At 43.4% G+C, this 561547-nt stretch overlaps 7 protein-coding genes and 3 long non-coding RNA genes across 26 annotated transcripts; 2 read left to right on the top strand and 8 right to left on the bottom strand.

Moving 5' to 3' along the window:
- Positions 1-22060: 22060 nt before the first annotated feature.
- EDEM1 (ER degradation enhancing alpha-mannosidase like protein 1) lies at positions 22061-36977 on the bottom strand. The gene is made up of 12 exons (XM_052776800.1): positions 36543-36977; positions 36390-36462; positions 33343-33446; positions 32393-32564; positions 31018-31201; positions 30334-30508; positions 29646-29766; positions 29008-29178; positions 28325-28398; positions 27208-27304; positions 26237-26422; positions 22061-25352 (listed from the first exon to the last, which is right to left on the bottom strand). The coding sequence occupies exons 1-12, from the start codon at positions 36911-36913 to the stop codon at positions 25263-25265; spliced, it is 1818 nt and encodes a 605-aa protein (XP_052632760.1). The 5' UTR covers positions 36914-36977; the 3' UTR covers positions 22061-25262.
- Positions 36978-39259: 2282 nt separating this feature from the next.
- Positions 39260-57733, bottom strand: ARL8B (ADP ribosylation factor like GTPase 8B). The gene is made up of 7 exons (XM_052776859.1): positions 57512-57733; positions 48033-48113; positions 47322-47395; positions 46803-46896; positions 46047-46114; positions 45738-45808; positions 39260-44290 (listed from the first exon to the last, which is right to left on the bottom strand). The coding sequence occupies exons 1-7, from the start codon at positions 57632-57634 to the stop codon at positions 44241-44243; spliced, it is 561 nt and encodes a 186-aa protein (XP_052632819.1). The 5' UTR covers positions 57635-57733; the 3' UTR covers positions 39260-44240.
- Positions 57734-65282: 7549 nt separating this feature from the next.
- On the bottom strand, positions 65283-68890 carry LOC128137250 (uncharacterized). The gene is made up of 4 exons (XR_008233639.1): positions 68715-68890; positions 68520-68635; positions 67750-67786; positions 65283-67140 (listed from the first exon to the last, which is right to left on the bottom strand). It is a non-coding gene; the product is annotated as an uncharacterized LOC128137250 (long non-coding RNA).
- A 7612-nt stretch (positions 68891-76502) lies between these two features.
- LOC128137589 (uncharacterized) lies at positions 76503-77298 on the bottom strand. The gene is made up of 2 exons (XR_008233747.1): positions 77090-77298; positions 76503-76824 (listed from the first exon to the last, which is right to left on the bottom strand). It is a non-coding gene; the product is annotated as an uncharacterized LOC128137589 (long non-coding RNA).
- A 2259-nt stretch (positions 77299-79557) lies between these two features.
- BHLHE40 (basic helix-loop-helix family member e40) lies at positions 79558-84660 on the bottom strand. Its single transcript, XM_052778280.1, has 5 exons — positions 84540-84660; positions 84349-84418; positions 84021-84128; positions 83197-83320; positions 79558-82160 (listed from the first exon to the last, which is right to left on the bottom strand). Exons 1-5 carry the CDS (start codon positions 84617-84619, stop codon positions 81301-81303), a joined length of 1242 nt encoding a protein of 413 aa, XP_052634240.1. The 5' UTR covers positions 84620-84660; the 3' UTR covers positions 79558-81300.
- Positions 84661-135617: 50957 nt separating this feature from the next.
- On the bottom strand, positions 135618-321416 carry ITPR1 (inositol 1,4,5-trisphosphate receptor type 1). Of its 13 annotated transcripts, XM_052778069.1 has the most exons (63): positions 321135-321416; positions 320273-320372; positions 300812-300919; positions 296953-297023; positions 264468-264583; positions 260886-260972; positions 259119-259277; positions 257766-257864; positions 257210-257293; positions 256980-257126; positions 255539-255634; positions 254073-254117; positions 250892-251046; positions 249511-249610; positions 248882-249042; positions 247949-248090; positions 247415-247573; positions 246646-246818; positions 246267-246386; positions 244758-244952; positions 242777-243028; positions 241230-241371; positions 240066-240219; positions 239541-239728; positions 237902-238040; positions 236332-236390; positions 235007-235168; positions 234738-234908; positions 233724-233789; positions 232754-232891; positions 231060-231185; positions 230483-230683; positions 228717-228968; positions 228044-228169; positions 227188-227316; positions 224251-224277; positions 223216-223336; positions 222389-222573; positions 220885-221033; positions 219771-219882; positions 216243-216269; positions 205967-206002; positions 204240-204290; positions 200574-200706; positions 198953-199143; positions 183678-183858; positions 182800-183053; positions 177107-177307; positions 174891-175001; positions 173493-173588; positions 172600-172722; positions 171590-171694; positions 170544-170736; positions 166629-166751; positions 162738-162913; positions 161273-161437; positions 159405-159600; positions 157916-158017; positions 156096-156235; positions 154593-154758; positions 153649-153809; positions 141423-141584; positions 135618-136365 (listed from the first exon to the last, which is right to left on the bottom strand). In XM_052778069.1, the coding sequence occupies exons 3-63, from the start codon at positions 300901-300903 to the stop codon at positions 136279-136281; spliced, it is 8280 nt and encodes a 2759-aa protein (XP_052634029.1). In that variant the 5' UTR covers positions 300904-300919; positions 320273-320372; positions 321135-321416; the 3' UTR covers positions 135618-136278. The 13 variants fall into 13 exon arrangements, with proteins under 13 accessions (XP_052634029.1, XP_052634028.1, XP_052634031.1 ...); XM_052778068.1 differs by lacking the exons at positions 320273-320372; positions 321135-321416 and adding an exon at positions 315198-315331; XM_052778071.1 differs by lacking the exons at positions 320273-320372; positions 321135-321416 and adding an exon at positions 315198-315331 and having other exon boundaries at positions 204240-204287.
- Positions 321417-321456: 40 nt separating this feature from the next.
- Positions 321457-360554, top strand: SUMF1 (sulfatase modifying factor 1). Of its 3 annotated transcripts, none has more exons than XM_052778083.1 (9): positions 321457-321630; positions 326333-326506; positions 328840-328914; positions 341827-341909; positions 344139-344261; positions 344974-345088; positions 346044-346157; positions 356575-356634; positions 359612-360554. In XM_052778083.1, the coding sequence occupies exons 1-9, from the start codon at positions 321469-321471 to the stop codon at positions 359720-359722; spliced, it is 1017 nt and encodes a 338-aa protein (XP_052634043.1). In that variant the 5' UTR covers positions 321457-321468; the 3' UTR covers positions 359723-360554. The 3 variants fall into 3 exon arrangements, with proteins under 3 accessions (XP_052634043.1, XP_052634042.1, XP_052634044.1); XM_052778082.1 differs by having other exon boundaries at positions 321457-321690; XM_052778084.1 differs by lacking the exon at positions 359612-360554 and adding an exon at positions 356719-358045 and having other exon boundaries at positions 321457-321690.
- Positions 360555-363526: 2972 nt separating this feature from the next.
- LOC128137284 (histone-lysine N-methyltransferase SETMAR) lies at positions 363527-367450 on the bottom strand. Of its 2 annotated transcripts, none has more exons than XM_052778085.1 (2): positions 367356-367450; positions 363527-365344 (listed from the first exon to the last, which is right to left on the bottom strand). In XM_052778085.1, exons 1-2 carry the CDS (start codon positions 367431-367433, stop codon positions 364547-364549), a joined length of 876 nt encoding a protein of 291 aa, XP_052634045.1. In that variant the 5' UTR covers positions 367434-367450; the 3' UTR covers positions 363527-364546. The 2 variants fall into 2 exon arrangements, with proteins under 2 accessions (XP_052634045.1, XP_052634046.1); XM_052778086.1 differs by having other exon boundaries at positions 363527-365339; positions 367356-367449.
- A 117-nt stretch (positions 367451-367567) lies between these two features.
- LOC128137763 (uncharacterized) lies at positions 367568-462095 on the top strand. Its single transcript, XR_008233827.1, has 4 exons — positions 367568-367797; positions 428974-429197; positions 441249-441463; positions 462033-462095. It is a non-coding gene; the product is annotated as an uncharacterized LOC128137763 (long non-coding RNA).
- A 43716-nt stretch (positions 462096-505811) lies between these two features.
- On the bottom strand, positions 505812-531738 carry LRRN1 (leucine rich repeat neuronal 1). 2 transcript variants are annotated; one of them, XM_052777981.1, is made up of 2 exons: positions 531506-531738; positions 505812-514447 (listed from the first exon to the last, which is right to left on the bottom strand). In XM_052777981.1, the coding sequence occupies exon 2, from the start codon at positions 514214-514216 to the stop codon at positions 512066-512068; it is 2151 nt and encodes a 716-aa protein (XP_052633941.1). In that variant the 5' UTR covers positions 514217-514447; positions 531506-531738; the 3' UTR covers positions 505812-512065. The 2 variants fall into 2 exon arrangements, with proteins under 2 accessions (XP_052633941.1, XP_052633942.1); XM_052777982.1 differs by having other exon boundaries at positions 531513-531738.
- Between the last annotated feature and the right edge of the window lie 29809 nt (positions 531739-561547).

Genomic DNA, 561547 nt, shown 5'->3' with positions numbered 1-561547 from the left:
ACAAATGTTTCCCTTGTCCTTGAGATCTTTCCATTAAATACACCCCTGTCTCTTGTAGAAAGCAAGCTTGACCTTTTCTATAGAATTAAGAGCCAATTTATTGCATATTTTAAATTCATAATGAGATCAAAAGGGATAATGCTAAGATGACCTGGAGATCAGCCCAAGACATGAGAGATAATTGTTTCCTTAATTGCGATGCCTGAATTAAATTACTTTTGCACTCTGTGTACTCAGATGATATGGAAAATGGAGGTCTCAGCAGCCCGTGGTCATTAATACTCCACTGGCAGCTCTTGCAGGAGTAAGGGAGTTAACCTCTGGGCTGCAGTTCAGGAGATTACATCCTTGCCTGTCTACGCTCCTCAACAGCTTGCAGACACATACCGTAGTCTTCACTTTCTGCTCCCAACAGCCGCTCACTGGTGCAATCACTTGTGCCAGAGCCACCAAATCCCAGCCAGGGACAGCTGCACTTCATACTCCATTCCTAGTAATAACATTTAACCCAGACTTCGCTCAGGTGGGAAAAAACCCCCATGCATACAGTGAGAGGTGTTTAGAGAAGGACCAGAGGCTGCACCCATCACCCATCTTTGCTTATGAAAGAAAATTTTTAATCCAATTTGAGAGTGACATCTGAAGTCATCCGTTTTTGCTTAGAAAACAAACAGTTTTCTTAAAAACAGCCAACTGTTCTGTATCAGGAAAAATAAGCCACATTGCTTGTAGGGAAAGTTTTGTTCAACGATACAGATAGCTTCCAGAGAAATCTATGAATTAGGGCTTATCTAGCACCCACAGGCACAGGGACAGGTGCTTACTTGATGTAAAACCAAAGACATCAGGCTTTACAGAAAAGGTTTGCTTTACAGAAAAGGTTTACTTTACAAAGCCTTGATAAATTATTGTCTAAGGTTTTAATGAGTGGAAAATCAATAGTTACAGGCTGGCTTGGTGCTTATAAATGATGCTAATAGGTGAGCAGGCATCCTGCTGGTGGCCTCACGTCCCTCTGTAGCACATAGCGCACTTGGTAATGTATTTATAACACCTATGGACTGTTTATTAAGCACTGGCACTTATGTTTTGCAACTCTACTGTTTGCCCAGTGAATGTTTAATATACAAATAAGGAGTTATTTACTAATAGAGCATAGACAGGTCATGCTGGCTGAAACAACCTTTCCTGCAATGCGGGGCTCCAGCGATCACAGTCACTAATCATCACTCCATCATTCGAAAGCTGCATCTTGATCTTTTGCAGATATCCTCTTTCCAAACTATAGTGAAAAACTAGAATTATTACACAGAATTGCAAATATAACCTCCCAGCTAACCACAATCATTTGTTTTGGAAATACAGATTAAAATTTCAAAGCATACCAGGAGATTTTGACTTGAGACCCCTGAGGTGTCCCTGATTGCCAGGAGCAGACAAAAACCCAAGATGTTCCTATTCATTAGACATGTTTGGAAAATACTGAACGGTGTTAATAGCACACAAGGACAGACAGATCTCACCACACCGCTCCAAAACTACAGCGAGTTGGAGTCACAGGCATTTTATGGTATTGTCACAGAGTCCTCTGGTTTCCTTTCCAACACTGAGAGCGAGCACTGGAAGCATCACAATGCTCCTGAAAGCATCGCTGGGTCCATCCCACCATCCCAACAGCACCAAGCGATGCTTGAAGACGCCGGCACCAGCGACAGCCTCAGTGATGGAGAGAGGCTTGTCGCAGGAGAAAAGTCAGATATCACTCAGATCTGATCTAGTAGTTAGTTTATTGCGTTCTAATCAGTAAATTCAGGTATCTAAAATATTTAATAAGTACAGATGGACTGGCAGTCAATACTCTACTATTTACTACACTTAAAATTAGTATGGGATACAAAGATTGTCATGTAAGCTTACTATACGTATCTTAAATGTTACACACAGGCAAAAAATATCACTTACCAAGCCATCGATGTCTGGTGTCAGGTAAGGGATCTCTGAGCCTCAAGGGGTAACCCTGAGACCTGTCCCTACACAAGGGCAGATCAGCACCGCACAGCCAGCTCCTATGGAGGGAGAGCTTGACGGGCCCTGATGGCTGCAGGTTTTTATAGCACAAAGTGGTTGATTTATAGTCAGATATTCTGCTGTCTTCATGCAGTTTCAGCTGCTTACCAGCCCAGTCTCCAGTCGAACTGGTTTTTCGGTTTTGGTGCTGAGTTCTCACTGATGGCCTCACACAATAGGATCAACTTTGGTTAGGTCTACTTGCTGAGCATCTGCCTGGACCAAAGTTCAGTTAGTTCAAATGGGACGAGTGCATCTGTCACAGGGCTCCAGCTCCCGCCTTGCAGGGAAGAAAAAACAAATCAGAAATACGACCAAGCAAATAGACACAGCTGCATGAGGTTGTGTGTACCACAAAGCTTTCCATACTCAGTCCTGATTCATAACGGTGTAGTGCTTCTGAGTTGCTTCGCTTGAAGGAAAAACTTCTGTTTTCCCAAAATGCACATTTTCAAAGACAACGCTATATAATTTGTCTTGTTTCTTCCATAATATTGGTATACTTGAAATAAAAAAATAATCCATTAACCAGCAAATTCCTACCAAAACTCCACCAGGTTCAAATCCACATGAAATGGCTTCAGTGAGCAGGTTGACTACCCTGCTACTTCTGCAGCAACAGGCAGAGTCCCACCACGAACCCGGCAGCGTAACTCTGCCCCAGCCTCAGCTAAGAAATTTGATTTCCCACTGTCATTACCCCAGACATCTCTGGGCATGCTAATTTAGACATATAAGATCTACTGTACCTCCAGAACAGCAAGTCATTATTTACAGGGGAAAATTTAATTTAGATTGACACTCCCCCAAAAAACAGATTTTATCACTACAACCATTTTTTATAAGAAACGCAAGCATCTCACCAAAAGCTGTTTGCATTTGCGTGTCATTATCTGAGTACAGGCTCTAAAATAGAAATACATCCCACAGGTGACACCAAATTCTCTGCCTCTTGCCCTTTCCTTGGTTAATCAGTCTGCTCCTTCATCTGTCCTTCTGCACATCCCCAGTCATTTGCAGGACAGGCATCTCATGCACTTGTACAGCACGGTGAGGTCCCAATCCCGCTTGGGACTGTAAGTGCCACTGTGGTGTAAGCGATAGCCTGGTGGTTTTTCCACCCATAAATAATCTATCAATGGCCATTTGCCAGCTGACGGTGGCAAAGTGGTGTTTTGAAACCATTCATACTAGATGATTAGCTAAGAGTTGTTGAGCCAGCAGTGTAAAAATTAGATGATTCAGCTTCATATGGAAGTCAACCCTCTAATCAATGTGCTTTAGTTCATGCAATTCATATTGAGTTCCTAAATACAACAATAACCGGTGAAGATTATGGTTCTGTACCTGACAGCTCGCAGCAGCTTTACAGTAATAGAGCTGAGTTTTGAATAATCTTTTAAAAATAGCCCACTGCTATCCTCCTTAAAGAGTGAAGTAGCTGTAAGAGTGTCATTATTTTTAATCTGTTATTCCTATTGATCATTTGCACAAGAGCAGGTATGTAACAAGGAACCATTTGTCCTGGAAGAAATATCCTCTCCCCGTCAGGGGGAACAGGATCGCAGCCACCCCGGCAGCACTTCCTTCACACCATGCGTTCTCCAGAGACTTGTCATAAATCGCTGGAGAGATTAATTACTTGGCTTCTTCCAAAAACTTGGTTTTCATTGACCAAATGTCCCAAGAGTTAAACACCCACCCCAGAGACTTATGGTTTCTGCTTTGGCTGCAGAGAGCCGCAGCTGGACCGACCCAAGAGTTACTGCAGAGCTTTGAATGACATGAAAACCTTGCAGACCTTGTCCCACTTGAGTCCATTAAGAGTTTCCTTCAGTTGGAGAGTAGAAAACAGCATCCTTACAAGATACCTGGTGGTGACTTCTCTGAAACCCAAAGGGGACGTCAGTCCTGAGGCAATTTCTTTGCAGAGGGTGTAGAAGCACCCTTTTTTCTTCTAGGACAGAAACACTTATTTCCTTAACCCACCCCCAATTTCCCAGTACGGCGAGAAAGCAACACACCAGCTGGTTTTAATGTTCATTTTGACAAGAGGCTGCTTCTGCTCAGAATTTCTTTCAATGGGGGTTGGGGGTTCATTCAGCACAAGACTCCTTTAAGAGTCCCAACTGCAGGGAAACACTCAGCATTGCTGCCAAGTCCTACCTTGCCTTTGGCATTAAAGCAAAGACAAGAGCTGTGTGTCGTGCCGATCCTGAGGCTGCTAAGGAGTGTCTGCAGCCACTGCGCCGTTCCACGTCAGTGACGGGGACAACAGCCACCGCCGGCACTGGCAGCAAGGGGCAGGAGAGCATTTCTCACAGTCAGCTTCACCTTTGTCCACAGCCCACAGCAAGGTTGCCTTGAAAGGTGGGTGAAGACACTGATGTACTTATTGCACCGCTTTTTATACATTATTTATAAGTGGCTAAGAATTTAGAACGTTATAAACATCAGCAAATATGAATAGCAGTAATTTTAAATAGTTTGTAATAGCTATCAGGTGGTTGTGGATTTTATTATAAATAGCTTACAGATTTGCTGAGTTCTCTAGCCTGCAAAAACAATTGATCATTTCATAAAAACATTAATGGGAAGTGCAACTGCAAGTTATTAACCTGAATATGAAAACATATTTAAACCTTATAAGAAGGCCCAATTAAAGATAGAGAAGACATAACAGCATGTCGCTGTATCTTCAGTATAGGCGATTCAAAGAATAAAGAATTAAAAGATAACATTAAAATGAATTATATATTAGCAACATCTTGCATATGCCAGATTCCAAGCTCACACTGGTAGGCAGCCAAATTAAATCTACTGAATTGCATCAATTTGCACCTTTGCAAGGGGTTTGGCCCCAGACAGATGCAAATAACTTCACACGCCTGGTCTCATGGCAATAGGAGTGCTGGGGTAGATGAATGAGCTGTGTGGGAAGTTATAAGGTCAGGCAGAGCCTCAGGTGGGAGCTGAAATGAATCTTCCAGGTGGGAAGAGCTGCGGGGGGGTGACAGCTGGGGTGGGGGGAACTGATTGTGTGTGTGGCTACGGACAAGAATACAAGTACAATAATGACTATGGACAAGAATACAACTACAATAATGAAGTAAAAGGACTGATTCATCTTTCCTTATACAACAGCACCTAGGTAGGGAAAGAAATACTTTTTTTTACTGAAAATATAGCCATAAAGGCTTCAAGTAAGGTAGCGCAGCGTCCCACAGCCCCGCTGGCAGAGCACAGGGCAGCGTGCTGCTGCGGGTGATGCAGCTGCGGCACCCAGGGATGCACGGACACGCCGGCTCGGGCAACGTGGGAGACAAACTCGTTCCCTCTACTCCCTGCAGCTGGGCTCATCCAGCACAACGCTTCTTTGGGAGGCAGCTACAGCCTCGCATCATCTTTCTTTCCACAGCATTGTCACCCCACAGACCGGGGGACGGGGTGAATCCAGTAACACAGGAGCAACCGGCTGGGAGCACGGGTTTATCAGGAGAAGCAAGACCCGAGGCTGGCATCGATCAGCACCGCTTTGTGGAAGCCAACGGAACTAATTCCTGTCACCTGCTGAATATTCAGCCCCCTAAACGTGCCCGTGTGACTGCTCCATCTGCACCGTGCACATTCGCGGCTGCCAGTCACGCCTTACACTTTACAAATGCATTGAATACATATGCAGACTGCAAGCAAAAATTACATAAGCTGTTCTTTTTCTAGTCAGAATTGCATTTTTGTTCATTTTCTCTAGCCAGAAGATAGATTTTTATACACAAATGGTGGGAGCACACACAGACCTGCGTGTTACACATTCCCACCCACATGAACTAATGAGAAACCATTCAGATGGAAATGACGAGATTGTGTCTTACAGCTAACTGGGTGAGTGGCATGGTGTGCTGAAACCTGGAATAATAAACCTGGAAGCAAGGTACAAAGAAGGATGAATATCATGTAAATTGAAGGGTTTGTGGGAAGCTGATTGGAAAAAAAGCTCAGACAACTACCATCAAAAAATCCCCAAAGCCTCTAGCTAGAAGTCCAGCTTCAGTAGATGAAGATGAAATCAAAGTGGAAAACAAGATTGGTGGTTGTAGAGAGTGGAGAAATCTGTTATAAATCAGATAAAGATGCTGAGGTCCCCACGAGGATGCTCTCCGGTAGTGTTCACCTACCGCAAGGAGGAAATAATTGCTTTGGAGAAGGTCAGTGCAGCGCACTCAAAAGCCCACTAAACAATATAAACCCCATTAAAACGTGAAGCGCCGTCAGCCCAGGTGAGTCCGGGTTTCATCTGCACACCCAGGCTGTAGAAGAAGGAAGACACAGGTTGTTGCAGGAGAGGAAACACAAGGTCGCCGGAGCGAGCGGCGCCCATCCCGGTGCTCCCCCCAGCCCCCGCCTGCCAAGGGGAGCAAGGGGAAACACGGCGATCACTGCACCCCTGCAAACATCCGCCCCGGCAGGGAGTTTTACGGCCGGCCGTCTTATGTCAGTGCTGGAGAACTGCAGTCGGGACCTGGGTCTGCCCGGTGGAGCCCCACGGTCCTCCCGCGGCACCATTTCTTATCAGCTGCATGCAAACCCCCCGAAAAGTCTATTTTCCTTAAGCCGCGTTTAAGGACCCTGCGACAACAAGCAGTGGACCCACTGAGCAGTTCACCACACCATAACCTCCAGTTCTGGTCAACAAAATGCAGTTTTGGTCTTTAGCCCTCTCTCCTACAATAGCATGTGTAAAAGATACATAAAAATTAAATTAATCCCTAAATTTGAAAGCAGATGTACAACTTCAAGTTCATTCAGGGAGCAGAGTTAGGCGCACACATCTGTGGTAATATCATCTAATTTTGGTCCACCTGCATTTGCGATGTGAAGAGAAAAATTATCTTTTTCAGCAGATTTGAGTACTTTTTTCCCAGCATGTTACCTTGACCGCAAGCTCCTGTCCCCATGCATTCACTTTAAACAAGTTTTTTTACTTCAACGAGAAGCAACTCCAGCCAAGTCTTCTAAGACATGAGCTTCTTCATTGATCTCACTGCATTATAAATAATTTCCATAGAAACTGGAAATATTCCCTAAACCAACAGAGGCTTCCTTATTTCCAGCAATTATCTTAAGGTCTGATTTACATTTTAAATGTCACCTGTATAAATTAAAACTGTTTACTGCTAACACTGTCATCATTCTGAGTCATCTGGCAATAGCCAGCTACAGACTCCTTTTGTTTCCTCCAGAAAGCTCTACAACAACTACATCCCCCGAAACGCTCGCTGGGGCTGTCTCTTCCAGACACCAGTGCCTGGTCCCTTCTGCAAGCGGTTAAGCTATAAAACACACCATTTTTCCCTGGTCCCTCGCTAATTCGGGCAATACAGCTATTTCAGAATATCACCTGGGATACATTTTTAAGCGGTTGCTGCAGATTACACAGCCGATCTTCACTACTGAAAGGACGTACATGTAATGACAGTCTCAGGTATTGTCAGGCACTGGTTTGGATTCTCCAACAGTCATTTTTTAGGTTATAAATACTTTTTTTTCTGATACAAAACTTTCATGACAAACAGAAGGTCCTCTCCCCTTTTGAAAAGCACTTAACTACAATAAGTCAGGTAATCAACTGGCTGTGCCCTTAACAGACAACTGTCAAACTGGTTGGCTCCCAGTTCAAACTGGAAGTCCTCTACCAATCCACAGTGCACACAGGTTAGGTAAATCCTGAATTACGCTCCGTTTCCTTGCCAGCGAAGCTCCGTACCCTGCTTCACAGCCACCAGATTTGGCTCATGGACAATACTGCTTCGAATTCCAAACACTAAAGCCAGCAAAAGGCAAATCGTTCACTGAAATCCCACTGCGCTCAGACCAATATTCTGTAAACTTTAGGTGGGGGAAAAACAGAGCCCAACCACATTGACCGATATCACACAGGTAAGAAGAAGCAGCAGCGATGATTTGCAGTTATACAACATCTTTTCATCCTCTGACCTGGCAAGGGTTTATAAAAATGAGAATGCATTTGGTCCAATCCAGCCCGATGGCAGAGGTGGGGTCAAGACCTTTCATTTAAACTTGTGCAATACCCTCACACCCCTGAGCGTAAATCAGAGCTGAGGAACATCTCTCCAGCATTTTACTAACAGCAAAGTCCCCTGAAAACGAGAGAAGCTAGAAGTGTAGGTCCTGCCCACCTGCAAAGACCCTCTGGTGACTGGTTGGTAATCACATTCCCCTGTTTTTTAAGATATCATTTTAACAACTTGCAACATTTTTCTTCCATTATTATTCTGGGCTTTTTCCACCCTTCACACAAATTCTGACAGTTTTACCTGTCTGCACCCAGGACTGAAAACTGAAGAGGACTTGCTAAAATCACAGTGCCTTCCTGGAAATTAAAAACTGGGAGGAGAAAGACACTTTCCTTAAATATTCACAAACCAAACCTTTCCATTATAAAAAAAAAAAAAAAAGCAGAAACATTTAAGATCTTGGAGAGTTTCCCATGAGGTCTGAGACCCACCTCAGCATCCACAGGTGCGCACATGTGCATTGGAGACAAGATATTCCCCCACTTGTTTCTAAAAAACAGCAGCAACGCTTTTTCATCTCTCTTCTCAGATGCAGCATAAGCAGATAGCAGAGCCCCAGAAGGTTACTAGCTGATGTCCTTCAGCATAATTGTTCAGAAAAATTATTATTCTAAGGAAGTTTATGAAATGATTATTTTGTCTAACTTTCCAGTTCAGCTTAGAGATCAATCTAGGTGAACTAATTTCATCTCCCTAATGATTAAATGCTTCATATTAATATAACCCTGAGAAGGCAAGTTCAAGAAGCCTGCTTTTTCATTCCCTGGAATAATTAGATCTTGAGACTAATTTTGTACCTCCTTGGCTTTCTCCAAATTTGTTATTTCTTAAAAAACCTTTCCTTCACCTTCCATTGCCATCTGTCCTAATAGGCAAAACAGTATTCTAACTCTGGGCTTACAGAGTAAATAAACTAGAAAAGCAATGAAGAGCACCAACGTCAGGGAGATGGCCTCGTGGACCCAGCACCTACGAAACACACAGGGACTGCTTTTGTCGGTATCAGAGGACTTTGTGCAAAGCCCTAGCTTAAAAACAGATCCTGTCTCAGGCTTTTATTCCCCTTTTCCTAAAGCTTATGCTGTAATTTTGCGCCACAAAGTCTCTGAATATTCTTTCCTGGAGAACGTTTTTAACTGGTGGTGACAGGGCACTCTGCTGGGGCTGGAGGACAGCATTTAGGGTCTGATTGGACTCAATTCTTCAGTATTTGTAATATGAAAACATCACTTAAAGAGGAATACTCCACTTGTCACTAAGGAGTCCCTACAGACGGACCAACAACCTGCCAACACCCCGCCAACACCCCTTGCAAATATTGCTCTGGGGCTTGGACCTCCAGCACTGCCCAGCCTGCAGTGCCCTCTACAAGCCTGGTACCTGAAGCACGACCTTCACATTAAATACAGCCCAAAGGGGGGCTGGAAAAAAAAAAAAGTGCTTTCCTTTTAACCCTGCAGTAACCTGCCAGCTCCGAGCCCTGACTATGCCCGGTAAGGCAGACAGCAAAGGAAGGGCAAGGACAGCAAGGAAACTTTGCAGAGCAATGCTGCCCGTCTCTGCTATGCCTAAAAAGCATCCCACTTTAGCTTTCTTTTTAAGCTATTAAAACTGATACAGAGGATGTTAATTATGTCTTTGTTTCCTTTGAGGGCTTTCAGCTCAATTAATTTGTATAAAGCACCGAGGTTCCAGTTCAATCTTAATGACAAGGTCTCCCTTCACATACCACCGATTCCAGCCAGCACTTAATTTTAATGATAGTTAAATGAGGAAATGACAGTTATATACTGCACACGCTCTGCTTAGGAAGCACAGTGTGAAATTTCCACTGTGATTTACAGCGCTGTAGATCTTATCTTTCAGACGTGAAGCTATGGCGGTGTATAAGTTAATTGCACTGATTTCTATGAGGAAATATTGCCGAGGCCCTGGTGGGAGCCACTTTGTTTCACTGCCGTTCACATGGAGACACCCCATATCGCAAGTCCAGCTTTGCGCTGAGCTGTAATCCCAGGATTTCATAATACCTTCACTTGCAGGAAACACGACTGACAGTTCAGGAGTTTTTCTTTCAGTAGTCTGGGATTAAATCCGTGCATCAAGATAGGGGAATAGCAGGGCAGAAATCCCATCTTTCATGTGAATCACCACGTTTCTTCATGGTCTTCAACGGAAGAGAACATTAGGGTATATTGGTCATTATAGTCTCAACCCTGTTTTGGGTTTTTATGCGTGACCAGGACAAAAACAGAAGAATAAAACAAAAAATAATATCAGATATTTATTTATGCTCAATTAAAAAGAACTTTTAAAGTCAATATTATGCAAAGTTCACTGCTCCTTTAGGCAAAAGGAAGATAGCCTTTTGGTATCTTCTGAGTTACATATATCAGACCATTTGTGTCCTGCCACAGCACCTGCTCTGCTGGGGTTTGCACAGGCTGCAGGGCTGCCGCCACCTCCCCACGAGCACCGGGCACAGCCCGCAACGAAGCCTTACTGCAACGGTGGCCAGAAATCAAGCTCACACCTTCCAGCGGGACGCAGCCCTGAACACACCAGGGAGGCGGATGCCTTTCGTCCGTATTTATGAAGCAAAAGTTGTTATTATTTGCTTTGAAATCGCACCTAGGAGCTCAGCTCCTTTCCCCTCCAGGGATCAGGCTGCGCAGGGCGATGCGATGCTCTGGCCGTAGCAGGGAAAGCTGCTCCCTGTGAGTATACCTACGGGCTTATATGACACCACGTTTCCCAAACAGCTGCCTTTGCACGGCAACGCATAGGTTTATAATGGCTATACGCATCGTTTAAAGCAAGCAGCAGCCTATCTAACTCCTCCAAGAAACAAGAACCTCCCAGGAGATGAGTCCGAGCTGCAGCCCGTGCCCTGCTCGGAGCCAAGGCTGCTCCAGCCCGTGCCTTACGCCATTGCCCACCACGGACCCGCCGGGGCGGTGGGTGACGGGGGGGTGACAGCACACACGGTCCTGGGACACCCCGCAGCAGCACTGCCGCAGGGACAGCCTCCCCAGGGAAAACCACTGGAGCTCCTTCTCACACTTCTCTTCTTTCCTTTTTCTCCTTCTCTTCTCTTGAGCAGTTTTCATTTTGCAAAGCTTTCATAAATCCGGGTTCAGGAGCTCTTGGGGACGCCGCTCAGGGCTTGCAGCACAGCTAATTAGGATTGCGTTCGTTGAGTTCAACTGTATGATTCTTACAAACCAGGATCCGCACAAACTGCAAGAATCCAGGGTTAGAGTACCCTTAGGGATTGCTGCCTTACTGATAAAACATCATTTTATGTAACTATATCCCCCCCCTGTCACCCATATTGAGTTCCAAGCCCAGGATTACCTCTCCCTCCTCAGCCCCACAGCTATCCCGATTCCCAGGTTGGTTCCCAAGCCCCGCAGCCGCAGGAGCCAGCACTTTCCGAGGGGATCTCCTCCCCTGACCTGGCTGCTCCAGCAGACCAGAGCACGCGTGTTTCCACAACCACAGCACATCCCAAACTGCAGCCAAACTGGAGGTGAATCCTGCTCTGTTTCGGTATAATGCACCCTAGCATGTTTTTGTTTAATTTACCTTTCATTTTTACTGTTATTACAAGGCAATGCAACTTTCATAACCATGCATTCATTATCATTTGAGTTATCCCTCCAGGAAGTTACACTGGAGAATCTGAGAACCAAAGATAAATTACACATTGTAATTATAGTGGCAAGCTCACTGCTACAATAGCCTGGAAGTTGCAGCAGGGAAGCTATAAAACAGACACAGGTTAGTGCTGCTCGTAGCCAAAGAAAATAAGGTCAGACCCCAAAGCCTCACTACTAGGAAAACAGAAATAACAGCACAACTGTGGTTCAACAGGAGTCAGAGCATTGCACTGTGAAGGATTACACTTTGTCTCTCTGTTCAAAAAGGATTTCACAGAAACAGATTTAAAATTAAATTGCTGTCAAGTATTTACTCCAAAGGCCATTCTCATCTGTTTGTATATAATGTCATTCAGTGCAACTGAAACAAATTCCTAGTGATCATGTCTTATGCACTTTTTTCAAGGTTTGAGTGAAATATAACAGGTCACACTGACATTTTCTTAACATTCCCTTGGTTGTGGCATGCCCACTAATACCGAGACTAGCAGACCTCCTCTGAAACCAGCATTTCCCCGTCAGCACCAGGGGCGTAAAAGCAACAGAAGTGCTTCTGTGCGTAAAGAGGCATAAGCTTATCCCCTAAAGCCTCTTCACTTACCTCCCAAGAAAATAAAGCACTCCTGCTTTTAAGCTGTAGTTGATATTTAGAATGCAAATGATAAAAAGGCCCAAGAATCGAAAGTAAGTGTGCAGTAATTGATGCAATTCAGGAAGAAAAAGCAGCTGCAGAGCTGGGAATTAAACCTCCTTCCAGGGACCAAGAGCTACCAAAGTGGCTGGAGGAGCAGGAGGTCACCCAGATTCTTGGAGCAACTTGGGTTTCTGCAGGGATGCTTGATTCTTCCTTTCTGTTCAATGACTGTAGCTGGAAGTATAAAATAACATTTTATTTTTGACCAAGACAAGTATTGGTAAGAAGACCCCATGGCACAGACCTCAAAGAAGTCCTTAATCTAATAGTAAGGTCTAGAATAGCATTTGAAAATCATAACCTCTAAATTAAAAAGGCAAGTATACACAACCTCCAGTACTGATTAAAACCCCACAGCTTTATCAACAGGTAATTGCTTCATGATCGGTTTTCAGCAGCACGAGCCTCAAACTTCCTGAATAGGAAATTTTAATTTCAGGCTACTGCTAATTTATTGTGCCTGTTATTGCTACAGTACAAAAGCTAACGCAATATCTCTACAAGCGTGACATTTTCCTTCTGGCCTTCAGCTCAATTCATTCCCCCATTTCCAAGTGACAAACCCCACATTTTCCTGTCCCTGCATTTACGCTGCTTTGCACTCTCACTCCTCAAGAGTAGAAACAGCACAGAAAAATTCCCTGGGTGTGATCCCGTCAGAAATTCTTTACATTTAAAGCCACCTGTGCAGTGAAGGCACCAACACTTCATTCTCCCAAGCAGTGATGATGGGCAGTGACTACCCAGTCTGGAATGAGTGGTATTGAAGAAGATGAACTGGTGCAAGGACCTTTCCATCAGCACAACCACTGGGCAAACTACAGTTTTTGGAAGCCTTAAATGTGCATTTGTTACTTAAATGTCATCTTATCCATTTCTTAATGAATCTGGGTTTCTTAACCAAAATTTTCATTCTGTGACGATGATCTGAAAGCTGTAGCATTTCAGCATTACTATGACATTTTTTATACTATGGAGCAGCTTACTCAGCAATAACATCTTTTGTTTTGAAGTTCTGTGATAACTGGCGACACAATTACAGTAATTTATACAACGATGAGGGGTTTAATTGTTATTTTACCGTCATTTACCTTTATTTTAAAACTAAGAAGGCTATCACCAGAGATAATTACTCAGAATGAAATGTCAAGCTGCCTAATGACTTGATTATTATTTTTTTTATTCCCCACAATATTTTCCCTTTCCACAGCCAAGCCCAGGACCCAGCAAAGTCAATGGCAAAAACACCCCCTGACAGCACAGGGGGCTGCAGTTTGTAAGACTTTATGCACAGTGTCCTCAAGATTATTTTCCTCAGACCACCATATGACAAACTATAGCACTAAAGGAAAATAAATCGTTTCTTTATTGCTCAGAAAAGCGATCTCCGTCTCGAAAGAGCAGTGATAAATTATGCAGCAGCCCCCTCTCAAAGCATTCCTACCTGAGCTCCAAGGTCCGAAACATCTGTCTACGCCTGCCCCGTTGCTGGTGCGTGCCAGCCCTGCGGTCGCTCGCTGCTGACCACTGGCAGAAGCCACGGGGCGAGGAGGGATCCTGCGTCTGCGCGTGATGAGCGATGTCATTTTTCCACTCTGCACTGCCATCAGAACCTGTTTTGACTTCGCCAGGGGCTGGAACACTACTTATATCGCCTAGTTTTCTCTCCTTTTTATCGTTTTATTTATCTTTTTTTTTTTTTTCATGTTGCATCCACTTAGATCTTTTCAATTATCTTTTAAACAGATACTAGAGTCTCCTTTCCTCAAAACTAATTCAACCACAAGCTGTTGTGCCAGAAGTCAGCCAAACCGCTGGCTCAGCCTAAGGGGTCTCCTGCGGCACTTACCTGCCCTGTCCCCCCTGTCCCCAGGGAACACAAGCTCCTGGTGCAGCAGTCGGTCCACGGGCTGGCTCTGGCAGCAGCAGGCGCCCTCCCCGTGTGCTGGGCTGCGCGAGCTCATCTCCAAAATCCCTCCACACTTTGGAGCTACAACCATAAATGCTTTGACACGAGAGAGTGAAATACATAGAAGGAGATCCTCTGGATTCTTTCCATTTTAAAGCCTCAAAACTACTCCTGCAATGAATCCCCTCAACTTTTATCGTAGCAAATCCCAGTGAAACCCCTGGCCCCAGGCAGGAGGAAGAAAAGGCTAAGGCAACACACTGGAAAACAAAGCAGACTTGTTTTATCGCATCCCTTCCGTAACACAGGAGGCAGCACCACTCCATCCAGCACTAACCTGTTTAAAAGCTGTTGGGACCAAAATAATTATGCACCAGAAAATATAGGGGCAGGGAGGGGATGGACACATTCAGACTGTGCTAATTCTTCAAAACTATGTCTTTTTTGTGCATCCTTTGGAATGGTGGTAGGTGGTGTCCCCAACGGAGCCCCCAGCCACTCCAAGCCAGGCTGCCCAGGGACGGGACCAGCTCTCCACCCACAGAGAAGATTTTTTTTTTTTTTTCCTATGAAAACTGTCATAAAGTGTATCAGACTGGATTTTTTTAATAGTAATACAAAATGCCTGGAACAAATTGATTTTGCTGCTCCTGTATTTATTATGCAGGAAGAGTTGTCCCTAATTAGATAATATTAGATTTCTTGGCTCACACAAAGCAGTTCAGAAATAAGACTCTCATTATTGATGAGACAAACCATACAAAGACACAGAGCAGGGTTTAATAATGCAGAAAAATATTAAAGGAAGAAAGGTTTTAATTCTTAATAAGTAGATCCATGGGTTTCATTAACCAGCGTTCAAGATTTTTTTTTTAGGGTTGCTTTTATTACCTAATTAATTAAAGCCTGACCAATAAGATAGATTAATCTGATGGAATCGCATCTTGTATTAATAGCAATACTAATTAATCACCAAACTGAAACACTCCTCACTTGCTGAAGAGAAACCTTCCCGGTGTTAAGCTAGAGAGAACAGTGAAAAAGAAAGGGAAAGGATGGGCTGAGCACGTTTTTCTTCCCCAAAACGTGGTTTGGGGGAAGCTGGTAGGTGAAGGCAAAGCTGCAGCTCTGCCCATGAGCGGGACGTGTGACGCGGACTGCGACACGCCTGTGACATCACCCCCCTGCCATTGCACACAGGGCTAGACAGCGGATGAAAACGGCCAGCCCAGCTGACAAAAGGCAAACTTCAGTGTTTTACTGTTTCAGAGTCTCCAGAGCTTTTGTTATCAGCAAGGAAACACAAACCTGCGGGCAGGCAAACCGGCAGGTAATAAGGGTGCGATGGTTCCCGCGGAGCACGTCACATCTCATCCAGTTCACCTTTGCATCCCGACGGATCAGCCCTACAAAAGCCATTCACTTGTTTTGCTAACAAGCAGGTAACCAAAAATATAAATACTCATTCAGTTCGGGATCATCAGGATCACATTACAGCACAGGTCACCCATGAAATTACTACTGTGTATTTTTAGGGCTAATGCATGCTAACAGACAAGGTCTATTTGGTTTTCTTTACCATCATACTAATTACTAAATCGCTTCCCTGGTTCAAAAAGTTCTGGTGCTCATTTGTCTTGTGTCAGTAGCAAAACAAATTCAGGTGCAGTAATCCTCCAAACCTAATAATTGTGTGTCAACAGAAGTGAAAGGCTACATTTTTCACATTATGAATAATACATTTTTAATAGCATTTTCATTTCTGAAGTTTTATATGTATCATCTCAAACCCCTTCCCACAGTCCCATCCTTGCTTTGCCCCTGTCTCAGTGCAAACACATTCCCAAGATGAAGGCAGCCATGGATAAACCAAGACCGTACTGAAACACAGGGGACTCTACATTTTTTTTGAATCACTGTGATCTCCATTCATGCATGAACTGCCTGAACTTCAGTGAATCTCAAAATTAACATCAGACCTCCTTTCTTTCTCCTTATCGCACATTTTCAGCCAGCGCCAGATGCTGAGATTTCAGGATGTTTTAAGGAGACCCACCTCAGGAGCTGAGGAGCCATTAACCTTATCAAAGCATCCCCCATTAGGAGCTGCTTTACAGCAGCTGCAGAGCCACAACACCCATTATGCCGGACATTAAAGTAGATTTTGAAGGATTCGGATGGCTGCAGTCCTGCTGCCGTGCCTGGGGCTGCCCCAGTGCCCGAGGAGGACATCAGGTTCAGACCCGATCCCTCCGGCACAGCCAGCACCGCTCGCTGCAGCCTCCGTGGTCACCACGAAGATCCCGGGCTGGGAGCATCTCTGGGGTCTCCTGGGCCAACCCCCCGCTCAAGCCGGGTGCCCAGGACCATGCCCACACAACTTCTGAGCATCTCCACGAATGGAGACTCCACAGCCTCTCCGGGCAACCTGCGCCAGTGCTCAAAGAGGAGGAGGACGGTGTGAAGCACCTGTGCAAAGAACCGACTTAACTCATACCACCGATTTCCACCAGGAAGCAGAGCCCCACAGAACCTCCTGGCTGGACAAACGGGATTTTCAAATCTTCATTTGCAATGTCCTCTCAGGAGCAGGAAGCAAGGAAAAGGGCCTGCGCGCTCACCTGCATTTCCTAATGAACAGGAATTTTTCACATCAATGGGCCGAGCACAGTCTGCCGGTGTTTGAGCCAAGTGACCCATGTCTGGCTCCCACCGACTGCTAAGGGTGATCACAGGTACGAAGGGTCGCACCAAAGAGGTATTATTCAAAGTTTCTTCTAGTTGAAGACTGGGACGCTGCTGCTGTTTGAGCTTCACACGGGTTTGGCAGCTGCTGAGATCCGAGGAGGGTTTTTGGGAAGGCTGCCCTTCCAGCTCCCCCCCGGACAAAGATGATGAAGCTGAAAGCCAAGCTGTAACAGAAGCAGCAGAGAGAACCTTCCACCTACTCCAAGGCACAATTGCGTCCGTGCCATAATTTAACTGTTTTCAGGAATTTCACCCATTTTAAATGAAAAGCATCAATTCCAGTATCCTTAAGGAGTTTTTCTCTGGGCTTTGGCAGGTGGGTGCCCACCGGCTTTGGCTGGTGGCTGCAGCAGCAGCAAGCAGCGATCAGCACGCGGCTCCCACACATCCCAAGAAACGTCCGGAGCTTCCCCGGCTGAGCCGCAGGGGACAGGACGGGGGCACTGCCTCATGCCCCCGCTCCGCAGGTGGCAATACCAAAGCCTCTCATTTCTAGCACACCCCAGCCCACCAGCCAGCATCTCCATCGCTCGCTATCTTGGAGAGCAGCCGCCCAACCTCAGCGACCTGGCGAGCATAAAACTGCCATCCAAGCGTCACTGGCTATTATTGCAGCTTTGCATAATATCACGCAACCTGCTCTGCCCTGGCGGGCAGCAAAGGACTTCAGCCCATCAGTCTCCAATCATTGTGCAATCGGGTGCAAAATGCACTGCCTGGGGCTTACATAGTGGGAAAAAGGGGGGGGGGGGGGGGAAGGGGGGGGGGAAGGGGGGGCTAGAAAAAAACCCAACTCTGTTGGATCTGATTTTTCTTTCACTGAATTATGGATTAATTATTCTTACTACACTCTGCAAAGTACCATACTGCTTAATGACAGCACATTAAGATGGCAAAAAGCCTGTTGATGTGCACAAAATGCAGATCTGGGCTCTGCTGCGGTGTATCAGTGCTGCGCTCAGCTGTGGGTATGGAAGCAAAAGGAAAGGAGCAGTAATCATTTGCAAAAAAAAAAAAATTAAAAAAAAAAAATCTGTAGCTACCGCATAATTTGTTTTTTCATTAAGCAGCATCCAAGAGCAAGGGGATATTTGTTCTATTAAAAATGCTTATTTAAAAACTCCTTTTAGAGTTAATTTTTCTTCCTGAAGGCTGCTTTAAAAATCAATCTCCTCTATAAGAGAGGAGGAAAAAGCAATGTTTTTTCAAAACAGAGTTTTGTATTTTGTCTGAAGTTAACAAAATGCAGCTCCTTGAGAAAACCATATAATGCCAGACTGCTAGCACTACCGTTGCATGATGAAGACAATTGATTCATGGTACTTTTCAAGAGCTATTAATGTTAAGAATTACTTATTCCACCAAATGAACATCATAAAAAATTAATAGTATGCAGATTGCCATTATTGCAAAAGCCTCTGGGCCTTACAGGGTAACTACTTTCAATTATTCAAAAATATTAATAAAGTCCTTTTTTCTTTCTTTTTTTTTTTTTTTCAATTTTTCTAATCCGTTTTTTCACGTTTTTAGAGCACCTGCCTCAAGTGTGCAAATGCCGCTGCATTTTGTGATCTGCCTCTAAAAATGTGCAACGATGTCCTCCAAGGAGAGGCTTGCCAAGGGATCGGTCAGTACGATCTCTGCTCTCGCCAGGGGCAGGGGGTCACTGGGGTGCTCCCAGCCACACTAATTCCTCCTCGTGGAAACTGGAATTTGGTGCCAAGCCGCAGCACACTCAGGAAGCTTCTTTACACATATTTTTCATTTGAAAGGGTGGGTGAAATCATTTGAATTTAAGTATCCACTTGACGAATGCTTGCGCTGAGGCTGCAGCACGGGCAGACACCTCAGACCGGTTTTACACTGCAAGACCAGGCTGAGCTGCACGGAGCTGCCTCTCCGGCTGGGGAGAGATGGACAGGGAGCGGGGAAAGGTCTAAACCTCCTCCTCCAGCTCCTTCCCCAACCCGGTATATCCACACCTGATCAAGAAGCACGGACCGTGGCTGGTCCCAGCTCTCCCAGTTCACCCAGCCACCGCGGCAGCTTCTACCCTGGGTCCGTCGCCCAGCGCCATCGGTTGTGTTCCTGCCTGTGACTCGTGCAGCTCGCAGGAGGTCAGAGCATCTTCACCAGTTACGGGCTGGGATATACAGGTACCTTTTTCACCCTTATTAGCGCTACCTAAATAGAAAATGACTGTACAGAACTTCATAGAGTTACTATTTTAAGAATCAAACCTGCGGTCTCTTCCTGGAAAAAAAGAGCAACCAACTCGAATCACTGGAACGCTGAAGTTGTGCTAATGAGGCTAGAGCAGCTCTCCCAAGCTGTCATCTTCTATAGCCATGCAAAATTTAAGGCAACAGAAACTGCATTATATTCAGGGAAAAAAGATGCTTTTCAATATAACTTTTCCAATCAAGTGGCCTTCTCATCAGTATTAGTTAAGTGGGGGACAAATAAGGCAAAAGTAGTACAAAGAGGCTTTCAATGAATACTTGCTGATCTCTTTTAGGTGCATAAACGATACGAGTGGCGATCAGCGGAACAAAATTTCTCTCTAAAAGAAGTTTCAAGCCAGGACAAAAGGCAAACATCTGTAGCAACCAGAAGAGATGTTTTTTCCGCACCCGCGGGGAGCAGCAGAGCGAGGGAGCCGTGCAGCTGGGATGGGCTGCTGGCAGCGCAACACATTTTCACCTTTCACGCTCGTCTTTCCTTAACACTTTGTGGCTCCCCCCAAAGGAAAAGCCGTGCTCCACAAAGCTATAAAACTGTATTTTCCAACACTCCACCTTCAAGGTATTATTGTTGTCTTGCTGCTATACAACAGACAGAAATCTTCAAACAGCGGCACAAGAGTGGTCTCTGGTGGAAGCACATCAGATCTACAGCATTGCCACCAAATGCATGGGAACCCAAGCCAAAAAGACCTTTGTCGACAGCTACCAGCAGTCACTTCTTTTAGCCATAATACTAGGTTAGCCTAATGCATTACACCCTAAAAAAAAAAAAAAAAAACCAAAACAAAAAAACAGTTCTCACACACACTTTTGTACTTTAGATCTTACTGTACTCAAATCTGCCAGAAAACAGAGAATGGGAACAATGGCTTTTCTGAGGTATTTTCTTAAATGTGGACTTAAGAGAAACTACAGCCAAAACACTCTGTCCCACTTCAGAGCTGTAACACATTGACCAACCAACTTTCCAACAGCAGATAAGGAAAGAAGACAAGATAAGGAAAGACAGCAAATAGTTGCTCAGGGCAGTGATACCACTAGTAAATGTGCAACTACAGTGAAAACATTAGAGCTCGGGTTCTTTCCTCAAAATCAGGATTTCAGCTCACTTATGCTTACTTCAGAATTGACATTTTGAAGTCTGAACCCAGCAAAAGTAGCATTAGATGGGCAAAAATCTCATCACCCAAAAATTCAGAGGAACTTCAAAAACATTGCAAAAATCCAATCACTAATGTTCAATAGTCATTTCCTTGTATCTTGGGAGTTTGATCAAGACAGACAACAGAAAGTGCCCCGTCAGCTTCAACGGCCTTTGAATCAGGACTACAAAACAGAAGACAATAGAAGAGATGTCAATCAAAGAGAAAACAAATCCAGGAGAAAAAAAAAAAAAGAAAAGAAAAAAATTACCAAAGTGACAGTCAGATAGCTTGTTTCCACATTCCTCTGTTTTAAACACAGCATGAGCTATTTCCCAGGGTGCAGTTATCCATAGACTGGAAACAGCCCCGCAAGGTACTTGGTGCAGAATTCCCACCTGCACTAGGTTCTTCACAGACCGACTTGGAGAAAGTGGTATTAGGAAACACCAGCAGGTAGGTCAGTACTTACTCAGACTCAGCTACCTGCTCATGAGGCCAACAGCTTGATGTTGCCACACTTCATTTCTTCATTCCACATCAAATCACTGCTTTCAGCACAGGCTGCCCCTCCAATCATTAAGCAGGGAAAATGAATGGTGGACAGGGGCAGAAGAAAGAGGCTTTTTGTTTCGGGAGGTGGGGTGTTTTTTTATTTTCCTGCAGTGAGGAGCCATCCCTTGTTCTAGCTAGCGGAAAAGCCAGCATGCATAAGAAGGCATTTCATGTCTAGTAGCCAAGGCAGATGACACTGGCAAGAAAGCCCTCACCGGAGAGTAATCCCTTCCCCAAACCATTAGCTTATTACGTGTGTTATTGCAAGGATATAGTTGAGAAGTCTCATTTCCCCCAGGGAAAATAAAAGCTATTTCTTGCACACCTCAATTATGTGTTCCCAAGCTAACCAGGTGTAAGGCAAAGACAGAGCGAAGTTACCCTTGGAGACAAAGAACTGTCAAGTTCTGGTTGAAGCAGTCTTTTCCTTCCTCCCCAAAATACCCAGCAGTATGCCTAACCTCTAAGTAAGTGGAGTAACATGGTATTTGCTGTAATAGACAGCAATGCTCTTAGCAGCAACAGTTCCTGACTAAGGCTGGCTCATAAAAAAAAGTGAATTCCCAGCCTAACCTCTTTGTGGCACACAGTCAGAGACTTAACATTCTTCACACACAAGACTGCCATCAACACCTACAACAGAACTAGAGAACTGATTAGGGACTTCTGTTACTTTACTGAAGTCAGAGCTCTTCAGATTGGCCAAGTCACAGAGAACTTGAATGAGAGCCACAAATCTGCTTGAACACAGACTTCAGGTATGTTTTCCTTTACTCACCCCTACTCCCAGTTCTAGTCAATTGCTGAAGTTTTCCTCTCTGGTGAACGGCAAAGATCAGGTATACACAGTCAAATTAATCTTTTCCCTGCATTTGGGAGATCACCTGCAAGCTTCACGATGGCCTTACAGTAACTATGCTATAAGAAAAACACACATAGAAGTGGTGAAACACACTATTTTTTTAATGCAGATTTGTAAAATTTAAGCTCAGTTTTGAAAAGTTAGGACATTTCACGAAAAAGCATTTGGTCCTCTTAAAAATTTCCCATCCCTAATTAAATACTTCATGGAAAAACAACAATTAAGCATACATCGCATTTTTAATTAGGAAAAGTTGATATTGCACATTATACCAAGAAATACAAAGGCCTGTTTCAGCAAGTTATTCCAGCAGTGTTATCAATTTCATTTTGCTATCGACTTACACAAAAGTTTTAATTTTAGTGCATAACATGTGCCCTGTCATTACAGAGTAAAAATGTATCAAAGCATTCTTAAAACAAAGAGGAAGAAAAGTTGGCTCCTTAAAGAATACAAAGCCTTTTACACCACGTGGTCAGCACCAGTCTCCTTGCAGACAAAAACTGTTCCTACGGAAAGATGACTGTCAGATCACCTTGGCAACACAAATTTCAACGGAGTTTCTAAAGAAAGGCTGACCATATACTATTTGGCACTGTAACTAACAGTCCAAATCACTAAGGGCTGAAAGGCTGCGATACCTGCCCATACTGTTCCCATTCTACAGCTACCTCTCACTCTATTTCTGGCAATATACAAGAGGGAAAAGCACAGCAGCAGAACAGCTGTGCAGCTTCATTATAGTTGTGTAATTCTCCGAGGAAAACTCTGAAACAGATTTCTGTGCACAACACGCGGCTGGAACCCTTACCAGGGTTCAGGGGCTTCAGAAGGCACAAAACACTGAAAGGCAATTGCAAGGTATGTAACACACATTGAGAGCTAAACTGCGAGTCAGGGAAAAACTACCAGAAGCAGCCACCAACACACCTAGGGCAATGTCCGTCCTGGCATCTGCTACGCCACGATTTTAAATGGCCGCTCGTGGGATGCTGCATTTGGCTTCCACACTACTAAGCACTTCTCATTTCAGAGCTACCATTAGAAGATCTGGCCCAGTAGCAGCATTTCAGAAAGCCCAGATGTCTTTGCTTTCTGCCTCCCTCGGTCAGCGGGAAGCACTCCCTTTACGGATCCTCCTGCCCTTCTTTACATGTTTACAAACTGAAGCATACCTGCATGCCCAAACAACGTTTACTGGCTAGGAAGCTATACCTTGAACCTCTCCCAATACCTCTTTGGATCGTAACACCTTGAATTTATGTTTTGCTTTAAAATAGGCAATTAAGACATTCCAGTAATAGGTTTGCAAAGCCAATTCTATAGGAGTTGGAATTGCCAGCTGCCTCAAACATCAAGGCAACCAATTCTATTGCAATGTTTTGGGAAATCTTAACATATTTCCCTCTCTCCCCTCCAACCCTCCCCCCTGTTCAAACGCACACAATAAGACTAAGATGACAGGATTTTTTTTTTTTTTTGCCTGAATGCAAGATCCAACTATCATGGAATACAAGATTCTACAATGAAGTCCCTGAGATGCATCTGTATACTAAAAGATTCAAACAATAACCTCTTCAGCACTAACTTCATATTTATTAGAAAAGTTTTGAGTTGCAACACATGGTTTATGAAAACCAATGTTGTCACAAGAAGGTAAAAATACAGCAGATCAAGTTTGCCCTTACATTTAAGCCTTAATTTAAAAATAATTAACCCAACAGTAACATTCAACTACTTCAACTGTAGTCAAAAGTAAGAAGCATGTAAGCAATGGAGAGCCACTGAAAAAAAACCCAGCCACCCTGTTATATTTAGAATAAGTTGTTTTGGCCTCAGTTTGTTTTCATCCCTCAACAGCCCTGCCTGAATTTAACTGCTTTCTTCCTGAAAGCTCATAGACAGTTGTTCCTCAAACATATCTGAACTGCCTTTCAGGATGGTGGGATGAAGCAACAGCAGGTTCTCACCATTCCTCACTGGAACCAGAAGGCACAGCTTACAGGTACAGTATAGTACTACAGTCAGCATCGATAGCTGCTGCAGCCATGACCCTGTTACGGTGGCATGTGCTAAACTGTCCTGTGGCTGAGGAAAGCCAGCATACTGCAGGCTCAGAACTCTTACTAACTCCATCCCCAGGGTGATGCAGAGGCAGCTCCTTTACTAACTGCACTGAGAGAGAGAATAAATCCAGCCTAGAAATGCTCTTTGGGATGAGCACAGAAGTTGATATTCTTCCAGTATCTTAAAAACAGAGAAGTCATCTCACATGCAAGTTACTCTTTTAAGTTACTTTGGGATCCACTGTATTTTGTCACCACCTAATCAGAAATACTTTATCCATCTTCCCAAGCAAGCTCAGTTTTTCCTGCTAGTGAAGAAAACTTAAGGCACCAACATATTAATGCTGTCAGGAATGTGAACAGTTTGTTCTTCATGTACTGTTACACCAGGTCTTAGCAGCATCTCTCCTGAAAAGGCACTAGAAACATGACAAACAACGAAACTTTCGGAACTTCTGCTCAGCTAAGCTATATAAAGTTAGCTGCTTTGACAGGCGAGTGGCTTTGCAATTTCCCCCTCCCTCCCCCCCATTCCCTTACAAAAAAAGGCACCCAATTTGTTTTATTACTGGTTTCTGCAGCCACAGGCTCTTACGACCGTGCAGTTCTATACAACTGCATATATGAGGGATATCATGACTATACTGATAGCTTTTTATATGATCAGGAGTTATCTTTTCAAGATACTATTCTAGATAGAGCGGTTTTGTTTCAGCAAAACCCATTACCAGTGGGTTCCTACCTGAGTAGTACTTAAGGTTGTGTATTGCTAGTCAGAATAATTCAATGATTAAACTCGGTGTGAAAAATTGCACTTTCCCATTCCTTCTCCAATCCCAAGATCATTTCAAATTAAATACTAGACCCTTTTCTAAAGGGACATTTGTAATACAGCTACAAAGAGGTAGCTAAGTGGCACATGCCAATTTTTTTTTTTTTTAAGTATATTCAGCCTTCATTTGCAACAACATTTTTCATAGGAAGTCCTAAAACAATAAATCTCTATTCAGATGGCACATGGAGTTACCACAGTTCAGAAGACAGAACTCCTAAGAGCACCTGATCTCCCTTCGTGTCCATAATTGAAAACTAACAAGCATGGGGGATACCCAAGTGACTCAGCATACGCAGGCATGTAGCTGAAGAAGAGGGGAATGTCTACAGCCAAATTCCATGCTCCTCCTGACATACAATAAAAGTTACCCTGAAGAACCATTCAGATCAAGCCCACCATTCGATCAATCTGTCTCATGTAGTTACTCTTCAATGGCAGTAAGTATCTCCTCTCATCAGGAACTCTGTTACACTGTTAACAAAATGAGAATATTTTTAAGAACTCAAATACGAAAACAGGTAATCCCATACCCTCTGTAATCTAGCAGGCATTTCAGCATCAGTAACAATAGATTTCCTCCCAGTACAGAAAATCGTACCCAACAGCACTTTTGGTCCCACCTCTCCCTCACTCTTTGCAAACTTACAGCACAAACCACATAAATGAACAGCGTTTCCTTAGTGCAGGCTGCAAGCTTCCAAATACACGCCAAACTGCTGCAGCTTGTTATTCAACTGAGACTTCCTTCACTATGACAACCGTGAATGTCTTAAGATAATGCTCTTTTTCTGCAGGATTGGGGGGGAGGAGGAAAGGAACCATGCTAGAACCCACTAGCAGAGATTTTTTAAAAAATTGTTCTGTATTAAAAACATATTTTGGTTGGTGATAGGCACTGGATCCATAGCTCTGTACTCAGTTGATGCCTAGCTAAAAAAGGTCACCTTTACATGCCTCAAAACCATTCTGAGGAAAAAAAGCTTTGTTTAAATGACCCTCTGCTTTTCTCTTTCCCCATCACAGCAACACTGCAAAATTTTAAGGGCAAAGAAAATGGGAAGGCAAAAATAATTGGAAATAAATTAACAAAGAACAAACTAATTGCTGCAAAATACTTAAAAGAGGACACAGGTTTCACCTTCAACATAATCGCTCTCACATTATCCTAATCCATTCATTCTACTACTGAAAGTGTTTTTCACAAGGGAGCTTCTCAGATATTTGACATTTATAAAGGAAACACTGCAGAGCAATAAAGTAACACTTCCAAATGGCTCTTTTTCTACTGACTAACCCAGTTCAACATACAGCCCTTCGCCAGCAACGCAACCAGGAACAGTCTGTTTATTCCTTACATTAGAGCTGAAGTTGACTGCCTTTAATTCATTAGGTTTAATTTTTTCTGCGCTGTCCTCTTCTCCAGGGAGGATGTCTTGCCACAGTGAGTTACGAAACCGTTCATCCACAGACACGATATGCCCCTCAGTAGTAAACATATACTTATTTCCAGATTTATGCAGTGGATTCTCTTCATCAAACAACTAAACAAGAGATGGGAGAGACAGCTAAAGTATGTGTGCAACATTCTTCATGTCCCATCAACAGTAAGTTGAAAAGCACGCACTCATGCATTTGAAGGATCACACAAAAAGCATTACCTTTTAGTGCTAAATGGGTTACTACTGTTAGAGCAAATGGAAATAAATAGTTTTAATGCAAGGGATTTATTTTAACAGTTAAAAAGCAGAGAGCAAAAGAAAGACTTCTGACACAACTTAAACTGTCCTTATTTTTCTAAGCTGCACTATGCAGGCATTGCTAGGCTGGCATTGCTAGGCTAGCATCCACTGTTTCCATTCAGTCACAGATTTATTTGTTTTTGCTACACTAAAGGAGATTGAGAACAGTAGCTCAAGCAGTGTCGGCTCAAATGCTTTCTCCTGTGACTGCCAAAGCCTGATGGGGAGAAATCAGAGGCTGCTGCGAGGCAGGCAAAATGGCTACAAGCAGCAAATTAGCTCAGAGCTGAGCAGTAGGTTCCTTCAGTCTTGCTCCCTCTCCTTTCTAGCTTCTCCCCATAAGAGTTGCCAGCTCTCCAGCACTGGTTCAGGACACCACGCTCGGGCAGCTGCCCAAACCCCCAAGACTGGGGTGGGATCAAAGAAAGAAGAAGAGCGCACTGTCTGATACACTCCGATACCTAAACCCCTCTCTTCCCCAGAGCACAGCAGAGTTTCTAATTAACAACGTCCTGCCCCCTCGCTGTGCCATGTTTGTGCACAGTGCATGCAAGAGAGTATTTTTGAAGTGAAGAACATATACATACCAGGTACAAATATTTACATGTTTCACTGAGAAAAAAGCTCTCCATTCGATCTTCCTTTGTCTTCTCTACAACGTGGTGCAATGTGGCATAACCACACCTGCAAGATTTAAGATTAATTTGGGTTTAGTTCCCACGCTTTCTGATCTTGAAGCGCTCCCTAGATATTCCTTAACTTTATCCCTAGTGACAATTGGAATGGTCTGAAGTTAAAATGAAACAAGTCTCTCTTACAAGTAAGCACTGGTTATTGGCGTCTGGTATTCTGATGAGATTGTAATCATTGGTTCATCTATTACATCATGCAGATTTATTAAATGTCTCTCAAAGAAGCAAGATACTCTCGAGGCACCCTGCACAAAACAGGTAATTACCCCACACTGAGCACATGAAAAACCCAGGTCTGGAAGCCTGGTCTCATGCAAAGCTTCTTCTTCTTCTTCTCTACCTACTCTTCCCTCCCACCACCACTTAACAAATGACAAAGCTGCAAGCTGTCACACAGCGCACTTGTAATTCTTTCAGTCAACCCCCTATACAGCATCTGATTCTCACTTAACTGCAGAATGGCGCTGTTTTATACTGCCCTATGGTTAGTACAGACTTGTCTAGAAAATCAGTAAATACCAATAGTTGAATAAAAATTCAATATCTTCCCTCTGAGTCTTGCAAGAAGTTCAGATACTCAGTATTACAGTCAGGATTCACTGTTACTGTCTTGAGATGAAAGCCAATATGCAACAGCATCTATCTTAGAGGCCGTCCTTCCAGTTTAGTTAAACACCACAGGCCCATCAGGTTAGAAATACTCTTGCAGGAGCCACAGGAAAAAAAAAAAAAAAGCTACTAATTTTACCAGTTCTTAGCAACTGATCATCAACAAGGCATTTTGAAAGGTAGTTATAAAATTCTGAAGGCATAAAGTTGTCACTGGACCATAATTGTATTTTCAGATGAGAAAGAAAGAATTGCTCAATATATAAATCCTCACTTGTGGCTTTCATGGAAGGTTGGGTTTTCTGGTTTACCTACATTTGGCAGATTGGATTCTATACAATATTTATATAATAAAATATATGCATATAGCAGTGAGAGAAGACAAAGAACATGGAAGACTGACTTTGCTTTTGTGTATTTTTCCAAACTCTGCAGAATATCCATTCCCACATGAAGGTAAAATGGGTTCTTTGTGGCCTAAATAAGGAAGACAGACAAGAGTTAGAGTCAGCAACTTCAAAATCTTGTAAAAATAACACTTAAAAGAAAGGCCTACTAGTGTCAGATTCTGGTGCATTACAGTAAACCTATCTTTATAGGAACATGACTTAGATTACTCTGTGCAAGCTTCTCACATTTGCTTTAGTGCAAATCCTAATAAAACTTGCAGTAAATTCAAACTCCTTGATAGCTTTCTTGCAGCCAGAAAGCTATTTTAGATTACTGTATCTTCTGCCAGCTGGAGACTGTGCCTAGACAATATAGCAAGGAAAACTATTACATTTACTTCAACGATTTCTATTAAGAAGTCACAAGTCTCTACCTCGTAAAAATCTGCCAGCTATTTTTTCAAAAGGTTGTTTAGTCTCATTTTTGTCTGTCTTATAAAAAAGGCTATTTTTTAAGCAAACAACATAGCAACTACATTGCATAACAATCTAGTGCCCTAGACAGAGACCTACGTATAAGAACAGGCAGATCCAGAGGCACCAAATTTTAGCAGGCCAGGGGTAGAAAAAGTGACTTTCTGAACAAAACCATTTTTGCCAAAACAAAAACAGCTGTAAGCTGAGAAAAGTCAGGTACCTGATAAAGAAGATATGTGGACTCCACTAATTCTGGCCTCAGTGGATAAAAGGGAACATCCGGTGCTTGCAATTGCCAGTTGTATCTCTCTGGGAGAGCTCCGTATCGTTTCCATATGGCATAATAAAAAGCATGGAGACAAATAGCATCTTCCACATCTCCTATCAATACCTAGGCACAACAACCCGTAAACATGCACGCTTAATACTGCAAGCCAGCAAATTGCTTTCCGCTCTGTATAAGAACATGCCATATAATAAAACACTCCCCTCATAAGGGGAGACTGAAAAAAAAAAAAAAACCCACAAAAAACAAAGCTAATGTATTAACTCCTCCACACTAAAAGCTTCAGTGGAGCTCAGCCTCACAGCGTGGTATACAAATGCTGAGGTCAAATGAGAAAAGTTAAGAAGTACCTCAACTCTAATAGAGAGGAGGCCAGGCCTTCCAATACTGTTATGCTGAGGCAGAAGCTGAACCTCCCTAAGACTCTCTTATCAGACCAGCCAGATGTAAACCTGCAGGTTGAAGCTCATCTCAGAAGAGATGCTTAGACTTATACACGGCCTAGGATTAGAATGAGCCTTTCTGACACTCCTCTACTGTGTCGTTCGCTCTTTAACAGAATAAAAGTTTACCTGTAGTCCAGGAAAAAAGGCTTGCAGAGAGTCAATCCACGTGTTCATCAGCTGTCCTGTGAACATGTTTACATTAACGTACAAAGGAGGGTCACCTTCACCTTCATTGCAAGCTTCTCGACTGCCAAGTAACAATAAGCATGTGTAAACATTCACTATTTTAGAAGAACACAGTGCATGTTTCATTTTACAGCACTGCCACCAGCAAAGAGAATGAGCCACAGATTTGTTGTGCTAGGCTCAAAGCCATTTTGAAATGAATCAAAATGCCAGTCATGCTCTCAGAAAAATTAATTCATAGAAGTATGTACATCATATCCTTAAGTTATGTCAGCAGAATCTCTACCAAAAAGTCATGCTAGGTAAGATCAGGCCTTAAGAAGTCAATTTAATACATTTCCTCTGCAGTTCTACAGCCTCCTCTCAGCCTAACATTTACTAACTCAGACAGTAACCTGTTTAGCTTCTTTGCACCAATAGTGCTATTCAGATCAGTTGACTAAGGAGTGAAGGGAACGTTAAAATTTATTTCCATGGTAACTACCATGGAAATAAGATTTTGCTTTTTAAAGAAAAAAAGAGAACACAGATTTTCTAGAGCGTGACACAAAACACTATACTATCTCTCGTATCTTGCTTGAGTACTCATTACTTACAGAATTGATACTCATATGAGTAAATAACATACCCTCTTCTTAAGTGGTTCTGAATGTTCCGATAAGCATCATTGAACATCTCCAAATCTTCCTTTTCTCCAAAGAGGATGTAAGACTTCAGAAGGTATTCATAGAATGAATCTGACCCTGCTCCCAAGCCGCTTTGCTTTCCAACCCAATGGCCAGTTTGAATATTCACAACATTTCCTTTCAGAACAGACAAAAAGTTTAGTCCAAAGTTGCGAAGTACATCAGAGAAAAACAATCGAGAACCAGAAGCTGGAAATATTACATCTTCAGAAAGTCTTAAGGTGGAATGATCAAAGATTACTATCAAAATAAAGTGTTACAGGGCATTCATCCAAGGAACTAGCACACACATGCAGTTATTTTAAGTACCTTTTAGTCATCTGCCAATCTAAATTATATTAATGGGTTTCATTTCCCAGCTTCATGAAAAATTTGTCTTTGGAAACCTGCACCCTAAGAAGTCATTCAGATGCTCCGTGTTTCTTACAAAATTACAAAGTGCCATTTGGTCAACACAAACCACGAGTACACAAGGAGAGCATGACTTAACAGCTACAGAAGAAGCAGATCGACAAAGTTTACGTTATGTGAAAGAAACCTGTAGCATGATGGCATTCTGCTACAGGAGACTGAGGTAGGTTAAAACATGGAGCCACTCAGTATAGCATCACCTCTGACGAGATTACCTAGCAGTCCGGTGTTATTGCTCCTGAGACTCCAGAGTGCTTTGACAGCTCTCCTGGCCACCCATTCAAATGTGGAATCACCAAGCAGCCTGCTAAGGATACCAAACTCCACCAGCAAGGAACCGGCTCCCGCAGTACAAGTTTCATTATTGCTGTCTGGAGGTACCCCCTTCTTCAGATTGACCTGTGAAGCAGGTAGAGAGAGTGCTAACAGAAAGAGGGCAGGCTGCGCCTCATACAGCTGTGCTCTCACATCTGCAGTCTTACATTTATTATAAAGCCTTTTTAATTAGTTTTTGCAATATGTAGCATGCAATGTGTATATAGTTAGAAAGCCAGCGTATCACTGCTTGGTCAAAAAGCTTTCCTGAAGAATTCCTGAAATTCATCTTCCAACTTCCTAACATCGTGCTCAAGGTGGGCAGTCCTAATTTTGCTACTCTTATACTTGCTAATCCTTACAAATTTTAGTCCACTTGTTCATCACTTCTACTACACATTCAGGTTCTTCCAAGGGCAATGCAAGTACTGCTTCCCCTCATCTAGTGCTGTTGAAAACAAGAGTTTCCTCAGTGAATGCTCCTCAACTTCCCCATGGAACACAATGCTGAAGGGAAGTTACACCACCTGCCAGTGGATTCCCAGACTCTGAACAGAAGTGAAAGTTCATGTTTCTAGAGCCTGACAGGTCTGGAGGAAAAGCAGTGCTGCTGTCCCCAGAAATTAAAAGTAGTCAGGCAAGTGCTAATTAGTTTTACAGTTTAGAGTTGTTCCACCAGAACTGACATCCTTCTCCTTGCGAACTGCATCCGCTTAAAACGAGAGGACGCAGTATTCAAGAATACCGCAGTATTCTTGAGTTCTCAGCTGAGCAGTATTCAAGAAAATTACAAAATCCAAGCCCAGTATGACAAATATTTTAGATGAGGTTTGTTTTATCACAGGTATCTTAGTACCAAGTCACCAATAAAGTCACCTTCCCAGGCTATTTGCCTTTACAGTATTTCTTGTTAACCTTCTTAACGACAGCATTGTTTGTTGCTGCATGATATGTAGGAAGAAAGTGCAGAGCGGGACACGTTCCAGCCAAACAGCACAGAAACAAATGACTACTGACCCGTACAGAACAATATACACAGAGTGAAAAAACAGCCTAAAGAAAACATTTACTAGGCTTAAGGAGTAACTTACGAATCGTCCATGTCACCATAACTTAGCGCAGTTTCCCCCCCACGCCATTTTAATGTAACTTAGAGCAGGTTCAATACCCCAAGTGCACATATAAAGACACACAGAGGGCACAGAATTGGAGTTGTAGGACAGGTGAATTACTACTTATAGATTATTTCCCCACTGCATTGGTGGGCTCACTTACCCGAGGATATGGAATTCCAGTTTTGGTGTTCTCAAAGGCTGGAAGTAGTCTCACTGCTAGGTCCCGAGCCATATGCAACAGTTCATTGTCGTAATCCTTAATGGTCATATCACCAAAAGGCTGTTTGGTATCTGTAATTATTATGTGGGCAGAAAGCAGGCTTCCCAAAACCCTACGGGAAAAGGAAAAGACCTTCAGTTTTTAAATCTGATCTGAACCTAGTTCTTCAGCTAAACCCTTACCAGTATCATGTTTAACAGAAGTATTACTTTGTGTACCTTACAGGCGCCACAGAAAGAGATCTGCTTTTTTCCCCACCAGTAGTGAAAACATCTAGGAAGTCATGTTGCTTGCCAACCACAGTAATCCCAAAATCCAGTTCTGTGAAATTTACCTCACCCCGCAGCTCCTTGCAACATACCAAGTCTATTTATGAGCAAAGTTAAGCAGCAACTGAATATAAACACTGTTTAAGACGTTCAGAAAACAAAGCCATTTGAAAACGACGCCATGTAAAATCAGGCAGTATCTTAAACTCATCTCCAAGACAGATGGGCCTGTTTTTCATTAAAACGAAAGTGAAAGCAAGAAGGTCCACGGAAGAAATCCAAAACAGGGGAAACCTGTCAGCAGGGCTGTTTGCTGTGCACAGATCTGAGTCTCCGCTGCAAGAGCAACAACAAAAAAGTAGCAGTCCGCAAGCCAAAGACAGCTGAGACTACCATTGTATCACTGCTTCAAGTCACATGTCACTCATGAAAATTGTTTTAATTATGAAAGGATGGAATATTTTCATAAAAGGTTAAAAAACAAGTTACTCGAGCAACAATTATGGAATAATGCCTACCAAACACATCCTTATCAATGATTTTACTTTGGTGCTCCTGTATACGCACACCAAGTCTTTAACCTTGTTACTGTTTTAAAGACAGAAACTTAGAGCGACATACCTGATTGTTGCCTCAAAAACTTGGACCGTTGAGTCTTTATCAAATGAAACGGTGTCAATCACCAACTTCACTGCTTTCTGGAATTCTGAGGAGTTTCCCATTACCTTTTACATAAAAACAAATCTATTTTGTCTAATTGTTGCTTCAGAAGAGGGTTGGGGAAGAGAACAGCAAGTTCACATTTTAGACCAACAGCCATCTTAACTAGATACAGAATGCAGTACTTCAAGCTCCTGCTAAAAAGACTTCCCAGGGAGTTACCCATCCTAGCGACATGTAAAAGTTCATTTTAAAAAAAATATGTTAAAACAGGGAAATCCACAAAGATATATTTTTGACTGTTTTACTAATCTATGCACTCACGTGCTCTTCCACCCCCAATGTCAGCCTTGTGGGTGATCTCTTAGAGCAGGAGTCTAAAAACTCTTAAGATCTAGCACACTGAGTGGTTTAACTGCTTAAACTATCAGTTTAAGAGTTAAGTTTAGCTTAAAAGGTAACACAACATGCAGAACAATGCAGTCTGATTTGACGTTTATTTGGCCAGGGGAGTCCAACCCTCCGGGCTTTTGACTCAACACTGCACGCCATGCCCAGGAGTTCCCTCATGCCAGTTTTCTATAGGTATACCTTAGCAATTGATTTCCACTATATCCTGAGACAGACATAAATTCAGCCCCAGCTTCAAAGAAGCAGGAATGTGGAAGGAAAACACAGGTTCCCGCTTGCCTAAGTTCATGATAAGGCTGGGTGTACAGGGAACCTACCTACCTCTTGAACCGTCAAAGCACCATGTGCCAGCTAGCCTGCCCTTTGCATTACCCAGACTTAGGGGGGAAAGCATTCACATGCTTGATCTGAGCAGATGAAGAGCAAAATAGGCTTTCTCTGTGCACAAGCTTCCAAAACACAGGAGACTCTAGGAACCACAAGTTTTATGTTTGAGAAAAAAAAGTTATGTACTGCCCCAAAAGGTATGGATAGGACACTGAACCACTGGCGAACGAGGACAGGAAGGTAACTGTTAAGCCAACACGCCATCAGCCACGTAGCATGGATCCGTAACTGTTGTTTCAGTTAAAACCAACGTTTCCCTCACTTCCTGCTTTCAGTTCTGTTCATAACTGCCATGTTCAGTTAAACAGCTGAGACCTCCTCACCACAGAGCTGCAATTCCATTGTAGCAATAGGAAGTATTTTATAACCCAAAGCGCACACACAGTCCTTGCACACACCACCTTCTGCACAAGAGGAGAGAAACGCACCACGGATCCAGTGCATCGATGAGCCCCAACACTCCAGAAGGCTAAGAATCTGCCCTGGCTGCAAAAATGAGACTAATGAAGCCTAAGGGGGTCTCTAAATATGCATAAGGAATTCAAGGAAGGGGCTCTTCTCCATGACACCATACTACCGGTACTAACATCAAATGGAGTTGCTTTTCACATTATCTTCAAATTTTGTCAGAAATGCATACGATGATCTATTTTAGCAAAGCGAGAAGCAGCTTTACAGCTTTCTTCCCCTCCTTCCTTTCACCACTCTTTATGCAGATCTATGCGTCAGTCAGGCCCTCTCTGCCAAGCAAAACAATCAGAGATCTTACAGTCATCCTGAATGAGATGAACTCTCTTCCTGACATATCTCTCAGCAACCCATGCATGTCCTGTGACCCTTCCTGTGTGATGGTGGTATCCCCGAAGACATCTCACCTGAGCCTTGGGGAAGATCTCCAAAATTTCCTCTGTGTCTCCTGGAAATCTCTGCTGGTATGTCTCCAAGTACACTTGTCCTTCCTTGCATGTGTAACACTGCTAGCTCGTGATCCAGCTGTTAGCTAGCATACACCCAGCACTACCTTCTCCTCTGAAGTGAAAGGTTTCATAACCTCTCACTTACAAACTATCAGACCTTCATATTGCTAAAGTTCATTACAATTTTAACTGGTTCCTCACAACGTCATCTCACTTACTCTTCATATTGGGAATTCAACTCTATCAGCAGCTCTGCATGAAACATCAGCACTTTTTGCATTAACAACGTTAACACACAGACTAAACAGCACTAGATTCATGGCCGGTCCTTGAAAAACACTGTGGAGTAACTCCCTCCAGTTTGAAACTTTCTGTCACCGTCTTCCTTCAACCTCTCACCAGGTTCTCTACCAAGTACCCCTCTTCTTCAGCTCCACTAGCTTTTTTATTTTTTTTTTTTTAAATATGGAGCCAGTTCAAGATACCAGATCTTCTGTGTTTTCAAGTTCAACCTCAGGGCAAGGGACAAGATCAGTGTTGTTCAGTACCAGGGCAGATGAACCTAGCAAGGCCCATCTTCAGGAGAACACTGAATAAATTAACGCTGCACTACATCCTCGTTTTCCCCTTTAGCTCTTTCCTTCAAAGTCCATTCCAGCACGCTGCCCGCTGTCAAGGTGACAGCTCATGACCACGCTCCCTCCTCAATCCAACCATCCCACAGCTGAGACCTGCAGTTTCACAGCCCTTCTAAGCCCAGCTCTGTGCCCGAGAGCGAGCTTTGACTGCCGGTTTCCCACAGCGGGGTTGGGAATAAACCACCCGGCGAACTGCAACAGGCGCCGGTTTCGCTGCTAACAGCTGGACCAAGGGAAGAGAGCAAGCGAGACTCACGCACGTTCAAGGGCATTTGGGGCTCCTCGTCTCCCAAAGCCTCTCCTCAGCTGACTTCAGCCTTCCAGGCATTACCGTCCCTATCCTGCTAAGACACCTTCTTCGGAGTCTGACGAGCAGAAGACTTACTCTTCGGCAGTACATCCCAGCTGCGTTAATGTACCTTTAAACTCACGTGCAAAATTTAGTTCGCTCGTTCCAGCTGCCCACCCGAACCTCCCCCCCCCCCTTACACCGAAGCGGCGGCTCCCGTCGAGCAAAGCTCGGCCGTGACGGCTGCAGAGACCGCAGCCTTCCTCGCAGGGACGGCAAACTCTGACGTCTAGCTCAGACGTGGCGAATACCTCACGGCCCGGGCCGGCTCCGGACCTTCCCCCCCCCACCGCTCCCCGGGCTCACCGCCAGCGTGTCCAGCGCGTCGATCAGCGTCAGCGAGTAGTTTCCCAGGACGTCGTTGATGTTGAGGTTGGAGCTGGGAAGAGACAAGCCCGGCCTCAGGCCCCGCCGGCCCCTTCCCACACACACCACCCCCCCCCCCCCGCGGCGACTCACGGGTCGTGGCGGTCGGGGCCGCGTCCGCGGCAGTGGAGGGGGTCGAGCTCGTCCCTCGGGAAGGCGTGCCGCATGTAGCTGTCGTAGCCGAAGACGAACATACCGCGGGCGGCGTCGCGCAACCGGGCCCGCAGCTGCGGCGGGAAGGCTCCACTGTAACGCCGCTCGTACTCGTCGCCCGCCGCCGCCCCGCCGCCACCGCCCCGTCGCAGCAGCGAGCCCCAGTGCGAGGCGCCGGGCGGCGGCGGGAAGGGGAAGGGGAAGCGGCGGCGCAGGCAAAGGCCCGGCGCCAGCGCGGGCAGCAGCGCCAGCAGCGCCTGCAGCCCCAGCCTCAGCAGCAGCAGCCCCAGCACTAGCGACCGCCATTGCATGGTCGCCGGCGCGCATAGTTTGAAGGGGCCGCCCGCTCTCCGCGGCAGCCCCCCCCCCTTCGCCGCGCTCCTCAGCGACGCGTCGCCTTTAAAACGGCGGAAGGGAAAGACGGGCGGCGGCGGGGCCCGCCCCGCCCCGCTCCTATTGGGCGAGGCGAGGCGGAGGCGAGAAGGGGCTTCGGGTATAGGGCGCGCACGCCGTCACTCAAGGGCCGAGGCCCGGCGAGGCGGCGGAGGGGTCAGGCCTGGGCCCCGTGGCTAGGCCCGGCCTGGCACCCAAGGGCTCGGCGGAGAGCAGGAGCGGTGGTGCATGGCTCTGAGGGCTAAGGTGAAGGATGAGAAACAAGAGGGTTTTTTTTAAAAAAAATAAATTAAAAAAATCAACTATTCCGGTAAAGTTTGTAATCCGTGGCTCCTGCTGCTAGCACTGCCCAGGCCCGCTGTGACCTGGGGCACCGAGGAGCGATCCTCTATCCATGCCGAAGGGACGACGACGAGCCTTCCTCCTCGCCTGAGGAGAGAGAGAGCGAGGGACAGCGCGGTGGAAGCCACGTCCTGCTCTTGGGCCGAGAAAAGCAGGGGAAGAGGGACACGGGGGCTTCCCTTCACCCAACGGCAGAACAGACCCGCGCCAACGGCCAGGTGGAAAAGGGAGCAAGGGGTGCGACCGCAGCAGCGCCGAGCACATCCCGAACCAGCCCTTGACGGGGCGCTGGAAGAGAGCCAAGAACACGCTCGGAGGCAGCTGGAGCTTTCGGAAAGCAGCATAAAATAGGAAGGCTGACAAACGCCACTTGCAAGTTGTAGATACGAAAGTGAAAATAAAGAGTCAGGCAGTACTGGTAAAACCAAAACCCCTCAAAAGACGGTCAAAAGAACAGAAAAGTCAGTAAAGAAACTACAGCTGGCGGAGGTCAAGAGGAGACACACATCTCTCGGCTACCCCAGAAACCTGAACAGCATCGCTAGCAACTGGTTGTAAGCCTGACCGCTTTATCACTGAACTAAGGACTGGTGTTCACTCCAGCCTTGCATCCTTTTAGCAAGGAAGTGCATGATTCGTTACAAAGAAAGTTGATAGAAATAATAAGAAAAATCCCTACGCAGGGAAAAAAAAATACCATTACCACACATAGACAGGCAACCAGACATTAGTGATTTGTCTGCAGCCTGTATTTTATACTTTCTATTTCAGAAGTCAGATCTTGCTCTTTGTTTTCCATTCATTGCAACAGAAACAGTAGAACAAATAAATAAATTAAAAGAAAAAGTCACAATTCAGTGGTCCATCAAGACTTGTGTATGCTGACTCCTGTTAAAATCCTCTAGCCTGCTCAAACGTAGCAGCCTGAGGTTGCTCCTTCAGTTCCGTTCCTTTCCTCAATCTATGGAATCCATGCATCTTTTTTACGTTCTTCCCCTTATGCACCAGAAATAGTATTATTCACACCAAGAAGGGGATTCATTTACTGACTTTAAAAAATGAGGAAAATTCCTCACTGTTGAAAAAGACTGAAATATCTTTCCACATCCCAAGTTAACACAATTATACAGAAGCAACTTACCAGTTTACTTCACTCTGAGACTCATGAGAATCAAGTCTAGCTTTAACTTCACACATAGCAACAGCTTTTTCTTTCTCTACTCAGGTATTTGCTTTGTTTGTTGAATAATATGGTTTATGAACTTCTACCCAATAGGTCTTTTCAGAGAGAAACACAAATGAGACCAACAAATGCTTTCAGCATCCAAAGCAAAGCTTTAGATAGAAATCATAGTTTCACAGGCCAACTACTCAGGAAGTTGCCCCCCACTGAGCACAAGGCTTACAGTCAGTCTCTCAAGATTAAGTTAAGCAGTTAACGCTCCTACCGGTTTCCACAGAAACCGCTCTCTAACACAGAGCACACACTGACCAAGCATCAACCAGGCAACAGCATTCAACTACTATTTTTTTTTTATATATATAAATGAAAACATGAAATTTAGAATTAATTTAGAATTAGCCTCATTCATATACTCAAGATCACTGTTTTATGACAGTGTTTAAAACATGAAGTTTCCTAATTAGGCCAGACAAGACTTCTTGAAAGACTTGTAAACTACTTGAATATATCTGCCTACATGGAAGCAACACTACCTACTCTCATCACTGTTAGAAGAGTGCTTCAAGGAGTCGACCCGTTTGCTCCTCTCAGATGATCTAAAGAATTAAATTTTAGCATAGATGTGTTTAGTTTAGCTTGAGCATAACAATGTTTCCCACAATTTGGTAATGAGGGCTTCTTATATATTTCTGACAACAATAAAAGCAGCTGTACTACTACAGATGAATATGCAAAAGAATGGTTTTCAACAACACTTTATTGAAGCACTTCAAAATGATCACAATGATAGATGTTGCCTTTAACAGAATAAAACCTGTAATGTCATAATTAAAAGGCACTAATCCTGGCACAAAGGTCTACTTACCCACCTTCCACTGTGACGAAAATAAAAACATCGAATATTTTACTTCTCCTTTAAGAGTATGTGTGTACCCCCTTTGAGTGCCATTCCCTGTTTGTCATTTAAGTGACATGTAAAAGAAATTCCCCGATGTTTCACCAAGGCATACTTTAACATTCAGCATCTGTAGTCCTAAAGCAATAGACTACTACTCATTGAAGTAGACAAGTCATTCTACACTCACGTTTTGGGAATAGAAGTCCTGAAGCACATACCAGTCTCAGGCATTCACACATTACTTCCCCTTTAACACGATTCATTGCTTTGCTGTTCGTGTACTCAGCAATGCACCACTCTTAGCAAAATAGCTTAAATAACCTGATTTACACCCCCCTATTTGGAATTCACACGGCTCTCTAGTCAGAGTCAGTGCAAAAGCAAGCCAGCAGGGAGCAGTGCTGGGGCATGCGACCGCGAAGAAGCTAATTTCTTTTACATTCAGTAAACACACACAAAGCAAATCATGACATGCCATTGCACAGCCACAGTAACTATAAAATTAAACCTTAGAAAAGTTAAAAGCTTGATAATCCAGCTAAGACATACTTCAAGTTATTATAGATCCCTGCATAACATTCCTATATTAATTTAACCAGAGAGACTGTTTAAGGCATTTTCTTTGGCCTCCTTTCTTCTACCAGAAAGTGAAGATTATGCAGTTTTATATGTCAGCATCCAAAAAGGACCATCTTTCCAACCTGCTTCCATAAAGGTGCAAAGAGAAAACACAAATCAATAAGAAACTAGATTATTAGTTCCACAGATCATGAAACAGCTCCACATTTGTGCATTTTTCATGTTGCCAAGTGGTAGGACAGAATTGCTCTGTGCAACTGCTACGACACTCAGCTGTACTTGGGGTGATGATGAGTTATGCTGCACTGTAATTGCACTTGAAGAAACCACCATCCACACTGAATTTGATAGGACATTAACACTCCAAGGAAAACTTTCACACAGCCCGGTGCTGTGGGTGCACGCACAAACATTTCTTCCTAGTCTAGTGACGTGCTGCTCTACGATCAGTAAGAGCGATCGCTTGTACTAACAAAACCACCAACAAGTATTTAGAGTTGATGGCTATTTTAAAATCATTGGGACACCATACAATACCAACACATCATGAGGTCATAAAGGTATGACTGGTGTCTAACTTGCATGCATATTCACGACCAAGAGTTCTCTCCAGCTCAGTACTTGCCTTTTCACAAGATCCAGTTTTCTTAATATGCTAACGGTCAAGGCCTACTGCAGATACATCAGAAGAGAGTTTCAGGACTACAGCTACTGATGTTTAAGTACAATAATTTATGTTACTAAAATGCACCCCCAAAAGCAACTTTTGTTAAGAGAATGGGAAATTTAATCAGTTTCTTTTTACTGTCTAGGCTCACTACAGAGCCTGAGACAAGTAATCATGATGAGAGATTAGACTGGCCCAATAGATTTCTAGAAGCAGAACACAGCTATAACATCCAAGTTCAGCAGACAACACTGCTACTGCCTACCTTAGGCTCCACACCTTTATTGGAACACAAAAGCTTTAACCTTGGACTTAACTGTGCCAGATGAGTAAGCAGACTTTTCAGCCCAAGGCTGAAAGGTGGCAAGAGCAGCCTCACTTCTCTGGAAAGACTTACTACACTTCCCTTCTGTTTTAAAATTAAGGTAGTTGGAAAGCTAATCAAGCCCTCAAACAGAAAAAGTGTAATGCTCTGCACTGGATTCAAACAGCCTCTTCAATGTCTACATTTCTGCTCCGTGAGTAACTGCGGGCATCTCAAACTGTGCAAGAACAGCTGTGAAAACCTAGGCGGAGTCATTTCATGAAGTAATAACAAATGTACTTTTTAGAGTATGCACATCATAGGTGGCCAGTGTAGCTTTCCTTGCTATTTACATTTAGAAGTAGAAGCTATTACTTAAATACCACATCAAGCAAACAGCTGTTGGCCAAGTTCACACCACAGCTGATTTAAGTGATTAGTACTGGTATCAGACCAACCAGGGTGACAAATCTTACAGCAGTAATATTGTTTTCAGATTTTGTATCTAGATGCATTTTGCTTTGAATGTTAACTCCAGGTAGCTTGTTTTGCACACAGGAAACTCCCCATCAGCTGAAGAAATACACATGTGATGTTTTACTCAACAGTTCATTAGTCCTTCCCACCAGCTGCGTTACACATGAAGGATGCTAACTGACCAGTACTCAGGCCTAAAAACTAACCCATTACAGCTCAGTAAGTTTGAAAGCTTACATAGAGGCAGGCCACGAACAGAAGACATCCAATTTGTTACCATTACTTGGAAGATGTTGACATATGGTCCTATACGTTAATCAGTGACCCGAGAGAAATTAATGCAACAAAGCATTTGGGAAGAACAGTCAGTGTTAACTTCAGATTAAAATCACAACAAAGATTTTGTCCAAGACCTCTGTCAACAAAAGCCTCACTTTGCAATGAGATAAGAATCTTTATGCTTTAATTGGCAGTCAATGATCAGGCACTGCTAGATCTGACACTTCTGCTAGAAAAGCAAAGGTTTTACTCTAGGCTTGATGACAAGCAACAAGCTTGTAGACACATGCATTTTTCTCCTGAAAACAGAGCTCCAGAAGGCTGCCCGTACTTAAGACCCTTCAGCTGACCAGTGCTTTTCATAAACATAAAAAAGCACTGAAGTCTGCTGAGACTGACTGACTAAGCTTGCTCATGTAACCTGAGAAAGCCCCAGGCCTGAAAGGTAGTTTTACAAGCATTTCACTTGAATGCTTGAACCACATAATATAAAGAAGCTCAGGCATTTACCGAACCTTCTTCCCCCACTGTAATGTTGTGGGAGAGGAGACAGACATCCAAAAATGTATTTCCATGAGTTAAGCCACATCAACTCAAGTCAGTCAGTTAAGTGTCAATACAACCCTCAAAACATAAGTTTATTGAATAAAGCTGAAGAGCAGTAAACCAACATATGCATCCACCTAAATAAAAAAAATTCACGTATTTACAAAGTTCAGTAATTGTATAAGTTGTTCACATGCAGAGAGTAATGCACAGGTTAACAATTGGTAGTGTTTGGATGCCATAAACGCTGAAAGCAGTGAAGTATATAAACACCAAACACATCAAGTTTAGCTATAGGCCAGTTAACTAAACAGTGACCTGGTCCCCCACAAAGATTCACACATTCTAGTTTAGTTTCCTTATCTTAGGCACAAGCAAGTTTGCTAAATAAAAGTAACTGTAGCAGTTCCTGGTGAACTAGGGACTACAGTAGCAAGTTAATATACCCTCTCCTCTACAGCACCAGAGTATGAATTAATTGAAATCATGCTTCAGAGAACTGAAAGGGGACAAAAAGTTAAAATGCAAGTTCAGACTGAATGCAGGCAGCATGTAGTGTCTGTGCAACAGTGCGATCGTTGGTACAGAACAGTAAGGCCATGGCAGTCTAAATTAAAACTGGCTTGTCATAACTGATATGGACTAAACAGTTTCCAACCAAAGACTCCGACATAATGCAAACTACATTTAGGTGAAGAATCACACACAGTGTGAGGCAACACAAGCAGGTGCACCATGTATTTGCATACACTAGTAAGCTACACTGACATTACTGTATGAACAAACCAGTCTTAACAAGTCTGTCCCTTTAAATATACTGAAGTCATTGAGAAAGTAAAGCTACAAAAACATTACAATCTTTAGTTTATACATACTTCCCTATACTGTAGGAGCTAGTCAAGAAACAGGATCAATTCATTGGCTCTCTTGTGCTTTGACACAGTAGAACATTTCATCTTGCAACTTACAGACTTTGCACATGGTTACATCAAGAAAGCAGGCAGGTCTAGAGTTGTCACAATAGCCTAAATATTCCATAGCACCAGGTGAAACTGTGCCCAGCCATTTCATGAGCAGGAGACACTAGACGATTACACAGATATTGTGCTAAAGGTCAACAACTGACTCTATACAAAAACATCAGTAATTTAAGTGTCATGCAGCTGCTCAGAATGTGTGTTCTGGTTTCAGATAGAGACCACTAGTATCTGTAGATAGAAAAATGTATTTGAACAAAGTCTGATGTTCCTAGCAATTTTTTTTTCATGCTGGAATACTCCAATTTTTGAAAGCTTGACAGAACAGTCCATTCCCATCCCCCACACAAATGTTAAACAGAAGCAACAAAATGATTTTAAACAGTCGACTCTTTCCTAATTCATCATGAGAATTTTCTTTTTCAAGTGACAGGATAAGCTCTCAGCTGTAGATTAGTGATGCTGATCTATGCCTTGTGCTCCCCTCCGCAAACAGCTCCCATTTCTCTGCTTACATACACACATCACATGCATTTGTGAGATAAATCAGTATCCCACAACTCACGCTTAAATGTTTTCTAACTACTGTATGTGGCATCTTACAGAATCTTAATGCTGTCAAGCATCAGCATCTTCAAGCCACTAAACACTAGAAATAAAACACTTGCTGAAAATCATATAAAAACCTGGCCCTGAAAAACCAGAACAGAGTGTACCATCATAGTTAACATGGTAGAGAGATTTTTTTTTTAAAAAGCCCCCCCAACCCTCCCACCATAGATGGTTGTAAAATAAATATTTGTGCTGACTTTATCATGACAACTCTAGTTGTTTTGTGACAGAATAGGAATACAAGTCTTCAGCAGTGCACATGAGAAATGAACCGTGAAAAGGCAAGATTCTTGATACAGGATTTTTGGGTAGTATCTCATTATGGAGGGAAGTGGACAATTGAGATTATGGCCAACTGGTACTGGAGATTCCAAGAAGACTTCAGCTTCTTCTAGATTTTGAATGCTGAATAAGCCACTGAAGCGTGATATCTAAAGAGAGAGAGAAGAGAAGTTCCATATTCAAGTGTCTATCTGTATTTGTGTAACTGGCATCGCTTTGGTATGCCAGTGTCCTCAAATACATGACAGGAATATCCAGCCCTTCCCCAGAGGATGGTCCAAGACAGATCAACAGAATGATTTTCTGGAATGCTTGCTGTCTATGCTTTGGTCCTGTAACTGCTCAGCATCCTTTAAGTAACACATAAAGGAAGTGCCCCAGACAGCCTGGCTCCTCAGTCAGCTACACCTCTAGGAAAAAGACATCCCTTAATCTGATACTTTGGTATAGCTTACATAATTAGTTTTAGATCAACATTGCTCTATTTAGCCAGTCTGCCTCTCCTCACCTGATGAGAACAAAGTTAAGCCCTACAAAGCACCAAGCTCCTCCATGCTTTAAAGAGGGTCTCCTAAGGAAGTGAAATGCACTAGCATCACACCAGCCCAATGCTTCCAGCAGCACCTTCCCTATAGCATCAATGATGCTCAGCTGTGCTGTGAGCCTTGTGCAGGAGATAGAATAGAAAGGAGTATCTGCTTCTCTTATCCACCATGTTTGAATCTTTAACTGATGGTAAGGTAACAGGGGCTTCTTGGATAAGAAGCCAGAAGACTTCCAAAGGCTGTTCATTTTTCCTTGGAAGAAGTTGAGTCCTTAATATAAAGCAGTTCTGGTATCCTCTATAGCCTGTTCCTGTGACCACCAGCCTGAAGTTTCCCTCATCAGTAAACTCATGTAGGCCCACCAATGAACCAGTGTTAATCTCATGGCAGCACAAGAAGGCATCAGGAGAACGATGGCTACCATTGTTAAGTAGTGTGTTTTCATTCAGTTGAGATTACTCAGTTTACTTACAATACTAGTGTCAAGTACTTGGTATTACACAGTACCATGGTTTCTGCCTTTGACCTCCAGAAATTCTAAAGCAATTGATGTCAGCACCAGAAAATTTACTGTTTGGCTGCATGGAGTAGTGACTAGCATAGGCCACAACATGAACCGCTTTGATAAGACAGCAAGGGAAGATGATTATTTCAAGGGAATGACTGTTGAGGGAAAACTTGCTGCAAGTACTTGCTAGCCTCATGAAGTGAGGCAGAACCGAAAGTACCTGACATAAGTATAAAATCATTTAGGCCAAGTTAATAGTGAGACTGGTCAGCTATTTGCTGCAAACTAACTGATGAAAGGCAGCAGACTTCACAGGAGACTGACATACGTTTTGATAACTACAACCCCTACAACTTTAATACCAGTCAAGCTTCCTCACTGCCATCAGGAGTTATACTAAATTTAACCAGTGCACCTACATATCGTTCTTTGATTTGTTACCAGTTTCCTGAAGCCAGGAAGCTTGTGTTTAAGAAGTTACAATCCCCCAATCCATCCTCTGAGAGCTCTTCAAAATGCTTAGCATTTTAGGTTAATAGTTACCTATATTATCTTTCTCTTTGCAAGAAATTGAGTAGCAGCAGATTTCTCTGTCCTGAATAGCAGCAAGGTTCCTATGAAAGAGAGAACATTTCAACATACACTTCACTTATGACAAGGACTCTTATACTGAGAATCTAAACTGTTCCCCTTCATCTTCTCCACGTAACTTGTTTCTGTACAATGTTTCAGCTAGCTCCTGTTGCTGGGTTTTCTACTTATAAATGCAAGCTTCTTGATCTAACAACCCCCTCTGTACATGAATTCATTTATTGAGTTAAAGTAGCCTTTCTTAGGAAGGGTTAGACTTACATCTTTTCAATTAGCTGTTTCTCATCCAAAGCATTAGGAAGGTCTCTCTTATTTCCAAGTACTAGAACCTGAAATTCAGAGCAGAAGGAAATGGTTGCAGCTTTGCTTTAAAAAACAAAAACAACAAACAAAACAAAAAAACCCCAACCAAAAAACCCCACACACACACCAAAAAACCCCCAACCAACCAACAAAACACAAACAACAAACTTCAAGGGATTCTGACAAGCAGTCCGCACTAGGCTATTAAATCTAACGGAATGAGACATTCACTATTAAACCAGATCAAGGAGGAAGACTGACCTAATCCCAGGGAAAGAGGGGGTACAAATAACCTGTTACGCACAAAAAGCAAGCATGAGAACACATCAGCTCACAAAACTGAGAACAATCCCAGCAGACTTTCAGCTGAGATTCCCCAAACTTACGCTATACTTCTGCACTACAGTCTAGTTAACCTGTACTGTAGTAGACTCTAGAAGAGAGCACAAACTCATAGTGGAATACTCTAAATTACTGTTCCAATTTTTTTTTTTTTTTTTTTTTTGTGGGCACTGAACAAGAATAAGATCACTGAAGGATTGACCGAGGTCAACGATTTGATTTAAGGCACTAGGGGCAGGTATTGTTCATGCTTATTCTAACCAGTAAGGCTAGGCCTTACACTTCACTTAAGAGTTCAAGCCAAACTTCAGAGTTACTAAAGTTATGCACATTCCTCAAGCAAGTTTAATATTGTAAGGCAATATTACTTACAGGGATTCCTTGTAACTGTGGCTTATCTAGAAGATTGTGCAGCTCATTTCGAGAGGCTTCTATTTTTTCACGATCTGCAGCATCTACCATGTAGCTTTAAAGAGAATTTAAGGTTAGGTCAGTGAGACTGAACTACTTCAGAAACAGCAGTCTTTCCTTTACACTGTCAGTTTTGAGCAGATTCAACAAGGCTTTAAATAAAGCTAGGTCTTCTGAGCAAAGAATTTGGTTCTTTTAAAAAAATTCTCTAAGATCAGAGTAGATGAAAGATTCTTTCAGTTAGACAGCACTGCCACTCAGTTCAGACAGGAAGTAGTTAGTACTCTAGATCAGACACTGATAAGAAAATAACCCATCTTGAGCCCTAAACTTAAGGGTAAAAAAAGGTCAATATGCTTGCAGTACAGTTTCAAAATTAAAATGACTACTACCGACTCAAGCATGCACTGTTAGAAAGACCACACGCAGAAGAGAAGCAAATCTGAAGTTAAGTACTAGCTGAAGTAAGACAACACTTACACAATAGCATTAACTCCTCTGCAATATCGTTCCCACATGCTTCGGAATCGTGGTTGCCCTCCTATATCCCAAATCTTAAGGCAAGGGGAAAAAGACAGTTTAGCCATGCACTATGTTTAAACATGTCACACAAGATAAGATAAGATGAGAAATCAAAACACAGTTTTCCCTTTCTCCTTAGGCCAGCTGCAGGACCTCTCACATATTAGAGCAGAAATAATCCCTTGTACAGCTGATCAAAGCTTGCAGGCCCAAGAGCATAAGATGCAAACTAGAGCATCTTAGAGCAGATACAAGAACACACGTGTGTACCAAGTTTACACGCTGTGGTATATAAGAACATAAGATATATTGACTTAAAACTTTGCTTTTGATGTAAGCCTTCCCTTAAGCAATATTGATGAGCAGAAGAGGAGGATCTCCGGGCCCTAAACACGTGAAAATTAACTGAGATTACAGCCAGACAGCGTTATCACAACATTGCTTTAACTAGTCCATGAACCTGGAAATCACACACAGATTCTCATTTAAGAAACCCCATAAATAAACTTAAGTGTATTCTTAAGCTATTTGACAGGTTTAGCTGAGCCTCTTCAGTTTCCTGTATTTGTCCTAATGGCGGAAGCAAAACAGAGCAAACAAATTTTAAACTAGAAGCTGAAGCCAACCTTGCATGGGTTTAAGAAGAGACAGTCAACAATGGTAACATACCTTTATTGTGACATTACCCTTCGTAACTTTTCTCATGTTGAAGCCCACAGTAGGAATCATATCTTCACTGAATTGACCTGACTGAAAAAAAAGAAAGTTAAATTTAGTACTTATCTGATGCAGCTAGTTTACATAGTAAAATATCATAAGCTTTTTCTAACCATTTGCCTTCCAACTGAAGGCTTCATAGCCAAGAAGTCGTAGATACAATATTCACGTGCATTGAAGCTTGTGTGAAGTCAGTCAAGTAATTTCTTACAAGCACTTAAATAATTTTTCAAGCCTTGGGGCAATTAGGGGAGCAAAGTTACTTGGGGAGAAGTGCTTTGCATAGCTTAACAGACGGACAGCCGGGGCAAGTATAGGAAAAGAGCCATTCACCTACTTCTGCTGGAGCCAAGTTCTGTACATTAGGATCTCCTAGTTACCTGGAAGCTAGAAAAATCCAGAAGATTTTCCTCTGATGCAAGCTACTCTATGGACAACATTTACAGTAATAAATCACTCCTGTGGAGTAAGCCTCCAACCCACAGGTATGGGTTAACTCCCTGAGGAATTTTAAGAGGCTGGAAAGTGGAAGGACTTGACAGGTCTGCTTCCTGCTAGGCTACACAGTGTCCAACTTGTTCAGCAGCGGAAGAGGCAATCGAAATGCAACTGGGGAGTATTGCAGCCCGTTTCCACCAGAAGTTCAGCATCACTTTAAGTTCTGACATAACTGCTGCAAAACAGTGTTGTATTAGAGAGGTTCTCTAGTGGCAGATGTTTTACTATCTGTTACACTTTTATCTGTAACAGCTTGAAAGCCAAGTTCACAGCTATCTCCTGTAGCTAACCCAGGAGCCATAACAAGTGTTATCAACAGTAGTACAGATTTCTCCCATGCTTCCTTGGCTATTTGGCAGAAGGTGGATCTCAGCCACAGCGGTCATTATGTATCTCACTACATCCATTATGCGTAATAGAACCAGACAGTCAACCAGATTTGGAAAAAAGGTCAACTCAAATGCATTCAGTTGTTTAATTAGGGTTCGATATCATAGCAGCAGAAAGTCTGCTTCTCTCCCCTGATGTTGCACAGAGAAGCTAGCCTGAGTTAAAAGCTCTTTAGGAACTATGAAGCAGACGTCGCATCACCCTATAGAGTTCGGGCCCAAATGCCCACAAACTGGAAGTAGTAACTATGTCTGACTTGACATGCTTTGAGCAAATGCTGTTCAGAGTTTACAACCAGAAGATGATCAGTTTGTAACACCAATGCTTTGGCATTCACTTCCATGCCTAGAAGCTCACGCTTTCTTCAGCTTGTTCCCCCTACCTCAAGCCCCCCAAAAAACTGTGATCTTCCACTAGCAAACAAAAGCTGCAAGCTTCACACAATACAGACTCCAGTATAATGCTAATAAACATTAGAAGTCAACTGAAAACACAGATGATAGCAGTCACATTTCGGTTTATTTGGCCAAGTCCTTCAGTTAAATGGCACATTGATCTTGCTGTTGACCTCCAAAACAGAAATAAGTGTAGAGCTTGGATTTGAAGCCAGCAGTCCCCTGAACAGGTGGTGATTTTTCACATTTAAGATCTGCTTTCCAGATGCATGGCTATACAGACTAACAGTCTTTTAAAAGGAGTTAAAAAAAATAAGTCCTTGAATCCAAGGCATGCAGCTGTAAAAACAGTGACGACCTGAAAAATGGACAGCTTAAACCTCATTAGGCAGATGTTCTGCATTCTCATTTGAAAGAAGTTTCAACTGTTTAAGCTACACAAAAAAGCACGTATCAATCTCATGCAGCACTGTTTCAGAAACTACTCTAACCTTTCTGCTAACTTAGCAAGGTAGGTGCACAACCTGAACGCCTGTTCATTAGCTTGCCGTTCCTGCCCTGAAAGTCCAGTGTATGAGTTGTCCATTTCAGCCAGTTTATGCGTAGCTCAGCAGCAGATGGTTAACCGTGATTTCCATGCCTGATGCAGTTTAGTTCAGTTCATAAAGCATGCACTGCCAATCTTGCCTTTGAAGGGCCAGCTTGCCATGGTTGCTCAAGAACCACTGCATTCCTGCCTCTACAGTCACACCCTACACCCACATTCTAACCAAACATCTCCCAAGCACTGCCTGAACCTCCATCTCTTTGTGCTACTTCATATTACCCCATATGCTGTCAGCTATTCCCACTCAGATACTTCCAGATTCTTCACTCAAGAGCTGTTCCTATCAATAGTTCATGCTTTCTCACTGCTCTTTTAGGATACAGATTCCTTCAGATTGGAGCAGCATCTCATTTGCCACGTTTAACGTAATGTTGAAGAAATTACTGTGATCTGCCACAAAGAAGCTTTTACAGAATCTTCAGAAAAGCTGCTGCATCTTATAGTACTTTCCAAGTACTCTCTACCCACAGTACACATTCAGGTGGCATAAAAACTTGTTCTGACTTGCTTAAAAACTACACTACAGTTGCTAAGTTACAACTTGAGTTTCAGCTTTCTGTACTCTCCTCTGTAGGCAAGACAAACCAGCGCTACCTGACATACTTTCTGAACTGTCAGAAACAGAAGGTGTGGGTAGCAGGTGCCTTCATCAAGCTGCCTCCAAAACACAAGCATGCCCTTTCTCTCTATAGGAAGTCTGGAGGCTGTGGATTTGAGGTGAGGCAGGCACTTTATACCTTTGAGAGGCAGACCTGACTGCAGGTTTTGAGCATATTGATCAACTCAGATCTTCATTTGGAAGACCTTACTCTGATTTAAGTGCAGGTGTTCCTCTGTTTGCAGTTAGCGTACCTAAAGAAAGCTACCAGCAGTCACCCTATCTTTTAAGACAGGTCAAAATATGGTTAAAACAATTGTACTGGGTTTTGTTAGTAGGCAGTGATCTCCTTTGATAGGTTCTGCTATCATATCCAACTGTCTTGGCCCAGACACGGTTCTCTAAACCCAGAATTTAGAGGGCTTTTGTTTACTACCTCTACGGAGGAAAAAAAGCCAGGAATTCAGCTGCTTCTTCAAGTATTCATATGTGAAAGCTACTCACACACCAGAACAAGAAGAATATGCTTTTATTAGTAGGCAGTTCTGTTTGAATCAGACTTCCCTCTGTACCCCCTAGAGCAGATTACTCAGCCCTGTCACTGTGTGTTCACGATACAATGCTTTCTCCTTCTAAAATAGGCATCAGCTTTAAAACAAGTTTGATAAGCACAGAAATATTTTCAAATCCCAATCTGAAAGTGCTTGGCTGCTGTCATACATAGTAGCATTGCTCAAACACTCATCAAGGACAGCAAGAATAGTTGCTTACAAATCTAGCAATAGCATCTGTTTTCAGCACTTGTGAATATTCCAATAGGCAGACACTACTTCATCCAGGCCTCCTGGAAGATCAGCCTTGTGTACTAGAAGTGATTACGAATTAAGCCATTAGCTCTGAGCTCATACAGACCATACAGCATTAACACAAACTGTTTGCTGAAGGTCACAAAACAAAGTTAACTCTAGCCCCTATGTGAAAGATAAGAAAGAGGGAGACTAAACAGACCAAATTTCAAAAACCACATGCAGAAAGAACCTGCAGGACTAGTCTTTAAGACTCCTCATTTAAGAGATGCTCCCTTTTCAATACTCCCAAGCTCCTGGAGAACCCAAGCATGTGATTTTAGTGCAACATGAACCCATTTACCTGCCTGTGTACTTATGTTGGGTAAGATTATTCAGAGGAGCAAAACTGCTTCCAGACTGAACTAAGTCCCTGCACTGTAATCTAGTTCAGGGACAACACCTACCTCCATGAATTGGTTTGGGTTCAGCTCACCTTGTATCTAGTATTAACACTAACTCTTGCGCAGACTGTAGCATTTATGCATTTCACCCTCCATCTCACTAGCAGATCCAAGTCTGTCACACCTGTTACACACCCACTAACACTAGCTTTGATGGGTGCTCTGAAACACCACCACACATGCCAAAGCACAGCCACATTCACAAGCACTGCTTTTTACCTGTAACACTGGCAGACTGCCTCTCTGGGTCTGCGCCCTCTCCCTCGGCTCACCAGCAGGCCAGGGGCAGCTTTGCCAGCCAGCACCCCCAGAAGTCTTCCCGCAGGAACGGGCCAGCAGCATGACAGTTACAGGTACAGTTCACTTCCCAGAGGCTAGGATCAGAAGACTTTGGACAAGCATTTAACTTAATATCACCTAACATTCCAGAAGTGTACAAAGTATGCAAGTTTAGTCTTTTTTTAATACTTAGTCAATATTAAAACGAGCTGCTTACTACACCTACCATTTCCAGTTGTCTTGAGTCAAAAAAACCAAAACAAAACAAACTACTCTCTGGCTACTTCATCTGCCTCTCTGTAGCCATAAGCTACAGCCAGAAAACTGCCAACTTCCAGGGAGTTATGCTTACCAGACTGTCAGCACCAAGCCCTAAGCAGCTTGATCAAGTAATTGAGCGTAAGACTGGAATTCCTGCTTCCTGTATCTTCCTTAAAAATTCATTTCAATACATTAAAGGAACCATTAAAGGCAGAACTCAAACTGCAGAAGAAGAACTGGCGTTCCCTCTTCTTTCTTTCCAGCTAGAGCGGTAGCTCTCTCCTGCTGGCACTGGAAAGCATGCTGCTTACAATGGTCCATCCACATGGTCCTCAACCACCAATTCACAGCTACCAGTCTTTGATTCTACAACCTGCACAAGGAGATTCTTCAACAGAAAAGGTCAGCACAGCCTTTAGCTTGCATCTCATAAAGCTAACATGATTCATGACTGTTATAGGACAAATTTCTTCATATAGGCTTTGTTACTACACAACAAAGATTTTTATCTTTACTTGTAATACTTCTCATCCACCTAGAAGAGGTCACAAACAAGCTTAGCCGACTAGGAGACAACATCACTGGAGTATGAATTCCAGCCAGGACACTCCCAATCCACCTGAACCAGCATACTACCTTAAGCCCCACTCTTCATCACTAAATTTCTTTCTTTTCACACCAAGAAAAATGCCGCATCTCTCCGAAATCTCTTCTTTAAAAAAAAAAAAAAAAAAACAGTCATTTTAGCATTATATAAAGCTACCCCTACACTAAGCCTCCTCTGCAACATTCATAGCCTCAACCAACAAGTGCATCATATGTGCACAAATCAACTCTCTAGTTTCTCTAGTCTAGCTTCCTTCTTGAAATACTTCAGTGTTTCAGCTACTTGTGATCACATTCAGCAGCTTGAACTCTAGTTTAGAAGCTTCAGTCCTTGTGATCTGAAAGTCCCTTGAAAGGCTTTATAACAGCACTTCTATGAATGATTGCTGGAGAAAGCAAAATAGCTTATTCTGACAAGAAAATGCCTTTTTATTTCCCCAACCCTGACTTCAATGGAATATTCAAAAAGACATGGACTGCTTATCATATAACTACCACTCAGCAGTGAAACAAGACCTAAAAAGGCACATTTCTGTCTAGAAGTCAGTCATGTAAGAGCTTAGGTCATTTCATGCCTCCGATAGTCATGAAAGCATATTTCTCCAGGTGTTACGGCTTAAGGCTCTTCCATTGCTTAAAAGAGTGCTATACAGGAAGACCACAATGGAAAAAGTAGATTCCAATTTCAGTCACCTGTTTCAGACCACCTGGGGCAGAGCAAGCAGGACCTCAAAAAAAAAAAAAAAAGCATTAACTGGAATATGAGTCACCTCATATTAGCTTTATTACCTAATGAAGTGAGGCAATCCACTTCAAGAGACTTCTGTGATTAAGAAACACTTCGCTTAAAAATGTATCAACCTTCTCACTTCACTAATATGTGTATGAAGTGACAACATAAGCTATTTATGACCTACCTGGGTGTTTCAGAAAGCACTAGCGCAGCAGTGAACCTCTTTAGAACAATCTTTTTCTGCACTTCTCCAGTGTGACTTCTTTAAGTCAAAGTTACTTGTAATAGTCATGAGGACAGAAGGAAGTCACAGCTCCCAACTGGCCAAAGGAATCTTTTGTTGAGAGGCGCTTCAAAAATTGCTTCTTTCTAGAAACCAAGGCCTCATTCAAAGGCTTGTCAGATATTCCAAAGTTAAAAAACAAAACACACTAATTCAGGCTTTGACACAAATCCCAAAAAGGGATCTTATTTATCCTACACCACAAACAGAACAGGTTCAGTTTAGATCTTAAACCTGACAACTGTATCAGGAAAGTCTGGCTCCCGCCCACCCCTGCAGTTCTCCTCTCCTGCCCGCTGAGGATCAGGCTATCGAGCTTCAGTGTTCCAGTGCCAAACGCCTGGATCAAGGATCAAGCTACTGGGCTTCAAGCAAGACTTCACAATAGGAAACACCACTCTTCCATGAAGTATTTTTTGAAACTGAACAAGCGTCCCATTATTCACCAGCATGCACTGCCCGCGGCCTGGAAGCAGAGTCAGTTTACTTGAGTCATGTTTCAGTTGCATCACATGGCTGTGGAGCTCGGTTGCCTCTTGTACCTCCCCACACCAGCATGGCTGGGACTCGCAGCTTTGACAGCAAGTCTGATGAAAGCCTGTTCACAGACACTAGCTGCAGAGATGCAAACGACAGAAGATACTGTAGACTCCAGTAAATGATGGGCATTTCAAGCCCTCAGATAAGAAGCTAACAATTCAAGATGCAATACGGGGATGACATGCAGTTTCTCTGAATAAGAGCCATAGGCCATCTACATTATGGAAATTAGGACCAGGAAGAAATGATATCCTCCCTTGTGAACAAGTTTACTCACACACACGGAAAACTTATGCTTAATATCTAATTAGAGACAGTGACTAATGCGGAGCCTTAGCGAAGCAGAAGCTGCATCAGTTGTATCCAGCTATAACTAGATTTCACTGCTGAGGTTGGTTTTTAAACCTTCTAGTCAAACTAAGTTTGGTCTGATTACAAACTAAGTGCTTGTTTACACTGCAGGAATAAATATCGCCCAAACCAGCTAGCAACCTAGAAAAAACACTATTCTAGAACTGGACTGTCTGCCTTTCATGGCCTTCCCACTTCAGCGATAGTCAGGTGTTGCATCAAGCCTGTAATTGTCTTGAGTTTTATTTCTAGTTACATACGCCCGATTTGATCGGCATAGATTATATTAGAGATTTATATCAGATTAAACTCACTGTTGCCAAGAGACTGGTAACAGCCCTTTGTTAAACAGAATGTATGTAGCCTTATAAGCCACACCAAGTTCCTGGTATGTAACCCAGCTTTTAGAGCTACTCTGTAGGACTAGCATCTTGCTGTGTCATTCCTTTCATTTTAGTTTTACAGAATCCCAACGCCCGACAGCTACATCCATCGAAACCATTAACTGGCCTGCAGAGAGCAGTTACTCCTTTCTGGCACTCATTTCCAAATGCATACTCTGAATTAAAGTCAGTCAATGAAGAAACTAACAAGAAGTTAGCTCTTCATGCCATGGATGGCACTACTCCCGTAAGAAGCAATATTGTGCTGATAACTGAAGCTCAAGCTATTTTTTTTTCCAAACCAGTAATAAAAACCTGAGCAAGTCCCCTCACTCTGTTTTTTGTAAAGAGTCACTAGATTCCCTCATTAAAAACTTCAGAAATGTGACTTGCTACTTCCAAACCTAAAACAGCTAACTAGGCTGTATCATTACGCATAACAACCTCCTTATTTCACTCAGTTTTGCAAGGCTATTTGAATGACACTTAGGCAGATAAATTTCTGAGTGTGATCCTAATGTGCAGTTGAAACCTTGCAAGATTCAACCCCTAGGAAAGCAAGCTGGATACAGATGCCAGCTTTACTTAGGAGTACTTTTACCATTTGAGACAACTTGGACTAAACTGATGTGCAACTACTAAAACCATTCTGTACTACTTCACATATCTGCACCACTGCTTCACAGATAACTCCCTGAAGGAGATGTGCTGCTGGTACTACACAGACAGAGCGGCAAAGCAGTACTTTGCCAAGTGCCATCGCCATCCAGGACTCCAGAAGACAAAAAGCCTCCAGCGTAACCTCAGTGCCCAAAGTTGCATGAACACACCGATCAGTATCAGCTCAGCAGCCACAGACTGAGGTTGTTCAAGAATTTCAGAGCTCCATTTTTAGAAATCCAAGCCCAGAGGTAGTGGCAGCCACTACTGTGTGTGAAAGAAAAGGCTTCTGGCATTCTTGGATTAGTCTAGCAACTTTCACCTAACACAACTAGTCAGAGGAAGAGCTACTTTTTGTGAGGGTGGACCCATTTCACATGATTATCATAAAGCCCACTGAGTGCTAACATGCCCAACTACACAAGAGCCTGGCTACATTTTGACAGCTAGTCAGTGTAACAAGGATAATGCATAGCTGCAACAGAATGAGAGTCCTTTTCCTATCCAGTAACTCGTTCAACTGACACTTAAATAAATATGTTCATGAAAATACTTGGTAATATTAAGGAGACAGCCTTATAAAAAGGTGAAGGTCTGCTCAATCTCAGGTTGAAGACATCAGCTTTCTTATTCTAGGTGCGCTAGACTCAAGTCAGTCACGCTCTCTGCAAAAGCAAAAGGTACCCTGGTTTCCCATTTCAGTCTCCCTACAAGAGCTTCCAAATTCCGGCTTGTCTCTTTGAATGTTTTCTGTCACATGCATCCACAGAACAGGACACTGATGAAGCTGAACAAGCCATTGAAGCAGGCCACTCTTTATCTTGTTCAACAATGGAAAAGCATCACGTAGGAGGATTCCCACACCCTTCCTTCATCTGCTCCAAGCAGATCATCAGATAAGTAGGCCCAAGTTCAGCAGCCTGCTGCTGTTAGACTTGGAAGTTGTACTTCTCAGCGCACACCTTAAGAAAAAGCAGATTGTTTGACACAGCTTTCAGGAGTCAGAATAAGCAAAAAATCTGAGAGAAGAACCATGAGCGGGAAACATTTACATCATTTACTGAGGACCACTGGAAAAAGGTCAAATGGAAGAAAGAAGCTGAAGACACATTATGCTATCTTCACATTACGCAAGCCCAGCCACGCTAGTACGCCGACGGAAACAAGCCTTCGGCGCACACCGCAGAGCTCTGCTCCCACACGGCTACCGGCGTCTCCACGGCCCCACCAGCGCACAAAGGTTGATGGAGGCACACACAGCACACGCTATTCGAGGCCGTACACGGCCGGCTCAGCCGCCTCTCCGACGAGCCCACCCAGCAAGGACAGACGTCCCTGCTTCCCACCCCCGGCAGCCCAACGGAGCAGCTCCGTCCCAGCAGCTCAGCCCAACGCGGGAGGCGGGCGAGACCCCCACCGCCTACCGGGGGAGGTGGGGGGTGTGCCGGGCAGGCGGTAGCCGCGGGCTGCTGACACCAGGCCCCGGCCCCGCCTGGTCTCCAGCCCGCTCCCGCCGGGCCCGCACAGGCCGCGGTGCCCCCGCCAGGCCCGGCCGCGGCCTACCCCCGGCCCGGCCCGGCGCGGCCCGCTCCGCTCACCGCGATGACGTTGACGAAGGTGGTCTTGCCCGAGTACTGCAGCCCCACCAGGGTGAGCTCCATTTCCTCCTTCCAGAAGAGCGAGCGGAACCAGTCCAGCAGCCGGGAGAGCAGCGCCAGCATGACGGCGGCGGGGGACCGGGGTCTGACTCTGGCTTCGGCTCCGGCGGCGGCTGCCCGACACCCGCGCGCTCCCACACGGCCCGGCTCGCCCCCGCGCCGCGGTCATATGACCGCACCAAGAGAGGCCGCCCGGCCGGCGGACCCCGCACCGCACCGCCCCCTGCCGGCAACCGCCGAGCTCTACGCCCCGGGGGAGGACCGGCGGAGGCGGGAAGGCGGGCAGGAGGCGGGGCCGCCGCCGCCGCGCGGGGCGGGGCGTCTGCCGCCAGCCCTCGGCCTCCGCCATCTTGGGCGGGGGCGGGTGTCTTGCTCACACGCCCCCGGCGCCGCCATCTTGGGCGGGAGGCTGTCGCGGCCCCTCAGGGCTGCCCAGTTCGACGCCCCAGCGCCGTTCTGGCTCGCCGTTCTGGCTGCCGGTGGGCCCCCGGCAGCCGTGCTGCGCTCCCAGCCCTCGCCCCCTGACCCGTCCCCAGCTTCCTGCTCCGCCTGGCCTGACAGAAGCGCTCTCAGCTGCCCGCTGAGGCCCTCAGAGCCACCCAGCAGGGTGGAGAGCGGCACCCCGCCGAGGCTGCGTGGTGGGTTGAAGCTCCAGTTACAAAAGATGTGGATCGTGGGGGCTTCTCTTCGGTGCAGCCTGCAGTTTAACCTTAGTCTCTCGAGTTGGCCACCTGAGAGCTTCTGTTTTGTCCGCTGAACCACTGAGCTGCAGCCTGCCTGCCGGCAAATCCTGGGCTCGCCGAGGACTAGGGATTAAGAAACACTAACCATAATATTTTCACGTGACAAATGCACAGTACTTTCTAAGCAAGTGAAATACCTCATAAAACTGTGTGTGTGCTTTTAGAACTTCCAAAAACTAGGGGTCAGCCCACACGACCTCGTTATTCTCCGATAACTCTCACGTAACCAGCCAGTCTCTCGAAGTTTCTGCCAGGAATCCGTGCATTTTGCATGGACTTTTTCAGGTGATTTACTGTGGGCCTTGCTGCTGTGCCGGCCAGGTAGCCATAAGTGGTTATTTTCACTCCCAGCCAAGTTAAGCCTAGTTCTGTACAGTAAAGCCAATAGCAGGAGATTAGAAATCCCCCGACTTCAAAGAACAGCAGAATGAGAAAGCAAACATCGGCATGCTTTTTAAAAGGAAAGGTGATCGGGGTGATACAGATTTACAAGCTCTAGACATCATTTACATAATAAATTCCACAGCTTCTCTAAACATCTGTCCTCCAGAGGGACACCGCTGAGGATCCCAATGTTTGTATCATTCACAAATTGTGTAGCTCCAGCTCTCCAGGTAGTTCAGCGGTGACTTCTGCAGTGTGAGGCCAAGGCAGGAGGGACATGAGCTGAGCAAATGAAGATGTAGCTGAAAAAAAATCGCGAGTCGTCTGCAAGATGCCCAGGGAATAAGAATATTTTCCATTCTCCTGAAGTACAATCTTTTTCTTCAGGATTTCTTCTGACATTGCAGAAAAACTTTCATGATTCAAATTAAGAGATATTAATGGATATTAAATAGGATTTGTTGGTTGTCAACAGTTGGAAAACACCTACCGTTTTGCACTTGGCTGCAGTGGTTCTCAAAATATTTTACAAATACAAAGGACCTAAGCCACTGCCTGAAGAGTGGAAACAGAGTCAGGGCTCTCTGCCATGCTTCATTAGCTTGCTGTGCTTCATTAATTCTGCAGCATTTTTCAGGGCACCAGGATCAGGCTGAGGATGACTTTCCTCCCTAGTGAGAGCAGAAGTGCAAAGTAACCCTGGCAAAGCTAGAAACTTTCTGCCTCCAGACACTCACAGGCTCCATGGCTGTTGGGGACCCGCAGCCCCAGCCACACAGCCTCCATAAACCCGAAGGTGTCACCCAATGCAGGCGAAAGGCTGCTTTTCCCCACCCCAGCACCGCGCTGGGAGAGGAAGGACCAGCACAGGCTGGGCTCCATTCCCCCCATCGCCCCTGGCCAAGCTACCTGGTTACGGACATCCCAGCTCCGAGGGGAGCAGGGGAAGCAGGTTAAGTAGTTTTATGGAGGGTGAATAATGAATAGAGACAGGCCAAGCCGCTCAGACGGTGCAGAAGAGCACACAAGGAAGCAATACGATTAGTACCTGGGCCTTTTGGCATTGTTTGGCATTGCTCCTATTTGCAAAGAGCAGCAAATACAGCACCGGGTATGACCCAGTACCCCCAGAAGCTAACAGGCCTTTTCCTTTTTTCAGAGAAATGCTACAGCTTAGCTAGCCTAGTCCCTGGCTAACAAAAGTCACATATAGGAACTGCTTTTAAACACGGGCAGGCCGTGATGTAATGTATGCAGCTGGCAAACAGCCTTTCTACTCCTGGACGAAGAGAGCAGCGGTGTGTGCAGCCGATGAATTTGGGGCAGCCAAGCGCTGCGCGCACCGCCCTCCCCAGCCACCCCTGCAGCAGCACGGATCCGCTCTCCCCTCTAGTGCCTCAAGACCACAGTTCGCCCCAAACACGCGAGAATAACACATTTAATAGCTGAGACCAACCATATTTCGAGGTAGAATCAGCCCGTTGCGGAGGTGTGGTTCCAGCATGGTTTGCCTCCACGTGCCTTTGCAGGCTTTCCTCTGGTTTGCACTCCTGCATTGCCACCATTAATGAGGTAAATGCAGCCATAATACTTGCACATCACAAGTGTGGATTTTAGCATGGACATACGTAAGAGGACAGATAAAACATGCAAGAAACATATTGGTGTATCCCAGTACAGTCATCACTAATCATCATTATCAACACAGGTCTCATCTGAAAAGACGCGGAGTCCCTGAGCTCGCACTGGAGTGCAGGGCACTAATCAGCTTTCTGCAGGGGGCAAAATAACGGGTTGTTGTTTATATTTCATTCCTCGTCTGAGGACCTGGCAGCCCTTAATATTCTTTATTAATTGTTTCTTACACAATTGCACAGGAGAATAATATCTCCAGAAGTCCCTTTCTGACTGTGGTTTGCACTTCTGTACATTCAAAATTTCACGGAAGGTTGGAGCTATGCTAAGGCACTCAGATTAGAAGAGCCAGCTAAGAGCTGGTCTGCGTGGTCAGTTGCTTCTGCATGTCCATCATTATTTCAGAGATAAAAGCTTCCTGAGGTATATGTCATAGCTCACTGCAAACAGATGTGGAACAGGCAACAGCACATCTTATACAGCAGTCATGTTTTCCATGAAATGATAAGTGAATATTTTACTCCTGGGAGCAAATCCAATTTGCTAATTCACCCACTGGAACAAAATAGTGCGAGAGCACTTTTATAACTGAAAACAACATGATGCCCCCTCTCCCTGTATTGCAAAGATATCACCAACACTTTACATGGGCTGCAAATTCTGTGCAGAGGAAGTCTCTTCTCATCTGTAGCGTGTTTTCAGGCAACAGACTTGTGATTTACTATCAGCTGCTTCCAGAGCCAGCAAATGGGGATGCTGTGTCTGTTCTCTCAAGCCTGGTGAAGTCGCAGAGTATTTCAGGTTCTCATATGTCTGTGTTTGAACACCATGAATATTTTGCCCAGTAAAATCCTGCTGTAATGTGTAGAATAACAAAAACTGTGTAATGATAAAATTTGTTACATCATGTTAATAGTATGTTCTTGGCATTCACCTCAAATTATGGGACTCTCCAAAATGCCTTTCACAATGTTCAGAAAGACAGCACTGAGCACTAACCTGGGTACATAATTCTGTTGACTGTTCCACACGGGGTTTCTCAGGCTGTTAGATTTCGACTCTGCTTCCCATTTCCACCGTCAGCTGTCTGCATAAGCACCCTGGGAATCTTTGCACTCATTAGTGCGGCAGTGCAGAACACTCACAGCAATGCAATTACTGATGCCATGGCTTGCAGGATATTTCTGGCATCTGAGGAGGACCAGTCTGCAGATGGCCGTATCAGAAGAAGAGAGCACATAAAAACGGGATCAGATCATCACTTTCTGTGTCTAAACATTTGCTGGAAATTCTCTGTGGGTTGGAGGTTGCACAACACAAGAGGAGAATCACTGGATTCACCCAGTGATACAATACATCATTCCAAATGTATTTTTAATAGGTACACTCTTTGGCATTTATTTAAATTACAAATTACCTAAATTACCAAAGTTCTGTAATAATATGAAATTACATATTGCTGTGTCCTCAGATGAAACATAAAAGTTCATAATGTTTGGATAATGAAAGAAAAAATACTGTTACTGCTACGAAGGAGAAAAGCTTCAGATTTTTCCATGCCTGTTCAAGAAAACATTGACATCACAAAAGGTAATAGGGTGTATTTGATCTGTATTGTACAGTGCCAAATCAGTGCTGACCAGGAAGAGAGGGGTGTAGGGGCGTGTGTGAGCTATGTTTGTCGTTGGGATCCTGCGACCCAATGCTACATGCCGCGTTTGGGACACCTGCAAAGGGTTCTCCTTCTCCATCGCTGCCAGAAGAAAATTTTCCAAAGCACACTGCATTATTTTTCTAAGCCATTGCATTAAGAAAAGGGGGGACAAATCTACTCATCAGACTAGTGTCAAACAGGTGTGAAAAAGCAACTAGAATGAGATTGGTATGAAACCGCTGGGACCGCACACTAGGGCACAATAGTCTGGCATCAGCTATGCCGGCCACATCAGGAGGATCCACACCACCCTGCCTGGCCCTTTATCTGCCTGGCAGCCCCCCTGACCTTGGGAGAGCTGTACTAATTGCTTTCTCTCTGCAGGGCGTTACAGAGGAGCAATGGTAAATGCTGCACGCAGAGAAAAAAAAACCCTTTCTATCCTTCTCGGCTGCACGGCGTGCTGTGGAGCGTTCGTGGAAGGTGCCTGCCATCAAATGCCACTACTCTGCAGCACTGAAATTAGAAATTTCCCAGCTCCCCAGTGGCAGGGAAGGCGGCTGTGCATGTGCTCTTCCACCCCAAAACATGGCTTTCCTTTGTATCCATAAAAAGCCAACTTACACTCCTTCCAATTAAGCTGTGATATGAACTGCACTTTGAAAGTTCTTAATCCATTTTATGGTTCATTAACTCAGAAAATTTCATACCCATGGTTAGCCGTATCAAAGAGGATGGAATGCCTGGCACCAATTAGTTCTAATAATGAGCTAAATTGTGCACAGATTTCTGAGTCTCTCATTAGTATGAGAAAATAGGACAGCTCCTCTCAAAATATCTTACCGGACGTTTCTTTAATTTGTCTTTGGCTAAAGACTACTCCCACTAGCTGATGCAGACAAAGAAACTAATTGATTTGATGAGTTGCAGAAGCCTGCTGTGTGGCACTTTCCCCTGCTGCTGAGCAAGGAACCATGGCAAAATAATAGTGTCGATATTGCTCCGAGATTTTGCATTTCTGCTAGTTCACATTTTGTACTTCAAGGAGGCAAATACACGTCCTGTTTGTGTCGTCAGTTCGCTCTGAGACTGATTTGCTTTCAAGAAGGATTGAGCCGGCCATTTGTAAAATGTCTTAGAAACCGCGGGTGCCTTCCAGGTCAGGCATCCTCCCTTGTCGAGGGAGGAAGAAGCTCTCTCAGCTGGGGAAGCTAAGGAGGACCTGTGCGCACAAACTGGCCCTCGCTGGGAGCCTGGCTCCGCAGCACTGGCAGGTGGGGGCTATTTCCAGCTCTGCATTTTCAAGTCCCGCTTAAAATATTAGCAAAAGAAACAAAGGCAGATGATAGCATGTATGAGATATGTGTCATCCTTATGTTACAAATGCTTAAAGGAAAGGATAAGGTTAGCGGTCACCTCTAAAGAGACGGACGTTAAAGTAACTGATGGTTCCTAAGTCTACCGCACAGCCTGTAACACTGTCTTCCCATAGTTTTACTCGGGGCTCGCTCTTTTGCAAGACTTTTTGGTACTGCTGCAGTATAAATACTCACTAAAGAACCTGAAGAAGTGAAGGAAGGATTTCACTGTGTCTTCCCCACAGCTTTCCTGAAAAAGAAACATGTCTATTGTGCTATTATTGCTTGAGCTAAACCAGAAATATTCCTTTGCCATTAAGAGGGAGATACGCCTTGAGAACTAAAACATAACTCTTATTTTCTTAGAGATGTTTGCATGCTGCTAGCATGCCTTTCAGTCCTGCCTCTTTTCTGCAGCCCAGGACAGCATAAAGTCTTCAAGGCACTGGGGAGGAGAGAGACAGAAGGGGAGGGAGGTGCCAGTGAGGGAAGCACAGCCCTACTTCCCCAGGGACCCTGGGGCTGCAGGCAGCGGCGTGACTCCTGATGTGAGCAGAAGTATCTGATTTCCCAGTGGCTTGCTTGTTTTTCTGAAAGACAGACTGGTATGTCAGAGGGGTGCTTGCTTGGACCCTAGGTTTTCCAAATCTCTAGGAGGACTGCCTATAGGTGAAAATCTGCAGGCTGTCGTGCCACTGAGATGACCTGGTGTCGGGTTTGTTGGGAGGCATTACCTTTCATGCACATCCTTTACCTTCTAGTAGTCTAGCAGACTGGAAACGTGGCAGCTACAAGGCTGGCGAGCTGTAAGATTTTCCGTCACTGACAGTGAAAATATAAATGATCCGAGTTGTTTTAGCATTTTGATTTGGTAGATGCTGGCAAACACTTTGCAGTGTGAGCTGCTACATGCAAGTGATGACCTTCAGGAATGCTGGCGTCTCCCCGTGGCGAAACAGCAGGAGCATGAATCAGCAGAAGGGAGTGGGGGAAAAAATGATGGTTAAAAAAGAGCCTGCTGTTAGCAGTAAGTTAAAAAAAAGTTTCCTCCTGGTCCTCCAGTCAGATTTATTAGCAGAGACCTTGGCACCTGCACAGACTCCTGCTCAAAAGACAGGCCCATGCTTGCAGATTTATTGCACAGTCAGGGCCTTCGCCAGCTCAGTCACCGCATTTCACCCTTTCTGTAATTTAGATTTTTAAATCCAAAAAGAAACAAAACCATTCTTCCAGTGTTAAGTCTAAGCACAAACAGTCTCCGAGTGAGCCTCTGAAAGAAGGGCATAGAGCCCTGAACCTCCAGCTCTGTGCAGACCTGTGTACTACCAAATTTAGAGGAAGCCAGCACCAAGGGGAAGCCCAAAGCAGCAACCTCGCAGAGGTTCTCGGTTAGGCTGAGCCATGAGCCACCCACCCAGGCACCGTGCCCACGGAGACATGGCGGCACCACGCAGATGGGGCCACGGTGGCAAGCCGCTGCTGCTGCCACAGTCACCCGCCCTGCTTGGGGCTACCACGAGCCCTGCGTCCCACCCCACCTGGGCTGGCAGAGAGGAAAAACGAGCTCCCACAGCGGTGCTCGGGGTAGGGGAGCCGCCTGCCCTCGCAGACCGGTGGGAGAGGGTGCCAGGCCCAGGGGAGCTGCCCTTACGCCAAAGTGCCTCCATACAGCCATGCCTAGAAATGAAACCCGCTCCCTGCCGCTGCTCGGTCCATCTCTCGCTGCTGCCTGTTTCCCCAGAGCGCCGGCTGCCTTCACCGCCAACACACCGCTCTGTGCCCAACGGCTGCCGGTGTCTGCCTTCCCGGCGTGGAGGACAAGAGGTGACCCACCGGGATGGGCCAGGGGAGGCATTTTGTCCAACTTCCGAAGTAGGGCTCCCTACCAGCTGCTTGGCAAGAAACCACAGACAGCTCTGCAGCACCCTTCCTGACAAATTTAGGTGCCTACGGTTCAGGTTTCCTTACGTATTTAAGTCCCACCAAGGTGTTTTGCACCTCAGTACCCATCAGCCACGGCCCCTTGGCCCCACCTGGGCTACGAAGCAGCTTTGAATCCAGCATCAAAGCACTGTCTTTGTCTGTGCAATTCTGCTTAGCTACACTTACTATATTCTGCCTGCTGTCAGAGCCCGCCACGTAGTCAGGACCTGCCTGACCCACGGTGTCACCCAGCGCGGTGTCCCAGACCCCTGAGCAGGTCCATCCCACGGGGACGCCCAGTGCCCAGCTCCTCTCCGTCCATCTCCCCTCTTGCTGACCAGCCGCGGTGCATATTTGCCAGCAGCCGGCATCGCTGCCCCTGCCCCACTCGCCCATTCCCGTGACGGGGAGCAGGATTATGCCTGGCACAAACAAGACATGGTCCCTATTTCCACAGAGGGCCTGATCGTCCCCGACAAGAGCCCTCTCGTCGCGGCCAGCAGCGGACGAACCCCCAGCTACAGATGAGGCTGGCTGCCCGCGACGTCCCCTGCGGACCCCAGGGGACCGGGGCTCATTTGCTTTCTTTACACATTTATTTTCTTTTTTTCTCACCTCAGTTTTCTCCCTGGTCGGCGGGTGTTCTTCTGCCTTTGCTTGGATGTTCCAGCAGAGGGGGATGCAACCTCACCAAAACTGTCCTCCTCGCCCAAAGCCTTCAAACATGCCCTCACCTTCATCCTCGCCCTCACCCAGGACTGGGCTCCCTGCGCAGCATGGCCCCCCTGGCCCGGCAGTGCTGGCACCCACAGCCCAGCACTTCCCGGGCACATGGGCACCGTGGGGTCCAGCAAATCTTCTTTTATTGCACATAATAAATCCAAAGCAAGGGTTTTGATCTACGGTAAGCTGTTAACGAGAGATGAATGGACACAAACAGTGACGTGATGTCCATGTGTCAGCCCCGACATCCACGCCGTGAACATCTTTGAGGTTTTTTTTCTCCAGTGTTGTCACAGACAAGGGGGGAGATAATCCTGGGAACCGGGTGTCACTGTGAAACGAGGGAAACAGAGGGATGTTTATTCCCAGCCACAGTGGCCATATAATGTACATCAGGCCAGAAGGACAAGACGATCTCATTGAATGCTTTTTAATCAGTGATATTCAAAGTCCTTCATAAAGCGTCGTACAGTCGGGGAAGCTGAGGCAGAGACGGGAGAAGCGACATGCCCAAAGGTAGTAGGCAGCCAGTCAGGCACAGATCCCAGGTGTTGGGAGCTGTAGTTTCACTTGCGGGCTGCAGACCAGATACTATGAAGTGATGAGCAAGGAGGTGTGAGTTTTTGCTCAGGTATCACTCACTGCTGTGGTCCTACAGCATCGGCGTGGAGAAGCTGCCCGCACTCTTGCCTTGCAGTGGGGGAGTGGCCGACATCTTCCCGGTGGAGGAAGAAGCAACACATCTACAGGTACAACACGACCAAGTCAGTTGAGTTGCACTGATTTACACCAGCCAAATGCTCGACTCATTGCCTCAGCACCTAGTCAGAGTCTGAAACTGAACAGGAGGAACTTTACGTGTATCGATGCTGAAACCATTTCTTGATCAGGTGCAGAGGAGCAGAAGGGAGCACCCAGCCCACTCTGCAGTCTCTCTTGCATTGGATTCTGTGTGATCTGGTTGTCTTTATTGTCCTTTGTCGTTGCCACTGGAAGTTATTTTCCCCATTGGCATTTCATGGAGCATGGTCATCTCAGGAAGCTGGGCACCTTGCACACCATCATGTCAGAGAGCTGCGCTCCAAGATTATTTCCTATCAAATGCTCCTTCTTCCAGCCATCCAGTTATTTTCTCTTTGGCTAAATCATCTGAAAATAGAAATAGTCTGCAGCCATCCTAGTTCTTCCTGCTCTATATGCACGAGCAGGAAAGGGAATTTAGGATTTTACTTTAATGCCATACACAAAAGCCTGCTGGAGAGCATCACTCTGATTAGGTCTTATTCTACAACCAAGAAAACAAAAAAGAATAAAAATAAGGGAGAGCCCAGCATGTGGCTTCTGTGCCTTGCTGCTTCAAGGCTCCTCAGAAAATATTCCTGGTTGCTCAGGGCCCTCATCAGTGGCATATTTGTGAATATCCCAATAATCGGTTGGTTTTTATCCGCTTTTAATAATGAGTAAAAGAAGGGCAGGAGCAATGTAATGGTTTGCTCACTAGCACATCAGAAAACTTTGACTCCATTTGGCAATAAAGCAGCCCAGTGCCTAACCTTGAGGCCTCCCCTTCGCTCGGTCGTTGCTATTGCAGGCAGGTAAACACCTCCAACGTCTCAACATGCAGTACAGGGCATAACACAGCCGTCACAGCTTCATAGCTGCAAACAATGCATCCCAGCTCATGGAAGCCTAAGATGGAAAAATTTGATTTAGATCTGGGAATTAAATTAGCAAAGGGATGAAAAAGAAGAAAAATACCTCACATCCAAGCACGCATCTTTGGCAGAATTCATCGCTGGAAAAAAATGTTAGGATGTAAATTTTGCAGATAGCTCTGATGCATGACGGACTGGACCGAACTCCGTGTTCTAAACTCCCTGAACTTTGAGGATTTGATGCAGATCCAGATTTAAAATTTCCATTGGGGCTTTTCTCACTAAATCCAGAAGGATCTAGTTTCTCTACAGAGGCTATACCAGATATTAATTTGCCCCTTCTCCCTCTGTGTACTGTCCATCCCCCTCTTTACCCTTCTGCAGTTTATGTGAGTCTTGACATAAGGCACTTACAAGCCAAGTGATGATCTTGGTTCTCCCTAGATGTGGGGCACTCTGGTTTCTGAAAAACTGGGCTACAGAATTTGGTGCGGGTATCTGCATATGGATTTTTAAAATAAACTTAATCCCAAATAAAGCTCATCCAAAGCTGTGGGCACTCAGAAATCATGTTTAAAAACACGGGAACATAGGAGAGACAGAATGCAAACGATGCATCCCTTCTTCCCATCCCGCTAGGCGAGCACCAGTCATGAGACTCACACAGCTTAAATCCTACTGTTACGCTTTCCTACCAGACAAATCCTACTTTATTAAAGTGCAAGGGAATTAGCCAAACCGCCTGTTTCCTTCACGCTATAGTATATATAAGCAACCTAATCCATACGCCAAAGCTCCCACCGCCCTTGAAACCCCTCAGCTGGGATTTCCCATCAGCAGCTCGCAGCCTCCCTCCTGTCAGCTCGCAATTACCTTTCCCTTCTGGGGCACGGGAAGGAGAAAAAAGTGTGGGCGCCTGCCAAAACGCATCCCTGCGGCTCTCCTTCCACGGCGTCTGGGTGACCCCACCTGAAGGAGAAATGCACAGCCTGGGTGCCGGGTCAAGGAGTTAGACACCAGACTAATTAGCGCTCGGCTTTGCTAGTTAAAAAGGCTCATTTGGCTGACCTGACCAAATTCTTCCCGTTGTTTCGGTCTACCCCATCGCTGCTGGGTCTGATCAGCTGCCCGGGGAGGAGGGGGATTCGGCTGATGAGATGGGGAGGGATCGCAGTCCCGCTGCCTGACCTGCCCTTCACCCCCGCCTGGCAGGGGCAGCCCAAAACTCTGATGAAAGAGAAAGGAAGTGCAAGTCAGTGTGAAGACGGCATTTCATTTACATGAGATAAGCGCCTTCGTGTAGCAACTAGAAATCAAGGATAATTGGCGTGGTTGGGAGACTGGTGTCTTTTGTTACACAAGGCGTAATGGGCCTCTTTGGAGGGATCAGAAACCAGCGTTCCTGCGAGGGAACACTGCAGCCTGGAACGGCGATGTGCTACGTCCTATTTCTCAGGAAGGAGGAAGGAAGGAAGGACACGTGAAAAGAAAAATAGCAGTAAATGATCCCGCTTCATCTTTTTTTTTCCTGTAACTCTTCTGGCCTTACAAACAGGAACTTCATTTTAAACTAAAAATAAAGCATGATGCCTATTTCACAGTTGCAGATGGGTGTTTCCAACTGCGCTGCTAGGTTTCAGCCCCTTTCTATATGCAGCCTGAGCAAGGCATGGTAGGAAAGTGCCTCGCTTTGCATTTGCTATATTTACATTTCATCAGTTATCAGGAGAACAGGATGTCCCAGGGGATCTGAAATAGGATACACCGCGCTCTTCATCTCCTGGTCAGTTCAGCCACGGGCCAGGTCCGTATGACTGATACTGTTTGCTTGTCTGCCCGTGGCTCCGGTACCGCCGGCGGTGCCCGGGCGGGTGTTATCCATCCCCAGCCCGGCTGGCACACCAGCCGAGCTGCTCTGGCATCCACAGCCTTCCTCCAGACCAAGTCTGACACGTGTGGCTGAGGCAGAGGAGAGCTGGCGGGGGGAGAGTGGAAAGCTCCTATTTCTCTTTCTGCCACACCTTTTTTTTTTTTTTTTGCAAGGGCAGAGGAGATTTATTCTGCCCTCCACAAAATCAAGTCTGTGTTTTCTCTCTACACTTTGCTTTTCATACTAAATCCCCAGCAGCCATCAGGAGCGTTTCAGTACGGGTTGATGGAGTGCAAGCAAGCCATTTCCCAGGCGGAGCAGTGCCAGGGCGTGAGCAGTACCCCCGGCACGGCTTCCCACAGGAGGTCTCGCGGGGGTGCAAAGTGCAGTCGGAGAGGGTGGGTGGGCAGATGGAGGGGGTCGATACCCAGTTCTCTGCTGGAGAGGTTACACCGGGCATTACAGATCCTGCAAGGCAAGGAGCCGTCTCCCTCGGAAGCACGTTGGACGCCCTGCCTTCCTTACCACCTTGGATTTAAATGTCTTTCTCACAGGTTGGGCGTAGCTGCCAAGTATTGTGCCTTCTGTACATCACTCCACCTTGATTTCAAACCACTTCAGCTTGTGTTTGGGAGTGGTTTCCAAGCATTCAGCTCACCCATATCTTATCCACACTGGTTTCCTTTATGAGCTGCACCCACTACAGGTCCAGAGCTTTAAATGCAAACCCAAACAAATATGTGGTAGTGCTTCCCATTCCCACTGGGCTGGCCTGGAGTGGGAGTGGAGTGAGTCAGGAGTACCATAAAGGAAAGTGAAATAGATCCACCCTGAGCAGATGATAGGATCAGGGCAGATTAGTAGCCTTGGATCAGATTCAAGGGTCAGCATAAATCTTTAATCTTTGCAAAGTCCTAGAGACTCCCTCCCCTACACTCTGTCTCACATGCATACACACCAGGCATGACTAAACAGCTCTCTGCGGGGATGGCAGACACTTCAGAAACTCCCGGCTGGTTTTGGTTTGCAAAATAAAACAATAAAGCTGCTCTCTGTTCTGTAAACGTGAGAACTTCCCTATGCAGGCAGATCGCAACTGATGCAAGCCCTGCTCTCGACATGCTGCCCGGGGACCGGTGCCACACTGCGGCCGCCGCTCCTGCCAGCAACCGGGGGCTTTTTGCCGACGGGTCCCCTCCGGTTTGCTCCGATCTCATGGTCAGGCTGTAAAACACTTGGCTGCTTAATGCAGTCGGGTGAGAGCTAAGTACAATCCCCACGTTGCGTCTTATTAGGTCCTGACAACACGACCTGCCAGGACGTCATTACTTATTATTCCTCTATATCTGTTCCCCACTGACGCTGTGCTCAGTGGACAAAATCTGGATAGTTCCCAGATTTCACGTGGAGCTGCAAGTGGTTTGCTTGGCATAATCGGGGTGGGGGAAATGCCAGGCTGCCCTGGGAGGGGGCTGTCCGTGGGGATGTGCTGCACCCTGTGGGGAGTGGAGGGGCTGGAGGAGAGGCGTCTGCCAGCTTTGCACCCAACTGATGCACTAAGGGAAAAGAAAGGGGGGGAAAAAAAAAAAAAGAGCAAAAAGCCCTGGCCTAGTTTTTGTTTCATTGCACTGGGCTCAGGCTCGAAGGATGTGGTTTGGTGGTCAGTGCATAAAACAGCAAATGAAAAAAAAAAAAAAATTCCTTTGATTTAATCCAGATCGGGTCTGTGCATGCTTTTCCTGCGGCCATCGGAAAATCACACGAGGGAAAACCCGGCCCACGCTGCCTGCGGCTGGGTGCCGAGGGACATGGCGCAGGTCCTGTGGTGGCCCTGTCCTGCTCGGAGGGGTGCTACATCCTACTGAGCAAGGTCTTCCAGGCGTACGTGCCCATCCCGGCGCCTGGAGGACCTCAGCCCCCACCGGGGCTCCAGGACATCCATCTCCTTGCTGTGCGGCAGGCTCCGTCTCAAGTTTCTTGATAGATTTATAACAATTCAAGTCACTCTCACTACCACTCTGTGCATAAAGGGCCAGGCAATTTCTGTATAAGTGAATATTTATATATTCCCATAAACATTTTTAATGGGAAATTGCCTAATACGTCTTATTACATGGAAAGCGCGAGCAGCTGGCCGAGGGAGCCTGGCAGTGCTGCTGACAGTGGATGTGTCGGTGCTGCTGCACCTCACAGCTGTAATCGTTTCAGGAATCCTTTGACTCATCTTCCGAGTTGCTCCAGGATCTGCACAGAGATCTCAGTCTTGCCGATCTCCTTAAAAAACACCTTTGTCTCACTGCTGGGTTCAGAAAGCTCCCGTGGCAAATGCCTCCTGACCTCAAGTGCCCAGGTGTTTGCCGGAGCCCGGCTGCAGCTGGAAAAACCCCTGTGTGGTTAGTGCCTCACCAGCACACAGCAGCCGAGGCTCCTGCTCATCACACGTGTGGCAGCGCTACGGCGTTGCCAGAGCAGGTGCCCCGCTGGCTGCCTGCACGGCATTCACACCAACGCGTCCTGCGAGCCCCGGCGTGCGACCGCTTGCCGCGGACACCAGGGACGAGCATCTGCCACCGGCCGTGGGGACGAACCTGTGCCACCGGCCGTCCCTTGCCCCGAGCAAGCTCCTACCGGGTCCTGGCCAGCCCCACGCCTGCCCAGCTGTGCCGTGCCCTCGGCCAGCAGCTCTCGTTCGTTTTTTCCAGGGCTGCAGAGACACAGTGAGAACTCGACGTGCTCTGAAGCGCAGGAAAGCTGTCCTCGGGGTCATCTGCCCCACCGAGGTGTTGGGGTGCGGTACGGGCGTCGCAGGTCCTCAGCTCCCGCCTGGGGACCAAGGATGTCACTGAGCGCTGTGGTGCTCTGTTACTATGGGGACGAGCACCGCAGGGACGACAGGGATAAATGCAGAAAAATCCCCGGCAGCTTTGCCGGGCCGGCAGCGGGGATTACTGGGGTGCCGTAACCTGCCCCTGCCCGGCTCCATGGCCGCCCACCCCTTGCGACACCCGGCTCCTTCGTATCTTTTCCCAATCTGCGAGGCTGACGACTCAGAGCTTTACACGCGGTTGTGGTTACGCTGGCCCAGAAATGCCTCATGGCAGAAGCGGTGTGCCCGCTGTCCTGCCCGGGGAGCATCCCTCGGGGGCCGCATGGTGGGCGAGGGGTCTCGTGCAAGGGCTCTTCGCCAGCACGGGTTTTGCAGCGGCCGTGTCAGCACGGGACGCAAAGCACCCGGCAGGTTTGCACGCGGGATCGGCTTGAGTCAGGCGTCGCACACTCACTCCTTATTCATTCGGCTACGTGAGCCGCCAGGCAGAGGCTGAATTCTCCATGACCTTTGGACACTCATTTAAACCATGGAAAGAGTGACAGGCAGCCAGCGGGCAGGGAAAACAGGCAAATAACCTTTGCGAGACGGCAGCAGACGCTGCTGTCAGAGCCTCCATCCCGGGGTGGTCCCCGAATTGGGGCGAGCGGGGTGCCCATCGCCCCTAAAGCCTTCCAGCACCTGGTGTGGGGTGGTGGGGCCGACCAGCATCCTCTGGCCTTCTGTCCTCCAAAACCAAGTGGTGCAGCTTGTGGGATGCCTCTGTGCTGGCGGTCACCTACCTGTCCCTCATGGGGCAAGCCCCTGCTGTGGTCTGCAGACCAAAAGCCGGGCTCGGACCCCGAGCTGAGCCCCGGCCCGTGGCCTGCAGGGGCTCCTGCACTCCTGGACCTGCTTTTGCTCATCAGACACTGCCATCCCGCCGAACCCAGCGGAGATGCTCTGATAGAAACGGCCTTGAGGAGAGACCGAGACCGGCTGCGTGCTGCAGGGAGGCAGCCACTGCGGCGGCGGCCGAGGCCGCTGACAGCTTTCCCGAGGGCATCGTCTTCGAAAGCGGCTCTTCTTCGGAGGCCGGGTGATTCAAGGGGAAAGCTCTGCAACAGTCATTCTGGGAAGTTTCCATTTGAATTGCTGCAAAGAGCAGTTTTTCCATGATAAACAGATTGCTTCAGTTCCCCAGAACCACTCGGTGGGGGTGGGGGGGTGGGCACGGCCGCCCTCTCCTTCCACAGCCCTTCCTGCACCGGGTCCTGAGTCATCCTCCACCCAAAAGCTCAGCCGCCGGGGATGGATGCCCGATGGGGACGGGGACGGGGAGGGCCCCGGCAGGATCCACACTCGCAGCCGCCGCGGTGCCCCGAGGAGCCCTCCTCCCACACCGCAAGGGGAATTCAGCCCCAGAGCAGCCACTTACGGCTTTGAGGTCAAACGCTTGTTTGAAATCAAGAACCAGAGAAAACCCCTCCCCAACCGACGTCTTGCAGAGCCGGGGCCTCCTCCGAGGCTCCCCGGGGCGCGCTCGGGCTTTTTCACGCACGAACCGGGGCTCCGGCGCGCTGGTGGGGTCGGACGCTTTGACTGTACGGGCAACAATTATGGGAAAACCTGGCTGCCCGCCCGCCTTGTCCCCACACCACCCAGGTACGCTCGTTCAAGGCAGGGGGGGGGTTGCCCAGGTATGCTCTGGGGCTGCCCGGCACCTCACGTTTAACCTGCACCCCCAGAGCAGCACCCCAGCCTTGGTTGACCTTCGGGAGCGTTATATTTTGGCACCGCCGCGGCTGTTGCTCGTACGGCTGTTGCAGCCGCCGCGGAGAAAAAGCCGCTCGTCTCCTCCCTGGGTAGACACCAAAACCAGGTCGGGTGCCTTGTGTCCTGGCCGGCTCCAAGGCAAACATCTAAGCGGTAGAGATCAGCGAGGGAGAGGAATCCCACTCCCTGCACCTCTTTAATCCTATGGAATAATGCATACTATGATGTGAAATCTGGATCCGGTCCAGCACTCACTGAAGGCAATGACAGACCTCCCACTGATTTCAATGGGAGCAGGAGCAAGCCGGGGTTTTTAATCAGCGTGGTACCAGCAACAGTAATAGCTCGTCAAGCCCCGGCGTTACCCGTGCAGCGTAATGCAGCTAGAATACATTAGAATGTGATTGCCTATGCCCATAGGTCACATTTCATCTCAAATCACACCAATTTCACAACGACACGTGTTAATACCACGCGATAATCATCAGCGACTGCCTTCCATTCGCGATGAAATTTTACCCCCGCTGCGCACCAATCGATAGCTGAAGTAAAACTCTGCCGGCAGGTTTCCAAACCCCCCCTGCAGCAGGAGGAGAGCGCTGGGAAAGGCCCTGAACATAGGCATAACCTTATTAATGATTCAGCGTCAGGAATAGAAATAAGAGTTAAATCTTCCGTAAGCTGCTCAGCTCCACATTCATGTTGTATACATCCTCAGGCAAAAGTGCAAATACGAACTCCGTGCATAGCCCGTGACAAGGATAAGTAATATTTCAGGCCCAACTATTTGCATATTCATCAGTACTTTCAAAGCAGAATATATCTTTGCCTTTTTTCTAGCTGCCACTAAAAGGAGACACACAGCAAGGCTACCGGGAGAGCCCTGCACGGGAGAAAGGAACGTTGCAATACTTCCAGCAGCACCATGGGCTGAAGGAAAGATAAAGCTGTATTGCAGAGAGAAAACTAATTATTCCTTCTTGTGTGACAGCTCTGGCAACGACAGACCGCTACCACCATTTTTTGGCCTGAGCGTTGTTCGGAAAACAATAAAATGGCATCCCGCCCTGGGTAACGGAATAAAAAGCGGAGGTCGGGGGAGTAGATAAAATGGACCTCTGGGGAGAAGCCCAAGGCTGCAGAGGGCTGACCCAGCTCTTCCCCGGTCAGCATTTTCACCCCCAGAGAACGCGGTTCTCCGGCTGCAGCCCGGCGCGGAGGCGAACGGACACACACAGGCGCGGGACAGCGCTGGGACAGCCGAGGGACGGCGTCCTCCGGCAGACACTTACCTGCCTTAACCAGACCTGCCTTAACCCGGCCATGCCGCAGGACTGTCGGCAGCCCAGGTCCCGGGCAGGATTGCGGCTCCATGCGGGTGTAACGAGTCGGGTACGGGGAGGCTGGGAGCAACCAGCCCGGGACGGACCCTATCCAGGTCCCATTTTCCTGAGAGCAGCAGCATGCACGAGAGGAGCTGGGGGATCTGCCTTGTTATTTTGGGGCATTCCTTGGTGTTGCTTCTTGCAAACTAGTCCCAGACTCCTCTTGTTTTCCCTCAGCTGTGTGGTGTTACCCAGCTTTCCCCCGTTTGCAGTTTTTAACGAGGCACATGCAGTGAAAAGCCCTTCCCAGCCAAAGCTTTACTGTTTTGCCATTTCCAAAGGCACTGGGCATAATGGCAATAACTGACTCCATGGAGTGATGTGCCCGGAGCAAAAACGCACCCGGGGGAAAGAGAAATGTATAAGAAATAAATTATTTCAAAATGCCAGGTAGAAATATTACCCTCCATTTCTTAAAAGCCCAACATGGGAGCGCGGGCACGAGAGCGCAGGCACCCCCTCCATCGCGCCTGCCATTTCCAGCAGTGCAGAGATACTGCTTGCCCAGCCATCGAGACCAGGGCCGGTAACGGACATATTCAGTGTAGGGGCCAATTAGCAGCTTTTACCTGGCCGGCTGCCACTGAGAGGTACTTGGATACTTCTCAAGTGCCATGAAGCACTCAGAGAAGGGCAGCGGGAAAGGTCTGGAGCATGGGGGGGGGGCTGTGAGAGCTGCATCTCCTGGCTCCGGCAGCACGCCGCGAGTCAGGGTTACAAAACACGAACACCCCGTGTCGCATAGCGAGAGTCGGTGTCACCGGCTCCGCGGGCTATGGTTACGCGACATGACCCCGGCAGAGTAATTTCACCTCCAGCCCTGCGGAGCTCGGGAGCGGTACTCGGCATCGGCTGGGCTCAGCCCGCCTCTGCCCCTGCCTGCCCAGGCATTCCCGACCCTCTCCTTCCATCCCGAGCATCGCACCAGATGTCTAAAGGGAAAAAAGACTTGCTCAAGACCTGCTGCTTTTTCCACGATGAAGCAGCTAAAGCAGAAACAGCAATTATCTGGTTCAGTCTGGTGCTGCTGGCCTGGAACATGCCATGACAACGTGTTTCTTGTTTCAAAGCCTCTTTTGTACTAGGACACAGTTCAAGGGATCTTGCAATGCCTGCATTTGTAAACACACGGCACTTGCAGCTACACGCTTTGCAGATGGAAAGCCAGGGCAGAGCAGAAGGGCACTTCTCCCCGCCGTGGCCGTGTCACAGCTGGGGGAATCGCTCCCCCTCGGCTCGGTGTCTGCAGGCGGACGTGCTGATTCAGGGACTCGGGAGCCCTGGGGCTGGTTAGCCATGCATGGTCCTCAAAAGTCACGGCACGTTCAGAAAAATGGAGTCCTGGAAAAGAAAAAAAAGAAAAAAAAAAAAAGGAAAAAAAATATCACAGCAAAAAATGTGCGTCACTGCAGATTATTTTAGGCCCTGGTCCATGCATAATGCAAATAAGCAGCTCCCGGGGTACATGCCTGTAAAAACCATCCAGTACCACAGCACTCGGTTATAGGAGCTTTCCAAACAGGTGGTGAAAAGCTAAAATTATGTGTCTCTGTGTCCTCACCGGGGTTAGGAAGGGCCCTCGCATTCAGGAAGGCGCTTATCCTACCTCCACAGGGCTGGTATAAAATGGGACCGAGACATTAAAAAATTCAAGAGCATTTCTTTCCTTCTGAGGCAATCCTGCGCTCGTGTTAACCAAACCACACTCAGCATCTCCACCATCTCCTTTGATCTGCTCCGGCCAGGGCTGCCTCCTCGTACTCGCTCTTCACGCACTCTGGCTTTATTTTTTTGCTTTTTCTAAAAATCGTCGTACCCTCCTTGCCTTTCTTCAAGGAGTCGCTCGGGAAGCCCTATTTATGGGTTGAAATGCTGCTGAAAGAGTTATTGCCATGTTATTCAGCTGTTGTGCCAAGCCTGCATGGGGATCGGGTTTCTGCTGAAAGGGTGCCAGGCACGTCTTTTTCCAGGAACCAGCAGCCGTATTTAGCCTCCGGCTGCACATGAAAGACTGCAGTCGGAAACGTGACATTGTGTCAACATTTGAGGCAGGTCAGAGCTGGGTGAGACCATGAAAACAAGTCCCCGGGAGCTCAGCACACCCCGCCGCCGCAGCGCGGCACGGGCTGCCACGACCTGGCTCCGTGCCGGAGCTCGGCCCCCTCCATCACCTTCCTCCATCACCTTCCTCCATCACCTTCCTCCATCACCTTCCCCCATCACCTTCCTCCATCACCTTCTTCCCTCGCCCCCTCACCGCTTTCTCCCACCGGGATGCAGCGTGCCGGCTCTGCCCTGCAGGCGATGCTGCGGTGCGATGGCGGTGGGGCATCCCCGTGGCGGGCAGAGAGGGAGGGCAAGGACAGGGGGCCTGCCCGAGCTCCGGCGTGGGGGTCCGCAGGCAGGGCATCCCCCCACGCGCAGACCCCGCTCCACGCCACCGGCCGGGGACGGCCGAGGGCCACCGGACCCTGCTCTGCCCCGGAGAACTCACCTGTCCCGCGGGTGCCGGGCCAGGGCAGCAGAGGAAAGCCCCAGCGCGTAATTAGCCTTCGCTTCCTCTATAAACCTTATCTCTTCCACTTTTTTTGTTGTTTTTTTTACAATTTTTTTTCCGCCGTGACTGAGGATCTGGAGCTTCTGTGAGTCCTCCCACCATACAACAAGGTGGGTCAGAAGATGGAGACTGGAGGGGAGCGAGAACTGTGGCAACGAGCCAGAAATCCAGCCGCTAACGAGGCTGTAAACGCTGCTACGCTGAGCACCACATGCTGTCCCCAAAATGGGGTTACTTACAGTTGTCTTCAGCGAGATCAATATTTAGACCTAATTAAAACAAACACAACATAAACATCAGGAGGTATGGAGGCCCCAGATAAATTAATACGAGCAGCCCTGTATTTTTCTCTAGCTCGACTTAAACTGGCATTACTTTAAGCTAACGCTAACCGTAGTCCAACAGCAGCCCCCCAGGCACCCCCTTCTCCTCCAGCGGGATCCCAGGACCGAGCAGCGCTGTCCCCGCCGGGCATTTAACCTCTCACCACGTTCTGTGATTCATCTGCATTGTGAAAATCCAAAATCTCCCGCAGAAGCGCCCGTGCCCCATCCGCGCGTAGGCAGCGCCGCCGGGAAACCGAGTCCTCCCTCCCACCCGTCCATCCCTCTCAGGCCAGAGCCACACTTCGCCCGTTTTTTTTTGCCTTTGGGGAAAGGTTTGGGGTCTCCTCCATTTTGCACGGGGGCCAGAAACGGCGCGTCGGTGCTGGAGGGGCAGGGAAGGAGCCCCTCTTCGGACACGTACGACGTGTCCCCCTCCCGCCCCGAGCCCGTTCCGCAGCGGCACGAGTGAAGAGGCACCGGGCTGCTGGCCCGTGCCAGCGGTTCTACATCCCAAACCAGTAAAACGGTGGTGGGAGCCCGCGGCAGCGTGCCGGGGCACACAGCGCGGGGTGGCATGAGTTCCTTCCCGGCACAGGCAGGATCCGTCCCTGCCCCGGGCGCTCAGCGGCAGCACGGTGGCCGTCCCTCCCCGCCGCAGAGGCAACCAGGGCTTTTCCCGGCAGAGACACGGTCGAGGATGCTCAAGGGGAGAGTGGGCACCGTCCCCCGGCAGCCCCACGGCGCAGGAGCAGAGGCATCGGCTCTGCGAGGCTGCCACGCGGAGTCAAGGGACGCTGGGGCAGCAAACCCGCCGTTGGTGCAAAAAGGTCGGGTTTTTTTCCTCCAGATAACGGGCAAAGCCTGCAGAGAAGATGCAGCCTCCGCGGCGAGGGGCTGCCTCCTCCCTGCGCCACGCTGAGCTGGGGGTGGATGAGCCGAAAAGCCAGGCCCTCGGAGAACAAAGTGAAATAAGGAGAAAGCAGAAAAGCCAGCCAGGCGCTCCTGGCACCTCTCTCGGATCGGGAAGGAGGAGAATCCCCGAAGGTGCCAAGGGAGTTGAAATAGAGAAATATCCCTGGGGACGCGGGTAAGGGGACCCTGAGCTGCCATCGGGCACTGGAGCGTCGGCTGCCAGATCGGACCACGCGAAATGACCCTGCTCAAACGTTTAAAAGCACAGGAGGCAAACCCTTATCTTCCACAGGAAAAGAATTATTTTATTAAGTATTTTTAAACAACTACTTAACATTTACTCAAGATAAAAATATGTACAATATCCCACCTTGAAGAAGGCTCCAAAATATAAACACTGTACCTCTCCCTAGAGAAAAACAAAAAATTCTTCTCCTCAGAAAAACAAGACAACCCAGAAACAAGAATACATTCATATTTCTCACTTCTTTATGCTCAAGTAGTTATACAAATAATAGACATCTGAAACGTTTTACCTTTTAATATATTTATATAATATATATATATTTATAACAGGATTTTACAAATAAAGGCAACAACTGTATACCAAAAAAAACAAAAACAAAAAACCAACAACAAAATAAACGTTAGAACACAATCTGCAATCAAGCATAGTGCATCTCAACAGCTGGTGCAATGGGAGGGAGAAATGAAAATCCATACAACAGGGTTTCTGGACATGAGTTCTCCAAACCAGTAAGAAGAAAAAAAAAAACCACAAACCAGCACTGCATTTTGCAGTGAAGTTTGGTTTTGGTTTTTTTTTTTAAATTAAAAAAAAGCCAAATTGGACATGATGTTCCTCTGCAGAGAAAGACCCTCGCAGTCTAATGGGACAAGTGTCAACACCCTAACCCTCTTTCTTTAATACAGTAATGTGGGCCAGGGTTTGCCAAGGAGACTAAGGAATTTAGATGCTCAAACCCCAGCGGGATTAGACTCCTTTGAAAATCCCAGCCTTTTAATTTTTCAAAGGCACTGACGGGGGCATATTCAGCAGGCATCGTGCTGTCGACTTCGGCTGAACTGCTCCCTCTTGCATGAAACTCTCGCCTCGCCCCGGTCAGGAAGCGGCTGCTCGCCGGCTGGGCCCCCGCTGACGGGACTCGTAAAACCATTTTGATATCCAATAGACCAGACCCAGCGAAAATGTACAGCAGCAAGGAGAGAGAGGCCTGGAGTCAGGTGCAACAAGCGAAGTGATCCTTGGGATATTTTCTCCCCTACCCGGCCCAAACTAGCAGCTCAAGTTACAGGAAGGGGCGCGTGTTAATTTATTTATTAGATGTACGCCATGTAAAGCTTCCAAGCAGCATCTACCTTTTATTTCTTAAAAAAAAAAAAAATATATATATATATATATATATATCAGCAAAGGTGTGGAGAGAAACCCGTCTTAAGTCTACCTGACTGTGCATGACCAAGCAGTGACTGCTGCTCTGCTCCTCCTACGCTTTCGGTGGCATCGCCACCACCACCGATCATTCAGACACTGGCGACTGATGATGGGGCACCGAATCAGTTCAGCTCAAACCACAAGCAGTGGGGCCGTTGCCTTAAAAGCCGTTATGAGAAGTACCGTATTGTTATATTCACAGACCCTAAAACCAAGTCTGCCTAATGGAATACTTTTTCACAGCTTTGCAATATAGTTGCAGCTGACCGAGTCAACTGTTGTTCTGTAGATGCGGAGAGGGAAGAAGGTGAGGGGTAAAGCACAAAACCCTTCTTTTTTTTTTTTTTTTTTTTCTTTTGGAAGTAGTTCTGAATTGCTAACCTGGGCGCATCCTTCATCCCTCTCCAAGCTACCTGACAAGTCAGAGAAAAGGGGATTTAGCTTCCTACGTGCAGTGAACCTTAACCCCACACCTCAGTCCAGCCAATATATAAAAGTGAAACAGTCTCAAACTGAAAAAAAAAAAAAAAGGAAAAAAAAAAAAGAAAAAAAAAGTCACACTGCGCTTAGTCTTTGGTTTCCAAGTTCAAAGGAGGAATCTGCTTCAAAGCTTGAAGCAGAGCCGAGGAGTCGATAGGGGAATGGGCCGGTACAGGAGAAGGGAGTCTCTGGGGCATCAGCAGAGGCGGGGAGATTTTATCGGGGTTCATGAACCCCGTAAGCGCTGCAGCAGAGGCTGGGAGGCTGGGGTACAAGACAGGTACGGACGCCGGGTACCAGCACTTCTCCAGCATGGGCAGATAGGCTGTCGCGGATGGTGGGATCAAATAGAAAGGCAGGCACAAGGGAGGCTGGTGAGTGTGGGGGCCCAGGAAGCTGCTGGAAGAGCCCATCATGTCGCTGCCAAAAGGGCCCTCGTCCTCCGGCGACTCCAGCCTGCTCCTTTTGGCCGGTGGGTCCTCAGTCTCCTGCTTAATAGAGTTTATTCTCTCCTGGACAGCGTACTTGAGTTCGGTATCCTTTTTGAAATACTGCTGTTCGGATTTGGAGTCACTTTTCTCCAGCTCTCCCCCGTACCCGCTGTCCGTGTCTGTGTCGCTGCCGCTCTGCTCCCCGCTGGAGTGAGCAAATGTCCTCTGGATCACAGGCACGCAGTTTTTCCCATGTCCCTCTGCCGTTTTGGTCAAGGAGACGGGTTTCTCTTTCAAGTCCACCATTTTAGGAGGGATGTCTCCGGACTTGCGGCCGGCTCCGCCCTGGAGCACCTCGGAGGCCATTCGGTGCAGATGGCTGACCAGCTGGGACGACTTCAGGTCCTTGGCGTTCTCGTGCTTTGCCAGGTATTGCAGCATTTCTTTGGCACACATCTGGAAACCAGATCGAAACATTTCCTGGCTGGAATCAAGGTTTCTTGATGACAGGTCACCTGAGGAAACATTAACAGAAAGAAATTAAAAATTAACAACGTGCTAAATAGTTCCGTTGCCACCTTCGAGGTGGACTGGAGGTGATACTAAACTTCAGTTACAGCACAGCTAGAGAGGTGAACTTGATGGTCAACCTGAACTTCGCATACATTCTCTCGACTTCTGCGTAAGCGTACGTTTTTATTTGAACATCCGTCCGTCCGCTTTCAGGTGGTAACTTTAAACCCCTTTTTTAGTTCTGTATTTACTGTATACGCCACCTTCAACAGGTGCTGAAGTACGGAGCAAAGGAGTGAGTCGAGCTGGTGCCTTCTCTGGGAAACACCCCGGGGAAGGCAGAGCGCAACTCACCCTTCACCTCCGGGCAGAGAGCTCCCGGAGCACGTCTACCCACCAGCAGCTCCGCCAACCTCGGGCGATTTTGCTTCAGCTTGAAGCTCTACTGCACTCCCTGTGGCTGCCAGAGCGGTGGAAGGCTCTTCAGAAAAACTGAATTTTACTTTATCAGATTCACATGAGTGCCACATGTGAAAACAGAAGGAGGAAGTACATCTAAAGCACGATAAGCTGACACACCGGGTCCCCTCTTTGCCTGCAGAACACAGGCTAGCTCGTTGACAGAGACCTAAAAAAGGCGTGTATAAAGAGCAGATTTATATGTATTTTTCAGAGAAAAAAACCCAACCCAAACAAACAAAAACTGGGTTTGAGCCAAAGCTCATGAACACGAATGGGAGGATTCGAATGGCTTTGGAGAGAACCTCACAGCAAACCCGGGCTTTAAATAAAACTACTTAAAATCCAATTTAATTTCAAAACAACTCCACAGGGCACTCTACATTGACCATACTGAGAAACGCATCTTTTTCTGCAAAAGCTTGTAAGCCAAGCGAGAGAAAATGACGGCGATTAAAGGCAAGAACTCCTGCCTCCTCCCTTCTCAGGAACGAAGTGTCACAACTGCATTTCAAAGACTCCGAGAGAAAGTCCATCAAGCGCACGCAGGTTCTCACACGATATGATTTGAATACTCACCGGCTTGTAAACCATTCTGCAAAGCAATTATTTTCTGCTGCTGCTGCTCAATGAGATTGGTTAGTGCTTTCACATGCTTCAAGGTGAGCTCGAGAACCACAGCCTTCTCCAAGTGACCTAGCGTCTGAAAGCAAAGGGACAGGTTGGCGCCTGCCGTGGGGTCGGCCATGCACGCAGGAGCCTGACGGGGCTGCCAACGTTTTCCGAATAAGAGCGGAAGGACCAACGCAGTTTGGAGAAAAGGCTTAAGGGCAGAGCCTTGATCCTGGACAGTACGGGACTATGAACGACAATATTCCATGAAAATAAGTTAAACGGCAGGCTCCGGAAAAGCCTATCATGGAATCCTATGGGTATTTTCGGACCAGCTGCATAGCTCAAAGACAAGTAATTTGTTTATCTGTGCTGCTGCCCCTGCCGGCATCGCGACCTTCGCACAGGGGAATCTGGCCGGGGGCTCCCCTTGGCCGCCAGCGGCGGGGGGCGGGGGGCGGCAGCTCCTGCAGGATCCCCGCACCTCACGGAGCCACTCGAGGACTCCGCTCCCGGGGAAGTTTGGGACGCGATTACAGCCCGCCTGGGGCATGCGGCCACCGTGGGGCACGGGACACAAGGCTGGGGGGGCAGAAAAATAAATTAAAAAAAAAAACAAACAACCCAAACCAAAAACAAAACCCCAAAACCACCAAATCCCCGCAGAAATGACAAGCAAAGGCCCGGCCGCTGGGGAACCGCTGTCAGCGGCTGGCATCGGCGGGTCCCGGGGGTCCGCTCTGGAGGTCCGCTCCCGGGGGTCCGCTCCGGGGGGGTCCGCTCCCGCTTACCGTCAGCTTGAGGTGCTCGGGCAGCAGGTCCTTCAGCTGGGCGATGCACTCGTTAATCCTGTCGCGTCTCTTCTTCTCTATCAGCCGGTGAGGCAACTTGTAGGTCTCCTGCAAAGCCAGCGGGAGCGGGTCAGCGCTCCGCGGCCGGGGGACGGGACGGGGGACCGGGGGGGACACGACACCCTGCACGGCCATCGCTCCTCGCTTCTTGCGGGGGGTGCTGGGGGGGGTGTCCCCCTCGCGGTCCCCGAATAGCGGCCGGAGTCCCGCTGCCCCAGCGGGAAAACTTCCCGTCCCCCGTCCCCCCTTTTTTTTCCCCCCAATTTACCTTATTGTCCTCGCTCCTCTTTAACCCCCTCCTGGGCTTGTAAACTTGGTACATGTGCGCGAAGTCCAGCCTGCACGGGCGAAACGAAAGCAGCGAAATTATCCCTGTCCCCCGGGGGCCGCGGCGGGGCCACTCCTCCCCCCGCGCCCGCCGTCCGCTCCGTCCGCTCCGTCCCTCCGTCCGCCGCTTACCCCGGCACGTCGCCGTTCTCCAGGGCGGGCAGCTTGCCCAGGCAGACGGGCGGGGGTTGCGCGCTGGGGATCCGCTCCATGGCGGAGGGTCGGGGTTCACCGAGAACCGTTGAACTGGGGGGGGGGGGGAAACGGGGCGGGGGGGGGGGGGGGGAGAGAGAGAGAGAAACCCTCAGGGCGGGCTGCTCATGCCGCGTCCGCGCCTGCTGGGGGCTGAGGAGCGGCGGAGCGGCGGCGGGCCGGGTTAAATGCGGGCGAGTGGGTGGACGGGAGGCGACGTGCGCTACCCTGTGACTGCCGGCACGTCTGGCGGCCCACGGGGCGGGCGCCACGGACGGCCCCCCCCCCGCCCGGTCCGTCCCCGTTCCCGTCCCCGTCCCCCCCCCCCCGCCCGTCACATGAGCCTCACGTGTCGGCAGCGCCGCCGCCGCCGCGCAACGTGCCGGGGGGGGGGGGGAGGCGGGGCCACCCCCCCCCCCAAAAAAAAAGCTTGCACGTGTGTGTCCCGGCGGGATCCTTCGTTCCCCCCCCCCCCCGCCGCCATCAGCCCCGCCGGCGTGTACGGCTGGGTCCGGTGTCTCCAGTGCGGGGAGAGGGCGGGGGGGGGGGGGAACCGGGCCTCGAAACCGTGCCGTGGGTGCGGTAGGGAGCGACCGGCGCGGCTGCGGGGGTGCCGGCTGCTGCGTCTTACCGACCTGGCAAACCGCCCCCCCCCGAACCCCAACTCCGAACTCCAACCCCAACCCCTGACCCCACACCCCAACCTCGAACCCCACCCCCCAAACCAAAAGAGGCGCGAACACGCAGGGGAATTCAGTCCGCTGGGTCGGAACTTTGGGAGAAAAAAAAAAAAAATAACCCGGAGTCACCCCAAAACCGGCGGTAGGTACGTGCCGGTATCGCAGAGGGGTTTAGGACGTTTCACGCTTTTGCAAAGCGTCCGCGGTTCTTGGATGCCAGCTGTTGCAAAACGCCGAGCGCGGTTACGACAAGGTGTACCTGCCAAAGCAAACCTCCCCTCTCGAAGGGCTATGGTCATTTCCCCCCCCCTCCCGCTGAACGCTGAACAAGCAGAGGCAAGCTCGTCAGATAAAAGGCGCGTTTGCCGAGATAAGGTAATGGCAGAACCCCAGCACAGAGCCTCTGCTATCGCCTGCGAGAGTCCTGGTCCGCTCCACCTCGGGAGGAATCTGAGGTCAGGAGGCATTACGTGAGAGCACAAAGAGATTTTATAGGGGCGATAGAGACAGGCCTTTTAAGGCTCCCCGCCAGCTGAAGGTGCGTCTCGTTACCAGGAGGAATCCTGAGGGGAGTCGGAGCCTCGCAGAAATCTGCTAGCCGTAAATGCAAGGTTTATGAAAAACAAAAACCCTCTTTACGAGATCCCGGCTGCATCTCCGGCAGAAACAACGCAGCGCTGTAGCAGTGGCACGGAGCCCCCAAAAAGCAGATGCTTAGCTTGTCCCGCTCGCTGTGGCCTTCTCGGTATATCGCGCCTGAGCCCGCAAACCTGGCGTCGACGGCCACGATCCGCTGGCCCATCTTGAGGGTCCGCTGGGGTGCTGCAGACCCAGCCCACCGCGGAGGAGAGGACTTACTGGAAATGGAGCACTGGGTATAAATGGGGGCAGGATGACAGCTCCGATAGTCTTTCGTACGGGGACTGAACAAATTCAGCAGCGGGCATCAGAAAAAGATGGCAGTGATGTGTCTGTCCCTTCCTGCAGTTCAGGGGAAAGGAACCAGCATCAGCAACGGGTACTGAATCAGGTGGTTCGTTCCCTCTCTGCCCTCAAGACCCAAGCTGTTATTTTGCAAACAAAGGGTGAAAAAAATACGTACAATTTTTAATCTGTCCCATCACTGACCCTCTGTCCAAGGCAACAGAAACAATTAGAGCTTGCTGCAGCTGATTGCTAATGAAAAATGAGGTTTGGGGTCAACCTGCTCCGCATTTTAAGTTCAGACTCCGAGTGTACGTGGACAGTCTCATGCCCATGAATTGTCTGACTCCTGCATGCTCTTTCAGATATTCGGTACATTCCTGCAGTGGGTGGTGAGCTACAAATCAGGGTCAGAGGTAATCCCCAATTATTTAGCCCTTTTACTGTTCTCATGCTTGCCAAACAATTCTCCATATCAGGATTTGCTCATGACCTTAAGGGACGTTGCCAAGGATTTAGGAGTCCCCCTAAAAAGAGGATCCAAATGAAGTTACTACATTCTTGGGCATCAAGTTAGATTGCTGGAGAGTTCAATTACATTTTCCTGGGGATCAGTTTTCATAAGCTAGGGCTGATGCAATCATCAATTTGCCTTCTCGATTTTGTTTGCTGCATTATTTCTACGCGGAGGGCTCCTTTACAACGTATGACAAAGGCAGTAGCAAAATGTTTAAAAAGGCTTAATTTTCTAAAGCCACTCGTCGAGCGGCAGGTCTCCTGAGCACGTGTTTCAGAAGGGCTGAGAGTCACAGGACAGCGGCAGCTCGTGTCCAAGGGGGATTTGCAGTTATTTACGGACGCAGTAAAAGGCGAGGGTTTGGGGGTTGGTTTGAAGGTGTGCTGAAGGCGGGCTGGGGGGGGGCCCGAGCGCCTGGACTGCCCCTTTCCCGGGACCGTCCCCTTCCGACCATAGCGATTTGGGGGGAAACGTTCTGAAAATCCCTGGCATCGATGTCTGGTGGGAGCCTATGTGGGCAGCGCTGGGAGTTAACAGATGGGTTGTGGATTCAAGCTTACGATAAGGTTACTGAGGGTGGTTTTGTTTTAAAATGTCTCTTACTTAATATATCCATGAAGGCCAGGCATGTGCCTGTGGCCTGTAATCAAATCGCTGACTCTCCCTCTCTCTCATTTCCAGCAATCTCGTTTCGGGTTACTGGCACCGGAGGTGAAAGAACAGCCATGTCTCGGCCCAGCAGCCAAGGCTGGACGCTGAGGTTACACCGTGCGGGAGGTGCTGCACAGATGCGGTTAGCCCTCAGCATCTGACGGACGGCCTCGAGGCCTCCATAATTAATACCCACTACTTTTTGCAGAAGGAAAAGTTTCCGTGGGAGCCAAACTGTCCCTGAGAGAGCGGGGGGAACGGGGTTCACTCTCGTGCTCGGTAAACGTGGCGGCTCTTCTTCCGAGACAGGCAGATCTCCAGCCGCGGCACTGGCCTCTGGCATGGACGTGAAAGCACTTGGTGGGCAGCAGGGTGCTGTCAGCTACGCGGGACGGTACCTCCATCGAGCACCCAGCGCCTTACTGCAGCCTGAGGTCTGCGGTACTGCAGCATCTTGGTCAGTGTGGGATGTATCGAGCCAGGAGCGCTCAGGATCAGCAGCTCCCGGGGGACCTGCACGTCTAATTTCCCAACCGTAGTGTCTAAGGCACACGTAGGAGAGCCCGCACCCATCCGCCGAAGGCAAGGATCCCGAAAGGGGCACGGTGTGACTTAACAGCGGAGGATCTGAGGAGCAGTTTGTCACCCACCAGGGCTCTGCCTTGGCCCTCTGGTAGCCTGCAGGTAGCTACAGAAGCTTGAATTTAGCGCGAAGCCTGGTGGTTTCAGCTGCGTGTGTGTGTGTGACTCACTATCTCAATAGCACAGCTGGCCACGCTCGCTGCCACGATGAAAGGAATCGTCCGCACGTTAGAATAAGTCGAGATGTAATATTGCGAGTACGTGCACCCAGCGCTGCTTAATTACATTGACTTAGGCTACCATGGACTTGTTTGGGTAAAACACCGGGAAAACCTAGCGAGAGCTGTTGTCTCTGTGGAGTCCTGGGCAAGCGAAGGGCCCTCCCTCCGGCACTATCCTGGATCGCTGCCGGGCACGTGAGAGCTGCGGGTATGACGCTGGCACCGCTCAGTGAAACTTGCCTGAGGACTATTCAAATGAAAGCCATTCCCCTCTTTGAGCGGAGATGTCTGCCAGACCCGATGTAGCAGTGGGAGGAATACGTAGGTGGAAACTATTTGGAAGTGGCAAAATTTGTGGACATTACAACTCATAATAAGAGACTTTAGCCCACTTTGATACCCTGTTTAATAAAACATGCCGGCTTCCTGGTGACATCCTGCCCTGCCTCGCACCACCAGCCAAACCCAGGCAAGCCGAGGAGCTCATGCTGTTTAACCAGTTCCCTGCTGGCTGGTTGCACCATCTCGTGAGAAAGAACCCCAGGCGTGCACACCCGTGCACACCCCTCCGGCTGCGCGCCGGGCTGCAGCCTCTCCCGCACCGTCGGCTGACGCTGCTGGCATGAGCAGAGCCCGCAACCTCTGTCCGCGCATGGCGTAAGAGCGATTTCAAAGGTCGTCACGTCCCTGCTGCTGTTCCCCGGGGCTGTGTGGTCTCCGCAGAGCTCCGGTGGGGCAGGGGACGGCGAGGGGTTACCCACCCCGTTTGGAGACGGCGGGGAGCCAGCGGTGGGCAGGACAGCCGGGCTGCCAACCCATGCTGTTCAGGAGCAGGAGTCGCTTCTCCTCCCGAGTGACAGAGTTGTCTGGTGAATGCTTTGCACAATGGTATCTGATCACATTCCTCCTTCTGCCTAACATCAAACAGTGAGTCAGCGATGAAGCCTCATCAGATGTCTCTCTGCTTCGGCTTTCATATCTGAAAAGCAGGAAGGATGGTGCTCTGCAAGTATGCAAAGCAAAGAAAGTAGGGTGCCTTTAGATCTACGACTTGGAAAATACCACAGCTTTTAACGACAGCATTATTTATTTTTTGCTGGCATTCACGTACCCCAGCAGGAATCAATACCACCGGGGCTCGTAGTCTAGGGAGATTTTGTTCTTTCTGGGGGACGCGGGTAACAACAGCTACAGGGCCAAACTGCATTACGTCTGAGTCAATATTAACACAAAAAGTATTCCGAACTTGCTAGCTAGATTAAAAAAATTACACACACCCGTAAAAACAATAATAAAGTAAAGCCAGAACAGGCAGAAGAAGAGACTGGGAGCATGTTCCTCCCACAGTTCATGTTAGGACACGGATGAGTTAAACCTTGACCTCTGAACCTCGAGCCTGTTGGACAAGGTCTGTGCGATCTACGTGCTCATGGCATATAAGGCGCCTGTTGATCAGTTGATAAGGTTGATCAGTTCAGGGGGACTTGGTTCAAACTGCAGATATCATTAGGAGCAGCGGCAGAGCGAAGGCCGTTTGTCAGGGCTCGTGGCAGAGGTGAAGAGCGCAGCAGTTCGGCGTGGGAAGCTGGCTGGGGCAAAACCGGCAGGCGGCTCAAGCAGTGCCATGGGGAACCCAGCTGAACTTCTGCAGGGACACCGTCCGCTCCCGTGGCTTGAGATAAGGGAGAACAAGCCCATATACTGCGTGTGGACTTGCTTAGCCCAGCCTGGTCTTCGTAGGCTCGTGTGATCGTATGGGACGAAGAAAACGCAGGCGGTAGGGGAAACACAGGTGCATGGGCTCCCTCGTAACAGGCCAGACAAACCATACACATGAGATTGTTTCCTAGTCATGCAGACTTAAAAAACACTTGGATGTGAATATCATTAAGCTCTGGGGTAGTCTGGAGCAGCCGTGGGAGAATGTAACCAGTCATTTTCTAAATAAGAAGCCAAACCTCTGAATCCAGATCCACCTCCTCCCAAACTCCCGGTCTGATCCCATGTGCATCACGAGCCAGATGTGGCTTGGGCATTACTCCTGCTGCAAATTCAGCTGAAATAAGCACAAACAGGAATTAAATGGAATAGGAAATATTCACGGTGGATTTGTGCCTAATCAAGATTACACACAGTTTTGCTGACTATGTTCCTCCGGCATGAAACAGGACCACTCCATGCCGTGCGGCAGCCCTGATCCATGCTGCAGTCGGGCTCCTCACCTAAACAGCAGCTGGAGGGGAACGTGCCCATATTGACGTAGAAAATACAGCCCACCGGGACAGAGAAAAAGGCAGAGTACACCCAAGGCATCCCTACGAGAAGTACTAGTTGACAGGAATGTCTCTCATAGTGCCCTTCCCTCTGTATCAGAAGTGATCTGGCTGAGAAGTCCTGGAGCAAACCACAACTGAGGGTGTTGCTGTCTTCCCCAAATACTTTCTCTAATGAGGTTTTTAAATAGTTTTGCCCCGCCTACACTGGCAGCCAGAGCACTTTCATCTCCAGGTGAATGGGAACCGAGGTGGGACTCTGCTGTCTGCTGGGGAGGATCATTTCCATATTGCAGCCGAGGCGGTGAGGCTGGCAGGCAAAACCCACAGAGTGGCAGGGAAGTGCTCGTTCTCTTCTTGGAGATGCCTGCTGATCGTGGCGCAAATATTAACCGCGTGCATCGGTGTTTGAAATGCAAAGAGCACTCCGGCAGTGTGGGTTCGCAGGAGAAGAGGTGCGTTTCGGTTACGCTTTCACACTGACGAGAACGGTGCATCAGCCAGCAGGTAGCCGCTGTAAAACTGAGGTTTATTAACAGGACTCAATTTGTTGCAACCTGTACCCACGGTGCTCTGAGTAACCACACACCTTTCATTCTTAGGTGGCAAAGATCACGTCTATCCTAGAGGGTTTTTCGTGGGTGTGGAAGTACTTTCCACGTAAATGCATCTCGCCCCCTTCTCCTCCCCTGCACTGGCTGCCGGCGGAGCAGCACTGACGTGCAGCCTCGGAGGCGAGCACTCGCCCACCCTCTCGCACACAGCTGAAGAGGAGTCCGAGACTTGCCTTGCACCTCCGCGGGTTCATCTTGCGGGATGCCAGAGTACGTACAGCATTGGCCTCACACAACCGCTTTGTGGGGCAGAGTATGGGATCTGAGATGTCAGACAGTGCTCTGAGAATTTTTTTCTAAGGGGAAAAGAATAATTTCATCACAAAATATTCGCATGGGCTATATTCCAATGATCTGGGGAAATATAAATGGCCACACAAGCTCATTACATCTGTCCCTTCTGATTTTATAAACTGCACGTCCGTATAATGAAAATAAGGTCCCAGCCCTGAAGAGCTGCGAACATCTGCAGCTGCTGCCCAGATGTGGTTGCCCGGAGCCTCTGCAAAGGTTTCAGGGGAAAACCCCTGTCTGCCTTGCACGTAACGCCAAAACAGAGGACAGAGGTTTCGTTTTATAAACCTCGACCAAGGAGACATTAAGTGCCTTTGATCTCCAGATATAAAAATGATCTTTTGATTTAAGATTATGAAAATGAATAACCATCTGCTAAGAAACAGCTACAGACCCACGTTTTATTGAGGCCATATGGTGTCCAGGGCTTCTACGTATGAATTCAATTAGCTGCTTGTGTCTGCGTCAGTAATTCTGTATCCACCCAGTCATGTTTTTGGAACAAATATTATAATATTCCCATGGATCCTCCAGACAGTGGGAGGTGTTTCCTTCACTGTGAAGGTTTTGGGAAGTGATGACTTTGTCTCATGTTCATCTTACCCTACTCTGCATTTCCAGTCCCTTTCTTCTCAAGGCTTGGAGCTTTCCCCGGGATCTCTGAGCCAGCTGCGGTGCTGAGTAAAGACATCCCCAATTCCAGTTTGCCTGTCGGGGCTCATGTTTTGGCTTTCCCCATCACCCTCTCGGGGAACCTCTCCCATCCACCTCTCCTACACTGGGACTGAGTGTACAGCATTATTGAGAATATAACCCATTTCTAACCTAAGCCGGATCTACTCCAGTCTCCTTTCCACGGTGCTTACCAGGGGTTTACTCAGGGCTCGGCTCTGCTGAGAGCAAGGTATCTGTTGCCACCGCCTTGCAATCTGGAAGGGTGGCATGATGTAAAGATACAGGACTTTTAATAGGGTGCAGGAGGGTGGGAATGACCAGTTGCCTGACCAGCCACCAGCCCTGGCAGATGGGCGGCTTTTCTGCCCGGGAAGCCAGGCTATGCAGAACCCAATTAGCTACTGTGATCTTTCAAATCTAATAATCTGGAAGTCCTTTTTTTTTTTTTTTTTTTTTTTTTTTTTTAAAGGTGTGGCTCAGCACAACAACTCAGCAAGCTGCATATTTGCACTGATTTGCCTCTTTGCAGTGTTGGAAGTGGGAAAAATCCTGTTACGGGAGCAGGCTGGGCAGAAGCCCCAAGAGCAGCAGGTTGTAATTAGGGGCTGGAAGGGCCTCGCTCCCAGACTGCACCTTCCTCTGCATCCTGATAACTCATCTGCCCGAGAGACAGCCTTGAAAAATGCTCCTGAGCAGGAAGCATCCCTAGCAAAGCGATGGTATTTGTTGCTTTCTCTTGACTTTTTTGCAGAGGGATGGGGTTGTCAAGCTAAATTGCTATTTATAGACATATTTCTCGAAAGGTTTTCCTTTTTCCCTCCTCTTTCTGTGCACATACTAGTGCAGCATAGATGTTGCAGGGTTTAGCTTAGCCTAAGAGAAATCCGCTTTTGTAGAGCCCTGCGTTATGCCAGAACAACACAGAAGAGAGATTATCACACAAACTCCCACTCGGACCGGGGCCATCTCCTCCCGCGAGGACACACTCTGCAGAGACACCCCCGCACCCCCCGGCTCCTGGGTCCGGCCATGAGCTGCCTCCCCTCATCCCCTTACCCTGGGAGCACAGCCAGCGGTTCCTTCTCTGTAGGAAACAACTTCATCCCAGGGCTGACAAGGCTCCTTTACAACCGCCCCAGGCTCAGCATCGCTGCCGCCCCGGACCTTGCCTGGAGCATGGTGCGGCAGTCCCGGCGACCCGCAGGGCTCCTGCTCCGGCTGCTCCTCATCAGCTCCAACGCCTGTTCTGGGTGTCCAACCGTCCCCAAGCTGCTGTCACAGGCTGGGCACACAGTCTGCAAAAAGGCCCTGCTGCCCCGGCACGTACCTGGGCTTTATTTACTTTTTTTTTTTTCCTTATGAGCATTTTTTAATCTCAATGTCATGCAGTTTCTGTCTACTGCAGCTGGTGGAAGGGGCTGGCCAGCTGAAACATCCTGACATCCTTTACATCTGTAAAACACGGTCTTACCACCTATCTGAACGCTCGGCCAGGAGCCCCTCGGACTGTCCTCCTTCCTCTGCTACATGGAGGAAATTTGAATAAGGATGATGCATTCAAATGCGTGGCTCGCACTGCCCTGCTGCCCAGAACGGCTGCCCATGGTAACGTCTCTTGTTTCAGGGGTTTCTCACCAATGATCTGTGTTTGACTCTGTTTCAAGAATAGCTTTACATTATCGGTACGTGGTCACATTCCTTCGGTCTGATGTTGTTGCTGGGAATTGCTGATTTCGTATTTATGTCGGTACAGAGTCTCACTAAGGCCCTTGCTGCCGCTGCTGGAAGGTCCATCTCCTCCCTGCCTTTCCTGGGGACCGGCCACGGGATCAATGGTCCGTCAGGGCACGCTGTGGCTGCTGCGCCTGGGAAACCCCGAGGGGTACCTTTCTGGGCTGGCTCTGCTCGTCATTCTGCATGGCTATGATTAGAGACTTATTACAAAATTAGAGGATTATAACCATAATAACGCACAGTGAAACTACCAATTTCCACAGATTTCTCTTTTTTAAAAGAAGATGTAAGCCCTTTGCCAGATGGGTTTTACAAAGGAGAGCTCTGAAGAAGCAGCCGTGAGGAAAGAGCAGCAGAGTGGAGGGATGAGAAAATGGAGCAGGTTCTCATTAGGGTGCAACGCATGTAATAATTACTTGAGGAAGCACGGGGATGGCAGGGCTCATTTCATTCTGGATCCCACGGCGACTGCAAGCTTGCTTGCATGTGCAGCTGCTACAGGCCTGGAATATAATTTTACAGCTCTAACCTAAACATCCCTTGCCCTTTCCTTCCCAGGAACTCTCAGGAACCTGTATCTGATCCAACACTCCACTTGGGGTTTTTTTTCTTCCCCTTGGTGCTGAACTGCTTGATAAAGCAGTTCCTGCTTGAAAACAGCATTTTAGGCAGCTAGTTCAAATCTGACACCCATCAATGTGGATTAGTCAACTTTACACCGTAGTCATCGCTCCAGTTTCTTCAGCCTCCCTTGACAAAACTCATATAAGCATCTCCATGATGCTATTACCAGGTGCTCTGGTTTTCCATCCTCACAGTTTGTCTTATTCAAGGGACCCACCAAAGACCCTCTGATCTGCTGGCAGGTCCTTCGGGACTCCCTTACCGAAGCCTGCGCCAGCCCAGGCAGGTGGCAGGTTTTTGGGCTCCCAAAGCTCGATGCAGAACCTTCCACAAACGCTAAATCCACCCACCACTACCCATCGCCATCACACATTGCTAACATCACCCATCTCAAACTGTTTTAAAGAAGGTTAAGAGTTGGCTGGTTGAAGCCAAAGTTGTGACTAATATTTTTTGGGGAAAGTACTTTATGTCAAAACAAGTGAATAGTGAAGTGGAGACATGTGGTACAGAGATGTGTGGAGGTAGGGAGGGGCTTTTTTGTGCCAAATTTCCCTTTTCCCTAAAGGGAGAACCCAAGTTGCCTTATTTCTTAATGCAGAAAGAGACAGAGAAGGAAAACTTCCTTCTTTACTTCTTTTAGATCCTCGCATTTCTAGAAAGCCACTGAATCACACCCTTATGATACGCTGCCATGGAAATGGGCCCCCTTGGCTTTTACTCGCGGCCGCTGCGGGCCAGCCCACCGGCTGGGTTTCATAGCTGTGGAAGCCAGAAGAGCCCCTTACGTTCATCCCGCCCGACCCCCACGTAGCGCAGGCTGTAACTGCGATTGTGCTACGGCAATCTCTTTTTCTCATTGCTCCTTCCCGCAGCAAGAGGCTGCAGGTCTCAGGCTTTCCAAGTCTTGCCCCAGCCAGAGCAAGTCGTGCAAGCTGGCACAGAGAAACCTGTAAGAAAAGTCAATTAACTCTATCCCAGCTGAAACCAGGACAGGAGTCCAGGCCCAGGGGCAACTGGTGCATCCATCAGACGACAGCAACAGGTTCATTCCTTATGAGCTACAAAGACAACGAGCCAGACTCAGGTATGTTATACGGAAACATTTGGGTTCTATGACTTCATAAGTGAAATAAAAACAATTATTTTTAGTCATTTAGAGCAGGCAAAGGACTCAGCCCTCATAACTACTTTGCTTCCAAAAGTTATTCAAGCCCTATGGAGCCACATATATTTGCTTATTAACTATGTGACTGTAATAGCAAAGCCTCCTTCCTTTCTCTCAAGCTAAAATGTGGTATGTAAAATGGCAGTGCCTTTTATAGCCCCGTGCCCACAAAGGCTCAGCTGCAGAAGTCATTTCCTATTTACATCAAAAAAAAGCACAGATCAGCAAAGGTTGCTACGACTCCAGCCAGCAAGGTGCTTTCTGCAGGTGTGATTCACCCTCCCATCGGCAGCCCAGGGCCTGGCTCCATCCTGCACCCTCTGCCCACAGGTTATCTTCATCCTCCAGCTCCTGGTGCTTCCCCGGGCCCAGGCAATTCCAAGCACACCCAAATAAAGTCCCAAATCAATCTTGTCTGGCCTCACCCTCTTTCTCAGCAGAGGGTTTGGATCGTTTCCATGTCTCTTTTTCTCTTCCTCCCAGAGGAAGTCCTCCTTAAAAGCAACACCCTTCGAAAACCTGAGCCAGAAGATCGGACGTCGCCTGCCTGCCCCACTCTCCTAATCTCTTCTGATTAGAGCAGCAACCCTCCAGGTCTCTCCTACGCCCCAGACTGCCTTTCCTCTTCCCCCACAAACAGCATCCCCTTCCAGGGACCAGCCCTGTTACCAGCTCCTGCCGTCATTAACCCTTCCCCAGCCCCTATACTAGTTGTGCTCTCGGCTGCACAGCCCAGGCGTTGGGAGCACCAGGCGAGCTCTGCAGCCCTGGGAGGGAACCCATTTGGGGGCATCTGGGCCTGTTCCCACTGATAACTACACCGAGGAAGCAGGGAATTAGGAACTGCAGATGGAAATAAAACATCCCGTGGCATAAACAGCTGGCTGAAGCTCGTCAGTTTTGGCTACTCTTTAAAAACTCATTGGAAATACTAAAATACACCGATTTTTGCTAGCCATTCCCTTGGGAACGCTGGTATTGTTCCCAGCCAGCAGTGAGGAGCTGTCAGGATGCCCAGAGCATGACATGACCGGCTCAACGCCTCTAGCAACCCCAGTTTCACTGGAAATCAGGGTGCTGGGCTGGACAGTCTGGTGCTGTGGCTTTGCCACCATCCAGACTTCAGCCCTCTCGGTGCTAATGCACAGCAAAAGGCACTTCCTGAAGACAGATTTTTAAAAAATGAATTTTATCACTGTCAGCTAACCAAAACCAGGACTTGTTTCAGATAATCTTCACAGATAGGTACAGGGGAAATACAAACCAGACGACCTCAGGAACAACCCACCTTAGCAGAGATCGCTTCATTAATCATTTTGGCTGCAACTCAGCATCACCAAAATTAGAGAGGTTTGAGGTTAACTTTTCAATCTGAGAAGCCGTGTCACTAGATACTGTGCTGAAATTCAGCTGCCGGAATTATGGAGGTGGAAGACCTTTATTTAGCCCGATCTTCCATCGCGAAACCTCCTCCAGATTTCCAGCGAAACCCCTCTCAGAGCATGTCAGAGTGCTGAGTAACAGGACCAGTTCAGCTGATTGCCATGACCTCCTCCAAGCTGCTTATCCTTGTGTATTTTGGATACCAAACTATTTTCATCAGAAAGTAACTTCCTCAGAAAGTTACTGGGAGATCTTTAGTTTTGGTTTTCTTATGGGTGTTTTAAATACAAATAAATTCTACTTCTGTTTGCAAAGAAAACTCTGAAACCTCCTTTAACCATAAAACAATTTTAAAGCACATTCTGCATTTGCTCCAGTGGTGCTCTTGCCTCTCCTACGGCCAGCCATGGCTGTCATTTTATTCATCGCTTAGCAACATTTCTGAGGATGAGTTTGTGCAGTGCTGGGGTCACCACACCCACTACCAAATCACCACACACCCCACTTTCCAGGAAAAAAAAAAAAAAAAATCTACTCTTTTGGCACCTCATTCCCACTACTCAAACATTACCGATTTGGGGTGGAAATTCCCTGGCAGGAGCTTCTATTTCCATTCTGCATGTTCCTGAGAAAAGTGGTGAAGAAAGTTTCAGGAGATGAGCCGTGGTGTGCGAGAGCTGCAGCCTCACCCAGGACTCACTCCAACTCTTTAAACGTAACCCCAGCATGCGTTAAATTTGGGGCAACGATGGGGACTGCTTTGAGATGTCTGATGTTGCTTAACCAAAGCCAACTGTGTTCCCCTAATCTGATCGGTGATGCTCTCGGGCTCCAAGGTAGGAAAAGGTGCTCTGCGGTTTTGTGAAGAGGTGGGTGCACATGCGTGCCCTCCGTACAGACAGACCTCCCTGTTGCTCCCTGCCAAACCTGTGATCGGCTCGCACGGTGGAAGCGAAAGCCCTCATCCTCGGTCGGGAGAGTGTGCAAACACATGGCACTCCCATGGCAGGAATCAACTCCTGCCTCTGGCACAGGCTCCAGCTCCCAACTAAGAACGAGACGCAAGTGGCCAAAGGAAGGCCCACCCTCCATCCCACCCCACCCCAGGACAACCAGCTGTTTGTGGTACTATTCTCAGCTGGCTCGAGAGGCACTTTTTGCTCACGCACAACTTTCCCTGTGCATTCTGTCCTCCACTCAGTGATGCCACCAGGGCTGGCAGGAGGCGGCAGACAAGGCAGGAGCGCAGATGGGACATTCAGCATCCACCATCCCTTTGCCACCACTGTCCTATCTTGTTTCTTTCCAACCGCAAGGCGTGGAAAACCCCCAGAGCCTGATACCGGCCACGTACCGAGGGCAGCTGAGGAGGAGAACAGTGACTCAGAGGAGGGGAGACTTCCAGGTCAGCCCGGCTGCAGGGGAACTGCCAGCGCCCGTGTCCCACGGGGGGAAGTGAGATGGGGAAGCGGAGCAAGCTGGCACAGGAGGAGGTCAGCAGTGGGTCAGCTGGGCATGCAGAGGCATTTCTGAGCTTGCTTTCAGATAAAATTTAGAAACGAATGCTCCTCCTTGGGTCTCTCACGAGAGTGCACGACATGGGTGGATATAGATGTGTACATCTGTCTAGATGCCCCCCTCTCCCTGCATTCAGAACATAAGGTTTTTCTTTGCTTTTATTGCCGATGCTATCGCTCAGATGTCATATTTTCTCTCTATGGACAGTTTCTGTATCAAATTCTGCCAGTAAATTGCTCTGGGACTTTTTAGGATGAAAAGCACCGCATAAGTTTAAAACTCTATCTCAGTGCCATTAAAATTACCTAGAAATAATGTAATCCCTTCAATTCTAGAAACTCAGCATGATGCAGGATTTAATCTTTACCTGTCATTGGCCAAGTACATTCTTGTACTTCACCAAGATGTCTTAGCAACTGCCCTGAAGTGAATACAATGCCACAATTTCTGCTGTTCGGCTGATGATTGATTGATTTTAACTGCTTGGATAAAGGGAAGGAAAGAAGTGAAACAGTGAAATGAATAGAAGTGAAACCTCTAGTTACGCTGAAAACACAGCTTCGTTAAGAGAACTGCACTACCCACCATATATCACAAAATCTAATTTCTGCAGCCTGGATGGCAATGCCTCGTCACTTAAATGTCAGATTATGGCCCGCAACACCCAGAAAACCACGGCAGTACAAATCCTGTGCTGTTCCCTGCCTCCCTTCCCCAAGGCATAGAATTAGGAACAGCGAAAACAAAATCATGGGACTGAAATAATAAGAATTAGGAAAAAAGAAATCACAAGACTGGTGGTTTGGAGCCATGCAGCGCAGGGAGGGTGCCCGCAGCCAGAGCGCCATGTGTGGCACGGTGCAGCCCTTTGCGATGCAGGGACCAGTGCTCGGGCTCTTGCCGCCTTGAAATGCCACGCAGGACCTCTTCAGCTGGGATTTCTCCCTCCTGTCTATCTTTTTCCAGCTCTTCAAGTCTGCACCTGAAAAGAGGGCACAGAGGAGCCAATTTGATTTACTGAATTTTATCTTTTCTTTTTCCCCTATAAGGAAACATCCTTTTTTTCCCCCTGAAATTTTCAAAACCTGTACATTTGGGGGATGAAATCTCCTCTGTATGTCTTCTGCTAAAGAGGGACTTTGACTTCCCACCTGCCACTCTGGGACTGATGCAAGCAGGATAGCGAGCAAGCTGACTCCCATTTCCCGGGAGACAGTTCAGCCAGATTTAAGAAAAACTGAGCAGTCTCCTGTGCCAGGACCCATCGCAGATGCTGGTGGAAAGGCAGGGATCTAGCTCGAGCACTTGAAGACTGTGCTACGGCTCGTTGCCAGACGATGCAGCAGAAGAGTCCGTGATCGGCAGCACACACAGACGCTGGGCTCAGCTCTCCACGGGGAGCCCCAGCCATTCAGGCTCTGCACCTAAATACGTAAGCTGGGGTCCCCTCGCTCTGGTCTGCGTGGGGAAGAGAGGCATTTAACCTTGCCTATAGAAGTCCTATTACTCCCCGGTGACTCCACGGGGACCTCAGGCAGTCTTTCTCCTGCGCCATGGCCCAATACATGAGAGGAGAATTTTGGTCAGATGTGTTGTCCACTTCCCCGCTGTGCTGGAGTCAGGGAAAACCCCAGAATGGGAAGGGACGGGGTGGGACCTCGTGCCCAAACATGCCTCACCAGGAGGCAGATGCTCTGTGGTCTCTCCCACACAGCCTGACCCAAGCACACGTCACATATGCTGGCACATGTGCACAGCGATGTGGCTCCCTGGGCGTGCATACAGCAAGACGGATGCCATGCAGTGGGATTTTCGCATTAGGAAAGATGCTCAGTTGACCTTCAGAAGAGAGGTACGATTTTCATTACCTCGAGTGCAAGGCTTTATGGCGAGACAAGCACTGTGCGAGTGCCCTCTCGCTTGGGATGCACCTGGAGACCAGGCTGTTCAGATCTGCTCTGTCTGTGTCCCTCCATCACCCCTTATAAACCAGCCCTGAAAGCCATTTCCAAAAACTTCGGGCTAAGGCCACTCTATGTTCCTTGGCTCCATCACAGTAGCATTCATCACTGGTAAATTATTTTGCTAAATCCACTGAGCAGTTCTCATTTAACAAGGACAGCCCAAGAACCCCAAAATATGCTGTGTTTGTGGCAGCAGGCAATCTGCACATTCCCTGAGCACCTCTGCATTCAGAGGTGTCAGAACTGTTAACTAATATTGGCAAATCAAACTTTGCAATAACCCAGATCGTCTGACTCCTGGTCTTGTGCCTTGATCACAAGATGATCTTTCCCTCTGCAAGAGCACTGAGAACAAGGGATGAAACATCACTTCTGTTGCCCAACACCTCCCCCACAGACATGTTCCACTTAGACCTTGGTATATGTGGAGGAGAGCCAAGAAACCAATGTAATAACAAAAGCAATTCCAGGGAAGCCTCATGTGGGGCTCTTCTATAAGATCTGATCAGAAGCTCTGAGCTATCAAGGTTTTTTCACTCCCATCTTGGTAATCCCTGACTTTTACAGCAGAGATTTAGGACTGAGGTGAACCTCAGGCAGGCAAGCCTGCACTGTGAGCAATACCAGATTTGGCCACGTTTGTCCCTTGCTTCTTAGGGAAAAAAACAAAGATAACAGCCTGGGAAGTAAACACGACTTTCTGTATTCTTTCTTTTTCTTCTTATGAGGCCAGTGAGGCCACTGCATGCTTGAAAAAATACAAATGCAATGCCCCTGATTCATTTATATGGAAACTGGCTCCAGCCTACAGTAAGGATTCAGTATCAGGATAAGTTTTGCTCAGTGGAACATCTTTATAAACTGAAAACTCCGTGGACTCCTCTATTCAGGATATCCCTGTTTCCTGATCCTGACCCAAAGCCCACTCGGAGCCTTTCCACTGGCTGCAGTGAAATTTGGATCAGATCAGCTAAAGAGAGCTGCAAACTCCAGCAGACCAGTCAGCCCCAGGTCCTTAAGGGTACTTGGGCACTTAACACGGGTCCACCCAGCGGGAACTGTTGTGCCTGTGCAGCCTGGGAGCTAAGCCCTGCGCTCCGTCCACGGCCGGTCCCCCCTCCGGCACTGCCTTGCCCAGCCTGTGCAGGGGAACGAGCTCTGCTCTGCACAGACCAGAGATACTTTGGCTCGCCAAGTAGCATAGACAGACGTGCCTCTTGTTTGGTTTTAATTTCTAAAATGGCCCAAGATAAAATAAAGATCTATAAAGGCAGATGCAAAGCCAAAGAATGTGTTGTTGCTACTGATACTCTGGGTCGGGTGCTTGCTTTGCCTGTATTTACATGCTTTGGGGAGTCATTCCCTGTCTTGCAGAACTGCTTTCATGCAGTGCTAGTATTTCTCGAGCATCCTGGAGCTCACGCCACTCTCTCATTAGTCAAGTGACTTTTTCTTTCTGTGATCAATAATGACCCTCTCCAGAACTAGCTAATTTGAAAAAAAAAAGTTTTATTGATCACGTTTTTACTGATCTAAACTGAACTGTCTTTCCTTAGGAGACAGACAATGTGACTTTTCATTACCCTACTCTCTCCCTTGGCTTGACCCATTTCCTTTCTTTTTTTCCCCTCTTGCCAATTGAATCAAATCCTGTAACTAACCTTTAAGGGTTCCTTAGTCTTTATTTTGTTCCTATTAACCTTCTGTTTCTCTGGATAATTCTGCAGCCAAGAGTAGGTGTGACTCCCACGTTACAAGTCTAGCTGTGCTGTTGACTCATGTGCTGTGCTCGCAAAGCCAGCTCCTTTAATGGGAAGGCTTATGCAATGTAGCGAGGTCTCCCAGAGCATATGCTCTTACTCGAGTTGTGAGATTTCTGCTTGTTCTCTCTGCTAAATGAGACTGAAAACGCTGGTGGGCCGCACAGAAGGTGCACGCTATTTCATGAGCCCTTACTATGCCCTGAATATGCACACGAATCCCCGGGCCCCCGCACAGCCCATATGAAAGGTACTTTGGGCAGATTCCCCCCCTCTCTAGACCCAAAAATCAAATATCTGCAAAAAGATGCTTCTTGGCTCTGGATCACGGCGATGCTGCAGAGAAGCAAGTGCCACTCTGAGCGGGCAGGCTGGCTGCAGGCTGCCTGCCCTCCCAGAGCGCAGGGAATTACCCAGCAAGGAGCCCTGGCTTTTTAAAGGCCACTTTATGGTATACAGAGATTATATAAAGTGAACTTAACAGACGGTCAGATTTGGCCTGTCATGTTGGGAGGGCTCTCACACAGATTTTTTTTTTTTTTAGGAGGGAAACTAGCAAGACATGTGGTGAAAAACACCCTATAGCTTTTAACTAATGTCTTTGAGATCTAGCCATCTGTTACCATAAACTTCAAGTGAGAAGCAGCCACCATTTTGAAGGCAGCCACTTAAAAAAGTGAGAGGATTTAGCCCTTGATTCCTTGGGCAGAAACCTGCTTTGATGCCCGCCTGAAAGGCCAACGCATGAACTACAAACCTCTCTGGCTAGGACTGCATCTTCCCTGCAAAGCTGAGTAAAAGCTGAGCCAACGGCTACAAAATTCCCGACACTCCCACGGGTGCAGGAGGGAGCGAGCCGGGGTGGATGCGGGGGGCACCGACCCCCCCCCAGGCGGGTCTGCGGTACCCCCGGCAGGCAGGAGACACCGGCATCCCAGGCAGGCAGGCAGCTGGGACCGAGCGAGCCAGAGCTGCGCAGGTCAGAGCAGCCTCTGCTATTTCCTGCGAGACTCGCTGCCACCCAACGCATGACCTCACGAGATTAATAAAATACAAAAATAACCCCCCCTTGCAAGCCCCGCTACGGAAAGAAAAAAAAAAAGCCATCTCCTGCAACCGAGCCGACGTACTGCCCGCTCGATTTTTAAGCCAGGTTTTCCCACAGCATGCTCTGAAAAAATGGGTTCGAGGCAGAGCCTTTGCGAGGCGGCACTGCGTCAGCATGGCCCTTTGCTGGAAGTTCTGCCGAAAGGCGGCTGAAACATTAACCTGGGGCTCGCTGCAATGCTCCCGGTGGCACCTTTCCCAAAAGGAGATTAAACTCAGCAGCTGCTGATATGGAAACCAACTGTTTGAACCGCAGTGCACTTACATATGCTAATCGCGCGAAGCCACCGACTCCTGCAAACGTGATGCAGGAAATGACTAAACATTTAGCGCTTGTTATTTAGCAGTATTCCTGGAGACACGTAGGTGGTGTGGACAGCATGGTATGTGCATTAAAGTGCAATTTAGGTCAACGATGCTTTGAAAGGACCATTCTTCCCCCCCTCCCCCCCCCTTCTCCCTTCAGGGGCATTTGCTATTCAAAGATTAACTTTTCCAGCTATCTTTTCCAAAGAGTTCCCATCAGCTCAAAGTAAAATTAAGAAGGGGGAAAGACTGTAGGAAATACCCTGGTTTAATATTGAAATATCTCTGCAAACTTTTTCTCATTTTATCTATTTTTAATGTTTAGAAAAAGAATTTATAAGAAGCTTTACAGGGAAAACTGCATGTTTAGACAAACCCAGTAATATTTAATGAGGTGTCTAACTTTTTAACAGGTGAACTGACAACCCAAAATGAAAGCCAGCTCCAGAAAGACCGGCCAAATATGGGCTGCAGGAAGGTGTCAGCACAGCTTCAGCTTATGCTGCAGCGTGCTGGGGCTGCCATCCTCCTTTTCTATGGACCCTCTGGTGCCCAGCAGTTCGTGAAGCATCTCTGAGAATGCAGGGCGGTGCCTCCAGCACTGCCCTGGCACCCGGGGGACCTCATCAGAAAATGCAAATATTCTCTGAAAGCTGCTAAAAAGCTACCAAAAGCATGTGCTGTATAAATCTATCATTATGTCATCTGTCATATATGCATTATTGTAAGGAAAACTAGTACATCCACCACACCCAAACAGAGCTGAAGGCTCCTTGCCCTCCTGGGCGACACAGAGACTCGGGGGAGATACGGCTGCCGCAGGAAAGCATTGCATCTCTGAGCACAGGAGCTCACCTGCAGTGGAAGCAGACCCACAAAACCCCCAGGCTCCTCCCCAGTGCCGAAGGACTCTGACACTATTTTCAGTGGGAGTCAGAGAAATCCCAAACTGGAATCGGTGGCAAGTCTCCAGTGGGGCTGGGGGAAGGGAGCTGGGTTTGCTGGGAGGACAGGCCTCTAACGCAGGCATGGTGAAAGAAAAGGTCTCTTTGCTAAAGAAAAAGAAAAAAAATTATTGATGGCGATGCAGTTCCCTGCCAGAGCACCATCACTGAGAAATTCTGAAGACCCTTTTCAAACAGGAATGAGACCGGGCAGAACGCTGGTCTTCTAAGGCCACCTACTTTTTTCTACCCAAGGACCAGCTAAACAAAATCCCAAGAAAAGCTCATTTGTATCCATTTAATTATTTAATCAATAGCACTGCTTTCAAATCTCCTCCTTGCCCTTGCTCAAGAAAAGCCTGGTGTCCCTCACAGTATCTGTGATATCCAGGGGACCGTAAAGCATTTTAGGGGGGACTGCTACGGGAGTTGATCTTAAGTTTAGTTTAAAAGGCATTAAAATAAATACACACAGCCAGCGTCAGAGCAAGGGGAAACAACAGCTACGCTACTTGCCAAAGCTCACCCGCATGCTTGGGTACAAAAGCTGGCTTTGAGGAGGGCGAGCACGCCGCTGGGATGCCCAGGTTATTCCGATGTCCTTCCAAGGGCTCCACGGGTCCTGCGGTTGCCAACTGGGCACAGAGCAGGGCGGGCAGGAGGGAGCTCGGCGGATCATCTTCTCCCCAGGACATCACCTCCAGCAGCCTCCTGCCCTGGGCATGAACCCATCCCCTCCTGACCCAGCAGATCCCAACACCAGTTGAGTCATCCTGACATTTAACAGCGCAGACTGGCCGGCTACTGCTAACTATTGTTGAACCAGGAGAGGGATTGCAACAAAATTTAAGTCCAAATAATTTTTAAAAGCTTCTTTCTTTTGCAAGTCTTTTCCTCAAGTGTTTCACGCACACACGCGACGTTAGGAAATAGCTGCGGATGACTCCGAGATGCTATTAATGATCCCCAGGCAGTGTTTGTCTATCAGATAACATTTTCTGAGAAGAATTTTTCAAATCATTGGGAAATCTCAAATGAACTTGAGATGTGTCTCTGGAGGCTTAGATCAGCTGGGATACACATCCCTTTGGTTAAATAGTCAGGACAGGTCAGACCCATGGTAAACAGATCGTGCTTTTGCATGAACCACAGTTTCAATAAAACTTCCTCGTGGCAATGGGCTGTGGAGGTACATCGGGTGTGAACCTCACGGGAGAGTCAAGAGGCATGAAAATCCAAGGTAAAATGCAAAAGGGCTCAAAATAACCCCTTTGATTATGCGAAACACTACACGTAACTGTCTTTAGTTTTCTCATGTCTCATATTTTCCTCCCTACCTTTCCCTTGCTCCCCAGTTTTGGTTTGCTCCTGAATCATATCGCTCATCTGAGGCTGGGACCAGACAGCGTGCACCATCAACCTCTCAACAGCAAGGTTTTTCTTGGCCAATTTTCCAGCATTAACTGCCTTTCAAGGCCATTTGTTCTTAGGTATAAAGCTTTTTTTTTTTTTTTTTTTTTTCCCAAGGGAATTGATAGGCAATGCTTTCAGGACTGCTGCCAGGGAAAGAGTGTCCCTATTGCTCCTTCATTACCATGACAGCTATTGGGACCTTTGCAGCTGTCTCAGTACCTTGGCTGCAGTTCCCGAGACTAAACAATCTTTCCAAATGCAGGGAATTCCCTTCGGATAAAGGGAGAGGGACAGTCACAGGAAAGCTTTGACTGCCATTCCTCAAATGTATTTCTTCATGCCCTTCCAGGCAGCTGCAAACACCACTGAAGTCAGCTGGCACCTCCGTACTGACTCTGGCAGAATTCGAATCAGCCCAGGATACAAAGGTCAATTAAACCTCCAGTAGCACCAGTTTTACAAGTGCAGATGCAGAAATCAAAATGTGCCAAAATCAAAATATAGGAGATCGTCTCTTTTTTTTTTTTTTTTCCTCTCAACCATATTAAGGGCCTTACACAGTGAAAAAATGTATTACTGGAGGAAAAAAAAAAAAAAAAGACATGCAAATACTGGGTATCATTAAAATATGAGTAGCTCATACAAATGCAGTTAGGAAGGAGAGCTCCTACATTACTACTCCTCTTAGGGAAAGGAGAAGCTGTTAGTGATCACTAGAGAGTTCCTCCTCCCTGCAGCTCCTCCTCTCAGTTTCTGGATTAGACGAGCAGAAGTTCTCTCTCATCTGCTCTGTCACCACCCTGACCTTTCCTGAATTGCCGCTCGGTATCTTGCCTGTCAGTGCCATATACTTTTCACTCCACACTCTCTCTCCGGAGCTTTTATTACTCAGAGACCTAATTGCTTAGTGCTCCCTCAAACAGTCACAAATGCAAGACATCAGAAGACAGATCTAAGAGTCTGGCTTCTTTGAGACCCCAAAGTATGAAGACAAAGAACGCCTTTTCCCAGGAAAACTCAAGGAAAAACCACAGCTATGCTACTTCGTGTTTATGCCATGAAGTCATCTCACATCCTTATTTTAAAAAAGGATTAGTCTGTATTAACAATAACGTTGTCTTTTTGTAATGTATCAGCTAAAGACTTTGAGTTTGGGTTTGTGATCAGGGAAGGTGCGGTGGGGAGCTCATGCGCTTCCCAATAACTATGCTTGACCACATTACTAAGCAACACACATCCTACGTTTCCCATACGCTGTTCAACGTTTTACGCACAGATCTTTGCTTTCATATAAAAAACATAACATGGGTGGGATTTGTTTACACTGGGTGGAAGTATGTATTAAAGCCAAGCCGGCAACCACAAGTGTTAGAAACTGGCAGAAAGGGCAACAGCTGTTATGATGCAAAAGTACATATTTGCTTGAAGACTCTGGCTAGAAAACCATTAGAGAAATCCAGACTGATTCATGCTCTGCACCCTCACCAGATGACTTCCGATAGAGTAACGCCAACTTTCCTGCAGAAGCCTGAACCCAGACGGCTTGCTGGCTCCCTCCCGGCCAGCTGCTTGCACGCAGGTAATCAACGCCGGGCTGTTTCTGAGACCACGGTGCTGGGACCATGCAAATTCTTCCTTTGCAAATTAAACATGTACTGCTGTGCTGCTTTGAAGAGAAATTTCCTTTAGACGGATTTCTTTTTAATCAAAGTACAGCAGTAAAGTAAGATATTAAACTTATGTTTTAACTATAGCATCAACAGTTGAATCACAATGGCTGAGGAAGCAACCAGCGCCAGACAGTCCTTGTTCCCCAGGTGCCTGGGGAGCCCCAGGGAACCAGCCGAAACCAGGCAGGAATGCTCAAGGCTCCAACACCAGCACTGCCAAATCCACCCAGCAACAGTCTCGTGGCCAGGCCAGGAGAGAAATGCCCACATACCCCATAACTGTATTTGCAAGCAGCTGTAAAACAGCCTAAGCCTCGTCTCTGTCACCTGATGGAGAACAAACCTCCTCGTTCTAGGGACAAAATTCAGGGAAGTGGGAGAAGTTGCTCTTCAAGACATGAAGACTTTGACACACGGGCTGAAGTTTGTGCAGTGGTGAGGCCATCAGAAGGAGACTCCATGAGTTAGTTTGCAGTCTTTAAGCACACTCCTCCCTCAGCAAGAGCTTGTGATTCACCCTTTAGAGCATTCGGAAAAGATGGAGAAACACTTCTGGGGGTGGGGGTTGAGCTTCCAATTCAGATTGCTATGCTTTGTGTGTGATATTAAATGAATATAATATGCTGCCTGAAGAAGCTTTCCACTGTCATAAAAACAGAATTATCCAAAATGAGGAAGGTAAAATAATTTCCCCTAAAAAGTTTGTAAATATGAAAATTATTATCAATTGAGGGGGTGGTTCAAATTTCCCAAGATTTGCAGTTGTGATCACCACATCTCAAATCTCAGCGAAAGGCGGTTTTTTTCCCCCCTACTAGCCATACATTCCAGTATTTCATTGCTAGCAGCAACATTTTTGGGCGCTTCTCCTAATTATATCCAGCAGTATTCTCAGAATCAAGCACAAGTCCTAGATATATCAGTGTCAATCAGCAGTACTCTTCCTCCACATCCAAATGACTTGACTTGTGCCTGCAAGCTCAGACAAGACATGAATCCTTAAGTAAAAAAAGCCAATCAATCAGGCTTTTGGATTTTGTGCAGTCCATGTAGTACTGGGACAGGCTTTTCCCCTGCCAGGTGACACTACTGCAGATCACGGCCACCATGGTCCAACCTCAGCTCCTGGGTGGATAAGCACCTTCACAGAGGTGAACAGTGATCTGGTTACTGTAAAAGGGGGAAAAAAGGGCCGCTCTGTAGAAAAGTAGCAGCAACCCTCCCAGAATGCCATTAGAACAAATACAAGTCCTAGCTTTACAGAAGTGCATGAAGACTTCTTGTGAATATTTGTTTTAAGTTAAATCTGCTCCAGGGTGATTTGCTTTGTTCTGCTGATAGCAGAGCTTCATGCATGAGCAGTATATAACAGCAGCAGAGTGAGCAAGACCACGCTGGCGCCACAGATGAATTTTATGCCTGTGTTTGTACTCCCAGGATGTCCTTGTTCCCTTTACGTCATGAACAGAGTTTGGGGGAATTGGCTGCTATTTTGGGGGGGCTGCTAGCCTATTTTTTCCCCTCAATGCTTATAACAAGACCTCTACTCGCAGTAATACCCGCAAACTCACTTACCCAGCCAGGAGCCAACATCTGAGCATGTTGCTCAACCAGACCACAGGCAACAAAGCCATCAGCTGACAATCCCCCAAACCCTCCAGCACAGACCTCAGAGCGGGATGGGAGAGGGCCAAACACCAATCCCATCAGCAGATTAACCACTTGGCAACTGCTCTACCTTCCCTATCTGATGGGGTTTGCCCATACAGCTCACGCAGACCTCTACGGACGGCCCGTGCGTGCGTGTATTATCACCTCGCCCTGCGTGAGGGCTTCAGCATCAGCACTGGTGGCTGAGGTCCCCAAGTCCAGAGGGGCTGCAAAGCTCCGGTTGTGTGCTTGACTGTTGTTTCAAGTGACGCACTGCCAGCGGGGTAGGGGACCCACAGCAGAGCTGCCTCGGTCCTCCGCCAGCAAGCGGTGACTTCCCGCACCCCACAACTGCCTGCATCCCCCCGGCATGATGCTGCCTAACTGCAAAAAATCAAATGTTTGCAGAAACCAAACACTAAGGCTGCCACATGCACGCTCCCACCTAACCACATCCCTTTGGGTTGCACCCTACAGAATTTGGATGAATTGCATTAAGGAGTCCAATGCATAATAAAGAAACGCAAGAATTCCCTGTTTTTGTCTCCCTCCTCTTTTTCAGCTGGCATCAGCTTTCACCACCCCCACCCCCCTTGCATTAACTTCAAAATCCCTCCCTTGGCCTGCAATTACAGCATAGAAACCCCCCCGAGCAATGCAATGATCTCTCTGGGCTCTCCAGCTTGAGAAGTTTACTGCCCACACTGGATTTATGCTGTGTTTGTTTATTTAATGGCCCAGTTAGGAAACTCAGAGAGCGGGATCTGTCCACGGGATATGCACAGATCACAGCAAGACCTGGCAAAAGCACCTGGGAGCTCTCTACCCTAAAACCAGTGTAACGTCAGGCTACGTTGCTTCCCTATCATTCACAACAAAAACAGGAGAATATCGCTCCACCTTCTCTGTAAGAAAAATCTCCCATTTCAGCAGGGCTACACACAGAGCTGGGCCACGGTCAGCCACATGTTTCACAGCCCCTGTTTCTCCATGGGATGGCATGCAATGGGCTGCAGCCCTCAGAAGCAAGCTTCACCTCCTCAGTTTCTGTCTCATTGCTGTGAAAACTGCGACATCAAGGATGCCGGTCCCACACCTACAACCTTTGTAAACCAGTCCGCAGTTAATCACATTAAACTCCCAGGCTTTGCTAGTGCTGACAGTCCTGCTCCTCCACTTTCTATCCTTTCTATCAGAATAAACTGCGTTTGGATGCTGTAGGAAGCATTGAGGCCATTTCTCTAAGTTTTATATAAACAGAAATTCTCCTGTGGGACTCTCTGGCTGTTTTAGTTTTGTATTACGTTACATAGAGCAGCACAACCAACACAAAAGAACACAGAATCTGGCCCACAGTGAGTAAGTAGGAAAATCAGGTGATGGCCAGACAGGCAGAGCCAAGAAGAGGTTTCTCTCCTGACCACCAGACAGCAAGCATTAAAGAAATGACAAAACCAAACACCTGGCTCCTAACACACTAGTACAATTTCTGCTCCCATCTCCAAGACCCATGACTTACTTTCATGCTATTCAGAAATCTCCTTCTCCCAGCTCCAAACCAAGACTTGAACTTATTAGAGGGAGTAATGCCTCTCAGGGCAGAATGCAAATTTAAAACACTTGTCCCAAATAACAGGAGGTAGTAATTAGGCTCCAGCACTTCCAAAGCAGCATCCCTCAGCTACACCCTTTCCTGCACTGCTACACAGATGTAGGACATGTACCATGGCCATGCTGTTAAAATGCAGGCTACAGGAGGCTGGCTTTCTTTATCTGTTTCATAAATCAGCTCCTCTCTTTTCGTTTTCCTCCTTCACTCTCTCCTCTTGTCTATGAGCTTTGCTCCCTGTATGTTTAAACTTTTTGCTTTTTTTCTTGATGCTGCCCCTTACCCCGGTCCCACTTTTTTTTTTTCTTCCCCCCATAAGGTGCTTGCTTCCTTAAATAGTTCTTCTCTCTCTCTTATTCCTTCCTCCCTTTTGTTATCATCTTCTCTTTCTCACAGTTAACCAGTGTCTCCTTCCTCTTCCCTGGGGTTTCCTGCAAGGCCATTTGCATTCTTTCTCAAGCACATCAAACAGGTGATTTCAGTTTAGCAGCAACCAGGGAAACACCTCAGACATCCACATGGCATCACAGCCTCCTGCCACCTCCGTTCACAAAATCCCACTGAATTCTTGTTCTGCAAAGCAGGAGCTCAAATCCACCTTGCAACGAAGTGAGAGGGTGTATGAGGTGCTGCCATCATCCCCTGCCACTGAGCCATTCCCAAAGCCACCCTTCTCCTCTGCTCTCGGTGGCATGTGTCTTGTCAGTTCGCACCACGCCAACATCATACTGTGCATCTCTTCAGGCCAGGAAGGGCAGCCTTCCTGCTCTTGCAATGTAAAAAATAAAGTGAATGATGCTGATGCTCCCAGTCCCTGCGCTGCTGCAGGATGAGGGCTGAGCTTACCGCTGCTGCAAGGATCGAATGCCCGAGGCAAAATAACCGGGCTGCAAGTACCTTGCCCCGCTAGTGCCTGTGCCTTCAGGGAGGAGCAGAGAGTTAAAGAAGACAAGTCTTTATGTGGCTTTTAGAAAGTAGATGATAGGTTCGTTACAATCTGATTAAAATTCCTTACAAATATGCTGTAAAGTTAGCTCTGGAATCAATGAATGGTCACGGATCTCCTCAAGCACAGGATTTATGTTTAAGAAAACCTATCGTTACGGTAAACCTAAAAAGAGTGTGTCCAACTGGCCTAATAGGGATAGCAAACACCCTGGGTTAATGCTTCTACAGGAGAACCTCTCTTCATTTTGTTCATCCCAACTGCTGTTTTAAAGACAGTCCAAAACTGAAATTCTGGGTAAAATAAGTCAACCTAGAAACAGATGTTTTCAAAAAGGCAGATGGAAACGAAATGAGTATGGTTTTACATAACACTTTTTCACTCTCAAATTGTTTAAGATAGAATTTGTAGGGAAAAACATCTCTGGACCCTCTAAATGACTCTTAGCCAGAGTTTCAGGTGCTGAGAAAGCAGAGGGGAAGCAGCCCTGTACCAATTATACCGACCTGAAGCTTCAGACCTTGTTCTTCAGGCCAGCCAGAAAATTTATTAGTGATGTATCAATTGCTCGATTTTTCTAAAGTTGTCTAATTCATCTGGAAGTTTTCTTGCTTTCTGACTTTTGACATGTTAGTCTGCACTTTCAATCCTTCTGCAGCCACCATGACCGCTAGAAAGTCGCTTTGTTTTAAACTGAAAGCAGAGCTCTTGGGTAATCACCCGCCGTCAGGTGCGGGAGCTCTGGGCATGCCGTGAGCCTCGCAAAGCAGGGGCAGCGCTGCTAAAGCAAAGTTGAGAAGACGCATGTGCGTGCCTTGAAAGGACACGCCATCGCTGCCTGCACTGGGGGAAGATGAGCTGTGCCAGCCCCGTCCCATGCCGGTGGCAGCGGCCATCCCCCGTGCACGGACTCAGCCCGTGCCCAGCCGGCATCGCTCGGCCGCTGCTGTCCTCTCCCCCCACCGCACAGCCACCCGGGAGCCTCGTGATGCCGTCGCTCCAGCCCCATGTGCTGCAGACACAGACATTTCCCAAGGAGACACGCAAGGGCGATGGGGGAAAGAGGGACGGTCTGCACCCCCGAGCGGGGAGATGGGCACACAGGATACACAGGGCAGCGCTCGGGTCTAAGCTGCCGGTGCAGAGGGGATTTTGAGGGAGGCTTGTTCCCACAGTCACTGGTGCATTCCTACTCCCAGACCAGCAACCTCCTCCCACCCAGATCAGGGCTGATTTCACATCCTTCCAGCCCAGCGTCCCTTCCCAAAGCTGCAGGAACTGCTGTAACGCAGCTACTACCACGCCGCTTCCCGATGTCCGGCCTCCCCGCTGCCCAAGTCCTCCTCGTGGCACCCTGTCTGGAATCAGCTGGCAAATAATACGAGCAAAGGACCGCATTTTCTTTGCCTCTGAGAGCATCCAGCCTGCTCTCCGCTGCACTAAAACGCCAGATAAACAAACAGCGTAAGGGTGCAGTGCAGACATCTCCGGCAGGAAACAAAGCGCAGAACTTGCTCTATTTTAATCCCGTCAAGGGTCTTCTTGGAAGCGAGGCAGAGCCCGGCTGTGCAGAGTTAAGAATGAAACCCTATTTTTAGCCTGTCCCCGGTGAGGTAAGTGCGTGTGAGTCAGACCCCGGCGTGGGATGTTGCATAAGACGGGGCCTGCGCTGCAGCTCCCGGCGCACGGGGGTGCGAGGAGGATGGAGGGAGCCTTCCTTCGCCGCTTCCTGGCATTGTCATTTCAAGACAGACCCTTCACGGTATTTAAATGCAGGGTTCTTTCTCCCCCTCCCCCCCCCCCCGAAAAATTTAATTAGAAACAGCAGTAGGCTGGTTATGTAATGTGATTAATTGCAGCATTAGAGTGAAAAAATATAGGGCATACAGGTCTTAAAGATTCACATGCAAAGTCATGTGTGGGAGTGAGAGAGACAAGGGTGAAACGCAAGACTTATCTGTTTGATTAGGTACTTTTCATGGGGCAGTGATTTATTCCCTGAGTAATTTAATCGGAGTAATCTGCAGATAGCTAAAGAAAAAAAAAAAAAAGAGCAAATAAACATCCAGAAGAAAACAGAACAAAAAGAACAAAATTGCTTTCACAGCATCTCTAAAGGTTAGATCTGTACCTTGCTAGCAAGATGTTACCCTCAGCAGCAGACCTGCCCCTTAATAGCCCTCACTCACACCAATAAAAATGAGGTTTTCCACTGAGTCATGATTAATGAACTGCAGACACATGCCGAATGGCAGAATTGCAACTAACTTTCCCTATGCTGGAACTTTATCCGAGGGAATATCTGAAGCCTCAGGATTAATTTTCCCCCCCTGCCTTTTGTAAGCATCTCACCAGGGAAGACCCGAAGCCCAGGCTGGCATTCCCTCCTGCTTGTGACCTCCAAACACCCGACACTGATGGTTGCAGCTCTGTAAATGGTGTACTCTCCACGGCTGTTGATTAAATTCAACCTAGTTCAATAATGGCAAGCAGTCACTGGCATATTTGATTGCTCAAGTGTCCTATATGTCGATGGGCTAAGTGAAGGCATGTCTTCATTGCAAAACAAAGGACCGTCTGGGTCTGTCTGAGCAGCCTCACTGCAAAACTGAACTCGGCGAGGCTGAGTGAGTGCTTCTAAGACTTAAGGAGGGATATCTGGATGTATTTTAGCATTGCAATTTTTCAGAGCGAAAGAACTGTTCTTAATATTCATGGAAGGGAAGATGAAAAGGCACTGGAGAAGGGAGCTCGTGGCAGGGTACCAAGGACTTCTCAGCAGGTTTTATCCTGTGCTCTCGCTGGGGAGAGGAAGGTTCACAGCCTAAGTACGGCTGTTCTTATTCTATAGATTGTTCTCCAGGATTGTCTTGATGCCAGCTACCCCAAAACTCAAATCTAAGGTGCCGGTGAATGAAGAAGTATTAATTTAAGGCAGCCTATGAGTAAGTGCCTGAGATCCCTCTGAAGTGAAGGCTCTTCACTCGGTGAGCTCAGTCTAGTTCTAGTATCTTCGTTACTGGCAACCTTAGCTGTAAAGCCACAGATGGAAACAGAAAAAACCTCTAGACTTGATCTCTCCTGAGTAAGAATGTTATTTGCTACAGCCATGCCATACCCTCGCGATGATTTCAGAGGCCCCTGCTTCTGGAGTTGTCAAGCAGCAAAATGCCAAGATTAATCTAAAAGCAGCTTTAAAATTACCTTGACTTTGCATCTCGTTTGATTGCTTTTCTAGTAAGACAAACGCTAAATGATTCATATTAGAAAACTAGATTTCAACGGTCTTCTAAGGCAGGCCCGGTGCTAACTCTGAATCAAGGCACTCTGAAGTGATAAAAGCAGAAATACCCTTCCACAAGGCTTTCAATCTTACTGGAGACATAATGCGAAGGAGAGTGAACTGGCCAAGAAGTCTCAAACCATTGGCTGGGTTTGTGCAGCATTGCGATATTCCTCAGCCGCTTTCATGTATTTCTAAAGCTTTCCTCACCACTGCACATGACAGCTAAGCATGAAACACATCCATCGATGTAGCATTTGACTTCATCTGTCCCAGTGCATGCGTTATGTATCACTTGAGCATGCTTTCTTCCTTATGCAGAACCTACTTGTAGACAATTATTGGGCCACATCCTGAAGATGCTGCTCGCTGAAACTTTCCCTGGAACCATTTTCCAGTGGAAACTTTCTTCCTCTCTTAGAAACTGGACAAAGAAAAACTGTTCAGGTCTGCCTGCGATATCTAAGCGCACAGTAAAACACCTCTTGAAGAAATCAAGATCAAAGCTCATACAATTAGGGACAAACCAAAATCAAGGGCACCTTTACTGAAGCTCATTAAAAATACCCTTTGTACCGCTCTCCTACGTGGCACCCAAAGCCTCGTGAATACAGTGGTCTGATGAGAATGCAATGATTTTTTTTTTCCTCCAGTATTTTTCTTTTCCATACTTAGCAAATGTCATAGTTTAATTAAGGCATGTCAAAGGCACGGAGAGCTGCCCCGAGATAATCGTCGCCTGCTGCTAGATAAATGCTGAGGTGAAGACAAGCAAGAAGGGCTATCAGGCAAATGCTAAATTATGGAGAGAGGGCAAAGTTCAAAAATGGAACTGACAAAACCTTCATTTATTGAGGTGGGCGGAAGGAGCTGCTTTTGCCAGCCTTTGTGAGCGGGCCCCTCCGCCCCGGGTCCCCCTCACAGCCGTTCCCAAGCTCGCCGACTTCCCTCGTGCCTCTTCTTGCTCCCACGTTGTCCCTTGCAGGAAGATTTACTCCGAAGTATCTCAAGGCGTCCTGCGGGCTGAGTGTCTTCAGCGTCACGTACACACTGCTGACACTGCCCTCTCGTCAGAGCAGCGGGCTGATGCTCGGCGTGGCTGCACAAGCCCTTAACCAACGCAGGAGCGCTGGATCCCGGCTCCCACCGCTGCTGCAGTTCAGTTCACCACACAGCTAGGAGCCCTTTGCAAAGCGCTCGCTGAAGACCTGACCTCAAGCCATTTAAATCGCTACAAAGGCTCTTACTGACTTCCTTCAGGACCTTACCAACAGCCTTTAATTTAGTCTTTAAAAGCATGCATGTCTTTATTTATTAATATTTGCCAAAGCCCTTCCAGTCTTCGACTCTCTGATTTTACAGCCTTTTATGATTCTCACTAGATGAGGTTTTCTTTTTCTGGAAAACAATCCAACCCCAACCCACCCGGCTGCCTGCTCCCCTCTCTTGGTGTCTGTGCTTACTTTCACAGGAAGATTGTCTCGCTCTCCTTGCCCTTTTTCCACATAGGTCAATATTGATCTGATCATTTCAGCAGCAGTTCTGTGCTAACGGCTGTCTTTCTATGCTGTGCCCTCTGATGAATCCATGACCTGCAAACCGTCCTTCTTTCTTTCTTGTTGCCCTTGTCTGGGTTCATTCCATGAGTTCACAACTTACTTCGCGGAACATTTTACCAGAGGGGTGGTCTACACTTTATTTTACCAGTTACTCCTGTTTCTCAACTTCTGTGCAGAGATGACAGCACAACGCCTTACAGGTTCCCTGTCTCTTCAAAATTATCTCCAAATTAATACTCAGGTACTGCATTTCCACTAAATATTTCCTTTCAATGGAAATCATGCCCTAAAAATAGCTTGTTAGAGTCCCTGCAGAAGTTCATCAATGCATAGTGCTCTGAAGATGGACAGACAGGGCTTAGGTCAAGTCTCAATCCCTATTCCCGATGAGTGGAGCACCAGCCATGCAGAAATCAAAGAAAACGTCTCTGTGGAGTTGCGACACCTCCTACAATTTCCCCACGGTGCTGCGGACAATTGCAAGCATGGGGCTACAGCATTTTCAGACTCCATAGGTCAAGCAAGATGGATAATTTTTCTTTGATCATGACTGATTTCTCACTGCATTATTAACAAACAGCTGTATTTTGACTGGCTTTGATGTATACTTTATCTGACCCACTGGTGAGGTTCTTCAAGAGGGACCACCACACAGAGGTCCCTGGGGTGAAGGGTTCATAAAGTAAGTAATTGTAAATAACAAAGAGGAGCCAAATGAATTCCTTCACACTGAAAAACAGCGACCGTCTTCTGAGCCAGGAAACAAAAGAAGGATTTCCATGGCATTCCTCTACAAAACCATCAATCATTTCATTACCATAAAACAAGCTTCATAAAATATTCTGTAGTTTTACCAATAAACTCTACTAAAACTAAGCCCCCATACTGCTTAATTGCACTTATTAGCAAGCCAATTGTCTGTCAGATTTATTTTGTTATGTGAGCCAAGCTCGTAAAAAAGGGCATGCAATTTTTAATCAAATCTGTGATACTCGCTACAAGACAGACTTTTGAAGGGCACAACTTTAGCCAAACAAGAACATTCATCATAGCTGGACACAGAGAAAAGGTAGCTGTATCTTGTTATATGAAAACATATGGTTGTATAAAGATTCATCTCCTCCATCGCACTCCCTCCATCTCTAATATATTTGCAGACCTACTTGATGGACCTTCAGGTCAACCAGGGCTGACCTGTAGCAGCTCCTGCCCAGGTGCGGGTAGTCACTGCACAGTAGTAGCTGACAGCCAACCTGAGCACATAAATCATTGACAGAAACACAGATTTACATCCACGTTATCTTTAAGTGGGAGTTTTAGCGGAATGCTGGCAATACTAAATCCAAGGCTTAATTTGGGGTGCCATCTCGGTACGAACAATTTCCCCTGGCACGCTGACTGTTTCCACCGAGGATGAGATGTGGCAGGCAGCGGTCCGAAGGCATCCATCCTTTCCCGCCATGCTCCGCAGGCCTCTGCGGGCGCCTCATCTCCCAGGGAGACACCGAGCGCGGCTGCTGTTACCATGGCTTTGCGAGACAGACCTTTAGCAAACACACAGCGCTCGCCAATAAAAGCTGCCGTCGGCACGGGCACCTCTCGCCAGCTAGCACAGCCGTACGTGCCAGGGACCACTGCTTCGTGGCAGCCTCTGCACCCTGCAACTGCACATCCCAGCAGAGGCCTCTGTCAGTATTCTCCCTTACTCGTACGCCCCTAGTAATATTTAGGCTGAGAAATTTAAGTTAATACTTTCTCTAAAATTCTACACAGTTTGGCTCTTACACAAGTTCAGCTCCACATAATTCGCTGTCGGAATTCAGTAGTTAGACCCAAGATTAATTTAACCCATTTTTCACTTCAGTGGGGTTACTCAAAGACAATTTTCAGTGGAATATGAGCCCTCAGCTTTAAACAAATGCTCCATGTTTCTTATTATACCCTTTTCTTCTGTTTCCTGACAAAGACATGAGTGAACCATGGGACTAAGGAAACCTCATTTCTTGCAAACTTAGGAGACAGCTACTCACATGAGTTTGGTTCCTGCAAAGCCACAAGGACTCAAATTTCATGAAGTTGAGCGCTTCAGTGTCATTCTGCTTCTGCCCTTCCCTTCCTCTCGCACGCAAATACGCTCATACCCGAAGAGTAGCTGGGACAGCTGCATCTCTCGCTCCTCTTTTAGCTACCTATTCTATCAAAATGCAACTCCACAGCCTGGTCTGCTTTGTAAAATTGGCCTGGTCCCAGCCCAGAGTTGCTTGGCGAGCACACAGACACAGGCAGAGGTCACGTCAGCATTGCCTCCCTGGCAGACGCGTTCTCTGGTGGACTCTGAACTCGCTGCTCGCTGTCACGCTACCTGTGTCATTTCTTGGATGGTGCCTGTCATTAAGATTTCTTAGGTCACAGAAAGCACCGCGATTGAACTTTCCTTCCAGACATTTATCTCGATAACCCATGCACATCTTTAGTATGCCGCCCTGCTCTTATTACTTCCATGAATACACCAGGCAGGACTGGTACACCTATCACAAAGGTTGTCCAACACTTTCCACAATAAAACCCCTGTTTTAAGTTGATTACAACTTTGAAAAATCTTCACTGGTTCTTTCAGCCAAAGAAGCAGCGGGGGCAGGGATCTTTTATCCACGCTGAAATAATTCTAAAAATGTTTTTTCTGAAAAGGTCTAATGCCACCACGCCTTGGGACTGGAGGCCAAAATCTGACAGTGGAGGGAAGGGTGAGCTTTGCCATCTTAATGATGAAGCAATCAACCCGTGGGTAACTGATAAGCTTCTGAGAAGCTGCAGCTTGTGCACTATCTCAGTAGAGGTTTGCTAGATGCTCCCAGCTAAATTCCCCAAAGCTTTCATCTACGTGAGGCCCGGCAGGATCTCCTCTGCAATGGCAGATGGTCTGGGCTCAGACCGGGCGCTTGGACTGAAGATAGGACAGCTAACCTCCTTGTGTTCTCAGTGACCTTTGCGGGTGGAAGCTGCTCCGTTTGAGAGCCAGGAGGACAACACTTGGACTCGCGTTCAAGAAACTGCCGTTCGTGTTTCCACAAACTCACTTTTCAGAAACTGGTAGGGAGCGGTAGGGCTGGAAAGGGCATTGGGAGCCGCCAGGCAAACAGCCACGAGTGGGGAAGGCAGAGGAACAGTTTGAAGGACAGACTCCCGATATCCCCAAGCCCGAAGCCTGGCAGCTCCTTTTCAGAGCTCAGATCAGGTCCTAAGGCTCCCACTGCTCCTCCACCATCTGCAAGCATCCACAAAACCTCCTGGCAAGACGTCCTGCCTCTGCTGACAGACACGATGGTGCAGCAGCATCGCCCATCTGCTCCGCCGCTTGCTGTCATCTCCCAGGGCAGCTGAGCCGCAAGCACCCGTACACACTGGGCAAAAGGCCGGGAGGACATTGATCCGTGTGCCCCAGAGCGGGGTTTGAGGCACCTGGGGCTTTTAAGGCCTCAGGCCACACGCTGAATAACGAAGGTAAAGCAGAACACTGACTTCATTAAGCGAATACCATCCGCTCCGCTCACCCGATGAGACAGGGCTCCTGTGGAAAAAGCAGGGGATGGTTATCTAACAAGGCTTCGAATTCATGCCCAAAGATAAGCCAAGTTAATTTTGCACAGGCATCTCTCAGCTCTTCAGTCCTACATTTTTGCAACCACAGAAAGGGCCTTTTAGGCTTGTTTCGTGTCTGCGCGTTCATCCTTCGGGGCTTCGCCCTGCCAGCTGTTGTACGCAGGTGGGGGGGGGGGGGGAAGAAAAAAAGACAGACCCAAGACCCATCTACGTGGGGACAAGCCGCCGGAGGACACCCAGGGGCAGCAGGCGGGCAAGGGAAGCTAAGTGTGCAGGCAGGCCTCGGCTGCCCACCCTGGCTTCCTAAGCGGACCAGGAGGCCGTTGGGAGAGGAGACGGCAGAGCGACCCTTCGCCCGCGTCCTCGAAGGAGACGGGACGTCCATTTTAACGCCCTTTCCCGGAGTTTCCGGAGCGGGATGCCGTCGCATCAGCTGGACTGTTGCCAGGCCCGAGACATCCACCGTTCCCTCCAGGTGCAAAAATGACACCGTTTCTGTGAAAAGCGGAACGGGGGAGGTGTGTGTGAGGTAATTTCCACCCGTGCGGATATCCGCGGAGGGGGGTGGTGTGTGGACGGCTCAGGCCCGTCCGGGTCAGTGAGGATTTTAAACGGTTTCTGGAAGTCCGAGGCACCCGCACCACACGGTTCGGCGGGAAGACGCGGGTCCCGGAAGGGCGGCCGCCGCTGAGGGCTCTGTGCGTGTGGGGAGGGAACGGGCCGCCCTGAGGGGCCGGGGGGGCTGAGGCGGGGCCGGGCTCCCTCAGCGTGGCGGGCAGCGTGCGGGGCGGAGCGGCGGGGCGGGCCCGGGCCGGGCCATGCGGAGCGGAACGTGAGCCGGGCCCTGCCCGTCCCCGTCCCGGCGCGGGGGTGAGCCGCACGGGGCCGGGCAGGCGGGCGGGCGGGCGGGCGGCCAAGGCGTGTCGCTGGCGGGGCCGGCGGCCAGGGCCTCCCCCGCGGGCAGGGCCGCAGTCTGCCCGTGTCCGCCGGCCTTCCTGCCGCTCCCCGCCCCCGATGGCGGCTGGCAGCCGCCGCCGCGGGGTTTTCCAGCCCGTTCCCCCGCCCCGGGGGCGGCCGGCGCTGGCAGGGCCGGCGCGGGGGTGCCGAGAGCCGGTCTCTCCCCCCCCGACCCGAGGCAGCGGCGGGGGCTGGGTCCTTGCACGGGGATGGGGGGGGGGGGGGGGAGCAAAAATGGGAGGAAAAGATAAAACCAAGCCCCAAGGTAAAGCAGCTGGAGCGGAGTCGGTCGTGCCAGCGAGGCCGTGCGCGCTGCCTGTTTATGAAATAAAAGATTTCTATGCCAGGATGTGGTTAGGCTGCGCCAGCGGAGAATCGCGAAGACATTTCAGATGACCTCTCGTAAGCAGGCTGGTGTGTGCTTGGAAAGGAGGGGGGGGGAAGGCAGCAACGCCATGAAGCAGGCAGGTAGCCGCTGCTTCGCACCGTCCGCTTCTAGAACGGGCCGCAGGCCTTTTTGTTAGCCGAGCTTTTGGCATTCGTTTTAAGATAAAATATAAATACAGCATCTTCAGAGCTTTACGTGTTCATTGCACCATGGAATCGCCTCGTCGACGGTGCGCAGGGGAGGAAATGTCGTGTCGCAGCTCCCCCAAACCGACCTGGGCTCCCGAGTAACCACCCGTGAACATGCATGCTGTGCTGAACACCGGCACGGCTTTAATTTTCGAGTACAGTCGTGCCGAGTGTGTTATTTTGGAAACGTTGAGCTCACCTTTTGCTAAGCGCGTTCCCCAGAGATTTCGGGAGGTGCAGCAGGCATTTAAAATAGAAGAACATGTGAGACCTTGTTCTTTCCAAAAGGCCTGAGCATGCACTTGCGTAATATTCAAATGTTATCCCTGTAATTACGTTAGGTCTTACTTCTTTTCACAATAATAAAAAAAAAAGTTCAGTTAGAACTTCCCTTTGCAGAAACTAATATTCCTGCTTTTTTATAGTCAAAATAGTCTACTTAAAAGTTTTTAACTTACTGGTGAAAAGGGGTGTTTCTCAGGCTGTTACCTTGCAGTTTATTATGTATCAATGCAGAGTTGCATTTACTTGGGAGTCTGACTGATCCACTTGACTCGGGCTCACGAAGATGATGTGATTTTCCAGACTGAGTCCTTATATTGTGGTAGGGCTTATGTGTGTGGAACCTAGTGGGAGATCTATGGCTACAGTGTCATGTCTGATGTGCCAGTGTCCATTAGTGGCAATCCGGGCTGGTCATAAATGCTTCCTCTGCCCCAAGTGATGCATTAGCTTGGTTCAGCAGAAATTGGTAATTTAGCACCGTTGCTCAATCAATGTCTTGCTTCCTTTAAGAAAGAAACCTTTCAGGGTTTTTAATTCAGTGCCTCCTAATCTGCTGCAGGTATTGTATTTCCCCAATATAATCCTGCAAAAACCCCATTGTTCCATCTCTTAAATAAAATATGCTTAATATATAACTGATGCCTTATGTAAACCTCCTTTAACACTGGCGGTGCACGGCAAAAGCGTTTGACACTATCTGTCTCTCTTTAAAACAGTATGTAACATCGTTCAAATGTGTTCATGGTTGTTCCAGTAATAAGGGAAAAGGTGATGATCATTAACAAGAACCAAGTGAAAAAAACCCAGCACAGTCATTTTTTAAGTCAAACATAGAGGTTTGTGCCAAGGCAAGAGGGAAAAGATTTTCTGCCGTATTTTCACACGACTCGGACATCAAGGGGTTTTGAAGAATTGCTACTGCCTTTACCGTTCGAAATATAGCCATCGGTGGATTAAAACTTGGGTTTGCCTGGGCGGGCGTCCCTTGCCAGATTAATAAATGAAGAGCTCTGAGGGGTCTGGGCTGGGAGCTCCCCCTTGCATCCTTGGTGGCCCCTCCGTGCAGTAGGACCTTCTGGGGGCTGGCCAGTCCCTGAATTTGCTGCACAGCATTGCATTGGGCCATACAGAAACCCCTATATTTGACCTATTAAAAAATGAATGCAGAAGTAGATAGAGCTGGTGGAGCTGAGTTTATTTTGATTCTTTTCCCTGGTACTGTAGCATTTAAAGCTTACATTTAGGAAAGCTACTTTTGGAGAGGTTTTGTAAGGTAAATGCCTGTCGTGAAAAAGAAAGTTTAGTGGGGCTACTTATTCTAAAGCTTTCTTTTAAAATGTTTCAGCAAACTGTTACTGCAAGAGGCAGTGACTTTTCCAAATGCATTTTGGTTTAATTGTACCAGTTCTTCTATTTGCTAGCCACTTTTTACACTACATGTATTTTCTGGGACTAGAATTGGCGGCTCTCGCAATAGTGGCTTACCCGCAAGGAAGCAAGGCAGAACTGGCACAGCTGTGCTCAAACTCGCCCTGAAGTTCAGCACCAGCCTCTCAGCAGGTACCCCGGCGCCTTCCCCGCCAACAAAGTGACTAATAGTGAACAGTGGTAGACAACTAGAACAAACCAGGCTTGATGTACAAGAATACAAATCTCCTTCTCTAGAGCTGTTGGCATCTACAGAAGACAAACTATTAAAATCTACTAATTGCGCAAAAAGTGGATCAGTTGTGCATCTTTGTACGGAGCGGGAAACTATTTTGGTAGTGCAAGAGACGGCAAATCCAAATACCAACAGCGCTGGTGCAGAGAGGTGACAATTATGTGGAGAAATGTGGCAGAAGTCTGTAACATCCCACACCAGGAATGTCCCTTCCCACCGAAACACATGCAGAAAAGAAATTGGTAGTACAGGAATGGAGGAGAAGGTCAAAGAAGGTCTACAAAATATTTGACCATTTTGTATTTAAGTAGCTTCTGTGCACCTTGTATGCAAAGTGTCAGACCAATGCAAATTAACACTGCTGAGTCATGGCCAGGGTGGGGGGTAAAACAATTAATTTAAAATGTGACCTGAAAACTAACATGAGGGAAAGAAAAAACCCATCCTGCAGCTTTCGACTTTTGTATGGAATGTCACAGTGTACGGTTAGGGGACAGTATATTAAGGTAAGATAAACACTTTAACAATTTAAATTAAACACTTCAAAAGCCAACATTATTGTAAATATCAGGTAAGGAACAGCAAAGAGATTTGTCATCTCAGCGTCTTTCAAGAGCTTAAAAAAAAAGTCTCCAAATTCCTAAAATCAAAGGTACAGCAGAGTAGATGGGTAAAAATCTGAATAGTAGCAAAACCAGCTAGCAGCTCTGGGTTTATTTTATATAAAATGAGAATGTATCGATGAAAAGGTGATGATTATCGGTGTCAAGTTTAAGGGTTAATTTCTCTAAATATTTTGGGGTTATTCTGCAGAGGTTCTGATTTAAGACTGCAAAACCAAGCATAGATTGCATGCCTCTCCAGCGGGGTTTATCTTAACCCCGGTTTTCCCAGCACTGAGGACGCAGAACGGTGCTGGAGGGTGTTTGCGGCTCTGGAGGCAGTGGGGAGAAATGCTGCTGTGCTAGTCCAGAAAAACAACTTTTAGCTTTCCATGCGATTCCCCCCGCCTGTCTCTCTGGGAGCGGCACAGCCTCTTTCCGAAAGGGGAGGCTGAGGCTGGCTCAGCCGAGGGGTTTGGTGGTAGGGGGATGGATTTGGAGCGAGGGTTATCGTTGCCCTGCGCGGCTCCGTCTTGCGCCCGTGCTCATCGACGCCTGTGTCCCACTGGTGCTACGCCTGCTGTCAGGAGGGGTGCAAAGTCCTCATCGTCATTCTGGCGTCACTCGGGGACTTATCTTCAAAGGCTCTGGTCGTGACGGAGCTTAGGTGGGGCAGAGGGAGGGAGGTGGGAGTGAGGACTTTGGGCCGAGATTGTGGCCACACCAGCAGGACTACAGCCCGCAGCTTATTAAGGCCGGCATTGTACTTGTGGTGTTCAGAGATGCTTTGCCAGCTCCCTTGAACTTGCGTGAGGGTTGCTGGTTGTTGGTCCTTGGCACGGCTCTTTGCTTAAATTCCTGTCTTGGTTGGTCTGGTGGCTTAGGCAGCACATCATCCAACAGGCGCCGGGGTTTAGAAATCCGTTTGAACATAATCTTCAGCCGTGTTGTTTCTTGCCGATGGCATCCTTCCACGCGTGCATTTTCCTGGCAGTTTCCCACCCCTCAGTTTTGGTGGGCCCACCTGAGGGAGAGGCTGGAGGAGAAGCATCCCCGGCCAGAGGCTGGGTGAGGGCTCTGACTCTAAGTGGGTGTTAGTAGAAAAAACCCTGAGCGTTCAAGTGAAGGACAGGAGTAACAGCTGTAGCAGAGTTTATATTCTACTGATCATGGGACTTTCGGTTGTTTCCTATCTGTTTTTCAGTAACATGTCTGGTGGTTATAAAATGAGCAGTATTTATCTGACCCAGGAGTCAGAGACATTACCTCATTGTCACGGGGTCAGTGGCAATTAGACTGCAAAGACCAGCCAAGCAGTGCCGCTGGGTACAATAGTCTGTGGCAGGCTTAACCTTTACGGTCACTGCTGCTGCGGAGGGACAGCCCAGCAGCACGTTACAGCCTCGTGGCCCCGCAAAGCCAGGCCTGGCATTTTAATAGCAAGAGCAGAGCAGAAAAGGCCCTCTCCTTCCATAACCTGTCCCAGAAGGCTCATGCACGCTTATCAGCGTATACGTTAAAAGACTGCAATATTTTAATTTAGGCAGGATTAATGGGTTAATGGTTTATATCAGTTCTATCTTGATTTTGAGTTAAAAATTAAGTTCATCCCGAAAAGGGGTGTAGTAACAGTTGAGTGTAATGCAAGTACAATAATTTATAGGCATCAGTCATCCCATAGTTACCGTAAACATGATGTATGAAGGTTAAGGGCCAGGTCAGCAGCTGTGCAAAGCGTAACCAACTCAGCAGGGAGAGGCAGCTGAATTTAACCTGCAGCCGGAGAAGGTGACTGCAACAGCTCGTGCACCGGAGTAGCAGTGAAGGGACCATACCCGCTCCCGCCTTCAGCACTGATTAGCAGCTGAGCCGTGCACTCGAGGGCATTTAGAACTGAAACCAGGTGCTTCTCCTTTCTGGAGGTGGCAACCTTCTATTTCTCGTCTGTTAATATATGATTATTCATCATGCATACTTCCTATTTGTATATGATAGACTTGAATCACAGGTCTACTCCATGCAAGCCAAAACGTGGTAACTCTGAATTTAAGAGCAATTCACTTTCAGATAGCATGTTTAATAGTCATCCCAAATGAGATGGCTGAGCCACCAGATGAAGGACATTGGTCGCCAGCTTCCCACTGTTACTCATTATTGACTGAAAGGGTTTGTCAGGCTGGGTGGGCAGGATGCTGTGGGAATGCACGCAACAGGAGCTCTGCCTCATCCTGGCTGCCTGCCAGAAGGGCTTTCCTCCTCCATGTTGTCACTGGTCCCTCTGATTCATTCTGTCTGCCCGGCTTGCTCTTGCACGATTTCATGCACCACCTCTGTTTTTTTGGTTCCAGAAAATTTAACGTTCTGCCTATTTATTTTTCCGCTGTATAAAATCTGGTTTTGGCATAGGCTGAGATAACCTTGCTCTCCCAAAGAGAGAAGCTGGGAGAGGGGTTAGGGGGTAGCACTGTAGGTGTTTTACAAGCATGTAATCTTCTCTTTTGCTTTACAATTCCGATTACTCAGAGATTAGGGTGAGGATGTGGGTAAGGAGCAAGACTTTCCCCTACTGTCCTGTCAGACTGAGTACTAGACCCACAGAGAGACTAGGAACTAGACTCACAGAAGGTCTGAAAAACAAAAATCTGAGCGGTTCACTTCTTACCCTTGTAGGCACCAACTCGAGTTCGAGGTCTCACGTCCTAGACAGGCAATGGGGAGAGAAGGGTGGTTATCCACGGGAGGCAGGGAGGTAGGAGAGCCTCCTGCAGCAGCTGGCAGAGAGGTGTAGCCGCTGGTCAGTGGGTGACACGCTCTGAGCTGCTTTTCTCCATGCTGGGTTCACAACTGGGAGCTCTGCCCAGGGGCGAGGTGGGAAATAAACCGCAGTACACGCTGGGCAGCAGCGTGGAAAAGCCACACAGAGCACTCCAAAGTGGGAACTGGGGGCAATGCCCTCTCACGCCCAGGGAAGATTTCAGTCTAGTTCTTCCAGGTAAAAGCTCTAACTGGCAAGATATCCCTGAGATAGGAGCTCCTTCATTCCTCCTTGTATGTGCAGTCTTTTGAACCCTGTAACACTTGACTGTCCCCCAGGTGAGAAGATGAGGTAGCATACTGCTCTGGGGTGCAGCAACCTTGCTGTCCGTGCCCGCTTCAGGCAACTGGTAAGTATTTTTACTCAATATTCACTGAAATGGCAATTGCACACAGGTCTGCTTCCTGGAGCGCTACCTGTGCTATCGTTGCTCTCTTCAGTCCAATAAATGCTACCAGATGCAAAGCAGAACAGTTTCAGAAGATGGTGGCATCCTTCCTGCTCTGGCTGTGAAAATGGTTATTTGGAAGGTAGGCACCATCAGAAGTAAGGTTTGGGCCTGAACCATTAACATTTCTAGTGCCCGGCCCTGCTCCCTGCTCCACTGGGTCCCTCCACGTTTTAAATGGGTCTGACCCCGTCCTGGCTCTGAAAATGTGCACTTGATCAGATCACAAAGGTGAGGGCTCGGGGGCTTGGACGCACGCAAGGTGTGAGGCACTAGGTATTGTCAAAACCTAGACTGTCCCAAGGATAGCAATAACTAGGTATATAGGAGCTGGCCGGGGAAGACAGGCTCCCAAGTCTCTGGTAGCACTTTTTCAGCTGGCCACGGCCAGGGAGGGGGCTCTAAGTGACATGGGTGCGTGGTCTGAGTCAGCACGAGCAGTCCGACACCAATCCCCACTCAGCTTGGTCCTCACCCGCGTTTGCTCAAACTCCCCAGGCACATCAGTATTTCCCGTAATACTTGCCCTCGGTTTGTGCCTGCAGCACCCAGGAGCTCATCCACTCCCTGAATTTCCCTTAGAAAATGAAGGACTGGCCTGTTTGGAGTGGTGCGAGCCAGGCCCCCCTCCTTCAGGGCTATCCATCCCAGGTATCCTCTCCACCCTGCCAGTGCCGCCGGCTCTGTGCAGAAAATCTTCACGGGGCCATGAAGAAACTGGGGAGCGGCCGTGATGGCACTGACATCAAAGGTGCTGCGAGGAACCTGCATTTCCATCTCTCTTCCCAACATTTACATTGAGCAGGTTTTGGAGGCCACCATTTCCTTCTATTCCTCCCACTTCCTAGTTTTAGGGAAAAAAAAGAGCAAGCTCTCATTGCCAACCACAAATGCATGCCTTCAGGAGAAAGGCTCCTGACGTAGCAGAGCGGGATGTCTGGGAGCACGTTCAGGATGAGCCCATCAGCAGCATTTCCCTGCAGACAACTCATCCCACCTGTCTAGCCCTGCCTGTTTGAGCTTTTCCGTAGCTCTAGTCCTGGCTTCTTCCAGACACAGAGCAGCCCTAGGTTTTGGGGTGTCTTCAGGGTGAGTCTGGATTTCCAGACTGCATTTTGGGTTTAGATAGCTTAATCTTCTTGTCAGCTCTAGATCTAAGTGGACACAATCCAGATTGCTCTCTGCAAAAATCTCCTAGCCATTGAGGTGACCTTTTGTACTTGAATGAAATTCAATGGCTCCAAAAATTCAAACAAAAGGCAGTAAGTACACTTACCAGTAAAGGCAGTTAGTCATTGGGGCACATTGCAAAGGTCTACACCGAATTTACCCTCATGGGGAGATGTTCTTGAAAATACGGGGCAGTTTACCCACCAGTTATGGGGTTGGACACAGGAACCACTGGAAGATACTCTGTGATTTAGATCCTGCAGGTAGTTGTGCTACTTGATTATAATGGTTCTTTGGTTTATGAATAATGAATCATCCTGTGATTAAATTGATGTGAAAATTCCCATGGTGTGTAAATAGAGGCAAACTGCAATTTTTAACTACTTTCAGGTATGCTAACACTGAGGGGATATAATTTTCTTTCTGTAATTTAATTGTACACGATGTTTGCTCCCATCATTCCTAAGTAAAAGTTTCTTACAGACTTAACAGATTGAGTTTCCATCTCTGTTGCATACGAACAGTATTATGGACACAAGCGAAATGGAAATCATAACATAGCATCTCCACTATTTTAAGAGTCATATTGAAACACATGGAACAGATATGCAATTCCACTCTTCGCTGCCTTCAGATTTGGTGCTCTGTGTATTTACTTAGCACTAGAAAAGAAAAGTGAAAACAAACCCATTGCCTCAATAAGCCCCAGGAACACGCTTCGCTGCTGCCCTTTCCCTTAGGAGCGGGTACCATTTCCAGGCAGTGGAAGGGCTCTGTGCAAGTGAGAGCTGCAAAGTCATTCCTGAAATGAGACAACAGAGAGAAATGGGAAAAAAAAGGAAAAAAAAAGGAAAAAAAAAGGGAAAAAAAGGGAAAAAAAGGAAAAAAAAGGAAAAAAAGGAAAAAAAAAGGAAAAAAAGGAAAAAAAGGAAAAAAAAGGAAAAAAAAGGAAAAATAGGAAAAAAAAGGAAAAAAAAGGACTGAGTGTCAGGGTGAAGAACAGCCAGCTGAGGAGGACTAATGGTTGAGAAAGCCGAGACAGATCTGAAGGATGGTAGCTGTTGTAGATGGAAAGGCTGACTTGAAATGGGTCTGGCTGTTCCTGCTCCGCGGTGCTCCTGGGGAAGCACCTGCCTTGAGGCAATTTATCCAGCTGTCAGCCTGTTTTCACACAGACCATAAATGCGTCCTGGGATTGTGACTTCGGCCAGGCATGGGGTGGTTTTCCCATCTCGTGATTATTTTTGAAATTTCAGACCTTTTTCCCATGTTGCGCTGGCTCAAACTGCTTCCATTTTTCCCACGGAGACCTGAGCGCAGGAGGAAGCCGCTCCAGCTGCCAGCGGAGCCGAGCTGCAGCAACGGCTGGGGGACCATGGAGCACGCTCTGTCGCTACGGCCTCATCACGTTCAGCAAAAGCGCTGTAGGTTTTGTGCCTTTTCCTACCAGCAGTTAAGGTCTAAATCCATTGGTATTTTCTTTCTGCAAACTTTTCTAGGTGCAATTCCAATTGCATCCATATTCAAACTTCCATAGAGTTACTTTGGTTCGGTCAAGAGTTGTTCTCATCTTTTTTTTTTCCCTCCGGCCTTACATAATTTCATTTCCAAGTGTCTCGCACATGCACATAACTGCAGCAGAGAAGCATCGCAAAAACTCATGAGAGCGTGCCAAAAGTAGGCTAGCTGGTCTAATACAACTATTCGGCGTGGCATCTCCCGTGTGCATATCAGAGCTGAATTTCTATATGAGTAAGCACATTGGCAGTGGTGTTTGATTGCATCTTTAGAGTACTGCTCCATATTTGTCTTTCCTTCCTCAGTTTGTCTCAGTTTAAAAAAAAAAAAAATTGGGTTCATAATGCTACGTGCTGACAAGACTTAACTATTATGGATGGCAGGAGGGGTATGAGGCTCACAACGCAGCTGAGTACTGGAAAGATATTTGTCACTGCAGATTTTGCTTGTCATATGCAGAGATGACATGCAGATCTCCCCTTTGACAGATTGATAGTCATTCTGAGATGCATCCACCCACAAAAACCACAGACATGCTGCTTTACTCAAATCTTTACTTTAACCACTACTTTGTGATGCAAAACTGGTGGAGTTTTTGGTACTTTTTGTTAAAAATGAAATCTTTATAGGGGTTTTCCAGCATCCTTGCTAGTTACTAAAAACAAATCAACATTAGCCTACTGGATGGGACAACTCAGTTTACTTGTGGGTGGTTTTGACATTCATCTCATTAACATGTTTAGTCTGAAAGAAGGTTGGAAAGGTAGTAAATAAAAAATTGGACACAGAAGTACGGCATCTCTCCACAAGCTATTCCTTACATCTCAGTTAAAATGCCAGTTTCACATAGGTGGACTATTTGTACTGATTTTACTCCAAATATCAACATCTCCTACTGGCCAAGTTCAAAGATGAGCAACACGGGTCGGTCTGTTTGTAAAAGTAAATGCACCATGCCAAATGTAAAGGTTACACTCTACGCTGTTCCGGGCCAGGAAACTCACAGTTCAGGACTGAACGTCCATCACAGCGTGTGAGAACCTGGTCACGTCAGCTCAAAGCCAGGTAGTCTCCAGTTAAAACAAAGAGACACCTAAATCAGTCATCAGTAGGCTTATGGCCCCTTTGTGTCCTGTGCTGCAGCAGCTACCTGATGCAGTACTTATTTTGGATGTCTCGGCATGGGTCTTACTTCACAGGCATCCCTTCAACACCTCGCTTTGGGCGATCGTACAGCTGCCTGGAAAAATAGCAAGTGGGTCTGCAGGAGTGCAAAGAACACACATGGAAGTGTCTTCAGATGCTTATGTTGGAAACGTAAAAGGGAAAGTACTCCAAATAAGTTTCTCTTGTTCAGAAATACAATGGGCAATTTAAAAAACCCTATTAAGCCTGTGTGTAGGAGCATTTCCCATTCTGGGAGACAAGTTGAATTGTTATATGGAGCTATATTACGACTTTCCCGACACGGCATCAATCAAGACCCCATTATGTAACGAGGTATCCATCATGCACGCCCCATCGCGAGTCCCCGCCGCGAGCACGGAGACTGTAATCCCGGTTCCTTTGTCCTGCCCCCTGCCAATTTGCTGCAAAATTGAGGACGAGGCTTGAATTTGCCATTGTGGCGGTCTCGGGGCCGCGGCGCGACGGCTGTGCTTTCGGAGCAGTTATTTGCATTGCCTTGATTAGCGCGTCACCTGCTTCATTAGTGAAGAAAATTCTCATCCACAGACTCAGCCATTCATGCAAATTGAAGAATACACGGAGATCCTTCCCCTCTAGGACTTTCCATTATTAGCAAAATTGGTAGATTCTTTTTGTTCCTTCCTCTTTGGAAGGTCACTTTCATTTTCACCTCTGAATGAAAGTTCTTATTTAAAAGACAAAATAATCATCTTCCCAAACTTTAACATACAGCAGGCCTGCTTAAAGAAATCTGATGCCAAACAAAGGCATCTCAGGTGCGTGCAAGGTAGGTGGAAACTCCCCAGTTTCAATCTAATCCTTACACTAACTGCCATCTGTCAGTGTCACCGAATCATTAATTTTGCTGGATGTCAGGGAAGTGCTTTTAGAGCCAAAAAGCTCCCCACTGTGTAGGACCTAAACCTCCTGGGCTCAGTTCAGCGGTTCCTTCTCCTTCCATCCTCAGCAAACATCGCCTTCTCTCTGATAGTACATGAGACACCTTCCTTCCTTCCTTCCTTCCTCCATCCCTGTTTTCCAGGCTACGCAATCCCAGTTCCTCACACGTCCCTTTTTCCCAAATCTAGAAATCCTTCTTGCTTTCCCCCTCTAGCATGCCCACACCATTTTTCCCGAAGGTGGGACCAAACCGTAAGGCCCTCCAGAAGGGCTGCGGGGGCACCAGCCGGAGCAGAGCAGGCATTTTCTGTACGTATTCACACCCTGCCCTGTACCCAGGAGCGAGCTACCTTCTCCCACGGCAACACCCACGCTCTCCAGTGGTCTGCTGTCACCCCTGGACCTTCTCCGGAGGGATTCTGCCTAACCAGCTCCCCTTGCTCTGCACCCATCGCCACGTCGTTGGTTCCTCCTGGCCATCGCCACACGTGGGCTTTGCATTGAGAGGAAAGTCTGCTCCTTCGCCCCGTCCACACCTCTGGCTGCGGTCTGCAAGTGCTAGTTTTGTTCCTTGAAATTGTCTTTTGATATTCGTAGTTACTCTACCCAATTAACAGCGCACAGCAACCTCGACGCTTCTGAAGGATTCCCCGTGTTCAGTTCATTTCTGATGTCCCTGAGAAATACTACTGCAAAGCCTCTGCAGAGGTGGACAGTGAGAGCCGTGTACCTTATCTTACGGCACCGCCGGAGGTGACGCTCAGCCTCCCAGGTCCTGGCTTAAAAAAACCCTAAAGATATCATTACAGATTCTGATCTCAGGTTTTGGAGGTTTTTTTCACTTGAGCATCCACAAATTGCAAATAGAGCTTTTTGTGATTTCGAGAGATGCTCAGCTTTTGTGGAGAAGAATATCCAAAACGTGGCATTTCCACAGATCCCTCACGCAGCTTTTCCTTGAGATCAACAGTAAGTTGCTGTGAGGCGCCGGATCTCAGTCCGGAATGGGAAAGCCCTTACACAGGCATTAGCCTCAGAAGCTGCAGGGTCAAAACCACCACCAACCAGAAGAGGCTTTTCTCCATTCCTCGCCTCCACTGCCACGGCCAGCAGAGGAGTTCAGCACATCCAGAATGATCCAAGCCAGAAAGAAAAATCCCAAAAAAGTCTTGAAAACCAAACAGTACAAGAAGAAAAAAGTAAAAATATGTGATGGTTATGCAGGAAATTTCATTGCACTAATGAATCTGCAGGAATGAACGACCTGTTTGGTAACAGAGGGGAGGAAGACAGCAGTAGGCTTCCTCTGCTGACCAGGAGCTGATACAGCCTCTGCTCGGGCTGGGCAAGAAGTGTGACCACGCAAACCCACCACGTCACCACATGACAAACCCTCTCCAAACCAACCCACCTGCCCCACGCCGGAGTTCTTTTCTACTGTCAGGGCAGTGGCTGTGCTTCACTTCAGTCGCCGTGCTGCAGCTGTACCAGAGGGAGGAAAAAAAAAACAAACCAAAACCACGTTTTGCATCTCCTCACATCTCCTGGCAAAGGACAACCACACATGAAAACACCAGATTTGACACAGCTGATTTTCACACGGATCATCGCGCAGACTGGGGTTTGTGCTTTTGCTGAAGCGCCCAGTATTTTTGCCTTTTTAAGGTAAAGATGAAGCCATGTTGCACATTTGTACGGATGCCCTCTCAGGCTGTACTGCAGCCTCCTCCCTCTCACCTGACTGGCAGACTCCGGGAAGCCTGACAAATTTGTGTGTGTCTGCTTATCCCTGGATGGCACCAAGGGAAGAAGTGAGTCAGATACATGTCTCTGCTGCTCAAAGAAAATGAAATCCTGCTCCTTCATTGCACAACTCCGACAGCAGTCACATCCGTCATGCTCCCTCGGCATACACCTTGCTAGGAGCCAGGGGCTGCAGAGGGGAGGAAGACAGATTTACCAGGATATGTATGGAAATTACACATTATTAAGAAGTCACAATCTCACCAATAAATCTCTGGCTGGGAGACTGCTGGTCAGGCTGCCCTCCCTCCCTCCCCATGGATGCATCGCTTTGACGTTTCGTGATGACCTGTGGCAGGGAGACGCACCCTTTTCAGACAGTTGTGTGCACTTACCAGATTAAAGATGATTAATTGTACCAGGTAGTTCCTGCTACATCTTAATCAAATACACATAATCAGCAACGCTTCTGCGCACACAATACTTGGAGCTGGAGTGGGTTTTTTTTTTAAACTCTCGCACTCTCTGGTCTGAGGATGACAAGCCTAAAATATCAGTGGTAAGAGTCTGAAGGATCCAAAACCAGAGTGATTGCAGACAACGTTCCTGGGGCATCAGTGCCTATCGCTGCTGGAGGAGGAAGGACTTGCTCTGGTATTAAAAGACCAACCTCTGACCCTCCTGCTCTGAGTGGGGGAAAAGCACCGTTCTTACCTGCAAGGCCCCTGCGGCTCGGCTTTCCAGGGCGCGTGGGCAAGCACGACAGCAGACACAAGCACACACCACCTTGGAGGGGGGAGAAAAACCACCAGCAGCCTCTGACCATAGAGTATTTTGCATCATTTATTTAAATACCTATATTTATGCATTTACAAATTTTCATAGCTCTGTTGGTAGCTTTTTTCTTTCTTTTTTGTAGACAGTATTGCAGAGAAGTTAGCTTTTGTAAAATGAGGTCCATGTATAAAACTATGCAACGGATTGGAGAAAAAAAAAAACCCAAACCAAGTTTCCTTTCATACTCTCTAGAATCAGCAACCAAAGACAGTGACCGAATGGAGGGCGAGAGGGAGGGGACAGGGTGGGACAGACCAACCTCAAACCAGTGGCTCTCTCAGAAGCATTACACAAGTCAGTGCTCAGCTAATGGTCCTAATGGGATAGGTCATGTTTCAGTCGGTGCAATGCCTGTTTGCTAAAGCTTTAGCAGGCACATAGGTCTCTAAAGAAAAAATACAAGGAAAGGATCCTACACACTGAGAACGCAAAGCCTGGACAGCCTCGTGATAGGTTTTAGGTGTCATAGCACGAAATGCCCGTAGGAGACTGCACCGACTCGCCAGCAGTGCATCCTCATCCCAAACTTCGTTTTGCATAAAAAGTTCCCTTTAAGAAATCTTAGCATTTAAAAAACCTGGTATCTGAGCTCTTCTAGCCTCAGTACTTTGAAGAAGTCACTTGAAAAATACCTCCTGCTTTCCTCATTTGGAAGCTTCAAAGTAATGTTTTGCTTTAATTGATACCAATTTAATAGCTCACGGATTCCCAGCGTTATCTCTGGGAGGAAGAGGCAACAGATATGGCATTGCAAGATATTTACACACATGGTACAAAAATGTCCAAGGGTATGAAAAATCACCAGTTACACAATTTTGCAGCAGCCTCATTTACACCTGTAATTTTATACCATTTATTACATTGTACTAACACACCAGATTCAAAGATGTGCACTCCCTTTAGGACATTCAGGAGTTACAAATATATTGTGATTGCATAATTCATATTGCACAATTGTATAAAAACATAAATACTAGCTATTCTATTTTTTTTTTTAAATACAAAATACATGTCACATAGTCAAATATTCTTTTCAAGTGCAATTCAGGTGCTCTCTTTAGTCCTTCCAAGGAAAAGGCAATTTTGATAGTTTTGGCACAAAGTTTAACCTCCGTCCTGTGCCAACAGTTCTCATTACAATACGTATGCCCAAAACTTTATATAGTAGCAGTCATATACATATAGTATAAAAACAGGTTATTTACAAAATGAACTGAACGTACACAGAAGCAGCCTCAGTGGTCGGATCTGAACTCTGGGTTAGCATCACTCGTGCTGTTGCGAGAGGGGCAAGTGACCCTTCTTGACTTATGCCGGTTGCTGCGGGTTCACATTCATGGGCGGAGGGTGTCCTAGGAGACCGATGCGCTGTTTCTGCTTCCTCTGCTCCGTCATCTGGAAAATTAAAAAGTTTGCTCATTAGGTCTAGATGCTTCCTGTGCGTCAGCTCGCCGAAGGACCTGGCGCTGCCTTTACTGGTTAGCGTTTGCTCTGAAACCCACTTTCTACAAATAACGCTCCTCTGTCCGCTGTGCCAAGCGCTAATAGATGAAAGCGGCAACTACAGCCCTGTCTCGTGCACTCATCAGGGACGTCCATGAACTTGCTCGTGCGGCTGACTACCGTTTTGCAAGAAGAGAGCTTGGGAGAGCCAGGCGAATTAGTGCAGAGAGCAGCTCGCAGAAACCTCCCCTCTTAGAAATTCTTTGTAACCGGTCCAATGTACGAGGCAGACCAGACGCAGAGGACGGAAAAAAGGGGCGAGCCCTCAAGTCAGGCTGGGAATACCCTTGTCTTTGCTGGAATAGACTTGAGCGCTCCCGCTCTCATCAGGAGCGAGCCAACATCCCTCTCTGTCTGCCAAAAGCCAAGACGCAAGGCAGGGACAGGAGGTTAACCACCTCACTGCCAGACAGCCAAACCTTTGGCAGTACTTCCCATCAGATAGAATAACATTTCTCCTGATCAGTGCAATCATGACCTGAAAATGGATCATCATTTTTTATTACCGATATTGAGAAATGGCCACAATCCAATTCTCTGCTCTCTTTTTTTTGAAACCTCGGGAGGTTTCTGACGACTTGCATAAGCCGACACGCCACGTAAGGAGCAACTCCAGCATGGGCAGGGTGTCCAGCAGCGAACAGCTGGATCACTGCACGCGCTCCCCACGGCTCCCTCTGCGACCGCATCTCGGCTTCGGAGGAGCCAACACGTGGGACGGCTTGCGGCAGCCGTGCCAAGGAGGATGCCAAGACAGCTCCTCGCCCCTGGACCACCGAGGCGAGGGGAGCCCGACACCTCTCCTCGGGCACCTGGGCTCCCCCGAGAGCCCCCGCACCCTCAAAGCAACGTGCGAACGCACGACCGCACCGTTGCACGTGATCCGTGGCGGCACCGACGGTGTGCACGAGTACCCGCACTCACGTCCCGCTTCTGCGGCTCCTTCCCTCGGGCTGAGCGCGCCTGGCTGCTGTAACAGGCACAGGTATGCCGGGGCAGGCCAGCCGGCTCACCAGGGCTTCGCCGGACCCCTCCGGCAACACGCCCGCACACAGGAAAACCTAGCCCGAAGGCTGATTCACCCCAAAAAAGTAATCTTTCGTTCAAGTATAAGATACAATTTGGAGTATTTTTCTTTATGAGAATTAACTGAATTCCTTGCAATGCTTTTCCTGCAACAGCTGCACCCACAATCCTTCAGTTTTTTCATTTTTCAGATATTTAATCACAAATGTCAGCCAATATAATTGATTCTGGAAGTAACTCCAGGATAAGGGACATAGCATGCTCGCACATTCGGTCCATTTGTAGCCCGCATTTGAAGGTATTTGTCTCAAGACTCCAGTTTTGGCGATGGGGAATAGTGTTTCCGTCTCTGGTGTGGGGTACCCTGGCATGCTGGGGCAGCCGGCCGGTGGCTGACCTCGGGTCTGGAGTTCATTAGGGGGAAAAGAATTAGTCACAACAGGCAGTTCTGGGCAACCTCCAAAAGGCTCCTCCGTGTCCCAGGGGCTGTACAGCACTGTGCACACCACGGCTTTCGCTCAGGCTAGCTGTGTGTAATTACACTCATTTAATCACCAGGGAAAGGACTGAAATACAGTAACTCCTCTTGAAACCATAATTAAACTCGACTGCAGCCTGGTGCCTTGCTCATCGCCTGACCCAAGGGAGGCAGAACTGTTATTTTATCTTTCCGGGAAGACGACCACAGCCTCACGAGGACAGGTCACACCTCCCAGTCCCCTGTACCACACTTTTGGAAGTCTGTTTTCACAAAAGGCTTGTAACGTTTCACAGGCGAACAGGAGCAGAAGGAGAGGAGTCTTCCTATCGCTCTCCGGTCTCAGACACACACACACAAGCTACTCCCCTGCTGAACCACTGGGACTTTTTTTAACTGTCTCTAAGATAACCCACAAGTTGGAAATGCAAAGAGGCAAGCAAGATTTCATTTTTAAAATGCCTGTTTACATTGAGTAGTTTCACTGAGCAAACTAAGAGCCACGATTTCACGCAGCAAATAAACTGATTCAGAGGACACATGAAAAAAAAAAGGAAAGAGAAAAGAACAACGAAAATGGACTGTAATACATATTTTTCATGCTGTGTAGAAAAAGGGATGGTGCACCCTGATGCAGGTGTACGTAGAAGACGTGCCTTGTAAAAAAAAGGAAGAATAAAGCATAAAGCAGAGAGAGAGAAATGCAATTGCAATGTCGATGCAGAACGTTATTAATCCTGCGAGATAAGTAATGCTTGTCTAGAGGGCACAGGGCTGCAAGACGGAGCAACTTTAATCTCTATCGCATTTACCTGGAGACCAAATCTCTTGCAAAAGCTTTACAGCTGTAGCAACTGTACACCTGGGCCTAAAAGGCAATAAAAGATATGCGCAATGTATTGCTGGGGAGCTGTCAGCTACTGGAGTAATGCTGACAGGATTAAAAAACAAAACCAAGGGGCCTGAAGTTCATCTGAGTCAAGCTGGCCTCTCCGATAATCGTATATAACTGCCCAGACGCACGCTGCCTAGCTCCAAAGGTCACGTGTGATTTGGAGTTACCTCTAGGAACGGGAGCAGGGCACGTGCAAAGCGCATGAGCGGGATGCCGACCGTGCACGCACACACGGACGCGCCAGCGTCTGCCCGCTCTGCTCCTCGCCAGCCCGCTCGACTAAAGCCAACCTGAGCAGCAGCTCCAGCAACGAGTCGCGCTCGCGGCGACGGAGGTCAGGGGTCCCGGCGGGTGCAAAGGGACCGTCCCGAGCGTCTGCGAGAGATGCCTCACGCTCGCTGACACCGGAGGACGGCGCTGGAAAGGGCTTCTGAATGATTACATCTAATCCCCTGCTGTTGCAGACAATTATGTTGTAATCTTTTTGCACAGAATTAAAGTGATCAAGATTTTAATGGCTCTTGGTGCACTTGTTGGTGAAAGAAGGCAGGCTGGATTTCAGTTTCTAACAATTAGAATCTCCAGAAACCTAACGAGCTTGAAAAGCAAATGAATGAGAGGTTTTCCCTTCCCTTTATTTAATTACAAAAAAATAAATACAAATACAAGTTCCCTGAGTTAGTTCCTTTTCCTGGAGACAGTTCCTGATCAGGAAAATGGATATACTGGTTTTGTCACATAATTGGAGCATCCTGCAACTTAAGCAGGGCTCTCAATAATGGTACTTAGGGGAATTCCTAAAAGCTATCACAACATTAATGAAGCTGGTTTCCTCTTTTGCTTTTACAGTCAAGTAGCTCTCTAAAAGCTAAATCCTTCATTCTTATTTTCACAAAGAGCGAGAAGGGTTTTTAGTGCTTGGTCAGCCAAGAGCTGCAAGCTTCAGAAATAAATGCATTCTGATCCAGAGCTGGCTGTGGCTGATGGAAAGACTCCTGGTGACTGCAGACCACTTTGAGTCAGACCCTTCAACAAGAAGACGTAAGACACATGTTTCAAGATAATTGTTTCCAGGCAAAATAGCAAAACCACTACCCAGCAAGTATTAAAGCACAGACAAAAGAGCAACTGCCTCTATCCTCCATCCTCATAACCAGCGAGAGCAAAGGGGTCCATGGCACAGTGTCTGAAAACTAATTACAGCCAAGAGCAGCAAGGTTTTCTGCTCCCAATCCTACATGTTAATCCCTTCCTTGTGCTCCATGGGGTGTCAGGTAAAAGGGCCCAGCTCCATCAGAAATGCAGAGCGTGATCGGAAGGCAGGGAGCCGGGATCTCAGTCAATATTGGCTTCCAGAGACTCATGTCTCCGTGAAGATAACTAGCTTACAGACAAACCCGGCCAACCCAGAGCAGAGATGGGAAGCAGGAATCCGATTAGTATTGGAGAGAGTTGTGCCAACTGCGCTACAGTAAGCAGATCACATCTGAAGAGATAACAAACCAAATCAGTTGGCCATTTCTGCCCTGGGCAATTCCATCAACTGCCCTGGGATACCATCATGTGCAAGTCAGCAATTATTACTATCCAGTGCCGATATCTATATAAACTTAACTAACTGAACCATCTGGCTCAGGTTATTAATCCATAAAGATAAGCAGCTAGTCACTTTGCTGCCGCAAACAGCTCCCACCAGGGCAGGCAACAGCATTTTCCCTTTTACTTCCACTTAGGCTGTAATCCGTATGGACAACATGAAATAAAGCCCTGCTGCCTCTGTGGCTTTCACAAAGCCATCCCTGGGTTTGGGCTGGGAACAATACCCATGATCCCCTCGAGCCCCAGCCAAGCCAAAAGTTAACACAAGTCCTCAAACTCTTGCTGCACCGAAAAAATACTCAGAGATCTATGCGGTGTTCATGTGTTAAGCAGCAGCAATACATGCTGCAATGCAAAATATTTCTGTGGGTATGTCTGTCTATGCTGCAGCCTAAAAGCGCGACAGCAGCCAAATTTTATCTGCATTAGCAGCGCAGTGATAGCACGGAGGAGACCAGTGCAAGCTAACCACTCAAGTATTTCTCCAGTTTCTCAGTGGGTTTTGAGGTCCACGCAGCAACACAGCGCTTCTATCAATATCACACCCTCTGACTTACAGGATCATGCTAAGGTCTTAGGGTTAAAACCTGTAACAACAACAACAATACATACATACATGCAGGCTCCCTGCACCAGCGAGGACTGATTTAAGTTAACTTCAGCTTTGATTTTTTTTTTTTTAATGCAAGTTTTCCCTTTCTGGAGGTGGCCACTTTGGACTACACCAGTTCGGTTAGCACTGCCAAGGAGGGCAGCTGGGGTACAGGGCTCTGGCAGGACATTTTGTTTGTTCACTTCTTTCCTAAACACGAGTTACTTTAGCAAAAGATCTTCACGGGGTTTGCAGGAGCCATGGAGCTGTAAAACACCACTTTGTACAACAGGCTTGCAGGACCTTCATCTTGCCCGTAGCAGTGCGTGGCCGCCCGTTCGCAGCCAGATCTCCCTTACCTGATCTTTAAGCTCTGACAGCTGGCCAGAGAGGTTGGTCACAAGCTTCATGGTGGACTCCAACTTCTCCTGCAAGTTCCTCAGCTCATTCTGCTCTCCTTCTGAGTCGCTGCTCACAAGTGACATGGCCCGCATCCGGGGGAACCAGTCCAGGTTTCTCTCCTGAGGATCAGACACGAGTTCACAATTAGTGTTTGCCAAATGAAAACCTGCACCCGAGCGGCTGAGTGCAGACAGGTTTTTAATGCCACGCAGGGACATTCCTCAGATACACAAGCTCTGTAGTTATTTTCATTTGCATCTTACTGAAAAGTTTGCAAAATTGCCTGCTAGAGGCAATAAGGCACTTCAGACGTAACTACTAAAAATTAAGGCTGCTTATTGTTGGCTTTTCCTTTCCAGAAACTCACTCTCCCCAGCCATTTCTTCTTTGGATACACTTCAGTGTAATACATGAACACTGGACATTAAACAGGCTCAGATTTCATATGTGGACAAGCATTTTCCAGGGCTAGAAATCTGCTGCCATCTTATAGTCTTTTAATTTGTGTTTGTTGGAGATCTTCTGCTGATAAGGCTGGTTTGCTTTTTTGATCAAGCAATGTTTGGCTGTCCTTTCTAATGAAAGAAACCATGTTCTACCTGTTTCATAGTTGAAACCATGTTTCATAGTTGAAATACTTCCTTTTTAATGAAAAAGAAAAAAATTCATATTCTGACTGCTTGGTTCAGGCTAAAATGTGGGACAGATTAAGTTACAATGAATTGTGTATAATAAAGTTTTCGCCCAGGCATACAAATTCTCTAATATTCCATGTTTGAGTTACAGCCAGGAACTTCAGTGGACACATGCTCAGTTTTACTAATATGTACATAGCGGCTCACACACACACTCACGTACATGCCAGTGACGTTAAAAATAAAAGCAGGAACGGAATAGAAAGCCACAAAAGCGGAGGAGGGGTGTATACCGCATCTTGACACCTTAAATTTCAACACCGAACTGGTTTCCTATCTTCTCTGGTTCTCTTCCCACGCTGGAGATACTCTCTAAAATGGAAGTTAAACTAACACTGGATGACATCAGGATGTGTGCACTCTCATGGGTGACACTACAACAACTGGTAATATTTTAAACAAACCAGATGAAACGGTAATAGCCTACTGGATTAACAGCATCCCAAATCAGAGATCGATCAACAGCACTGGTTAAGGGCAGCCAAAGTTTGCCCTGCTTCGCAGGCCAGGCTCTTCGCTGGTCTCTCTCTCAAAACTACGGCTCATTTTTATAGCACTACAAACTCTCTTTGGCTTTTTGCCATGGCCTGCCTAAATCTCTACCTTGAACCCCATCTCCCCCATCTCTCTGCCCCCCCTCCATGCTCACTCATTCCCAGGAGCATCCATCCTGCTTAAATCAGGGTTGTGCACCTCTACAGAGAGTTACAGTCACATCCTTTCTGCAATTCAGATGCGATGCCAAGACTCATCATCTTAAATTAGTTGCTTCTATCTGCTTAGAGTTTACTATTGCTGAGATTAAAAGGCAGAAAGCAGGCCCTTTCCCATGCAGCGCACCACAGGATTCCCACATGATGCAAAACTGCCAGGGAGGCTTTTTTCTCCTGATCTCTGTTTACAGGGCAGATGGCTTCTGCTAATAAAAGAAAAAATATATGCACAAAAAAAATATGCCTTTATGAAGACAAGTGCCAAAATATTTTGGACTTTAGGAAATGACAGTCCCACAATTAAGATCTAATAGTAGTAACAGGCAACATTTCACTGTGTTCTTCCAGCCATAGTTAAATCCTCGTTAGGGAAGAGAGGACAGGCTCATCACTCGTGCTTAGGTCCAGCACCTCCCCCCCAAAGCATTTCCCCTCCCCACCCTGGGAAAACAAACTAAACCAATAGCTATTCCCCTCCCTGCTCTCCTCCAGGCAAGAGGTTTTCAAGGACAAGGCAAATAAGACTAAAATGCAGTTTATATTTGCAGGTTTGCCTGGACCCTCAGGTCCATGTCCTGAGGTTTCTAGGCAGACACAAGAGCAGATCCCTGAAGCTCCTGCCCATCTCCTGCCCACTTCTTACTTGCTGTACAAATACTGTTATTTTACTTGCTCCCGAAGAGGTGAGCTTCCCAAGCCCATCCCCAGAGCGCTCCCAGGCCCCATCCTTCTGAAAGGGACGAGGGGAGCAGGACCTGGAAACACCAGCCTTTCCCTACCTGCAACATTTTATGAACAAATACCCTAAACCTTTTCTAACATTACTTTGCAATATAAGCAAATGCTGTAGCTGCTGCGGAGGTTGCAACTTGATCATTACAGGCAGGGAAGGTGACGGGCAGTCTCGGATGGTGAAATCAAACCAGCAAGCACTATAGCATTGACAGCTTCTGCAGGCTCATCAGAAGTTTCATACTCACTGCTCTTCTGAAAGCCCCAGCTCTTGAAGCCGCTTGAGTATGGGAAATCCTGGCTTTCACTTGAAAAACAACAAAGTGCCTCTCTAGTTCTCATGGCAGTGGTGAAAGATGAAACCCCAAAAATGCTCCATGTGAACTCCGCACACTAACGAAAAGGAGACAAGACTCGTGGTCCTCCGGGCTGTGAGGATAGGACTCACTTTTGAGCCTGGAACTGGCAATACCCCTGCTAAGTCCTGACCCACCTGTGAAAGAGTTAACAGGGGCACCTGGAAACTTTCTGTGCAGAGACAAGCTTAGGGAAGGACCTGTACATCACTTTGCCCACCCATGTCATTAGGCTGGGCCTAACCTGCGCTCCCCTTCAGGTTTCATATAGCTTGTTGGCATGACTCAAACCCAAAGTTCACCTGGAAGCATCCAGCAGCCACCCAGCAAGAAAGAAGGGGATGTCCACCCGAACAGCCTGGGCAAACGCCCCGAGGTGAGGAACCGTGGGGACAGATGTGCAGGTAAAACTCCATCGATGCTGGTAAAACTGGCACCAGTGCTGGCTGACTCATGGTGGCTGCTGGGACCTCTCCAGAAAGGGCAGCAGGGATGCTGCCAGCACACAGGGACACACTTCTTCTTCCTCCTCCTCCTCTTCCTCCTCTCTGCAGGCACAACCCTGCATACCTTCACTCTGGCTTCACATGGAAAACCACCAGCCTGTTCCTACAACCTCCACCAGCACCGCTGAGAGAAGCTTGAGAGCCTGGATGCGACCAGCCTGCTGAAAGGCAGAATTCTGCCCCAATGCCCATCCCTGGCCGTGCTGGGTGGGGAGGGGGAGCGGGGCAGGTTGTGGGGGTGTTTTCTTTTAAATAAATAAATGATGATGCCTCAAGCAGAGATGGTGAAAACGGAAATAAGCAGGAATGCAGAAAGGTCAGTCGCTGACAAGCCCGCTGGGCCAGCGTGCAGCAGCCAGCCCGGCTCCCGGCCCCACGGCTGCCAGCAGCGCTCCCTCTGCAGAGCGCTTTCTATTCAGGGTTGAATAAAAGATTTATATCTTGATGATCTAGTTTCTGCTGAACTTTAACTGAACACCGGGGTGCCTTTAAAGATACAGCCTTACATCTTTCACTGGGGGTTTGGTAGTTTTTCAGAGGCAGCAAGTGACGGGAAAGGCTCCCCCTTGATCCCTTTTTCCCTGCCTGTCCCTCGTCCCGCCGTGCACCCTCCCGGCTGCTGGCACCTCACATACCAATGCAGTTATGCACTGTCTGCTGTGGTCCTCCTGCAAGCAGAGGCACCGGGATCCTGGTGTGCAGTCAGCTCCCTCTTCCCGTCACAGTCACAGCTTCCTCCGCTGCAAGAGACGAACTGACTAAAGCCACTGACGGAAGCTGGCTAACCACAAGTGCTGGGTTTCGGGTTAGCTCTTTTCTAGGTAAAGTTGGAAAAGTCCCTCTTTGTAAAGCAAATATCATTAAATCTCAGACATGGGGGCGAGGCTGACCGTCCACGATTGGAAATTTGAAAAAGGGGAAGCGGCGTTGCATGATGCAGATGCAATTCATTCTGAGAAGCGCCCGCTCCTCCCTGCTTCTGCCAAAGAGTTTATTCTAAGAAAGGTTTCTGAGGCAACCTCAAGGCGAGCCGTGCCAAGAGATGCATTAGCTCCGCTCCTCAGGCAGGAGGCGGCCGCTAACGGCAGGGACCGGGGCTCGTCCTCACCTCTGGCACCACCGCGCCGCATCGCCGCTCCTCTTCTGAGTCTCCATTTATTCAGCGACCGCTGCGCCTAATAGTTATGGGGTGCTGAAGGGCTGATTCAATGCTCATCAAAATAAATCCCTATAGCCTGCCACCAGAAGGCTGCCCAGCAGCCACCATTTAGTAGGGGAAGGTGGCAGCCGCAAATTTCAGTTTCTGTCATGTGTCATTAAAAATCATACCCATACAGCTAATACACAGCTTTGTGAAGCGCTTTGAAAATTAATTTTTTTGTTTGTTTGTGGCGAGATGAAACTCCTCTTGGTTCTTTCTTGTGCTTCCTGGAAAAAGCCCCACGTAGGTTCTCTCTCTCTTCTGCAAAGGGCTCACCATCACTTCTCCCACACCAAGCTGCACTTCTCCCCTCTCCATGAAAAACAGCACTTGACCGTGTCTCCCCTCCACACGAAGAGTATTTTCAAGTCCTCACATGCACCATGTATTTAAACAGGAGGCTGATGATACAAGGTTAATGGTATAAAAATCTCCTTTTTCACTGCTGCCACAGATTAAATATCTAAGCGGCTTTTGCACTGGTGCAGAGCAGGGAACCTGGAAGACAGACACCATTTCCAAAGGTGGAAAACGACCAACCGGGCACCCTGGTTTCAACCGGGACAGAGTTAATTTTCTTCCTACTAGCTGGTGCAGTGCTGTATTTTGGATTTAGTACGAGACTAATGTTGATAACACACTGATGTTTTAATTGTTGCTAAGTAGCACTTATCCTAAGTCAAGGATTTTTCAGTTTCCCATGCTCTGCCAGTATGCAGGTGCACAAGAAGCTGGGAGGCAGCACGGCCACGACAGCTGACCCGAACGAGCCAAAGGGATATTCCATACCATAGAACGTCATGCCCAGTATATAAACTGGGGGGAGTCGGGCAGGAGGGGCCGATCGCTGCTCGGACACTGGCTGGGCACCGGTCAGCGGGTGGTGAGCAATTGTGCTGTGCATCACTTGTCTTTCTTGGGTTTTATTTCTCTCTTTTTTTGTTGTTATCTTCTTTTTCATTACAATTATTAGTACTACTATTACTATCATATTTTATTTTGATTATTAAACTGTTCTTACCTCAACCCACGAGTTTTACTTTTTTTTTTGATTCTCCTCCCCATCCCACCGGGGCAGGGAGGGGTGAGCGAGCGGCTGCATGGTGCTTAGTTGCCAGCTGGTGTTAAACCACAACAGCGTGTCCCCGTATGAAATGACCCCCCTGTACATCCCCGTGACAGCTCTGCTGCGGGTGACTCACTTGAGCCGAGCGTCGTGTTTACCAGCAGTGAAGCTACCCCACCAGGCATCACCCAGCTCGATACGGCTGAGGCGGACGGTCCTGGTGGGAATCCCTCGAGGCGATCTCCTTACTCTTGCCGAAAGGACGGTGCCACCTCTCCGCAGAAACCTGCTGCTGGCTGTTTGGATCTACATTTTAAGTAGGACGTGTTACACCACCGTCGGTGGGGCAGGACAAAACAATTAAGCATGCAAAGGTTGAACAAACAGCTGCTGGTGGCGATGGCAGCAGTCACCCACCTACTCTTGCACAATGCATCCGGCACGGCCCGGGTGGCCGGCGGAGCACCCCGCGGCACGGGGTCACGGGCTCCCTGGCACGGCTGGGCTGGAGGCGGCGGCAGCGATGACTCAGGGGACGGCCACCTCGCCCCGGCCCCGGGCCACCTCCTCGGCACATGCAGACAGCTCCGTGGGGCTTTTTTGCCCTAGCCAGCGCTGCAGACCGAGCGATTTATTTTCCGCGGCACGTCGCCCGCCCTCGATGGTTTCCAGCTGGAAACCTTTCCCCTCCGTCCCGGGCGCGGGCTGGCAGTGCCCCAGCAGCGAGGACACAGCGCCCACCCTGCAAGCTGCTTTGGGACCCACCTGAATCCCAAACGAACCATCACACAGAGTCGGGCTGAAGCCTCTGCTTCTGTTTTCATCCACCCAGGCCCCTTTTTCTGCCACACGCTCAGCCAAAGTGAAACCTTTGATCCGTCAGTGGGGATGCTAACCCAATATTCCCAGCACGGATGCCTGCCCAGGTCATTTATTGGGGAAAACTAAGAACTCGGCCGCGTAAGGTTAATGCCAGCAACAGGAGGGTTTTTTTTTCTGCAGCACGCTGCAGGGCACGCCAGCGTGCACACCTCCGAGGGAAGAGCATACTAACGCGGCATGGGGAAGATGAGGTTCACCAACCGTTTCTCCCCGTGCAGCTTCTGGTTTGCACTTCAATGCCGATTTCAAGGGTGGAACGAGTTGCTTCGCTATCTAAATGCAAAGCTCGGGGCCCGTGCCTATGACACAGTGTTTCCAGCAGCCAAGGGCCTTCTGCCAAACACACCTCTTGGCTCTTCTATGCCTCTGCTATTATTTATTGTTTAAGCCTCTAATTATATTGGCTAACTCTGGTAAGGTACCTCAAGATGCAGCTTGTTGGGAAGATACCACTAAATTAAGCACTATCAGCTCCAGTTCATACCCTGACCTCAGTCCTCCTCCTCTCCCAGCTTGCACCCAGCGCCATCGCGACCAGGAGCCCTGAAACCCCCGTTTCCTCGTCTATAACCGAGCAACTGCATACAAGTTATTTGTACAGGCTGCTCTCTTCTGCGCCTGCAGTTGGTTTGGTAAGTATTGACATGACAAATCTCTCCTATTCAATTTTGCCCCAAAGTACCGGATTTCCAGGCACAAATTACATTACGAATGTAACTCAGTTTCTAATACTTCCTCAGACTATATAATTTCGGCTGTATACACGTCTTTCACCAATGCTGGAATCATGAAGCCCCTTTTGAAATGCTTCAGGTTTGAAGCATCGTGGCCTGCCACTTGTTAATCCTATAAGCGCTGCAGTTCAAATCCAGTCTTGGCCACCTCCAACCAAGTTATATTCAATATAGAGCCTGGGGACACAGTAACCCTTCAAAGCCATCATCACGTGAGCCTCGTGCAGGCTGTGAATCACACACTCCTGCTGACTTTCAGAGCACAGCGACAATCGTGGCTGGGTGTTTAACTCCTTAGGAGAGGTTTCAGGTTGAACTTGCACTTCTGGAAGAATGTGATTTTAGAAGTTTGACACTGATGAAACCTTGCCTTTGCTTACTAGGAGGCTACGTTCTGGCAGAAGTTACAGGCTACACTGGACGCTCAAAACAGTAAAAAGAAATACTTTCCGATTATGGTATAGCACATAGCTCAAGACAAAAAGAAAAAAAAGCCCAGTAATATATTTAAATCTCCAGTTTTGTACAAAGAGGTTAATTAGGGCACAAAAGGAAATCTCTAGCCTTCATTTCCATTCCAGATTCCTTTAAGGATATCTGCACCATCACTCCTATTTATAAATGCGTCATTTTTCAAATGACAACACAATCCAGTTGAAGATTCAGGACTCGGCGCTCTCAATCTGGACTTGTGAGCTTGGGCAATCTCTTGCACCTCTCTATCTCACTTTTGTAATAAAGGTTAATGACATGTATCCTGCTTGGTGCAACACTAGACTAAAAATCTGTGGAAACTGCAACAGCTAGTTAGGAAGCTTTGTGCTAAAAAAACTTTTCCAAACAAGCCTTTATTTTTTTAATATGCACATCTGCGTGCATAAAATCACTCACAGCCATGCGGCCCTTACCCACACTGATCAAATGTTGATGTGAAGGTGTATATGCAAATCCCCTCGTTAGGGTATGCAAGCGTTGTGTATGCAAATATTTGTCCATGCAAGTGACACACTGCAGCTGCACGCACACCACCTTACGAATGCACACAAACCCAAAATGTATATGTGGTTTTCTATGTATCGAGCTTCAGAGTAAGATTTTCTTACATATTATAAAAGCCTGCGAACAGCTGTTTGTAGCAGACCTTTGCCAAGACTCAAGTGACAGCTGTACCGATGGGGCTGCTGCTAGCGAGGCTGCCACAGTAACTGGAGGCAAACGCAGAAAACTTCAGAAATTCTCAAGACAGGACGGGTAGATAAGACACTTAAATGAACTAATCTGTAGGGAGTTGCGCCGAGTTCACATTAGTCATTTGGGTGTGGATGTCAATGTCTGGCCAACACGATAAGTGGATCCCCCCACCTCCTACACGCTTGGTATTATTCAGACATCACCTGATCTTCCCCGGTGACTACAAAGCCACACAGCAGCTGAACCGTATGCCTTTGTTCCTGGGAAACGCAGGAGGCACTGGACTACCAGCTCTGCAGCATCATTAGCATACTTTCCAGATAAACACTTTTGGAAAGACATTGATCCATCCTGAAGTCGCACTACCTTAAGTGCGCATCTGCAGTGCTTTAGCCAGAGGAGCAGAAATTAGGTCATCGGGAGGGCTTTATAAACACCAAGAATTAAAGACCATCTCTGTTACCACTAGATGTTTTCTCACATCCTACAGTACTGTCTGTGCTATTAAACAGATATTAGGAGGTGGCTCAAGAATGCATTTCGAAGGTGAGCTGCTTCATGCCAAACTTCTGTTTGCGGAGGTTATCAACCTTGCCAGTGCTGGTAAGGACTCCAGGACAGCGGATGAGTCACTGCAGCAGCTCGGGTGTGTACCCAAGCTCAGCTTCTACATCAAACAGAACCAGCAATCCCATTTTTCCCCACCACATTGCTCTAGCAATTCCCAGCGAAGATTCTTAAGATATCCCAAGTTTTACATCACATATCACAGCAGGCACACGCTCACCTTACTGATGAAAGTGAATATTATCCCTATTTACAGGGGGAAAAGCTGGCGATGAATTCCAGGCCTCTTATCAAAAGTCTGGACTTGTAGCTACAAGACCACTGCAGCCTGGCTTCCCACGCAGTGGCACACAAACACACCGGGCTCCGCAAACATGGGGGAACGCGAACAAAAACAATCCGAGATTACAAGCACCAACAGACCTGTATTTGTATCAGAAAAACGTTATGGAAGCTATACTTACCAATCAGTACTATCCGTACAGTCTATTAGATTTTATTTTGTCAGATCATTGGGTTTTTTAATTGTTATTTTGCTCAGGCTTATAGTGCTCAAAATACTTCTAAACCTTAAACTGTTTCCAAGTTTAACTGTTGACTTCTTTCTGCATGCTGCTTTTTAACTTACTGAGCTTCTATCCATGCAGAAATATAAAATTCACTAAAGAATTGTAGTTACTCATTGATTTTCAAGGCTACAATTTCTTTTTATGCTGGGTCAGGTTCCTGCAGGGTGCAAGATGAATTCTATGGCCAAGATTCAGCTCTGCCATCTCCAGTACAGTGGATAGCCTCAGAATTGCCTTTCTACACACATTATTTTTAGACAAGAAAACATCAAAATTCAAGATCACTCTTAAAGCTTCTGAATATTCACTAACTGGCATAAGTGAAATTGTCCAGGATTCTTTTGATACGACAGTGCTTAAAATATCTTTAAAGCACTGTACAAGCAGCACTGGATGCAACTCACAAGCTCATGGTGAATATAATTTTAGTGTCCTAAATTCGTTCTTCTGGGTTTTTGTTTTTTTAATGTTCTCTAGTGTTGGAACAACCCACAAATACTAAATGTCAGAGGCAATTTTTTTTTTTTTTTTTTTTTACTATTGCCAAAAGGCAGAAATCCCAGAGTTTTCTAAAGATATTCTGTTGAGAGTCAGAGCAAAGGTGAAGCGTATTTGAGGTGTATTCTGTCATCGCAATATGATTTGGAGCACATTATGCTTCCTACCCTCAACTACTAAAAATGGGTATTAATTGCAGTTGAACAATAGTACCACGGAACAGCCCAAGGAAAAGACAGGCCCCATCTTTGTCATTATCAAAGATGTTAGAGTGCCACCTTCAGTCTGCACATGTGGGGAGAAAATCCCTTTTAAAATCTACCCACGATGTAAGTAGGCTTTCCAGGAGAATCTAGTAGCTGCAGACATTAAGCAACCGCAGGTTCCCATTCGCCCTCTGTACAAATACAAAATAAACCATCACCTCCAACAGGTGAATCTCAATCTTTGGAACCACTGACATATTTAAGGCTTTCCTTTTGCCCATCCTTCTAGATTCATGGGATGAAGACAGAAGGCTTGAGTAAAAGATGAACCATGCCCTAAGTTACTCCTAGATATACCGTAGGCAGAAAAAAGGATTTCTGACTCGTACAGAAGTATTTAAAACAGGTCTGGTAGAAAAATATATTCATCGTGTTTTACACTCAGATTTTCTAGGGCAGAAAAGCATGTTTTTAATGTTAACGGATGATGGAAAGAAATTGCTTCTGATTTTCAGAGGAAGCTTTGCCAGATCAGTCCCAAGGAACACATCGACTGCAAAATGCTGCTGAGAGCTGCGGTGTCAGGGCAGCAGCAGCCTGAGCTGCCCCGGTCACGCCTGTGCCGGGTCGTTGCAGACCACTGATGTGCAAAGCAAATTTACTTCCTATTCCACAGCTTGTACGGTTACACCACGCTTTCAACAGCATTGCAGTGAGACCCTGCTGTTACTTCTCAATTTAAAACCGGCTCATGAAATGCAAAAAACCACCAACTACAAGACATACTCCAAACCTCTACCTAGAGCATATAGTTATATAAAACTGCATCTGCATGAGACACTTGGTCTATGCATAATTTATCCAAACTCCCATTCAACACACAGTAATCAGCCCTTGCTGACACTTCTATGAATGGGAATTCTGATAAAAGTTCTCCAGTTTTTGCGTTTGTTGCAAACATATTCAGTGACTAGGTTTTGGTTTTTATCTAATTTGAACTGTTAATCTGAAATAATAATTTGTTAATAAATTGTTCATTAACTGAAACTTTTTAAAACTAGTTTTAACACAACACAAGATCCTCTTTTACAAGCAGAAACATTTTAAAGAGTACAGTGCTTTCCCCTGAAGTAATGCTTGCTGCAGTGGGATAAATAAAGGGAGCAACATAATCGGTCAAACTAGAAAGCAGCAGTGATGTACTTAGTTATCTCACTGTGCTAATCCTCTATCAGGTGACTGCTCACAAGATTTCTTTAAGCCCTCATTACAGAGGCAGAAATCCAGAACTAGGACATACACTGTAGTGACCCCAAAGTAACATGTTTAACCTCTAAGAGATCTTGGTGGGATTTACATGCTGACGGGGCCACGACAAATTGCCCACTTAAAGGTACGTTGTACCTCTGGAGCAAAAAAGCTAGAGACAAATAAAGAAAAGTTTTCTGCTATTTATTCGTCTGAAGGCAAGTAAAGAAATAATTAATTGAAATGTTATAAATCAGAAACAGCTTTTGCTAACCAGCCAGAAGACACACAAATTAGTAACGGGGGTTTAGGATCTAATTCCAGGAGCTCTGAACCTGCAGCTTGCCAGAGACGAGGCTTTTAATTCTCTCATTAAAAGGCCTTACAATTGAGTAGATATTAATTTTAGTTTTTTACAATAAGCTAAAATATGACAACAAATCCTACAAGTCAGTTTAAGATATTTGTACTGGGACAGGTTATAACCGGTTTGTTACACTTCAGACACGTCTGCCAGCTTACAAATATTCTCCCTTAAACATTAGTTTTCAAAACAGCATACCTTCTCTTCACCTGATTTAAAACCACGGAGACTACCTAACTGTCACTGCTCACTGCCACCTACTTCGGCATACACACGGGAGGGTTTCGGAGGCCGAGAAGCTGCAGGTACGCAGACGCAGATCGCCGTGTGACTGCGGTGCTGCAGCACATGTCGGCTCCCACGAGTGCCCCTGCCTGCACCATCCATTTGCAGCGTGCTGCAATGCGCTGCCATCAACGCAATGTCTTTTATCGAGTTATCTTGCCAAGTACATCTTAAGTATATTATCTTTAGGAGATGCTTCTAAAAGGAAAGGCATTGGATCAAGCCTATTATTGCAGAATAAGTCTTACCCCAAGTTTTTGCTTGCAAAATAAATAAAATACAGAGTACTATATTTACCAAACATGCCAGCAGATTGGTCTAATTTGAGAGGGGGGCGTGGGGGGGGAGAAAAGCAGAACTCCAAACTCACCTTGATCATTTCTGCCACATAACTTTCTGGTCCTGTATATTCTGTTGAATCTTTTACTTTCACTAACACAATAAAGCACAAATAATGCCACATATTGTGCTCTTCTTTAATGTGCTCTTCAAATGTGACTGTCTTGTTATCAAACTTATCTCTTTCCAAACCTACAAGAGTGACACATATATAACCCTTAGTATTTACAAACTGATACTAAGAAAATGAGTTCTAAGAACAAAACTTGTTTCTACAGTCTGCTGCACTTCTTAACAGTCGCAATCATTCTTAAATGAACACTCAGTAACAGGGATAAACTCTCTAACAAATTCCCACAATGTAGCAAGAAGAGGAAAGAAGGCTTAACAAGTACTGCTCACACTTACTATACATAACAGAAAACTTTTGATTAAAAAAAACCTTGTATGCAATCAGCTTGCTGGTTTTAGTAACGTATCTCCTATTTTTAGGCGAAATGATACCAAAAGCAACGTTTGCTTTGCAGCAAACTTCCAAAGGTTACTTCTGTCAGTCTGTGTGTTATCCAGCTTCTGCATGACCATCGCATTTAACCGCACCGGCCTCAAAGGCTCGGCAGCTTAATTCCCAATCTACTGATGGGAAAAACTTTCACGGGCACTACTCAACACTCTACACCCTTGGAAAAAACAACTGTTTATAAAAATCTCTCCCATTCGAATAGGAAACTATTCTTTGAAACACAGGAGAAACAGAAACTAAGGAGCTGAGGAAAAAACGGTATACTGAGCATACATTCCCCCTCTCTTCCTGCTGCCAGGCTCCGATGTGTGTGGTACCTGAGAATATCAACCAGCTGAGGAATGCAAGGTAGGAACAGCCAGAAATTCCAGACTCCTGTTTACTGCAAGTTTGCAGCTATCTCTGACTTTGAGAGAGCAACCCCTTACTCTTGAGTGTGTTTCTACACTTACCACAAATAAAGCAAGTCGTTTTTAAAATTTCTTCTTTCTTCTGTTTTTCACTCCTTAAATCAGCAAAAGTGTCAATGATCACACCAAAAATCAGGTTAAGGACAATAATGATGACCATGAAGAAGAATAACAGATCATATATCACTCTAGCAGCAAAGAGAGGTTCCTGCAAGATACATATTTTAATAATTAACAACCCAAATACGTGCACATCGAACCCTTACCATGCCTTTCTCAGTTCAGCAACGGAGTACACTGCCCCACAACCCCTCCCTTCAGAGTCTCCATTTCTGATGCTCTCCAATGATAACTTACAACTCAAAACATTAAGTGAAACTAAAATGCAAGATTACTGAAAGAAAAGCCAAATTAGTCAGCTACCAGTATGCAATCTCTACAGAGTTGCTCATTCTGCTTACTGTGTCCAAGTCTGTCCTCTTCTCTCTCACACACATTGAAATTTGTTCTCCCCTCATCCCCACCCTGCAAGCCCATCCAAATCATATCCTTATATTAATCTGCTTATATATCATTATAGTAGCAGTGTTGACCATAAAGTCTTCTGCTGAAATTTAATAGTATTCATTTCATTTATGCTAACAACCATGTATGTGGACATTAAGTTGGACTTCCCAGTATCCATTTCATATTTATTGCAGGCCTGAATACCTGAATACCTAACCCCCATTTTCAGAATCATCCTGCCAGTTAGGTGCCAAACTTTTATTGAGAATTATGTAACTTTCAAATCATTGTAGGCTGAAAATAAGGCTACACATTAGAAAACACTTTGAAATTGCAGATAATAACAGAAAAGCGTTCACTCTGACCGAGACTGCTCCTTTGGCCCCTAACATGGTTTTGGGCAATGACAGCCTGAGACTCAAATGGGCACAAACAGCTAAAAAGAACCAGCTATACAGGCAGCTTTGGGTATTATGAAAAATTCCTGCTGCTTTGACTAGTCCTTGCTCTCTGATGATGGCTCCAGACAACAGCCTGCCTTCCTTCCCACAGTCCCAGCTCCAGCCCATCTTGGTCCCTGTCCTCTCATCCATGCCCTGTTTTACGCATCTTACCTTTCCCTAGGGATGCTCTCCACAGAAACTCGTGCCACTAGCATGGTATCAGCTACCACTGCAGTTTCATTCCACTACCTCACGTTACTCTTTCAATAGCTTGTACTTATTTCTTCAGATCCTGAACTCCCAAAGCACAGACTGTTGGCTACAGCACTTCTGTTCCTTTGGGCCCCATTCTGGACAGCCCTCAAGCTAAAAAAGCCCCCCAAAAAGGATGGGTAGAAGCTTGTTTGAACTGGCTGCTATTCAATCTGATACTACAGAGATTTAACAATATTACACAGAGAGAAAGTGTGGTCCCTCTAGTCGCGATGTATCCTACTTCTGTTTAAAGGGAGCGTATACACGTTTTCCCCAGCAGAACTAGATCCCCAGCCCGACATGGTTATCACTCTTCCGCCCCCATTCAGTGATAATTTACCTCTTTGGATGGTTTCCTGAGCACATCACCTACTCCACCCCCACTCCTGAGCCCATGACTCAGTACAGTAACAATGCACATCAGTAACGTCTCGCACGTATGCTCTTTATTCTCTTCCTCCATTTCTTCAGCAATCAGTTCTATTAACACAGCAAGCAAAGACACGTTTCAAAGGCAAGAAGATCAGTTTTAAATAATTCTCCTCATTCTTTGTCAGTTATGCTCTCTCTCCCCCCTTTGCGAAAACTGCCGGCTTTCCAGCCAGCGTTGCAAACCCCCTTAGCTCTTGCAAAGAGCCAACCACGGGAGCAGGTCTCTGCTCTGGCTCCAGCCTGCCCTCCTCTCCCCACCAGTAGAGTTTTCTTTTGTGCTTGAACTGCTGTCTTTGACTTGGTTAAGTATCTCTTTCCATTTCTGTTAGCATGCATAGCTCAGATCACCAGATGCCTGTTTATACAGAATCATAGCTTTCTGACAGCTCAGAGGACAAAGTGTTGCCTCTTACACTCTCCCTTGGTGCCTAACAGATTGCACAGCCTTTGGGCTGCACTCAAAATGGCAACTTCGACTCGTATTTTTCAAATGGCTAAAATATCACTGCTTACGGAAACAGCATTTTACTAAAAAAGTAACACACTTTTTTTGACCCTCTCTTCATTTGGCTGAAGCCTCCAACTTCGCTGTTTCAGTTGCAGAACTGCTAGAATCAATTACCTAATCTCATATACTCTCCCTGTACCCATTAAAAGTCTCATGATTTTCATTTCATCATACAAATGCTCATGAGCAGATCCCACCTTCCCACAGACAGCCTTAGAAAGACCCAAATCCCCATGCAATCCAGAAATAGCCAGACCCCAAGATGGTAGAGAAATGGCCAAAGATTTGGGCATCATTAATATCCCTGGCCACATAAGACCCAATATCAGGTTGATTATTTATGATACAAAACCACCTCTGGAGTTTCCCTTCCTGCAGCAAGAGTAAAGACAAAGCAGCACGCTCCTCCTAGAGTTGAATAAAGCAGCTATTCCTGTATCAGTGTTGAATCTTAGTTTATCAAAGAGGACATTCGAGCAAAACAGAACCATCTCCTCTTGTGAGCATGGGCTTGTGGCCATTATTGACCTTTGAAACATTTGACCATATGAGCGCTCCACTTCTAAGAGATACAGTGATGTTCCGTCTGGCTCTCACAGCCAGCATCATAAATCTCCAAGGAGTAAATTACATTTTCTAGAAAATAAAACTGAAATATTTCAATACCCAATCTGAGGCTGGTGATTATGCTACAAGTAATATCTCGCATGCACCACTTTGATCTCAAAAACCCCCAAACCTACCCTGTCTACTTAATCCATTGAGTACTTCCTGCCATGATATTAAAAACAGTTTCCTTAGTTAGCTAGATAGAATAATGCTGACGATAAACGATGTTATGCTCCATATTTCACAGGGTATTATCCTCTGAGATCACATTTAATAGCCTAATGTTTTAAAATAATAAACTTTGCAAAGAGGTAAAGTGCATCACTTCCTTCTCAAATTGATGTAGAAAATTAAAGAGTACGACAGCGTTTTATCAAAGTATGGTTTAGTTCTAAGTTTCTCTAGTTTAATCACTTCATGTAACAAATGTTATTTATGCTGTTGGCCTAAATTAATCCCATTTCAAGTTAGATAGTCTCATGATAGCTTTGCTCCCAAATTTATTACATGGGATTTTTTAAGAAATTATTGTTTCTTTAATTTCAGGTGCTTAACTAGAAAAAGTGGGAAAACTCAGGGTGTGAGTTATGAATTCAACAGCAGATACTCACGGTCTGAAGGAATGATTGAAGAACAGTTTTCACTGCTACCTGCTTTGCATACATCTGAATAGAGAAACTCTCCAGTCATGGTCTCACCTGGTTCTGCGCGATCTAAAAACAGAAGGTGATGAATCAAATAGATAGTTTAACGTTTCGTACGTTTTGCAAGATTACTTCTCAGATATTAAGGTACCCCATCATATTCAGCATGCAATTACTAGGCAGATTCAGAACAGTGTATTATCCTAGAGTTTAGAAGGGCACGGTACTTTCTGATTTACACATTCAATGATTTTAAATTCAAACATAAAATTCTTCTTATTTCTATGAATCAAAGACCAAAGTTGTGCATTTATTTTGCATCAGCTCCAAAGTTGAGAGAGTAATTGAAATTGTTCCAAAATTACTATGTTCTAGTGCACAATGAATTTTGAAGGTGCCTTGAAAACTTGCTTTTCAACGTCTTGCAGATATCAGACCAAACCTACTGCCACATAGTGATACATCTCTGGCATTTCTCCAGCCACATGGAAACGTGAAATAATAGGGTCAGTGAGGTTTGGGTCTCTCACAGGGCTGGCAGTAAAATTACAAAAAATAGCGGGAATGTCAAATAATACCTGTCAGAATAGCTCAAGTGTCAGAAAAAAACCCAAAGACAGAACAAGACGAAACCCATTCTCTCCTCTAACAAATTTCATTACTGTGCTTCCCACCCACTAAGTTAGTAGCTTGATGCTGCAGGGTAGGAAAAAAAAAAAATGCAATTTTTAACTTACAATAAGCAACCTAAGGTCAGCACAGAGAAGTCTGCTACAGAGTTTAAACTGTAGCAACTATTTGAGGGAGGTTAATACAGTCTATAAAACTACGAGCAAACCAGAATTAGAGAGATAAACCTCTACTTCACAGGAGCATCTCTTTGCTGTCCTTTGATGCCCTTCATTTATATTCAGTCTGTTATTTCAGATAAAATACTAATTTTTGTTACGCTGAAACTAAACCCCACCGTTAAAAGCCAATATAAGCATTCGAGAGCTGGCAAACCGAGGCGGAACTGAATTCTCCCAGTGCAGAGCCTTCTCCACAATGGCCTACCTAAAGTCTGCTTGTAATTAAACTGGGGGAGGGAGTAGGTGTAGCTGAATTAGATAATCTCAACTGTTTTAGAAAACAGTGAGGGGAGAAATAAATCTCAACCATGTGCAGAAGAGCCCAAGTGCTATCTCCAGGGCTTCCTCCTCCCCAGCCCTCTTTATGCTGCAGCAGATTGCAGCGTTTTGTAAAAATACTGGGGTATCCTTTTGCCCCAATCCATTTGATTGTTTTAAAATTTTATTTTCTATTTAAGCAGCGTCCTTTGTAAGAAAGAAATTGTCAAACTGGTGAGGCAATCAGTATGTTTTGCAAAAGGTGGAAGACACTCAGCACGCCCCGGGGAACAAAAGCCCATTACTTTCTTCAACACAAACCGTCGAAACGAGTCGCCGGTACCAACCTGGCAATAACGTTTCATTAGGGAGCTTGTCTACTTCCAGGATAAAGTCATCTTTGAAGAAGAGGTACCCCACTATGGAGAACAGGTAGACCAAGATGAGAGCGAGAACAGCAGTGAGGATGATGGAACGCCCATTGCGAGTGACGCTCTTGATGACGTTCAGCAAGGTCTCTTCTCGGTACACCAAGTCAAAGAGCTGGGGGACAACAAACAAAAAGCAAAGGCTGTTTCTCACATGTACCACCAATACCACTGGTGGCATGCTACTTGTTGGCATAACATGGGGCAGCACGTTAACAATACCAGTCTGATGTTTTAAACAGCATTTAAAGCACTTTTTTTTTGCCTTTTTATAGTTATCTGAAATTTAACATATCAGCAAAGCAAAATATAGCAGGAGGCAAGGGAGATGGGGTCCCTCGCTCCCACTGTACCGGTCTTGTGCCATGCACTTTGAAACATGAAGAATGGAGGTAAGCTGTACCCTCCTCTTCATCTGCACTTCACGGACTCTAGTCCTGAGCAGCAGCTTGGGAAGAAGTCCCTGTCTGGTGTGAGGGCAGGTATTCTTGCTTAAGTGCTAGGTATACAGTGCGTGCTTTAAACATAAAGCTGCAAACACATACTGTTTTATCTTTTTTTATAGTACTATCTGCCCCACCACAATCTGCAAGTAGCGCATCTCAAAATACAGTTAGCTATTTCCTTTAAGTCTTAGCTTACGGAGTGTATAATTAAATGAGCAACATTTTTTCCCAAATTCTTTGTTTAAATTTCTTTACAGATGTTTCCTTAATTTTTCACCCCTCTGGGTCTGTGACAACTCACCAGCATAGCCCAGGCAGGTTGCTGGCTATGCTGGTTGACAATGAGAGAACAGGTATTTGTTAAATTGTACCTACATCAATATAGAAAATAACCAATTCAGGTACCAGAGGATGTCGCAAGCATCAAACAAAGGGACAAAAATAGAGTGTTCTGAATGGGATTTAAGGTTTGCTTTAAAAGTGACACATTTTCTCCACCAACACTAGATATACTCCTTCAGTGCTTATTCTTAGAAGTATTGTGCTGTGCAAGATGAATTCTACCCCAAACAGAAAAAACACATATGCCAGGCATCCGTGTCAGTCGTGTGAGGTCTGGAGTCTAGCTACAGCTAAGGAGACACTCCAGAGATAACCAACTGCTCCAAAAGCATGGACACTATGTTATACTTATTGACAATAACAGTAAACCATCTTAAAGACTGTGTGCCTCTTACTCATAGCATGGTAACTCCAAAAGTACCTACTGTTCAGCTAACATTTCTATGGCTAGATTTTTCCACGATTTTTTTTTTTCCCCTCATGTAAGAGCTTATATGACCTTAAGAATGCTTGAACCTTCACCAGGTATTGATATTAAAGTCACGACATTTTAAATTGTTTTATTATCTTGGATGTCAGAGCAGGGTCACAAGCAATACATCTAACCTAGCAACCCCATGCCTTAGAAGTCTGAGAACTAACATACACAGGGAAATGCTAAATACCTTCATTGCAACTGCATACACATTTACTGTAACGAGCAATTTAAACTAAATTTAACCTTAAACACGTCTTGTATAACATATGTGAGAAGAACAAGAAAGCCTCCGCTTGTCCGTATGAATGAGGAAGAAGAGATGCAGCAGGAGTCCCGTAGCCTCCCACCGTAACTTCTCCCAAGCAAAATCTCCAGTGTGCAGTTCTCAAACGAGTGCTGGTACAACAATTTCCCAGTAGTAAAACAGAAAGCAAGCGGTGTATGACACATCTAGATAGGTCCGAGACGGGACTTTACAAACACAGACAGAAAACCATTCTGAGGGCAAAGTGAATACCTACCAACAAACTATAAAAGAATTCATGTACGAAGAGCCCCAGAGCGCAAATCAGAAGGTACAGCAGGTGATAAAGAAACTCTACATCCATGATCATTGCCTTGTATCCTCTAGTGAAGGTTCCACAGTTACCCACAAAACTCATCAGAAAAATGATTTTATTACAGACCTAGGGAAAGATTAACCATGTATTAGTTACAACATGTGGCTTTCAGGAAAAAAAAGGCAATTTTTCAAAGCTGGAGGTAACTTGGCTCCATGATGATATCAAAAACCGTGCTGAATTGTCTGTTACACAACAGCATTTCACACGTCAGTCAAAACCTGCTTTCTGTTGCGTCTTCTGCATGGCTGAGACAGTGAGCTAAAACTAAAACTGCAGATGTCCAAGAAAACGTGTGCACTGACTCCTGTTTCCAGCTTGTTGTCAAAGGGCATCAAGACTAAAATTTAAAGAACAACATAAAAACGCTTCCTGGTGCGAGAGGTAAGCCTTCCTAAAAAACCAAACCACCCCAGCCCTGTTCTAAGCATGGCACTTTCTGCAGTCAAGTAACTCTCTAGCCTACAGCAACCCTTATGTTTCTGAAACACCTCCTGTTGCTTGCTAATAAGCAAGCAGTCCAGATTCCCTCAGCAATTCACTCTCGGATCACACACCCAGTAATCCTCCTGTGTAACACCAGCCGTCAACACCAGAAGGAAAGCTGCCTTCAACTTACCTGGAACCTGCTAAATGCTACGATTACCAATAGCAACAACCACCACCCTCGCAATGCAACTCTGACTCTGTACTACATGGCACTCAGTGATGTCTTTTGAAGACAAGGAACGCTATTAAATGATGCACTTGAAAGCTGGGCACTTCGTAATAAAGGCAAGGTCTTTGAGAAGACACATCTTTGCACAGCTCCTGCTGACTCAGTCAGAGAGAAACCCTTTTGGCTTACTTGCCACAAGAGACCACAAGTATCCGGGTTTGAGCGTTAATGAAGTTCTCTGGTGGCTCAGCTTACATGCTCAGTCCACACATTACTGTAGCAAAACTGCTTAGTGTCAGCTTTTGGCTGGCAGGTAGACTGCAGACAGACATTGGGGAAATGCATTGTTTAGTGAATCTTACACAACCCTGAAAATACTGTACCTTAGTTGCTGAACGGAGACGGGTTTGAGCAAATAACTATGTACTTTAGGGTCACAGAGACTTCTTTACATTTCTGGCTGGGGTGGGAGCTGTTTCTAGACTGTGGCAAAACTGAGCGAAACCTTACAGGTCTCCAGCCTGGGGAACCAGAATTAAATGAACAACAGCAAAGCACTTCTGCTAGAAGTGCTAGAAGAGGGAATTACTTCTCCCACCAGTTCCACCACAACGTCCCACGCTATTTTTGCCTGACATCTTCACGAGCAGGTAAGAAACCCTTATGTAAGATGCAAGAGAACTTCAAAAAAGCCCACTCAATACTTACGTTGAATGCACCCAGAAGAAATAAGGTAGGTTGTAAACCAATTGAAAATATTAGTCGTAATATTGTAGAAGCGATTAAGGCTCGGATGCCGTGGGGCTTCGGCAGAGCTATAACGATGGCCAGAGATATCAGCATAGCTGTCCACAGCAAGCCTGACAAGTGGGGCTCCAGGGTACCTAGGGTGGAGAGGCAAAACCAAAACCCGATTCAATACTTTGTATAACCAAACAAAACAAAACCAAAATAACCAACTAAATGCCATTTTATCTTATCTCTGGTGGAGCATCATTAAGGCTCATGTTCAGACATTACTGATTTCAAAGCTGTAAGTGGAACATCTGAGCCCAATGCCTTCAGCAGATTTTAATTACAAACTTGTTACTAAAGCGTTATGTAAATGATAAGCGCCAGTATTATAGGATCCTTCATTTTAGTGTTCATTACTTATACACCTTGAATGCTGAAAAGGAGAGGCATTTTGCTAATGTGTTCTGTAGAGGCATTGAATGGGTAGGTGAAGACAGACAACATACTCCTCCAGGTCCAGATTCACAGCAGATTCTCCTAGTATGCTTTTGGTCAAAAACCTCGTACCGGTTTTTGTCATCTCTTGCTATTTCTGGTTCTATTTAGACTGTCCCATGAGACTGTCTGCTTACATAACATCAAGCCCATGTTGCTAAAAATACACTTCTCTGAAAGAGCCATAAAAAATACTCAGCTGAAAATACCATTTACCCTGGGTTTATGCAGAATATGAGAGACATCTCTTTCTAAAACTGACAAAAAAAAGAAGTTTTTCTTCAAGCAACTGGCTCCTTAACAGACAAAAAGGCAAGACCCCCCAAATTTCATAGCACTCGGCAGCCCTTCTACAAGTACATACGCAGAGGACTGTTGTGTCTTATTGGCAAGATATTTACTGAGGGCTTTTTCCTCCCCCCCCAAATTCAGACAGCTTAGGAAATATTACTCTCATCTGACTACCACGAGCAGCCATTTCATTTTGTTCCAAATCACTGTAGATTAATAAAGACAGCAGAAGATAGATGGAAATTAAAACTTAATAAGCGTAAAGTTGAACAGATGTTTCCGCTGTCTGAAGGGAGTTTGGGATCCCAGAGCAACGCTGCCACCGCTACTTGAGCTGTCAAACAGCAAAAGGTGCAGAGCTCGAAACAGTCTCAGCCGTGTGGGGACGATAAACAGCACAGAAAGGGGAGAGACAGAAAAATGCGCAGAAGCTTATTTAGGAATGACTTGAGAATTGCCATGAGAGGCAGATCCTGAAGGACCCTGCCGGCACCTGCACAGGTGTCTGAACATCCCAGCTATTACAAAGCCATCCACGGCACATGAAGGGATTTGCTTTCACAAGTTTCAGCAGTTCCCAGCAGGCCTGCAAAAATAACTAGAGTTAATGAAGTCCTCAGCTATTGCCTGTAACACCCACCTTGGAAAGACCCGACACCACAGGCAGCTCGTCAGCATGAGGAGTGCAACGCCGTGACATAAAAAGTCCTTAGTGGGACCCGGCTCACCGAGTACTTGCAGGGAAGAGTGGGGCTCAGGGCACGGGCTCTCCTCTCTTTCCAGGGATGGAGAGAGACTGGGAGCAGACTGGGACCAGTGCCTTTGCCCTCGGCAAACGGAGCTCACTGAGCCAGCGGTCACTCGACATCGACCGTCTGCGCCCAACCTAACGTCAAAGCCTTGCTGCGAGCACGTGGAGTCCGTTACATGACTGCGGGCAGGAGGAGCATGTAACCGGTAGGAAAGTCTCCCTGTCTCTGGAATTCTCACTGTTCCACTATCGAATTCCAGGCATCCAGTTTTGTTTCTGCTCCTCAAGTCAGAAGTTTTACAGCTTCTGCTACAGTCAGATGCTGATCAGCTGCTCAGTTCACCGTGTCTGAGCAACTCAAGACACTGACAACTTCCCCCAAACAGTCTGTTTTGAAGAGCTTTGTTTTTTTTTTTTTTTAAAAAAGCTAAATATAAAATACACATGTATTTACTTATTTTTCATTTTTGACTGTAACTAGTAGAGGAAGAGATTTTATCAAAATGTTACCTGATAAATGAAGTATTTCAAGCATGTAGGGTAGGGCATCTTCAAAATGGCAAATGATCCCCCCCGCCAAGTCTTGCAACTTGTAATCTCAATGAACTCCTTCAATTACCAGCTTTCCTATCAGCCATAAATACAGACCTTTAAATTTTAACCTGTGATCTTTGAAACTAGAGACAGAAAATTCAGTTGCTCTTTGTGCTTGTTAAAACCTTTCAACCGACTGCTGGCCAGAACAGGATCCGGGTAGCCCCACGGTCCGCTGCCACAGGGTGCGATGCAGAGGTACACCAGCCAAAACCACAGCCTGATGTTGCAGAAGGTTACTATACTCTTCCTCCTCTCAGGAAGACTGAATTTTGGTCTAAAATATCCTGTACCTTCTCACAGGCTTTATCAGGATGCAGAACCCCTAAACACAAGTTTTCCACGCCCGCTGCCTTTACCACACTGCAACCACAAGCTGCTATCGAACACTACTTGGACAAAACTACGACTCTCCTCAGTCTAAATTAACTGGTGAGCTGCAAAAAGGGTGAAATGGCTTTTATGCCGCACACACAGAGCTCAGCTGATAATTTTGTTAGGTTCAGGCTGCTGCTATCTTTGAGCCGCATTGTCTTTGGGTTCTGTAGATAGCAATGGATGCGAGAAAGATGCAGATGAAGTTCAATAGGAAAAGATAAGCATCTAACTGGCCCTGTTGCATGATGAATCTCAAAGAAAGGGAAGTGAAGGCTTGAACATGAATCATCCTCTCCAGAAGGAGCTTTTACTGCTGGGGTCCTTATTTACTCCAGTTGACATGGATGTGGAAAAAGCTCCTAGCTAGTCATTTCCCTTACACCAGCTTTGCAAGCGATAAACCGGACAGAGGCATTCACAAGAATATTTCTCCAGATTTCCAGATTCCACCCCTCGACCTGCCCCGGGGTGCATCTCTTGGGAGAGGCTGGATCTAAGGAAGAGCAGCTGAATCTCATCAGGACTCCACTGGGAGTATTTACTGAATTGGCTCCAAGAACCACCACTGTCACACAAACCCACTGTTTGGATCAAAAGCAACTTCCAAGAGACCTATTACAGCAAGATTGTGCAATCCCACACAAACCGCACATGTTAACCCCCGCTTTACATTAGAAATGATAGCAAGTCCAGCTGCTAGCCGCTGATGGTAAGGAACCTCGGAGAGGCAACCTCCTGAGCCAGGGAACATGGCTCCTCCTCGCTCCGTAAGGCAAACTCTGCTCTAAGTGCTCAGGGGGGTAAGGGTCTCCTAGGAGAGACAGTAACAGAGGGGAGACGGGCTCTTCTTCTGTATTCTCCATTGATTTCTAATGGCACGAAGCAGGTCCCTTCGCCCCCGTACGCCTCACCTGCCAACGCAGGGTAATCTCACTCACCCAACCCCAATGCTCAGAGGCCTCCTGAAGTGCTATGCAACCACAGAAGTTTCATGGAAAATGGCGTTAATAAAATGCAAGCTCAAGGAAAGCAATAAATTAACATTTCTCATATTTTTAGTCAATACGTAATTACAGAACTTTAAAACAAAGTAGAACAGTCAAGTGATTAAAGGTGGATGTCTGTCTTTGATAATTTTTTCCCTTAGGAAAAAGCATGGCTCTACGTTTTCCTTCCAAATGCCTCAAGAAAAAGTCAGAACAGCACAATTTATATCAAGGCAATTACAAAAAAAGCCAATTTCTGTTCTGCTATCCCCACTGAAGTAAATAGGGATGCAGACACACAAGTGGGGGACAGAATTTGGCTCCTTATCCCTTGTTTGTTCACATATTTTTGTATGTTAATATTGGTACCTCCTCGAATTCCTTTGAATGGATAGAAAAATGCCACGAGCAGGTTCATAAGGACAGCCAGGTTAAAGGAAATACTGCTCCAGAAGGACATGTTGCGAGCACACCAGTATAGGAAAGGTTGAGCTGCAAAAGAGAAAAATAACTCTTTTTAATGGAGCATTTAAACAAATAAAAGTTCTATATAAAAATCAATCTCCACCAAAACTCAGTTTATTTTCAGTTTGCCCAAAAGCACAGCATCAACAGCAGTAATATTCATGGCTTATTCTGAAGTTTATTTGATTACTCTCTATATTTGGGGTACTTCCAGTTTCCTAGATAGCGCTTTAGGGCAAAGGACTCATGTTAAAAAGGAAAGCATTTTCAAACATGATTTAGCAGCAGCATGAGAACAAGCTCAGAAATGCAGAGGTCAAGGACTTCAGGTTTCCCCTAACAACATACTTGGTACTCAGAGTCACACAAAGAACAATTAGGAGGAAGAAAATCTGTACAGGTTCGTAACGGTGAGATTCAGCCCCATCCCTCTGAGTTACACTGCTGCTGCTGCTGCTGCCAGCAGCTCACCTCTGTGAGACGCTGCCCACCTTCAAACTTCTTTTCTGCTGCAGCAAGCCAGAAAAACCGCAGTGAAGACAGGGCAAGGTGGACAATTAAGACACAAAGTGCAGCATAGCGACACAGCCATAAATTTAAAATGTTTAGGACTAGCTGCCAAGCAAGTAAGACAACTTCACTTCAGGCTGATAATAGACCAGTATAGCCCCAGAATAATAACCGAGTTGAAGCTTGGCTGGCCTTCCCTCTGCCCTCTGGGCAAAGGACACAAGCACATCTGCACAGAGCTAAGTGTACAGTTGAACAGCTGCACATTTTAAATTCTTAATGCTACATATAAATACTTTTCAAAAAGACTCCTAGTTTTAATAATCTCTGCAGCTAAAATCGAGAGGCACAGAAAGCAAAAAGATTCTTTTTCTGAAGTGGTCGCAGACCAGAAGATGACAAAGACAGCTAAGAAGCTGCCTTACAGTAATTCCCTCTGCATCAAGGCAAAATCCCCAATTTTACTTCCTGCAGGCTTATTGTACAGCAAATTGTGTACTCCTGAAATCTAGAGTGGGGGGAAAAAAAAAAATCAATTAAAAATGCTCTCAAAGAAGGGAAAGAACTAAAGTTTTTCCCTGGTGGAAGGAGGTAACGTACAGATATCAGAGAGCAAAGGAAAGAAGCTCACAGTGAAATTTATGGAAAAGATGAAAATGCAAACTCTGGGGCTGAAGAGCAAATTAATGAATGCAGCAATTCTGAGCCTCACAGTAGCCACCACCTCTCTTCAGCAAATCACCTCTTCTAGCATCCTAAGCAAAAAAAATGGGTTAAAAGAATTATACAATGCCTCATTATACTGAGTTGAAATGCACATAAAAAGCAAATGTATTGAACAGCTGAATGCAAAGTACAAAGGACTACAAAAAGGTACCCCGTCACTGTAAGGATACAAGCTTCACTGCACCTAATCAGCCAGGCACATGTTAAGCCTCACTGAAATGCGATGTAGCAATGTTTCAAATATACGATACACTGATTTCTATATTATTTCTGTTCTCAATTCCATTTTAACTGGAAGAATTTGTAAGCAGGTTGAATTCATTTGTATGAAATTGTTATACGAAGGGTCATTATAAAGTTCCAGGTTTTACTTAAAACCTTCCTTTGGGGATGGGCACAGACTGTCTGCCCTGTGTAGCACCTCTTGCTGGTTTTGGCAGGCTCATTTGAATTCTTAATTAAGACCTTGGGAGACTTACGGTGCTCAGAATATGGGCTAGCACCACGAGCTGAAGGGGAAGTACATGGGTCTTTATAAAGACTTTTTTAGAAAGTCTTTCTCAGGTTTGAATAATCTGTAAGTGGTATCACATGAATGCAGCACAAAGCATTGCCAGCTGGTCACATCTCAAAAACACTAACCTGTATTTAAGATGTGAGAAACAATTGTATAAACGTAGAATATCACCTAGAGGCCAAACAAGGCCAGAATATGAGGAGACAGATTAAATTATTCCAGTTTCTTAAAGAAAAAAGAAATATTCTCCACTTCTGCAAGTGGATCTTGACTAATTTGTGGTCTGTTGTTAATTATGGATGTCTTCACAGCTTGCCTGGAGATAGCCTCAAAGACAATTAAAGTAATTAAAACAACAACATCTAACAGCATACATGGATGCTGTCGAAGACAAAGTTGTCCATTTGTTCAGGAAATAATTCCGTATTTCTTGTAGAGCTCTTAGAAGTCATTTTAGGAAACAGCTTCCTGAGGATTTTGATGCTGTCAGAAGTACTAATCCATTGTTCAGTGGAAATAGCTCCACTCTATTTAGTATTCATGCACATGAAAAATAATTCAGTAGAGCTGACCAAGTTTCAGGGGGTCTCATCTATACCTGACTTTGATAATTTTAAGTAATATGATTACAACTGCTTTTCTCTGTTAAAAGATCTACTAACATATACGTACATACACACACCCAAACAATCAGAAGCAAATACTGAGCTTCCGTTACCAATTGTGCAACAGATCATAAGCTCTAGCATGAACTGTGCATACGCATCCCAAAAACAAACTGGAAAGAGTCCAAGCTCTTCTTGGAGGTGCACAGTGAAAGGGCAAAATGCAATCGTCAGAGGTTACAACAAAGGGAATAATTTTATAAAAAATAATCTTCACAAGGAGGAAGGTCAAGAGGACCCTTCTCACTTAATTTTTTCCTATGCTATGCAATGCTGACTACCAGCAAGGTCTCTGTCAGGGGGAAAACCTTTGCTAACCATGCTGGCGTGGATGCCTGGCACAGCAGGCAGGTTTTGGTGGCTGGCAGCAGCACGCAGCTGTACAGCACAAGCCCACTCTCACATTTGCTCTAGGAGGTGGTTCCGGACCAGTCTGTGCTCTTGCGCTAATAATTGGGAGTTCAGCTGATTCAAGCATGGGGAACAACAGTGGCATCAGATGGCAGATGTTGACTTGAGCAGGAAATAACTGCTTTCTCTCACATTTCAGAGGGTCATTGTTGGTAAATTCTAACCACTCATCACTGCCCACTGGAGCTGAGCCTCATGTGCAACATTTCTCCTTTAGCAAAACAAGATTTTAAATGGTTTTTTTTTTATAAATAATTTTAAGCAAACAAGTTAGAAAGTGTACTGGGGGAGGTAGTGGCACTGTATGAATTAAAAGATAATTTAAAAAGTTTTCCTAGCTGCCAGTGGGAACTTCAGAGGGAAAAGCAGTGCTTGAAAATGCTTGCTTTCAGGTGTTTTAGCATCACAGGGCTGGAAGGGACTTAGTCAGCACATCTGCCAGTCTATTCCTTGCCCAAAGGAAGGTCGAATTCTACTTCTGCCATTACTGGAAAAATGCATGTTTAACCTGTTCTTAAGTGCCTCCATTGCTGGAGATGCCATAAGTCCGTGCTGCATTACCCAGCCTTACTCCTCCTCGCAAAGCAAGGGAACTGCTTCGTGTATCCAGTGCAGGGAAGGAGAACAGACCACTGCTTTCTTCAGCTGTGTCCTCTCCATTCCTCCCTACCACAAAATGCCTTCTCATTTAAGCTAAGCCTCCACAATTTTGTTCCTTCCTGTTGGATCTTAAAAAAGACGACCTGTGATCCTTCTTACTGCTCTCCCCTGGATCCCCTCCAGTTGGTCCATATTGCTCTTGCATTAAGCTTGACTTCATTACAGCACACTGCCACCGTGCAGAGGAGCAGACTCTTTCAAACAATTATCAAGGTTGCTGCCACACTGGGGAACCATCTGCTACCGAGTCAACGTTTCAAACTCTGAAAACCTGACCTCAGCGCTCTGCTGGTGATGCTCCACACAACCACACTGGCAACAGCAACCTACCTCGCAATTTCTTTTGCCAGTTCATCTCATTAAAGAGGTCTTCTGATTTCATGAAGAAGTCGTTGATCTTGCTGCCTTGTTCATCCCTCTCCGTGGTATAATATATCCGCAGCTTGGACTCCTTCGTGAGGAATTCACAGATACTGGGCACGGGGAAGACGATCTGCTCCATGGTACGGTCCGACCTGACAATCTGAACAGCAGCCGCCTTAGAGTTCTTCCTAGTTTTTAAATTCTTTTATTTCTTCATTTGTCTGCTCCCCGCGCCCCCCCCCCCCCCTTCAAAACAGCTACATGTAGAAACTTGGATACATTTCCATAGAACAGCAGCTTGATAGAGACTTCATTTAATTTACCTTTCAAAGCAGGCCTACAGTTAGCTCCAAGACTGGTAATTTCTATGCTGCAGTCTTATCCTGGCAATACTGCTCTTAACTGGGATTTCCACAGGGCCCAGTGAATCCTGCACCAACGCTGCGCTGAATTTCAGAGCAATCTGGTTGCCCAGTTCAAGAATCTTAGCAAATTTTAGCCATGCACTGCACAGGCAAGTATGAGGAATAAGAGTTATATTTATATTGGTTATTAGAGAGTCTTGTGAACTCTCCATATTTGTGTGTGTTTTACTTTTAAAAAGCATCTTAGATTGTACATCAGGCCAAACTGTCATTTTAATACAGAAAGAATGGCAAAAGCTATCACTAACTTTATGGATTCAGCAATAGTTCCGGCCAAAATGTAACAGAAGCGAAGTTACACTTCCTCCTGCCAACAGAGCTCTGCTCAGCTCCGTCTTAAAGCCCACACATGACAGCTCAAAAATAGCTCCCCCCCCAGCGGCTGTCAAAAACTAAAATAAAAAAATAAGTACACACATATTCTCATGTCAAAGATGACAGTCCACACACAGGTAGTCAGTTCGATCAAAATACCACGTATAACATAGCCGGTGTTTAACTCCATCGTTTTGCTTCCAAGCGGCTCTTTCCGCAGCAGATCATCCCCCCCACACACACACCTCCCAGCAGCCACCGGCTTCCCTGTACCTCAATCTGTGCCGTGTGCTTGGCGTAAAACTCCAGAGCCTCGTCTCCCTCTATCTGACCTCCCGGCTTCAGCATGTTCTGCAGCTCTTTGTTATGACGAGCCAACTAAAATAAAGGAATGCAAAGGGAGTGGGAGACACCAGATGTCTCTCTATGATATTAAATTTCTGATTTTTGGCATAAAAAAAAGAAATAGTACACAGTCAGCTGCTAAGAAAGGGCAAAGTTGACAGAAGGCTTGTTCTATTCCAACCAGACACCCTGCAGCTCTATTTTGGGAGCAAGTCAGAATGATTCAAATATGTATTTTTTTAATATCCGTATTATACTCCTCTTTTACCCATCCTCTCCCACCCTTTGCCTGACCTGGGAAACTTTGAACATTCACATTCGGTCTATCCTTCTACACCCACCCTAATTCAAAGGTGTGCTAATCACACAAGTATCTAGGCAGGGACGGAAGAGAAAATTTGCATCAATTGAAAAGCAGATGCACAGAGCATTGCTCCAAAAATGCTTCTGGATGCTCTAAATTCATCTTACAGCAGAGTGATGGTCTTTCCTCTCAGATGCTAAAGGAAAAAGAAGTCTGTAATGGAGCGATACATGTAGCATCAATATATTAAGTAGATCTAGATACATTCTACCCCCCCCCCCCCCTTGGTCTTTTACCTTTCAAACACCACATTGTATCAATACAACAAACCTGACTGGCTCCAACGTAGGGAGAATGTGGCAAGAACCACAGAAGCAGAGTGAGATTTCTGCTTGCAGTTTAATTGATCTGTGAGAATAATTTCTTTGGGACTATAAAGTAACCTTTGATACAGCTGAAAAATAATACATTGCTCCCCAGTACTGCCAAGAACTTGAATCACATGTCTTCAGAAACTCGGTCAAGACCCTGTCTGCTTCCCATTATAAAAGAAAACTCCAAAACTTTTCTTATGTTATAGAATTTTCTTTTCTGATTCTTTACAGGTTTACAAAAGCTGTAGGCAAAGTTCTACCTGATGAGCTAATATATAAATGTTGTGTCCCACGTTCCTCGGAGATGCCGCAAGATCTTCCCCATTTTCTCCATCCTCAAATTCTACTTCTCCCTGCAGATAAGCCTTCTTTATCACTTCCACCTAGAAGAGAGACACAGGCCACTGAAGAGACAGCTCAGGCTGAGGGCTGAAGTCTGCTAAGGCCAATATACACTTCATACTCGTACAGAGGTGAAAGGGAGCTGAGCATATACATTCAAGAGGAAGGTCGGTGGGCTTCCCAACCACCAGGATAAAACAGGAGACCTGAACTCAGCACCTTCAGCCCAGCTCATTGACACAAGAACCTAAACTTCACGTTCCCCTCCAGGTAATACATGCCGGGCCACCCTCGCCACACGCTGCATCACGTCCCGACCTCTGGCCCCCGCCGTAGCCACGTGCACCGAGACAAGTCGTCAGCGTTTCAGCTGTACTTTGAATCTCCTGGCTGTGTTTTCACCAGTTAACACATTAACCGGCCCAAAAGCCTGCTACAGTCTACCGAACCGCTTTTAGGGCACAAGAAGTTTTCGTTTCTCTCTGTCTCTTGTGCAAATAACTTCTACATGTGGATTCCAAAGAGTCAGACGATGCTCCTTTCCTGCATTATGCAGGTTGCTGAATGCCTCCTCCGTAGCATTCGGCGTGGATTACCTAATTGCTCGTGCTGCCTGGGAACAAGACAGACCCCTCCCCTGTGGATATTGCACTCATTTAACCAAATCCTTGAAAGGTCTTCCCCCGGCCAGCAATCCACGCACAGACCTCTTGCAGCACGCTTGGGGCGGACGCGACCGCCCCAGTCTCCCCAGTGCTGCTGCCGCTGGTTTGAAGGGAGTCGGGAGTTTCAGAGCGACCCAGGGACTCACCAGCTCTTTGGGCCTCATGTTGTAGAGGATCCTCTCCGCGTTCTCGCTGTCGTGCCTGCTCTCCATGATCGCCAAGAGCAGTTTTGAGGCGTTGTTCTGAAGGGAGGGAAGAACACCAGCAATCACTGCCAGGACTCAAAAACCGAGGAGGGTACCCAGCTTGGGCACTACCACCCGGGCTGCCCAGAAGGGCTCGAGACACCCGGCTTCTGAAAACACAAGCCGCGGGCAAGGCAGAGCCTCCCCGCCAGCCCACTGCAGGGCTCCTACAGCCTCTCCTCGCCAAGCCCTCCTTCTCCTCTAATTACTGATATACACAACTTCGTAGTATTTTTTTACCGGTTTATTTCCCAAGCCTTACTTATTGCGGGCCATCAAACTAACCCAAGTTAAGGTTCGGATTTCTGAAACGCTGAGGTTGCAAGTCTGTATTATTTTGTTTTGTTTTAAAGATACTGCAGCATTACCACAAGCTCTCAACTCCAAAATGGTGCAGCTCAGCTTTACTGAAGATACCGTTGATTAAATCAAAGGACAGCCAAGGCTGAAGACACAGACGTGCTCCGCTGCTTTTAACTGAAAATTACTCTGCAACCTGCTCATGCCAAGAAATAGAGGGAGGAAATGGGAAACTACCACAAGGCACCAGACTACTTTAATACGAACAATTAAGATTAAAATCCATCATGACTGACAATAAAAACCAATAAAAGTATTTAATTTTGAAGTATAATGCTAATTGAGTCTAAAAGCATTTTTTATTTAGAATAATAAAAAACCCACATTACCCATAATAATGGTGTGAGTCGGCAGCGGAAAACAACTAGACATTGCACTATAAGACAGGACAGTAAGTCAGAAAGGAAATATTTCTAAAACATATGCTGAGGCAGGAGCGCTCTGTGACTGCTGTTGCTAGAAGACAACCTGCTAGTGTATTTTGAAACCAGCACAAGGGCTAATTATTTCAGCATTAATATGAACCGCCCTAAACAATTCTTGATGATTAAACATCAACTGATTAAACAGCAGCAATAAAGTATGAGGAAACTAGACATAGCATGAGAAATTTTACTTCCATTGTATATGTAAAAGCTCACCAACAATGGAGAAGTTTTCATCAGCTTTAAATCTTTAACAGGAAATTATTTTAGGATTCCTCAGCGTATCTTGGCTGCCTGCATCCTCCCCCCATCTGAAAACTGGTGCCTCCATGTTATCATTTAAAAGATGAAATGCCTCTGACAAATAATCTTTGGGCACTGCCTCCAGCTCGCTGATGCATATAATTTCTTGGCACTTATGAATATTGGGATATAATAAACACCCACATAATTCCAACAATAAAATTACGTTTCATCTTACTGTTAACGTGGATTGCACAAAATATTCACTTGCCTTCAGTTCCAACACAAGGTCCATCCTCTTCTTTCCCAAAGGGTTGATGTCATTGAGAATTAATGCTGTGATGATGTCAATACCGTTGGACTCATGAGTAGCAATGCAGTTCTGTCCAAAGAAAATTCATCAAACTTCGCTAATTGTCTACACTAAAAATGCAGCCTAGGCTGGTGACCCAGCCAGAACAGAAGAGTCACCTCTTTCATCACCTCATAAGCTGTTCGAGATGGATAACTGAACAGAAAACTCCAGTCAGTGGAATAACAAAAGATTAAGGCATTTTGTTTCAAGCTTTTCCTATCATCAGCCATGGCATGTCCTACAGAAACCACCCAGCCTCAGGAAGTAGAAAGCAACACAGTTGATAAATGAAGCATTTACATGCCAAAGAGTCCAGGCTGAATACATAGCTGAGGAAGAACATTGTTTTACTGAGATTAGAGAGAGTTTTCTTTATTTTAGATCTGCCAATCAACACCTACTTCAGTCCCGTCTAACCAAAGAATGTGAATTTCTGTAACCTTCTTGCTCACCCTTTAGCCCTGCTTTTATAATGGTCTATAACTGAAATGTACCAACTGACAGTAGCTTGCTGGCTTCAAAATCCAGAGCCCTGCTCTGTCGTCAAGCTCCACTGCGAGGATCCATACCTATATCTAAAGGTTGTTATTCCACCTGACCCGTATAACACAGAGAAACTGTCAGTTATGAACTGATGTGTACAGCCTCATGCATTCTCTCGCAGAGGTACGATTTCAGCTGAACATCGGTCACCCCCCCACGCTTCGTTTAGCTTTGCTGTAAATTACGTTTGAGTGCATGAAAAAAAGGCACTTTAAAGAACAGATATTCTTGAAGACTTTTTGAAAAGTCATATTCCAGTCTTTCCGTACCATACTATGGTTCAATTAGTATGCAAATGGAGAAAATAAGCAGATATCCATGTGTGTAAGTGCAGAGGTTTGCTTGTTAGAAGGGTGACACCCACCCCGCAACACAGGACTTCGCAGGTCATGCCAGCCCAATGGGAAAAGTGTTCTCCAACACACCCCCCCCCCCCCGAGCATGTGTTATTTGTTAAGTCAATGCCAAAATATGCAGCCAGAGTTTGGAAAACTATTTTGGGGTAGCTATCTCTTCAGTATGGTTTAGTCTAGACTTTCAGACCTCATTTGACTCATTGAAACAGTTACAGCAAGGGGCACGTTCAGACCAAAGGCAGAAGACATAGGCCTGACTAATTGGCGATGCTGCTCGAAAACACGGCTGTACAACCTGCGGGAAGGTGAAATGGAGAAGCACAGCCGAGCAGTACAGCTGCCCCTGCCCTCTGGTCCTTCCCACTGGAACAAACTGTAATTCTGGAGCATCTAAAAACTCCAGCTTATGCCAACAAAGTATCTTCCCATATTCCTTGCTGATTATTCAACCCTCGAGGAACAGAGCAGACCAACTCCAGCTGTGGGTCAGTAACTGCTTTATCAGACAGGATTACTGTCATTATTCAGTTATGCCTTCCCTGTAACACGGTTACTTCAACCACCATGCTTGCTTTAAAACAGTTATTCCTGCTCAGAGCAGAACGTACTGCTGACAGTGAGTACGGTTTGGGGGGAGCTGGACAGAGGCTGCCTCAGCCCCCAGCAGAGACTTGGCGGTCCTCCCCAACACCCAACCCGTGCTCGTTGGGAACCACTGCCACATCCCCGCACAGGGACAGTCGGCAGCAACAGGCACCTGGTTCTACATGCGAGACTACATCTGAAAACAGTGGTTATCACCTTCATTGACAAAGCTACAGAGCTCAACTTTCTCCCATCGGGCTGGGGGGGGCCACATTTCTGGCCTCTTTTACAACAGGCAACAGAGCTTGGTTTTAGCAACATTTTTACTAGAAAGTATTTCAAGTACAAAAATACTCCACTCTTCCCTGTCTGTCAAGTCTAATAAAACAACTTAAATCTCAGCAAAGCAGAAAACTCTCTACTGCTTTGGGTGGTTCAAGTCCTCAGAGGGGGGCCCAAGAAAGAGAAGTTGATTATTATGAGTTTATTAGGGAAAAAAAACCAAAACCAAAACCCCTTTGTAGGGCAAGTAAAGGGAGCAGTGTTATAAGAGAACACGTCTAGCAGACCGAGAGCCAAGCCCAGCAGAGCACACGCTGTGGGTGCAGGGAGAAAGGGTGATGCTTGTCACAGCTATGGATGTATTACCTGGTTCTCGTGGCAAGGCCCCTGACAGTACTCGGTCAAACTTTCCAGCGTCTGGTTGATCAGTGCTACGTTTTTCTCATTTATATACAGACCAAGAAGTCCAAGTCCACCAGTTGTGCTTCCACAGATACAGTCCAGAAACTGCAGCGTCTCGCACACCAAGTTGTAGTTGGTCTTGTTGTTCTGGCAGCGTAGAAAATTCTGCAAGGAAAGTGTCAAAGCCAGGAGGGAAAGGAAAAAAAAAAATACAAACTGATGTTTGGATCATAATATTTTAAGTTCATCCACCCACAATTGCACTGCATGGTATACTGCTCTAATTTCACTGCAGCCTGTACAAGCAATTTAAGCCTCTTTCAGGGCTTGCTTGCAACGTACTGCTCTCTTGAGCAGCTTGTTGGCTTCAAATTTTATAGAAGACAAGCAGAAATAAACAGAGTGCATCCATTAGAGCACTGAAACCTAACACGGAATAGGCTATTCACTGCGGATCAGAAAGCTCTCCTGAGCCTGCAAGCTTTCCTTCCAGCCTACCTGCTACATTTCACTGCTAACCATCACTCAAGGCTCTCTCCTCCTGAGACCTTTCTCCAAGACAGAAGCAGCAATTCCCTGGCTCTGGCTTCACAGCAGCAGCACCTGCACACGCAGCAAGGAGGCACCTGACTGCATGCCTTGAAGGAAGGTGTCTCGAAATGCAATTCTCTCAACTGCATTTCTTCCCACGTAATTATTGCAATCCCTGCTTGAAGCTGCTGATTAGGAGCAGCTCCTCTAATGAAATGCCAGGTTTATCAGCATGGATTAAACACGTTTCCTCTCTCTTGTATTCCAAATGAAAAAAACCCTAACCCAACCAAAACAAAGGAGGACAATTAACAAAAACCAATTTCCCAGTGACTCAGATGCTGTTTGTCAGCATGTTCCCAGTGGCGCACTGTAAAAATGGATAGCCACTACCACTTTCTTTTCCTTGAAGTTTCAACAGTCTATCCAGCCTAATTCTAGCAGGTTACAAAACACTTCAAAGGTGAAACCCCCCCCCTCAGATGAACAAGATGCATGGGACTATGGAACCAGCAAGGTCTTTTCTGCCAGCCTGCAGAGGAGCACTGTTAACTGATTGCCTCTACTGCCTGCATCAGACTAATAAGTCTTTTAAGGCAAACAGACTGAGAAATTGCCAGATTCAATTGAAGGCTAAGCTAAAAAAGGAAAATGCTGTCTATGAATGCTGACTAAAGGTGACAGTGATTCAGCACATTTCAACTGATTGCTCATTTAGTATCCTGACTTTTGATTAACTTGTCAAAATGTAGAAAGGTTGACGCTACAGAAATCGGAGCTCGTGCCTTCTCTCCAGGAAAAAAAGCAGAGATAATGGATAATACTGAAAGTGATGAAACAAAATGCTCCCCAGCTGTGGTACAGCATTTATTCTGATTATAGCTAGGTTTATACCAGCCTTAGCTTCTTGATCCAAAGCCAATAAACATAAAGGAAAGAGGAGGAATGAGTCACAGGGGGTAGAAGGACAATGTTAGATGTCTAAACAAGGGGAAGGAAAAAATAGTAGAAAACAAGACCCCTCTGCATCGTGAGAAACTGCCCGAGGGAATGTGTGTTGCCATCTCAGCCAGTATAGATTGAGTTCTTAATTTTCTGTTATCCAGAGCATCTCACAGGCTACAGAGTGGGAACACAACTCTTTAATATCGAACATGCCATCCTATTGCTTTCAGTGGGAACTAACTTGAGGAATGTGCCATCCGCAAGACCCTGCATTCCAAATAAAAAGTGACAGAGTTGCAGATTCAGCTAGAACATATGAAAAATATGCAGCTTGTGGGATCTTGAGAAGAAAAGAGGAAAAAGAGCATTCATACTGCCTAACTTTAGGGATTCTATATACTCAGTTGAGAGAGAAATACTTTACGATGGGATGAAATGCACTCAAAGTCAGGCAGTCTTTCAACTCCTACCTTTGTGAATAACCTTCTGGAGACATTAGCTGACTTCATGCTATCCATTTTTAGGGATCCCAGTCCTCCCCATTTCTGGGACACATGGCCAGATAGGGCTACACTTGCAAAGGCAGCACCTGCAGCCAGTTCTTAATGCCTCTACAGCACGTCGGGGTGTTGGAGACTTTGCTTCCCAGTACACAGCCTAAAGCCGAGTACCCTTCAGAGAAAACACGATGACTAGAAATAAAATTGGCTACTTACAGAATACTAGCTTGGTTTGCTCAAGCAGGGATGAACACAGAATCCTTGGAACGAATAGTTCTACCATTTAAGTGGGTAATTCCCCCCAAAGTCTAAATGTTTTCTTAGGACAGTCTTTGTTTTAGCAGAGATCTGATCCCTAATTGAAAAAACTTCGCAAAGAAAGAACATAAATGAGAAGAAAGTCTTAGTAAAGAAATATTTTTAAATGAACAGATTTTTCTTTAGAAGCAATCAGGCAAGGCATTTTTTACCAAATACAGGCTTGCTCTTTGGTCTTAGAAAGTTAATTCTCACACACACTTCTTGTCTAAAACATGGCGAGCTAAACCAGCTCATTCTCTGCATGCAGCAGTACTGCTCCACTAGCCAAATGATTGAATCACTCTCCTGCAGTATGCAGAACTTTACTGTTCTTTATTACTTAGGCTTTGTCTCCAGGGATTATGAGTAAAAGAAACAGTCAAATCCAATGTTAAAAAGTGTATCAATTACTACTTTTTTTGCACAAAAGCAGCATTTAATCTACCAATTTAGACCTTTAATCTGAGCACGGCTGGCTAGCAATATTTTTATTTCACGGAAATAACGCACTTGATGAGAAAAAAAGAATTGGAGTACTATTTTTCCCATGAAGATGGGATTTTTAAGCGTAACACTGAAGCTGCACGCTTGGCTGTGGTGGCGTGGGAGGCTGCTGGGTATCGCCTGCCCGGGCACCGACTCCGGAGGGAGGGCACTGCTCCCTGCCCCACCGGCGATCCCCGCTCCTCTCCGCCAGCCTGCACAGCTCTTGATTCCAGCAAAGCGTTCCCTGGATGCATCACTCAGCTTGTCACGAGCTTCAGTTCTCGTGACTGCTTCTGTAGTATACAGGGACGCCTTCATTCAGAAAAGACCTCCTAAGGAAACTGGTGGGGCTGTAGCCCAGCCGAAGCAGACCAGACAACAGGCTGGCTACAGCAATTCAGAGGTGTGACAGCTTTGCTTTCAAGGCTGAGCTCTCGTGCAGAATCGAGGGTCAGACCCAATGCAAGTTTAATAAGAGCACCCAAGTATCTGCGTGCTGAGAGAGAAACAGAGATATCAAGAGTACTCCACAGGAAAATTTGATGCATTCAGCCTGAAGTGGGTAACAGAACATACTTAAGCATCCATCCATTTGTCCCAGTCCTTGCATTAATCTGAGGAAGATATTGCAACTCCTCCTCCAGACCCACGGAGCGAGCTGGAGGGGGACAGCATCCTGTGTGCAACGTGGAACAAACTGCAGTTTTATCTGTGAAGGGAACGACCGAGTGATGCAAAAGGCACAGGACTGCATTTCACAAAGCCATTTCACAAAGACTTCCTCCTCATGTAAAACATGTATTGACTCTTACAGCCGTGACTTGCATTTTCCTGTTTTTGCACAACATCAGGCTACTCTCAATTGCTAACGGCTTGTAAAATGCTTGGTTTGACAAACCTACAACTGCACTGGGCAGGTGATCCCTATTCACTTCTAATTCAAATCTAACTTACACAATTTTGGAAGACACAGAGCTTCTAGATTAGGTCTGTCTTACTCCTTTAAGCAGTGAGTCCATTGGCAATATCGATAAGGAGTTCAGTTACAATGTGCTAGCTGCAGACACAAAGGCTTTGAGGCTTTAGACACTCCTGCCTCCCCTTCAGGGCTGAAGGGGAAAGGCAAGCATCAAGGCAGGCAAGCAGCAAGAGGATTAGATTTGAAAAAATCTTCCTCCGACCTTTTTTTTTTTTAAAAACACCTTTTTCTCCTGGAGCTGAATGCAACTACCTGCTGTTTGGGGAATTTAATTGTTCAGGATGGTGAACTGCTCAGGCCAAGTTTCTGCGTTGGCTTGAATTCAATTTTGCTCCTATAGCTTTCAGTGCCTAGCCAAAGACAGCAGCAGCAAAGGATCATGTGCGTGCGGTTTGGACTACTGCCACATAGAACTGCCGTCCTACTTGTCTCCGACATGCTAACGGCATGAAAATTGTTTGACAAAACAAAGATCAAATAGTTTTTTGAAAAAATTAGGAGAAACCCTGATGTATGTAACCTCGGCACCTATAAAATGCTAGAAGAATTCCACGTTCACAGCACAGGAACATTACCATACAGATTTGATTTCACATATTGCCAGCAGCAGGGCATTCGAGTTCAGCGGAAGTGATTTGGCAGGTCTGAAAAGCACTCACGCAGGGTCCTACACTTCTGGTGTGCCATACAACAATATGCAATCACAGCAATTATTCCTCCTTTATGAGGGCATTTAGTACATTGTACTGCGTCTCACTAGCTCCTCACTTTTATTCAATTCTAATCCAGCAGCAGTGGTTACACTGAACAAAAATCATCTTAATTGCAGTCCATTTGTAAGCAAAAATCTTATCTCCTGCGGAGGCACGTGCTAGATAAGATTACTAATGTACAAGTTCTGGGCTTGCTATTTAAAATAATACAAATCCATCACAGAGCATCCCAGGACAGCGGAGGTCGGCAGGGACCTTTTGGATCTCTCCAGCCTGACCTCTCCCAGCTCTCTCTGCCTCTCCTTGCCCGTCAGACGCTCCAGTCCCTTAGTCATCTTTGAGACTCCCTGCCGGACTCGGGAGCCCAAGACTGGACCCGGGGACTGAGGCATCCCTCCGGGCACTGTGGGCTTGCGCATGTCCAGCTCGTTTGAACGTTTCCTAACCCGGTTCTCCTCCACCAAGGGTAAGTCTTCCTCGCTGCAGACCTCCCCTCCGGTCTCAGGGACCTAGGGTTTGCAAAGACCAGTCTTAGCAGTAAAGAGCAAGGTGAAGGTGGCACTGAGTACCTTGGCCCTCTCCATGCCCTTTACCTCCAGAGCCTCTGCCCCATTCAGCAGCAGACCCATGCTCTCCCTAGTCTCCTCCTGCTGTGGATGCAACCTAGAAACCCTTTTTGTTGCCATTCCTGTCCCTCACCAGATTCAACTCCAGCTGAGGCTTTCCTGATACCATCCCCATGTGTTCATCTCTACGCACATGAACAGATCCGTGAAAACCCATGAGAACCTGTTCACTGGAACCTCTTCACATATGCTTGAGGGCTGCTGGAAGCAAAGTCTCAATGCTCTCTCTATTTTCCTACATGACTTTTTTTTTCCCCTTTCCTTCCCCTCCCAAAAGCAGATCAGTAACTTCACAGCAGAACACTTGCTTGCTTTGAGTATATACTTTTAGAAAGCCACATCAGGTGTTCATCCCACCACCTTTTATATACATTGAAAAGACCGCTGAACACTGGATAACTAGACTTCCCTGTATTTGCCCAGCAAGCTATAAATACTTCTTTTGGATTATCTGCAAGGCTGAAGAAAATAGTTGGTCATGTATCAATTTTAAAAGGCATGGGATTAGCCAGACCGATGCGACAGCAGTGACTGCACAAGGCGACATGAGCACGCCTGCTCAGGAACCAGGCTGTACCTGCAAATCCCGATTGTGGTTTTCACAGAGCAGCTGCAAGAACCGGAGGATGGGTTGCATTATTGAGATGACAGCACTCATCTCCAGGTCATCTTTGCTCTTGTCTGCTGCAGACTGCGCTCCTTCTCCTGCTGAATAATGGTCATCGGGATCAGCTTCCCTCCGGTAAGTGTTGTAAGCCTTTCTTGTAGCTGCAGAGGCCTCCAGTAACTGATCCCGGACCTCCTCGGTAATTTGGGTCATAGGCTCTCTCACTAAAACACACAAGAACAGATCTTCCATAGGCAAACTGAATAAAGGGGACCAGAAAATCTATTCATACATTTCCCATTACAGTTTCACACGCAGGCCAGCTATTCATCATCAGTTCTTTTGGTAAGTATGTTTAGTGTGATGTGAGGGTCTCGAGTTTAGAAGGGTATCATGTCACTCTCTTCGCACCTTTTATGCGAACCACATTAAAGTTATAAATTCTGGTATTAATTGGTTAGGGCACACACATCTAGCACTATCAGGGGTTATGATAAAAGGACCTGCTATAGAAGAAAATTAGGATTTCTCCACTTATTGTTAGAGAAGGCACTGACCACAACCCACAGTCCAGGGTCATTACTACGGATCAGATTTGGGCAGCTTGTCACGATAGACAAGGCGGCAGAGTCTCATCTCAGAAATACTTTTCATCATTTCAATAGCACAATCTCACAAATGGATGAAGAGGGGATGAAGCTCTTGAAATCCCGAGCCAGGGCACCACTGATCTCTGAACTTTGCTCTGTGGGATCAGAGATCAGAGCATTATTGCATCAATTGAAATGAGTTCAAAACACAGCATTTTACTCCCTTGTCACTTCAGAAATGGAACAACTGGGGATTACCTCTTTTCCTGCTTGGTACATCTCTGTCTGAGTCTTCATCTTTCTTTTTATTTCCTAAGTCACTAGTATTGACTGTGACAGTAGCCTTGATTTCTTGCTGTGCCACTTTCATGCGATCATAAAAAACCTTAAAGAACTTTTCAGATTTCTTATCTTCCGTCAGTCGGCAGAAGAACGAATGCTACGAGAAAATGGAACAGGATCTATATCTTCATACACAGGCTTGAATACAGATTATTTCACCTTTCTGCACTGCATGATATCCTGGAGGACTGGGAGGTTAATTAGCTTTCAGTAAACCAAAGCCTAGGGCAATAGAAACTTGTATTTTATTGTTAAGGAAGCCCAAGTGTCTCAGCTACGTTAACTCCCTTATTAACAACTTCCAAACACATTTTTAAAGAAAAGTGAGCGCAATAAATCACACTAGCCCTAATACATCTAGGCAGCACACTTCTCTCTCAACAACGGAATTAAGATAAGTACAATGAATAAAGGTAAGGTAAGGACAATGGAATTATCTATTATTTGATTCTCAGTTCAGATACAAAAGAATATGAGCAAAACACAGAGAAAAAAGAACTGTCCTGCCTTCCCACCCTCAAATCAAAGGGACTGTGACTCATAACATGCAATAGTCGATGTTAATCACAGTCCAAAAATGTACAAACAGGACAACGTGATGAGGGACATTTCATGCTAAGTTTCCACTGCCCTGACTGCAGCAGCCTTCTTAAAACTCCTTTTAAACCCTACTCTAATATATCTTTAAGTGACAGAAAAACTCAAAGCATTGACTACTTTTACAAAGGTTTATTAATGTTCTTCTGCCCATATGTGCACGGAGACAGAAAGTTCTCCCTAAAATTGAGGAGAATACAAATCATGTACAGGTCAAAAAGGAGCCAACACAGTGAGTGATCAGACAATTCTTGATGAAACCAATATGCTGTTACATAAATCAGGACCAGAGCTTAAACACGACTGAAGGATGAACTTGTAAGTGGGTCACCTTATGCAGAGCATTATGAAATTAGTTAGCATTCTGCAGCGGCTCACGATCCAACAGCTTTACATGATGAATAGGAATGAAGTCTGATTTATTGAAAAAACAAATTAAAATGGGAATAGCAATATATCCTGCCCGCTTTTCTGCGAAGCGGAGCACACAAGGCCGTCTCTGGTACGCCTGCCTTTGATCACTCCCAAGCAGCTGCAGTCAGAACAACGCTGGATGACTTTGAAACACTAATAAAGTTGCGTCTTTGATTACAGACAAAGGAGGAATGCTACTATTTAAAGAAGCTGGTCAATATTCACATAAGATATCCCTCCCACCACTGCAATACCTTCTACCTGCCCAGAGCATCTCAGGTAAACTCTTAAGAGTTTGTTCTTACTTCTAGTGATTAACAGAGAGCAGGGAAAGCAGAAAAACCAAGCGTGGGCATCACACGACTGTAGCACCAGCCACACTGGTACCTTCTCCTGACATCCATTCAACCAGTCTAGTAAAACAGACATGCCAGTGCACTGCAAGAGATGCCTTCTACCGAAAGTCGTTGCAACAGAAACTGTGCTGGGCCCTGTGACGCGACACAAGATGATTTGGGTGCCCAATTCCTTTAACAGCATTTACAGAATTATTCTCTAATCCAATACTTTATATCAAGAATTTTAATGTTTTCTCATAAAATATGCCCAAATAAAAACATCCTTTGTCTGAATGACAGTTTACTTATCCAGTTTTTGGTGTTTTTTTCTGTTCTAAACTGGTTCTTTGACCTGACCAGACCTAGTGGACAGAATACTGTCATAACTAAGAAGTGTATTAACATGCTTTCCCTGAGCTGCCGACCAGTAACCAAACCCAGGGCTGGGTTATTTAGACAGGCAACCCTTTGAAACACAGTCTGTTACTTGGTGGCTACGAGTACAGACAGAGAAGGAGTCTGCATTTAAGTCGCATCTTGAAAATTTTACTCTACCAGTATTACACAACAAGCATACTAATAATAATATTTCACACAACAGATAGACCAGCATAAACCATCGGTTGTAGAAAGGGTAACCGTTTTCTGAAAAATAACGCGATTTGCTCCTCAGGCGAGCGATGGTTGTCACCTGGCTGCACATCTCAAGAGCCTGTACAGGAGGATTTTCCCTGTGATGAAGCAGTGGTGAAGGAAAACGTTTTTTTAATGAACCACATTGAAGAAATACTTTCTGTGCGAGTAATTGTCACTTGCTGACAGGCTTGATTTTTGTTGTCTTTTCAAGCTTCTTAACTGACTTTCCACTGCACTTCAGAGAAAAAACAAATGAAACGAAGATTTCCAGTAAAGCTTTCTTGTGCGCGCTGTGCATACGTTCAATGGTTGTCACAAAATGATTGTTTCAGTTTAGGTCAGGATGCCTAACACCCTCACACATATGAATCAACCACATGCCAGCTATCAAAAGATACTGTATTTTAAGAGGTGTGATCTTGCAAGTTGCGCTCCAGCAGGTAATCAGTGGTGATAATTATGACAGAAATCCCGAAGTTTATTTACAGATACAGCCTCAAAGCAAAAACTGGAAAAAAATCTCCCTTTTTAAAATGGAAATAGAGTGGCCATTTTAGACTACAATATGCCAGGCTCCCGGCTTGCACACAGACATCATGCAACCACAGGCGAGAATGCTGAAAATGCTAGGAGAGCAGCCTGGAACGACGAGAACAGCAAACCTCTGCACTCGTACGCCTTTTGGAAGAATAGTGCTTTTAACGTACCACTGACGCGGGAGCATTCGACACCCGCCGTCCCTTTGGGGGGGCCCCTAACAAAAACGAGGCGAACCCGAAAGCCAAGCGTCTTGTCAGCAAGAGCGAGGGCTGCCCTCACCGGGCAGAGGAGCCCAAAAGCTGTCTCCTCGTCCTCCAGACAGACCCTGACGATTTAGCCACCACCAAGCTGGGACTTGCGATCGCCTAGAAACCTCCTGTAGGGCAGGGAACCGTGACCCGTAACGTACCAGTATGTGGACTGTAGCCGGCTATCCTGGTACGAGGTACCAGAGGAAAAGCTACCTGAAAGGCAAGGGAAGATCGACGCTTCATCCCGTACTCGAGACACTGGCAAGGGACCAGTTGCCTGCTCTTAGAGCGCTAAAATCGCGCAGTATGAAACTGTATTTTATTTCAACTGTGTTTTATTAATGACAGTTAAGAGTCATTGCCGTGAAACAAGAGACATCATATGACACACAGAGAATCATGAGATTTGCTTTATGAATGCCAGGTTCAGCAAACGGCTTTACAAGTACACGCACCTCAATGAAATGCAATACATCTCCAGAGCACAGCAACCAGCTGATAAGATGAACCAAGACTTCTCTGATGCGAGAATATCAGAGATAACGTGATCGCAATTAATTACACAGCCGCAGAATGAAAGAAACTCAAAAACATCCACAGATGACATGCACAAGCTTCTAACTTTATAGCTATGCTCACCATGAGCAACGACATCATGCAAAGAGTTCTCAATTGTTTTTAAAGACCGAGCAACCACCACCTACACGAATGCATTCAAAACTAACTCGGGGCAATGGAAAAAGCTTTGTTAAGAAACAGAAGGGGAAAACCTTCTCGCATAAAGGTTTGCAAGTTTAAAGCCTTGCAGGTGACTGAGGAATATATATATTTCTGTGGTGCACTATTTCCATGCAGGTATGAAGCACTAGACAAGCAGCAGTACACTGTTTCTTTTACAGGCATATGATACATCAAGTGTTAGGATGAGCCTGTATTTGTTTCGAGGGGATGGAAGGAGAAGAACCCAGCACGGGCATCACGTCTGCAAAGTCAGCCACACCGATTCCTTCTGCTGACATCCAAAGCGGTCTATTAAAATACCACAGAGTAAAACAACTAGTAACACCAGGTACCATGGAAACCTGTGGAATCACTTCTCCTTCCTTCTCCTCTCCACCACCCAACGCTGCTCCTAAAGAAATCCAACCAGAAACCTCACGCACAGCAGAATATCCCCCTTACACCTTTGTCCCCTCCAGCATACTGCCTCTGAGCCAAAGGGGGATGGTAAGTAAATACCATCACCATACCACCTATGACTTGATTTCCCTGGTCCACGCAAAACATGTCACAGAAGAAAAGCTGCAAACCAAGTGATTGATTTTACTAGAAAATAAATCAAAGGTCAAGTTTAAATTGCAGTGCATTGATTAGCTACAGCCTGGCCCACCCTTGAGCACCATCAGGCCTTCACTCTCGCTCATTAACTGAGTCCAAAGTTGTGTTTAAGTAATGCATCTTTTTGAGAAAAGCATCCTTTCTTTAGAGGGCATCGGAGATGATGAACTATGTCTGTCTGTAGTCTGTTCCAGTGGTTAATAATATTTAGAAACATGTGATTAAGCTCCTTTTTATGTCACTAACTTCCAGTCACTGAACTTAAATTTTTTTTTGACGTTTATGTCTCTTCTGTAGTTATTCCCAGGAACTTGGTATCCTATCCCCTTCAAATTATTTACATACACTGTTAAATGTTTACCTACCTTTTTTGCTAAACTGAAAATACTATTTTTGCTTGCTGGCATTTTATTCAGAATTAGTATCTTTTTCTGTGGTGGTTATTTTTTGGCACGTTCTCAAATATTGCAAATCATTAACAATCTGGATTGTAGAATCACATTTTAAAAAAAAAAAAAAAATCAGCAAAGAACGGGCACATTTCCTAGCATTACCACTTCACCTATTCTCCCTTCCTGCCTTGCCTTCCAAGACCTGTGACATAAAATATACGTAATTTCCAATGATGAGTGGAAGGGAAGCTCAGCTAACTACCCAGCTGTTCATGGGAGTGGGATTACAGAGACAGGATAACCACATGGCATGGACAAATGCTCCTCAACGTGTCTCACGTACCAGCAAGCGGTAGCAAACTGGGTTTTTAACCAGCAGAACTGACATCTGCCCTTTGGAAAGGGAAGCCATAAACTGCAGCACACTAATACCTTTGTGTAAGGTGTACAAAGTATAGACGCAGCTAACTAATCCACTATCCAATTTAACTAATCCACAATAAGTTTAACGCTGAGTGAGTCTGTGCCCGGTGTAGGACTGTTAAATGGGAAAAAAAAAAAAAAGAATCAGCTGAAGGCAGCTAATTTCTGGCTCTTGCATTTGAAAGGCTTATCCAGTTTTGCCTATGTGCTGTCACCTTTACTGGGTACACCTTCCTCTACGCCGTTACCTGGATCTGCCCTGAAGTCACAACTGTTTTGCCAACCAAGAAAAGGAACAACCGTTTGATTGTTTTGCATCGAATAGCTTGGCTTTCCGCCCCAGACTCAGTAATTACAGGCTGGACTGTATGCACTGTCTGAACGATCACGTTATGAGAAATATAACTAAAACCTATTAGCAAGCGTTGGGTTTAAGATGCATCTGCTCGGATGCGTGCTTCCTCCTGAAAGAAGGGTGGCCTGATTTTAGGCAAGCATTTGGCTGCAGAACCTAAACAGAGATTGCCGTCATCCTGCAGAGGACGGAGTATTTTCTGGACCACACCCTCTGTAATTCACAAAGCTGTTTCAACAGACCACAGCTATTAAGCCCCGCCAGACCGTCCGAACAGATCCCAAAGAATTCCCGAGGAAAACAAATATTTGATTACCAATAAACAGGGGAAAGCAAAGCCCCAGCAAACACCTGAAATTAAAGCAAACTGCTGTCATCTCCCTCCCCATTTCTCTAACGCCAGTAAACAGCAAATACCCCCTGAACTTGACTAGTCAGGGATATTTCAAAGAGGAAAGTCCCTCCAGATACAAGAGAAAGATCAGCTATCTGGCTTCAGTTCAGGACATTTTATTCCAACACTACAGAGAAATTATTACGGGGATGTTAACTTGCTTGGGTTATCCGGACAGGCTGCCAGCATGAACTAATGCAAAACTTCTGTGCTACTTTATGTTTGCGGAAAGAACTTGCCACCCCCGTACCGTTTCTTATAGCTGGACTACTTCAAAGCAGCCACATTTTAAGGGGAACTGCACTTCTAACACAAGCACTGAATGAAGTACAAATGCCAACCCTTTGCATTGTGCCTAAATGTACTTCCACTGCAGAAAACTCAGACCTAACTTTTCTTTCTCTCCCCCTCATTTATTTATTTTAAATATCACTGATACCCTCTCTTGAAATCTTTCATACATCCTGGCTCGCTAAAGATCCATCACTCTGGGGCGTGAGTGATGGATATCATTAGTCTTGCATAGCTTAAGGAAATGGCAGCTGAAATATTTCATGCTGAACATACTTCACAGTTTGAAATAAACCCATAAGGAAAATCTGCCAGAACACCTCAATTGCCTATTTTATTTGCAAACTGTAAAATAAACTTTGTCCTGAAAGCAGAAGGGGGACTTCCCAGCTCTATTTTCCACAAATAAGACAAAGTCTCTGTCACGGGCATCCACACGCCATCCTGCAAGGCTCTACTCTCAGCTGGAGAGTCTGCCCCACCTTATGGAGGATGTTTTTTGGGGGGGGTACAAGCATACAGAGACAGACCCGTGTCAACGCTCGTCTTTCCCAACCAGCTTTAAATGGAAGCAGCAGCAGAACTGCACCACTCACTTCAGGAAGAAGCCCTTATATCCTACACGTTCTCCTACTGCAACGCCCAAAAACTTGATGCAATTTAAAGTCATTTCACAAAGAGGAAAGTAAGAACCAGCCTCACAGAAATACGGTCCCCTCGTGCCCTTCCAGAGCCAGCACAAAACACCCGGGACAGTGAAGTGACACTGGATGATCACCAAGAGGTGAAGGCACGCGGAGGGAACGACAGGTAGGGACGTGACTGTGGGGTTTGGGGTTTAAATCCCCCCCGCAGACAGAGCAGATGGCCTCCAAAGCGTGGGAGGCTCGGGGGCCTGACCTGCTTTCAGCACGGAGCCTTATTTGAGTTCCTCCTGCATACATGTGGGAGCACGCACCCGCCGGGTCACTCAGTTAATCTGTGCAAGGCTCTTGCATGGCAGGAGCATGAATCCCACTTCCTTACCGAACCAGCAAGCTCTGTGTAGGTGTGAGAAACAAGGAAGTCTGCAGACTCCCCAAACGAAAGAAAAAAAAAAAAAAAGTGTAAGATCTTCTTGAGAGACAGAGGAATTAAAGAAAACCATAGCAACAAGTCAGTCCACCTACCCAAACCACCCACCCACCACCAGTTTCATTTGCTGACGCACTTCAAAAACAAGCTGGCTCCTACCCGCTCTGGAAGGTGAGCAAGCCCTGAGAGCTCATTAAATTCCCTTCTCAGCTACTCTTGTATGCCTGCAGCTAGTGAGCAAGTGGGATATAAATAGAAGTTATATAACATCGCTTTGTTGATTCCTGTGCTTACCAAAAAAAAAAAAAAAAGGCAGCATGACCTTGTTTTTCTGAATAGCTTGCCTCTGCCTGCTTGTGGAGGACTTCAATCCTGCTAGGGATCATCTTAAAAGTTTACATTGAACCTGGATCCCACGGAGCGGACCAGGGAGAATTAGCGGTTTACATCCCTGCTCCCTACAGGACCAGGATCACACCTGAATGCCTAGAGGATTGCCACGCGAGAGGCCTGTGGCACCTAACGACCATGAACGACGCAAGGCTACCATGACTGGAGGGCAAGCAAGGCAGCTGGACCCTGATGTAGCATCTCTCCTCTTTTTTTTTGCCTATGTTGCTCAGTCACACAGATGGGCACCTCAAAATCTAAACATAAAACCTCCCTTTGGGCAAAAAGACTGAAAGATGCTGTGATACAGGAACGCTGATGGCCCAAATATACTTCACAAAGTAGGATCAGCTGCAGCTCAAGTTGAAAGACTGCGTGGTATCGTTACCATCTCACCTCATCCACCCTGTTCTCAATCTCACCTATGCATCTTACTGCGCCCAACAAAAGTGAAATCATCTCTGCAGGAATGACTGCTCGCAGCTTTTCGCTCTGTCTGTTATTAGTAGGGCTTGTTTGTTCTTAACATGGTGGTATCTAACAGGTAAGTGAGGTTGAGACTTCCCTGTGCTAAATACATTAAAATACACGTGAAAGAGACAGCGTGCTCCTACAGGCTTGCCATCTTGAGTCTCCTCACGTGCTGCGGATCAACAGAGCATCAGGACGTAGATTTCCTCAGCGCTGACTTAATTATTAGTGCAGGTTCTGTGCCTTGTTTTGAAGGTAGCTGCGCCGTGAAGGAGGGTCTGGATTTGCAGCGTGCTTCATTTTGGAGAGGGTTCTATTTCACAAAAGGACAAGATCGCTGCCCACAGCTGAATGCGATGGTTGATGTAGGTCCTTACCAACATTTACCTTTTTTTTTTTTAATGTCATGTTCTGAAGTAACATAACCAGGATGTGAAAAAAAAATCATGGTGTATTTTAACTTGAAAAAAACTCATTAAAATGGTGAAGGACATAGGTGATTACTTAATACATGCCGATAGCTTGCTGGTTTTGCATTAGTTTCCCAAACAGGTATTATTAAAACAATGTAAAAAAATCCTACATCAAAGAATTCTGCCTGCTACAAACAAACAGTAGAAATTTTAAGACACATTTTTTAATCAACGACCAAAAGTTCTCAAATGCTATTTACAGAAGTTTAGCGATCCAAAGGTATTCTTGCCTCTGAAGCATTTACCATCACGTACGATTTTGTGTGCTCGCAGCTATCTGTGACTGTTGCAAATTTTTTAAGTAGTAAATCTGGTTTAAAATGTCCAAACCACAAGCCCTAAAGCACCATTGTGTCACTAAATCTACGTTTTGTACCACCAATACTTCTGTAATATTTTGTAAATTTTTCTCCCAATTTAGAAGGGCAATTGCAGTCACAGAGAAGAAGAAACTAAGTCTTTCGGCAACCGAATAGGACAGGACACATTTAGGCCAACAGGGAAAGTGAAAAAAAAGCGGGTTGACTGGCTGGTTCCAGCTATTCCACTGTTGACCTTTTTAGCGTCGCTTAACCTTCCATTTTTGTCACAGTATTTCACAGCCAACGCTACAGCAAGCCGAAGGACACAGACCTGTCCCCGAGTCACTGCTCCCTCAAACCGGGGGGCTGCGGCAGAGGGTGACAGCAGCGAGCCCCCCCTCCCCGGTAGCACCCCGGTCCACTTGGGTCCCGCGGCTTTCCTGTGTGCCAGAACCACAAACAAGAATCGGATAGCTCTGGATTCAATTCCTTTTGTGCATCAATTCTGCAATTATTTAATAACTATCCGTCATCTTTGGACAGTCTGAGGCACCGAGTGTAGCAAAGGAGACCACAATTTGCCGTGCTGGAGTTTTCTTACTGGTGGCGATGGACAAGGAGAAGCGTTGACTAAGTCCAGGTCCGTGTATGGTGCAAGACAGAGCTGGAGACGGGAGAGTCGTGTTAGTCCAGCATTTTACCCAAACCAGTATTTCCTACTAAACCAGACTAATGAAGAGCTGGCTGCTGTGATTTCTGGTATCTCGCTTGTTCGGAGCCCCCCATGGTACTTCTGCAACGGGCAGCACAGCACCAAGCGGCCACAGCCCCTAACCCTAACGAGCACTCAAAGGAGGGCACACAAAATGCATGGCTCCTCTTGGCAGGCTGAACTGAAGAGCTCTAGAAGTTAAAGCAACTTGAAGCCACACAGCTTTTTGTACAGTCGCATCTGAAAGGAGCCTCACACATATATGGTGAGCTCCAAACCTTCCTTGGCTCAGCACACTGATCTGCTCTTGCCATGCGGCGATGGAGGCACAACTCTCCGGTCACCAACGCAGGCTCCTTGGTGCTATCTCGAGTCGTGATGGCCCCTCGTCCACATCCCATACTCAGCTGCTGGGCGAAGGAGGGCTGTAGAGCAGATCCCATCATCATCATCCTCTGTGCAGGAGCAGTGACTCTCTTCAGATGTCTTAAAGCTAGGAGCAAATCCCACTTCCTTCCTGAAAAACAATCACCTTTTCCTTGGATGCTGACTCCCATCACCTCATCCTCTGTGTTTGCAGCCCACCTTGGGAAGAGCTGTGGACGAAGGGGGAAAGAAGGTACCACCGCACTTCAAAGTGGTAGCGGTTAAAAAATGCCTGAAACTAAACTAATGTCATCAACTGCATTTTACCTTCCCTCGCTGAAAATACCAACACATGTGCGTGTGGGTAATTTGTCACGCAATCTAACTTCTGAGAAGATCCCTAATTAAACGAGCAGCAACCCAAGTCTCCGTGGAGAGGCAGTTATGTAAGGGACTTTACTTGCCATTAACTTCCACCGACCAAGGAAACCCGAAACTCTACGGAGGTGAGGCAGAGTAACGGCGCATATAATTTTTATTTAGCAGATGAGAGACAAGCGTTACAGGAGAAGTCCTCAGCAATTTCCTCCGCTGTCATTCATTTGACAGGGTTGCTTTAACGGAGGAAAACTCGCCGTGTTGCAGAGCGCGCAGGGAACGGACCAAGCTTTCATCTCTTCCGAAGGAGATGCAGCTCCGCGTGGAGCGTGCCTATGAGGAACAGCACCTGCCACGCAAGCTCCGGCAAAGCGCACCACGCCAGCATCCCGGGGGGACGGGTACCACGTGCCGGCCGGCAGCATCCCAGATGCAGGGCATGCTCGCCCCTCGCCATTTCGGAGGAGAGCGTGGGGCCAGCAGGACATCCCCCCCCGCCCCAGGGCTGCTCTGTGCAGAACCGCTGACGCCAGCTCCCTCGAGGTGGATGCTGAGGGTTATATAAATTAATAAAGGGGTTTATGTAATTTTCAGTTCAGTGAGCTGCAGCATTTGTCAAGTTAATTTGTTGTCCGGTTTTGACCCTGCGGTTCCACCTCTGCTTCTGTCTCCTTACAAATGAGGGCAGGCTTCCCACTGAAAACCAGAGCTCCTGCTGAGCGGGAGCGACGAGCTCACCGGACACAGCCTCGACACTTTCATCACCATCTCTGTTAACAAAGAACCTGACAGCATTTCTAAGTGAATTCTAAAACCTAAAAATAACCCAGAAGACTTTCCATCCAGAGAGCTTTAAGTGGGCAAAGATGTCTGTCTTTCTCCTGGAGCAGTTAATTTATCACATCCATGTTCGCCCCTATAGCAAAACACAGAGTAGCATGGGATTCAATGTGCCATACGCTACCAGCTTAGCTTCTTTCCTACAGGTAAACTAGGAGCATTTTTTCTTGTCCTGCTTCTCCCCCACATTCATTTTCTTAACAATACAATAAAAATCACTCCTGCCAATTATAATAAGGAACATTTCTAGATTTGCTTTTCTGCTAGAGTTGGCAACCACCTACTTTGCCTAGCCATAATATTGGCCCTGCATGTATCTAATGAAACAGTTACACCTATTCCAGTTATCCCTTCCCAACATCATGGGGATCTCTTCTCCCACTGAAGCTCATGGGAGTTACCTGGGAACTCCCATTATTAACCATATTACAATCATCATGTGCAAGTTCCTGTGTGTCAGTACAAACCTTTTGCTTAACTTCAGGCCGAATTAATTTCCCGTGTGAAAACCTGGAGTTAAGAAAATGCCATGCAGGGGTGACACGTTGCTGGCTTCGCTGCCAAAAGGCCTTTTTACATAACCTGTCCCTAACCCACCAGTTTCCTATTCTCAAAGGCCTGTAGATATAAGCAATTTAAGTTCAGTAAAAATTATTCAGACCAAGCACAGAATAAACTTGTTCAGAATACTATAAATGAAGACCTGTTAATAATAACCAGAAAAATTGTGAAATGGAGATAAACTGTGTTAGACCTCAAAGACAAAGCTGTCTGATTAGGCTACGCCGACTTTCACAATGACAAATGTATCTGATGCAAAATGAACACAGTTATTAGTCCAGAGACTGAAGATGACTCTTCCACTGGCAGTTACTGGAAACTGCCACAGAACTTCAGAAAATCCACTCTGCAGGTTGCAGAGGTTGTAAAGCCCTACCTACTTAATCTGCAAAACTTACCAAAAGGACATAGATTAGAGAAAGATCAGGATAAAAGACCACGGCAAGTATTGTGTTCATTTTCCTAAGTGCATCTAGTTTCCTTAAGCAGACAAATTTTGCAGTGTATTTTGTAAAAATGAAATCTTACTAAGTAGGAGACCATCACATTGCTGCACTCAATAAATCTTTACTGTACTGTGGCGAAAGACTGCTTTATAAAACCTGTTGGACTTGAAGCTGTGCAGACTAGCGAGTACCCCATGCAGCTCTCCTGTAACGGCAGTGCTCCTGAACAGCTGGGCTGCACCCAGGGCCTTCTGTATTTTCTGGGGGAGCAGATAAGCTATTCTTTCAATGTGAAGAAAGAAAAGCTTGGTTACGTGAATTTACCGTCTCAGGACGCCAGCTTAACTTGGACACCGTTCAGCAATTACCCCGGGAGATACGGACCTTCGCTTTGATTCACCAGCGTGGAGCTAGCTGTTCTCCCAGAAGTTAAGCTTTGTGGTTGGTGTTTTCTTCCATTAAAGTTTTACTTACTTGGCTTTCATGACTAAAATACTACCGAAAGATCAGAGCGCTGAATATGTGCTGTTCTTGACTGACACTGCAGTAGTCCCCACGGGCTGACTGCGCTAGAGCCAGTGCAAGTAAAGCAAGGCATCAGCAAACTCACTCCCTAGCACCAGGAGATTAACCAATACAGAGGTAAGTCAGGGAACACCTTTGTGCACTGATAAACCACCTTTTTTTCCTTTTGCTATCAGGCCACTGGATTGCTATAGCACACAATACCTGCATTACAACTGCTCCATAGGTTATTTTCAATAAAGTCTCATCTGTGCTTTGCATGCATGAGTAAGAGCTCCTGGGTGTGTCCAAGACCTCAGAGCTTACAGCATTAGCTGTAGGCATCACAAGTCATTTGGTTCCTAAAACATTCTGTACTTTAAAGCAGCCTACACCAGAGCCCCCTCCCAGCCCTTCGCTGCTGCATTAGCGCACATACACGCACACGCACCGAGTAACTGCTGGCTGCCCAGAACATTTTCTAAAGGTAAAGACAACTACAAAGCACTTATTCCTGAGTGGGAAAGGACGGAAAATAGTTACTGGTTTGCGGAAGTAACATTTATAAAGGCAAGAGTGCAACAGAAACTGCCAGGACCATAAGGCGGGCGGGATGTGAAAGCATTGCACCATTTGCTGCAAGCATCCTATGCCAGCAGCTCATTCCTAACCGCATAGTTATTTTACAGACTCCTGGCTCCCAGTTATAGACAGCAAATGCAACCTAAAGAATCTCCCTTTTTGGTAAAAAAGGTGTCTTTGGAGATTGATTGCAGATTTCCCTGTTTGTTTTGACCAGATGAGCTCAGGAATCTGCTTCCAACACTGATTCGCACACAGCGGGAAGTGACTCGACTCAGTCCATTAGTTCTGGGCTCCAGCACAAGCAGAGGATTTCTCCACATCATGCTGGTGCAGAATTTGTTTTTCCTTCCAGCATGACAGTGTGAGGTTACCTGAGGCTCCCTGAGAGCTGGGAAGATAAAAGCTCAGCTTCCTTTACATTGGAGAAGAGCAGGAAATTTAAAGGAGTGACTCTCCCCAAGGAATGTGAATCCTGTCATTGCAGTTTAAGGTGACATTTAAACGCTCAATTCCCACTTTGTCTTTTGCAAAAAAGCTTCACTCTAGAGCATATACACAGTGGAAAAAGGAGGGTACTGATTACAGAGACAGCATGAAGGAGGCCAAAAATGTTCCCTCTCCTCTCAAGAGAAGTTTGCATGAACACAGGAGGTGCTGCTGTATAGATCTAGTGCATGTTTTAACCATAATGACCAATTATAACTAGCCAGGATTCAGCCCCACGTTACACTTAATCAAATCTTACCACACACTGCTGCCCAGACGATACAGCTGTTCTTTAGCACATCTCTGGTCAGGTTTGAGCCAGCCACTTCCATGGGACCAAATCCGTTTTCACTGGCAGGCTGGTTTTCCATCAGATCAGCCACTTAATTCAACTCACCGCTCAGCTGCACGAGCCGTACGAAGAGGGGACCAGCAGAGCTGACCAGAACAGGACGGGCCGTTTTGGCAACAGCCCATACTGAGGTTCGACTAAGCACAACGTGGAGTGCTGCCCTCAGTCTGGTCAAACATTTCTCCCAGAAGTTGCCACGGAGGTCTAGTTAAGGGTAACGCTGTAAAGTGCGGTGGCTCTCTGCTGCGGCAGCCATACCAGAGACAGACTGCGTCTTTCGGTAGTTTGGTTTTCAGGGTAGAAAAATAAAAGACTGGGGAGTGGTAACACTATACTGGGAACAGTGTGCCACACATACAAGATTTTTTTAGTTCTCTTTGCCCAAGCTCTTCTGAAAATGCTAGCATGTTTTATCTTTAAGTACCTAAATAAATGTTCCTAATTAGGATGCAGCACAAATGGCATCAAATTATAAGCCTAAATCTGTATGTATATCAAACATTTGGATGTATCATTTCTCCGAGTGAAAGGAACAATCTGCAAAATTTGCCGCCTTAAACAAATCACCAATTGTTTTGTTCAGATGTGTGAAACACATTGCAGCAGGGTAGGAAAGGGGTAACACTCTCTGGAATAGCTACACATAAAGCCCATTGTCCAAGACAGAAAGAGACTGTTTGCAAACAGAACACACGCAAAGTCAAAAGAATAAAATGTAACGTATTCAATAATCTTTGTAGGCATATTTTGCCGTAATAAGGTTTTACTTTCTGTTTGGAAGAATACCGTACAAGCTAGTTGGTGTTACGTTCATTAAAATCTATACCAGGCACAATTCTCCTTTAGGGAAACAAAATCCTTATTTAAAACACAGAAACGAAGGACAGCAAGATCACAGGAGGACTGTGGTGGTCTGGAGTTTACTGTTATTTTAAATTCCAGTCTGAAATCTAACAACTAGTTGTAAAAGTCTCTGAGCATGTTGCAGTTGCTTGAACTTACTCATAGAAGTAGTCACATTAACTCACACTACAAGGCTGTTTTGTTATACATTCCTCTATATTGCCCTGGGAAATACCTCAATGACCTAGTGCCCATGCAAACACTTAATAAGTTAACTTTTGCATGGTAGACACTGATATTTTTCTTAATTACAAGTCAAAGATCATTTAGTCATTTCCCCTCCCATCTCCTTAACCTCCTCAAGTTTCCTGGATTTCATAAAAACATTTCCCTTGCCAACATGTTTTAGTTATAAGCTTGAAGTTTTCCATCTCCCTACCTGTATTGTAGTGTTCCCACCTTCCAGAAGGGCAATGGCTAGCAGGATGCTCTCATGGAAGACTCTGTCACTGGTGGCATTCATGATGAGATCTATGACCAGGTTGGATGCACCTTCTTTATCCAGATGACACTGGACATCTGCCAAACTCATCTCACCTCGGCTCATTGAACTCGATCCAGAGCTTCCTCCTATAAAGGCGATCACAAGAAACAGGCTGAGATTCAAACGCCGCTGCCCTACGGTGATGGCACCTCTCGTCTGGTTTAAATTATTAACCTATCCTGAACGGTGCGCACACGTTTATTAACAGTGATGAACTCAGCTCCTAGCATTTCTGCAAGGAAGAGTTTGTAACTTAAAGCACAGATCGGGCATGTTATAAGATGGGTATTTAACATCGCTTTAACATGTGCGAGTCTGCAGGAGGTGGTGTCCTGAGGGAGGACAGCCTGGGCTGGCAATGGGAAATGGTTATTGTCACTGCTGCCCTCATTAGCAGCAGAAAATGGAGAGATGGCTGCTGTATTGGAAAAGGATTCTGCAAACAGTGTGGATTCAGGGATACAAAGAGAGGTAAAGGCTCTACGGGACCAGCCAGCGGATGGAGAAAAGGCAAAACAAATTCCAGAGGATGGCAAAGCCAACACTACGGTTCCGTGCAATTACAGAACCGTGAACTTCATGGATAAACAGACCAAACAAGAGAAGCAAGCAAGAGTTTGTGGAAGTGGCAGGAAGAACGAGGACTAAAGCAAAAGGCTCTAGAAAGTAGAAGAGTATGGCAGCAGGCAGCACAACACAAGGACTAATGAAATACATATCAACTTCAGAAAATACGTGGGAAATAGGGTTTTTTGGGGTTTTTTGTTTGTTTGTTTCTGATCAGGCCTCCTTTCAACAGGATTACCCACTGTCTTTATTTTGAAGAGGCAAAACCCACTGAACTCTGTTTTGACAAAACATGCTTGACATTACTGACTTTTTTAGCAATGGTCTCAAATTAAATAAACTGCACTTTATAACTGACTTCAAACCGAATTTTTGCTCATCCTACCCTGCAATCTCTCTGTAATACAATGAAATGTTTTTGTTTCAGATATGGTTAATAATCTGACACCCTTATGAGCACATCTCCAAAGTATTATTGCAAATATTAAATTGACCAGGTTTTCTAAGTACATCCATTCAAAGCAAAGTCACAAAATTCAAGCCAACCCAAGACAGTCTCTGGAAAGTATAGAAAGCTCTGGCTGCTCAATTTAAAGTACTTTCTCAAATGCACTCAGGATAAAAAGAACAGTGCTCTCAGCCGCATGAGGAAAAAGCAGTTGACACGATTAGAGACAGGAGAGCGGTGCTCCACTCAGCCTAAAGCAGAATCCCCCAAGGAGAGTTAAAATGCGTTGGAGTTTCTAAAGCCAGGAGTGACCTGCAAGCAGGACTTCTTCCCCATCCATATGGATAGCTTCTTCTTTTGGGGGATATCATAGAACAGAACAGTAGGGGGAAAAAAACCCCTGTTTCCCCTGTAAGGTATGGATTTGTCAGGCAGACACAGACACACAGCATCTGGCAGGGCAGATCACACGAACTGCTGATGAGCGGGAGCAGGTCCTACCTCCTGCCCCGGCTTTGCTGGTGCCTCCGGCAGACAAGGGGCCATTGCCGAAGGTGGTGAGGCTCTCGCGCCGTCCCGCCGGTCTCACATTGCCATAGTAACGGTTGACCAAAACTTGCCTGAGTGCCTCACCCTTGATTCAAAGAGGATAATGAAATCATGATGTGAGCTTAATGAATAAACAAACTACTAATATTCAGCAGCAAGGGGACTGATGTTATCGTTAGCCTACTCGTAGTGAGGGAGGGGAAACCGAAACCCTGGAGATTTGGAAAAATCCACTGAGCATCTCCCAGTGTGCTTGGGCAGGCTGGGACACCGGGAGGGGGGGGGGTCTCATGGGGCTTAAATAAGATTACAGGTTCCCAGCACCAGAAACAGCTACAGTTCAGTTTTTGTGTAAAGCTTTCTAGACAGATTTTATTCTCAAAGATTTTTTTTTTTAATTAAGATCTATTGTCTCAATCTTAAATGTAAAAAACTTGCATCTGTACGGCACCAACACAAAATGAAGAGGAGGATTAGAGAAGGAGTAACATTAGAAATGGCTTTGCGAGCGAGCAACCCCATCTTCTCAAACCTATTTTGCCATTTCACCAACGTTACAGGGACGCTCTCTTGCCTCCCCTCCATCAGCCAGTGATGCGATCTAACGCTGTCAGCCGCGCGAGCGGAAACCCGAGCGATCCCCTGCTGCATCCCAGCTCTTTGTTCCCTGTGTCCCCGCTGGCAGCCGCCCAAGCCGCCCGGTCACGCCAGCAGTCAGCATCCCAGCACATGAGCCTGCGGACACCGCGGGGCACCGGTCCTCAGATAACCCCGGCATCCCGGTCCCGCAGCCCGGGGAGCTGCTGGCACATCCCCGCGGAGCACGCACCGTGGCTGTCAGGGGAGGCCAGAGGAGACCAAAACACCTCCCAGGTTGAACGTTAACCTGTGGACCCTGCGCTGCTCCCACTTAAGTCTTTACAGGAATTCAGAGAGCCATCCAAAAGCTGGCGGCGCTGCCAGCAACGGGCAGACATGCAAACACCGCAGTTGGATTAACAGATTTTTACAAGGTCTTTGTGCAAAAAGGAAAATGGGTGATTGTTTTACCTGGGAGCTACTGCTCTGCTAACGGCGGCGTGCTGTGGTGACAGCAGTACCAGCCTGAGACAGTGTTTGAGAGAGGGGAGGAAGAGGGTTTTCTGGGGATTCCAAAAAACAAAACAAAACAAACAAAAAAAATATCCATCTAGCCAAGAATAATGTCATATTAAAAATCTGTCAGGATGAACTAAATTATCTTCATCTCCATTCACAAAACAAGTGCTTGACACTGATTTTCAGTTGCACTTCAAATGAAATTAGTTGCCTGACTATAGATTCAAAATGTCATTAACTACAAGGTTTAGTAACATTAGCTGTCATGCAAGTGAAACCTTACTTTTTAAACTTTCACAAGAGGCCCTTTAAACACAAATAAATAAAAGGAACAATGTAAATGTGCATTAATTGCCTCATACAAAACTCCAGCACTGCCACAGTCAAGCTGCTTTTGATACAAAGTTGGCAGTAACAAAAGGTAGCTTAGTGAAATCCTTATACCCCAATGCACTGGCAAGACAAAAACCTGTCTGGAAATTAACAGTCCTTTACCAAATTTCAGACGTGACTTCCAAACAGAGAAGCCCAACACCTGCCTGCAGCTGGTCAGGGATCACTGCCCTCCCTGCAAGGCTGGTGCTAATATCAGGGCTCCCACTCTCTGCTTCTTGTCACTACAATTTAGCAGATTAAAAATTGTTCCTATAGATTATTAGTGTGAAAGCTGCAGCCCAGGAGCTGCATTTTACAGAATCAGATGGGGACGGGGGAAGCAGCAGGGAGACAAGATGTAAAATAAACACAAAGAGAGCTTGCCAACCAGCTGCTTCCAAAGTCCCCCAAAAAAGAAAAAAAAGGCAAGTTACTTTGGAAGCAACAGTAGAAGATGATGAGCACTTTTCCAAGGGGCATACGCTTCCTATCACCGCTTGGGCCAAATAGTGAACATGTAGGAGAGGCAAGAGACTCAGTTGAAAAGCTCAAGCAAATTCTTATCCCAGAGGAACTACTCTGACTGACAGCAACATGAGAGTGTTTAGTACATGATGTAGTGCTTTAACCATATTTCTGTTCTCAGTCTGGCAGGTAAGGAAGGCTACATGACAGAACAAGGCCAAGCCAGACAAAAAACCCCCTTAACTACATCTTCCTTCTACACGTGTACTGATTAGAAAGGCAACTTGATACCCATGCAAGCCCTATGCCAAAAATCAAGTTACAATGGAGTTCTCACATTACCTTTTTCCTCTTCTGTTAAACTAACTGGCAGTTGTTATATCAACTGGCATTTAAAAATGGTAATTTCTACTACTTACTACAAAGCTAACACCACACATCCAACCCCAAGAACTACCGTTCAGTAAACTCCACCTCCTCCTGAATTCAGGAGGGTAACTAAAGCTCCTGGAGCTGTCTCTAGACTTGCCTTCTGGTCCACCACGGAGCAGAAGGCAACTTCTATTCCATGGTCAAAATAGTTGGGGTGAGTGGAGAGACCTCACCGGGAGCTGCTGCTCTGAGGACAGACCTGCAGCCCCTCTGCTGTCTATAGGAGTAGTGTATCCAAAATGGGAGAAGTAACCAGAAAACACAAGAGGGAACACGTTATCAAGCATTTGTTGTTTCTAGTCTGAAAGCATGCTGATTCATGGTTTCCAAGGTTTGGCAATCAGCATCCACTAGCATTTTGAATTCTAACTGGGAAGAAAAACTTTGTTTCCTACAAAATTATTCAAATCCACTGTGTTAGCCAACAAATATATGAGTATGCGATCAAAGTAAAGGGGAGAAAAAATAAGTGGCATTTAAGAAATGTTATAATTAATTCAGCTGCAATGCTTGGCTCCAGAACAGTTCTTTAACCGTCATGTTACTGTTGTGCACCACTTTGATGCGTACAGTATGCAAACAAATATCAGATGTTTGGCGGCAATAAGAAAAATCAAATATGCTACCTAGATAAAAAAAACCAACAGCATTCAGTTTCATCTGCATTCACCATCAAGGTAAACTAACAGTAAGTAGTATACAAACACTATTGTACACGTATCAGTAAAGCAAGAGGCAATACACAACTCAGTTTAAGTGATCTCAAAACCCTGTTATAATCTTTAAAACAGAGAATCTTTAATCATATCTAAGAGTGAAGCAGTTATAAGTTGCTGCTATTCTGTTCCCAGCTACAAGAGCAGAAGAAATTGAGAAATGTATTAACAATGTTGATTTTGCAGCTTGGCTGTTTACGAAGGGGAAGGTGTGGCCAAAGCAGGCAAACTCCACAAGCACTGATAAATGTCACTTCATAATTGTGCGATCATCACCAAAGGCGAGTGCTTTGAAAGTGTGAACAGACTAGACCAGGATCTGAAGTTTAATTCAGAGCAGCCAAGCACTCGCCCCTTCCATTTAGTACAAGAGAAGGTGCTCCAGCTCCCCATTTTGTAAGCATGGCTGATAATTTTACATTTCCCGACAGCAAGCAGTTAACCACAGAAGCTTCTTACATGACTTATGCTTCACTGTTTAAAAGGAAAAGATAGAGGATTAGTTCTGAACGTGCTTGACTGCTGTACATACCCTTCTATGATCCTCCAGTTGCCTCTGTGGTAGACTTTGATCAAGCTCCTGCTGTGCATGCAGAAATTTCATTTTAAAGTAGAACAACACTGAAGACACACTAACAACTTTGCACTCATGGAAAATATTAAGGGAAGTCACAGCTGAAAGCAAGGGGGCAGATGAGGAAGATTGACTGACAAGCTATCTAAACAGAACATCTGCCTTCAATTAGCTCTGGCAGTACTTAACCAGTCTGCTCTGCCACCCTCCAGCAGACCACCATGGCATGCACATATGCCAACACATTTCTCATGGATTTAAAGAAAACACATAGTCTGTCTAATTTTACAGTTACCAGTAACACACAAGAGTTTTTAAGAACTCAAACCATGCATGCCCATGCATACATATACACAGATACACACACACATACAAACACCCCGTCCCACTATACACACACTTCTGGTGGAAGTGTAGGTACTTCGTTATATCTGACTGTGGTCAATGAAGCTCTTTTGAGACTGCGGAGGGCCTCCGACAAAACCTGTGCAATTTCCATTCCAATGCCACGGACGTCAGAGGGGTTTCACTGATTTACTGAACAAAGTCTCTAGGCACTTGCACGTTTCCAAATCAAATCTCTCTTATTTCAGATATTAAGTATCTAAAGGAAGCAAATTTTCAGGAATAGAACTTCCACTTTGTAAACCTGAAGTACATTGAGGTTTTGCTGCTTTAAAGCATTCTGAAAATGTGTAGGAACAACCGCTCTATACAGGGACCCATCTTAAACCAGGAGCCATCTCCCAAACATCTCAAAGTCATTCTATGACCACTCAGACTTTCAGTTTACATTTAAACACTATTCCACAAAAACTACAAATACAAGGCCTAAACTACCACAAATTGCACTTTTTCATTCATGATTTCAAATATAGTCTTCATATTCATATAGCTCAGAACATCAACACTGTGCTAGATTTAGACTTCCATGTGGTTTCAGTTAGGTTTGCACTGATACAGCACCCAGTTGTACACCCTACCAATGCCATCATCTGGATGTTCCATTAATTTAAAAAGAATTTGAGATTTCATAAATTCTTATGTCTTCATTTCAGCAAATAATCCATCTTATGTGAACTGATGCTGGGGTATCCCATAAAGGAAATGTGCCTACATATCCAATTCACCATAGAGCTAGTAACCTTGAAGATGTGAAGTGACCGTTAACTTTTTCACTAGGGCGTTTTAAAGGAGACACCTAGCTGCTCTGGGATTATGAAGCTTCCACTAACTTCTTCTGACACCTCCATTTCCTTATCAAAGTTTTTAAATATGTGAGACAACATTAGGACCATATTAGGAGCCAGCAAAATGAAGCCTCACTTTGCTAATGCAGGAGGATTTGAGAGGAGACTTTTCAAACGCTGCCTCTCTTAAAAGCTAAAGGGAAATGGCTGAAAGACCTGCACTACCTTGGATTGGTTAAAACGCTTGTCCTTTGGGTTCCTTACTTTGTCTAGGAACATAGATTTGGGACTGATTTACATGCTTTTATATATTTTCAGACTATCGTGCTGATGCTGCATTGGATTAAACCACTTCAACAAATCTACTTATTTTTCACTGTCTAGCACCACGCAGAAACACACATTTCACAGGGTTTTTACCAACAAGACACTCCACCAGGACTACTTCAAAACATCAATATTTGCCTGTTGTACAAATATAGGTGGGTGACACACCTCTACAGAGCTTTCCGTTTCTGGAGGTTGCGGCAGCTAGTTGAAAGTAAAATGCAAAAAAATTAGTCATTCTTCAAGAATCTTTCATCCCAACAGAAATCTAGTGGTCAACACTTAGGGGAAGGGAGCTAGCAAAGCACTTGACTTCAGTTGAATCATCACAAATGAATTATAGCCATAATTACTGTTTACACCCTCCCACCCACCCACCATGCTCCTAAAAGGGCTACATTTTGAAAATTTAGCAGGTATCCTTTGAACATCCCAAACTACTTTGCATGAACACAGAGGCACAAACAAAAAGCTTTAGTTGCAGGTGCACACAGGCCTGCAACGCAGAAATGCACTTTTGGGCAGCCTGCTCGGACCGCGCACCCGGGATCTGCAACTCGCAGAGGCTGAAGGCAGCACACCCATCCCCAGCGGGGAGGAGGAGGAGGAGGAGGAGGGAGGAAGCCAGGGCTGCATGTCACAGAAAGGCAGCAGCCTTACAATGTTAGTTTAAAAAATAATGCTTTCAGTGGGTTCTCATCTATAAACATACTTTTCGTGAGATAAAAGATATGTGATACAGCACCAAACACGAGCAATGAAATAAGAGGCTTAACGGTGATGGCTTTTCAAATTTAAAATGCTGATCACCACATTGAAACACATGAAGACGAGCAACTTTTACCTAGTAGAGCTTAGACATACAACAGAGACCTAAACATTCAAATGAAACTGCCTACTTAATTGTGGCTAAATTGATTTAACTTCTCAGGAACAGACACTAAGAAATAAGACGATACAGTGAGACCAATTTAAGTCAGCCACTCATCATCCACGTCTGCCTAGGGCACACAAACTAGACAGACAAATCAAGCATCGGCTGGGAGAGCAACAGTGGTATTTTAACCTAATATCTGCTGCAGCCTAGGAAATGCACAGCAAAGGGAGAGGAAGGACATGGGATCCAGAAGTTGAAATACGGAGAGACTCCGCTTCCCAGGAAGGAGCCAGAGGAGCGAGCGCTTCCCCGGTGGTGCTCCGTGGGCAGGGGCTCCTTGGCCAGGAAGAACTGTTCTCTGTTCTTCTCCTAATGGACTTTCCTCCTGGCTAATTCATGTGGCCTTTGGTACGCAGTTTCCTTGCATTGTCACCACTCTTGGAAACTTCGCAAGCATGGAAACCATTTCTCTCCTGGTCAAATTGAAGCAGGGAGCATTTGAGCCAGAGGATCAAAAGTTAACAGGAAGAACCTCATTTATGCAGAGGAACACAGAGTTCCTGCACAGCCCGCTTTGTACACCCTTGCTGCTCCTAGGCTGGACACTGGGAACGCCATATCAAGTCATTAGGGAGTCTGGGCACATTGTTCTGATTGCAGACACCGTCTGCACAACTTGCTTCAGAGCAAAGCAAAAAATTCCTCCTTTCTTAAGTGGTCAACAGCAGTAAGGAAATTGTGCATATTCCCCTGTAAAGGAAATCAGGTACCTTCCTTCCAGGGAAGGGGAGATTGAAGCTGGCAGGTCAAGTGGACGTGACTGCCACAAGGTAACGTCCTGGACTTTGGATTCTGAATGAAAGCGTTCTTACTCCCGGGCTTATACCATGACCCCAAATTAATGAAACATACGTGTACCTTTTGGGGCTGAAAACCAGCACAGACGAAGAATCAGCAGGAAATTAGTTTGATCTTTCCAACTTAATTGGGGAAGGAAAAAGTACATATTCTAGCTAGCAAATTCCTATGCCTTCCCACTTGAGTGCAGACAGCATGTATAAATAGATCAGCATGTTAGAACCAGCCCCGCAAACTCATCTGCAAGCAAAAGCTACTGCCCTTGGCAATGCTTGGATGGATCATTCCAAGTAAGCACGGCCTTCAGCAATCTTTCAGTAAGAATATAAACTCCAAATACTGAAATTGATATTCTTTGAGTCAAAATGGGTTAAAGCTGTAGTTACCGTGCTGCAGTTTGCACTATCCTCTGTACTGCAACAGCAAAGTATCAGCTTATGCTTTACAAGAAGGATTGAATAGGGTGGGAGAGTAGACAGAAGTAGTAATTTTGCTAGTTTTCTTGTGCCTCCATATACCTCTGCTCTCCACCTAGAAGAAAAGTGATGGTTTGGGGGCCAGGGCCAAGTTTGCGGAATACCGAGTGCCATGGACACCGTGGCCAGCTGTCAAACTGGCATGTCGTGGGTGGCAGGGTCAGAGAACAGTACAACGTTTTTCCTTTTTGCTAGCAGTAGCAAAAGTTCCTTTCAACTTGCTGCGCAAAACCCCCTCTTCCTTTGAAGTTTCCATTCCCACAAAGCTGGCAGATAAACCTTGACCTGTTGGTGACCGTAATGCTTCTAGCATCCATTTCCCCAACACAGACTACATGCGTTTCCCAGAACGGTCTTCTTCTGACTCAACAGTGGATGTATCCACCTCAAAAACCACCAAAGCAAGTGACAGCTCAGGTGTGAACTCATTATATCTCAACTTATGAGATATGGAAGGGGTTTCGCTCCTTTTCCTTTATGGTTTTGAGGAAGGTATGAAAGTTTTATTTTCATTTGCTTTCAAAATAACAATCAAGATGAAAGTTACCTAATCCTGTCTTTCATAGAAAATTCAAACTAGCACTGTGGATAAAAAAGTGGAAATCGTTTGAGGAAATGCAGAAAGACTTTCATTCAGGTTTCAAGCCTCAGGATTGCTCTTCTCAAGTTTTTTTTCCAACTCAACTGTGTAGTAAACATCCAGAACACTGAGCGCCGAAAAGGCTTGAAATGCATTTAAAGGCAGGTGGAGACTCCAGTTCGCATAGGCTGGGTCTTCTCCAGATAGTGGCTTCAGCAAAACAGGATGGAAAACATCTCATATTGTAATGTTAAAAATGGGTGGAAAATAATCTTATCAGAAAAACCTGCATGTTTGTGTGACCACACACATATGAACACTTTCAAAAACCCGATCCTTTTCTCTTCAGCCTCAGCAAACTTTGGAATTTTGACAAAATAACAGACAAACCAGCACAATTACAAGCACAAACCTCCTCCGCTTCAGGCCACCTCCGAGTTCAAAGTTTGGATTGAGAGGTGACAAACCTCGGACTGCTTAACTTCCCCAGTCTGATGCCATTTTCCAAACTACCATGCATCCCCTTTAGGTCTTTTTCCAAACATCCCTTGAAATCGGATAGGAAGGTGACTAGCTGGTGCAAGGCAAAAGTAAACTGACACCTGCCCTGGGAGGTCTTCAAGATCAACACTGAGCTTTTTGAAGACCTTATAGTCACACTGAATTGATTTGGCTCAGTAGAGAAGCAATGGAGAAAAATGAGATGCCCTGTGCTGTGCAGGAAGTCGGGTTAAATTACCGAGCGGTCCCTTCTGGTCCTGAAATCTGTGAATTCAGGAACTGACCCAACTCCATGCATATGGCATCTAATTATCAGGGTGGCAGGGGGAGAGATTTGGCTTAGAGAAGGAAATAAAAAGGGGAAAAACACAACTACAGAGTCAGTCAGCCAAATACCACGTTAAGCTTTATAGCTAGGTTGTATATCTAGATGCAAAGAACTAGAGTGACGATCTCAGATATACATTCTGAAACCACTGCCCTCCGCCTCGGCTCTTGCATTACCATTTCCCATATCAGCTGGAGTTGCAGTGGGACTGGCCATTTAGATAGAGTCCTGGAAGTCCCCTTCCACTTTTTCCTCCCTTTTCTGAATTTCTCCTCTTTTCTGCTTGAAATACATTCGGTATAGTTCTTGAAAGACACACAGCAAAAGCACCACCTAGTCTGATTCATGACAACAGACTAGAGCACAAATTATGCTGCTGTCCTTCATAACTCTTCAGTAATACCAGAAAACTCCACGTAGGTTACCTGCTTGCCAAGTCTCCTTTGTAAGGCCAATACTGTTACCTTGTAGAACTGAGAAAAAAATTTGGATAGGAAATTTCTAGCCTCTGCAGATGATATGTAGGTGTTTGTCAAAGATACATTTGACTTGCTATGGATAAGTTTCAGGGCAGAGGGAAATAATTGGGAACCAAGAGCACTGAACTACTTTGACAAACATCCCACATTATAGTTTACTGTTCTAACAGACCTGCGTCAAATTTGCCAAGCAGTGTATTTTTAGTGATGGAGTATCTCACACCTGCATAAATTCAGAGGCAGCGGGAGATATGGAGCAGCACCTTGTCCTGGCACGGGTCCTCCGAGCCGTGCAGCTCTCCCAGCCCTTGCAGAAGACATGTAGGATTTATGGGGGGCAGAGGCAGTTCCCTGGCTCCCACCGGCGTGTGATGGAGCAGCAACCGCACGCCTCACACCCCCTCGCCTTGCCACTGCAGCGCACACCCAGACTGGGGACGTGGCTAAACACTCCCCCCCCAGCCTTATCTCAGTGAATTTGCTGAGACTTTGCATGCTGCCAGACGATGAGGTGGCAAATTTGGCATAAGGGCTGTCAGCGCCTGCACTGAAAGGTCACCGAGATCTGCCTACAGGAATGCCTTCCCTCATTTTCCAGAGTTTTCAGTTGAGAAAGCATGTTTTACTTGGGCTGGGGCTTTCCTGGAGTTAGAGACCTCAGTCTCCGATATGCCACTGACCTTCAATGAGAGTGCAATCATTTGCTTCTCTAAATCCTCAATCTTGCAGGTCTTTTACAATAACTGACTATAGTAAGAACTATCTTCACTCCACATTTTACATTAGCAGTTTTAATTAACTGGTAAGATGGTATAACTGTTTGGTTTTTTTTTTGTCACAAGTAACTATAAGAAATGTTCCAGTCTCCTTTTCCAAAGAGCTCACCAATTCCAGTTCGTGCAATAAAAACAGTCCAAAGATTGCAGGATTTCTGAAGGAAAAAAAATATAAGGCAGCCCACAAAAATTTATGAGCGCCTGCATTTCCTCTGCTTGAGACATAACAAGTGAAGCACTGTCTAAGTGCAAAATACACAAGAGAAATGACTGTGGAGGAAGCTCTCTCTACAAAGAAAATAATTTGTTAGTGCATCTCTCCAGCACTTAAGAGGTTAAAACATTTTCCAACTGCAATCAGAAGATGCATAAAATAGCACGTATTTTGCACTTTATTCAGCCATTGTAGTTTTAATTTGTCATTGATAAAGAGCATTGAGAAGGTTAATTCAGTCAACCCCTTTGAACCAGGATTTTCAGTTCCCTTTTTACCTACTTGAAACCTCAAGACCAAAGTGAAGAGGTGAAAAAAAAAAAACCCCCAGAACTATATTGAGTGGGTCTGCAGGTGTATTTTGCTGGATACCGTTTTATCAGCTGCGTAAAGTATCATTACTGAATAAAAACAGAAAAACCCCAATAACAGAAAAAACCCGGGGTTTTACTTAATTCAATTATTTAACCTCAAATCCTAAAAAGGACTAAATAATTACATGGGAAACTCCAGGTGCTTATAGAGGTTTGCTGGATTTGGTCGTTTCAGTGTTTGCTGGCCCCTGCCCCAGCCCTCCCGGGGTGGTGGGAAGCAGGAGAGCACCCCCTCCTCACCCTGAAAAATAAAACACAGATTCAGTGGTATGGGACCAGCGGTCACGGGAAGCCGCAACAGCCCCACAGGCAGGGCAGCTACCGGCTCAGGGGCCGGCAGCCCCTGCGCAGCCTGCGGTGACTGTAAACATCTCCACCGCGTTTATTGGCAATTACTGCTGAAGGTCACACATCAGCAGCGGGCCCAAATTCCAGGAAAAAAAAGCTGTTCTTATGTAACTGCTGCCTGAATGTTGGCAGGTGCCCAGCGGAGCAGCTCACTGCAATGTGGCTGGGAAGGGGGGGTGTTGGGGGGGGGGAATAAAACTAGGACATCTCCCAGCCACATTCAGCATCCTGAGCATGCCACCTGCAGGTCAGCACTAACACTTCTCTCCTCCTGAGTCCATAAAATATTAACGTGTTTCTCTAGGACGTATGCGTTTTAGTGCCCGCGACTCACGCTGCAGGTGGAAACTGGGCCACAGTGTCCCCAAAGACCTGTCCGGACTGGGGAGAGCGGACGGGAATGTCACGTCGCAAACAGAAATGCCTCAGCAGGGAGGGAGCTGTGCTGCCTGAGCCGTCCTGGACCACAGGGAACCCACGGTGGAGCTCACCATCTCAACTTGGGTTGTGAAACACCATAAAATCTGTATTTGTATCATGCCTGGACTTTTTAGTGGGTTGAGGATTGAATTAAAAGTAAATTAAGCTGTTGTGCCTAATTACAGCTGGGGTTGAGTTATCACTGTTGTGTGAACCTCTCCTCCAAGAGACCAGCATAGTCAACAGCTCCATCAAGAACAGGATTCCAGCAGTTCCAGCCCAGTAAGGAGTCGATCAAGGGAGGCTCAGCCCAAGGGCTTTTATAGACAACACACCAGTGCCCTGCCTTGGAGGTTTCTACTTTATTACTTGAGACACCTGCACAGAGCCAATGTTAAGACCACGCTATTTATATTTAGCTCGTCAGCTCGCGTCAGACCCCTTCAGCTCCTAACGCCCGCCTGATGCTCTGGGAGAGCCCATGGGGCCAGAGAAACAGGAGCCCTGCTGCAAACCAAAAGACAAACTCTGAGCACAAAACTCCCCAAGGTCAGGAGAAAACCAACACAACCGTGTTGCAAGTGAGGTGCAAATAAGGTGTAAAATGGTTTACAGCTTCCGATGGTTTTGGTTTTCTACCAAAACAAATTGTGCTTTTCATCCATCCTTCAAGATACTTTTTCTGCTCTTTATTTTAGTACCAGTCTTACGCAGCCCCTATCCCAAAGGTCTGTGTGCTTTTACAAGTTTACAGGCACCTGGATGTTTTGGAAATACTGTAAGATGACTCTCATCCTAATTTCTGTCCCCAGAAGAAAAACCTTTTACGCGAATCCTGCCACAACAGCGGATGCTGCAGAGTTCAAAAAAAAAACATCTACAAGAGCTTAAAGACGCTCTCCCCATATTTCTGCCAGACCAGGTCACGCTCCTCAGACTATAGTAAGAGATGTTGAAAACAAACACCACACTACACCGCTTCTCTTTGGAAAAACTACAGTTTCTTCCTGTCCCTCCTTTCCAGCAAAAAGGGAATTCCAGATAAATCCCCAGCAGAAAGGTGAAGTAGGCCGGCGGCGTTAAAGCGTCCTACCCCTCCCCTTCGTTTCCACAACCCTTCTCCAGCGCTGCAGAGCGTGCAGCAACCCCAAGGGCGCAGCCAGGCGTTTGCAAGGGTGCTGCTGACCTTGCGCTCGGGTCGCAGCCCTCACCATCCTTCCTATTCTGCGGGGATTTCCTACCATCGAGGTGAATTCCAGCATTATTCACCCACTTAAAAGGGCACTCCCTTTCTTCACTTGCAAAAACGTTAAGGTGGACTGGAACGTTGATTTTCTATCACGACTTCCAGTAACAAATGCACGGACCTCCCGGCGTTTTCAGTATCTTTTATCATTTGGACCCACCGCTCACTGAAATTACCTTGCAGTAAGCAACTAAGATATATAAATCAACCTATGTATACAATCACATACATACTATGAAATCATGAGACAGTTTAACAGAGTTTTACCCTGAGGGAATAAGGAGCATTTCAGCTCATCAGAAAAATTAAGTTGTGCATAGTTTGACGGAAAAGGAAGTTAATAATTTTACTAATAATGGAGATTTCGGTATTCTTTGCCCAAAATGTTTACAGTTTCCAGGGTTGACAAGGGGGAAAAAAAACTCAGGAAACCCCAGGACTTCCTTTGAGACTTGTCAGTGTTTCAAGCCCCATCCGAATCCCTTTCTATAAGCAGCCAGTGCTTGTTGCTGATGGTTATAAACACACCTGCTCTGTGCACGCATTTGCTCCATCGAAGAGCAATCAAGTTCCTCCTTTGCAGCCTCCAGACCAAATCCTAAATTGCTCTGATGCTCTGGCTGATTTATTGCAGGCAAAGACAGCACATTACAGCCAGAAACTGAAGGGGAAAGAGTTTCATGTTATGACTTAATTTGCAATTAAACAATTCAAGTTTCTGTCTGAAGTTTCTCCAAGATAAAATTATATATATATATATATATATATATATATATGTGCTATTCTGCAAAGGCGTAGCGCCACATAATCTAAGGGGTCTAGCGCCTGACAGAAACATTCATGTGCTACAGCTTAACTTCTCAAAATCAGAGCACACTGCTGGTGCATACTCCTCAGGTAAGAGTGGGGAAAAAAATCTTGGTTTGTAAAAAAGAGAAAGAGAAAATACCCCAGAGGTTAGACATCACAGCACCTCTGTAACTACGTAATACTGAAGTTTGGTGTGAAGCTTGGAGATGCACCCGAGATGTCTCATACTAGCACAGCACAGGTCAGAGGTGACAGCAGCGCAGTAAATGGACTTGTGCCATGTGAAAATGCTGTCCTTCAGACCAAAAATCAGACTCTCGCTCTCTGCATCCACCCTACCCGTCAGCTATCTTCTGCGCACGTTAAGGGGAAGGGCATGCTAAGAGGAGAAAATTTCCCCTGACAAACAGAAGGGTGAATACTCCAAGCAGCCCTAGATGAGGATTTTCTGATAAAGAGCTTTTCATTAAAGCTGAAACTGATGATGGGAGAGACTTGTGAATTTTTTCTTAGGAAAGGTACCTCAGACCCTGGCTGGACCTTCTGCTCCAGCCTGGAGAGGGGACCCCAGCGCGCGTCGGGATGACGGTGACAGCACCGACCTGTAGCACAGCAGGGGCCTGAGCATCCCAACCAGAGGCTAGGTTAAACCAAAAAAAAGCCACAGCTCTGGTTTGTTCTGGTGAGGAATTCTGCTTCTTCCCTCCCCTAAAAGCCTTGCTGAACAGAAAAGACCCTCCAACCCAGCCCTGGGCCATGTGTACACTTTTTGGTCTACTTTTGTGACAAACAGTTTGCATTTCAAATGCATTTCAACAGGCAAGGTCCCCAAATATTATTTGGTTTTCAGAATGAAGTTTACCCAGTGAATTCAGCTGATCAACATCAAAATTAACAAGTTCTACAGAAAGAAATTTATGGCAAATTTCATTATCTACTCTGCTGAATAAAGAGCAGTAACATTTTAAGCGTTTTAAGTGGTTGAATTTTGTTCCAAAGAAAAGGTTGGCTTGGGAGAGAACGCAGGAAACAAAGCACAGAGAGGAAAATATTTCTTTTTTTCCTGGTATTTCAGTAAAATAAGGTGCCAGTCAATCACTTTCTCAGTATTATACATTTATGCAAAAGGAATCTCAAATTTAGCGCCCACACGTGGGTTTTTTTGAGCTGGATGAGGAAGTTGCAGCAGCAGAGACAGCTCAGCTCCCTCCCTCCACCCTGGGTGCTGGTGCCCGAACCAGACACACCGCTTTTAAAAGTCCTTAGAAAGCTTAATTTCAGTTAGTCTGAAAGTTCTCACTCAAATACGGCTTTTCCGCCTGTAAAACAGCTACACGCAGCATAAACACAGCCTGGGCTGTCGCACTGCCAACTGAAGGCACGTTTTTGATGGTAGGAAGCTTTTCGCACAGAAATAGCTTCCGAAGTCAGTAATTTTCATAGGGTTAACACCACACTGCTTTCACAACACATCCAAACGTGTTACGTGGCTTTACGTACCAAGCCTAAGAAGCAAGAGGAAGGACAGCGAGATGCTTTGATGAATTGCACGACTGTCACCTTTTTCGGTAAAGCCAGCAGCAGTTTCTGCGGAAGGACCCAGCCCTCCGCAGTGCCGCCGGCACCCAGCTGCGCCGTGCCCTGGGATGGGAGTAATGGCTCTCACTAGTCAGCAAGTGGAGACACCTCATTCAGGGTCTTCCCCAGCTGGCTTTTGGCAGGTTCTTCCAGCTTGCGTGAACGCCATTAAACCTCAGTATTTAGTTTTGCCGAAAGAGCCTGCTCACCAATGGCGCGGTAATCGCAGCTGAGTGCTAAATGCTGACGTTTTAATGGTGCTTGCGGCTGTTGATCCTCCAAAGGCGCTCAGGGCTGGTCCTAAGCTTCGTGGGATCTACTATGGCACCAGATGATTGTAGGCTGCCAGAAATTGTAACTGCTTTTGGACTAATATTCCAAGTAATGACATACGGAATTAGTTATGATAACTATTCCCAGTGTAGACACACGGCAGACTGAAAAAACTCAACTACTTCACTGACACAGGCATACAAATCAGAAAGCTCAATGCTGAAGAGACAACAGGACAGATCACAGGGCTACTCATAAAACAAACACCATAGAAACAACACTGTAGAAAATAAATAAAATTAAAACCTCAGCATTATCCAATTCAATGGTAATCTGCCGGAAAAGAAAGAAGGGGAAGAATTGAAAGCAAGCATTAGTAAGAGAAATTACAAATAAATTTCATGTTAAGATCTTATAAATCATTTAACACTTTAATGCTGCAGTCCAACATTGTGAGCATGAGTAACATTTGCAAGCACCGGGATGTGGTGGGTTAGGGAACGGACACTGCTGGAAGCACTGCACCAGGGAGCTTCGGAGGCAGGATGAGCCCTGGCTTTGTTCCTGTGCCAAGAGACAAACCACGCGGGCTGGCTGACTGAGATCCAAGAACCTCACCCTTGGGCACCAGAGTCCTCACCAGTGTGAGCTGTACGCAGCAGCAGGAGTGCAGAGGCTGGATTCCCAATTCGGGAGGAGAAATGGAGTTTTAAAACGTAAGTCCTGCAGAACTAAGGCTAATCATCTGGTAGGCACCCAGGAAGACGTCTATGAATGACATGTTTCAGCAAAGTAAAAAACTTGGGTCTAGCCTACACTGTCAATGTAGTAAAGTTTTCTGCCTATTAAATATACCACAGTATGCTACCCATCACTGAGCGAACCTGAGTGTGTGCCAAAATGAAGAGTCTTTAGCAATATGTAAAACTTCAAGCCTTCCCACAAGCTTCTGTACATCTGTGTTCTCACCATGGTTTTTACATGCTGCAGAGGAATCCCAGCTGTTTAATGAAGGCCTTTGCTATTGGGAGCGGACAACACTGCATTCTCATTACGTTTCCCACCTACAAAAGGGACAAGCTCATGGGCCAGGAGGGTGTGGCATTTTCATTATTTGTGCTGGAAGATTAAGCACAAGAGGAGGAGTACAATCTTTTTAAAAATCAGATTGTTCCAGCTAGCACCACATGGTATTGCAGCAAAATCACACGCTATGCCAAAACTTCCATGGCGCTCTGCTGCTGAACACTACTTTGAAGTGACTGCTGTCAATTCTGTGACCATCTGACCTACAAGCAATATTGCTTGTGTGATCAATATGCTGGTCACAAGAATAAGTTTTGCCACCTTTATGTATGTAGGGACTCCTGTATTTAGAGTGGGTGCACAAGGTTTTTTTTCCCTTTTTTTTTTTTAAACAAAAGGTATTACCTTTTAAGTGGTGACTAAATACAGTTATATGAGTCACAAGGGAGAATAAATATGATTGCACTTCTCATGGCCAGACAGTAAAAGCTGTTGTACTACTAGCAGCCTATCTATAAGCAATCAGCTGCTTTTTCATATTCGGAAATCCACTGCACAGGCAAGCGTATTCTTGTCTGGCATTATATAACTGATCTACTGTTTCAGAAATTAATGTATTTTCTACACTTTGAAGATTTTTAGAATCTTGTGGGGTTTTCCATGGCCTGAATGGTGCAAGTTATGTTAACCGTATTTTCTAGAAATACTGCTTCACCCGAGTATGCCAAATAAAGGCTAAGGAACTCCTGTAGATGAATTTCCATTTAGAAAAATCTCCAAGGGGCAGATTGCATTTGAAAGAAAAAACCTCAAAGCTCTCATTTGGGTTTTGTTGGTGTACAGTATATATAGTATATATCATCCACCCTTTCTATTACTTAAGGTGACCCCGCACAGTCTCTCTTGGCTGTTTTTAACAGGAGAAAGTACACCGATGTGCTAACAAAGTATAAAACTAAATCCACGGTTACACTTAATCTTTTACATCCCCAGCGTTGGGCAGCAAGAAACACCAGCACCCTGCAGTGGTTGAAGAGGATCACCTAGCCCAACTCCCTTTTGCAGGACCAGACTAACACTTCTGCAGGCTACAACCAGTCCCCTTCCAGATCAGACTCGTACTGTATCGCAGATGTCTTAGCAAAGGGACCTTGAGGAGAGGACAGGTCTCCACAGGGCTTCATCTTGTGCTGTTACGACCCAGCACACGATCTGCTGCTTCAGCAGAAAAGGGCAACATGCTGAAAGTTAAGTTGAAAGCTGTGGTGGCTGCCCTTTCCTACCTACCCTGCTACCCTTCTTATCTCACATATATATGCTTCTTTCTTGCAGTCGATTAGGGCATGCCCCCAAAGCCAATGAGTTTATTCAAAAATATGGCTACTACAAAGTGAAAAAAAAACCAAAAACCCAACAAAAAACCTAGGTAGGACTGCAAGTCTAGAGCAAAGCAGCAGCAGGAGCCAGGATGCGGGCTAGACCTCTGACAGCCCGGAGGTAGTGGCAACACGTGGGAAGAACGTTCCCTGACAGGGCAGGGAGCACAGCACCGGCCATCCCTACCCTTCGGGCATTTTCCGAGGAGTCTCCTGCTCACTCACGGCGCTGCTGTGTACTCAGCTGGGTGTGCTCAGGTAACAGCCCACACGCGTGCACGTGCACACCCACATGCGTGCAAGCCTCCTTGCTTTATTTGCTCTCCCTCCTCCAGGTCCCTCCGCTCTGGTGTGCCGGCACCTGCCTCTGGCTGGACTGGCAGCAGAGCATGATGTTCTGCTCCTGCATCCTCATTTCCAGCGAGGCTAGCCAAAGCAGAGGTCGTGTGCGACATCCCAGCTGGCCGGGCAGCCTAGCAATGCTGCAGGTTTCTCTGCCTTCAGAGCATCTCCCTCCCTTGTGGTTGCAGCTATAAACAATTACTACTATTATAAAACTGTCTGACCTCTAAAGCTCTTGCCTTTTTGTGCTGTGAATCTAGCACTAAGCAACAACTTTAAATCCTGCTGCAAGCGAGAATTGGACATGAGACACCATATGCTGCCGGGCATAGACTCGCAGCTGCAGCTACCATCCTTCTACACCTCTGCTTCCCCCAGTCCCAGCTGCCAATTCTCAGCTGGTCATGAGCACGTTCACTGGGAGGATATACTGCTCTGTACACCTACCGTGTGGCACGGTAATAACCTAGGTTGCTTAGAAATGCACAAGATAACTTAGACTAGGATTTTGAGATTGACTGCAGGAATGTCTAGGTACACAAACATATGGGCATATACACACTCTTCTGATGCAAATAGAAAATAGGTCTGTACCTACAGAGAAACTTACTTCTCAACAAGACAAAGGAGTTGTATGCAGAAAAAGGAAAGAAAAAAAAACCATGGGTGGGTATACAGACAGTTTCCGTCTATATTTCACAACAAGATGATGACTCAAATGTATATAAATTAAACTACAGATATCCTCTTGTTGCAAGGTTACGTGATGAAGAGTCACCTAGACCCAGAAAGCAGGTAAAGAGGTTATATCCTTCATAAAAAGGTAACGAAATTAGATATTTTTACAGTGCCAGCAACTGCAGGAATTAGATTTAAACTTGCAAGTCTAAAGTAGAAAAGCAACAGAAACAAGCTTACCTTTCAAATTATATTTGAAGTTATTAGTTGACTAAAAATGGTTTGTTCCTGATCCAGTACAGAAGTGCTTACACATACAAAACACAGCTTGAAAGAGCGAGAATTTTATTTTCCTTTACTGAATAATAAAGACAGTGTTTAACACAGAATGATGAACTGTAAATTACGTTACCTTTTCTCCATAGCCTCTATCTTTGGTCATCATTTCCCTGAGCGTCTGTAATACTTTAATACATAGTTTCTCCTCATTCTCCTCTAGCAGCTGTTTAGTATGCTTTATTAACCTGAAAATAACCAATCAATCACAGCTTGTTTTAGTACTAATATTGTAAAAATGGGGTAAGATATACGTGCCTATCTTACTTAATTGGCTTAAGCCACAAACAGGTTTTATTATCATACCATTATACAAGCATCTTGGGAACATTGTCTCAGGAGCAACATTTAACCAGCTACCACGGGCTTCGGTGAAGCTGTGAAGGAAACTGCATCCCCCCCCCCCCCCCGGCAGGAGGACTGCCAGATAAAACCCTCTGACTACAGGCAGAAAGGAATCAGGGGAAGGGGCAGTGGGATTTAGGACCTGATGGTCCTCCAGAACAAGCACTTAAAGAAAACTATTCCACATACTACTTTGTTAAAAACCATATCAAGAGTCCTGGACAGTGCAATTGGAAATCCATCCTACCCAGCATTTGTTACTTACTCAGGTACCTAGTTTCCATAAACTCTGTATATAATCCACCCCTCCAGGAGGTGATCTGAGAAGCTGGATTCTGCTCTGAATTGCCCTCTAAATGACCTTCTAATCTTTCCTTTTCCTTCCCTCTAAACGTAGGCAGCACCTGTGTTAGGTGATGCACATGATAACAATGGATACTGACATACTTGCCCAGCAGTAAGTGCTACAAGATCAAGTACCTTACAAACATTACTAGGGTTGAGGGCGGGTATCAAATAGCAGGGATCAGCTCAAAATTTTTTACTCATTTATACTAGTGTTCATGACACTTGTATCCTGCAGCAAATACAGAAATTTTTAAGCATTAGCTCTGAGAGCATACCAAGCAGTCTTTCCCCATCCCCAAGAGCATTTTTTTTTCCCCATCCAAGGACAAATTGCATTTACTATCCCACGAAATACTGTCCTTTACGAGTAATTCAAAGTATATCAAGTATTTACCAAGCTGGGCGAGAGGGTACTGTTCCATAAGGCATGGGAAAACTGGGAAAAAGCAAAACGTAACAAACCCCCTCCCAACAACACAGACTTCAAGACAACTTACTTGCAAATGAAACCTCCGCTTTCACATTTCCTCCTTGCATCCGTGTTCTCTGGGAAGAGCAGTTCAGGCCTGTGAAGCACATCTACTAGTACTGACAACTCTGCCTGGACAAGAGGACGTAGGCGATCCTCTAAAGCTGATACTATGTCCTAGAATATAACCATATCAAGATTTTAAACATTAAATAAATCTAAATTTATATGCAAATTAATTCTACAAACCGCAAAAGAGGGACGGGACAGTTAGGTCTGTCCTGACTGGATAAACTAGATTAAAGACCTCAGAGTTTGGTCAGATAAGACTTTCAGTTTTATTGATTAATAGGTGTCTTAAAAAAGGGAGCCCTGATTTCCAGCAGTCCCCCAGATTACTTAGTTCCCCTACCCTGCCCATGTTTGTAGGTGCTCTTGTTGATATAGGAGAAAGAGAAAAATGCAGATTCATAGCTGCACTGAAACTTTGTGATAATGATCAGGCTATTTATGCTTACACAAACTGACAAAAGTACTACTGTTAAAATTATGCAAAAAAAAGAAAAAAAAAGTTATTCGCCTTGTCCTCCATGTTTGGAAAGCTGTACCTACCTTAAAAATGAAGCCACATTTATCCTAATACTTAAACAAGCAGAAAATACTGAGATACCTATGAAGCCAGAGACAAAGTTTAATCAAATTGAAATGGACAAATAGACAGGACTGAATGAAGAGGGAGAAGCTATTTCAATGAGACTGGGTTGGGCTGTGTTTTTACATTACTTAACAGAAGTTTACATAAAGTTAGTTAGAACTGTTTGCCAGAAAAAGCTTTTGACCAGAGAATGAATCTTCAAAGGATAAAGGCATCATTCAAGATGATGAATTTCATATGGTATAAAAAATAGGCCTTATTGAACTGTCTACAGATCTGAACATAGCATACAGCTATAACGCATCAGTCCCTATTTGTAACATGAAACATTATGTTTAAATAGTCTTTTTAGCAAAAGCAGTATGGGAAAGCACACACTTCGTTTCAGGGAATGAGTGCGGCTGCAACTGGTTCACAAGGAACCGATACATCTATTTATTTAAAGCTCTGCAGTGGTTTCCAGGCAGGGCTGTGGCACCTTTCATTGTCTGAGAGTTTTGGTGTACAAGGAGCAAAGCACTGGAGGAGTCTGGAAGGCTGTGATGATGAAAAAGTCCTGTCTTACCAAAGAAATATTACTAATGGTGGAACAAGAATACTTCAAGTACCACTAGCTTCAAGTATCAACATCTCCTAGGATGAGTACTTCTATACCCATTAGCTGTGCACATTCAATTACCTGTCCCGATACAATGGTTTACATTTGATTTTTTATACAGTATTACAGTATTATTGTATTCAGCATCAGCCAACTTGATTACCATGTGGCATTTGGACTAGTTAATTCCCAAATGTCTTTGTACTTAGTAAATTACTCCTTTTGTGTAGGCATGCAAGTAAGAGCTTATCAATGGAGGAAGGGGTACTGTGTAGTCACCTGTAATCTTTCAATTATGTTTCGATAATCCCTGGAGGCAGCGAGCACCGAATCTCTGCGGGCAGCATTCCTTGCAGTCATTCGCCAGTTCATTGCAGTCTTCTGTACAATGTTATGAGATTTCAAGAAGAGATTGTTGACCTGACTGTCCAAGTCTACAGGAATTGCAATTGCTCGGCTTTTCGCTGCAACAAGCAAAAGTTAGTAAGAATTGACTCCTTCAGCCCATGTATTACAATCAATGCAAGAAAAGACAACCTCTACTTGCAATTCCTTCTACAATCTCCTTTGTGTGCTTTTTAAACAATGCAATGCTTGGTCCCTGCGTAATGGGTCAGACCTCTGTGCTGCATTATGTTTAAAGGCTTTCACACCTCAGAGCTGTTTACTGTCTTCGAAGTGTGGGAGTAGGAATCTGTCCTTACACACACACACTCCTAACAACTCCTGCTAACACACATGTACACCTATCCAACAGAATTTGGCCTCAATATCCAGTACAAATTACTCTTCTTGCTACTAAAAGTGGAGCAAGCTACTGGGAGGAGTGGCACAAAATTCTTTCCCTACTGCAGATCAACAGGACTGCAGAGAGTTTTGAGGTAAACGGAGAAAGCACTTCAGGTTACAATCACAACACCTACTGCTCAACCATGACAATATATCAACATAACTCTGGCTTTGTACCATGCCTTGGCTCCGAGTAATCTGCAAGTGGTACCTGTGGGAAGTAAACTGCACTTTCTTTTTGGAGGGATGACATGTAAGCAGCAAATACTGGATGACCATGTTTGCAGCAGTTAGTTCTGATTACATCCATCTCTTACCTACATCTGAGAGGACCCGAATGCAGCTTTCCACTGAAGCCTTTTGGCTTGGCATTAACCAGTTGCAATGGTACACTCTGAACACGCCTTGCAGCAACTGTACAAACACAGGCTGGCGAGTCTAGAACACAAGGTTAAAGAAGAGAAAAATCAAACTCATCCCACCGTACTGAAATGTACGAACATCACCTTGAGGTAATACTGGTTACCAGCTTCAGCCATGACTCTCTGCACACCAGTGATTTCTAACTGGTCTGCATCCACTTGTCAGGTAATTTCATGTAGTAGACAGCATATCTACCACACCATCAGCAACTGAATGGAAAGGGTGGGAATGAGTGCTGGAAGGGAAATATTAAATAGATAGCTTCTAAAGCATAAAGCCTCAGTAATTGAAACCTGACTAAGCAAAGGAAATAAGCAGTCATCTTCATCTGTTTAATCAGAGTTATCAGCAAACCTGGCATACAGAGATTCTTCTTTTAGCGTTGACCAGTAGCTGACTCAAGAGTCCACAGGTAAATGGGACTTCGCTCTTGGCTCAATGACAGCACAGCTCCGAAGTTGAAAACTCATCATTTCAAGTATTATTAGCTGGTATCTAATTTACTGAAGAAACCAGCTGTGTGTTTGTTATTTCGAACACAGGTAATAGTTAGTGGTAAACACTACAGCCACGGATTGGCCAAAATTAAGGCGTGGTTTTCAGCCCTGTATTTCGCAAGGTGATCTTCCACTACAGATAGATAGGTGAGCTATTCCAACACACACATGCACATGAGCTCTGTTCTTTCATCTTTGCAACATTCCAACAATAGTGACCAAAACTCTCTGTTTGGTTTTGTACGGTAATTACTTAGTAGAACAATTCCTTTATTTTACCTGTAAAAAGTATTTTAAATATTTCAACCGAACCTACATTGAGAGGGAATATCCCGTGTCCCTGTGCCTACTAGCTATGTAATGTTTCTATCAGCTAAGTGAACTAGACCACAGTGCAAAGCCCACAAGACTTAGGAACCAGTGAAAAAATACCTCTTTTATTCTGGTCAAGATTAATGCCTGTTTGTAAGAAAAAAGTGGAGTTAGATGAAAAAGCCAAATCTATTACATAATTAAATCTATTAGATCAATTCATCAAGTAACACCATTATGAAACACATTATGAGATACAAAAGGAGAATCAAAATTCAAGAACCAAAAATTACTAAGAGGCAAATACCTATTATCCTTTCTAGAAATAAGCCAAACACCAAAACCATGGCAGACAGTAGTATCCTCCAAGGGCACTGAAAATACCTGCACATTTGGATTTAAAGGCACCCACATACTCCTTTAAGTTCATGTTTAAAGACTTTTTGGTCTTAAAAAGCTTCAAAGACATTTCATTTGCTTAAACTAGGTCAATAAATCAAATAAGAAATCTACTCCACGTTCCACATGCCTCCAACTACACTTATGAAGGAAAGCCTTGGGCAGCAGCACCCTTAGGAGGCGAACAGGCTAAGTAGCACTTGTAAAAGAGGAAAAGTTTTGGAAAGCTGTTCTTTAAAAAGACATATTTATGTTCTCCTAATTTTATATTATTTGAACTGCACGACAGACGTACAAGGTGTTCCTTGAACAAGCAAGGCTGGTCCTGACTCAAAGGAGGTACAATTGAAGTCGAACAAGCCATAACATGAAAGGGCATGAGACAAGAAGAGGCTCGCATGGGAAGAAACAAGATGACAAGGTGCAGCAGAAAGGACGGGGAGTGACTGAATCCAAAGGCAATGCAAAGGAGAGTGGCAGCTATCACTCGCCTATGGAGACAGCGGCACCAGGTCAGGTAGCAGTGGCTGCAGGCTGCCCTGCAGCATCTCAGACGGGAGGGAAAAATCCCACCCGGAGGAGTGATGTACGCCAGCTAGGTGGTCCAGCGGACTGTACTCCTCAAACGGGAAAGTCCCTGGTTATGGGCAAGAGTCCTGACAGGCAGAAAAAGGGAGAGAAACGGAGCTTTTAACTTAGAGATGTAGAGGAAAGATCAATCTAGGATAAGACAGAGCTATCAACTGAGATGGTAAAAGAGAGGTGAACTAAGTTACTTCATCCTGCTAGACAGAGGGAGAGATTGAGAAACTAAAGAAAAACTGCTGACATAAAATTAACAGATGGCTAAAATATGATGGTAAGGAAGTGTATTCAAATGCTGTACACTCAGAGATGACAATTAAAAGCATGAGAGCCAAGGTATACAGTACAGAGGGAAGAGAGAAGGGCAGTGCCTCAGGAGACAAGGCTAACTTGATCTCTGTCTCATTTCTTTTGATGAAGTTTTGACAAACTAGCATGGAGGCTGATACCACAATAGCGGCTGACATCTTAAAGTCACATGAGGCGCAAATCAACTGCTGGACTGCTCAGACTTGCTTGAGTTAAGACACAACCCTAATAAAGCTGCTAAGCCCAAACACAGCTGTTGCAGCTCTGTGCGCCCTCACAGGCAATGCCCACAGTTTGGCAACTTAGGAGTATTTGAGCCAATCTCAAACACAGCTCTGTTGCTTTCAGTGTGACTATTTCCTTGTCTGAATAAGGAGGGCTGTCTAAGTCTATGAGAAGCAGAGCTGCGTTGAATGCTAAACAGTTGGTAGATCAGTCTGGCCACTGGTCATCCAGACACGGGTTGAGTACAGGTCCTGACTCAAGGAGGGCAGAGATACACGTAGTCAGGAAGGCAAAAGCAGGAACATTATTGCTTATACTAAGCAGAAAGAAGTCTTTACCTGATGCACAGTGATGCAGCTTCCCTGGAGCACTGCAGTCACCCAGGCAGTGCACCATGATCCAAAGGTTTAGCACAGATTCTCTGACGAGGGACTGACATCAAATTGCCAGATGCCCTTTATGGCCACTTTTGGGAACCAGATGCCTCCTAACTTGCTGCTAGTTGCATTCAATTACAAACCTGGAGTTTGCACTCCGAATAACTGCCTTTGGCACAATGAGGCTGCATCAAGTTTCAACAACTACCATACTCAAACTTCTGACAGACCTGCCAGGCACCTGACCACTCCACCCACACTCCTCCCAAAAAGTTTTTTATGAATAAAAGAATGATGTTATCTTTGTGCTGCAATACAAATATTAGGGCAATGTCCTGACACTGCTTTTCTGCGGTGGAAATCTCTACCTTCCGTCACTTCACAAATGTTCCAGGTTTCTCCACATTTCCCCAACTTTTGAACAAGACAAAAAAAAAAATTACTCAGCCTTATGAAACACACTAGAGCTTTTGGAAATTTTTTGTTTTTAAAGGAAATTAGAATCTTCCCATAAAAACATTCTTTCTTTAAACAATCACCTTTGCACCCTCTGTAATGCAACACCCTCTCCTCCCATCTGGAAAGTTTGCCACCAAACTTTATCTTCTTTCTTCATGGCTCTCTGGAGAACTCCGTGCTGCTGTGCTACTGCTTTACCACTGCTAGAGAGCTGGCATGCCAAACTACCGCTGAGCAAAATTGCTTGTTGCTCTACTATACCTGCCCACATCATCTTGTTCAACCGCACTCTGATCTAAGGCCGCAAAGAGGACAACCAGAGCCTTTAGATGTAACTGCAATACAAAACATCCAAAAAAATCCTTCATTCCCCTACTTGCAGTGTGATTTTCTCACCCAAAACCTGGTAATGATATATAGAAACTCTCTTCAAGAGACCTGTGTGATCTCAGGGGTAGTAGAGAGTTGAATCTACAAACGAAGTAGTGTGACACTTCAGCCTCTCTAGAAAAACATTTGTAATCTGATCTATAAATCTTTCCGCTTCTACAGCAAAAGAAACATCCTGGTCACAAAGAATACCTATCTGCTTCCCCCTTACAAACACACGTTTCTTTTGAACTGGTAAATGGAACCAAAGTGGAATGAACATAATTGCATCGGCAGCATATTTTTACCTTTCTGTCTCTGTACGTTTTCCTACCTGCAAAGTAGTGCTCTGATCAGAGAATGGGGAACTGAAGAAAGTGGTGACTATACTCATCACTATTTCTGTAACGTACTTCTCCAATATGGAGTCAGCATGCTTTCTGTCGCTGGTGTTGTTACAAGCCTGCAAGACAATTCATTCTTAGGTCAGAAGCAGCTCAACCAAGGTAGATTAGTAAGTGTTACAGACTGGAATTCTTTATTTCTCACTGTTCTAGTCACAGCAATTCCCTGCCACAATGATATTTATGACACTTGGCTCTCTGGATTTCCAACACACACAAAAGCAGAAGCCCAACACCATTACTGTTTTAATGTGTTGGCATATAGCATGTTTAGGAGGGAAGGGAAAAAAAAACACAGTGCCTTAGAGGAAAGAAAGTAGTAGGATAGGGAGGACTGAGGTGTAATGCTTTCGTATGGGGAAATACTTGGAATCCCAGGCAAAAAGCCATATGGCCAAACAAATGCCAAGCTTGGAAAAAATTTGTCCCAACCTGCCAAAAATCGTTGACTATTTCTCGGGAAGGAGCTCGCTATCCTGGCCAAAATGAGCAAGCCAGGTGGCAGAACAGAAAAAGGCATTAGACAAAAGAGCAGGGTGTGGGGCTTTTCTGAGTTTTTTGTTTTTTTTTTTTTCTTTTTAAAAGGAAAATATTAATCTGTTCCATGGAATATGACTAATGAAATCCACAGGCATAAGGAAAAGAAGGCACATATAAATCTGAAGGAACTCAGTATTCAGGGTACTTACTGCCTTGATGCACTGTTATGTCTTATTCTTACTGCTCTACACTAAATAGGTTCATTTAAGCTTTTTTAATTCAGTTCCTAGATGCAGAAATCATTACCCGACAGATGTCAACCAGGAAGTTCTCAAATAGCTTCCACATATGATTACTGGTGTAAATCTCTTTCATTTCTACTTCTGTGTCCACATAGCAATGATTCAAGAAGTTGATGTATGCAATTTTGACCTAAAAGTAGAGAAAAAAAATTACCATTAAAAAAATAAAAACCTGAATGGTATTATGAATGAATATAATGTCACCTTGAAACTGCTATATAAATAATTTGTAATTCTACTTCTTCATTTTATTTAAGCACTGGTGAAATTTAATGCCATGAATAGCAAGACATCATCCAATAAAAAACACCAGGATTACTGTAGACAAAACGTCAGCATAATAATCATTTCCAGTTCTGCAGAACCATCTGTTCAAGGTTAGCAGCATACTCCATAAACCTCTCTGCCTCAAGAACCCTATAAAACAAGTAAGTACAGCATCACATCCCCATTTTAAGAGCAAGGAAACAAGCATGAAAGGATTTAACTTAGCTATCCAGATGCACTGGGGTTGCCGATAGCAGAACCAGGGAAGGAATCCAGTTTCCCAGCTCACAGCTTACTGTCCACCTGCACCACCACCCTTCCCAGACCAGACTCAGCAATATCAAATCTCTCTCACCCAAAGTCAGCACATTTCAAATACATATAGGCCAGTGCCTCCAAACAGCCCTCACCTCAGGTATGCAATCCTCGTGGGTTACTACCCTAACAATGTCATCCAAAGGAAGAAGGGAGTTGCATTTTATTTCTGTGTAGACATTTTTGCCTTCTGTGCACACAGCAAGCAGTTCTACTAAGTGGATGTGGTACATCAGTGGGCTGTTTTCATCCATCCGATCCCTCTCTGATCTCATCATTTGCACCAAAGTCTGGAAGGAGGCTCTGTCATTGTAAAAGACTAGGACGTCTTCTCCCGCATTCACCAGCTACCGAGAAAGAAAAATATTCCATCAGCAGATCAAAGCCCGCGCATCTCCCTGCAGCATCCTCCCCTAATCTGTGGGCTGACTGTTACAGTGCAAATCCCGATTAGCTGTTCTTTAGACACTTAAAAGGAGTGCAGCCCACCAAGTCAGCTGGGCATTCCTCTTGTGCTGCCTTCATGGGACAGAGGGCTCAAGTATGACATTTTGTCTTAAAGAATTTACCACTTCTGAACGGCTGAAGAACTTCAAAGTCAGTCCAACTGACTGCTTAGACAGAAGTTGTGCTAAGAAGCTTGTGACTTTCCACTGTGCTTTTTTATTTCACATACATTGCCTCAGCTGACTTTTTAATACAGCTAGCTGTAGACATACCCTGTTGGTCAGAGAAACGCCCCAGGGGCACGCCGGATGGGAGGACTGCAGGACTCAGTAATTCCACCCTTCTGAACAAACATCATCAATTTTCCAAGGCTAGTGAGTGACACGTTAAGTCACACATTGGAGATTTCTACCAGCTTCATATTTGAGACCCGGATGGCCACATTTTCAGAGCAGTTCAGACCTCCTGTAACTCCATGAAGGGAAGGAGAATGAGCAATCCAAGACCTGCTGCAGGCTGGACACTTCTGAGCACGCAGCTGGAGGGATCTGGGGCTGTCCTCCCGCAGGGTTTGTGGCAAACAGCCAAATAAAACACAGAAAGCAACCCCCAAGGCAACCCCCTTTTCTCAGCAGCTAGTGAGCCCCGTGGAAACCGATTGCTGAGCATCTTGCAAACTCAACTCCATGTTGAGAAGCTCACGAAACCATTTTTGAACTGAATGACAAAATATGGCAGACCTTCTAGTAAGATTGATACGCAAAAGCCAGAGCTTAACAAATCTGATCCTTGGGCTCCCCCTGCTGAGGAGGCCAATAAAAATCCCATCAGACATGCAAATACACTGTCAAACAGATCACATCCAATATCCAACTTAAAGAGATTTATGTACCCTTCTCTTCACCTCTCCCTTCTATCCTGACACCCCAATTTCCCAGTTACCTACACACCTAAATTTCGGAAGACCCTCAGACTTTTCCCCCTTCAGCACTTAAACACCTGAATATGTAGGTCTTGGCAAGATAAGAAATTCACGTCAAAATACTATCATGATAAAAGTTTCCTTCTGCATTAGTGATCTTGAAATTAAACTATTTCTTTTCTAGCCAATTTTGCTAGAGAAAGGCGCCCTTGCTTCATAAGCCCACCTATACGCTGCTGTGTAGAAGCCTGGAAAGTAACTTGAAAGTATCATTAGTAACCGACCACTCGTTATACCTATGAGTAAAGAGCTCAGAAAGCTTTTGGTCACAAAAAAGCCTGTGCTTTCTGGTAGCTGTATGCTCTTTTTGCATTGTGAGAGCTAACTGTCAGCTTCTTGGCAGTCCCAGAAGCGAGAGGATCAATTTGTCATTTTCACCAAATGGTATGTGAAAACTTCTGTTCAGACCTTGCAAATCTCTGCAGCTCTCACCTCAGCCATTACCATATCTTGGCATTTCTTAATGAATTTTCCTTCCGCCTTGACAATTGTCTGCAGGAACTTTATGTACTGAACATTTCTGCCATGTGTTTCGATACAGTGGACAAAGTGTTGAACAACGCGTTCATTAATCTCACTGCAAAGCTGGAAGTTGTTCATGAAAATGTGCTGCATTGTTACTGCTTCCAGAATCTAATGGAGGGGATGAAAGAAAGAAAGAAATTAGAAAATAAACAAACCACCAAACCCACACAGAGATCAGGATAAAGTCAGCCCTCCTGGAGGGTGCAGGACTGAAAAGAACATTTCAGAGGACCTCATCTTTCAACACAACGGCTTGTATCTAAGCCTATTTTTCAGTCTACTTCAGCCTCTTCAACTTTCTACACTGAAATGGTCCTAAGCAAACAGATCTTGCCAACTTTCGAGGCTTTAGAATGAAAACAAAATGTGACCCCTTCAACCAATCTTGCATCAGAACAGGCCCAGAGGCGATCCCCAAGGACAATCCATTCTCTTTTCTTGCTAGAAAAAAAAAAAAAAAATCATGGCATGAGGTTATTCTTACCCCTGGGTTAAGGAACAGGTTTATGTGCTTGTGCAGCAATGCCTGGTTCTGTTGGTTCCCAGCACAAAAGTTCTGTAAAAACTCGTGTGCAAGCTTCATTATCTCCTGCATCCTCGTGTCTTCAGCCTGTGATTGCATGACAAATAAGATAGGGTTAAAAAGAATCTGAAGGTTCACTTTCAGGTGAGTACTGGATGAGCCGCAGCTCCAGCTCTGCAAGGGAACTGTCACGTCTCTCTCACACTCCAAAGAAAAACAAACCTCCACCCAGTTCACAGACATTAGGGATGAGTTTGGCCCGCTTCACAGTTTTAAAGATCATCAGAAATAAAGTCCGTAATAGAAATTACAGTAGTTTATTCTCTAAAATTGCATACTCCATGGCCAAGCCTGCCAGCAACGTGCTTTAGTCACTTTTACACTTCTGAACATACCAGTACATTGGCCAAACCACACATCATCACCTTGGGGCTACGCAGGAAAACTGCTGTGTTCCACTGAAATGCATTTCAGCAGCGACAGATAGGTAGTCCATGGCAAAGAAAAGATGGAAAGTTATTATTGCAACAGCTAAGCCCAATTTATGTCTACTGGAATCTGCACACTACTTGCATGCTTCCAAGTACAGTTCAGGAATTGGTGCCTTTCCTCTGACATCAGTGTGGATTACCAGTCCACTGATGGTATAAAATGCAGTTTGGAAAATTAGTGTCTGCTTTTATTTTTAAGGAGTTTCATATATTTCCAAGAGTGAAACACCTTCCACACTGCCTGTCCGACATGTATTCACATGCACGGACAGAAAAGTCACAAGAGATGTCGGAGGGTGTTTTTGCTGCTGATTTTTTAGCAAAATATGAAGCAAGACAGCATGAGACTTAGCTTAACATTAATCAAAGCTATTGTCTAGAATTACTGGTTCTCAGAAACCTGTAGAGTTTGGAACAGAGGACAGCAGAGTGACCAGGAAAAGGTGAAGAGCTCCCTCACCTATGCAATGATAAGTACCTGTCACCTGTGACTAATGGGCAGCCAACACGATGAACTTACGGTGCGCTTCATCAGCACAATGCGGTGCTGTGCAAGCTCAAACCATGCAGCAACAGAATCAAACTGGGCTTCAAACTGCACCTCTGACATTACATGGCACTCTGTATGGCTATGAACAGCAGACCTCGCCTGGAAAGCCAGTTGCTATTTATTCATTTCCAAGGGGGCACTTGGGACTCTACAACTGGGAGGGTCTGTGTCTAACTACTGGGCGGACCTGCTGATAGATCCCATGGGGGACCAGGCACCCTCGTTTCCCTTCGTGTTCCCAGGGTGGCTGTCATACAGCTACCTCATGGCAGTAACGAGGGTCTGGTTTCCACCAACACAGCTTAACTTCAAGGCAGCACACACCTCCCATGAAAAGCAGAGAGTTGAGCCTTGGTCTTACTCTGAGCTATGATGGACAGATACTTCTTCAGGAAACAGTGCACAACACTGTCTATTCAAAGACCTCACACAAACAAAGCTTATACAAGCTCCCCATTATTTTTGAAGCATGGATATTTCACAGACTATGAGGCTATATAAAATAGACTCTGTGAATCCAATATAAAGATAGAAGGTTCAGGAAGGTTCAGAGGAGGTATTAAAAGCCCGTCAACATGACATGAAGCAAGGCAACAGCCGTACAGAAACCCAACCTTTTCGTAAGGGATCTGCAGCAGCTCCAGCACAACCGCATGAGCTCCCATGTTCCTCAGAAGTCGCTGCTGCTGCTTACGGCTTTTCCTGACCGAGGCGCTTTCCTGAACACAGAGCTTGCTGAGCCGCAGCAGGATCTGGAGAAGAGACTTGCTTTAGAGCTGAAATTCTGGGTTTTATTTCAGAGCATGCCAGGTGGCTCCCAGAGAGCAGCAACAGTGGAAAACGCATCTGCATGGACCAGAGCAGCCCTAGGCAGCAAAATCAGGTTTTGGGGTCTCTAGTTGAGAGGCTAAGACCAGGCTAAGGCCAGGTTGGTCCTGCAACACCAGTAGAGGTGCAGTGGTTCCTGCTGTCCCCTCGAGCGGCAGCCACCCTCGCCACCCCCCCAGGGACACAGCAGCCAGTGCAGCCTTGTGCCACTCGGCACAGGCAAGGGAAGCAGCTTACTGGACCGGGCACCACCCGTGGCATCTCTTGACTAGGGCTGGTCCTGCAGAATTCAGCCGTGGCAAGTGAACCCGGCATCGGGCTCCGCAGTATGGAACCACAGAAAGAGCATTAGCTCACACCACACCAGCGCCAACGTGTGCTCTTTGTCCGGTATTTTTTAAATTGAATTTCAATAGCACAGTGGGTTTGAGTGCAAGGTACTTGGGACAGGGCAAATAGTTTCTCCACTTGCTTCCTTCCTTCGTAGCCTTTAACAATAAAAATATTGTGTTACCATTGAAACAGCTGCAAGATGTCGCATTTCTCACTAATCCATTCTTAAGGAAAGAATACACATGTCGTGCTTATTATATTCCTGGCTTCTCATTTAAGTTGGGATATGTTATTACTCAGCAAATAGTTTCCACAATGGAAGAGTGACTCAGACTTTCCTGGGTGCCTCCCTCTGACTGCAGCTCTGCAGAGCTGTGTTACTCATTTACACTTCCATTTAACTACCAAGAAGCAAAGTTTTACCTCTTTTACTACACGGTAGTTGTAGCTGCTAGTACTTTCAGGCTTTTGGGACTTGCTGTGACCTTCCTGAGGATAAAATCAGACAATTTATTAGTAGCTTATACTATTGTCTTCATGAAGGCTAAAATTACCATTCTAGGATAGCACCCGCTTTCTTCATGGAAAGGAGTGTCATCCTTCAGTTTTCTGACAGTCTCAGAAAAAAACATATAATTATCCTGTCAAGTCACATTGACCTCTATAACATAAAATAAGGTGAGGGTGGGCTGATTTTAGAGACGGCAACCTCCTGCCCTTTCCTTTGCTTGTCACATTCTGTCTGTAACCAAGTCTCCCCCCCCAAAACTTCTTAATTTCTCTCCCTCTCTACTATTAAACTGTCATTGCATAGATATCATGAGATGCCTTACAGTACTATGCACAAGGAAAGCAACAAGTTAATTACTTCTACTTCCTTCCAACAATAAATGCTCATAACCCAGGGAATACTTGAATTCGCTCACCCAGTCTTTTCTATATGATTGGAAATTATATGGAGGCAAAAGGTGTTTAATTAGTTCTAAGCCAGATGTGTATGCCAAGAAAGTCCCATATTATCAGGTACAGAAAAAGCCCTGTTCTCTTCTGCCATTTAATCACAGTGCCATGATTCAAAATGCATCACACCTGAACAGTTCACAGCTCTGCCCTTAGATTATTTGAGGTACTTTTGACCATACAAAACCCATGCAATCTGTCAGTGCTGAAAGGGCACAAGTTGGGAGCCAGAGCAAACCCAAACCAACTGCTTTGTTAGAGCCAAAAGATGAGGATCCTGAGCAGTTTCCACTTGAGACTAATTGGCATAAACCAGCTCAAGTTCTCCTCTTATTCTTGCCTTAATCTAAAAGCAATACAGACAGGCTCACCAGGCTATGCAGCGTGCTGGAAAGATCCTTTTTGTCACATTTCTAGAAACAGTTACATCTTCATAAAATATTAACACATGAATTTGAGCAAACACAACCTAATTACCTCTTTTTTCTTATGTTCGTTTTCACCTTGCACTCCATCCATAGTCTCATCAGGACCTTGGCCTTTGTACACCCAAAGCTCCGATTTTTCCACAATAGACCTCAGCTGGTCCAAATCTTGTTTTATCTGCTTGTAGTTGTCAACATCTTGGCTGGTAACAAGCAGTTGAACCTTACATGAATGCAATCCATTAGTTGCACAAAAGGATTGTTTTTAGCTGCAACATATACATTCAGATGAGAAATGATGCTCTTAATACACATACATACCTGCTTAAAAGCTTGAAGGACTTCTTGTCTCTGACTAAAGTGACGGAAGAGTAGCTGAAGTGCTCCAGACACCAGAGGAGGATAATCATGCATTGTTAAATGCAACAAAACTCTGAGAAATGTTCTGCCACCATGATCATCTAAATCCAGTGGTGTGTTCTCCTCACTGAAAACAAGAGTGTAGGAGTTAACTAGCAGGTTCTTCAGACCAGTCAGCGGTGGCAGAAAACCTTTTTTCTTACTTTTAAATAAGGGGAAATTTATCAAATCAAGTGCTATCTTAAGACACACAGGGTTTTTTGGTGTACTGCTTAATAGGGAGGCTATTCCAGAATCTCGCTAATTATCGTTCGCTCGGCTTACATTATCCAACGTACATTTTTCGGGGTCAAACTATGCCAAAATATTTGTCCCTGTGTCAGCCTCAACCTATGGCTCAAATAGTTCTTGCCTATTCCTGCTATTAACCTTTCTCACTATTTGTGAAACAGAACCCTACCTCAGTATCCAGGTTGTAATGCTAATTACATCAAGCACTTGAAATCCTCCTCTTCCCTCTATTTCCCTTGCACCTCTTTTCTGAGCATGAGAAACTTACGTTGTATTTTTTTTTCCTGTCAGTGCCCCCTGAATCATTTCTGTATTCTGCTTCCAACCAAGTCTGCACGCTTACATTAAAACTTCTGGTTATTACTTCTGTACGTGAACCTCTCTCTCCCCTTCTGCCTTCATTTAAGAACTCAGTTATCTTAGGTTTACAGAAAAAAACTGCAGCTCTGAGCAGCTTAAGGACAAGCTCAAGTATTTGGAGTCTGTCACTGACTAGCTGTCCTGTGATTTAAGAAAGGATATAAGTCGCTCTGCCAGGAAGGCAGGTATGGAAGGTACAGCTTGCTTTGTTCTGTCATGCATGTGCAGTCTACTGCTGCATTATACAAAAAAAGGGTGGCTAAATATGTGTCTATCTCAGTAAAAGTCCCGATCCTTGCCTACCCAAACTTTTCCACCTAAGACTTCACTGCAACATTCAGATGTACTTATCCTCCAACTTGGCTTTCACCCACATGAGTGAAACCCTCCCGCGAAGATCTTTCTGGCTGAAGGACCCCTGTCGTCCCTTATTTGTGGCTTTTAATCCAAACGGACACTACTTTGAGCTGCATCAAAGGCATTTCAAAATGAAGCCTAGGTAACTGGCAGCTGCTTCCAACCTTTTCCCAGTCGCCACCTCACTTTCAGCTGCAATCCACACTCCTTGGGAGCCCTGAGGGCTGCAGCCTGGGAACTGCTGAGCTACCCCTTGATTAGCACTAGTGAAGAGATACTTTCCTTCCGCCAAAGATCCCCTCGGCTTGTTCTTCAATATGTTCAAAGTCTAGGGCTCCTGAAAAAAAAAAAAAGACAAATACGTTATGTCAGAGTTGTACCAAAGATGTTTCTGCAGCCTAAAAACATTTTAAACAGCAAGTGGTGATGTAGGTGTGAGCAAGGGGGTCTTAAGAAGCTGAAAGGAATGATGAGAGATTACTGAAGCAGCCTGCTAAGATAACATAAGACAATATATTAACCTGTTCTCAGCTCGCAAATTAAACTGCATAGTAATTTCAGCAACGTCCAGGCTTATTCGTCCCTTGCCTATTTTTAGATTGCACCAGCATCATTCCAGGACACTGATGGACCTGGTGTCATTCAGAGGGGCCATCCACAAGAAACACCAAACTTCAGCCTTGAGAAGTTCTAAAGTAATAAATTCAGCAATGACAGCAATACCCCTGTGGCTCAATAGACAAAAAGTTCTTTGCATTTTTCATTGTAGGGTATATATTATCACATGGGCAATGACCAATGCTCTGAAATAAAAAAATGAAAATGTTATAACAGACTTGGAGCTCTCAATATTGCACAAAGATTTGCAAAGGGAACGGAAAAAGAGCATGGGGATTTTGCATCCTTGCCAAAAATGTTTACCCTCCTTCTTCCAAAGTTCGGCTCGCAGAAAGAGCTCTCGCTCTCCCACCAGCCCAGTTTTGAAGGCCCTGGCACCCCGGAGGGCTGCCGGACAGGCAGCCCAAGAAAAAAGTAAACACATCCCCTTTGAAGTGAGATCAAAACAAACAGTCTCCTTCCTTTGAAGACTTCACATCTAAACCACATTTTCCTTATCCTTCTCCTTTGCATCTAGAGATACAGTCCCCAAATTGAGGAAGAAAAACTGTTTGATGTCCAATAAGCTCCACTTTTAAAATCCAGTTATTCGTACATGGTACAGGTCCTAACTACAGGACACTTTTTCCCCTGGAAAGCAATACAGCAATTGACAACACCCCATTTACCCAGTCCACTAACTATCCTGCTTTCAATTAAGAAGGACACTGGACATGACAAGCTCCTCAACAGCTTACTTTCATACCCTTGTCTAACACCACTGAGAAACAGACACCTCCAGATGTCTTGCCTTCCTACAATACCTTTGGAAAAGAGAAGTTTGGGTTGGTCAAGGCATCAGGCAGGGGGGAAGGGATGGAGGAAATCAGATTACTCTGAGGACCCTTTTCCTTCACCCAAAAACATTAATAGAAAAGATTTAATTTGAGGTTGATGACAGATCACACGTGATAGTTTATTTCAGGTTTTCTTCAAAGGATGAATTTCAGGCTCTTGGTCACACTTAACACATGGAAACAAGTGGGAGAGAGTACAAATAAATCCTGGGTTTTGTTTGGGGTACATGGAAATGATCCCTACTCATTATTCCCACTGCTAGCAGGGTACTCTGCTTCAGTGGGACCACTGAGATGCCAAAGCAAGAACCTAAATCAATTATCCAATTAGCACCTGTAAGATTAAAGAGTCCTCCCTAACCCACACAAACTCATTCTTTGCAAAGTAACTAACCTGGTACATTAGCTGGCATTTCTTGATTACTGCTTCCAGTTGGTGATTCAGACATCTGGGCATTGCTTTCATCAAATTCATGTTTAAATATACAAAGTAGGCAGGAGATTCTGTAGTCCAATCTCACATTCAAAATAAACTAATGATACAGAAGTAGTAAAAATGTTGAAATAACTTGCCTATTTCAGCACACGTACAATTTACACATAATGCAGTGCTACCAACATGCAAGATCAACATAGTAAAGTTGTGGATTTAACTTGGAGAAAAGGTACGCAAACGTTTCCCCAGAATTCAGTAATTTTGTTTAGTGATTTCAACAAGCACGTGATATACACAAAGTAATAAATACTTGTGAGGGATTTTGGCAGAGTTTTGGTCCCTCATTATTGTCCGATGCCCGCATCCTCACCCCACCCCCCAAGGAAAGGAAAGCAGCATTTCTATCTCCGTTCTGAAACCAGCAGGAATCTAACAGACCAGCACTGCTCTCCTCCTCGTGCCGACTCCCGGAGTGCTGTAGCAGAAGCAGCCGAATGTGAGCTGCCAAGAGCCAGGCTGCTGCTGCCACACCACGGCTACCAGTTCGGGTGGGCTCTATGAGCTAGTGCCCGTGAAACCTCCAGCAGAGCAGGGACCACCTTCTCGGTGGTCTTCCTCCCTTTTGAGGAAAGAAGTACAACACAAAGAACACTTGCGGTTCTCTCAGATTTAGGGGAGAATGCTTAATGCCAGTTTCAATAGACCACGGTAACAGGGGAAATACTGGCACACTAAAATATCCCATTGCACATGCCGGGCCATAGGAGAAGTTCTGGTTTTAACTAAAATTAGCAACGGTGAAAGGAAGTGAATCAAGCCTCCCCTACGTGCTGCATCTGCTGTTGAGGGGAAGGGCATAACCTCAAACCCAGCTATGTGCAAAGCCTCCCACAGGGGCACAGGGAAGGTACACCATGGCTTTCCTGCTGCTTCACATACTTTCGCCCACAAGGCTTTTGAAGCATTCTGGGCCCCATGAACTTGCCCATGAAGCTACTGTACAAAAAAAGGGACTCCTACGCTGAGGAAGGGAAGATGGATTTCAGTGAAGTAAGTTTGTAGCCACATCTAGATCAAGGCAGCGCTGTGGAAAAGGGAAAAACACTTTTCTCTCTGTGTCCCTAAGACTTAGTTAGGAGTGAACAAGTCAGAAAAGCCAGACAGAGATGGAAGAGACAGCAAGGCTGGCAAATGTGCACACATAAAAAACATTTCAGGCTGATGGCTCTATGAGGAGTCTCAGGTATCTCCCCTTCCTTGCGGCACTTAACAAGATGGCTCTATAGACTCAGAGAAATTACTAAGACAGTGAAGTGGAAAATGAACTCTCCACTTCAGGAAGTCAGATATTTACAAATCACTGGTAAATATGCAGATGTCTATTCCAAAATCATTTTTATTAAATTGTTTCAGTAATGGCATAATATTGTCACATGCAAGTTGAGTGCTGCGTGCCTGAAAAGTCACCCTTGTAATGTTTTACCAGTTTAAAAAAGGCACATACGAGGCAGGAGCGAATTAAAAGGCAGCATGGCACTATATTAATGCTTAGATCAAAGACAGCACAAGATGCTACACTAATTTGCGTTGCTAGTACCTGAAGTATTTCGATGATCTTCAGCTTTGTGTCCATTACCAGGATGTCCTCTTTCTCTGGTTCACTCTGCTTGACATTACCCTCAGGAGCAGCAGCAAGCGGAGTCATGGGCAAGAACCCACCACCTCTGAGCACCACCTGGGTCATCAGCTCACCAACTCCGTGGATTGATCTCATCACATTGCTCCCTTCAGAGAGGTAGGTAAACAGGTAAGGTTATCATGGTGTAATGGGACTGCATTAATAGGACAAGGACCCTCCACTTCCTATGAAGAGAAATTGTCTCAACATCAAACAAGGCCAGGTGGACACCTAAATCCCTGGAGCGGATGGAAGTCAACAGAAGCACTGCAGTACTTTCAGAACCCCCCTGCCCTCTCCCTCTTCCATCGTAGGCATTACTCAACTTTACAACCAAGCCATGGACAGAAAGGAGTAGAAGATTTTGAACTCACATCGGCATTTTGAGATGAACTAGAAACTACCAAAGAACAATCTGTTCTGCCAATTATTTTCCAGCCTTACCTTTACTTTCCTCGCCTTTTGCCATCTTGGTAATAGGGAAGATGGTAGTGATGTGCACACAGTCTAATATAGCAAGGAGGATTTTGGTTAGTCTGAGGAGGTCACAGAAGTTGTAGAAACCAAAATATATCAGATTCCTGGCTAAGTTAACAACCTACCAAAATAACAATAAAAAGCCTGATTAATACTAAACATGTTGCTATCACAATCAAGTCGTCTTAACATAGTGAAAAGATCAAGAACCTAGCTGTGAGTCGTATTCTTATCATAATACCTTGTAATTCCATAAGACTGTACAGTTCTACATTTTATCAAGTTCTACTTGCCTACAAATACTGCAGTGCCTGGAGTAACAGTCTGTACCTGCAATTAATATTCTATAACTACAAAATCATACCATATTTGTCTCATTATAGAAAAGATAAGATAGGTCAAGACTAGAGGGAATGCACAGATGCTTTTTATGGTTTTGTCTTACAAAAAAAAATTTTTAAAAAAATCACACATCTACAGCTTACTGCTACCAAGTTATAAAGTTTCCCCACAAGTCCTCCACAGGCACTGCTTCAAGTTCTACACATAATAATTTCACATATAGTGCAAATATTTAACATAGCCCCATTATCTGAAGTATATTCCTTCAAATGCTTTTGGGTTTTCTTCTGTAGAAACATCACATCTTTTCTTAAATTAATTGTTATTTAGGAAATGCTACTGCATGGATTTGCTACATTTTATTTGCACAGACAGACTTTTATTAGGTCAGTAAGTCACAGGACACTGTATTGCTTTCTTTGTGAGTAATACTGTAAGCTTTAGAAACTATCTGTGCATGCAGACATAGTGTTTACTTTTCGAGACTATTTATTCCAGTAAAGCTTGACCTTGCAATAACATTGAGAGCACAAAAAGTAAACAAGGCTGCTGCAAATCTAAGACATAAGCTCACATTTGTTAATTGTATTTCAAGAACTATCATTGCAAACTCACAAACTTCAGTGGGGTTGCTTGCATGAGGAGAAAGGACTACAGTGGAAAGGAGGAGCCTGCTGAGGCTCAGCAGTCACTAATTACTTGCCAATCTACCTGGTGTTGAAAAAAGTACCAACATTCCACAAAAAATAATAATAAAAAAAAAAGATAAAATCAGAACTGGATAACTACCTCAAAAGTGAGCTTATTTTTCTCTTTATCAGAGAAAGGGAACCTCTGACACACCACATCTCTTAAATATTCCTCTACAAATTCCATTGTTTGTGCAAATCTCTCCTTAATTTCATCTTTGGAAGTTCCACTGCTATCATAGCTGAAGAGGAAAAAAAAAACAAAACAAAAAACAAAACAAAACACAAAACTTAGCATGCAAATACACAGGGCTCTTTTCTCCCGACACAATTTTCATTGGTTTGTCAAAATTTAAGAAGTTAAAGGCTGTTAAATAATTTATCCAAATGAGGGAGTCAGGAAGCTGACACCATAATTTCCTGGCTTTTGCTGTTTTATCCCATATGCTCATTTTGCACTATTTAAAAATCTCTGAGGAAAACAAAAAAAGAGAATTTTGTCCCAATAAATAAAAGAAGAAACCCTTATTGTTTTAGTGGAAACAATGACAAGCTATGTACAGCATTAAGGAGAATGAATGTGGCCAAGAGATGCTGACTGTGGATGCTATTTTTCCTCCAAATAAAAGCAATATATATGCAAAGTAGACATTAATTTTTCTTAATATAAATTCTAGGTTTGTTTCTCAACATGTGCAGAAAGCATTCGGAAAAAAGACAATCCCCACCACCTTCCACTAACTGCTTTTGTTTTCCTGTTACATCACATATCACTGTTTAGCCTCTGCCAGACCTGAAGCCATTTGTTTTTCTATTTTGACATTTAAAGTTGAACATGATCTACTGTGTATCTCTCAGAAAAGAAAAACAGGCTAGCAAGGATGGAAGGGAGGGAAAAACAAGAAACCACTAAACACCAGTACTAATACTGACAAGACTCAAATTCCTAACATTTAACACAAATTTTAAATGTTCATTTTCTCCAACTGAAAAAATTGAGTTCTGAACAGGTGAAGAACTACAAATTTTACATTATTTGTGCTATAAAGAGTTAATACAAGCCTACGGTCAAGAAATCATGTGTCCACTTGAGCTGTGATTTTATACAGGTTTTTCACCACTGTATCACAGTACTTTCCATTGGCGGTTAAGCAACATGACTCTGTCTCCAGCACATTACTTGCTTCAGCACCTTCCCCCTCGTTTTTGCTTTTGATTGCATGAGTTACCGTATGGACAATCTGCCCTGAAGAGTCTATGCTCTAATCAAATAAGGCATGAGGAAAAATTAAATAGTCCTCCTTTGCTTTCACTCCCCAGGGCTAGGTCACTCGTCACATCACCCAAATCAGACACAGACCATCAAGGTGATCACTGCGTGTTTTGGAGACAAACCCCTACTGCCTCATAGCTTACACCATGCATACACAGGAAGGTTATTTTGTTCTCAGGAATGTTCTCTCCAGCAAACATTACAGGCAAACGAAACTACAGGGTTTGAATGTGTTACGGATTTTATTTTATTTTTTTATTATTTTTAAACAGAAACAGCATAAATAATGCATGGGTTTAGGATTGATCTGGTTTTGTTTTAAAAATCAAGAGTGATGTAATTTCCTTTCCCACACCATTCCAGCAAGTACTTACTCATCAATAGCAATTTCAGAAGGTATTTCAGACCACAGACGAGCATACTTCACTGGTGTTACTTGTTCTTGGGGGTCACGATCAACGTGCATATGAAGCATTAGCCGGCAGAAAGATGCTCTCAGATCATATGGCAAGTTTTCATCAGACATGCAACGGAGAATGAGGTCCACATCCAGCTGGCCAGATATTTCATTTATGGCTAAGTACTGCCGATCAAGGCACATTCTAGCAAAGAGGTTTAGTTGGTATCTTCAGGAGGAAAATAATACATAAACAAACAGCTTACATTTTAATTTCCTGAAACGTCCACTAGGTATAGTACTGATATGCTCTTACATGTATTAACAGAATGACTCTCATATTTTCCAGTAATATAGCTATACTTATTATGGAAAGAATAAAGTACTTATCAAACACTAGTAAAAGGTAACAGTGGAAAAATAGAATAAAAGGAGTCATCGTATTTCCCTGAGAGTTACATAGAATTAAGTAATGTTGTTTATGAAAGCTACAGAAGAATCCAAAGAACAGTTAAGGCAACTCAGCCTAAATCATGTAGAAGACCAAACACTTACTACTGATGCTAAAGCCACAGTTGTTCACGGAGGCAACAACGTAGGTGGACTACAGAATCGTTAAAAATCAGGTATTTGATTAAACAGCTACCGAGCTCTGCTCCCTTCAGTCAAAGAATTGGTAGAGAAAAACTAAACTTAATTCCTAAGCTTTTCAGTCCATAAATCAAAAGCAAGCAACTGGCATTTAAGGCATGCATATTAAGGACTGATAATTAGCCTTTAGTCATAAAGCACATGTCCAGCATTCATGAGCACTCATAGAGGCTTGTGTTGAACAGTGTCAACCGTGAGGTTTCCTAAAGAAATGAACATTTAATTGAAAGCAAACGCCTTTTCACTCTCAGTACTTCTCATGGAAATTTGACCAAACTGTATCCTAAACCCTTGTTTTAAGCATGTTCACGAGTCTATGATGTAGACTAAAAATAATTAACACTATCAATTCTACTTAAAAACAAGTGCAAGAAAATTATTTTGAAAGCAGATACAATGTTTAAAAATATATACAAGTGGTGTCCTTTTGAGCTCAGCCCTCCAATAGGCTCAAAACCCCCACGTATTAGGAAGTCTGCTGCAACAACCATTTCAATAGAAGAGATAATGCAAAATAAGATAGCTAGTAAAAATAAAAAAACCTAGTTGTACTTTCTGCATCACCACAATTGAGTCTGTCAAACTACTCTCAGAAGTTTATAACCCAGACACAGGAATTTGGTCTGGGCTGAAACCTGATCTTACACTATGCCAAGAACTTGGTGTCTTGTCAAGTCATCTGGAAACATCGCTTCATGTTAGAAACTGCTAAAAGCATAGCTTAAGCTGTACAAAAGAGCACTGCACATTAATCAAACCAAACTTGTGGCATTTTCATAACTTCACATTTTGTCCTGCTGAGAACTACAGGACCACTAAAGGCTTTGAGCTTAGAGAGAAATTTTGAAGGCAGGGAGAACAGCAGTGACTTCTTTAAAATCAAAAGCAAAGCCATCTGCACACTGAAATCCTGTTCTTCCTGCAAGCAGTTGTTCACCCCAACTACCATCCAAACACAGGTAACCTAAGCAGTTAACATACAGGCTCTCTTATAACACCCACTTATGAGGAAACCAAGCAGAAATACAGGCATTAAGTGCTGTGCAAATTCAATGCACTATAAGCCTCAACTATTTTTCTTTTTAAATCAGTTTAAACTTGATTATCCTGATAATTGGACTTCTCAACATGAATAACTTTGTGCTTTTAGCTGTCACTTCAAAGAGACTTCATTCTCACTCTCTAACAGCTATTTTGTCCACGAAACCAGTATCCTTTCTCCCAAACCAACTACAGCCTATATTCCAAAGGCTTCCCCACTCAGCCTTGCTGAACTTTGCTAGCCGACTACTGCGCATGCTGTTAACCTGTAGTAGCTGAGTACGTCTCGATCTTCCTTCTGCCCTTCCTTAGCATCCTGAGCCAACTCTCTGATACTCTTACTGCGGATTTCCTTGTTACTGTCTCTCCAGAACAACCACACTTCTTCCTCATCTTCTCCAACTTCCAAGGCATTTTCTCCACTTGACACTTCTTCAAACTCAAATCGAGAGAGGACCAGCCTGCCAGAAGAAAGTTAGGTTAGGTTACAAACTGCCAAGATCCATGCAGATCTTTTAGAACATTTCTTTTAAGATACTTGCTAAAAAAGACACTTGCTAAAATGTACTGGTGATACAGAAGTAACTAATTTTATGATCTCACCTGCATTCAGAAAACAAATGTTATTGCTCAGCTCTGTGAAGTAAAAGCAGAATATCTTACTCTTTCAGCAGTAGCATTTTACTACATAAAAACTTTGGGGTCTATTATTAAAAGCTTTAGGTTAGAATGAATTCAGATTATAAGCTTTCCGTTCAGCCTTAAAAAGACCAACATTTCAGCTCCATTCAATTGATGAAGATAAACAAGGAAGTTAAAGACACGACTAACTGGCTTTCAAAAACAACTTTATGGGAGAACCAATTCAAAGATTGTTCAACAGACTAGGAAAAGGATTTGGTTAATAAAAATATCTAAAAATTGATTAGTTCTGTATCACATAAATGCCAAACGGATCAGAACTTCTTTCTGCTTACATGGTGAAATGACTAGAAATAAATCAGCTACTGAAACCAAAAAGGCTTTGGGGGCTTTTAGAAAAAAGATCATACATCTGAAAAAAAGACAAATTAAATACACAAGGATAACAACAAATAAGTGATATAGCAAGTTTAAGTGCTGGTCGAAATAAATACAGTCTTTATGATTTCATGAAGAGAATTATGTGTGAAGAATACTCTCATCCATTTGTGTTTTAAATACTACATGACAAAGACCTGCTTCCCTTTTGCAGTATTTTGGTAATTATTACCTATGTCCTATTCCACGTATCGAATAAACCCATCTTTATGAAGAACAACTGGGATTTGGTGCCTGCTATGATGCTTCAGCAACGGCAGTGCAATGCTGAGAGCTGGAGACCAAAATCCTAACCGCAGAGGGAGAAACGGGTGAGCAGAGATGCATCAGCTTCTGCTTTGCTGCAAGCTAAGCTCAGCGGGCACGCGCCCAAGAAGCGCTCGCTCACTTCAGACAGCTTATGGAGGAAAGCCTGAAGCCCAGACGAGGATCAGGCCCACAGGACCCTGCACACCTTCCTGCAAAGTCTGTCTACTTTGATCAAATGTGAGATATATGAAAGATTTCTCTGACTGCAGGACTGAGAATGCATATGGCAGACGTCTGCTGCCATCAATACCCATTTACTGTGTATTTGAAGAGGACCCCCCACACACTTAACTGCTTTCTCTAGTCGTGCCAGCAGCGCTCTCAGCTTTGAATCACCTTCCTTCTGTTTCACACTAGGAAAACCATCTTTAAAGGCATTAACTTACTTAGTTTCAATGAGAATGTCTGCATTTGCTGGATTCAGCACAGCTTTACAAATCAACTCCTGTGTCACTGGAATAGACTTGTTCATGGAAACGCACAGATCTGAGAGGTAATCCAAAAACCTGTTGGAAAACGCGAGCCAAAATGATATCAATCCTTGTTGAGATCTAGACTGAAGCAATCTACATTTCAGAAAGAAAACATTCAGAACTCCATTTTAACATTGCAGAGCGAGACTGTTGCCTGAGGGGGAAGTTATGGTGAGTGCCAAAAAAGAAGTGAACTAGCTGTGCTTCCTTACTAGCAAGTTGGCAGGTACAGAATTTTCTCAGAAGTCTAAGAGGAAAAGGGTAATCATATACTCAAAAACGTAGATCTCACCTGGGCTCCCTATTTTTCCTCACGAGACTAACAAAAGTGTCAATCTCAGCAGCTGTGATGTGCTTCTCCAAGAGCTTGCGATTGTTATGAAGCAGTGCTGTGATAGTGTCCTCAGCCAAGACATCATAGCCAATTTGCTTCTGCATGAAGCCAAACTGCTTTGCAATGTATTCCTTCAAAACATAGGGGGAAGAAGGAAGGTGTTGCAATTAATTCTCAGATTTTAAGAAAGTGCTCAATAACAGAAAACAGTAAGATGTTTGTCAATGTCAACATCCCAAGAAGCAAGCTGGATTAGATTCAAATTGTTCTTCTTTTGAGAGAAAACAAGTGATGACAGATAACCTTAACACCTCCCTCCCTCCTGGGCTAGATACCACCAAGGCATTTATCCTTATCTTGTACGAGTTTATTTTTAATAAATGGCAACAAAAAATGAACAGCCTTAATTCACAGGTCAACTTTCAATGGAGCTTGTAGTAAACAAGAGTGAAAAAAGTCTTATGATTCACCTGAATTTGGACGGTTAGAAATTCCATTGTTTTCTTTAAACTCCCCTTAGGACTGGTACTAATTACACTGCATATAGTCTCTGATAGAGATGAAAAATGCCAGACAGAGTAAAACTGAGCAATCTCAAAATCTCTTGCTGACTGTACAATCACAGCACAGCATAGCAGCGTTTAATTAATGGGATGCAACTTTTGTATTTTTTTTGGAGCACGGGATCAATGTTAATGCCATTGAAAGCTACAGACATATTTCAAACCTGATTCTTTCTGTAATCCTGCTGAGAGTGTCTCAGCACTCTGTAGCAAAGCCGGCATATGTGTCTGAAAGGAGCATGACGCTGGTCTCCAAGCTCCTCCAAGCGCAACATCGGGCCATCACCACTGTCTGTAAATGGTGCTTGCAACAACTTGAAAATCTATAGATTTATTAAAAAACAAAGATAAAATCCCATGAGACACTGTCTTCACCTGACTAAAATTAGTGTAAAAGCACTGTGTCAGTGTCTTTAAATTTCTAAAAGGTACATCAGAAATACACTATAGTTACCAAGTTTCCTGGCCATAGAGTAGCCTGGACAGAAGACATTGTTGATCACCTTTTTTCAACACCATAATCTGTAATTTTTTCTTCTAGCAATGGTATGCCTACAGTCCACTGCCAAGAGCCTGCTGAAAGCTAGAAACTCAAAGGATCTTTGGGTCCCAATAATTTGGCCAGGTTCTCTATTATTAGGTTCTCTTTTCTGACAACCTCTCTTTGTAGGCAGATTTTAGAGAAAAATGCAGCCTACCTGCTTTAGAATATTCTGTTCTCTCATGAGTTTTTGCCGTTCTCTATTAGGTTTAGAAAATACCACTTCAAGGACATCTTGTCCAGAATTAGTTCCACCAGTAACAAAGTAGACCAAATCTTCCAACAATTTGGTAACAGATCTAGAGGAAAGCCAGAAGTTGTTAATCCAAGACTACAAATTCTATCTGTTAAAAGAACTGTGTCAGTGTAAGTTTACATAGACTTCAAAATGCTAAGTGAAACAAGAACATCAATTAGAGACTGACTCAGATGCTGGATAAAGCACACAGGGTTGTACAGAACTCAAAATTAGGAACTTATGCTCCCTATTGCCATAGCCTTAGTGTCTAATAGCTAAACCATAGCAGCAGTAAGACAACAGTATTGCTTTAGGGCAACTATACACTCGCCAAGTTCTATCTGGCAGTTCTTTAACTTGCCAGAAAAAAAATAAATCAGGTGATAATCTCTCCCAAGGCCAAATAAAAGACACTGGCTATAGAAGCACATGGGCCTTGGTTTTACCCAGTCGACTCTGTGCTGTTTTTGTGGGGCCACGTACTTTTCACGGATATTGTCAGAGGATTTGCAATAAGTCATATGTTCAGTCTTCACAAGATGGATTATAAATTCCCACACTCAATTTGCAAAGCCCGACAAGAAAAGTATGCTGTGGATTATTCCTCCAAGTCCACAACAACAGTTCTCATGCTCTCATTTCACAGAGCGACAGGGAGGGCTTGACATAATAGGCTTGAGAACCTCCACTATGGACACGTCAACAATAAAACCATCAACTTTTTTTTTGTTTAAATCTCATCAAGGCCGAAACAAAATCCCTCTTCTGAAGATAGCTAACATAGATAAAATTTTCAAACAGTTACTGAGTAAAGGAAACAACATTATCTGAACCAAATTCTTATTACCTTACCTTCTTTCATTCTGGGTTATTGTTCCCTTTTCCAATTTGCCAGCAATGGAACCTAAAACCTTACTTGCATCATTTGCAAAATCCAAGTCCCGAACCTCTGCAGGGGAAACTGGTACTATAGCAAAAGCTTCTTTGTCCTCTTTCACTGGAGAAGTACCAATCTGAAACCCAGAGAAGTTTTATCATCAAACCAAAAGGCAGAAAACAAAGTAGCGATTCACATACTCAGTGAAAATTAAACAGAAGAAAAGCCACAGTCCACTTAGACAGTATGAGAATACTGATGAAGTCAAACTTTGAGAACAGGACCACTCTCTGCAAGCTCAAAGCTGTTCCTAAATCCAGAGAAACATCAGGTGAGATTGCAAAACGTTGCTGTAAATAGTGGAAAAACATCCTCCTCGTGATGACTGTTGCACAATAGAAATTGAACAGCGTAACTACTAAACTACCATGAAAACCTAGACTTTAAGATAAAATATATTGTGCAGGCACCATTCATTACTGTTACACTGCTTGCTGTTTGACAAACCTAGCAGTCTCAAGGGACTGGAACTTCTCCTGCCAACAACACTTTTGTCAAAGTACAGGAATCAAAGGATGTACTTACATAAAGTAACAGAACTTACTTTAAGCATCACAGGTTTCTCCTCTTCTTTATCAATAGGGATATTGGTACTATGAACCCAGGTGTTAGTGCAAAGGTGTCTAAGTCTGACATAAGAGTTCCTGAAAGTCAAAAGTTTCAAAGCATGAGTCAGTTTCCCAGACTGGAAATCCTCACATTGTTCGAACTGCAAGATGTTGGCAGGAACAAGTGGAAAAAAAAAGTGTCATCTTTACCCATGCTGCATACCATAACAGGAATAAGACTCTTCTTTCCTTATTTCATTCTATAAATTCACCTTAGGAAGCCTTCTTATATAATGAAATAGATTTTGCTGTAAAACAGAACTACATCTATATTTTGCTGCTGTAACTCAGCTGCTGCACAGTAACAAAGCCAGCCTCTTCAAGTCCTCACATTTCCACATGCTGTAGTGTACCTGAGCTGTCAGCTTCCTTCCTTACCTTTGTATTTTTCAGCCCATAACTCCCTGATATCTATTTTATATTTTCAAAGCTGAGAATTTTTTGGCTCTTTGTATAGCTAGTCAATGTTGTACAAGCATCAAAGGTCCACGAAGATACCAGAACAGGAGACTAGTATGCAACAATCTTCTCTAGTAAAAGTCCTATGGGGACAGCAGTTCCCAGACTGTTTTCTCAGGTATTTCTGGCAACGACACTGTTTTCCATGTACCAGCTCTTTGATAAAACATGTCAAGCCAGAGTCAGATGAGCATCTTAGTCTAGGATAAGAAACAGTTTCTCAGCTGTAGTACAACCTCCTCTCTCCACACAACCATGGCAGCCCAAAGGACAGAAGAGGCAGCCAGGATGGCTGCTTTTGGGGGCCATGTTAACTTCTGCTAACTTAGGAGTATCTGATGATTTAGAGAGTTGCTTAAGTAGATGAAACAAATATGCTGTGCCTTCTTGGTAGGAACAGACACCAAAGAGCCTGCATGCAGACTGTGTATCTTTGAAGGGTACAACATCTTTTAAAGGAGCGGGAGGGAGGTACCATAGGAATAGTAAAGGACATGTAAACAAAAGAAACTGAAGTGCTAAATATTTGATGTTACATCCTAGCTAACATAATACAGACAGGTCACAGGAGTGGCTTGATAGGACACCCAAGGATTTTAGTCCCAGTTTGTTCGCCGTCAAGGAAGTCACTTAATCTCAATTTTCCCATCTGTAAAATGGTGTTCTGTTACATATAACTCAATTCTAAAGTACTAAAGTGAAGCTTCAGGCACTTGCTAAGTATTTCTATATTATTTTGAGGAAGAATCTTAATTCCAAAGGATAAAACAAAAATACTGGGAGATAGCTCTACCTTAAAAACAAGAATCATCAAACTCCAAAGCAGAAAGTCAGTTCTAACAGTAGGCTTAGCTGTACCTGGGGACAAGGCTGTCTCCTCCTCGCAAGGTGGTAGGGTCCAACTCAAATATGGAGGAGATATCATTTCCTTCAGGCACGGACACCAGGGAGTATGCCATCTTCTCCTGAGCATTGCGCAAGCCTCTTCGGGAGGCATCCTGCTCAGGGTCCAGCTGTGGAAGAAGTCCCATCACACACAGTCAGACCAAGCCCTCCAGACCCACCCACCTCGTGTTAAGTAGATGTGTCCTGTAATTTGCAGACTTAACTCTGAACCACTCCAAGTACCAGTTAAGACAGCTGGGCTTTAGGACACCAGTAAAACTGACAAGTAGCTGCTCTTGCCAACCATTTCTTCACTTTCCCTGGTGTTAATAACTTCTGAGTATTTCTGGATCACAAGCACAATAAATACTAGACCACAGAGGTTATGTCTTGCAGACAGTGCCAGAAGAGACTCAAAATCCCCCAGCCATACAGCCCACAGCGCGCTGGGAACTCTGGCTAGTTTTAGATGACCCACATCTGCTAAGATCCCAACTCCTGACACTACTGGCTCTTGAAAAGTGTTCTACATATTGCATTTATCACTCTAACAAACTAATTATGAGCTGCAAATATAAAAATAAGCAACGCTATGTACCAACAATCTGGCTGGGAAATAATCAACTTCAGCAGCAAAAATGGGACTCGTGTCTATCAGACAAATGAAACAAAAAGATAATCAAGAAGTTAGATATCTTGCTGTTCACACTACAGCTTATGATGCACTCAAACACAATTATATGCTACGAAGACCATGGCATCAGAAGTATCTTTATTTCCAAGGTGCTAGCAAATTACCAGCCTCCTTTAGCAAAGTAAAGATACTCACATCAACTGAATAAACCCCTGGATTTTCAGATGAAAGGACAACAGGGTAGGAAAGAAAGATAAACTGGGAAGAAGGAACAACAGCTTCCTCTAAAACCTTTCCTAGGGAACTACCAGTTATCACTAGTCAATAAAAAAGTTGCTAACTGTCTCACACAATGCACAAGACAGCTGTCCATGTATAAACATCTAAATCCTAGATGTAATTTTCAAAGTGATCAAGCAACCAATTTATCAGCTTCTCTGTGATCATGCCACTAGTGGAAGGTAGGCACCCAAAGTAATCAGCACTCAAGTACCTGTCTTTCAAAGTCCTGGTGTAAGGCATCGCAATCCTGAAACATATGGAAAAGGTATCTAATGTTGCCTGTGCCTCAGGATACTCTGTAGTTAGCACATTTGTAGTCAATGAACCTGGCTGCAAAGTAGTGACATTTAAAGCCTGATTTTGCACATGGGAACAGACAGTTAGCTGTATGGAACAGAAGTACACATTGGGAGCGTGCCTTCAAGAGAAGAAGCAACTGTACACTCAACAGAGTCCATCTGGAGGCTTTACACCGGGAGAAATTCGCTCACTTGGAATGAATTCTCCAAATTTCAGCTGTCTCCTTCATCCCCACAGTAAGGCAGCTGCTCTGTATTCACAATTTGTACTTCAGGAGACAACTGGTCAGTTATTGAAACTGTGGCAAAGCTGAAAATGAGTAGTAAATCAGAAAGTAGGAGATGGGGCAATTTAGGGAGAACTAAAACTTCAACGCCAAAGTTGACAAAAGCAGTCCCCTTTAATGTTGCAAGGGTACTAGCTGGCATCTCACCCATGCCCATTTAAACCCCATTCTTGTACAGCTCGCTGAGCTATAATGAGAAAATAACAACAAAACACAGAGCTGTGCAAAGAAACCTGCCATCTTGCAGACAGCTCACATTTGGATCAAGTTGGAGTTGATAAAGTTGGATAAAGCAGCCTACACCATCCTGTCACTAGTGAATGTTAAATGATGCAGTAATTTTGTGTCAGAAATGAATTATGTGCTCCTGATCCTATTCTTTATGATCTATTTTTGCCACCTAGTGGTAAAAAGACAGCAGGGAAAAATCAGTGCAACTCTGAAGCCAGTGCATTATCATTATTACTGCGCTTATCAGAAGGAGATATTAGCATATCACCAGTAGGATGTATGTCTACATAAAAGACCTCAACACCAATTAACTTTCAAAAAGTTAAACCAACAAAATACTTCAATGTTGGATTCCCCCTGCTGCGCCCCCCACCAAACAATAAGCTTTGTGGGGGTTTTTTGTTCATTTTTTCAGTATGTTTACTGAAGTCAAGCTGTCAGAAGATCAGTGTTTGCTGCCAAATACCAACAAGAACTAATCAGGATAACAGCTCAATATCTGGGGGCAAGGGTAACTGTTTTAATGGCCAGGCTATAATGACAAATCCTTTTAGGAGGAAAAATCCACCCTGCAGGATTTCAAAGCATCACAGTGCATTCATCTTTTAAAGACTGGAGGAGTAGTTCTTTTTCATATCCAAATAGAGCAAATCTTCCATAATACAGGATAAATGACCAAGAAAGCTGCATAAACCTACAATCAAATCCAACTAAAAAAAAATAAAAATCCACAATGGAAAGTGCTGTTCCAGTTTTCTTTTCAACTACTGAAGCAATGCTGTTTCCCTTTGATACCAAAGAGAAGCTTTTATTAACACAAAGCATCAGCACACTCAATCTTTGACACAACAACATTTACCAATCACAACACAGACTTGCTTTCACAGGAAAATCAGAAGAATGGCACTGAAATAATTCTCACCCTGCCATTCTTGCTCTCTAGACCCTTTATCCTGGCTTTCCTGTGACAAGCTAAAACAAGAGAGGGAATTAATTTCTTAAATAAGGAGGTCAGACAACTGACTGGCACAGCACTACATGAACATCCCGTTAGGGGCACCTGATGTCTGGTACCACCTTGAGCAACTTGCTTTTCAGACCTATTCAAGAGAGTGCTTCAAGGAAGCAAAGGTTTAAGAAATAGGAAGACAGAAAAAGAGATGCTACAAAGGGGGGAGGCGAGGGGGTCCAGGTAACATATAAATTCGGTGCCAAGTACATTGCTCTTCACTAAAGCCTAATCCAGTTTTCAATATCCACTTCTCTGGATAGGCCTTAAAAGCCATCAGATAATTCTCAGGTTTTTAGTTTATTCACTAGCAGCAAAGCCTGGACCATCTATGCACTGGCCAGGTAAATACCTGGGCCTGTGTCAAGCCCTCCTCAATTAGGGGCAAGATTATACTCTTGCCTATACTTACTGAGGATTGACACTCCAGGTCATCTTCCTCATAGTCAGGGTTTACCTGATGAAACAGAATCACAGGCACGTCAAAACTCTAACAGAGCTGGAAGTGGGAAACAACCTCAGCGCAGTCTAAACGTACTTTGTAAAAAAATGCACTCTACTGCTACCGCACTACCAGGCATGCAGAACAAAAATACTGTGCAAACCAATTCATTTCTAATCAGGCATCTGTCTGTCCATGAATTAAGCAGTTAAGTAATCTGCAAACATGCAGAGAGAGATTTATCTTGTTCAGGATAATCACTAAAGGAGCAAGAAGGGTAGAGAGTTACCAAGTTTCAGTTTTTGTGATTGGTTTTTTTTGGGTTTTTTGTTTTTTTTTTTAATCCCAAGTGGAATTTCCAACTAGAAATTACTGGCTTGGCAGAAATCTTTTAGAACAAACACTATTCTAACCATGGGTCAGGTGAGCAATCCCCTCTGGTATATTTTTGCATAGTGTAAGACCATGTTTTTGTTTGGGCTGATTAGCAACCCCAAGATTTACTGGAAAAGCTCTACACTGGATCACTACTGAAAAGGATTTGCAAGTGTGCATGTGACAAAATGCTGCTGTTTTTCCAATCTGCTTATTAGAAGAATATAAAATGGGATATTTAATCTGATCTTCTCTTACTGAAGCTTTCAAGTCAATAGCATGGGCTGAGACAGCCCTTCTGCCCTGCTACGCACTCTTACATACAGAACAGCTTTTACTTAGAGAGGTTTGTGTATTGGCATGTTGATATATCCATGCTTTAAAGTAAACAGAAGTAGTTCTAATAAACATTTACAAGTGTTAAGCAGCAAAACTCATACAGTTATAACCCTTAGACTTATTTTCTTACTTTTTTTTTTAATGTCTTGAAATCTTATTTCAATGGGGGAAAGACGTCCACTATGGAGAGAGAAAAATTCTTATTTTGTGCTTGGACAGCTAAGTGTTATCTGCAGTTCTTATAAGACTGGTCTGAAGTCTAACTGCATTTTCATTTTACAGTCAGTTCTACAATTCCGCTCAGAAATCAGTGATTCAAGAGAAACTAACAATAGCTGAATTCATTTTCCCCCAAAGGCTCTCAGCCATTTACAATTTATTCATCTATTAATAAATTCATCTTGATTCTACTGCCCACATGACAGGATACTATTTAGTGTCTATTCTTTGCAAGAGAAGAGTTATTGCCTCTAGAATTCATACAAAAAGTGAAATAAGCTCAAGACTACCCCTGTACCGTGGTATTCTTTCAAGTCTCTTTCACCTTGTTTTCTGTGTTTAGCCATCTACTTTTGTACTAATACTAAGGACCCAAACACCACTCTCCTCCCCTCCCCTGTGTCTATTTTTAGGGCAGGAAATGAAAGATTTTCAGAAGGTGTAAAAGGAAGAAAATACTGTGGAAGGAAAGGCAGAGTTCCTAAGCAAGCCCCAACACCTACCTCTGCTGCTAGGTAGTGTCCAGTAGCAAGGTGTTTGAACCTGAAAAGGCTATTCCAGTACCCCGCACCACCACGACAAGGATCATGCTGCACCACCTACAAGGAAAGGGAAACCACATTTACACCGTACGTCAGTGACCTCCCTTTCAAATGCAGCATTTATGGTATTTCACATACAGGTAAGAGGAAACAGAACAAGGAGCTCCAGAAAAGATGAAACCACCTTTCATATGTGAACAACACACAGTACAGTAAACACCTTGAGCTGGCTACAATTAGTTCACTTCAACAATTAGGAATGATGGCAGGAAGATTATGGTGCAAGTTGGCAGAGAAGTAATTAAAGAAGGTGCTCTAGATGTGCATGTGTTGCTAGGTCTTGAAACAAACTTCCTAAAGAAATGCAACAAATCCTTTACCTTTTCGGTATAACTAATTTTTGACCTTCTTAAAGTGGATGAGGGAAGACACCTGGAAATATTTCTAATGCAATGGTGTTGTACAAAAGAATATGAAGACCGTTATATTTACTTTCTAACTTCTTCTGTGGCAAGCAGAGCCTCCAACATCAGATGATCTGTTACTTCATATCGGCTACTCTGTGGCTACACCTGCTTTCTTAGGGAAAACTCAGCATAGCTGACCTGTGCCTTTCAGGGAAGGACTACCTTACCTCTGTCTTGCATTTACCCCTGGGTAACTGCATACACACAGACAGTCACCACAGAAGCTACTGATGTGTTGTAACATGTCGAAGTAATGTTAATTATAGGTAGGCTTTCAATTCAAATACGGGACAAACTATATATCAAAGCAGATAATTATGGAAAGAGAATATGAAAAACACCTATCCACCGTTACAATTAATTTTCTGATTCTCACATGTAGTTCACATGGCAAATGTTTAAAATCATAAAACAAGTCCAATAATACCAATAGATTGAGGATATTTTAAGAAGCCAGTGATGGCCAAGGTGTTAGTCACTCTATTTAAAAGCCAAGTAAAGAAAAAAAAAAAATAGTCCAAAAGCAATGCGCAGAGACTAGCAAAGGGTTGCAATCTTCTGTCAGATGAGGATATGCATAATCACATTACTCCACACCAAAAATAGAGTGTTCAGTACACTCAGCAGGACGGTTGAAATTATTAGCTGGTGCTAAACTTTAGTGACTGGAAAGAAAATGACTTCATAGTTGCTTCTCGGTCCTCTTTTTCTTAATTGTCAAGAACCTGAATTTGAGAGCTATCTGCTGCACCATTAGAGATCAGAACTCCTCTTTAATTTTGCACAGAAAGCACAGTAAGTAAAGGAATTTTAAGATTAAACTTCTAACACCAGGAAGACTTCTACCTAAAAAAAGAAATCCAGGTACACTGTTTTTAAAGAGAAACAGTAATTGTTCCTACAAAGCCACCCCCAGCCTGAGTTACAATTCTTACCTCTACTTCCCACAGGGCTTTTGAACTGGTTGCAGATGTGGCCGACTGCCTCCCTGTCGTTCTCAGGAAGACGTGCTGCTTCTTCCTGTGCTCATCGCAAGTCAGAAACTTCTCCTGTTCTGCATGAAACAGTCTCACCACATCCCCCTGTCAAAGCCCAGACAGCATGATCAATACAGACATTACCCATCAGTGAACAAGTTACAAGCAAGCAGAGTTTTGAGTCTTACCCCTTTGAGAATATCATCTTTGTTATCACTCCATTTCATGAAGAGGACAATTTTCCAGCTTGTATTGCAATTCACAGAGTTGACCTAAAAGGAGAACTAAAACCATTAGCCCCACTGCCTAGTGTCTGCAGAAGACAGTGCCACGAACTACTGCCTTACTTTTTAGACAATTTTCAACAGAATACTGCAGTCCCTGTTGCATTATTCTAGAGAAGGGAAGTCCTTTCTGTGTTTACTCCAGAACAAGTAAACTGAGCTGACTTGCTAGGAAAGTCACTTGCTACACATCACTGTGCCACTACTTTTGATTTTGAAGGAAAAATCTTATTTTTAGCCAGTCAAGCAAAAGAGATCAAACTCAAACCTCTGCCCAGCACCCAACAGATATGAGAAAAGTCTGCTAGCTCTACTAAGTTGCTGATTAACAAGATAACCATTCCTAAACAATGCCACAGGTACCAACCAGCTCACTGATTTTCATAAACAAGTCCAAGCAGCTTAGCTGAAATATACGGAGATTTGTACAGCTGTTCCAGCTGCATCAATCTGCCCTTACCTCATTGCATCCCGGATTATCGACAAGCTGATGACTACTGGCGTGGAGAGGCTGGCCAGCGTTGACGGGATTCAGGACTACTTTGTCTCCAATGACAACCTGTAGATAAGTGCAGAAATTTGCACCCTGGGAAAGCTCGCTTTTTTTTTTAATGGGAGGAAATCACGTTCTTGCAGTTTGGAGAGATGCCAGTCTGAGTATGAAAACCCAGATTCTGTTTGCTTCAGAATTTAGCTCACTGTACTCAGTCATTCAGGCAGAACCCCTCCCCCGCCCCATACTATTGGACTCGGAGGCTTCCAGAAGAAACACAGACTGCAATTCTGGTACTAACCTATCTGCTGCTTTCCATGAAGTTGTTTCATTGGTTAACATTTAACAAATAATTCCTATAGCAAAAGGTCAGCCAAAAATCCTCCTCCTCCAAGACACACTTTCATTTGTAAAACCAGATTCTTGACCAGGCTGGCATATGACTCAAGATAAATGCACTTTATTATGGACACTAAAGGTCTTGTTCTTCCCTTCTTCTAGGGCAAAGTCTTACTTAAATTAAAAACCAAAAAGCCTTTTCTGTATTCAGAAGAACTATTCTCAGTGATAAAAGTGTCTGAGAATTGGTGTGATTTAAAAGCACTAAATGGCCGCTAAGACTGTGCTACCCTGTGCTTTGGCTTTACTGTGTGTATGTGTCTGTAGAAAAGGAACAGTCACATGAAAACATATGGGGCTAGTCTACAGAATAAATTATTCCTACTTGATAAAGTCTGCTCTGTTTAGGTGGCAAATATATACCTGGACCATACCATAGAGCACACTGAAGCTTATTACCTCCTGGTTTTAGGCAGATAGTATACCCAGGCGACTCAGACTTTGTAAAAAAGAGATTAAGAGATTAAAATGGTAATGCATTTAATTAAAAACCAATCATTTTCCAGATTTCCCATGAACAGGACCATTTAACCTCATTATTACCTCATTCCTCATATACAAAATGATGATCAATTTTGTTTCTGAACAGACAACGTTGCAAACCAAGACGCTAATTATTTGTTCCGAATCTACTGAAGGAACTCAACGTTTCCTACCATTTTGAATTGGGCAGGAACTGTGAAAGGCTAGTGTAATTAGGTCCTTTATTCCCTCCAATGTTAAATCATTCCACGTTTCCAAAATACAAGTTACCATAGCAATTTTCCTCCCCCTCATGACAGCATAGGAAAAAGGTTGTTCCTGCAACATCACGCACTAAAAGATCTGTGCATTTCATTAATTGCAAGACAGGCCTCCTGAAACAAGCTTTGCCAAGCTGTGCACAAAGCAATACGTGAAGATATTCGTCTTAGCACTTACACTGTCTCCAATGGAACGCAGTTTGTAGAAAGGCTGTATGTAGAACCAGGAACCTTCATTTCCAGCTTCATCCAAGGTCACCCTCATAGCATTCTTCTCTAGTAGAGCTGGAAGCCTCTTATTTACTGTTAAGTATTTGTTACTTTTTAAGTGAAGCAGCTAGAATAAGAATTAGAGTTCAGTTCTAAGAATGCTCATTTTTCCTCCCCTCAATAAATAGCGAGCGTGCGTAAGATAACCACAATACTATACAGGAATCAAAATAAAAACTAAAGTATATAGAAGGACTGATGAATTCAGGCACAATTTCACTTACACTTCTTTCAGTATATATATATGTAGTCCTACAGCACAAAACATCTTCAGATAATCCAACTGTCCCTTCTCCAGCAAACGATAAACACTTAGAAATGCCCTCATCACTATATGACAGCCTGTTCAAAAAGCCAGGATCAAAAGTTGTAAAATGCTGGGGACTAAGTGGCTCTCCCTGGTAAGAAGGGGGTGGTGAGAAGTAAAGCTGCTCTTATCTTGCTTTGTTCTGTCTCATTTAACAGAAAACATGACTGCTTCTTTGAAGACTCTCCTCAAAAAGTCCCATTCTTCAAACTTCGGCTGTGTACCACCTCGCAGACTGCACACCATCAGCATGAATATGTAAGCTGCAACAGGTCACATCCCAGCTCCCAACCTCCCCAGCTCCAACCAACTGTTGTTAAGTTTCCAGTAAATTTAGCAGACCAGTACTTTTGTACAGAAAGCCACTTTTTGATGCCTTTTGACTACCATAAATACTCACAGAACATACGGGAGTTACAGGAAAATATGGGCGAAAACTTATCACTGTTCTTAATAGTGATTATGTTTGTAGTCCAATCAAAAATGGGTATTATTATTTTTCTTTCATCATTAAAACTAGATTTTTTTTTTGCCTCAAACACACAGGCCAATAGCGCACTTAATTCAACCAAGCCAGGCACTTCCCTGCCTGTCCTCCATCAGGTTGCTCCAAATCCTGCAATTGCTTTGGAGGGCAGCCAACCAATTTCTCCTTTCAACAAGAAAGCCCAGCCTGCCTGTGCTCCTAGCCACCCCCTCTGTTGGCTGGAACTGTGTCAGCAGAATAAAATAAAAACCATTTGTATAGGAATTTCTTAATCTAAGGCTCAAAATGCTCAGGTAACTACCCCTACTTCTGAACTGCTGAGGCACTCTACCTAGTAGAAGTAGATCTGCTTTGGTTTCAGGGTGAACTTCCATCTGCTCCATATTATGTTCCCCATTTATTAAAGACCTGTCCTTTTTAATCATGCAGTTATTGTACCTCCCATTTTTCTTGGCTTTGATGCATGATTTTCTTTTTTTCATTCCCTGGGACCTAGCACATACTTTGCTTCAACGGACCGCAATTTGATTGTGTCAACATTTGATTGTGAGACACCATATTTGGCATTGTAGAGTGCCTGTGCCATCTTCCAAATGGCCAACCCTAATGAAGGCTCTAAGAAGTATTTCTGAAGAAAGCAATCATATGGTGACTTCAAAAAAAAAAAAAAACCAAACCCCCACAATTAACCCATAATAAAAAAAAGTGACTTCATCATAGCTATATGCCCAGTTCTTGCTTCATAGGATCCCATTTCAGGACACTGTCATACCTTGCAAAACTACAGACTCTTGTCCAGGAATTCCAGAAATTTCAAGTCACACTGAGCAGGGGATTTTGAGCAAAATCCTATACAGCTTGCAAAGATGTTCACAGCCTACCTGGATAACGTTGCCATACTGGATGACTGTTCCCAGCAGCTTTCTGTTTTCGGTTTCGTTCTGTTTCTTTTCCAAATCTGCCGCATGCTGAAATTAAAGGAGAACAATTCATTTGCTGACTGTTTTATAAAAAGAGTTGCCAAACACCCGAGGTTCTTTAACAGGATTTCAAAGAACTGGAAAACCAGCGAGTGTTCCTTCTTCCAACTTCCAAATGCGTTAACTTCCAATTCCCTTTTTCAGTTGTTTAGGAAGATAGACACACACCGTTTAAGCAACCCATAATTTGGGTAAAATTTGACAAAATTTTGGAATAAAACATGAGATTAAAAGCTCAGACAAGACAGAAGACAAGCCATGAGAAGACAACAGCATACCTATGGAGGGAAGGTGAAAAAGGATGAGTAACAACCCAAGCCAGGAAGTCCATAATCCTTTCTACTGACTTCTATACAAATTGAAAGGAAAGGACCTCAACTTTGGTTCTTTATTTTACTTTGCTAATACAGGCCCCAACTCTTCTACAGCCTGTCTTTTTATGGCGACTCTAATCATCTTCACCATGCAGCAGGATTACTTAGAAGACATTTACAAATGCCCCCTGCAGCTGTGAATATGTCAGTTCCCAACTTCCCAGCACCACAGAGATGGTACTTCATGAGGCTGAAGGATACTCTGTGCTACATTATGGCTGTGAAAATGCAGCCACACATTTCTGTATCACACTAACACGGTAATAAAAGGGAAAACCCTTGCAAAATTGAATGATCATAGAGATACATTGTTCCGTTTAATAACTTAATTTATAACTAGTCTCTTGCACTTTGCATTAAAAGTGAGCTATTTTGCCCAGGCTGTTTTTAAACCATTTCATTTAGTAAATAAATTCTCCCTCACTTTACAGGAAAGATGATTTTTTTTTCATTAAAAAAATAAAGATCTGTATTTGCTTTAACTGATATCTGGTGGTAGAGAGTAATTTAAAACTAGACTTTTTAGGAGGCTAAGCATCAAGGTTTACGGTTTGGTTCTCAGATCTCAAGGACTACGGTAGGTCCAGTTTTCTTTTCTCTTGGAGAAGAAGAAAAGTGCCCACAGTTCCTAACTGTAGTAAGGTGAAGTACTAGTAACACAGGACAAAGCCTAGCTACTGCAAAGGAAGAGCTATCTGTATACTGTTATAAAATTTCATCATCTTCAGGTTACACAAAATGTACTATTTTTAGAAGTTGTGCTAGGTATGATAGCTGGCTTTTGCTCCAGGAGAACCTGGAATACAGCTGCTCATTCAAATTCAAATGTATATTCAGAAATACAATGCAGCATAACTTCCTCTTTATTATTGAAATACAACTTTTTTTGCTTCATTTCAAAGTATTCTGTCAAGAACAGATTTCTTCAAGACACTAGGGCCCTCTCAACTATCAACCGCAATCACAGAAGACAGGACTTCTCTGCCTGCACTGGATTGGGTGCCGCATTTATTATAAACAAAGAAAATAGTGTATTCTGTTAAAATATGATTAAGACTTTGGATGCATTTCAAAAGCACACACCAGAACTGACAATCATTCAAGAAGAAAGAATCATTTTCTCTGGCCACTAGATGTCAGCTTCTCTAACAGCACTGATTCTTGATACCAAAGAAAGACAAGTGTCCCAGATTTTAAATCCCTTAAATGGCATTAACTTAAAATAACCTGACCTCAGCATTGAGCGCTCCACAGCAGACAATAAATTCCACCAGCAGACAAACAGAAGCCAAAAAAGGCAAGTGATGATGAATACATCTTGCATCACCAATTTTGTTCGAAATTATATGCACTGACAAAGAAATCTAATCATGGGCAGATCACATAATTGTATGCACATGTTTCAGGGCATAGCTCCCCCCCCCCATACATATCATGCAAAATGCAGAGTTTCTTAGTATATTCCATGTGCCAACAAATGGAAAAGATGACACGTGTACCCATATGATTGGCAGAAAAAGAAGTTTGGATATGTGAGTGATGTACATGGGACCAAATTATTTTAAAGCCATGCATCAGCCCCAGGTCACCGAAGACCTTATTTGGCACACGCTACATAAAGGGTTAGCCTTTATGTCAAAGTGATGCATATTAAATAACCTCCAATAAAATTGTAAAGTACTCAAATCCTTTCACCAAATCAAGCAAGAACTTCATGCATGGTGGTACATTTCTGGACATTTATCACTCAGCTGGGGCTAAATACTGGAAAAATCTAATCCTGTATTTCCATAGGGACCCCGGCACAAAATGGTAAAGTGTCAGACGAACAGGAACAGGTTCCAAACACCTGAACTGGCACGAACTGAGGAAAGAGAAGGCAACTTTAAATGACATTGTTATCCAGGGCAATTACAAAGTATTTTTCTTCTACATGAGGCAGTATTTAGACCATACTTTCTCTTAAAATCCATGAACTCACACACATAACCTGCAGGAATAAACTGGAGAGTTCCCTTCTGCATCAGAAAAACCAAACCCAGAATCCCCCATTACTTAAAGCTTGCTGGCATGGTCTACTTCTCTTATCATCATTAAAGGGGCAGGAGAAATGCAGCACAACTGAGGGACCTTTGTGATACAGCCAGTACCAAAATAGCTTTCTGCTTGCAAGTTAATACTTCTAGGTTATAAAATTATGTTTTGAGAAGCAAAATGAGTCAAACAGCCTTTGTGAAATGCAGGAGCAAGGCAGCCATATGGCAATCAGCAAATGACACTCTCCTACAGGGCCATTTTGTATTTCAGTCTACAATGAGCTTAATATAGGCTTAAAGAAACTAAAAATATTTAGAATTGTAATTTTGACATGAAGTACTCTAGCTATGTAATTTTAACATAAACATGGAGTTTATTTAACTCTAAAGTCAACAGATGGTATTTAAGTTCAGTTGGCTTTTTTTTGTATAGGAAGTCTAAAAACAGCAGTCAATTGCCTTACTGGGTTTTCAACTGCTGAATGTCAACATTTTACCCAGAAAATACTAAATACTGCATGCTAATAAGGAAGGAGAGGCTGTTTGGCCTTATAATTACTCATAATTATCCATCAACCTTTACACATATTAACAGCAATGTTTGAGGAATCCCAATAGATTTATCAGACCAGTAGCTCAGATAGCATCTACCAGCACAGCTAATGCCTGTGACTTCCCACATCGAGACACAATGCCTGAGAATCCTCTACTCTGCGTAGTTGTTCGAAGGGTCCCATTTTTACACTGTTAGCACCCAAAATGCCCATGTAGAGCACTACTACAGGTTAGCATAGGTTAATGACAAAAGCTTAAATGGCTACCATGGCTCTAACCCGGTATCATACATACCAGTATTGGGACACACTGACCTTGAACATCATGTTGTCATAAATCAGAGGATGTTTAAAGAGTTAGATCTCAGTGAATGTCTCAAAAGGAGTCTTGTATACTGATTTCTATAAAACTTCTTGGTATCTCTGGGTTAGCTGTGTCAAGTTGATTGGAAATACTTACTTAAAGCAGTATGGATGTGAGTGTTGATGATCAAAAGAAGCCTAAACATGAATACTTACGTGCAGTTTATTGAGTAGCACGGCATCTGTTGTGCTGTTAGCTCCTGGCTTTGCTGCTTTCCAGAACTGCTTTTGAGCAGAGTACCGGTTCATGGGACATAGTTTGAACAGGCAATCTATAAAAACAGATGAAATAGAGAGATTGCTTCAACCATTCATAATTACCTGGATTTTTGCTGCTAACATTGTCCAAATATTCCAGCAGCAAGGAAAGGTTTATAAACAAATTCCAAAAAGCTCTTGATAAGACAAATGCTTTTTTGAGCAACAGGAACATTGCCCCATGAATGATAAAAATTAACTGTTGCTGCCAAACATCTGATGCAAGACCAGAAAATTTATAACTTGTCCCAGTCAAACACACTCCCATACTAAAATGGTAACACATTTCAGTGCTTTCCCAGGCAAACGGATCCGTTTTACACACAACTTCTTGTTTTTCTACTTTAGCAGGTACGCTACTTCACACAATTAATGTTAGGTTGGGGGTTTTTGGTTTGGTTTTTTTGTTGTTGTTTTTTAGTTTTAAACCAAATACCTTCTATTGCCAGGGAAAATGAGGCACAAAGAATTGGAGAAACTCACCTAATAAAGTAGCAGCAGCATAAAATACCCCCAAATAATAGCACACACAGGCACAGACATTAGAAGCATAGTTCCAGGTAACAGTAAACCCCTCGGGGGTGTCAGGTTCTTTACCCCGTCCATCAACACTGTTTGTTTAATATTCTGCCTGGCAAAAGCCAGGAATTACAGCTCATCAGTCTTATTAAAAATACATTTCTATATTAAAGAGATGCTAACTTATCAGTAATAAAACCAAATTAGCTGCATTTACTATTTTTCCTCTTCTCTGTTGCTAAGCAACTGAACACGCAAAAAAATAAAGCAAGCTATTCAAAGACAGTGCCTAAAGTAGCAGCTTAGAAGTTTAAACAAAGTGCCAAGAAAGCCAGAAGGCTGTTCCCAGTGCCTCTTTGGCAATGGCGTGGCTGTAAGACTTCAGGCTTTTAATTCACATGGTGTTTCTCAAGGGTCCTGGTGTATTCTTATAAGCAAGCGCTGCAATTTGGGAAGTAGCAAGGTGAGGAGAGACCTACCTGGGGGCTTTATCTTCACTGTCTGAAAAGCACAGCTGCCTATGGGTTACCTTGCTAATAGACACATTGGACACGTCAGCCAAAAAGGGAAAAACCCCACACTGATGACAAGTCATTTCAGCTCTGCCAGAGGTTGAAGTTGCTGAAGGGGCTGAGCCCCACTAGAGACCGACCTTGATAATTTTACCTCGGGATGCAATTTGAGATGGACACCTTCACTCTTCTCATGCCTTTCTTAAAGAAAAGACCTATTTGATGTCGCTCTGCCTGCCTGTCTAATCCATCCTCAAAGCACCCTTAAAGCACACCAGGCAACATCAAACACCTTTCCCAGAAGGGCAAAGGTCTTCAGAACTAAATCCCATTCCAACGGGGTGAAGCACCAGTGGCAGATTGTCATTTCACCTCGCAGTGAGCCACGGACTGCCAAATGGGCTCATCAACTTGTCCCAAACCACCACAGCAATTCCTGCAGCCTGCTTAGCTGGTAGCCCAGTACACCAGCAACAGATACAGCAGGAGCTGGGTATGGCACTGGGGATCTCTAATGGAGTGACACGTACTGGGGAAGGGGAGAAAGAGCTGAGGGTATGTGGAGGGAGATTTAATTGCATCTACCCAGAAATACTCACCTCCACTTTGACACTACCAATGTATAGCTTCTGAACAAACAGGAAAAGTGGAAAATGAAGTAAGTGCAAACCACACTTTCCAGGTTTGCTCTCTTCAACGTATTTTTCATTTACATAAAGATGATTCACAGAGATTGACAGCACAGAATAGATTAAAAAAGCCACTGCAGGCTGGCACTTTAAGCTAAGACTACGTATTGTAAGCAACACACCAGTTATAAAATTTTCTATTTTTGCTTAAACCATCGGTTCACACAATGACAGCAATTAACACACAGAACTGCATAGAAGAATTAATTGTGTGCTAGATTTAGTCACAGTGCAAGTGTACTTTTTTCCATCCTTTTCAGTCAAGAAAGTTGTCAAGTTAAGCTTAACTTCTAAATTGTTAATTGCAACCCCCTCTCTTGCCTGTAGCACAGGGGAGAGGTCTACAAGTGTTTGACTTTGTCCAGTGCAAGAAGGGAAAACATAACGTGGTTTTTTTTAGGTTTTATTCCTAGTTACAAAGCTACAGATCTAAAACAAACAATGAAAAGTACCCAACGTTTTTTTTCTAGTATTTGTGCTATGGAATCTACTTCTTAAGTGGTTGAGAAGTTAAACTTAGCCTTATTGACCTTAATGCAACCACCAGAGGCTGGTTAGTACCAAATGTATTTCACCATGGGTCAAACTACATGGACTTTATGGCCAGAAGACTTTTAGATCTCCAGATTCCATAGGCTTATATGTTTACATAAATCAACATGCAAGGATGTGCTAGCTGAGTACCATCACGGTCAGCAATCTGCAACCCACAGTAGTGATGACTGTGTAAGATAAACCAACTACTTGTCAGACACTATACTTACGGAAGTTAGGTCTATTTCTAACAGATGCAAAATGAAGCCAAAGCAGCTGAAACAATCAGCGCTCTGCTCTCATCATGGATTCAAGCAGTTTTAGCCACATAGGAAAGGTGATAAATAAAGCTATTACTGCAAAGTAATTACATCTTATTATACACTGTTTGTTGAATATTAACCACAAAGGAATGCATTTTCTTTTCAGATCTTCATGATATACAGTGAAAAATAGCAGAATCGCACACTAAGTATAAAAATAAAATACTACGTAACTGCTGATGAAACGATGACACATTGAGCCTGAACACTGAACAAAGGTCCTGCAGGAAGAAGTAACTGCGTAATCATATACTACCCCATCATGCACATGGGTGATGAATGAATATTATATGGACATGTATTAAATGTGCATTTCAATGCTTCCAAGCGAAATCCTGTTCTTTCGTCAGCAATCGCTTTGCATCTAATAAAGCAGACTGAGTAAGACCATAATTGCACCATGTGATACATTAATGCTCTCTTTGGACATTTAGATCCCCACGTGGGCCTCTGCCACCTGCAGCTCACAAAAATATTGTCAGTGATGTTTGGTTATCCTCTGCACATACCAGCATCACAGAGGAATAGTCAAAATCAAGGATACTGGAAACATTAGAAAATTCCACGTTCCGAAGTATTCTGGAGTTCAACGAAGAGAGAAACTTGCCAGCTACATTACTGCAACTGCAATTCCTTCTATCCCATGCTTTTCATTTTCTCTGCTCCCTTTTCCATTCCCTTCTGTTGTAGTAGACCTTATTCCTTTCCCACGCAGTCAGAGTCTCCAAACCTCCAACCTCTCCTGCCAGTCCAAGCCCAACCAGTCAGAATCTCTACTTCCATCCCAATTAATTTATTTTATTCAGCCCCTAACAACTGCGTAATCCATCCCGTCTCTTTTTCCCTCATGACAGCAATGTACAGGTCTCCACCTAATACTTGAGGAGGGATTATGTTTTGCCCAGACAATCCTCATCTCCCAAAGTTTCCCAACTTCATCATCCAAGGCACCTTACACTCGCAAAGCATAAGGAACCAGAACTTTACAAAGAAAGGGCTAGGCTTTTTTCCTTAACCATCAACAGAGTATTTTGCCAGTCAATTTTCAGGAATGCAGGCCTTTCTTTAGAAACACATCTGGGAAAAGTACCTGGCAAAAAAAAATATAGCAGCCAAACCAGCAAAACTTACAAACATCGGGCTGGAAAAGCATCCCCTAATGGAAACTTTCAGCCAACCTTGAGCCTCTGCAGCGCTTCCACCTCCATCCCGTAGTGAAGAGGAACTGCATTGCCTGGGGGCAAGTAAGCTGCTGCTGGGCAAGTGAAAATTATCGTACGGTCAGTCCCTCTGAAGGGGTAACAGCATCTGGGCTCACAGAGGCAGGACCCAATTTAAGAAACAGACCATCATGGTTTCACATACCATAAGCTCGGCAAGCTCCCTCTGGTGCTGCCCCACGACAGCCGGCTTGCTGGCTAACCCCATCCCGTTCTACTTGTCGGGCTCAATTCAATCGGGTATGCACAATTTTTGCTTTCATAGCAAAATGAAAAACGTAACCAGACTGATTTTTTTTCTGTCTTTTTTTAAAATGGACTCTGTTGCATAGGCATTTAAGTAGCATTTAGGTAGTACATTAGTAAGAGTACTATAAAATATAATGCAAGACTTGTCCAAAATGGCAAATACCCACTAACTTCAGAGAGGCTGGAATGATTTGGAGAAGCGAGTATTTCAGAACCCACCCAAGATACAGTCACCTTCTTTCATACCAAGCTGCCTAGAAATACATAACTCAAACATACCTATGCAATTCCAGTCTTCCCTTCAGAGGGTTTCCCCACCGCTTGGGGCATTAAGTGATGTCATGTCACGTCAGTTCTACCCTCGGTATATGAAGACAGCTCAGAAAGTTGCTAAACTGACACTGCCGACATCCAAAGCTCTTTGCGGTGACTTTGCTGGGTGACAGCTAGACACCAGCCACAATTACAACTTTCCATCTTTGCTACTTTCAAAGATCAGCTCAGATCAGTTTTGAGTTGCAGTACACAATTTTTCTCACTCTGCCATTCTCTCGTGTGCTTGTTTCTAAATGATCTGGAAGTACTTTTAGCTTCAGCCAGGCTGGTTGCGTAATACACCACTCATCATTTTTTCCAAATCTCCCCTGGCTATTTTAAGCATTTAGTAGAAAGTCTTCACCAACTTTTCTGCAGTTAGAGAAAGCAGGCATCAAGTATTTTGTTGGCAACAAAAAGGTGTGTCATTAATTCATTTTTTTAAACATGGACCCAGACTTTACAAAATGCCAACTGGAAAAAGGTAAGAGTCAAGAAAAATTATTCACTCTCTCTCAAAAGACATACTTCAGAGTACTTTCAGATGAGGGAAATCTATAAAGATGAAGATATTTAAATAAGTCACTTACAAAACCCACTGAATATTTAACACCAACACAGCTGTTTCTTCGTTACTTGGAAAAAAAAAAAAACCCACCAAACTCCTTTTTGTGCAGCAATACTAAAATTAAAAGAAAATTAGCAATTCCCTGTTGAAATTTAGCAGTTTCTCTTCAGACTTTTCTATACTTAGATACCTGATATTTCCCCAAGGCCAAAGTCTGCTCACAGTAGAGAATAAATATAAGGATAGTATTTTTTAGTTTTTATTTTAAATATAAAAAATAGCAGCAAAGAAGATGAAGAAGTAACATAGCTGGCAATGATGGAAATACTGCAAATAGAACTTCTCAACTTTGTATTTATGAAAGTTGCACAGCTTTAATACCCTCACAAGGATGATAACACTCCGCAGGATGAAGAGATTATTTGTTTAAAGACAGAATGAAGACCTCTTTTGTGTTTAAGTGAAATATTTTCACGCAGGAGACATATAGAATAATACAAAATGCATATATTCAATCACAGGCGAGTTTCACCTCCTCAGAAGACCTTGGATTACTACATCATCTATTTCTATACTTGTTCCTTCTGAGATTTAAAATAGATGACAGCCTAAGAGGTTCAAAGAATATAGAACAAAAGCGGCTACAGAAATGTGTTGATTATTAATCATTCCTGCATTTCCATAAAAAGGAAGAAAAAAAGAACTTGATCCTACTGAAATTACTGTCTTTGTGATGAGAAGACATCCTTTCATTTTCAATTTGCAGTGAACAAGCTTTGCTGGGAGCACAGCAAACCATTTTGAAATAAGTATTTTGTCAGGATGCACTAAATGCTTGACCTGCCCGTCCCAGCGGAGCCCACTCCATCCGCAGCTCCAGCAAAACAAGCAAGAAAACAAACCTGAACTGTACACGTTTAGGCCAGTGGAAGGTGACTGAAGTCAAATCTCACGTTGCCGATGGTTCTGCCATGCCGCCAGTGGGGAAAATTTAAGCACAGGTGAGAAGGGCATTTGTATTCCAAGCCCAAAGATCTTGTCGCTATCACACATGTCACTGCAAAGCAACCCAATCATTCAGGATTCAAATGCTGAACTAATTACATGACAAAATATATTAGAGGTTTCTGCTGCTGTGAAATCTGCTACCTCCCTTCTGCATGCTGTTGCATCTTACCTGTTTCAAGGGCTTTCAATACTTTTCTTTTTAAAGCAGAATAAAGGAGGAAAATCATCCTTGCAACCAGCATTTAAATGGAGAGCCTGCATGATTTATGATCTAAAGATATTTTAATTTTTTTGTTAAAATAACCACCCTCAATTCATATCTGCAAGACATGAGGGTAACCACCCTCTTGCCATTGTACTCATTTATGCATAGTTCTACCAATGGAAATCTCTACTTCATTTTTTCAAGCTGTAACAACATCAGAAATAATGTAATTGTTATTAACTTAGAGCTGATGTATCAAACCAAACAAAGGGAGGAGACTGAAACAGTGATTTCAGAGTAAAAAATTATAGACGTGCGAGCTGGACACTGAATATCAATGCCTACTAAATCAACAGTACTCAGTAATGCAACATTAATTAAAAAGCAATGGCTTTTTGAAGACATAACAAATTAACAGATGAATCCACACAACATCATTAGTAACTTTACAATAATAAACACAGCATTTTAGATGCACCAAAATTTACTGTGCTATAAGGCTGTCTGTCCTTCAACAAAAACTGAGCAAGATAACTTTATTCTAACAAGGAAGACCAAACACATAGCTCCTCATCTGCAGGGAAACTTATCTTGTGAGGCTCTGGACACATTGCCATGTCTCATGGTAAATTAAGAACCAAAGCACAGACAACTTACAACACTACAAGCAAACACCATCCAAAGCCCTCAAGACCAGAATGGTAGCAAAGTGCCCCAAAAAACTACCAAATGACTGACATGAGAAACGCACCTTTAAGTAAACATCTTAGGTACCAAAGAGTTCAGAATGCATCAGTGTTTGTTTTATTTCTACATGTAACCTCTTTGGTCTCCTTCAAAAAGAAAACTGCTACTCAAAAAGAGAGAAATATTTAGACACTGGATATACAGGCAGTTCCAAAAGGAAACATTTGCAGGAAAGACCAGATGTGCTTTTCAGTCTCTATCTAGTACGAACAACGCTGAGCAAAGGTGCTTAGTGAAAACACAAAGCCACAAGGAACAGCAACACAAGTAGAAAGGAAAAAACACCGACTCATTTAACTAAAACATGTCCCATTTGACATCTAGGGGGTCAGGTTAAAGAATGCAAGAGAACTGGCAGCCTCCTTGTCACTGAGGAGTGGCACTGCGATGGATAACATGTCCCTGGATGGGTGATACAAAGGGCTACAAGACATATATAAAGACAACAACACGCCGAGTTGTCTCAAAGAAAACTGTTAAGGACAGAGTGAATATGCCAGGTATCCTCAAAAGCATTAAGGAACAGGTCTAATTTATGGACACAAAGGATAATTTTGACCAAGAGAAGCTATTTAAATTAAGCTAAGAATAATCTCAAGAACCTTTAGAAAAAGTGAAAGCACCACAATAGCTCCTGGCTAGTAACAAATACAAGACAGAAAAAACCTCTTAATGTTGAGGAGAGGGAAAAGGAAAAGAAAAAAAAATCCAAGAGAAGAGTTCACAACTGCACACACTAATTTGAGCTAACCCAGGATCTCAAGGAAGCTATTCGTTTCTGTGAATGTTTTTACTGTTTTAGCTCATCTCCATCTCTGGTCTAGCACGAGAAGAAATCCTGGTCTAAGATGCAAACCTTGCCAAGAGGCAAGTCCAAAGGCCAACCTCTTCTCTCCCCCACAAGTACTGGAAATTAAGTTTTACACACTACAAGGAGAAGCATTAGTACTTTATACAATGGGAATTTAGCAAACTAATGCGCATAAGAGGTGCAGAAACCTTTTGAAGTAAACTTTTGTGGCTTTAGCCTTTGTCCTAGCCTTGAGAGCTGTATTCTTATCTTGGGAAGCCATCCGATATCTCCCTTTTATAGTTTCCATGATAAATCTCCCTGCAAGGCCCTAAACCAGAAGTCTCAGAACATGAACCGTGGGACATTCTTCCTCAAAATCTTCTGGTCTTTTCAGAATACATCGGTAGCATTTTACACTAGCAGTGAACCAAAGTATATACATCTGCTGGCCATATTTCATCTTTTTTTCAACTGCCTGCCCCTTGGATTTCATTTTCACGTTTGCTTCTTCACTTGTTCCTGCTTTTCCAGAAAAAAGTTCTTGCTCAAAATGGGTCAGGAAGTGGGGGCAGGAGGCAGGGAACAGCTCGGACAGTCCAAGCACAGGAAGAACAAGAAAGATCAAATTTCAAACACCCTCTGAAAGCACCAATGTGGAGCAGTATGGAAAGAATACGGTTGTGCTATTAAACAGAGTTGATGTGACTGAACAGCATAACAAAAGTTGTTTCTATTTAAGAAAGCTTTGCGTGCATATTGTAAGAAACAAGTCACCGCAGCATCACACAAAACAGAAGGCAAATTTTTCAGCTGTTCAATAAAATAACTTGATTTGCAGCTTTTAAATGCATTTGGCTTAAAGAAAACCCACATCACCAATAAATAAGATATAGGGAAGTTAAATAAATATTTCATAATATTATTGAAATCTAGGTTGGAAGAACTGAAGAAATAATAAAAATGAATTCAGTGCTTTAATTTTTCTTATGCTAATGAAGTGCTTGGGATCCTTTGCCTGAAATGCTCGTTTGTTTCTCTCCTTCTTCCCAGTTTCTGGCCCCACTGCCTTCTGCAGAATTGCCAATACCACAAGCTCACAGGACTGGCAGACCCTTAGAAAACTTATTTGGCTCATCCCTCCCTCCCAAAGGCAGAATTAACTATGCCTACTCCATTCCTGACATATCTCCTGAAGCCATCTATTCCAGCACTCCACTATTTCTCTATCTAACCTATTTATTTTTACCATTGAAGCCCATTACTTCTTTACCTCTCCACATGGGCATGCAGAACAGAACTTCTCCCTCTCTCAGCAGTATTTGCAGGCTCCTCTGCCCCACAACTACCAAGATGCAAGACTAATTGGTCTTGTTCCTGTCCATTACCCTCCTCTAGATTTTCTCTACTTGGCTCGTATCTTTCTGGAAGTATGAGGTACAGTACTAAACAAAATACTTCACTTGAGGCTCTGCCAGGAAGTAGAATTGGAAAAAAATAATTACTATGTCTTTTGGCAACATTTCTTTTTATATATTCCAAGGCAGCAATCGCACCTTTTGTAAGAGCACAGCATCGACTCCTATTCAAACTGTGATTCCTGCAATCCCCAGATCCTTTCCTACCACACTGCTGTGTATGCCCATCCTCCTCCTCCCTGGATGCAGTCCACTAAACGCAGTCTTTGACATATGCCCCCACTGAACTGCAACACCATTTTTCGGATCATTTCTTCAATTTTCAAGGTAATTATGAGTGAATTCCCAAGTCATCATCTTCTCTGTGGAGCTTGCAGAGGACAGCCAGCTGTCAAAAATGCAGTTACCAGCAGCATGGCAGCAGACACCCAGTGCTACAGTAGTAGACAGCATCCATAAGGCATGTGCCGCCACACAGGCATTTGGATTTCCAGTAAATTGGCTATAGATGGACTTGAGCAGCACTATTTGAAGAGCTTAGCAAAGCAAAGATAAATGCAAAAAACCCCAGACCTGCCTCAATTATAGGAAACACCACCCTGGAGTTGAATAGAGCAGAGTCATGCCGCTGAACTGTGCTGCACTCCCAGGCAAACAGGGTAAAACACCAGTGTCCACATCTGTTTTCTGAGTCTGAAAGCTTTATTCCTTGCCTGCTATTCCTAGCCTTGGCTTGAGTCTTTCACCTCACTTACTGAGGCCCTCTCCCTCTCTCTACTTTAAACAGTCACCATCCTTTTGGCAGGGGACCAGAGACGCTCTTGCTGAAGCCTATCAAATGACGCTACTCAATCTGTGCAAGTTCACTCCGTCACTGTACGCCACTCCCCTTCTCAGGAACAGAGCACAGAAGACACCAGCAAATCATGCAGCTAATTAAAATCTGGCCAAGACCTCCGTAACGTAGTCTTAGCACTGACGATCGCACTCTGGTTGTCATTTTAAAGAGTAGATTATGCTGACAAGGTATATATATGCTGTAAACACAAGTGCTGCCATATATTGCCTCTGCTCAATTTGTCTGCAGCAGCGTACCAGTGTGTTACAGCAGAGAATACAACACTTAAAGCACTTCTAAAAAGCACAATATTCCAGTTTGACAGCACTGAAGAGTTAAGCTATGCCAGCACCGCTGCTGAAACACAATCTATAGCTTTAGAGATCAAAAATGAAAGTGGAAAATAGTCCCTAAACTAGTAAAACAGCCCCTTCCAGGAAGAGCTGAAGAGCACTGCTTTACCAAATAAGGCAAGTGAGAGCTGGAAGCCAAAGCAGCAAAGCCATGCTCTATTAAAAAAGCCAGACAGCTGGATAATAGAAATGTGAATAAGCCAGCCTCACTAGACCGGATTGCAAATGGGAAGAACAAATGTTCAGCGACCATGAGCGGAAGCAGAGCCTGCCAGCAGAGGCCTGAAGGCATTTATCCCAGCCGGCAGGAGCCGACAGCACATTCTTACTGGAGTTTTGTTTTTGTTTTTGGTTTTTTTTTTAATGTAATGCAATGCTGTCATTCTAAATAGGCAACGGAACCACCACAGATTATGTCTGGAAAGAGATGCTGATGGGGCACTTACCATCACCTGAAGTGCTTGGCACCTGAGTGCAGTGAACATGCAAACAAAAATCCAAATCCTAAAAATGCACTGTGTATCGTAGATTGACATACGTTTCACCCCGCTGTGCAAAGCTGCCAATATTCTACTAGATAAGGACAAACACAATGATGGACTTGCAAAAGAGAATACTGTTCATTTTTCAACTTCAAAAGAAACTGAGTTGTGTTTTTTCTTCTTTTATTTTTTTTTTACAAACCCCCCCCCACCACCACCGATGTCATTCAATTTATTTTAGTCTGCTCTATTACGTTATCTTCCAGAAAAAAGAAGTAGACATACGATCATCCATCTTTAAGGGATGTTTCATACAGGCTCCAAGTGAAAGCCTTTTGCAGAAATAAACACTCCGTGTTAACCTGCTGTCTATTTTCCCATGGACATAGCAACTTCTAGGACTCCTCGGTTTATCACAACTGGTTATGTCCCTGGAGAATAGACTGTAAGAGCCTGTGACAGGAGCACCAAAACTTTATACCATAAATCAAGGAGTTAACACATAACCTGTAAAGGAAACGATCAGCTTCACTTCTTTAACTTCTTGTCCAACTATTAGGCAGACCAAAATTTTGGTTTGAGGTGCTGTAATTTCACATGACAATGCCTGCCTCCTTCCCCTGAAATCCTTGAGACTAGAGCAACCAAAAAAACCCCATTATGCTGATACCACAGCAAGAACATGCAAGCAATGGACCTCAAGGCTTCTTATCCCTCTGTCACGACAGCTGCACCACCCAAAGCAGGAGCTCCCCTGTCCCACGCTCACTTTCGCAATACTTGGCTTTCTAATTTGCACTCCCTCTCTGCAGCAGTCGCACCAGCACTCTAGCAAAGCCAAGCAAGGAGTATCCACCTGTGCATTCAATCCTGAATGCTGCTTGCTTCCTAAGTCAATTTACCTTCAAGAACACAATATTTACCAGTCATTGAATTACAAAGCCTATTAATTGTTGCCTTCTCACAGTGTGTGTGAATCAACAGATCCATTCATTTCAGTCCCCTCTCCTGACAGCTGCAAAAAGATGAGCAAATCTGTACATTAGTGTGGCATTTGACAGTCACAGCTGGGAGGCCTTCACAGCAGCACATAATCAACTGAAAAACAGGAGGGGAAAAAAAGTGATTAAACCTTTACCTAGCTATCACTACAGCACTAGTAAGGTTCTTCCTTAACATTGAGACTTGTGCATTTTCCCAGCCTTTAATTGATGGAGCTGTAATGAAGCCCTCGGACCACAAGAAGGCATTTTCATAAGGGCAGCACCAAAAAGGACTGTGTGTTACCATCTCACCCTTGAGGCATGACCTCTGCCACCACAACATACATCCTTACCTGTATTTGTTTCTGAAAAGTCTACAGAAAATAAATGTATTCAAACCACTTAGTGCTACGTTCATTTTAAAAATTTCCTTTTCCATAAAGAACAATAATGAGGTATTTTCAATGTTTTGAGCCATCTTTCAAGCTGCCTTATTGACGTAATGACAACATATCAATCAGTGCGGAAGAAAGCTGGTTTCAAAAGTGATGGATGGGCTGGTGAGAGCTATTAAATAACACCAGCTGCATCACTGTCTGAACACATCCTACACTCATATCCGCACAGAGTCAGCAAAGGCACTTGTCTCGGATCACAAATACCACCTTTGTCAGTAGCCTCAAAGCAGCAATAACCTCTGCAGTTCAGAAAAATGCACTGAAGTCCTCTTTTAACATTGTCTGCTCCCGGCCCTTCTCTTCCTTCATTTGTTTCAATCACCGCCTCTTTGTTTTCAATTATTATTTGTATCAAAATTGCATTAAAACTGTTTTCTGGTTGTGTCAGGCGGTCCAGCCTCTACTTCCAGATCTACATCAGGTTTATGCCCTGATTTTCAGGATTTCAGGTTTCGGATTAATTTAATCAGGTTTCAGATTAATTTTCCTTTTCTACACAAGATCTTGGCATTCAAAAACAGCAGAAGCAACTAAAAAACCCCTATTGTATCCAATAGATTTGATAACATCTATTTGCAACTGTTGGTCTGCAGAGTGGAAGGGAGCCACAGTGCAGGCAGATGAAATCCTTCGGCGGGGAGATGCCGGGACAGCCTGAAATGGCGACTCACAGTCAAGGCAGCCCCAAACACGGACCAAACAGCATTCGGAGGCAGGACCCAACACCGCTGGTTTCACAGACGTGATGGAGTGTTTTAAAAATCACTGCATCCCCCTCCTGCTCCGCTGTAAATTTAACGGGAGTTTACAAGAACTACATCGACGGTGACATCTGAACAGTGTCGTTTCACCTGTCACGGTGCCAGTCACTATTTTCAACTGCTAAAAAATGGCCCTTGGCACCGACAGCTCCGAGAGCACTCAATGCACCATCCCATGCCAGCTCTCCCATGGAGGAGGTCTGAAACAATGCCTTCTGGATTTATGACTTCAGAGGAAAATTGCAGTAGTAAGAGGTAGCACTCGACTATGTTACTCATCTGTAGACCCCAGGGACAGTTTTTACCCACAACCATTTTAACACATGCTTTTGGAAAAACAAGTACATCAACCTCTTGTACCAACAAGTGACTCTCATACAATAAACTAGACACAAGTCATGAAAGATGGGTTGCATGTATTCTTGATATTAGAGATGCTAAAAAATAGTTTCTGCCTGGGAGTTCAGAAATAAAGACTATTTCAGCAAATCATAAATGAAACCCAGGCACTGATGCCATCCAAAGGCTTAATCATGGAAAGTGCCAACTGTACTGATTAAATATCTGGACCTTACTCAGAGATAATTGATACAAGCAGACCAAAAACTCCCCTCAAAACACCTAAGGATATGTACATTATGCAAAACAAAAAAATTAAGTGACAAAGATGGGAAAAGTTGTTTATCTGTAATTTCCTGAGCTTTTAGATCTGGATGAGCACTTGGGACTTTCCTCATTGACTTTCAATTTTACTAAGTCACTCAGTATGAAAAGGAAGTCACTAGAAGCAGTGGTTTAAATTTACTTGCCTGCCATCTGTCTGTATTTTTAAAAGGTGAACTTCAAGATACTGAGCATGCCTTCCTTTTGCCCTTTGAAAATATTCACAAAGCCTGCTACTTTTCCATTCAAATACATGAACTGCACATTTTCAGGCACAAATCCATTATCTTCTTACTAAAGATCAGAGCACTAACAATACTACACATTAAGTTTAATGAAGAACTTTTTTAAGAAAGAAAGATTATGAGACTTAACCAAAAGATATTGGCTGGTACAAACTCATGTGCAGTGAATTATATTTCCATGATCTTCCACTGTCATAGAAACAGAGGACTATTAAAGACCTTAAGTGGTCGTTAGTGCCTTGCATCCTCCTGCAGTGTGGCAGCACAGGAGCACTTCCACTATGCATTTTCCCCTCTTGGTTACTCGAAAAGCTTTGAAGGCTTTTACAAGGTGAAACCATTTAAAGTATGGTTAAAAACATTACAAAGACCCAATATTTGAAGAGAAACAGATGAGCTGCTCAAGGAAAGCACTGGAGAATCATGTGCACCATACAGCAGCAAGTTTCTGAGCTAAAACACTTCTATGACTCTGTGAGAATAATCACATTTTTTAAAAGGCAATATTGAGGCTGGAAGCATGGTGGTAGGTCACAGCACACGGGCTGCCAGAGTAAGGATATAACAGAGTTTTTGTATTCCATCACTGAACTGGCACTACTACAAACATTGCCAAATACTATTATTTTCATGCACGTTATCTCCACTTCTTTACAACATCATGTCTTGAAAATTGTCATCAGATAGCCCACACTCCCAGACAACCCACATTTGGGGACACAAATGACCGCTAAAATCAGAAAGCTTTCGGCCTTCACTCAAGAGCTGCTCATGGAATACTAATTAACTTCATAAACCCCAACCTTATTCCAGAGAACTAGTTTTTCTTGTCAAACATCCCCGCATGGTACTTTTACTAATGAATACATCCAAATAACTGCTGAGTAGAAGCCTTAAGCCATATACTTGTTATGTATACAAATCAACTTTTTTTTTTTTTTTTAACTAAAAATATTTAAACTGAGACTACTGATACACCCACTGCGACGTAGCAAGGATGGATCCTTCAGTTCAGCAACAGAACACCCTTTTGCTCTATTCTAATGAAATCTGATGAAGAAATTATCCCTGCGGTCTCCGCTTTGTAAGGTCTAGTAGATTTATGATGAAAATTTTCATAAATCATTGGAAAATAGTAACAAAAATGGGTCAAAATGATTGCAACTGACAGAGATGCCAGGTGTGCAGAAAGAATATCACATCACACTATCTTCCTTGATCTCTCGGTACTCAGGATTTCGACTTCCTAATGCATGGGAACAGTTGAGAAGCACTTCTATCAAACCTGTACTCAGTCATCCCCACGACTGACCACTGCATTACATTTACGAGAAGATAAATAGACAGAAGCAAGCAGAAGTGGTTATGTAATTGCAATAATGGTGTCTCCAGTCATTCCACCATCACTTCCAGTCCTGCACTGTCAATTTGCTGCTCTGTGGGGATATGGCCAACAGGAAAAGGCTTCCAACGCTATGGTAAATCTTAGCCTCAGACAGCACACAGCTACCCAAAGTGAACTGTAGGAACACCTGACCTCATGAGAAGAGACAAACAAATGTTAACACACACAAAAAACCATCTGGCCAGGTCACAAGCATATTCCAGGTTACTTAATTATCAGCAAACTTATTGTGCTGGCTAGATTAAAGATTTGCAAAGCACTTTTAAAAACGCAATACAGTTGTACTGCACATCCTTGAAGGGCCACATCATTAAAAAGCAGTACTTGTTTAAACAATGCATAAAGGCGCACAAGATTGCCAAGGCACTCTTGACTAAAAACAAAGGCCCATGACGTCCACCATGCATGTCAGCTCTGTAACCTCTTCCATCCCAAGCAGCGCAGAGAAAGCCAATTTCCTCTCTTTAAAAGACCCACCCTTCCCTACATGCCTTCAAAGCTCTTCCATAATGAATGCACCCAACATTTGACAGCAAGAAGTTCCTAGGATTGTTTGCAAGAGCAGACTTCATGCATTATCCTCCCCCAGTCTTCCTCCCAGCGTGGCCCTAAAGCAGCTGGTTCCTGCCTACTCCCACCCCACGCTCTCCTCCATGGCAACACTTCTGTGTACCAACAGGGAAATACAGAGAAAAATGAATAAGAGATTATTTCTGTGTCCTCAGATCTAGCACCAGCACGATGCTAGTAATCAAGAATCATTGCAAAGCAAGATGTCCACTTCAGCAATTCAGTTGGTTGCATAAATTTTAATTGAGAGGTTGGACTAGCTCCATAAGAATCTAAAAAGCCCAACCTGACAGCTGGTTGTGCCACAGACTTGTAAGCACAGAAAACCCACGCAGGATGCTGCCTGACAAAGCTCGATCTCAGACTATTAAAGAAGTCATCCTGCCGATCACTACATCTTATGGAAGGGTTATTCCATTAAACACCTTACTTTTCTTAATCATCACAAATATCTGGTCGCTATCTTCTATTCCTCCTACCACCCTCAAGCTTTTCTGTCTACTAAATAAGGATAAAAAGATATATTGCAGCCCTACCACATCAAAGAATAGATTCACATAGTTCCTTCCTGTACAATCTACTAGTTGCGTTTTATGTGTATTCATATAGGTTCTGCTCAAAAATTTCCTTTGATGTGTTCAGAAACATCTCCCACCAGGCCACCCAACTGATTTTGCAAAAGATCTGTCCAGCACCAACTCTCTGCAAGCCACCCATACTGTTCCCAAGCAAAGAGCTTGAGGACATAAAAACACAGAACAAGGTAGGTCTTGTCCTCAAGAACATGTAGTGCTGTACAGAGGAACACAGAAGAATTTATCTGAAGGCACAACCATAAAGACCAGATATTCATACTGATGCATACAAGGATGTCCATGGACTATTCTGAAGGCGCCGTCTGACCAGCACACCGATCTGGGGAGGCCAAAGCACTGTACGAGGAACTGTTCATTTCTTCAAGTTAATTGATTCAATCCCCAAAATATCCAAGGAACGTTTTCAGTCCTTCAGAAGAGATCAGCATAATCCAGCACTATACTGCAATAAACATTAGACAGCACTGTTTCTGAAGCAGTCACTTTCAAATGTGGAAAAAAAAAAAAATCTAGATAAACTTACCTTTGCATTTGCAAAATAATAAATATTTATAAACAAATGTTCTCCTTTCTACTTACCAGTATCAGGGTACTATGCCTTTACACTTCTTTAAAAATCTAAATATTTAAAGTATGTTTAAAATTAGCATAGTGCAAAAGATATTCCAATAAAGTATCCACCAATAAAAACCATCTTTGGAGGTAGGAGAAAATCTTAGGGCTTCCAACATGAGCCCCATGCTAACTGAACAGATATTCAAAGTAGCTGAGTCATTGTGGTTTTCTGAAATGAGCCTTTAACCACGACTTGAAGGAAGGAACGTAAGTGACAGGCACTTCAAAATCTCTGAAGGATTAAAGTTTTCCTTTTAAAGTTACTGAGTTTTTAAGTCTAAGGCTGCAACTCATTTTCCTGACACTCTTCCCCCCCTTTTTTATCTTTTTTTTTTTTTTTTGAGTACTTTGATGTCTAGTTCCCAACAAAATGTTTAACTTGAATCCTGTATTAGCCATAATTTAAACCCTGTATGAGTAGCACATTGCTCTATAGAGTAGTTAACTGTTTGGGATCTCAGACCACAGTCTCAGAGGTACTTCTCCAAGTCAGGACTCTCAATGCTTTTGCATGCATTGCAGGCAAAATGGTCTGTGGCAATGGACTTGTGTGACTAATCTGTGATTTTAGTAAAACCTCCAGGTCTTTTTATTTTTTTTTCCCCTTCAAACTCTCCAATTAACACCCCCTCCCACTACCTCCAATTGTGGTTTTACAGCTATGGTAGCAGCAGGGCCAGAGCAACAACCAGGCTCACTATACTTACAAAAACACAGAGCAGACAAACAAATCCAGTAGTTTCTGCACAGAAAAGGTACAATAAAGAAAACAGAAAATGTAAACATTGGGAGTACCTGAAGGGAAAGCAAGGTACAGCAAGATGGAATTAATTTTGCATGAGAAGCAGACAGCTCCACTCAATCCCTTCCCAGTTATCATCAGACAGCTGCGTTTTAGGCAGGAACAAACCACAGCAAAGGATCACAAAGATCCTCAATACAGCACAGATGTATGCAAGCTATCAGTTATGAAATCTTTAAACACAGAAAGCTGAAAGAAAGAAATTTGTGCAAACAGAAATCCCCTCCCCCTGGAAACTGTCTGAAAAACAAACCAAACCAAACCACTTTTTCTGAGTTTTTTTTTCCCCAAGAACTTTTACAGTTTTCCCCACGGTTTTGGTTTGTGTTTCTTTTTTCTTTCGCATTTCAGAAAATGAAAAAGTTCAATGTTTTCATATTCTTTTCAATAAAGGATTCTTGGAGAAGTTACAAGAATAAAATAGTTTCTCCAGTTTTATTCTGAACATTCAGTTATTCTCACCAATGAAAAGAACAAGAATCCCATATGAACTCCCCATCTTCTCAAAAGCCTGCAAAGGGCTTTCCTCTCTCCCTTGCGCTACTCCCTCTCCCCCATCCCTTCTGCTTCCCATTTAATGGATGCTGGCTTGGGGTGCAGAGGCAGCACAAGTGAATAGTGGCACCCCTCTGGAAACACAGCCTGAAATGAGTTTAACCTCAACACAGCTGCAGGGTTTTCCCTCGATCAAACATTTCATAGAGGCAAAGCACTAATTACATTTGTTCCCTTTATGGCCTTCTCTGCTACCCACATGCCTTCAAGGTCCTGAAAACTACTGTTTAGCATTGAGGACTGTAAAGACTGAAAAACTATGGTCATGGCTGCTGACCTTCCAAGGCAGCTTCAGCTAAATACTAAAACCAAATGAATATGAAAATACCCTCTCAATTTTTTTTTGCATCAGATAAAAATTAGAAATTAAATGTCAACCATGATATTAAGATTAAAAAAAGCTGATGTCAAATATTAGTGGATATTCATAACAAACTACTACAACTAAATACAAAGTCACCTATATATGGTGTACTCCCTTCTCTTGCAATTTTTATTTGTGTAATATATATACACACACACAAGCAAACCTGTATGGAGACTGTAAGACAAATAAGCTCTTAAACTCCAAAGAGTTCTCTGCACACAAATTCTGATCCCAATGTGGAATTATCTTGTCGAGTTTCCCAAATCTTCACAAAACACAAAAACTTTAAACACATGACTGACAGCATATGGAAAAAAATATATTTGGACTTAAATCTTGTAGATCATATTTGAAGGATCTTCTCATTGTCATTCTCCATGACCAAGGCCATCTGCCTGACAAGGAGTGGGAGGATATGGCTTATTTTAAAACTTGTCAATGATAACCAAGAATTATCTGCAAAACCTATATTGCCTTCAGACTTTACCTTCCAATCCCTAAGACATTAGCTCGTAGGGTGCTGCCATTCCTATTTGGAGAGTATGTACTTTGCAGCAGGGAAAGATTATTCTTCCGTGTATTGCTCAGCACTGAGCACACGCAGGGCATGCCACCACCATCGTGCCTCCATAGCCAAATGCTCCTACACCAACCAGCAAAGATACAATTTTTGTTTCCCAGGAAAATGTGGTAATTGAGTTACTCTTATAGTACAGTACCTCAAGTTCTTATCAGCTTTCGTTCCAATCACATGAATATGAGATACATTATTTGCTTTTTAATCAATACAGAAAATGCACTTTTGAAGGATAAAACTAAATTAGTCAACACGAACCCCAGAAAAGTTGCATGTACATCTATGCTCCAAAAAGCACCTTTGCTTCATACTGATGTTAAGACATGAGCAAGAAGTCAAAGGCACCCGGATGCTTTTGACAAGAACATCTAGTTAAATTACCATAAAAACTCTGTAGTTGAGAAAGTCGTCTCCACCTGTGCTGAAGCCATTTGCAACCACACAAAATCACAAATCTACCACTTGGTTCTTCAGCCTTTCTTTGAAGCCCTTGGTGCCAATTAATCAAAACTTCCAGGCTGGACTGATGGAGCATTCGCCCAATCAGTACTGCAACTTCTGCTTTTGGGAGGTGTTTTAAAAAAAACCAAAGTAAGCATCTAGCTCAGTCCTCTCTCTGGTCACGGTCAGTAACCCAGCATCATCAGGCTCTAACAGTTTCACTTCAGAGGTTTGCAGAGAGGGGACTAAACTTCTCCTCTTTCCACTGGTGACTTTCTAATAATACTGAGATTTGTTCTTGTTTCTTCAAAAATAAAATGCAGCTTTACGGCATAAGGAGCAGTTGTGGACTGGAGTCCCTAAACCAAAGCAACCCTTTTCTACTGAGCCACTACCCTCGTCCCAGAGACTGCCAGGCCACCATCAGCCTGAACTGCTGCTTTTTGGGGTTGTTTGGAGTTAACTGGTGCTGGCTAGAGATCATGCACTGCTCTGAAGGGGAGGGAAAAGATTTTTGTAGATATAGCTAAGATTTTCTCCTTTTCAGGATGGCTGCTCCCTCATCCAGCTCTCTCACTTCCTCATGCCTACAAGTTCTGTGTTTATTTTTTCCTTGTATAATTTTTAACCTCAACGAATAAAAGGGCTGACATTCACTAAATACAAGGTCTAAGTGCTACCAGACTGCTCTTGCATAGCAAAGCATTCTGTATCCTTAATAAAATCTGACTCGGAGATAATTTGTTCTCGTTAAAGCAGAAGAGGATCCTGTAGCAGCATTTTCTACCAATGTCACAGTTTCTCTGCTGTCAGTAGAGCTTGGAGGTGATTTCTTATTCTGAAAATCTGACTGAGAGCTACAGAAAGACTCTTCAACCAAAATACAATGAGTTATGTTTTCATTGAACTTCTGTATATTATATAATCAAAACAGATGATAATTGCCAACACTGAGAACTCAGCACTGATTATTTTCGCAAATTAGGTATGAAGGAAGTGTTAGTCCTAACACATAAGTAACTCTCTTACTTGACTGAATAATAAGTTGTTCATTAGAATAAAATTTTCAAGGAACACTGCATTTAGTGTCAGTCAATCTGAAATGGCTATTCTAGTGTTTGAAACATTCACATGAGACATGCCAACTTAAACGCTTTGACTTTCACAGCAAGATAACAAGAGCTACCGAGCTCAGATTTCTCGGCATCTCTCTCTGCTAGGCTGCATCCAGACCAGCTGAAGGTAGAGGCACAAACGGCTCCATTCCCAGTTACCAGCTGGCAGAAAGCCTCCACCTGAGCTTCCACAAAACTACGCCAACACTGCGTGCATTTTGTCCTTTGCCATGACCACGAAGTCAGAAGTTTAAAAGGCAAGTGCAGTGCATAAGAAACAGCCTCCTCATACGCCAATTTTTTTTTTAAAAAGCAAATGAGAACAATCAGCATAGGTATGTTTACAAACAATACTTTTTCTAGGTGAGAAACGCAAGGCTTCTTTATACTGGTTGCACTTATTAGGGGCCACTAAATGCTAACCTGGGATTTTTGCAACTCTCTACCCCAGCCAGTCAGTTGTCAAGCACGGAAACAAGCCTTCCAGTTTATTCCTAAAGAATCAGTACGTGCTTTTCAAGACTGACCTCAAAGCAGCAAATTCCTTTCTGGATCACAAAAAATGCAATGCAGTTTTCAGTATCAAGAACCTTCACCAACAACTCACTTGTTTCCTAGCATTTGGATCACAAACTTTGAAGTTATGCAGGAAAGACTGGAGATTTTTTACATAGACAAGTCCCAAATCACAAGGAGCTTGACAGATTAGCACTGGCACCTTGATCTCCACCCAGCAATGTGAAGAACTCAGCTGGAGGTGCTATTAATGCATCAATAATTGAAGAAGAGAAATCACACTCAGGTGTTGACACATTAAGTACTATACTTCATCTTGAAAGATTAATCTAAATTCTGCAACAAGGAGGACAGGGTAGTCAATCTCCAGCAGCAATGTGGGAACAGAGGAAGATGGGAGTGTCACAGACTGCTCACTGAAGACAACTGGCAAGGTCTGGCTTTCCTAACAGCACATTTTTATGGCTGGCTATGCTGGCAGCCTCACCATTTTTCTTCTGATTGCTCTCAAACAGAAGTACTTACAGCATTACTTCCCTGAGCTCACAGCTGAGGAGATACCACCACTTCAGTCAGGACTCTTGCTCAGTGAAGAACAGGCTACCCAGAAAATAAGAAGTGAAATTATTTAACTTTTGGATTGACGCTGGTTTCCTCTTCGACTAATGACTTCCATGTGGCACTTGGACACAGTACCTGTAAGACCTCGTGGTATGGGTGCTTAGCATATTTATCTCTTGTCTTCTTAAGTAAATAACCTAAATCGAAAATATTTTTGAACTTTAAGTCCTTTCAAAATATAAAGCTTTATTTTTTAGGTAAAGTAAAATAATTGAAGCTTTCAGTATAACTTACTGCTATTGCAAGCAGCACAGAACTTCATTCTGTCCTAAAAGCAACAGAGAAGTGAGATTCTACAGAACAGACTTGCTGAAGAGTTTGACACAGACGAGATCCTCAGGGGTGTCACAGCATACTTATCTGCTCCCTCTGAAAAATGAAACACCTCATGATCACATGAAGTCAAGGAGTAAGATGAAATCAAATTTGGTCACATAAAAATGTAAAGGGGGAAAAAACTCGAGAACGAGAATATTGTTCATACCTCTGCCAAAGTAAAAGCTAGATATGGTTTCCTAAAGTTTACTGGGGAAGGCAGCTGGGTTTACTAGGCAGAAAAATGGAAACCCTTAAGCATAAACATGCTAATCCAAATCTGAATTGGAAAATCCAAGAATATGGATCACAGCTTCCTGCGACTGCGTGCCGTATCAGGAATCATAAGCTACATGTCGCAGAAGCAAAACCAGGAGAGCCAAGAGGATCTGCTTGACAGCTCAGCTATGCAAGTGTCAGCACGTTGAAGGTGAAAAATGTTTTTCTGAATCAAACTCCACTGCATTTGTCACCAAACCTTTGTGCTTCTACACATCCAGGACAGTCCAAAGCTAAGTCTCAGGAAATTCATGAAGTGATTTACAGTTGCTTTTGACTAATTACAGGCACTTTTAGCCTTAACTACAAGGCACTGTCAGAAGAGGTGACAATTCATTAGTAACTCACTCTGGCTAACAGAAATAACAAAAGCTCCCACCAAATTGGTAAACATCATTCAGATGCTTTAGATGCTCCTTGTCTAAATCTTATTCCCATGTATTTGGTATCTCTCAGGCACCAAGCAGTAAGGGAACACTGCTCATCACTGTGCAATACAGCAGGCAAGTCAGGATGGAGAGCTGGATGACAAAAGGCTCTCGTATCGGTACTGCCAACAAGACGCCAGCAAAGCTGCGTTTCACTAGCACAATCCTGTACGTCAGACTTGCAGAGCAGGCAGTTCAGCTTCCTTAGCTGCAAACTACCATTCAAGACCTACAATAAGAAAAATTCTATCATGTTGGTGACTCCAGAAAGCTACGTGGGCAATACGGTTCAGCCAGGCAGAAACATTGAGCAGGCTGCATGAAAACTTAAATTTCAAACAGAACTGAATAAGACAGCTCACCTAGCCTCCCGCCCCAAATGTGCATGTTACATATTTTTCTTCTATTAATGCCCAAATAACCAACTTGCACATAAGAAAATCTGATAATTCATCACAGTTCCCATATTGCCAAGAAACAATCTTTGATGCTAGGTTACCACAGTTTGATAAAATCTCACCCAAGGTTAGGTCAGTGAGCCTCAGGCGTAATAAATGCACTCTCAAGTCAGGTGTTCTGGACTGATGGCAATATTTTACATGCCAGACCTTACCAACCAGCCTCTCTCTGAATCTCTCTCAAATTTCTCAACATTTCAGACAACTGGTGAAAAGCTGAAGGTGTCTAGTACCTAATACCTGGGAGAGTGCTTCCCTCACACACAGTTTTTTTCCACAAACTTCATGACTTTATCCATCTGCTTCAGTATTTGCATCCTTCTATACAAGTAAGTCTCCTTCATCTGCAAAGCACTCAGGCTGTACTAACAAAAAGCACAACACTAGCTCTGAAGTTTATTTGAAGGTCCTCTGGAAGTACTTAGTATTGATGAGACTCACCAGCATCTCAATCTTCCCAGCTTACAGAACAGACTCTAAGAGCTTTTAAAAGGAACAAAGCAAAGTAGATTGAGTGCACAGAATAACACAACAGTTGAGCCACAAATTTTAATAACTTTGCTATGTTAAAAGATATGCACCAATGTCACCCCACCCCCACAATTCATCAAGGCATTTCACTCCCTTGGGCTCTTGTGACTAAGTATAATATTTCATTAAATATCCTGTTCATACTGGCTTATGTACTAGGGAACACACTAATTTTAGAAAACTGATTAGCTAGTTCTTTCTAACCGAATGTTATTGTAGCTAAGGTCAGATTTTGCACTGAAACTATGGCAACAAAGGCACAGTATTCTTTTGTCTACAAGGTTGGGGCTAGGTTTATTAACAGTACTGTTCTACTTAATAGCTAAGCACTGTTTTTTGGCAAGCCCTCCCCTCGATCCTACCTGAAATACCCTGAACTTTCCACAGGGGAAAAAGCTCAGACCTGTGAGAGCTGTTGAAAAAGAATGAACATCCAAACCAGCGCCTTGCTTTATTTCTTCATTTTTCTGACATGGTCACTACACCAGTACCTTTCCTCTGTCGTTTTGCACAGAATGTCTCATCAGTACAGAACTACCACCCACATTTTTCAGATGGGCAAATGAAGTGCACAGATCATAAAACTTCATACTAGGAGTTCAGTTAAATCCCCCCTCACTCTTTTGCAGTACCTAAACCAACAGATTGCCTTTTTCATACAGCATTCCAGTTATGCATATTAATGGCCACTTTCTATTTCAAAGGGGCTTTGCTCTGCCTTCATCTAGATGCAAAACATCCAAGATGAAAGCACTTTAAAACCAAAGCTGGCAGACAGCTGTTTGACCACAGTACTCTCAGTACAGACCAGCATGCAAACGCAACCCAGCCAATCTTCACAGCCTGTGCCTTGTATTCCAAACAGACCCAGCTCCTCTTCTTGTTCAGTATCGACAACTTTTTCACACCAAGTTAAACAGACCCTCTTGTAATCTGTGCCACACAGACCTTTCCCATTACGGTCTTGGCACCACATCACTAGGACACAGGAAAAGACCCATGCTAAACCATATCAATTAAATCAATAATTATTTAGCCAGTCATTTATTCACTATTTCAGCAAAGCACATCAGCATCATGGAGTTGGGATGTCTTTAGGATGTCCTGGTGCTTCAGCATGCATATCTACCAACTGGACTACAAACTTGTCTTGCTTAATAGGCCAGTAAGGAACCACACTGCAATAGATATGGCAAATTAAATAAACCCAGCTTTCTGATTCACTCTCCATGACCCAAAAACCCAAAAGCTTCCCTTTGATTCCTGCATCCAATCACTATTGGATTTCAAAGCAATGCAAGCTACTTTTGCCCATTTAAATAATAAACTATAGGACACAGCAGCTACACAAGTTAGAGTATAACACCTATTCTCTAACTGTGCTCATAAGGGGAAAGCTCCAGTACCTCCTCTGCTCACTAACATAGCAAGCCATGTAAGTAATTATCATTGATGAACCTGGCACTACCACAAAACCTGTAGTTAAAAATGTCTGGAGATAAGGTGTTCATGATGTCACTCTGAAGTCACCACAGAAGTCAGCGTACATTGCCTACCGCCTGAGCTGCAGAAAGGAAGGAGGCTTGGGAGTGCTCATGTACGTGATGCATCAACTCTTGATTAGGACTCCCTCTCTCCCAGGGTTTTCCAAGCTTTAGCAGATACAAAGCACATTTGTCTGTTTGAAAATGCAACACTTCTGACCTTTCAGTTTTTTTGAAATACCTAAATGCCACAGTGACAATTGTCTATAACATCTGCTTGTATGTAGGATGCAGTGGGCTAAAGATTCACATTTTAGAGACAGTGCTCAGGATTTCTTCATCGTATAAAGGGCATCAAATTCAAATGCGTACTAGCAGTTGGCAGTTTTCTAGTACAGTTCTATAAATACTTAGAATCATACTAAAGGATTCCGCATCAAGGCAGTGAAAATGTATTTTGGATATTATAACTATATCCTAATTCAGCAAGATTGAAAGATTCTGCCTACACAAAATGGCCAATGCTTCAATTTTAAATAAAGAAATTACAGGCACAGCATTAGACTGTATTTTTATCATTTTTCTCTTCCATCGTGCCAACCCTAAAGTTTCTTTTGATTTTACACTAAACCATGATCTTGGTACCCTTTTTGAAAAGGGACTAAGAAACATATTTTTTTCTTTTTATGGCATTTGGCTCTTAGGAAATTAGAGAAATTAAGTAAGTAGGTATTTACTATTGTTGCCCCACTTCCTACTTCTGGTATTCAGCAAGTGCATTTTAGTCTGTCTTGGACATCTCAAAACTGAAAAGGAGTCACTTTTCTATTGCAAACAATTTACTTCTCTTCAAGGTCACTGTGCTAAGCTTTGAACTTAGCACTCAAGCACTCTCAAAAGTTCTGTGTCCTACATGAAAAATGAATCGTGCTATTTTATCTGCTAATATATGGTTATCAGAGAGAAGAAAGCCATATTTAGACATCAGTTTAAATATTCCTTAAAAGAATCTAGGCACTTAATTGATATACCCAAAGATTTCACCAGCATTAGAAACCCCATGTTCAAAGAGAAAAAGGAGCCTAAACTTGGCCATGCAGCTCAGGTCTAACACCTTTCTTCTTTTCACCATCATTCCAGGAATATGCCCTTAACCCTCTGCAAAACACCCACTTGAACTCATCTAATACATGCAGAAAGTCATACAATTCAGACTATTTCACATCAAAGTTAAAAAAGCAATCTAAGCTGATATAATCGCTTTCAACAGAGTAGATTTGGAAAAGTATGCACGGAGAGCATATGGAGAGCCATAGGACTTGAGGCTACACAGTTATCTGAAGCTGAACACATGATACGTAAAGGCTTATACTGCAAAAAATTCTCCTTGATGAGTACAGGGGATGGCACTGAACTACCTTACTGCCTAGAAAGTGCACTTCTATATGCTGCTAATATTTTTCCAAAACTAACAGGCAGAGGGATCTGGGTATTTGTTTTAGTTTGTTTTTTAATATTCTGAAGTGTTTGGGAAAACCATGTATGTGACCCTTCAACTGAAAACTCCCGTAATCTCAGTTCTAATGCCAAACTATAAACAAGCTTGCATTGGCTAAATAAGGCTAAATAATCCTGTATGTATGCAACACAACTCCACAGCCTCTATCAGTGCTGCATAAATTATATGGTTTCCTTCAAACTAAACAAAGCAGTAGTGTATAGGCTTCAGGTCACTGATGGCAAAGCTATGAAGAACAAAACGTGCCTCAAAAAATTTCTGTTAAGGAGAAGCATACTGACTTTCATCAATGCTGAGCACAGTGGGAATTTAAGAGTAATCCATCAAAAGAACTGTGGCATGTATGCAGATAATTTTTTTATATGCATATATATTTATATATTAAAGCTTCTTTGTAGTGCCCAGGTAATTTCTTCTGTTGAAGATGAACCTGTAGTTCAAAGACAGAGACCCTCAGTGCTAGCCCCTAACACCATCAGGCAAACCTAACCGAAGGCTTCATGAAGGCAATATTCAGAAAGAGAATACAGTATGGATTAGGATCAAAAGAACAAACAGAATTTGAACTATTCATCTTCTGCTTCACCATGAGGGTATTTTAAGTCTAAGATATGGGTTCATTCCTTGAACATCTTGCCAAAAAAAGAGTGTTGCCCAGCAACTACTAAAACAATGTTCTGGAAGGAGGTAGCTGCTGGACAAATTAACCCAGTAAATGCCCTTTTCCCCTGCATTTCATGCAGCTATTGCAAAGCTTCTGGATCCCTGGCAGACAGATATGCATCCCAAATAACGAGCTGTAAGGAATTTCCTGAGAAGGCTGTCAGACAGACTGTTTTGGTGTAGTAGCAGTGTCTTGCATTAAGCAAACACATTTGGCTTAGCACAGCGCTAAGTTCCAATACAAAATGAACACAAATAAAACCTCTGCAAAAGCACATACAAACTAATAGAGCACAGAAGCAGCAGCTAAAGCACAAAATTATCAGCCCTGGGCTCTGCTTCAGCTTTGCCACTATTGCTACGTCTGACTTTAATTTGCAAAATAGCTATCCGTCTCTGTGCATTTAAGTACGAATGATTTCTAATGAAACATGGGTGCTTTTAGCCTAGCTAGAGGGTCAGCTGTAGTTCATACTTTCCCCATAAACCAATGCATATTAAAAGGATGTTCATTTATAGTCGCTATTCAGATGCACACTCATACTGAAAGACAGCAATTAGAGCAGCGATTCCAGCTTTATAAAATACATAAAATGGTTTGTTTTTTTTTTTTTTGTTCAAAGCAGTGCAGATAACCAAGGAACTGTCACACTCTTCCTTTTTTTGGAGACTTGTACAACTAGCATTTTTTCCAGGAATCTCATCGGTACACAGTATATTCAGACCAGTTAAGTAAAATACTCTTTTGCAAGAATTTTCATATTAACATTTTTAAAAAGAAACACCCTAATGAATGTACTCTTAAGTCTTAATGTTTTGCAAGGCAGTATTAGAGGACTTTTGAATTAGATGGAGCTGAAAACATGAAGGGCCAGAGAAACACTGTACTTGAAGGAAAAAAAAAACATACACCCAAACCACCATATTTAAAGTGGATTCAGAACACCAGAACAACAACAAAAAAATCCACTGAAATCTCACAGACCATCATTACCACCCAACCTCAAACCACTAACTTCAGGTGCTATCTACTTCTGATTGGGATGGGAAAAAGGAAGGAAAAAAAGAAAATCAGCCTTCACACCCTCAAGTGATCAAACTAATATTTTAGAGACCTAGAGGCACAACAGCATTTAATACCTGAAATAACTACTGGTAAACACTCATAGTAACTTGAGGGTGCTGGACTAAAACCTTTCTTTAGAGTTCTTTCCAACTCTGGCACTTCAGTTTTTCCCATCTAGTACACCCTCTGAATTTTATTTTTTTAGTGTCTCATTTACGCTTCTACGCCACACTCCAAATCTTACCTGAACGCTATGCGCTAAATGCATCTTACTCTCAGCTTCCTCTTGCATGTCATCCCTTTCAGGGCTCCACCACCACCATATTAATGTCAGCCTACTTTTTCCACAACTTTTGTCAACAAAGCAAGTCCTCGTGTCCTCAGCATACCTCTGTACGTTCTCCTCCAAGCAGACTGAAAGGCTCTATCGCTCCCATCTCCGACTCCAGTCATGCCGCTGCAAATCATTCTGTTCAATCCAGTTCATCCAAACACACATCAAGCTTCCCTCACTGAATTTTCCTTAGGACAACTTGAAGCCAACATTTTTAAAAGGAGTGACTTACTAGCACACAAAACCCACCTCCGTTTCAGCTACGAAGTGCTTGCTTTTAGAAATGCATTCCTCAGGCAGGGACAATTTTCACACCACAAGCAGGTTATCAGCGTTTAGTGACAGCATATACTCATGGCTAAGTATTACTGTCAACTGCCTTTCGTACGAGAGGCTGTCTCCAGAAAGAAGGATGGTGCGTACACACCACCACTTTGTGCACAGCAGCTCTGCTGCATTTCAAGGGTCCAAAGTAGAGAGGAAAGAAAAACCACCACCCTCTAGACCAGGGCCTTGCTGCTGCCACAAGATGCAACGGATTAAGTGTAGCCTAGGCAACAAGACTTTTTAAAACCTGAAACACCCATGGCTAAGAAAAAAAGCAGGATGGATTAATTTTGCTACTGGATATATATGCTTTAGTTTCACACTGAATTTTCTTAGAGTCATGTATGCATATCTAAAGCACTGAATCTTGCTTCTAGATATCTCTCACCACTTTGATTAAGCGTGAAAATTATATTTACAACTGTTTTACATCTGCCCACAGAAGAGAGATCTGCTCGGAGAAGCTTAGGATTACATTTCTTAAAAATACTACCCAAAGCGAGATCCTCAAGACTGGCCACAAAGTCACACGTTCAGTATTCCTCCCAGAAAGTGACTTCAGATTTGACTGACCTGCGTCTGGACACCTTAAAGCACAGCTCGTTTGAAAGAGGATTCGCACATAGGTATAAAACAGGTTATAGCATAGAGGCGTTTTTCCAGTACTGTGTAAAGCTATAACGTAAGTCACATTTGATTAATTTTGGTCCTGCTCTAATGAGATTTTCAAAAGTTACTTCTCAGTTACCAGTGCCAGTGTTTTGTGCTTATTTGAATTCAAACCAAGATCACGCTTCTTCTCAGGCCTCAAACTGCAGTGATCCTATCGGCCGTGATGACTAGAATGGGGTATATGAAACAACTGAACAAACATAGGCACCACGTACAAAGTTTACTGGATAGTGGAACATTTCCACACCAGTGCCCACCCCACTGCTACTGTACAAAAGGTATCTTGTGCTACTGATCTACTAATCCGCTGTACCGGTGACACTGCCCAAGGCAATGAAGACTAAATCTCAAGTATGACAAAAATATTGGGACTACTGAATTACGTTCATCAGATGCCCACGGTTGCTTTATATCCCAAATGTAAATGCTGTTTGGATAAATGCACCTTAGGGAAGACCTCGTGTTCCATTTGCAAGGGAGGTATTTTTGCAAGGTGTGATAAAAATACCAAGTAAGACTGCAGAGACATGGCTGTAGTTCCTGACCTTGTCAGAGACTTCCCATGCAACACTCCAAACAAGCCTCTGGGTGCCTTTACTTTGTAATAAAAAAAAAAAAGGGGGTATTTTCCATTTGTGTTGAAGATGGTGTGATAAACTTCATTATTACTTCTTCTGAACTTATTTATCACGGAAAGCATTTTATCTTAGACTACACTTATAAAGCATGTGTATAAATAACAGAAATGCCTGCTAAAATTTTATGACTTCTGTTGCCTTTTACCATTGAGCATAAACTTCCCCATGAAAACTGTAGTGAAGTAACTACGAAGGTTGGAAAAGGTTCACACCATTCTTTCTCCATGTATAAATTATAAGCAATATGAGAACATTTACAATGCCTAACCACAATGTTTTATGTCAGACAAATGTGTCTCTGTACTTGCAGTCCCTAAACTGTGCTAGCAAGAATTGCCTTTTTCTCATTCTTTTCTCTCTCCTCCTGCCTCCTTCTACACCCAGCAGTCTCAGTCAAACCTGGCTTTATTCTTTCATATGATTTTAACATCAAGAAATGCCTAGAGTCTGGGCTCTAGTTCACATAAAACCATTGTTGTTGTTCTGGAGAGCTTAACATTGAATGCTAAAACTTCCCCAGGTTGCCTATTTAGTATCTGAAATGTCAGCTATTTAGTTTTCCGGTAAAAAGGGAGAAAAACCAACAAGAACTCACAGACTTCAGCAATATTCTAAAAAGAGAGTTTCATTATATGAGACATCTTCGTGTCATGGCAAAAAACCAAAAAAAAACCCAAACAGCAGCAAATAAAACTAGCAATACAGAAGGTATATGATTTTCAAGGGCTATCACCTGCAGTCCTGGCCAAACCTGGATAGAATTATGGTAATTCTGAGCCCCTGATAAAGGCAAAGCATAACCAAGGAAACAAGATTCATCCAACAAAGAAACAAGACAAACAGTTGCTGTTACATCTGAGAACAGCAGTAAAAGGTAGATCAAATTTTTAGAATATTTGGCTGAGCTATCCTTTGGGTAAAAAATGCAACCAAGGGGTGAAGGAAAAAAAAAGAGAGAATTTAAGAAGGTTTTTCCAAGCAAAATCCCAGTAAGTGCTTCTCTTCCTGTTTGAGATTTTTCTTAAACAAATCAGCCTTAGCCAAACTGTGCAAAGAAGTATGCATTAATTTCTTATCACTAAGCAAAAGTTTCCTGGCAGAATGAAAGCCAAGTCAAACCTAGTTAATATCGAATGAGGTTAAACAACAACAGTTGTTACAAACATTTGCTCCTTTTCATTTTCCTCTTCTCTGAAGTAGGTTTGGTACTGGGTAACCAAATGGCATGTATGGAGAAAAAGAAATGAAACTTACAGGGAGCCTGTAAGTTTGGACAGTTCTGAAAGCCAACCTCAATTGGCAACCCCATCTCTACCCCCTCACAAACCATTCTAAGTCCCACAATTCACTTCACACAGACATTCACACTTTTTTTTATATATATATATATATATGTTTTCTTTTTTTTTTTCCCTCATGAGTTGCCCTTCACGGAAGAAGATGACAATATATGTTTGGGTTTTTTTTCCTCATGAGTTGCCCTTCACAGAAGAAGATGACACTAAAATATTCTATAGAAAGCACGGAGGTCAAAAATAGTTACACATGATTGCACAAAATGAAGGACAACTTCTAACCAGAAGGGTAATAAGCTGCCTAACAAACTTACCTCTGAATTTTTTGGGTGGGTTGTTAAGATCACCTGCTTCTGGCTGTACAACACACCGATCATCCACAAGGCTGCAAAGAAATGAGAAGTAAAGTGAGATTCTATTCCCTTGCAATTGGTTACATCCTTGTTATCAAAACCAGAGTCGTTTATTTGCAATGTTTTATCCGAGTGGCCACTTCAGCAGAAGACATTCCCCAAATGCCAACTTATGCCAAATCTTTCTAAGAAGCATGCAGCTAATTTTTACTGTTGTCCAGAGCTATGCTCCTGGATAGGTGGGACAATAAATAAGTCATTGCTCCTGTATACTGGATCATCTTTATGTCCCCTCCTTGAGGTGCAGACAGAACAGCCCATATTCTAGTTAGGTGAGAGACAACCTTAGAACAATTATTGCCTCTTGGACAGATTTGAATAACATTGCAAATGGGTTTATAGGAAGGGTAGAGAACAGGAAAATATGACGACTATGCAAACTGGACACTGACCCTATGAACCCTCAAGTATCAAGAAAAGGCAGAAACAGTAACTGCCACAATAAAAATTGACTCCCAAGAGAAAGGAAGGCGTAAATATACCCTCCTGCTCACCAGTCACAAACACGAGATAAGTTGAGGGATCAAACTAACCTCCTCCTGTTCTACCAGGAAGGAGGTGAATTGGACAAGTGAACCCAAGAGATTTCAATAGGGAATACCAGGACAGAGCTTCCTGTGAATACACATGAGCAAAAAACCCACAGGGTCAATTCAAATCCCACAAAATAAAAAAAATAGTTAAGATGCACCTGTCCCCACTGCTCTGCCCTTAGCACACTTTGGATCAACATGGAATCGCGCTTTTACCAAACACTATTTCCAAATTGTGAAAATGCAACTGTAACCAAATACTGTGTAGTTTCTGATTTGATCCTAAATGACTCAATTTGGCCCCTTAAAACCAATCTGTCAAAGAGGCCTTCTACACAAAAGTAGAAAGTAAAACTCCAAGGTCTTAAAGGTTTGAGAGGTCCATTCTCATGCAGAATCAACTTGAGAAAGATTGAGACCTAGAATATGAGAGTTGTTCCTTGCAGAGGCTGGTTACATGCAGGGAGCATCTTGAGACAACAATTATGGAAAATAATGAAGTGCATAAAAATTAAGAGATCAGAGAGACTAAGTGGACTCAACAGTTCTACGCATCTAAAATTTGCATATGCAAACATTCAGAGTAAATTGCTTTTTCCCCATGGATTTTCTCCCTATTCAGTATTATATATACATATATGTTCTCCAAGAAGAATGGTAGTATTAGTATTTGAGCTGACTGAAACACCTGCTTCTAGTAAACAAAGGGCCAAAAAAATATCAAGTCAAATGGGTTACTCTGATCATCCCACACAGAGATAATCTCAGTGCAATATATCCCTCTCATCCTGAGATTAAATTGAAAGTAAAGAGGAACTTCCCAAACTACTAAGAAAAAAATTTTACAGGGTGAAAAACACAAAAGAGGATATATTGTACACCGGTAATCATAATGATGACAGCACTGAGTTTGGGAAACAGCAAGAGTAAAGTCCTGATTAAGCAACAGTCATGTCATAGGAATATTAAATAGGAACACTCTTCAAAGATTTAGAACGACATTAGAATGTATAGTGGTATCTGCTTCTCAACCTTCATTAACCACATGAACAAGTCATTACACATTGTTATGACATAAGACTGTCAAAACTCCACATGGTATAGAGTACAGTTAAACTGAATCTTTCCTTTTGCTTCTTTAATTTTCTCCAGGACAAAGGCTAAATTAAATATGGGACAAAACTAATTTGATTATGAAGCCTTATTAAGATGATAATGCATTTCATGTTTCACATAGCAATTGGGATTTCTGGCTTAAATTAGGCTCAGAAGATGTGTGGCCATTATATAATGCAGTTACCTTAAAACAGTACTAATCAAATCAAAGAGGATGCTTGTAACACTAAGGGATCTTTAGAAGTGCCATAAGAACATCTCATCAAGCCTAGAAAACACATGTGCTTAGGGCCTGTAATGTCTAAAAGGACTACCCATGGTGAAAAATATCTGCTCAGCAATGCCATAAAAAGCCACAGCCACCGCATAATGTTCATCATGCACTGTATGGGATTAAACATAACATAACAACTTTCTACTTGTTCTGGAATTATTTACTGCCAAACTTGCTTCAACACTAGGAAGAAAAAAAATAGCCAAATGTATAGTATCGCTTAATTCATTTTGCCAGTTTTCAGCAGATAGTATTTGGCCAGTTACACAGCTGATCGAATACTGCAGAGTGTACATGTCATATTTGACGAGTACCTGGGAAATTTGTCAAATACATTTGCCAAATACTATTCAACCAACCCTACTTACTACATCCCTTGCTTTTATCATACCTTCTTTCCCTTCTGGCAGCATCCCATATTTTCTTCTCTTTCCTATAATAGATCATGGTGCATCTTCAGTGTCTGCTTCCTTCTCTGCCCCCTTATTTTCCAGAATCCTAATAGCTAGAGGACTAAACCTACAAGTTAGTTTGGAGTCACTCAGATGAGATTCCAGCCCATCGTTTCCTGCCGAGAGACTTACCAGGATGCTGTCTTTGTACCCTGCTTGGGAGCTCCATTTATCAGATGCATCTGGACAGTAGGCATCAAAAAATTTGCTGTCACTGTACCCACCCTGAGGCCCTTATGGCTACTGGAAATGAGAAAGAGCATGTTGTGTGCGTGCCCACTCACCACATCATCAAGCCTCCTGGTTGCTTCTTTGCTACTCATTCAGTATTGAAGTACCACAGCAATGTGTCATGCATGCTATTTCCCTCCCTCTAATTTCTCACTGCTTCGAAACAAGGTGGCAGATGTGCTCTCTGAGCTTCTCATCCAGCCGCCTGCAAGGTCTTCCAAATCAGTACACAGCTCCTCTGCCAGCTTCTGATGTTCGGAGAGATTTCTCCTCAGCAGCAGTTGAGCAGAATAAAACATAACCTGTCACTCTTCAGAGGTGTATTTCACTTCCACGGCTTTTCTCCGCAAACTCTTCCTTTTCCTACGTGAACGGCTACTTTTTGTTTAACGAAGTAGCATACGCTTCTCACTGCTTAAGAGGCACTCTCCTACAGAGCACCTACTCTGACACCTTTGCAGAAGAAAGCGCAAAGGAGCTCTGTGGGGAAGCACACCGGGGGCAGGAGCCGGCAAGGCACGGCTCCCACCACAGCTCCAGGGTGCTGACCATTGGCAAAGCTGAAGATTCAAAACATGTTCTCCTTTGCCTGGAGAGGAACAATTTTGTTCGTATGAGAAACCTCAAATACTGTAAGACAAAACTAGTCACAGTGGTTAAGTTAGTGGTGTATAAATGGTTTGGCTCGGGGCTTCTTCTTTTTATATATACATTTTTTTTTTTTTTTTAAACTACTTACATTGCCTATGCTACATCCTTTTTTCCAGTCAGCAGACTGCACTGGGGCCTATTCATTCCTGACTGGGCAGGGCAAGGAGGGACAGGACGGGACACACGGATGGACATGGGACAGACAACAACATGAAAATCATTTGCTTGCATTCATTCCCTCTACCCACACCTTAACCTGACAAGCTTCTTCCTCCCCACCGAGGACATCAAAACCACACCACAGCTATCAATATGCTCTCCATCCTCCCGACATCTAGCTTGCCATATCAGTTTTAGGCCGTTTTTAAATTTAGGGCCAAATCTGTACATAAAGCTACCTTGCTTTACCCAGTATTTCCTGGGAGTCAGGCTCAGGATAGCTAGCTGAGTTCTGCTAGTCCTTCTTATGGATGTTTTTAGTAGAAGAGAACAGCTGTTCTTACCCCAAAGTGCTAATAAATCCATTTGTTGAGCCCTCTGCATAGAGAGAACAAATATCTCCAATATGAAGGAAGCTCGACATCTTGTCAGTCATCTCTGGCTTACTGCCCCTAGAAGAATAAAGCACAACGTTACTATTTATCAGGCAGAATTTCTCGGTACAAGCTACTGGAGGTTACAACAACAGGATCCTTTGCTTTTGTTTGTTCGTTTGTTTGAAATACTGAACAAGTTCTTGCACTGGAATTTCAGGTATCAAAGAAAACACAGCATGTCAAAATGCTTGCTTAGAAAAATAAACTAGGGAAAAAAAAGGCAGCTACTGGCATCCCCTTCGGTGTGGGAATTTTACGGGTAGCCATATTTGTCCCAACAGATGCTCACAGCCATTTCGGTCCAGGCGTACTGACCCGTTTCATCCCATCTGCGAGAGGGAAAGGGAGAAGAAGAGTGGGCTGCCTCAGTTTAAGACATATTATTTGTACCATGTAAATAACAACACATTTCTTTGCCAGCTTCTTTGTCAGAATCAAAGGTAGGTTTGAGCATATTTTAAAGGTCCTCTGGTGTACTGGAGTGGTGCTTGTGGGAATTGTAATGTAAAATATTGACATGATTGATGTCAATACTTTTTTGGTCATGTCAAAATATTGACGTTGACCAACACCAGGGTAGCCACCTGCTTACATCTGCAGTCCCAAAGACAGCATTAGGTGAAGACCCACTGAATATGATGGACGACAGTTTTGCATGTAAAAGCTTTAAGATTTTTCAGAGTCAAATACCTTAAACTATGTATGTATCAGGCAGCCAAATCCCTGTGAAAGCAGGAATACTTCAATCCTGTTTTCAAAAAAGATTGCCTAAATGTAACACTGAGGAGACAGCCACTTAGGGTTGTCAACTTCCAAGTATTAAGAACTATCCTTATTTTCTTTAAAGCCCCAAATCCCAGACCTAATGATACAGGACGTACCTGCCATTTAAATAAATATAGCAAAGCGAGTTTCTATCTGTCACAGCAACAAAGAGACAGACAAACAACATGAGCCCAGATAAAAAGAAGCCCAACTGAATAGATTTTTCAAAGACGTCTTTTCCAAGGCCATTTACTGGTTTCTTGGAGATCCTCCTAAGCCATGCTTTTTGATCACCAAGTTCAAAACGCTGAAATAGCTTTCTGTGCTTGAGGTTTCAAACAGCAGGCAGTAACGCAGCTCTTCCAAGCTGCTCCTTCTCGCAGGCTGGTGACTCGCTCTGCAAGGCAGCCCTGCCAGTGAAAACTGCCCAGGACCAGACTTCCCAGATTTAAGGGAAAATAATTGAAAACACTTTCACCCTCTCCAACATCACATACAAATCAGTTTTAAATGGTCTGCCACTAGGAGAACTAAGCAGCAGGAAATTACGCTCATTATAGAGCACAGCCCTGACATTGTACAGGGGATAAATATTCTCTTTCACTGAACATTATCTTGTTTACCAGAAGTGTAAGGATCAAGTTTATTAAGCAAGGCTGGAGCTCAACAAGGACAGATTCATGGAGATTTAGAAGCTGATGTTAATAATGCACTGCAGATATGAAAGTGCAAGCAAAAACCTGAAGCTATGCTTTTCTTCTGAAAAGCTGCAAACAGTTATCCCTCCCTCCTCACCGCCTCACCACCAAAGTATTTGTGGTGGTGGTAATAGTAACAACTTTCATTATTATTAGGTCAAAGCACATTATAGACATTCTCATGCCTGTAAATTCCTGTGTCATTTGTACAATTAAAAACAAATTCGGGAAAAACAAAAGATAACGGGCCAAGTTCATATGCAGGGTAAAGAAGTCTCAGCTCCTCTGAAATCAAATCTCTGTGCATACAGAAGCAAACCATTTGGCTTCAGGTTGCTTGTTTAACGCCAAGTCCTTCAGTCACTGCATATGTTACACAGTCCGTTCTCATTCTCTTTTGATAAGTGGACAGAAAAACATCACTACCTATTTCAAGATACATGTGACAAAACATACAGAAATATGCTGAGTGGCTGAATTAGCATCACTAGAAATACAGCTTTCTTCATTTCCTGACTTGGATGTTAACTACGAACTTCATACCAAAAAACTTTTAAGCCCTCAAAATTAAGCTCAGCCCTAAATTAATACAGCCCAAAGAAAAAGATATCTAAGGCAACACGAAATGTCAATACTTCCAAACGACCCCTTTTTGTAATGGCATTTAAGGTATCCTGTTCGGGGTGTGAGGGGGATTACTTTACTGGACTACATCATTTTTCCTTTGGAAGTGGCAGATGCTCACCACAGCTGCTCCCAAAAGAATGTGAAGGTCAAAATTATTGACTTCCATTAAAGAGAAGAATTTTTTCTTGGCAAAAAAAATTATCTCAGACCATTGACCAAAACCAGACCCAAGGGTGGACAACCAAATTTCTGCATTACTTTCCAGAATATGGCCTCAATTATCTTGTATTTTCTTTACTGAGGAAGTTCCCAACATACCATGTCATATACCATTATATTGTAACCCTGACATACCATGATAGTGTAAACCCCTAAAATAAGCCCTTTTGCAATTTATTGATATTTCCATTAATAAAATGTTTAGCACCTTTACCTATAACCATTATATGGTTATGGGTAACAGAAAGGTAGTTTTAAGTCTGGAAGTAGTTCAGGTACACGGCATGATGAATTTAATTGCTGCTCTGTTCACCAGATCCTTTGTAAATTTTTCTGGGCAAGCTCGCAAAGCCATCACTACAAAGTCAGGTTCTGCTTCTGTGCACCTCAGGGTGCAGGCTGCCCGCAGCACCGCTGAACTCCAGCCTCTTCTATTCCCGAACAGGAGAGCCGTGCTCCTCATGCTTCCTGCTGGTCATCAGCTTTGCTGGAGTTAAGGCTTACGAAAGGGTTCATCTGGCTACAATAACCTTATTTTTTAAGGCTTTTCTCAGGCATGCAGTATTTAGCACTTAAGCCCCCACTCATCCCTTTCTTGTATTCTTTTTGAATACTGTTTAAACGCCGATCAGCGTGATGTTATCTCCAACGCAACAGGAGATACTCGGATGGATCATGCCTCCACTGCTCTCACGAAGCACGCTGCCAGTTCCAAGAAGGGTGAGCCTCTTTGTAAAATACCTGTTTATCCTAAGGCTTACCCACAGTCAAAACTGGTATGATGAACACTGTCTACATCTATTACATTCTTTAATAACTGAATACCAAAGGTCAGTCCACTTGACATTTATCTTTAAACATGCTGTTTCTGAGGTTGGCCAGTGCTCAGGAACATGCTGAACTCACAGATGGAGTGAGGGACTAAATGACCCAACAGGCCTCCTTACATACAAGATTTACAAGTAAAGAGAATAATTTCTAAACTGATTTAGCTTACTTCAAAGCTGCTTTCATACTCTCCTCACAAGGGACTTATGACACCTAACAAAATTACTCCACTAATTGATCAATTATTTGCATTAAACACTAAATGATCAGCTACCACAAATTGCTTATTTCCCACCTTTGACGAGAAGGACAACTGGGGTATCTGAGACAAAAAGTAGAACTGGAAGGTTTTCAAGAGCAAAATTTCCAGGTACCCAGTTTGAAAAGCTTTTCAAAACAGCTCTGTCAACATCAGCTGACCACGCTAATCCCCTCAAAATCAGACCTCTATGGGCATCTTCAGCTGGAGAACCCAGAAGTTGAGGCTCTAAAAATCTGTCAGCCCTGGCACATTTATCCCAAGTTCATAGCGCAGGCGGACCACAGGGACTTCAGAGAACAGGTTCCCGCCTGGACACGTCAGCCAAAGCATCCGTGCTTGTCCCCTTGGCCGGGAAGGGGATGCTTCCCTTCCTGCACTGCATTGCCCAAAGACATGAGATGACCACCAGGAGCCCCTGGAAGAGCAGGGCAGGAGGATTCTCACACACGTGCTCCGTACTTGGCTCTTACGGCTAAAAGCACAAGCACACTGCTCAGTAGACAAATACAAGAATTACACTGCAATTTATTTATTTTAGATACGTGCCAGTACCAAGAGCAATCGATTAATACTAGACGAGGGGATGGCCCTAAGAGAACGTTTGCAGTTATTGCTACGCACAATCCCTGTTTTAATGGCATTCCCGCATCCACGCAGGAGAGGGGAGTCCTGCAAGAAACCCGTCATGTTCCAGCTGTAACACGGCAGTCTCCTGGACATGAAGCATTGTCATCCTCTTCCACTTAAACACTGGGGGAAAACAAGATTCATTCTAGGTAAACCTACTTGAAAAATCAAACATAAAGAAGTACTCTGATAAGGAAACGACAGCAGCATGGCAATACTAGCATACAAGTCTAGCAAAGGTGAGTCAGGTTTCTCCAAACAAATATTACAATGGTTAACTCGGGTGGCAGCAATACCAACAGCAGCAACACAAGTTTTTAAAACAACATTCTTCTCCCACTAAACTGAAGACTCTAATTTTGACAGACAGAAAGACAGACTTAATTTTTAAGATGAGAAATGAAACGTGAACTAAAATGGACTGTGCATTGAGAAGCAGGCTATTAGCTATCCATAGACATCAAAAATTACCTGAGAGATGAACACATTCTACAGTATTTTTTAAGCCTTGACAGCTTGAATTTAATTATGTTGGTGATGACCTCCTCATGCATATTATCTATAAAAAAGTTAGTGTGGGTTTAAATATATTTTATATACAGTTTATCTGCACAGGAAAATAAAATTAAGTCTCTGTTTAAGAAGCTACCCCCCAAAATATAAATACAGAAACCTGCCGAATTTCACATGAATTGCAAGGTACTGCTTTACAAGTCATTTTGCCAGTCTATAGCTTTGCTCTATGGGACTGCATCTGAAAATGCATTAGCTACATTGAAGCAGCGAATTAAACCCAGGAAAACTTTCTATTCACCTCAAGAGTTTTAGGACTTGCCTTTCCCCTACTACTCTGTACTGCTTTGGTGAACACAAATCTGTATCACAAGACCGCGAGTTTGGTCTTCTGACTGAACAGAAAGTCCCATTAATTATGGGGCTCATTTTTTATTATTTTCTTGCTTATAGGTTATCTGGTGCATATCCTCAAAACAAGCTGCATTTCATATAGCAAAAGCCAATGAAAAAGAATCAATCTTGAAATGCAAACTAAGCACTTTGACAAGGTTTGTACAAAGCCCTTTACCACCAGCACTACCGTTCCTCTCTGAACCAAAGGTGAAGTCCTGCAGACCCTTCCTCATAACTGTTTCCAGTGGCTTTCAGGAAGATTGAAAGGACTCAGTCATATTTTAGGGCACAAGCAGATCATATGCTTAGCCTGATGGCCTTGAATAAGCCCGTATAAGTTTGATATAGTCACTGAAATCCAACTCCAAGACATTTTTCAATCCATTTTCTCATGAAAACACATTTCATAATGGCAGTTAAAGCAGAATTAACAGTGAAAACACTTAGAAATCAAACTGACTGTTAAATATCAAATACCTTAATGAGACAGCTGCTTTTTGAAGATCTCAGAATAGGAAATGCAACTGCTTTGTAAACATCTCAGGCTAATTTCTCCCATCACTCATCTAGATCTTGATGCTAAGTTAGAAAAAACAGGCTTCAGAGCAATGCTGAAAGTTTGCTTTCCTTGAATAGCGGAGTCAAGGCCCCCTTTTGAAGTCCCTCCTTACAGGGACTGTTTGTAACAAGATTTCTGCAGTATGCTATTCCTCCTGTCAAGCAATTTAATGCTGAAAGGCTTTTCAGAGAATCTGAAGCTATTTTGCAGATACCGTGTCTCACGTGTCCACTTCGTGTGGGATTTTAATTCTTTAACCTATGACTGCAAATCCTATTTGTAAAATAAACGAGACCAAATATGTCTTATTGCTTACAGTTTGATTTCCAGCAACTGGGATACAAATTACTTAATCTTTTTAAGATGGTTCTAATGATGTTTGTTTTGAGCAAAAAAGCTCCTTGCTGTGCCTTGCAGGTCTCATGATGTACTCAGTTCTCTATTATCATATTTTCACTGTGGTTTAGTGCTCAATTAAATAGAGACTGGCAATTTTATATGTACCGTTACAGAAATTGGAGCACCACTTTATCAAAGGTTTTTTCGCTATTTAGGTTGTTTAGGCAAGAATAGAATCTCAAACCATACTTAACTGCTTCAACTTCATTCCTGCAGACAGGAAACACCACAGAGCAAGTTTAATTTTGCTTCACTTTTTAACAGAAAAAAAGATCAGAGTTTAAGAGTAGAGAGACAACAAAAAAGCAAGCATAAAGGACTACTTAATGGCATAAGCTATTGCCATGCATGTGAAGAACCATCCACAAATTAAAAGATAGCGGTAATATTACATCAAGACTTGATCAACTGAGAACCCACAAGACCAGGTAAGTCAGTGTGTTTGAATCAAATGGAATTGGGTCCTTAATATTTGTAAATCAGGCCAAGCAAGCTAACATTTTTTTTAAATGCACCCAAACCCTGGCTCCCTAGATTTAAGTGAAAGTCCAGTTCTTAAAAAATTTGGTTAACCCAAACTTTACAATAAGATTACTTGGCCGAAAATTTGGCCCTATAGGCTTGATCCAATGTTTCTCCTACATTTCTCTAATGATTTCCATGTTTTTCTGGATAACACCCACCCAGCATTCTGTATCTATTTTTACAGGTGCATCTAACTTTTTAAAAACTGAGACCAAAACCTGATGTTTCCCATTCTTATTTCAACAACAACAAAAAAGGCCGTTTCCTCCCTGAGGGCTGTGAGAAAGATTCATAAGAATCCCATTAAAACAGCCAAAGCAAGGAGGAAGTGCTCTATTTAAAAGATCATCTAGTGAATAATCACTCTTCTGGGGCTGCAGGACGAAGTGCTGTCATTTGCAAAGCTTCTGACTTAGCAAATCTAAAAGCAGCTCTTTGCACACACCAGGGAAAGACAAATACAACAGATTTTGGGTAGCAGAGCACAGGCAGCTGGGGTAAGTGCCACGCACCGAGCGGGCCATCTCAGGGAAGTTCGTTCACTCCTCAGATGAGCACCAACTCAACAGCAGAGCAAAATTCTGCAGTTTCTCAACCACCAACGCTGTTCATAGCATGTGGAAAACAGCAGCAGCACAGGGGACCCATAGCCACGCCGTCTCGAATGTCGGGATCCTCACCCTCGCACACTTGCAGTGGGAGGCAGCTCAGGAGTTGCATTAGGTTTTGAGAGGGTTCAGCAGTGCTAATTTTATGCACATTTTAGAGATTACACATTAAAAAAAAATATCAGCATGGTACGTTTATCTACCACATGATCTTGTTTTCCATTTAACTGCAACCTTTCATGTCCAGGAGCCTGCTATCTGCCAACAAATTGTCATTCGATGAACCGTTAGATTAAAGAGGAGAAATGCACTTTCTCAGAGAAAGTATTTTTCCTCCTAACGCTTATAACGCAGAAGATATTTCTATAGTTTGCAGTCTGAGCAGGCATGATGGAGGGTGTGGGAGAGGAGAAGGAGGGAGCAGCACAGCACTATGACTTTCTCAAGGACATGCAGTGGGTCAGACTCAGAGCCCAGAATTGAATCCAGGTCTCCTGAATCCCCATCCACCCGTGCACACTGCCCCTCTTCTCCCAGGAGGAAAATCAGTCTCATTGCACATCTACTCAAGCATACATTTCCCCCTTTTCTCAAAGGAAGTTGGAAGAGGCGTGTAAATTCATATACAGCAAGATGATGGCCAAGTTAATTATGTTCTATTCATACTATTTGCCACTCCACAGATAAATTTTTTAATTTTTTTTTTTTTACCATATCAATGACGAAGTTATTTAGAAGTTACTATTTCATAGGTGCAACAGAATTCAGTTTAAGAAAAAGGGACAAACTGATTAAGTAACTCATTTTGTCAACTTAAACCTCAATAAATTCTCAATGCAGGAAAGCAAACATGCACAACATCCTTTTCTCCTCAGGAAGAGCACCTGCATTTTCTTTTATTTGGCCAGTGCAACCAGACGAGCTAGTTACAGAAAATTCAGGTCGAAAGTAACATACTCATAACAACGCGCTAGGCAGAAGTTACACTTTGACAGCAGCATCTTATACAGCAGCCATCAGACTGATGTAAGAAACACAACTGATGGATCCTATTGACAGGCATCTGCAGAAAGCTGAAAAAAGAAAATCTATTAGAGATACACTGTCAGGAGAAAACACCCATTTCTTGTTTCAAACAAAGTATGACCTGACAGCATCTTTTTAATCCCATTAAAAGTAAGAAGCACTTACTGAAGTTGATACTTACTGAAGTTCGTACTTGCTGGCTCTAGCCCTGATGGGAGAAGGCAGCTTAGACGTCAGCCTCTGGATGAGGCCCCTACAAGCACACAATGTTTTCCAGCATATTTCTATTAGAAGGAGAGAGTTGGAACATGCCAAAAGAACCAGGGCAACCAACGTCATGGGGAAAGAGAGCAAGCTTGGTTTGTAACACCAACTGGAGTTTGGCCAAGGAAGAAAAATGGCCAGGGAAGAAGAGGGTACAGAACAGTTCCAATTTCATTTTGCATGGCCATGTATCTAATGAGGCTTCACCACAGAACGGGCTGTCTCCTACAGCCCTGTTCCTCGCATCAAGCCTCCAAGTTTCCTTCCTCACAAGATACACACTCTTTAGCAAATGCAATACTCCCTAAATCTACCAAACTATTGTCCTTCTGTCTGTCCGTCTCACTAGCCTTCATCCGCCTGCGTCTGCTCATCTCCCTCTGACCCCACCGGCCCAACACATTCACCCTTCCTGTGCCCTACACCTCCCATTTCTCCCTTCGCCAATACTGCACCTTGGTGGAGGTTCTCTGGCCTCCATGGTGGCACCGGTGTCGTTTTCCACGACTGGGCTTTGCTGGATGTCTCCTGGTAGCCTGGGGTCTCCACCGGCAATGAAGTTAATGCTTTTCTTCCGCTAGCAAGTCTCTCCTATTGAAGGCTTCTAAGTCTTCACTCGCCTTCCAGACGCAGCAGCCCTGACAAGGGTAAGCTCGCTGCTCTTCCCTCCTAGACGCCTCAGCAGGCACCCGGGTCTGCAGGCTAAAACCGAAGTGCCTGGGACAAGCAGCCGAAGAGGAGGAGCCGCTACCGGCACATGATGAGCACATGTGGAGAACCACTGGTGGCCAGGGGACCTACTTTGAGCCCTGCTGATCTAGAAACACCCGATGGGCTGGGCTCCTTTACAGATGAAGGCTCCAGTTCCCAGGTTGACTTGTACGTGTTGGCCCCCCCAACAGTAATTTTCTAGAATGCAAGCACGAGCCGTTCTTCTGAAGCAAAGGTTCAAAATGCTGCGCCACCTTATCTCATAAAGAGCATTAGCAACTGAATCTACTTAACCCTTACAGACAGAGGAGTGGCCAAGGATTGCAGAGTTTTTTTAATCATAAGTTTTCAATTAACCCTTTAGATCAAGCATCATCAGCCAACTCAGGTATGTATCCACCTTTGTGTCCATGCGTCTCTTCTCAGAGTGGGATGCAGACGGGACATATCAGACTGCAATCAAAACTTCTTTCTTCAGAACTTCTTGGCAGATTTCTGAATTTCTGAAGTCGACAGGATGGGCCAAGGCACAAAAGAAATGTTTGTAAAAGTTTCATATTAAACTGCTACTAAACAATTCCCATAAATCAAAAAAGAAAAGCCACAGCCTTTTGGCAGTAGCCATTTTTCGGCCTACTGTGATGAGAAATTTCTTACATGTATATGCACGGAAATCACCATCTTCTAACTGCAGCCATCAAGCATGCGGCAGGGATGAGGACAGAATGAACAGTTTATGTACATCATCACATTTGGATCCAGTACCCAACCCCCCTTTCCTTATAGCTTAGCATCAGATTACTCCAAAAGCAGAAACATTATCTAACATCCTAAACCAGAAATTTGCTTCATCTGGAATTCAGTTTTCTCAGAGCTATTCACCATCCTTTGATAACCTGTTCAGCTGAATGGTCAGTGAGATACGAACACTCAGCTTTCTGCAACAATCCTCATGTTGGCACTCTGGCACGTGAGGATGCAGTTACATTGCCACAAGCCATAAATCAACTAAATAACACACACTTCCATGCACATTTCTAACACATTTTTCTCTCTAGAGGGTTAACTTGCTCGGATCTGAAGTGACATTTTATTCTCCATACAACACTGTTAGGAAGGAAAAAGGAGTTCTGATCTAAGTTTTGATAGGCTTAACCAAAACCACAACTATGAAAATGAAACTCGTCTGAGTTCAGAATCCACAACTGAATTTTGCAGCTTTCCTCATTTGAATTAGAGTTCCTGTAGTTTTCATTTTATCGTAAATCTTTTTCCCCCAAAGGAATTTGGTCCCATAAAACACAACTGCTCTGAAGACTTGGAAATGTACTTTCTCAACAGGTACAGAACAAGCAAAAATAACACACGCCTCCTGCGGTTGCCTCTGCCCATGAGCAGTTGCAGCACCCTGGAAAGAGGGTTCTGCCTCCATACCCAGCCACTGTCCATCCCTGCCAAGACAGAGAACCAGGCAATAACTGCTGTAGCACTTTTGTAGTGCCTGTTGGGAACAGAAATCAGAAAGGAATACTGAGCCAGAACAAAGCTTGTGCTGTTTGGCATCCTGTCTCCCGCAGCAGCCTCTGGGAGATGCACAGCGGAAGAGCACAGGAATCATTTTGAATTGCTACGGACACAGACGGGATCCGGCTTAGCAGCCCAGAGATACTGTCTGCTAGCTTTTCAAGTCTTCTCCTTTACAGCACCCAGTAAAGCAGTACCTACCTGTACCCAGCATAGGCCACTATACGAAACTGCTCAATGGCTTTTAATTCATCTTCTGTATTATCACACAAAAAAAGCAGAAAAAAGGCTCGAGGCTACTGAAGCAACAGAAACTAGTGAAGGTGCTATCTCAGCAGCAGAAGAAACTAATTTGGAGTGTACCGTAAGGCAGATTTTTACAAAACTGGATTAATACTGCCGTTGCATTGTGACAGAAATGTTACATTTACGTAACCTTCTAGCAGCACACCATTTTCTACCTCTAAACCCCTCTGGTCTCCATAAGCTGCTTTGGTGAAGCTGCCTTCCCTCACACTCACCCACAGGCGAGCGAGCAGCTCGTCTACCAGCTACTACAGAGCCACTACCCTTATCCCACCTCCCACGGGATCTTGAGATTGCTCCCGTCTTCAAGACATAGTCCTACAACTATCTTATATTTATGGGGTAATAATGTCTCAAAGACTCCCAGTATTCTCTGCAACTTGACACATCAGATAGTCCTAAGGAGTACGCTATGCACTGAAGAATTACCATGCACAGCATCACAGGGGAACAGCACAGTCAACAAAACAACCAGAACAGGCTACACCTGCTCTTCTGACTGCTTCATCCAAGGGCAGGCACAAGACAAGAGCCCCAGACACCTGGGTCCTGTTTTACACCTGCTTTATAACACCAAAAAAGACGTTTCACCTCAATACTGTCCATTTCATCAATTTATCAGGAGAGATCAGCTCATCTTACAGGAAGCAGCTGAAAGGAGCTTCTGCTTCCAGAATTGGCTTCTGGACCACACCAGTAGGTATTTGATGAACCACCAGGACTGTTACCTTTCCCCAGCACACACACACAGAGTACTGGAGGAGCTGGAACCTTGCTTGCACATTTCATCCAAAATCTGCCATCCTTGCAGGTGACTGGCCACCTTCTCACACTGCCACATTGTAATGTTCATTCAGCATTGCCTCTACAAGAAAAGTTATTATAAAATTAGACCAAGACCTCACACCACACAACAGCAGGACATCATGGTTTGCAAGTCTCGCTCTAAGTTGCAATGGCACTTGTGAGCTGCCAGGACTTGAGTTTGACTGATGGTGCCATGAATAAGATCACGTTAAACCCCTCGTTCATAACCAGAGACCACAGCTGTCGTTTACACCACCCGCCACCCTGTTTATCAGCCCCAGTACACCTCCTTCATCCACCTGTTCTCACCCAGACCTGCAGCTCCAACAGCAGTCACCAAAGAAACGCACCGACCAAGTGCTCACCCCTTCAGTGCTCTTCACTAGGGCCTCTTCCACCTTCCAACGATGGCATTCAGGACTGTCTAATCTTAGAAAAATATACTATTTCCCACAGTTAAGCTCCACCCCATGATTGCAAAGGCAAACCAAAGTTACTCTTGCTGTTTGTTTACTTCCTAATTTATGAACCCCCTCTAAAAGGAAACCACTCCGTATTTCAAGGCTTAACGCTGCAAAACAAGCAGATGGGGAAAAAACTCGCCTAAGCAAACACTTTAATCTCAGGGTGGAATAACGTATTTTAACAAGAAAAAAACCTGTTATTGACAAACAGAAGATGGCTTAAAGAACACACTAGAAATAATCAGCTCAGCAAACAGCTTACTTGACAGCATTCCTCTAACAGCTGTTTTAAAAAACACTGGAACTGTGTTTTTCATTTCCACAATGACTCCTTTTTTTGGTTTACACACACTGACCACTACGCACTCACACCACTTCAAGTCGCTGGTTTCCTTAGCGGTCAACTTCCACATTTGTTTCGTCAAGTGTCCTGTTACACCAGAATTTTCGGCCTGATCGATGCCACCAGTCTTCTTGACATTCTGAACAACCAGTGTTGGGCAACCAATGCTTTCCTACAGTCATGACGTCATGCAATACCGTTATTGTTTCAAGCACCGACCTGACACCGGCAAAACCACTGAGCATTTAGAACCTGGAATATTCGCTGTGCGAGGAAATTGGCTTAAAGTACAGGTTCAGAAAATAAACAAAAAAACCTAGTGCCTGGTAGCACGTTAACTGAGCCACAGAGAAACCACTGAGGGAAAGAAAGGGATACTGGCTTCACATCGCATCCCACACTCATGCAGCTGAACCCTGGGAGGAAAGCAATTCAGATGTGGGCCTTTGGACTGGGCTCTGGGTCAGCAAGTCTTTTGGCTCAACAGGTTTGGAAGTCCTGGGATACAAGGCAAATTTCCGAGCACAGGAAAAGAAACTCAAAGACAAATAACAAAGTGCATGTTTAAGAAATAAAACACACGCACAGGTACTGGCCCTCATTAATAAATAAAATGAACGGCTACCACACACACACACTACTCCACGCACGACTTCAAGCCACTAAATCTTCATAAGGCGAGGATCTGGACTGTATTAGCCATGTTCTCCCTTCCTGATTTGCAAGCAGCAACACCACAGCCCAATCCATCTGCAGTTGAGCGGGCACATGCAAACTGTTGCACGGCGCGCATGGCAATGCATTTTACGCAGTAATTCAAACCTTTCACCTGTTGGAGTTTTTTTTATACAAACTACTGTGAGCCAGACTGAACCCACATGGGGCAAAGAGGTTTTATACTAGAGGGGAAAGCCTGACCGACCCCAAGCCATTGCCGCTGCGTCGAGCCCACTACTGCATGCAGCTCCACAGCAAAGCCCCCCCTGCGCCCAGGGTAACACAACACGGGTCCGTGGAGCAACAGGCACATGTCACCTCTCTGCACAGTCAGAGGAGCCGCAAGGCAGCCTTCAGCCCCAAAACAACCAGCGTAACTAGCAATAGTTGAGCTTTTGGCGTGAAGACGTGAACCCGCTCGCAATTATGGCACATCCCACGTACATGGGGAATGCACATCTGCCCCCTCCCCCCCCGCTGAAGTCCAGTTATCGTAGTCCAGGAAACAGCTAAATATTTGGCCCGTCAGACCAGTTAAGCGAGACCCTCAGAAACATCCACCCGCAGTTGCCCAGCTTGCGACCATTTCAGAATAACGATCGCCCGTAGCCGCGTCCCCATCAGCGCTCGCAACTGTTTACATAACGCGAAACATCCCTTGCAACTGTGCCTCAACTAGCAGAGGAAAAACACGGGCAAAGTTGGAGCGGACACGCCGCTCCACCGCCGAGGCCTCGCTCGTCCCGCGGAGAGGAGCTGCGCCGGGCCCCGGCCGGCGACCCCCGGCCCCGGCCCGGGGGGCGGCAGCCCTCACCCCTCCGCCCGGCACGACTGAGCGCCAGCGGGCACCGCGGAACCGGGAAGGCGGAGAACTCTCTGCCCCGTCCTGCGGGGACTCCCGCGGCCGGGCATCCCCGCCGAGCACCGCTCCGCCGGCCCAGCCCCAGCGGCTCCATCCCCCGCCCCGCGCCCGCAGCCCAGCGGCGGCCTGGGGAAGGGGAAGGGGGGCTGCCCCGGCGGCCGGAGCGGAGCGGGGCGGGCTCGGCTCGCCCCCCCCCCCCCCTCCCGTTCCCCAGCCGCCGCCTCAGCCCCTGCCCGCCCCTACCTGACTCCGGTGGCGGCGGGGCGGGCTAGCGGCGGCTCGGCAGCCCCATGCTGTCGGCGCGGCGCTGCCCGGTCCCGTTAGGATGGAGGCTGCGCCGAGCTTCCCCCCCAGCCCGCCGCCGCCTCAGCCGCACATCCACATGGTTACTGCGCTCGGAGCTCGCCCGCCGCCCCTTATATACCGCCGCGGGGCACTCTGGGTAGCCGAGTCCTGCCGGCGCAGCGCCGCCGCCGGCGAGACCGCGCCGCGGGACTACAACTCCCGGCGTGCTCCGCGCCGGCGGGCTAGGGCGGGAGGGGGGGCGACCCCACCGGAGCGGGGCCGGGGCGGTGCCGCGGGGGACTCTGCCGGCCCCGGGTGTCACGGCCCCGCCGTGTGCTCAAAACCGGGGGTCGGACTCAGTCTGGGGGCTGGAAGCTGTGTTTTGTCCCGAGGGGGGGGGGGGGGGGTTCGCACAGAGCTCTCGCACCGGGCGGGCGGCGGGAGAGGGGTGGGACAGCGCTGCCGAGGAGCAGCGGGATACACCGGCCAGGAAAACGGCGAGAAAATCAAGCCGGGAGAAATAAATCCTCAGTAAACGCAGGACTCGGCAGGGGCTGGGAAGTGCCAAACAGCGGAGGGATGACGCCGAAAGCCTCGCGCTTGAATGTAAGGGATTGAGGTTTTGCGAGATGGTTTACACACGCTGCTTTCGCTTCTGGGGTAATGCAGTTATTGGAAGAGCAGAGCCTTTCGCTGAGAACGGTCAGCTGTACGGAAGCGGGGTAAACCAGCTATTTTGCAGCAGAACAGCTTAAAACTTTGAAAGTAGTGAGTTTTACTTGGTTACCTCTTCGGTAAGAGCATCTGGCACAGGGGTGCTGCTAACCTTAAAGCCTGTCTACCAACTGACAACGCAACTTAGGCAGAGTGGCCGGCAGTGATAAAAAATAAGTGATATTTCCTTTTATTTATTACATTGCACAATTATTTGCCCCTAAAATATTAGTCAAGATACACTGTCCACGATTACACTGTAATTTTTATGCCCTCTGTAGGGTACGCGTGGCTATGTCTGGCAGCACAAAGTGCCTTGCAGAAGTGGATGCAATGTTTGCGCTGCAGAACTGCTGTATCACTTTAATTGGCATAAGGTGAAAAAAACACTTCCCGCCTCTCGCTTTCACCCGCACCTACCGTAGGTAACAAGCAGGAATTGGTGTGTCACTGCTCCTGCCATGCTCATTGCTTGTTTCCCCCTCTAGAGCAGCGGAGCGCCGCCAGAGAAAGGGAACAAGTCCGGATCAGCCAGTGGTCCGATTCAACAAAACCTACCACTGTACTGGTTCTTCATTAAAAATAACATCAGAGGAGTTGTAATTATGGCTGTCAAGCAAGAATATGCAGAAGTTGAAGCCCGTTACTTTGGAACTTAAGTGAAGGTCAGTGAATAGAGTTCTATGATTTTCATAAATGGCTATGATACTACAAGCCATTACTCATCAGAACTTTGGCAGAGTAATGGTGCCTAATATCATTAGGTAATCCTAATGAATTCTCGTGTAATCAAATCTAATCTCTGGATGAGTTTAGTAGGCTGAGGACAGTGAATGGCTAGAACGTCTGGTGCACTTAGGTAGTGACATAAGGACCATCACTAGAGCCAGTGGCAAAGAGCTCTGCCCACTGAACACCTTTCGCGGTTATGCTAGCTAGCAGTATGCCTTGAAATATCTTCATTACCGAGTGCTAAATAAGAGCAGCAGCAGTATGTTAGAAATTGCATGTAATGTAAGCCATAGTTTTGGGGGATTTTCCAGACAGAGGACGAACGGGTGCCCCAGCCGCACTCAACCTGGCAGTATGAAGTTCTGTGAATATGGGATGCATAGGAGAGGTGCAGAGGAGACCTGAGGACATCCTGCTCTATCCCAGTCTGCAAATCTTCAGTTCGTTGTCCGAAGAGTTGCATACATCTCTCCATGCTTCTCCTACAGCAGTCATGTCCTTTGTTACCTGCTGCTTCTGCAGCCTACCAGTCCTCTGACCTTGCAGCCTCTCCAGAAGGTAGAACATCAAAGGCTACATTTTCTCTCATGGACTATGTTTGCTTCTGCGTCTTGGTCAGTTCTTCAAAGGCCGTGGAGTTCGTGCTACTGAAGGCCCTTCAGCAAAAAATACTGATCAAGTACTGCGAAGAACTGCCTAGATTTGAAGGGGTACTGGCAAAGACAAGATAATCATGAAAATTTCCAACAGTGGAAAATGTTTCCATTTCTCTTTAGGAACTTGCTTTGGCATGCTGCTGCAGGCACAGTGAGTTCATAAGGTTCTTACCATCTTACAGCTTTAAGAAGAGATGAAATGGTAGGGCAGTCTGGGAATGAAAAAATTCATGCTCAGAAGTACCATCGAGTTATTCTCTTAAAGCAGTTGTTTCACTGATAATGTGAACTATAGCAGGTATCCCCCGAGATGGGGAATAGAGTCCTATTCACTCAGTAGCAAACAAGGGGTTGGGCTTAGATCACACACACATACACAAAGAGGGTCTAAGGAATGAGAACTGTTCAAGAATTCGGAGAGGAAACCGTGAAAAGAATACTACTTGGTAGATATCACTTCAGTCTTTAGAGTGCTATAATATAGATGTTTAGCCCAATCACACGCGATTTCAGTCACAGGAAAACACCTTGCAAGAGATGGGGGTTTTTTTTGCTATTGGACAACTCTGTTCTTTTTCTTCTTTTTGAACCTTGTTTCTTGTTTTGTGCTACCTAATTTGCAATTACCTGTTCACTTCTCTGGACTATTTCGATCAGAAAGCACTCCAGCCTGCTGGGTGGGTTTGCACTTTTTTTGTCTTTGCTGTTAGTGCAGCTGCACAAGAAGCAGCCCTGGAAGAAAAATTAGAACAGAAGATATTCCAGGCAGCCACCAGGACTCTAAGGATCAAACTGTCTAATCTTGCTCGTGGCTGGTCTTCATGATGAGGTAGATGATCACAAAAGCTTTCTGTCATCAGAGCTGTCCCTGCCAGCACTGCAGCACTAGGAGATGAAAAGCACTGCTAACAATAGGGACAAATGCTAGGCAACATCTCAGCTTTTCAGCTAAGTGCTGAGAAGTCTCTCATTTCTATAATATTTTAATAACAGTGAAATCAGTGTCTTAATCCTGAAGCATGGTGTACTCAGTGCGAGGAAAGAGAATAATTAAACTCTGTGTGGAGGAGATTAGCTGCCTGTGAACAAATGACTTAGGAGCACAAGCATCATCAATAAATGACACCAGCAAAAGTTCTCAGAAGTCCTCAGGATTACAAACTGGAAGTTGGATGTTGCTCAGAAGCAAACTGTAATTGTAATTATTTGACCTAGTCTCCTGACAGAATAAGGAACATAAACCTTCCCAATGGAAGTACAGAAATGATGCAGAAAAGAATTCTAGGAAAGTAAGTAATGAGAACGAGTGGGCAAGACACACCAGAGAACTGTTCCAGCTCATTGGAAATTAGCTGATTTTCTTGAATTCCATCATTACACAGCCAGAATCCCATGGTTTTAATAAGGGGAAGTTATCCTGGCAGGCCGTTTTCAGTTCTAGAAGACTGTAGAATTTGGATACCTAGATCTTGCTGTCATTTCAGTAAATTGCATCGAAAATTTGGAAGGAGAAAGTAAGTTCTATTTACTTCGCGTTTTCATAGAGACTCATTAATGCATGGGGCTAAGATCACTGTTTCAGCATAAAAGGAATGTTTACATTTTCTGACCCCGAAGCAGCAAGAGTTGATTTTATAATTAAATTTGTATTCATTTGTTTTCCTGCACTCTGTTGCTTTTCTAAGTATGTCACAGGGCAAAAGGTACTAATGATGGATAATTGAAATGCATCCTTGTGAAGACTCCCAGCACCGTCATTTTACACACAGTAGAATTTCATACAGCAAATACAGTTGAGTAGTGTTCCTTTCCAGTATTAATACAAAACAAACACTCCCCCCCCCCCCCCGTGCCCTTCACTATGGTCATGCTTCTTTTTGTTGCACAGTCCTAATCTGTATAGGGAAAAAAACATATTAAATGTTTTGAATTAATATGCCACAGAATGAGTAAAGATTTCTTTCAGCATCGTGGAGGATCCAAAAGAAGATCCATTCTGCTGACAGCCCCACACAGAAGCTGACAGAAGCTCCCACACAAAGTAAAGATTTACATGATAGAGCACCAAAACCTTCAACAACTACAGTGAACCACAGGAAAAATGAAGGAAAACAAGGGCATTACCAGCTCCCTGATGTAGAAGATATTGACAGTTCTAGATTGAGACAGCTGATCACCATCTGCGTTAGGCTGTGTACCTTGGCTGTGCAATGAGTACGAGGGAATACAAAAGCAGTGCACCCTTTCTACCTGAGAATGAGATAGCAGGACTTGGGATTTATGTCACACAAGAGAGCAGGCACGTGCACCTGCTACTCCCCCAGCTCCTTAGCAGGGGGACAGTGAGTGGGAAGAGCCTTTGCTCTGATCACGAAGTCCCAGCCAGCCGAGCTGGCACAGACTGGGGTAGTAATTTGCTTCTTGCTACTAAGAGCAAATTGCTACCTCTCCCAAGAGCAAAGCAGGAGGCCATTGCGCCTCTATAAAGTATGTTTGCGTTCCTGACCTGCTTGGCTAGTATGTTGCCATTCACCTGGCTTGTTACAAACTGCTTCTCAGACACCTGCACTGAAAACTCCTGTAAAAAAACCCCCAAACTGCAGTAACAGGATTTGATGTTCACTTAGAAAAGAAAGCAGGTTTCTCCTTTTCCCCCCCTCCATGGTGATGTTTTTGCTATAAAGACTGGTTGTGTCATATTTGGTAAAATCCATTTTTAAGCGTGAAAAATCGAAATTCCAGGACAGATACACAAACAGAAGCGCCCAAGGAATTTACCATTTCTTTATTTTTTCCTAAGTCCTTATTCTGAAATGATGCTGAGTTGCGTCATCCCCAATTAACAGAGGAAACGAGGGTTCTCCTAGGAGGAAGGCATGTACACACTCTTACATTACATACTGCTATTGAACACAAGGCGTAAGCACTTACTTTTTGGGCCTTAGACCTGCACCTTGTATGTGTCTCTGACATTAGTGCTATCTGCATGCTGTTGGCTGTCCTTCAGCTGCAGATTCGTTGCAGTGATTTGCTGCAAAAGAGAAAGAAAGTGCTTAAAACACACGTGAATACCACTGATGTGCTGAGCCAGAGGCCAAGGCCTCAATAACACTATCCTTGGTGCAAGTTACTAACAATGATTTCCAAGAGAGTTTACAAAAGGGCCAGTCCTCGCTTCTGCCGAGCAATACCTACACAGCTTGAACTTCCCCTTACTATAAATATTGCTAAATAACATAATCAACTACAATAACCCCTAGTTGCAGTTTTTGACATCTCAAGGTGGGAATACTTAAAGGCAGCATCTGTATTTCCCTATTTTTTTCCCCATGGAGGCAAAATGAGCAGTAAATGACTGTGTTGTGCCATGGGATTGTATGGATGGATAGTTAAGATATTATTTTCGGGGACACAGATCTACCTGCATTCATTTCATGTACATATTTTTCTCAGGAATGTTAACCGTTAGCAAGTACAGGACATACATCTCGAATAAACCCAAATACCGTATACATTAAATACTATCCGTTAGGTACCAGAGCGCTGGGTACAGCGTCTCTGCAAAAGCGCAGGTCTGTGTGCTTTATTTGGGCCATGTCTGCTTCAGCACCTAGTTATTTTTAGGCAACGGAATGGCAAACTTCAAATCCACCTCAGGAACGACTACAAGGGGCTGAGGGCAGCAGGGCCACCCCCCCGGGGTGCGCCTGACGGGGATGGGTGTGTTCCCCCCCCCGCTCCAGTGACGGGTACTCCCCCTGCTCCCTCATTCCTCTCACAAAACCTCACGTACCTGTCGGAGACAGAACACAAACTCTACAGGTATCGCTGCGCTTCCCGTGGGTAAGACCGGCCCGGCCCGGCCCGCCGGGGCAGAACCACACATCTGCTCTTGGCGGGATTCCTGAGGTGCCTGCCGGGGGTGGGGCGGGTGTCCCTGTGGGGGCCGAGCCAGGTGGCAGCACCTCGGTTCCCTCTCAGGTGCGCGAACAACCTCCCCGGGGTGGAGGCGGGAAGGGCGGTGAGGGAACACAGCTCCCGCCTCCGTCCCCTCAGGGACGCGGCACTGCCCCTTTAAGGCGCGGCTCGTCACCTGACCGCCGACGGCACGTGGTGCCTTCGCCAACATGGCTGCGCCCGCAGCGGCCTGCGTTTGGGTGCTCCGCTACCTTCTCTTCCTCCTCCTTCTCCTTCTGCTGCCGGCGACCGACGGAGCCGTAGGGGAGGCAGCTCCCGGCGGGGACTGCGGGTGCAGCGTTAGCCGGGCCGGCGGTGGTGACGGGCGGGAGGTAGCGAAGCGGCGGTACTCGGCGGCGGCGGGCGGCGGACGGAGCGCGGGGCGCGGGCCGGTGAGCGTCCTGAGGCGGGGAGGCCGGGCGGGCTGAGGGACCGGGCGGCTGCGGCGGGGCCGGGTCGTGGGGCGTCCCCGGGGGTGGTGGGGGAAGCAGGGCCTGCTGCGGCCCTTGGGGGGGATTCACGGAGAACCCCGAACGAGCGGGTCGCTGTGTAGAAACTCGAATTAAAGTCGCCTCGCAGCTGTCTCGGGCCGAACTCGTGAGAACCTTGGCTCGGGCATGGGTGCTTGGGCTGGTCCCGTCTCGTTTTTCCCGCTCAGAGAGAGTCCGGGCGTCTGCCGGGCCGGTCGGGTACTCCTGAAGATGGAGAGAGGCCTGGGCAGCGGTGCTGGTGTCCTGGTGGTCTTCCCCGTGTCACCATCCGCGTCTGCCCTGACTGCCCCCCTTGTGCAAAGCTGAGACGTGACAAACCGAGTCTGGGTGGTTTTTTCAGCTGTTTGTTTCGACAGGTCTCCCCACAGCTTGAACTGGCGAACACCGGGAATACGTGTGCCGCAGTACTCACCTGAGGGGGGTTGTCTGCTGCTGTACTGCCCGGGGGGGTGGGAGCCTTGTTAGTGTAGCCCCTTACTTGGCCCAAATCAATGCTGCTGGGGCTCTGGTCCCCCTCACCCCCAGGCTCTTTTAGGTCTGTGTTGGTATCGAAGGAATCGAAACACCGACAAGTGATGTGTCATGTCTCTTGTGTGCATTTCAGTAAAGCTATCGTTTACATATCTGTATCTAGATAGCCTTTCATGGTCTCTTTAATTGCTTATTCCTTTCTGTTTGTGCTGCTGCTGCTTTTCTGAAAAATACCGTGCGGAGCTGAGGGTGCCTTCTTGATGAAGGCAAAGCTTAAAGTGGGTTGATGTGCGATGGTGGTGCCTACTGCGAACGGATACTGAGGTTTTTCTGTATTATTGAAGAGCAAATGCTTCACTAAATGAGCTATCGTCAGTTATTAGAAATGGGATTGCTGTTTCATTTCACGAAAGGCGCTAGTAAACTTTAGAAGATAATCAATATTCTATCATGGCAGACTTGGATCTTGTTCTTGTGCGAGATGGCTTGCAAATAGTGAAAACATGAGGGGCTGCCTCTCTCGTTGCCTCTTAGTGTTGTAACGCTGGGAAGCTGCATCATGCGGGCAGTGTGGAAACTTACCAAGTAAAGGGAAGGATGCACAGTGGTAATCATGACTTTACTATTGCAGGCTGCACTTAAGAAATGTGACAATATTTAAAGAGTATGAATTAAATAATCCATATTGCACTTGAACTTTACGTCACTAATATACGTTTCGTGTAATCAATTTCAGCATTTCACTGTGGGTCTCACTGTAAGGTGAAAAAATCATTTGACTCTTACTTTATGCAAGGCAGCTAGCAACTTCGGCAGTAGGTATTGAAAACTAATTACTGCTGGCTTTTAAGCTATGTTCGCAACATAACTTGATTATGCTTAGCTAGAAAACATTTTTACCAGAAGTAAAGTGAGGGAAGAATTAGCCTCTACCTCAAGCACAAATGAGATCACTTGTTTCCACCACATTTTTAGAACTGGGGAGCTAGTTTTAGTGGGTCTGCTCTACATTACCACAATACTTTCAACATAAGTATAATCATAGGCAAATACAGTCCCTGTTGTTGAAGTTGAGCTGAAGTTGACAATGAACTGCATGTGCTAGCTAAATAATATTGTGAAGATACAGGCCATTATTGTTGCACACTCTACCTAATACAGTAAATAACATATGTCGGCCTCTGCTGTTGGACTTCTGCTTCCATAGTTCTTAGAAATTAGTTCCTTGGTGTTAGCTACCTGTATGTTAAAACTGGATGTTTAAAGTTGCTTAATTAACTATACAAATGTGGCTTCTGGATGTGACGTCTATGCAGAAAATCTGTTCTTCATTTAGTGTATTCCACTGTTCTCAGCTGAGGAGCGCTGTCAGACGTCTGAGCCTTGCGTCCTATGATGTGCTGTTATCATAGAGCTGGCTGTCAAAGGAAGGTCCTATTTCCAAACAGGAGGTGGAGCTGTGAAATGAGCCTTGGTGGGGGAGGATAATCCTGTGGAATCGGTATTTGGTATCAGTTGGACACAACACTGGTGGACATGCCAGAAGTCTCAGCTGTCACTGTGTGAGAGGGCTGCAAAAGCAGCAGGTTCATAAGGAAACCTTTGGACGTTTCTAGCTGAGTGTACACTGGCAATCTATAGAGACTTTTCGGATTTTGGAAATAAATGCGAGGCTGTAAAGCGAGAGCATTTAGTGGGATCTTTCCAGGACAAGGAAGGCCCTTTCTTGCTTTGAAGACTGCTTCAAGGAGTTTTAGCTACAGTGGGTTGGAAAGAGATTGGAAAGAAGGGAGTGGTGCAACTTTGTACCATGTTGTCGTTCCCTAAGTCCTAAAAAATGTAAGCAAGGTTATCCTGAAGCCCTTTTATGGATTCAGTTAAAGACAATCTGTAAGTGCTTAGATTCTTTTTAGCGGAGAGGATGCAGCTAGCTTCAAATATGGTTAGTTCAAAGGACAAAGTATCTGTAGCCCTTCTTACAGGCCCCTTGCAAGTTGTGTGAATTTCAAGCACCACTGGGAGAGACCCAAGCAAAAGGAGGGATCTATAGTGGAGAACCACCAATTAAATTGGATACGCAGGGTTATATCAAATACTCCAGCTTCTTTTAGAATAGGGAGAGGTGCTGGATAGCTGATGTGAACTTATTTACTGATCATTTGGTATGCTGGCAGTGTTGTAACTACATAAATAACAGTAAACTCCAGAAGCTGGCGGGTAACTAATGATTCTTTGTCTTCCTGGTTTGTGAGTCAACAGATAGATGCTTTCACCAAAACAGTTTAACTTTATGAAGAGAATCTTGTCAAGTAAGAAAAAAAAGTGGAAAAAATCAAACTATAGAAGAATCAAGGTCCTATAATCTAGGCCGTGCTGCAAAATGGCTATACCTACAAAGTCCAAAGTTCACATTTGGTTCTGTGTACCCACCTCATCATCTGAATGTTACATCAGTTCACATTTTTTACAGCCCTATCTCTGCAGTTTGGCTACTTCTACATGTTGCATACTGTGTTATTCCACTATATGCATATGGGATTTTGTTTGAACTGTCGTACATCTAAATCCCAGGCTGCTTCTTCTGTCAGAACTTGAACTAAACTTCTAGAGTAGTGTTAGAAGTGTGGTAGTCTGGGAACTTCTCCCTCAGTGAATATTTCTGTTATTAGACTTGAATTTCCTGCATACCAGACATCAGGATCTTGTAAAAAAAAAAAAAAAATGCTGCTATATCTTAGAACTGGCTTTGCTTATTTTAGGTTCTGTCACTGGTCCGCCTGCTTGAGTCTCTTATAAGAGTAGTGTGTGATCACAGATCACTGCCAGGGTATGTTCAGGTGCGATATGACACGCCAGATTATTTTCCACAGTGGATGTGTAAGCCAGTGCTGGCTGGCTTTCTTGGGGCTCACCCACTCACAAGCCTCTGACCGTTGCCAGAGGAGGAATGAGGTGGCTGAATTGAACGTGAGTTAGGCGGTGAAGGTAGCTCAGGAATACTGAAAAGAAAGGAGAGGGAGTTTTCTTCCCCAATTCCTCCATCTGTTGGTGATGAGTTGGGTAACTGCTTGGCAAACTAGCTCTTGGGTAGTCAGCCCTTGAAACATCACCTGCCCGTTGAGAAACTTTTATGCAGCCTGAGCTGTCATTCTTCATGGCAGCACAAGCTTCTGAGCAGGGATCATGGATGCTCTTGTTTTTTGGGGTGAGGAGCGCAGCGCTCCATCTGTGGTCTTTAGAGGGCTCTCAGGAAACATCTGATGAGGCACGACAAGACCTCTGGGGGCTTCCTTGTCCTGGAAAGATCCCACTAAAGCTGAGGGAAAACATGTTGTGTTTCTCTGGAAACTGGCTGAGGCCTTAAAGGGAAAACATCTTATGGAAATAGTTGAAATGTTATTCTGTCACTTGTCCTTTATTTCTGAAGCTTGAGGCTCTTGCACAAGGCCAGTCCTCCAGAGGAGTGGAATATAACTGACTTGAAAGTTTGTCTCATCTCTGGTACACAGAGCTGCAGGTGCTGTGCCTACCTGCCAGTTAGCAGCACAGTTGGTAATAAAATCCTGCACGTGCCTGTTATTAAATGAAAAATCATGTGTAGTTAGTATGCAAACAAGCACAGGCTTGTCCACAAAAGAGCACTTTACAGTTTTGTAATCTCCAGATTCTTCATTGATGCATCAAGCCTTCGTAGGAATAGAGTGAAATGCCAAAATTCCTAATCTGAAAATGAATAGAAAGGACTCTGGATTCTTTCTTGGCTCTTGGGTACAGTAGGGGAACATGTTTCTCCTCATTAGAGCACAAGCATTGCCCTCAGTGAAAGTTCTGAATTACCCAGACTTCATGTAGAAAGAGCTGCAAATGGGTTTTTCTGTTCTCAATTTAAGTTCTGCTTGCTGTTTCTTCCAAACAGGTGGTGATCAAGATGCCCCTGTTGCCATTTTGTTGTGCTGTTTTTGTCAGTGAAATTCTGCTCAAAGCAAAAGCACCTCCAAAGATGAGGTGGAGGAGGAGTAAGACTTTTCAGTCTTTCATTTTCATAATCTTTTGGGTGATGTTTTCTTTGCAGATGGTGGCTATTCCAGGAGGAGTGTTCACAATGGGCACTGATGAGCCTGAAATACAGCAAGATGGAGAATGGCCTGCTAGAAGAGTCCACCTTAACAGTTTCTACATGGATCAGTATGAGGTCAGCAATGAGGAGTTTGAGAGATTCGTGAATTCTACTGGGTACGTTACTGAGGTAAGGCGGAAGGGTATTCAGTCTCCTGTCATCTTTCTTTGTGTTGGCAAAATCCCCGTTAAAAACTTAGGCTGTTCTTTTTTGAAGGATGTCACAATTACTTGCTTGGGGTTTGCGTACTAGAACGTTTCTGATTTAAGTAGTGTAGAGAGAAAATTGTCTTGCCTCACTGCCCAGGGGTCTGAAAGGTCATTTAGATGTATACAGTTACATTTATTAAGTGTCTTGATATCTGAACTAGTATCTTCCATGCAGTATGACCGAGGCAGCCTGGGTGAAGCTAACAGATGGCTGAAGATGTTTATGCAGGGTTTTGGGGGTTTTTTGTTGTTGGGGTTTTCTTGACCTTTGGGTCCTAGGACGTCTTTGTACCAGTACAACTACATTGTTAGATTTTCCTTATTTTAGAGGACCAGGGATTTAAAAGACTATGGTGGCTGAGGACTCTCAAGCTAGTTCAGCACAGCTACTTGCTGATGAGCTGAGCAACAGAAAGCCCTGCTGTCTAAAGAAGATAGAATAGCAAGTATAATAATAGTTTTGTGCATGTTGCTGGGAACAATGGACTAAGAAAGAATATGTTAAGGTTCTTCCAAGAAGGAAGCTACCTGTGCCTGAGGCTCTGATCTTTCCTGACAGTTGACTGTTCCTACTCAACTTTTATAAAACCCTGACAGGTCTTTTAAGCAAATAAAAGCCTCAGTAATAATCAGGTCTCAAAGGAGGCACTTTGCTGAATTCACTTGATAAACTGGTTCTCATTTGGAAGACAGGATCCTTCTGGTTGGATGAAGGGCTTCTTTTATCTACGGCACTATTTCTGTTTTTAAGTTCTTAGCTCAATAATTACGAAAAAATGTTGCTTAACAATTTTGAGTTTGAACAGGGCTTACTTGTTGCAAATGGCTTCTGGAATGAGCAGATGTGCAGTGGTATTTAAATGTAGCACTGCATCAGATGGAGTCTGTTTCAGACAGCACTTCGTGGCTCAGCTGGTGTAGTTGGGTGCTCCACTTACTATTTCTCCCATCCCCCCTTGCATGGGGCCCCCTTTTATGCTGGATTTGGAAAAATAAACTCAGAGTTAGAGTAAACAGCACTGATTCTGCAGGGGTTTTTGGGGGGATGCAGCTGAGCTGGTTTTTGTGTGTTTAAATAATGTTCACATTACTTACTGTGGGTAAACAGAGCCAACCTACTTTTTGGTTTTCTTTTGTTAAGGACTAGACTGAACTGCAGTGGCAAGTGAAACTTGAAAGTAAATAGAAAGCTGAAGAAAAAAAATCTCCAGATGTATAGCTATCTTGTTGAACCCAAAGTATTTTTTAACAAAATAATAATAATAAAAAAGCCATTGATGGAGGCTGTCAGACTGAAATTTGGGGTCCTTTAGGTGGTAAATCTGTTTGCCTCTGTCTCGATCTTTCAGATTGGGCAAGAGTGAAAAAAAAAAAGTATTTTTGATAAACCTGTTCGCATCTTTGTCTGGGTCTTTCAGACTGGGGAAGTGAAAGAAATTATGTATCTTTTTCTTCTCTTTCCTTTCTGAAACTGAATATATAAAGATTACAGTCATATGCTAAAACTTCTTGCAATTTGGGTGGTGAATGGGATCCTTCTTTCAAACTGTGCTTCTTGAAGAGTTCTCAGCATGCAGAAGCAGCTCATGGTGATCATTCTCAGTCTTCGAATGCCTACAATAAAATGAAGAAATTGAGAAGGGCAAATGTGATGAATTCTGATAACATGTTTTGACTTCCCTAGTATGTCAATTCACTTGGCTTACCAAGGGAAAAAAGCCCTACATTGGTATCATGCACTGTGATTCATTGAAATTATTTGTATTTTTTGTTTCTTTTGGCTTTACATAATGCTAGATGTAATGGCTGGGTTACTTTTAACTCTTTTATTGCTGTTGCAACAGCATTTATATCATGGTGTTAGTGATGATGAAGGAGCAGTAAGTGACAAGGTTTATGCCTAAGTTTGTAATTCCCAAAGGAAGAATAAGAGACATGAAAGAGGCCCTTGAATGTTAGATTGACTGTAGCATTTTAAAGCAGTTGGGACCATTGGAACTGTGTTTTTAATTAATAAAAGTAAAAACATTTGCAGAAGTTGTGAGCTGCCATCTGTCCAGTGGCTGTTGAAGAATGACGACATCCAGAGATAAAATGCCTTCTCTTCTGTTCCAAAATAGCTTCCTTGAAAGAAAACTCAAAATTACTATTAGAATTTCCTTATCCTTGTTAAAATAAAGTTGTAAATGTGAGTGGCATTTTAAGAATAACATTCCTTTGATAATATGCTTGAATCTTCTGTTCTTTATATAGGCGGAGAAATTTGGCGATTCTTTTGTGTTTGAGGGAATGCTGAGTGAAGAAGTGAAGGCTGACATCCACCAGGCAGTGAGTAACACAGCAGGGTAAAGCTTACTTAGCAATCACTGGGGTAGATGTGTTAGCAATTATGGCAGTAATAGCTAAATTGTGTGATGTTCCTGAAGCCATGTACAAAAATGGGGTTTATGGAGGGGGGTTTGGCCTAGAATAATATACTCCCTCAAGTGTGGAGGATTTACAGTCTATTCACTGTTCTCTTTTTTTTTTTTTAAACAAACAAAAAATCTGCTCCTGATAAGCAAAAGTTAGTATCAACCCCTTCTTGTTTTCTTTTGCCTCCAAAGTGAGAGATACTTAGGACTGTAGTAAGTGGTGCAGATAGAAGGCTGTTTGTATTATGTGTAATACAGTGATGCTTCAGAAATTTAGATGTCACTAGTGGCTCTGCTGAGTGATGTTCTGTGTAGGCAAAGAACAGGAGTGCTTCTGGCTCCAAGATCATACGTACATGTGACTGGCACGCTCTGCCAGTGCAGTCTTCTGTCCAAAGTGGGTAAATCCTGGATCCTACCGATTTAAGAAAATGAGGATAATCTGTGTATCTGATACAACAGCAATGCTTGCATGAGTGCTTTTTCTAGGTTAACTAGACGCAAGTATTCCTAAGTGCCATTTCTATGGCAGACCTGAGTCTGTAAGATTGCTTATTATGTTGTGAATGGCTAAAGTTTACTGTGCTTCCTCCATCTCTGTAGAAGGTCCTGTATGCCTTGCTGTTTTTTCAGTTCCTTTCATCGTGCTAGGGCAACATAGTGATCCTGGCAGGTGCAGTGGTGATTAAACTGGAACTGATCCAGTTTTCCCGTTGAGTGGAAGTGAATTTTAGTTTAAAAAAACCCAAAAGTTTGGTAGTGAAGGTTCCCTGCCCCCCCCCACCCCTTCCCCTTTTTCTGTTGTGAATGTGTTGCTGAGCCTTTCTTAGGCTTCATTTAACTCCTCTTTAACCTTAACAGGTCACTTAACCTTTACAGCTCCCGATAGTAAGCAGATTATGTGTTGTCATCTGCTGGATGACTTGATCTGCTTTGAGCAGAAGTTTGGACAAGATGACCTCCTGAGGTCCCTTCCCATCAGAATTATCCTCAGGTCTGATGAACACACTGCGTTTCCAGATCTCTTGTCCCATGCCTTTAAAAGACCTTAGAAATGAAGCGTTCTGATGTGCATAGTGTGGCAATTTGGGGGGGGGGGCGTGGCTTCAAGTTGCCTTTACTCTGTATGGGAATTTCTTTGCTTTTTTGGTTAATTTTCTTTTGGATCAGCGAAGATAACTTGGCTCATTCTGCAAGTGCTGGAATCAACACAGCTAAGCAGGGTGTACACAAGGCAGAGATACTACACAAGGTAGTAGCAGGACTGAAACTGCATCTTTTGGCAATAGTTCAGTTAGACATAAATAAGTGTTCAAGTGAAACTGCATCTATAGAGGAGCACAACTTTTTCTTGCCACCTTTTGTACCTTCTGATGCTAGATAAGCAAAGAGAGAGAGGTGGGACAGTCTGAGACAAAATTATTTCTTTTAGTTAGTAGCAAGGTTTTACTTGTGTACAACATTTGATCCAAGGTACAACTTCAAGAGTTTAGAGGATTATTTGTTATGATAAACAACTGAGAATACCTGGGGCTTTAGTTTTAGTCATTTAATTTTCTCCAAAATAGTTTATCACACAAAGAGAATTTTTCTTCCATGTGCATGGTGCAATACCTTACAATAGTGAATATTCATTGTTCTACATAAATGATGCTCTTGGTTGAGGCGGAAGTCTGTAGAGTTTGATTTTTATCTTCAAGGGGCAGACTGATAGATCAGAGGTTTCAAGAAGCCCTATGTCAATGTGTGCTGTGAAGGATTGGCAAAAAATGTGGGGTTTTGTTTACTACTGCAAGGGAAGAAAGATTACAAGAATAGTTTGTTATCTTTTAATTCAGGACTAACATTTCTGTACTGTGAGGTATAAGAGGACTAAATTGGACTTCCCAAATACGAGCATCACTGATGTTGAAGGTAGAATAAATGCAGATGGGCTCATCCCATCTTCATAAAAGTTAGTATTAGAGAAATTCTTTTTCCTACCCTAGTTCTGTGATGCAGAAATCCCTAAATCAGGCTCTCTGTTTTAAAAAAAACAAACAAACTCTAAGAATGCTGGTGTAAGCTGAGTCTTGGCTACTTTTATAAACACATAGAGAGTGTTGGGAGTCACTTTCCTGGGTGTGTCAGCCAAATTTTGAAGTGTTGGCTGTAATGCTAACAGAACAAGTATTATGCCAGAGCTGGAATGGAGCCCAAACTGGTCTTTTTGGCTGGTTCTTTATGAAAGTTTTCTCTATTTGTTAAAAGTAAACTTTAGGAGACTGTCCTTTTGCCATGTTTTCAGTATTTATTATTAGGTCATTTTGCGAGTTGCTGGCATGCAGAGCATTGTCAAAATGAACACACAGAAAGATTGTACTAATTATTTTGGTAAAGTGATCTGGAGCATAGTGACTGACTGCCTTGTAGTTTGGCACTTCTTAACTTTATGCTGATGCTGTGGACAAACTTACGTTCTAAAACATGGCAATATCATGAGGATGTGGAAAAGAAACTAGGAGCTGCTTTTCTTCCTCCTGTCTGCCTGCCCCCTCACCAGCTACCTACCATGAAATCCAACTTTCAGCAAGCAACTTCTGTCTGCAAGGAGAAGGTGTCAGAAGGCAGCTCAGTGGTAGAGTGGAAAGCAAACTCTAATGCATGAAGATACAGCTTAGAATTTTATCTGTATATGCTTCTGCCTCTCAAAACTGTGTCTTTTTGTTGTTCTAGTAAGCATTTTCTGTGAGAGGTTATAAATGTTGAAAGTACTGTGTGGACTTTAGTTGTTTTGAGGGTCTTTGGGTTTTGTGAGAGTGCGATTTGTAGCCTAGAACAAGCAAGCGTCTTGCAGTTGCAGGGAAGGGAAGCATCAGCCATGGGGATCTCAGACAACCGGATTCCGTGTAGGCCATGCTTATCCTGGCTAATTGAAACTAATAAAATGTGTTAGCAGTTTTCTATAGATCATGCTTTCAAGAAACAAGTTTCTATAGACAACTTGCAAGACACTTCTTGTTGTGAAAATGTAGAAGCATCCCAATTATGGGGCAGGGACTTTAAGGGTTCTGCAAAAGCAAATTCTTCCTCGGGATCTGCAAGCTTAAATTAAACAATAGAAAATAAAAGCTAGCTTCTTGTTACATTGCCCAAAATGTTTAAAATCTACTAGTGTCTGCTGGGGAAAAAAAGGTGAAAGGAATCTGATACTACTCAATTACTTTTAAAAAAAAAAAAAAAATGAGCACACTTTAAAAATTGGCTACTGCAGTGTAACTGTTCAAATGTAATCAGAAAAAGTGTAAATTGCATGAAGTTGGTTTTCATCAGCAGATTGTAATGACCAGCAATAGAAAAGATTAAGGCTTTTTTCTCAACGTATACCTTAGTCAAGTCATATTTTAGCTTGTGGTATATACCTTCTTGGATCATAACTATCACCATGAAAAGCAGAAATAAGATATAAACATTGGTGTGTTACTGGTACTGGAAATCCCTCCACCAAATTGATGGGAGAAAGGACTGTATTTTTACTTTGCCTTAGTGGCAGAGACATGTTTTGATAAGGCTTTTCTCCAGTTGAAGCACAGGGGTGCTAAATGCAAATGTGAGTATAGGGGAAGAGCAACAGGAATGTGTATTTTGGAAGTACTATTTTGGAAGTAGTATTTCATACGTAGTGAAAGAATTGGAGAAAGGTGGAAGTGAAGATATTGAACTAAGTGGTATAAATAATGAGCTGCATGTGTCTGTCATGGAGTATCTGAGGGTTTGCTCTATTTGGCCACTTTGGCTTCTCCAGTTCTTAAACCAGACAAATTTATCATAGGCCCTCAACGGAAGCAGTCAGCTAAATTAGAACAGAGGTGGGGCTGGTGAAAGCTAATGCGGGAGCAAACCAGCTTAGCACGTAGAATAATTGTTGGAGCTTTGGGTGTGCATTTCCTGGAGGTGAGGTGGTCTCCTAGATAGCCACTGCTACAGGAATGTAGGTTGGACCTAACCCTCCTCTGGAAGGGAAGCAGTAAAAAGGGGTGTAGCAGCCAGTAATTGAATTGTTCTAGATTTCTGGAAACTCGAGTTTTAGTTTTGGCCTTGAAGTTTGCAGTGGTAACATGGCAGAGAGTGAAAATTTAGCTCTGTAACAGATGAGGGTGTTACTGATAGAATTGGTGAGGACTTTTTCAAATAAAAAAGGATTTTTCTAGGGTGAGGGTGGAAGGTCCTTTGAAACAAAAGCGTTTTGTATGGGCTTAACAAGTTTTGATAGCTTCAGATGCTAAAATCAGTTCTCAGACTTGCAGATTAAAATCAACTACCAATTACTGCATCTGTTACAGCTATTAACTTATGGCCTTTTTGGGTACTTGGCCTTTGGTTTAGATGTCATAGATAAAACACAGCCTAGAATTGCCAATAGCTTGGCATTTGGAAATTATTTTTTTCTTTCCTTCTCTTTTGAGATAATTTGGGGAAATGGAAAAAGCTCAAAATTTAGAGATTTTGCTATTCTTATTTTATTATGAAACTGTTTTCCTGCTCTTTTATCTCCCTGACTTAGTTACAGAGGAAGTAGAGAGGGTACTGTTATTCCATGGCATTGTAAAATGCCATTTATATGGCATTTTAATGTATCTTAGAGCAAAAAGCATGGGGATTGTGTCTGTGAAATGAGAAGGTACTGAGGCATGCTTACCAGTGAGGGGATTTGAGGGCTCTTGCAAATAACTGCAAGGGTTTCGTTTGCTGTGCAGCTACCATGAAAAAGGTAAACAGGATAGCACTTACTGAGACTGGAGTACAGCGTAAGTCAGATTTGCTCACTGGAGAGTAGTGGGAACATTTTTACTCTTGGCTTGTGGAAGATAGCAAAATTAATTTTTGCTTCTAGGCCAGATAAACTCTGCAATGAAGAGACTGAAAGCATACAAATCTGTATACTTCATTTGTCTTTAAGAGGTATTGAGTTTTTGGTCTGAGAATGCAATGAAATTAGTTCACTGGCAGACCTGAGCAAATACTATTAAGGAGTTCTGGTCAATCCAGAACTATGGGATGCTACTTTCATCCCTGTTTATATGGAAACCTCTGCAGTGGTCTTGAGCTATGCAATTTACCTATTTATAGCAGTGCCTCTAGCCTGTAACTCAAAGGGCATAGTCCCGTTCTAAAAACAATGAAAACATTATGCATTTCAAATGAGTATTTCAAAATAATAATGAAACAAACAATGATTGCAGGTAGTATAGCAGTGCTAGTGTTTGTAGCAGTTACTATGGAGAATGTACCTTCTGACAGCACGCGATACTAACTTGCTTATCTGTGGCTTGGGGGGGGAAGCAGGTAGGTTATTGTATAGTTTGTCTGATACTGTTAGAATGTCAACATACATAGGATGCATAAGCAGCAGTTGACAAATACACTTATTGCTACTTTAGGGGTAAATTTCATTTCAACCACACTTGGCTTTTCCTTTTTCAGAGGCCTTTCAGAGAGGAAACTGAAATCAAAGGAAGAGATGGGCAAGCCTATTTCTTGCAGACCCCAGTGCTTCAGATATCTCCCCTAAGGAGTTGGGAAGATGGAGCTGTTAATCTCGATCTTCTTATGCTGTGCTCTCACTATTGGGATAAAGAATGATGTGCAGGAAGCATATCTCACTGGGAATTACCAGTAATATTAGTCCATATTTATGAGTATAAACTACAACTTTAAAGGGGGGCATTGCCTGTGCCTCAGGCTGTAGATATAGCTGTGCACGCCTCATTTTCTTAATGCTCATATTCACTTGGTTATTGGAAAAAATTACTAGTTGAGTGCAGATTTATATGTTGGCTGAAAAATAGACTTCCAGAGATGGAACTCACCAGGAACATCAGTTCCTCAAAAGAAACTTCTTTGGATTCCAAAACTTGCACCTAATGAATCTTACTGGATTTTAGCATCAAATATTTTTGGTTATTTTTCTTGGAGGATTGACATAGCTGTGAAATATTACACTGAGATTCGATGACCTTTCCTTACGCAAAGGAAAAGGTCCCTTCGTAAAAGTAAAGTGCTAGTTTCTAATTAAGTCTGAGATCTTTTCTCTAACTGATGACTTAAAATACATTTATTCTTATTCTATAAAGCTGCTGCCTTTCCTTTTTGCGGTACTGCAATTTCAATCTACTTTAAAATATTGGGAGTTAAGGCAAACAATATCAATATTCAATATTACACAAAAACCTGTATTGCTTTTATTTCTGAGCTAATGAGGGAGACTAGAAACCTTAGAAAATAAGAATCAAAACAGATTCTTCTGTAATTAGAGCTTTTGGGGCGCTGGGACTTTTAATTGATATAATAAATAGCATGGGACTTGCAGTAGCGTTGCAGAAGCTGGCAACATGAGGTATTAGTTATCTCCTGGAAAAAATACTCAACTGTCAATTTCTGAGCTGTTTCAGTGTGCTTAATTACTGATTTAGTGGAGGATTTGACAATCAAGTTTCAGTTCAGTTTATGTACATAATTATAGAAGGTTTGTTCTTCTCTGCAGAATAGCTTCAAGTACAAATATGAGTTATAGCGGCGTTTGTAGATTATGTCTCCCTTATGCAGCTACTATGACAACCTTGATAACTGGCTAGGAGAGATCTATTCTTTGTCCTGAGCCTTGAAGCAGCATTCACCTCCACACTATTTACATTGCAATGTCTCCCTGACTCAGTTACAGCTGTTTCAACTTAAACACAAGCTTGTTGCTATAGAGATGATGCACTGCATAGAAATAGGTCGTGTTGGTGTCGTTTTCAGTGCACGGACAAAAAGGAGAAGCAGAGCTGCAGGCTGGCGAAGGTGAACGGGGAGCGTGCATCTGCCGGAGGGATTTTCCTTGCGTTTGGAGAACAGCCTTAAAATTGAGTGGGACCACTCCGTGGCTCTGGCTTGTTTCAAACGGCCCCTCGTGGCGTCATGTGTTCTGAATCCGAATCCATCAGAGGAGGGGGCTCAGCTTCGTCTCTGCCCTCCGCTGAGTCCCCCTCTGACCCAGAGCAGGACTCGACGAAGGTAGTGACAACAGCCAGCCAAAACGCTGCCTGCGTAAGCCAATGCAGCAGCCCAGAATAGCTGCTGCTTGCTGATGTCTGCGACGGCGGAATCACGGTCCCGACGCTCCATCGATGTGTCTGTACCCATCGCCTGCTCCTGCGGGCAGGTGTAGGTTAACGTTGCCCACTGACTGGCCATGCCTGGCTGGCAGACTGGGCTCCCATGGGAAGGAGGTGCTGTAGTGTTGGATCCGTGCTTGGGAGCTGCCTGTGGAAGGTGGGAGAGAGGTCTCTGCCCTGATTCTTAGCAAGGGAAGAAGTTTTGGAGGGTTGTTGGGAAGGTACGCTACTTAAAAATATAGGTGTAAAGTTCCTTGTGACCAGGAGCCCACCTAATGTGATTTCTTTGTGGTTTCTGAGAGGAGAATGACAGTGGCTCATCTGTTGCACAGTGATCACTTTTATTTCTTAAACTCTCTGCCCTACTAAAAATGTTCTATTTTCTGTCTGCCTCTTTCTTCAGTAGTTCATTAATCAGCTGTTCAGGGTTTAGGATATGGCTTAGAGGAGGAAAAATTGACAGAGATTTACGTGTATCTGCCTTACATGGATAAAATAAAACCTCATCCAAAAATTACATTCTTCACTGAATCACTAAGTTTTTTTCTCACATCCTACCAATCCTAGCAGTGAGGGTGTCCAGACCACTGGGTGTATTTCCCAGAGATAATGCTTCATAACTTCCCTGCTTCCAGCTGATGCACACATTGCTTTTGCAGCCAAAAGGATGCTTTTGCAAATTAAAGATGTACAGTGCTTAACAGAATCTGATTCAAACAAATGGTAACCTATTAAGTCAGCTTCTGAAACTGAAGTGTGTGTATCTTTGGTTAAGAACCTGCTGCTTAATAAATGATTCTTGAAGTGTTTTCCAGACATAGACTACATTTCACTCGGGAAAAATCTCTTTTCAGACAGTTGATTCCTAAATTGCTGAAGTTCTTACTCTGCAATAACTTTTGCTTCTTCCAGATTTTTATCTTGACCTAGTGTACACAGGCCTTATTATATTAAAATAGCATTATAATGCTGTAGCACATCAAAAAAATGTTTGGTGCTACATGTCTGGACAACAACATGAATTTCTCATCATCTTATGGGCCCGACAAGGTGAAAATCTACAGCTTTTTTATTTCAAGTGACTTGCTGCATGTTAGAAATGGAATTAGAGCCAAGATTAGCTACTCAGTTGAGTTATTTTGGTAATTTTTCTAATACATAAATGTGATTTGCGTTTGAAATTTGGAGCTAAAGCGGGGAGTTGGTTTTTTGGTGTTTTTTTTTTTTTTTTCTAACATGGCCAGTGCCATGTTAGGTGCAAGACTAATACAAATGTTTTCATGGTTATTGGCTGGATTTTTTGGGTGTGTTTTGGGTGTGTTTTTAAGGGTATTCCCTTACCGCTTTTGCAGTAGCAGTAGCGGTGTAATGCTGACGATGAAACTTCACTTTCCTGATGTTCCCCCCTTTCATTTTTTTCTATGTATCTTTAGAAAGGAATTTTCTTCAAGATAATTGTAAAGTAGTCTAAAAATCTTGAAGTCGTGAGTTAATGGAGCAATTAGAGTTAGGCTATCCCAACCTACTTTGAAAAGAAAATTGAATGCTTCAAACTTTGAATGTTATGCAAGCTGATAGTGGGAGTATAGGCTTTAGTTCTGCAAATCGCTTCATTAGAGTGGAAAACTCGTAGGTTGGAATTAACTATTAGTATATCTTCCCAGCATTATCATACCATGTTCTCTTTTCTTCACAGTGCTACAAGTCTGTGATAAGCAGAACAGTGAGTTCTTAAAAGTTTAATCCTGGAACAGAGAGCTCGATAATCCAAGTTTTCAGCTGGATCAGACCAAAACAAGCATTGAGCTTCTCTGCCTCTGACATGTGCTTTGCTCCTAGAACTGCATTTCCTTGTATATCGAGGCAGTTGTGTAACATTTGCAGAGCCATTATGTTTTTAACCATTTCTGTTACAAGTGATAGGCTATGCTGTAAAGAGTTAATCAAAATGAAGGAGATATTGTCCTCTAATTCAGTATCTCTTCAAGATCTATTCAGCAGCATATGCTGCTATTTTTACAAAGTGAATCTGTTGCCAGTCTACAGAACACATGTTTTGGAGTGAAGCATGAGAACTGCTAAGCATTATGAAAGTAACTAAGCTTATTAGTGGCAAGGGAGGGCTTTGCTGTATTAACTGTGATGTTGTACTATCTCTGTCTAATTAGCTCTTCTACTAATTAGATTTAGAGCAATTAAAAGCTTTAAAGACTTCTGAAAAGTTTTTTGAAAGGACTGTAAATTTCAGGTACATGACTTTCTCTTTTGGAAGGAGCATCTTGGTGCATGCTCGCTCATGTCCATGGCTGACTTAGATAAGTTTCCAATTAATTATTGAAGGCTGTAGGTACTCTATCACTGTTACTGCTGTCCTAGTACTATATGTGTAACTTCTCTAAAGATCTGGGTGTTCTGCAAAGACTGGCAGCCATTAGGTGTTCAGTTCAGCAGAGCCAGAAACAGAAGACGTGCACACGTAGTGCTCTCATGCGGAGAGACTATATTTTTCTTGGTTTAAAATAAACCATTCTGATTGAAAGCATCTGCTTTTTGTTTTTGCATAACAAAAATGTTTTCCAAAATTAAAGTCTTCTAAAGTGTAAGTCTTTGCAGTCTCCTGCAGAGATTTTTACTTTTTTTTTAATTCAAACCAAGCAGTTTAATTTACAAAAACGTGTTGTGTTTAGAAACTCTTGGGATGTTATCTTACTTGTGATCTTTCAGATTCACGGAGAACCTTTAGCAAATGGTACTGTGGGTCTTATTTTCCTTAAAGAGCTGTAAAATTCTAATTTTGGATTTCTGTCCTATCTTGAGTATAGATTAAAGGTTAAAGCTCAAAATATACAAGGAATTGGTTAAGTCAGACTAGTTTTAAACCTACTGACTGTAGTATCTGTTTAGCAGCTTGGTCTTCTGAAGTTTTAGTGCTATGAGAGTTGAGTGGAGTATCTTTCTGAATGAAGATCCCACCTTTGGGTTTGAATGCTCAGTAACAGAGCTATAGTTTCTAGTAAGAGATCAAATTCTTCCCATGCTTTTTTTGAAAAGGGTAGGGGTCCTATCTTGAGTATAGATTAAAGGTTAAAGCTCAAAATATACAAGGAATTGGTTAAGTCAGACTAGTTTTAAACCTACTGACTGTAGTATCTGTTTAGCAGCTTGGTCTTCTGAAGTTTTAGTGCTATGAGAGTTGAGTGGAGTATCTTTCTGAATGAAGATCCCACCTTTGGGTTTGAATGCTCAGTAACAGAGCTATAGTTTCTAGTAAGAGATCAAATTCTTCCCATGCTTTTTTTGAAAAGGGTAGGGGCACCACTTCTGGTGAGAACATCATTGGCTTTGTTAGATACTGAGCCAGAATTATGTGGTTTTGTCAATTTATGTGCTTGCCATGCTAGGGAGATCAGAAAGCAGGATCTTTAACAAATGTCATTACTTCAGTAGTATGCCTGGAGGGTCCCATTTAGGTAGAGAGCACATGGACAGAACATCTCAGTCATCAGCAAGCTGCTGAGAGCATCTTTTTCTTTTGTACTTAACACTGATGTTCACTCGCTCTCTAGAGCGTCAAAAACCTGTGTGTGGATGACTTCCCAGCCTGGAGGAGTCCTGCAGCATGTTTAGGGATTCCAGCGCTCTTGCCTAGAGCTTACAGAGCTGTGGGCTCTTCAGCTGAGCTTAAACCAATGACTCTGCAGCTTTACTCCGGGATTGCTATTGATTTACAGTGAGCTTTTAGGTAAGGTACCCAGATGTATGCTGTAGGCAAAATTCGTGTGCGATGATGGGAGAAGAGTGAAAAGCTGTCATGGGAGCTGTTATAGCATAGATTGATCAGATGCTTTAAATATAATATAATATGTCTTTGTGTATTAGCAGCACTTCTATTTCTTAGGCACTTTATTTTATTTTCCTACTGAAACATTCAAATGAGGGATCTGATGTGTGGTTTGGACCAGAGTTTTTCTTAACAACTTAAGTTTGTCATAGATAATTTTTTTTCTCACACACATGTAATTACATGTTAAATGCTTGTCACTGTTGAAGGATGCAGCTTCCTCCTAGTAGCTGCTGTTAAAATTATTTGACTGGGCTGGTGCTCTGTCTCCCAAGTACCAGCTTTCAATGACTTTTACTTTTGGACCTTCCTGTGAAGGATTTGGTGAGTTAAAGGGTAATGCTCTTGGCACAATTCCTACTTGTGTGTGTAACACTTCACAAAGTTGGTTTAGCAGCCTGATGAAGAGAAATAAATATTCTACTTCTTCCCTTTGCCATCTGTAGAGCAGGGAAAGCTGAGGGGCAGTTGAGAGGGCAGAAGTTGCTGAAGGTTGTCCTGCAGGCCAGTATTAGAGTAGCATCTGGACCTCCTAGGTCTAGGGCTAACCAGCTGGTAGGTTATTTAACTCCTAAAGCATTGGAGGGTTATTTACTTTGATTTTTGTTCATTATGGAAATTGGAGTATTTTAGAAACAAGCACTCAAGCTGCTGGAAAAAAACCACTATTGATGGTTAGCATAAGTGTTCTTTTTTGCCTCAATTTTCTGAAAGGGCCCATTATTAAGATAGGTATTTCTAAGTGAATGTGAATCAGAATAGAATAGTTAAACGTGCTGTGTGCTGACCCTCTCAGCTTTGAAGTAAGCTTACTAGAAGAAATCCGTAATGAATGTATTCCAGGAATAATTCCTTGGCATTGCAGAATCAAATTTGAGACTTTTGGTTAGAGAGAAGTACTTGATGTGAGCATTGTTGCACAGTATTTTGTCTGCAAGCTTGATTTGCTCAGCAAACCAACTGGGGGGGGGGAAGGCTTCACTTGACTTCTGTGGCTCTTCTGTCTCCACCTTCTGGAAGCTGATAGCAAATAATTTAAAATCAGCTTACTGAGTTAATTAACTGGAAAGCAAATGTGTTGCAAGATGTGTGTTTTGACCCTAGTTAAAGGATGTCATCAGGATTTTGTTTTAGTTATTCCAAAACACTGAGTCTAGGGAGCAAATAATCGGGATGAAAATTCTCTTCAAGCCAAAATTGTCTTTTTTATTGTCTCTGCAGAATGTCAGACTGAAGTCAGCCAGAAGGTTAGCTTGTTTAACTGTACTGTGGGGATACTGTTGTAAAAGAATCGAGTAAAACTGTAATGTTCCAGATGACCTCTTTCAACCACTGCCATCTGAGTGTTCTTGGCATAGTTTTCAGAGGTGAAGAGATACACTTGAGAATTTCTGAGAGGACAGTCTGGTCCAGCACAGGTAGTGTGCTGAAGGCTGTGCTTTCAAAGAGAATAAACTGTGCTTTGTATCAGACCTGCAGGTGAGAAAACGTAGAAGGGAAGGAGAGACAGCCAGAGGGCAATGTTTCCAAAAAGTATGCTCAGGATTTGGTCTCCCTCTCACTTGTTGGTTGGGTGGTATTTTCTTTGTGCTGTTCAGTACCTTGGGCTGTTCTCTGGCTGGGAGTATTGTAATGTCAATCAAATGATCACCTTGGTTCGATCAAATGATCACCTTGGTTCGATCAAATGATCACCTTGGTTCGTCAGAATAATAGGTCAGTTGGCTGCAGGCAGAGCCGTGAGCTGTGAGTAAAAGCTTTGTAGCCTATTGTCACATGGTGGTTTTTCAGAATAGCCTTTAGCTGGGAATTTAAGCCTTCTTCCCTGGCCACTCTTGTCCCTTTTCAGGTTGCAGCTGCTCCCTGGTGGTTGCCTGTGAAGGGAGCCAACTGGAAGCACCCTGAGGGTCACGACTCTAGTATCTCCAACAGGTAAGCCATAAATGGCCATTCAATTGGAATACACAGCGCTTGTAAATGTACCTGTAAACTTGCACCAGGAATGGGGGTACAAGAAAGGGTTTGTTTTTTTAATTAGTTACCTGTTTGCCTCTGCTTCTGCGACTATTTTCCCATCTTCTAATGTGTTGCATGCAATATTCAGTGGTTGTATGGTCAATGACGTAGTAGTATTTCAAAAAGGTCTATAAGCACTTTCTACCTGAGGGAAGAGAGACCATACTGAAATGTGCTTCCCTGTGTTTTCCATTCACATTTGTATATCAGCAGTGAAACAAAGTAGATCTTTAGAGGGTCAGAAACTTTAGAGCGTTCAATGCAGATCTGGTTTCGGAGAGGAAGACTAAATACTAACTGCATGTGTACCCTAGGAGTCCGTGTAGTATGTTGTCCATCTGGGATTTGGAAGCCTATCTCTCTGGCAGCAGAAGATTGAAGAGTTTTGTGCTTTTTATTGTATTCTGACTTTGTGGGCTGATTATTGTGGAAAATCAGTTGTGGATTTATCTAGAAGCTCTAAATGCTTTGGAAATCTAGTTTTTCTTAACAGCCTATAGTTGGTGCCATGCTTTGCTAGTATGAACCCTGAAACTTGCTGATCCATGTCTTTATGCGATCTCTTTACATTCAGAAGTGGAATGAATTTTATGCCTAGAAAATCAAAAGGCTTCATTATTCTCAGGTGCTTTTTATGGATACTGCAGAACTAGCACAGGATTGCACATGTTGAAAGCCATTGTTCAGTTATGTAAATTATTGTATGCTTACTTGGATGTGACTCTTCATTTGGGACCTCTTATATTGCAACTCTTTTTCTCACTAGGCAGGTATCAATGCAGCTGGCACTAGCTGCCTTAAGCAACTAGTTAAAGTTTCAAAACTGCTGTTTGAAATAAAGTCAGACTCTTTAGCCTAGATCTAGTAGATTCGGGCATGTTTTTGTGTCCTCCAAGGAGAGGGCTGTGTTAGTGTAACATCACCTGATGGCTGAACTGCTTAGTAACAAGTCCGTTGTCTGTTCTCCAAGGGCAATGAAAGAATTATCTGAGGCAAAAATAGAGATCATATTGGGAGGCGTTGTTAGGGGGAGATGGAGAAATTTAGGTCACAGTCAGCAGATAAGAGTTGGAAATGTGCCATGTAAATCTAGTCTTGCAAAGTGTGGTGCAAACCTAGCCTAGTAAAACTGCTGGTGAACTTGCCATGTGGAAGTAGCCTAATGGACCAAGAGGCATATGCTGGCTTGTTAAATGAGGCAGGAAAGACGAGTTAATAGGAAGTCCTCTGTATGTGTCTTCTGGACCAGTACCCTCAGCTCTTGAAGTATCTTGGTCTATTAGAGGCTTGGATGGGGAGGATCCTTGTGACAAGAATGACTAGGCATTTTTTCTGTCTTTTTTCTGGAAAAAGACAAGGATTGTAAGGGCAATCCTGAAACTAAACCAAAGGAGAGATGGGAGATTTCATGTGAACTGTGGAGTGCTTGAAACATGCAAAGAAAAATACTTTTTTGTTAAATATCTTCAGTTCACTGTTTCCTGGATTGGGTGCTGCAAAAGATGATGTTGCTAAGAGTAAGGACTCCTTCTCATCCAACCTCTCTCTCAAAAACCCTACAACTGACAGCAAAGAACCTGCAGCAAAGAGAAGAGTGCCCAGGGAAGTAAAGAGCATTTGCCATTAAACTGCAAAGTAAATTTTCCTGGTGAGAATCTGGACTTCTTGTTAAGTTACTGTCAGACTAGCCTAGCAAGGAGTAGTAATGCTGCAGGCTTTTGGTGTCTTCCTTTGGGTCTCTGAGCACCTACGTTGCCACAGGAGCCAGTGTGTCAATAGTTCCTCACTGGCTCCTGGGTGCAGCAGGTTTCTGAGGTGAGACTGTGAGGAAGCACAAGCCACAAATGTCTTTTTTTAACTGTAGAGGGCTGTACGTAAAAGCATGACGAGACAAGCAGAAGTTAATTTTTTTCTCTTCCTTGTTTTTCTCTGATGGTTGCATTTCCTTTCCAGCATCTTGCTGTCTTTCTTTAAGTAGCTTCTTTTCTGTAAAAGTAATCTGATAGCTTGTCCGGTTGTAACTGGAAACTTCCTCACAGTCCTTTGTGGCCATATCTAAAAGAGTTTCATAAAGTGCTTGAGGTGTATAGCTGTGAGATTGCCTAGTTCTGCTGATGGTCTTGTCCTATTTGTTTTGTTCCCCAGAATGGATCATCCAGTTCTTCATGTTTCCTGGAATGATGCTGTGGCATTCTGCACCTGGGCAGGGAAACGATTACCAACTGAGGCTGAATGGGAATACAGCTGTCGAGGGGGTCTTGAAAATAGGTACTTGTCACAAATATGTCCCTGATAAACGTTTAACACTGGTATTTACTAGATAAGGAAGAGTTGTGTGGGTTTTTATTACCCTCAATGTCTTTTTCTTGTGTAGTATGCACATCTCGGGTAAATATAACACTGACTTACTCTGAACAGATTCCTTTAGGCAAGTGAATTTCCCTAAATGGTGTATTGTAATCTGAACTCTATAATGGGAAGAGAATGCAAAGAGCCCAAGAGAGCAGGCGGTGTGACAAAATGCCAAGACACAGGACTGCTGCTATTGCAGGAGATGAAAGGTGTAGCGAAGGAGCTTAGTGCCAAGGCCAAAAGAGTTGCAGAAGACCTTAAGAAGTAAATAACTACATCACTGCACAGCAACTGTAGGGCCACTGCATCCACCTGTTATCTGACTGTGGGCTTGGGGAGGAGGAGAAGACAAGGTGAATAACAGGTTTATGTCTTCTCCATCCTGTGTCCTGGACTACATACTGCACAGGGCAGCGCTGCCTTTCCCTCCTTCATGTACGAATTGTCCTCGTAGAACCCTTGCTCTCTTTGAAAACCTGCTAGATGTTGGTACAAATGGAACTGGAATACAAACAGTTCTCCAGGGTAAGGTGGAGAGGAAGGGGGTGTGTGTGGTGTGGTGTGTGTGTCTTTTTTTTTTTTTTCTTTTTAAGTGTTTGCAACTGTTCTTCTGTATGTCTTTTAATAGACTTTTCCCATGGGGCAACAAGCTTCAGCCAAAAGGTCAACATTATGCCAATATCTGGCAAGGAGTGTTCCCAACTAATAACACTGCAGAAGATGGATACAAAGGAACTGCGCCTGTAAGTATGTGTCTAAGTGAATTAATCATATGGAAATGAACTTAGTCTTCCTAAAACTGAGGTCTGTGTTCAACACAACAAGCCATGGCTGTTTTCCATTCCTGTACTCTTTCACCTTTAGATTTTTAAAGTTACAGTGTATTTCACTGCAGGCTTGAGTATTACCAAGGGACACTTTTTAAAAGCTAATTGAAAAGTAAAGATTATTTTCATTTTAACTTTCAGTTCTTCTCAGACTGACCTCTTTTCCCCCTTTCCAGTCAGCTTACAGTCAGAAGCTGAAATACTTTCTGCCTGCACTTTTGGCATTACAATTTTTTGAACTCTCATTTTTTTGGGTAGTTGTTCCTGAGGCACAAAAATCATGCAATAGTTTAAAAGAAATGAAACTTCCCTTTTTGGAAAGGTTTAGTCTGTCTAGTATAGCAAACAATGGAGTAGAATTTTAAAGGCAATCAACAATGTGAATGAATTATTAAATGGTAGTTAAAGTAAGTCCAAAAAGTTTCATCGTTAGAGAAGTCTTGCATATGCATGAGTTGACAGCCACTCTTGCTTTCCTTTGATGGAAAGGGGAATCTGGAAGTTGTAAGTATGGGCATGGAGGTCAGATCACTAATGCTACGTTCGGGTCTGTGTCTGTTGGTCAAACAGTGTTTCTCTTTAGAGGATCAATCTCCAAAACCAATGAGAAGATACGTGCCCTAATGGAAATGTGGTGCTGAGAACATTGAGGATGATAATAGTTCCTTCTTTCATTCTATTGTATTTAAATGGAGTATGTAGAAGTGTTATAGTTCTGCACTACTAATTTGGTGTCTGCTTTTGAGATATGAAGGCAGAAGCTCCTAGTAAAGACACATGTACCTTCAGCAGACTGGCCTTCAGGATTAAAAACCTTATTTCATGTTGAGTGGTTTACAGAACCAGCACTTGTGTTCTATATCTTGTATAGGTCACTGCGTTTCCTCCCAATGGATATGGCTTGTACAACATTGTAGGAAATGCCTGGGAATGGACATCGGACTGGTGGGCTGTTCATCATTCAATGGATGAAGTTCACAACCCTGTAAGCATTTTATTGGCATCACATGAAGTATAGAATTCCCTCTTGCTACTCTGGTCTGGTTGCTGTTTGAAAACCTACTGTTCTTTGCTTCTCTCTACTGTGTCTCGGGTGGGGGACATTCTGTGTTGTGGTGAATTAGGAACTATCACACCACAGGCAATCAACACTGAAATTGTAGTGCAATTTTATTTATTCATTTTTTCTTGGACAGGCCTCCACAACTAGTTAGCAGTTGAATACTTCCAAACTGGCATCCTGTTACGTAAAGCATGAATTTGCCAATGCAGTGGAATTACTTTAAAAAAAGAAAAGGAAGATTTTTTGTTTATGTTGCTACAATCTGTACTACTCACCCCACCACCATTAGAGAACAAACCATTGTGAGTTATCTTCATGGCTTCTACTAGCTCATTTAGAATTCAATGTGTACTAAAGCCGATGTTTATGGGGAGAAGTAGCTTACCAGGCTTTGAGAGGTTAATATTTGGTTTTCTTTGTGGCAGACAGAGAAAGAGGTCCTGCAGGGTAAGCTTCATATGTGGGGCTTCTCATACAGTATCTCTCAGCAGATTCAAGTATTACGTCTCTTTCTCTCTCATTTATCCAGGTTGACTAAATCTGAGAAATGCTCTGTACTCACAGAGCTTGTTTTGTTCAGACATGGTTAACCGTAATGAGAAAACCAATTAAACCTCACAGGGCAGGAGCTATCTCTTTGCTGCAGGATTTGAGTATCCCCATGCTGTGGTCTCTTATGGTACGTGTAGTCTTTCTTTGGCATGCCAGGCATAATTGGAGGCCTTTCTGGGAAGTCAGCAATTGGGAGCTTGAGGAACTTGCTAAATTTTTTTTGCTGTTCTGTACATTGCAGATGTTGACACTCTGCTGTTCTTCCAGGAGGATGTGTCTGGCAAGAGAAATCAGACTCATCTTGGGGTCTAGATTGCTCTAGATCTGTACTAGCAGTTCCATCACACTGATGGAGCATCTAGAGACCTCCTAACCCATACCAATCATGTCGGCCAATTTCAAGTTACTTGTATCCCAGTAAAATATACCACAGGTCTCTCCAGTGGCTTCAGCTATGTGTCGGACAGTGTGCTACATATATCTTCCTAAGTAACTGAAATGCTTGGGACTGTAGCTTTTTTTTTTTCATTGTTTGATTTAAAATAGGATGGACTATCCTCTGATTTTTTTGGTAGACAGTCTTAGTGGTCTACCAACGGCTAAAGAACCTCCTTTTCCTTTGGGACCTTGGCTGTGTTGTATCTCCATCTACTACTTTTCTCACATACTGCACAAATAATACATATGATGTGATTTGAATATTTCACAGTAGTCAAAGTTTTCTGCCAGGTTCTGTAATCCAGCAATAATGGAAAGCTGTATTGCATGAATTGTCTCTTGAATGTATAAACACACCTGTCTTTTTCTAATATTGACTCATGGCTTTCATACACATACAGCTAAAATTTATATAGAACTTACACTTAGCATGCAAGCTGATACTTTAGATTATTTTTTCTTCCCTGTTTGCATACTGATTGATTAGGAAAGAAACATATGCTGTCTTGCAATTCTGTTTCCATTCCGGTGGGGTTTTTTTATATGCAATTAAGGATGATTTTTTTCCTGTACCTTTTGAATGGGGAAGCAAGGCCAGTTTACGAGCAACATTTCTAAAGGTGAAGTCTTGAGTAGCTAGCAGAATGTAAATTTAGGTGAAAGTGAAGAACAATAAACCTAGCAAACTTTCCCATATCAGAGTAGAGTATTGATTTGATTGCAGCTTCGTAAGTCAGAGTAGGAGGAGGAGAAAGAGCAAGGCTGAGCTTTCCATTCCCAACTGTGTGGTCACCCTGGTTTGTACCAGGAAACTCCGACTTGACCCCTCTCACTACTGAAGCTTCAGTGCCCGGAACAAAAGCATAATGATCTGCATGTGCTGCCTTAATTGGAGTGGAGGGGAAGGACCCCTTGCAGAGACAAACAGCATCTGTGTCCCTGGGAAAGAACACGAGTCTGGCAGTTGGTAGCATATTGCAACGGTCCCTGTTCTTTCATCTGGTTCTCAGGCTGACAGCTACTTCAGTTTTGGCTGCTTGTTCCTGCAGTGACCTCTCAGGGCAGGGAAAAGTGCACGGCTCTCTAGCGGTCTTCTTCCTTAGCAAGAAGTGGCAACACTGGGGAGCAAAAATAGAGTAACTAGGCTGAGTCTGGAGAACAGAAACACTTCTGATGCTGTGTGTATGTAGAACTTAAAAGTCACAGATCTCAGGTCTATTTCGCCTAGATATGGTCTACAGTTTTTTGTTTGTTTTTGTCTGTAGGTTAGTAATGTGCATTATTTGTTTAAACTGTTAAAGGCTTTGTGTCATCACTGGCAAAGTCTTAGAGCTTTTTTTTTTCATGTAAGATGACTGGCTTTTATAGGCTTAAGGCATGAAACAACTAATTTATGTTGAAGTTACTGTGGTAACAATGGAAAGAATCTCCAGCAGTCTTCATCCAAACTGTAGCTTTCAGCTAATCCATTCCCTGCCATTGGTGCTAGTTAACTTCATCTTATTTTATTTTATAAAGAAAAATAGTTTTCTCTGCCTGTGTCAGCCTTCCCAACTTGTCCAAGTTGCACAAAATCCAGCTAGCTAGAATCATGTATTTTTCTGAACTACAGCTACTGTGGTATGATGGTTGGAAAAAAAAAAAAAATATCTGTCATCTTAAGTATTGCAGTGGTGCACCTCCATTAGAATGACTTACTTAAATGATACGCTTTTGTGTTAATGTCAATGCAGCAGCGCTTCGGTGTTGAATTAAGGTGATGGTGAGAAACAAGTGTCCTGTGACTTCTGCTCCCTGTTAAGTGGCTATGAGTTTGTTAAGGTTTTTGAATTCAGCACAAACATTTTGCAGACACTTCAGAAAGTTTTTAAAAATTAGGTGTTAACAATGATGCTTTTAGGTTTTTTTTCAGTTGGAAACTAATTGTCAGAATCTGGTGTCTGAGGCAGAGCACTTCAAAGTGAATTCCAAAGGGTTTTTCTGATTAAATGGATAAGGAAACCGTATCTCATAATGTGAAAAGGTGTCCCAAAATAGCCAGGCTGCAGTATCTTCTGAGACATTAAAAATGATTAGCACCATATCTATCAGAGCCAATCTCTTAAGTCTCTCCAGAGTACAAGTCAGCATAACCTATATATAGGATGTGTTCTTTCTGCCTAAAAGAATAGGAATTCTTCTAGAGGGTCAGAGCTTAGTGAAAGTTTTTTAACATATTTAGTTTAACAACTGAAATCTTCAAAGCAGTTTTCTAGTACTGGAGAGATTTTGGGTATACTGTGGATTGGTTATGAGGAATGTATGGAATTTTGCACACAGGTTCCTTTTTTTTTTTTTTTCCTGTAATAGATTGGCTTGCATTGACAAATAATTACCAAGAGCAAAAATAAACTGGGACACCTGAAAGTGCTTTGTAAGTTGTTTACCACTTTTTAAGGTGTTAGATTTAATTTATGCTCTAACAATGGAACAAACAATGTTTTTCCTCTTCTTTGCCAGGTGTAGGACCTGTGCAGTTAAGTATTGAAGCCAAATAAAAAAACTGGAAAGATTTTTATGCAGCTCAAGAAGTATATAGAATGCAGAGCTTGGTACTGTGTCCTTGAAATTATAAGCTGTGGAGTGCCAGGAACACTGGACACTATTGGCAATAGTGGGGTTTTGGGGATGCAGCCAGAACTTCCAAAGTTAGTGGCATTGAAAGGCATCATAATATGTTATGGATGTAACTTTTAAGAGCAGAGCATTAGTATAACATTAGTATAACTCTTCAACTATTCTAGTCCAGACTCTTATTTGTATAGTAGTAGCAGCTTGTTCAAAGCATAAGGAGCAAGTGGCTTTTATTTTGAATTCTACTTCTCATCAGCTTGTGCAGCCAGCTGCAAATGTTTCTGCTCATTTTTGACTTAAGCAAATGAAAGTCTCCCCATTTTCTGAGCATACAGGATCAGTGGCGATTAGTGTACTGTACTTAGACTAGCTGTGAAAGCAAATAAACAGTATTATATTTGGAGGGGTTTTAAGTAACAAATTGTATATAGCGAATAACCTCATTTGTCATCTGGAACACAGTGAATGGTCTCTTGATTTTGTGTGAGATATGAAACACATGATTCGTGTGTTACTCTTGCAGAAAAAAATAGGAAGCATCCAAGCTGGTAACATTCACTTAGTGCAGCAGGATAGTCCAGGGGGAATCCCACATATCAGGAATCCTGAACCAACCAGGATAAGCCAAATCTAAAATAGCTGTCTGTGGAAAACTTTTACATGTGGAAATGGAAAAAACCTCTAAATTTTCTGAATTTCAAGTGGAATAGTGTGTCTCAATTGTGACCTGTTCTTCCAACTTCCCCTCACCTCTCAGCGTAGTTGTCTCTGTTGTGTGTTCACTAACCACTAAAAGCCTTTCTAAGCAGAATTTTGTCATGCATTTAGATCTAGGGTGCCAGGCTGTATCTACCATGGCTGTTCTCCAGTACACATTGTGCATTCTGGGGCTCCTTTCTTAAGGGATTCTTCACTTGAGTGACTGCCAGGAGATCAAGGAGCTAGCTGTCTTGCTGCTGCTCTCTGAAATTATGTTGCTTGCACCTGAAGACATCTTGGAGTTGCACAGAATGGGGCCACGTAGCAGTACAAAGACAGTCTTGCAGCATGTCTTAATCATGTAGGCGAAGTGTTTTTTATGTGGTCAAACTGAGTTTGGGGGGGAATTATAAAATCCACTTGAGAAAATGTAAAACTGATACTTCAACTCCTCCAGTATTGGCAGTGAGTGAAAAGCCAGAATGCTGCTGTTGTCAGAAGTAAGTGCTTCTGGGCTGATGTTACTCATGAGTGGGAAATAAATCCAGAGTTTAAGGCAAACTCACAAGAAATATTTCTTCAGTACATATTGCAGCTACTATTTGGTGCAGAAGGACAGGACTAGGAAGCACCATGTTGTTTTTTGTTTGTTTGTTTGTTTGAAAAATGTAAACGATCATTTGACAGACAGTAGCCAAGTGTGTGTGTGAGATCAATCAATTAAACCACAATTCCTTTATGGGGCCATTTTAATTGCGGTGACTTCTGGCTCAGGTTTTTTTGTATACAGTGCGTAGTTTCTTATGACCTGCAGTTCTCTGAAAACTGATTTAGCTCAAAACAGAGTGGCCATGTAGCTGATGGTGCATAGAAAATTATGATGCAACTTCAGAAAGCATTTGTTTGATGTAATGAAAGAAATACAGCTTTCTTTTTAATTTAAAAAAAGCTTCTATGATGTATTTTAATAACTCTTTAAAGAATAATCCTACTTGTAAGCTTTGGCAATTGAATGCGCAAGCACTTGTAATTATGCAATCGGCCTATAATATGTCTGTAACAACATTATACTACAAAATAAACTTGCCAATATACAGTAAATTCTGTTCTTTAAATCTGGGATCAAAGTGTGGACAGCTCTGGCTCTCTACATATGGACAGCAAACATCCTTCCACTTCAGTATCAGATGGTACACTTCTCCAGATAATGGCATAAAACAATATTGTTTGGAACAAATATTTGCTTGTTTTAATCAGATGTTACCTTAATTGCTGTGGTCTGATTAGTTTTTATTATGGGTAAGCACAATCAAAGCAGATTTCCTTTATCTAGAAGGAAGATACAAGCATGAGCAAATACTAACATTGCAGGCTTTCTGCTTTTCTTAATTACACGAAATATGTGATATTGAACTGTAATGTTGTCTGGCCAAACTTAGATAACGTTTGTACACTTTTACTTTACCAAGTATGTTAAATGCATGCGTTATTTTAGAAAAGCTACTGACTGGGGGGATCTTGGCTTTTCAGGATGCCATACCTGAAGTCTCTGTAGCTCTGTAGAAGACAAAGCAGTGAAGTTTTTAGGGGTTTGGTTGGGTTTTTTTCAGTAGTCGCTAAGCAGCCAGCGCTCAGACAGGAATGAGTTTACATTTCTACATCTGCAGATGTAAGGACTGCTAATGTTCTTTGTAAAACAAGAGAAAGCTTAAGCAAGTGATGTAGGTAGGAGGAAGACCACTCAGAGAAAAGGACTCTGGTCGGAAGGGTGTGTATGGAACTCCCGTGTACAGTGTCAGAAGCAGGGTGTCGCTGGTAAGGGACATCTAGCTCTTAACTCCTTTCAAGAAATTGACATCTCTTATTCCAGTCTGTCTGTAGGGACTTGGCTTCTTCCTTTATCTCAGTTTGGAGCTGGGATCGGGGCGTTGTTTTGGATAACAGAGATGGTTCATGCTACAGGTAGACCAAGGAGCTGCAGCACCCTTCTACCCACCTGGACAAAATTGTTCAACTTCCTATGCTAAGGAATTAGAGTCCAAGTGGTTTCTTCCTCCCTGTGACGTGTCTGGGGTTTCTTCAGCAAGGCTGGGGTAGAGAAAGGAGTATAGAAATAAGACATGCAGTACAGGGGAAGGACAGCTGCTTGCCCTGAGCTATACCGCAGTGGCTGAGCTGCGAACTTACTGGGAGCTGTAGTAAAGGGCTCCTGAAGTAAAGGAATGCAAATACAGCCCACGGCTGCGGGGATGCCAACAGATCATCTGGGGGACTTTGAAGTCCTCGGTCTGTAGCACGAAGTAGGGGGCTTGCACAGGACGCAAAAGCAAACCGTTAGAGGAAGGAAACGCCAGACTTGATTCCAACACCATGTTCTCCTTGGGCAGACAAACCTGTTGTACAAAAGGACAAAGCAGTGTAAACGGTGATGCTCATCAGTCTGGAACAAGAATGTCTTTCTCACTTAGTTTTGGTTGCTTTCGGATCAGCCCACATGGCTTTGCTAGGGACCTTGGTGATAACGTGGTGCCTTTTATAGAGAAGCTGAGCTACATATGGAATGAAAGCATAATCACTGCCTGCTATGTTCAATGTTGTGGTTCCAATTTTAATTCCACAATAGCCTTCAAATGAGACTGAAAGTTTTTGTAAGCTGCATTTTTAATACTAGGAAGGAGAACTGAATTAACTGTGCTCTACCTTTTGAGGCTTTGTGGTTCTCTTAACCTCCCTTAATTTGAGTGCAGTCATGAGCTGAGAAAGGTATCAATCCAGTTGGTCTCTTGCGTACAGTTACTTGTGCATTTGATTTTGTACATATGCAAGTAGCTGGATACAACTGTAGGGAAAGCTGGTTATCCCAACTTCTTTTATCTTTTCCTTCGCTAAAATTACAGAGCATGACAGGGAAATACCAACAGCAAGAGAATTAAACATAGCCCGTAGACAGTTGTCAAACGGGCAGAGATTGTTTCTCCAACTAATATCTAGTGATTTTCTGCTTTTCCAAGAACTTCACCAGTTGTTGTATGATAAACTCTTTACCTTCAGTGATTTTCAAGTGTTTTGTAATGGAATAGATTATGGGAGAACACTGTATCAGATTTTTGCAGGTGGTAAAGTGTTTCAGTGCTGTAATCCTGCTTCAGAGGCTGGGGGTTTTCAATATAACTTGTTTTTCTGTTACCAAATTATCTTTGCTCAATTTTTGCCTAGCAGAAGATACTTGTAATTAATAAAAAGAGCTTATGCAATTACCATTTACTTTGGTTCACATGCTGCTTCAGTATATGTTATCCCTGTATAATTGCTGAAACACACAATAGTCTTGGTTGGATGAGAAACCTTCTAATCCTAAATTAGCATGTTCTTCTTAATTTATAAAAGTTATTTTGGAGCTAATAGCAAAGATTGCTGCTCAGTGTTTGCATTACAGTTCTTAATGGGAAATCCTGCTTAACAGCCCCATTGTTCTCTGTTTTGTCTTGTTCTCATGTAACTTTTTTTAGGTCAGTTTTTTCTTCTGGCTGGCTCTACCCTGGCTCCCCTTAAAATGAGATTAACAGGCTGTTTGAGTTGATTGTGCTTGTTAGTGGCTTATCTTAGAGTGGGGATCTGTGCATCCACATGCAAGTTTTGTGAAGACAACTTCCAGAGACCTTGGAAATGGAGTAAGCCTGTCCTGTGGAGGAGCACCCAGGCTCGGAAAGGAGCGGACACTGCCTCTGGGTGTGGTTTTCCTTGAGTATTTGTAGGGTATTTAATGCAGTAGTAGGCCAAATTCTGTTTTGCATATCTCGTATAAACTTTTGCAATAATTGTGAAGCTTCTGAAGTTTGAGTATGGTAAGCTTTGGATATGAAGACTCATAAAGCAGTCAATCTCAGTGGATTCAGTCAGTAGCTTCTGTAGTACCAGCATCAACTTTCAGGGTTTTCTTACAGTCCCTGTGATTTATATTCAGTGTTACACATACTTGTCTTGCAGATTCTTCTAGAACTTCACCTCTGGTAATGCAGGAGCTGGGTGGGAGACAACTACACCCCCTGATACAGGGTAGGATGGTGTGATGACCAGGTGTAACCAAACTGGTCAAATCAGTGGTCACTGAGAAAAGCTGGAGAGGCATCTTTCCCTGTGAAATCCCCTCTTTAGGGACCTACTTCTTAAAGGGAAATTATTCCTGGATTCAGGAGATAGTACAGAAGTGAAATTTTCTTTGGTGACTGCTTTTATATTGGTCAAGGTGTTATTGTTAAGGCTTTGCAGAAAGCACAGCACCCTTCAGATACTTCCAGGATACATGGCTGGCTGCTGGACAGGAAGAGACAAAATAATTAGCAGAACTTCTTTTTCAGCAGTTGTAAGTTTTTAACCTGTTAAAGGTACTTTTTTATGGTACTATTTGGTATCATTTACATACTCTGTAGCAATGAATTCTTTTTTTCCTAACTGGCAAAAAACTTTTTCCTACTGGTAAAAAGCCAGTAAAAACTGGGCTGATGACTTCCTTGTAACCTGTATTTTTTTGATATAGGTAATGGTCTTAGCAGAAAATGCAGGGATCTGGAGAATATCACAGCTCTTTTTTTCTTCCCGTATTCCACAAATTCTTCTGATAACATTATGTCTAGAAATACAGACTTGATTTACACACCCTACCAACCAGTGAAGAAACAGCTTGTACCTCAAGTTAAATGAAAAATTCTTTATTGGAGGCTTGTACATGATAAGAAAACACTTTTGTTGCATGCTAGTGTAACATGTACAGAAATAGAAATATGTGCAAATCTTACAACTTTGAGAGGATTCTTAGTGGCAGTACTAACTTCTAGGCTAGGCTTGCCAGTTAACTAATAAAACACAATTTATTTTCTTGATCTTGTTTGTCCCTTCTATAAGACAGATATTCTTGTGGCTCCTTCTTAAAAGTAGTTCCTCAATGCATGTGGAGTGTAGAAAGCATGTAAGAATATTTGGTATCAACAGTGGAAACATGAATTATAGCAGTAGTGTCTAAGCATGAGATGAGTGCAGTAGTAACTTTCACAGCTAAAAGGAATGAAGTGGGAGAATTGTTCACCTGCGTAATAAATATGCATCAAAGCTAGTAAAATAGTGTGTTAATAAGGAAGCCTAGCTTTTTCCTTGAACCATTAGGCCATCCTTTGTAACTGGAATTGAAAAAGAAGAGTGAAATAACCTCGTTAAATCAATTCTAGGGCCAATTTCACAAGCAGTTCAAATAAATCACATACACTACACTGCAAATGTACACACAATTACAAAATTGTTGCTCCTAAGTGCAGTGCTTTCTGCAGACCTCCTTAGCTGTCATGATCCCACATAATAATGAATTTAGTACACTCTGACTGGGAGATGATACAGAATGCCTTGCAGCACAGTCACTAACCTGTGTTTCAGACTGGATTTTGGCCTGGAAAGAGAATAAGCACCAAACATTGGGCATTACAGCCCCTCGTCGCAACTGGCCACCAAACAGTGTAACTGCGTTCAGAAAAGTGGAAGTTCTCCGTGTTCCTGTTGGAGGCTCACGGGTGTCTGTGTGTTTGTGTCATAGCAGCAGAACTGATGAGAATCACAGATTTCACTACATGTGCAGGCTGGTGTGTGAAAACTTCCTAATCTCCTGCTAGGAAACATCTGAAAACTACAGAAACAGATCTGTTTTCAAAGATCAGTACTCTCTCATGATTGCCACTGTGCTTTTTACAGTGTATTACCAGGTGGTTTAGAGAAACAAAGCAGAGTGTGCTCTTGGCTAGTGGGCAGCAACTCCAATGTTAAATATTTGCAGCAGTGGGGAGGGAGAACAATTACTCTCACCTGTCTGCAAGTCTTTTACAATCTAATTATTTCAAGCTTTCTGGTTCAGATAGACACAGCTGAAATTTGTTTACTTTGAATATTTATGGCTACTCCTTATCCATCTCCCTATTTGTACAGCTTTTTACCTTTGCTCTGTAATTAGCAATTGTTTTTCCTTGAATACTAACCAGTGTCCTCTCCTCCACAGAAAGGGCCCTCATCTGGGACAGACAGAGTGAAGAAGGGTGGATCCTATATGTGCCACAAGGTAACGTGAAAAGGCCTGTGGTATTTTTGTATTGATCTTTTCTCTGAATGTACCTGATTTGACAATGAAATGATCTTCTGACAGAGTTTTCTGGCAGCCTGGATGCTTGCTAAGGGGTTTCATGCAGTTTAAGGAGGAGCAATACCTAATGTTCTTAAGGACTTTTTTTTGGTTAGCTTGGAATTAAACCAACCAACCAACCAAACTGCTTTACCCAGTACGGGTTTGGTTGTTTTTTTTTTTTTTTAGGTAGAAGTTAAAATGGATGTATGCCTCTAATGCTATTTTCATTATAGTGTTTCAGTGATACTTGTAAGAGTAGAAAGTATGGATGTGACTTTCTTGAGTTTTATGGCTCTCGATGCAGGAAGGAATCAGCTGTTTGCAGAAAGATTGTTGGGAGATAAATGTTTCAGCTTATGTGACAGTGGACTTGAAATTCTTTCTGAAAGTCTGGATACACCACAATGCAATAGCCGCTCATGACACAAATCATGTTTTAAACTCTGTTCACGCAGTGCTGGAAAAAATGCTCATTGTAGATCTCCTTTTTTTATTAAAGCTGCCCTGTTCTTCCTCCCTTTCAAAGCCTGCAGCTGGCAAATCATTCTCATAATTAGATTAAATTTTCTACAGTGAGATCCCATTTTCTACACTGATTTCCTTCTTAGGTGAAATCAATGTCAGATGTTAATTAGCAGTTTTGATTAAATTAACACTGGAATAGACTCTTCTTCAGTGATGAATAATGTGACCCATTTTAAAGGCTTGTGAAGATTCTAGTCCGTCCTAGTCTTTTTTGTAGGTGATAAAACTAGGCTGTGTACCAAGACAAAAAAACCTGACTGAATACTATTAGTACAAGGGCTCTTTATTAGCTGCCTAAAAATCTATTCAGACTCATCTACCCATGCTATTGCTCTTCTGCCTCTCAGAGCTGACAAAGGCTAAATTGCACCTTTTTACACGTACGCTTAGCAGCTACTTTTAGTTTCAAAACAGATCGGCTTCAAAATCCTATCCTGCACTGCTGGGGTTTAGGGTAGATAGACCTCTGCAGTGTGAGACACCAGCAGTGTGCGTCCTTCTTTGAGGGTAACAGCTGCTCTCTGGCTCTGCACTGCTGTCGGAATGCTGGTGAAGAACTTTTGTTTGAATCTCCTTAGATGGAGATAATGTTAGCTCATGGAGATAGACATCGGCGACCTGCTGCCTCTGAGGGGATGGGGGGGTTCACAGGGCTGTTCCCGTGATGACAGAGCCCGTTTAAGTTGTCACCACCCTCGTGGTTGTACAAATCGAACTGTTTAGTAGCTGTGCCCAAACTCCTGAAGGGATTCGGGTTTAAAGGAGAAAAACTACCCTCTCCTCCCTGTTCTCCTCTGCTCCCCACTCCCTCCCCGCTGCCCCCCCCACCAAAAAAAAAAAAAAAGGCAGAGGGGAAGGAAAAAAAAAAGTTTGCTTTTTAACCCAGCCATTCCCAATGTCTGGTTCAGAGCCTGACTACATGCAGCTGAACCAGCCTGAAGGAAAGTGTTGGTTTTTTTTTTTTTTGTCAGAGGCCGGGAGCCTGTAGCAGGAGGACAGGAACAAAAAGCCTGAGCCAGATTTTTTTGAAGTAACAGCAAAATGGGGCAGAACTTGGATGTATTCTACTGGAGTTGCTACATAAAACACACAGTCTGTTAGCTCGGTGCTTTACTGGTGAAATTACCAGTGTGACTGTCCTCCTTCCACGCTATGATGGATAACTGCTTCTGGGCAGTCAGTCTACCTTAATGTAGCAAACCGCTTAAACTGGTTAGTTCTGCAGTTTGGAAACCACCGTTCCTAATGCCAGATAATTGAGAACCTGTAGCACTGTGAATAGTACAGGTTTTTCTTTTTTCAAGGAGTGTAAGTATATTAACATGCACTGAGACATGGCCAAATCTGTACAGCTAGGGAATGTACAAAACATGTTATAGACCAGTGTCTGTACCTTGCGGTAAAGATGTCTGACCTTGTCCTGTTTATATTCATTTGGTTGTGTGTAAGTTTAACAGCCTTTCTTAAAACAACCTGTACAAAGCACCCTGCAGCAGTACTTTTCAGAATCTTTTAAGATAACATTTTTGATCTAAATTGGTCTATCGCACAAATCCTACGAGCACAAGACAAACAATACTGCGAATGAAAGCGCAGGCAGAGACGTTTCCCACCGACACGCATCAGTGGCATCAAATGGCTGTACCTGATGGGTGTGAGGACAAGTCCTGTGAAATAATCTTGTGCTCCTTTCTTGCTTCAAGAAATGAAATGGCAATGACGGTTCCGCCTTTCCTTTCCTGAGAGGTGGCTGCAGTGTGACTGCAGCCCATTCTGGAAGAGGACAGTGTTAGAAGTTGTCTACTAGGAATATCTGAAATGCAATTGAATCATTTTCAGTGGCTTAGTTTTAAATGTAAATGTTTTTATAGCCACGAGTCCAGATTATATCTTGATAATAAATATCCCTAGCATGCTAGCTGATGCTAGGAACTCTGGGAAGGAGTTTGCCTCCAGTTACTCCCTTCTTCTTGTTCCATCTCGTTCAGTGAAATGTTTTTTGACAGGTGCCAGTACCTGTCCCATTTCCAGTCATCCCTTAGTACACCAATACACAGATCAAGGCACTGAGCTGCTCCCTCTTCCCCTGATGAGAAGCAGAATGGTCATTTTAGCTATTTCCCAGAGCAGGATATGCTATTAGTTGACACTCACGTTATCAGACACTTTGCCATTCAAACTACCTTTTTATATCAGCTGCAACTGGTCTCTGTTGACAGTGGGATTTCTAACCCTTACTTCTAACACAGTCATTTTGATCTGTATCAGTTCATTGATCTGTCCAACAGCACTTGAAACATTTTGCTATATTAATCTAACAAATGCTTGCCTAAGGAAGCACAAGCTGTGCTATACTCTGAAGTTCACTTTTTCTCCTCTTACTCTGCAGTCTTACTGCTACAGGTATCGCTGTGCAGCCCGTAGTCAAAACACTCCCGACAGCTCTGCTTCAAATCTGGGATTCCGCTGCGCAGCAGACACCTTGCTGGAGCTGCGGTGACCAAGCGGGCTGTCACACTGAGACACGAGAGGCTGAATTCCACCCGAGGAAGAAGAGATGTGTGGAGTGTCACTTGTCGATGACACAGAATAGAAAAATCTAGTCCTTAAACTTCCTGCTGAGGGAAAAAAAATCCAACACCACTCAACAGCGCTTGAAAAACCTTCACGTATTTATCTTTGGGGAACCTGGCCTGGACTCTTATCCTGACCAAATGTTCTATGGTGAATTCTGTTGATTTCAGCAAGAGTAGTCTGGAGTTAACTAGCACAAAACTGAGCAGAAACATGCCGGTTGTGTTTTAAAAGGTTAATTAATAATTTTTTTAAAAAAATCTTTATTAAATAGTTGTATTTATTGTAATAGTTTGAATTTCTACACTCAACTCCAATAAACAAGGACTTTATAAACTTCTAGACAGCTTTAAGAGAAAATTGTAGGAGTTAACAGTGAGGACTGGAATACAGACAGCTATCTGCATGGGCAGTTAGTGCAGCCCTTGCATTACATTCCTGTTGCAGTGAAAATTGGGTCCAGAAATGTGCTTTTTCTGGTTAGATACTTGCTCCTCTTTAGAAAGTGCCTTCTGCAGCTGCGGGATGATAATCCTCAGGGTGATGATGATTAGAAATGATGTACATATTTGAATAAAATTTCAAGCATTTATTTATGCTGAAGTCTTTTACTGATGGAAAAACACTGGCAATTTCCTTTGAGGTTCTTGGACACGGTGTAGGCTTATTTTGGGGACTTGCAAATTGCAAAACTGGCATCATTAAAAACTGAAGCTAACAAATGACTCCACTTGAATAAAAGATTACTAAAGTGAAAAGATGGCAGATGTAACTGTGAGCCCTAAGCCCTAATAAGGTAACTTTTGAAACTGTTGTGTTTAAAAAAAAAAAAAAGAAAATCCCATTTAAAAGGAGAGGAAGTTTAGCAAGGAAGAAGGGAAACGGGAATAACAAGAGCTACCTCATTGTGGGATCTGAATGTACTTCAGGCCTTTCACCAAGTGTTTTGCACTGTCACTCACTCTAGGACACGGTATCTGGTCCTATTTCTGTGCCAGGCACTTGCTTGCTCTAAGCAGAGACTGACCAAGTGATTGCCTATGCGGCAAGCTCGGTGCCAGAACGGCTATCCTGTCGAACGTGTCACCGTCAGCTGTGTGGCTGCCCTCTAACAGGCCTCTTGCTGCCTGCCTGTAAAACAGGGATTGAACTCGGCTGTCTTCTCGGCTGCTTTGAGACCAAACAATGAAAAATGCAGTGGATTAACAAAAACTTCTGCATTGATGCCAGCCGTTCCCAGCATTGTCTTTTCTGTAGTAAGTGGGTTTGGGTTTAATACAACCTGGGGTTAATACAAATCCATCGCTTGCCAGCTCCTTCTCCCTCAGTGTTTGATGTTGAAAAGAAGATAGTGGAGGATGTCTGGGGAGCCCTTCAACAAACACCAGCCTCCAGCAGGGGGTAAAGGTGATTCTAGCAAGCAATAAAAAATGATTCCAGAATACACCACTATGACTTGGCACTCACATAAGCACGATAAAAGCTGTGGTAAATATTTTGTGTAGTAAAGACTGCCTTACCACCATTAAGTGTTTAATTAAAATCTATGCATTAAAAACATCTATTTTACAGAGACTAATAGGGAAAGATTCTTTCTACCTTTATTTCTATCTTTCTAAAAGGCGTGTCTCTGCTCTTTGAAAAAAATGCACACAATTCCCTATATTGGAAAATTCTTATGACTTTATTTAAATAAACAGCTTGATGATGCCACAACATCAGGTATATGTCAGTTAGTGCTCACTGTGCTGTGGGCAGCATGTGGGGGAAAGTCTTCCTGTTCTTCTGTGGAGATGGTGGAATGTGTCCCATCCATGCTGCTTTAGTTTGGATAATGGTTACTGTGTTTTATTACAAGATCTTTCATTAAACATCCTTGAGTTAATGTGATCAGACTTCAATGGGAAAGTAAATCTCCATGCTAGAGTGAGTATTGAATATTGAAATATTGATAATTATTACTGCACTTTGAGAGTAGAAAGGAGGAGGGAGGATTACAGGGAGCTCACAGTCTTTTGAGCTCTTTGATTGGGTTCATTGTGAAAGAGCACACCAAACTGTGAAGTGGTAGACCGAGACTCTGAAGCTGAAAGGAACCTGAAGGAAAAAGCGAGCAGAAATGCAGCAGGAAGAAACAAGGGTCTATTTTCTTTTTTTAGTCCCTTGTTAGGGGATTTTTTTTTCTTTTTAGTAGGATTTTGCTCCAAACCTCCAGGCAGCTGTAGTGCTGAGGCATAGTGAAGCGTAATGCACATGCTGTGTGGAAAAAGGCCATTAGTGATTGCCATGATGGTTTAGAACTCTATGACAACCTATTATTTCATGTTCTTGCAAGGCCTTTAATGTGGCTGGCTGTTTTCAACAGTACAACGCTCTCTTCTTTTTCTGTGCTGTGGAAGTTTGTTCTAACCAGATAATTGATACTCAGTTCACTTGCTAGAAGCAGCATCAGCTGGCTGGGACAGAAAGGGTAGGATTGCAGAGAGACAGAAGGCTCGGCTGTGTTCTCTGGTTTAAGGCTGGTGATGCAAGGACTAGATATTGCTAATGGTGTTTGGGTTTTTGTGTTTCAGGGTTTTTTCTTTTTTTAATCTACACTTCCTTAACTACTCAAAATCATGCCAAGTACATATTTCTAACAGGAAGCTAACAAACCGTGCCGTCGTTTTGAAAACGAAGAATACAGATGGTATTAAAACTAGTCTTGAAACTTTTTCCAGGAGGGAAAGAGGAAGTAGATTGGATCATCCGCTCCCAGCCCTCCAGTCCCACCGGCTGTAAGTGCCTGGGTGGCTGGCGCAACGCCCTTTGAGGGAAGAAAACCAGATAAGTCTCTAAATAGGACAAGAGACCTTGCAACCCAAGCTGTGTTCTGGTAGACAGTGCAGCATCCGTTCTGAGTTATGGGATCTGGAGAACTCTTCCGGAGAAGCAGGCACTCTTAATAAGGCAAGGATTAAAGTTAATGGCCACTCAGCTTGTAAGTGGCTTTTGACAAGCAGCTGAAATCCTTTGGAAGCTTTCTGTACTGACAGAAGTGACGCTTTAATCATTAACCCTAAGAAAAACCATGTAGTAATCTTTCTCTTAAACTAAAACCACAGCCATATGTAAATCTCAACAGCAGTTCTTCATAACGGAAGCATGAAGACATATATTAAATGGGAAAAAGCTAACACTTAACTTTATCAAGGAAGAATAGGTAAACACAAAGTAAGATTTTGTTTAGCAAATAGAAAAATAATAGCAGCAAACTATCCCTTGTCAGTATCAGGTTAATCTTCCAGGTCCAAATCAAAGTGGTCTTTTATTTGGAAAAAAAAAAGTTACCAATGGTCTGCAGAACAGCCGATCCCCCCCGAGATGTGCAACCTTGTGTGTCTGTGTGTTATATCAAAGGTTATGAATACAGTTAAAGATCAAACTGTACAGAGCAAATAACCTAGGGGTTTGTGCTGCTGATGGTGCAGTGGCACAACTGTAAAAAGTAGCATTGCAGTTTGTCTGTCTTGTGTATCAAAGTTGGGGGAAATTCAAAACAAGCCTGTTTGTTTGAAGCTTCCTTAATTTGAAAGGAAGTCAAGTGACGTAACATACAGTTGCAGAACATGCCTCATCCAGCAAGCTCTCTCCTGTATCCCTGGTGTGAGGAGATGCTCAGTTAAGCCGTGTACATGTGTTAGACCTGTACAAGAATGATGAAAACAAGAGGCAATAATCTCCTCCCTCTACTGGGAGAGGACAGGCCTTGCTTAATGCTGTCTGACTCTGCAGGAACAGTGAAAACAAATCAGTTAGTAGCTGAAAGGAATGCTCAAGTATTTGTCAGCCATTCAACAATGTAAAAAAACAAATTTTTTGTTGTTCAGATGTACTTTTGTATTTCCTACTTTAATCTATTTCAGAAGTCAGAACAGCAGCATCATACTGCTTTAGACTGCAGTGTCGGAATTTACTTCCTAAGTAGCGTAATAATAGTGCTGGAAAGTAACATGGATGTGCTGCTTGCTATTACTGCAGAAATCTTATTAGATGAACCTTGAGATAGATGTGATTTAAAAAGATGGGATGATTGTACTTCTCAGAGCTGGCAGTACTGCGCTGTTTACACAGCAGCTAAATGGTCATGAAACTGAACTAGTCACTTAAAACCAGATTTTGGCATGCAGCTAGATGTGACTGGAAATGGAAAAGGTGAGGGGTGAAGCATTCAAGCTAATCTTTCTGGACAAGTTTTTACATCAATAATAATAAGCTATTTATGTTTCATGGAACAAAAAAATTTTTAGCAAGTAATTTAAAAAAAATCATTTATTTTAATGGTATTTAAGAAACCTAATGCCCTTCTTGCAAATGTCAACATTCCTTTGTCTCATTCTCTTGTGTAATTTTCAGTAACATTTCTCATCGTCCTTTCTGTGTACCAATGTTAAAGTTCATTTTTTCTGAAAGGTAAAAATTGAGAGAGGTACTTTAACTTACAGCAAGCTGTCAGAAGAAAACAAGAAAAAACCACCAGGCCTGGCTTAGTAACTGACTTTGGAACATCCAGAAGCTCCAGTGCTCCTTCATACCATCCACCTTGAAAACAGTCTCTAGGATGCTGCATGAAGTTATTCTCAAAATCTTGTCTTCCAGCTGTTACTCAAAACCACACATGCTTCCTTGCTGGAATACACAGAGTTTTATTCAACTGCAATTTAACTGCTAGGGAAAATTACATTTTTAGGTATACTTTGGGACTGAAAAGCTAAGGAGAGCTCCCTGAGCAAGTGTCTGGTGCAGAAAAGAGGGAGCTGTCCCAAGGTAAGAAGGAAGCACATGTGGGGGAACCACAGTAACAAGGTTTTCTCAATCTGTTTTCTTCCTCTAAATATTTTTGTTCTCTGTTAGTTATTGGTAAATTATGGAATCTTCCAGAATAATCATATGAAAGTTCCTCTCCAGCAGAAATATCAGTGGCTGCGAAAAGTGCCAGTTTAGGCACCATTGAGTCAACTCGAACTGGCACCATAAATAAATTTGGTTCACAAGAATGATTCAGGAATCTGCCTATGTTACCAATGCATTTAGGGTCAACAAATGTCTCCATTATCTGACCATTATGGAGGTGCTCCCTCACCACTATAATATAGTTCGAATCCTTTGATGTCTGGGCCTGAATTCTTCTACGTGCCTCATTAAAGCCTAAAACTTCACCAGCATATTCACAAACAAATCTTCCTTTAGCTATGAATTCCAGAGTACGAAGACCCCACCCTTTCTTTTCAGTCTTGAATACCTCAAGTCTGAGCTGCAAGCCCCTCTGAACAACCCTGTTTTGACAGGATTCACTGCACTGGCACATGGCATTGCATTCAAAAACAGGCCTGGTGTACTCCTCCTCTTCGCCTGTAGGCCTCAGGCACAAACTGTTGTAATTTTCACCAAGGCGAAGACACGAGCATGTATGAACCATGCAGGAGCTGGTAAGACAAGAACACCCTGGAAAACTGATTTCAGTGGGGTCAATGTCTCCATCTGCTCCAGCGACGTTGTCTGGGCTATACTGCAAAGAGAACAAGAGTCAAATCCTTGTCATGTTCAATGCTTCTTTCCACAGAGGCTATCAGATTTTTAAGAAGTCTGTGTTTGGCAACGACTAATCTCTGAATGTGGGGAAATGAAATAACGAACACTTCTTTTTCCTGTAAACTTCTAATTACAATTCTAACTTTTCTAGACCATTTTAAAGAATGCAAACCAGATATTCCATATAGGCTGAAAAAAGAATCGATAGTCTGTTAGTGACTGGACTTCTCAAAATAGTCTGCTAGCCAGAAAAAAAAAAAAAATCTTGGCAAGAAAAACATGTCATCTAATTGGATCTAGTTTACTAGATAGAGCTTTTATTTAAATAGCAAAATATCTTTAAAGTAATTTCTCCCCCTTTCGAAGCGCTCAAAAAACTACTTACAAGGTTAGTCTATAGCTATTTTAAGTCACAGAATTTCAAATTCCCATTTTTGTTAAAAATTAAGATACTTTCAATTTATCTCTTCAAAATGTTGCACTCAAACTTGCTCCTGCTAATTCTGTTACAAAGTGATGATGGTGTGCACTAGCACACCTCTACATATGTACAAAAAAGCTGAGCTAACTACTCTGTTATGACGGTAGCACATGAAAGTTGAAAATCACGTTCTCAAAATTACACTAAGGCCCCCAGCAGGTGAATGATTATAGAACCATGGACTGCTGCAAAATAAAAGCTGATAGAAACTTTGCAAAATATAAAGACACCTACACGTATATTTTTACTTTCTTCTCACCATTCAGCTTGCAAAGCTTTATTTAGAAACCTAGAGTATGTCCTATTACTAAATATTACATTTCACAGTAGCTTATGTCTGGTAGCTTCTGAGTGTTGGGAAACAGTTCATTTGGAAGTTTCTTTTTTTGTAAACATCAGCTTTCTCAGTCATTTGGCTTTACTCAAAACCAAGTTTAATAGTCCCTTATCTGTTCCCATCTTCTCCCATTCACAGACTACAAGCTTTCCTATTTCTGTTAAATACCAGCAGCACACCATGCCATTTAGAAAGGTTAGGGTCTATTTGGATTGGGTCTTTTTTTTCCACAGGCTTACTTGAAGCTGCTTCATTCTGTTTTCTAAAGACCCTCTAATTAATCACTGAAGCAACATCCTAGGCAATCGGGTGTGCTTCCAGGAAACTTGTTTGGAACTTACAAGTAATACAGAAAATGGCAGAAACTGGACTATGCCTGAGAAAGCATGAAAAAAGTTACGCGTTTAAGGTATTGCCCTGTGTTTCTAGACGGCATCTTTTCCTGTAGATGGCTGTGGAGCGGGAACCCTCTGCCAAGCCTGTCGGGGTTTTACTCCCGGTCTAGTTTCAGCCTCCGACCGGCGCTGACGCCCTGTAGCGCAAGAGCTTTATTCCTCCTAAAAGGTGACGTCTCAACCGCGCGATTAAAATCGCCGGGCCAGGTATCGGGAGAAAAATTGCGTCTATATACGTAACCGACGTGCACGGCGGAGAGCGAGCACGTAACGAGACCAGCCCCGAGGGGCCGGCTGCTCGGTGGCGGGGGTGGAACGGGGAACGCAGCCCTCCCGCCGAGCGTCACCCCGAGAGGGCAGGGGCCGCGTTCCCCGCCCTGCCCGTGTCCGCGACGGGCTGCTGAGGGGACAGGGGCGCTGAGGGGACCGGGTGGCTGAGGGGACACGCTGCTGAGGGGACAGGGTCGCTGAGGGGACAGGCCGGCTGAGGAGACAGGCTGCTGAGGGGACGGGCTGCTGAGGGGACGGGGTCGCTGAGGGGACGGGCTGCTGAGAGGACGGGCTGCTGAGGGGACAGGCTGGCTGAAGAGACGGGCCGGCTGAGGGGACGGGCCGGCTGAGGGGACGGCGCCGGCAAACGGGTTCCCTCAGGCGGCCCGGGCCGCGATGGCCACTTCTCTCTCTCTCTCCCTCCCTTCTTTTCCTCCTCTTCCCAGTCTCCCACCCCCCGCCTCCCCGGTGCAGTTCCCGGGGCGGCCGCGGCCCCCGCCCCTACCTGAAAGGCCGGCGGAGCCTCCCCGAGCGGCCATAGCCCCACAGCCACCGGCTCCAGCCCGCCGCTCAGGTCCGCCATGGCCCCAGCCCCGCCCCCTCCCCCTGCGGCGATTGGCTATCCGCGCCGAAGCCTCTCTTTGGTTGGGCAGAGGGAGTGACGCGGGGGCGTGCGGGCGCGCAGGCGCTCTGGCGGCTTCGAGCGGCAGCGCGGGAGCGGGAGCTCGCCTGGCGCTGGTGGGGAGCCGCCATTTTGTGGCGCTCGCTCCGTCAGCGACGCTGGTGTGGTGCCGGGCCGCTCGCTGCGGAGGGGCTGGGCGGCGAGGGGAGCTCCGCGTCGCCGTGCGCCTGTGGGATGCGGCTGCCGTTGGCCAGGGGCTGGGCGAAGGCGATGTGGCTGCCACCGTGGGTCGCTCCCTGAGACGGGGCTGCCCCTCCAGAAACCGGTGTGGCTTTGTGTGATGTGTGTGAAAGTACTCAAACCTGAGTAATTTTAAATGTTAATTACAAACTAGTGAGTTAGTTTAATTCTTCATGTGACTGTAAATCCGTGCTTATTTTGAAGGTGTTAGAGCTTGGCTGTTTTTTTATTGTTGTTGGTTTGGGTTTGGCTTTTTTTTTTTAATTCTTCCTGCCTGGTTTACGCTTTTAATTAACCTTTTATAATTTTGGTTTTTTTAAGTAAATGTGTTTTGTAATGTGGGTGGGAAGTCTTGTGTTCAGATCTTACTAGGCCTAGAAATTCTGCCACATGTAGCTGAGCAGTGGAGACAGCATCTGCCTCCTTCTGTCTGGGGATGGGAAAAGATTTGGCAGGTTTTGTACCTACAGGGATCCAGAGCAAGGCCCTAATCTTCCTCTTGGTTACTTTGTCCAGAGATGATTCAGTCAGATTAGTTTTCTGGATGAAGGGAGATAGGGACCTTTGGAACCAAGCTCTCGCTTGATCTGGGAGGCCTTGCCAGTACTAGATAGGATGTTCTTCTAAAGCAATCATGACAACGTTGCTTCTGTGCAGCGTGATGAATGTAGAGCAGTCACGGTTGGTCTCGCCTCATCTTTTCACTGTGAACTGCAAACTGAGCTGTGGCTAGGAAAAAGGAATCAGACTTGTGTTCTTCAGTTGCTGGTGGTTGTGCTAGCTTTTGCATTTGCCCCTTGTGTCAGTTGTTTTGGCGCCTAAGGTTGAGGAAGCTCTTAACATCTTTTTACCTCCATTTTTCCCTTTGCGTGAACCATGTGTTTTCCTTTTGAAATGAATTATCACATCCAGAAATGAGCTCCTCAGATTTAGGAGACAGAAATCCCTGAAGCATGCTCTGTGCTCTTCCCACAAGATATTATTTGTGTCTCTCTTTCCCTGTGGTGGTTACTGACATGACTTTTCTGATCCCTCTTCCTGCAACATCCAGGCAATGGAAAGAGTCTTCACCTATTGTGTCCCTCCTGCCTGTGAAGAGGAGCTGAGCAACACCAGGAGAGGTACAGGTGAGATTGGATGGTGAAGTTCGTGTTTGTGGATTGGACAGTTAGTGGGGATAGCAGAATTGATAGGAAGATAATGATTGGGCTTGTTTAGGATTGCGCTCAGCCTGTAAGAGAAGGGAAGGTATGGAAGAGGAACTTCTGGAGGTCAGTGCCTCCCAGTATCTTGTTAGTATAATTTTGGTGAAGACTTTGATAAGTTTAAACCTTGGATCAGTGTATGCTGCTGTGAATGTAAAGGAAATGTACCTGTAGCATCAACGCTTCATACATAACTGAATGGAATAAAAATGGTGGAAGGCTTTAAATACGCACAGCCCGTCACTCTGGGTTTGTCCACCCCAGCAGCAGCAGTACAGGTGCTTCCCGTGGATGCCTCTGAGCGCTGCCATCTTGGGATTGATGCTCTCATCCTGTGAGCGCTTCTCATTGTGGGGAAGGTGGTAGATCAGTTTTATGAGAGAGATGCTGAAATGTTGAGTGATTGCAGATATTAAAATACACTTTGGTTTTGTAGTTTAGGGCTTTCTGTTATTGCCAAATTGACCTTTAGATCAAGACACACATAATTTGGCTGCTAATCCTTGGTGCCAGATGGAATTCTTTTCAATTTTCAAATGACAGAAGTAATGAGTCATTACTTTGTAGTAAAAGAAACAGATTGCTTACATGCACAGGAGACGGGGTTTTGGAAGTCTGCAAAAGGTCATGGAAAATCCAGTTTTTTCCTCCTCCTCCTCCCACCCAGGGCTTCTATTGTATTGAACTATGAATGGGTCGAACTGTTGAGATGTCCAGGTTGGGTGAAAAATTGATGAAAGCTCATTTTAATTTGTTATGTAAAATTGTTGTTGAGAGAAAGCTTAAAATGGAGCTGAAAGAGTGAACTGTATGTGAACTTCGTGATGCTGAACTAAGGCACCTGGTGCAGCTGTGAATTTCTTTCGCAGCACGCTATGCTGTCTCTAGGATGAGACTATATGAATCATTTTTCTTTGATACATTGCATGCATTTAGCTGTTGATTTTTCTCCCTGTATAAATAATGCTTTTTGCTCATTAATCATTTTTATGACTGTTCTCTGCAGTTTCTCAGATTTCTTAATATCTATCTGATAATTGGAGTTTGGAAGGTTAACTGTGTCTGGAACAGTGAGTTCATTTGAGAGCTGTCTTCATCTGACTTCACTGAATTTTCATGGCTGATGCTGTATATTGTAACAAGGTGGTGGAGCTCAGGGGTGCATGTGAATCTGTGACTCATCAGACTGCAAGTAAGGGAGCTGTGCTCAGAAAACTAGGCACAATTCTAGTCTAGAAGAAATGAGATACAAAGCTTCTTGTCTTTTCTGGTAGACAGAAGATGCTGGAATCAAGGAATCTTTTTCTAAGAGATTTCTTTTTAATGTCAGTGTGGTGGAAGCTGAGCAATCTCGAGTGATTAATACATAATACAGTGATTTCATGTATTGGTAGTGTCATCATCTGGCAACCCTTTCTTCAACTGGGAGTGTTGCCAATATTCAGTCAGGTCAGCTGTGGCTTTCTTGAGCTGACTTTCGGAAAATTCTCAAGGCCTGAGGCTTCACAGCCTCTCTGGGTACAGGTTTCAGGGCTGTACCAGCCTCCCAGTGAGAGTTTTTTCAAAATATCAAATCTGAACTTCCCTAACTGTGGGGTTTTTTCCTTTATGCCTTATTTATCACTACTGAGAGGAGTTTGACTCTGTTACCTTGGTAATTACTCTTCACAGAGTTCCTTTAGATTACCCCCTAGTGTCCTCCTTGCTGGAATAAACAAGTGTATGTTCCTCAAACTTTTCTTATTGGTCGTATGCTTAGTCTCCTGACCATCTTGGTAGCCCTTTGCTGGATCATCAATTTTTCTACATATCTTTTGAGCTGGAGGGCCCACAGCTGGCCACAGCTTGCATTGCTACCTCGTCATGCCAAGTAGAGAACATTAAAAACTCCCCTGGATCTGTGTTCCTCCTTCTGTAGCCTGGCATGAGGTTTGCTTTATTTGCGAAGAGAGTGCACTTTGCATGTTTTTGCAACTTGGCTTCAATTGTAACACCTGAGGTGGCTTTCAGTGGGATTGCCACTCAGTTCCCAGTGCACTGGTGTATGGGGATACTCTGCCCCAGGAATACTTTTGCGCTGGTCTTCTGTTTGTCTGGACCATTGGAGTATTTTCTGTCTCAAGCTTGCCTTAAGTTACACCAGCAAGTTAATAGGCCGTGGAAGATGGCCACTTTAAATTACATAGCATGAAAAGTTGTTCGCTGCCTGCACCAGAAAGATGTGATCAGAAGGCCTTTTGCTAAAAGAGCCTGTTTGAAGGCTGCCTTCAGCTTCCTAGTTTCCTACAGAACTAATCTCTTGAAGAATAAGGTATTCCTTTTAAGTATTTTATTTTACATTGCACGTGGTTTCTGCCTGCCTTTGTTCTGAATAGGCTATTCAGATAGTTCTCAGATGTTGCTATTTTACTTTAAAAGGAAGTACATCTCCTGTGTGATATACTGGAGATGTTTCCTGCGGGAGATCTAAAGTGCTTCTTAAATGGTGGCATTGAGTGCAGACAGTCCAAAGTGACTTTATCATTCCCAGGTTGAGAGTTTGTTAGCTGCTTTATCCATGCTCTCTTTAGGCTGTATCTTCCTTCTCTAGTTAATCTTGGATCCTTTTTTTTTTTTTTTTTTTTTATTCCCTTGCTTACAGACTCTTCTCTTTGTGCTGCTGCTTTCTCATGTCAGGTTTAGATTTTCCTTTGATTTGACCTTCATTTCTGGATAATCATCTCCATCAGGTTAGTGGGCATGTACTCTCTATCCTTCTGCCAGTCTATTGTGCATCTATTAGAATATTGATTTGCAGAGAGTGAAGTATAAAAAATCAATATCCCATTAAGTGGAGTAGAGTGACAACGTTCTAAGGCTAGTCAAGTTCAAAGACTAGATGCTGAAGGTGGTGTTTTTTTCCCCATGTGGTCTCGGCTAGGCAGATAAGATAAAAAGTACATATCCTGTTAGGGTTTTGTTCGCATGCGTTCATGGCTGGAAGACTCATTACAAACAACCAAATTTTAAAAAGTGTTGGTAATGCAGAAAGATACTTTGATTTATTATACCACTTGCAGTTTATTGTTTTTTAGTAGTAAACCAGTAGAATATAAATGCTCTACAGTGTATTTAGGCAGGATAGATAGACGTGAGCAATCTGATATTACATACCAGCGTCTGCTCTTAAGTGCTCAGAGAATTGTGGAGAGACCAGGTGTAAAGATTTATTTTTTTTTTGTTCAATATGAGATGCCTACCACATACAGATGATGAATGCAGCTCCCCTGCTGGCCCCCTTGTTCTCTGCACAGTAGTCTGCCATTTGAAGATGGGGAGTCAAAACATACATATTTTTCTGTTTCCTACTTTTGAACCATTCTCGGACCAGTCCGCAGTTATTTGAAGATATGCTACTTGTACTTCAGTGCTATTCATAAACATCTGATTGACCACAGGTGTGATTCCCCTCCATGCACTGGATTGCTGTTACTGTCTTTTAAAAAAATAATAAATACATTAATGCTCTCTACTAATTGCTTAGCTAGGAAACTAGGTTTTGTCCATTTATAGCTCAATTCATTTATGCTTTATAGCTTGTAAAGTACATTTAAGTACTTTATGGGCTGAGAATTTAAAATGATGAGAGGCTGCAGTCTTCGCAGTGAGTCTGCTGTGGCATTGTGCGGTGGAGTTTGGCTGGCATGCTGCCTGCTTTTTGCAAGGCCGAGCTCACTATCTGTGAGTCACACCTGGCCCTCACTAAGTTTGGAAGCAGGACTTCTGAGGGCCATTGCTGAGCCTGGGGCTCCAGCCTGGTGAAACTGTCTCCTGCTGTGTGCTAATGAGCTGGCTAAATCTTTCATAAGTAAAGGGATGCTGGAATGAAATGTCTGGTAATCGTATTTGTAAATCCAAAGAAGAAGTTGAAGAAGAGTTTATTTAAGTATGCCTTAGCTGTGCGGAGAAGACTGACCTTGGAAAATGCTGTGTTTGAATAACACAGTTTATCAAAATATCTCCCAAGTGCTTTGCAGAGATAGATGAACTTTGTTTCCTTTCTTGTACAGATAAGGAAACTGACGCAGAAACACATGAAATGAGTTAACCAGTGGTTGAGCTATTGTTCTTGGTTATCACAGGGCTCTGCATTTCATCTCTCATCATATGCTGCACTTGCAGCATCAGTTGGGTAATATGAACCATAGATCTCTTTGCCAATACACAAACACTCACAAAGTCTTGACTTCCATATGAGTAAAAAAGTTATATAACTTAACATTTTGTCACATCCTCAGATGTAAACATAACCAGTATAGAACAATGCGAACAATTCAGATCTCACCATGCAAATTGCTTCCTGATTAATAGCAATGTATTTCAGTGAAAATTAGTCTCAGGATGTACTTCAGTTAAATAAAGTCACATCTATAAAGTATTTTGGCTTGACAGCAGTAGGTGAGCCACTTGAAAAGACTAAATGGACCGCCCATCTACTGGCTAAAATTCTAATAATGTTTTTGCAGGGAATCTGTCCTGAATATATTATTCTACTTCTGTTAATAGAGGATGCTATGTAACAGCATTCCACTTAAATCTCCGTGTAACAGTGTTTCTTCAAAAGAAACTCATTGCTAAGTGAGACATAGAACTGCCTCACAGACTGAAGGAATTTCTTCCCTTTGAAGTGCACATCAAATTTCTTCTGTGCTCCCCATCTGCCTTGTATGAAAAAACTTCATTTGACATCAGTGACCTCTGGCAAGCCCTATATAGATAAGGAAAATGTATTTGCACACCATTCAGATCTTTTATGGACTACATATATAATGGACAGTTTGAAGGGATTGAAGCCAGTGTTTCAAATTGATGTATTAGTACTATAGTGTGCTTGGCAAACTTCTGCTGCAAAATTTGGTTTGTAGTTTCACTTAACATGCTGCTTCTTTTCAGCAGTTTGCCAGAGACAGAACTGCACATTCTAGCGCTTGCAGGAAATGAGTAAATAAAGCTGAGAGAGTATCCATGTAGATTTGCTGTGCTGCCTTCCACCAAAGTGGTTGTTGTGCAGTTCCTTTGGCCCTTGCCTATACAGCGTGATTTAGTTTATGGGTAGTGTGGCACGGTAGCTTTTGCATTTTTATTAGGCTGTGCTGCTGATGTTTTCACTGCCAGATGTATTTGACTGCAGTAGCCTGAGTTACTGTTTTCACACAGCAAGTGCTTTCCTGGCGGTTCAGGTGGGTATGTCATGATTCTTTATGTTTGTGACCCCTGTGTACTGTGGAATACACAGCTGAAGCCAGACAGAGGTCAAGCTTGAGTCTCCTGTTACAGCTGACAGTGACAACAGCATCTTGCCCCTATGGGCTGCAGCTTGTCAGAAGCTCGCTGGTTTGGTGTGCATAGAGCAGTCACATAGGTGGTTGTGATCGATGTGCTCATGCTGCTGCTCAGAAAGTTACTGATAGCTTTGCATGGCTGGGTTTTGAGGGGTATCTGAAGTTTATTGCAGGGATACATGTTTTCTTAGCCTTTAATATAGAAAGCAATACTGACCTTTTGTGCTCAGAGGCGTGGCCAGTCACTACAGAGGTTCATGCTGCACACTGTTGGGAAAGGTTTGCAATGCCAGCATCTTTGGGTTTCTCCTCTTTCGTGAAGATGTATTCCCCAGACCCCACCATGTTTTTCTTTGAGACACAACTTCTTTCTTATCCCTGCTTAAGATAATTAGATCATAGAAAAGGACTGTTGAACTGTTGCCTAGAATTTCCAATGGAGAATTTCACTTGGGAGGCTGAAGGAAGATAATGTCTTTTTTTAGTCTTATGGTAAGGCTAGAGACTTACGAAGAATTGCTGTGTGCTGTAACTACATCCTCAATCTTCCTCAATATTTACCAGAAAAGGGAGTGGTTCTTTTCAGTGGCTTATTGTCAATTTTGTTGTGTGTTGTACTGATTCAAGATGTCTTGAGGCACACGTGCTGTGCATCAGCTATATTTCCAGGCAGCGTGAGCGCAAAATCAATGTAGGTGTAGAGAGAAATGTACAGTTTTGTCTTGGCAAACACTGTGGTGGTCTTCCAAGCCATAAAAGTTGAGCACGCAAAGGCTGTTGCACTGAATGTGGAATGAACTCAGTGTACTCTGAGACTGTAGCATTAATCAGGTTTCATCTTGCTGGTTAATATCTCCCAAGAATTGTTGGAATTTAAGTCATCTAAAAATGCACATAAGCTAAGGCTGATGGAAAATTGTACTGCTCTGTGAATAAAATAGAAGGTTGAGTCAGGAATAATCATTTTTATCCAAAGTGAATGTTGGGTCAGGCATGATGGATTGTGGAACAAGTCCTTCCAGTTCTTGTCACACATAGCATCTTGGTCTGCAGCCTTTCCTTTATTAAATGATTTGACAGTAATAAAAATGGGTTTGGGGATTTTTTTGTATGTCCCCCTCCCCAAACAATATTTGCTTAAGATATTACAAAGTTTTCAACCTGATGATTCTGTACTACTTATCCTTTCAGAAAGATTGTATTTTGCCTTTTTTTTTTTTTATTTGCATCGTTGAGAAAGATGTGTCGCAAGAGAATAAAGAAGTCCCTTATCTTATCTTGCTGCTCCATAACTGTACTTTGGTTTGAATGAAATCCATAATTTTTCCTTGCTGGTATGACAACGGAAAACATAAAGGTGAAATTAGAATAAGAATATAGATGAATGTTAACTGTATGTGCTGTAGCAGTTAAATAAATCACTTAATGATTATAGAATAATAATTCAGTATGGCATGCATTCAAACAGAATGGTTTTAAGAGGGGAGGAGCAGTATAAAGAAAGAATTATGTGCATTTAATGTAGTATTTCACTGTGGTAGTAAATCAATTCCCCTCATCAAATTGTGTGAACAAATTTATGAGTATGTGCGTATCTAGGGCAATTAATAAGCCATCTTGTATGGGACTAAGATATGTAGTTTTGCACTGTAACCTTTAAATACAATTTATCTCAAAGGCGTAATGCTCAAAACTTTCTAAATGTTCCTTCTAAAAGAAAATTTAGGAAGAAACAAGAGAAATAATGCCTTACTAAAAAAAAAAGTTAGTTTACGTAGCATTCGAGTTGCTTAGAACTTAAGTACCTTTCAAAGCTATTAATTTTGATGTAATCACTCAATTTTTATCATAATGTTCTCTGCAATACTATTTCTGTGTGTTTTATGAAATAAAAATTTTCAAGTACCTCTCAGTCTTTCTGAATGCTTTACAGTCAAGTGCAATCCAACTAACTGGGAGCCACGAGAAATGCTCTAATTCTGTACCCTTAAGCATGTGCAAGTCTCATGTAAGTGACAGCGCTGTGTGTGCAAAATCCAGGTGGTAGGAGGCATGACCTTCTGCATGCCCAGGGAGTGAATATAGCAAATGTGACCTCTGTTCATACCTTGGCCACCAGTTTCTTCTCAGAAGCCCTTGTAGCCTCTCTAAGTTCTTCAGACCTGGGACCATGCACGTGCACTGTGGAGTGATGCTCTTGAATGATGGCTGCAGGTTCTAAAGCAGGAAAAAAGGGAATAAAAAAGGAAGAGTCGGAACTGAGCTGTATCTGAGCAAGTAAAAATTCATGTTCTGTACAGAAATTTAAAGATACGAAGAATCTGTCTAGATGTCATATTGCTTTTGGTGGCTACATTTGTAATACTGCTTTCCCCTTAACAGTCTTTCCTGAAACAAGTACCTGGATTGATAGAGGGTTCAGAAATTGCCTAGTGAGGGTCTAGCTAGAGAAACAATTTTGCCTGAAATTTTTTTGGGATATACAGAGGCAAATTAATTGCTTGCTTTCTGGGAAGAAGCTGAAATTGCCACCATCACCAAACATCATTAGCTATCCTCTACTCTGTGGCAAGTTGCTTGCCCTTTCCTACTTCTGGGGAGTAGGGACAGCAGCTACCAGTATGGGGGGGAAGAACAGGGATTGTTTGATAAAGTCAGCAATGTTGGTCTTAACCATGTGCAGCGCCCTGTGAAAAAGACATGTTTTGAATATGTTTCTAAGTCATCTCCAGCCTGCTGTCGTTGTTTGTTGTAACACTGACTACTTTGATGTGTTCATCCATATAAAGTGAACAGACTACAATGGGGTTGTGCGCTATACAAGTCACTTACATATATAGCAACAGCACTGTTGGCAGTGAAAGTGTGGATAAAAGTGTGGAAAGCAGGTTCGCTAGACTTTGCTACGACACCGAAGCGTAATGCCACTCAGGGTGTTGAAGGAGCCCCATGCGGTCCTTCCATTCTCGAGAATTATTTTCGGCAGAGGGCAGCAGTTTGCATAATCCAACAGTCAGTATGGGGAAAAAAATACATGGTTACCTGCTTCGGGTAGCAACCAGTAGATCTTATTTTGTGTTTCCTTCGAAGAAGGAGATAGCCCTCAGGAGCTGAACAGCTAGACAAACTGGTGCACCAGTGCATCGATAATGGTAAACCTTTCCTTCCCTTGCACCAGACTACCCATGGCCTGTTCTGTGCCGGGGCTGCTTCCTCAGGGACGTGATGGAGCTTTCCCCACTAATTAGCTTGTCAAGCTCAGTGAAGAGAAAGAGTAGTCGCCCTTCTTGTCTCAAGAAAGTCCTCGGCTTAGCTGTGCTGTGTGGTCACAAAGTTTTTGTTATCTATCTTTAGTACTAGCTTGAATCTCTTCCCTGGAGAGAGCTTTACTGGGGTAAGTAAGTGTTTGAAGAAATTCTTCAGGTTACGTTAAAAGCACGAACAGCTCTTTGCATGCTTCCAGGCTCTGGCATCCCATGGATTAAGAGTTCCCCATGGGTGTTCTTCAGCTCTATTAAGGATCTTGCGGCAGGTATTTCCAGACATACAAATCAAATCTAAAACTACAAATGTGAAGATCCTAGTGTTACGCTGGGGAGTCTCCATGTAGGAAGCTACCTTTTTAGGAATTTGTCACTGAACATCATTAATCCTGTCTTTGACACTAACCTCCATGACGCATAGCCTTGGCATACAGCCCACATCACAAACTGCTGAGCAGGCAAAGGTGAAGGAGTGAACACTTCCTGTTTGAAAAACAGTTGAACTGCTGTGGAAATAGTTTGCTCAGGTTTTAGGTTAGCATTAATTGGGTTTAATGCCATTTGGCTCTTTTGTTTTAAAGAGTTTGGAGAAACAACGGGAAAGTTACAGACTTAAGCTACCTCATGAATGACACAGGAGTTAGCATCTTCCTCGGAAGTATTAGTTAACTGGTAACATCTACAAACTAGTAGCTGACAGGTATGCCTGGGGTATTGCATTTAACAGTATTTCCCAAATATGACATCGTGTTTTCAGTCATGGCTTGTCTTTCCACCTTTCCTCCCAACTCCTCTAAGTGCTTCTTGATTTATGGTTATTTCTCTCTTATTGTATGGCTGAGAATGCATCACATTCCTTCCTCGCAGAAGTCAAATAATAAAGAAGAGGTAGAAGACCTGTACTTATCCAAGCTGCTGGTAAGCTGCTTGCCTTCTTGGAGGGCAAACGATGAACTAACTTGAATACAGTAGATTTAAGAGCTGTGATTGGTGTTCATGTCCACATATTTTTTTAATCTTAGAAAGGAAGAACATTAATCGGCTGCAGCTACTATTTCTGGTGCCATGGCCCCTAAGAATAGGCAATTTTGATAGAGATCAGGATGTTTCTAGAATCAGTTTAGGAATGGTTTAAAAAAACCCAACTCAAACAAACAAACAAAACCAGAGAAACTTCTATCTGTATCATATTTTATGACCCTCTTTAGGGGAAGGGGAAGCGGAAGCGAAGACTGACTGTCCACTCCCAACCTTTATGTAAACCACCTAGCATATAATAAGGCCTTCAGTTCCTCTACTTGTTACCAGGTGAAAATACTGATATAACTATTGTAATACAGATTAGCAAAATAATTATGTGTACCAACATTCTTACTGATTATTCTTATGTTCTTGCTGGTAATTTTGGCATGCCTAATAAGGTGATAAGTACTGAAGGGAAGGCTGAAGTTCTTTCTTGGCCAGGCAACTGTGTGGTATTGCTGTTGTGGACTAGTCAGCCCTGATGACATTCTGTAAAATGTGGAAAAAGTAAAAAGCAATCTCGCTTTCAAAGGATTGTTGGTGACCTTTAAATTAGGGCTGGGAGTCTCATCATGAACTGCAACTGCAGGATACATGACTTACTTCCCTTTCCTTCTGAACTGAAAGGTTGTTTTCACTGAAATTACCACTTATTACAGAAAGGTCAAATTCATATAACCGCATCTCAAGTAAGTAGACAGTGACCTTGTTTATCTTAGCACAGTGTTTGCAACTTAATAATTCTGTGTTTGCTTTTTTTTTTTTAAAGGATCATGCTGTTGTCATTCTTTCATAACATGTTGCAAATAGACACATTTGATGGGTTAGACTTTCAACTGCAGCAAACGTTTTCTGTTCGCTCAAATGGAATAATGGTAAATTACACTGGTGCAAGGTTTGGTGCTTTGTAAGAGTTGTTATTCAACTGCTCTTTGTCCATTGTCTCCCTAGAAAACAGTGCTTGAAGACTGTGTTTTACGGGTGTTACTCTGCGTGTGCTGTTGGGCCTACCAAGACTTTCTACGTCATACACTGCAGAGTAACTTAAGTCTGCATTGTACGTTTTAGTTGATGACTTGCACATCGTTATAGAAATTATGGATAACATTTATAAGAGCCCTCTGAGTGCCACTGGATTTCAGTATGACTAAGTTCTCAGGTTGTTTAGGGACTTGCTCCTAGACTAGATTTTACAGCTCTGAGTTAGATACATAAAGAACCTCTTTCCCCAAGGCTTGATAAAGTTATTTAGAAACCCAACTCAGTGCTAAACAGAAGGTTCCCCTTCTACAGGGGTGTCACTGTCTTTGGGACGGAGCTCTTTCTTGCAAAACTGGAGCAGAAGTCGCTTTTCTTCCCAGTTTAAGCGGGTGGCTGTGTGTGCACATTATCCCTCTGTAATATCTCTGTTAAAACAGTTACTGATGTTGAGGGAGATCTGCATTTCAATCCTTGTTTTGCATACACCAAAAAATTTCAGCCACTGGAATGTTATGGACCGTGTACGTGTAGAGGAGGAGGGGATCTGCAGCAGGGAGTGAGACATCTTGGGTACCAGACCAGTCTACCACAGGTGTGGAAACCAGAGTTAGGAACATGTGGATATTAGTATGGACAGTGTTTCCGCACGTGTCTTCATGCTTAATACTGAATTGTTTCTTTAACTAGTAGCTGTCAAAATTTAAATCTTAATGATGTTTTCTGGAGCTGTTACTTGCAATATTTTGGTGACCTCTTAGACCTCATATTACAAGGAGTGCAAATGTTGTATGTCAGAAACTGTTAGTAACTACTTTCTCCTGCCTCTGCATTTCCAGAATATACAAGTGGCATTAGGCTGTACTCCTGTCTTTCTTTGCTGTATATTTTAAATTATGTTATTTATGATTTTACATACTTGAAAGGACCAAGAACTTTGAGCCATGTTTTTGCCCACAACTCTGCTGGCATTTTGATACTGTTTTAATCAAGTGGATAAAATTTTGATTTCAGGACAGTGGTAATGTGCTAAGCATATAAGCTGCCTATAAAAATTACTCTTTTGTGGAAGAATGGAAAAAAAAGAATTTTAGACCATATTTAAACTCTTAACAGTTGTTTTTTTAGGTGTGTCTAACATTAGGTACAAATCTAGAGAGTCAGGGAAAGACTGGATGTAAACTAGACTCTTCACCTAGAGCTTCAGTCCGTTTTTATTTGGCTAGTACGAGTGTCCTGGTTTAAGCCCAGCCAGCAACTAGGGTGAAACAAAGAGAAACATGTCTATTTTTTTTTTTTTTTGTGTATTCTAATGTCTTTTTATTGTCAATTTATTCCTGTACTTGTATAGAATTTAAATTGTTACCTAAATATCTACCAAGAGATGGCAGTGTAATGTTGCTCAATGTGCTGGATGAGATTGTAGGAAAATCTAGTGGCTATGACAATACAGAGCCTTCTTCCCTGAGGTTTTTGGTGGTCTCTCCTAGAACAGACGGACGTATTTATTAGCTTACTTCCTACGTGCTGTGGGTTGAGAAAATAAGCAGAAGTTAAAACGATTGTGTGCTTTGCAGTGCTCTGTTCTTCTCTGGGAAGTTACACTTCCATCCTGCACGCAGAGTAGATTTCTAAACTGTGCCTTGGTTTCTCAGTCTCTCCAAGAGAAATCCAAAGGCAACTCTTAGGCTGGCATCATTTCCAGCTTGTGTACAGCTGATGTAGGTCCATGGACAGTAGTGGTGCAACACTGATTTCTGTTAGCTATGGAATATTAAAAAAAATTTAAAAAGTCCTAAACCCCCAAATATGAATCACTTTCTATTTCTACTAGGTGCTATATATATTCCAGTGAGGCAAGGCTTGTAGAAAGAGGTAATCTCTCTTTATTTGTCAGAGTTACAAGGACAGACAAGCTTTCTGGTTTGAAAGCACTTCTTCAAATCTCTGTTGTACATTCAGATGTTCTAGGCACACCAGAACACAGAGCTGTTAATACTGAAGAACTTCTTTTTTTGTCTTCCCAATACCAAAGTGTTTCTTCGAAAAGGTGGGCGGGAGATCAGAGGGATAGCTGCAGAGTGCTCCATTTCACTGTTAATACCAAATGGATTTGAGACGATGTCTGAAAAAAGCTCTTTGTTCTGTTTTGGTGAGTTGTGCCTGCATCTGACAGATGCATGTGAAGTCTGTAATAGTTTGTCACTGCTTGTACCTTCCTATACCTCTAAGTGCAATTTAGTTTCTGACATCAGTCAGAGGCAGTCTATAGATTATAATTGTTTGGATGCTGGTGTCGATAGAGTTCTGATTTAGAAGAGAAGCCCCTGAGGAGTAAGTGAAGCCTTGGTGTTCATCTTCAGAATAAACACCACCACCTGACCTGAGCTAACCCGCCATCAAACATCATACTGTAATCCTGTTGCATTTGTTCCCTTGCCATTGCATGTGAAAGGCTTAAATTCAAGCCGGAAATCTGTTCTTTGAGAATGTCCCCTTTAAAACAAGTATTTGTAGAGAACACTCGTCAGTTGGTACTGTTCATTGCTAAAATCTGAGGCTACTTCCATGACACTTAACACTAGACTGTTAAGTAGCCATAACTAAGCACTATGTTCATTCTTGTCCCTGTAAAAATATATTTGGGTACCCCTGAACATAGTAATAGATTTTTTTTTTTTAATTTTTTTTTGTAAAAAACCCCATTATTTTACCAACTCCAGTTGGCAGCAGCATTCCTTAGCTTTTCTGCTTAAGGATACCATTCTAACCCCAAACATTCTCATGCGTTTTGCCAGCTTGCCTATGCATCTGTAACAGTTTAAGCATATAAGTAACCCTCCTTCTGTCCTACTTGGGTTGTGGATGATGAATTCTGTCATCGCGTCAGTGAGTTTCAGGTATCACCTTGCTCAGCAGAGAGCCCCAGCCTGAGCAGCAGTAGAGTTTGTGTTGGGGGTCACCAGCAGCTCCAGGAACATCTCATCCACCAGGATACAGCCAGGCACCCACGTGCTTGTCTAAGTGCTTCCCCCTGAATTCTGCTCATTTCTCCCCAGCTACTCTCAGTAACAGCTATGCTGGATGTAGCTTGTATCTGGCTAGCTGCTTCTGAGTAACAAGGGAAGTGCAGTGACTGGCAAAAGATAGAAAAGTTGTATAAAACAAAGATTAGGAAAGTTTCTTGGATATTTAAGTAAGCAATCTGTGACCAGGACCTGCTTGATGCAGGAATTTACACGCATCAGTTTCTACAGGTATGTTGAGCAGACAAAGCTTCAAAAACAAACAAAAAAGCCCACTAAAAAAACCCCTTTCTTGTGAATGACTTTGGTCCACTCTGCAGTCCAGCTCCTCCAGGCTTTCTCTGTGAAGTAGAAGGTCTGGATCTGGCCATTACCTTTCAGGGCCACCCCCATGCCCACACCTCAACTACCTGCCAGTGGAAGCGCTGAGTAGTTGCTGGAAGCTGCTGCTGCACGGGTCACAGTGATCCTGCTTTGGCAGAGGCGACACAGGAGAGCGAGGGGATGAATGTGTGAGGCAGCGTGCAACTCTGTTCATTTACTTGTCTGAAGAGTCGTGGTCCTTGAAGGTGCAGATGGCGGTGATGTAAACCAGAGCAGTCTCCAGATGCTCCAGCATGCAGTGGGGTCAGGAAAGCGATGGAGTCAAAAACCTGCATTCTGTCTCAGGTGATTAAAGTCTTTCTCAAGAGCTTTCTGCTGTTCCACATGAATGACCTGAAAGTCACCAGTAATCGGCATGGGGCAGAAAAATCTGTTAATGAGCTTGATTTCCTTCCTCTCCAGATATCAGTGTATCTGGACCTGTGATACTGGCTCACCTTGTGTGAGAAGCTGGTCTTCACCTGACCCACTTGTGCCTGTAATTTGTAATGCAGTGGCTCTTTTCCAAGCTTCTAAGACTGACAATAATGAACCCGAGACTGCAACAAAATATTCTGGTGCCTGTGGTGAGGTGTCAGGTTGGTTTCATTCCTTCTGAGCTTGGAGAAAGGCTGTGTTTGGAGTAGGTTTACATGGAGAATTTGCCACGTTTGGCTGCATGTGGGAGATGATGTTAAATTTCATGTTCCTGCTTGCATCAGCCTGCTTCCACAGCTAGGGTCCTACCTCACTTTAACTTTCTAATGTTTCTAAAATACGTAGTTTTGTAGTTCAGAATATGGAAGGTAAATAAAAAGCATTCTGTCTGGTGAGTTTAACTAAAGCATTTTTAAGCCACTATTAAGATTATATTTTCGAGGGCAGGAGGGGAAGAGAACCTGAGTACCATTTGAGGTGGGCACTCCTGAACACTACTGCTTTCTGTGGGCAGAAACAATGAGCTGCTTACTGAATTATTCCCCCTTGTACATTTAGTGGACTTTTTTTCAGTGTTGTTTTAATTGTCAGTTGAAGAGGCTCCCTCCCTTCATATAGGATGTTACTTCTCTAATCTATAGCACTTTGTCAGGACAGTTTCCTAATATTCAGTCTAAATTTTCTGTTTCTTAATACAATCCAATACTGCTAGCTAATGTCTCCCTTACTATAATAATAAATATTTTATACTCTTATTGCAGTTTAATAGCTTTTTATAATTGGTACTTCTGAGTGGATGTGAAATTTCTTACTTGGTGCACATCTTGTCTATTTTTTCATTTACTCTTGAATTTCATTGGTCTAAAAACTTGAAGAAGATGAAGGAGTAACCTTTGTAATGGGTGAACAATATTTATAACCATTTGAAAAATAAACCTAAACTCAGCTGTCCTTCATGGTGCTGGCATTGCTGTTACTGTTACAAAGCCATGATTGCAGTCATGATCTCAGTGGTTATGTGTCTGGGTTCAGCTATGTTGCAGATGGCTGGCAGGGAGACCAAAAGTTGGTTCCTGGCCAACAAGATATAAAAGTGGGAAGCTAAACTCTGAACAAAAGTCTAGAGAGGACTGGACCTTGATCTGTGTCAGCAGAGGGCAGTGGACCTTCAATGTGCTGTGAGGGAGGTTGTTTTTTTTTTTTTTTTTTTTTTTTTTTTTTAACCACATCAGGAGATCTTGGAGAACTTTACAAAAGAGGTAGGTGAAGGAGTGGAGAAGTGAGGTCCAGAGGACAAATGACTCATCAAAGATTGCCTAGCAGGATGCAGCATGGGACTTGGGTCTTCTGAGTCCATCCCTGTCTTCTGGCCAAACTGCCACGGCTAGAGCAGAGCAGTCAGGCCTGCTGCTGCCATGGTTTTCCTTACCCCTGGGCTCCAGCAATGCTATTTTTTTCCTGTGTGTTCTAGCCAAACACCAGTGAAGGCAGTGGGAGTCCTTCCATTGACATCAGCAGGCTTTTGGTTAGCTCTGGTTTTGCAGAGGAGGGAACATAATCTTCAGCATTAAGCGTCTTTGTAATTCTTGTGGAGTTCAGGGGTTTTTAGATCAAATATTGACTAAATTCTTGCTTCTTGGAAATGGTGGACCGCGTTTTGTGCCAAAAAGCATGCTGCGGCTGTTGTGCGTTATCACATGGAAACTTGTGTACAATGGCCAGTCTGTGTTCCCACTCAGTCAAAATAAACTGTTTCTTCGCATTCAGAATCATCCCTACTCAGGATTATCTACTCATATGCCAGTACTGCAGCATTTGAATGATTTGAGTGTGCAGGGTAGAATAGAGAAAGCCTTTTGTTGATAATGTCTGTACAGTATTAGCTGAAATGTTTTGGATTATTTAGTAGTTGACTAGATTTTGTATGCTTACCTGAACAACCCATTAGTTTGCTCTTGAGTTTTTAGTTGATACATTCACAAACCTCTGGTCATGGAATGCTAAAAAAAAATAATAATAATAATAATAACAATTATTATTATTATTATTATTAGGTTTTTTCATAGCAGAACATTGAGAAACTTTTAAGACTAAGGGGGAAAAATAATTCCTATTGATAAGAAAACTGAATGTAATTACCAAGGCTTTTTGCTGTCTGTCAGCATTGTATATAATTTTTTTTTTTTTTTCCCCTCAGCCTCTCCGGTCATTCTGAAAAGCACTTTGTGTTTTATGCCCTTCCATATATTCTCATGGAGTGCACTGTTCTGTACCTTGGTTAAATTTTATGCTACAAACTGTGATTTGTTTATGTTGCTGGAATTATCTTTGTGTCTTTACTGTGCTTCTTGTTTAAAGGGCTTCCAACATGAGTATATTCATCCATGTCTTTATTTTCCATGCATGTTTAGAATATTTTGGGGGGTTCTTAGGGATCCATCCTTCTCACTTCAGAACTTTTTACTGCAGACAGCAGTTAAGGGGTAAAAAAAATCACTTGACCTAGTTAGGGAAATAAAGACTGCAAAATGTACACTGGTGGAGATTCTCCTTGCTGGAACTGTGCATTTTGATTCCTGATTGGCTTTGTCTTTCCATCTGTTCATCTCATCTGTAGCTCTTCCACTGTCTCTCACTGAAGTCTGCTCAGGAGCTGGTAATTACTGGTACGTTTTATTGTGTGCCAGACTGTTTTGGGACTGGCTGCTGACTTGTTTCTACTGTACTGATCTGCTTTTGTTCCCCTGACTCAGATCTGCTTCTCTCTGTTCCTCTCTCTGACTTAGGCACTTTCCATCCAGTGAAAAGACTCTGACAAGATTTTCATAGAAAGTAACAAAACCAGAATCCTTTTTTTTTTTTTTTTTTTTTTGCATAGGATCTACTTCTTCATGTGGCCTTTTATCTGAGTTTGCTCTTGTATTCTACCTTCACTATGTCATTTCAAAACTTGGTGTTTCCTGTTGTTCTGTCGCATAATCTTAGTGTGATTGAGGTTGTTTTCTGTTATGGTTGAAATACCTTTTCTTTCATCACTGTGAATAATTAGTTGAGCAGTCCTTTGAGCTGTGTACTTAAAATATTTCACACAACCCCTGGCCAAGGTTTCTCCCCCCTCCCCCCTCCCCCCTTTATTGTGGGAGTCGATTGAATTTCATGCTGGTACAAATGCAGAGCAGCTATACTGGTTTCTGCTGGGTTGCGCTGGATTACCTGCTACAACAGAGATCTGAATCTGCTGACTTTCTTTTACTAAATCCATCGCAAGCTTTAAAAATAGAAAACTAATGGTATTGATTAGAGGCAGCTGTCCTTCAGTTTTGTTCTCACAGTGCTTTGTAATTTTGGTTTTTGAATGAAGATGCCTGTGTCCCAGGCTTGGCCTGTTTTGAGGAGGTGTTTTCAAAGTGACTCCAGGATATAAACAAATATACAAGCCTGTGATCAGGAAATGCACTTGAGCTTGTTTCTGGTGGCTTGAATTTTAATTCCAGTCACCTGAGAAGGATGTACACTGTGTTAAAGGAATTTGACTAAGTAGTTCAAGTCCAAGATTGAGAATTTTTTTTTTTTTTTTTTTTTTTTTTTAGAAAAGGAAGACCTGGAAAAGAGCTTCAAACTTCATACCCTGAGAATGTTTCCCTCCCTCTTCTCACGTGCCCATTTTCCATTGTTTTCCCGGTGGCTTTGGAAACTTAATTAAATAAATTTTTATATCACACTTGGCACGCAGTACTATTGACAATATAAACAAAGCAGACAAATTGTTTAATGCCTGAGAAAGAGATAACAAAAAGGGGAAATAAACCCTAGCTTGCTTACAGTGGCTGCCGTGAGGACTTACTTTTTGCATTTCTAACATTGTATGTAGGAAAACCCAGCAGTTTCAGATTGTTTCACTTCTACTATCCCTAGCCATTAGTCACAAATTAAACTCAACTACCCTGCATTTCCTAATGTTGCCAGTCCCTGGCATCCCTGGTGTGCTGGGAGGTCAGGCTGACTTGCAGTTCCTGGCTACTTTGCTCGGCTCCGTTGCTGCCTGCTGGACTGCAGGGTGCACAGCCTGCAGAGATCTCTTGTAGTGGAAGACAGCGGAGGAGTAGAGCAGGGCCAGATCTTATGAGTCTTTGCCCATTTGCACATTGCTTCATGTTTCCTGCACATAAAAGTTCTTGGCCTTACAGAGCCACTTCTCGGGGTACTTATTGACAAGGGTGATTCTACCTTGGTATTTCTTTTTGAAGGAAGTCTGTTTTCTGGGAACTAGAATACAGTAAAATGCAGTTTTTCCTAAGGTAGTAGCTGGTAAAATTTAATGGACTCTGGGTTTTGGGAGGCCAGGATATATGAGCAATGGCACTTTTTGGCCTTAAGCTGTAAATTGAATCTCTGGATACCTAATTTATTCCAGCTAAATTTTCAGAAGAGACACATGATTGTGTTTGCCTTTATTCCTGGGGTCACAGTTTGAGACTCCTCAGGGGAAACAGTAGAACCTGTCCCTTTGCAATCAGGCTGTTGTACCAGCTTTTGCTGTGTTTACAGTGTCTGCATATATTTTGTATACAAGGGTGGAAGGAGCCATATTTCATAAAAGATATATGCTTCCTATTTTTGTGTCAGGCACTCAAGACTCTTTAGAAATGACAAAATAGTTCTTGCACCAGTTTAAAAGATTGTGATTTGCCTCTATAAACACAGTGAGAAGTGGCTCTTAGGTGATACAAATATTCCTACCTTCACAGAGATCAAGAGAATTGTGACAGTTGACACCAGTTGAGAATCTGCTGCTGAGGGATGTCAGGTTGGTGGTTGTTTAATTATAGAAATGAAAATATTTTCATATAAACTTCGATGAGCTTCTATATGAATGAGTTACCATGACTTACTGGCTTTGTTTCACGTAATTTTGAGTGAAATAATAAAGTAGTGTAGAAGGTATTATGGTATTTAGTGGAATGATTTTAAATGTTTGGATTGTGTTAGAATCTCTTTTTTTGTTTGGTTGTTGTTTTGTTTTGTTTTGTTCTAATGTTATCTTTGGCATTATGCAGTTTGCCACTGCCATTTCCAAATTTCTTTTCTGAAAAGTAACTGAATTCAAGAATCTGACACAGTCTCTGAGGTTCACAAATTAGTGTTTCAATATACACTTCTGGTAAACATTGATTTGATTTTGTCAGCTTGAGGAAATTTGATGAGCTGGGCCATCCTTTTTCCCTACCTCCACATACTGCCTAGGTCCTTAGTTATTCATTTGAGATTTTGTAGACTAGTGCTCAGTAGTATAATGTGCAAAGTACTTTTAAGCATTTAAACAAAATAGGAACTGAATTACTGAGACACTGGGCTTTAAAAAAGGAATTGCTCTGTTTATGAGGTATCTACTCCATGAAGACATCTTGAATTTCTGCTTACTCTGCACGTTTGGTAGAGTAAAATGATTTTAAGCATATTATTTTTGAAATATGTCAACTTCCATTGGTGTAGTAGAACACAATGACATTTCCTATGACACAATCTGCAGACTGAAATTCCTTTAGTAAACATTGCCCTAATGGTGAAGAAGCAGTTGTAGTTTAGCATTTTTATTAATTCTTATAACAAGCGATGCTTTTGTATGTGGAATAATTTTTCTGTGGTGTCAGTGATTATTGGGTGAGATGTATATGTATCAGCACTGAATACTGTAGACTCCTGTACTTTCTAAGAAACTCATTTTTCTACAACCGCATCTTGAGTTCACCTTGCTCAGGCTACTTGGGGTGTTTTATGTGACCTTCAGTCCAATCAACTTCTCTCAGTTTGTCTGCTGAAAAAGAATGAGATACATCTTACCCATCTTGCCAACAAGTTTAAAAACTACTTTAAATGGTATCGCACTTTAATCTCTAATAGGCCATTGCATCTCTGAAGTGAAGGTAGTTTTAGTGCAATGCTGTTGTAATTCCAAGCTACAGGAGGCCACGCAACCATGCGGAAGGCTGGGAAGTGGTACCAGTGTTTAGTTCCTTCTTCAGCAGAAGCTCCCATCTAACATCCCCTCATCGTTCAGGGGTTTTGCATGGGATGTGCTGTTAGCTGCAGTATCCTGAAGCAAACACCCATGTCTGTTAAGCTGGGACTGGTGAAGGTGATTAAATGGAGTGAAATGGTGGGGTCTGCAGGTGAGTGGTAGAATATTTTGCTCTCCTTTTACTTTGGGAGGGGAGATGACCTCTGTCTTTGCTGTTCCTCTGGTCCTTGTGTAGTGTTGCTTCGAAGCCTGTGACACAGTCCTTCCTGTAATATTTTGCCTCCCTTATGCCTTTAAAACTAGAGGGAAAATCAGCAGCTGAAAACCTGCTGAGCAGAACATTCTCTGAATTGCCATTCCAGTGGCTATAAAGGAAAAAAAGACCCTAAGGTGACCTACTGTTGTTTGCTTCCTGCTCGTACAACTTATTGAAGCTGTCAGTTGTATTGTGTGGTGTTTGCATAGCAGTAACAGCAACGTCCCATGCTTTTCATGGAAAAGCAGAGTAAGAACAAGAGAGTGAGTATTTACCAGTACAGTCAGGTCTTTCAAAATGTGACCTAGGCTGTTTGTAAAAAATTCTAATGGACTTCAATCCTAAAGATGTTTCCTGACAAGTTGTACAAGTATATTCTAGGGTAGGTATTTGCATAGGTGTAAGTTACTGAAATGACTGAAAAGAAAACTGTTAAAAGCAAACTTCAAAGTTTGAGGGATACTTTAAAAAGAAACCTAGACTTGAGGGGAAAAACTATAACCGTAGCATTGACTTTCTTTGTGATAAGGTCTCTGAGATTTTTCTCAAATAATTAGCAGGATATAAATATATCAGTTCAAAGAAATGTGCAAATCTCTTCTGACAAACATTATTATCTGGAGGCATTCTTTTTATCTGCAGGCATTGTTTCTTGTGCATCTGTGGTTACTTACTCTCCCAGAAGGGTAAAAAAAAGACTATCTGTTAGTAGGTGTCGTGTTTTACTTCTGGCTAAAACCATGCTATGGGTGAAATAGTTTTTCTGCATAATCTATCCTGGGAAATGGTCAATAACTAAACCGGAGTAAAAGTTAATTACCAACCGGTTGGTAATACCATTAAAAGCATGCCCAGAGGTAAGAAAAGGCACACGAGACACGTGTGTGTGTGTGAAAGGGAAGACAGTAGTTTATGTACGTAAAATAAGAGAAGGCAGCAGATTGTAACTCAGTGATTAAATCGTAGAATCACAGAATCATAGAATCATTTTGGTTGGAAAAGACCTTCAAGATCATCAAGTCCAGCCATTAACCATGCCCCCTAAACCATGTCCTGGAGTACCCTGTCCACTCGCTTTTTGAATACCTCCAGGGATGGTGACTCAACCACTTCCCTGGGCAGCCCATTCCAATGTTTGACAACCCTCTCAGTAAAAAAATTTTTCCTAATATCTAACCTAAATCTCCCTTGCCTCAACTTGAGGCCGTTTCCTCTTGTCCTATCTCCAGCCACCTGACAGAAGAGACCAACACCCACCTCACTACAACCCCCTTTCAGGTAGTTGTAGAGAGCGATAAGGTCTCCCCTCAGCCTCCTCTTTTCTAGACTGAACAACCCCAGATCCCTCAGCCGCTCCTCATAAGACTTGTGCTCAAGGCCCCTCACCAACTTGGTTGCCCTTCTCTGGACACGCTCTAGCAGCTCAATGTCTTTCCTGTAGTGAGGGGCCCAAAACTGAACACAGTACTCGAGGTGCGGCCTCACCAGTGCCGAGTACAGGGGAACAACCACCTCCCTGTTCCTGCTGGCCACAATCCGATATGCTGAAGTCTTATTTGGTTCAGATAAGCTGTTGTTTACAAAAATTGAGAGGCAACAATGTCCTCCTGCATGATGGTGCTTTGGGTATATTTCCTTCTGAGATTTCTTTACATGCATGCATCATCAAAGAGAACCCATGAAATAAGGTGTCAGGAGGGCTCTGAGCCTTTCTGACTACCCTTGTGGCCAGCTAGAATTTTAACAAGTAGATTTGTTTGTGCTTTAACAGATGTCTGTATCCCACATCACAGTCTGTGGCCACCTGAGACTGAATAGCCTGAGAGGTAAAAGCAAAGCCCCCCCCAAACCAGCAGTTCCTCCTCTTCTGTACCGTTTGAGTCATGAAAAGTAGTATCACCTGGGTATGACAACACACAGTCTTTTCACTGATTAAATGCTCTCTGATCAGATTTCTTTACAATTAGATTGGGTATGTGCTTTATGATCAGAGCTGTGGTGAAATCGAGGTAAGCACAGAGGTCCTGGTGTGATCAGCATACATGCAAGGCCAGTGACTTCAGCTCTGGACAGCTGGCAGCAGCCTGCTGCTGCCTTACCCCGATCCATCCGATGGCTGCGGTCCCCACGTGCCGTGTGTGCTGTTGTTACGGCAGCAGCCGTGCTCAGGTGCCTGGGTATGTGCACCGAGAGGAGTGCTCCTGGGATGTTGGAAGGGGCTGCTTCGGAAGGCTGGGCTGGGTGTGCGCTCTGAGGGAATCCTGTGCAGTAGGTGGGGAATTGATAATGCAAGCCAAAAGCTGAGCACTGTGCCATCAAAAATCAGTGGCATTCACATTTTACAGGGCCAGTGGAGATTCACAGAAGGAATCTTGACTAAAATGCTATCAACAAAGGCTGTGAATATATTGCTATTCCAAGGAATACTGTCGTAAGCAGACAACTTGTCTATACAATTTTATCACTGCTGTTCTTGTGTGTGCAGTTCTTACCAGTCTGCTGATACCTGATAATGGGCAGGCTGAAAACATATATTTGTTCTTGCTTACCTGGTTTATTGTAGAAGGCAAAGATCGTGTAATATTGGTTTCAACATATTCCAGGCAATGTCTTTTTTAAGAACAGCAGCTCTTCATCTTGCTGAAGGAGGGAGTTTGGGATATCAGTGACCGTTCCCTCCTTTGCCATTTACACTCTTGACAAAAGATAGAATTGGTTTGTTAGTTGTATGGTATGTGATGAGTTGTTACCTTTTTCAAGCATTGGTGGTGGTCCACACAAAGAAAACATACAGCGTGCAGGATAGTTGATATTTTTTCTTGAATGACTGCTGGGAGTGTCTGAGAAAATCCTAATTCCTACTGAAGTATTTTTCCCAGTTTCTTTTGCCAGGAATCACTGTAGCACACAGAGGCAGCAAGCATCACCTTGTCTTTAAGGGGGTGCCTGTGTTACATTGATTTGCCGCCGATGGGGACATATATGAGCTGGCTTTAGGCTGGCCAGTGCAGGTCCTGCTGCAGCGCAGCCATGGTAACAGCAAGCTCAGGGCAGGCTGGCTGCCTACATCTCAGCCTGAAATCAGGAGTCACCAAGCCAGCTGGTTTAAAATCAGCACAGTATAGACCTGGTCTAAATAACTGTGATGGAGGATTGCACACTGAGGTGCCAGCTGTGATCTTGTGGAAAGACTTGTGTGTTTTATGAAATTCAGATAACTTCACTTCCTTTGTATAGCATTTTGGTGGCTTCTTGGTGACTGTTAGCATTTTTATTTTTACCGTGTTTAGCAGCAGAAGGAGTAGAAAGGTGGGGATATGGGCAAAAACTGGTCTTTGAGATACTTTGCTTGGTTTTAGTTCCTTCCTAATGTGCTTTTTAGTGTGAGTTTGATTTAACTGCTTGAGAAAGATGCCTGGATATTGTCCAGCCTAGGTAAAAATAGCCCCATTCTGTCAGATAGTCTGTGTTTTAATAAGCCTTGTGCTAAGAGTATGTGTGTTTCACAGCATAGCAGAGGTGACCTAAGAGACTTGTGGGTAATAATTCATATTCTGTAATAATGAGTTTTCTCTAACCCTCCTTGCTGCTTTACATCTGCCTTAGGTTTCTCACTAAGTAAAAATTAAGGATTTCATAGATCACAATTCAAATTCTGCTTGTTGTCATAAAGGACGAACGTTTGCAGTGTGATGAGACGCAAGACCTGCCGTCAGGGTGAAGGTGTACATGCTGCTGTTGCCTTTTGCATGGAATGCCAGGGAACTAAGGTGCTACTGAACTTGAGCAAAAGTACTGAATTTAATCTTAAACGTGGAGACAGGCCCCTCATTCAGTCAGTGGGCTCAGTAGCTGATTGCAGTCTCGGCTTGGTGTACATTGGCAGCCTTCCTGAAAAGGTAGATGTCTTATTGCTGCAGCTCCAGTTAGATGAGGCATGCTGAGGTATCAAAGACACAGTGAAAAATCTGTCAACTCTGACTGCAGGATGGTGCTGCTGCTGTAGTTGTACAAGGTGAAACACAAAGCACTGGAGACAGGGGTGTTGGAATGGGCTGTCACCATGGGCAGCTTTTCTGGAGCTGTTGGTGTAAAGGCTAGGCACTGCCAGAGCCTGAAGGATGAGGAGGAGACAGAAACCTTGGGAAAACTTGAGCTGTGGTTTGCTCAGGTAGGAATTTGCAAGAGACCTGGAAAGCAAGTTCACGCTAGGAAAGACTGCAGAGAGCCAGGAGATGCCTGGTCTGCAGAGCAGTGATGGGCCGCTGTGGTACTTCAGGGAATAGAGGGGAGAACTCATTTCAACGCCTGCGTGAAAACTGCTGTGGTTGTTTGCTTTTACTAATATTTGGTTCACTTAAAATATTTTTCAAGAATCGCATTTCTATCAGTTGGTTTGTAATTTGGACCCTAGCTTTCTAGATGTGACAAAAAGAAAAATTGAGTATGAAAGGTAACAAGAGTTTTATAATAAAGGATACTTCCCTAAAATGGCCGATATGAAGCAAGATACAAATGTAGCTGAGACATGGCATTAGGAAACATATCTAAAATTTTTAAGCCCTCCATAAAGCATTCTCATCTTTCCCTCCTGTCTGATACAAATCAGTCAAAAGAAGTCATTTTAGTTGCAAGAGACTAATTAAACTTTCTGATACCAACAGAAATACACAACACAGACAAGTAAATGACGACATTATGGTACCGAGAAGTACATTTGCCAAAGAGAGCTTCACATCTTTTACTGACTACAGAAAGAGAAGAATAACTGATAGCTAATGCAGAGTCTTGTAATAGGGTGCTGTCAGCTTGAATATGTCACTTGCTTGGACTTTGTTTCCTTCTGTGTTGCAAGCAGTGCCTCAAATCCTGATAATGAGCTAAGTGAAAGGCAAAGTTTGAGGACTATATATAAACTATTTTTAAGTAACTCTGTCAGCAAGTATAAGAATAACCAAGCAGCTTTTGGGCACACAGGTACAGCTTTAGGTGTTTCTAAGGTGTTCGGGTACTTCAAAGTTTATACGATTTCCCCCCTCCCCACATACATCAGTTGATCTTATTAAAAGATCACCTTGATGTTCAGAGACCATAACAGAGGTGAGATGGGTAGAAAAAGGTTTTATATCATCAGTGCTTCAGAATGTGGAATTTGTTGAAACTTTTTTCCTCTGCTTTGCCTTTGATGCCTCAAGCTGCACTGTGTGACTGGAGCTGCAGTGGTTTCATTGCAGCAGAATTTGGGCGACTTCGTGTAAAGGTGGATGTTTGGGATTGAAGGTCTGTTTTCCATTGTGATCCATTGCTGTTACGTCAGTGTTTGAGTGGAAAAGTCTCTTCTTTTAAGGAAAAAAAATAAATTTTTCTTCTTTTTAATTGAGGGTTGTAGCAAGTTTAATTTTCAAAATCTGAGTAGAGCTTTGGTCGCTGTTGAAGTGGTGTGGAGGAGGGTGAATCTGCACGCCGGGGCCCGGCTGGCCTGTCAGCAGATGCAGTGGATGATGTTTTGATGCATTTGATTTTTAGCTGGCTGTTTACTTGAATGTTTTTACGACAAACACAAAAGTAGATGTTGTAAACATTTCAAACAACAGATTGTTGAGCTCTTTGTGGGTAACAGTGTCTACTTGAGTGGGAGTCAGCAAATTTATTATTGAGAGAATAATTTTTTATGCCGTGACAATGGATGGGTCCTATTGTTATGCTTCAGAAGCTAAAATGCATAATCTCAAGAGTCCTTGTAATATTCTTTTTGGGGTTTGGGGCCCCTTTCTATGTTCGTTAAATGATATTAGTAAGGCTAGTCCACAGCTAAGCTCCAGTCTGAGTTTTGGACCATGTTTCATCCTCTCCTCCCTGGGGAGGCGAAGCATAATACATGACTGAATGGTCTTTTTCAGTTGTTGTTTCCTAGTCCTCAGTTTTTCTGTGTCTTAAATGGAAACTCATGTTGTGGAATATACAATAAAAATTAATTTTATTTATGATAATATGTTCCTAGCACTCCAAATAGCAGGGGAGGGATTATTAAGCTTGCTTTTCTTCATTGTTAATGATTCTAAAAAGGTGATGAGATTAGTTATCTTAGGAGCATGAGGTAACTGTTGTTTTTATTAGTTACTGGCAGATGGTGACTGTGTAATGAATGTGGAGGTAGTGATAATTCACTATCACAGTAGTTCAAGAGAGAATTTTTGGTCTCTGGAGAGTGGAAATAGGCCTGCTCAGCATCCGAGAGAGAAGTTTCTGATAACCTTAGGAAATTGTTTTAGCCAGGAAACCATTGGGTGATGAGAATTATGTATTAGATATTGTAAATATGAGGTGGTTCTTGTGATCTGTGGTGTTGAATGCGCTAAAGTCCAGTAAGGGAAGAAAGCTATTACAATTCTTTGCGTTAGTGAAATGTGTTACTGTGCAGAAAAGCATGTAAATCTGAATGTTTTATCTGTAGCTCTGTTTCCTTTCTGTGAAGATCAGTGTGGATTCATGTGTATTTGTGCTTCTGTATGATTGTTTTTCCTTTGAATTCTGAGTCAAGACCTTTTAGTGGATAATGCCCCACTTTTCCAGTGGACTTCACAAGTTCGAGTTGTTTTCACGTGCATGTGTAGCCCTAATATTGGGGAAGTTGCCATCATTTGGAAGAGTGGCCTTGTCTACAGCCTCTCCTTGCTTTGGGTATGCTGTTAACTTGGCATTTTTTCCTGATCTCTGCATTATTTTTAATGCCTTTTCGTGGCCTTGTTCTTCAAAACAGGGTATTGTACCCGGCAAATTCTGTGTGGTAATGAAAGAACTGGACTAAATGGATCCCAGACTAGTTTCTGGCTAAGAAATCTCTCTCTCAAGAACAGAATTATTCTTAAACATTCTTCTATGGCTCGTATTTATGAACAAAGAAATTGTTGAGGCTCCATTAAAACAGTATTTAGATACCCATGAAATTTGCTGTGATTTTTCTCATAGGTAGATGCTCAATAGCTATTTTCCAAAACCTATTCTCTTTCTGTTAGTAGAAGACTCTAGTTTACTACTTCTTTTCTTTAACATGAAGGCAGGTGTGTATCAGACCTCTGTGCAGTCTTTCTCAGTTCAGTTGGAGAAATTAGGATGGAGGTGAGCATTTCTCTTCACAGCTTCTCTGTGCTTCACAGAAATTATGTATTCTTTCTTGAGAAGGGAAGATTTTATTTATCAAATACAAAGATCAGTGTAAGTTTCCTTCAGAGCTCTAACAGAGGAGCTGGTCTGTACATTGTCTTGAGTGATAAGCAACAGTGTGTTTTTTCTTGGTATAATACTGATCTGCAGAAACTCTTCCACACATGTCCTGGGAGTCAAATATCTGAACTCCTTCTGTATAAATAGGGAAAAATAATTTACCTTTTCCCTTCCTGAACCTATAATAATGTTTCCTACATGGAGGCACAGAGAGGGCTGGGCTATGTAATCTGCGATTCCTTGGTCTTGTCTGTATCACTTTCCTTTCATCTCTTCCTGTATCTATCACCCATAAAAAAACATGTGATTTTCAATGTGCTTGTCCAAATTATCTCCACTGCTTCAGAGCTCTCCTTCTCAACCCATTGAATCCTTCTGCTCTTTTCCTCCATCTCAGTTTTGCTGTGGATTTCTCCCTGGGCCAAAGAGCGCTCTGCAGCCATAATTCACATAAATTACAGACATACAACTTTTTTCCACTCACTTGCTGTAATTAAGGGAGAACACCCCATTTCATTGAGGAATGGAAAGCTCAAATCCATTTTCAAAACATTTTTTTGAATGCTCAATAATAGTGTTGTTTATGGGGCAGTATTATGTTGTGGTTTGGGAGAGTTACAGTAACTGAATGCCAGTTCCACTTCTTCCAGGGATTTTCTCTGTATTGCTGGATGGGTCACTGTAGATAGTTTCTTTATCTATAAAAAGATGATGCAATTTTTATTTATAGAGTGCAGTAAGGTACTTTTAGAAGAGCAATGTGTGTTGCAAAGCAGCATTATGATGATTAAAGAAGAAAGATTATAATCTTGAAAGTACCCAGCTAGAAATATAATTGAAAATAAAACTTTAGTATGTAGATTCAGAGAAGAGGATTTTTGCTTAGTCTAGTGACTCCATTAGTTTAAAGACCATTTCTGTGTACCCAGCAAAGATTATGCCCCCAGAGCAGATGTAGAGTTTGGAGTCCTGCTGAGGTGAATCATCTCTTCAGAGCTTGAGTTTGCTGGCAACAAAAAGAAGGAAACAGCTGGAGAAGGCTGAGAGAGGCTTTTGGGGGTAGGCTTCCTATAGATTATTCTCCTAATTGCTACAGCTGAGCACACAAGAAGAAAGGCAGAGCCGGGGGAGGTGTATTTATGAAAAATGGGTCTTTTTTGTTAGCTGATTGTTGGCCTTCTGACTATTGTGCTGTTAGGGTTGAAGCTTTGCTTCTGAATTTTATCATTTAACGCAAATAAAAACATTAATTCTTAATAGCAATCTCTCCTTGTAACATTTCACTTTCTCAAGGTATATGGTGTTCTAATTGCTACTAGGTCAGAAAAAAGAAAAAAGAAAAAAAAAAAGAAAATCCAAACCCAGCCTATAAGAGACTTGTTAAAGATTTATCAGCTTCCATCTCTTTCAGTGTGGTTTGGCAGCAGTTTTTTGTCAATGGGCTGGAGAGTCCTAACTTTGACAGGTTTGTGCTTGGTGCCCATAACTCCCAAAAGGAAGGAGGATTCATCAGATGTGGCTTGTTATCACTGAACACTTTGGAAATAATAGAAGGCAGAGACTGTCTACCTGTAGTTGTTAAGGGTACTTGTTGCAAGTAAGAGCACCTAACAATAATTCTCCAGCATGAAACTGGTGTTGCATTTATTACTGTTGCATTTCAGTCTGATACAAAGTTTTCTGCTCTAGGTTCAGCTCCATTTTGTCGACTACTGCTTCCTCTGTTTTAAAGTCCTCCATATAATCAACTAATTGCATTCCAACCAGGTTTACTATGGGAAAGTATACTCTTACTAGCTACAAGAAAATAGCTGCCAATGAAGTCATGAGACGCGGGCACCTACCTGTATTTGACATGTTGCGCTAGCAATTAGTGGTGGGGAGGAGGGAACATATAAGCGATACTAACATTTCCATACTTAGACACAATTGTGGCCTAACCCTTTCCATGTATGCAGAATTGCCCACCATTGACAGCATGAAGCTGCTGAGTGGCTCAGTGGCGTTCAGGATCCTGGGATCCCCTGACCATCTTGCCTGTGGGTTGTGATAGAAGTCAAAGCAGATGAACCTGCACAGAAATGTAACTAGGAGGAGACACCATTGTCCATTTACAGCCACTAGCCAGGACCCTCTCCTGTTGAGCTGCCCAGCCCTTCCTGACCTGCTGAGTTTGTCCCAGCACTTCAGCATTTCTTCTGGCCGATTTACATTGTTTGTTAATGTTGTGTGAATCTGGCAGCTTGTGCATTGAGGTGCTGCCAGCTGACTGCTGGAAATTAGAAAAGATAGAGAAAACAAAGTACTTGCACAAAAAAATTGTTTTGATTATCTTATTTTCATTTCACTTTAGAAAATGGGTACACAGTTGGAATAAACACTAGTGACTGTTGGCCTTGTTCTTTGATATAGGTGAACTAAGTCCATGTGTTCTTTTAGCATTGTTTCAGTCTGTTGCCACTAATAAATCCAGCCTCCTCAAGAGGCACTTCAGTGAAGATCTAATACAGAGTTCTGGAGATTGTTATTGCCATCAGATGCAGGGAAAGTTTAGGGCTGTACCAAGAAAAGCAGTTATAAATCTGAGCACATCTGGGTTTTTTTCCTTTCTCTCTGCTTTTAAATCATGAAATCATGTAAATGACTATGTTTTTTTTAGTATAAGAGGCTACCTAAACTGTTGCAAAAAATGAATAGCATTTCGTGGAACCTCTGAGTATTAGCTGCTCCTCTTTTTAGCACTTACTGAAATTGTAATGCCAGAATGGCTTGAAGAACACGATCGCTTCTTTTTTTAATGTATTCTGGGAAGGGTATTTCGCTCATACTTTCGATGCTGCTGTCTTTACAGGAAACCTGCCTTTAATTCTTCGTCTTCCCTGAGAAAAGAATTCCCTTCCCATTAAAGCAGTTGTTGCAATTTAAAATCAGGAGTAGAGACAAGATCTAGGTGTGGTTTTGTTTTGGTGCTTGATTTTTAAAGGCTGCTGTAGCATCTCCCAGGCTTTAAGTCCTATTACATACCTGCAGTTGAAATTTGCCCGTTAAAGACCTGGGAGTATGTGCAGGTCCACAAGCATGAGCCATAATGTAGAGAAGCTATGTTGCATTGTATATTGCTTTTGGGTATTGGAGACCTCTCTGGCCTCCGTCCTGGTCAGTCTGTGCCCCGGACTTGTTAGCACAGTTATGTGTTTTACATTGAAGACGTTTTGCTTGCCTTCTGGCATTGTAATTTTGTATGCTCTCTGCCTTCTGATCAGTCGGCTGTTTCTGCTGTATACTCCTATCCAAAGTCAAACCGGATGGAAACTGAGCTATTTCACTGCAGAGAACAGCTATGCTGAGCTGGATGTGATTAGCTTTTCAGAGCTGCGATTGTTCTGATGGCAAATTCTCAGGAGGTCTAAAACCCCATATAAGACTTGGTTGCATCTGTGCTCTGTTTAGTAAATGTCAGCTCATTGGTAACTTTGATGTGCCCACAGACATGCTGCTGCTGGCAAAGAATTGTTCTTATTTCCTCTGTGCTTCCCTGTTGTTTTTATTAGGTATGTAATGTCATTTTCTTCCGCGAGATGATTAGTGTCTAACAGTTTTTATGTTAATACTTGAGTTCAATTCATTTAAAAAACTGATAAGGAACAGTATTTCACTTTTTGAAATTGTGGAGGTATTCAAAGAGCCTTTTGTGCTTGTAACAGATGTAATAACCATGTTTAGTTGGGGGAATGCTTGAAAAATTAAGACCTTTAAAAATGTCTCTACTGCATATACCGAAGTTAAATGACAGCACCATTACATGTCAGGATAGGCCATACTAAACATGAACCAAAGGAAAATAGCAAAAGTTACATTTGCTGTTGCAAAAGCATAAAACAGTCCACTGCTAGACAAAGCAACTCCTGCTTTCGCAGCCACGATGCTCTCAGCCAGGTTAGAAGCACAATATCCGAAGGAGGACTTGGAAGCTTTTTAGCTGGGTCTATGGATCAAAAGAGGCGGCCAAAGATGGCAGAAGAGAATTGCAGCTTGATCTGTATATAGATCTCATTTTTCTGAGAAACTGGTAGAAAAAAATGCAATTTATCCATCTACTAATGTATTTGAAACAGTGAAATGGAGGGAATATATAGATCTTCAGGACAGTATGGCGGATGATAGCACACTTCATCAGTGGCAATAGGTGCACTGTTGGAAGTTCCTAATGTTTTTAGGGGCATGGGTTGTTCAGTAATGTACTGTTTGCCCAGAAGCTCCTTCAGATATTATTATTGGGTCTTAATAATTCACTTTTAGATGAGTAAAATATGTTGAGATAGCTGGTACTTTTGAATCTCACTGAGCTTCTTCCCTGTAATCAATACGCCACAACAGAGATGCCTTTTGCTAGTTCTGTTGGCATTTCTCAGGGCAAGTTATGATACTTAGGCTGTGGGTTTGGAAGATGCTATAATGGGCCCCGTCTGTCAGCAGTGCCTCCCTGCCTGGATTTAGTAATTTGGGGAGGGGTATAGCCTCCTGTGCAAATCTGTCTCATGGGGATGATCAGGTTTCTTGGAAAATCTGTTTTGGGGAACAGGACATGCAGGGATACAGTTTTTTTCTTCCCGTTGTCCCTGTATTGTAGCCATTCTGGGTACAAATCCCTCTTCTCCACTCTTCATGGTGCGTTTGCTGTGTATCTTTGGGATTGCTTTGTACAAATAGTTTACTCAGTGCTAAGAGTCCTGTATACACATCATTAATTTCTTCTAGTATGGGATTTGTGCTCAATTCTTTGTTTTCCTATAATATCAAATAAATATTCTGAGCACTGTGCTAAAGAGTATTCTACAGAACGGATTTCTCAATCTTTTCTACTGAAGTTGTTCTAGTTATTAAGGAAAACTTAGTCTTTGAGAGAGAAGTGATGGAAAAGAGTGATTATAGCCAGTGGGGTAGAGGACTCCTGGGATGGACAAAGTGAGACAGAGAGAGCCTGGATTCTAATTCTGTCTCTCCTGAATATTTATTTATGCAAAAAAGAACAGGTTCAGTAGGAGAAACAGAACAAGGTCTTCCTCTCAAATATTCCGGAGTTCATCTTTGAAGTAGTGGCAGCTGAACAATTGCAAGTGAAAACGAACCAGTAAACCAGAGCGAGCATGGCACTGGAGCGTGTCAGCGCTGCTTGCAGCTCTGAGCCAGGTGAGGGCTGCGGGGCGGGTTGGGATGCTGCAGGTGGGTGCGCAGGGCTTGCAAGCCTTTTGCCCAACAGCCTGGCCTTGCCCAACGAGTGCACAAACGCTGAGCTGTACGTGAGCCGCCCGTGATGGGAGGGTGGCGGAGCCAGAAGGCCTAGCAGCAGGAACGGCACAAAAACGCGAGCTGAGCGTTTGAGGCTTTGAGCTGCTTCTGGGACTGGCCTGGGGAGCGAGACGAGGGGAAGAGAGCCGAGCGCTGCTGTGCTCAGACCCCGCTGAGGTGGGGCCGGGGAGGGCAGCAGCCCTGGTTATGGTGGGTCCCCAAAGGGCAGCGTCCCAGCTGCCGTGGGTGAAGGGTCTTCCTCTCACCGAAGGAGTGAGGGAAGGGGAACTGCCTAGGGGCAGCGTCTTTGTTGCGGCTGTGGCTTGCGCTTAGAGACCTAGATCTGCAGTTTTCTGGCTTTCCTAGGAACATGGTTAAAAGGTGCCTCTGGACAAAATGTGGGGTTTTTGGCATGATAACAATCCTTGTTCAATCACAACAAGAATTGTAGTTGAACACAAATTGCTTTTTTGCGTGTGCAGCCGTTCATTTGTATTAGGTTTTAGAGCATTCGATGAACCAAAATAACCCTCTTCTGCATCTGACCTCTGCTCAGAGGTTGCATTGGAAAACTGTCTGCAGGAAGCCCAGTGGGCAGAGCTGCAGGTGGCCCTGTGCTGTTGTGCGTGTGCCGTAAATCTGCTGCCTCGCGGAGGTGTGGGGAGTGTTTGCATGAGCATAGCACATATGTATATATTTCTGTGCCGAGACAGAAATATGGCAGCCTGAGGTAAAACAACATTTTTTTAATCCCAAACCCTATTTAGAAGAGCCTGTAAGTATTCTCAGTTCATCTGAAACCCTAAATCTGTCTCCCATTTAGCTCCAGCCCCCAGTGGGGGAATCGAGACAATTTTATCATCCGTTTATGTAAGCTTTTGTCACTGAAAAGTTGGATTTATGGAGTGTAGTTAAGTCAGATTTATGGGACACCGTTAACTCTGAGAGAATGACCCAGGGGATATAAAGAAACTTCATCTGCGGAAATATTTTATTTTGGTGTCTGGAGGAGTTTTACACCAAACAGACACTTGCACCTTCATGCTGGTAAGAGTTACAGCAGCATATTTCTGGCTGTGGAGTTAATGAGGTTGCTTGAGTGCATTTTAAATTCTGTGTCTGTAATTGGCTGAAAGTTGTCTGCAAACATCCAGGTTAACACTTCCCCACTGGAGCTGGGTCTCTGGTGCCACGTGGGGTCTGCAACTGGCATGGCTTGTTCCCTGGGCCAGGCCGGGGCGTGCTTGGTGTCCTGCTCCCAGAGGAGGTGGCAGACCACCTTCACGGGCCATGCAAAACTTCAGCCCAAATTTCAGAACAGCAGGTTGGTTTTGAAAGTAGTTTTTTTCATGTACAGATACCAAATAGTTTCAAAATATCTGTAGTCCTTGTATTGCTTTATGTAATCAAGGGAACATGGTCTAATTTAGCAATTGAATACTTGCAAGCTGCAAGGGAGGAAAATGTCCTTGCCTGGTTTTCTGGTCCATATGTGTCACTGTAAAACAGGAGCTTGGTTTGCATCAGTGGGGCTGAATTCCATCATCTTTCCTTTTCCTCCCAACACACGAAGCTGGGGGGATTCAGCATGATGGGTTTGATTTGTGAGGTGAAAAAGCAATTAAGTCTCCTTCTTGTCTCAAGTGTGGGTGAAGGTATGAGCACTTGTGAACGGTCTCAGCAAAAGCTCCTTAATGTTGTTGTCTGGTTTAACTGAAGTTCATTAACACTGTTGCTCTAACAAGCCTGGCAGGCCCTGGGTGGCATGCTTGGGGGGATTATGGGCAAGTGCCCTTGTCTTTGGGGTGAGCTCAGCAAGAACTGAGGAAAGTCACTTCAGCTGGGCTTGTGCTGGGTGTCTTGGGAGTGTCAGCACTTCTTACTGATCAGGGATGATGAAAGCTGTGATTATTTAAGGAAATCTGTTGGGAAAGGGGCTTTCTTCTTCCTTTCTCTTCTTGTGGACCAGAGAGATGACAGGTATTCCCTTGTGACACCCAGGTCTGGAAGCTCTGTGCACACAGGATGTGTAAGTGAAATAAAATAAAAGATCATAGCCAAGCAAGAATGGTGAAGGTTTTGGTGTACTTCATTAACCCTGTTTGAGAAAACAGCTGAAATGTTTGCAAGAATTGGGTGTTACATGGATTTAACTTTCTCCATCAGTAGTAGGTTTTGGCACCTCAGGCTGAGAGGAATAGAGACCCAGCTTTCTGAGCCTTGGAAAATATTCTCATTTAGGATAAAACTCGAAATGAAGTAATCTTCTGTTTATTTTCTCCCTCTGATGGGTAGCTCTGTGAATTTTGATGTTGATCTTTATGCTTGGATCCAGATGGTATTTCCTGTGTTTTAACGTACTGGTGGGTGAGTAACCTCCAGTGCCATGCTGGCTGCAGGGGCCTGTGGCCAGGGCACAGCGGGGTGTGCTGTGTCCGCTCCGCTCCCCGGGCTCCTTCGGTCTATGTAACTGCTTTCTCTGGGTCCTGTTCTTGCATAGGTGCTATTTCTCGCTTCTCTAAAAGCTTGGTGTGTTCTTTCCACTCTGTGCACTAAATTGATTATTGATTCTCCTTAAATCCAGCCTTAGGTATACAGGTATTATTTTGATGAGTACAATAAAGGAACCAGAGACCAAAACTTTTTTTCAAAGTCTGTCTTCCCTGATCTCCGTGGATTTTCAGGTCTAAAGTGTTATGTGCATGGTAAGTCTGAATTAAATTCTTGCCTATCATGCAATTGTCTTTTTAGGCAAGCATCACATACTTTTATTTATTCTCTGAATAAAAAGGAAAGTTACTTAGATGGTCTTTTTCTAGGGTAAAAATTACATAGGAATGGTAGAGCAGGACATGCTATGGAGGAATTGTGCTATATATATTCAAGACAGCTTTGAGTCAAATAGCGTAATTTAATAAATTGCATTAAAAGGAGCTGTGAAATTTTATGAATAAAAAAATCATATCTGCAAAAGCAAAAATTAGACTGCAATTCTGGGTATATTGGCTGGATTTGAGGCTGAAGGTAAGATGCTAAAGATTTTAAATCTTACAAACCTCTGATTTTGGAGCAAAATAAATAATACGAAAAGGCGGAGCAAATCTTGATTAATTCTGCATAGCGAACAGGACATGATTCAAGATACTAATATGAAGTTGGTTATCATATTATTAAAATTTGATCTCCTGGTAGAAGCAATAAATCCAGCACAGTAAAACATTTAACTTAAAAAACTATGCCTATTTAAGAGTCTGTTTAAAAATAATTTTAAAGGAACAGTTGAGAGTATAATGCTTTCAAGCAGAATGACTTGGAAGGGACACCAAAAGCTAGCATGATTAAAAACTGAAGTGAAGAAGACTCTTCAAAAGTGGATGTAATAGCAAGACAAGGAAAATTTAAAGAACATACATTCTGATTAATTTAAATGTAAAACCACAAGAAAAGCTAAAAAGATTCTGATGAATTGACAGTCCTAATTTAAAGAAACAAAAACAAAAATGAACAAAAAACCAGAAGCACAAACACTCTGAAACCAAGTCTTTAACAGTCTGGCACTCATCCTGCTTTTGCAGTTAATAGGTAATCAATAGTAAAGTAATGAACAATACAAGTCACATTCAAGGAAAGTAATGTGATAGTAGAAGAGTTAAATGCATTATTTGCCTTGGCACACAGTATGAGAAAGCTTAGGGTGGCTCCCTATCAGCTGCTTTTCTTGTGGGAACAGTCTAAGGAACTGTCACAAATTGATGTGTCAGTAGAAGATGGTCAAAACAATCGATAAAGTAACAAAATGACAGGAACAGATGGCAGCATCTTTGGTGAAAAAGGAACTTAAATGTGGACTATTTAACCTGTCATTTAAATCAGCCTTAGTGTTATGGAGATGAAAAGGACGTATGTCTTTATGTGAAAGAGTAGGAGAGGTGATGTGGGGAAATACAGGTAAGCAAGTGTGGCTTCTGTACGGCATACTAATAGATAATAAATATTATTAGACACATGCATAAAAATGATGTAGTAGGAAAATAGAACTTTTCAAGAGAGTCATGCCCGACAAATCAATCAGATTTGTCTGAAGGAGTTAACAGATATTTGGATAAGGGTGATCTAGTTGATGTAGTGTACATTAATTTTTTCAGAGCGCTTTCAGGAAGGTCCCTTGGAAAAAAAAAAAAGCCATTTTATTTATAGTGTAAAATGGATTAGTAACTTGCTAGCATATAGGAAAGAGAAGATAAGAATAAAAGTCTTTATTTGAATTGAGGGAGGTTGCCATTAGTCAAACGGATTAATTATTGGGTTTGTGCTGGTCATTGTATTTGTAGCTGGTCAGGAAAAGGAATGAATAGTGAAGTGCTAACGTGTGACCATACATACGACTCTATAAACAGCATGTGTAGAGAAGGCTCTTCAGGAATGATTGTACAGTATTTCATACAAAACACAGCGACTACTTTGTGAAATTATTAAAACAAACAAAAGGAAACAGTCTTTCTCCCCACAGCATGTGATTACATTGTGGAGCTCATCAGCACAGGATGTTGCAGAGAATTGAACTACAACTGTATTCAAAAAGAGATTCAGCAGATTTTTTTTTTTGGAGGCTGAGTCCACTAGTGAATATTAAACAAAACCACTTCAGTGCAAGTCTCTGGCTCAAGCTCCCCAGCCTGGAGATTCTGCCATCTTTGCCATAAAAATCTACAGCTGGTTGTTGTCAGACAGGGTGCTCTGCTTGATCGGCCCTTACCTGTTGTGTCAGTTCTTAGGTGTTCATTTTAAGATCTGTTAAGGATACTTGGAAAAACGTCTTTGGGCAAGATGATGTTAATTTTGAAGCATATTTTCTATCAGAATGAGTTGGCAACTTAAAACTGTTTTTAAATTATTTTTGTGTCTGTGAGCAGAGGGGAGGGTAAACTGCTTCCCACCATTTTCAGGGAATGAGCATCTCTGAATTTCTTCTGTTAATGCTCTTGTCCTGCACTCATCAAATGTGTGTGTTTGTGCTGTAGGCAGACACGGTCAGTGCTTATGGCGGTGTCATTGACCTATGGATACATCTCTAGAAAGGTTTTCTTATTTGAGCAGAAAGTATTTGGAGCAGCCATGCCACTCCAAGTATTTTCACCTGTGCTGGAAGAACCACAAAATGAGAGGTTTGCATTTGTTAAAAGAAATTCTGCACTTTGCATTAGCAAGGCATGTCACATCTTCTCCATGTTCCTTACAGCTTTCCCCTTCACCCTGAAGTGACACATGACACATTGTGCAAGGGCCTCAATCCTCAGCTCAGTGCCAGACTTCATGCAGTCAGGTAGATATCTCGTGGTTCTGGCTGTGCCGAGTGAATCCTTTTTCAGTCCGTACGCAGGGAGAGGTGGCAGTGCTGCACTGACCAGTGATGGGTGCTGCGGGTCTCTGAGCTGGTGTGCTCTGTGGGCCTTCAGACGGCTTGCTGATAGCAATAGATACAAGCTGACTGCAGCTGAGATCTGAACACTAAACCTGTTTTCTAGTCCCGCCAAAATTTTACACAGAAAGAGACATTTTTATTTAACTACTGCACGTACAGTACTGGCGGGATGTAAGAGTGGCAGAGTTTGGCAGTAAAATATGGGAAGTAGTGCAGAACAGCAGTGAAGGCCTCATTACAGCTCGTTAGACTGGTTTACTGTCACTAATGACTGGACTGTGTAACCATTGCAAAATCAGCAGTGTTGCTGTCTGCTGTGACCTCCTGGCACTAGAAATGGGAACATTGGTGACAAACTGTGTGTTAACATGTGAAAAATTATTTTTAGCTTTCCACTTGGAATAAAAAGTGTAGTTTGACTCTAGTGGGTTAATTATTTTCTGACACAGTAATTAATAGTCTTGTTGACAGAAGGATTGCATTGCTATTAATAGATCTGTATCTCTGTTTCAGTAAATTTTAGCCACCCTTGTTTTGAGCTGTGGGAATTCCTGAGGTAGCTAATGTAAGTTATGCGAATGAAGATTGCTGAGATATGGAACTCATCCATTCTCACATGTGGTAGTATACGCTGGTTTAGATGTTGAAAAGCAACTGTAACCGTTGAGACAGAAGACGATGTGAGGGAATCAAAATAGTGAAATAACAGTTGCTATGTCTTAACAAAAAGTGAAGAATTTTCCCTTTGACATTGGAAAACCGAGTTGTTGAAATACCTCTTTGTGATAGCGCTCCTACACTGACCAGGCTGCTCTCAGGGATTTAGGCCTTAGCTCCAGGTCGCTAACAGTACGCCGTGTTACACTGATGTCTAGATGCCTCTGTCGTATGGAAAAAGTGATTTCTCCCTTGTGCCCACCCCTTTCCTTCACCTAAAAGTTGTCAGAGTTGAAGACGTGGATGCCACATCTGATGACTCTGAAGTGACCTCAGAGCTTGTTTTAATTCACACTGGATTATGCTAACATGAAGCACTGAAACCCAGGTCTAGCGTGCAGAGGGGGAGGCAGATGTGCTGGGCTCTGGTCCCGAGCCGGTGCTGCTGAGCAAGCAGGGATGCCACTGCGCTGCGTTCTCATGACAAGACTCTGCACAAAGCAATTAAGCAGTGTCAATGGAAGCACCGTGCACCAGAGGAGGATGCAATTACTGCTTCACCGTGGGGCTGGCAGGGCAAAGTGTACGTGGGTGTATAAAAACCACCACACTTTCCTTTGAGTAACTCTTGCCCAACTAATGAAATGTGTCTAAGGCTTACCTTGGAACATGTAAAACTCCTCCAACAGGAAGACTTCATTTTAATACACACTGAAATGTTTTCTGTTTTTCAGTATTTGTCCTTGGGTTTTCAACACTGGAGCATAGGAGTGTAAAAAGTCTTGGTTATCAGCGATGTCCATTGGTCCTTATGTCTTCTTTATGTAATTTTCTCTTCCTAATTTTCACTACTGAAGTATGCTTTGGTTTAGGATTTTAAAAAAAGCAACCAGTGATCTGTTAGCATTCATTCTTGACCACTTCAGCTATGGAATCCCTAGAATCCAGTTCTAGTTTATTGCTATAACTTATTTACCTTTCCTTTCTTTTTTGCTCCTTTTCACATTTAAAAAAATCAGAAAATGGAAGGGATTTATTTTTTAGGTAAAATTACATGTCCAGTCTTTGAAACTTATCCAGTCTAGTAGATTCCCAGGGAAAAAATCCTGGGAAAGGGGGAATTCATTGTGTTGAATTCTGCGTAGTGTAACTGCATTGTACTGGGGCATGTGTCCAGTTTTAATGACAATTAAATTCTGCAGGACTTTCTCATGAGAGCAAGAAGTCCCTCTGAATCCCTGTTTGCTTGCCAAACTCATCTCAGTCGCTCTTCCTTTTGATCAGCTGGCTGTTTCACTCTGTCCCTCTCTTCACAAGGGAGAAGCTAATGGGAGGGAAAATAAACCAGACACAAGGGGTTTCCTTCCTGAAGATGTGTTGGCACATAACTGACTGTCGTGGTTTAACCCCAGCCAGCAACTAAACACCACGCAGCCGCTCACTCACTCCCCCCCACCCAGTGGGATGGGGGAGAAAATCGGGAGAAGAAGCAAAACCCGTGGGTTGAGATAAGAACGGTTTAATAGAACAGAAAAGAAGAAACTAATAATGATAATGATAACACTAATAAAATGACAACAGCAATAATGAAAGGATTGGAATGTACAAATGATACGCAGTGCAATTGCTCACCACCCGCCGACCGACACCCAGCCAGTCCCCCGAGCGGCGAATCCCCGCCCCCCACTTCCCCGTTTCTGTACTGGATGGGACGTCACATGGTATGGAATACACCGTTGGCCAGTTTGGGTCAGGTGCCCTGGCTGTGTCCTGTGCCAACTTCTTGTGCCCCTCCAGCTTTCTCACTGGCTGGGCATGAGAAGCTGAAAAATCCTTGACATTAGTCTAAACACTACTGAGCAACAACTGAAAACATCAGTGTTATCAACATTCTTCGCTCTGAACTCAAAACATAGCACTGTACCAGCTACTAGGAAGACAGTTAACTCTATCCCAGCTGAAACCAGGACAGTATCCACCCCTTATTCTATACCATTGACGTCATGCACAGTTCCCATACCTTTAGTTACATCCTGATCAATCATCACTTTTCCATCCCTTTAAGACATATGAGCAATGATATATATATATATGTATACACACACAGAGATATCATTCCTTTAGTTCATGGGTCATGTTCATAAAATGTTCATTGAGTTCATTTAGTTTCCGACTCTGGGCTCCATCTGTCATACCAGTCTTTCTGGGCAGGAGGGATGGTGCAAAGTCCTCTCAGTCGGTAGAGCAGAATTGGGCTTCAGTGCAGTGTGACAAGCAGGTGACATTTGGCGCAGCAGGAGGATGGTGTGCACCGTTGGATTGTTGCATGCTGGAGTCAGTTCTGGTTCCATCACTACTGCGCTTTGCTCAGTTTTATCACAGTTCTTTTCTTGCTTGATCTAAGTGATTCTTACTATAGTACTATGGATATAGCACATAATTATAGTAAGGATAATATACAGTAGCAGGGTTATATAGCAACTAATATACAGTTTAATTCTGGCTGTTCTCACCTAAAATTAAATCCCCTTGAGGCACACATCGGACTTCCCCATCTTTTCGCATCACCCACCAAGTGCACCCAGGCCCTTGAGCAAAAGCAATCCCACGAATGGGTTTACCTTTGCCTGAGGCAGGAGTAACCCAGACTGTCTTCCCTAACATATTTTTTATGTGCACTACAGGGACTTTATCCCCTTCTACAGTATGTAAAAATTCCGACTGGGCAGGGCCACCCCGATTGGCAGATCCTCTGGTGTTGACTAACCAGGTGGCTTTTGCTAAATGTGTATCCCAATGTTTGAAAGTTCCACCCCCCATTGCTCTCAATGTAGTCTTTAACAGTCCATTGTATCGCTCAATTTTCCCAGAGGCTGGTGCATGATAGGGGATATGATACACCCACTCAATGCCATGCTCTTTGGCCCAGGTGTCTATGAGGTTGTTTCGGAAATGAGTCCCGTTGTCTGACTCAATTCGTTCTGGGGTGCCATGTCGCCACAAGACTTGCTTTTCTAGGCCCAGGATAGTGTTCCGGGCGGTGGCATGGGGCACAGAATATGTTTCCAGCCATCCAGTGGTTGCTTCCACCATCGTGAGCACATAGCGCTTGCCTTGGCGAGTTTGTGGGAGTGTGATATAGTCAATCTGCCAGGCTTCTCCATATTTATATTTCAGCCATCGCCCTCCATACCACAGGGGCTTTAACCGCTTGGCTTGCTTAATTGCAGCACATGTTTCACATTCATGGATAACCTGTGCAATAGTGTCCATGGTCAAGTCCACCCCTCGGTCACGAGCCCATCTATATGTTGCATCTCTTCCCTGATGGCCTGAAGCATCATGGGCCCACCGAGCCATAAATAGCTCACCCTTATGTTGCCAGTCCAGGTCCACCTGAGCCACTTCAATCTTGGCAGCCTGATCCACCTGTTGGTTGTTTTGATGTTCTTCAGTGGCCCGACTCTTGGGTATGTGAGCATCTACGTGACGTACTTTTACAACCAGATTCTCTAGCCGGGATGCAATATCTTGCCACAGTGCGGCAGCCCAGATGGGTTTACCTCTGCGCTGCCAGTTGCTCTGCTTCCATTGCTGTAGCCAGCCCCACAGGGCATTTGCCACCATCCATGAGTCAGTATAGAGATAGAGCACTGGCCACTTTTCTCTTTCAGCAATATCTAATGCTAGCTGGATGGCTTTCACCTCTGCAAACTGACTCGATTCACCTTCTCCTTCAGCAGTTTCTGCAACTTGTCGTGTAGGACTCCATACGGCAGCTTTCCACCTCCGATGCTTTCCCACGATGCGACAGGATCCGTCAGTGAACAGGGCATATTGCCTCTCATTTTCTGGCAGTTTATTATACAGCGGGGCCTCTTCAGCACGTGCCACCTCCTCCTCTGGCGACATTCCAAAATCTTTGCCTTCTGGCCAGTCCGTGATCACTTCCAAAATTCCTGGGCGACTGGGGTTTCCTATGCGAGCCCGTTGTGTGATCAGTGCAATCCACTTACTCCACGTGGCATCAGTCGCGTGATGTGTAGAGGAGACCCTCCCTTTGAACATCCAGCCCAGCACTGGCAGTCGGGGTGCTAAGAGGAGCTGTGTTTCAGTACCAACAACTTCTGAGGCAGCTTGAACTCCTTCATATGCTGCCAATATCTCCTTTTCAGTTGGAGTATAGCGAGCCTCGGATCCTCTGTATCCCCGACTCCAAAACCCCAGGGGTCGGCCTCGGGTCTCCCCAGGTGCTTTCTGCCAGAGGCTCCAGGTAGGGCCATTCTCCCCAGCTGCAGTATAGAGCACATTTTTAACATCTTGTCCTGTCCGGACTGGTCCAAGGGCTACTGCGTGAACAATCTCCCGTTTAATTTGTTCAAAGGCTTGTTGTTGCTCAGGGCCCCATTGAAAATCATTCTTCTTTCGGGTCACTTGATAGAGAGGGCTTACAATCAGACTGTAATTTGGAATATGCATTCTCCAAAACCCCACGACACCTAAGAAGGCCTGTGTTTCCTTTTTATTAGTTGGTGGAGACATAGCTGCTATTTTGTTAATCACATCCATTGGGATCTGACGACGCCCATCTTGCCATTTTATTCCTAAAAACTGGATCTCCCGTGCAGGTCCCTTGACCTTACCTTCTTTTATGGCAAAACCGGCTTTCAGAAGGATTTGGATTATTTTCTTCCCTTTCTCAAAGACTTCTTCTGCCGTGTTGCCCCATACGATGATGTCATCAATGTATTGCAGGTGTTCCGGAGCTTCACCTTTTTCCAGTGCAGTCTGGATTAGTCCATGGCAAATGGTGGGGCTGTGTTTCCACCCCTGGGGCAGTCGATTCCAAGTGTACTGGACACCCCTCCAAGTAAAGGCAAATTGTGGACGACACTCTGCTGCCAGAGGGATTGAGAAAAACGCATTAGCAATGTCAATTGTAGCATACCACTTGGCTGCCTTTGACTCTAGTTCGTATTGAAGTTCTAGCATATCTGGAACGGCAGCACTCAGCGGTGGCGTAACTTCATTCAGGCCGCGATAGTCAACTGTTAGTCTCCACTCCCCATTAGACTTTCGCACGGGCCATATGGGACTATTAAAAGGTGAGCGAGTTTTGCTGATCACTCCTTGGCTCTCCAGTTGGCGAATCAACTTGTGGATGGGAATCAGAGAGTCTCGGTTGGTGCGATATTGCCGCCGGTGCACCGTCGTGGTAGCAATTGGTACTTGTTGTTCTTCAACCCTCAGCAACCCCACAATCGAAGGGTCTTGAGAGAGACCAGGCAGGGTAGACAGCTGTTCCGTGCCCTCCGTCTCCAAGGCAGCTATACCAAAAGCCCATCGATACCCCTTTGGGTCCTTAAAATACCCTCTCCTGAGATAGTCTATGCCAAGGATGCAAGGAGCCTCTGGACCAGTCACAATGGGGTGTTTCTGCCATTCATTCCCAGTTAGGCTTACTTCAGCTTCCAATACAGTTAACTCTTGGGATCCCCCTGTCACACCAGAAATAGAAATGGGTTCTGCCCCTTCATAACTTGATGGCATTAAAGTACACTGTGCGCCGGTGTCTACTAGAGCCTTATACTCCTGTGGGTCTAACGTGCCAGGCCATCGAATCCACACAGTCCAATAGACCCGGTTATCCCTTTCCTCCACCTGGCTGGAGGCAGGGCCCCTCTAATTCTGGTCAGAGTATCCAGTATTCACTTCTCGTAAAATTGGCTCAGAAGTCCCTTCAAGAGGATCAGAAATAAGATCAGCCCTTCTACTCTGTTTGGAAACCGGAGCGGCATTTTTCCTGGTAGAATCCCCTTTTGTGGTGTTTTTTCCTCGCAGCTCACGTACCCGTGCATTTAGGACCGAGGTAGGTTTTCCATCCCATTTCCTCATGTCCTCTCCATGATCACATAAGTAAAACCACAGGGCACCTCGCGGTGTGTACCTTCTATATTCTTTCTCTTGGGCAGAGGAGCGCTCACTCCTAATAGCTGAGACATTGGTCCTTACAGGTGGGCAACAGGACATCTCCTCTTTGAATTGCTGGAAATCCTCGGACAGCTTCTCCACAGCCGAAATGCAGGCTTGTAGGGAGGAGGAGAGATTTTCTTCGTATTGACGGAGTTGGCGAGCCACTTCATCCACTGTCGGTGCCTCTTCGTCTTTCCAGGTCATTATTGCCAGTGAGTTGGCATAGGACGATGGTGCGCTCCGTACAAACTTCCGCCACATGGGTCGTGTGCATTGGACTTCGTCTGGATCTTTGGGTAATTGTGGGTTGTCCGGATCATGATGAATTGTCTCTAGCACAGCTAATTCCCTCAGATATTGGATACCTTTTTCCATGGTTGTCCACTTGCTTGATTGACATATAACATCTTCCTTAAAGGGGTACCTTTCCTTCACACTTGACAGGAGTCGCCTCCAGAGGCTGATGGCTTGTGTCCCTCTTCCAATTGCCTTGTCAATGCCACCTTCCCTGGCAAGCGATCCCAGCTGCTTGGCTTCCCTACCTTCTAATTCCAAGCTATTAGCCCCATTGTCCCAGCATCGGAGGAGCCAGGTGATAATATGCTCACCTATACGGCGGCCAAAATCTTTTCGCATATCCCGCAGCTCACTCAAGGATAGGGACCGGGTTATTACCTCTGGTTCTGCCTCTTCCTCCTGTTCCCGTGATGACCCTGGTTCGCCTTCATCCTTCGCTAAGCGAACTGATTTTTTTTGTATATTTCTTTTTCTGTACGGGGGCAACTGATACTGGTGCAGGTTGGTCCACTGGTTCAGTTGCAGTACCGCTCGCCGGGTCTTGGATAACCGCAGTGTCTGTTGCCAAGGTTTGGGTAGCTGCTGTGCTCGTTGCTGGGGCTGGAGGGACCTCAGTGCCCGTTGCCGAGGTTTGGGTAGCTGCCGTGCTCATTGCCGAGGCTGGAGGGGCTGCAGTGCCTGTCGCTGAGGTTTGGATAGCCACAGTGCTCATCGTTTTGTTGTTAGGTCCAGAGACCTTCTCTTCCCCTTGAGGGTACTGAGTGGTGTCGAACAGGGCTCGATAGGCATGGGCCAGGCCCCAGCACGTTGCAGTAATTTGTATCTCTCTGGAGCTGCCGGGGTGACAGCATACCTTTTCCAAATATTTTACTAGTTCTTCTGGATTCTGCACTTGTTCAGGGGTGAATTTCCAAAACACTGGAGGTGCCCACTTTTCTAGGTACTTGCCCATACTACCCCACACACCCTGCCACTCATAATTATCCAGCCTTGGGGCAGATCTCTGGGTGATTTTCTTAAATAGTTGTTTAACCTTAAATGAGAGCTGAACCACATTCAGAAGCATGCTAATTCCTAGCAGTAGGGCTAGGACCGTGCTGGTCCCAACATCCCAAGAGTATTCAAATTTTTCAAAATTCTCAAACACCATTGTAACTGGACTGAAGGAGAAAGGAGAGGGGAAGAAAGGTATCCCACCCATAGACTGGTTTTCCAAGGAGGAAAGGTAAATGGTATAATTATTAATAGTTTCCCACAGATGGCTTCCACAGTATAAAGGTGACAATGCTGGGTGCAAGTACCGGATTAATCCCACAGCCGACGACTTTATCATACCATAAACCAGTGTTATACAATACATCAAAGCGAAAACCTTAATCCACCTCCCACGGATGATAAGCAGCAGAAGAGGGACTACATACAGCAAGCGAGGTGATACATAACAGAACTTTAAAAACCAGAGCAACAACTCTAAGAACACATAAATCAACATAATGACCAGCAACTATTAGACCGATATAATGAATGCTTATAACAAATTTGTTTTAACAAGCTCTGGTCAGGTTTGTCGCTATCTCAACCCTTCGTGCCCCACGTTGGGCGCCAAAAAGGACTGTCGTGGTTTAACCCCAGCCAGCAACTAAACACCACGCAGCCGCTCACTCACTCCCCCCCACCCAGTGGGATGGGGGAGAAAATCGGGAGAAGAAGCAAAACCCGTGGGTTGAGATAAGAACGGTTTAATAGAACAGAAAAGAAGAAACTAATAATGATAATGATAACACTAATAAAATGACAACAGCAATAATGAAAGGATTGGAATGTACAAATGATACGCAGTGCAATTGCTCACCACCCGCCGACCGACACCCAGCCAGTCCCCCGAGCGGCGAATCCCCGCCCCCCACTTCCCCGTTTCTGTACTGGATGGGACGTCACATGGTATGGAATACACCGTTGGCCAGTTTGGGTCAGGTGCCCTGGCTGTGTCCTGTGCCAACTTCTTGTGCCCCTCCAGCTTTCTCACTGGCTGGGCATGAGAAGCTGAAAAATCCTTGACATTAGTCTAAACACTACTGAGCAACAACTGAAAACATCAGTGTTATCAACATTCTTCGCTCTGAACTCAAAACATAGCACTGTACCAGCTACTAGGAAGACAGTTAACTCTATCCCAGCTGAAACCAGGACACTGACATAAAACTACCTTCAGATTTTGATAGTCTGAACCTGCAAGTAAATAACTGACCTTGAAGAATGATTCATAATAATGCACTTTGGAAATTTTTCTCAGTGTTCAGATCCACTTTATTTTTTTTTTATATTAAAAATAAAAGTTGGTAGTTAATCCTGTAATACTTTCTGATTTAATGGATGCCTGCTCTGAAGCAGTGTAGCTGTGTACATACATATAATTAAATTTGGAATTGGCGAAACTTGGTGTCAAGTGAAGGAGACTTAAACAGTTTAAAAACAAAGGAACCGTTCTCATGAGTGACGTGTGTTGTATACAATCACTGTGGCTAGGCTGTCGCATTTTGTATTCTAGTTCCTTATGAAAATTGTCTCTCTTGCTTGCTTAGGGCTGAATTTGAACATCACTACTTCATGGTAACACGCTTCCAATTCAATCTGAGCAGGAAAAAAAAAAGCTGATGGTACATGCTAAAAATTTGATATTAAACCATACGACTAATTTTAGTTTTAGAACATTCTTTTTTCTCTTTTGTGCCATAAGAGGCTTATATTTTACCTGACTTCAGACTTCCCACACAAAGCTAAGCAAGACTTACCTAGCACAGTGTGGAACAGCTTATTTTAAGGTGGAAAAAGTCATTAGCCGTCTCCTGCTGAGACCTTGTATTGAGAAAGCTAAATTATAAGCCACTGAAATTTAGCATGAAGAAGAGGTAAATTATTGTTTATTATTTTACTGTTTCGTGCTTGGAGCTCTCAGGGTTGTTGAGCATGTTACATGACCTTTTTGAGGTGGTTGGGGATGGGGCAGGAATTGAACTGAAAGAAGAAACTTGTTAGAACGCTTAAATAAAACACTAGTTTCTCATTGCACAGATTGATAGGAAAATTCTGCACCACTATGTATAGAATGCTCTGGCTACCACTGTCTGCTGCAGTGTTAGTTGGAGTCAAAAGCAAAATGTTGGCTTTGCTGCTTGGGAAGTTTTTCAGTGAATGTTTTTTGGTTTTTTAATCTCATTACAGCAACTGAACGTCCTTAGCAGAAATATCTTGCGGGCAGTTTTAGACTGAGCAATACAAAATACAAAGTATTTTAGGGTCTCTGAAAGGACGCATGCCTGCCTGAGCAAATGAGATGTTCCATGGGACCTGAGGAAATAGATCAGTATTCCGTTTTGAGGATGATATCCCACTACAATTGATGGTTCTTTATTGTTTTTTGCAAGTCCTCTCTAGTTATAAATGTTTCAGAGCTTTTGGGAATATTTCATAGGAGTAGTTTCTGCAGATTTTATTAGGTTAAACATGTATTTGTCCAGCACAACAGAAGTAGTTACATGGAAAAGGAAGTTTAAATAAAAGACTCGTGACTCTTGAAAAGTTTTCACCTGAGAAGGAAGATTTTTATTCATAGGAACTGGGGACCTTGTTGATGTTAAATAGACCGTATCTTGACAGATTTGAAAACTTCACATTGGTTTTCTTGTCTTGCAAGGGGGCTATAAGATGGGTGAGGGCCTACCTCTCATGTCATGTCACTTTGCAAGTAAGAGGAATACTGCCGCAGTGTTTCGTATGCTTCGTCTGTCCTACAAAGCCTTTTGTTTACTTCTGAACTAACCTCTGGCCCACAAAAAGATACAGAGTGATATAGCCCATTTTAAAAGAATGAAAAGGTGGAAAAGGTGGTAACTGCATGCCCTCCAGGGTACAGTGTTGTGCGCTGCGGTGTGGAGCTCTGACACTGTAAAGGATGAGAGGGAAAATAAGAATAACTGAAACAATTTTCAGAATTTAAAAGACAGAAAGACACAGAAATTCAATCTTTGTTGATACACTGGTTATTTCAAGGTCAGGCTTGCAATCATTAATTGTTTCACTGTCACTCATTATGTTAATAATTCTATCTGTAAGTAAGGGTTCCTCACTCCTCTGACAGAATTCAAAATTCAGCTATTTATCTTCCAGAGCCTCTGCATTTGCTCTCATGAGGCTTCAGGGGAGTATGCAGGTCCTGTACTGCTTTTACAGAAGTCCCTGTCTGTACTGGTGCAAAGGAAGGGAATATCCTTGTACAGGGCTGGAAAGAGGTGGTTAGGATCTATGAAGAGAACATGACACTAAATGTGGGAGCCTGTTTCCTTTTGGCAGCTATTGGAAACCAAGGTACAAATACAGATAGATCTGTAAATGAAAACCTGTTTGAAATTATATTAAATTCAACTCCGTTTCATATGTTAAAGTAAGACATATGCATATCCAGTTAGAAAAACAGCAAAGCATCATTTTATGTTGAATTACCTCTTTCTATTTAAATGGCAAACACTAGCTTATATTCAAAAGGTTTTTTGCTGTGACTTTGTGCTTCGTACAGTAGGAAGAGACTATAACAAGGGAATTGTAATACACAATAAATACTTTTTCATAAACTATATTCTTGGCTTCTTTCACTGTAACCTTAATATATACAATATGTAATTACAATGCCTTATAAGCATTCCTTAACAAGGCATTTTTTTAGAGCAGTCACTGAAAAGTGGTAATCGGTAATAAAAATGAGGGCATTAGCACTCAGACCACAGTAAAGGCATCATTAAAATGTAAGTTCCAAGGTACACTACTTTGTTTGCCTCATTACGTGTGCAATTAGGGAATAAACAATAAAATGACCATAATTTTTCTGCAATTTCTTATCCTAACTGCCTTTCTAATTAATGTTAAAAAAAAAAAAAAAAAAGAAAAAAAAGTGGTGGGATAAGCCAAAGTTTAACAAGCAGTACCATCCTTTAGATCGATCAGTGATCACTGTCTGCACTGTCCTGCAAGTTGCTGTTCACTATGGCAGTAAAAAAAAAGGTGTTGCTGCATTCAGATACCGTATGTGGTTTACCCCTCTCACTCGGAGAAGGAACACGCTTGTAGAGTAATGAGGGAGCGATCCTACCCTTGCCGAAGTGAACAGCAGCATTCCTGCTTCTCTGGGGGAAATAGGAGCAGACCTCTAGAGTTAACTCTGTGTATTTTGTTCTACTAAGATAAGATATTAATTAAGATAGCAGTCACTGAAGGTCTGATTGTAATATATATATGCTGCTATTTGTGTATAAATTTTGTAATCCATCATTTTAGTTTCATCTGGACAGATACATTAGCTGTGGGTTTGGCACTAACAAAAATCAGCAGGAAAATGTGTTATGCAGCCAGAGCTGTTCTGGCAAGAATAAATGGTAAAAGTATCTTTCTTTTCTTTCATATCTGCTAACTCTCTTCAATATTCATTTGGAATACCATTGTAAATGTTCCATTGTAGATATTTTGATGTTATTTATTACTGGTAACTATCATTTGAATAGATACTAGGTATTAAGTAGACTAACCTATTGCCTTGGAGAGCTTGCCTTCCCAGCTGAAAGAATTGGCCTGTCATCTAACTGGTGAGAGAGCTAGAAGGGGCCAGTTTGGGGAATAAAAGATGAGCTTCCACAAAATCTTGACCATCCTTCTGTGTAATAGGATGTACTGACATTTTGTTTCCCTTAAGTGCAGTAATTCTAAACTTCCAGTGTGGTTCCCCACACTGAGTGGAGAGGTCTGTCTCTGTGGATGCAGAGCGATTACAAGTTAACTCCACTTCTGGGGTGTCCATTGTGTTCAAGTGTGTGGGCTACAGACATCTCACTGCTTCATCTGCCTTCCTGAGTTTGCTTTGTGCATGAAGATAATCGAGGTACCTCATCTGCGATGTTAAAACAGAGCTTTTGTGGCGCATAGTACTGACCTGTCATTTGAAAAAAAGCTGCGTTAGCTGGAGCTAGCTGGGGGCTGTTACCTCTGCTGGGACCATGCTTTGCTGGTAGTTGCATTATTTAAGGGTGAGGGCACAAAACACAGATCTCTTGCAAGTGTTGGTTCTGATCTGCAGCTTACTGTTTACCTAGATGAATACCTACGGTAAGGGTGCATTGCAGACTTTGAAGATGGATTTTCTGAACTGATTCTAATGAAAAATAAGCTTCTGGTCAAGTGTTACTTAATGAGCCTCATTGTTCAGTGTATTTAGGAGGCTTGAGGCCAAAGGGTGAGTTCCTTGTTGGCAGTAAAAGTCTTTATTCTTTACTGGTATTTAATAAGTACAGGAAAGAAAAATCTGTATTTATTCATTTTGCACATATTGTGTTACTGGGATTTGCATTGGTTGAGAAACATCTGCAAAAGAATAGGACAAGGATAACTGTGTGGCATCTAACAAAGTTTTGAGGAGAAATCGACTTGGGAAGACATTACTTTAAAAGCTTTACCAGAAAATCATGAGCTATGCAGATTAATGAAACTATGGCGTGAAATGAGATTTTTTTTTTTTTTTTTTAACATTGCATTGTTAGTTAAGCAGTCATTACTGAAATTTTGGGCCTAGGTTAGAGATTTCATAAATACTGAAGATGAACCTTGGAGATCGCACCTAATAACTTTTTGCCAGGAAGACAATTAACTCTATCCCAGCTGAAACTGGAACAGCCAGTCTACAGGAAAAACAGACCTTGCAGCATTTAGTGTCTCTCACATCAAACTCGTAGGTACATTACCTCGATAGCAGTGTGAATGCATCAGCCTGTAGCTCCTTTGTGCACAGACTGTCCGGCACAACATGGCTGAGAATCGTGTTACTTGGGGTGGTTGCCACTGCAGATGCTCTTTCTGCCTGTGTCCTGCTGTGCTGCAGCTGGGGGTAGCTGGGGAAATCACATGAGCTGGTGCTGTGGTTTGGGACAGGAAGTAAATGGCACTGTGTTAATTGGAACCACAAAAAGGAATTTGAATTGGAGGACAAATAATTGCCAAAACTAAAATTGGGCAGTTAGATGGTTAACACTGCTAATAGAAAAGACCAGTGGAAGATTGTGTAGTTGGAAATACTTGAGAAATGTTCTCTGTGTAATTAAAAAGATGACCTAGGTACATTATTTTGAAGCAATGGAGAAACTTAAGTGATTTCTTTGCAGATAACAAGGTAAATTTATTTTTCCAGCTAGCCATGTTTCTGGGAGATTTTTATCTAGTAATTGTGTTTGTCTGCAGTGAACAGATTGATGGCGAACTGATCCTGCTTAGCTTGTGATGTTTGTCAGAATCACGGTATTAGAAGGTATGACTGACATGCTGATTTTTCAGGTATTACCTTCAGGAATCCCAGCAACCTGAAACAAGGAAATAAGAGATATTAAACAGATGTGCGAGTTTGCAAATACAGCATAAATGCCAGCTTGGGAGTATCAAGCAGCCATGCAGTGAGGATATTGTGAGATATTTTTCTGTAGCTTGGTTAAGTATCCAGATATATCTAAATCTTCATGAACTAATATATTAAGCCTCCTTTGTAACCCCTAAAGTACAGATTGAGGACAGTGAAGAAGTAGCAATTAAAGTAGAGACAAAAATACCTACTTGTCACAGAAAGGGTTCAATAATTTTGTTTCTTTGCTAAAGGGGGGGGGGGGGGGGGGAAGGATGTAAGCTCAGGTACCAACTTTAAATTAGCTTAACTTGCTGATGCCTTAAGACTGGGGATTAGTGAATTTAATTATGGGAGCCAGGAAGCACATTAAGATAACGTTGGGCCTTAAACTAAAACCCACAAAGCAATGAAATTGAAGTTGGTGGTTTGTGTTCCATCTTTATAATGTCCTATTCTTACTGTGCTGCATCACAGGAGGCCCTTCCTGCTCCACTCACCTCTTGGCGTATGCTTTTGGGTACTTTTTTTTTTTTTTTTTTTTTTTAATGAATGAGTGATCTTTATGAGCTTTATGATGTAGGGAATAGTCTGCTTGACTGTCACAACTGTACATTGACTAAAATCTGTTTTACCCAGTAATGATGCAGCTGGCATGGTCAAGTAGGTCAGGTCATCTTGTCGTTCTGCTTTGTACTGTTACAGTCCCAGTCACTCTTCAGCTTCTCGGATGTGATTGCAAAGCACTGACTTGAGTTGTATTGTGAAGGCTCCAGCAAAGAATATTTGGCTTTCTGGTGAAGGCAGGTTGTTATTAGTATAATGCTGACACTGTGTGTGAGGAAAATCTGATTTTATTCCTGCTTCACTTCTACCTTCCTGTTCAGCCTGGTCTACTATTCATTATTGGGATTTGTATCTGGACTTTGTATTTACTTTTTATTTTTTTGAGAGACTCAAGATTAAACCCTTTTAAGACCGCATTTATGAAGATTCCTAATTCTTAGTCTATTTGCTGACGAGTTATGCAATACTGAGCTTTCTTTTGCCTACACAGGATGATGATTTTTTTTCTTTCACTTGCTGGTATGGAAGTCGCACACCCCTTACCATAGATTTTTAACTTAAAAATGATATGTGTTTTGGTAGAACATAAGATTGCTTTGAAAAAGTAAACCAATTTACTTGCCTTGGGTTATGTCATCCTTTCCTGGGCTTTCTGTTACTTAGTGTAATTTTGGGGGTATTTACTATTTGTCTTTATCTGATGAAAATGCAAGAGCCTATAAAAAAGACTACAGTTTAGAAGTACCGTGCTCTCCTACTTCAAACCAAAGGAGCTGGGAATGTTATTATCTGTGAGTCTGGAAGGGTTTTGAGGAAGAGAAAAGGTTTGACTCCCCTTGAAAGAGTTAAATCAAGGAGCTTGGGTGTCAGAGAAATCTGTTACTGCATTTATCAATAAGATAAATGCTTGAGAGACATACCGAACAAAAAAGTTCACAAAGGCGCAGCCTGTAAGTGTTGGCACCATACTGAGGAAAGGAGCACATCTCAGGACTTCTTGTGTTTATCTTCGTTATTAGTCCTTAAGCACTTCCATGAAGCTTTCACAATTCCTATTATTTCACAATTTTGCATTATTCTTCAAGAAATAAGAGAGCAAAGAAACCTCTGCTTGGATTTGAACCTTTCTATTTGTATCATATGGCCCAAAACACATTTGGGGGGGGGAGCGTAAAACTACTCTACGGTAATTGGTGCATTATGTCATCTGAATTTCTATGGGGAAGAAGTGTATGTAACTAAGTAAATGACAAATATAGTTACTTATATTACTAGTAAATTAGCAGTATCATAAAGATAACTTTGAGTTCATTGTATTGAATTATATTAAAAATACAGGGAATAACAGGCCGAAACTCAAAAAATAGTGCTGCTTCTTTCTGCAAACCTTGTCTGGTTTTGTGGCTCTATTTGATGAATTTAGCAGTCCTCTTACCATGGTGTAGTCTCAGCTTTATCTCAGTTTATATATTCCTTGTTTTAGGGATCATTGGAAGATAATTCTCTCATTTTCTATTGAACCATTAGTAAATAAAATGTCAGGATTTTTCTGGTGCTGCTAAGTCCAGTATCTACCCAGTGTATCAGTTTGTCAAGTGTCTTGGCGTCTTATTCTTTATTCCAGTGATTGTTTATTTCCATGTTGGTTTGAATCATTAATCTTGACCCTATTTTTCACAAAGTAAAAATAATTGTTTAAAATGTGTACTTACTAGTGTTTTTTCTTATGTCTTCCATACCCCTTCTAAAAGTGTGATCTAGAAAGAAAACAGATTTCTTACAGCTCCTCTTGAGTTCAGTTTATGTAGTACATTTTCTTTAAACCCATGCAAGCATTTCATACCTTGTATGTGAGAAGAGCACCATATCACAGATACCCCGCAGGTCTTTTCTGGAGACAGCTGGAAATTCAAACCCTCTTCCTGGGTTTGACAAATGTGAAATTTATAGTTCAGGGTAACAGATCTTTAGACTGACATGGGAATTCAAGAGATTTTACTTAGATTATGTACTATCCTTCAGGTTTTTGGATCGCACAGCAGTATCTGTACAACTGTTTGTAGCAAGGTGTCACTACACCCTCAGAAGGAAACAATTTGCTTATTCTTAGTGAAGTAAACTGATATATGGCATTTAGAGGCCTGTCAGTTTTACAAGCCTTCTGGTTGAGTTGTGACATTAGAAATTAGAAAGTTAAGTTGAAACTTGGGACAGTCCCACCTCCTGGTAACATGGGAAATGTTACATTACCTTGACATCCGACTTCAGAGTTGTTACAGAACCTCACAAATAGGTTCAGAGCCAATATTGGTGTCTTAAGTCTTCCAAAGATACCTTATTTTAAAATCTTCTTTCCCCGTGTTGTTTGCTAAAGTCTTCTTTTTATTCTCTGCTTAGCATCCATCTGTTCTTACATATCTGTCCATTTTAAAGAACTTCTTATTCCAATAAACATTTTATTCCCTTTCTGATTAGTGTCTTCTTAAGGACCTTGTGGTCACTACATGGTATGCAACTTTACCCTCTTGGTATGCAAATTTATTCTCTGTTTTCTCTGTGTATTTCAGGGTCGTTCTCTTGATTTTTGTTTTACTTTGTTCCAGATAATTAAAAAGTGTAGAATAGCTTAGTAGTTAAGGTTGTTGTGGCAAAAACACCTGGGTCATTCAAAAAAACCTAATTAGTCAGCCTGGCAGGGAGTGTGGTATAGTGAAGTGAACGAATTGTCCCATGCTGGGCCAAATGGCTTTCATTCTTCCTAGAAGCGCTCCTGATTTTCACTCTCAGTATTAAACAATGTAGTTAGAGACTGAGGTTTCTCTGTTTCAAGCTTGTTTTGTGATGCTTGTATTTCAGGGACAGTGCAGTTGGAGAATGAACAAGTGTTTAATGCAGTGTACACTAGAAAGCAGTAAAAGTAACTTTTCTGAAAATAGTATATGCAGCATCTCACCTAATGGAAAAGTTTACTACCTAATTAAAAAAACCCCACAATTAAAAATAAAAATGAACATTCAAAGCATAATATCTTATTTTTTACATCACTATACTTTAACATTCAAACATCCTAACCACGCAGTGAATGGCTAATAGAGCAGTTTTGGTGTACAGGCTGTTTGCCGATACCTGGTCTCCATAAGCACAGTAGCTCATGCTCTTCCTCACTGGTATATTCACATCCTGCTGTCAGAGTGCCTGTCGGGATTTTTTTGAGTTTTGAGTGTTGTGATTTTTTTTGGTGTTTGGATGAGTTGGTGTCTCATTTTGACGCTATAGACATTCCCTTGTCACTGTCGTGATGGCTGTTTCAGGATTTTATTTTTAGCTGTATGTCTTGGAAGTCTGCTAGTTAAAAGCCTGGAAAATGAAGTCTATTTTGATGTCATGTAATTGCGGAGAAAATGGAAAATTATTTGAGATTCTCCTTATTCAGCACTTTCACAATTCCTTCAGAAGGAGTCCTTGTTGATTGTTCTGTAAATAGCAATTCTGATTAATAACAGGAATTTGCTTACTGAATGTACAAGAACATATGTTGCACGTGATGATCCATCCTGTTCCTCTGACATTGTGAGGCAGCCTATGATGTCAGGCACATTTTCTCCTCATCAGAGGTGCAGTGTGACATAGAGCAGAGATGCACCGTCTGTCTGGAGTAAGTTTCACTGGTGCTGGCTCCTTTTCCTGCTTCCCTGCCCCAGCCAGCCTGTCACTGGTGTCCCCCTGCAGCGCAGCCGTAAGCTCCAGCGCAGGCCAACACGGAGAGATGTAGGTGATCCTGGGCCGTGCGCTACCCTAAAGCCGTGCTCCTAATTGCAACATCTGGCATGCAGTGTTGGAAACCAGTGGCTTAGAGGTTTGAACACAAGTCTGGGTGCAGGTGGTAAGGCCCTATTTCTGATTCCAACAATAAATACCGTCTGACCTTGTGAAGCCTGCTGACTTGTTTGTCTGTCTTCATACGGAGTTTGCATGCATACTAAGTAGTTTCTCTATGAAAAATCCTTGAATTCCAAAGATACTGTTCACAGTAATTGCACTTCAAGAAGGAAAAAAGGTATTGCCATTTTGTTACTTACAGTGCTCTCTGCACAGCATCTTTTATAACAAATAAACAAAGCTCAACCACTTACATTAATCCTTAGTGATGCTTTTTCCTGTTACTTTTTTGGTTTTTTTAAGATGTTACTCTTGGTCCTCAGTCTCCACAGGCTTTTAAATCTGTGAAAAGTTCTGTATAAAATGATTAACGGCAAGGATGATTAGAGATAGAAAAAGGTGACATTTTTAACAAGGGACTTTTTAATCTGCAAAAAAAAAAAAGATAGTAAAGCTTTTGGGTAAAGGAGAAAAAATACCACTAATCAATAAACTACTTCTTTCAATTCTCTGTGGGTGAGTTGCCCAACTCTTTCCTGTCCTATTTATTTGGGATTATTGACCTAATGACTGTTAGACCTTGTGTGATCCTGTTTTTAAGATAACCAAGGGATAAGCCGTTTCTCTTTTGGGGTCATAAATTGCTGGAAAGAGCAAGTCTCAGAGTGAGGTGAGGCACTGACAGCAGTATATTGAGGTGAGAACAGCAAGCAATGACTGTGTAGCATTATAAATACCTTCTGTACTTGACCTTCTGTTTGTTGCATTGTAAAACAATTTGGAAATACCTGGTTAAATAAAAGAGAACAATAGTATCAATGATGGGACAGTGCAAAGTGCAATACAGTCGAGCAGTCTGAAAGAGACAAGATGAAGCTATTTGAAGTACAGGACAGTTTTTATAGGTTTTTGAGTGGAAAGATTTCACAATTTTGTGATGGTCTTTTGAGCTGATATGAAAAGTAATGTGGCACTGATTTAGCCACGTGTATGCCAGCTGTGATATTGGTTTGCAGTACTTGTTGTTTCATTTATTAAAAAATTACTTAGTATTTATTAAAATATGTAGTAGTACTAGAAATTTTTTGAAATTCACTACGAATAGCCAAAAATCTGTCACACTCCTTTGTGATTAGCCATTGGTCCTGCATTACTCATTTGTTTTCACTTTCTTATTTGACTAATCTTGCTTATTAAAAATCCAGTAACGTGACTGGTGTTTGAAACTATCTGCAGTAGTTCCTTGGCTGTATTTAGTGCACCATCCAAACACATCTCCTACTATTTATTCTATAGATATTGATGAGCCCTGTGTTATAGTCCCCAATATGTTATTGGGGAAAGATAGTAAATATACCAGAATTATTCTTTATTCTGTGGTGGTTATAACTTCTGGCAAGTGTTCTTCAGCCGGGAAAAAGTGAAGTGGTAATGTCTATCCCTTTTCCAGCAGGTTAGTGGCTGTATCATTAATCCATCATGTAGGTGCTGGGCTCAACCTTCTCCTCTGGCAGAGCAGGTCTGAGCAGTCAGTGCTTGGAGGAGGGTGTAGCTCCCAGGCTGCCGGGCTGTCTGCACAGGTGAGACTGTTGTGCCACGGAAATTGTGTACTCGCTGTGAAGTCCCATGTTCCTGGAGCAGGACTGAAGCTGCCCCGTAGGTGTTACCAAATCATCTGTGTCTGCCTCTGACATTCAGAAGTATTTTATAAAATAAGTGGAGCAGTGCAGGTGCAAGAGTGGAAAAATTTCTGTTTAGGTGAAAAGTGGTTCTTCTAGCAGAGGAGGAACATTTTTCACACTTCAGATGAATGTCTTAACCATTGGGCTGTTGGGTAAGAGACTGATGGTACCATTTCCTGCATTTCAAGCTCGATCTCTTCATTCCCTTTCCTTATTTAAAACAAAACCCAAAAAACTCCAACCAAACAAAATAACCCGACCCTACCACTGGGCTCCTGTTTTTGTGCTGTCAAGTGGAAAATGGCTTTGAACGTGCCGCCTTTGGTGGTATCCAAACAACTGTCCTTAGCAGTTCACAGCAGTCCCACGTGGCACTTTCAGGTATCCGTGCTCAGGGTATTTCCCTGGACTTTTCTCTGGATATTGAAATGCCCGAGTTAGCCATCATTGATGGCTGATAGCTAATTTCACATTATATTTACAGCCAATTTTAGCTTTCCAGTAAAATACAAAGCTTAAAAGAAAGGGCCTAAGCATGACAAGGTAGTGGGTTAAGATATGTTGGACTGGGGCACTCGTACTCTCTCCCATTGCAGACTTAAAAGTTCTTTCTTGTGGCAGCAAACTTGGCAGCTGCGGCTGCTTAACCTTGGGTGCGTTGCCTGCTTCTGTGGTGGATTTGTTCAGGATCGTCCTGTGCATCAGGAATCCTTCAAAATTGCTTCCTTAAATTAGACTTACCATACTTGTCTCTTCTCGTATGGTCTATTCTAGGGCAGATCTTCCAAATTTCCTTTTTTTCCTTTATAAATTCTGTGCTTTCAGGCATAGGAAGCTGTTGCTATTTTTGCATCATATGTGAAGCTTAAGGTTGACTTCTAACAATTTTGTACCAGTTGTATTTATCCTGTCCTGCTAAATACAATTCCATGATTTCCTAACTGTTGCAGTGCTCACTGTCGAGTCTTGATGGAGGTGGGAGATCCCCTCTGCTGATGTCAAACCACAGCCTCATCCAGCACAACGGCGTGTCTCCTGCAGTGGTCAGCAGTGGACGCCTAAGGAATTCAGAACAGGGCAGGCACCTCTGGCTGTTTCCTCAAAAACACCCTCCAGCCTTCAGCAGCTTGTAGCTTCCCATCTTCCTGCAACGGGTGCACTCCCAGGAGGCAAGGTGGGTAACTACTTGTCATCTCCAGTGGCAGCAGAAGAAACTGCTTATATTGGGTGTACAGAAAACATACGTTTCCCCACTGCAACAACAACATCTGCATAGCACACTGTACCTCTCATGTCCTTTCCCTGGATGGCAGGTTACTGATAATACATTGCTAAGCCTTTTTTCTTCAGTTTAAGATGGTTATTTATTGATCTGCTTTTGGCAGTTGGTAAAATGCCAACTTTTAGTATTAGCTACTGGCCTCCTTTTATTTAAACCTTATAAAATTTTATTGTTTCCCTTCAATGCTGAGAATGTGTAAATGTCTTTCCTAGAATGGTTTAGAACAATGCTTTTGATATTTTCTGCCTTAACCCTTAAAACTCTCATTGTGCAGATTTCAAAAAGGGCACATGAAAGATTCTCTCACCCATTCTTCTTGCAGCGTTTGAAAAGGAAACATTTTAAAGCCAGTGACCTGTCTGTAACAGCACTGGGAGGGAGGCAGGCAGGGGAGAAGAGGCATGATGACATTTGGAATTCTAGCAGATACAAGTTAATAATAAACAAGGAACAGCCCAATCAAAATTCTTAGCCAACTTTTGTTTTTTAAAGTATTGCAACAAAACATAATACTGTACCTCCTTAGAAAGCAGAATATAAAGGTTTTTTCTTATGAATATCTGGATACTAGTTGGCCTTCTAGTGAAGAAAGAGATGCAGGAGAACGTCTGGCCTGGGGATTGTTTTCCTGCCACAGAAGCGTTGGAGAGCACTACAGGGTTTTTTGTACCAAATGGAGGAATGGAGACAGATGTGGCGAGTATCACAGAACCTATTGACAGACAGTCTTCCTGTGTTATTAATATGCAGTTGCCACATGCAGGTGTCTGTGCATTGATAAAGGGAATATGTACAGAATGCTTTAATAAAATATGCTGACCCTTATTACTATAAAAAGGTTTGTTTATAAGGAGTCTCTTGGAAGAATTTCAGGAGTGTCACTTTTCAGGGCTGATACATTACTCAACAGTTCATATAGATGAGAACTTCGAGAATATTTTACGGTTAGTTAAATATGTTGTAATTTTAAGTTGTCCAGCTATTTTGTATCTGTTTTCTTATTATTTAGTCCACATTATCAATAAATTGTCATGTAAATTTTTGTTGTCTCTTGTTACCCAGTTAGATTGATTAATCCCTGTTCTAGTGAGAACACTCCTAGCAGAGCTACAGAGAATTTATCCTGCTGTAGCCTGGTCATATTGCTGCAAACTTCTCCATATTTAGCCTGACCTGTTTCTTGAAGAAACTGAACATGTATAATTTTAAGAACAGAGGAAGCAGGTGTAGTGATGGTGTCTGACTTTCTGTGTCACAAAAGCCATTACCTTTTACTGGGTGAAATAATTGCTTTGCTTGTGTCCTGTTTGAAAACTGCCATTTTGTATGGATCAAAAATTATTAGTGAAGAAATGGAAAATAAAGGGCTTGAAAACAGTTATTTAGATAATGTAAGCTGTTATTTATTATTTAAACTTTGGTTTTGAGTTTTCTGTAATTATATATGGAATAGTTGACTTTCATAATCCCAAATTGGATAATAAAAGATTAATCAGTTGGCAAGAGCATAAACTATGGGAAACAAAAGTAGGTTGCAGCAGTGTTGAGAGGAAACAGCGTACTCAAATTTCCTGGTATTTCTGATAGTGATTGACAACTTTTTGTATCCAGTTATAAGTTTATGGTGTCAGTTTAACTTGAGAGCTAATTTTGTTTAGCTCCATGTAGATAACTGAGGAAGACCTGGTTGCAATATCCAGCGGGTTCAGAAATTTTACACAGTGTGGGTCCTCCCAAAGAGTTAAAGAAACTAATAGAATACACTCATCCATATCCTTTCTGCACTTGTAATAGAGATAATATTGATGACTTTCATTTTAATAAATCATCTAGCTAGTATTTGCAGTGAGTTGCTTGTGCAATTAAAATTCCAGTCTAATTCAGCTTCCATGTATGAAAGATCATAATAAACCAGCAGACTCTGTACCCATTCCTCTGTCTTGTGATGCTTCATATTTCTCTTGGTGAAGTTAATTGTGGATTTCATTTGGGTTTTACTGCTGAAGAATGCCACCGCTTTGATACCACGTAACAGCCTTGGAAGCAGATTGTGAAAACGGGGTTTTCTGCTTTATTTTTCTTTCAATTTTGCTAGGCATTTCACTTGTCTCTAAACCCTGCAGTACTGCAAAAATGGCACTGTAATTCTTTGTGTAGAAAATACTGGAACCAGATCTAATGTTAGCCTTTTCATTACTCACCTTGTATGGTAATAATCAGAGACACCCAGAGAAAAGGGGTTGTATAATATACAGTAGCAGATTTGAACTGGGTCTAAACAGATGGAAGCAGGAAATGAGAAATAGTGACAAACATTACATGCCTTGTATTCTTTGTAATAAATTCATCTGAATGCTGAGTTGTTGTGTGTATGTGCAAAATCAGTCCTCATCTAATTTTAGGAGCACAATTTGTTTTATGTTTGGCATCTATATAGCCTTTGGCTTGTCCCCTGTGGCAATAGGCATATAATATAATTTTTTTATAGAGCTCTGTGTGCTTTTTTGTATTTCTTTGCAGCAATTAAATGTTTTAATTTCTTACCTCCTAAGAATTTGTTTCTGTTCTTAGTTCTCTTTATCTAATCCATGCTGCTTTGCTGCAAGTGTTAACACTGCTATTCAAAGGCAAGAAAGGAGTTTCACTGGCACCATGGTAGAAAGGGTGAAAGATCAAACTACTTCATTCAGTCTTGCATCTTGTTACACCAGTATCAGGTAAAACACAAGTATTATGACCGATAGTGCAGGGTATCCAGGAGTCACAGCCCTAAAGTTTGTTTAGATTCCCAAGGCTGTAACTCAAGGACTTGCAAAATACTTGTGGCTTCCAGAACTGCTTCAGTAGTGCTAATCAAGGTCACGAGTAAAGTACTCTCATTCTGTATATTACAGGCAGCAAAATATTAGAATTGGAAGGAAAAGTCATGGCCATAGAAGAGAACCAAAAATAACATGAATTAGAGGTAGTGTCCGTTGCCAGCTGTGCATAATTGTTCAAAAGCAGTATTTGCCCAAATTTATCTAATTAACAAAGCAACCCATCTGATTTGTGACCCACTCAGTTGGCATGGGTAGTTATTTTAGGCAAATAAGGAAGTCTGACAATAAGGCAGTAACACAATGCAGATCTGAGTAGGGATGAAGATGCTTTTTGAAATAAGTTGTATTAGCTGAGTGTGTTGATGTAGTCCTACAGAATTTTCACACAAGGCATTTTTCATTCAGCCAGTTGTTATTGCTGCAGAACCCAGTGAAGAGAAAGAGGGATGTCGGCTCCAGCAAACGAAGGGGTCTGGAGGCAGCAGCCTGGAGGACTCTGCTGGTGGAATTACCTACGTGGAGCTTCTCAGCTGCTGCCTCAGCTAAGCAGCTCCAGCAAGGGATCATGTTTAAAGTTGGTAGAAGGAAAAGAAATGGCTGAGGCATACACATGGTATCCCACTGTAATCACAGGGTGCTTGTACTGATGGGGCATCTCTACAAATGTATGTTCTCCAACTTATTTAAAAGACCTCAGGTGGAGTTGGAAAGCCACGAATCTAAACTGTGAATTGAGGCACGTTCGGCGTTCTGGTTCAGGCCTTGCCTTGTGAGGAAGTCGGTGGTCTGATGTGACAAACTTGCCAAGGTATTTCGAATGTCAGAGTGGGTGTGCTCTGCTATCTGCAGAGTGCAGGGTTATGGATGTGTAGCAGGAAATTTAGGTGATAAAAAGCACAATTTATTCAGAACCAGTTAATTCTACATTTTGTTGGTACAAAGTGAAGAATATTGCAGAACGTGACCACATATTCATACAAATAAGATCTTAAATTATTTTTCTCCTTGTGCCACCTGTTCTAGCAGCTAAAATAATATGGAATTTTATATTGTATTATTACTTGAAAATGGAAACAGATGAAAAAAAGCTGCATAGCAGTCATTTTCATTCTGTGCTATCCATTCCCATGTCAGGTCTCTATTAGTCATGATCAGTGGCAGTGCAGGCAGGGCTGCTGCTTCTTATGCTTGTGGGCAAACGTTTGCGTTGTAGCTCACTGATTCTGGGAAATCATAATAGAACTGAGACTGTGCTTACTCCTATGGCTATTTGCTTACCTTAAGTTTGCAGAGGCTGATTGAATCTGAAGATAAACAGCGTAATATTTCCAGAAGAAGTATTGTATTCATAAATCTTCAGTTTGCCCCTCTCTTAAAATTTCATATTCTGTAAAGAAAAGATTGTAGATGGGGTAACCAAAATGTGGAACAACTAGTTCAATCATCCCTTCCACTGATTTTCCTAGTACTGAATTATCCTTTATTACAGTAGTGTATGTGCCTCCATTCTACGTGACTCCCACTTACCAACTTGGGGATATTACCGTTAAGGTGCAGAATTACTGTCAGAATAATTTTTGATAGAAATAAGACTTTTACTGTGCTTTACAAAAATCAAAATAGTACCTTGCACCTAGGGATTATTAGAGGTTTTCAGTGTGGATTTAATTACCAATATGGCAATTTGCATGTCACTTGTTGACTTGCTGTTACATTCTTGACTCAGCGTATTGGCAGTTGATGCCTGTTTTACTGGGTGCAGTTATTTAAAGGTTGGTGTTAGCATATTGGAAAAACCCCGCAAACATACAACAGTGTATAATTGCTGAGTACTCAAGCGTAATGTTTTACAAACCTGTGTCACTGAGTGGCTTGTCTGTTGACAGTAGTTAGATACAACCTTACAAGAAGTTGGATAGTTAGGTATGAGCTAACCTTACAGCTGGGACTGATGATTGTAAAAGTCAGTAATTAATTCATGTAGAATAGAGAACTGGGAGAAGAGAAAGATAAGGAAACAGTTTTGTGTGAGATGCTGAAGTCAGGTCATGCTTTCAGGCAAATGGGTTGTAGGGGTACTTGTAAGAACAGCCAGGTCGGTTTAGAAGTCCCCGGACTGGTATAGAGTGAGATCTGAATTTATTTATTGGCTTTTATATATAGGAAGAACAATAAACCTGAAGTATTTAGAGAAGAACGTGACAAGAAGCTTTATCATTCTGCCTTCTGAAAGGGAACTAGACCAACAGTCTTCAAATATGATGACTTTAATAATATACCTAGTTTTGTAGTTATTAATGCTATAATTACTCATGGTGTGAATTATTTTCTTCTCGGTGGGTACAAGAAGAAGGACTGATAGTGTACGAATGTTTTTAAATCAGTGCAGTGAGAGTACGTACTATAACAGAAGTTAGAAATGTTTCTTGGTTGATCTAACATTCTTCAATTAATACAATGCAGTGTGAGGTATGAACCATGCCATTCTTATATTAAAAGTGCCATGTGCTAAATATAATTTTTGTACCTTCTTAAATCATTGCAGTATCTTGGCAGTGTTTGTAGTGGATTCTGTGTAAAACTAGAGATTTATCAATGCTGTTTGAATACTTAGTAGTAATAATGCTCCTTCTTGCACCTATTTGGTGTCTTGGTCTGAGAAGTTTCCTTGTAAAAGAAGACAAGTCCAAGGCTAATATTTCTTGGAAATATTAATGCATTTGTTCTTTCAGACTATGCTTTTATTGCCTTTTGTTAATATGATGAAATGCAAATTTTCTGCTGTCTATTTTAGAGACAAAATCTTGTTCAGAAGACCTGTAGCTGAGAAGTCTTGTGGATAATTAATAAAGGAACAGATTTGTCTGATGTTCCACTCAAGGACCATGTGCCTGCAAGAGACAGGAGTTTGGAAGGATAAAAATTAGAGGACTTCTAGTTCTCTAAAGTTTCTAAAGAAGTTGTAGATTTGAAAGCAAAGTTTTAGCTGCAGTAATACAAATGGCAAAAGGAGCTGAATCAACAAGCAGACTGACATGAGAAGAATTTGTCTTAGCTTTCCAAGCTCACCAACTTTGAATTAGTACTTTCACATCTCTGACTTGCAGGCCCTTCGTTGCATCTAGCTCTACGTCTTGTAGTCCTTAACTGCTGCAGGTAGATGATACCCATCGGTTTCATGTAGTCTTGTAGATAAGGATATTCCATTTAAAGTGCCTAATGTTGGACTTGAGCACTTGAAAAACCTTGGCCTGTGGCTCTAGCAGTGTAAAAGCTGCTGTACACAAGCGAGTAATGAGAGCAGTGTTTTTGTGAGCATTGGCTCAGGACAGCAAAGGCAAGCTCTCTGTTCTCAGCCTGCTGCCTCCTGTTTCACACTGGGATCAGGTGTTGTGCGTATTCCTGCAGGATCTGTGTGCCCCCTGACCTTGCATGTGTTTGGTGGCACGCCGGGTTACCCCAGTCAATAGCCCTTGCCATTACATGGTCTTGTAATGGGAGGAAGAGCAGTCCCAGGAGATTGTTAATGGTATAAGGTTTTCCATCTCGTGGTCTTTCAAATCCAACACCTGTTTTTGGTGATTGAAAAGTTGTCAACATTGCGGTAACCTTTTGTACTGCCTGCTCTTGCCCTGCCTGAGCCAACAAAATAGAAACTTGCTTTGTACCGGTTCACTAGAGAACATCAGAGCACACCTCACACTTTTTTTCCTCTATGAAAAATCCAACCCAATAATCTCCTTCATATGGTTTTGAAAACATGGAGCTCTTCCTGTAGTAAAATTCTGTGTATAAGCCACATTGAAAACAGTGTGTTGCTTTAAAATACAACCCTTCAAATCTCTTAGAAGGTATTCAACACTGTAGCCTTAGTTTATCGCTCATCAGATTATATTAGATTTTCTGGCATCTGTTGCCTAAACATTCAGACTAATGAATCACTTTCATCTTGTGCTGGGCACACAGTGTGCACATACATGCTGCTGCTACCTCCTGCATGGTGAATGAGGAATGAGAAAGTCAGTTTAGGATGTAGAGTTTTTCAGAAGTAAGCGTGCACATCTGTTGAAAATATTCCACTTAGGTGGAAGTATTCTTCCCTTCCCCTCTTCCCCCTGTTGAAACAAGATAGCTGATGAAAATCTTGTGTATGCCATAGGAAGTTTCTGGCTAAGTTAATTACTTAAGTCAAAGGTTGATGCATATAAAAATTCTCAAATGTCTAAAATAAGACACTATTTTAACTTTTCCCGTCTGAAAGGGACCTTTTGTTCAAGGTTTAAGCTGACTATAATACAGATGTTTTGGAAGTGTATCGTGGAAATGAACCATTTTGACTCACCTTCATACCTGTTTTCCTTTGGTTTTAACATGCTTTTTTTTTTCCCTGCTAGTTTGCTACAAATAAGAAAATGTCTTTCTTATTTTCCCATTTTTGTGATAGGGATTCTTTTTAATACTCCTCCTATAAATGATTTAGTAAAGAAAGTCATCTCACTGCAGAGAAGTAAAATCTTCCCATAACTTCACTGAATAAAGGTCAGGGTTTGGTGGTGATGTTAATGGAAAAGAGAAATGAATTGTAAAATCCCTTCTAATATTTGTGGCTTGTCTCCAAAACAAAATGTTTAAACTACATATACTTAACATTTCCAGGTATTTGAAAGCGCTTCTTTCCTCCATTTGTCTGCCTTGAGTTCTGTTCTTTTTCTGTTTATCTATCTGCAGTTGAGCATCCACCAAAACAAGGTTTTCATGCCTGGTGTTGAGGGTGGGATGGACTTCCCCTTAACAAAGCTGCGATGGCATGAAAGCCCAGGACAAGCGGAATAGCAAAGGAAATAAAGTAACTCTCTGAGACAAAATGGCACACCGAAAATAAAGTTTCTCAGTTCAGAGAAAGAAGGCCATGTCAGATTGTCTGTGTGGCACATGGTTAGAGATGACAGTGCAGAAAATGAGAGCAGGGACTCTGCATTGTACTTCTGTGCCAGTTCTTAAATCCACATAGGAGGCAAACGGTAATGCTGCTGCAGTCCTTCTGCCGAGCCAGTGCATCCCGGCAAGCCTTAAATAGGACATTTCACGCTAGGAGCAGAGCTGCATCAATCACGGCTTGTCGATTGTTAAACTTCCGTGAGCTTTCAGACTCCTGCGATTTGAGTAGTGTGTATCTTGGCAAAAGGACACACGTTATCTCAAATGCCATCTGTAATAGCTTACAGACCTTTTTATAATGTGCCCAATTTTTTCTGTCAAAGAAAGTTAAAGGAACAATATTTTTTTAAAGTTATAACTGGAATAATTTGAATTCTGGTAAGCACAGCAGAGCAATCTTTCAAAGAGTGTTATGTTCAGAGATGTTCAAGGTCTGGTCTGAAGTCAGCAGGAGTTGATGGTAACATTCAGATGTCAGTAAGCTACAGAAGAGGCCCTTGGACAAGGGCAGCAGTTGTGAAAGTGGTTTAAATCTACTTTCCAGCTCCCCCAAATTTGGAAAATTTTTTTTTTATGAGCCTTCCTGCAGTCTCACCTGTTCATTTGAACATTGGCAGGCTTAATGAAGGAACTTAGCATTAGAGACTCAAGAAGTTCTGTGTATTTAAAGGTTCCCCAGGTACCTGTGCTTGCTCCTGCATTTTGAGAAGGCAGTGGTGCTGCAGAGCAGCACATGTTCGTGCACCTTTGCTTCATATGTTCTGTTCTAGCACAGTGCTTTAGCCCAAATCCTAGAAATAATCAACATTTACTGGGTGGTATTCTAATACGGAAGTGTAAGGGCAGCATCTCACTATGTTGGTCTCTTCCCCCTTTCTTTAACAGTCAGATTCACACTGGCTGGAAAATTTGTGAGTCATCAGAGTCTTAGATAGTAGATTCAAACTTGAATTGTAAACCTTCCAAATAAAAGACCAAATTAATGGGATTTAATAAAGTACAAAATATTTTTCTTTTGACCTAAATAACGTCTTTCATTTGTTTGGAATCAATTTCCCTCTGTAGTTCATTGGGGAAAAAGGTGCTTATTTTTAGGTGTGACACCGGTGTTTATTCTGGTTTTGTTGATTGGCCGTGCAGCTGTAAAAAGATTCTTCTGTTGTAGCAAAACTTGTGCAGCCCTTCCTTGCATCAGTAGTCACAAGGACAGAAGTGGAACAAATGCTGTGTTTGACCATAAGTGTAAATCAGAAGCAAATCCTTGAGGACTATATGATTATTCTAGCAGGAATTTAGTGTATATTAAAGACTGAGCACATGGGACTATCAATATCAATTAAATTGGTAGCTAAGGCAGAAGTGGATTTTATTTCAATTCCAAGATAACTTAAAATAAAAATATGGATTTTATTCAGTGGCCAAGACCTGCCAGTTGTGTTCAGAACATTTCTTCCTACTTTGTTGAAATCCTTCACCTTAGCTGGTACATCCCAGCTACTGATGTGCTTTATTTTCAGTATGGGTTTATAGTGCATGTTAAAATGTCAGATGAACTGTTTAAGTAGAACATCACGATGACGTAAAATTTAGTCCTTGCTGTCGTGATTATTTCATGATGAATGATGCATTGAGAAAAGTAGGGTAGGAAATAAGTAGAAAAACAGTGATACATTCAGTACTGAGCAATAAAGTACTATTGGCAATTATATTTTAATGTGAAAAATGATTAATTTCTAAGAATAATTTAATGATCTTTAAGAAAAGATACTGGATGATTACAGGCAATTATTTTTATTGAACAGTAACAGCAAAGTATAAAATTACAGAAATACTGATACTGTTCTACCTGTTCACCAGTCTATGCAACTTGTTACGCACCAAGTTCAATATTATGGGGAGGGGGAAAAAAACCAATAGGATGAGTTTAAGATATTTTGGGCAATGCATGTTTCATATGAAGAATTTACCTAAGGAAAACATTTATTCAGTTATTAATTTAAACTTAGAATCCAAGCTGGTAATCCAGCAGAACCACAAATACTGGATTTAGAACTAATGGTTTGCATAATTAATATTTTTGATCAACCTTTTTCTTAAAAAATAGTCTAATTTTAAGGGAAAAAAAAAAAAAGATTACAGAGTCTTATTTCATTGCCAGTTTTCTTCTGCTGTCTCACTCATAGCCTGCTGTTGCTTTAAAACAGAAAATTGTTTTGACAGTGTCAAATACCAGGGTTAGTACTGAAGTTAAATTGGATTTTAATTCTTCACTCTGCTGAAAGTTAGCAGATCTGTTTGTTCACCAGCCACTTAGCATATGACCTTGAGCAAGACAGCAGCAAGGGCTAAATTTTTTGAAAAGTGGTCTCTAATTAGAAGAATTTCTATTCTCTGCTGTGTGCCTTGGGGGTACTTGAATCAGGATGTTGGAAAAACACATTTGTTGGGCCTTGCTTCTATGAGAAGGAAAGCCAAAATCTCATGAATAAAGAAACCCTCTGACCTTGGCCACTCACTTGAAAAGAAGCACAAATACCATTTTCAGTAGGTGAACTTCTGTTTATAGGTTACATCCCAGAGTTTCCGTAGAGCTGGCAGAGTGGTGGTAACGTGTTCAGCCAAACTGTGCGGCTGATGGGAAACTCTCTGCCTAGGAACCAAGGCAGAGGACTGTAGTGTGCTCATTTTCAAGTTTTATTAGTGTTTAGCAGCTCCTGTTTTTCTCTCTTTCCCCACCCAACACACCTTGCAAGTAGGTGATCCTGCTCCTAGAGGAACTCAGTAGCACACATGAGCTAAAGAGCTCATGATTCCCAGTTTAACCAAAGAGGAAATCAGTAGTAATCACAAACAAGATCTATAGTGTGTTGGCCAAGCAATTTTGAGGAAATACTCGTGAATGAGACCTTGTGCTGAACTTGCCAGCGTTTAATTTCTTCGCAAGGAAAGCCAGAGCACACCGTAGTTTTGCCTGTTTTGAAACACACAATTTTGGTGAAGTGCGCAGGACTTAGCTGTAGGTACCTAGCATGTCTGTCTGTCTAGCATATCTGTATAGAAACACTGCTTTCTTTCATCAAGTTAAATCTTAAGAAATTTCCTGGAGTTCAAAAGACTGTGGTGGAGTGTGACTGTTAATCTCAGGGATATTCTGAGCTACACCAGGCTGTTTCAGAGATTGGGAGTCTAGGAGTAGGCTACTCACTTCTTGCAGCGAAGATGCAGGGCACAGTCCAGTCATCTGTCCTTAATGCAGTTAGCTAATCTGGATTTATTTGCATCCTTTGCTGGATCAAGGCCAACATACCCTGCTCTTTGTTAAATAAATTGCCCAAGTTTGTATTCTACAGAAATACAATTCCTTAGCAATAAGGACATGTATTTGGTTTTTACTGTCACTGGCCACTATAAAATCTCCTCCCTGTTCTCTTAAGCACTTGATGTGAAAATATAGGCAAAAAGTACTGAAATAGGTAAGAGGTTTAGTCTATTCTTAATTTACATTAGCATGTGTCTCAGTTTGTACGCTTTATAAACAAAGAGATTTGCCAGCAACTTGTTAGATCCTCTGCAGGCACAAAGCTGGAAGGTAGTTCTATGCAAATTTTTCATGCTTTCTAAAAACTAAAGCATAAAAGTGGCAAATCCTGATGTGGCAAGAGAAACTTCAGCAAAATAAACCCAAGAAAATATCCCAAACATTTTTACTTCTTCCATGACTAAAATTCTGAAAAACAAGACTTGCATGCATTTTCTGCGTGTCTCAGGGGTGACCTGCATCTCTTGTATTTAAAGCTTGTAACCAGTGTTTTTGCTGAACAATGAAAAGGGTTATCTTCCATTATTATTTTTTTGTTTGCAGGTTTCTGAAATGCAGCAATTCATTCTAGTTCATAATTGCTCGAATAATCTCACCTCATTGGTTTCCAACAAAGCCACCTAGATTGACACTTCAACAAATTGAAGGTTCAGTGTGGAATAAAAGCTAGCGACAAAACCTGACTGCTTTGTATGGAGGTGTGAGATTAATGGTTAAAATTATTTAGCTGCCATGCTTTGCCTCTGTGAAAACCAGAGCACAGAGTAATACTGATCTTATTTTGAGAGAGCTTATTTTGCACCTTCTCACCCCACTTCTAACTACTTTTAGTTCATTCTTTCTTTTTACTTTCTCTGGCCGTAGTTTGCCCCTCTGATGGTTTATTTGGAGATGCTGTGCCTGAAGCACGGGAAACTCCAGCACCAGAAGCTCAGCCGGCCGGGCAGTCTGGGGTGGATGTGGTCTGCTGCACTCCCAGGCGTGCAGGTTGCAGTAGTGACACATTTTCAGAAGGATGTCAGGAAAGTGAGACCCTCAGGGCCCACTGATGTATGCAGTGTGTTGTCCCGGGAGGAATGGTGAGTATTTATTGTGAATGTATAATTTACTGGTGCAAGGAGACTCTCCTTACAGGCTGTCACAGAATAAAACCACTTCCCCTTTTGTCTAGGGTCCTCAATTTACCTGTGATGATGTTTTTAAGGCTTAATGTAGTGACACTCCGAACTGAAAACGTATATTAATGCAAAAACAGTCAGAGCTATTGGGCATGTATAGACAGAGACCTGTCCACAAACCTATTGACATGGATTCTTCGTAATTGCTTTAGTCCTTAAATTCTGAGACTGACGTAGTGACTCTGGGTCCTCTCTCTTGTGTCTTTGGGCATCCAGCAGCCTTCCTTCCCAAGCGCGTTATCTGCCGATCTCTCAGCTGCCATTATTTCCCATTTCACTGGCTTAAAAATTCTCATGCGCGCACTGATTCGGGTCGCTATTGTGAACCTGCTGTCTGGTGGGTCTCCTTATTTTTATGCATGTGGAAGTAGCTATTTCTGAATAACCTTTTGAAAAAGTCTTAGAGAGTTAAATGTGGCTGAAAAATCTGTAGCAGACTATTGTAAGGACATAATAGAATACGGCACAAAAGAAAGACCTTCCTGCAGGGCTTTCTAACCTAATTATGTAGCAAATATGTAACTGTATCAGAGACTATTGTTGAGCTTTTAAAAATTCTATAGAAAAGTTAATATTTTCTGTTCCATTAATAGCACATAAGGGTTTGTGTGTGGTTGCTGGTTCTATTGGCAGGTTTATTAACTTCCTTTCTACCATAGTTATGGTTTAGAAATAGACCTTATTTTTTTCCTCTTCAGTGTGATTGTTGTTGTGGTGGTGGGTTTTTTTGTTTGTTTTTGTTTTTGTTTTTTTAAACCATCTTTACTTATTTACTTACAACTGTAATGTCTCAGAATCCTGACTGGGGCCAGCACCCTGTTGCACTAAGTGCTGTACATTAAAGGAATGATATGTAATGTAGTAAATAAACTTGCTTGAGGCATTGATAAAACAAACTTTCTTTTTTGGGGGTTCAGTCTGTTGCATATGTATTCCGCAGTCTATCTAGCAAGGAGACATTAGATCTGATTCGTCAAGGTAGCTACAGACAAGCTTAATTCCAGGTTGGTGAAAAATCCCACTGATTTCCTCAGGCTACTCATTTGTTAGAGATAGACAAGTGCTAATATCTAATGATAAATTGACTTCATAATGAACAAATCATGCATATGCTGTTTTTGCAGGTGAATTTAAATACTATCATACACATGTGATAAATAATTTGGAAAAATTCTTACTTAATCACGAGTTACCTATCCATGCCTCTCCAGACACATTAGCAGCAAAATTCCTACTTACCCAGTGATGCCAGCAGTGTGGTTTGGGATTTTCAGTGTAAAGTCAAAGAGGTTTCAAGAATGGGTATACTGTCAGGGTGAAAGCTGACCAGCGATGCGCAAAATAATTACTTAAATGTTAAGGGCGGCGGGGGGGAACCCACAACCTGAAATTAAATGCTGTTCTGGTGGCTAGTACAGAAATATTCATAGCATTATTTGATACATCTAAAAGCTTAATAATGAAGATGTTCCCAATAGAGCAGTTGCGTTCTGAGGAACTGGTTGTAGTTTCACTTAATATAAGTTTTACCCATTATTAGGAGGTAAAAACAGTTTCAGTGCCCTTAAAATAAGAGAAGAGGAAAACAGGAGCTGTATGTTGGGCTTTCTGGCTTCCAGAGAGCTTGTAGGTAGTTTGCAAGTAAGTGCAAAGTGCATTTTGTGGAATGGGAACTGAGGCCTTGCAGTGGGCAGGAGATGAAGGATAAATGCCAAGAAACAGTTTTCTGCTGCATCCTCCCCTGCGAGGATCTTGGTGATAATCAGCGCTGTAAGAAGCGTATCATCTGCCCACACTGGAAAGGGGAGTAGAGTATATTCAAGGGAATGATAACAAAAAATTAGTTTCCGTTACCAACGGAATGGTGACAAAACCCTCTGAGATCATTTCCCTCCTGGTAGCTACTCCAAAAGTTGTAGATTCTAGGTTTGTTACGCAGGCCCACAAGTTGTGACAAAATTCAGCCTGTTTTACCAGTTGTGCAGATTGGAGAAATATTCCCCTTGCCTTGTTCTTGTGTGTGCATGGAAGCATGTACACATGTGTGTGCTTGCATGTACATTAATGCACACACAGAAGATGAACTCAGTGGAATTCTACAGCTGCATCTGAAGTTAATTGACATGAAATTAATGCATTTCCCTTCCTTCAGGAATGAGCTTGCAAAACATTACATCCACAACAGTAAGGAAGGCCAGTTCTTCATCTCCTTTTTGTGTCTCTCTTTCTAGACTCGTAGCCTGTGGATAAAGCAATGTTACGTTTGGCTAGAGCCAGTTGCCCTTGTTCTGTACTCATGCGGTGGACTGGAAAGGTAGCCAGAGCTGCTTGAAATACCTGCCGGGCTCGTTATGGCAGGTACTTACAGACCTTGTTGTCATCTGCTGTGAAGAGCTGAGGCCAGCTTTCTGTAGCTGCCTGATGACCTGAAAGGTATGTAGGAGTTTGGGCAGGCTTTCTTTGTCTGAGTTGGTTTTACCTTGTATTTTTGGATGAAAAGATAAACTATAGAAGATGCAAAGGTTAAAAGGAGAACCTAGCAGCAGCTGGATTTAATGTCTCTGGTTTGAAAATAAAATACATTTAGATTGAAAAAATATCGCACTGAGGTTTTTCAAAATTAAGAGAAATTATTAGTTTAGGCATCCATTTCCATAGCACTGACATGCCAAGAGCGCAGTGTGCTGGGCATGTGTTCCCTTTCATACCAGCCTGTGTCATGTTAATCCTTTCATCAGTGCAATTACTAGTTGTGGCCAGAATGTGTGATGGTGGTGCAGCATTTTTCTTCCAGCTGTCCTGAAGAGCTGATTAACTCACACACTTGCTACACTTGAAGGAAATGGGGCATGCAGAAATAGTGGAAAGATGCCTTATTAATTGCTGTGACCATGGCATAAATACTTCATTGAGAAATAATTATCCTGGTATTTAGAATAAGGTATTCAAAATGTCCAGGTAACTCAGAATGTTGGGTTGACTTCTGCATTCACATCAGTAAATAAACTCGTGATGACCATTTGCTAGTCATAGCTCTATTGATCACTGTAAAAGAAAATGAAAACTGATGCTCCCAAATGTAAACGCTCAGAGCAGCCGCAAGAAAAACCCATCAACAAGCTTTAGGGTAGCTGTTACCAGTGGAATCTCAGAAATGCTTGGAAACTTCAGTCTTACTGAATAGTAGTGACTGATATCTTAGAATTTTCAACATGTATTACTTTATACCTTGTTACCCTTAGGACCTTGCATAATGGTATGACATTAATTTAAATCTGTTTCTGCAAACTATGGTTGGTTCCCTATGTCACATTGTAACACAAAGAAGTTACTCAGGATAGTAAAAGATCTGCTCTTGTGCAGACTGTATATAAATCTAATTTTCTTTAGCATCCAGTTTTGAAATGAATAAATATATTTGATACTATGTTCGTATTTTTCTGTATTACAGTTTACGAATAAAAATTTGGCAAAGGTATGGATATTAAAGATAGTTATCACCTAGGCCAAGCCATATCTCTAAAGCTGCTGCTTATCTTAAATCTGCAATGTCTGCTTTGCCAGACAAGTGCTGTGTGATGTGCTGCAGCTTACTGTGACCATGCGATGCAGAACAGGCACACTGGAATGGAGAACCTGGCTCTGTGACCTTCACTCGTGAGAAGCTCACTATGCTTTTTTTACCTGGTATCTGCACAAGAGCAGCACCAAATATAAAATAAAAGAAATTTTTACTTATGTAGTGTTCTGCCTTCCACAGGAGTGAGTGTCGTTTTTCTTTTCCCCTTTGTTTCTTTTTAGCTTCTCCAAGAACCTTTGTTCTCCTCTATAGAAAGAGGAGAAGGGGAGCAGCTTTGTAGCAGGAATAGAGAGAGGAAACTCCTGCCTGAAGACGAGCACGATGGTGGGCAATCAGAGCAATTTGGCTAGCCAGAGTGCTTGCTTTCCGCTTCTTCACATGTTGAAGCTGGACTGCAGCAGTGTTAGCAGAGTGACTATTTATGTATGCAAATACTGCTCGAGTTAGTAATGATTTCTGGGATCAGTAACCACTGGAGTTGGTAGTAACTAATTCTTTCCTTCCGAGAAGGATGTATAATCTTATGTTACCAGTATTATGTGATTAGAGCATGGAAATTCATCTTTGACAAGCATGGCAATGCTTGTAAATATTGCTTGTATGAGTGTTTGTACATGTATTTGTTTTGCATTATTATTACATAGGCTTTTTTCAACAGCTTTTAGTGAATTACTGAGTTTTGGCAGCAATAATCATATTTACTTGGCATATCTATCTTTAAAAAAAAAGTTCTGCTGTGTCCATAGTTTTTTGAGTCGTCATCTTTCAGTGTTGTTATATTTGTAGCTGCTTTTTGTAAACATTCTCTAAATATAGGGAATAATAGCAGAAGGGTTGGGTTTTTTTCTTCTGAACTCAGGATAGAGTCATAGTAGTAAAATGATTTATGTGCCCTTCTCCTAAGCCATTTACAGGTGTTAATCTTTACCATATTGCTTGTTAATCCAACTGCTGGCAAACCAAGAGGTTGTGTGGCAGGGATGAAGTCAGTCGCTTCCACTTCCTCCCTTGTATTGCCCTGTTTCTGCTAACTCTTCCATTTCCCTCTCTAAACAAAAGGAGACCATTTCAAAGTGATTGATGATCATCTCCTTTTTTCTTTCATTAACTACTAACTACCTTAGAAAGCAGGCTCCCCGCTGTAACACCTGACAACAGATGGTCAAATGAAATAAAATAGATAAGGAGAGCTGGAGTCCATCAGACCAATTTATACAGTGGATTGTAGAGAGGAACAAATTGGATGCTTCAAGAAGTAATACTGGGCAATCAGAGAGTGGTGTTTTTAGTTATTTAGTAATTGATAAGCCAATGGCCTTAACTCTTGTTTGAGGGTACTGAATTGTTATCAAGGATGTATCTGAAGCTCCTGGACACTGTCATCAAGATTCCCATAAAATACATTCATTAATCTGCAAAACCTAAAGTGTCCTTATATTGATTGCCTGCTCCTCTAACATCCAATCAAGAAATTTTCACCAATTCATCTCTTATGTGTGCAGCTTTGTTTATGTACCATCCTCCCAAGAAGGATTTGCATTACGCTGGTGAGTGTCTACACCTACTTGTTTGCATGTAAGGTGAGACTTTGAAACAGTGGGGTTCATCAGTCTGGGGGATACTCTCATCTCCCAGCAGTAATCTCTTTTGTATAACCAACAAAAAGAAATAGCTCCTCTGTAGAGAACATCAGTAGCAACATGGGCACCTCCAGCTGTGGTCTGTGAAAGGGGCTAGCTGTCCCCATGCAGTGTGGAGGGGACATAGAGGAACCAGTCTCATTACTCGAGCACCTAAAAATGCCTCCCCTAAAGTTCATAATTAGTGAAGTGAGCTTTCATTAGATATAAATAGGCATGTTGTCCTATTATTCTGGAAACCCCAAAGACAACTTGCGTTTCACAAGGATGTATCAGGAGCAGGCTGAACTCCTCGATTGTTTCTTTCCTAAATATGGTTTGAACTTTTAAAACTCCAGAATTCTTTGAAAGAAAATTTCCAGGCTAAAATCTATTTCAGATCATCTAGAAAGGAAAAACTTGTAGAGCTGTTGTTCTTGTCCAGCAAAATCTTATTTATTGTAGGGGAGAGTTTAGTGCTGTCAAACTTCAGTGTCTGCTTTCTTTCAGCTGGTTAATTAATCTTTTTCTGCTCCTTCACCTTCATGACGGAAACTTTCCTGGAAATATCTTTCTAGGGAGCCAAATTACAAGGCAGAGTGGACCACTTTTGATGCATTTAAGAAATGTTTTCCTTCAGGCTTTCCATGGAGAGTGCTCTAGGGCCCTGTGTGTGCCATCCTGCCATCTGAACCTTGTTAATGATTCCACCAGTTTTTCTGATCAATGAGTGCATTCTTTATGCACCTCGTTATCTCCCTCCTGGATGTAATGGAGATTGGGAAGGGGGAGGGGTGTTAGATAAGCCTTCCCAGAGTGTTACTAGAAAGATGAGAATAAATGTACTCGGAAAATGAGTAGTTTCATTTTCTCACAGTAATTCAAAATTCATACTAAATAAATGGTCTGTGCCTTTAGAATGATTTTAATGATAACACATGACCTAATCAAGACCATGAATAACTAGGATTTTTTCCAAGATATTTTAAACTGGAGGATTGCTAGGAACAGTCCTGGCAGAAGTCACGCTGTGCCTGCCTAGGCTGTGGAAGAGCTTCATGAGGTATTTATCGCTGCTCTGTGCCCAGGGACCGCGCTTTTGGGATCAGGAGTCCCGTCTGCCTCTGTCAGGGCACTGGCTAAACTGCAAAGAGCATAAAAGCTTCCCTTCACTTTTTTTTCTTTCCTTGGTGATGCGGAGTGGTTGAAAGCTGAGTGAATGTCTGAATGTGTTGGGGGGTGCATCCCTAAGCCTGGCAAGGCAGCTGGGCACAGAGGGCTGATTCACGGCAGTGCCAGCCCTGGCTCCAATTTGTTGAAGTCCCTGGTGCTGATATGGAGGGAGGACAGAGTATTTTCTGTGAGGCAGGAGGGGCTGGCTCAGGCTCCTTCCATTCTCCAGCTGCACTAATGAACTGTTAATGCACTAATATAGATAGTCTAGCCCCATGGCAGAAAAATGGGGGAAAAATCCACATTTAAATCACTTACAGACACATTTTGCAGCTTTTTGCAACTGCCCTGAATCTCTTTCTCTCAAAACTCTCCTGGTTCTGTCCAAAACGGCATGTCAGCTTTCCAGCCAGGCTTCCTCCTGTCCCATCGCCAGTGTGGGGGGAAGGTGAGCAACAGGGGCCTAAACATGTGGAGTGTCTGTCCACAACTGGAGAGCTGGAAGGAGCTCCCATAAATCTTGGGATGTGATGGTAAGAGAAGACTTGAACTAAATGCTGTGTTAGTGAAAGTAAAACATTTTCAGGTGGAAACAACTGAAGCGATACCCTCTTTCTTTGGCTTAACTTGCATGTTTTCTAGAGTAGATCTGTCTCACTGTTATCTTCTGCTGTCTCTAGGTGTTTATTCTTTTGGTCGTTATTTCCTGATCCTGCAAAAGCTTCAGCACATTTCCAGTGTCAGGTACTGGGAGTAGTTTCTGCCTGCAGTCAGGCATGTGTGCCAGGGCTTTCAGGGTTAGGGCTGTAGGCTTCCCCTGCCTGTAGGCAGGGCTGTTTCATCTTGCACCTTTGTTCGCCATGCAGCTGACTCGTGTTTCCAGGTGCAATTGTAGTGTCTATAATGAGAAAATTGTCTTTGCAGTGCGTTTTCTTATGCTATCTGGCTGCTTATCCAGATTATTTAGAAAGGAATGTACTTGAACATCTAAATTGCATGTTGTTTGTGCACAGATTGGGGGATTTTTCTGAGTGTGACAAATTACAACCTTGACACTACTCAGTCAATTATTTGGTGGGGTTTTTTTACACAGTAGGGTGGTTGTGCACACAAATTGGGTACACGGTGGTGTACCTAACTCTTAAGTTCAGAACATTATTGAAGTGTTAAATGAGAATCTATTTCCAAGGGCATTCTTTGTAATTGGAAATTGAGCCAGGCTTTGATGCAGGAAAGGACTAGGGTTAGCAGGAGGTCCTTTAACATCATCTTCAGGTTGACTCTTTCTGATGAACTTAATCCTTCTCCTGTTTGAATCTTCCTCTTGGTTACCAGCTAACTTGGCTTCCGCATGGTAAACTGAAGGCATCTGTGATGAAAAGCCATAAATAGCCATTTGGATACTCTGCTTAGGATGATTCTGTGCAGCTTCAGCACAGATTGATTTTTTTTTTTTCCCCGTAGCTGTTTTGCTACAGGGAGTAGAGATGCTTTCTGGTGATGGTTTCCTGATGGGAAGCTCTTGGATTGCAATTGAATTACAAAGGGGAGTTGGTGGGAGTGCTGCAGTGAGCTCCAGCCACTGGGGGCCTGGTAGTGATCTTTGAGTAAGGTCTGTGGGGCTGACGGTCCACCCAGCACGGGCCTGGTACAGGGTCCATCCCTGCTCTCACCTGTTCTCCCAAATCCAGCCACTGACAAATTGAAAATGTTACGGATTATTTCTTGCTCCCCAGTGTTTGTCATATTGCAGGAACATGTGGAAAAATTCATCAAAGGGTGTTTGTATTCCTCTGCTGCCTTGTCCTTGGCTTAAATCTGTGTCTTACCGCTGCAGGTGTCTCTTGCAGCAAGTCAGCATGTAGATGACTTGGTTTTCTTATCATTACTCAGTGATGGGGAACTGCAGAAAGTGTTAAGGTATAGGTCATTTATCGCCTGTTGAAGGGAAGTTAAAGTCACTTAATGCTTTGGTATTCTTTTCTGATACATTTCAAATTTTTTCTTTTAAGTCTGAAGAAATTGTTGACTTCAAATACCTTCCAGTTTGGAGACTTCCTTTTGCCTGGTTTTGGAAAGTTGTGGTAACTTGGTTCCTACTGATGTGACTGGATTCTCTCGGCTTCATGGGTCTAATAGGCGCTAAGGTACTTGACAGATTTCTCTTCTCCCACTTAGGAGAATTGAAATCCCATAAAGAAATCAATCTCAGTCAGGCCTTCTCTTCAGGGAACTGTTTATTAATTCAAGCACACCAATTCAGGCAAAATCCTCAAGTAAAACAAAGCAAAGCTCTTGCCTTGCCCAGCCAAAGCCACAAGCACCTTTTTCTTTGCTTCTTTCTGTCCCAGGCGCAGGAGCCACCACTCCCCTTTGCTTGGTCTTCCCCAGTTTGGCTCAGCTCTCATTTCAGAAAATGCCTGATTCTTTATTTAAGATGTGGTATTTTAACAAGGCTACTTGGACATATGCTTCAGACATATACACGTAAACCAAAGCTTGTTGCACTCACACTGGCTTTGCCAGTGGAAACTTTGATCCTTTCTTTTAGACTATCTTGCGGTAGCTGTAGTGATTTTCTTTACTTTCAAATCGCAGACTCTCATCCTCACCATTTAGATATGGTGTTTACTGTGTTTCTGGAAAAGTTATGAGATAGTGTAAGATAAAATGTCCACTGGCAGGGAATTATTTGGATGGCTTTCACATTTAGGAGGGGGAAAGAATACCCGCTAATCTGCTGTCTTAAAAAGAAATGGGAAGATGATCAATTAATTATTATTTTGAAAGTTTGTTATTTTTATAAATTTGTCCTGCAAAGCCTTGCCTTCGATTTTATAACGGAGCACAAACCATTCACACTGACTTTCCATAATGCAAGTGCAAACTGGATTTATCACTCTAAATTGTACTGATATTGGAAGTACAATATAAATTTATACTTCTCTGTGTAGATATATACGTGATCATAATATCATTGTAGATGAGGTTTTCTTGAACTCTGGTGGCCATTATTGTCAGGGCTTTTTGACAAATGTAATTTTAAAAGTATTTCTAGAAGTTTTGTTCTTGTATTTTTGTTTCTGTTTTGTTTTGACAGTTGATAAACATCACAGAAGAAGATCCAGTAAAAAGACAGATGCTTACTTAGTGGGTACACAGTTTGAATGACAAACCAAGATCAACAGATCATTATTTTTCACAGCAAGCAGAGTAGAGCTGAGAGAAATGGCTTATTTTAGTGCCAACCTGTGCTGATAGTAGCTCTTGCATTCCAGAATGCTGCACAACAGGAGAAGCTCTCTCTTGCACTATTTTGAGGTTTTGCTCTGTTTGACTGCAATTATGGTTTTTATGTTCAGGCCACTACCAGTTTGCTCAGAGTACTGCCATTATAAAAAGGAGGCCGATAACCTCATCTGCTCTAATTCAAATCAGAAATAATCAGTTGTTGCATGTTGTCAAATATTTATTTTAGTTTTCTGCATTTCTACGAACTTTTGGGCTTTATTCCCAGCTTCACTGAGTTGATGCTTAGAGCAGGTCAGTTAAGCGTAGGCACCATGGTCTTTTCACTTTCTTTTTGACAACCTTTATTGTTGAACTAGCTTAACTCTAGACTAAATCTTGATGCAAGTCAAAGTACTCTGCTGCAGTTGCACATCATCTGATGTCTTCAGAAATCCCCCTATGTCCTCAGCTTCTTAAGGAAAAAAGTAGCTGATTCAGGACAAACTCAGTGCTTGTGGAGAGTAGCTTTGGGGACTTTTCGCAACATTCCAGTGGTTCAAGGGTATATCAGGTGTTTTCTATTTACCACCTTGTTATATATATGGATACAACAGTAGTGTAGTTCAAAATTCTTTGTGATTATTAAATGGATTAAATTAGTAGCATGTGGAAATGCCAGATGATATTTATTTTACATTTCCGTGTTTGACTTCTGAGGTTTGAGTGGTAATTAGCTAGAGGGAAGTACTTGTTTCTATTTCACATTAATCATATGTTCATCATCATAAAGTATGTTCATATGAGTGTTTTTCACATCTCTTAGTCTGATTTTCTCTTCACTTTCACTGAGTTGTACAGCTGATGAAATGCATGCACTGTCTCAATTTTAAAACCAGATTTTGACTTAATTCTTCCAGATAGGAGCTGAAGAGTTTGTTCCAACTGCTGCTACTGAGCAGCTGGTAAGGTGAAAGCACTTTGAAAGCACAGTCACAACCTTCCAGTAACTCATGGCTCAAAGAGCTTTGTTCTGCCTGTAAATATTTGTACTTCAGGAACTACTTTATTGCTCTCTTGGATAGCAAATGGCTTGCCTGTAAATTTTTTTACCCAGTAAGGGCTGTTTTACCTGACCGCACTTGTGTTCTGCTCATAAATACTCCAGCCACTTGGGATTGCTTGAGTTTGGGACATTCTAATAAAACGAGACTGTACTGTGGGACTTCATAAACTCAGCACATTTTTCTGGAACTGCTGCACTTCTACACAGCTGCTGTTGATCTGCCCAACACCTTTTCTGTCCTTGTCCTTGGAAGTTTTCTCTGTAAATGGCGTGACCATGTAACAAAACGTTAGTATCGTCCATGTTGCTGGAGCCAACCTGGACTGTACAGACCATTGGGAATGCGCCACCATGCATTCTCAAATCCTATGAACAGAGCAGTTGTGCTGCCCAGACAGTAATTGCTGAAGTCATTTACTTATGGTAAGCAAAAGGATTGAGACTGATGTGTTATTTAAGAGAAAATGCACAGAGGCCTGGTTTTCAAATATAAATGATAACTTGTATTGGCAGGTGAGGGATATGGGCCCACAGATTGCCATGTTGGTCTATCAGATGATAATTTGATCAGTTAAATGGCAAGACAAACCTCAATGTTAGAGTGTGAAGACTCTGTCTCTGGCAAACAGTGCTCCTGACACCTGCAGAATAAGGCATCTCTCACCTAAGTGGCTGCGGGCTGGTGGAGGCTGCATCCATGTGAATCCAATTGGTGCTACAAAAGGTCACAATTCTTCCTCAATCTCTTCTTGCTTTTATTCTTTGTAAATAAATGACATTTAATTTAAACATCCTTAATATTTGGAATTAACCAGTAATTGCATGAGCTAGTTAGGTGTGAATGTTTAGCATCAATCCCTCCTAAAGTGAATGAGCAGTCACTCACCCTTTGTCCTCTGACCTTATGCCATCGGTCCTAGAAGAGAATTTATTCACATAAATGGCTTTGAGGCAGAAAAATGCATTTGGTGTGGTCTTGATACTGTAAGTGGCCAGGAGTGTGCAAGAGGATGGCCGACCAAGATGATCTCCAATCACTGCTGTTGAATCACTGCAGTCATTTTCAGAAAGGTCAGTTAAAACCCAGGAAAATTAATGAAAAAATTAATTTCTTACTGTAGTTTAGATGATATTGTTTGAAGATGTTTTGAAGAAGACATAAATCTGGTACTGATACTTAAACCTTTGAACTGGCTGGTTGGGTTACATCAATATAAATCAATGGCCAGCTGGATAAATCATAAACATCAGAAGCCTCAGAACTGGGAGGTGAAACTTCTGAGCAGCTCATGAACTGGGTGTGCTTACATCAGATCATCTCCGAAGTTAGAGACATGAGGTTACAGGCCAGCATGCTGTGCTGTGACTAGAGCAGATGCATTGTTCTCTTTCAGTATAAAAAAAGTGACCCCCTGCTGTTGCCCTTCCTCCTTTGCTGAGATCAGCCATCCCTAGGTTGAGCACTGAGCCTCCTCACTTTGCTTCTGAATCTGCTATTTTTCTCTGTGGTAGCGTCTCTGAGCAAAACTGCATTTGCTGACAGTAAGGAATAAACCAGTGTGTTCTCAGTGTCTTAGATACCATGATTTCAGGCAATTACAGGAGAAGGGTGTAAGGAAGGCTGTTTTCCTGGTACATGTGAGAGGAGAGTAACTCTCATCTGGTTGGACCTGTTTGTGAACCTCCAGAGGGAATTTTCATGATAGATTGACAACCTGTGAAACCATGATGCTAGTATCAAATCATCCTTGTGACCTTCATACATCTTTCCCACTACCTGCTGCTCGGATTTCAGCATGGATATAGCAAGCGGTGTTTCCGTAGGTTGCTAGGGTTGGAAATGACTTTCTACAAGTAATCACAGTTCAAAAATTGCATGATGTTTTGAGAGAGCACAGAATTTTTTTTAATAATAAATATTTGTAGGACAATACAGTATTTCAAAAGAGTTTTGTCACACCTGGAATACTATAAAAATGATGAAGAAAACTGGTCCTGGCTTTTGGAAGAAATTTTTTTTTATTAAATATTGTAGGTTTCAAGATCAGAGGGGAGTCCTACTGCAAAAATGAAGAGATGACTTCAAAATGGTGTAGTAGGAAGATACTTTCTAGTCTTTTGATTATGGTGCTGATCTGAATAGAAACAGCCGAATCTATTTTGACGTGATGATTGGAAACAAAGTTAACACAGTTTCTAGAAATGTCAATCATACTCGATGAAAATTTATTTCCCTCTGTCACAAAATTGTACCACCTACTGAAATTAAAACCTTTTTTTCCTTTGGTTTGCTGGTATGTCAGATAGAAGCACCCATTTAGCTAAATTTCAAGCAATCTTTGTCTCTTTCAGTATTCAGTTTGAATTTCTGTAGTATTAAGATGCAGTGACAGTTTCACAGTAAATCCTCATTATAAATATGCATGCTAAAGAGTCTCAGCATGCACAGCTAGAGTCATTACTCACGTAGCATATTTGTTTTCTATTTTTTTAAGCTACTCTGATTCAACTGTAACTCTGTTCTTCTTGCTGTTTAACTTGATTTCAAACAGTTTGAACAATATAGCCGAAGGCGCCTGTTGTAACGCAGAGTTGAAACCATGTCTGGAATTTGTTAGAAGAAAACCCAGCTTTAAAGGACAGGTGCCTGTCCTTTAAAGGCAAAAAGTACAGTACTTCTAAGAAGTTTGCCGTAATCTCAGGGTAAGTAAAAGATGAGTAATTTTGAAGCAAGCTAGCAGGCCTGGTGAAGGGTTCACCTCTGGCAAGATGATGTGCTGTTGGTGTTCCTCAGCCTTCAAACTCCTGTGGCACTTCTGGGCCACTGTAAGTGACACTGATGCGGGAAACACAGATAGAGGTGTATTTACATGTAGCCAGATTCCGGTCAAAACCACGGATCAAAAACAATTGGGTTTTGAGGTGGGCTTCTGTTGAGGAGACGCAATTCTGGTGAAAAGACACAAAATAAAGAGGTTTGGATCTGGTACTGTGCACCGAAGAGAGTGTCATGCTGAGAAGCGAGGTTTGTGGGAAAACAACACTGATGGCAGGAGAAGGGCAGACTTGAATTCTGTCTGCCATAGTATTGCTGAGGAGGTGAGGATGATCTTTAAAGGGTTTCGCAAGATTAGCAGCTAAGAAAAGAGTTTTTATAAGAAATGGCACCTCCTGCGGTTCCTTACGGATAATGGAAAAAGTTCTTCGTGTGTGAATAGCACCATGTACAAATCCATGATAAGAAATGCTCTGGTTTTGCTCCCACCAAGCTGTACACCACCTACTTCAATATTTTGCTTTGCTAGATTCGTGCTGGTGATGGACACCGTAAAATGCATTTTCCTCATTCCCCAGCAAGAGATTTCTTTTGTTCAGTAGCTTGTGTTTTTCTTTCACTTTTATTGAAGCTTCTCTTTAAGTGTTCTGAATTTATTTGTTCCTTAGCATGGTCTCTTCCCAGGACAAGACATAGGACTGGTAGGGACCAGCCAGATTACTCAATCCATTTTCCTATAACCAGTGAGGGAAGAGAGAAATGAAAAGAAATCATTCTCCAAGTTTTCCCCATCTTGTGCTGTGAGGGGAGATCTGTTTTTGTGTGCAGGAGGGTGGTCATCAATATTTTCAGTACTGAGGACTTGAGTAACAATAATAGAAAGCACTGTTTTTCTGCTGATTAATTTCCTCATATAGTGCTTGTTTAAAAAAAAAAAAGTTCTTTTTCCAGACAGAATCAAACTATAAACACAGTAGCTGTACTTCTGCACAGGTCAGGTGGATGTCAGATAAGATGGCAATGAAATAACAAAGTGCTTTCAAAGAAATGAATGCAGCTCCCAGTGAGACACAGCACAGTGAGGAGGAGAAATTGGTTGGGGAGCATCTAGAAAAATCTGAACATATAAAGAATTGAATGCAGTAATGATCCTAAAGAATTGCTTATCAGCTTGGTGAGTTCTGGTGTTTTGTTCAGACAAGTTGTAAATTGGAGATGGAAATTGGGACATTAGGGAAAAGTAAATTGGCAATTCCTGTGACTATCAGAATAATAATGGGACAGATGCCCAAATGTGTCTCTGAAGTACTTGGAATAGACTCTCTCCAGGTCCTGTCTTAGCTCATAAAAAGGCTTGGAGGGGTTCTCTGCTTGGTGTTGGGCAAGGGAAATGCAGTTGGGATTTTTAAAGGCACGTGTAGAAGAATCCCACTTTGTAATTTCTGATGGCCCTTTATGGCTTTGAAATTTTTTGTCCCAAATCAATAATAGCAAGAAAATAAGTCTGATGGCATGAGCCAGATCCTGAATAGCTCCAAGTCAGTATGGTTCCATTGAATTCAAGGACTGCTGCAGCTTTTCTGCCATTCTTGGGTGTAGAGGAACATTGACAAGTTGCCTTAGTCCTCCACAGTATTTCAAGGGTTAATTCTTTTTCCAGTACTGTAGTGTTTAATGTTTGCTGACATTTAACTGAAACAAAGCCTATGAAATGAAAAACAAGGTAACAGGAGATTTCCTAATTTAGAATGTGTCTAGGTTGGGGAGAACTTAATTTCTATATTGGAAATTGCAACTTTGACCCTAGAGCTGAGTTAAGCTTTGCTTCTTATTTATATTAGAATGAATCAGTTTCTAATTCTGTGGATTTTAAGTCGAATTACTTTTCCGGTGAAGGGGGGTTTTTGTTTTGTTTTGGGGGAGGTGTTTGGTTTTGTTTTGTTCTTTTACAAGAATAAGGAATTATGGGGGAATATTCCACTATAATTTTTTCATGACTTGTTCTGCTTCCCTAATGTTACTTTAAATACAGTTACTGTGCACTTGTAAATAAACACATTTTCTTCTGCAAGATGTTCCCATTACTGCTCATATGTCTCAATATAAATTTTGATGCGTGCTGCACTCAAGTTGAAAAGCATCACAAATATTTCTTTCTCCCAACAATTACCAAAGGTTACTCAAAGAGCAAAGGCATTATTTAATTTAATGTTTGAGAACCGTTCAAGAGAAAGTGCACTTGTTGCTTTTAAAATTGTTTGATGCTGCCTTTGCCTCCAGCCAAAGAAAAAAGGATTTCGTTTTCCTCACAGAAGGGTACTCTCATCAGCTGTTACCACTTTATTGTTGACATTGTACCTTTGTATTACTCTGAGTTCAAGGATCATAAACTTCATCAGTCTGATTACTCACCAGTTAATCTCAGATGGATTTCACTGTCTAATCTCGTTACTTGTATTTGTTGTACGCTGCTGTATACCTCTTGTAAGACTTCCAGCAACCTTGGTACTGGCGATGCAAGCCCTTGATTTGGAGGGAGCTATGCATGGCATTTTTAAATGTCAAAAATGACACACAGTTCTTTCAGCCTGGACTGTCTTTGTGGCTGTCCCAGTTACAGACTAGTCCTAGTCTAGGTGGTGCCTCATCTGAGTTGCTACTTGTTGCTTATACACGTTATGGGGCAATAACATTCTGTGCTATCAGTCGCTAATTTCTGTTGGTACCAAAAAAAAGGAAGCAGGGGGGATGGGAAAGCAACCTTGTACTCTAATTAATAAGCTCATGAAATTCTGAAGCATGCCATATTGCCTCAGTGGAAGATCCAGGTAACAGCTGTAGGATTGGAAATATTATTGTAAAGGATGAGAATATTTTAAATACAACTTCAGAACTAATAGGTGAACAACTAGTATTAGAGTTCAGCAGAAATTGGCCTCATTTACAGGGTTCTCTGGGTACTTAATGCAAACTGCTCTGAGCAGTTCACTACAATTGGAAATCAAGGAGAATTATCCTTTCTGCTTTCTTTAATGAAAAATACATTAACTTGTGTTTCCATCTTTATTTAAGTTCTGCTTGCTAGAGCAGATCTGTAGCTAAGCCATTGGTCAATTTTTCTTCAATTAATATCCTTAATTACATTGTAATTTCATCCTTGACAGTCAGAAGCCTGTCATTAGAGTTGAATTCTCTTTAACAACCAGTATGTCAGGATTTTTTTTTTACTTCACATGCCACAAGATATTTATGAGGCGGGGGAGGGGGAACCCCAAAACCACCTTTAAAATTTTTAATGACTTTTCTGTATAGGTATTTAAGCATTGTGTGGTGGCCGCACAGGCTGCCATGCCCGCACAGTGCTGCAGTTGGCGAGTCAGGTATGAATGAGTCCCTCTTGTTCGATGCTTGCTAAGTCCAGCTGCTTGTTGCAGTTATCTGAGGGTAGATGGGAATACTATACAATCATTATTTTCCTTAGAACAAAACTCCTTTGATTGTGTTAAATTAAAGCTTTCTGTAGCTGGTTGCCTGCCAGTCTTGTACGCCAGCAAGTATTTTGGATCAAGTTATTCCATCGCTGAGTTTGGGTTCAGCACCCTGCTGCATTCTAACCGTGTGCTCCTCCCTGTTCCCTCGGACCCTGACCGCACCTCTCCATGCTGACAGCCATGGAATTCCCAGCGTCAACTGGCCCTTTCTGCCAGGTTGTCCAAGAGATGAACAGAGCCAGGTTAAACTCAATGGTCAGAAATGGGCTGTTCCATCTCTGGATCTGAGGAAGGTTGGTTGTGCTCCACATGGGTCTGTGTTTCCAGCTGCACCAGCGAGTCAGTGAAGGGTCAGGGGGCTGAGTCTTAAGCTTTCCCCAAACTACTTCCCACCTGTGACTTGGAGTCTGATCCTGAGCCTGGCTGGCTGCGGTGGCTAAATGGTCTCTGGGAAGGCTCGTGAGTGGCGAGATCTCAGCTTTTTGAATAATTTAAAAGGCAGCTCATCTGTTTGTTTAGAGCCCCCTTATACTAGGTTCAGACTTGCTTGTCTCCATGCTACAGTAGTGTTTGGGTGGCTTAATGAATTATTCATGTCACTTCGTGTAGGGTCTTGATTTTCTTTTGAAGGTTATCAATACAAATAGCGCTGCCAATTGATACTGCTTAGCTTAGGAGCTGTGATGAGGCAAGAGCCTAAAATACATCTAGAAGTTACAAAATTACATTTTCACACACTATTGTCATAAAAATATATTCAGAATTAGGTTAAAAAAGAGAAAGGTGAGATTGCGATATACTGCATAGCAACACATGGTTTCAGAAAGAATTACTGGAATTATATTATGCAAGCGCGTCACTGCTGTGAGCAGCTATGTTTCAGCAATACATTTGTTCTTGTTGCTGAAGTCATCATGCCCTTAGTAAAAAACAAATAGAGCAAAAATTGTCGTATGAGTTTACCCCCCAAATACCTCATGCTATGTAACCGTTAGGAATTTTATTTGCTATTCAGTGGAAGGGGTTTAAGGACACTGCTCAGTTTAGCTGGCAGGAGGTGTTTAAGCTTGATAGCCGGGTGTTAAGTCCTGACAGTGGAGGCAATGTGTTGACCATCAGTCGTTCAGCTGCGCGTGAAGGAGGACTTCCATTGGAGACAGCTGGCTGCGTAAATGTGCTTTGAGAGACAGGGAGCCTTGTGAGAAATCAGCCTGCTTAGTATGTCTGCTCCTGCATGTCAGACTAATAGAATAAGAAAAGGTGGCAGAAAAATAATTGCATTCTCTTTACTAATGAAAGAGCACTTCAAGTCACCGATAGTTTAACTGACTTAATTACTTTGCAGTGGCAACATTCAGTGCCTTTGATTTGAGTTTTGTAATAGCAGTTACATGGACTTACTAGTTCCTGGGTGAACCAGGCAATTTTTTATGCAATTACATTTGGAATGTATTTAAGCACATAAGGAAAAGTACAGCAAAAACAGGGAGGTGAAGTAATTAGTGAGCGGAATGGGTGTGCTGGGGGGGAGGTCCCAAAGCAGGCTAGAGCTGGGTTTTCAGTTCCTGCTTGTTCCTCTTGTGGTTTCAGTCCCATGGTGGCTTCAGCACCTTGAGGTCTTCTGAAAATATATCTATTTATTTAGCATTAAATTTTACATAGAAATAAAATCCCACCTGGGTGAATGGAAGAAAATGGAAAAAAAAAATTAGCAACGTTTTAAAACTTTGTTATTTCAACCCCCTTCTATATAGTTTGTAAAATGTGGTCATGAAACTCCTGTTCTTGCTTCTTTGCTGAATTCTCTGAATTCAAAGCTAAAAAGCAAGGTGTATGTTCAGCTTAACAAATCGTTTTGCCTTTGCTAGTTTTATAGTTGTCTGTAGAAAAATTAGTTTAAAATGAAGAACAACAATTTAAAAAGGCTGTATAGTCTTAGTGGTCAGAAGTTTGTGGCAGTGGGCTCAGGGGTGCTGCCTCTGCTTGTCCCTGAGACATTGTCTCTGCCACTGGAGAAGAGCGTCAGGAGAAGGATGTCTTCTCTCCTCGTGGTGCTGCAGACAGTGGCAGTGGAGAAACCTGCTCCTGGGGTGGGGAGGGGTGGTTGCCCTCCAGCCCTCCTGCGCTGGGGCGGCCGTGTGTTCGTCCACTCGCGTGAATCCCACCGCAGTGCAGTTTACGACGGCCGTATCGCATGGCCTGTCACACGTACCGCACGGTTCAGGAGAATCACAGCTCTCCTCTGGAGAAATTTCACTTCTCTGGCAGCTTACTACTGTGGAAGGAGCGTCTGCCAGGCTCCACGTTAATGTGGTTTAATAACATTCTTTCTGAGTTTGGCTCAATACTACTTGTAATACGAAAGGCATTTCACACATTTGAAGCCATATAAATCTCTGTGTGTACATAACACAACTGAAGCTATCAGGTAGGTGATAACGTATGCTCTGCCTTCAGAGGTGCAGAGCATTAGCTGACATCTTCTTTTTAACTTGATAGTAAAGTGAATTTGGATTAACCACTAATTCTGAAGTGACTAAAATATTCTCTTTCTGGTGACGGCACTTGTACTCTTCTTGGAGTAAAACATTTACTCCAAGCAATAAGATGCCATGACAGACAGCACAAGAAGGAAGGTGCAAGAATCTGAGCAATAACGCTGCAGTAAAGCTGTCTTCATGGCTGGTTTTTATTGTTGTAGCTATTATGGCATATTACTAGCCAGGTACATTATCTAAGTTGCATTAATTATATATGTATATATGACTGTGTATAGGTTAGTACAGTATGCGTTCTGTGTAAATGTTTTTCTGTGTTCTGCTATTTGCAAACATGAACAATTTTTAGATCGAGCAGGGAATAAAATATATAACCCAGGGAGAAGGACACGCAATGCAATGCAAATATTGGGGCCAGCAAATTTATAATAAGGATCTATAGGGTAGACAAAGATTGATGAATGAATTAAGCATCTCACACTTTTGCATGCAAAGTGAACAGAATGTCCTAAGAGTCTCTTTCAAAGGTGATAAAAGCATTGTGTTTTATGGAGGAAGGTTAGTGTTTTCATGTTGCTAGATTTATCCTCGAGTGGTTTGCATTGTTTAGAGGGGTAACAGTCATGCTGCATTGTATGTAAATACATGACATCAGAATTAATTATCGTGTTACACTTAAAAGTTTGGGAAAAAAGGCCAAATTCAAAATTCCTTTAGATTAGTACTTGTTTGTTGAGTCAGGCTGTACATTTTTCCCTGATCATTCCAAAGGCTTTGGTCAGTACAAAAGTAATCAATGTTTTCAAGTAATGTATTGGTAAGGGCAAAGTAGTCATAACTAGTTGTTGGAACAGGAATTACATTGACACTAGACTTTTAAAATTCAAATGCATCTTTTCTGACAATATAAAAAGACCACTGCTTTTCAGATGAGGTACTTGTTGACCCAAAATCCCAGTGTACTCATTGACCCAAAATCTCAGTGGAGTGTAGAATTCTGATTTTAAACTTAAATTATTGGGTTTTTTTCCCCTCTCAGAGCTGCAAGACAGCATGGTGCAGAGCAACTAGACATGTTCCACAACTAGAGCCTTCCACAGGGTAAGTCTTGTCTGTCTGCAAAGAATTGAAATGGTTTGCCTTGTCTTGATGCACCAAGACCCTGTGAGTCCCGTAATCATTGCTGAGAGCATGTAGTGGTGCCGACAGCTGAGGGTGCCGAGGTGGCGTTTCTTGGTGGTCTGGGGTAAATCTCTGTCCTGCACACCAGCAAAACCAGCTGGGATGATCTGTGCCAGGGTAAAGCCTGATACTTTTTTATTATTATAAGATTACGGATTGTGTAGTGTGTCTTACTAGGCTATACCTTTCTGTCTTCTCTGGCTTGTAATTACATACTCATTCTGAAACTGCTTTCCCATAAAGTGGGAAGGCTTTTATTCAGCTGCGTTTTGTTAAATTGTATACAGAACCCAGATGCAACCATGGTCTGTGCATGTTCAGTTGTTTCTTTTTTCTTTCTGTGAGTCTTGAGGCCTGTTTGAGAGATCTGTGGTGTGGGGTGGTATCACGCCAATAATGAAATGGTGGGTTCAGAATGAAAGGCAGTCATTCCAAAACATTTTTATTTTTAGATCCTCCTTTTCTTAGTCTTGGATGCTGTTTCCCTCTGCCCTCCTTCAGCGTGATTGCTTGCCAAGCCGTGTGAGGCAACTTAAAACTGACATCCAACCACAGCTTGAAATGTGCCTTGAAATCTGTTTTAATTAGATATGAGCCATAATAATTTAATTACAGTTCCACCCACTAAATTGTCTGTTTTGAATTGTAGCAGCCACATTGTGTACAGAAACAAAAATGTTTGGAGTAGATACCTCACTGATTTCTATCAAGGGCATTCAAGCTTGGAATAAAGTACCAGAGTACTGTGACTGTTTAACCTCTAGCTTGCTAATTACCCACATTACTTGTGAAATCTGCCAGATTTATCTAGATGTAAGTCAGCTCTGGCTTAACTGCTTGCTCCTGGGGGATGAGATGCCTGGTGCATCTTGCACTGACTGAGGAAGCACCCAAGTGCAGGATCACGCGTGTACTGCTGGTGAGGAGCATGCGGCCACCAAGAGATGACTGGAGTTTGGGAAATGTCTCATTGCTTTGTGGACAGACCTTTCAAATAATTATTTCCCAGAAATTTGAATTAAATATGTGTCATACATTTAAGATGGAATTCCATCCTTCAGTGCAGACACATAGAGGCTGTTGTGCGAGAGGGGTCACTGCTGGGGTGTCTAGGTTGCTATTCAGTCCTCTGGTAAGGACTACGAGTTATTGCTGTTTAAATTTGCAATTGACAGAAAGACTGATAGAGTAATTATTACATCTCGTCCACATTTAATGTGTAGAGTAGGCTAAATCATATGGTAACCTGGGATCATTCAGTGATGTGTGTTGTGATGCAGCAGGAGGGAGATCAGGGAGTGAAGGCCGTAACTGAAGAGGAGAGACCGTATCGGAAGAACCAGCAGCTGCCGAGGTAGGAGGAGACAGGTTGGTTGATGGAAACTTCTTGTGCAATTCTGTTGCAAAACACCACTTGCGACCCTCTGATTGATTGAATCAATCAGTCAATCATTCTGTCTTTCTATCACGGATACAAACAGTGGTGGTTAGGGTTAGTGTGAGAGCAGTGGAATTGCCTTGGGGGAAAATACTTGCAAATATGCCAAAGCGACAGCACAAACATACTGAAAATATGCGGTTCTGGTCAAACGGGAAATAATTCATTTCATTCATTCTGAATTATCTGAAATAAGTCTTTAAGTATATTTTTGAAGGACTTTTTGTGCTTTAATGAGAATGTCTGAAGAAATACTGCTGTAGAAAATACTGTGGTTGATAGCACAAATTTTCTTTAGTTATTGTGGCTCCTACCCATCTTCTCGTCATGTTATGTGTAATGTTTCCTTTCACTTTGCTAACATACAGATTAAAGGTAATCTTTAGATTTGGAACATTTTATATCTTCATATTCACAAATGAATAATTTTCAGTTTGGGGATTTCTACTTATGTCTAAATCCTTGAGATGTTTGATGGATATTTTTTCCAAAATCGTTGGACACTTATCCTGATGAAATCCTGTTAACGGAATTTCTTAGTGGTTAGCAGTTAAAGATGGAAAGCTGTAAAATCTAAATTAATTCTGCTCTTGTTGTCAGTGGTATAAATTCACATTTAAATCAGCAAAATGACATTATGAAACCTGAGGGATGGGAGTGTACCTCCATGTGGGCAGGTTCTAGAAGGCAGCTGGTATGTTGTGACATAAGCCAGGGTATGAATGAAAACTTAGTTGTATGTTCAGAAAACTTAAAAGCAAAACATTGTTGAAATGAAACTTCTCCACAAAAGAGGGGCTGTGGGACTTGGAGAGAGAGCCCATCGGTGGGAAATCAGGGAGGCTCATGTTGCTGCAGTTGGGATGGCCCTTTGCTCTGTGATAACAGCTGATACCAGCTCTGGATCATTACCCTGCTGTGGAAGATTTCTCATGCACTTGGGGATAAAAGGCTGTGTTCTTCTGTCTTTGGCTTTGCTGGAGACAGCTCCAAAGCAAGATGTTTTCCATTGTTTCAAATGGTAGTTACGAAGAACTAATTTGGCATTTTTATCATTATTTTTATGGACAATTCTTATTAAAAGCTCATTGCAAGTCAGCAGGCACCGTTGTGATTGAAGGCCTAATGTTTTAAGAATTAACGTGGCCATCACCTGTTGCAGGATTGGACCGAACTGCTCATATTGGCTGCCTCTGACGAAGGCTGAGAGATAATGCTTGTCAGGTGCTTCTCTGTTTCTGTGGCTACAAGATAATTTAAATGCCGTCTATTTTATTGGCATTAATGAAAATCTTCTGGGATACACATCTTTGCATGATATGCAGTGGTTTCATTTGAATCATAGGTTGTGTTAAAACATTAGCTGTAGGGGTATAGTATTTTGGGTACCAATCTAATCACCTCTCCAAAAGGGTGAAAATGATTTAGGAAGACAGAAATATTAATGATGTGTATTTCTCTCTATTAAATATCCTCAAATGGCATATTTTATTGTTTGAGTCTTTGCTTCCATGACACTAATATGGCACCAAGAAATTTTTTTCCCCGAAAACTCAAGTATGTGTTTCTTAGCAAACACCTATAATTAGGTCAGAATTTTATAAAAAGCTTTCTATTTGCATAGAATAGCATTAATTTTGCATTCATCTATCAAATGAAACACAGAGAAGGAACAAATAATTTATTCATGCAAAACCAACCCGCATGAATCATTTATTTACCTCTTCTGGTAATTTCACAAGCTCAGTTTTTATGCATCAAGCTGCAAATTAATCAAAATTTTCTAGGAGTTGATTTTGTCCAGAAAAAAGTAATAATGACATAAATAGCTTCCCCTGCACGGAAAATCATCAAGTGAACTTGGGCAAAAAGTCCAGCCAGGGTTGTGGTTTGGTTTTTTTTTTTTTTATTAAGTAACTATCTGAAAGAACAGCTATAAGAGACAGTTTTCACTGTCTTTAACCTTCAGAAAATATTAACAGAAGAATTTTGTGTTCAACCCTATCAAGTTAATCCATGAATTCAGAGCAACTCCCTTGAGTTCGTTAAGAGTTTTCATCAGTGTAAATAAAACTAAACCTGGTGTAAGGGCTTTAATCTGCAAATGCATGTAGAATTAAATGAGAAATGTACTGCCTTTCCTGAACTGTGCTCCATTTCCAGCATCAAAATTTAATGGAACAAGTTCGGCTTCTGCTGAGCCCAGTGACAAATGACCCACTGAGTTCTACAAGTGCAGTATTTGGCACCGTTTAAAATATACTCTTACGGGTCAGGATGGTTCTGAATTAGATGCTGTTTCCTGAAGCACCTTTGGAGTTCAGGACTGCTTTTTGTATTTTGTTACTGTTATTGATGTTTTGGTTAGAGCTGAAAGAAGCTGTGGCAGAGTAGAGAACAAGTGCTGCTTGACGCTAGACTGTGTGATAACGTACGTACTCCCTGGCTACACTGATTCTAATGTTTAGATAAGTACCAAGTTTTGACCAGTGTTTTACAGAATTTTACATAGTGTCTAATGTCATGTTGATCTGTGAAGTATTTAAAAAATGCAGCATTAAACAAAAGGGTGGTATGCAGCTGACACACTGTATTAAGGAAATGTATGGTCATTGATTCCAACATTGCTTAAACAGAAAAGTATTTTTTGGAAATATGTTTGGTATAGTGCCAGTTCTCTAAAATTAGCTAAAACCAACTTTGTAACCGTTGCAATTTCCAAAATCATTAAGAGTGTCAGAAAAGCAAGTAATGATTAGAGTTTCAGGCTTTAAAGGATTACTAATGACTGCTATACCAGCCATCTTCTTGTTTACTGTTTTTTTTCCTATGTGGCTAGATTGGCAGTTTGATTAAGTTGATATGTCAATAAGAAACATTACTTTTCCTAATTCAGTGAAGGTTGTTTTGCATGTCAGTAATTAGTTTGCTTTGTAATTATGTGTTACCTAAAGTTTCATCACAACATTGCCCTTACGTGAGAGCGGGAAGTCTGCTGCAGAGGTTCCAGGGTGCCAGCCTGACCTCTTCTCTGAAACGGCCCCTGCCTGAAAGTCTGCGTTTGAAATATATGCCACGATGAGGAGAACTTAATCATGAATAGGGCGCTGTGAAATTCAGGAGATTTGATCTTCTATCTGCTAGTTGTTTTTTAAAGTATTTGCTATGAATTAAAGAACGTAAGTAATTAATTAATGACCTGGGCTTAAAACTTGGCACTTTGAGTTCAGCCTAAGCTTTGCCAGACTTCCTGCATGAGTAGGGCAGTTCATGTGGCCTGAATGTCAGATCGCCATTTGTGAAAGCAGGTTCGGTACTTCTCAGCCTGTGCTCCTCTCTTTAAAACATAAAAAGAGCTGCTCTTCTAGTGAGGAAGAATTCATCTTGGTGAGAGCCTCCATGTCTGCCAATAACAAATTCAAAACCTGACTGGACGTGGCACTGAGCAGCCTTCTGCAGCTGCCCCTGCTTTGACCAGGAGGGTTGGACTAGATGATCTCCAGAGGTCGTCCTCCCTCCCCATCTCAGTGATTCAATGATGCTGTCAAATAGTAAAGTGGAAGTGTCCAGTGAAATGACAGAAAGATGCTAGCCTATGTTGTAATTGAGCATTACTCAAGGCTATCATTTTACCCTGTGCTAAAAGCTTCACAATTGCAGGAAGATTATCTTAACAAAGATGAAAAGTAATTATTGTGCTGTCATTTTTTGCCACTATAGTCAAGGGCCTGTCAGGATTTCCATTACAACAAACATGGTTATAAAGGCTAATCTAACATGGCAGGTATTTGCTTGGAATTAAAATCTGGTAGAGCAGTACAAAGCTGTCGTGTTCTGTATTCTGGTTAACTTTTTTATTTTATTCTAGTGAATGGATAAGCTCTTGAGCCTTTCATTGATATTCTTATATGAACTCAGTTCAGGCCACTTAAGCAAAATGCAACCCAGAATGATAGAAATTATGGAAGTTAGTGTTTGATGGATGCTTCATAGCTCTGTTAGAAATAAGTTCTCTTAAAATGGCGTGTGTTTATGTCACAAGAGTCACTGGCGTAATTGCAATTACCGTACTCTGTTGTCAGCGGTCTAGCAGACAAGCCGCATGCTAAATATGCATGGTGATGAAATACTTTCTTGTTCAGAGGAGGACATTCCTGCTACTGTGTAACTACGGTGTGGTGCAGAGTTTCCTTCTCCAGTCTGTCAATTTAAATGTCTCAATATTTATGAAGTGTTAAAAAAAACCCTAACCATTCAAAGTTTATCTTGAAGAAGATAGCTTTTCATCAAAAAAGTATTCTATCCATAGTGTCCCACCTTGTTTTTATGTGTTCATTAAGGGTTCAGCGCGGCTGACCAATTCATTGTTGGTTTAATCCCTTGGTCTTTCGTGAAGGTACTATACCAGATGTACAGGACGAGAACCTACACTGGGCAGAAGTATGGATGGTGCGTGTGCCACGTGCACGCGGGAGGGAAAAGGCTTGGGAGACACTCGACACTCTCAAATCAGGAGAGCCCAAACTACCTTTTACAGCTGTTACATATTTTTTTAAATGTCATGTCCATTGGCCAGACGTGCTCTTTTGTCTCCTTTGTAAAGTGTTATTTTTTAAGAACAAGTTAGATTTCAGCCCCTGTTGAATCTGGTTCTTTTCCAAGTGTGCACAAAATTCAAAAATCTCTTGATGGATTGATACTTGCTAGTCCTAAGGCTTAAAGATTTTACACTAATACAAAGATTATGGTGTTTATTGAAGATAATACTGTACAATCCAGGGGTTTTTTTACATGCAGACTTACTTTCCTCGCCACTGTTGGTTGGCACCAGAGGTTTGTGCCATGAACTGGAATTTTGGTTCTGGAGGATGATGAAGGTTTGTGGATCTGGCAGCATTGCTTCTACTGTGTTGCACTCCAGTGTTTTAGGGTTCAGTACAAAGTATTTTTGTTCAGCGCTTTGGCACACAGAGCGGTAAAGATGAACTATTTTGTATATTCTACAGTTCATTAAGCTTTTCTCATCTCTTTTTAGAGTTAGGACTGAGAACAGCTTCAATAACAACATATTCAACACTTCCCACTGCTGTTGGGTTTGAGGTGCTAAGCAAAGAGCCTTGGAGTGTGAAAGCATCTCCTGGCCAGCTGGGAGCTGCAAAATGAGCGGAAGAGAGATGGAAGGAGTTGGTTGGATCACATCTCCGTCAGCCTGGAGGAAGGGTACTCCGGGGCGTTTGGGGGAGGGAGCAGTTGCTGTTTCTTCTAGAGTGGTGGAACAGCTCCCCGGGCAGGGGACAGGACCACAGGGTCGCAGATCAAAGGTTAGAGAAATGGATTCCCATCTTGGCTTGATATCTTACCTTGCTGGGGGGCCTGTGGCAAATTACTTCACTGCTTTCTGGTGTGGTTCCACAAGTGAAAAATTGCTGTTGTATCCTTTTGGTGGGATATGGAGAGACTTGCAGTGTTTTCAGGGCTTTTTGCATTCTGAAATGAGGCGAGTGGGTCGGCATACAATTCCCTCCTGACATGACAGCTTCAGAATTCTGGTAAACGTAGATGTTTTCCCCCAGAAACCTGTGGTCTTTTGGGAACAGCTGCTCCTTACTTGTGTTGGAGCAGTACGGTTGTGGTCAGCAGGTTCAGCAGAGTGTGGGACATGGTGTGCTCGGTGCTGCCAGGCCCACTGGGGACAATGTCCTCTCCGAAGGACTTGGCTTCTGGTAGGTAGGGGATGATGGGAGAAATCCCGAACTTTCTTTAACATTCTCCACTAGGTTAATGGCAAAATCTTTTCCTTGCTCTGGTGTCCCAACTATTAAACCCTTGTACATGGGTAATGCAAACAGTCTGATATTCTTTATGATGGTTAATTTGATTGGTAACAAAAGCACTTCAAAGTTTATTGGATCTTCACAAGGCCTAGTTTCAAGGGTAATTAAACATCTCATTATATCTGGTAATGTTAATTGCATTTTTAATTTTATTTGTACACTGACATTTGCTCTGGCTAAAAATAGTCTTAATAAATGGGACTGAAAGGGGGAACTAGAGATAGATACGTACAAGCTTGTGAATTATAGTTAAGGGAAGAGCGTGGAGATACCTGTCGCAGAAACGAAGCTGCCTACAGTGCTGGGCCTTTTTGTTAAGTTCAAAGTGTTGGTTGTTCAAAAAAAAAAGGGGGGGGGGGCATTTTAAAATGTATTTAAACTGATCCAAGCCACATTATGTTTTTTTAGATTTAAATATGGCTAACATTTTGTTTGCATAGAGGAGCTCAAAAACAGTAAATACACCATATTTAAATCCATTGATATGCCTTAAACTGACATCAGCAGGCTCTTCCTCCTCCTCTGGAAAGGTGGTGTTGTGTTGTTGAAGCTTTGAAGCTTTAGGTTTTACAAACGTGACTAAAATCTTGTAGATCTTACAGGTGAGACAATGATTTCTGTTCCCATCTATATACTTCTGTAGAATTAAAAAAAAAAAAGCTGAATTACCAATGCTTGGTAGACTTGAATTTAAAAGGAAAAATTTTTAAAATGTATTTAAAAGCCAGAAGGACAACATGAAACAGAAGATGCAAGCTTGAAAATAATTTATTTGCTTTCCGAATAATTAAAAAGTCAGTGTGAAGTACATGATAATGCATGTCAGTCCTCAGCTTGTTGGCTATGCTAATTTATTCAGTGTATTATAGTTGGCAATTAATGTTCTTTGCCTAACAATATGCCAATTAAATATTCTTCCATTTTATTAGTTGTTTCCCTTAGTCAGTTTTCCTTGAAGATAAATATTACAGTGCAGTTTTCAAAAGTACACAGGTAATCCACGTGAGGTTCGTGTATGAATAGTATTTGTTTGCTCCCTGGGATGGCTGGTGGAAACAGCTTCCGAAAGGTGAATACTGATAATTCACAGGGGAAATTGCGTACGGCCCACTACATCACCGAGCGTGTTCATTTGCAAACATTTAAACTGCATGCCTGTGCAGACACTGGTGCTTATCCTTTGCATGAATGTTTACACAGTCGCTGGATGCCTTCAATTCATGGTCTTGTGTGTGGTTTTGCCAGTGAGTCTCGGTGAGTCTGTTCTTGCTTTTGGAGAAGTTATCCCATCTTTTAACATATCCAGATACAGGATATTTTCAGATGACACAGATAATTCTTCTAACATGTTTTGTAGATCAGCATTAAGCTCTTGCTGGTACCTAGGGGCAAATTAAAGTCTGTGATAGGTGGGAAAATCTCTTCTCCAAAGTCACCAACAATGAATTGGAAAATGAGAGCTGAAGCGGATTTCTTAATAAGGCAGCCTGTTGAAGTAATAGTAAGGTGGTTTTAATGACAGCTTTTCTGCCTTGACTTGCAAAATGATTCATCAATTGCCAGAAATATTCCTGAAGATGTTTCCATTAGATTAAGAATGTGGCTTGAAGTTGTATCAGCATACATACTCTCAACCTCTCTCAAAAGAAAATAGCACAATTTCTGGCTCCTGTCGTCATCGGTGACCTTTGATCATTGCAGTAGCAGTGCAAGAGTTACGTGTGGTTTTGCTTTGGAATAGTTCAACCTTTTGCATATATCAGGCACTCAGTTTAATAGCTTTATCTCAGCAACATCTTGAAAGTATAATGAAAAATGACTTTTCTCTTGTTGCTGTTTGATAGCTTTGAAGCTTGCATTTTGAAGCTGTGTTGAATGTAGTAGACTTTTCACTGGATAAACTTTAAGACAGGTTGTTCTTTCTGTAGGAAACGGAATTGTGCTGCTTTGCGTTAGTGCTGAGAGGTCCTAGCAGTCAACATCCCCCTCTTCTTAAGTGATGGAGTAGAAGTGGTTTCATGAGAGCATGGGAATAATCTTAATTGACATAAATCATTTGAGGTACTGTCAACAGAATATTACTCCTAATCTGCTTTTTCTGTTTTGTTTAGGGATTTCTATTTCTTTTTAAGGATTAATGCAAATCATACATAATTACAGATTTTGTAGGTGGAGGCTAGTCCTTTTGATACATTAAGCAGTGTCAGATTTACTCTTCCACATAATCCTTAGGCTCCCATCTATGAAACTGTGTGAAGCAGACTTAGGGAACATGTTCAAAATGAGTTTCAAAGTTCTTGCTCAACCAATTTCTAAAACATGGTGTATTGCAATCGTAACTGCGAGCATGGTTCTCAATGGTAAGACTCACTAATCTTCTTAAATAACCTAATACTTAATATGATTGTGTTAAAGAAAACCAGAAAAGTGATCAGCAATTAAAGAAGCCAAAATAAATAAAATGGGCTTTGTCCATAGAAGTCAATTAAAATGTCACTAGGAGAATGAAAAATGCCACGCTGGAAGATTTATTATCTCAGCAAATCTAGTATTAGAAACATGAACAATTGGTCTGCTATCAAACGTGTCCAAAATGACAGTTAAAATGATTGAAACGCAGATGAATTAAATAAGTTTTAGCCTACTAATTAACTGTAACTTAACACAAAATCTAAATAATGGAGCTCGTCAAGAAAGTGACAGTGTTGCCAGTAGAACCAGGCAGCTCTTGCAGGTTTTGTGGTGTCATGACAGATTTCTGAGGTACCTGTACTAAAAATGGGGCATCGCAGATGTTCAGTAATTTACAGTCTTGTGTACAGGATAAACTACACCCTTGAATAGCTCCTGGGTATGTCCATCTCTAACACTCATACTTATAGCTGTAACTTTGAAGGTGATGTGGACTTTAAAAAAAAAAGAAAATTAAAAAATAATTTTTTTTCGATTCTGAAAACTGCATTAATATTAAATAGCAATTAAAAAATCTTTGTATGTATGCAGAGAAACATCATGAAGACATTTAAAGAACAAAAAACGTCATCAAAAAGAGGGTAGTGTACTTTGTATCAACAAGCTTGTTCAGTTAAGGAATGAGATCTCTTGGCTTTGTGCCAAGGCATACAGCATCATTTATTGCAGTAATTCAACCCCAAACCCGAAATGCTAATTGTGTATCTTGGGCCTTGTGATTCACAGTAACACTACTGCTTTTTAGCATGTTCTTTTTCTAATGGGAAACATGCTGTCTGGTAACAAGGTCCTTTCACAGTTTGTTCCTTAAACCAACTAAAGAAGGAGGGAGCACATCATACACATTCCTTAAGAGATGTTCCTTATCCCTGTTATGGAAATTTGGAATGTATGTAAGTAAATAAATACGTATGTATGTCTGATAGCATAGCATTTAAGGCTTTGATCTTGCAGCTAATTTATGGGGAAACAGTGGAACGATGTGTAACTAAAGGACTGATTGTTTTAATTGCTCTGCAGCAGTGACGCCTTGAGCTAGAGCCAGATGAATTCTGTCTCCCTCCAGTGTGTAAGAACTGTAGCAGTCACAGCGAGCTGCTTCCTTGCTGTTAGTGCAGCAAATTCTGCTTTTATTTCAAGGTTGCAAACACATACTTAAGTATGTTACTTACTAGGGGTCTTAAGTTATATCCAAATGTGTGAACTGTGCCTTACACCTGCATGTATTACCTAACTGTTCAGACTTTGGTCATCAAATTTATTTCACATGATACCTAAAAAACTAATGTACAACTGCTTTGTATTGTTAGCTAGAGAAAAAGTAGTCGTGTTCATGGAGGAGTTTTGAGGAATGGAGAAATGATGCTGCTTTGGTACAAATTTGTCGAGCCACAATTGGTAGCATGTTAGCGTGAAGATAAAATTTAGGAAAGAAAATCGAAGTGCTCTGTAAAACAAGTTAAGACTAATTTCTTACTCTGAATTGGAATAACATACTTAATACTATATAAATATTTCTAACTAAATGAAAGATTTTATAGAGCATTAAAAATTTATAGCACATCAACTGCCTTAAAAATGCATTTCCTTTCTTTTTACTGCTGTGCATTGTAGTCAGCTTGTCATTGACTGTGACTGGTTTATTATGGCCCTCTTATTTCTGAGCCGTCATTACAAATGCCCTTAAGTTTAAGCGAATGCATTTGTGGTGGTTGCTGCGTGATAACTGTTTTACTCTGTAAATAGACTATAAATTATGTATGGAGAATTTATGAATTAATCTGTAGTATATATCTCATACTCATAAATATTGTACAGTAGCTTGCAGTCTCTTTATAACTTGCTGGTGGAGATCTTTAAGTGCAAGGTTTTTCATGCTGTTCTCTTGTATCAGAAATAAGTAGTTTTGATTTTCTGCAGTACTATTTTCATTCATCTTTCAGTACTGTACTTTGCAATGTGCAGAGCAAAATTGTCCAATGTGTATAATGGAGCAAGGGACGTGCCTTGCTTCACCTTTCTGTTTTGGAAAGGAGATAAATCGTGAGTTTCATACCTGTGGAGCTATTTTTTCTTTCACCTGGGTCCTCTGAATAATACACATTTTCCCCAGGCAGCTAATTATGGGGTGAGATTAATATGGTAGCAGATTGTAACCACAACTGAAGATCTCGGTAACTAGCTATTAAAACACTCTACATGTCTGTTTGGTGCAGTGTGAAAACCTTCTGTTCACTGAAAATAAGACTTAGATGCAGTGGTATACATGAAGGAGTGTTACAGGTAGGTTGGTGATACTTGAAAAAAACCCACTAGCCAGTATTTAGCTAGCCTCTGCATCAATTATGTTTCTCTTCAGTTAATTGGGCTAAGATAGTTGTAGACTGTAACCTTCTAGGAAGCAATTTAGGAGAAATTAGTGATCTCCAGAATAAATTTCCATGCAACATTCAATGCAATATCTGCTGTGATAACGCCTTGTATAAGTTACAGGTCTGCTGTAGTTTATAATCGTTGCTGAGGTGCAAGTTGGTAGCTGGGCTGGAAACTGTTATTCAAATGCCCTGAAAGAAAACAGCAAGAAAATACTTGCCCTGTGACGTTTTCAGGTTTGTGTGATGTGATGCTGGTCCTGCTGTCTGTTCCGTTCCAGAGCCAAGGCTTGGCTGGGGAAGTGGTACTTGCCGTGATTTGATGGTTGGTACCTCGCACTCAGCACTTCCCACTGCACCGGGTTGAGGCTCAGATAGCTGGGGAGATAGGTGCGACGCCTTCCTTCACACAGACGAGACACTGAAGCAGAAAAATTGAAAGAGCTTTGTGAAAACTTGTGGAAGAGCCAAGAACAGAATTTTGGTTTCTTGATACCTAGCCCTGTGCTTTGGCTAAAAGGTGAAGGTTCCACTCAGAATATTGCAATTCATGAGCTCCGCTACTGCGTTCTTTTAGTAAGACTTCCTTATCATACACCTTTAGTAAGACTATTTTAATTAGAGGAAAATATTGAATAAATATGCTCGTAGGAATACATTCTAGTCAAAACTGAAGGAAAATGTTGGAATAATCTACTTCCTTGTCATTTGTGATGTTCAGTCCCTTTATGAATCATTTTGGTGATGCATCTTGGAAGTACCTCGTTAGTCCCTTTCTGTTCTCGTCCTTCTCCATCTGACAGACATCGATATTTGCCCCCACGCCCCATATGTTCTGGATCACAGATCACCACAGCATTGCACATTGCATTCCGTACTTGTGTATGACTACAACCGCTGATGATGGTAATAGTGATCTCGGATACTATAGCGGGGAGTACCATGACATTGCCCATAAATAAGCCCAGTTCTCTGAATGAGACTGGTAGTTGTCCTGTGTTCTTTCTGCTCCAAAGGTTGATTCTATGAAAGCAGCAGTGAAAAGTACATGGTTTATTATAGAATTGTGCGTTAATGGTGATGCTTTGTGGTGATTTTATTTTCTGGTGAATTGTTGTTAGAAAAATGGTGGGTAGACCTTAATTCACTTTCTTTGCTGCAAATACAGTAATTCTCTAGGTAGCTTCTGTGACTTCATGCTCATGTCTGAGAGTAAAATCCAAATTATATTTACAGATATGGAAAGCAAATTATTTATTCTGTATGAAAGTATTGCGTATTGAGGTATGTCAGAAAAAATAATTTGGGGAATGTGGAAACGGCAAACATTTGAAATAAAGCTAGAAGGAACACAAGATAGTCTCTGACTTTTGCGGGTGGGCACACTTTGTTAAGGCTTCTTCAGCTGATCTGCCAAGATGGAAACTAGGACCAAAGGTATGTGGCTCTGCAAGAACATTTTACTTTGTTGGTATTTTCTCTCATTCATCTCAGTACTGGTACAAAAAATGAGCGATTTGGTGATATTCCCATGACAGATAGTTAGAGCTCATCGGATGTGTTTCTCACACTCCATCTCTTCCCTGACAACCTGTGTTTTCCTATCCATTTCTTTTGTTGGCTGTGTAGCTTCCAGCTCTGTGGGGCTTTCCTAATTCTTCATACTCCAGAGTTTGTCATCAGTGTGACAATTCTTAGTTAGAAGATATTTCATTTATCCCGTGTAGCAAAAATGCCGTATGCTCTGCAGGGACGCTGCAGTGCCAGTTAGTCCATGGAGTGGGAGCAGGGGTTGTGCAGAGCTCTGCAGGGGGGCTGCCGGGGAGCTGTGCCTGCAGGAGACCCGACGGGTCACCCAGCATCCCGCAAGTGCAGGAGCTCTCCTGAGTGTCAGTACAAGAAATAGGAGGGCATGAGGCATGCATTTTTGGGGGAGCTGTATAGGCGAGAACTGTAATATGGATGTCGCTGCACTCTTCCCATCATCACAGTAATGTGCAAAATCCCTCCAGGGATGCGTATGGGAGAAAGTGTATTGATGCATGCTAGGTTACATATTCATGAGTATCATACACTTGACTTTCTCAGAAAGTTGTTGAAAATGGAGCAAGGCAAGTATTAGTAATACCACTGATTTTTTTTTTTTTTTTTTTTTTTTTATTCTCAGCCCCCAGCACTGGTAACTAAGCCTCTTGGAGGGATGTGGTTTGGTGATGGTATTAGCAGTGACCGTGTATGCAAGTCCATATACTTCCAGTATAGAATTTCTGGAACATACAGAATGGTGGGGTTTTCTTCTGGTAGACGGTATAATCTTTTGAATTTGGGACTTCTTTAAAGCAAGCTCCTCATTCTGCAGTAATGCCTTGAATAGAGTGATTGTTCTTCATACTGTTCTTCATACTTGTTTCAATTCCAGCTGTAAAATTGATCTTTAAGTAGTACTTTTCTCAGTGTGGTGAATTAACCATTAGTGCATAATGGAGGAAAATGGTTCTTGAAATACAGGGATTTTTTTTTTTTTTTAATGGCCATTAAGCAAGAAAAGAAAGTGCAAAAGGCAATTTTTGTGCCTTGGGGATGGATCTTCAGTTCTGTTCAAGAAGATGGCTTTTTGGTATGTCCTAAGCCTATTGTCAAGAGACCCTGTTACTCTGGCTGTGCAAATGAAATGTGATGTGCCTTTGAAATTCACACTAGGACTCGAGTAAACTTTCATATAAACTTAACTGAGGCAAATTTGTCTGTTTTGCTTTCAGCTTACTAAACAAATCCTTTGGTTGTTTGCAGAAAGCAGTAATTTTGCTTCCAGCATGTCTATTTACTAAGAAATAATAACCACTTCTGGGTAGGTTTATCTTGCCATACAATTCTCCAGGTGCCAATTTTTTTCATATAATTGGGATCTTCTGTTATCAGTACTTAATTTCTAAAATCTTTCTGTTTATGCATCCTGAAAAATAAATGCCTATCTACGAGTTCTGCAATGGACAGATTTAATCACCAGTGAAAAGTGGTAAGAAATGGCAAATCGTTGCTTGTTTTAACCAGACTCAGGAGGAGGGGCTGGGTGCATCAAGGACAGATTTTCCCTGTAAGTTGTTAAATCTGTTGGTTCACAAGAGATGAACGTACTCGTACCAGACCCCAAGGAGTGCCATTAGAAGGCAATGCAGAGCAGTCAGTCTTCATACTGCAGAACAAATGGGAACAGCAGAGAATGACAGAGAGGACTGAGGGTCTGTTCAGCTTTGTGCCTACAAGACTTTTGGGGGAAGGATGGATGGATAAATGCATAACCTCAAGCTAAAACATGGTTTTCCATTAATTCCTTCAATTGAGCTTTAAACTACATTTTCAACCTACAAGATAAAATCCATTTCAGTTTTTTTAAAAACTTTAAATAAATAAAGATTGAACGTCTCCTTAGAGACCCATGGAGAATAAAAATCAGCAGTTCATTTTCAAATAATGTGTTAGCTTCTAGTTTTAAAATTCTTACTGGTTCTAATTGAACTATAGCTATTTTCCAGAGTACAAGTCAAAACAGAGCCATCAACTCCATGTATTGATATTAGAGAGAGGTTAAAATGGTAGAGTAGAAGATAGAGATTAGATAGAGAGCATGAACCTACATTTCTGTCTTGAGGCGAAGATTTTTCAGAAATTCTTCCACTGTTAGAAAAAGCTGGGGGATTAAAAGGGTCCGTACATACTGCATGAGAATTTATCCACTGGGATTAGCACACGTAACTTTGGACATCAGCCAGTATCGTGTATTTGGAATCAGCCTGTTACTGGTCTATGAGAAAAATGACTGCTGAACCCTGAAACGACGTTTGTTGAATCTTGAAGCATGTTGAGTAAAGAAAGCAAAAAAAAAAATTCTTAGTCTAGTATTGATGAAATACTGCATTTTTATTCTGTTTTTTTCCCCTGAAACTTGCAATAATGGTGCACAGCCATGCCGTATACAAAATAGCATTTCTAGCAAAAAGGTGCGTTGGGCTGTGCTCAGAGACCACTGTAGTGTGTTATCAGAGCCACCTTGACCATGCAGAACACTTCTACATCATAAGCATTTTAGCTCTGCTGTTTCCATCGTGATTTTGTTGGCATCTTCAGAAAACAATCTTAGAGGAAAAACCTTTCAACAAGCTGCAGTCCAGAAAGAGAAGAAATAGCTTGCTCTCGTTACATGCTTGCTCTTTCAGTCTCCCTGTTGCCCTGCAGCTGGAGAAAGCTTGAAGGTTAGAATTAAAACACAGGTGCATGTTGAGTGAATATGACTTGGAAAAATAGCAAATAGGATGTTCTCAGGGTCTTTCCTGACCCTAGACTTGAAGCAAAATAAACAATAAAACACAATTAAATCATGTATTGATTTGTGTATCATAGAGGAGTTTTGTCTTGAGCTACAAGCATGACTTGAGACTCATTTCTCTTGTAATTCAACACAGGCTAAGAGAGACAGATGTTTTTATAAAACTGTGGCATTCTGTTTTTAATGCAATCATACTTTTAAGATGTTATTTGATTAAATGGCACTTTGACTTTTAATAATAATAATGCCATGAATAATTTAAAAAGAGAGTATTTCTCATTTTCAGGGAATATGAAGGATAGGTTATTCATATCCTAGGCTTTTGTTAAAACGGAGTGAATTACTGTGTGGATGACAAATTCCAGACAGCCCGGAAGGCTGAAGGTCTGTCTGTATTTATAGAACGAATGCATCCACACAGACGGGTTTGAGCTTCCCCACAAGGTCCCGTCAGTGTCCGTAGGGGTGTCGCGGAGGAAAGCGAGTCAGTCTCCAATGTGTCTGCTGAGAGGCAGCGGGAGCCCCTCGCCGTGCCAGGGTGCTCCTGTGCCTTTGAGGTCAGTGTGCTTACCAAATGGGCTGAGCCCATTCTTTTAATTTCCCAGATGACAAGAGAGATGAAACTGCAAATTTTCAGTTAGTCCTAATGCAAAGCAATATGGTGCTTAAACTATTTCCCTGTCCAATTAACCAGCTCTTAGATCATCCATCACCAAGTGCTTGCTTTTAATAGCAGCAGTAGTTGATCAACTGCCAAACAAGTTGGGAAGAAAATGAACTCCCTGAGCTGCAAGAACTATTTCTGGAGGTGAAACCTAATGCCAAACTCGGTGCCAATTCCAGTGATGAAATCAAAAGACTTCTGCTGGCCTTGGTGCATTTTGTGTCAGGCTACAGTATCTGGAGATGTTACAGCAAGGAATACCACCAGTGGATGATTCCTGGCCGTGTTCCTGTGTGTGATTAGTACTGGTGGTGGCTGCAAAACTGGAAACCCAGCCTGCAGTGGAACAGTGCTTGACTCTTCTGTGGATGGTGGTTAATGGCCAGTCTTACACTCTTTGGCCTGGGGTAATGTAATGTAGTGTTGAGTCCACAGGGTCCTGACTCCTGCAGAAACACAGCTGCACTGAAGCTGGATGTGGTGTTGGAAATGCATCTACCTAATCTGTGCTTTCCAGAGACAGGTAAGATTGTAAGAGAGCTGGACATAAAGTAACTCTTTCTTCTGTTAAAGCTTTTGAAAAAAGGTTCTCTTACTGTGGAGAGATTTATACTGTACTGCTGAGAAAGAGGCAGTGCTAAGTTTAATCGTGTTTTCCCAATTACACAGAAATTTAAACTGCATGATCTTTCCTTGCTGCAAGACTGTTGTGAAGCTGGTGTTGGTCTGATGACTGTCTCTGAGTGACGGTCACCTTTTCTGAAGGCAGCAATGCATCACTGATGCAATTCAAGTCACTGCAACGGAAGATGAATTAACCCATTCAATATCAGAGCGCGAATAACAATTCAGAGAAAGGTAGGGTGCTTGAATGAGGGCCTGGGGCTGGGAGGTAAAAGTCTTTTCATAATTAGAGGATCTAAAGGAATACAGTTTTCCTAACTTTAAAGTTGTTTTGTCCCATAGTGTCTTGCCATGCATACTAGGGAGGAATACAAGGCAAGGTGTGGAGAATGATGGGCTTTCTATTGGCTGCAGATGAAATATTTCAAAGTTGACAGACTGTTTGGCAACACGAATGCTTTCCTCTGGGTGTGTTTGTTATCCATAGCACATTCATTTAGTGAAGCCTACACATCACCTTCTCTTTTTGAACTTGAGAGTTTGGGCAAATTCAGCCCAATCCATCTTCGGCATTAGAAGATGAATTCCCAGCTGATAAAAGTTTTGCAGAATGAAACCACGGTTCCCTTGGCCTAAATCCAGCCAGTAACACAGCCGGGGTGGCGGATGGCTATCCATGAACGAAAGGTCCCAGTGAAGAGCGGGCCGATGGGCCAGGCTTCTCTGCAGCCTGACGTGCCCTGGGGCGACTGCCGGCGACGGTCCTCCCCGGCGGCTCCGTGACCCACCGTCGGTACCGGCCCGGGCCAGTGCATCCGTGCCGTGCCGGCGGGGAAGGAGCGCGTCTGTCCCGCACCTCGCCGCAGCGCAGACCCCGGCCACCCAGACGCTGTATTTGGCTCTGCCGTTCCGTAACACGCGCAGCCCTCTGCTTGGCAACACGAAAAGCAGAGTATCAGTAATGAGCGCGTATTTTTTAGCCTGCATTTAGACCTCTTTTGCTTTGAAGGACACCAGTGTAATGAGGCTTAATGTGTTTACCCTATGATGGGAGGGTTTGTTTTGTAGTCTTTAAAATGAGACTCTTCGAGGTATGCTTTTAATCCAACATCGCTCTACTCTGGGGAGAAAAATCTAACATGATTTTACCACCAGACTTCTCGCTATTTAGCATACTATTTTCTGCAGCTCAGAAACTAAAAGCTGAAGGTGGCAGACAGAGAGATTAAAGCATATGGTATACCAAATAAAATACTATTTAAGGTTAGTCTGAAACAGATAGGACAGGCAGTTGTCCTGGGATTCTAGCAATACTCTGTATTGGAAATTCTATAAAAAACCTTCGCTTTTAGAGGAATGTAAAATAAAAGTTGATGACACAGGAATTTCTTTGTGCGTATTTTTATATATAATTTACACATGCAAATGACTTCTATTGAATATAAAATATGGATCGGTAGGATATTTGCATGTCTTACCCAGCGTCGGCCAAGAAGTGCTGGTGATCTGCACTAGTGCGGAAAAGGTATATTGATGGAATGGAGACACTTGAATTTGAAATATTTTTACTTCTTGAAAACTTTAGTCAGTTTATAATACTACATTAAATTCTATCCATACTTACACTTCTAATAATTCTTAACGAAACTTGATAATAGAAGATTTCTCTACTATAGCGTTGTTGAAAGTATTAAAAAAAAGACATTTTTCCTTCTTATGTTATGATTTAAAAGTAACTCCTGTGTAGTCTACTAGCTTGCTCCTTACTAAGTTATGTCAGGATATTTTTGCTGCAGATGCTACTGGTTTGGGCTTCTGTGACCACTGCTTCAGTCTCTTACATTTCTTAAAAAATAAAGAAGTAATTAACAGTTAAATCGAGTAGTGTCATTGAGATAAGTAACATGCAAATCACATCATCTGTCTCTGAATGGAGCTGCAGTCTGTGTACTGATGCTGTTGCTACAAATGCCACATCCCCAAGTGTTTAGCTTACCATATGAGGTGGTAAATTATTCTACTTGCACAACTGCAGGTGCCTCCAGGGAGTAACAACGATAGGATGAGCAGCTGCTCATACTGATAATACTGAAATTATGAAAAATATTAAATGCATATCATAAAATCTTGGCGCCTACTCTTTGAGATAAAAGCAGCTATTATAATGATGAGGCTATTCTTTTTCTTCACAACCGATTTTTATTGTCAAAAAGGAAATGTAATAATAAAACTTAGATTCCACTCGTATTTATTTAGAAATGTTACATTGTTGTACTCTTTTCTTCTAACATTTTCTGTCTGCTTATTCAAGAGCTCTTTTTCTCTGTGATCTGGAGTAACCTACTTATATTTCTCAGCTTCATTAACTATGTTTCACTTAGGATCTTATCTAAAAAAATTACTCCCTTGTTTTATATTTCAGCTTCTTCCATGCTTTCTTTATATTAACTGTAACTTACTATAATCTAAAATATTTGCAGATTGCTTTGTGTGAAAGATGCCATTCAAAATAACCATATTCTTTCTAGCGTGCTTCATCTGCTCTTTTATGAGGATGATGCTGAAGTTAAATTCAAGGTCAGGTTGGATGGGGCTTTGGGCAACCTGATCTAGTGAAAGATGTCCCTGCCCATGGCAGGGGTTTGGACTAGATCATCTTTAAAAGTCCCTTCGAACCCCAGTGTTTCTGTGATTTGGTGATTTAATGGCTGGTTTGGGGTGTGTTTCCTTCCAGCGGCATAGGAGCCCAGCTCCAGTAATACAGGCCGTTTGCTCCTCTCTGCACCCAGATATTCACACATTGGCTCTTTCTAGAAGAACTGATTTTGCTTCATCTCGTTGGCTTAACCCATTGCAAAAAAAGTCTGATCTCTGAATAGTCATAATTAACTGGAAACCTTATAATCTTCAATCAAGATCTCAATCTATTTTAATTTGCAAAGATATTTTTGATGCAAAAGTTCTTTTTTGCCCCCTTTTTGATTAAATGTACCTCTTTTCACTTTTTTGCTGGTCTGCTATATGTTGGAGGAAGATTAAGCCTCCAGTCTCCATCCTGACATTTAACCTTTACTTATCTCATGCTAATTCCATCAGCTTTAACAAAATTATCTTATTTTCCCCCATGCTGATAGGCAGTGGAGGCACTTCAAATTATTAAAAAAAAAAGGGGGGGGGGGCAGGCAGGGAGAAAAAACTGATGACCTTCAATTAACTTTATTCTGCTAAATTTTACGTTGAAATGATTCATGTATGCCACAGGATTTCACTTGCTATAGATGTGGAAATGGCTGCTGTTAAATGTATTTCCACATCATCAAAGGAACTTGAACAGATAAAGTAGAACTGAGATTCTAGGTGAGTCCTGAGGATGTTATCATGAAAGTATGTCTTGTATTTCCTGGTTCATTTTCTATATGTGTAAATGCATTGAGAGTTTTGTTATAAATATACAAGATTATTAATGGAAATGTTGCTGTTCAACGCAGCAGAGGAATGGTAAATGAGTGAATGTTGTGTGCAAGGTTAGAGAGGGATGGAATAGCAACAAAGAGTAGAAAAATGGAACCGATGCATTTTACCAATGGAATTGGTTGCTCTGCTGAGATGAGAAGAGAGCACCAGGGAATTCAATGCAGGGCTCGTCCACCATGCAGGATCGACTAGTAATATTGTGCACCATTAACTTGAACAAAGGACCAACTTTTGTAAAAACATTTCTTTTTGTTAATTAAGCTGCTTTGCACCATAGGAGTGGTGAATCGTTAGCTGCTTATATTCCCCAAAGGACACAGAGCTGTTTGTGATCTCTGGAGATGCTGGAGATAAAGGGCTGTTTATTTTCCAGGCCTAGATTCATCCGATTGTTTCAAGTAAAAGTAAAAAGATTAAAAAATTGTGAACAGGCTCTGAAGTCAAATAGAAAAATGAAGCAGTTGTGTTGTCTGTAGTATCCTTCTATCATAATGAATAGGATTAAATTTACACAGACCCTTCTCTAGGCTTTCATTTTAATGATGGCCAGATGCTCCAAGTGTTACAAGCTTTGTTATGACCAGCAGAGTCTAAAAACTTGCCATATGTATTGCTGGGTATTATGTACCTAGTTCTGATGATTGACTTTCAGCCGTTTCTGTAGCTCATTTGCTTGTAGCTCAAGTCAGCCTTCAGCATGTTGTAGACAATGCAGAAAACTTCAGAGCAAAAACCATTATAGTTGTAAACATTTAAATGCGTAGTTTCACAGTTCGCTGATCTCAGGCAACCAGCTACTTGTTTTTATCTGCCTTTTTCTTTTGTTCTGTATTTGCTCTGTATTGGGAGTGACTTCAGTATTGATTGCATCCGATGGGGTAGAATTTTTACTTTAAATTCTAACTAAAAGTTTAAGGTGACTTCACTATTTTTTAATGGGATTCTTGTCAATTATACTGAGTTATTTATAGAACAGTTCAGACTAAAAAGAATTTCCTGTGGGGATTTCTAGTGTTTTCAGCAGATTTCCATTCTGCTGTTTCATTAAGCCACAGATCCAGTGGACAAACAAAAGGTTGTTTCTTCTTCCTTAGGAAGCCACATGTTTAATGAAGCCTTGGATTCATTTACTATGGCCTGTTTTATTGAGGCCCAAGCCCAGCAAGTCGGTGAGTGAATACCGAGTTCCGTATCTTCTTTTTCCTATAGGCCTTTAATTGCTAAAAATCAATTGCTTAGAGCATAATTCTCACTTAACCTGAAAACAGATGTCTGGAAGTCCAGGCCTCCTTCCCGAATAGCCTGATCCTGTAAGGTCGTGAGCTAAAGAGATGGTCATGAAATCTGTAATAAAAAATACCTGGCTTGTGCCACATCTTCCACTCCTGCTTGTCTCGGAGGCGGAATGTGTCGAAGTCTCGCCACGCTGTCCCCGTCCGTGGAGCCGGCCCAGCACTTACTGGTGTCACACCCAGTGTCCTGCAGGGCAGCCCTGGGGGGAGAGCTGACCAGAGGCAGGGCCATAGCTGGTGGTTTCGTTTGAGGGTTACCTGAGCCTGTGCCCGCAACGCCAGGGGCAGGTGACGGCCGGCGCTTGTGTTTGGGCATCGTACGGATGGTGTACAGGAGGTCTGGGCGTCCGCGTGCTGCCGCCTTGCGCGTGTGTCGTGTGTTTGTGCGCTGAGGCTGTTAATTGTTTTCTCCCTTGGCCAGAACCACACGATTCATCGTGGATAGGACATACAAATCCTTAATATATGAGAAGGTTTATTTGTTCGTGTTACTACAATAGTGCATGCTTTTTTGTCAATCCACTAATGGTGCTGCGAAGGGCACATTTACAGATAAAAGAAGGGAAATGGGGTTTCTCCAGTCAGCTTTCAGTTAGGGAGTTTGGGGGGTTACGCAATGTTGGGGGCTGTGCAAGGCCGTATTCCTTTTATACATCTCTTCTTTCAGCCTCTTTTGAGCTCAATACCACTTATATATAACAGAGAGTGGCCAACTGCCCACACAGCGGCAAGAGAGATGTGGAATTCAGGAGCACGTGCGAGGTTTTGTTGGGAGCTTGGCAGTTCTCCAGAGCAGCAGGCATGAGTCTTTTTCCCCTTTACGTTTGTTGGTAACTGAAAGAGCTTTGGCAGGAAAAGCCAAGCAACAGTATTTCCAAATCGCCAACTGGTTAACTGTTATTTTATTGATCAGATAAAAATTTCCAACAAGTATGCAAAAAAAGCTTACAGAAAACAGGATGAAGACAAAAATCCAACTTACTTGCTGCTGCATCTGTGTAAAGCAATTGAATTTTAAGTGGAATTTGTCACTCTCTTAGCAAATATCTGCAGCATTCATTTTTTTATGAAAAGGAGATAAACACCAACCTGTTTCAGATGGAAAAAGGGAAGTTCAAAAGATGCTGCGCCTATATATGTCTTGGGAACTGCAGCGTTCTGAGCAAGCGAAGTGAGTAACCTTGGCTTCAGGACAACGGAGTGGGCAAGGGAGAGGGAATGCTGAGGGCTGGTGCTGCAGCAGCGGGCAGGGGAGGAGGGCGGGAGCCTGGCAGCAAGTACGGAGAGAGGCAGCAGTCGTTTGGCAGCCTGCCTGGATGGGCCAGAGATGGGGAGATAGTCCCGACAGCTGCTTGGAAAGTCAGCTCCCGCTCTCGCTAAAACTACTGCAATTAAACCGCGCTCTGCAGCGTTGCCATGAAAGCGCTCTGAGCGCTGAAGTTTTGCTGTTCGGGACTCCCGTTCCGAATTGGCTATTTCGGTAATTAAAACCAGCTCCGACGTGGATATATTTATGAGTTGATACCTCTGCATTAGCATTGCAGTCTGGAGCAGGAGCGTGCTTCTGGAATGAATCTCAGTCCTCGCTGCCGCTCCGGTGGGTTTGCAGGAGCGTCAGGAGCACGTGGACCAAGCTCCTTTCGGATGGAGCTGAACGAGATCTGTGCTCCAGGAGCACAGCTCGTGCTGTAACCACTTATGGCCATTCAGTCTGCAGGTCAAAGGTAGCACTGGTTTGAAGGAAAATCCCTTTGAAATGTGTGTGTTATGGATGGCAGGACCTCAGCACCAACCGTACCGCTCTACAGATCTCCTGGTCTGCACTGCTGGCTACTATAGACAAAAGCCAGTGATGTGCACGGGTGAACTGACCATTTTTCTCTCCAGAGTGTCAAGGCTTTGCAAGGGCAGAGCCTGAAGGCAGATGCAGTTTAAATGATCAGGAGCAGTTGAATTCAAAGCCAGCTCTGCCAGCATCATTTGGGGCTGGGGCAGGGAGGGTTGTGCTGAGGCTGTGGCTCTGCCTCTCGTCCGCTCTCCCCCAGAAGGCTGCCTTGCAGGAGAGGAGCTGTGCTGGGATCTCATTGCATGCTGTTATGACTTTTATATTCAGCAAATAGAAACAGAGCTTGATATTGAGCACCAAGGAAATGATCTTCAAAGAACTTTCTTGACTAACGTCCTATTTGTCTGTCAATATCCCTCTGCAACCTCCTCCTTTTTGCTGAGATTCCCAATTACTTGGGCTGTGCCTTGAAATCTTTTTCGTAAATTATAGTCACACAGAAAAACAAGTTAAGAAAAATATCCTCAACGTTCATTTGTTGTCACTGTAAGCTAAGAACAGAGCGATGCAACAATCGGACCAAATCAAAAAGTTCGTCTCTGTTTTGGATTCAAGTTAATCAAACCAGTACGAAGAACATAAATCTTCATAACACTAGCGAAGATCCTCAGGAGGTGGCTGTCAATTTGATAGTAAACCACAGCCAAGTAATGTTACCATGTGGCACAAAACTTATATAAAAATAGCTGATTGCTAGAGCTTGTTTTCACCAATCCTTTCACATTTACTATCATCAGGATTAAAAATAAACTTGAATATTTTATGACTGATATCATCGCTGTAAACAAGACGAGTTGTTATCTTTCTGTTTTGGAAAAAGGACATAAGGTAGTAGCTGTTTTCTGGAATCCTCATCTTGATATAGGAGTGCTACTTCAATATTTTTCAGTATGAAACCTATTTGGGTATGAGTATAGACTGCTATACATTGTGCAGGCCTCCTTTATTTTTATATTTAAATATTTTGAAAATAAATTTAATTTGGAAGTGGTGAGTCTATTTAACCAATACCCTTTCGATAGCTGAAGTTCTTTATGTGTAAAATGTGTGTAATTTTAAGTTCTTCACTCAAATTTACACTGTTTATTTTTTCCCTACTAAGTAAATCTACAAATTATATTGCTTCCTATTATTAAGTTTTTAAAAAGCCCGAAGCCCGTAGTAATTGGTTGAAAGGTAGCAGGAAATTAATTAGGCTGCCATAGACCACTTTCCCCCCATCATTTGTATTGGTAATATGAACAACTGAGGATCATGTGCCTTCATTTCATAATGCTCTTTCATGTATGTTACTGAATTCATACATTTCTTGGCTGCAGAACTCTGTGCAGAATAATAATATGATAAGGATATGCAAATAGAGTGATGAAAGTGAACAGATGAAGTAAACGATAGCATCATGGTGCAAGGTCATGTCTCTGAGGTGTAAGATAATGTGGAAAGATCTGACATACAAAAGAATTCGCAAGCTGAAGGAGAGAGAAAGCATCAGCCCATGCTAATGTAAAGACTTAAGAGCATGGGAACAAAAAGCTTGTGCGGATGTATTTGTAATCTGAAGATGAAAGGAGATGGGACACAGGCTCACCTGGGGAGATGGAAGGTGGGAAAAAAAATAGCCCGTAGAGAAAGTGGTGGTGAATATGGACCAGAGCTCACAGGACCCCAGCTGGCTCATCTGTAGTCCCTGTGGACAGTATACCCAAGCTGAGTGTTTAAGAGTGATTTAAGGACAATGATACGGGTCTGCAGATGGTGATGGAAAGCAGCATGAGAGAGAAAGCACAAAGGTACCTCTGGTAAAGGAAGTGAAAGTGTTTCTTTTCTGCAGGAGTTTTGAGATTTGATTTTCCCCCTTATTCTGGGTTCCAGCAGACTCTCAAAAACAGGAGTCCCAGCAGACTTGCTGGCATCTCTTCAAAACCAAAGCACAAGTCTTATACAGTGCTATAGTATTAAGTATTTGAGATAAGGGTGGCTTGACATCTGACAAGCTTCCTGCTCAGCCTATCTGAATGATAGTTTTTGGGCATATCATTATAGCTACCTTTTAATGATTTTCGTGAAGATGTAGGCTTAATTTATCTCATACTGGGCTTTTCTGAACTATTACTCTTCATGCAACTTCTGTAAATTACTAATGATATTTTCTTTAGCACAGGAATGTCAATGAGCTAATAATTCAAAACAATGTGACTAGGAATAGGGTTTTTTTGCAAAATATGTATTCTTCAGGGCTACAAGAAATACCATGTCTCAGTTTGATTGGCTCCCATAGAACCGATGAATAGTCAGAATTTTTTATTAATTTGGATGTTAAATGTTGCAGGAATCTGACAAAGAAGTGAAGCTGTACATCATCACAATCAAAATGTGGGTGTATGTATTGGGTTTCCTAGAGATTTTGCTAAAAATGTGGCTAGGCTGTATCTTCAAAACAAACAAGTGAAATCTTAGATGCCTGAGCATTTAGATATTATTTTTCCCTTCCCATACTGTAGGCTGTAAAGTACGTGTTGTTGCAGCCGTTCCTGTAGGTTACGAACTGTAAAACCTTTGTTTTCCTTGCACAACAAGCGAGACATGGGAAGATTTCCCTCTTGTTGCGGGTTAATGAAAGCATCACGCTTCAAGCTGCGACACAGATATGCACATGTGCTTCACGTTTGTGAGCCCATCCAGGCGGGAAGGGCAGTGGCCATCGGCGCAGGCTGGCTCCGCAAAACCCGCACCCGTGTGCTTGGCTGCGTTCGTCACCGAGCCGGGGGTCTGACGCGGAGACTGCGTCCCGGGGGCTTCGGGATGATGCGGTGAGCCGTGCAGTGGCTCGTTGCAGAGGGTTCAGGGAGTGAAATGAAGCAAAAGCCTGAAACTTGTTGAGGATGAAGAAATTCGGGTAGGCTCTGCCTGCTCCATGTGTCGCGGAGGGCGGGGGCCGTTCGGCCCCACACGTGAGCTGGGACCGCGTATGCCGGGCCGGGAGCAGGTCCTCAGCTTCGGTGTAAGGCTTGGATTCATGCTGGGCAGAACTTCTGCCCTTAACGGCTGCAGTGATTGCCCTCCTTTCCCCTTGTGTTTCTCTGTTTTTCATTGTTTCCTATCTTGGCTATGACTTGGGGAAAAATTTTTGGCAGGTCAGATGAGAGCCCTGTCGCGGCTCCGGCAAGGGCACAGCTCAGGCTGCCCCCGGTAACGGCTCAATGCCAGGTATTAGGGTCCCACCTCAAAGCAGCCAAAGCTTGTCACGAGAGGCTTCGGAATACTCCTGCTTGAACAGTGGTTTAGTTGTGTCACGGTCTTTTATTGCTTTTCCAGCTCTTGATATAATCCTGTAGTGGATTAAGCCCTTTCAGGAGTGGTATGTAATATTTAGTATTTATGAATATTTCTAAGAGCCCCCAGTTCCAAAGGGCTGGTTTTCTTAGGCAGATGATCTTCTGCTGGGATAGGTCTGGATAATTTCTGCAATGTTATTGCTGACTTTAAAACGTCTGGAAAAAATTGAGGCCAACATATGCTGGGATTTGCACTTTTTTCCTGCTTAGATTATTGCTTCACTAGACTTAAGAAAATAATATCTATAAATCCTTTTCTTTCATGAAAAGCGATGTACAGAATAGCTCTGGTACAGATGGGGAATGAAGGAGGAGGTGAAATACTGAAGTCCTGATAGATTTTGCCATTGTATTTATCTTTTTTTAAAAATAATTTAACAAAAATCCCATTTTTCCAGGATTAATCATCACTTGTCTTCAAATGGGGCTTGAAAGAGAGATAATCCTGTTCTAGTCCCAAGACAATAATACTGTGGACCCTAAAATGGAAAATGTAATGGGACTCTCAAAAATATACTCTTACTGATTGACTTGCATGAACAGGACATGCTTGCTTAGTCTGAAAAAGAATTTGTCTTGTCACTGAAAGTTTGGTTTTTTTGTGGTAGGTCATGCTTCTGGTAAGTTTTTATTAGAGAGATTACATTACTTTAGGCGAAAGTTTCCGAGTGACTTGCCAGCACCTTTCCAGTGACTTCTGAAACTTGGGATCTTGAATTGGCTTTGAAAAAGGAATCTGAACAATTACTTAGATAGTGAAAAACTTCCTTTAGAAAATGTTGGCAAATAACTGTTCTCATCCTCTCCCTTGTTCCTGTAGCTTTTTATGAAGGCAAAAGCTGAGATGGAAATTATACCCCTTGTCTTAACTAAGGCTTCACTGCCTCAGCTGTGGCATTTCTCTGCTCACTCAAATCTTGTCTGAGCTTGGAGAGTTTTTCCAGCATGTTTGTACAGAGGGGCCTGGTCAGACTCATTAAATGCAAAATAACCTTTAGAGGCAACCTTTATCGGGCATCCGAAAACTGTACAATTACTCAGTTGGAGGCTAAATTTTCCAAATGATTACAGTCCATGCTAGTCAGTTTTATTCACAATTACTGCCAAAAAAATCTATTTATAGGATGGTTGCTCCCAATCAAGGAGGAGATGAAACGTTAGAGAAAGTAAAGAGTGGAGGAGAACAGTTGAGATACACCAGTAATTAATGCCTGAAGGGAAGCAATTCACTTTGCATGGTATTCTCATTCAGTCAACTGCATTTCAACAAATTTAACAAATATGTGTACTATATACTGATTGCAACTACAAAGCAGAAGCAAATGTCATTTTGCGGTTACTTTTTTCTTAAAGCAAGATTGTACAAAGATTGTCCCACATAAGTTCAAGCTGTTACTACAATATATGTCTTGTGAAAATACCATGAAAGATTTGGTATCATACAGACTGCTCAACTAGTTAGCATAAGCTTTAAGGTATTATTAACTGTAAAAAAGAGAATATACCACTAGGTTTCTATAGATAAAAGCACACAAAATAAGGAAATACGATTGCTTATACACCAAAAACACTTGGCAATGCTGAACACTCTGTATTTTATTTTATGCACAACTTAGGATGTAAGCCACAGTATACTGAGACGTATTTAATTGGAGAAAAATGGAAAAATAGTACTGGTGATGGCGTCTCCGTGTTTATGCTTTCTGCCCTTCTGTGGTTTTGCCTTAGCAGCAGTAAGTTTCCTGACTCTATCTGTTTGTTTATTTATAAGAAGTGGGGAAGGTCTGTGCCATTTGCTTGCACTTCTCTTATCCCAGTTAGATTCACTCTCTTTTGTTTGGAGCTAATTAGTAATCTGAATTCCTTGAAGTCTGGAGATAGTTTTGCAGAACCTCGGTTTGCAGGATACCACCTCATCTGTTCATATTGTCCTGAAAACGTTTTTCCCATACCAACCACCACCCCCAAGATTAACTAAAAATACATATTTGAGCTAAGCAAGTACTATCTCCCATTTATATTCAATACAAAGTTTCATTTAGATGTTCAAACGTGATTCAGGGGAGATTGAAAATGTGTCAGCTTGACTGCAGAGAGCAGCAGGATTTTATTGTATTGTCCCAAGAGCAGCTCAGTGAAAGAGCTGTCAATTGCACCCTGTTTTGCTTGCTGGTTTTCTTTCTCTGCATTAAAAGAAAAACCTCAAGCCCCGCCAAACCATAGTCATTCTTGTCTCCAGAAGCAAATTGTTCCCGTGTCTGCTGCAGGAGATGCACTACATTAAGCCCTTACGCTTTCTCCTGCCAGCTGCGGTCAGGGAGGGCTGCGGAGAGTTCCCAGTCCTGCTCGTAAAAAAATGTTAGTCCTCCCATTTGTCCTGCCTGGATGAATACAGGGTGGGACTTTCATAACCCATTGAAAAGACGGGATAACTTTTTTTCAGCACTTACCAGTGGCCTGTGATACCTTGGGCTCCCGAAACGAGGGCTGGGTGCTGGCGTGACACCCATGGGGACCGCTGCGGCCGTCTCCCAGCGCAGCGCGGCTGCTGGCGCAGCCGGGGCTGCGGTGCGTGTACTGGCGCATCGGCGCGTCCGTGGGCATTACGCGAGCTTCGTGTGAACATTAGATCGACACGGGGAGAAGGTACATATTTCTCTGTTATTCACACTTCACTGACGGGCGGGCAGCTCTGTTCTTCGCAGGCTGCAGACCCCGGCCAGCAGCGGTCTCTGACCTGGTGCAGTTTTACACGGAGTTTGCCTTTGGCTTAGCGTCACCGTATATGACTTAAATCAGCCCTATATCTTTGCAGGATTGAGGCCGTGACAGCGAGGCCGTGACAGTACCTCAGCTTGGTGGGGGCGAAGAGGCAGTGGTACCCTGCGGACCGGGTGGGCAGAGACCTGCTGGCAACCGGGGCATCTGCCCCCCCACCTGCCTCCGGAGCCCTCCCCGTCCGCGGGGTGACCCGCTGCTCACAGTGCCCGGGCACCGCGTTGTGCGGCTCTCTGGATTCCTGTCTTCTGTCACAAAATAAACTTTATGTTTGCGCATTAAATGGCAGTTACACCTGGGGAGACCTGAAACTGTAATGCTTAGTGTGGGTTGTTTGTGTCCTGTATTGTACCTTCGTTTTTTATGGAAGAGATGAAAGCTTTTAACTCAACTTCCGTGGAGCCGTAATAATAACCTGCTGTAAGCCCGGCTGACCCGAGTGCCACTGTTAGCTCAGGAAAACGAGAAAAGGGGTATAAATCCACCCCCCTGAGTTTTTACAGCAAGTGTTGTTTTGGTTGCCTCCCTAACTTTCCTCCTCCTGCATGTTGGCATACATGCAGCAACTGTGTTTTTCTAATTAATGCCTAACATCTTTTATTTTTTTATCTAATTGATACAGTTTTGATAACTGTGGAGGCTTACGGAAATTCTTATTTAGTTTAAAACAACATCCTTTCAGAGCAAGGCAATGTGACTTCTGGTGCGGGTATGTCACCTTAAAATTCTGCATGTTCATAATCACAGAACTGCTAAGTGTCTGGGTGGTTGTAGTAAATGCAAGTGGTTTTGTTCATGCTGTAACCAGTTCCCAAAAATAGTTCTGCTGGTTTGCGTGGTACCATGTCAGACAAACAGCAATTCAAATAATTTTTTACAATGGTAGGATGCAATCACCTGTGATATAAAAACAAACAACAAAAAAGTCAAGAGCGTTCAATAGTACTTTGTAATAACTTGACTAAAACCAACAGAAGGACAAGAGCTTCTTATTTCATTATGAAGCCTTTATTATCCTTTTTTTGAAATTCCTGTAGTGTGTACTCATAAGCTGTGGGTTTTATAGGTCAGCATGGCTTGTCCCTCAGCTGCATAAGGATAATTAATTGCTCTCTGAAGCACAAAGTCTGTTCTTTCAACACTGTGAAGTGCAATCACTGTGTAAAGTTCCTGCAGGTGCCGAGTAGTGCTGTTGGCACTCAGACAGTGTTAGAGTTGGCGTTCCCTGCCTTTCTCATTCCATGATTTCTTTACATCCTATTTGCTTGCGGTGCCCTATTGTACGGGCTTCCTCAGTTGGTTAGACTTTACACCTGGGAACACAGAAATGCAGTGGATTACTGTGCTGCCCTTTCACCTTTATACACTAGGGTTTACATTTTCTCACTCACAGCTAAGTGTAAATTTTATTATCCATCGAGTATATCTACCTTAAATCCCATCAATGGGCACAAGGTGCCGGTGGCCAGCCTCGGACCACAGCGGGGAGCAGCTTCTGCCTTACTGGAGCTCAGCTGTGCAACTGGAGCGTCAGTATGTGGCATCGCCTATGCAGCCCTCGCCAGCACCATGGGAGAAAGCATAAAGAAAATCAGGGTGGTTTATCATTAAAAAGCAAGAAGTGTTTTGTTGAATTGTTCCTGACAGGGTGGCTGTTCTGGTGCGGTGATGGTTCTAATGACAGCAGATGCTTTTTCACTGAGACTCTTCCCAGGAGGAGATGCCAGGGGATAGATAATTGGACATACTGGAACCACTTAGAAACTTTTATATCGTTTTATATTTATTGAAAAGATAATGACTGTTTCTGTCTTGAAGTGACCTAAAAACTGTGGAAAGGCAATATGCAAAAGCACGTAAAAGTTGGGTCCTGTCCGCCTCCTGTGTGAGCTGATAGATGTTTGTCAGAGGTTTCAGTATAAATTTAGTATAAACTTAAATGTACTCCTAGTTGCATACTAATTTTGTGTATTAATGCCTGTGCCAGCCCAGATTGCCTGCAGAATGAAAGCTTGTTCTTTATATTCTGAACAGGAGCATTGCATTTCACCAAAAATGGAATTTTAAAAAAATACATTAAAAAGAAAGTTGAGATCTGGAATGGCTTGAGAGCGAGCCGGAGCCTCGGTCACTGGCAAGACCCGCTGTCCCTGGGCACGCGGACCTCTTGTACAGGACAGTATTGAATTTCCTGACTGTCACTAGACTGCATTGAACATTCAGTCACCCCCTTTCTCCCAGCTGTGTTAATTTTAGACTTGTCTTCTTTCTGGTTGTAGTTATTGAATTAGGAGTTTTTTGCCATCTGGCACATTTTTAATTCACTTTCTGTTAGTGATAATATTTTCAGCAGCCGAAAGCAGAATGATTTTTCTTTTGTCAATGAGAAGTGAAAGGTAAGAAGAAGAATGTGCTGCAGAAGACAGGGATGCTGTGGAAGAGATCCGAGGAGATCTGAGTGGATCTGCTCCAACACATTTGGTACAATTACTTGCTTTGCTTTGTCTGCAGATCTGTGGACAAATGCTGTTTCAGGCAGCGACTGGTTTGCTGGCATTAACCTAGCCTCTAGTGAATATTTTTTCTGTCTCTCTAAAATGACATTTTCTTGGAAATGGCAAGGGCTGATTTGTGTATGGCTGTGGCTGAGATAGCAGACAGCTTTGCAAATCAAAATTCAGGCTCATTAGGCATAGGGTGCCCTTGAATTTCGCCTGTTATTTTGGTAGCCAGTCACCGTAGTGCTTGTGCCTGATGGCAGGTTGAGTTATTGTCTGGCTTTTATAAATGCAAGAAATCCACCAGATTGCAAATCTGTCTGTGAAATTTTCCTTGAAGATCCATCACGATCAAAATGTACTGGCTTCGTACCTCAGTCAGTTGAAAAATCTTACTGTCAGGGTGTGTGTATAAATCCCAATTTAGGCTTTGTTTCCAGAACTGTGCAGCTCTGCCAATTCCTTTGTGTAAATGTGGGATTCCTAATACTGGTGTCCAGCGGGAATTTTTGTACATTTTTATTTATCTGTAGGGGTTTTATTACTTATATCTTTATGGGGATGAAAGTGTTTTAAACTTACGCTGTGGTTAAATCTCTTGTAAGCGGTATAATGAAACTTTATAACTCCCTTCAGCTGGAGGGCTTACTGGTCATTTGTCTCCAGGAGATGTTAATTGCTGATGTGATTTTCAGTTAAGTATGATCCTGTCTATTATGTGTCTCAGTTCCAGTGTAGGCTCATTTTTGTTCCCTATTTTCTTGTGTAATTGTAATGGATTTTTTTCATAAAAAGTCATTTTGTACCTAGGGCACTGAAGCTTAATGATATTTATACTTTCTAGCTCTTTTTTTAAAATGCCAACGCAATATATAATGTTTAGTTCTTTTTGTGATTTTTAGATGTTACTTAATAGAAAACCTCATAAAAATATTGCACAGAAAGCTTGTATAGAACCAGCAATATGTTTCTGAATTTCTGTGTGTGTGATAATGTATATACACACAGATATATATGTATACGAAGAGTTGTTTCTCTTCTCAGAGCGTGGATTTTCTTACACATTGATCATTAAACATTTGAAGATACCATTACATCTGTTTTTCTCCTGGTACATGTGTCTCCTTTGGTGACTGCTTTGTCTTTGCCCAAGCTATCTATTAAATTAGACTTTAATGATTTATATTATGATTATATATTCTGTAGCACTATATTCTATGTGTAGTATAAGTATATAGTGCTATATATAGTGTGTGTATATAGTGCTAAGCTATATATATTATATATAAAAAATACACACAGTATACCATCTATATTACTATATTCTGCAGTGTGTATACCATAAACTTTAGTAATGTCCTGTCACTCTGCACACATATACAAATAATAGTGCACTGAGTAGGAAATCTGCCTGAGCCTTTTCAAAACCTCATAGCTCTGAGACTGCGGATGATATCGATCACATGAAATAAAATGAGGTAATGGACTGAAGACGACGACCAGGAGTGTATCACAGGGTGTGGAGAGACCTTCCTTCTGCATAGATTTAGCTGAAAGTAGAGACCTTTGTAGCTGATAAAAAAGGCTGTGACAAAGGTAGGTTTCTTTCCTCTTGAGAGGCATTTAAAAGGAAAGAAATTTTATGGAAGATGTGTGGATAATGTCAGTGGATGTCTTTACAAAATGTTAGGGAGCCCCTGTAAATAGTTCTGTCAGAGCTTCACAGAAAAACGTGGCGCTCAGCATTTCTAAAACACTTTATAGATTATAGGAACAAATGACTTTGCTATGGCAGAACTGGCTTGGGGTCCATCCAGCATCCTGTCTTTCATGGTGGTCAGTCCTGATGCAGCAACTGCTTCAGTAACGTATGGCTTTGGGCAGCCATTTAGAGGTCAGGGAACGACACAAGCAATTGGGAGTGACTGGTGGCAGTAAGTCGGGCTCCCCCTGCTTCTCTGATGTCCTTATTATTTCTTCCTCCTCCTCCATTATTTGTATGCTTTAATATACAGAAGGGATATTGTTAGAAATTAATTCAACAAATTTTTTGTAATTATTTTGTTAACAATTTTTTTTGTAACTTTGAATTCAACTTTGTCTTGGGATGTTGGTTTCCATCTTGTTTGACTGTGCCATTATTTCCTTCTTCAGCTCTGTCTAAAAGGGGAGCGAGCTCTTCAGGGCATGGACCACGCTGTGCTTAGCATATGGCAAATACAGGGCTGTGTCTCTTCACTTAAGTTTCAGTCATTATGTGAATAAAAAAGACAGATGAATAAGTCTACAAATGTGAAGGAATGAATGCTTATTAATTTCTGTATACCAGCTGGTGGCTAATGCTGTCATTCTCATTTCTGCAAGTGCTGTTTAATAAGCAAACATGCTAACTTTCTCCATTTTTCTTTTCCATTCTGTCATAGTGTAAGTGGCACATAGAAGAGAGGAGAGGAAGAAAAATATGCAAAGTCAAACCAGTATTATTGTACTGAGAGCTCTTTTCCTCCTACCTCACGACAGGAATACGTATATGTGATTTATTGCTATTTTGCATGGAAGAACACCATCTTCCTGTGTAGAATTGCAATTAAAGCAGAAAGAATCTCATCAGTCATCCAGCCATGTTTCCATGACATGTACAACTTGCAAGTCAAACACTGAAATCTTTATTTAAGCAAAATTGTCCTTTGTCACAGTGCAAATTGTGTACAAGTAAGGAGTTAATTGCACAGTTGCTAATTCTAATGAGGTGCCATATTAGGGTAGAAGCTGTCACAGTAGGACTGGCATCAGCGTGATTTTACATTTTGATGGGTGTTTGTTTAATTCGTAGCAAACATGTTGGTATTCTGCACATACGGGTGTGCAGTCCACTCCACCATGAGTTTGTTACAGTGAATTTATATTAATAAAAGTCTGAACAGTGGAAAAACTTATGAAAATTGAAATTACAAATGAGATTTGTTACTCATGGACATTAAAAAAAACACATGACGGGAGCTGCTTTGCCAAGGACACCAGCATTCATCCATCACATGTACTTTCTCATTCAGGTTTTACGTCTTTCAAAAGTTTCTTCAAGCCTTGCTTAGTTGCACTTATTTGAAGCTAATACAGGAAGGAGTGGCTGAAATTCATGCCTGCTGCTGTGTGGGAAGACAGATGGAAAGGTCCTAGCCCTTCTGGCCCTGACTTCTATCAATATATAATTAATCTGTTCTTCAGTTTGCTGTTAATGTCCAGAATAAATGATACCTCTTCCTTCCTTATGTTCTTACTCTTAGTACTGAAGTATACTTAGCACAACCCCACTTGAATGTCTTTTGCCTGAATACGTTCCTTTTCCTTAGCCTGCCTTTCTAATCGTATTCTCTACTCCTTTGCTTGTTCTGATTTCTTTTCTTTACAAGGAAGAGGTTCAAATTGGCTTACGTATTTTTTGCTTGGGGGATCAAAACTGCAGAGGACTCCAGGTACATATGCAGGGATAGATATGGGTTGCTGAAATTTAACATCCTCCTGAGCGCTCATGCTGGCTTTTTTCTATTCATTGTCGCCCGCAGTTCTTTTTCTGCTTTTGTCTCTGAAGTTCCTTGTATCAAATACACAGCATTTTGTAGCAGACTCTCCCAAGCGCTCTAGTATTTTCAAGATATATCAGGGTGTCTGGGAATTATACCGTATAGAACATTATGTTTTGGTTTATATTAAAAAACACTGATATGTGCGTAGGATTTGAAAAGCTTTTAGATGTCTTAATTCTGTTGGCTATGAATGCAAGGGGACGGGAATTAGGCCAGTGGTTTGTTCTTGAGTCCACTCTTGTGAGACACCCCATAATCCTCACGTGTGATAAATTCCAGGATCACAGGATCAGTAAACAGAGTTTTGATGATAACTCCTGAGCTTTTTGTTGTTTCATTTGTCTTCATAGCCCTTACTGTGACATGCCAAGCCACTGGTGCAAGTGCTCTTCATTACGTACCTTCATCACAGAAACGTGTCTTCTTCCCCTCGTATTCTGTATAGACAGGTGTCTACAGGGAAGTGTCCAGACTCGAGCCAGTATCCATCTTTAATTTTCCTTTTGATCCCATGTCTAATAAATGTGGCATGTACTGAATCTTCGAAGAATTATGCTGTTTAGAGATGTAGTTTCTGCTCCTTCAGAATTTAGCTACAGGAAGCGCTGTCGTCTCATCAATAGTCAGACTATTCTGAGTGGTGAATGGTTCAGGCAGAAATACCCTCCTGTTTATATATTCATTGGTAGATAAACAAGGAGATTGTTTTCCTTGTGTATTGACCAATTTGGGCAGCATTACCAAACCCCGGGTCAGTATTAATTGGTTTTGCTGCAGAGCATGTCACGTTGTATAAACCTTGCCATGAAGAGACAATGTTTTCTCCCAAAACTCTGTCTGCATAGATGCGGCAAGTCCTCCGTAGAGAACAACTGAAATCAGCTTTGTCTTTTTGTTTGTGTGCCAACTGCTTATCTGGAGAGATTAAAGAAAAGAAAGAGGTGAGCGCTGGGGAAGCAAAACCGTTGAACACAAGCTGACTAATTTAACAAAAAGTTCAAGATGTGATTCGAGTGCAATATATGACTGTCTGCATAGGAGAGAGTATTGGATACTAAAGGGCTCTTTAGGGGAGAAAAGTATAAATTGGTATACAGAGTGGCTGGAGTTAAAGCCACTGTAATTGAACCAAGGCACAAGTTTTAATGGTGGGATGATTACTATCTGAAACAAATTACCAAGGAACTGGGAAATTCTCCATTTCTTGATAGCTTCTGGATACTTTCAACGACATGGTTCAAACAAAAATGAGTTGGAGCTATTGGCACAGGGGAGATGAGTAGAAGGTTAAGTGTGGTGCTAGCTTATGTCAGGTTAGCAGACCTCCTCCCAAATGACACGCTCTTCGTTCAGCAAGCGTTGCCCAAACAGCCAAGTGTGTCTTGCCTGGCATCCTCACAGCCTGGGCAGGGGGCTGTGGGTCGCTGCCGAAGGCACCTGCAGAGAGGCAGGGAAGAAGACCCTGAAGTGCTTGTCATGCACCCTGGTGTTTTATACTTGAGGTATAAGATGGAGGAAAAGGGCACACCGGAGCCTGCTTTGGGATTTCAAGCACAAGGGAGCAGTGATGCAATCGCTTTACATCCACAGGGACAGGGATAAAGCCCATTGTCCAAGATGCTTAAACAAAAGCATTGTCATTTTTCCATGTCACTGTGTTATTGACTCTTTCCTATATTGAATCAATCTAGAAATTGTCACTAATTTTTCATAAGAACATGCAACTTTGCTCCCTAATAGCAGCTTGACTCCTCTCTTTTCATCCATACTGAGCCTATTTGCGTTGCATGCTTGGAAGACTCTATTTCTACTAAATGGAGAGGTAGTCGTCGGTATGAGACAGCCGTGGTTCTTCACTGGCAGAACTTTAGATCATTAATAATACAAGCTCATGCCCCCCATCTATCAATCAGTTAGCTTTTCAAATAAAATGGTAAGAAATCTGATTAGCTCAATGTAGTTGAAGTAAATCAGGGACACGTATGCACTTGCTGAAGATTGAGAGGCTGGAGGTTTTCCAGACTTCATCTTCTGGATGAATTGTTGAGGATTTATTTGCCCTTCTATTTCTTGACAGCTATTGCTTTCATTCATGGCAGAGGTTAGAACAATCACACAGAACTATTTGAAAAATATTAAGATTAATGATTGTATGTGTAAACTATTTTTCCCCACTCAGAACGTTAAGGGATAAGAAAATGAAGAAGCTCTTCTCTTTGAGGAAGTGAGACCTCGGAGGTCTTGCCTGTCTCTCTTCAAAAGAAGAATGGAGATGGTTTCGAAAAGAACTGAGGGTCTGAATCAACTTGTGCTGTGAGAATTGTAAATGATCGTGTTTTAGGAGCATCAGAAGGACAAGCAGCTCACATGCTTGCCTCTGGGGTCATGGAAAAGTACGTGCAGCAGAAGAAAGTAAAGAAACACTTTGGCTTAAAGGTGTTGGAGAATATTAGGGCTCCTTGGATGAGGAGACCTGAAAAAATATTAACTCTTTAATACGATTTATTCAGTGGCCTCTGCCACCAAATGCTGGTAGTTTCTATGCAGACTTCACTATATAGATAAGAAAACTTGATATTAAATACTAGAGTAGTCCTGTTTTGCATATGATTTGAATTATTAAATAGCTTTTTGATGATTTGCTGTAGGCAAAATAGTCAAAGTATGTATTTTATCTGTGATGATCATCTGACCTGTGCTATTAGGCTTGTGTTTGCTTACTGGATAAGTGAGTGTAGAATCCAGTGAAAGATTTGTGAAGCTGCTCTGTTTTCAGTGTGTCAGAGGAGAAAAAGGCTCCTTGCCTTTATTGACATAAGGTCATGTTCTTTATGCCGTGATAACTAGAGTGTTTGTCTTGCTGCGGATCTTTAGTAGAGACAAGGTACCAGTCGTTTTTACCACAACAGAAAGAGGAAGGACGGAGCTGTGCCTTTAGCCTGATGCTCACCAATGCCGAGCTTACTTTGAAATAGAATTACGTGCTCTCTTTTACAGGGAATCAGTGTCAACAGGCAGTAGCTGTCCAGTAGTCAAAACATATTTTGATCAAACACAGGGAATGGGGCAATGGACAGTATTAGGGAATGACATAAAAAATTTGTTCACGCAGCCTTTGTCTGAGACTTATATTCAGAATGCTTTGATAGAATTTCTTTGCTCAGAGTATGAATTTTTATTGTAATTACATTAACAAAATAGACTATCGGCATGAGTGAGTTATGGATAATGTTTCCATTTAGCTTTTTGTTTCTACTTGATAGCCAGAGATCAGCTTAGATCTTGACAGAGCAAAAAATAGGCAGCGGTTCATCCCAGGAAAAACAATAATGTTTTGTTAAAATTTTGAAAAGGGGAGAAAGGAACAAGAGAGGAGATCAGAAAAGGACTAGAAAGAAATAATGTGCACTTGTACATGGTTTGTAATGTCTTTTTTTGGTACATTTTCTGCTGCTTTTTTCCTAGTCTCTGTCTATCAAGGCACTCTCCTATATAAATTCTCAAAGACAGTTCAAGAAGGCTGTGGAAATGAACTATTACCTATAGAAGTAGTACAGTCCTTATTGACTTCAAGAAGATAAGGATCCGAGACCTTGTGTAAGTTCAATTCCTACATTATGTGAAGGAGAATGAATCACTGGTGAAAGCAAACTAACTGAAAACTCTTTTGAGATGGGATTTTCAAATTGTTCCACAGGAAATTAGGTGTCCAGACTCCATTAAAATATAACTGAAGCTGGAGCATAACTCTCCCAGTCTTTTCTGATAAACTTAGCTCAGAAAAAGTTCATTGCGGTTAATAACCTTGAACGTTCATAGTTCCACTATCAGCTTTAGCCTTGACATGAAAGAACTTGGAAGCCACGGAAACCACTTCTCTACCATTAGTCCCATGTGATGTGTGACAGCAAAGCTTCACACTAGGGGAGGATGGGGAGCAGTACAATAACTGCTAATGACATCATTTTCCACAAAACCAATTTTAATCTGCTGTTTAGGGACTTGCAAATAGCCTTAAATAGCTCTTGCCATTGAAGAAGCTCATTGGAAGTGCTGTTCAGCAACGCACTTAAACATCTGCACCTTCATTTAATTGTTCTCCAAGATATGTTTAGGTCAGTCTTGAAAAGTTGCTGCATCTAATGTTTCTGCTCCCGCCTTCAGTAGTAGAGGAGGAGTAGGGGGAGGAACAGCTGTGTACTCTCCCGGGCTTCACTCTCAGACTAAGTGTTGTTCAATAGTTGTACAAATATGAGGCTGTGCAGATGCTCATACTGTGATTTTCCTCCTTTCTTGTGTATTTTGATCAGCAGAATATTAGGCTATGGTTTATTCTGCAGTTTATATAGATTAAGACACCGTCTCCTGGAACATAGTGCTGGAGTTCAACTCTTGTTTCCTACAAAAACTGGCAGAAGTTTGCTAAACTGATGATATGAGTCAAACCAGTGAGATGATATTGTCAGTAATACGTTTATTAATGCCTTTTTCTACAGAGCCATGTCAAAACAACCATGTTTTTGTTTCAGCAAAGGAGAGAGAAGTGGTAAAATTGATGATGATCTGCTGTATGTACGTAATCCATTCTGGGGCAAAAGAAAGAGGTAAGGCAGAGTGGAAGTAGAAATGTACGCCCACTTGCTTTTTGTTTTTCCTGCCAGTGACTGCATGGTGGAAGGCATCTCTGTTGCCACTTCTGTACATTTTTTAGGTTCTGCTTACTTTCATCAGAATGGATTCTTGCCTACACACGCAGAGATACCCTCATAAATGCTAAGGGGCTTTATAAAGTAGTTACAACCTGATGTTACATCTGTGTGTCACAAATGGCTATGATGTACCAAGGTATTGCTGTAGATACTGTTTTGGTTTAGGACCAGCTCCTTGAACAGAAGTTCATTCTTTCCCTTAACAAACCTACTGGGAATATCTAGAGTATCTTTCTAGAAATTGGGCAAGATCTCTTCTAGAGACATTTTCTTCCTAGAAATCAGGAGCATTTTGTTGTTCCATTTATGGAACGTTAAATGTTATGTCCATGTTTTGTGACCTTAATCTTCAGCTTATTCCCAGTCTTGATGGCTTATTGTGGTGCAGGAGCTACATCCTTCTGGCTAGCTCATCAACAGGGTAATGGTAGCAGTCCCACCCCCATTTAAACAAGAGAAATATTTCTGCTGCTGTGGATCATCCTAGAGAGGGAGAATGCCTAGCGTAGAGGAGGGAGGACGGAGAAGGGGAAGCTGTGAATGGTGGTCTGAGAAGACTTGGACGAAAAGCAATGGGCTGGGTAAGGAGACTGGACCTGGCTGCTGGGTGTGGTGGACTGTGACTTGGAGTGTGTTAGGAGAGAAGACCAGGAGAGGCTCGGAAAGGACAGGAGTGGACTCTGGCCGGAGTGGGAGAGTATGTAGAAGTGGGCCCTAAAGCATACTCGTGAAGTCCAGAACGTAGCATTGCTGCGTGTTGCTGGTTTTCTGCTATTTTTGTCTGTGAAACCTGCTGACCAGTGCCCCATCTCTCTTCAGTGCTTGTCTGGTGTTAGCAGGTACTGCATCAGCTTTAATACAAGCGTGGATGTCTCAGTTCTGCTGTGATTCTTATCAGTACTGCTGCGGATGGAAAGGCTGTTCTGCAATTTTCTAGAAGCTGTTGCTTGTATATTATATATAAACTATGTAGTACACAGAAATCAAACAAAAAAAGGAGAATTACTAAATTATCAAAGTTGCACTGGAAGAAAATGCTAGTGGCAGTCTGTGTAAGCATCATTTCTCCACCGTTCGCTCATCATAGAATCATAGAATGGTTTGGGTTGGAAGGGACCTTAAAGATCATCTAGTTCCAGCCCCCTGCCATGGGCAAGGACACCTTCCACTAGAGCAGGCTGCTCAAAGCCCCATCCATCCTGGCCTAATGCATGCATTTTGTATGGGATCATCTCGTCACAGCATTGCGTCACAACGTTTTCAAATGGGTTTGTTCCCAGTAGGACCTGCCCAAGGTACAAATCAAGTCTGCATGGAAAAGGGGGCTGCTGTCATGTCAGCTGGGCCTCCGCTTTGTGTCTCAAAGCTGAAAGGTGCGCAGGGATGAGGCTGGAAAGCACGGCACAAAGATGTTGTGAAGTTTCGGGCGGGTGAATGGTGCTCTCTAGAAATGGATCCTGGCCTCCCACTGGCAAGAGCTCCTCTGGGATGTGAGGCAGGGCAGAAAAACTTGGTCTTTTATTTATGAACAATATGAATTATATCCGCCTCATTGGCTACATGGAGGTGTCGCAGCAGCTGCGTTTGAACATGAAGTACTCTGGAAAACTCAGCATCCAGAGAAATGAAATTAGGCACCCAAACCTCTTGGCCTTAATCTACTTATATAGTTCTCTTTTCCCTGCAGTAAGATTTTGAAGCTGAATTGAGTTGCATGTTTGCAGAGTGTTTTAATAGTGTACACTGAAGAGCACCAGCCCCCCCCCCGAGGGATGGCTTGCCACAAATGAGGCACTGGAGAGCTCTGCGGAGCAGCAAGGAGAGAACAAAATACTGAGCGGTTGGCTCCTGAAGTGAACTGGAGCTCCCCAGTGTGGGGAGGGAGCGGTTGTCCTCTGGAAAATGTCAGCCCAGGACTGTGCTGGCACGTGGATGCAGCAGGTCCATCCAGGTTTATTGAAGGCCGTGGGGATGCCATAGCAAGGCCATGGGTGGCCAGAACTGCCCCCCGCCCCCACTCGACATCGTGGCGCATGTGGAGAGCAATGCTGTGCAGCCTTCGCTGTTAGCAGCGTGGCTGCATCCAGCCCTACTCCCAGGGGACTGTCTGGCTGTATTAGTGTGCTCCTGATCAAATTCAGGGGAAATTGGGTAAGTCTTCTGTTTTGGTGATACGACAACAAAGGCAAAAGCTGAGGATGTTCGTGTTGCTCTGTTAGGAGCAAGGTCTCTTTCCTCCCGTGGGAGTGCTCAGAGTTGAGGCACTGCTTTGCATGACTGCTTAATTTTAACCCACTGTGATTTTTAGCAGTTCCCAGAGTATTTGGCATGAGGCAGAGCACGGATCTCTAAGAGCCACCCCAACAAAAACTGCTGTACCTTTTGACAGAAATAGGTGACAACGTGTTTATTTTTTAGAAAAATGGTAACATACATCCATAATCTGTTACTGGTTACGGACTGTGACTTTCAGAGGTGCATGCCACGGCAGCCTCAGTATGTAGCCATGTGAATGATGTGTCACCATTTAAACTTCAAACATGTGGATTGGGTTTTTTTCTTCCTAGTCTCACTGAAAGCATTCATTCCAGGCTGCAGCAGCTGGCTGTACATCTGTATTCCCTGGGTGTGCTTTGATTTGCAGTGAAAGACAAACATGTAATTGAGTATAGGATGTAGGATCCTTTTTTTTTATTATTACAGAGAACTCTTCAAATGGAGTATGAAGGATAAAAGGGTAATTTCATACCTGAAACCAAAAAAATTAGTCATGAACACTTTCTCTTGTTCATTTTTTAGAGCAATGGGTTTGTAAATGACCTGCATTATTAGGCTGCACAGTCCTTAAACACACGGCAGTCTTTGGGGTTGTTCGCATTAAATGGTCTTATTCAAAACTGAAAGTAGGCAATACTCCAGTGATCGATCTTCTTTGTTCCCCACCCTGATCTTTTCTGATACATTAATTCCTGCTTGGAATCAAGTCCAGCAGAGTAGGCTGCAGTAGGAAAAGCTACTGTTTAAAAAACCTGCCAAGAACTTTTGCTCTAGTTGTGAGCAGAAACCTGGAACTGCAGTTTTTGAAGATGTAGACCTTCTTTAGATCACTGCAAATCAGTAACTCCACTGAGGATGACAGGATTTAAATCTCATCCCCCCACCCCCATAACTGATATCAAAATTATGGTTTGAAGTGATTTTTGAAAAAAATCCATGTTATAAAATTCCACAGAAAATGTTTCACAACTGTTCAGAATTTAAGGAAAGTTAATACTTCCAGACGCACTCGAGAAAAATCTCATTTACCTCATTTTGAACCTAACATACCACTGAAGTTAATTAAATGTAAGCTCTTAAGTCATTTAGTTGCTTTTGAAAATTTTACTTAATGACCAATTCCAGTTTTCCAAAGTATTTATTTTCATGTATTTCAAAAACTGTTACGATGCTTTTATTATGATTCAGCATTCCTTTGGTCTACTTGACATAAATATACAATAGTACAAATCTTATGGTAAATCTCCTTTACCTTACTAAAAAGAAAAACTTAGTCTTTTGTTGCTTTCATACCAGTAGAAAACATAACAGAGGGTCATAATGTGCTCACGAATAAGGGCGGGTAGAGAACTGGAGCAGGAAGACATTTAGGGGGTTTGCTAAGTGGAAGCGAAAGTTCTGTGCATTAGCAGTAAATGGGGAGGCGGCAGGGTAGCACTGAAACGCTGCCTGCTGGAATCGCATCCTTGATCTGACTCTTACTGACAGGCAACGGCAATTGAGGTCTCCAAGGGGAAACGGCTGAAAGAAAAACAGGGTAAGAATTAGGTGAAGGGGAGAAGGTTGGCGGAGAAAACAGGTAACTGCAAAGTTAAGTACAAATTAAAAGTCCTTTCGTGTAATCTCTTGAGATCTCGTGATGACCAAGGCTGTAAAGGATTTGCCCTTGAATGGCAGAAGGGCATGGGGCAGGATGAGACCAGGGAGAAGCTGGCTACAGAGCAAATGTATGAGAGGGGGTGGATAAAAGTTCTCAAATGTAAAAAACAGCAATAGTTGGAAAGAGCAGAAAAGGAGAAGATTAAAAGGTTGACAGTTCAGGCGAAACACAAAACATTCTCTTCTGTATGACACTGCAAAGAAATGTTATCTAGGGGTTTTGGTAGCGGTAGTATCTTTTTTTTTGCAGGGACACAGTGCCGGTATTTTAACAAGGACTGTGTGTAACAGCGTTTGATATCTCCAGCTCAGGCACTCTGGGTTTTCCTGAAGAAAGAAGTTCAGTGGTAGCACATTCACCTTGCCCTTCGGTCTGGGGTTTCCGTAGCTGTGGGCGCTGGGGCTGCAGCGGTTGTGCTGTCGGCACGGTGAGCGTGAGAAGGCAAATTCCAGTTGCAGCAGAAATTCATGGCATTCATTTCAGTGGTGGGTCGTGGGGCGGCGTCACAGTGTAACGAACAGCTACTCCTAGTGTGTTGGGCGGATTGGGAAACAGCTCCTCTGGCACCCGTCCCATATGCCTGTGTGCTTTTCCACCACGAGTCGCCCGTTGTGCACGCGTCCATCGCGATGCTTTGCAGGATGGCGAGATGATTAGAAAGAGATAGGCCCCAAGTGAATTGTCCTGTTCCCATACAGGGTGCATCGGCTGTGGTGGAGATGTTGCAGAAGTAGCCCCCAGCTGCTTATCCCACTTAATTTCGGGAATTTTATTGCGGTGGTTTGTCCTCAGTCTTGTTTTCAAGCTCGCCAGCACAAAGCAAAAGGAGTTGCCTAATTTGAACTCCAAAAGATGCTCATTTTATCACTTACATCCCAGCTTGTCAGTGGTAATAGGGCAAGTTTATGCACTTCTCAGTGGACCTCAGATTAGCTGACCTCTTTCCAGTTTTAACCCGTTTATGAAACCAGTGGTCCAAACTGTTGGCAGCTAAATGAGTACATGCTCACGAGGCAGGGCTGGAGGGCAGATCGTAGCTCTATGAAAGTATCGGTGCATTTGTGCACTTTATTCCAAGACCACGTCCAGTATGAGTTGGTTCGTGGGTGAAAATATCTTCTCTCGGTCCAATAGGATATTATGATTTAGGTGAGGAAATGAAAAGTGGATTTAGCTGGAATACTGCAAACCACACTTGAGTGAGCTATTTACTCTTCAGGGGACTGAAATATTTTATTATTGGGCAACCAAGTGGAAGTAACACTGCAGAAGTTTAGTTGGGTATGAAATATCTGTTCTTACACAGCATTTCTAAACTGTTAGTCAAATGAAAGATAACAATGTTTTTTCCCCATCCTGTTTTTAAAGTGGCCAGTCTCAGTCTCTGATTCTGAGCAAACTGGGGGTGGTTTTTTGTCTTCAGTGAATAGTGGATGCAAATACATTTTGAAGGCAATTAGGCAGAGTATTTTTATTTTTGCTCACAATAAACTGCAAGCACAAAATTGGTGGCACAGGGTTGAAGGTTATTCACTAAGATTACATGCCATAAGTGCTTAATCCCTTTACCCACTTTTTTTCTTTTATTAGCAAAATTTTAAATTTCCAGGGGATCTCTACAGAATTCTAAGGGGTCAGACTACAAGGCTGAAAATACTTATGACTGGTGGCTGTGTGTGCAGAATATACTGCGTTAACTAGGTGCTTCTTGCTGCTTAGCTGTTCCCGGGTAACCTGGATCTCTCTCTCCTGGAGTCCCAGCAACATCAGCTACCCTGAAATAGTGCAGATCAGCACGTCCTGGAGAAGTGTATGGCTGTCACAAAGCCATTTTCTCCTGCTGTTCTTCAACAACATTGCTCTAAAATGATAACAAATGACATAAAACTGCCAAATAGGTCTGTAGGGAACAAAAGGCCCGTTATTTCCCCAATGGAAAGGAACATGTTAAACATTGCTTTCCTTGCCGTACCCCCCAGCTGCTGTTGGCGATTGCTGATCAAACTGCTGAGTGCTGCTTTGTCCTGCTCCGTGGCCACGTGTCCCTGCCACCTTCCTTTTTGCCAGTCACTGTGTTTCTGAAACTGCCCAAACCGCAGAAGATAGCCAGGTGAAAACAAATCCAGCCACACGCGCAGAGCAAAGTTCTCGGTGTGGTCTGTCTCCACCAGCAGAGACTGGTGGGCTTTGCGTGATCTTTGTTACCGAGTATTTATGGTACAGCTGTACAAGTGCTGCAGGAAGCTGAGGAGATGATGATGGAGAAGGGGGCTTGCTCTGCACCGTCTGACACCTGTTCAATTAGTTATTTTCTAAGGACAATTTTATGTCACCATACAAGTTGGAAGCCATAATTTTGCTGTCAACCTTGTCCTCGGTGTCCTCTTCTCTGGAAAAAGTAGAGTGAATCTTCACTGCAAAAGAGATCTCAGTTTTAATTCACCATGCCTGCTATAATAATAGAGGCAGTTTTAAGGTTAGAATAGCATATAGACAAGATGATAATTATTGCTCTGAAGCTCCTCTGGAGAAGAAGGCAAGAAGAAATTTTCCATTAACATTAAAAACAAATACGGGAGAAGGTGACAAATAAATGCTTCCACCATGTTACTTCTCCATGATCAAAAGACATTTGCCTAATCCCAACATCTAACTGTCACATGATTAAAAATGTGGGAGATCTCAGGAACATATAAAAGATTGTATATAGCAGCATAAGTACTTGATTTAAATGCATAATTAATAGCTTCACTCAGCTTTATGTTGAAATGCAAGATCAACAAGGCATATATCCAAGAGACATACTGAAGTTTTTGCACCAAAGCAGCTTATTAGTGAAACTATGCTGATAACTTTTTCACTTTTAGACAGTTGGCTGAAGAGGAAAAAGAAGTTTGAAGCTATCTGTAAATTTTGGGGGGGTCTTTGATATATTTTAGAAGCTAGTGAGTTAAAAAACTTCAAACAACCCCAAAACCCAGGCACATCCATTATTTTAACAATTAACTTTTACTTACCAAGAATGTATTTGGTATGTAAAAACATTTAAAAAGTTGCACATTGATAGTGGTCATAAAGTGTAGAAAATTCTGTGCTTGCTGATTAGGTATCTAGTATAAGTGTAACCACGTACTTGACCAGAAACCCACCCTGCTTGTGACTTGTCTGCAGTCCCTGCGGAGAACTTCCATGGATTCAGAAAAGACAACGTACAAAGCTTCTGTAGGTTCAACTGTAAATTATGCATTTATATTATACCCAGTGCACAAATAGAAACGCCACTGCTTTCTCAGGTTTTGCACTTTTACCATATTAATTCAGTAAAATACTTAGAGTACTGGTTAATTTTAAGCCTGTAAAAAATACAGTTCAGTACTGGACCCAAACTTATTACTTTCTTGTTAGTTTTAGCTATCTTAATTTCTGCTTTTGAAGGAACATTAATCCAATTCACTTCATCTTTTTTTAAGTATATGCCAGGATTCAACTGGTTTATTTCAGTTTGGTAGCACTGAGTTGTTGTTTTTTGTCCTAACTGATCGTAATGACAGCTAAATGTCAGCTTCATTTATATCTTAGCTCAGAATATAAACAGAAAAGTATACAAAAAGGAAAATGTTTTGTAACATACTCTGTGAATTATTTTTGCTGTGTACCTTATGCCAAACAGTTTTGATTCTGCATGTGACTTACAGTCCCAAAGCCATACCGATATATTTTTCTGATTAAATTATTTTCAATATTTTGCATCTAGTGCAGAGAAAACACTGCTATTAAAATAAATGCATACACAAAAAAAAATTGGAACTTTGTTGAAACGTAATTCCATCAAGAAGAAAACCACAATATTTTTATACAACATTTTGGATATATTTTATGTCAAAACATGATCACCAGTCAAACTAGTGACATCTAAACCCAATACATTATTGTGACTTCTAAAATAAAAAATCAGAACAAAACTAAATTTATTATAGCTCTGCCTTCATTAAACACCATGTGTTGGTGATTTAAACACAACAAAACTCTAGTATTCTTCAAAAGTGTCTACTAAATATAATAAAAAGAATAAGAGAACGATTAACATTTAGTCTGTTACATTAAAAAATTGGATGTACATATTTCTATTGCCTGTTAGCTTTACCTAAGCCTTTTCAACTACTACAAAAATAAAAAGAAAACAAGAAAACTCATTGTTCAAAGTCAAAAACATTCAAATCAGTTGATACAACATTACAGTACAGTCAACTAACATCGTTCAAGGTCTCTTTTTCTCAGTGTACGAGTCCTTAGACCAGTGTTACAAACCTAGTTCAATGCAGTTTCAAAACCATATGTTAGCTTTGCAAGATACTGTACTCTACTGATGGCTTCAGAAGAATGGGGTTGTGCTACTTTTGAATCACAGGGTAACCCCAGCCTCTCATTAATTTTATTCAGCACTGTAGTTAGAACAGCATTAAGTTTAGCACAATAACTAAAAAAAGGAGAAAAAAAAAAAAAAGAATTGGAAGCTAGGTGAAGCTGCCATTTGTGTCAAACAATTGCGATACGCTATACTAAAAAATTCTGAAATATCCACCTGTCCTCACCGCTCTGCCACAAACTAGCAAAGTCAAAAATACAAAAGTCTTCAACTTCTCGTTTTTGCAGAATAAAGCAAAAAAGTCTTTGTGCTCCTTACTACCAGAAGCAAAATATCCTCTGAGTTACCACATGTAATAGCTTCTGGATGTGTCGACTTGGGTTGGCTTGGTCTCTGCAGAACCATCCTTGTCTTTTTCACTGTCACCTTCCCAGAGATTAATAAGTGGAGGGTAGAGCTCATTCAGTGGGATTGAAGAGGTCTTTTGCATATATTTTTTCAATGAGTGGTGGTAGTTTTTTCTCTTAAATCTTTTTGCAATATAAACAGAAATGGAGGCGAGGCTAATGACAGCAAACATGGATCCCATTACTGCTGCGAGGGCAGTGCTGGTTTCTTGGTCTGAAATATCTAGCGCAAAAGCTGCATTTTTTGTTGTAACATTAACGCAAGACTTCTGTGTTTGCTGATGGATATTTGACACAGTTAGACACACTTCATAATCTGTAGACGGTTGTAAATGCGTGAGGTTATATTCGTGTACATCAACCGGGACCCTAGCAGTGTATGTAATGTGAGGGTTGTCAATCTTCATAGTGGCCGATGACCATTTTAAATTGGAAGTCATGACGTTGGAATTAACTTTCCAAGAAACTAAGATCGAATGCGATTCAGCTTGCTTAACGTAGATTTTCAGAACCTGGGTACCATCCAAAAGCGTTCCGTTCACCCGGATAGTAGCGACCCTTGTGTCAGCCCCTTCTATGTTTTGAGCAACACAGGTGTATCTCCCAGAGTCTTCAACCTGGATGTTAGAGATTTCCAAGGTGCCTTCACTACTCAGCTTGTATTTGTCAGAGAGACTTTCAACAGTTACTTTATTGCCGAGAGGAGTGACCCAGTAAATTTCTGGCTCGGGTTCTGCCATAGCCCGACAGTCTAAAAACACTGTCATGCCAATGTCCAAGTTTAAGTGATTTGGGAAGGTCTCATGAGAGATCATCGGAAGACATTGTTCACTTGAATCCTGTATTAACACTTCCTTCACCTGCTGTCCTCGGTATTCTGGAGGCATAGCGCAAAACATGGATAGAGGTTCCATGAAACGGATATTGGTTTTGTTTGAGTTGATCCAGTGAATGACACAGTCGCACCTGAGCGGGTTACTGTGGATACTGATCTCACGCAGGTTTGGAAGGGATTCCACCGTCTTTTGGTAGACTGCATTCAAGGCATTGTTGTTCAGCATCAAGCTCTCCAGGGCAGGAACGTTGCGAAATGCCAAACGATGTATGTAAGACAGCTTTGGATTGTTGGTGGCTTCAAGCTTTGTAAGTTCAGGTAGGTTGTCCAGCGCGTACCTGTCAACCGAAACGAGTTCTCCCATATTATTGATTCCAAGCTCTTTCAATCTGAGCATGTTTTTAAAATCACCTTCCTGAATTTTATGAATTGGATTTTTGTTGAGATCCAGGAATTTTAAATTTGGAACTTTCTCAAGTGCAAGCTGAGGAACTTTTACCAATTTGTTGTCATAGAAGGAAAGACTTTCAAGACTATCCAAGCCTACCAAGGCATTGCCAGGAATGTCTGTGAGATACATACCTGCCAAAACTAGACTCCTTAAATTTGAGAGTGGTTTAAAATTCATATCTAGTATTCCAATCACTGGATTTTCTCCAATCATGAGAATCTCTAAGTTAGGAGTAGAATCAAACCAACGGCTGTCAATAACCTTTAATTTGTTGGAGTTGAGGTGTAATCTCAAAAGATTCTTCAGGCCAGAGAATGCATTTGCAGAAATGCTGCTGATCTGGTTGTGATTTATATATAGCTCCTGAAGATTGCAAAGGTCTTGCAAGCAGTAGTCGGTCATCTCCGTTATCTGGTTTTCCTCCAGGTGCAAAGTAGTAAGTTGAGTGAGATTTGAGAGCCCCACATCTTTGATACTTGTGAAGTTATTTTGTGAAAAATCCAATTCTGTTAAATTAAACAGCTGTTGGAGTTCATCTGTGGTCTTTGCAATGTTGTTGCTTTGTAACAGAAGGACTTGAGTGTCACTAGAAAGATTGCTGGGGATTTTTGTTAATCGAAGGTCATTGCAGTCAACTGTCGTGGCTTCCCTGTACGTCGACTGTGGTGTAAACCATGGCCTGATTTCACATACACAAAGCTGTGGACATTCGTTACTCTGTATGGAAGACTCGGTTAAAGAATTCAGTAACAATTCTAGCACCAACTGGCAAACAGTTAAAACAACTCTAACCTTCGCCATGCTGGTCAGCTATTGAGTTCAGCTCCCCAGCCCCTTAAAATAACAACAGGTTGAGAGGGTGATTTGTTATCAGGCAGAAAATGTAAAGCTTAAAGTTTATGGTGAAAGGCTTGAACTGCAGAAGGTGAAAGACGAATTTCTGAGTTTAGAGAAGACAAGAAATGGTCTGAGGACTCTCAGCTGCTCCTCTGTGTTCCACAATCTTCTGCAAATCAGTGTCTGAAGATGTCCCTGAAAACAGATTAGGGTATATGTCATGCTCATCCTATATGCAGTTCATATAGTATTTAATTTCTGCATCCTTTAAAGAAAAATATCTGAAAACAATCATTGCTTAACAGTCATCTCTCTTAGGAAAATCCTGATCTGGTATAGTTAAGTTATGTAGGGTTTGGAACTCTCTTCTACTTGGGATTTACATGAGAAAACTCTCTGATAGTTCCCAAGTGAGTGACTGTAACAATGTATGCAGTCATGTGAAAATAAAACTTTTGGGTACCTTTCAGTTTTACTCTGCAGTATTTGTTTGAATGGCTCGAGAAATGCTAAAGATCGAGGATATGCTTGCAAGTGCAGCTAGGTCTCAAACGAGCGTTCATAATCCTGATGGGATTCAGGGTGCCAGAGCTGTCCCTGAGGCTTGGATTTCAGGTGTGTGGAATTAAGGCTCAGGAAGATGTTGGTTTATAAGTTTCAAGCTTAAACGCATACAAACTTTGCCAAAATTCATCTGAGTTAATCAAATCAGTTCCAGATAACAGCTTAGATTTAATCCAGCTAAGCACCAAACAATAACAGTAAATTTGATTAAATGAATGTACTGTCCTTATTTTAGCTGTTCGTGCTGCATTGTGCATCGTATGTGAATTGTTTACCACAATTCCAAATTACTGTGTAAACCACACAATTTATATCTTTTTAGCCTGAAGTTATTCGTGGAAGAGTATGTTTAAAGTAACCGAACAGTGTCCAATGTACCTCGGAAAATCTGTTGTGTTGTGGGTCTTTAAACACATATTCAAGGAAAATCTAAGCTCTCAGTAAAATCTTTCTCATTCTCACTTTATTGAAGAAGTAAGCTCTGAGAAACAGTTTGTTATCTGCAAACCTATCACTGCTGCTGTAAAAAGCATGGATACAGTTTTGAGAGTTTCTGTATGTATATGTGTAAAAATGTGCAATTTGGGGCCTGTGCTGTTAAATACAACAGCTGCCTGTCTGTCAGTTCAGAAGTATGTTGCTTCGGTGATGGTGATGGTTCGTGCTTGTGGTGGTGATTTCACATGCCTAGCTATATTTTTCTTGGCTCATTGTGCATATCGATATTGGCAGATAAAAGTACACCTTTACAGTATTTCACATTGAAGGTTAAACAGGTTAGTGCATGTGTTCAACAAGCTTTGAATGAAATACAAAGCATGTGCGAGCCAGGCATGTGACGAATCTGAATAAGGATTTAAAGAGCAGACCTCTTGAAATTTGAGGTGATGCTGTAAATCTCATGCTCTAATGCTTGCAGTTGAAACTTCTCAAACAAAAGTTTTGTCTTTTTATGTAACTAAAATAATCGAGTTGTGCTATATCTGAGACAGACTACATAACAATGATAAAATGTAATAGCAGAAAGCAGGAAATAGCATCTTTTTCAATTAGAACGTAGTGAAGCCTCAGCCTAGCCAAAGCCCATAAAAGATATTACTATGTAAAATAATTGTCCTGGTTTCAGCTGGGATAGTGTTTTCTTCCTAGTAGCTGGTACAGTGCTATGTTTGGGGTTCACTATGAGAAGAATGTTGATAACACACTGATGTTTTCAGTTCTTGCTCAGTAGTGTTTATACCAAGTCAAGGATTTTTCAGCTTCTCATGCCCAGCCAGCAAGAAGCTGGGAGGGGACACAGCCAGGACAGCTGACCCAAACTGGCCAAAGGGGTATTCCATACCATGTGACGTCATGCCCAGTATATAAACTGGGGGCAGTGGGGCTGGGCGCCGCTCGGGAAATAACTGGGCGTCTGTCGGCAGGTGGTGAGCAATTGCATTGTGCATCACTTGTATATTCCAGCCCTTTTATTATTATTACTGTCATTTTATTATTGTTATTATTACCATTTTTAGTTTCTTCCTTTCTGTTCTATTAAACTGTTCTTATCTCAACCCATGAGTTTTACTTCTTTTCCCGATTCTCTCCCCCATCCCACTGGGGGGGGGAGTGAGCGGCTGCGTGGTGCTTAGTTGCTGACTGGGGTTAAATCACGACAATAATAAAACTAAATACAGCTTTTAAAAATAGTTTTAAAATAGTCATCTAGATGACCAGACTAGGGCCTGTGGTGACAGGAATGCCATTTATACAACGCTGTTACTTCAAAATCTGATCAGCATATTAAATAATGAAATCACAGTATTTTATTTCAGATTATGATAAAATGCTCTAAGTAGAACACACCAAATTGCATTTTTATTTTGGCATGCTCTTATTTTTTCTGTGGTTGTGTTGGAGGAAGGGAAACAGGAATATTAGCCAGAAAGCATTTGACCCTGTTGAGTTAGATTTTCTCTCTGGTAGCTGAGAAGACTCTGCTGGAGGGGGAGAAACCAGATGTAGTACAAACATTCCTTCTCAAATAACTTTGAACTGATGGAAGAATTGAACAAGACATTAACCGTATTAAAAAAAAAAAAAAAAATCCTAATGGCACCATAATAGCAAGGAATAGATTAACATAGAGTGATGAGGAAGCTGGCATAAACTGAGTTATGCTGACTTTAATGGATGTTTCTCTCAATAACAATACATTTGTAGCTGTCCCAAAGTAGACAGTTCTGGGAATATTGATGACATCCGAAGCTTAATTGATTTAATTCCCGGTTTTTCAAATTATAGTATTTGCCAGTTAATAATGTAGGCAGTGATTCCATCCAGTAACAATTTCAGACAGGTACTGGGGTGCTCTGAGCTGCCACTACACGTGGGCTGTGCCCTTGGGGAGGGAGATGTCTCTGGCCCGGCTTTGCAGCCTCGGCTCGCTGAGGCACGACAGGGAAGCGGCACGACCGGGGGCAACAGCCTGCACCAAACCAGATGCCACTACAAGAGGCAATATTGCACCAAACGTTCATGCCCTCAGAGTCTCTCCTGTAACTTTTTTCTAAGTAGATGAAGAGAAAGAAATCCATGCCTTACAAAGCTGAGGGCCCCAATGATGTTTTAGTATGATTTAGTTCTGATGTAGTTATACGAATCATATAATACTTTAAAAATGAAACTGCCCAAAAAAGACTTCAAAGCTTCTTTTAAAATATGTCGGAGCACATCTAGATTTTGAAAAAAATTGGAATTCGATCCTTCCTTTGTTGAATATTTATATCCTCTTGCACATTACATTTATTGTTCATCCTTGGTAAGAAGGCATTTCTGGTTTTATTGAATAGAGTTCTGGGTTTATGATCACTGTAGACATATGATTTTACAAGTTACTAGTGACACTTTCTCTTCTCTTCTCTAGCTATTTTCTAGTGCAAATAGATTTAATTTTCTTTAACTGGAAAATGTTCTTTAGCAATGACCTGCACATTACTGTCTCCAGTCTCGCCAGCCCAGGGCAGCTTCGATGAAGCTATAAATGAAAATCCAGTGTAATCAAAAAGTAAATTCTGATTGGCTCCACATGCCCCAGTCCATTTTAGTGCTGTGCTTATGTGAATGGCAGCCCAGAGGCCACAGCATGAGGGAAAAGCCAAGTCATGGACTTTTGCTTTAGCTGCTGCTTATGCTATAAAACCCCATCCGTCGCTCTGATAAAAACTAGAGGCAGCCATTATCGGTGAAAGAGTGCACTGGGGTTTTTTGTATAACTAAATGGCAATGGCTGCTTTTGTTCTGCCGTTTATATCTATATATGATACGCTTGACCATCTCAGCTCTCATGTTTTCAAGAAGCTGCCAGCTCTCTGAGCGGTCACCAACAGCCATCCCTTTGCCCCTGGATGTCTCAGCTTTCCAGTCATCGCAGTGTTGGCAGGACTGGTCCCAGAAACCTCTGTGACATTTAGTGTCCAAAGGAATAAAATAACACGATGATTTTTGCTGGAAGACTATGTTTTTGAAATGTTAGACTCTTCTCAGGTTCTGAAGTCCTATCTAGAATTACAATCACATCTTTCCAAATAAAAACTGGACAAGATACGTGTGTAGGGTTTTTTTTTTTTGGGGGGGGGGGTGTTTTGGGGTTGGTTTTTTTGTGGATAAGCTGAAGGACAACCAGGTTTTGAAAACAAAATCTGTGGCAGTATGCGGTTCCAAATAGCCACCAATGAATAATCACCAAGCCCATATGGATAAACAGAGGGTGGCTCCTGGGAAAGTTCCCAAATCTCACTAGAATCAGTGAGATTGCATTGAGAAGAATTTGAGTGTTAGTGTATGCCCCTTTCCTGCTAGACATCTCAGCATTTTGCCCAGTGAGATCCTTTTTGTAATAAGTTGTTATTTTTTTTAATATAAAACTAATACAGTATGTCCCTGGTAGCCGAGTGCAGTCCAAGCGTGAGACAAGTCAGGGGATCAGTTCACAAGATTTTGGCTTTTGAAGGCCAGGGAATGTTTCTTAAAGAAACACTGGTTCCAGAGCAGGAGCAGAGCAGTGGCTCTGGGCTTTTTGGATTAAGGGAGAATATCAGTCCTCAAAACCTCCCCTAGGACAGAGTCATATCACAAAATCTTTTTTTTTTTTCTGAAAATGGTATTTAATATGGGTCATGTGATTGATGGCACTTCTTTTAATTCTGTGTTAAGAACTTCTTTTTAAAATACTGGGTGGGGAAACTTCCCCTAAACAGTAAGTGGGTATTATACCTTCTTTCAGGAGATACTGAGCTTGTAAAGGATAGCTTTTAGCATTCTCTGCTCTCCCTCTCATTTATTAAATTCCTATTTTCTAGTGTACCAAACCACTACAACAGTCGTAACAGCTGTTAACTTGATATCAACAGAAATAATGGTTAATTTAATGGGAGAGATATGGAGGGAATTCTTTTACTAGGGGCTAAATAAATGCATTTTCCATAGCACCTCTCAGTACCTAGTGCATTAAGAAACCACATTTCTGTCAGCAAGCAAACCCACAGTGGCTCTCTGGGATATTGGCTTGTTCATGTTTCCTGTGGGCAGAAAATGGGAGTATCATTCCTGTGTCTCCCATCCTGGAAATGCAGTGGAGAGGTTTGTGTAAGGCTTCTCCTTGTAGCTAGGTTGTGCAAACTGTTTAATATTGAGAATTTGTTTGGCCCAAGAAATCATAATGGTGGGTATTTGGTTATGGAGCAGAAGATCCTTCATTTCACCCTTCCTGTGGGGTGGAAAGAGGTGTGTGCTGGCAGCCGTAGCCTTGCTGATGGCTGTTAAGCATTTGTCTAGTTCAGGTGATCCGAAGAAAAAGTACATTTAAGTCCACAATGCGGTACGAGGAGAATATGAAGGGACAATCGCGAAATAAAGTGTTCATTAAAAGTGTTCATAGTTAACTTGCCAACTAGAAAAAAATCAATATTAAACATTTTTTCTTGGTAATAGGAAGACAAAGTGTTGTCACTTCCTTGACAACTGTATTAATGGTCACTATTAAAAATTGCTGAAAAAAGAAACAATATAGTTTGCACATGGATATTTGGATGTCAGTTTTGGAACAGTGATACTACCACAGAAAATCTTCTCTCTCCACAGTTAAGTGGTTTGTTCTTGCAAAATTTCTTTTATATTGCAAGTAGCATCAGCACAGATTTTGGTTGGCAGCCATATGTACTAAATGTGCCTAGGTAAAAGTTTGAGGGATCAGATACATGAAGAAAATTACCTCGGGCTAAGACAAGCAATTTATTCTGGACTTGCTGTGAGCCAGAAGCACACACTGATCCACGGTACCTACCCATCTCTCCACAGAAACATTTTCATATATTGAGCCTAAGTAATGTAGCTAGTCTTTCGGAAAATTGTCTGTTGTGCTAATGTTCTGCTAATGACTTGTGCAGATTTCTTGTTTCCCCATCATCATCGTTTGTGAAACTACTGCCATATAAACAACCTCTGTCATCAGTCAGTTCGGGAAAACTTGTCCTGGGCTGCTGCATCCTGGATTCAGGTGGGTCATTAGGAAAATGCACGTTAGGCAGCCCGGCACCCACGCCCAGGGATCTGGCGCATACTGCAGTGACCGAGTATTAGTACCAAGGTGTAAGAACTGGTGGAGGTTCAGCTAGAACACAGCGATCAAGAAGACTGAATTCAGACGGAGATCAGTCCAAAGGGTTACTCCATAGTCAGGGAAGGGAAGAGCCTGTTTAGACAGGGGACACTCAAAGAGGTTGGCTTGGTTGGTCTGGTGGAGATCTAACCTGAAGAGCTGCTTATGCTAGAAGCAATGCTGGAGACCCACTGGCCCATTATGAGCTGAAGGTTGAGTTCATTACAGTCAGGTGAAGACAGTTTGACAAGTTTAAGGAAAGGGAGGTAAAAAGTGACTTGCCTTGCTTTGAGCTTCAGTAGGGCCTTTGCAGTTCTATAGCCACCCTTTTTCTACAGAGAAAAACTGAGCTATTGGTGCCATACTGCAGGTGAACAATAACCTTTGAGAGTGCTTTAGGGGAAAGAGAGGCATTGAAGTACTGCCACACGAATATGTACGTGCAGCCACTAAATCACACACGTAAGCACAACACAAAACCTGGTCTAAAATGCTGCATTATTAAAATCGGGGCTTACTCCAGTCAAGAGCATCAGTGACCTTGTACATCCTAGAGAAAGAGGCTGGACTTGGTCTTTGAGTTTAATAAGCAGGGTATTTACAGCTAACCTACGGAATGCGCTCCTTTCCCAGGAATCAAATTTACAAGTGCAATCCTGTCTATTTAGAAGAATACTGAGGAATCATGCCTGATAGCAAGCCTTTTATATTGAGGTTTTTTAAGTCTCCAATGTCATCAGGAAATAAGCTATTTACAAGCCTGAATTGTGTAAAATACAGAAAAGTCAAGCTGAAAATAATGTGAGTCAGTTGAAAGAGCCTATCAAAATCTGAAAATGGGAGCTTGTTATTAAAAGCAAAGACAAAAACAAGGGCCTATACAACATGTAATAATGGTAAAAAGCTTCAAAACACATCCTCAGGGATTTTTAATATTTAAGGTTTGGGGTTTTTTTCCCTGCAAATAATGTCTACTTTTTCTTCTTGTCTGTACACACATTCCATCAAAATAAAGTCAGTGTTTAATTTTAGGGAAAGCTCTGGTGAGAAGGCGATTTGCTGTATTTCAAGACAACCTTAGCATGCTTTATCTGTGTTCTTTTGAAAAATACTAGTCTTATCTCCACAGAAGAAATGCAAAGAGCATCCTATTCATAATGCCTGCACTGCAGAAACAGCATATTAAATCTTTGAAATTTGTAATTTATTGGGGTTTATTCTTAAGACTTGCATCTGATACAATGTTTTTCATTAAAATACTGAAGTAAATTTTCAGGAGAAAAATTATTTTCATTCATACACTGATCTCAAGTACGAGGGGCTAGATAGCATGCAGAGTACAGCTACTGTATATTGATGACCCATCAAATCAACCATGGAATTGCAACCCAGCTTCTGTCATCAGTTTGAAAATCTCTTGCAAATTACCATTAACAAGTGATATTAGAAACATCAGGAATAATAAGTGCTTTCCAAACAGTGGGTTGTCAAATTATATAGTCTGTTTTTTCTTTAGGAAAGAAAAAACTCATAAAACCATTTAAAAGCCTTGAAAACCTGAAAGGCAAGACACATTTGTGCAGGAGTAACATTCTTACATTAGAAACCCAACTTATTATCTACTTTCTTACTATGTTTACTTTCGTAAAATAGATTAATCTTGGGACAATATGGGCTGTTCTGTTATTGCCCGTGACTCTAGTTTTCATGTCCTGCTACACAGGGTCTGCCCCTGTTCAGTGCGAAGGCAGTAGTAAAGCTTTTATTTCATTCAATGGAGAAGAATAATGTCTGTGGTCATCCTCATTCCATGGAATTACCAGACAAAATTATTTGGCTAGATCAGCTTTCCTAACAGCCAGCCAAATAACTTCCACTGTTAGGTTAAAAGCCAGTTTCATGAGACCCCTTCCTTGCAGCTCTTCCCTTCTACACTGAAATTCAGGACAACTACCTGCAGTTGATGGAGGACAAACCGCTGGGGAAATTGTTTCATTTCCACCTGTACATGCTGTAATGCATTCATAGCCTTCTGTATATTTTAAATGCGAGGAGAATTTAAACCTAATTGGTTTTAGCTTATACAGTGTCTAAAATTTACGGAGCATAACTAATTTTGGAAGACCTGTTCCAACTTTTTTTTGCATTTAGTGTATCTGCTGGCTGAAGAATGAGAGAGGACCAAGACTACAGAAATACTGCTTCGTCTTCTAATCATATTTAAAGGATAGAAATGGAATTCAGTCTTGGCACGCTTGGGATCTCAGAACCACATGGAAGGATCTGAACATTTTGTTACCATGGGGGCACCTACCTCATGAGTATTTCACACTAGAACAACTTGGATAATCTCTGCTTCTTACTATCTATCAAGATCAGTACAGTTAAAATAAAAATTCAAAAAAAGAGAAACAGCTCTAAAAGAGGAACAAGGACATTAGGAGATTGGGTTGGATTTTGGAGTAGATTTTCCTTTTGGGGTTTTGACTGCGCTGAGAGCCAAGGCAGCTTCGCTAGTGGAAGTGAAGTGTTAATAATAATGAAATAAGGAGCACACGAGAAACATTTTTAGGCACGAGAAATATGGATGCCAGAACTCCACAGGATTTTCACAAAGCAACAGAAAATCCTCTTCCTCTCTTTTTGCTGACTGGCTTTCTGGCAGTGTGATTATTTTGCTTCCTACACAGTTCTAGATCAAACTCCAGTTTTATGAGTCATTCAGGATCCCCCACAGTTGGGAAAGACCCCAGCGTGTAAGTAGTTGTTACTACCATAAAGAATGCCAAGAAATCCTGTGCTAGAAATGGTAGCCAATAAATAAAAACTGAAATGAGTCAGTATCTCAGTATGTATTTATAAAATCAATATAATAGTCGTGGCTGTAAGAAATGCATAAGACTTGTTATTAAAAAATTGTATGCACACATGTGTGCATATGTATATGTAATAAGCCAGCCATCTATAGCTTCAATTGTTTATCTTCAAGCAAGAAGAAAGAGAGTTCTTTTTCTGGTCCTTGTTACACTCTACTTTGATAATTCCATTTCCTGTGGCTGTACTGTGTGTTTAATTTTCAATTATTAGTGATTAAGTATTAAACTGTATTTTACTGTTAGCCTACATCTATGCAGTTTATACATGTAGCATGCTTCCACAGACTTCAGCCATTAAACAGACTTTTATTGATTTTTTTTCCTAGGAGTTATATGCTTGCAAGATCAAATTCTCTATTTCTGAGCTATATTTACATACAAATGTTAATAAAACCATATATTGACTTGACTGATATGGAGACACCTTACTGTTCACTCAAGACTGTGAACATACCAATAACAAAATAAATGGATTTATCATGGGAGGTGCTGAGATCTAATATAAAGGCTGTTAGCACCAGGACAAAGATTTGGAACTCAACCAAGTCGAGATGCGATAGAGGTAATTCCATTAAGTGGCCACAGATTTGGTTTTGGTACTACTCTGAACTAAGGCTTTACTCTGATCTAAGAAAAAAGTTATTTTCTCTCCAGTGAGATAGCTGTATTACATGACTCTCCTCTACCCCATTTCACAAGGCTTTCCGCACTTTTGAATGGGCTTCTATGTGAAGTGCTTTCATTTTTCTGAAGACCTCCTTCTTCCATTCACAACTGATAACCCAACGTACCATTACACTGTAATGAGAAAATACATGCTTTATGGAGTATATGTTTTCCATCATTATTTCATTCCAAAATTGTTTAAGTAGTATCACTTGGAACATAGAGCAGGTCATCTGCCACGTCATCAGGAAAGGAAGGCTCATTCAGCTGAGAATGGCGAAAATGTTAACAGCCTATATTTAGCTATTTTCCTTTATCTCAAGGATCGCCTACATTTTGAGACTAACTTTGTTTCAGGCAGAAAACAGATCATAATCTTGCTTTGAGAAGTTCATGAGATGTAGAGAGAGAGAGAAAGTAAGTCATATTTAATGTATTTGTATGTTTAAGAATAGACCTATAAATTGTTCCTTTAGTTGTAATCCTCAGTCTTGTCATGGCAAAGTCAGCAGTTTTTCCACAGATGGGTTTATTTCATAAGTGCTTGGAAAATATAGAGGTACTAAAATTGCTGCCTTTTGCAGAAAACATAGGAGTTACTTGTGTCAAAATTTTAAGTTACTGATGCTTTATAGATAAAGTCTTTACCTAATTAAGGTGATTCATTCAGGCACAGTAATGTTTAATTTGTATATACTAGACTTGTTTCTCTTCAAGGGGGCAGAAAGATAAAGGAAAACATTTGTCAATGAATTTATAAAGAACACACTCTGGTTTTACTTGGTGCCTTATACTATGATGAAACCATTTTAAAGACCTGTTTTCAAGCAGCTGTTTAAAAACTTTTCTTTTTGCAGTTGGTTCACTTAACTGGTTGTTCATCTATGGGTAAAATAAGTTATTTTTGCAATGCATTTACAAGTCGCTGCAATGCCTGTTATGAGTGGTGGATCTCCGTAACTATCAATATTTACTCCGTTTCTGTTAAGAGTGATGGATCATTTGTAATTTAAAAATTTAGCAAGGCCAATCAGTAGCTCATCTGCATCCTAGTAATTATATGCAGCACATTAGCGAGGTATGCATTTACTAGGTATTTTTGGACTTGCTTAATCAAATAAATCATATGATGCATGAAATAACAGAAAATGTAGGATTCATTATATCAATGGTAAACACTTTCAAATTACAAAAAGACAATCCAAGCTTTGATTGATATTTTATAAAAACCACAAAATGCTATTCTACCAAGTTTTGGACAAGCTCAATAATTCTCTCCGAATAACTTCCATGTGTTTCTTGTAAGTTACTTAGTCTGATTCTTCACCATGTTGCTGACCAACCCCTGAAAACTACAGAAAACCTGGGCTTGCTCCAAGTGGACCAAGTCTTTCGGACCATACGCAAACATGGGAGTTATGAGTGCCCGGAGACCTGAGCTGGCATCGCGGTGCACGTCCTGGCAGCGGAGGTACCCTGTGCAGGGCTCGTCGTGCTGCTGCAGTCGGGGGTTAGCGAGGAGTTCAGTGTGAATGCAGTTTTTACATAAAGACAGACTCCAAAGATTGCATTTTGCTTGATGACTCAAGTTACATTGACTATACAAAAGTAGTTATAAATCAAATAAAATTAGGCATTGAGGAGTATATGATATATCAGACTCCAGTACAGAGGAGAAACCCAGGAAACATTTCCCACGAACTGAAACAGCCCTTAGTCTTCTCCAAACCATTAATGGTATCTTTACAACCTGACTCTGATAAAATAAGGACTAGTGACCTCTGGTGAAATACTCCAGTGAAAGGGACAAAGACAGCAGTTACAGAGATGGAGATCTGGCTTAACTGCACTGTCAGTGGTGGAGTTTCTCCAGTTTTGAAAGGTACTTACTGAACACAGGGGAATCTGGTTTTGGTCTCAGCTATAACCTTATAACGGCTTTGGTATTGTGTATATGAAACCAGAACTTGGTATTTCTGGAAGGTAGTATTCAATACATGCAAAAGGAACGTCAAATGGACATACCAGACAAGTCTCCTCTGTCCCAGTGCCAGCTATACCGTTTTTGAGCCCTGCACTTGACTTTCGGACCTCCTGCCTGTCTACAAAAGCAACTCTTTCGAGATGAAGCAAGTGACTCCCAGCTGACGATGCTGCTCTCGGGAGTAGGACGTGCCCGGCCAGGTCTGGGGGCCCTTTGGGACCTCCCGGCTGGTGGTCCCCAGGGAAACGGGGCTGGCACTGTCCAGCTGGGACTCAGGCTGTCGGCGGGACGGGGCGGTGACGGCTCCCACCCACAGCGGTGGAGACACAAGCTGGTGGGTAGATCCTGCTCTAGCCCTGCTCCTGGAGCATCATGGCACGAAGAGTGTCACCGACCCTGACACCTGCCTGGGGTTTTGCCCCCTTCCCACGCGAGAAGTGGGAGGGAGCAGCTGCGCGGGTCCCCGCGGAGGCGAGCACTGCTGCCCTGGCGTTCGCCAACGCTGGAGTAACCGGCGAGAGGCAAACCCTGCCAAATACCTTGAGGGGGGGCTTGGCTTCCAAAAGCGGTTGGGACTCTGCTCTAATCAAAGCTGACAGATGCATCAATTGCTGGAATCGCCAGTTTGTTAAATTAAATACCTGGGAATGAGATGCTGACAATCTCGCGAATTTCTAAATAAAACCCATAAGTAATCTTTGCTTCCAGTGTTCAATGGACCGCTTCGGTTTGTGAAGCGGCCGGGGAAAATACTGTCCTGTGTTACCACAGAGGACTAAAGGGCAGCACCTTGGGAGAGAGAATTATGTAGCAAGACCACTGTACCCAGTAAAATAAGGGAAAGAGCTGTTTCTCTATGGCACTTTTATAACTTCTGTGCATTCTCAATACAGCATCCTGTTAAATATATCAAGACCGTTACTTACAATTGCTTTGCCCTGTTGCTCTTTAAGTTAAAAAGAGCAGAAAAAAGCAATAGGTATCTACTCCATCTCAAATACTTGATCTTTAGAAACTGTGCTCCGGGTAAAAACTAGGTCCCGTTCTTTTGATAATTCAGCCAGCTGGAAAGTCAAGAAGATGCTGGCTTGTATCACCAAATTAAGACCTTGCGAATTAGCAGGTGAAGTTATAACAACATTTTGCGGTAGAATTTAAGAGCAAGAGACTAATTCTCTTCCCACTGATGCCAAAGACTTCTGCTGTCTTCAACAGGAGGAGAATTAGGCCAATACAGAATAGGCCAATCCAGTATTTTCCTTCAGTGCCATATGTAGAAAAATGAAAGACAACATCTAAATAACAAAGCAAAATTTGAATTAAGTTGCAGGGCTTTAAGCAGCAATGAGTAAGAGAATGTGGTTTAGAAGAACTTCAATCTGGGTACCTCTTAAACCTGCACGGAGGCACCTGACCTTATGAAGTCCATTAGTGGAGGACTTTAATTACTCAGCTACAGGAAAAGAATGAGACTGGAAAAATCATTTGCTAACTCAAGCACATCCCTCAGTAGCCTGTTTCTTACCAAGAAGTCCTTTGATTTCTCTTTGCAGATTTAAGCACTGCGAATCTTAGAGAAACACCATTATTTACTAGTTTTATGACATACCAGCAAAATCAGTCTCTAAGCCAGCTCTGTGACTTTCTTTACTTTTGCGCATCTTTCTTCCCATAGCGGGTACATGTTAATTGTAGAGACAAAACGGAGCATGGGAATATTTTTCAGTGTGCTTTCTTGGATTTCTGCAGATGCTCCTGACAGAGCAGGCATGGTGGGGGCTGGCACCTTCCCACCCCCGCTCCCCCAGGAACCCAACAGGCATTGCCAACCTGCATAACGCAACCGGGAGAAAAACTATTTCAACTCAAAAGTTCTGGTTTGCGTAGACCTCGCTGTGCTGCAAGTTATTTTTAAGAAAGATGTGGTTTCTGTTTGCCATAGCATTTAAGGCCTGATCCTGCTAATTACTTAACTGCTCTTGACTGGAGCCTGGAATTTGTGATTCCTGGGAGCATCGTGCATCTCCCGTGATGGCATTCCAACTGGGAGAAGATGCAAAAATCAGCTGTCGTGAGGCTGAAATGCAGGTTCCCTGTCAATTAGCATTGTATAAACAGATAGGAGGGGAAATGGATTTATGTGCTTCCAAAAACTTTACATAGATTTTCTTCAGTCCTGTGTCTACAAAATGTCTGCCAGGAAAAAATCTGGAGGTTGGCAGGATGAAGCCTCACACGTGTATTGTTCGTGTAACTATGGTAACCTACAAATGCCACCAGTGTTTCCATTTCATACACAAATGAGGGGACAGCTGTGGAGACCACATGTCTGCCAATGGAATAATATATGTGAACTAGGATGGCTTGGTCAGAAAATTACAACTCATTTATATTAATCAGGGCTTCAAAGAACAGTCACCTCCGTAGTTACAAAGTGTGCAGTAAAAGAAAACGATCTCTATTTCTGAAAATGTTTGGCTCTTCAGTAAACATTCTCAGCATCTTGCTACTTTGCTGGTTGAAAAAAAAAATAAATAAAATAAATGCTGTTAACAACCAGTGCTCTTCTACCTGGGGAATGCTTCTTCTGCCTGGGGAAGCAGCAGTTCCAAAAGAGGCAGAAGAAATGTGGCATAGAGCTCTAACCCAGCTGCCAAAGTGAAGGAACCTTTTTTTTTTTTCACTCATCAATATCACAAACAGAAAGAAAAGCTTCAAAACAATTCATACAAGAAATTAAAAAAAAACAAAAACAAACCCCCCAAATTATTGTTTAAATGAATTTGGAGTTTATATCATCCCTAACAACAACAACAACAACAATCCGTAGACTCAATAATGCAAATAAATTACCTTTTCAGTAAATATTAAACTATGCAAGCTGCAGTACCAGTAATACTTGACTGGGGTTATGATTCATCCAAGGTGCTTTAAGTGTCCCTACAAAAAAAATAATCAAGAGCTGCTAGCTGGCGCCTGCCTTGGCAGCAGCAGCCTGCTGACAGACGGATGCAGCAGGAATACAGCAGGCCGATTAGCAAAAGTTTTCCCTGGCTTCTGCAGTGCCACGATACTGTATCGAAGTAAAACAAAAGGCTGCAGCATTACCTCCTCGTGGGCTGCCTCCTCTGCCACCGCGCCTCACATCCTGGCGGCGATTGGTATTTCTTCAAATACCGAGGGGTACTCGGTGTTTATTTACGATACGATGATGAAAGGTTTTAACTAGTGCTTATTTAAACGATCACATCTTCTCCACGAGTTGGAATCAGATGCACGTATGACTGGTTTTAAAACAGGGCTTCCCAGCCTCCAGGCTGGATCCGTGCCTACACAGTTGTCTGAGCCCTGGTAAATCAGACTGAACAGAAGTTTCTTTTTGCAGCATAAGTCTGGATGCACTTAGCATTATTCATGTCCATAAAAAAAGGTCTTTTGATGGTTAACATTGAAAAGTTTTTCTCCTTTTATAGTCTATGCAACTTGATACAAAAACGTATTTCCTTCAATAATCAGTAGTAGCATTCACGTCTGTTCTAGGTAAATGGAAAACACATTATAGTCATCACAGTAACTGGTCCATTAAAGTCCAGAATACCTGCTAGGATACGTAATTTTACAGGGACTAAATAAAATTTTATTCGGATAACTTTTCAACTGTCGAGACAAAAGTTAAAACTTCAGCTCTTGGAAAGCCCGGGTGTCGCTCTTGGGGCCATGGTACGACTGGCTGCCACAGCGCGGTGGGATGGGGGGGCTGTTGGGGGCACCGCCGGTTTGCCCGGGCTGAGGGGGTGTGCCAGAGCCCACAGTCCCGTCGGACATAACAAATCCTGTACTCCGAGCCACTTTGTCATCTGGGCAGCTTCGTGCACTGGTTTTTTCTTTCTCTCTCTCTCTCTCTCTGTCTGTCTGCCTTTTAAATTAATTTAAATTCCAACTTGCAAGACTTTTGGACATACTTTGGTAGGACCCTTCAGGCAACAGTCGGGACCGATGCAGTAGGTGACTTTGGTCATTTGGAGCGTCTGTGAGATCGCCTCACATACTGCTAAAATATTCCCCATAAGAGGTTTGGAGTCACGTTCAGCATTTTATAGGGATCCTGTAAGTCTGCAAGGAAGAGGCTGAAGGGCTCACAAACTAGTTTTTCTTGAGGAGATTCATTACCTGGGAACTACCGCGCAGCTCCAGGACAAACCCAGAAGCATCCTGCGCCTGATCTCTCGCCTTTGGACAACGTTATTTTCCACTTTGAGCTGGATTTTCTGTGACTTTTCCTTCCATCGCCTAGTGGGAGAACCCGCACCGAACCAGCCCTAAATAACTTGGGGAAAGATGTAAAATCCCAGGCCAACATCTGTTGGGTTTCTCCCGGTAAGGCAGAGCCCGCTGGCACAATGCGCTCTCTCTCTGTGTCTCTCCGAGGGGCTGTCCCGGGGGGGGGGGGGGGGGGGGGGGGGGCGAGCCCCCGGCCCTCAATGGCCCCTTTGACAGCCCCCAACAAAGGGGAGGCGAGCCGGGCCGCCCCTCCGCCTGCCCCGCGGATCATTTTCGGCAACCGACTTCCCGGAAAAAAAAACAAAACAAAACAAAACAAAACAAACCCAAAACTACCTTCCCAAAAACCCGGTGCCTAAGGGAGCCGGCTGCCGTGCCGCCCTGCCTGCCCCACGCCGAGCTCCCGAGGGCCGCGGCCGGCGGTCACCCAGGTGCGAAGCGGTCGCTCCGCCAGCATCGCCCCCGCCGACAATGAATTTGGCCCCGGGAGGAAGGTGGCAGGGCCGCCGGGACCGGGCAGCCCCCCGCTCACACTGCGCCTTTATGCCATTTTTCTGAAGGGCTATTGTTACACTGAAGACTCCTTGTCTTTTCAAATTCCTCCGCCTGAATGGATGAGGCAAGACATCTGCCAGGATACACTCCCATTTGCATGCAAATGCGAGGTCGGGGACGCTGGCAGCCCTGCCGCACAGCCGGCCCCAGCTCCGCTACCCCCCCCGGTACCCGACCCCCCCGGGCCCCAGGTACGCGGCCGGGAAAACGGGCCACGCGGTCTTGCCAAAAAAAAAAAAAAAAAAAAAAAAAAAAAACCAAACCACACAAACAAAAAAAATAAAAAGCGGCGATTAACAGCAAAACTAACCCGGGGGAAAGCGGAGCGCCCGGCGGGGAGGAGGGCGAGGCTGCAGCCCCCGCTGCTCCGCGGAAACACCGCATTGCCCCCCTTTCCCATCGCCCCGAGGGGCGAGGCGTTAAAATCGGCCCCCGGCGCCGGGGGTGGCACGAAATCGCCGTCCGCACGGGGAGACCGTGTTGCCCGCTGGAACTTTGCCGGCCGGGACCGGGGGGGGGGGGGGGGGGGGGGGGGGGAGCGGCCGGTACCGCAAACTTTCCACCCTCACGGCCCCGTTCGGGCCGGGCCGGACCGGGCCCCCCAGGGATCCCCCCGTGTCCCGCACCGCACCGGCCCGGCTCCCGCATTCCCGTCTCCCTCCCGTTAGCTCGGCGGAGACACTTACCGGCGACCGGGGATGGCTGCCCGCCCACCCGCGGCTCTCCCCCGGGGCTGCGCGGAGGGCGGAACATCCGCGGATTCCCACCGCGCACGGGACTGCGGAGCGAGGCGGCTTGTTAAGACGGGGTACGGAATTCCGGAATATCCTGAATTCCTGCCTTCCAGGAAAGGCGGAGCGGCGGCGGGTGGATGCGGTGCCGCTGCCCGCCGCCCGCTCTGAGCCGCCGCCGGCGCGCACCTGGGTAGGCGCCGGCGGTCAGCTGACGGGCTGCGCTCCCATTGGCCGCCCCGGCACCATCTGCGCGGGGGGGGCGGGGCGCGGGAGGGCGGGGCGGGGTACCCCGCCCCCGCCCCGCCCTCCCGCCCCGCCCTCCCGCCCCGCCCCGCGGAGGGTGGTGGGGTTGTAGCTTGGGTGTGGGTTCCTGTGTTGCTCCATCGTTAGGTTTCAGAGTTAACAGCTCCCGGAAAAAGATGGACTCGCGTCCCCCTTTCCGGCGGCTGTTGAAAGTTATTTATGCACTCCAGAAAGGTGTGGCATCACTGATACACGTACTGAGCAGACCTAGCGAAGAAAAATGTCACCCGTCGCTGTACATAACGCTGTATCCTATAAGGCAGAGCGTGGACCCATCGGGGAACGCTGCCGGGTAACTTTCCACTTCCCCTCTGAATCCCGTTTCTAAATTTTTGACAGACTTCATTAAAAGGCACACAAAGGTGTAATGCCAAAGCACTGTCTGTTGTAGCAGTCTTCCAGGATTCAAACATCTGATTTTCTGTCCTCTGTAGAGAGGCAGCAAACCTCCAGCCGTGGAGACCTGGCAGCGCAGTGCTGCTCGCAGTGGTAGCTGCTGTGCTGCAGTCGCTCGCTGTGCCCCGAGGCGAAGCGCAGGGCATTGCCAATTGAGGCGTTTAAAGATAGGGGAAATTTTCCTATAGGTAAGTAAAGCAGCATTACTCGCTGAAATTACATCCGCATATCCTCTATGGCTGCTTGACTGACAGATTGGTGAATTAGCTAGGAGAAAAATAGGCTACGACTTCAACCCTAAGAGCCATTTGAGCCTGAAATTTAAGGATTTAAAGCTGTCCATGTAAGCTCTTGGATATGTTCAGCTGCCCGTTCACTCCCGGTTTTCTGTCTTGTCTCTATTTTCAGTTATCTTAGAGTGCAGCTACTGACCTGCGCATTTCCCTGCGTTTTCTTGTCCTGACCTCGGTCCTTACCCGCTTCGCTGGCCGAGTTCCCCGCGGGCGCTGGGGGGGGTCTGCAGCTGGGTGTGAGAGTGCTGTCTCCCCAGCCTAAAGCCTTCAGTGCCGCCTTCGGGGGCTTCCCTCAGGTATCGCAGTACAGCACACACGCACAGTCACACAAGGGCGCGATACCCACAGAAATAAGGGTGCTCCAAGCACGAATCCTCTGTCTGACGCCTCACGTCAGATCTTAAGGACAATTAGTCTGTGTTAGACAAGGAGTTTCTGGCTGGACTTGACGCCAAAGCTGAAGTTTTGGCAGCAGTATAACAGTCAGCTTTTCTTCATACCTTTAAATCTTTATTTCCTATTTTTTTATTACTCACTTAACCAACGGAAGGGAAAGCTGTCATGGGAGCGTGCTGTACTGCCTCATCCCTCCTGCCCTTTATTAGCATAAGATAATGGGAATTCTGCATACCTCAACAGGCAGCCCTAATGCTTTTGGTGACAAACACCCCAACAAAGCAAGCGGCCTGCAAGTACGTGGGATCATTTTCACCCTCATGCCCTGCACGAAGCCATTGCAATCACGTAGGCAGAGTTTGCTGAGCACAGGCTGGCTGAAAAGCTGCTGGTGTCCAAGGTGGGCTGAGCTCAGCACCTCCTCCTGGGGTATACCAAAGTGATACCTTCTCAGGAAATGGTTTTTAAAATTGGTTTAAGAATTTCCAGTGAGGAAGACCCTTAATATGAGTTAACAATAAGTTAAATACGTAGCAAATATGGTCTTTAGTTAATGCTTCAGATTTCCTCTTGAGGCAATGAATTTTTTTCCAAAAGTCCAAAAGGTCATTTGGATGACATTAAAAGTAAAGTTTTTCATATTTAAGGAAATTGAATTTTCAGAAGGAACTCATCAATGTCATCCAAAAAGCCGCTTTTCCTTCCACAGCATCTGTTCTCATCAGTCCGGATGTTACTTTTCCCATCTATCACTTATTCCTGATGTGGAAGTAATGTAATAGCGGATGCTTCTTGGAAAATCTGCTGTGTTGTGAATGGCTTCCGTTCTCTGCTGTTTCAGGGCAGGGAATTTATTTTCACTTTCTCAGTGGAGCAGATCCATCCTTTCACATGGTATTAGTTACATGCAATCATCGTGCTCCTCTCTGCAAATATTTCTTTTGCCACAGAGAGAGAGAGACAGAAAGGATGGGCAGCCCCCATGCAGCCGTGTCCCCTGTGGCCTTTTAAAGGGCATTAGTGTTTTGAGGGAACGGCCTGTGCTTTATTTTTCACACACGCTAACAATGTTGTTGCTCATGAGGCTTGTCTGGGTTTTTAGGAGGGCTGCTGAACCCGTCCTGTGTACATACAGCAGCAGAAGAGAGCCGCAGGTTTGTAAGAGGTTTGCTAGGGGAAAAATGTTTTCTGTATTTAATTTTCATGTCATTGCAGGCAACGCTGTCTCCGTTCCAGGCTTCCACTATTTCAAATTACAAGCACAACAGGCCCCTCTCTCTGCCAAGATTCATAAGGAACTTGTGAAACGATCACAAATAAGCTTTTAAACCAGAGCTTGCACCTTCGAACCCCAAAGCAAGCGGGATGGGTTGCCGCATCCTTGCTCTGGGCGGTCGCGGAGCCCTCGCGGACCCTTTCTCCAGGGCTGTGGGGACGAGCATCACCCCGCACTGCCTCTCTTCTGCGGGACGGGGACGGGACGGGGACGGGACGGCTGCTCCGACGGGGAGAGGTGGGCTCCGTGCGGGTTGCTCAGCCCAAGCTGCCGGCCCTCTCTGCCTGCGTGGCCCCGCTCACATCAGCCCCAGCAGCTGCAGCAGCAGCTCCAGTAACGCCAGCGCTGCTGGCCGAGCTCTCGAAACTGGTCGGGACCACAGAAGGGAAACCTTCCTTCGTTGGGCAGGAGATTCGGGGTATCCCTGCTGGGGGGGGGGATCGAAGGGCTGGGGTTGCTGAACTGTGCGGTGCGACGCAGAGTCGAGGAGATGCAGTTTGGTGGGAGGGACAGGGGTCTGTTGTGCAGAGGCAGGGTTGAGCCCTGGCGTGGCTGACAGTGGCTGCAGTGTACGAGGGAGAGGAGGTGGGGGTTAGCGTGGTGAGAAGTTGAGGGGAAATTATGTCTTAAAGAGTTATGCCCTCTGAAATACTCGTTTTTTTCTAAGTGAGACAAGTTCTGTAGGTGGATTTAAAATGCCGAAAAGCTGTTATGGCTGTGCCACGGCAAACAGTTCCCTTGGCTCAGTGTGGAGCGTCCGTTCTGCATGGAACTGGGCAGAGGATCAGGACTCCGTTCCCTGCTGTTACCTCTTTACCTGCTGGTGCTTGGCTGCGGGACGTCAGACACAGCTGGGGAGCAGAGGTGCGACCCAGCAGAGAGCAGCTCTGCAGCACGGGGGATGGATGTACAGCTGCGCCCTGACATTGGCCAGAGCAAAACATCCACAAAATTACCTGGTTTGGAAGAGCACCTGGGACGAGGAGTGTATCAGGTACAGTTATCCCATCGCCACACAAGCCGTATGCTAAGCTCCCGTACTGGGTCCTGTGAAGTTTGTTTTGTTACAGGCGTTGTTCATTAGTCGTTAAATCCCATTCCCCGTCTTTGACCTCCCAAGATTTTTCTTGCAGCTGGGATGCTCGCCGTGCGTAGAGAAGCGAGGCAGGATTTGTAGAGGCCGTACGGGACTGTGCAGTCCCAAAGCGTGCACAGTTCATCTCCTGCGGCACGTGCGCTCCTCTGGCTGTGAGGCTGGTTTGGGATGGTGAGGTACAGGAGGCCCTGTACAGCCACGTAATTAACTCCTGACTGCACTGACCATCTCGTCAGGCTGCCTGACGGGTCAGTGTTTTGGGAGTGCTGCAAAACTTCATAGTTTTGTAGGGATACTGAGTGGTAGTTCATGTCTTAAAATTCAAGCTTCTAGAATGATACTTACTATGAAAATGCCAGCTTCATTTAAAAAAAAAAAAAACAGGTTTCATTCCTTCTGATTGCATAGAAAAGCTTGAAAGGCATAAACCTGATGGATCTAAACATGCAAACAAAAAGGAGGCAAAATATAGTAAGCATTAAAATTTTACAATCTTAAGCTGGTGTCTGCGTTTCTAGGCAGTTTTCACAACATTAAAACATTGCAAATGACAATAATGTGGAGATGGAAATTAAAAAATCTTTCATTCCTACAGACTACAAATGAATATTTTTGTGCAGTAAAGAGAAGCAGAAATTGGTTTTTTTCCCCAGCCTGGTATCCGTAAGGTAGCAAGAGCTCCAGGAGCAGATGCTGCAGGACCTCTTGGACTGAGGGGAAGGTTTACACTGAAGGAGAAGCAGAGCAGATTTTCCTCTCTGTGTCATCTCCCATGAACTGCTCCAGGTACAATCTCTGCAAATACTTTCCTGTCAGCAGTATTTGGGCAGAACTGAGTACTCTCCCAAACACTCTTGCTCAAGTAGCCTTAAAAAAGAAGCTCCCAGGGAAATAGGAGATTTCCCACCATTTGGGCTGAACATTGTCCTTTTTGATTGCCTCTTTGTTCTCGTCTCCTCTCCTTCCGTGCCCTCTGGCTTCGTCCCCTTATTCCTTCAGTTCTCTTTGCATTCGGCTACTTTCCTGGTTCATCTCCATCTCCAGAAGTGTTGTGAAATGAGTATGATGTTTGCTGCCGTCACCGTGTTCACTCCCCCCGTTTAGTGCCCCATACCTGTTTGTGCCGGCAGCTCTGGGACAGAGGCCTGTCTGCTGGTTTCCATCTGGACGGTGCCTGGCATTTGGGGGACCGGGCCTTTAAAAGGGTCTGAATAACTTACGTTGGATAATAATAAAACAATGCAGCTCTCGGTGACCTGTCATGCATGTCACTGCCTCTTTTCTCTGAAGCAGACATCCTTCCATTAAGCTGCTTAACGTCCTGAGTGTATGCATAATCCGTTACCCTGAACTATACTGCAGGACTCTAATGCACCTTTCTATAAAGAAGTATAAACTGGGAAGTGATACCAAGTGGGAATGACAGGTAGAAGGGGCACCACCAAAAAGAAAAGGCTTCGTACTGGACAGGTGAAGATCTGTTGCCCTGTGTCCCAACAGTAATAGCTCCTAATCCATATGGGATTGAAATAAATCCATAAACATAGGCAGCATTTAGCTGGAACCTTTGGAAGAGAAACACGATTATTGCTGAAGACTTACTTCTGAGCTAAGTAGAGAAAGAGGTATTACAGTTTGCATTTTGTGCCAACAGGTTTCTTAGCTTAGATGACACTTTTTGTTAGCGAGATGAAATACTGCTAGGTTTTCTTTTCACCCAGTGTTTCAGATGCTGTGCATTTATTTTCAAAATTGCATGAGTGTGCTGGATTTATTCAGAAAGGTACCAGCACTGCACATGCAAATTACCAGCGAGTAACTGTGTAAGCCAATGACCAATTACATCAATAACCAGTTATTTGCATAATGCATTCCCAATTATGCATGCAGATATAATAATTGGATGCACAAATGGTGTAAGTGATTGCAGGTGCAAAAGTGTGGATGCGATCACGTGTGTACGGACTACAAAAAGCAACTCGGTGTGAACAGCAATTGCACCAGTCACCATGGTGCTGCTATACAAAACCCGAGAATTTAAGTCTTTGTTTTGACCTAGAGGGATCCTTCTACCTGCTGATTGGAATTGCTTTTTTTTTTTTTTTCTATGAGAAATAGACCAGCTCTTCAGTAGCAATGATTATTGTGGTTCACCCTTCCTTTTATTGACAATTGTCTATATGTAGGCAGATGAAAACATCTGGATGTCTTTATGTAGAGAATTCTATAATAAGGAGCTAAAGTGACACCAGGCAGTGTTTTTAAAGCAGGTCAGTCATTTCACATACTATTCCATCTCACTTCTCTTATGTATTATTAATTGTGAAGCTTTTCCTTTTGGTTGATGTATCTTTTCCCAAATGATCTGTCGTGTGAATGTTTCATGAGGAGGGACTCTAATCTCATTTCATCATTTTGCTAGGAACCCCCCAAAGCTTCTTAGAAAGCCAGAGCGCCTTACAGACAATTGAAGAGTTTCATTGCAAGCATATAATCTGTATTTACTCCAAGAGTAGAAGCGATAACACGCAGAGCATGAAACCCCTGTCCACTGGATTCCCATCATGTGCTAATGGATGAACAGCCATGAGAATATTTCTTTGTATCTTCTGATGCAAGAAGTGATGCACTGTATTCAGTCAGTCAAAAACCTGCTCTTCTCAACTACCCTGGTGTAGAGGTCATATGTAGGCAGGGCTGAGCGTGCAGGTCTCAGAGACTCGGGTCTTTAAGAGTTGAATTTGCAGTGCCTTATGACCAGGATGTGAAGTGGTTGTTTCTGTCTCTGGCAGAAAGGTTGGAGTCTCACTGTTGAACTCAAGGAGCCGAATAGGTCGGCATTTCTTTTTATGCAGTCTCAAGCACGTTTGAGATGCAGTTCTCCTTTACCATGATAATGAAATGATTACAAAAGGGCTTGCATAGAAAAACCTATTATGGCACTCTGCAGAAATACCAAAATGAAGAGCTGCCTTAGATTTTATAGGCAGCAGAGGACCGGTGTGGAAGAGGAGCGCCCTGACGATGTGCCGTGCACAGCTCTGCTGCTACAAGGGTGGGTGACCGTCATTTCTAAAGAAAGAGTGGCACTGACCAAGCTCAGGGGACTGGGCAGAGGGACACGGTGTTTGAATCCCAGACTAGTCGGTGAGGCATTAAAGGGCTGGTAATATTACCCATGGTGTAAATACACGCAGGGCTGATGTTACTCTTTGACTCCGGTTACTGCAGTGCAGTCTGAGTTGCTTCTGGCTTACACACATGAGAAAGAACACATGCAACCCCCGCACTCGTTCCAGCTCCCGTTAATGCCGCTGCCTTGGGTTTGCCAGGTCTGTCTGCTGCACCACTGTAGCAGAAATAACTCTTGGGTTGATTTCAGAGCCGCTTGCAAATGACATAATTAAGTATTCCTTCCCACCTAGTTCAGCTGCTGCTTTCGGTATGCCCAGCTTAAAACCATCTTTCCCCCTTTTCTCCCCCCTAGCTCTCTACTGGGAATATTTTGGCTATGTCAAAGAATTCAGTATTTCTAAGTGTTTTTTTTCCTGTGGCTTGTTTGTTGAAAACCTTCTTAGTGTGAAATTAACTTTGAAACTCATGGACCTGATGAGGTATTGAGCTGACATTGGTAGATATAAAGACCTGCTCCATTAGAGAGAAATCCCCAATGGGATGTCACTTGGCCAAAACTAAGATTTTTTTGCTCAATATTTCTGTGTATTAGCATCTGAATATAGCATCTTAATTATTGGTGGGGCAACTGTGTTCGCATTCTGTGTGGAATAAATGAAAATACTCCGCAGTACGTAAACTGTAGGGGAACCCTTGAGCTTTCAAGTGGGTAGCGATACGAAACCTTGACTGTATGTATGCCATATAGTGGCATGTTTAAAAAAAAAAAAAAGAAAACCACTCTTTATTGCTCTCCATCTAGCTCTGAGACAAAGGTTTCTGTTAAGCAAAAAGCAGTTGTTTGTGGTTGGTGCCCACGCTGGTGCCCCGGGCAGAGGGTTGTGCTGGCGTGACGGCTGGTTAGCCGGTGCCGGCGGGATGGAGCCGCGCAGGGGAGCTGGGCCTGGGCAAGTTGCGTGGGGAAGGATGAAGCCGGTGCCGCCTTCGCATCCTGCGGGGAGAAGTTGCACGTGTCTGTCTGGCACTTTTTAGTAAGACTGAGCACTCGCTCTGCTTGGAAAGCGTGAAGGTAAAGCAGGTCGCTTTATCTGTCGCACGTGTGGGGAAGGATCTGAAGCTGCTGTGAACTACAGGCTGCGGTTTACTCAGTGAATCAGTGATCCACAACAAAAATCTTGTACTCGTGGTCAACCAATACAATGGCAATTTGGGGTCCTATGCACTATATTAATGAACTATGATCTTGTGTGTGTGTGTGTTGGGGGGCTAAGCAGCATTCTTTTATAGCAGGTACAGTGATATTTCTGTTTTTAATAGAAATAATTTTAAATTCAAATGTCATCTGGTTTTAATGTTAAAAGACTTGGTGACAAGTATGGTGTAAGACTATGTGTTCCTTATGACAAAAGGAGAGGAGAAAGATAGGTAGAAATACAGATGCTGCATTGGTTTTGGTTGAGCATATGTTGACTAAACTAACTAAATCCTGGAGATTCAGCTCCCCCCAAAGCCAGACTGTGATTCTGAGGTGCCTGCAGAGAAGATCGCTTAACGTTTCAACCTTGCATGTCAAAATGAAAAGAGTGCTCCTGATGCTGGCAAAGGTGCTGTGGTTGCATCGCTGCTCTGGGAAAGATGCACAGGAAAGGCATATAGGTATGAAGTATAAGGCATGTAAGGTGTAAAAAAGGCCAGTTACAGCATTTCCTAGAAAATCCACTGTCCCTCTGTAGGTGATAGATCTCCATTGCCATTGCTGTGCTGCTTCGTCTCCACGGCGGAGAGTTTCTCCCTTGTGAATACGGATGGGCGACAGTTTCTGGCGCTGCGGGAGCGCAGCGCTGGGTGCTGCGCCAAGGGCCACGCATGGCCGCCTCGTGCTCGGACAAAGCAGCGTCTGGTGTCTCAGGATCCCGGGTTCGGCAACAGGGCGAAGGATGAACACAGAGGAAGACGTCAGAGGGGTGACCTTGCAGTTTTCCTCTCGAGTTATGATTCAGGAGGCGTCGGTTCAGTTGCTGGGTCTATTACAGACATGGGCATGGCCTCGGCCGAGCTGTTGAACTCTTCCTCTTCTGCGAAATGAGGATTCGCAGACGTTGAATTTCCCTCTCTTGCCTGTTGTGGTTGTAGTCCCCGCAGACTGGGAGGAAGCACAGGGAGTAAGAAGTCTGAGAACTGTATTTCGCATGGCTTAGCCTGAACTGTAGCTCCATTAATACTAAGATAAATATAATTTAAATTCAATTTGACCTTAAGTGGCAGCTGTGACAACGCATAGCATGTTTGAGGTCTGGATACAATTATTTGGAATTGCTAAACACCATACTTCAATCATGACCTTTAGATTGCACCGAAGCCAGAGGACATCCCCGATTTTAACTTCTGAACTGCAAATCACCCCATTGGAAAGAGACTTCAGAAGCTAGTATAATCAGGGAGAATATTTTAAAGTGTGTAGAAGCTATAGGCAAAATATTTATTTTACACACTTGTCTGCATTTAATCCATAAATCTGTCTACTACGATAGTGTTTTACTGGTGTAGATGAGGCAAGTAAGCTGAGATCATAGCAGGCATGTCCTATAAGGCTTTACAGAAAATCATTGCTTTTTAATCCCTTTATCCCTGTTATTTCCTACCACTGTGAAAATCCAGTGGCAGGGAAAGCTGGCACAGTGTAGGACAGATGCATAATATGTAATGCTAAGCAGGCAAAAATCCTTCTGTTTGTGTAATACTCCAAACACATTATAAATGTCAATGTTAGTGCTATATGTCCTACATAAATAAAAATAACTTATCAATACTCAACTGAGTATTATACATCTTTAGGCTAACCTCATGCTGTCTTGATACCAATGACTAATCTTCTAGAGTTAGCCAGAAAAGTTGAACTGGACTAGTTTATGAAAAGCAGGTACCACCCAAGTGGCTACCTGGGTATACAAATGAGTTGTATACTGCGTGTTATATAGCACCTGATCTCAAGCCTTTAATTTTTTTTTTTCCCCATTATTTTTTCCCTGCATAAACACTGAAAATATGCTTAGACAGTAGAATTGAGCTGGAATTTCCAGAGGGCATCTACAAATTTTCAGGTGCATGATTGCTTCCTTGATCTTCACATTAAAGCATTCTCCTGTCTGTAGTACAAATTTAATCAGCTGAGCTACATCCTCTTATGCTGAAAGGTCCGGGAGCTCTGGAAGTTGGCTGATCATGGCACTGTTTGAGACTATTTGTACTACAAGGGTGAGAATGGATTTAGTTTAAGTGCAGGAGAAAGGCTTACGGTGTTGCGATGTGCCTAGTGTTTGGGGAAGGGGGAATACTTTATAACTCTTGTGAAAGGGAACATTTAAAGAGGAACTTGGCAGTAGGTGCAGCGCTGTCTGTGAAAGATTTGTGTGAATAGTAATGGCAACAGTTTTCTCCCAAAGTAAATCGCTCTGATTTCAGGACATCCTGCCTGGCTGATACCGAGCAAGGACAGAACCTCTGCAAAACACCCAACCACCTTTTTGTTGCTTTAGGGTGTATGTAGAGCACACCGATTAGAATCCCCCAAATCCTGTGAATTATAAAGTGTTGAATTACAAAGATCAAAAATCTCCTGCTCTCTCACTAGGGAAGAAGTTGGACTGGTGGGCTTTTCCCACATGCTGAGCGTCACTCAATTCCTGTTGGAATCAGAAGTTTTATCATCCACTCGATACAAGTACCACGAGGCCTGAGCTTCGCTCGACTTGGTACCCCACGGCCCAGTACGTTTGCAGCAGGACCGCCTGGTCCTTGAGCACTCGCCCCAGCATCCCCCCGGTCCACCCCCCTCGGCTGCAGGACACCCTGCCCTCCGGCTCCCCACCGCTCCTCTTCCTCGCCGTAAGGTTGTTGCTATTTATTTATGCAGCCGAGGGCTGCACGTGGTAGCTAATTAATGCATGCAGAACCTCTTCCCCGTGTTATTAACCACGGAGGAACAAAGCTTTCTGAACCTCCTCCTTCCTTTCTCGCCCTGTTAGAACACCGTAAGATTTTCATGGCAGCTTTGCCAGAGCAGCTCACAGGCTGGCCGCAGGCTGGAGCACGGGTCTTCCAAAATGCTGGCTGTAGGGACGTAGCCCCACGTGGATAGATCGGAATATGTGTGATCTTTTAATCTAGGGCAAGAGAACATATGGAGCAGCAGGGCAGCGTCAATTTAAGACTTTGACAACAAAAATATGGGTTCTTTCAGCTATAATAATTTAAAACAATGGTTCATTTTTCTGCTGTTCTGACGTTCAGTAGAAATTGCGGGAGAGTGACAGGTTCTCGGGCTGTTCTCATCCAACTTTAAAAACATCTGCCTTAGGAAATGACTTTGTACCTAACCTATGAGCAGTTTTCCAATTATTTTACTAAATAAATACAAGTACTCTGTAAAAACAGCTGCTACTCTTAGAAGATATTTTTTTCCATAAGGTAAAGTGAATCAAAGAGAATGTGCTGCTTTTAGATAAGTGTTCCAGGAATAAATGCAAAAAGCAGAGCTGAAGAGCCGCGATGCTGAAACCCGGAGCAGGAGGAGCCCTCCGAGCTGCGGCTTGCTGCGACGGACCCCGGCTCTCCCTCTGCAACCTGGCCAGCCACGGCTCCTGCAGCGTCCTATAGCCCCTCCAGCTGCTGCAGTTCTTAAAGTTTTACTTAACTTTTCATTTTTTTATTTAAAGGGATGGAGACAGTTTACACCCCACCGGTGACTTTGTTGTTTGCATTCCAGCATCCTGTCGCGCACATTGGAGGCAGAGGCTGTGATATTACCTCTGTTTTGGTTATGGAGAACAAACACATCCAGAGCACCGCACGTATTTGGCCAGCTTCAGCTAAGTCTGTGGCAGGGCTGAGAGTTGAACCCCAAGTTTTTGAGTTGCCAATCCAGGCCTGGTTAACCACCCAACCCTGCTAGCCTTCAAATTACTTTTAAAGTTTTTTTAGGTCTAAGACGGTACTGTGGAAATGTGCTGTTAATGCTCGTGGTAAGAGATGAACAGAGCTTCCTCCCTCTCGACTGGCTGTCCGTCCGTGGCTTCCACACGGAAACCTTATAAGCCCAGAAGAGACGGCTGCTGGCCAAAGAAAACCGCTGTACCTGTGTGCTGTGCCGCAGGGTGTGACTGCCCGTCGTCCCGGGGAGAGTCCGCAGGTACCCCCCGTCAGGTACTTGTCTGTTTGTCAACATCTAGCCAAGTGCTGCACCCAACCCCACACCTTTGCTGTGAAAACGCACAGAAGGACCCCGACAGCCTCCTGGAGACCTCTTTGCCTGTGAGGAATACCGAAGCACAGGCCAAGGTGAAATCCAATAGAATAGTAAAATAGAAGTGAAAAGGCTAACTTTGCCGTGGATTTTTTAAGCATTTCATAGAACTTAACAGAGCATTATCTCTCTCGCTAAGGAATGATAAGATAGCTGTAAGAGCAGCTTCTATAGACCCTGCTCCTATAAAATCTAATTGGTTTCATATCTATTAAACTCTAAAGGCCTTTCCTTAAAGTTGTGGGGGTTTTTTAAAAATCAAATAATAGATTTATTCTTGATGTCTTGGGCACATTATTGCAGTAACCTCATCCTTGGACCACAACTTTGGCAGAACACACACATCCATAATGAGGGACTACATGTTCTGTGGAGTTTTTATTACAAAAGAAAATGAACAAGTAGATTAGGAAGAAAGGGGGGAGATAGAGAAGACGACTACTTTTTTGGCAAAGCTTTGTATTACAGATCTCATTTCTCTGGTCGCAGCTGCCTTTAGGCACCCACTTCAGTGAGCTGCTGTATTATGCTTAACTGTAGATGCCTCTCAAATTTGCTCTTTGGTGAAACAGTCATTTGTGCAGGTTCCCCATAAAAATGACTGATTTAGGTTTTACCAAGAACTCTGGCACTTCTCCATTAGAAGAAAGGATTACATTTTTAGAGAGATTCATCAAGATGGGAGTAGTGAAACAAACATTTGAAATGTCCAGTTTAATCCTCTCTCTTCCCCCAAACAAGCCTATATGGGCAGGATTTTTAACCGTTCTGAAATGAAGGCTTCCTGGAAGAAATATATTTCCCTGTGGGACTACCCAGCTTTCAGTCCTGCTTCTGTGGGAAGGTAAGAGAGCTCTGTTTTCATTTACTATTTATGAGATGTGCATTCATATTGCCAAGTGACCATAGGATTCTGTGCTCTTACGAATCTGCAAATGAGATGAAGCTCATTATTTTTTAATGCAAAAAGGATTATTGCGATCTTAGTGCAGCGATGTGTAACCTCAGATACGTGTCTTGCTGTGGGATATATATTGAGGCTTTTGCTTTAGGAAGCCAATAAAGTACATGCAGTATTTTCCAGTCATTCTGTTCAGCATATAAAAGCAGTATTTATTAGAAATAACACTAAAAGGGACTTTTTTTTTAATTGCAGACCATGACTTGTAGGAAATTGCCCTCTTTGTGTGCATTTTACTTTACAGTGTTGAGATAAATGTAGGGGCACGTTTTCAAAATAAAGCTTCTCCCTAGTAAGAGAAGATTCATTATTATCCACTCCTGCCTCCACACACAAGAGTTGGTCTCACGGTCCTAAGGGAAAGCAAAGTCTGATAATCAAGTAATCCCTTGTTAATTTTTCCCCCAGTAAATTAGGATTTACTTTATAGGATCATGTTACTGGGTGTCAAGCCGTGGCCCTGCTCTGACAGTGACAGGCACTTCGGTGTTTCTGCAGATGAAAGGGGTCGCGTGTGTGCCTGGCTGCCTGGGAGTGGGAGTCTCTGGTCTGGGAGATGGGGCACAATATCTTAGGAGGAAAACCGAGCAACGAGAGCGCTGCGAAAAAGACATTAAACCTGCTTATTGCTCCCACAGTTACAATAAGCAACACCAAAAGGAAACCTGTTGGCCGTGCCCTTGGTGTTTACCCAGCACCGAAGCTGTGGGTTGCAGTGCCCTGGGCTGCTCCCTCCGATGACGGTGGGTCCGGTGCTCGTCCCGTGCTGGACGGACACTGTGCGTCCACACTCCTCCTCCCTGCGGGACATTTACACTGCCGGTGCTGTTGTCGTTATGTCCTGCGGATGGGATGCTCTCTAATTCTTGGCGTCACTGCGTAGGTTACTTGGAAGCAGGTCCGTTGCATGGAGTCGTACAAAGAATTGTTGGTGGAGGGCAGCTGAAATACACCCTTAAGTGCCTGCGCTCTTCAGTGTCGCGTGTGTGTGGTCCCCTTCAGTATTTCCCTCTGCTGCATTAGAATAGTGCTCCAAAACAAACACAGAAATGGACAGGAGTGAGGAGGTTTAAGAGGGAAGACAGTTTGGATGTGTTTATTAACCAGAAAAGCTGGATTTTCCCTGCTGCTTATTACTATACCTTGATTTTGCACGCTCATACGGCCCTTATTTAAAATAACTTGTTAATAATTAATGTATTCTTGTGGCGGTTCACAGAATAACTGGAAAAATGGCACATGAGCTTTCTGGTTTTATTTCTGTCTTCCAGGTGTGCTCAGCCCCACACGTTCACTGCAGGGTCTGGGCCAGGCAGGGAGCCGGGGTGTGCTCCGGGATCGGAGCAAAATCACAAAAATCACACCTTTGCAGTCACCCGAGCAGCAGTGACTCTCACAAATCCCATCGTTGTCCACTTACTCCCTATAGCTGCACCTTTACAGTGCTGGTCCTACCACTGCCTGGCTGTTCTTCGAACACAAACGCGACTCTCTCTCCTGATTTCTGGCTGCTTTGCCAGCGCCAGCTGTGCTCCGAGCCTGGCCTCTGCCACGCAGCCCTGCAGGTCAGCTCGCACACAAGTTCTATGCACAACTTGAATGTTTTTCAAGCCTATCTATCCGAGACAGAACTGTCAACAGGTAGAGAAGGCATTACGCTTTCAGGAGAAGGTACCTGATTTAACAACATGCCAAAGACAGTTCAAGCTATTACAGAAAATAGTAAGTTTAAGGGAAAATATCAGAGCTTTGCTGTATGGGGGAAGCATCAAAGGGCATTAAGCAAGTAACCAACCGCCGAGCACTTTACGGAGCCCTGGGGACTGACAGCGCTGCTCCCAACAGCAGCCTGGGTTCTGCAGGGAGGAGGCAGAGGCCAGCCGAGATACCCCCCTGCCCATCACAGCCACTGCTTTCTCTCCAGGACAGAACAGGGAAAAGTAAGGCAACATTTATCAAAATGCCCTTACGGAATTTGGTGACCAGTTCCCAGGGCACAGAGGCACTTAGAGCCCTTAGGTGCCTTTTAAGACCCCAGACTAATTTCCTTCACTGTGTTCTTGCTCTCTTGAGCTCGTGTCCCACGAATGCAGTAATTGCAAGCATTTGTTTTTAACCGTACAAGCCTGAGCTCCAGAGCAAGTTTTATTTACTGCAATTATATCTGGCAGGTAATTTCTAGTAAACGCAGGAAAATTATAAACCTCTCACTAAATTCATGAACAGAAAAATAGGGCAAATTGATCAAATAAGCTGTTTCCTACATAATAAAAAAATTATTATGTGCATAACATCCTGAAACAGAAATAGCTCTGATGAAACCATAAAGACAAGCAGGAACCTGCTAGAGGCATCTGTGCAGAGTTTTTGAATTTGGGTTCACTCCTAGCAAAGGGACTAAGAATCTGCTTAACTCCAAACCACGAGTTGTTATTACCCATTGCTGGTGGTGGAGCTGCTTGCACGCACACCCATAGCTTGACCCTGTCCTGTCAGAAGAGTGCTGGGTTATTTTGAGATGCAGCCTTGGAAAGCTGGAGCCCCATTTCTGCTCTTCTTGTTGTTGACTGAAGAGCAGTCTTCTTACGGGAGCAGAGAGCCTCGCTTCCTTTCCATATTTATTGAAAATGAAACCAGAGAAAGTGTTCAAAATATAATATGTGAGATTTGTTCCACATCTTGTTTAAATGAATGTATGATGTCACTGAATCTAAATTTCAAATAGCTGAATTCAGGTATTGGGTTTTTCTAAAATGAGCTTTTAATAATTATTGAGCTTTTTCATCTCTGCTATGTAGCTTAATTTACATTAAAAATTTGAATTTCATCTTAAATTCTCAATCTAGCAGTGTTAACACCTCTCCGAGATAAGTAAACGATTGCTACAAATTAGGTCTGGGCTTGGATGCTGCAGCTGATTAACATCACATAAGGACAATTAACAGCATTTTTAGGAGAGGGTAGTAAGGAATTATCATATGCAGTTGAAAGTATAAAGAGAATTTTAGGGAGGTATGTAATTAGGCAAATTAGGCTAGGGTAGTGGCTTTAACGTTTATACCCCAGTGGAAAGCATTTATGGTTTCCTAAAGGACCATATAGGTTCTTTAAGGACTGTAATCTTACATCTCTTCTAAAAGATACTTTTACAAAACAATTTAAATGTCAAATTCATTCCATATTAACATCATACCAATTCTAAATGGTCTAGCATCCCCAGGAAAATTAATGAGAGCTTGCCTGCCTGAACTCTGAATTTCTTTCTCATTTGAGTTTGAATAAGGGGAAAAGATACCTTAGGAAATGAAAGCATACATTTAGACAGGTTAAAGAAAGCTAAAAGCAGAACAGGGTCTTTTCAATTTCCACAGTAATATCTATCTGATTCCTTTCTGATGCCATTTTTTAAAACCATTCACGGGGCAGTGGTTGAAGGAGCTGCCATAGGGCTAGGAAGGCCATGTAAAATAATACGAACATAGCTTTCCCATTTTCCAACTTAAAGCATCATTATGCATGACCTCGTGTCACTTTATGCTTCATTATCAATCATCATCTGAGGGCTGAGGAAAGCTTTATCTGCAGCCTGGGTTGTGAAGAATGGCAGCAAATGGAAAATGAGAAAGGGTTGCTTATCGTTTGTGGGAAATGCTCTCCTTTGAAACCTCCGTCGTGCTCCCCAGACTACGTGCGCAAGCCTAGATAGAGAATAATGTCACTCAGAGGCGCATATTTTCCTCGTCTTTTGGAATAATGGTAACCAGGAGTGACAAGCTGCGAGCTGAAAGTTATCCATCACGTGGCGTCTCCGTCCTCCTCCCAGCGCACCGCTGGTTAGCCTGGGCACGGAGTGATCCCAGTTGTTGCGGTACTGGTTTCTGCTTGCATCGAAGTGGGGAAAATCGGGGGGTACGCTGTTTTGGAAGGGCTTGCCCATCCTCCAGGACTTGCTCTGCCCACCCAGCATCAGCCCGGCTGCGGAGCGGCTCTCCGTGCTGCTTGAGCAGGCTGGCGGTGCGCAGGTTTGAGGGTTTCTTTCTCCTTCCTGACATCTCCCCGGCACGGGTTCCTCTCTGAGCTTGACCGGTACTTGATTCCTATGAGTTTCCCAAACAAAGAAGAGCAACTACAGTCTCTGATTAAAAAGCCTGAGCGGCATGGTGTGTGCAAATCACGATAACCGTTTAGCTGCAGCTCTTCCCTCCCTGCCCGTGGGGGCTCAGGCTCAGCCTCCGTTCGGGTTGCAGAGTATTTGCTTTTGCTGCGTTTGCAGCAGGGTGGGATGGGGAGAGGGGGCGAGGGGGCAGCAGGGGAAGGGGATGGCTGTGGGTCTGCCAAGGGAGATAAGGGCTGAGGCACTGGGAGGGAGAGCTGCGGCGCTGGCCCGTCACCTGCACATAATGTGCTTTTGCAGAGCGTAGGTTAACAGTGACAGCCAAAGTGACCATTTCTCTCTGACGCTTTGTTCGGCTTCAGGCTCAGGGCAAGCCGTCTGCTAGACTGCCCTTCCCCGTGTGCCATCCCACAGGACACCTGCCACTGCTCCTGATGGTGCTGGAAAGATAAATGTGTTTTATTTATTTCAAGGGGAGCACTCTTAACGTAATACTGCTAGAGCTATCAACATTGCTATCAGAAGCTGAAGTACTCCTTCCTTGGGCACTAAAATAAATCAGCAAGCACACTTGGCTACAAGAAAAATATCTTCAGTGTCACCCTTAAAAAACGCTGCTCTCCTCTGGCCCCGCAGGAAGGTTTGGAAGGTAGCGTGTATTTGTGTAACTCGCCTATATACTTCATAGCATTTACACTCCTCGGGAAAGACGTCTTTGGTTAATATAAAGCGCAAGACTGAATGGATCCGAATATGAAACCCGTCTGTTCTAAAGCAAGACCGAGCTCTTGGAGGCGAACATCGGGGTCTGTAGCAGGAACCCAGCAGTGAATGTGCCGTCGGTACCCCATCCCGAGGACAACACGGTGCCGTTCTGCGTGGCAGAGGGCAGTTTTGTGCTTGCCGCTTTCATCTTCCTCGTGTCTGGAGAAGCGATGCTGCTGCTGAGCCTCTGGGGAGGACAAACTGAATGTCTGACAAACTCCCCCACTTCTTCACACCTCCTGGGATCTTGTAGAGGACTATGCTCTCTGTGTTGCAGCAGCTGAGAAGGCCACAGGGCTGGCCAGGTCCCTGCTGGTTGAACAGGAACCAGTTAGCCCCAGTTAGTTGCTTTCACGGTTTGATCCATCACTTTGAGGTTATAACGCCTGAGATGTACGGGCTGTATGTCAGCACAGGTCTGGAGGCAGAAGTACGGTTCTCCTGGTACTCAAATAAAAGCAGCTGCCTCCCATCAAACCAGTAGCCTTTTGGGTTTTCAAGTTGCCTCGGCAGAGCGTCGTGGTCTCGGGTGATAAATATCATACTGGAGGAAGCTTCCAGGAACCACCACCTTAAATCCGTCTTTTATGACTTTTAGGTACTTTACATATTTTCCAGTATATCCACATCATACTGAACAGTGTTATACAGCGTTAAATTTATCTCTTACCAGGTTACTACAAGCTCTGTCCTTTTAAATGCTTGACCAAATCCATTTTGAAATAAATTCCATGTATATTGCTGAAGTTTATTCTGCTGTTGAAACATTGTACAGAAATCCTTTATCTGTCCTGAAACTTCAAATAAATCTTTGCTTCTTTTAAAATAACCTTTGAAATGTTTTTCATCAAAATGAGTGAAATAGCAAGAATAATAGATGTTGTAGGATTTGTATCCAGTATAGTTTCCTGCTCCTCCAAATGCTTTTGGAAATGCTGATTGATTTGTAACAAAGCTTGAAATGTCACAAGGAGGAATGAATGAAAAATAGACTACTCTAACGTATGTTGAAGTTGAAATTGGCTCAAAGTTTTAACCTTTAGAGATGCTTTTTCCTTTTTTTTTCTTTTTTAACTTTTCACAGCAGTCAGATAGTTGGAAAGATAACTGGGAACAAAATGCACGTAGAGGAAATTAATAAATTATGCTCTTATTTTTGGCACATTTACAAGAGAGATGTGTTAAAACTCCAGTTCAGTGCCAAAAGAGAGGATTGCTCGACTTAAAATAAAACCTGTTCATTTTGGTAAAGAGGGATGCTGCACTGCTATGTTCTGAAGGACATATGGCCTGGCTGCATTTTGCAGGTCCTTTTCTTGAGAGGGGGAGCAAGCCCTGACTGTGCCCACCAGCAGGCTGCTCTGCACCCCCAGAGCCTGCGGAAAATGCCTTTACATTTAAGGTAGGCAGGGCGATGGGATGGTGCGGGGGCTTTTTAGCAGGATGGGACCATTCATGTCTTGGTCAGTGGTTGAAACCTCGCTGGGAGAGCAAGAGCGAAGTCCTGGCAGCGTTTCCTACCCAGCTGGTTTTGTTGGTTCAACTGTAAGTGCAGTATATCAGTGAACTGGATATATGTTTGTGGATGAATAATAACAAGGGCTTTGCCTGCTCTAGAATTTGCAGTAATTGAAACTGCAAAATTAGGTAAACATTGTTTAATATCCGGCCAATTTCTGATACAGCAAGAAGACCCTTCAGTGACATTAAGGCGGCTCCCAGGCCGCCAGCTCATCTGCGTTTTGTCCCCGCACCCTTTTCGCGCTGGTTGTATTCCAGTCTTCACAGCGCTCAACATTTTTCACTCCTCAGGTTAGAAATGTGTGGTGCCTTCTAGGCTTTGCTTCTTTTTTATTTTTCCTGATGAGTTTACTCACTGGAGTATAAAAAATAATAAAAAAAGCCTCAGGACCTATCTCACTGAAATTAGTCTGTGATTGCTTCTCGCTGGTGGAAGATTTACAGCATCTGGAGCTGCAGTGTTGGGGAGAGTATTTGTGACTCTTTGGGCCTCACTCTGCCCTGTCTTCTTCCTTTAGTAACCGCTGATATTTGGGCAGTGCAAAAGCAAAACGGGAGCCGTGGTAAGCTGTAACTGAATGCATTTTATAGTCGCCGAGAACTAGCTTTGCACAAGCATACATAGGTCCATCGTCCTCCCTGCGTCAACAGCAGCCAGAGGTTACGTCACTTGGCACGTTCTCAGTGCTGACTGCAGAATAGTGTAAAAATGCTGTCAAATGTGGTATTACATCTTTTGCATGGGATTTTGTGGGAGGAAACCAGGGCCCTTTTCTTCATCCAGCTCCATCTCCTGCTGTACCCAGGGCTGTTCCCTGTGCCATGACGCTGGTGTGATGGCGAGGAGAGGAGGGGAAGCAAGAGGTACTGAGCAAAACCACGTCCTCATGTTCACATGATGGCTTACAGGTAATGCCAGAAAAAAAAAAAGTAGGTTCCCAAGTTCCAGTTCATGCCTGCGTTGAAACTTGCTGCCCCATCAGAGCTGGAGGAACCAAACCCCTTAGTGCAGTGTGTCTGCGAACGCTGAGGTCAGGAGGGATCTGCATTGCAAAGGAATGAAACTCCTGCAAATGGTCTGGCTTAATCCTGGGTCTGCAATTATAGGGCTCTTTCACCTTGTTTCTAGAAATTTTTTTAGCAGAAAAAGGCTCAATGTTGAACTAGAATTTTGTGGGGAAAGAGAAGATCCGTGGAGATTACATTTCTATTTCAGTGCAATTTCATGTTTTACTGCTGCATAGAGTAGCTAGTTAATAAGGTATCCCTGAATATGAGGTCCATATTATATTGATTGCTGTGCTGGTACGTAAAAATCAATCCTTGTGATTTTTATTGGTGACCACATGCTATCTTTAGTGTCATTATAATTGTGTCTGTCGTTGATTGACAGCAGCCAATAATCACAAGCATTTTTGTAATTCTGATCCCTCATCAAAATACAGAGGGCAGGGAGCGTCCTTGTGCCTAATGCTCTTCTCTGGCGCTCAGATGATTCCTCAGAGCCGCGGTCTGCCAGTTTACTTTCATGAAGAAACTTGCTTGGCATTGAGCGAGGATGCAGCCGGGACGGCAGTGGAAAGGCTGTGCAGTGGCAGAGCATCGCCTTTGTCTGAGACTCCTTCTCCACCGATAAAACCATCCCTTTGGTTTTAATGAAATCCTTTCTCCCTGGAATCTAACGTGAGCCCATTGAAACACCTGACAGTAATTCTTCCCCTGACTTTGTATTGGGATAATGGGCAGTTAATGATAGTTTTGTACTTGGCTGGGGAAAAGTGATAAGGAGAGGAAAAAAATGCATCCTTTGGAGAAGCAGCACATATGTGTCCTGGGTCTCTCTCTAGGCTTTTTATCTGATCTAGAGAATGCAAAGGAGATGACTTAAATGAAATTTGAGTGTGATAATCTTCTTGAAAATCTGATTAGGGTGGAAGCAGACTGCTGGAAGGAGATCAGTCCTGGGCTTCCTGGATGTGTCGGCTGAGAGATCTCAGGATCTCCGTAAGCCACCAGAGACTGCAAGGGCTCGATCCTTCATGTTTTGAAGTCTCTATGAGTTAAGTTAGTTATAACACCCGATTACCTATTTAGCTTGCGGCATCTGATTAAAAAGGTTTGATTACTGAATTTGAACTCAGATTAATTTAGTTAGGGCACCAAAACTAATGACATTTACATGAATTAGCTTTAGATATCAAAATCTAAGTACGACGTATAATCTCCACCATGCCTGTAATAAGAAATACCTACTATATATTAGACCTATAGAAACTCGGTTTAGTATGTAGTGCTCATGAAAAAAAAATGCTTTTACCTGCATACATTAAATTTCTCTTCCCTTGGCTGATAATCCTCTGCATGTTAGTCTCATGACTGCTTTAAAGATTTTTGAATTAATGTTGAAATTACTCATTTGGGTAGTAGAAGCATCTGTTTCAGTATTATATCCTTGTCTGGTATTTCTTCATTTTATATGGGATGATGCACTAGAAAGGCACTTGAGATGCAGGTTATAAAAATACCACAAAGGCACAGAAAACATTTGTTGGAAGAGTGCTCTGTGAATTCGTATGCATTTCTTTCAGAAAAGATCACATGTAGATGGGTAATGTTTATTATTGCTTCTTTCCAGGGCCACAGGGTTTAACCAGAGAATGGCTGCAAAGGAAGCGGCTGCCAGGAGCTGGTTCTGACACGGGTGCGGGTCGGAGGATTACAGCTTTGGCCAGTGGGAATCTGGGTTCAGAAAATAGGGAGCAGGAAAGCTTGATTCCTCAGGGACCACAGAGCTGGGCTAAATCAGCCTGGGCTGTCCAAAGGAGGAAGGTTTTAAATCAGTGGTAAGTCAGTCCTGTGGGGCTCGCTGGGCGGTACTGGGAGCGGTGGATGGAGGCAGGGTGAGGTACTGGGAGGAGGTGGATGCCTTCAGCTCCCCGTGAGCCCTGGCAGGACTGCGGGACACGGCGAGGACTGCACCCCACCGACCTCTGCTGTAAGGGAATCCCGCGGTTCGGTGGGGACTGGACTTGCGGTGACGAAATCGGATGGCTGGAGATGGAGGATTTGGGGTGCGGGTTCAGCGATGTAGGATGAGGGCTGATACCCACGTGGGCGAGCGGGGGGGATACGCTCCGTTCTGTGGGGTGGCTGCGTTAGGGACAATACCGTCATCACAGCTCCAGGCTTAGAAAGCAGTTTCTTGGCTGACCATGGAAAGCCTTCAGTTAAGATTCAATCTCGTCTCCCTAAAGACAAAAGGCTTATACTGAATTTTATGTGAGCTGTAAATCACCGGGCTATTGTTAGGGCTAAGGTTAGGTTTCGGGTTAGGGTTCAGACTAACATCCTCAGGAACCCATTTTACTCTTGATCCTCTAAATCCCTGCCAGGGATAAAAGGCTTATAGTTAGTTATCAAATGATAGTGATGGCTCCCTCGGCTGTTTTTAAGCCCAGGTTTGGTGCAGATGTTAGATGAATTTTCAGAGGAACAAAGTGCTCAAGAACTTGATTCATGGGTGGATCTTGGCCCATGTTTTATAGGTCTTCAAGGAACCACCAGAAAACCATTTTTTCCTGCTCTTTGTTTTGAAGCCTAGCCCTATGGTACATGAACTGTTGGCATAAACTCAAATCAGAAGGAAATATGAACAATTTGTCATGGAAAGTAGCAGCACATATTTTAGCCCTACAGCCCTGCAGGCTTTCTGGTATTAGGCAATAAAACAAGCTAGTCCACTCTTTCTTTTTGAAACCCCAAACCCAATTTTAAGTCTGTTTTCTCCTTAGAGTTCACCCTGTACCTTTTCTCCTTCTGGAAGACATCCTAGCCCCAGGAGCCTTGTCTGGCTGGGCGATAATCCTGCCCCTGTTGCCCCTTTCGGAATGGAGCCCGAAGCCAAGCCCAAGGTCCCTGCAGTTCAAGCCTGCCAAGCTCCCCACCGGGAACGTCCTTCTGCCCACTCCCCCGTGGCTCCTCCGGTGCTGCAGCTTCGCTCCTGCTCATCCTCAGTGCCTCAGAGTAATTCAGGCTTTGCATTTGTTCGAGGAGAGGCAGCTGAGTGCGGGAAATGGGGAAGAGAAGAAGAAAGAGGGAGGAAACAGGAGAAGTGTGAGAACAAAGGCTGGAAGGAATTTCTGGGGGGTTTCTCATGTTTCCCAACCTCCTGCGGTTGCTCCACATCTCCTCGAGGATGCACGCTTCAGAGCTGAGAGCAACTGATCTCCGCAGCCTGAGGTTTTCTTGGCTTGAGATTCTGTTCTGGGCCAAATTCCAAGCATTTACTCATTTAGATTAATAAATCTAAGAGAAATTAAAGATGAAGATGTATTATCAGAGCCTTTAGCTTCTGTGTAATATTGGTGCATGCCTATGATTTTGTCGTTACATCAGTTCTTGAGAGCTAGAAATTGCTTTCAGTAATTTAATTCTTACTCCATTTTATTGCATTCTTGTATTGCTTCCTTGACCCCGTGTCTCTTTGTTGAGTTATAATAGGTTTTTACAAATATACCTTGAATATCTATTTCTTCAGGAGTATCAAATAACCAAATGGCATATCCATTCTCTTTCATTCGTAACCCAACATGAAAACTGGGTTTATATATATATAGTTCATAGAGCTTAAGGCTGGAGAGGACCATCTGATCATCTGTTCTGACCTCACCTGTGTCACAGGCTATACATTTCTGCCTCCTGCCCTTGTATTGACTGCACTAGCTTATATTTGACTAAAATCTTAAGTGAAGGCATCTGGTTTTCATTTGGAGTCTGTAAAAGATGGACAACACTCTGCTTTCCAAAGTGATTTGTTAATTATTAGCATTGACAAGTATTTATGCTGTATTTCTGGTTTGAGTTTATCCACGTTATAGCATCTTCCGATATTGTTTCCTGTTACTCCTTCATTCGGTGTTTTCTCCAGGAAAACACTAACTTCAGTAACAGAGACCTGTCGTTCTCTCCACGCAGAGCCAGGCTACCCACACCCAGGCTTTTCTGTCCTCACCTGAAAGATGCTCTCTCCAGCCACAGTGGTAACCTTGTGCCAGATTTCCACACTTTCTCCAGTTTTCTCATTTGTTTTGAAATGCATGGATCGGAGAACTGCGGAGAGCGTGCCAGTGCTGCTGCCGGAGGTGGTATCGCTGCCTGCGGGTCGGTGCTCAGGATATGTGCTGGGACTGCGCTTGGGGTGAAGCACAGGCAGGGTGACTGGGGAGGCAGTCACTCTTTTAAAGCATCTTTTAAAGTAAATGGGATTTTTTACCCAGCAAGCACTAACTTTCATTCTTTTCGTTTATCCCGAGCCAGTTTGGTTTGGTTCAAAGCAAAATACTCTCACCAAATTTTTTTTTGCAGGGGGGTGTGATGTTTTAATGATCGTGAAAATTGATTTCTGTGTCAGGTATGGATGATAGAAAAGGGCCTGGCTCACGTGCTGCCCTTAAATAGCCTCTTCTGTTGCCATCATCACAGGCAGAATAGTGTGCTGGAGGGGCCACTCGTCTAATCCAGAAGAACTTTTCTTGTGTTCTTATTTTAGGATCTAAAACTTGCATTCTAATAACTTTCTGGTGACTATTCACAAAGTACTATTGCTTCTTTGACAACAGCTTGTTCCAGCTTGCCCAAGGACTACGACGTTCATTTTGGCTGGGCTTGCTCAAGGCCTGCTTTGCATACTGCCTTTCATCAAGCGTAACATAGCACCACACTTAATTAAAAGTATACACTCCACTGCCAGTGTTGGAGCAGAGCTGAATTCATATCCTGAGTTCCGCTTCAAAGGAAATCATCATGGGAAATCATGTATTTTGTATCACTGTCCTTTATGTAATGGTTAATACCAGTGATTATTATAGAGCAGAAAAACATCTCTTGTATTTTGTCCTTTAAACAAAAGGATTTAAAGATTTAAAGATACCAGCCCATTAAAAATCATCCTCCCTTTTAGAAAATAAGTAAAGGCTCATACCTCTTGCTGTGCAATTCAGAATGGGATATTTGATGCTTCAGAGTTTTTCAAGAAATGATACTGTAACATGTCATTAAGCACTTCTCCATCACGAGTAAGAGTATCATCAACATGAACGTTACCCAGGATTACCCTGTAATCCCCGCGGACAGACTGCCATACCTGCAGAAATCCCGATGCCGCATCGAGTCTTAAAGGTGTTGATTCAGTGAAGGCAGTCGTGATTGTGTTTAATGCAACGTGCAATGTGTGTGCTAGGATGTCCTTGTTAGTGTGGAATTAAATCCCAGCTGTTTGTTGTAAGTCTGACCCAGCTCATGCTCTTCTTCAACCCAGGCAGTGTCCGTGTTCCTGAAGAACCAGACCCACCTCCTGCTCCCAAAATCCCCATCAGCCTGAGAGCCACCTCTGTACTGGATAGGTGAGATACCTGCGTCTGGCGGGGAGGCTGATGGTCAGTGACACTTGCATGTTGTCCATTTTTGTACCTGAAGACTACACGGGCAGCGTCGTATCTGGCAGCTGGCATCGCAGCCGGTCACGTAGTAAAAAGGATTATGCATTTGCATTTGTTTCTGAAACGTATCTGATCCTCTGCGACACAGCTTTGCAGGGTGAACGTCCATCAGCTGAACAGTTGGCATCCTCTTCTGCCGCTAACGCTGCCTCGTCTTTGGCTGCACGCGGAAAACAGCTTGCACACGGCAAGGACGTGGCAGTGACTTTGCCTGGGAATGTAGCGGCATCCCTGAGCAAGTCAGACGCGCAGGATTCTCGGGGGTTTTTCAACGGCCATGTTTCTTGGGAAAAGGAACTTTTTTTTGACTGTTTCCAAATGATTTAGGAAGCCTAGGTGTGTTTAAATGCAATTTGTAAAAATGTTCCTGCTGGCATCTACATTTATGATGTCTGTGAGGTTTCCTCCCAAGTACTCAGATCGCAGTCCTGGTGGTGTATTTTTTAGCCTGAAATCCCAAGCAATCCGAGGGCTGGGCTGGATTCTTTACTTCTCACATCTGGTCCGCATTAAGCAAACCCTTAATGCTGCCCAGGCTGAGTCACAAGGGCAGCACCTGCAGCACCGGGCAGAGCAGACCCACAGCTGGGGTGAGTTATATATAACCCCAGCAGCTTTTTCTTCAGCTTCAGCTGGGTGCTTGACCCTAATATCTGCCGGTGTCTAGCCAAGTGAGGTTGCAGTTGAGAGACGTCGTGGAGCCTCTTTGTCCTTCCTCTTGCATGCTGAGGTGCTGGCTCCTCAAAAGCAGCTAGCTGTTAATGTGCTTAAGGCAAGACTTGAAGCAGCTGAAGGTTGCTGTAATTTCACTGTGTGATCTTGCTGATAATAAGCAAAACAAGTTTGGGTTTTTTTCTGACAGTGAAAGGGATGCCTAGAAAAACAAGAGTATGGCATTAAAAATAGCTACAGGGAATCTGCTGTGCTCCTAGCAGCTTCTGTATTGTTATGCTATTAATAATGTGCTTCAGATATCCATAGAGCTTCCACTCCTTCTTCCAGCAGGTGCTGAGGAACAATAGATAACCCAGCATTATCAAACTTGTGCTGCCATGCAAAACTTTAATAGGGACCCACGCATTTATATGCTGACAGATAAGTACATTATCACCAAGCATTTCATGCAAATGAAGGGTTATTCTGCTGTAACATTGTCAGATCATTACAATTTTCTGTTTTAATAACTCCTTAAAGGGGCTATAAAATCCTAGGTTGAATTTCAGGTGAAAGCCCTACGTTACAGGTACCTGCTCTTCTTTGGTCTGTATTTGCACCCCGAGCCAACAAAATGCTGTTGGGAAAGGTGGGGTTGTGCCCTGCTGGGCTGCGCTTTTACAATCCGCAGCAATCATTTTGGAGATGTCTTGGCGAGTTGTCCCCAAGTGTAAAATTGCAGTGTACTCCGTGCAGCGTTGTTCTTGGTCTGTGTGTATGTAATCATTTTGGTTAAATAGAAAAAGTAATATTCTATTCATTTAAATATTGTAACATCTGACATAGCTGCAACGCTCCAATATTAATGGCTCACTTGAGGCCAATTCTTCTACTCGAAGGGCTTTTTCCATTGCAAATTCATCATGCGGGCATCAGGCAAAGAGTTATCTTTCACTTTTTTTTTCATGAAGGACAGATATTGATATTCTCCCAAGATGTGAAAATAGATCCCCTTATCAGCACTGTTTAGCATACAGACTGTGTGCAGAGGCAATACTGTACAGTTGAGAGGCCCTGTGTAGCATCAGAGAGCTCCACTTTCCCATAGAGCAGTCATGGGAACGCTCGGATGTTACATCTCCAGCCTAAAAAGCCGGATTTCTGTTGAGTTTTGTGTTCTTCATTCCCTGTGTCTAGCAGGATACATATTTTGGTCTGGGTAATGTGAGTTCCCGTGCTTTGAAATCGCTTGAATGTTAGTTGGAGACAAGGACGGGTGTCTTTGAACAGCCCAAGGCATCGCTCGTGGGGCGAGGAGGACCAGAACAAGGGCTGCTCCTGGGCCGCGGAGCTGGGCTTAACTTGCAGCTCTTCTCCAGGCTCCCAGTGAGACTTTGAGCAAGTTGCTGAGGTTTGTGCTTCCATTTTTCATTGCTGAAATGCACAAAATAACACCTTTCCTTTCATGTGCAATTCTCTCACGTGCTGACAAGGAATGCTGCGGGACAGAAATCCTTTTTAGCGCGTATTTACGTGTGTAGCACAACGGGCGGTTTCCCACGGTTGAGGTCTCGGCTGCAGCACGGCAGCAGTGATGTCCTGCTGCCGGCGTCCCAGGACTTGCCGAACAGCACGGATGCCAATGAAAATGCAGACTGAAATGCTGTTGTTCCTGCTCAGCTGTGTGCTGAAATTGCCTATGGAATGTGAAGACCTCCAAGGCTGACAGCTTCTTGCAGGCTGCGAGCAGGGCTTTCAGCCTACCCGCTTCAGGAGCTGGACATGCTGGAGGCAGCAGTCTCCTGAAGCCTGCATCCCAGGCTTTTGTGAAATGCAAGGCAAGGTATTATTAAAAACCCAAGCCTATATGGTTTTTGAGAAGTCCAAGAACGTTCTCCTACGGTAGCGTCCCAGGTTTGCTTAAGGAAGTATCTAGTAAATGCCAGTAAAATTAATGAATTGCTTTTGGCTGGTGGATCTCCAGTGATGGGTGATTTGGAGTAGCAATGAACACGCAGTCTTGGTGCTGCCAGCTGAGGTCTGAGCATTATTATGTAGGGCAGAATTGATTGATTTCCTTGTCTAAATTATTCGCAAGCTTAGTCATTACTTTTGTAGCTGATAATTTCACTGGAGCTTGGGACCTGCCATATTATGGCTTATAAAAGTTTAACCATCAGTGAACTCTTAGGCAATAAATCACTGTGGTGCTGTATTGCTCTTAAAACTCCACTGAAGCACATGGTTGAAACACCAGGAGAAGCGCAGAGGATTGCAGGGTATGGCATTTAACACTGAGACACGGCAGCAAGTTTCAGGATTCCCGTCCTGATCCAGTACAACCCTTACATATGGGTCTGATTTTAAGCTTGCCTTCTTGAAGTTTCATCCTACGGTGCTCTGCGAGGTTCAAATCCTACTTTGCAGATGACCTGGTGGTTACTCTTCTGCAGGTGTTTTTCTGCTGGCCCCAAGCATTTATGGCAAGGCCCCTGTTGGCTCTCTTGGACGAGAGCATTTAGCTTGCCAGCGATTGCCCAAGGGTCTCATGGTTGCCCTCAACAAGCACGAGCAGTGTTGGGGAATGTCTCCTCAGGGCCACGGGTGGGTTTCAGGTTGGGTTTCAACACAGCTGTACCAAGGCAAGCTTTTCAGTGTTGGTTGGGTTTTTTTTTAATTTATACTTGGCTATTTTTCTGCTTTTCACTTCCAAAAGCCATATAGCTGTCTGCGGAGAGCACTGTGAAATTATTTGAAATGTCTGAGACAACATAGCCTGGGCTGGTCCGTAGGTGATATATTTATTTAATAATACATATATATTTGTAATTCCAGTGGCTGCAGTTTTGTACTGAGCACTGTACTGCGAAGCATGTGCCTGTTGTGCTGGTGTTTGGGTCATTTTGGGGGGAGTTTTGTTTAGTTTTCATTTTTGGTTTTAGTGTCTTACCCATCACTAGTTAAAGCCTAGCTAAGGTTGTGTGTTCATTTAAGCACAAAGCATGCTTAAGTCCAGAATCACCTGAAATGGCTTTCATATGGCGTGACTGTAAACTGATTAGATCACACTTGATTTCTGCAGTTTTAAGAAACTCCTTTTGAATGTAATTAGACTACTTGGCAGAAAAATGGAAATTTGAAAATTCAGTGAACAATGTAACTGGGTTCCCTAATTTAGTAGGGCACTGTAGGTGTGTTAATATCCACAGTCCCTTGTGGTGACCTACCTTCTCGTTAATGGAAATGCCCGTGATACTGCACATTTCATCCTGGGGAAAAAGCGGT

The sequence above is a fragment of the Harpia harpyja genome, chromosome Z (genome assembly GCF_026419915.1).
Source record: "Harpia harpyja isolate bHarHar1 chromosome Z, bHarHar1 primary haplotype, whole genome shotgun sequence".
Taxonomy (NCBI): Eukaryota; Metazoa; Chordata; class Aves; order Accipitriformes; family Accipitridae; genus Harpia; species Harpia harpyja.
The sequence above is the reverse complement of the archived record's forward strand: the minus strand, read 5'-3'. Positions and strand labels throughout refer to the sequence as shown.

What these genes read in the sequence shown, in the direction of transcription:
- SUMF1 (XM_052778082.1), top strand. Translation starts at nt 321,469, where the DNA reads ATGGCTGCGCCCGCAGCGGCCTGCGTTTGGGTGCTCCGCTACCTTCTC. An exon ending in AGGCTGACATCCACCAGGCA is followed by an intron (nt 328,915 to 341,826) that starts GTGAGTAACACA and finishes GTCCCTTTTCAG; the next exon opens with GTTGCAGCTGCTCCCTGGTG. An exon ending in GACTCTAGTATCTCCAACAG is followed by an intron (nt 341,910 to 344,138) that starts GTAAGCCATAAA and finishes TTTGTTCCCCAG; the next exon opens with AATGGATCATCCAGTTCTTC.
- LRRN1 (XM_052777981.1), bottom strand. Translation starts at nt 514,216, where the DNA reads ATGGCGAAGGTTAGAGTTGTTTTAACTGTTTGCCAGTTGGTGCTAGAA.
- BHLHE40 (XM_052778280.1), bottom strand. Translation starts at nt 84,619, where the DNA reads ATGGAGCGGATCCCCAGCGCGCAACCCCCGCCCGTCTGCCTGGGCAAG. An exon ending in GAGAACGGCGACGTGCCGGG is followed by an intron (nt 84,419 to 84,539) that starts GTAAGCGGCGGA and finishes TCGCCCGTGCAG; the next exon opens with GCTGGACTTCGCGCACATGT. An exon ending in CCGAGCACCTCAAGCTGACG is followed by an intron (nt 83,321 to 84,020) that starts GTAAGCGGGAGC and finishes CTTTGCTTTCAG; the next exon opens with ACGCTAGGTCACTTGGAGAA.
- EDEM1 (XM_052776800.1), bottom strand. Translation starts at nt 36,913, where the DNA reads ATGCAATGGCGGTCGCTAGTGCTGGGGCTGCTGCTGCTGAGGCTGGGG. An exon ending in GGCCCCGACCGCCACGACCC is followed by an intron (nt 36,463 to 36,542) that starts GTGAGTCGCCGC and finishes GTCTCTTCCCAG; the next exon opens with CTCCAACCTCAACATCAACG. An exon ending in CTGGAATTCCATATCCTCGG is followed by an intron (nt 31,202 to 32,392) that starts GTAAGTGAGCCC and finishes CCTGCTTCACAG; the next exon opens with GTCAATCTGAAGAAGGGGGT.
- ITPR1 (XM_052778069.1), bottom strand. Translation starts at nt 300,903, where the DNA reads ATGACTGACAAGATGTCGAGCTTCCTTCATATTGGAGATATTTGTTCT. An exon ending in ATAACCCAGAATGAAAGAAG is followed by an intron (nt 248,091 to 248,881) that starts GTAAGGTAATAA and finishes GCTTTCCTCTAG; the next exon opens with ATCTGTTACCAAATTGTTGG. An exon ending in GTGGGAACACTACAATACAG is followed by an intron (nt 183,859 to 198,952) that starts GTAGGGAGATGG and finishes ATTTTCTCGTAG; the next exon opens with CATTCGTTCTTCTGCCGACT.
- LOC128137284 (XM_052778085.1), bottom strand. Translation starts at nt 367,433, where the DNA reads ATGGCGGACCTGAGCGGCGGGCTGGAGCCGGTGGCTGTGGGGCTATGG. An exon ending in AGGCTCCGCCGGCCTTTCAG is followed by an intron (nt 365,345 to 367,355) that starts GTAGGGGCGGGG and finishes TTCTCTTTGCAG; the next exon opens with TATAGCCCAGACAACGTCGC.
- ARL8B (XM_052776859.1), bottom strand. Translation starts at nt 57,634, where the DNA reads ATGCTGGCGCTGCTCTCCCGGCTGCTGGACTGGTTCCGCTCGCTCTTC. An exon ending in CCTTCGTCAACGTCATCGCG is followed by an intron (nt 48,114 to 57,511) that starts GTGAGCGGAGCG and finishes CTTTTTTTTCAG; the next exon opens with TCAGGTCAATTCAGTGAAGA. An exon ending in CAAAGAGAAAGATAATATAG is followed by an intron (nt 44,291 to 45,737) that starts GTAACTATTAAC and finishes CTCTCTCTTTAG; the next exon opens with ATATCACGCTTCAGTGGCTT.